This window comes from Arvicola amphibius, chromosome 3 (assembly GCF_903992535.2).
Source record: "Arvicola amphibius chromosome 3, mArvAmp1.2, whole genome shotgun sequence".
Taxonomy (NCBI): Eukaryota; Metazoa; Chordata; class Mammalia; order Rodentia; family Cricetidae; genus Arvicola; species Arvicola amphibius.
Genome location: NC_052049.1, coordinates 4,678,607 through 5,255,322, shown reverse-complemented (window position 1 = coordinate 5,255,322; position 576,716 = coordinate 4,678,607). Strand labels below are relative to the sequence as shown.

The 576,716-nt window shown below is 44.4% G+C and overlaps 8 protein-coding genes across 8 annotated transcripts; 3 read left to right on the top strand and 5 right to left on the bottom strand.

Moving 5' to 3' along the window:
* Window positions 1-4,766: 4,766 nt before the first annotated feature.
* On the bottom strand, window positions 4,767-23,789 carry LOC119810816 (zinc finger protein 58-like). The gene is made up of 4 exons (XM_038324476.1): window positions 23,654-23,789; window positions 18,434-18,560; window positions 17,673-17,768; window positions 4,767-6,616 (listed from the first exon to the last, which is right to left on the bottom strand). The coding sequence occupies exons 2-4, from the start codon at window positions 18,555-18,557 to the stop codon at window positions 5,334-5,336; spliced, it is 1,503 nt and encodes a 500-aa protein (XP_038180404.1). The 5' UTR covers window positions 18,558-18,560; window positions 23,654-23,789; the 3' UTR covers window positions 4,767-5,333.
* Window positions 23,790-26,433: 2,644 nt separating this feature from the next.
* LOC119808879 (zinc finger protein 58-like) lies at window positions 26,434-33,264 on the bottom strand. The gene is made up of 4 exons (XM_038321410.1): window positions 33,141-33,264; window positions 32,355-32,450; window positions 26,692-27,209; window positions 26,434-26,622 (listed from the first exon to the last, which is right to left on the bottom strand). The coding sequence occupies exons 1-4, from the start codon at window positions 33,262-33,264 to the stop codon at window positions 26,434-26,436; spliced, it is 927 nt and encodes a 308-aa protein (XP_038177338.1).
* A 15,384-nt stretch (window positions 33,265-48,648) lies between these two features.
* Window positions 48,649-50,435, bottom strand: LOC119810831 (zinc finger protein 58-like). Its single transcript, XM_038324495.1, has 3 exons — window positions 50,199-50,435; window positions 49,376-49,502; window positions 48,649-48,869 (listed from the first exon to the last, which is right to left on the bottom strand). Exons 1-3 carry the CDS (start codon window positions 50,334-50,336, stop codon window positions 48,766-48,768), a joined length of 369 nt encoding a protein of 122 aa, XP_038180423.1. The 5' UTR covers window positions 50,337-50,435; the 3' UTR covers window positions 48,649-48,765.
* Window positions 50,436-53,741: 3,306 nt separating this feature from the next.
* LOC119809617 (zinc finger protein 58-like) lies at window positions 53,742-69,016 on the top strand. Its single transcript, XM_038322557.2, is given in 6 exon segments — window positions 53,742-53,776; window positions 61,527-61,653; window positions 63,481-63,576; window positions 65,949-67,216; window positions 67,360-67,419; window positions 67,422-69,016. Coding segments are annotated over 5 exon segments (1,623 nt in total). The 5' UTR covers window positions 53,742-53,776; window positions 61,527-61,529; the 3' UTR covers window positions 67,497-69,016.
* A 52,364-nt stretch (window positions 69,017-121,380) lies between these two features.
* Window positions 121,381-139,048, bottom strand: Mtrr (5-methyltetrahydrofolate-homocysteine methyltransferase reductase). Its single transcript, XM_038323205.1, is given in 16 exon segments — window positions 121,381-122,269; window positions 124,539-124,721; window positions 124,819-124,911; window positions 126,270-126,388; window positions 127,158-127,344; window positions 128,526-128,568; window positions 129,923-130,103; window positions 131,266-131,354; window positions 132,078-132,231; window positions 133,375-133,497; window positions 134,797-134,922; window positions 134,924-135,170; window positions 136,136-136,253; window positions 137,239-137,392; window positions 137,927-138,079; window positions 138,984-139,048. Coding segments are annotated over 15 exon segments (2,091 nt in total). The 5' UTR covers window positions 138,056-138,079; window positions 138,984-139,048; the 3' UTR covers window positions 121,381-122,124.
* Window positions 139,049-139,176: 128 nt separating this feature from the next.
* Window positions 139,177-148,699, top strand: Fastkd3 (FAST kinase domains 3). Its single transcript, XM_042054800.1, is given in 14 exon segments — window positions 139,177-139,265; window positions 140,490-141,151; window positions 141,154-141,306; window positions 141,308-141,556; window positions 141,559-141,622; window positions 141,625-141,677; window positions 141,680-141,769; window positions 141,771-141,810; window positions 141,813-141,959; window positions 142,144-142,229; window positions 144,590-144,764; window positions 145,783-145,851; window positions 146,551-146,666; window positions 148,341-148,699. Coding segments are annotated over 10 exon segments (1,596 nt in total). The 5' UTR covers window positions 139,177-139,265; window positions 140,490-140,512; the 3' UTR covers window positions 144,665-144,764; window positions 145,783-145,851; window positions 146,551-146,666; window positions 148,341-148,699.
* An 8,379-nt stretch (window positions 148,700-157,078) lies between these two features.
* Window positions 157,079-179,871, top strand: C3H5orf49 (chromosome 3 C5orf49 homolog). Its single transcript, XM_038321326.1, has 3 exons — window positions 157,079-157,288; window positions 177,857-177,973; window positions 179,692-179,871. The coding sequence occupies exons 1-3, from the start codon at window positions 157,079-157,081 to the stop codon at window positions 179,869-179,871; spliced, it is 507 nt and encodes a 168-aa protein (XP_038177254.1).
* Window positions 179,872-184,145: 4,274 nt separating this feature from the next.
* Adcy2 (adenylate cyclase 2) lies at window positions 184,146-519,523 on the bottom strand. The gene is made up of 25 exons (XM_038322841.1): window positions 519,302-519,523; window positions 503,367-503,564; window positions 424,171-424,332; window positions 340,973-341,122; window positions 294,926-295,074; window positions 289,432-289,543; window positions 286,578-286,705; window positions 284,969-285,127; window positions 283,949-284,081; window positions 282,564-282,740; window positions 280,012-280,055; window positions 277,004-277,084; window positions 269,900-269,969; window positions 267,033-267,130; window positions 252,504-252,588; window positions 240,175-240,312; window positions 234,100-234,219; window positions 230,680-230,849; window positions 220,042-220,126; window positions 214,532-214,690; window positions 208,895-209,041; window positions 206,826-206,933; window positions 196,452-196,566; window positions 190,669-190,793; window positions 184,146-184,804 (listed from the first exon to the last, which is right to left on the bottom strand). The coding sequence occupies exons 1-25, from the start codon at window positions 519,521-519,523 to the stop codon at window positions 184,652-184,654; spliced, it is 3,288 nt and encodes a 1,095-aa protein (XP_038178769.1). The 3' UTR covers window positions 184,146-184,651.
* Window positions 519,524-576,716: the final 57,193 nt, after the last annotated feature.

Sequence of the window (576,716 nt, the reverse complement as noted above, 5' to 3'; positions counted from 1 at the left end):
GTATTAGAGAAGGAACGGACAGTGAACATACAACAGAACAAACCTGCAGACGGAATTCCAACAGTGGATGACAGGTGAGCTGTCATTACACACACACCAGTTTGAGCCAGGAGCTGTGTCCCTCCCGTTGGGATGGGGGCAGGGGCGGCAAGCATGAGCTCACAACAGTGTATATGTACCCGAGTTTGTGAAAAACCAGGTGGATACTGAGAAAATCCTGGTAGGGCTCACACTAATGCTGAATTTCTTATATATGTTAACATCTGAGTTTTTCAAAGGACTTAGGGTGGGTGGGAACTTCTGCGATGGCCAATGGGAGTTCTTTGTAAATAAACGTTATGGAGTTACGTTTAACTTTGTTCAGGGCTTTATATGCGCTCTGTGTCCCTGACCATGTACTTCAGTATTTGGGTTCCAAAGTTCTCACACAAACTATTTTTCAAGCTGGGGAGTCTGTTCCATGTATGACCCACACAGAGGTTCAATACAGAGGAACCAGGATTATTTTTTTTCCCTAGTACTGCGTATTAAAACAAAGTCTACATTATAGTCGAGTGCGTTAACGTTGGCCACTACTGAAGTAAAGAAAATAGCAGGTCCCAGGTACAAATTCAAGAAGAATGGCGGCGGGGGTGAGGGTGGGGGGCGCGGGGATCACATACTACATACTAGGCTTCCGGAAAGATGCTTGCACAGAATTTTGGGATATGTAGTCCGTGTGCTTGTGCCATCACAAGAAGCCGTCCAGGAAATTCCAATTGAGCTTTCGTTTTGCTACAGGTGCGTTTTGCTCAAAGTTGGGCGAGAGACCTTCCTGCTGTGCATTCCTGTTGCGTCTCTGACTTGGAGCTTGGTCCAGGGTGCAGCGCAGCCTGAGGCACTGTGCGGGGTGCGGTGCCGTCTTGGAGGGAGCGGACCTGGGCTGGGTGGGAGGGCGCGAGAAGCTGCCTTGGAGGTGCTGTGCTCAACTGGCTGGGAATCCTGAGGTTGCAGGTCAGGGCTGGGGTGAGGGCGACAGGGACTGTGCCCTGAGTGATGGCTTCCTTAGGACGCCGCGTGCAGCTTGGAGAGCAGCTTGGGAGCGCGGAGTGCAAGGTCCAGGGTTGCAAGCTAAGGATGGTCAGCTGACTGCCTGCTCCTGAGGGGGAGCTGGGAGCTCACTGAGCGGCTTTGGTGGGGAAGCCTGCTTCACTTCTGACCCATTCTCACAGGGGTGCTGTCGGATTTCTCAGTATCTGTAGAGCAAACGGTTTCTGACTCCTCCTGTACTCTGTAGCCGGTCTGCTGTAACGGTCTTGAGGTTTACATTGTGTTCATTTTCTCTGCCAGTTAAGTAAGAGAGGAAAAACCTGAGGGGCAACAGGTCGTATGTGGGAAATAATTCTGGAACACAGCAGACAGATCTGCCAGAATCAACTGCTATAGAAGAGTTCTGACTAGGAGCGAGAGAACACACATACAGCCCCCACACAGAGGACCTTCTGCAGGAAGAAAGAACTGGAGAAGCTGATTCCAGGCCTCACCTTGAGGACTGGGTTTCCTTATTTCAGAGGTCCTCCGTCCCTAATGTAGGGCAGACTAACTGTAAAAACGGCAGGATGTCTGCTTGGCCCACAATGGTTGTGTCAACGTCTTGATGTGGCCTTGAGCTTGTTGAGCTGGTCCAGAAGCAGGGTCCCTAGGAACGGGTGAAAAGCTCTCTTGTCCTTTTTGACCACATGGAAAAACAAAACAAAACAAAACAAAAACACCTTGAAACTGCTAAGCAGTGTGCCTGCGGCTTTGGTGGCTGTCTCGAGCTTCTTCGTGAACCATACAAGCAAAGCTTAAGTCTCACAGTGCAGTCAGAGGTTTGTGACCGGGAACTACATTCAACCTTCCTAGAGATCTAGAAAGCCAATGCCTGTGCTGTGGCAGGCATTTTCACTTAGTTTTCTGTTCCTAATCCACATACTGGAAGTCTTGCCAGCAGGTAGAAACTCTTAAAGGAGCTGTATCCTGGTTTTGTTTTGTTTTTTTTTGTTTGTTTTTGTTTTTTTTTTTTCCCCCAAGCTTTCTTAGGCCCTTTGGAAATTCCGGGCCCACGTAGGTATGCCAAACTGTTGTTGGCTGTTTTACTCTTTGAGGGGCCCAGTACCCAGCTCCCAAAGAAATGCATGCAGTCTTATTATTTTCTTAATTATAAATACTTGACCTTAGCTTGACTTGTTTCTTGCCAGCTTTCCTTAACTTAAATTATCCATCTAACTTTTGCCTCTGGGCTTTTCCTTTTCTTACTTTCATGATCTTATTTTCACTCTTACTCCACGCTGGCTGTGTGGCTGCGTGGCTGTGTGGCTGTGTGGCTGTGTGGCTGGGTGGCTGTGTGGCTGGGTGGCTGTGTGGCTGGGTGGCTGGGTGGCTGGGTGGCTGGGTGGCTGGATGGCTGGCCCCGATGTCCTCCTCCTTCTCTGACTCCTTCCTTTCTCCCATATTTCTCCTATTTATCCTCTCTGCCTGCCAGTCCTGCCTATTCTTTCTCCTGCCTTGCTATTGGCCGTTCAGTTCTTTATAAGACTATCAGGTGTTTTAGATGGACACAATAACACAGCGTCATGGAGTTAAACAAATACAAAATAAAAAAGTAACATACCATAAAGTAATATTCTACAACACCCAGTCATATAAAGAAATACACTGCATTTTCTCCCTCGTATGTTTAATGTGGACAGTAAAATAAGGGCATATGTGAAGAAATGTCCATGTGTGTAGAAAAGTAGAAAAGATAACACACCTTAAATACTAGGGTTTAACGTTGAACGTGGGTTGTGAAAGAGGACACTGACAACTGATTTTTGGGTTCCATCTCTGCCATGGATTTTACGTTTCATGGTGTACCAGTGCATGAAATATATGTAGAGCAGACAGTCTTAAATCCAATGACTCCTTCTTTTCTCCCATATTTTCTCTTTTTATTCATCCCCTCTGCCTGCCAGCCCTGCCCATGCTTTCTCCTGCCTCTATTGGCCAGTGAATGACTCAGAATCTCTTCTGAATGTCCATTCTAACTGGACAGAAGCCTGTGATATCTGCAGTGTAACAGGCTTTCTCTTGGGCCACCAAGCAGCTCCCAAGTCATGACACGGAGACTTATTAGCTATAAATGCTCAGCCATAGCTTAGGATCGTTTCTTGCTAGATCTTATAACAACCTGTTTCTCTTCATCTACGTTTTGCCTTGGGGCTCTTTACCCTTCTTTTTTTCTGTGTATCTTGCTTTCCTGCTGTCTCCATGGCTGTTTTCTTGTCTGGGAACATCCCTCACTCCGTTGTTCTCTTCTCCTTTTCCTCCATCCTAGACTTATCTTCTTATTTATTCTGTCTAGCCCTCCTCCCATCTCCTACCTGCCTAGCTATTGATTGCTCAGCTTTTTATTAGGACAATCAGGTGCCTTAGGCAGATCATCTTTGAAACATGCAACCCATCTTTGCATTGCTAACAAAGGCAGCAGAAACAAATGTAACACATCTTTACAATTAAAGTAATATTCTACAGCATAAACAAATGAACACATATCTTTGCCCAGTTAAAATAATATTCCACTACACTGTAGTTTTCATGTCTTGTTAATTTTCACATGGGAACTTTTTTAACTTTCAAATAAATAGGATTTAAAATTAAAGGGGTAAATTAGAAATGCCAGGGGAGTGTGAGTCTCTGCTACACTGTTTACTCCTGAATGTCTGTCTCTACTATACTATCTACTCTTCACAGTGTAAACCTTTGCCATATTATTTACTCCTGAGCTTGTGAGTCTCTGCTACACTATTTATTCCTGAGCGTGTGTTTTTGCTATACTTCTCACTTAAGCAGCTCCTTTGAAAGGCTTCCCCACAGACTGTAGTTCTGAAAAATCATTCTCTTGTAGAACAAATGTGCTGGGAAATTGTTTGGGTGAAGGTCAAACAATTGTATGGCCCCTGGCATACATATATCCAAAGAGTCTGGAATGTTTGGACGGAAGTTCCAACACAAGACTCCCACCACCACCACCAGAGCTGCCTCAGTCCAGACTCAGTTCCTGAGAAAGCCGGCCAAAGCATGAACCCTCCCCAAAGATGCTCAAGACCACTCCAAAAGGGTACTGCCCCAAGAGAACAAACATGTGGTTTCTGGTCTTCTTTTTCCATCTACTGTCTGGGGAGCTGGAAAGCCATCTGGGAGTGTTTGTATCCATGAAACCTGGGCTTTTTTCTAATTTAGTTTGGTTTGGTCTGATTTGGATTATTGTGTCAGCGGAGAGGCTTATCAGGGTACAGAACTTTACAGGAATATTATGTTAAGGTGTGTTATTTTTGTTTATGCTGCATTTGTTTAAATCTGTGAAACTGTGATCCTTTGACTGTCTAGAACACCTGAGGGTCTAATGAAGAACTGGATGGCCAATAGCGAGGTAGAAGAAAGGATAGGCAAGAGCAGGTATGCAGAGAGGAAAGGAGAGAGAGAGAGAGAGAGGAAAAAGAGAAAAAAGAATAGTCAAGGAAGGGAGCCAGTCACCCAGCCATCCAGCAAGCCACAAAGTAAGGGTAAGATTTACAGAAGTAACAGGAAGGGAAAGCCCCAGAGGCAAAAGGTAGATGGGATAATGTAAATTAAGAAAAGCTGACAAGAACAAGCCAAAATAAGGAAAGACATTTATAAGTAATAGTAAGACTCCATGCGTGATTGATTTGGGTGCTGGTTGGTAGGCCCCCAAAAGAGCAAAAACATCATACAACACAAATGTATATCCATTAAGATCAATTCTATTCATTAGGAAATCTCTGTCTTCTGTTTTGAGGAGATTAATAACCAGGTCTACAGAGAATCCAAGCAGGAAGAAAACAATGACTCATACATATGGCAAACCCGACCTTTGTTAGCATATATCGCTGGCCACATCTTAGACATTTTTTAAAAAGCAGAACTTTCCCACGCAGCATCCTTTCTTTGCTATTAACTAGAATGAAAATTAAAGCTGGAAGCACAGACTTTATTTACCATGTAATCTAGAGGTATATTCATTCATTTCTCTCTTATTTTCTCTAACGTTCATGTTGACATCCAAAATGATTAACTTAATATTCTCCACCATGGATTCACTAGAGTTTGATAAGATCTGAATTGTTAGCAAAGATTTTTACTACAATTTACACAATCATGGAGGTTGTAGTCAGAATGAATCATTTGATGTGTTTTAAGGGTTGATGAAGTAAACTTTTAAGGCATTTGTAGGATTTTTCTTCTGTATGAACTATATCATGTGTTGAGTAAGGCTATAAAGATTCGAAGTCTTTGCTACATTCCCCACACTTTTACGAATTGCCTTCAGAATGAATTTTTGTTTTTGTTTTATGTCGTCTAAGTGTTGAAGATGAGGAAAACCTTCTGTCACAGTCTTCACACTTGTAGGGGTTCTCTCCAGTATGAAGTCTCTTGTGTTTCCTAAGGGAGGAGTGATAACGAAAGGCTTTGTGACATTCCTCACACTTGTAGGGTTTCTTTCCAGTATGAATTGTTTGATGTTCCTGAAAATCCCTAGAATAGTAAAACCGTTTGTCACACTCTGCACACTTGTAGGGATTGTCTTCAGAATGGATTGTTTGATGTCGCCTAAGGGATGAACATGTGGAAAAACATTTGCCACACTCCTCACACTTATATGGCTTCTCTCCAGTGTGGACTCTCTGATGTTGATGAAGGTGTGCAAAGTAGGAAAACCTTTTGCCACACTCTTCACACTTGTAGGGATTGTCTTCACAGTGAATTGGTTGATGTCGCCTAAGAGATGAACATGTGGAAAAACATTTGCCGCACTCCTCACACTTGTATGCCTTCTCTCCAGTGTGGACTGTCTGGTGTTGATGAAGGTGTGCAAAGAAGGAGAACCTTTTGCCACACTCTACACACGTGTAGGGACTGTCTTCAGAATGGAAGATTTGGTGTTTTCTAAGGGATGAAACAGAGTAAAAATACTTGCCACACTTTGCACACGTGTACGTTTCCTCTGCGGTATGAGCTGCCTTGTCCTCAAAGAGGAAGGCAGGCCTAGTATATCCTCTCCCTCGTACTTTCCGCCTGCGGGGTTTCTCTCCAGTATGAACTGCCTTGTGGTTCTTAAGGGATGAGTGGTAAAGAAACGTCTCGTGACACTCTTCACACTGGTATGGTTTCCCTCCACAAGGAGTGCTTTGATGCTTCTTCAGTAAGGAAGGGTCATAAAAAGCTCTGCCACATTCTTCACACTTGTAGGGTTTCTCCCCAGAATGAATTCTCTGATGTTGCTTCAGCAGTGAAGGATAGTAAAATGATCTGCCACAGTCTCCACACTTGTAGGTTTTCTCATCAGTGTGATTTTTCTGATGTATAAAAAGTGATGAGCGAGTACAGAAGGCCTTGTGACATTCTTCACAGGTGAAGGGTTTTTCTCCAGTATGAAGTCTCTTGTGTATAGAAAGTGTTTTATAAGAACTAAGGGCCTTACCACATTCTTCACACTTGTAGCGCTTCTCCCTTCTATGAATTCTCCAGTGTTGAATGTGTAGTGAGTTACAGTCAATGGCCTTGTCGTAAACATGATACTCACTGAATTTTGTTCCTGTTGAGCCAAGTTGAGACATGAACAAAGGCTAGAAAATATTCTTCATACTTAATGTTTATCTATTTAAAAGGAAACACTTACTCAAACATATTGAAGCATCAGTGATAAACTGTAACAGGAATTCTAATTGTTCTCAACAATAAAAACTTGGAGTCAGCTATTGGGGTGCAAGCTGAAGGGTCAGAGAAGCAGAGCGGCCAGCCACTAGAGTCCTTACCTCTACTAATGCCCAGACAAAAGGGCATTAGACAAAATGTTTTTAGATTGCCTCCTCAGACTTCATCCTGAGACTCACTGCTCCTCAGACTGCAATGAGCTCCTGTAGCCTCCTGCCTTATATTCCTCTCTTGATCCAGCCATATCTCTTCCTATCTCCACCTGCTTAGTGTTGGGATTAATGGTGTATGACTCCCAAATACTGGGATTTGAAGGTGTGAGCCACCACTGCTTGGCTCTGTTTCTCTTTTAGACTGGATCAATTTTATGTAGCCTTGAACTAACAGAGATCCATCTGCTTCTGTTTCCCAAGTGCTGTCATTAATGGTCTATGCCACCACTACCTAGCCTCTATGGCTAACTAGCGTAGTTAGCTCTATACCCTGAATTTCAGGCAAGCTTCATTTGTTAGATTATAAACAAAATATCACCACAAGAAACTACAGTATATTTTAAAATCTCTAGGCACTAAGTATAAATGATAAAATATTGGAGGTAGAAATAATCTATCCTTCTACTAGAATAAGGGCACATCCAAACAGAACATAGACATAATGGCGTATTATTCGAAGTTTAATAGCAAAGTAATTTGTGTAAGGGCACTGGGCATTTTACTAACAGAAATAAACCCATTAAACAATAGAGGTATCCTATGTCTGGACACTCATGAAATTATAAATTAGCCAATCCGGGAAAGGAGACAGTTAACTGTGGCTGTGTGAATGTCAGGCACCATCTAAATACAAACTTTTTATCTTCACATATAATTTTATTTTGAAAGGCACAAAATATAAGCTGTACAAGAAGTAGATGGTTCAAGAAAAGATTAAATTGGCCGGGCGGTGGTGGCGCACGCCTTTAATCCCAGCACTCGGGAGGCAGAGGCAGGCGGATCTCTGAGTTCGAGGCCAGCCTGATCTACAAGAGCTAGCTCCAGGACAGGCTCTAGAAACTACAGGGAAACCCTGTCTCGAAAAACCAAAAAAAAAAAAAAAAAAAAAGAAAAGAAAAGATTAAATTTATAGATCAAAAAGTCAGGTCAGTATTTTTATGGTTTTTTTTTTTTTTTTTGGACAACAAGAAAATATATGCCTCAAACATATCAAGTCACAATTAAAAAAAAAAAAACTTCAAGTTCATCTGTGTATTACACAAATTTTGCTAAGACAGCGTATTTGTCAATGAATAGATTAAAAAATTATTTATTTCCTTTTTTGGTTTTTGCTGTTTGAAGACAAGGTTTCTCAGTGTAGACCTCACTGTCCTGAAGCTCACTGTCTAGTCAGGATGGTCACAAACTTAGAGATTCACCTACCTCTGCCTCCCAAATGCTGGGATCAGTGAAGAAAGCCACCATGCCAGACAATAAAATTACATATTTCTAAGACAAAACAGCTATTGTGCACTAAACAGAGAAACAATGAACAAGGCATGAAAAGAAGAAGCTTGTGCTTACCAATAAAGTGGAAATGCACAGAGCACAATTCATAGACAGTTTATAATCTTTCACTGTCATTATGGACTTTATCAATGTGTCCTATCTATTCCCTGAAATATGTAGGGAGGGTATAATAAATAATAGTCTATACATACCTCCAAAATAATACCAAAGTGCAAAGTAAAAAAAAATTTAGAACCCATAAATTTTTGAAAACTTAGTGGTGAGCTATTAAGTACATACTCATAGCTCCAGAAAGGTTTAGTCTTTGAACATATATACACAAAGGGCATGCTCTTTAATTTCTTATTACTGAGTGTCTGATAAATAAAAACTTTAGAAGATATCTTCATCAAAACAAAGAACTCTGATGGGGTCACTTTCCTCAGCATGCATGACATGAGAGAAACTCATCTGTGAGGTTAGTTTCTTACAGTGGTTTCACACCTACATGTTTAGAAATATGTGCAATTTTTCATATGTGTAGAACACAGTACAGAGTCTGTTACTGAACTGCCCAAAGTGACTGGATTTTCCCTGAGTTTTATCTGGTTGCTTCCCCAACTAAACAATTGTGCTGAGAAAATGTTCTCAGGCAGCCTCCCTGGCAGCTGTGGAAGATCCACTGTTTTACATCACAGAACAAATTGTTTGAGTCAGTGGAACTAAACATTTGGATTTTAGGCTCCCAGCCTGTGTCTGGTATGATGTAATTGTGGGCTTGGCTTTATAAACCCAATTAAACTAGGATTAGACAGTGCTGGGATGACTAATGTATTTCCTTCCTGACACAAACCCAACCTTGTCCTGATCCTCCAATGGGGCAGGTGTGGGTATTTTTGTCTGGTCCAGATTCTGGTAAAAATCCCGACAGGGACTCCTTCCCTGGGAATCCTTCTGAGAGTAAAGATGTTGACTGAAGATGTAACAGATAAAAATTTTCAGTTAAATCCACATCCTTTGTCATTTCTGTGGATGCTGAATGAGTGATTTTGCATACTCCCCTCCCCTCCATTATGTTGTCTCAGCTATTGTTCTGTGCCTTATTTCTTGCTTTTCCTGATGACCCTTGTCAGCCAATCTCTTAGCTCACGTTGGATTCAAGACAGCTGGAAGCTGTGAGTTCCTCTGTCTTTCTGTCTGTCCTCCATGAGCAGTGCCAATATCCTTTCTCAGGCTGTATTAGTGGGCCTGGGAATCTCCATGTCTACTACCCTATAACCTCCCCATCCCTGGCGCTGAGCTCCCCCTTATGGTATTCTTTATGATGATACAAGCTACTTAATGTATGTCTGCAGTATTGTAGGTATGTAGGACACAAAAGAAAAGACTGCCAAATTTTGCCAACACAAGGTGGGACAGGCTTTCAGAATATCCTGATTCACAGAAAAGTTGGTCAGATATGCTAGACTGAAGACAGAATCATCCGCCTTGCAGAGGAACCTTGGTTGATTGTCCAGGCAGTCAGTTGTTTCCATCATTTCTCACATTTTTTTGGAAGTCACTTGCTTGCACTTCCTGTTTGCTCAGGTAATATTATTTCCTTGTCAAATCTCTGATGGAGTGTAGGGCCCGGGTCTGCCCTTGTTCCTGGGGCTCATCTTGAGGACAGTTTCTGGTCAGATGACTAAGCATCCTGTTTGTTCCTGTGCTCCCTCTGCCCTGCCTGGTGATTTGTTGTAGGGCATTGTTGACTCTATTGTTGGTATGGTAATTTCCCACCTGCCTGGGTGGAATTCCTTAGGCAGGAGTGGGGTATATAAGATTTTCACCAAGGCTAAATAAGCGGCATTCGGCTGATCTCCTTCCGAATGACCCAGGTCTCTTTGTGTGTTCTTTCAATCTCCAGGCCCTTGTCCGACTCGCGTAAGGTACAGTGGCATGCGAACTGTACCGAGGGGGTAACACAGAATCGGGTGCTACAATTGGAGGCCCCAGTGAGATCATCAACTACAGTCGGAGACCCATCTGCGAGATCGGGAAGTAGGGATTCCTGAGAGGTTGCCCTCGGAAGTCTGGCCAGCAGGTAAGGAATTGAGTGGTGAGGGTGTATTGGTTATGGGTGCAAGTAATTCTGTTCCAGTGTTAAGGGGCCGGTTAACAGGCCAGTTGTAAAGTCTTTTGGAGAAACAAGGCACCAGCATTAAAGTTGAGACAGCACAAGAGATCGTTAAGACGGTTTTAGAGTTTAGTCCCTGGTTTCTACATGCAGGGGGTTTTAATATTACTGATTGGGAGCAGGTAAAGGCTGACCTTCAAAATGCTCTAAAAGAGCAAGGGCCAGAAGAATTCCCCATAGCAATATTTTCGCTATGGCGCTTAGTCAGAGATGCTTTTCTCAGTGATGATGTTAAAGTAAAAGAGCAATTAGAGAATTTGAACAAAACCCTTGAGGAGATTCAGGAAGAAGAATCTGTGAGTTCTATTAAGAGTTTTGAGGAACAGGAAGTTAAGAGTATTAGAAGGGATATAGAACAGGAAGAAGAAATTTTAGAAAAGGAGATCGCACTGATATAAAAGAAGTTAGAAAAAGAGGAAAGGAAGGAAGCAAATAGAGATGTCTCCATGAGACCTCCGCCTCAAAATACATTTCTTGACACTTCAAATCCTTATACCAATGCTTCTGCCCCTATAGACTTAGAGGCAGAAATCCGAGAGATCCAAAACAGATTAAATAATCTAAGTAGAGAGAGGCAGATTTATCCTGTTGTGGAAACTATTGATCCGCAAGGACAGAAGGTCAGGCAGCATAACCCCCTGGCCTTTAAGGATATTAAGCAGTTAAAAGAAGCAGTTATGGACTATGGACCTCATGCTCCTTTCACTATAGCTTTTTTGGAATCCTTTGCAGAACTCAACCTTATACCCAATGACTGGATGCAGCTTTGCAGGGCTTGTCTTTCAGGGGGAGATTATTTGTTATGGAGAGGTGAAATGCAGGAAAATTGCAAAAAGACAGCACGGAAAAATGCCGAGGCGGAAAAATGCCGAGGCGGGTTTCCCCCAGCATAACCTTGACAAGTTAACTGGTGAAGGACAGTATGATGGTTTAGCAGCACAGATTGCATATGATCCTTGTCTTATTATTTTTGTCAAGAGGTTTTACACCCCCATAGAAATGGAAATTTAAATGTCTTTATCTGGTTATGCAGGGACATTTATGGCACTCAAGTGATGGGTAGGGTAATTAATTGTTTCTGCCCTTAAGGAAGATCAAGGTGGAGCCAGGTTAAGGAATTGTTTTCAATATGGAAGGTCAGGACACAACAAAAGGAACTGCCCTGCAGGTAAAGGGATGGTTAATCAGCCCAGGAAAAAAGCCAGGTGTAGTGGCACGAGCCTTTAATCCCAGCAACTAGAGACAGAGACTGGTGGAACTCTATAAATTTAAGACCAGCCTGGTCTACCAAGTGGTCCAGGAACAACTAGAGGCAGGATGCATAGTGACATCCACTTCTCCCTGGAATACTCTTATCTTTGTTATTAAGAAAAAGTCTAGTAAATGGAGGTTGCTGTAAGATCTTAGAGCAATAAAAGATTATGGACATTCTGCAGGGGAATCCAGACCCAACCTCCTTTCATGAGTTGACACCTCAGGCAAGGAAATGTATTACTTTAATTGAGAAAAAGCTTGCCTCTGCTCATACTCATTATATATTGACTATAGTCAGCCGTTGCTATTGATAATTTTTCCCTCTCAGCGTAGTCCTACTGGAGTTTTTTGGCAGCAAGGACCCATCCTATTGCTACATGAACACGTGTCACCTGTAAAAATTATCTCATGCCCATCAGCTGTGCTACGTGTTATTCAGAAAGGGTATAAACTTAGTTTGCAAACCTTTGGAATGTTACCTGATGAGGTTATTATGCCTTATACCCAGGCAGAAATAACTTGGTTACAAAATTTTGCTGAAGATTGGACCTTGTTTTTATGCACTAATCCCTGCAAGTTTGATAATCATTATCCTTCTGATAAGTTGGTCACCTTTTTCAAAAATCATCCTGTGTGTTTCCCTAAAGTTATTTCTTTGCAGCCTCTGGCAGGGGCTCGGAATGTGTTTACTGATGGATCTTCCACAGGGAGAGCTGTGGTAGCTTCCCCTCCTGATTTTGATATTCAGCCTGTTGATACTAAATCTGCTCAGGTGGCTGAATTGATCGCTGTACAAATGGCATTAGAGAAATATGCTGATATTCCATTTAACCTTTTTACTGATAGTCAATATATAAGCAAAATTCTTGCACCTTTGGAAACTGCAGCTTATATTGCCTCTGTATCTCGAGTCCAGACGCAGTTATTGGCTATTCAAACTTTGCTTTGGGCCCGGTCTGTTCCCATTTACGTAGGGCATTGACAGGCTCATACTGACCTCCCTGGTCCCTTGAGCGAGGGGAATGCATTGGCTGATCAGCTTACCCGCCAAATTTGTGCGGTTAGTCTAGAATCTTATGAAGCCGTGGAAAAAGCTCATAATCGTTTTCATCTCAATGCTGGGTCGTTAAGATTTCATTTTAAGATATCTCGAGAGCTAGCCACTGACATTGTTAAAAAATGTTCTCTGTGTACAGAACTTTTAACTGTTCCCCATTTGGGAGTTAATCCTCGTGGGCTTGCTCCTAATCATTTATGGCAAATGGATGTTACCCATGTTCCTTTTGGGCGTTTGCAATATGTTCACGTAACCGTGGATACATATTCTCATCTTATTTTTGCCTCAGCTCATACAGGAGAAAAATTACGTGATGTTAAAAGTCACTGTCTCCAGGCCTTTGCCTACATGGGAGTTCCAAAAACTGTAAAAACTGATAATGGGCCAGCCTACACCAGCTCTGGCTTTACTAAATTTTGTTCTGACTTTTTCATTTCCCATAAAACGGGAATACCTTATAATCCTCAAGGACAAGCTATAGCGCATCGTACGCTCAAAGCCTATCTGCATAAAACAAAAAAGGGGGAATATGGTTCCACCCCTAGAGACCATTTGTCTTTTATTTTATACATTTAAAATTTTTTGACTGTTGATGCTCAATGTCAGTGCCGCTGCTGACCGGCACTGGCGGCCAGATTCTTCTGGGATGCCTCATGTTAAATGGAAGAATCTAGCAGATGGCACCTGGTATGGTCCAGATCCTGTACTGGTGTGGGGAAGAGGGGCTGTTTGTGTTTTCCCACAGGATGCTGACAATCCAATATGGGTACCTGAGCGTCTGGTGCGTGCTGTGGATTTTCCAGTCCAGAAGCCTGAAGACAGGACAGAGCCAAGAGATCAAGTAGATACTGGCTTGTCAACTGAAGAGTTGCTGGGATCCTGAGGAGCTAGCTGTGGTGGTCCTAGTGCTAAGGACCTATCTACCCATCCCGTGATAATGCAGCCATTGCTGAGGCTGCCAGAGCAGCTAGAGCTGCTGGATTTTCCATTAGTCAGTCAGTTGCTTCTGCTTGCACAATGGATACCCTCTCAGGGCAGGTTGTAAATGCCTTGCCATTCAAATTGAGCTAAATTTACAAATGAATATTGCAGTTATTGCTGTTTTTCTTGGACCCTGGAGTATACAATTTACTAATTGGCTCTTGAGATTATTCTAGTTTACTATACCAGGGTTCCTTTCACCAGTGCTGAGACCGTACTTAAAGGACTCCAATTTGGGCAGACTTATTAAGCAGGCACAGTCTCCTAAGGAATGCTTATATGCTGGAGCATCATCTTCATGGTTTCATGGTGCCAGAGCCAAAGGCAAACTCAGGTCAATGTTGCCACGTGGCAAGTCCTCTTAGCAATTGCCCCAGAGAATCTTTCAGCACAAATCTGGCTGAACTCGGTGATGGGTGACTAGTGAGCCAATGACGGGAAAGGTTTTTGGGGGGCTACCCCAACCTAAGACAGGAAATGTGTTTTGGCCTGGATGCTTTCCCATGACGAGTAAGGGGTATTGCCTGACGTCCAATGCCACCCAAGACAGGCCTAGTCATAATTTATATAAAAGGGGGACCTGTAGGGCCCGGGTCTGCCCTTGTTCCTGGGGCTCATCTTGAGGACAGTTTCTGGTCAGATGACTAAGCATCCTGTTTGTTCCTGTGCTCCCTCTGCCCTGCCTGGTGATTTGTTGTAGGGCATTGTTGACTCTATTGTTGGTATGGTAATTTCCCACCTGCCTGGGTGGAATTCCTTAGGCAGGAGTGGGGTATATAAGATTTTCACCAAGGCTAAATAAACGGCATTCTGCTGATCTCCTTCTGAATGACCCAGGTCTCTTTGTGTGTTCTTTCAATCTCCAGGCCCTTGTCCGACTCGCGTAAGGTACAGTGGCGCGTGAACTGTACCGAGGGGGTAACACAGAATCGGGTGTTACAATGGAGTTGATAGTTACAGTTTTCCTTGTTACCAGATTCAGAAAAGAAATGCACTAAAGAAGTTTAAAGTGTATGGGGGTGAGAGTATTAAAAGATAATTTTAGTAATGAACGTTTTAATAGAAAATGAATTAGGTATATCATTTTGGAATCACAAAGACAGAATAGATAATAGAGTATTTTTTTCTGAATTTGTCAATTGTTTTTGGACATTTTTAATATAATTATTGACTGTATATATTGTATATAGTTATTGTACTTATTGTATATAATTTTTCTTATGTAAGTTATAACCTTCTTTTTTATTTTAGCAAAAAAGTGGGAAATGTGATATTTTGTTTGTGCTTTAACAAATAAAGCTTGCCTGGAGATCAGCGAGCAGAGCTAGCCACTAGTTAACCAGAGTGACCAGACAGTGGCGGCACACACCTTTAATCCCAGACCTTGGGTGGAGGAAACAGAAAGTGATATACCTGGGCAGAGAGAGATAAGGTAGATGGAGACAGGAGCTTGGTCCCTTTCAGTCTGAGGATTTGGTAGACGTAAGAAGTCTAATGGCTGGCTCATTTACTTCTTTGATCTTGCATTATTTACTCCCAATATCTGATTTGGGGTTTTTATTATTAAGATCAATTAGAATTCATGCTACATGCCCTTGCCTCAATGGATAACAGCATAGTGTTCAAACTGGACCAGCAGGACACAAAAGAAAGTGACTGCCAAACTTTGCCAAGACAAGGAAGGAGAGTCCTTAAAATCCCCTGCTTCTCAAAAATGCCTGGTAGAAGCCAGGTATAGTAGCATACACCTTTAATCGCAGAACTTGGAAGGCAGAAGCAGGTGGATCTCTGTAGGTTCAAGGCCAACCTGGTATACAGAGTAAGATCCAGGACAGCCAAAAGTACACAGAGAAACCCTGTCTCAAAAAACAAACAAACAAACAAACAAAAAACAAAACAAAAGAAAGTATTTTCAAGATCTCCTGAGTGTGGAGTGAGCACAAGGGGGAGGGTTTATTGGGAGAGGCGGAGGAAGGAAGGTGAGAGGGGGTTAAATCTATAGCTCAATAAAAAAAATTTTAAATCTTTAAAAAAAATAAAGTTAAAAAAAGTCTGCTACTTTTACTAGGTTTTTAGGCCAAAGATGAATGCCCCAATGTTACAGAAGAACTTTGATTAACTGTCCAGGCAGCCAGATGTAACCATTGTTAGGTAACATTGCACCCTTCTGGGTCTTTGATAGAATTTAAGACTAAATAATTAGACTTAAAGTTTTCCTTAGTTATGATAAAAGGTAAATTATATTAAAAAACATTTATGTCTCACAAAGATAAAATAGATAATAAAATATTTCCTCTAAATTTGCCAAATAAAAAAAGAACTGGTTATTGTAACTATAATGATTACTTGACAACTGGTCTTGTTATATAAAGTTTTACTATGTGAAAATTAAAACCTTCCTTTTTAATTAAACAAAAAGGGGTAAATGCTGTGGAATAATCCTTCTGCACACTGTGAAGATGTGTTGCTTTCATTATTAATAAAAAGCTGATTATCCCAAAGATAGGCAGGAATTTCAGGGCAGAGTGCTGGGAAGAGGAAGGGCTGAGTCAGAGGAGTAAAAAGGATGCAGAGAAAAGAAAAACATGCCATAAGGAGAAAAGGTACCAACACATGGCACAGTGTAAAAAAGACATATAGGTTAATTTAAAATGCAAGAGCTAGTTAATAATAACCCTTAGCTATCAGCTGAATATTTATAATTAATATTGAGTCTCTGAGTAGTTATTTGGGGATGGCTGGTGGGACAAAGCTGATCATGGTCCCAACAAAAAGCTTTGTGCACACTCCTCAGCACTGCTTCCATTACAAATCAGCAAGCCAATGAAAATAAACACTTGTAAGAGTTTGAGAATCAACAGAAGACCTTGAAAGAAGGGAACACAAGATCTCTGTTCAATTGAACTCATTGGTAAGATTAGCCATGATGCTTCCTATAGGGCTAACAAAAGTGGTTATCTTGACAAGATATGAAACAAAACATTTTACTAGCTCTGACATATCTGAGAATAATGGGTTTATACACAAAAGTCTTTAATTTCTTTCACAACTTGTGACTAGAATATATCCAAATAACAATAAGAAGCGGAGTGGTGGAGGTGTATGCCTTTAATCCCAACATGTGGAAGGCAGAGGCAGATGGTTCTCTGTGAGGTGGAGGCTAGCCTGGAATAGAGAGCTAGTTCCAGGACAGTTAGGAATATACAGAGAAACCTTGTCTTGAAAAATAAAAAACAAAACCAAACAAAACAAAAGCAGACATAACATATGATAAACATATTAACTTGAAAATATATACATATATACATATATATATACACATCCCCCAAAATGGAGAATTAAACTCACTAACTGCCATAAAAGAGAGGCACATAATCACTGTGCCCAGACTGGTTTGATGGGTGTCCCTGAATCAACAGTGTAAGGCCCTGTAGGTCATCCTGTCCTACTCTTTCTAGGTCTAATGATCAGGTAATGCTGAAGTAACTGGTAGTAAAAAGGTTAAAAAAACAAAACAAAACAACCAAACAGCTTCTGTTAAGTTACTGTACTTAATGGCCTTCTGTTGCTGCCTGCCTCTCTATGATGGAATTGCGGGTTCGGCTTTATAAACCCAATCATGCTCACTTTGCTAAAGACATCTTTCTGGCATGAGTCTGCTCTCAACCTCTGCAAATAAGTGACTCTCAGTCTGACCAGCACTGAGTTCTCCGTCCCTGAGTCTTACATGACAATGGAGACCCAACAAAAAGAAAAACCTTGGAGGTCACTGTAAATAGAAGCACACCTCGCTGTTGGGGAGATACAAAGCTTAAGAGACTTAAACCATCATAAACGTCTGAGAGATGTGCTTTGACAACAAAGACCTGAAGGAGAGACCTAAAGAATGATTCCCATGGTATCATGTTTCAAGGCACATGGCAAAGCCTGACTTTCTGTTGGATACTTGGACCTCAACTCTGCCACTAAACCCCTCAGTCCTACACACCTGGGTGCACGATAGCTGCTGCTTGTCTCTTCCCATTTGAAGGCCCTTGTCTTTGCTCCAGAAATGTCACCAGGTGTGGTTTAGAGACAGCAAGACCTGATTATAGAAAAAGGAAACAAGACTGTTTGAGTGTCCTTCTACTGGGAATTGGCATACCCCTTCCAATACACCATTTATAAGGAAAGAGGTGAAGTAATAAATAGTTACAGATAATCAGATTCTAAAATGTTCTCTGACAAGATCAGTACAATACATAAATTAATTTATAACATCCAGATTCTGAGTTTCATTTAATGGAAACAAGTAATAAAGCAGAATTCTGTAGCACTTTAACTAAAAAGTATGTTCCATGTCTCATGCCATTGAATTTTTAACAGTACCACTAGACTAAAGGAAACAACTATCCAACACAGAAAGGCTAGACACAAAAAGAGAAAAGTAAAAATTTTTTTTAGTAATTTAATTTTTTTTGGTGTTTTGCCTGCATGTATGTCTTTGTAAGAATGTCACATCTTAGAATTATAGACAGTAATAAGCTGCCATGCTAGGAATTGAACTCTGGTCCTCTAAAAGAGCAGCCAGTGCTCTTAACTACTGAGCAACCTCTCCAGTCCCAAAGTGCTACTAAACACAGCAATCTCCCTAATTTTCTGAAATCGAGGGACAGGACTCCCACTGTTGAAATGCTCTCAAGAGATATTGTACAGAAGGAGTAAGCTATATGTTAATAGCTTAGAATTCACTATAGATGAGATGCTCACCAAGGAATTCAAGGTGGCTGTAATTCTCCAACATCACATCCCTGTACAGATTCCACTGAGCAGGCTCCAGACATTCCCTCTCTTTTGGAGAGAACTCGATGGCCACATCCCAGAAGGACAGCATTTCCTGAAATAAAGATCAGTGAATGATACCACACATTAATTTAATTAAAACCATAAATAATAGAAATACTAAGATACATTGGGATGGATAGTTTTCCTGTGAACTGAACACTAGCTGGGGCCATTTGAGAAGAGAAAAGCATAATTGAGAAAATGTCTCCCTAAGACTGCCCTGTAGGGAAGCCTATAGCATTTTCTTAACTAATGATTGTTAGAACACAGCACAGCCCACTATGGGTGGTGCCACTCCCCTGAGCACGCAGTTCTATCCACTTTAGGAATGCTCGCTGGGCAAGTGGCCTTGGCTCCAATTCTTGCCTCAGGTTCCTGCCTTGACTTCCCTCAGTGATGGACTACACCTGAAGGTGTAGTCTAAAATAAATGCTTTCTTCTCTGAGCTGTATTTTGTCATGGTCTTTATCACAAGAATAGAAACCCTAACACAGGCATCATGTGTCTGTGGACACAAATCTAGATTTTTCCCAGGATGAAAGAGTTAGAAATGCTTCTTACACAGGTATTAATGTTCCTCAGACATGTCTGAAGTGGTCACATGATCTCACGCTGGACCCACTGGGAGGAAAGACAAGGTAAACAATCCCATAAGCCCAGTTGGACATGATACATTTCAGGCACAAATGTAAAATGAATGCATCCACAGAACACGTATTTAGCGTCATGTGCTACTACACACCACACACATATGTATTCCTCACAGGAGAAAGTCACAGTGAAGGAGAAGGGATTTCTGAACAGTTCGTGCACACAATCATGACAGTGAAGTGTAATGAAAATACAGAGTCTGATGCAGCAGCTCTGGCTGTGCTGTGGGCGCAGGATTTCTACAGAGTTCAGTAATGATGCAGATGGCAGTGACACGGGACATGAGAAGGAGCAGGCAAGGGGAAGAACTCACAGACTAAATATCATTTAAGTATCTGATCATGTGAGAAAATAGGCAAGTACAGGACTAACAATACTGCTTGAGAATTTAGAATAGAATACACATCACTTGATGTTTTCGTCATTTTCCCTTTCTACCTTTTCTCTGACAGGTACTGATGGAGGGGCTTGCGGTATTCCTAAGCATGTTTGTACACAGGACACCTGAGCATCAGTGTGCATAGCTGAGAAAAATAATTGCTGATGCTATTTTCACATTTCAAAATTTCCTAATTTTAGAATTTATGCTCTTCATATTTTATTGTGTAAAGTCCCAGGATGATCTATGAAAAAAATCACACATTAGTTTTCCTTTATATCAATACAGAAAATGCCAGCAATTTATGTAATAATGAGATATTTTGAAATCATTTCATGGTTAAGTTTTAGATCCTGTCTCTCAATTTTGAATGATCACTTCAAACACTATCTTCCAGGTTTGTAAAATGTACCCTCAAACCAGGCGGTGGTGGCGCATGCCTTTTATCCCAGCACTCAGGAGACAGAGGCAGCCGGATCTCTGTGAGTTCAAGGCCAGCCTGGACTACAAGAGAGCTAGTTCCAGGAAAGGCTCCAAAGCTACAGAGAAACCCTGTCTGGGGGAAAAAAAAAGTACCCTTCATAATGCTTACAGACGTCCAACATCTGGAGCTTCTCACTCCTTTCACACTGTCCCAGAATAAAGTAGGCAATTTTCTTTGGGCCACCGACCAGCTCCCAAATACTGACACAGAGACTTTTCATTAATTATGAAAGCTGGTATTTAGTTTACTCTTGTTCCACTCGCTCTTAGAATTTAATTTAACCTGTGTCTTGGCATCTATGTTTTCTTCAGACCTCTCACTTTTCTTTCATTCTGCCTGTGCTCCTTTTCTTCACGCTGCCTGTCTGGCTGAGTGGCCCCTCTCTCTCTGTCTCCTCTTCCTCTTCCTCTCTGCTGGGAAGTCTTACCTATACCTCCTCCCTAGCTATTGGCCATTTAGTTTTATCTCAGATCAATCAGGTCCCTTAGGCAGGCAAGGTAAACAAATGCAACACATCTTTACATAGCTAAAGTCATATTCCACAGCAAGGAAGTCCCCAAGTGTTGGCTTCCTGATGTCACTGGTCCATTGAAGAAATTACATCTCCAACTCCTGTGCTTTGTGATTCTTTTATTTTTTAAGCTTATGATTTTATTGTCTTCATAATAAGATCAGCTCAAAACTGGATCACCTGTCCCATTGTCTTCTAAATGCTTCCCAGCACCCTCCCAATCTGTAGTTGGGCTCAACACACTCCAGCCTCAGCACCATCTCTGCTGTGGTTTTAGTCTTTCTCTGGAAAATAGGCTGTCTACCCATCATAGCCTCTGTTTCCTGTCCCAGCACTGCTTTCCCTGAGCATACAAAGAATCCTTGATCTTCTTGTACTGTATCATTTTACGTGGGGTTGGTCCTGGTGACACTTCTTGCAGAACATACGGGGGATCTTAGAAAAGTTCACCGTGTTGGTGGGAATGATACGGGCACAGCTTTACAATCTCGATGTTTAACGTATTTCTATTTTATATGAGTTTCAGTTCATTATATTTAACATATTGGTGAGATCATGTGTAATTTACATGTATCTACCTGAAATAGCGTCCAGTTTTACCAGTTGTCACAATTAGTAAGACTGTATCTGTTTTCTAAAATATAGGTATGTAACCGGGCAATGGTAGTGCATGCCTTTAATCCCAGCACTTGGGAGGCAGAGGCAGGCAGAGCTACTTCCAGGACAGGTAGGGCTATTACACAGAGAAACCCTGTCTCAGGAAACCAAAAATAGGATGTGTGTGTATATATGTGTGTGTGTGTGTGTGTGTGTTTGTGTGTATGATTTACCCCTCTATCTCCTCATTGCAACTTCTCTCATGTCCCCCAACAGTCTGTCTCAAATATATGGTATATTCTTCTCTAATTATTATTGTTACACACATGCACAGACACAGCACAAAAATATAGGTGTGTGTCTCTCTATATATGTATATAGATTTTATATATAAATACACACACACACACACACACACACACACATATATATATATTACACATAAGTGCAAAAATATAATGGCCTAGTTTGTTCAGTGTTACCTATGTGTACGTTTTCAGGACTGACCACTCGTTACTAGATAAATGGTGAGTGGGCTCATCCCTGGGGAAGACTAATTCTCCTCTCTTAGCAGTCCTCATGTGCCTATACTTCTCTGTTAGCCAGCAGACTGCCCCCTGCAGGGGATCTTGTGCCACTGCCATTGTTCAGGGCTTGTTCAAGCAGTCATATTGTTGGGGTATCATGGTTGCAGCTTCCCTTCCCTTTCTAGAAGGCACAACCTCACGACAGACTTCTGGAGCTCCTGACTCTCATAATCAATATGACCCTTCTCCAGACATATTCCCTGAGCCTTCTGCACAGGAATAGTGGTGTGGTGTATCTACTGGGTCAAGGCATCACAAGACAACAGTTCTCTGGATTTGTAAGTTTTAGTTTTCTGTAACGCTCTCTGTGCTGCAGTGAGCAGGGTCTTTAACAGGTAGTGACAGCTACACTTTGGTGTAGGTCTAAGGAAAAGCATCTGGATGCAGTTAGCAACTGTGATGCTTTAGTGGCTCCAGTGTGTTCTTCTCTGTGACTTAGGATCTAAGAAGTCATCAGAGACCACTGCTGCTAATGCCGAGATGTGGGAGACACTGGGGCACCTCTAGGGATCTAATGCCATACTGCTCATGGGTGTGGTTCACGGCCATAACAGCTAAGCAGGACTATTTATTGCTTCTCTGCCTTGCAAAGCACCTTCCAGGACTAAGAAAAGTCACCCTTAGGCAGGAGACCTTCAGGTCAGCTCCGGCTCCAATACCGGGTCTTGTCTCTGAAGGCCAATGTGCTTTCACCATTGGGAAGAGGGAGAAGCTTAACATCACAACTGAAATATAGGGATAACTGAAATATATCCGCCAGAAAAAAAATGATTACATAGAAAATGTCTTTAAATAAAGGGCAGAGTTGAACAGCAATGAGGCCAGCAGATGTTCAAGAACATCTTGAATGAAGCAGTTTGGTGAATAGAACACCCAGTGATTTCTCAAGGGCACAGAAGCTGAACTACTTTAGAAGCATCTTCATAGCTAGTACAGAATGTTACCACCTTTAGAAGAGTGAGTGAAAAAAATAGATCCCACGCTTTAAACCAGGGCAGCGGTTCTCAACGTGTGGGTCATGACCCTTTGGAAAACCTTCATCTCCAAACTTATTCACATTAAATAACTTAGCAAAATTAGTTATGAAGCAGCAAGAGCAAAGGGACAGGACTGCTTGACAAGGACAACCATTGTGGGACAAGCAGACATCCCCGTTCTACAATCACTCAGTCCTGAATTAAGGATGGAGGCCCTATCAAGGGTTAGAAAACCCAGCCGCCAAGGTGAAGTTGCAATTCAGTTTCCCTGTTCCGCATTCCGCTTTGCACCGGGTCCCTCACTCCACACGTCTGCAGCCTGTGTGTTCTCTCACCCTAGTCAAAGCTCTTCTTCTATAGCAGCTGATTCTGGCAGTCTGCATTTCAGAATTTCCCACAAGCGACCTGTTGCGCCAAAGGTTTTTCATCTGTGAATTCTTTAACTGGCAGAGAAAATGAACATAATCAAGACCTCAAGACTGTTACACTAGCCTGGCTACAGAGTACAGGAAGGACCAGAAACCCGTTTGCTCTAAAGATAATGAGAAATCCGACAGCACCCCTGTGAGAATGGGTCAGAAGTGAAGCAGGCTTCCCCACTAAAGCTGCTCAGTGAGCTCCCAGCTTCCCCTCAGGAGCAGGCAGTCAGCTGACCATCCTTAGCTTGCAACCCTGGACCTTGCACTGTCATCTACTCCGCGCTCCCAGGCTGCTCTCCTGTTCCAGAAGCCCAAGGCGGACTCGGGCTGCACGCGGCGTCCTAAGGAAATCATCGCTCAGGGAACAGTCCTTGTCGCCCTCACCCCAGCCCTGACCTGCAACCTCAGGCGTCCCAGCCAGTTGAGCACAGCACCTCCAAGGCAGCTTCTCCCGCCCTCCAACCCAGCCCACGTCTGCTCCCTCCAAGACGGCCCCGCACCCCGCACAGTGCCTCAGGCTGCGCTGCATCCTGGACCAACCTCCAAGTCAGAGACGCAGCAGGAATGCACAGCAGGCGGGACTATCGCCCAACTTTGAGGAAGAAGCACTTGTACCCCCCAAAAGTAGGAAGAGAATTTTCTGGCCCTTTTCCTGTGATGTCACAGTCGCGTGGACTACATGTCCCAGAAGTCTGTGCGAAGGAATTTCTGGAAACCTGGCGTGTTAATGTTTACCCTTTTAGGACTTATGTTTGGCTGCCCACGGTAGAGAGTGGAAGGAAGAAACAGAGTGGGCTGGACAGCTGTTCGGTCTGGGAAAAAAAAAAACCTGTTGCGTGAATATCTGGTTACAGCAAGTTTTATTTTTGCAGAAGCACAAGAGCTGGCCAGTTGGCCTTCTTTCACAAAGTCGGTATTTCAGAGAGCAGCCCCGCATTGCCTTTTGGGGTACTTAAAAAAAAAAAAAAGAGTTAGGGCTAATAGAAAACAGCTGTCGAGATAATTGGCCCTTAGAACGGATGAAATTGAAAAGAAGCTGAAGTCGAATAAAACATCATGTGGGGGGAGACAATCAAATACCTTACTAAGCACCATAACCTCTGCCCTGGAAACCTCTGAGAGTTTCACTTTCGTCTCTTCCTAGGAAACGCAATCCATTCTCTACGTCCCTTAGACTCTACAGTCAGAAGACAGTCAAAGCATCCCAGTTTCCAGTCTGTGCATCAGGCACTGGGCTCCTTTAAGATAACCGGAAACTAATAAAGGTTCATCGAAGCCTGGTGACCTCATGCATAGAAGTATCTGGGATAACTAGGTGCAAACTGTAGATTGTTGTAACAGCTGCTGTCAGGATATCAGGATGGACAGTGAATTAAAGAGTGTCAAATGTGCTAAAACAGGCTACTATGTATTGGGTGGATAAATATCTCAAAACTTTGTCGGTTTGGGGGCCATTTCAGGCTGGGAGATTCGTGTAGGAGAGGTGTTGTGGAATAATCTTTTTGTATACAGTGAAGATGTGTCTTTGCCAGGGTACCTTCTGTTTGGTTTAATAAAAAGCTAAACGGCCAATATACTGGACTTCTAAGCAGAGAGAGCTCTGAGAAGAAGAAAGGGAAAGTTGTCAGGGAGACAAATACCAAAACTGAGAGGATTTCCACAAGAAATGTCTGATATTGCAGAAAATTAGAAAGAGTAGGGATGCTTCTTAATGTATTTCTAAGTAACAAGATAAACAGTGGTCATGCAAACACACATAGAATCAGGACAAGATGGATGTTAGTCATTCAAGTATCACCTGGGTTTAGATTGATTTCCAGGGACTCTACTGACTCCTGTCCATCATGTTCATGTGAAGTTCATGTTCCAAGGTAAAACATGGTAATAAAGATAAGTTCATCTGTAACTCACTCCCAGGACACCTATGTCTGGTGACATCACCTATACTGTATCTGACTTCAAACTCAGTTATACAGGATGCACTTGAGGACCTAAGAGACAAACTTCTACTTATATCTATTATGGAAATTTAGTATTGATTATGAAGGTAAGATACTCTCTAAGTGTGTGCATCTCCAGATTCTGGAGGTTTACCCTTGACAGTCTCGGCAGTGCTGAATAGAAGCATCAAGTGTTCTCTCTATTGTGACCATGTGTGCGATTCTTTATTCTCAATTGTAAAGAAGCTGAATTAACATTGATGTCCACAAACATATTAATAGGAAATAAAGCCGGGCGGTGGTGGCGCACGCCTTTAATCCCAGCACTCGGGAGGCAGAGGCAGGCGGACCTCTGTGAGTTCGAGGCCAGCCTGGTCTACAAGAGCTAGTTCCAGGACAGGCTCTAAAAAAGCTACAGAGAGGGGCTGGAGAGATGGCTCAGAGGTTAAGAGCATTGCCTGCTCTTCCTAAAGGTCCTGAGTTCAATTCCCGGCAACCACATGGTGGCTCACAACCATCTGTAATTAGGTCTGGTGCCCTCTTCTGGCCTGCAGGAATACATGCAGACAGAATATTGTATACATAATAAATATTTAAAAAAAAAAAAGCTACAGAGAAACCCTGTCTCGAAAAACCAAAAAAAAAAAAAAAAAGAAAATAAGTTGGTAAATAGAAATGTATATGTTTATTATACACACACAAGTTGGTAAATAGAAATGTATATGTTTATTATACACACACACAGCAGGGATGCTACTTAGCTCTAAAAAAGAATGATCGCAAATTTACTGAGCTCCCAAGGTCCAGATGAAGAGCAGAAGGAGGGATAAGATGAGCAAGGAAGTCAGGACCGCAAGGGGTGCATCCACCCACTGAAGCAGTGTGACTGATCTAATGGAAGCTCACCAAGGCCAGCTGGACTGGGACTGGAAGAGGTAAACTTTTAAAAACATTTGTAGGATTCTCTCCCGTATGAACATAAAGATTAACAAACTATTTCCCACATTCCACACACTTCCGTGAATTGTCTTCAGAGTGAATTTTTATTTGCTTTTTATGTCACTAAGGTCTGAAGAGCAGGAAAAGCACGTGTCACTCTTCACACTGCTAGGGTTTCTCTCCAGCACGAACTTTCCTGTGGTTACTAAGGGATGCACGATAAAGAAAGGCCTTGGGGCATTCCTCACACTTTTATGGTTTCTCTCTAGTGTGAATTCATTAATGTGACAGAAGATCTTTATAATGGGAATATTGTTTGCCACATTCTACACACTTATAGGGAATGCCTTTATAATGGATTTTTTTTTGATGTCTAAGGGATAACGATGACAGCTGCCACAGATTTCACAGACTGTGTGACTGTGAGCCAAGGCAGTGAGGTTATGTAGGAACTGGAGAAACTGTCTTAGAGTGAATTTTTTTATGTCTCTGAAGGGATGAAGAGGAGTAAAAACCTCTGCCACACCCTTCACACTTGTAGGGTTTCTCTCCAGTATGAACTGTCTTGTGTCTCAGAAGGGATGAGCGATAAGGAAAGGGTTTCTGACATACTTCACATTTGTATGATCTCTTTCTAGAAGGAATTGTTGCTGTTTCTGCAGCCCCACAGAATAGTTAAATGCTCACCACATTCATCACACTTGTAGGTTTCTCTCTAGAATGAAGCATTTGATGTCTCTTCAGTGCTCCCTTAGAGGATAATGTTTTGCCACACTCATCACACTTGTTGGGGCTGTCTTTGGAGTGAGTTGCTTGATGTTGTTTAAAGTATAGAAATGAGGAAAAGGATTTGCCGCATTCTTCACACTTGTAGGGTTTCTCCCCATGAATCCTTTGATGTTGTTTCATCATTGAAGCATAATAAAATGATCTGCCACAATCTCCACACTTGTAGGTTTTTTCATCAGTATGATCTTTCTGGTGTATAAAAAGTGATGAGCGAGTATTGAAGGCCTTGTGACATTCTTCACACGTGTAGGGTTTTCCTCCCGTGTGAAGTCTCTGGTGCATGGAAAGAGTTCTGTGAGAACTAAGGCCCTTACCACATTCTTCACACTTGTACCGTTTCTCCCTTCTATGAATTCTCTGGCGTTGAATACGTAGTGAGTTACAAACAGTAGCCTTGTTGCAAATGTTACAACCATTGGGTGTTGTTCCTGTTGAGCAAAAGTTGAGATATGAACAAAAGCAAGGAAATGTTCTTCATATTTCCCATTCTTATATTTTTAAAAGGAAATACTCATACATTTTGAAGCATCAATGAGAAAGTATATATTTCAAAACATATAGGCACTGAGCATAAATGACAAAGTATTGGAGGAAGAAATAATGTATCCTTCCACTAAAATCAGGGCACAACCAAATGGAACAGACATAATGGCATAGCATTCAAAGTTAAATAGCTAAGTGCATTGTAAGGGCATTTTACTAACAGAAATAAACCCATTAAAGGACAGAGATGTTCTGTGGCCAGACACCCACTTAAACTATAAAACAGTCAAACCTGGAAAAGAGAAAGTTAAATGTGATTCTGTGAATGTGAGATTATAAACAACTACTGAGTCCTAAATAGAGAGAGAGAATGAACACGGCATAGAAACAAGAAACTTGTGTTTCTCCAATGAAGTAGAAATTCAAAGCTGAGCTCGTATATATTTTTTAATCTTATGCTATCCTTATATACTTTATCAATATGTTTTTCCATCTACCAGTATACATAGGGACGCATAATAAATGCTTGTAGGTTATACACACCTCCAAATAATACCAAAGAAGATCAAACGGCAACGTGAAGAAAAGAAACCCACAAAGTTTGGAAAGCTTACTGGGGAATTATTAAACAAATACTCCCAGCTACAGACAGTTTAAATCATTGACTATGCATCCACTAAGGGCATGAATTTTATATCCTTATTACTTAGTGTATGATAATATGTCTTCTTCAAAGACGAAGAACTCTGGCGGGGTGACTTTCCTCAAGGTGAGTGTAGGCAACATGAAAGAAACTCACGCGCGAAGTTAGTTTCATACCTAGGTGTTTAGAAATGTGAGCAATTTTCCAGATGTGCAGAAAACAGTACGGAACCTGTTAGCGAATTGCCCAAAGTGACTCAGTTTCCCCCGAGTTTTACACACCTGTTCCAACTAAACCCTGCTGAGAAAATGTTCTCAGGCAGCCTCCCTTGCAATGTCACAAAGCAAACTGTTTGACTCAATGGAACTAAAAGTTTTCCATTCAAATTGTCCCCCCCTCAACTCCACCCTGGTGTGTAGTATGATGAAATTGTGGCTTTATAAACCCAATTAAACTAGTGTTCGAGAGTGCTGGGACAACCAATGTATTTCTGACACAAACCCAACCTTATCCTTCTTGTCCTCCAATGGGGTAGGTTCAGGTTTTTTTTAACTTTAATTTTTATTTTTTACTTATTTATTTATTTAATTCTTTTGGTGCCTGTCCTAAAACTCTCTCTGTAGACTAGGTTGGTCTCAAACTCACAGCAATCTAATTGTGTCAGAAAAAAAAGAAAACCCAACAACAAAGCCAAAGCAGATAACAGAAACAAAAGAGGGCTCAACTTTTTTTTTTGCATAATAAGGAGTAATATTAAAATCAGATGTGGTTGAAGAAACTGGTAATTGGGCCGGAAGTGGTGATGCACCTTTAATCCCAGCACTCAGGAGCAGAAAGATCTTTGTGAGTTCAAGGCCAGCCTGGTCTACATAGCCAGGGCCTCACAGAGAAACCCTGTCAGGAAAACAGCAAGGACAAGAGGAAAACAAAGAAAACTGGTATTGAAATTGAATGCTTGCATGCTGGAGTAGGAAGAGTTAAATCTACACTATGCGTGCACGGCAGGACACAACCACGATAGGGGAGCACACTTATCCTAGGATGGGACACAGACCTGATGGAAGTAGTGGCATTCAACTTCAATACAGGATAAGGGTGCATGGGGAATAGGGCTTCTCAGTTTCTGCTGCTTTCTCCCTCTGGCCTGCGGGCCAGACCAGAAAATCCTATTGCATATCTGAAGGGAAGATGAGTCGCTCCTCATGTCCCACAGCACAGGAGGTAGAGTCTCACCTGCTGAGGAGGATCTCAGATTCTGCTCCACACTCCAAATGTGTCAGACAATGGAGACACACACTCATTGCAATTTTCCTGAACTCCACGTCTCCTGAACTGATAGTCGAGGCCCCCAGGGGAACCTTTTACCTCGACTGCTACCCAACTATTACACGCTAGTTGAAACAGCCATGCCCGGTCCCCTGGCTTTGAATTTTCTCTTCTTAAAGAACCTTACCCCAGAGCTGAGATGTCAGTGCCTGATTGTGTAAGGAGTCCTCAGCAAAGCGGTAGATAATACATGACAAGGCTCTGCCACAGGGTCAGTCAGCACAGCAGGCTGAACTCTGGGCACTCATGTAAACTAAGTCACATGTGCCACCTGTGGATCCACCACAGGTAACGAAAGCAACACAGCCTGAGGAGGAGGCGAGGTGGGCAGTGAAAGCTCACCCAGAGCAGCCATCCTGAGTCACCTGCCAGAGACACCTGGACCAGCTCCTGTGCTGTAGAACATGGTTTTGTGCAATATGAATATGTAGTACTCTCATTGTTAATAAAAGCTGATTGGTTGATGGCTAGGCAGAATTTTCTGGACATAAAGAATGCTTGGAAGAAGAAGGGCAGAGGTAGAGGAGTTGCCAGGATATTAAGAGAGAAAGAAGATGAATGTACTGTGTTGAATAAAGGTACACCATATGGCAGAGGGTACATAAGGAATATGGGTTAACTTAAAATGTGAAAACTAGCTAAAAAGGAGTCTAAGCTATTGGCTGAGCGTATATTATATCTACATTATAATTAATTTTATAATTGTATTATAATTAATATTAAGTGTCTGGTTTGGTTATTTTGGAGCAGCTACTGGGACAGGAAACCTCCACCTACAGATGGTAACCCAATGTGGCACACCTATATCTACATAAGAACTGCCAAAGCTGAAAAAATATTTTAAATACATAAAAATGAAGCCAAATACTGCCTCCTAGTGTGATGTTGCTCATTCTGGTTGCAGTACATGCATCTCCTGGCAGCTGCCTGTGGACTTGAACCAACAGCACTAGTCCAGCCAGCATGCTGCTTGTTGGGTTTGGGATTCTGTTCATACAAACAGAAAACATTACTGCTGCTCAATACAGGCAGATCCAGACTGCAAACACCTCTTAGTGGGTTTAAAGTGTTTAAAAATGTACAGAGCCTGGGGAGAGAAAAGAAAGAGGATATAGACAGCCATACATACACACACACATTCATACGTACATACATACATACATATGTACATACACACATTTATACATACACACATATAGTTTAAAAATAATTGTGTAAGCCCTTAAAAAGGGAGTAAGCAGTACAAAACAAAAAAAGCAATGTAAAGAGGGGATATATACAGTGAGTCTGGATTCTGTATGCTATTGTGTTGTCTTTAGATTTTCTGGTTGCTAAGGAAGGAACAACAGCTGCTAAAACACACTGGATGATGAAAACTGCTGGATTAAATCAACATGTACATTTTTTAAATGTTGACTATAAAAAAGAAGTCAAAAATATGTTACATTGGGAGACAGGTTATGCTTTCCTTTCCACAGGAAATCAGAAGCTTTGGACTCATTCCAGGTTGATATGGATCAGGTTTGATCGAGGAAGACCCCTGATAATCCTGGCTACTAACATAAAAAATTTAACCTAGGAAAGCTACAAAACATATGATGTATTTTTTACATGCTCAAACGAAGAACATCATCTTTGGCTAATATGAAACAATCCTTCCATACACTGTAAAGATGTCTTACTTTCATTGTTAATAAAAAATTGATTTGCCACTGGCTAGACAGGATTACTGAGGCAGAGAGAATGCCAGAAAGAAGGACAGAGTCAGAGGAGTAACTAGGACACAGAAAAGCAAGAGATAAACATGCCATGTGGAAAAAAGGTATAAAAACGTATAACCAAGACATATGGGTTAATTTAATATTGAAGAGCTAGTTAGTAACAAACCTGAGCTATCATTGAGCATTTATAATTAATATTAAGTCACTTTGTGGTTATTCATTAGAGGCTAGAGGGACAGAGCTGACTCTGCCTACATTCCTCAGTCCTATTCCCATTAGAAATCTAGAAGAAATGAAAATATATACTTGGAGGACATTTGACAATCAACAGGAGACCTTGAGAAAAAGGTACCACAAGCTCTCTTTGTCCAACTAGACTCATGGTAATATTAGCCAAAATACTTTTTATAGGTTTACTAGCCACAGTGGTTACCCTGACTGGATCTGAAGCAAAACATTTCACTACTTTGATGTAACTGAGAACATCAGGTTTATACATAAATCTAACAAGTTGTGACTGGGAATATATCCAAATAACAGACCTAATGTGATAAATATATTAACTTGAAAAAACAATACAAACACCCCCAAAACATGGAGACTTACAACTCACAAAAAGGCCTAAATCTACTAATTGCCATGAAAGAGAAGCACACATTCATTATACCCAAAACTGGTCTTATGGGCATCCCTGAATCAACAATGTAAGACCTCATCCTTCCTGTCCTACTCTTCTAGGTCTAATAGACAGGACCTGCTGAATCAACTGGTGGTAAAAGTGTTGAAAAAAAAAAGCCTCAATTAAATTAGTGTACCTAGTGCCCCAATACAACCCCTTTAAACAATATGTGAATGTTTTGATTCTTCCCTAAGACCAGTGGGAAATGAACTGTCCAAAGTGATTCCGGTTTGTCTGAGTTTTTTTATCCAACGGCTCCCCACCCCCAAGTTGTTCTAATCAACAGAACTGAGACTGTTCAGCCTCTGTCACTGCCTGCCCCTTTGTGATGTGGGTTTGACTTTATAATCCCAATCATGTTCACTTCAGTGTAGACATCTTTCTGGCATGAGTCTGCTCTCAGCTTCTGCAAATAAATGACTCTCAGTCTGACCAACACAGACTTCTCCTTCCCTGAGTCCTACATGGCAATGGAGACTCAACAAAAAGGAAAACCTTGGAAGTCACTGTAAATAGAAGCATAGCTCGCTGTTGGGAAAACACAGAGGTTAAGAGACTTAAACCCTCATAAACCTCTGAGACACATGCTTTGACAACAAAGACCTGAAGGAGAGACCTAAAGAATGATTCCCATAGTATCATGTTTCAAAACACATGGAAAAGCCCGTCTTTCTGTTGGCTCTTTGGACTTCAACTGTGCCCCTGAATCATTTCTACACACCTAGGTGCACAGTGGCTGCTGCTTGTCTCTCCCCATCTGAAGGCTCTGGTCTTTGCTCCAGAAATGTCACCAGGTGTGGCTTAGAGACAGCAAGACCTGTTTGTAGTAAAAAGGAAACAAGATTGAGTGTTCTTTTGGTTGGAATTGACATGTCCCTTACAGTACATATACAGGCATATAAGGAAAGATATTATGTAATAAATGTTTGCAGAATTTCAGTTCCTTAAATGTTTTCTAACAGGTTCATCATTATAATATGTAAAAAAACACAACATTCAGATTCTATGTTTTATTTAATGGGAAAAAGTTAATTCTGAATAGTGAAACACTTTAATTAACAAGAGTACTCAATGTCTCAGGCCATTGAATTTCTAGAAGCTTCACTAGAGTGAAGGAAACATATCCAATACAGAAAGATTAAATGAAAAAGGAGAAAAACAGTAAGATGATTCTTTTTTTAATCATTTATTTGTATTTTTTATGTATATTAGTGTTTGACCTGCATATATATGTTTGAGTGTGTCAGATCTTAAAATTACAGACCGTAGATCTCTCAATTGGATGCTGGGAATTGAATCCCAGTCCTCTAGAAGAGCAGTCAGTGCTCTTAACCACTGGCTCATCTCTTCAGCCCCAAAATTATTCTTAATGCAGCAATCTCCCAAATTCTTCAGAAAACGAAGGATATGATTCCTGCTGTTGAAATGTTCCCAATAGATACTGTACAGATGGAGTAACCTACAAGTTGATACTGAAATAAGAAGTCACTATAAATGAGATGCTCACCCAGGAATTCAAGATGGCTGTAATTCTCCAGCATCACATCCCTGTACAGATTCCACTGAGCAGGCTCCAGACATTCCCTCTCTTCTGGAAGGAACTCGATGGCCACATCCCAGAAGGACAGCATTTCCTGAAATAAAGATCAATGAAGGATACCACACTTTAATTAAAGCTATTAATAATATAAATATCGAGATGCATTGAGCTAGATAGTTCTCCTGTCAACTTGATACTAGCTGGGGTCATTTGAGGAGAAAAAAAAACATACTGAAGAAAATGCCTCTCTAAGACATTTTTATAGGAAGCCTAGAGGATATCTTGATACATCTAGCTGTATATGAGACAGTATACCCCACTATGGGTGGTGCCCACCATGAGCAGGCAGTCCTTTATGGTACAGAAAAGCAGACTGGGCAAGCAGTGTTCTGTGGCCTCTGCTCCAGTACTTGCCTCAGGTTCCTGCCTCGACTTCCCTCAGTGATGGTAAGACTGCAGAACTACGGTGTTACAGAAAAGAGGAAAAAAATTGCCGGGAGGTGGTGGCACACGCCTTTAATCTTAGCACTCAGGAGTATCGCTGTGAGTTCGAGGCCAGCCTGGTCTACAAGAGCGAGTTCCAGGAAAGGCTCCAAAACTACAGAGAAACCCTGTCTCAAAAAACAACAACAGGAAGGAAGGAAGGAAGGAAGGAAGGAAGGAAGGAAGGAAGGAAGGAAGGAAGGAAGGAAGGAAAAAGAGGAAAAAATTACCAGCGTGGAGAAGGGCAAGAGCCCAGAGAAGATGAAGATGGAAACATTAACCTCCAAGAGATTCTGACAAGGTCCCCAAAGCAGAAGTAACTGTAAGGACCACTCACCATATTACCCAGCACAGCTGCCACCATTCTACGTAGGGAAGTGTCTGCCATATAGAATCTGCCATGAAAACATGAATTATACAGTTATAGTTTTAGTTTCAAAATAAAAATCATATGATTTGCTATATACATTAGATGTCTAGATATATTTGTGGATTTTAATAGTCTGTCCATACATTGTTTCTGAGTCTTCTTGAAGCAATAGTGTATAGAGTATATCCAATACAGATTTGGGTCATGGACTCTCGCAGATCTGACTTAATTCCATATAGAGACCACAAAGGAGTCAACGGAATGCAGACAGGAAAAGAGGTGGCCATGCAACCCCACACACCTTTCATCTCAGGAATGTTGCTTCATTCCATAATGTCTATGGAGGACCCTGTAGCAGACACTTTTTTGTTTGTTTTGAGACAGGGTTTCTCTGTAGCTTTGGAGCCTGTCCTGGAACTAGCTCTTGTAGACCAGGCTGGCCTCAAACTCACAGAAATCCACCTGCCTCTGCCTCCCAAGTTCTGGGATTAAAGGCATGCACCACTACCTGCAGACAATTTTATAACCAGGGTTGACAATGTAATAAAAATCTGTGCTGCTCAGTTATGTTCTTTGCATGTGTTTGACCCCTGTTCAAATCTTTTGCAAATGTCTCTCTCTACGGTCTCTGACATAATATAGATCGATCAGCACCCAGCACCTCCACTCCAGGGTTTCCAGAGATGACACGTCTAACACAGCACGGCCATGCATGAGCTGTAAACACAATAACTCCTTCCCTCACGCTGGCATAGAGCACAGTGAAAGAAGCCTGGGAGGAAAGACACAGGACTGTCAGCAAGGGAACTGGAATGGACCTGTGCAAGAGCAGGCCCCACCATTAGCAGTTGGCTTTACTGGATGGCTATGCAGTGCCCCATGTGGAGGACAGTGCAGGAAGTGGTTTTGTTCTGGCTCACTGTAAGAAGCATCTGCGCACAGTGCACCCTCTGCTGTAAGGACAGGGGAAGGCTTCCCAGCTGCAGACAAAGACTCAGGAATGAAATCACAGCAGCTGCATCAGTCAAGAACTGCAGAAGGGAAATGAAGAAATAATGGAAGGAACAAACTGGAAGAAACCAGAGAGAAGAAGAAAGCCACATCAGGTCATGCAGCAGCTAACACAGATTAATATCCAGAAAGAATAAACATTCAGTGGCTGGAGAGATGGCTCAGAGGTTAAGAGCACTGGTTATTCTTCCAGATGTTCTGAGTTCAATTCCCAGCAAGCACTTGGTGGCTCACTACCATACGTAATGAGATCTGGTGCCCTCTTCTGGCCTGCGCACATAATGTCCAGACAGAACACGGTATACAAAATATATAAATCTCAAAAAAGGAATAAATATGTTACAAAAATGGAGAAATATTCAAACAAGACAAAGTGAATACTCGCTCACAGGGTAAATGCAAATAAGCATGTAAGCCGTAAAATGTAATATCGTTAAAATATCTTAGTGTAAGTTACACGTGAAATGTGTCAAGAGAAGTTAAGCACAAACAGCTCTTAAGTCAGCAAAGCTGACTGCACGGGTTTGTCACGGCGCTCGTTGTAACTACATGAAAGGAACATAGAAAGTATTCCATGCCCATAAGTGTGTTCAAGGGTTTTCTATCACAGACTCGGGTAGCCTAGGCTGGCCTGGAATTTGCTATGAAGCAGGGGAGGACCAGAGGGCTCTGCCTCCCCCGCACAAATGCAGAGATGACAGGGATGTGCCTCAGACGAGACTGACGTTTCTTTTCTGTCAAAGGTCTTGTTACTAAAATCCCAGGGATACACACAGGTCTGGGAGTTCCCCTCACCTGCTGGCCTGACACAAAAGCCTGGCGCTGTAACACAAGGCCATGAGAGCTTTTCACCTGTTCCTAGGGACCCTGCTTCTGGACCAGCTCAACAAGCTCAAGGCCACATCAAGACGTTGACACAACCTTTGTGGGCCAAGCAGACATCCTGCCGTTTTTACAGTTAGTCCACCCTACATTACAGATGGAGGACCTTTCAAAGCTTTAAGAAAACGAGATGAGGCCTGAAGTCAGCTTCTCCAGTTCCTTCTTCCTGGAGAGGGTCCCTCTGTGTGTGGGCTGTATGTGTGTTCTCTCACCCCTAGCCAAAACTTTTCTATAGCAGCTGATTCTGGAAGAGCTGCTGTGTTCCAGAATTTTCCACATGCCACCCGTTGGGCCTCAGATTTTTCCTCTCTTAATTCTTTAACTGACAGACAAAATGAACACAATGTAAACCTCAAGACTGTTACACTAGGCCGGTTACAGAGCACAGGCGCAGTCAGACTCCCGGTGTACTCTTCAGATACTGAGAAATCTCACAGCATCTACCTGAGAATGAGTCAGAAGTGAAGCACGCTTCCCCACTAAAGCTGCTCAGTGAGCTCCCAGCTCCCCCTCAGGAGCAGGCAGTCAGCTGACCATCCTTAGCTTGCAATCCTGGACCTTGACTCCGCGCTCCCAGGCTGCTCTCCTGTCCCAGAAGCCCAAGGCGGACTGGGGCTGCACGTGGCGTCCTAAGGAAACCATCGCTCAGGGCACAGTCCCTGTCGCCCTCTCCCCAGCCCTGACCTGCAACCTCAGGCGTCCCAGCCAGTTGAGCACAGCACCTCCAAGGCAGCTTCTCCTGCTCACCCACCCAGCCCAGGTTCGCTCCCTTCAAGACGGCACCGCACCCCCTCACAGCACAGTGCCTCAGGCTGAGCTGCATCCTGAACCAACCTCCAAGTCAGAGATGCAACAGGAATGGGTGGCAGGCGGGACTCTCGCGCAACTTTGAGGAAGAGGCACGTGAGGAGACCTAAGGTGGAATGGGATTTCCTGGGCGGCTTCTTCTGACGTCACAGTTTTAGGGATACATTTCCCAGAAATCTGCGCGAAGAAATTCCAGGAACCCAGGATTGGCGATTTCTTCCGTTGGATTTTTGCCCACCCTGTGCAACGGTATCTCACCTTTCAAATGAAGTTGCACTTCCGAATGAAGACGTTCATAGAACTTGTAGGCTCAGTGCAAAGGAACAGGACTGCCCATTTAGGAGTTAATCTAACAATTACAGCAGGGCAGGGCGGTGGTGGTGCACGCCTTTAATCCCTGACTTGGGAGGCAGAGGCAGGCAGATCTCTGTGAGTTCGAGGCCAGCCTGGCCTACAGAGTGAGTTCCAGGACAAGCTCCAAAGCTACAGAGAAACCCTGTCTCAAAAACAAAGCAAACAAAAAAACCCCCTTTATATGTTGTCTCACAGGAATTAAAAGGACACTCTTTTTTTTTTCTCTTTGCTCTATTTTTTTGGTTTTTTTTTTATATTTAAAAATTTCCGCCGGGCGGTGGTGGCGCACGCCTTTAATCCCAGCACTCGGGAGGCAGAGGCAGGCGGATCTCTGTGAGTTCGAGGCCAGCCTGGTCTACAAGAGCTAGTTCCCGGACAGGCTCTAAAAAAGCTGCAGAGAAACCCTGTCTCGAAAAACCAAAAAAAAAAAAAAAAATTCCATCTCCTCCCCTCCTCTTCCCCCTTCCCTCCCCTCCCTTCCACCCATACCCCCTTGGCTTATTTTTTTATATTTAAAAATTTCCATCTCCTCCCCTCCTCTTCCCCCTTCCCTCCCCTCCCCTCCACCCATACCCCCTTGGCCTGGAGAGGGAGGGAAAAGGACACTCTTTTCTGTGATTTTTCAATGGAGAATAGAATGTCAGCTCACCTCAGATCGAGCGCTAATGACAGGCACAGCAACCATAACACCTACTTCCCTATCTTCATGAAACAATGAGTTTATAATTGTAGGGCCCAGGCAGGACGAGCTTAGTAGAGACCTGAATCTTAGTAGTTTACCCTAAGGCAAACTGAGCCTATCCAGGCACCACCCAGGTACAGAGTGTTCCAACTGTTGTAGATAGGACCACCTTCCAGCACACACCCATTGCTTTTCACCAGGACACACCTAGACAAATGTCAGCGGGGTTCCTTAACCTTGGAAATCCCTCGCCCTCACCTTTGATAGTATAAAAACCCAACCTCCACTGAGCTCGGGGCTCTCTGAACACTTTGATACGTTAGACACGTGTGGACAGTACGAGTTTGCAAACTTGTGTAAGAATGAAGGCTGTTTGCTTTCACATCCAGGACTCAGTCTCCAGCTGGTTTTGCGGGAGGACTCCGTGATTTGGGTGTAACAATCACTGGGAGTGCAGATGGGAGTAGAGATGAGGAACTAGAACAGGAACACAAACGGCTCAAGGCAGCAGCATCAACAGTACTAAAAATCTGAATACTCAGAGTGAGAACTCAGGAAAGTTGCATGACTTCCGCTCAGGGTATGACTTGCAGGCAGCTCTGCTGATGAGGGGGTCTCCTTTCCTGTAGTCCTTACTGTTTATATAGCCATTAGCAGCAAGGGTCCAGTGAATCTTGCAAATAACTATGAATTCCCCATGCCTATCACTTGTTCATTTCCCCTAGGTTAAAGAGGGCCCCCTCCAGAATGAAATGTGTCTCTTCAGAGGAAATTGCTGTTGCTCAGATTACGTACACAGTCCTGATGGAGGGAGTGATGAATGCTTCTGTCTGTACTGCTTATACTGTCAAGGGCTGACATCCAAAGTATAGAGCCAGGGCATGTTTACATGGGGTCTCCTGCCTCAGTCATCCGCCACAGCAGCTCCCTAAGAGCCGTTAGCAGACGTTTGACTCCTAAATGACTTCAGGTCTTATCAATTTACCAGTCAGTTTCAAACTGAGTGTGAAAGCCAGGCACAGGATAGGTGATCTCATCATACATAGGTGTCATGGGAGTGAGTCTCAGAAATACATATCTTCAAACTTTACCTTTTCTTGACCATGGGGATAGGTGTTTGTAAGAGTCTCCAGGATCTACCTGGACACGAGGTGACACTGAGATGACCAAGGTCCACCTGGTCCTGACTCCATTCCTGTTTCCCTCAGTCCAGTAACCTTCTTCCACATTTACATGGATTATGCTGTTTATAAACCATGTCTTAAGGCTTGAGGGACAAGCAGTTTTCCCTATCAGCTTGCTTACTGTCTCTGGACATCTGGCTGCTATCTTAACTACTCTCTGCGTTGTTTTTTTTTTTTTTTTTTTTTTTTTTTTTTTTTTTTTTTTTTTTTTTGGTTTTTCGAGACAGGGTTTCTCTGTAGCTTTGGAGCCTGTCCTGGAACTAGCTCTTGTAGACCAGGCTGGTCTCGAACTCACAGAGATCCGCCTGCCTCTGCCTCCCGAGTGCTGGGATTAAAGGCGTGCGCCACCGCCGCCCGGCCTACTCTCTGCGTTTTATACATTGTCTATCCTGTTGCTTATAAATGTATTCATACAATATTATCCATTTCTTCTCTAAAATCCTCAGTGTGGGTATTTATATCGTTATATATGAGGTTGTAACTTAACCTATAACCCTATAATATCATGTCAGTGCTGATTCAGCTAAAGACAAAGCAATCATGCCCTTATTCATACATAATAGACCAATCTTTCAAAAATATAGGGGCACAAGTGGGCCAATGACAGCCATCCCTCTTCAATTTGTAATGTAATTTAGTACGTGTGGGGGGTGCTCAGTGTGGTCACAGTGGCCCTTGATGCCGCTTTCTCTTGTCATGCTCAGTCTGAATGTGCTGCCTCCTCCCCTACTATAATCTCAGTTTGAGATGGCACCAACTCTGACAAACAAGTGCAAGGTGAGGAGACAGGAAGTGGGCCGCTTTCTAGTGCTCACGACCGCCCGTGGTGGCAGCAGAAGCTGCATTGTTGGCAAGCTTGAACTATCCTCTCTATACTTTTTTCCCTTCTGAGACCACGGGCATCAGAAAGCCTGTTTTACTAAGGGTTTCTATTGCTGTCAAGAGACAACATGTCCACGGCATCTCTAATACATTTAATTGCATGGCTTACAGTTTCAGAGGTTTGGTTCCTTATCATTACGGTGTGTCATGGCAGTGTGCTGGAGAGCTAGCTGAGAGCTCTCTATCTTGTGCAGACAAGAAGAAGTAAATTGAGACACTGGGCATATCTTGAGCACAGGAGACCTCAAAGCCCACCACAACTGTGGCACGCTTTCTCAAAAAAAATCCACACCTACTCCAACAAAGCCACACCACTCACAATGATCTCACAGGGGCCAATTACATTCAAACATCACAAAAGCTCACCAGCCAGGGAGACCAGGGGCCAAGGAACTGCAGCCAGGGAGTGTGGGGCCACCTTTTCAGTGCTAGAGTGTGTGTTACCTGTGTGGTTCTCAAGGTAGAAAAGCTTTTCTGGGTCCTAATGCCAGCTTTTTCTGCTAGGTCTCTAAGTGGGCTTCCTCTAGCTGAGATAGGATATTTATTCCCTTTGTCTCTGAGATTCCCTTGCTTTTTTTTTTTCCCCCAGACTCTGGTCTGCCTTGCTTTCTGTCCCAACAAGCCTGGCTACTCTTGGTTTTGTTCCAACTTTTCTATTATAGAAAACAATTGTCTTTTGGGCATGGGCAACATTACAAACCTATGAACATATGCTGTCTTATTAAATGGAAAAAGTTGATTCTGAAGCTAGGATCTGGCATCCCTACATCAGATGCAGGCATGTGCATCTGTAAGGTCTAAATCTCCTGTCTTGAGTCAGTCCCCTGACTCCGAGACAGGGAAAAAAAGATCAACCAGCAGCCAAGACAAAGACCTTGTGTGTTTCAGAACACCTGGCAGGCACATATGTGGAGTGAAGGCTACTCATTTTCATCTCATGGAATAAAGGTGTTTGTAATAAAAGCAGGCAACACATAACGAGAGTAAGAGAGCCCGTCTGTCTAAAATCTCTCAGGAACAATTCCAGCATTGTAGGTTCAGCACGGCTCCCTCGGCAAACTTCTGTTAGATGCTGTTGAAAGACCCGGATAAATCCAGACCCCTCTAGCAGAAAAAAATAGAGCCAAAAGTCTAAGCAGGGAGAGGAGAATCAGAAATCTAGATTAGCCGGTTCAGTGACTGTTTCAGGAACTAGCTGAAGATAAAGTTAGATTTTAATCTTGAGAAACAGGGAGTTACCCCCGTTGTGATTATCACTGGTATTTTCGGAATTTTCCAATGATGCCCTCCCTAACCCCTTTGGATTATTGTGTTATGGTTTCTTCCCTTTAATACCCTTTCTCCCAGCTCCTCGGGGTCGAACTCTCTACTCCTGCATGGGAAATGAGTTTCAGCCCCAGTGCACTGGTTCCTGTCAATAAACCTTGTGTGATTGCAGCAAGGACAGTCTCTTGTGAGTTCCTTGGGGGTCCTGTTATCCCAAGACTTGAGTAAGAGTCTCCCCACTCCGGAGGTCTTTCACTGTAAATATGTATTTAATAAGGATTCTGACAAATAACTCTACGTGCTGTATAAGCCATAAAAATGGTATCGGAATCTGACAGTGCAAGAAAGATAACAGTATATACGCAGGGAATGCACACTAATTACATCACCCTACCTGTGTAATTCGGGTTCTTTTATTAAAATAATACTGTACAATAACTTCATAGTGAAACAACTGCCATCTTCATAACACCAGCTGTGCCCATTCAAAATAATCACATCTGGCCCCCTTCAATGTTTGCATGCTTCAGAAAGGAAAGATGGACAAATCATTGAAAAATAACCTGAGTATCCAATCATTCTTCCCAGCTTGGAATATGCAACTGGCCCATAAATGCATGAGGCCTTAGGGTTTACTGTAGAAGCAAGGGTATACAGGGCACAAACATTAAAGAGTGCCCGCCCATCTATCCATTGGAGGAATTGAGTTCAGTGGCCTCAGATGTCAGGGCAGGTGGGGCTGCCCTCTAATCACCCAGGTAATTGTGGAGGCCCCATAATGTGGAAACCTTGTCAGAAGGCCAGAGGGTTTTAGCTTGTTCGAAGTTGTTGACAAGTGTGCCTACACGCCCAGACAGAGGGCTTGGTTACTTGGTGTTTGGACATCCTAGACAGTAGACAGTGTACAGGTAGATCCACTCCACCCTGACCAAAGGTCAGAGGAGTCAATTATACTTCTGCCGCCGCCTCCTCCTCCTCCTCCTCCTCCTCCTCCTCCTCCTCCTGCTCCTCCTCCTTCTCCTCCTCCTTCTCCTCCTTCTCCTCCTCCTCCTCCTTCTTTTTCAAGACAGGATTTTTCTGTAGCTTTGGAGCCTGTCCTGGAACAAGCTCCAAACTTGGCTGACCTCGAACTCACAGAGATTCACTGGCCTCTGCCTCCCTCCCAAGTGGGATTAAAGACGTGCACTGCTGCCGCCACCGCCACCACCACCCTGTTCATTCTTTTGAATTAATTGGTTTGACCTAGGGAGTGACTGCCTTCAGGATTCTTAGTCTAGGGTGGGTTTACTGCCTAAACAACAGAATGCTTTTCTCATGAATTAATTGGTGTTGAGTTAGGGAAATATTGTAAAATTCTTTGTAATATTCTTTACATCACTAGGACTTCTCTGCAGTGTGAACGCTCAGGTGTGGGAGAGAGTGGACACGTCTAGAGGTTTTGTGACATCGTGTCTAGGATGCCAATGGATGGGAACAGCAGAGTTATGAAGAAGGTTGAGGAGCCTCCCATATTTGTTGCTGCCCTAGATTGATTTCTGTCTGTCTGATAAGAAATGGCTAGGCTAAAACCAACAAGGTGGAATAACCAGTTTACTTCAAGTTATGAGATACTGTTCCTCATTCAGGGACGTCAGGACAGGAAGCCATGCGGGAAACATGGGCACATACTGCTTTTGGACTTGCTCATTCTAGTTTGTGTTCACGGCAACTTTTATGCAGCCAAGGAATTCCTGTACAGGGTGGTGCTGGCTATCCTGGCTAGCTTCTAGTACATCAGGTAGAAATCAAGAAAACAGAACACAAGCTTAGAAGCTAATCAGATAGAAGCAAATAGCTAGCTGAGCCCTTCAGATAATGCTGGCTTGTGTGGTGTGGTTATCTGCAGCAAGATAGAAGAGACATCTGCACCTGCAGAGTTTCTCATCTTTGGCAAACCTTTGTTGCTGACAAAGACTTCAATTATTATTCGAGGCTTAGGCACAGCTTGAGTGTGTAGCATATCTCTGCAATAGGAAGTTTTATAATTTTTTTTAAAAATGCTTCAAGATCCCCGGCGGCAGAAGGCAGCAGAAATGCTGTAGGTCCCAAATGGTGGTAGCGGGCCATGTGGCAGCAGACAGCGGGCCCTGCGAGCAGCCAGTCCCAGGCAGAGAAGGCTGCCAGTACCAGAGCAGTGGCTGGTCCCAGGAAGGGAGACACATGGCGGGCGGGCAGAAGACAGAGACATGGATAGACAAGACTTGCAGAGTATCTGTTTATTCAGGGGGTTATGAAAGGGGAAGAGAGAAAGAGGGAGGGAGGGAGGGAGGGAGGGAGGGAGGGAGAGAGAGAGAGAAGGAGGGAGGGAGAAAGAGAGAGAGAGACAGAGGGGGGAAGCGGAGAAGTGGGGAGAAAGGCAGAAGCGAAGCTGCCTCTTTGAGAGAAAGAAGGGAAAGAGAGTGAGCTCAGGCAGGAAGCTGAAGATCAGCCTGCCTCAGCGGATGGGGAGGGAGTGGGCATGGCTTGTCTCTTAAAGGGACCAGGGACCAAAACCATAACAGGAAGTACCTGCAGGTACTTACCCTGTGAAGAACTTCCCACAGTGATTGTTGTTTTTGCTGCCTCATCACAATGAATTCTCCAAAGTTTATATAGACATGAGGAACAGATAAGCACTGGTCCTTTTCTGCACATGAGTATGGTTTCTCTCTGGTGAGAATTACTGAGGTTGGACCACAACTGAATGACAACAGACACCTTCACCACAGTCTTCAATGCTTTGTCTCACTGCAGAATGGACACTACTGATGGTAGATAGTGTTGACTGAGTGGTAAAGCCCTTGCTATCCCTCACACGTGCATGGCTTCTCTACTCTACGCATTCGTTGTTGCTGGATCTTCAGCAGGGGTTTTTTTTTTACCACACTTCACATGCCCATGGAACACCTATTCAGAATGAATTACTTGATGTCTTTGAAGGGCTAAAGAAGTGTAAACTTTTTTTTATTACATTTGTAGCTTTCTCTCTAGTATGAACTGTCTTGTGTCGAGAAAGGGTATAATGATTAACAAAGGCTCTGCCACATTCCCCACACTTGTAGGGACTGTCTTCAGAGTGAATTCTTTGATGTCTTCTAAGAGATGAAGAAGAAGAACATTTGCAACACTCCTCACACTTGTAGGGTTTCTCCAGAATGAATCCTTTGATGCTACTTCAGCAGTGAATGGTTGGAAAATGATCTGCCACAGTCTCCACACTTGTAGGTTTTTCATCAGTATGATCTTTCTGGTGTATAAAAAAGTGATGAGTGGGTGTCTAAAGCCTTGTGACATTCTTCACACTTGTAGGGTTTCTTCCCTGTATGAATTCTCTGGTGTTGAATAAGGAGCGAGTTATAATCAGTAGTTTTGCTATAATTGTTACAACCACTATGTGTTGTTCCTATAGAGCAAAAGTTGAGATCTAATCGTCTATGATACAGCCTCAATCAGGGCAGGGTCAGTTTTACTGCAGAAGAAGAGGTAGCTGTGGGAACCACTAGACCTGTTCCTACAGTGTGGGAAACTGTAGAGTAGAGGCCCCAGAGATCAAAGGGGGCTAGCCAGGTGTGGGTCCAGGACTCTAGCTCACCATGGACAAAGAGTGGCAGCCAGTTTTCCCGTGGGGAGAGAACCTTAGCTGCCTGTTTGTGAGGGAGACTGGAGACAGAAGTTATGTTGAGTCTTTTCTACTGGGTCTGGAATCCTGCGTCCTCTGAGACAGGACATTCTTTCTGTTCTTAGGATTCCTTTTCCCTATAGCAGAGGTCAGACCTTGTCTCTGCTCCATGGGTACCCATACTTTCATTTCTAGAACTTTCTGGGTTGCTTAGATGTCTATTTTTATGGTTTTCTGTTTATATGTCTCTAGGTTACAGGTACTAATGTATAACTCAGGGTTTGACCCCCATCCCCGCTCCGCAAAGCCTATGTGTCCCTATCTCATAAGATCATTGTATTAGCCTAAAAATGTAAAAGAGAAAATACATAAAGTACTATTCAGGTTGGCTGTCCAGACCTCCAGATACACAGTACATTTATGGGCATATAAATCACTGGCTTCAGTCTTATAGAAAAACAAATGCCTTTGAATATAGATAATATATTTTGAAATCTTCGTATGCTGTTTTTGCTCACTGAAAACCTGGTCCAGAGATAAAATTTGCACACCAATTCAAACCTAAGGATAATTGTCTCAGAGTTTCCTCCAATGCCCTGTCCTGGGTCAGGCTGGCTCCCCAACCCTGTGACAGGCAGAAGGAGGAATGTAGGGCCCGGGTCTACCCTTGTCCTGGGGCTCATCTTGAGGACAGTTTCTGGTCAGTCAGCTATAACATTGTTTATTCCTGTGCTCCCTCTGCCCTGCCTGGTGATTAGCTGTAGGACACTGTTGACTCCATCGTTGGTATGGTAATTTCCCACCTGCCTGGGCGGAAATCCTTGTGCAGCAGTGAGGTATATAAGGATTTCCCCAAAGTTAAATAAATGGCATTCGGCTGATCTCCTTTCGAATGACCCAGGTCTCTTTGTGTGTTCTTTCACTCTCCAGGCCCTTGCCCGACTCGCATACGGGTACCGAGGGGGAAACACAGAATCGGGTGTTACAGGATAATAGAACAGCTTAAGAAAAGACCGCATGCACTTGAGAAGAGCTAAGGGGTGAACTCCTTCCAAGAAAGACTACTACTATTTACCTTATAGGAAAAAGATGTGTAGAATAAAAGCAACTAATGGGATCCTTGCCTAAAATCAGTCAATAATAACTCCAAAATAATAGTCAGATAAATTCTGTTAGATGACGTCAACATCAATTTAAAGATGATTATGAAGAGTCTATTTATTATCTAAGTAATACAGACTGTGTTATGTTTACTATAAGGCTGACCTGGAAGTGTCCACGGCTTAACGCTTTAGCAGTATGCGCACAGGTGATATTAACGCGTCACATGACCCTCGCTGTGGCTGTGCAGTTCGGATTCAACCTTCTTTAATCTAACAGATGTTGCACAGTATCCTCTAAGCCGAGCACCATCTTCATAACTCTAGCTGTGCTGCTGACGGCAGCCACAGCCGGGCTTGTTAAATGTTATCCCTTCGAAAACAGAGGTGATAGGCAAGGCAATTGAGCCCTCACCTGAGGATCCACCCGGCCTCCCAGCTAGCTGAATGGAACTGGGGCTTTCAATTGCATGAGGTTCCAAGGCTTTCTGGAGACACCATGGTGTATAGGCAAGAAAAACTAAAGCTGGGTTGGGAGTCCACTTCTGTGTGGGAAAGCTGTCATATGCAATGGGTAATGACCCCCCTGAAAATAGATATTGTCTAACACCTCCCCTCTGGGACATCTTCTTACATCAGGCGGTAAATTTACTTGTTAGTCCAGGCAGTGGTGGTGCACGCCTTTAATACCAGCACTTGGGAGGCAGAGACAGGCGGATCTCTGTGAGTTCAAGGCCAGCTTGATCTACAGAGCTAGTTCCAGGACAGGCGCCAAAGCTACAGAGAAACCTTGTCTCGGGAGAAAAAAAAAAACAAAAAAACAAAACACTGCCACCAACAAATTTACTTGTTAGGGTTATTATGTCTCATTTTGCAATTGCTTAATCAAGGGAGCAATATATAAATGTTCAAATGGCTGTTCCAAAGAGAGTTAATTATCTCAACTGATACTTTACAATCAGTTACCAACTGAACCCATGTTCTATACTTCCCCTCTCAGGATTCTTGGTTACAAAAAATGCTCTCTCAACCAAAGTTATTCATATCACTAAAGCTCTTACTAGGATATAATCCTCCTCTCTCAGGACCAGTGAAACCATTGGAAGAAGTTACAAAAGGCATAAATATGAAGTTACATCATTAAAAATGGGTTAAATTGTTTTAGATGAGATAAATTATATAAGAAGAGGCTAAACCTACAAAAGCTTCAAGAGAAGTCACATCAGGTCTGAATATGCTAAATGGGACCAATGGAAGATGAGACTCCAAGGTAACATAGCTAGTGCTCCAAAGATGCTAATGTCCTAGGGTTGTAATGACTACCATTGCTAACAAAACCTGGCATAAAGGTACCTAGTCACTTTAAAAAAAATTTGTTTATTTATTTGTACAGTATCCTACCTGCAGGCCAGAAGAGGTCACCAGATCTCATGATAGATGGTTGTGAGCCACCATGTGGTTGCTGGGAATTGAACTCAGGACCTCTGGAAGAGCAGTCTGTGCTCTTAACCGCTGAGCCATCTCTCCAGCCCTCTAGTCACTTTTGATAACTTTGTTAAACGTAAACCATTTGGAGAAACTGAGTCACAACAAGAACTGTGGTGGAAATAAACTGTCTTTTTATTCTTCCAGGTGTCTTCTTATAAAGGTTAACTTTACTATCCTTTCCTTCGGATGTATTCTTTTTTGGTTTTGTTTTTTGTCTGTTAATTTGTTTGATTGTTTTTTTTCTGTATTCTTGGCTAACATGGAACTCACTCTGTAGACCAGCTGGCCGGGAACTCCAAGATCTATCTGTCTCTGCCTCCTGTGTGCTGGGATCAAAGGCGTGTACCACCACTGCCGACAAATACATTCTTTATGATAATGCAAGATACGAATGTAGAGTATCTGTAGGACTGACTTCGATTTTATAAAGGTTCATTGTAAAGGAATTAGGAAACTAAAGTTCCCAATCTGTCCATGGACTGTATTTATGGTTAAAGTTTATTTCGCATAAAAGAACTTCCGTATTTTTTTTGAGACAGGGTTTCTCTGTGTAGCCCTGCCTGTCACAGAACTCGCTTTGTAGACCATGATGGCCTCAAACTCACAGAGATCCACCTGCCTCCTGAGTCCTGGGATTAAAGGCCTGTGCTACCATGGCCCAGCTGTTTTTGCTTTTATTTGTTCATTTTTTTAAATTGTGACTTTTTAAGGCTCAAAATTTTAATAAGGTAACTTATTTTTATTTATAAAATTCCAATCTTATGACAGTTACTAATTTATTGAAAGCTGTTACAAAAAGGTAATTAAGACATAATAGTTATTTATGAGCCACCCCCTATTTGTGATTAAAATCCTTATTGTGCCCCAAATTGTGTTTGTAGTCCTGCTAAATACAAATGTAGTTCATTTTCCCAGACAATATTAGAGGGTGACACTAATTCCTGCCTTCCATTCTACAGTCCTCTGTGCAAGTTATCAGAGTTAAGCCTTAAGCAGTTATCTCAAATAAAGGTTAACTTAGTTTATTTAATATGCAATAATATCTAAATATGAAGTATACTTTTAAAAATGTGGTTATTGACATTTAATCCCAGCACTCAGGAGGTAGCGGCAGGCGGATCTCTGTGAGTTTGAGGCCAGCCTGGTCTACAAGAGCTGGTTCCAGGACAGGTTCCAAAGCTACAGTGAAACCCTGTCTCGAAAAACCAAAAAACCAAAACCAAAACACTAGTTATTGAAAATGAATGTTGGAGTAAAATGAGTTAAATCTAAATTACACTTGCATGCAGGACACACCCAGAATAAAACAGCACACTTACCCTCCAAGTTGACACATTCCCTACCAGTCTAAATAGAATGAGAACCTCGTCAAAGAATAAGGATGGGGAAAGCCTGCCTTTCTGTTGGATCTTTGGACTTCAACTCACCCTCCCTACGCTCTCTTTCCTACACACCTGGATACACAGGGGCTGGCGCTTGTTTCTTCACACCCCAAGGTCCTTGTCTTTGCTTCAGAAATGTCACCATGTATGGCTTAGAGACAGCAAAACCTGTTTGTAGGAAAGAGGAACAAGATGGTTTGGGTGTTCTTTACTGGGAACTGAATAGTCCCTTCCAGTACACTGCTTATGAGAAAAGAAATGGTGTAATAAATGATTTCAGGAAATCAGTTCCTGAAATGTTTTCTGATAGGTATTGATGATAGAATATTGATGAGAAATTTACAATCTGCAGATTCTAAGCTTCATTTAAAGGGAATAACATTAAAACCGAACTGTGAAACATCTTCATTAACATGAACGCTCCATGCCTCCTGCCACTGAATTTGTCCCAGTCTCACTAGAGTGAAGGACGCATGCTTCCAACACTGAGAGGTTAAACATAGAGAAAAACAACGAAATGTTTCCTAGCTATACTGAAACATCCCTCATCTTTCTTAAAATGAAGAATATGAAATTCTCTGTTGGAAAGCACAAATTTCCAAGAGATACCACACAAAGTAGGGGAGATACATGTTGATGGTGAAATAAGACTTCTCTATAGATGAGATGCTCACCCAGGGAATCAAAGCTGCTATAATTTTCCAACATCACATCCCTGTACAGATTCCACTGAGCAGGCTCCAGGCATTCCCTCTCTTCTGGAGAGAAATCAACGGCCACGTCCCAGAATGACAGCATTTCCTGAAATATATAGAACAATGAATGATATCGCACGTTGAATAAATTAAAACCACTAATAATACAAATACTAAGATGCATTGGGCTGGATAGTTCTTTCAATTTGACACTGGCTATTTGAGAAGAGAGAAGCATAATTGAGAAAACAGTTCCTTATGATATAATTTTCTCAATTGGTGATTGATATGAAACACCCCAGCCCACTGTGGGTAGTGCCAGCCCGGGCAGTGTGGTCCTAGAAGGTATAAGAAAGCAGGCTGAGCCGGGCGGTGGTGGCGCACGCCTTTAATCCCAGCACTCGGGAGGCAGAGGCAGGCGGATCTCTGAGTTCGAGGCCAGCCTGGTCTACAAGAGCTAGTTCCAGGACAGGCTCTAAAAAAGCTGCAGAGAAAAAAAGCTGCAGAGAAACCCTGTCTCGAAAAACCAAAAAAAAGAAAAAAAAAAAGAAAAAAAAAAGAAAGCAGGCTGAGCAAGCCAGGAAGCAGTAGTCTCTGCTCCAGTTCCTACCTCCAGGTTCCCGCTTAGACTTCCCTTAGTGAAATAAACCCTTTCTTCTCCCAGTTGCTCTTGGCCACGATCTTTATCAGGCAATAGAAACCCTAACACAGGGAATGTTTACTTGTGGACACAAATCTAGATTTTGCCTAAGGATGAAAGGGAGCTGGAAGCGCTTCTAACAGAGGTGAGTCATATTCGGACCTTCGGGAAGTGGTCACATGACCTGGCACAGGACCCGTCTTCAAGGAAAGAGAAGGCAGAGAAGGTGCTACGAGCCCACGTGGAGTCTGTCCTTTTAAGGCAGATGAAATGTAAAATGAGTACATCGCAGAAGAACATGCATTTGGTGTCACATGCTTGTAGTACACACCACAAACGTCAGGGCGAAGGAGTGATGCTGACCGATGCTTCGTATGCACAATCATAAGTGTGAAATGCAAAGAAAACGCGATTCTGGCCCCGCTGAGGTCTGGGGTCTGAATTTCTACAGAGTCCAGGAGAGAAGCAAATGGCAGTGAACCAAGGGGCATGAGATGGAAGAAGCAAAGGGGCTCACAAACAAAGAATTCATAGAGAAAAGTTATGCCTAGATAATTTAATAACCAGCAATTATAGAAATAGCAATCTTTTGAGAATATTTAAAACACACCAGGTGTTGCTCTGGTCTTACTTTCATTTCCCTTTCTCACTTTTTCTCAGACAGGTACGGATGCGTTGGCAATATTCCTAAAGTGTGCTTTGAATATCTGACACCTGTGCATCAGTAGTAGGAAGTCAGCTGACTCCCACTGAGGGAGCTTAAGCAAGAGACCCCCCCAAAGCCTGCCCCTACACAGACACACTTCCTCCAACAAGGCCACACTTCCTAGCAGTGCCACTCCCATTGGGGGCCATTATCCTTCTAACCACCACATAATTTATGAGAGCAGTAATATCATTATTTCTTTTTTATTACTGCATGAAAACTATTAGGCATTTATATATTAAGGGGGTACTTGATATTCATTTTAACGGTAAGTTTTTCACAGTCTTTCCCTTGGTTTACAGATGTTCAAAAACACGGTATTTCAGGACTCTGAAATGTACTACATAATGCTCAGTTAGGCAGTATGGTAGTTTGGCAAAGTGGTAGCAGCAGGAATTCCTCTAGATCCATGACTCAACAAGCCAAGAGTAGTAGCCTGTGCTTCCAGGCACGATGAATTTACTCTTGAGCAGACTTGAGCCCAATTAGACTGCCGCTGTCCATGACAAGACATGTTGCACCCTTAGGGATATCTCGCCTTCCTGGTCATTGGTGTGGTCAGCTAAACAAAACTGCTTATCGCTCGTCTCCCTAGGAAGTCTGCAAAGCACCTTCCATCACTGTGAAAACTTGTCTTTAGGTGGGAGGCATTAAGGTCAGATCCAGCTGCACTCCTCTACCCCCTCATTACAGACTCTTCTTGACTTGGTTGTCTTCTAAATATAGACTTATAGATGCTTTTCATTGGGTATTTCGGCTCAATTTATACCTGGTTCTCTGGATAGAAGAAAATGTACAGTGTACACATTTTTTAACTCACCTCTATAGCTTTTGTTAAGACTCAAGGATGTGAGTCTACTCCTGCTGTTTTACAGACACTTGTTACCTGCTTTTTCTTCAATACGGATTTCAGTCCAGATTGATAATGCTAATATATCTGAAACTTTTATGTCATTCCATGAAATAGAAATTCATGGAAACTTCAGAAAATGGAGATAGTCATAAACTTGGATCTACTTCTCACAGGTCCAAAGGATTCCAGAAAAATATAGCCTAAGTTTCCCTACTTGCCTATCCTAAGTCACCTCACTGTCTCCTGGTCTTGGAACCCCTTCCCTTCTTCAATTACTGACCCAACTATGAGTCAATTTAGACTCAATTATGGCTCTAAAAGTTCCAAATAAGTTCGTAAGTTTTTACTTCTGTTCCTAGTTTGTGTCTGTCTCAACAGGTTTCCACTTGGCTGACAGGCAAACCCAAACATCATTTGATGACAGCAACCTGCTCCAAATGACCAGGAGCCCTGAAAAATGAGAAGTCATCACACCTGTCCTTGAGTCTGCCCTCCAATGGTCGGCTTACCTGGGGCCATAGGTACCGGAGCTTCAGCCTTGGTATTACAAGATCAGAACTACAGGGCCTTGAAAATGGCCATAGATGCAAGTGTCGCAATCCTAGAGAAAAATCTGTTGCAGATTTAGAGAAATCGCTCCCCTCTCTAATGGAAATAGTTCTCCAAAGTAGGAGGGGCCAGTGGGAGGCCCTAGGAGAGCAATGCTGCTTTCATATGAACCATTCTGGGGTTTTCAGGGACTAAATGGCAACGCTTAGGAAGAAGCTACATGATAGCTGGAGAGAGAACAAAATGAAGGAGGGTGTGAATCTCTGTTCAAGTGGTCACCCTGGTTGGTGTGTTCTCTGTTCAAGTGGTCAACCTGGCTCACTACTCTCTTGTCTTAGTTGAACATTTAATCATCTTGCTGTTGGCTCTCATCCATGAACCACGTATAATCAATGCTTTCATCAGATTTATTAAGGAGTAGATTTTCACAGTCCAGCTAATGGGTTTAAATAACAGTACGAGCCAATGAGCCAAAATGAAGCATCTCCAGATTTGAGATGATCCAGTACTCAAAGAAGTGGGGGATGAGAGGATCCAGCTGACCTTATAATAGGGTTCTCAGTCTTCTCTCAGAGATCAGGCCTCAATTTCAGTATCCTGAGACTGAACAAGCAGTTTCTGAGAAAAGTCAGAAACAAAGGACAAATAATCTCCAACATCCCTGAAAGTGAGGACAAGGGGACCTGGTACGTGCAGCACTAGGCCAGGCCAGGTCTGAGGCACAGTCAGCAGATAACCAAATAAGGACAAAGCCTGGGACTTGTTCAGGCCTGGCCACAAATGGAAAACCATAGCTCTGACCAGTCCCTAACTAGCCCTGGCCAGTTAGAAAGTATTAGCATGATTGCCACTCGCTTAAAGGCACCTGCAGATAAAATGACCTAACTGCCTAGGAACTTCAGTTGTGATTAAAAGAGGTCTGCCAGCTTCTCTCAGAGTTGACATCGTGGAATGGATGGTCCCAGTGAAGCACCAGGATAGAGCCAAAAACCCCTAGCAGGAAGAGTAGAGCCAAAAATCCCTAGCAGGAAGAGAAGAGCCAAAAATCTAGGTTAGCCGGTTCAGTGACTCTGGTCCAAGAACTGGCTGACCACAAAGTTAGATTATAATCTTGAGAAACCGGGAGTTACCCCCTTGTGATTATCACTGGTATTTTCGGAATTTTCCAATGACGCCCTCCTTACCCCCTTTGGGTTATGGTTTCGTCCCTTAAAATACCCCTTCTCCCAGCTACTCGGGGTGGAACTCCTCGCTACCCATGCGTGGGAAATGAGTCTCGGCCTCAGGGCGCTGGTTCCTGTCAGTAAACCTCGTGTGATTGCAGCAAGGACAGTCTCTCGTGAGTTCTTGGGGGGTCGTGTTATCCCGAGACTAGAGTGAGAGTCTCCCTACTCAGGGGGTCTTTTACCAGCATGCTGGAAATTAACAACCCTGTTGCTGATTGCATACGTGGATGGTGGTCTTTTGAGGGACTTCTCCAGGACTCTAATAGGCACAAATCCAGGAACTGAAGAAATCTCCAATGGGGTCCGGGGATTTCCTTCCGACAGACTTCTGGGAAATGTAGTCTCAGGGAATGTGACATCGCAGGGAGACAAGCAGGAAATCCGCATTCAAGGTTTTGGTCTCCACGTGAGTGTCTTCCTCAAAGTTGGGCGAGAGTCCCCCTGCTGTGCATTCCTGTTGCGTCTCTGACTTGGAGGTTGGTCCAGGGTGCATCGCTGCCTGAGGCACTGTGAGAGGTCGGGTCCGTCTTGGAGGGAGCAGACGTGGGCTGGGTGGGAGGCCGGGAGAAGCTGCCTTGGAGGTGCTGTGCTCAACTGGCTGGGACGCCTGAGGTTGCAGGTCAGGGCTGGGGAAAGGGCGACAGGGACTGTGCCCTGAGCGATGATTTCCTTAGGACGCCGCGTGCAGCCCGAGTCCGCCTTGGGCTTCTGGAACAGGAGAGCAGCCTGGGAGCGCGGAGTGCAAGGTCCAGGGTTGCAAGCTAAGGATGGTCAGCTGACTGCCTGCTCCTGAGGGGGAGCTGGGAGCTCACTTCACTGAGCAGCTTTAGTGGGGAAGCCTGCTTCACTTCTGACCCATTCTCACAGGGATGCTGTAAGATTTCTCAGTAACTTTAGACCAAACGGGGTTTCTGGTCCTTCCTGTGCTCTGTAGCCAGCCTAGTATAACGGTCTTGAGGTTTTGATTGTGTTCATTTTGTCTCCAGTTAAAGAATTAAGAGAGGGAAAGTCTGAGGTGCAACAGGTTGCATGTGAGAAATTCTGAAACACAGCAGACAGATCTGCCAGGACCAGCTGCTATAGAAAGCTGTGACTAGGGGCGAGAGAACACACATACAGCCCACACACAGAGGACCCTCTGCAGGAAGAAGGAAACGGAGAACCTGACTCCAGGCAGCATATTAACCTCTGGGTTTCCTTAAAGTCTTGAAAGGTCCCCCATCCCTAATGTAGGGCAGACTAACTGTAAAAACGACAGGATGTCTGCTTGGCCCCCAATGGTTGTGTCAACGTCTTGATGTGGCCTTGAGCTTGTTGAGCTGGTCCAGAAGCAGGGTCCCTAGGAACAGGTGAAAATCTCTCATGGCCTTGTGTTACACTGCCAGGCTGTTGTGTTGAAAGACCAGGATAAATCCAGAAAAAAAATAGAGAAAAAAATAGAGTCAAAAATCTAAACAGGAAGAGATGAATCAAAAATCTAGATTAGCCGGTTCAGTGACTGTTTCAGGAACTAGCTGAAGACAAAGTTAGATTATAATCTTGAGAAACAGGGAGGTACCCCGTTGTGATTACCACTGGTATTTTCGGAATTTTCCAATGACGCCCTCCCTACCCCCTTTGGATTATTGTGCTATGGTTTCTTCCCTTAAATACTCCTTCTCCCAGCTCCTCGGGGTCGAACTCTTTACCCCTGCATGGGAAATAAGTGCACTGGTTCTTGTCCTGTCTATAAACCTCGTGTAATTGCATCAAGGACAGTCTCTCGTGAGTTCCTGGGGAGTCTTGTTATCCTGAGACTTGGGTGAGAGTCTCCCCACTCCGGGGTCTTTCACTGTTAGGTCAGCAGGTGAGGAGAACTCCCAGACCTGTGTGTATCCCTGGGATTTTAGTAACCAGACCTGTGACAGAAAAGAAACGTCAGTCTCGTCTGAGGCACATCCCTGTCACCTCTGCATTTGTGCGGGGGGAGGCAGGGACCTCTGGTCCTCCCCTGCTTCATAGCAAATTCCAGGCCAGCTTAGGCTACCCGAGTCTGTGACAGGGAACATTTCAACTTTAATATGTGATAAATACTTTCCATGGTTCATTTCCCATTTCTTACAGTGAGCACCTTGATAAATTGATGCAATCAACACTTTGTTGATTTACAACCTATGTGTGTTCAACATAGTTTAACTATGATAAAACTATGCTGACTTATCCCACATGTAATTTAAACTTTGTCCCTGCCATGTTCTTGTTAAAGACTTTGGTTTTGGTATTCGGACAGTCGTTTGCAGTTAACTCTGTGAGGAAGAATTCTCTTTGCTTTGTTTGAAGAGTTCTGCTTATATGCGGCAACAACAAAAAGTGGTTCATTCGTTTTGCATGTTAATCTGTGTTAGCTGCTTTCATGATCTGATGCGGCTTTCTTCCGGTTTTCTGTGGTTTCTTACAGTTTGTTCCTTTACTGTCTAATCTGAGACTCCATTATTTCTTCATTTTTATACTGCACTTCTTGACTGATGCGGCTGCTGTGATTTCATTCCTGGGTCTTTTTCTGCAGCTGCAGCTGGGAAGCCTTCCCCTGTCCTTACAGCAGAGGGTGCACTGCGCAGATGCTTCTCACAGTGAGCCAGAGCAAAACCACTTCCTGCACTGTCCTCCACATGGGGCACTGCATAGCCAACCAGTAAAGCCAACTGCTAATGGTGGGTCCTGCTCTTGCACAGGTCCAGTCCAGTTCCCTTGCTGACAGTCCTGTGTCTTTCCTCCCAGGCTTCTTTCACTGTGCTCTATGCCAGCGTGAGGGAAGGAGTTATTGTGTTTACAGCTCATGCATGGCCGTGCTGTGTTAGACGTGTCATCTCTGGGAACCCTGGATTGGAGGTGCTGGGTGATGACATTCAGTTCCTGCCGATCAATCTATATGATTATGTCAGAGGCCGTGGAGAGACCTTGCAAATATTTGAACAGGCATCAAACACATGCAAGGAATAAACCTGAGCAGCACAGATTTTCATCATGTTGTTAATTCGGGTTATAAAATCATCTGCATGGTGTCCTCCATAGTTGTTAGCAAATGAAAAAGCATATTTTGAGATGAAAGGTGTGTGCGGTTGCATGACCACCTCTTTGATATCTGCATTCTGTTGTTCCCTCCACTGCAGTCTCTACGTGAAATTAAGTCAGGTCTATGGCCCTAATCTGTATCGGATATACTCCACAAAGTGTTGCTTTAAGAAGACTCAGAAACAATGTATGAACTATTAAAATCTGCAAAAACATCTAGACATCTAATGTACAGAGCAAAATATGTGATACTTATTTTGAAACTAAAATCATAATTATATAATCCATGTTTCCAAATCAGGTACTATATTATGTCTCATATTTTTCATAGTTTAATCTACTTTCTGAGCCATAAAATTGCATAACTTGGTGGCTTGAAGCAAGTGCTAGTGATGGTTTCAGGCCACAGTTATGTGATTAAAGCCCTGCAGGTTCCCCAGTTGTCAGTCTGGAATCAGTGAGCTCCCACTAGCTTGGGTCAGCTGATTCTGTGGGTTTCCCCATCATGGTATTAACTCCATGGTATATTAATGAATAATAATATTGTTTGTATTATTCCTAGTCCCTCTCTTCACCTGAAACTTGACCTAGTGGTTAGTTGTGGATCTCTGCATCTCCTATCGGTTTTTGGAAAAGGGCTCTAGCTTCTCTGGGGTTGTAGACTATAGGCTGGTTATCCTTGCTTTATGTCTGATATCCAATTATGAGTGAGTATATAGTATGTTTGTCTTTCTGGGTCTGGGTTACCTCACTCAGGATTTTTTTTTTCTAGTTCCATCATTTGCCTGCAAATTAAAGATGTCATTGTTTTTTTTTTTCTGCCAAATAGTACTCCATTGTGTAAATGTACCACATTTTCTTTATCCATTCTTTGTTGAGGGGCATTTAGGTTGTTTGCAGGTTCTGGTTATTATGAATAATGCTGCTATGAACATAGTTTAGCAAGTGTTTTTGTGGTGTCATTTAACATTTTTGGGTATAGGCCCAAAAGTGGTATTGTGGGTCTTGGGGCAGATTGATTCCTAATTTTCAGAGAAATCACCATACTGATTTCCAAAGCAGCTGTACCAGTTTGCATTCTCACCAGCAATGGAGGAGTGCTCCCCTTACTCCACATCTTCTCCAGCATAAGCTGCCATCAGTGTTTTTGATCTTGGCCATTCTGACAGGTGTAAGATGGAATCTCAGGGTTGTTTTGATTTGCATTTTCCTGATGACTAAGTATTTGAACATTTCCTCAAGTGTCTTTCAGCCATTTGAGATTCTTCTGTTGAGAATTCTCTGTTTAGATCTGTACCCATTTTTAATTGGATTATTTGGTAGTTTGATGTCTAATTACTTGGATTCTTTATATATTTTGGAGATCAGCCCTCTGTCAGATGTGGGGTTGGTGAAGATCTCTTCCCATTCTGTAGGCAGCTGTTTTGTCTTGTTGATCATGTCCTTTACTTTACAGAAGCTTCTCAGTTTCAGGAGGTCCCATTTATCAACTGTTTCTCTCAGTGTCTGTGCTACTGGGGTTATATTTAGGAAGTGGTCTTCTATGCCAATGTGTTCAAGTATACCTCCTACTTTCTCTTCGTGAGGTTCATGAAGTCTTTGATCCATTTGGACTTGAGTTTTGTGCATGGCAATAAATAGATCTGTTTGCATTCTTCTACATGTCAACTTCCAGTTATACCAGCACCATTTGTTGAAGATGCTTTTCTTTTTCCATTTTATATTTTTAGTTTCTTTGTCAAAAATCAGGAGCTTGAAGGTGTGTGGGATAATATCAGGATCTTTGATTCATTTCCATTGGTCAACCTGTCTGTTTTTATGCCAATACCAAATTGTTGTCATTACTGTAGCTCTGTAATAAAGCTTGAAGTCAGGGATAGTGATGCTTCCAGAGATGTTCCTTGGGGCAGAGATGTTCAGAATTGAGATTTCCTCTTGAAGAATTTTTTCTGTGATGAATATGAAATATCCTTTCTTTATCTCTTTTGATTGATTTTAGTTTGAAATCTATCTTATTAGATATTAGCTACACCAGCTTGTTTCTTAGGTCCATTTGATTGGAAGCTTTTTTCCCCAATACTTTACTCGGAGACAATGTCTGTCATTGAGGTTGAGGTGTGCTTCTTGTATGCAGCAGAAGAATGAATTCTGTTTTTTTTTTATGTAATGTGTTAGCCTGTGTCTTTTTATTGACAAATTGAATCTATTTATATTAAGCAATATTAATGACCTGTGATTTCTAGTTCCTGCTACTTTTGTTTTGTGTTGTTGTTGGTATTGTGTGTGTGTTTCTCTTCTTTGGGATTTGCTGTTGTGAGATCATCTATTGTCTGTGTTTTTGTGGTTGTAGCTGACTTCCTTGGGTTGGAGTTTTCCTTCTAGTACTTTCTGTAGTGCTGGATTTGTGGATAGGAATTGTTTAAATCTGGTTTCGTCATGGAGTATCTTGTTTTTTTCCACCTATGGTAATTTAAAGTTTTGCTGGGTATAGTAGTCTGGGTTGGCATTCATGAACTCTTAGTGTCTGCATAACATCTGACCAGGACCTTCTGGCTTTCATTGTTTCCATTGAGAAGGCAGGTGTAATTTTGATAGGTCTGCCTTTATATGTTACTTGGCCTTTTTCCTTTGCAGTTCTTAACATTATTTATTCTGTATTTTAGTGTTTTGATTATTTTGTGGTGAGGAAACTTTTTTGGTTCAGTTTATTTGGTGTTCTGTAAGCTTTTCGTATTTTCATAGCCACATCTTTCCTTAGGTTGGGAAAGTTTTCTTCTGTGATTTTGTTGAATATATTTTCTGTGCCTTTGAGTTGGACTTCTTCTCCTTCTTCTATCCCTATTATTCTTACATTTGGTCTTTTCACAGTGTTCCATATTTCCTGGATAGTTTGCCTTAAGCTTCTGTTAGATTTTTACATTTTCTTTGACTGATGAATCTATTTCCTCTATAGTATCTTCAACACCTGAGATTCTCTCTTCCATCTCTTTTAGTCTGTTGTTTATGCTTGCATTTGTGATTTCTGACCATTTACTCAAATTTTCCATTTCCAGAATTCCCTTGGTTTGTAGTTTCTTTATTGTCTCTATTTCAGTTTTCAAGTCTTGAATCATTTCTTTCACCTGCTTGATTGCTCTTTCTTGGTTTTCTTTAAGGGATTTATGGATTTCTTCCACCTTTTTGTTTGTCTTTTCCTCCATTTCTTTAAGAGAACTTTTCGCTTCTCCTTAAAGGCCTCAATCATTTCCATAAAATTACTTTTAACGTCGTTTTCTTCTGCTTCATCTATGTTGGGGTGTTCAGCTCTTGCTGTTGTAGAGCCACTAGTCTTTGGTGGTATCGTTTTGCTCTTTGTGTTGTTGAGTGTATTCTTACCTTGTTGTCTACCCATCTCTTCTTCCAGGCAGTATAGGTGGAGCCTGTGCTTCAGGGGGTTCCTCTTCCTCCAGTTGGTGTAGTTGGTGGCTGTGGCTCAGTTGGACGCCCCTTAAGGTGCAGGCAGAGTAGAGCCTCTGGTTATCTCCTTCAGGTGCAAGCAGGCCCAAGGCTCAGATGGTTACTCCTAGAGGTGGAGGGTGCCATGGTCCTGGTTACTCGTTGCTCCCCAGTGGGTCCATTTCCACTGGGGCAGGGGAGGTTGATTGCTGCTCCCAGGTGGTTCAGTCCTTCGGGCATCCTGCAATCAACTCTTAAACCACCTCATATTTACCAAGAAAAATGTTGACAGAATAAATACAGATATGTCCACAGAATGAGAAGGACTGTGTAAACATAGTACACTATGAAGTAACCTCTGCTAGATTATATCTAGCCCCTGTCAAAACAACCAGCTGAAATGTCTAGTCTTCAGGTTTGTTTGGCTCTCTGACAAGATACCTCTGTGGGACACTGACAGGAGATGCAAGAATTCTTATTTCAACGACTCTGTCCATTTAGTTGTTCCTTGTTGTCTGTGGAACCAGCTGCCATTCATGTGGAGTACCATATCCAACTCCAAGTTATACTAAGAATGCGTAACAGTCTTCAGTGAGTGGCAATGTGTCCCCCTTAGGACAGACACTATTTGAATTTCTTCTCTATAGAAATGAATTTTGCCAGAATCAAATTCCCCTGAAATTTCTGTCATTAATACTATTGGGTAAAATCCCTCCTAAATAATATTTACAGGTGTACTGCCCCTCCCCCCCACCCCACCCAACAGAGGGTTGGCACTGGTACGGCAGACACTTCCCCGTGTGGTAACTGTGCTAGGCAATTTGGGGAGTGATTCTTATCGTTACTTCTACTTCGGGGCCTTGCTGCATCAGACTCTGTGTTTTCATCACACTTCACTTTCATGACTGTGCGCATGAACTGTTGAGAAATCCCTTCTCCCTCACCGTGACTTTCTCCTGTGAGGAATACATATGTGTGTGGTGTGTAGTAGCACATGACACTACATACACGCTCTGTGGATGCATTCATTTTACATTTCTGCCTTAAATGGATTGTGTCAAATTGGGCCTATAGAATTGTTTACGTTGTCTTTCCTTCTGATAGGTCAGCATGAGATCATGTGACCACTTCAGACATGTCTGTGGAATATTACTACCTATGTAAGAAACATTTCTAGCTCTCTTTCATCCTGGGACTAATCCACAGACACGTGATGCCTGAGTAAGGGTTTCTACTGGTGTGCTAAAACCTGTGATGAAAGTCAGCTTGGAGAAAAAAGGGTTTATTTTAGACTCCTACTTCAGGTAACAGTCCATCACTGAGGGAAATCAAGACAGGAACCTGAGGCAAGAACTGGAATAAAAGTCACTAAGAATACTGCTTACTGACTTGCCCAGCCAGCCTTCCTATACCAGACAGGACTGCCTGCCTATTGGGGACCACCCATAAAAGGGCTGTGATATGTCATATGAGTCGCTAATTAAGAAATGCCATATTCTTCTCTATAGGACAGTCTTTGGGAGGCATTTTCTCTATTATGTTTCTCTCTCCTCAGATGACCCTAGCTAATATCGAGGTCACAGAGCCATCCAGTTCAGTGCATCTTGATATTTATATTATTGATGGTTTTAATTACTAAAGTGTGGATCATTTGTTGATCTTTATTTCAGGAAATGCTGTCCTTCTCGGATGTGGCCATCGAGTTCTCTCCAGAAGAGAGGGAATGCCTGCAGCCTGCTCAGTGGAATCTGTACAGGGATGTGATGTTGGAGAACTATAGCCACCTGGAATTCCTGGGTAAGGATCTCCCCTATAGTGAATTCTTAGTTTACTTCAACATGTAGCTTCTTCACATTGTATGATATCTAACGGGAGCATTTCAGCAGTGATTTTCATATCCTTCACTTTCAGGAAAATTAGGGAGATTGCTATATTAAAAATCATTTGGGGGCTGGTGAGACGGCTCAGTTGTTAAGAGCACTGACTGCTCCTCCAGAGGACCCGGGTTCAATTCCCAGCACCCACATGGCAGCTCACAACCGTCTGCAATGCCAAGATCTGACACCCTCATGTTGTGCAATATTTTAATTGTGTTCTGACAAATAAGTTTGTTTGGAGTCAGAGGGTGGAGCTTGCTGACCCTAGAGGTTTGGAGGACTGTAGAGAGAGGGACAGGAAGTTGTGGCATGCATAATAAAAACCCAGTGACTGAAGATCTGAAAAGCAAGCCGCCAGGTCACTAGAGAGTTCTTGGCTGTATGAAATCATCAGACTGAAAGAGATCAAGTTTCTGTCTCATTCTGCCTTATATTCCACTGTAACAGGAGGAGGGCCTGCTTGTTCATCCCAGTCGCCTGGCTAGCTTACACCCGAAATAACCACACAGAAACTGTATTAATTAAAACACTGCTTGGCCCATTAGCTCTAACTTCTTATTGGCTAACTCTTACATCTCAGTTTAACCCATTTCTATTAATCTGTGTATCGCCACATGGCAGTGGCTTACTAAGAAAGATTCAGCATGTCTGTCTCTAGCAGCTCCATGGCAGCTCCCTGTCTCTGCTTTCTTCCTCCCAGAATGCAACCTCCTAGTTCTCTTCTTCCCTGCCATAGGCTCAAAGCAGTTCTTTATTAACCAATGAAAGCAACACATAGAATGAAGAACCTCCTACACCATTCCTCTTTAGTGTTGAGTTTAAAGGTGTGTGACACCACCACCTAGCCTCTATGGCTAACTATTGTGGCTGCTGGGATTAAAGGTGTGTCACCACCGCCCAGCCTGTTTAGTTGACTAGTGTGACTGTTTTGCACTCTGGTCTTCAGACAAGCTTTTTCTATTAAAATACAAATGAAATGTCACTAGAGGAAGTGGTAAGGTTGGGCTGAGATGGGTACTTATCCCATTTGGACAGAGGAATGGGAGAGGTAGGACGTTGGCTGCTCTGCTGCTTCTCTGATCATTCAGATTCTTACCCCAATACCTGACACCTGATTTTTTTTTTTTTTTTTTTTTTTTTGGTTTTTCGAGACAGGGTTTCAATGCAGCTTTAGAGCCTGTCCTGGAGCTAGCTCTTGTAGACCAGGCTGGTCTCGAACTCACAGAGATCCGCCTGCCTCTGCCTCCCAAGTGCTGGGATTAAAGGCGTGCGCCACCACCGCCCGGCCGACACCTGATTTTTATTGATAAAGATTAATTAGATTAATCTTCATCCTCACTCAGACATACATGCAGTCAAAACACCTATGCATATGAAAAATAAAAATAATTATTTAAAAAATCTCTTCACTGTTTTTTTCTTTTTGTGTTTTAACTTTTGTGTTGGATGTGTGTTTCCTTCACTCTAGTGGGACTGTCAGAAATTCAGTGGCCTGAGACATGGAGCACACTTGTAATGAAAGTGTTTCACGATTCAGATTTAATGTTTTTTAAATGAAACTCAGACTCTAGGTGCTGTAAGCTCCTTCACATGTTGTAGTAATTGTGTCTGAAAACACTTAAGGAACTGATTGTCTGCAGTCATTTGTCACCTCATCTCTGTCCTTACAAGCCAGGTACAGCTAGGGACATGTCAATTCCGTGTACAAGAACACATAAACAAACTTCTTCCCTTTTTCTACAAACAGGTCTTGCTGTGCCTAAGCCACACCTGGTGACATTTCTGGAGCAAAGACCAGAGCCTTTAGATGGGAAGAGACAAGCAGCAGCCGCCGGGCACCCAGGTGTGTAGGAATGAGGGTTCAGGGGCAGAGTTGAGATCTAAGTATCCAATAGAAAGGCAGGCTTTCCCATGTGCCTTGAAACATGATACTCTGGGAATCACTCTTTAGGTCTCTCCTTCAGGTCTCTGTTGTCAAAGCACATCTCTTAGATGCTTTAAGTCTCTTAAGCTATGTATCTTTCCAACAGCGAGGTGTGCTTCTATTTACAGTGACTTCAAAGGTTTTTCTTTTTGTTGAATTATTGTCATATAAGACTCCGTGAAGGAGAAGTCTGTGTTGGTCAGATTGAGAGTCATTTATTTACAGACATCGAGAACAGACCCATGCCAGAAAGATCTGTACATCACAGTGAGAATATTGAGTTTATAAAGCTAAACCCACAAGTCCCCCCCAGTGGGGCAGTGAAAGAGGCTGAACAGTGTCAGTTCTGTTGATTAGAACAACTTGGGGGTGGGAGCTGTTGGATAAAACTCAGACAAATCAGAGTCACTTTGAGCAGTGCATTCTCCACTGATCTTAGGGAAGAGTCAAAGCATTAGTGTATTTTAGAAGGGGTTGTATTGGGCCATTAGGTACATTAATTTAGCAGAGGCCGTTGGATTTTTTTCAACACTTTTACCACCAGTTGGTTCAGCAGGATCTGACCATTAGATCTAGAAGGGTAGGTCAGAATGAGATACAAGGCCTTACAGGACCATCCCCCTACCCCATATCAAGGTTGAGCAAGGTATCCCCTCACAGGGAGTGGGTTTTTAAAAATCAGCTCATCCACCTGGAATAAGTCCTGGTCCCACTGCTGGGGCTGCCCAAACAGATCTAGCTACATAACTGTCACCCACATTCAAGAGGGTGTAGTTTGGTCTCATGCAGGTTCCCCAGCTGTCATTCTAGGGTCTATGAACTCCCACTGGCTTGGGTCAGCTGTCTCTGCTGTGTTATTCACCATCATGATTTTGACCTCCCTTGTTCATATGATCCTTCCTCCCTCTCTTCAATTGCACTACCGGAGCTCAGCGCAGTGCTCGGCTGTGGATCACTGCATCTGCCTCCATCAGTTACTGGATGTAGGTTCTATGATGACTAAGACAGTCACTAATCTGATTGTAGGGGAAGGCCAGTTCCAGCACCCTCCCGACTATTGCTTGGAATCCTAGCTAAGGTCATCCTTGTGGATTCTTAGGAATTTCCCTAGCACCAGGTTTCTCCTTAACACCAGAATGGCTCCCCCTTCAAGACACCTGTTTCATTGCTCTCCTTCTCTCCCCCAACTCAGTCATCTTGATCCCTCATGTTCCCATTCCCCCATTCCTTCCCTTCTCCCCTCCCAGTTTACATAGGAGATCTTATCTATTTCCCCTTCCTGGGGTCCTCCATGCATGTCCTTCTTAGGAACCCATATTTCTTATACCCTCTGCCACAAGGCACATGCAGCTTAGTTTACATGAGTGCCCAGAGTTCAGCCTGCTGTGCTCACTGGTCCTGTGGCAGAGCCTTGTCATGTATTATCTACCTTTTTCCTGAGGACTCCTTACACAATCAGGCACTGACATCTTAGCTCTGAAATTAGCTTTGTTAAGAGAAGGAAAATTCAAAACCAGGGGACAGGGCAAGGCCAGTTGAACTAGCATGTAGTTCCTGTAACAGTTGGGTAGCAGGCATAGGTATAAGGTTTCCCTCGATATCTTTTACTATCAGTTCACGAGACATGGACTACAGAGAAATTGCAATGAGGGTCTCCATTGCCTGACACATTTGGAGTGTGGAGCAGAACCTAAGGTCCTCCTCAGCAGGAGAGACTCTACCTCCTGTGCCATGGGGCATGAGGAGCGGCTCATCTTCCCTACAGATAAGGAGTAGGATTTTCTGGTCTGGCTTACAGGCCACAGGGAGACAGGCACTGAGGAGTCCTATCTTTCATATCTTTGAAAATATAATTCTATGTGGAGGATAAAAATTCACATTTAGACAATAGCTCAAATTCACACAATCACAATTAACTTTCTCTTTCCAGGCTTAGTTATTTTATCCTTTCATGGGTGTCTAGACATATAATATCTCTATTGTTTAATAGGTTTATTTCTGTTAGTAAAATGCCCTTACACGTTACTTAGCTATTAAATTTTGAATTATATGCCATTACGTCTATATTCTATTTGGTTGTGCCCTTATTCTAGTTGAAGTATAAATTATTTCTCCCTACATTATTTTATCATTTATTCTTAGTGCCTATAGGTTTTGAAATGTACTGTATTTTCTTACTGATGCTTCAGTATACATGAACAAATGTTTTCTTTTTAAAAGGTAAGCATTGTAAGTGAGCATTGTAAGAATATTTCCTGGCCTTTATTCATATCTCAACTTCTGTTCAACAGGAAAAACATCCAGTGATTATAATGTTTACAACAAAGCCATTGACTGTAACTCACTACACATTCAACACCAAAGAATTCGTACAAGGGAGAAACCCTTCAAGTGTGAAAAATGTGGTAAGGGCCTTAGTTCTTATAAAGCACTTTCCATACACCAGAGACTTCACACTGGAGAAAAACCCTACACGTGTAAAGAATGTCACAAGGCCTTCAATACTCGCCAGTCACTTTTTATACACCAGAAAGATCACACTGATGAGAAAACCTACAAGTGTGGAGATTGTGGCAGGTCATTTTACTATCCTTCAATGCTGAAGCAACATCAAAAAATTCATTCTGGAGAGAAACCCTACAAGTGTGAAGAATGTGGCCGAGCTTTTTATGACCCTTCAAACCTAAATAAGCACCAAAGATATCATTTTGGTGAGAAACCATACAAGTGTGAAGAGTGTGGCAAATGTTTTTCCTCAGTTTCATACCTTAGACAACATCAAGTAATTCACTCCAAAGACTATCCCTACAAGTGTGTAGAGTGTGGCAAAATGTTCTCCTCTTTTGCACACCTTCGGAAACATCAGAGAGTCCACACTGAAAAGAAACCATACAAGTGTAAGGAGTGTGGCAAATGTTTTTCCTCATCTTCATCGCTTAGACGACATCAACCAATCCATTCTGAAGACTATCCCTACAAGTGTGCAGAGTGTGGCAAACGTCTTTCCAGTTTTAAAAGACTTAAAGAACATCAGACAATTCATACTGGAGAGAAATCATACAAGTGTGAAGAGTGTGGCAAATGTTTTTACTTACCTTTATCTCTTCAGCGACATCAAACAATTCATTGTGAAGACAATCCCTACAAGTGTGGGGACTGTGGCAGATGTTTTTACTCCTCGTTATCCCTTAGAGAGCATCAAACAATCCATTCTGAAGACAGTCCTTACAAGTGTGTAGAATGTGGCAAGCAGTTTTCCTATTCTAGGAGTCTTCTGGAGCATCAAACAACTCATACTGGAGAGAAACCCTACAAGTGCAAGGAATGTGGCAAAGCCTTTCATTATCAGTCATCCCTTAGAAAACACAAGAGAGTTCATACTGGAGAGAAACCCTACAAGTGTGAAGCATGTGACAGATGTTTTTCCTGTTCTTCATCCCTTAGACAACATAAAAGAAAAAAGAAAATTCAGGGGGGCTGGAGAGATGGTTCAGAGGTTAAGGGCACTGACTGCTGCTCTTCCAGAGGTCCTGAATTGAATTCCCAGCAACTGCATGGTGGCTCACAGCCATTTCTAGTGAGATCTGGTGCCATCTTCTGGCCTGCAAGCATACATACAGACAGAATACTGTTAAATAATAAATAAATAAATCTTTTTTAAAAAAAAAAAAAAGGGAAAAAAATTCAACTGAAGACAATCCCTAAAAGTGTGGGGAATGTAGCAAAGACTTTGCGAATCTTTATAGCCTTACTCAATACATGATATAGTTCATACAGAAGAGAAATCCTACAAATGTCTTAAAAGTTTACTTTGTCAACCCTTAAATCACATCAAATGATTCATTCTGACTACCAAGTCCATGAGTGTGTGAAGTATGGTAAAAATCTTTGTTAGCAATCCAGATCTTATCCAACCCTAATGAATCCATGGTGGAGAATGTCAAATTAATCATTTTGCAATGTCAGCATGAACATCTAACGTAGAACAGCTCAGATACTAAGAATGTCATCAGAGAACAGCAGAAACTTCTCTTTGCTGCAACCCCAACAGTTTGTTCAAACAATGTGTTTGAAATTTGCCTTAATGAATGAATCTCTATCTTCTGTAACCATAAATGCTCCATGAAATGTTTCCCATGTCCTAGCTTTGTCCACTGGTCACCCGGAATCTGAGATCTGGGCTGTGCCATAGTTACTGTTGTTTTTCCCAGTGTAGTCATCCATGCTCCTGTAATGTCCCCCTTGGTGTGTAAGAAGCTCTGCCTCTCTGAGCTAGCAGATGTTCACCCAGCGCCTGGCTCTGGAATCTTTATTGGTAAATAAAGGACAGAGACTGAGCTAAGACGGCATGAAGGCTCTTCCAGTCTAGGGCCTCAGCCCCAAGGCAGCAGCGGTGGCTGTATAGGTGCAGTCGTCAGCTGAGGCAGCTTTAGTATCAGGTGCAGCTGCTGCTGTGCTTCAGACAAAAGCAGCAGTGCCCACAGAGCAATAATGCAGGAAAGGTGTGGAGCAACCAATCGTTTTCTGACTGGATACAAAGCTCATTCCATAAATGGTAACTGATGTGATGTTAATTTGTGATAAACTTGTACCTGGCCAGGTGATAAATCCTAGGGAGAATTTAATGCTGTTATTCTAATGAGTGGACAGTAACTTAATGAACCCAAGTTCTCAACTTTATACCCACAGTCAGGAACCTCTAAACCCTCTCCAGAAAATATTGGGTGGTAGATGGAGAATAATACACAGAGGCAAATTGGTCAAAGTGTAGAGACTATTATCCTGGCAGCGGGGAGCTCTAATCTAAAAGTGATGTTTGTATCACACACTGTAGAGAGGTCCCTTACACACATCAAAAGTCAGGGATTCCTGAGGGAGCAGAGGTAGAAAGAATGTCAGAGCCAGGTAGCGTAGATGTCTGCGCTGAAGCAGTAGAAATGTTGAAAGATTTCTAGGACAGGAAAACAGTGCTAGAAATGTTGCTTGGAAACACCGTGGCCATTACTAGCTGGACAACACTTACATGGGTTAAATCCCACCATCCAATAAGCATGGTTGCATAAGGATTTCACTCTGTCTCACCCTGAGTGGAGGAGCTATTGGCAATTGATGGCTTCTGAGGGAGACAGTCAGTCTGGAAGGCTTCCAGGCTTCAGTCAACTGTCCCACACCCCTACACTTGGAGGAAACACTTAATGGAATGAAAAAATAATAAAGAAAAAGCCCACCACGTTGGGAGAGTAAAATGGTTTTAAGGGTTAGAAGTGATAGGTGAAGGAATGTGGAGGCTTGAATAATGAATACAACGTGCAATATCATGTATTAAATTCTCCCAAAAATAAATGTCATTTTAAAGGTTGTTGGTTTTGGACATGTCCAAACTTAATTTGTTTTGGCAGTGATTGCAACATATGACTCTGGCTGTCATTTACAGAGGGTCAGCATCTTACTGGGAAAGCCTCACGAGGGAGCAAGTGAGAAGGGCTCAGAAGCTGAGGACTAAGGGGCGCTGCATTGGTGTATCCTCAGGGAAGAGATAGGGATGGCTTTGCAGAGATGAGATACGGCCAGACTCACCTTGTATCTTCCACATGGCTTTGCGTACAACAGAGAAACGATGAACAGTGGTTTCCCCACCTTCCTTTCCCTCCCTCCTACATCCATAGTGATCACAGTAGCTTTGGTTCCTGGTTATCCATCATTAATAAAGATAGGAAAGGACCTTAACAGTCAAAGAACTTGATGGGTAGACAGTTACAACACAGCACATACCTTCTATCAATGAGCTTTGTTAATATTATGTGCACAATAGAGAAAGCACAGGAATGAATACGCTGCTAGATTACATGGCAAAGAAAGAACCTATGCTTGCGACTTTAATTTCCATCACAGTTAATAACAAAGAAAGGCTGCTGTTTGGAAAGATTCTGTGTTTTAAAAAGTGTTAAAGATGTGGTCAGCAGTGCACATAGAAAAAGGGTTGGGTTTGCTCTGTGTATGGGAATCAGTGCTTTATTCCTGCTTGGAGTCTCTGCAGACCTAGGTATCAATTTCCTCAGAACACAGAAGGAATTTTCCTTATGAATGGAAAGGGCCTTAATAGATCTACATTTGTTCTACAAGAGAATAGTTTTTCAGAACTGCAGTCTGGGGTGGAAGCTTCTGAAGGGAACAGCTTAGGTGTGAAGTATAGCAGAGACACTCTCAGGAGTACATAGTATAGCAGAGACTCACTCTCAACACTAATATAGAAGAAGATTTCCTCTCAGGAGTAGATATTATCACAGAGACTTATAATCTCAGGAGTAAGTACTATAGCAGAAACATACGCTCAGGACTAAATAGTGTAGCAGAGGCTCAGAACCTCAACTGGCATTTCTCATTTCTCTCTTTAATTTTAAACCCCATTATTTTGAAAGTAAAAAAAAATTACATGTGAAAATGAACAAGCCCTGAAAACTACAGTGTTGTAGAATATTGTTTTAACTAGCCACAGATGTGTTACAGTTGTAGATGCCACGGAATGCTACTTTACTTGTGTAAAGATGTGTTACCTTTGCTTCTGCTGCCTTCCGCTGCCTTTGTTAGTGATGTGAAGATGTGTTACATTTGTTTCACCTGCTCTGCCTAAGGCACCTGATTGGTCCAATAAAAAGCTGAACGGCCAATAGTTAGGCAGGAGAGGGGTAGGTGTGGCTCACAAGCAGACAGGAGGAGTAGGAAAAGAACTCTAGGATGGAAGAAAAGGGGAACTCGAGGGAGAGAAGGACACACTGGGACAGAAGCCAGGCAGCCTGCAGACAGCCATGGAGACAGCAGCGAAGCAAGATATCCGGGGAAAAGCAAAGGTGACGAGCCGCATGGCATAAGACAGATGAGGAGAAGCAGGTTAAGTTATAAGAGCTAGCAATAAGGGAGCCTGTGCCGAAGCCGAGCAGTCATAGCTAGTAAGTCTGTCATGATTTGATACTGAGAGGAGATGGCAGACACCAGCCACATGCCACTGCTGTGTTTGTTTTTTCTCAACATAGTAACTTGCAGTCAGCAAGACACCAGCAATATTTTGCTTTGATAATAAATAACATAAATGAACTTTGTATTTTCTAATGATTTGACACCTAATTGCAACTTGTTCTGCATATCAAGCATATTTTCAACCTACCTGTGCCTGTTCCTCTTTTATTGACCATCTGCACACGTATTATTTCCCTATAACATGCTATTTATCACTCAACTTTAGGGAATTTCTTTTGCTGTTTGAAAGAGCAAAATGGAATGTGAGACAAGAGGGAGGGAAGAGAAAGGAAGAAGGAGAAAGTGGGAGAGAACCTGCTGGGGCAGGGACTTAAGCATCAAAGACCACTTTTGTTTTCTCTCCATTGCCTTTGGCAGGCCTCACTCACTATCCAAGTTCCAATACTTTATTGTGCCGTGGGGCTGAATTGTCCCCCACCCCAGGCTTGGTTCTTTGAATCCTGGTCCCCAGCTGGCTGAACTATAATGGGAAGGCTGCAAGACCTTTAAGAAAGGGAGCCTTCCTGGTGACTGAGGTTCTCTGTGAATGTGTGTTTATGTTCTGGTCCCTTTCTGTTTACACTCTGCTTATGGAGTGTGAGTGTGGTATGACCAGCCAGTCTCCTGCTCCTGCCACCATGCTTTCTCCACCTGCTGCCGTGACTTCACACCATGATGGAATGACCCCCACAATGACCCCCTTGAACTGCATATGAAACATGAATAAGTGTTTAAGGTAGTTGTTAACTCATATATTATGAGAAAGTTAGAGAGCAAAAGGTACCTGGAGTTGGGGAGAGTTATGGTTAGATTGCTATTTTGTTTGTTTATTACTTTCTTTTCTTTTCTTTTTGACTTAGGGTTTCCCTGTGTAGCCCTGGCTGCCCTGGTTGTCCTGCTCTGTACTCTAGGTTGACCTTGAACAGACATTTACCTGCCTTTGCCTCTGGAGAGCTGGTATTAAAAGATGTGCCACCACCATTGGCAGATGGCTGTTTTCCGCTAATGAGGGGCCCCTATTTACCACTGAGAAATAATAGGAATTAATCGCTTGCAGTAATGAAGCTGGGGGCGTCAGGGAGGGTCTTTGGAATGAGTCATTTGCAAAAGCATGGAAAGTAAGCTTCCCTACATATCTGTGGGCATGTGAACCATGTTCTCTTAACTTTGTCTGGGAACTTGCAATGAACCAGAAGCCTCAAATCAGTAAAATTTAAAACTTTGGTATTGTAAGTCCACCTAATTCAAATTGAATTATGGTTTGAATTTTTATGCGATTTGATGTACAACTAGTGAGGCTCTTCATTGTGTCTGGTTTGGGGACGTCTTCCGCTGCTCCACAGTGCCATCTTGAGGTCTGTTAGCAGCTGTGACTGTGCAGCCTGTGGGAAACACCTGGAGAGCTTTCTCCATGGGTCAGCATGGCTGGACGACAAATGTTGCGGGTTAATTGAATCTTTCATAAATATGAACCCAGTGTTTCAGCATGTGCCCTTATTTGGAAATAGGACCATTGTAGACATAATTGGTTAAGATGAGGCCGCTAGCCTTCCATCAAGTTCTTTGTGTTTAAATCGGCCTTCCTGAAGTTTCTCATGGAAACATGCTCACCTTTCCTTGTGACACACAAGCACAGCTCAGAACATTTTCTATCCGAGGCATAAGTGTTTTCCATTGTGGGCGTAGCTTCTTTCCACCCTTCAGAACCTGAGTACAGAGCTCGTTGGGATAAAGTTCGGTCTGATTGAAGTAAAAGATCTCTATTTCCCCAGTGGGAAGTTGGTCATGTGTGGGGTGTGCAGAACAAAGGCAGGCATAATACCAGAGACCTGTGGGAACCAGAGAAGTTGTGGGCAGGGATGTGCCTCAGGAGCAGAGAAAGAAACCCAAGCAGAGAGAAGAAAGTGTGGGATGCTTAGGATGCCCTAATAGGACCTTGAAAGAAAGGTGGAGAAGGATCCCTAAAAGGAATTAAACCTCAGACTCTGTCTTTCACCAGTAGACTGAGGATGTGTGGGTCAGGTGGGGCTCCCCATGGTGGAGCTGGAATGAGAGGACACAGTGTTGTGGGCAGGACAGTGATGGTTTTGGAGGAGATGGGGTGTGGGGCATGGTTCTGAAACATGCCAGAGTGCCAAGAGGCACCTGACTGAATTAATGCTTATACAAAAGAAATGCTTCTGCCCGGTGGTGGTGGCATAGGCCTTTAATGCCAGCACTTAGAAGGCAGAGGCAGCTAGATCTCTGTGAGTTCAAGGCCAGCCTTGTCTACAAAGCTAGTTCCAGGACTAGCCAAAGCTACACAGAGAAACCCTGTCTTGAAAAACAAACAAACAAACAAAGAAATGCTTCATAGGCTATAGGCTTCAAGACACTAGCGATGCTGCTTCCACTGTGCTGGGAAGCTAATGAGCCCCTCCCCCTCCCTTCAAAATGTCCTGCAAGAAGGATGGTACAGGAAGAATGCATCGGTTCAGTCTGCCCCAGACCACACAAGGCAGAGGCGATTTCAAAAAGAATCTTGTAATGCTTAACATTGTATTGGGAAGCAGTCGTTACAGTTGCAACCAAGACCCACTGAGGGAATCCTCCTTGTGGTCAAGAGACTAGAGCCTCTGTTCTGTGAAAGCAGACCTACCTTAAGCCAAAAAAAAAAAAAAAGAAAAAGAAAAAAGAAAAGAAAAGAAAAGAAAAGGCAGAATAGTTCGCTCTTTCATGAGATCCTATAACTTTCCTTTCTGGAATTTCCATGTCCTTAGGAGCCACCGTGAGGTCCAGCTGGATCCACCCACCTTTAACTGAACCAAAGTTTGGTTCCTGTGAATTCATCCGTCCTCTGTGGTTTTAATGAGCTCGGTGTTAATGAAGTCTCACAGTCAAAACAGCCACGCAAGGCTTTGAACAGTGAGGGGTAAAGGTGGGAAATAATTAGTATCTATTTTAGGTCTTTGGTCTGTCAGCGTGAGAAGAGAGGGGACAGAAGCAGTGTAATGAGGGAAGGACACAGCCCAGCAGGGAGTGGGTTTAATTAATTTACTCAAGCTAATCTGGAAAGGGTGGCAAGTGAAGCCCGGAATAAAAGAACAAGCTTACACTTACGTGCGTATGTTTTAACCACTGAGACTATTTTATCAGAAGCGTGGCTTTCAGGCTTTAGAAAATATATTATATACAAGTCAATGTTGGAATGTTGGAAATTTTTTAAAAGGTGTGAGATCATTTATTTGTTTAATAAACTATTTTTTCACCTAAGCCAAAACTAGATGTTGATTCTACAAATAGATAATTACAATAAAACAGGGAAGGAAGACATTCATGAGGTGAGAGCAACATCAGCCTTTTACTCTTGATTTTTCAAAAAAACCCGATGTAGTCAAGTTTATTCATTTTTAATATTTCCCAGTACCTTATATATATCCTGTTATAACTGATAACCTTATGTGCTTTTGTTGTGAACAGCCTGACATCTGAGCAACTGCATCTAGCGAATGAGCAAAGTGTCACCTTACATGGTCACCGTTGTTCTTTCAGTGTCTACTCCTTACAGTTTTCAAGAGTCCAGTGTGTCACCTGACCAATGGCGGTAACATTTAGTTTTTTGAACTAACCATTTGCATGACTTCTTAAAGGGGTAACATTTCCAGTTAAGAGTGCAGATAAGCAACCATATTTAAAATGGTGTATTTCAAATAATTCTGGGAACTTGAGATAAATATAAAATGTTTATACTGAATCCAAAAGAGAAATGCCAATCTAAATGTCATGCGAGGGCTGTACAGAGCAAAAGCTCTCTGAACAAATCACAAAGTGAGCTAATTATCACCACCTGTAATAATGACCGAGGACGCTCCAGTTTCTCAAGAGCCATGGCATTTGGATTCCTAACTCTGAAAACCACACTACACTCAGCCCTTGAGGGTTGACCTCTCTTTTGAAGACTGTTGGGGCACAGTGAATGTAGGGTGATGACGAACATGCTGTAAAATGTACAAAAGCCCTTGTACAATGCACGGTGGGAAGTGGAGTAAAGTGATCTGGCTTTTATAGAATAAAACTGACTGCTTTTAGAATGTATGACTTTAACGTGTCTGAGGGAATTCCCCAGTCATAGTGGAAGGTCCCTAATCTCCTGCGATAGTGACGCAGACAGTTTCACACAGGACCCCATGTGGTTATGCATACCCCGTCTTGTGATGCACTTGGCAGCCCAGTGTCACCTGCATGTATACCCCGCTGCAAGCAATGCACCTCAGACTAGGCCACCAATCAGGCTAAAAATACCCCAGTCTCTGAACAATAGTATACAATTCCCTGTCCCTAGTAACACTCACATTTGGATATTTTCTATCCAAGCATATTCCCAATATATCTGAGTGTGAAGAGCAGAAAGGCTGATCCAGTCTGATCTGGTTTTAAATGCATTTTCAGTAAGGCAAACTGTCCTCCGATAAATATGTAGGTAGAATTCTATTTACCATCTTATGTCTACACATGATTGGGAGTGCATGCGATTAAAGTTAGATACATTATGGGAAAGAGCATGTTTGTCAGAAAAATGATTGTATGAGAGGAAGAGAGAAAAGGAGAGGGGAAGAGAAGAGGGGAGGGGAGAGGAGAGCAGAGCAGAGGAGGGGAGAGGAAAGGGGGAAGAGGAGAGGAGGGGGAGAGGGGGAGAGAGAATGGCAAGTGAGAGGAGGGGAGGGGAGAAGAAAGGAGGGAAGGGGAGAAGAGAAGAGAGCAGAGGAGAGGAGGGAAGAAGAGAGGAGAAAAGGAGAGGAGAGGAGGAGAGGGCAAAGGACGGCAGGGGAGAGGAGGGGTGGGGGGAGAAGACTAAAATATTTCAGACTCTCCAAGATAGGTAGCCTTTTCAACATATTAAGTAAAACATACACATACACACACACACACACACACACACACACACACACACACACATATAATTTCTGCACTTCAGGACAGATTTCACATACAGTTTTTTTTTTTTTTGTTTTTTTGTTTTTTTGGTTTTTCGAGACAGGGTTTCTCTGCAGCTTTAGAGCCTGTCCTTGGAGCTAGCTCTTGTAGACCAGGCTGGTCTCGAACTCACAGAGATCCGCCTGCCTCTGCCTCCCGAGTGCTGGGATTAAAGGCGTGCGCCACCACCGCCCGGCTTCACACACAGTTTTCAACATGCCTTCAAAGTGCTATGTCAGCAGGTTACTGTGTGGGAATCTAAATACATGTGGATTCTGTTCACTCCATGGAAACTCACAAAACAGCCACCTTGGCTTTTTTGAAAGGCCGAGGATTTTGTGTTTCTGTTGCTAAGTGCCCATGGGAGAAGCTCTAGTGCCCTGTGCATCTGTCCAGTTGTATTTATTTGAGTGAAATATTAGGTCTGATTTCATGGAAGCATTAGTACAGACAGGAAACCTCCTGAGGGGAAATTCTAGTAGTTTGGAAGCACCTACTGCCAGTGCCAGAATTGAGAAAACCAGACACACAATGTACAGATTTAAAAAAGAAAATAACACAGATCTCCTAGCTAGGAAGCATGTCTGCTGTGCCTTCAGTAACTAACTGTCTGGACCCAAATGATTCAGTTTCATCATGTTTCAGAGTTTTTATCCACGGGAGATCTTTGGGTTCCAGTTGTTCACCTAGCTGAAGGCTGTGGTGTCAGCCCTGACTGAGTTTTCAGGACAGTTTATTGTGTCCCACACGCCGGCCAACCCAGGTGTTGTTGGTTCATCTCAGATGATTCTCACACGCTTATTCTCGCACAAACGTTCACCCCACAGACAGAAAGAAGCCCAACTCAACTTGAAGAAGCAGGACATGGGTCCTTCTGGTGTCTGTATGGCCCCCCATTATCTTTGGCCCTCAGGATGGCCTAGTCTCTGGTGGTGAAGACATTTCCAAATATGGGATAATTCGATGCATTTATATTTCTTAGAGGGAATTTGGCAAGAATATGCCATGGTGGAGAGTTCCCCAGAGAAACCACGGTGATAACATCTAACAATATCTATGATGCTCCATTGATTCTGTTGAGCTAGAACCCATTAGCTCACACATTTGTGGTTCCATTGTTTCTATTGAGCTAGAACCTCCATAAGCTTACACACTTACAGTTCCATTGTTTCTATTGAGCTAGAACCTCCATAAGCTTACACACTTACAGTTCCATTGTTTCTATTGAGCTAGAACCCATAAGCTCACATACTTAAAGTTTCATTGTTTCTCTTGAGCTAGGACCTCCATAAGCTGAAATACACATTTACAGTTCCTGTGTGTGGAAGAGAAAGCAGCATTAGCTCTTCTTTGTAGAGCGTCCTCACATCTGCCTCTGTAACTGAGAGTGAGGTAGATACACAGTTACCATTTGTTACCGTCTGCCTCTGTATGAGAGTTAGATAGATACACAGTTACCATTTGTTACCGTCTGCCTCTGAACGAGAGTGAGGTAGATACACAGTTACCATTTGTTGCTGAAATTTCCTAGTATCTAAATTAGCTAGCTAAGCTTTGATTCATTCCACTCATTCTTACTTGGGAAGGGGACACACGTTATCATTGTCCCCTTAGTGTGGAGTGCCTAGGTGGAGCTTAGACCAATGGGACAGTCAAAGCCAACACCTCCTGTCCCTCCTTTCAGGGTCTGCTGGGCCTGCTTTCAAATATGTGACTAAACTAGCTCTTTCCATGCAAAAGATTCTCCTTATTTTAAAAAATGTGAAAAAAATGAATGAAAATTTAAAATCCTAGTGAGGCGAAATAATAACAGCAGAGGCACAAGCCGTGTTCCTTGCCTCAGAGGAGCTCACGATCCAGTGGGGCGGTCTCCACCCAAGGTCCATGGAGAACCTGACTTACCAGGAGTAAGGTTCATGTCCTCCATTCTGCAGTAGGAGCAGACAGATAACCACAACCCAATTTCTGCTCAAGGCTTGTTGTAATGCTGGTGAGCTAAGACTGATTTCTGCATTTTAGTGGATTCTATAAGAAAAGAAAGAGCAAGCATCCAAGCTCTTTATTACTTAAGAGCTGGGTGAGTTTACTCTCATGTCCTTTCCAGCTTCCCGACTCCTGACTTACCGATCAGTGTCACTGCCTTCTCCTCAGCCTCTCTTGGGCTCTCAGTCTGGATGCTCACTAACTTTTCACTTATTGCTAGATTGGACTAATAGCATTAATGTTTGCCAACTAGAGGAAAGAATATGCACTGAAGTGTTGTCTTCTAAAGCTGTCCTGTTTCTCTAGCTGGCTGGGGACACTAATTACCTGAAGGAGTAGCTGAATAGAAATGCTCGCCCAGGGTTTGTTAGCACAAAAGCAGTTCACGACCAATAGGATGTCCTCAAAGGAGGGAACCTGAACTTACGTCTTCTAAGTGGTCACCCACCATAGGGTCTCTATGCCTTGATTTCCAGTTTATAGGGAGTGGAGGATGGGAAAGAGGTGGGGGAGAGAGGTCAATTCTTTAATATTCTCACCCAAAAGTTAGACCTACCCCCCTTGTAGCATTGGCAAGAGCTGGCCATTGATCAAACTTTGACACAAGTGGCTCTGGGTAGGGTGGTGTGGGAAAAGCATGAGCAAGCATGAAGTTCCAGGTAGGAAGCCAAGCTTAGCAGATTATGAGAGGAATTGTGAAAATTGTCTGGGGTGGTTTGTATGAGAATATCACTCAGGTTCAGCTGCCTGAACACTTGGTTCCCGGTTGGTGGCGCTGTTTGGGGAGGACTAGGTGGTGTAGCCTCGCTGGAGGACGTACATCTCTGGGGTGAGCTTTGAATGCTCATAGCCTCACCCTACTTCCAGCTTTCCCCTTCTGCTTCATGCGTGTATTGAGCTGTGATCTCTCCGCTCCGTCCTCTTACTACTTGCTATGCCTCCCTGTCACTCTGAAACCATAATCCAAAATAAACTCTTCTACACAACACCTCTGGTCATGGTGTCTTATCACAGCAAAGGAAAAGCAACTGAAACTGTGTCACCAACAGAGGCTCAAGGTAGATTTGGAGCTACAGTGACAAACTACACGACAGTCTGTGATCCAGGTGGCTAAGATCTTGAGGTCAGATCCCTGGCCATGGCTGGGAACTCGAAGCAAGTATTTAGCCATTACTGTTTTCCTGAAGCTACCTGATGTGTTCTGTGTGCGGGGACTTAAGATAACAGACGTGTTCTTCCTCACGGTGTTTGAGACCTGGCATCAGGAAGACAGAACGTGGGAGAGTCTGAAGGAGAACCCCTCCTCTTGTAGTCCTTGGCTTGCAGCAGCATCACTGTGATCTCTGCCTAGCTTGTGTCTCTGTGGCCTGTCCTCTTTTTATAATGGACATATTACTTTGGGTTTATGGCCCATCATGTCAAGATCTGTCCTCTCAAAATCTGTATCTTAGCTACTTCTTCAAAGACCCATATCTCCAAATAGCTCACAAATTTCAGGGATCTGCACTTGGGTGTGTCTTTCCGTATAGCCGTCTTCAAACAGTAATCATCCTTATCTGCAAACTTTAAAGATAGAGCCCGAAAAATGAAAGTCCTGGGTCATGTTGTGACACCTCCTGCTGTCTCTGTAACTCCACGATGCTCGAGGAATCTGCTACTCAAATGTGTTGCTAACATGCTGTTGAGGAGCACGGACACATTCCAATTAGTTGAGCTCATTTGCTGATTTGTACAGATAGAATTAATAGAATAAATCGAGCAAATCTCATAGGTTCTGAGATGATAATTGTTTTGACTGATCTGCTCTGGATGAACTGAGGAAAGCAGTTCATGCTGAACTAGTCATATGCAAAAGTAACGCACATATACTTCTAGTGTGGAGCTGAGGGAAAAGCAAAAACAAACTCATCTGGCAAATGGCAGCTCCTGTTAGCCACTCACAGGATAGTTGGGCTAAGAAATGAACACATGGCTCAGGGAGTAAAGAAATTAGCTCAGGATGGGAATAAGATTTGTGGCTGCAGAGAGTTCTGTCCCCGGGAAACCAGGCCAGTTCCTTGAGCTTTGCAACAGCCCATGCATGTGGATTTTCCCACCAGCAAACACACGCCCCTGCCCATACAGGTCAGCTCTGGGTGGGAGGGACCAGGCCCGCTCTTTACATCACAGGACGGTTGATGCAGTCAGCAGGAGAGAACCGGGTCTCTCTTGAGTCATTCACCTAGATGTGGTCAGGAGATTTGCTTCAGTGTAAGATGAGACTTTGATTGTCCTCTGCCCTACAAATAGGAAAGCATGGACCTCAAGAGGAGAATGGGGTTGGCCACCATAATAATAAACCTATTTTTCTTATTTTTTGAATTATTTTATTTATCACATATGCTCCCTCTCCTAACTATTGCTAAGTCCACTTCCCATTTCCCTACCCATTCAACTTGGATGCTTGACTTCTTTATTAGCTATATCTTAGCGCTGACAGACATAACCAAGTACCACAGGCTGGGCAGATTAAATGATAAACATTTAGTTCTTACAGTTCTAGAAATTGGATCCCCTTTATCATTTATTTATCAGTGCTGGGAACCCAACCCTGGACTCATTAAGTGTTCTACAGCTGAGCTGCGTCCCGAGGTCTAGAGGCTGCCATCCTGATGTCAGGAAGCCTGTTTGGGCTCTGGTGTGGATTTGCTTCCAGTTTGTAAGCTCTGCCTTCTCCGATGTTACCATGAGGGACCCAAGATGCCAAGGCTGTAACAGGCAAATTTTCTGCCCAAACAGTACAAGCCTGTTTCAATTGCTCTGAAACTTGAAACAGTTTCCAAGGGTGTGGGTGTGTGTGCTATGGCAGCCACCTGGCCACAGAAGCAGGAGGCAGTGCCTGGCACAGAAGATTTTCTTCAGGTTTGTGTTCACAATGCTTCCTGAAGGAGCAAGTCACATGACTCAACACCTTGTGTCATATGGCTCAGCACCTACCTCTCTCCATTGCTGCCTACTGAACAAAGACAGTTCTCCCACCAAAGCTGAGTGGAGCCCAGGTCTATGGGTGTAAACATAAGTATTTAAAAGACAGCTGGAGAGGGTGACCCTTGAGCACAATAAAACTAGCAAGTACTAACTTAGGACCTAGAAGCCTCACAGCCATGAACTTCTGACTAGGAGTGCAGTGCCAGGCATGAAATTCCCTCCAACACAGCAAGCCTCAAACACCAATCAGAAAGCTGTTAATTACCCCGTGAGAGTCATGCACTATGGCATCAGTGTGTATAACCTGCCTGTGAGGTCCATATTATGGTATGAAGAGTTGAATGCTAGGTAAGATCACTGACATGTTTTCATTCTGGTCCTCTAAAAACTGGGTCCAGGGCATTTAGCTGTGTTTTAGAGGACAGGACAAGGTGAGCCCTCCTGTGTGTGTGTCCGTTGGCTCTTATTGGCACTAAAAGAATCTTGGTGAAGGTGAAAAGCATTTGTAGTATTTAAAACTATTATATCTTCAAAAGGAAAAGCTCCAGAGACTAATAATTCTGTAGAGTCTTCATAACATGTACCAAATGATAGCAACATAGCAATTTTTCCTGCATGGCATCAAGGAGAAAAAGTGAGCATAATACTTAAGAGTCACAATTCTCCATTGGGTATGCGAGTCTAGAACCGGGGAGTGCCATAAATCAAACATTGTAAGCTTTATGTGTTTCCTCTCGCTAAATAATTCAGAAAAGAGAATTTCCAGGGAGAGCTTCTTGAAGGAACTTTCACTAAAAGATGAACACAGAGTTTGCAAGATCTTTGAAAACATTCCAAAAACCGTTTCATTGAGGAAAAATACAATACGATGTTATATTAGAATACAAGACTCACTAAGAAGTTTCTTATCTGACCCAGGTTCTAAAGCTGGAGCCTACACAGCTAAGCTGGCTAGGAAGACAGGTTTATGTGTCAAGCTGTTTGTTTCCTTTAGAAGGCATTGCCATGGCTCTCTGTCTCCTGGATGTGACCGCCTTCAGCAGATACACAAACAAACCTGTGTATTCCATGTACCCTATCCGGCAGCCTCTGGATGCCCCAGCATCCATTACTACCTCTTGGTACATCCGTCCATTGGTCATTCAGTCCACTTTTGTCCCTGCAATCACATTGGTCATGCTCACATGCTGGCTGGCATCCCCAAACCCTGAGACCAAGTTGCAAAATCCTGCTGTTCAGTAGTTCAGAGTCACATATGTCTCAAAAAGCAAAATTTATTGTGCTTGCATTAACCACTCACAGAGGTTTTGTGGTGTACTAAGTACCTGAAAAGAAGAAACCAGAAACACTGGCTTGATGGGGAAACTCTATCAACCAATCACATCTAATTAGGGTGTGGCTACCGGGGGCCCCAGATAGAGATACTGGGAGAATCCAGGTGCGCACTCTCTCTGCTGGACTCTCTCACGCCGGATGGAGAGGAAGTTGGACCTCCCATTCTTGTGGCGTGAGTTTCCCCTCATAACCATTAAAGTATAATTGTTACTCTTGAGCTGGCCTGGTTATTTATCATGCCTACCTAATTCGCAACACTGGCTGAAGAGTAATGAGAGGTTAAACTCCACTGTGTGGGGGTGAGTTCATTGATGCCGAGGATTCTGGAGGTGGCGGTGGAAAAGGAAGTAGCTGTGAATGGAAGTGGCGGGAGACTGGGAGGAGAGCAATGACTAGGTCACAGGACCAAGATGTGCTTGCCCTTCTTAGAAGTCTTCATCACCGAGACGATGCACACACGCAGCTGTGACACACGCAGGAACATACAGGGGACAGCGGCCACAGCTGGGAAGGCACACCCACCAGGGAAACAATCCCGTCTGCGGCAGCCTCAGAAATGTCTTGGAAAAAAAACCTAACCAAAGAAACAACAGGCCTGACGATGTTCTCTATTTACTGAGGACTAATTTCCCCAGCTCGGGTGTCACTTCAACACATTGCCTCACTCATAATGGACTGCTTTTATTAGACCCAAAGCCAAGAAAAACATTTCTTCAAGAAGTAAAATGACCTTGCTTTCCTCTAGGAGTTGACAATACGTAGCAGTCACACTAGTCTTAAGTTTTATCCATTTTCATATTTCTTAGCTCACGCTCACGAAAAATGGCGGACTGCGAATCTCTGCCTGCAACAGAGAGAACCAGCAAGAGTGACCTTCAAGTTGTGTGGGAACTTCTGGAGAGCTGTTTGTTAATGAGAAATAGTGCTGAACATTTTTATAGAATTGCTTTAATTAGGCACACTTTTGAAATTAATTACAACCAAATTTTCGTTATAGTACTGGGTAGTCAATTTTTATTACCATGGCAGATTATCTGGGTAATCAGTTTAGAGGGAAGAAAAGATTATTTTGGGTCATGTTTTCAGAAATTCAGTCCATGGTCACCTCATCCTGTCTTGTTGGTACTATGATTAGAGAGAATGGCTGAAAGGTGGGAAGTGGACAGACAGAGAGAACGGTCAATATTCCCTTCAAGGACATGGCATTGGTGACTTAGTCCTTACCTCCTGAAGTTTCCACCATCCCCAGAGAGCCCTCAGGAATGTAATCTAACCCTTCAACAGTAGAACCAAGGAGTTAACCCATGTTGTTTAGTGCCATAATTGGGTTATTTGATAGCTGATACTATTTTGGAATAACTTGTATATTGTCTCTACAGGGCTAACATTGCAATTATGACTTAAACAATCAAGTTTAGTCCAAACGGTTGTGGGCTAGGGAGACAAGTCAGAAGATAAGGCATAACTGAGCAAATGTGAGGACTTGAGTTTGAATCTCAGCATCCATGTAAAATCTGGGCCTAGTTGTGTATGGCTGTGACCGCAGCACCAGGGAAAGGAGACAGGTGGATCCTGGGCCTCACAGGCCAGCCAGCTCACCGAGAACAGTGATTTTGAGAGAGCTTATCTTAAGAAATAAAGTGGAGAACAATAGAGACAGACACCGGAAGTCAACTTCTTGCCTTTGCACATGCATGCGTGGGAGCACATATAAGTCACTCATGCCCCCCCCCACGAACACACACATACACACAAAACTATTGACTATTTTTAGATCCCTGAATCCTGCCTCATTAAGTTGGTTTTTAATAATACTTGTTCAGACTAAGCATACTGATAGATAAACCAGATTAATAACTGTTATCTTTCCATATGTAGATCTAGCTATAATAAGTCATTACTTTTTTAAATCAGAATGAGGAAACAGATGAAAGCCTATTAACCCTCAATGACTCTTTAAGCATTGAATTGTAGCAGTATTTTCTTTACGTGTTAATTGAGCGCCCCCTGCTGGTGTCCCTTATGTTTTGTATCTTTATTTGTGACTTAATGGAATTCATTGGTAACGAAATGAGTCTGAGTATCTCATCACACATAATTAACATTTCCCCAATTGCAATCATGGGTCAAAATTCTGCAAATAAATATTCAAGATTTATGCGTTTGACTGAATTAAACGTCTCATGAATCTATAAATACATATTGAAATCCCGCTGGTGACATGCACTTAGGCATCGTTACATGTTTACGAAAATATAAATGTGTGGCTGTGGCTTACACAGCTTCCGCCGTGCATCAGAGACACCTGCATGCCCCTGTTTACTATGGCATTGTTCACAGCAGCGGAATCTTAGAACCCACGTAGGCGTCCACCAGCAAGAGTGGAGAGAGAAACTGCGGTGGAGGAGCAACAGAATTTTGTTTATGAACAAAGGAACTGGAAGTTATGTCCTTTCCAGGGAAATGGATACAACTAGAGATGACTATGTTAATCAAATTAAGTCCAACTCAGGAAGAGAAATATTACATGTTTCCTCTCGTTTATGGAAATGATACCAGAGTCACACATGCAATCGTGTGTGTGTGAGAGACACAAAAATGGAAACACGTCTGTAGAACAACACAGAGACTAACAAAAGGGGAGGTGAGAGACACGGGGAAAACACAGCCAAAGTACACCATACACATGTATGAACACTTCCTTATACAGCCTAGTAATGTGTATAATGAATACATGCCAATAAAATATTAACCATCACGGTGTGTAAAAGAACAGCAGAAAGACATGGCATGCAAGAGGGACTGTTAAAAACACATACTAAGTCGATCACATTTTACACGAATTTCAGCGACCACATACAGCTTTATTTAGGAAAGAGGCTGCCTGGGTGATACAAATACATATACAAACTCTGCATGATCTCTTTCCCTGTCTCCTTTTAAAGTTTGGATGGGTAATGTGCAAGATGACAAGGCAGCAGACACTGGGCTTTGATGAAACTCTCCAAACACGGCACTTTGCTGCGGTGTTAAAACGCATGAGTGAATGTCAGTGGCAGGGAAAGGCACCCCTCCCCCACAACACCTTTGACACCGTGCTGGCCTAGGAGTGTTTGCATTACATGGTAAATCAGATTTCGATAACATAGCATAGTGGAAAATATTCATTTAACATTATTTGGGTTTTCTTATATTCCTCCACTATTCTCCAGATATAGTATAATATTTCTAAAAACTTGTTTTCCTTCCTTTCTTTCTTCCTTCCTTCCTTCCTTCCTTCCTCCCTCCCTCCCTCCCTCCCTCCCTCCCTCCCTCCCTCCCTCCCTTCCTTCCTTCCTTTCTTTCTTTCTTTCTTTCTTTCTTTCTTTCTTTCTTTCTTTCTTTCTCTTTCTTTCTCTCTTTCTTTCTCTCTCTCTTTCTTTCTTTCTCTTTCTGTTTCTCTTTCTTTCTTTGTGTGTGTGTGTCTATGCTGCATGTATGTGGGTGTACAAAAGGCCAGAAGAGAACGTCAGATTCCTCGGAGCTGAAGTTACAGGTGGCTGTGAGCCATCTGGGGACTGAATTCTCATCCTCTGGAAGAACAGAAGTGCCCTTAGATGCTGAGCCATCTTTCCAGGCTGAAAAATTGTGCCTTGTATTTCAAATCTATATAGCTTAAGAAAAATTTCAACATACATGATTCCTATTGAAATTTCATGATAGTTCTGCCCACAGTTGGGTTTATTTACTAGTTGTCAAAGAAGAAGGTGTTGTGTGGTCCTGCTGTACAAACGTATAAAGGAGCAGGAAGAGCTGCTGACGGTTTCATGTGGAGTAAGGCATAAAATACTCCAGAGACCGCATAATATCCACCTTCACTCCCTTTGATAGGAACCTCTTTATTTGGGGGGTTTCTTGATTCATGAAGACACACTCAGACTAACATGAGGGGTAGGGATAGCCTAGAGATGGCAAAGTCCGAATAGCAGATCCCTAACCCCCAGAGACATGTACCTAGCAGTCAGAGAAAATTACAGAGGCTCTGGGAATGCTCCACACTATGAAATTTGAGGACTCGACTAGTCTTTTCTCATAGAAGGATGATGACATTCCAGCATCCAAAGATGCCTGGTCTTTCAGTGTGACCTCACATTGATGGTGAACACATGCCACTCATCTCCAAAGGTATGGTCTCTATTATGGAGATTACCAGGACTAGGCATTCAACAATATGCATATGCTGTCTACATAAGATCAGATATGATCATAGTATGCTTTAAAGAACCATAACATAAAAGTAAGCTTTGCTGGAATTAGAGATTCTGTTCTTGTCTTCGGGGCATCACTTGACTGGAATTTGATAGAGTCGAGGCAGCTGTGAAGTATCTAAAAAGTGACATGGTTTATGTTTGGTTTCCTCTTCCCACATGCCCAGAAATATGCTCAGAAATGACAGTCTGTCATACCCACAAAAAATTTATAATTAGCCAGACTTGCCATAACATGAGGAACAGAAATCACCCCAATATGTAGAAAGACAGCTAATCTAAGTAACGACACACAGAAGGGGTATTGGGTGTGGATTAAGGTGTCTCATTTAATTTGATGTCTTTACTTTTCTTTTTTCCTTTTTTGAGGCGATGAGGCAATCCCTGACAGTGAAAACACGCCACCGCTGAGCTCCTAGATCCCGCGTGACCCTCAGCGTGCTGTGGGGACAAGAGGATGACACTCTGTACAGAAGAGAGGCAGAGCAAAATGCTTTGGTTAAAGTAACAGAGGCGTGTTTCGGGGCACATGTTATACGTGCTGCAGGCAGAATTTAATAGGACTCCACCACGGGTCTTCATCCACTGGAACTGCTCCTTTTCCATTCCACAGTGGAAATGCAAATATTCCCAGGTAGTAGACAGGACCTGTTCACTAACTCCTCCATTCCCCTTGACTTCAGTCAATAAACTGCAGCCGACTGAACGTTAACCTTGTGTCTTGATGGACATTTGTTCTTGGACACCCTTGAAGCCCAGCCATCTGGCTCTGTGTCATCCCCCCTGATGTGACACTAACATGCTCCAGCTCCATCCCAGAGGACCTCCTGTGGTCTCTCGATGTCCTCATTACAGACTGGATACCATATAGTCATCTGTGTTCTTCATTGCACCGAGAGGATCATAAAATAAATGTGTTTTAATTAACTAGCATGTTTCCAAGGTGACTGCATTTTATATGATCTTATGCAGTCAGCCTGCATTCCCTATTTCAGTGAAGTGAATTTAAACTTAAATTCTCATTAAAGAACTTCCCAGTACATTTGTCACCCACAATAAATAAATAAAAATTAAAAAAAAAACTAGAAAAGAGGGGCTAGAGAGATGGCTCAGTGGTTAAGAGCACGTGCTATTCCTATAGAGGACTAGGTTTGGTTCCTGGCACTCACATAGTACCTACCTCCTGAAACCCCATGGCAGATCTGATGCCCTCTTCTGGCATCTAGAAGCACTGCATACACAGTCTTACAAGAACTCATACATACACATACAGCAGAAATAAATAAGCCTTAAAAAATAGAAGACTATGATTAAGATGCTTCTATAAACATGTATACCAATAGTATAAATATAGAGACACCTATTTTATAATTACATGAATACTTTTCTTCTGAGGCATTTCTTCTCATTTTGAAATGATACATAGAAATACAAAATTAGATATATTTTGATACACACTTTTTAAATTCTTTTAAAATTATTTGATGTTGTCCTGATGAAAACGTACTTGAAAACAGTAAAGGGATTTCAAATAATTAAAATAACACAAAGAAAAGAAAGACAAAGATATTATTCTACATTAGGTTACACACTGAGTTGGGAGTTCAGTATTCTGGGAAGTATTTTTGAGACATATCCTGCTCAAATCTTGCTAAAATGTAAACAGAGGGCACCTCGGCTCTGGACACCACACTCTACTCACCCAAACTAACCCCAGGCTCAGCCCTGGACACGGAGGCAGGTGTGGGCCTATGATTATCAGACAGGATTATGGCAGCATGGCCTACCCATGTTATTTGTGACTCCAGTTTGAACATAATAATCCTGGCATCGCTTATATAAGGACAACATGAGACACAGTAACGGAATAACCATGAGGTGGCAACACAAATTAAGAAAAAAGTTCTTAAGGCTTTCATATGTAAGATAGTTAAGGATTTGTGGATTTCTGAACATATTTTTGGTGGAGTCAATTGTCCCTCTTCACCCCTAAGTGGCAGGCAGGATTCTGTTTCTCATTGCCCCTCCCTTCTTCCGTGGCTTCTCAGAGGGAAGATTAACAGTCTCTGAAGTTAACAGCCTCTCTCCAGCGACTTCCCTTGTCCTGACCCTGGACCCTCCCCCAGAGAAGGGAAGACGACTTCTCTACTTGTCCTCTCTAAGCACGGTCTATCCTTCTTTGGCTTCATGGGCTCAGATTCTCCAGCTCTTCTTCCTGAAAGTCAACCCCAGGCAATGCAGGCTGGGACGAAGATTCCTACATTTTGAACACTCTACCTGCAAGATAGGGAGGTGCCCATCTTATATTCAGATGCAATTTTAAAAATTACCTCCTTTAGTTTTTAAATTAAATTAAGCGCACTTTTAATGATTGTTTCTTGAGACTTTGTATCACTAGAACATTTTGAAAAGTCCCAAGTACAGATTATAGATTTTCTTTTTCTAAATCCAGAATTAGGCAAATGAGGAAAAGGCCAGGCATCTGATGGAGGTATAGAAATATTGCAGAAATATGACAAATATCACTTAAAGCAGTATCTCATTGTCAGTCCAGAAAAACTTCCTCACAGAACACACATTAATGAATACACATTAAATCAGAATGACTAGCGTCACAGGCAATCGGCTAAAACAACTGCAAAGACAGAATGAAATTCCACACTTTCATGCAGTCAAGCGAACACCCATTTCTTACATGGTCCCAAAATAAACAATAATTAGTTCTCAAGTAAGAAGATTTGACAACACCATTTGTCATGAGTAATGTATTATGAATATGCTCAGTAATTGGGCTGGCCATCTGTGTAAGATAATTGGCTTTACCCAAATGAAAAATAATCTTCTCATATCTTTATGACAAAAGAAAGTTGGGAGCAAGGTGCCCACTAAAGTCAAGATTCCATCCTCCTGAAGATAATTGCAGGAGGCTGGGCTAGCTTCTTTGATGATTTCATTTCAAACAGACAACTTCATGGCCCTAAAGTGCTGTGGAAAGACTTCCCTACACTTCAAAGCTGTGGAGAAGTTTCTTTGCCTTTTCAAAGGAGTTACAAAAGTGCCACGCACCGCGCCCCCGTGTCTGCGCTCTGTGTGCTATTACCCAGTTACCGAGCTTCGGGCAAGGGGGCTGGAGGTTAAAATACACACACACACACACACACACACACACACACACACACACACAGACAGAGAGACAGCGACACGGGTCATCCTTGAATTCCCCAAGAATGCCCCCTTTATTGTGTTCAGGGGCAGATTATAGAGAGATATCCACGCCCCAGCCAAACCCACCAGAAACCACTCTCCTGCCATCAGGAACTCCTGAAGGTCTCCTGCTTGGAGCAGCTGTAGGCACTCAAATCAGGGGATTACAAGCAATTCAGGATCTGGGGTCTCACTGCTCCCAACACAAAAGTATCAAAGAGATAAAACAACCTATATCTTCTAGAGTAAACTCAATAACAAAAAGGATGCAGTAAGTTTTTAGCCTCATTTTCAGCAGGGAGAATGAAGCCTCATAGTTTAATGTGCTTTTGCCTTTCTAGAGGGACCATCCAAGAGTGGCCTCCTGTGATGACTGCATCACAGTCGTGGCTCAAGGGGAGGTGATCATATCCTTCCCAAGGACAAGGACCGCCTACTCCCCGTCTCCATCCACTCATTCACCTGTACATATGCTTTACAAAAAGCACAGTCCTCATAGAGAGACGTCTCTTTCCCATGAAGAACAATGAATGAAATGTTTGTGTATTGATCCGTTTGTGTATTGATCCAGTGTCAGATCGCTGATGCTGCCCTCATATCGGTCTTTTGTAAAGGTATCAGCCAGTTGATCTTTTGGAAGAAAACAGACTCACATGCTATGTGCACTCAGGGTAGATTCCATTAAGTTTGGATTTTTTCCCAGGAAGCCGTGTTATTTTCTTTGAATGTTGTCTTGGTTAGGGTTTTTATTACTATGAAGAGAGGCCATAACCATAGCAACTCACAAGGAAAACATTTAATTGGGTGTGGCTTACAGTGTCAGGTTTAGTTCATTATCATCATGGTTGGATTGGTAGCATGTAGGCAGACATGGTGCTGGAGAAGGAACTGAGAGTTCTACGTCTGGATCCACAGGCAACAGGACGTGAACTGTGACACTGGATATAGCTTGAGCACTGAATACCTCAAAGCCTACCTCCACAGTGACACACGCCCTCCAATAAGGCCATACCTACTCCAACAAGCCACACTTCCTCATAGTGCCATTCCCTATGGGGGGCATTTTATTTTAAATCACTACAAATGTCAATATGAAAATTTGTGCACTCATAAAAACCTATATAAGGATTTAATTATATGTTTATCTATGACAAGGCATTATGTGTGGGGTAGCAGAGACACCCAGAAAACAATAACATCCACATGGCCAACATTCTATTCCTGTGCTGCTCATGAGCTCTTGGCTCAGTCACTGCACTATCACCGTGAAGACACACATGAACAAGGCAACTTATTAAAGAAAACATTTAATTGGGGGCTTGCGTACAGTTTCAGAGGATTAGTTCATTATCATCATGTAGAAAGCAGACAGGCTTGGTGCTGGAGCAGGAGCTAAGAGCATTACATATTACCCACGCTGGGGGAGGGCTGGTGGGGGCTGTTGGAACCTCAAAGTCCGTTGCTAGTGATACACCTTTTCCAGTAAGTTCACACCTCCTAATCCTTCTCAGATAGTTCCCCCAACTGGGGACCAAACATTCAAACATGAGTCTATGGGAACCACTCTCATTCAAACCAACAATTCCCTCTGTAATCTTGTTTATTTAGTGTATGTATTCAGCATTTGCAAAGGTGTGTGTACATTTATAAGATGGTGTCACACACACGTGTGTGTATGTGTGTAAGATACATGTGCACATGTGTGCCCATTCATATGGAGGTGATAACATAAGGCTATCACCAGGTGTCCTTATTCACTCTCCACTGCATAGATTGAAGTAGAGTCCCTCAAATGAGCACAGAGCTCACTGATTTGAAGAGTCTAGCTAGACAGCTTACTCCACCCTGTCTCTGCTTCTGTGCATTGGGATTACAAGGAGGTCACCACACCCACTGGACATTTAAATGGGCACGTGGGATCTGAACTCTGGGCCTTGTATTTGCATAGAAGATATTTGCCCACAAGCCATCTCTGTACCATTATTTTCAAAACTCGAATCATGTGTCAAATCGAAACATTTTGGTCTTGTTTCTTAAGCAGAATTTAACTGCCTGTCGGAGCATCACCATTAGAATTTGTGCTTTAACACACACAACCTTTCAGAGACAGCTCAAGAACTTAAAGTCTCCCCTGAGGACAATTGCCAGGCCAAGTGTCAAAGCGGCTGGGATTAAGCTCATGTGTGAGGATCCTGTATTATCCGTGACTCTGAATGACCCCCAGAGCCCCAGCATGCAGCTTCTCTACTGTGACTATCAGATTTGCAGAACTTCGAGTTAGAGGTCAGAGAGAAACCTACATTGTTCTGCACAGCATTTGTTCATGGACACTAAGCATCAAACAGCAATAGCAGCCGCTTGTTTCTGTTAATAATGCTGCCTAGATGAATTACCCAAAATGCTTCAAAATTGTAGACGTCTTTCCTCTGGGCAGGTGTGGCTTACCCAACCGACAACAGAGCCAATGAGAGGTGAACAACAGAGTCCACACGCGCTCCCCTTGTGTTTCCACCAGGCCTGCCACTGACCCACAGGTCCCTGGGGATCTATCCCAGGTATTATAATATGAACTGAATGTTACTACGTTGCAATCTTTAGGGATATCTCATTCTGGGAATTCTTCTTTGTTCAGTCTTACATGTTTCATTAATTTTTTTTATTGAAAATTCATGATATATTCAATTAGAATTACCCACTATTGAGGTTCGCATTTCAACTAGAATTTTCTGTATGGAAGCCAGGCTCAGTGGGCGTGCATAATCTGAGGTGGTTTCCAGTTGAGGGAAGATTTTGATGGACTCTGCTACATCGCATTTGTAGATTTGGTTCCAAAACTTAATATACAGTGAAAATGGATAAAGAATGCTGAAATTATGCTAATAGCCAAGGTTGCATTGGCATGTTTCCTAAATGAGAGGAGGACTTGTAATTAGCCAAACATCTAAACTGTGACAGTAAGCTCATGAATTTATCGGCTGGACCCAAAACTGCTAAGACCTGAGATCAACCAGCATTTCCTTTTTGCCCTGACAATTCTATTTTTAAAAAGTAAATACATGGGAAAAAGACAAAATGTATTAGATTGACATTGTGCAGTGAGTCAGTAAGTTAGCAATACAGGCTTCATCAATTCCAAATCTGTTTGGAAAAAAAAAACTTGGTGCCCGTGTCTACACGTGTGCAGATGGGGTAAAACTAAAACTTGCAAAGTATTTTGAGAAAAACAGTTTGCTGCCACATCTTTGGATTTCTGTTGTTACATCTTATTTCATGCCATTACAAGATCACCAGTGTCTGCTGAAGCAGTTAATGCTTCTTTGAAAATGTGGTTGCTATTGAAGGCTCCCTAGAGAGACCTCACGGCAACTCTGCTTGCTGCTCAGCTCACACCCACCCCCTTAGACATTTGAATGAGAAAGCGAGTCCATTCATGTCTTACACTTCTTGGTCAAGTCCTAAAAACCCTTCTTTTGCTGTACAGGTTTATTCTTTCTTCTTCTGTCCCAGCTGAAAACAGAATTATAGAAATTCTTTAAAATGTTTCTCAAATATATTTTTCTTTTGTTGAGAAAGTAGTTTTGTATATCTAGCCTATGTACAACTCACAAGAATTGTGTATTTGCTATAATAGCATTCTTAAAAGGCTATAAAATGTATAAATTTACACTTGATGGAAATAGACTTTTGCCTCAAGAAGATTAACTTCATATACAAGTTTACTTTTTCATTCCAAGATAATTGAACGAAATTTCAATTTTAATTTGTTAGTGTTGTCTTTCATAAAATTTAATTGTGCTGCTGCTAATCCAACTGCACTGGAGTTATTACTGCTACAGGTGGAGTGATGAATACTGAGCAACTGACAGAGAGACATGAGCTCCAGCCACTGCGGAGCGGGGTGTGCGTGACTGAGACAGCTGGTGTGGCTGATGGCAGCGGCAAAGCTCAGCAGGGGCTTCCAGGTTTACCTGCTGTCTTGCCCTGAAGGCCATTTCTCCCAGAACAGATGTCGGCAGCACACCTACAGTCTACAGAAACAGCTCCCATCAAAATGAAACTCTCAGGAAAAATAATAACAACAACAAACAATTTAGTGTCCTTTCTATAAGCTTGAAAAATATAGGGCTTGGGAAATAGGGCAACAGGGGAGGAGAGAGAAGAGGAAGGAGTGAATAGAGGAGGAAGGAGGGAGGAGGGAGGAAGGAGAAGAGGAGAAAGGGGGGAGGGAGGAACGGAAGAGGTAGGAGGGAAGGAGAAAGGAGGGAAGGCAACAGGGGTGGAAAAAGAAGAGGATATAAGAGGAAGGAGTAGAGGAGGAAGGAGGGAGGAGAAGGGAAGGAGGGAGGAGGGAGGGCACATTGGATTTCTTTATGATCAAGATGGTTTTGCTGGAACATTAAAATGCAAAGCATTTTGTTTTTATTTAGCTGTGTCTCTCTATTATACATAATTAAAATTTCAATTTTTTTCTGAAAGGAAAAAGGAAACATAACAAATATTAAAAGTAAAAATAGAAAACTCAAAATACACTGTATAATTTTTAACAATTGTCTTTATAAAGCCCAACACAAGGTAAGCTGAACACGAGCCAGCAGGAAGCCAACAGCAGCATCAGGAGAGCCTGCATTCCTTCCTCACACCCGAACACCTTGAGCTTGCTCGTCTCTGCTGTGCCAGATGTGCCCAACTCACACAGTGACTTTTAGAGCACGGACGAGATGGAAAGGGTTCCAGTAACTCAACAGACAGCAAGGAAGTCCCATCCAGATGTGCCACATCCTTGTGTGCTGCCAGGAGTTAGCCAATCGACCTTGGGTCTGCAGTGTTCTCCATATTCCAAAGCAAAGATTTCACAGTGAAGCAACACAGCAAACAAGATCTCCTTGCTTAGTCTTCACACCGTGTAGGAACCTACCAGCTCAGGGAACTAGGCAGAGTTCATGCAAAACGACCACAGTAGGAGAGTGACCATGGTCTGGTAATAATACTGAAAAAGGGAAAAAAAGATCTGGTAACATTTTTTTTTAATTAATTTCTGTATTTCAACCATGAAAATTGGCCAGCAAAGTCTTATACTGCTCAGAAATAAGAATGTGCCACCATTTAAACACAGATTCCATTACAGATTGTGCTTTCAGTTCCACCCCCTATAACCTTGTGGGGGCAGTTATAGGAAAGACTATAAGCTCTCTATTACATATTTTGGTGAATGAATTTACTCATCTCCTTGGAATATCAAAGTCCTAATAGAAGAATAACTTTTCATGTCATGTTCTAGGGCTAAATTCTGCACATAGTACAACATTCAGAGAGAATTGGAATAAAGCTAATGCCACCTTTGCCCTGCTGGAGACTGCATCTTGTTACCATAACAACCCAATTTATAAATTAGTGCCTAGACAACTGGTTCTTATGATAGAAAGAGTGCTAGGCTAATCATGCTCTAAAGAATCTTGAATCAATTTGCGTTGCCTACAGTTGGGGAAAAGATAAGAAGTACAAACACCAAGAATAGGGAGAAAGTGCTAAGCGTCTGTGGCTATTCGTGAGGCAGCCTTATCCGAAGACCCCTTAATGAACGAGAGTCCTGATCTCACTGGATGATGCACAAGTCCAGGTGGAAGGCTGAGACTGGAGAATTTGCTGTAGCCAGAAGCCAGCATTGCAATCTTTTCGGGAGCTGTCAGTTCCAGCAAGGGCCATGTGATTCTGTCTGCTTTTCAGTATTGGAAGATACATAAATAGTTTCCAGAAGTGAGCCAAGGAAAAGAAGAACCAGTCACCAAGCTCAACTTCCTCAAGATGTGTGGGGAAAAGGCCATGGTGGCTCCTCCCAACACCACCACCTGGCAGAGCCTTTCCTCCCCCAGCCTCACCAGGGTCTACGCAAGTACATACCTTTGCTTCATATATCCTTCTTTACTGGGTGAAAGGAACAAGCAAAATGGCTATGAAATAAGTACAAAAAGCTGTACACAATGGAAAACAATGACCCAGTTTGATAATACTTCGACATTTATTTCAGAGTAAAATACATTTATCCTCAATGCATCGAGAACACATAATTACAGAAAAGTCCTTTAGTGACAATTATTATTCACAGAGTTGCTCATGCACAGAACAAAATTTGGAAAACCAAGAATGATTTTCAAGAGCCAAGTTGGTCTGCTCTGGTCTAATGTAATGCCTGAGTCTGCTTCATCAGGCACTACCTACAGATCACTGATGGCATCAGGTGATCAGGCGGCAGGAAGCAGAGGGTGAAACGACAGCCAGGTCCTGGGGTGTGGAGCACACGGAAGCAAGGGCTGGGCATGAGTGGATCCGAAGGGCCTGGCCTGCACCGTAGATGTGAGATGTGGGAGAGAGAGGCATCTCACCGCTGAGCAAGGGAGGAGGGCAGCTCTCACCGCTGAGCTAGGGAGGAGGGCAGCTCTCACCGCTGAGCTGAGCTAGGGAGGAGGGCAGCTCTCACCGCTGAGCTGAGCTAGGGAGGAGGGCAGCTCTCACCGCTGAGAGAAGGAGGAGGGCAGCTCTCACCGCTGAGAGAAGGAGGAGGGCAGCGGGCAGCTCTCACCGCTGAGCTGAGCGAGGGAGGAGGGCAGCTCTCACTGCTGAGCAAGGGAGGAGGGCAGCTCTCACCGCTGAGCTAGGGAGGAGGGCAGCTCTCACCGCTGACCTAGGGAGGAGGGCAGCTCTCACCCACCTGAAGCCTACTCACAAGATAGCTTAGAGAAAGTACCAGGTGTACAAAGCCTCATCCTAAGTTCCCAAGAACTATCAGCATAGCGTGTAGCTCTACTTCCTTGACAGGCAGCTGCGTCACCTCCCCATGTGGGAAGGAAAAGGTGTCTGCAGCGGGAAATATAAGGAAGCAATCCAATAAAATTTTTGCTACTGTGGTCGTTTTTTAAATTGTTGGCCAAGGCTGATTTGAAATGTTCTGGCAATTATTTTCTTCCACAGCAGGAGTGACATAGTCCTCTGATTTCATAACAACTAGTGAGGGCATTGCTTGGGGACAATAGAGAATACTATTTATTACTTTACTTGCTTTTATTCAGTTAGCTCACCATGTGGGCTCCTGTCCTATTAACACAATCTGGCAAGGTCATATGATTACATTTAAACGTCATTGTCAGGTATCCGTCCTTGCTGTTGGTATTTGCCTGAGGTTCTTATGCCTAAAATGATTTCTATCTTTTCCCTTCTATTGAAGTAGCAGTAATTATTTTTGCTTCTATGACGCTCTTATTGTTAAAGCCTGCTTTGTTTTCTTCTACTTTGTCTTTGTAAGAAGCACATTATTCAGGGACATGAGCTGACGTTTCCATAATGCCAGCCCAGTAAAGGTAGCATCCTTCAAGGACGGCAGTTACTACCGAGTCGTCACCAATAAAACAAGATAGAGTTCCACATGAAAGACATCAGAAGGTCGAGTGTGGGTGCCTTCTGGTCTGGTCATCAATTTCAACATGTCACCCCCTTCCCATGATCAACGCCTCTAAAGCATTCTTCCAGACTGTTTGTTTGTTTGGTATTTTGAAACAGGGTTTTTTTGTGTAGCCTTGGCTGCCCTAGAACTAACTCTGTAGACCAGGCTGGCCTCAAGCTGACGTATTCCTCCAGTTTTGTCTGCTCTTAGTAACACCGGATTCTATGAGCTTGGGAGTTGGGGAATGGAAGAAGATGCCTCTTCTCTCAGGGACACATTTGCCTCCTACAATTCCTTCTCCTTCAAATATATATATTGGTTTTTCGAGACAGGGTTTCTCTGTGGCTTTGGAGCCTGTCCTGGAACTAGCTCTTGTAGACCAGGCTGGTCTCGAACTCACAGAGATCCGTCTGCCTCTGCCTCCCGAGTGCTGGGATTAAAGGTGTGCGCCACCACTGCCCGGCTTCCTTCAAATATTTTTATAACAGCAATCAGTTATGTAAACTCATAGGGTGACTGGCTCATTTCAAAATGCATCTTTCAGCCCATACACATCGTGGTGAGACTGCTGGTTAGAGGTGCTGTTTCCACTAAATCCGTTTGAAATGGCAGACGTCGCAATAGGAGTGGCACCATACCGCTGCTGTAGCTCTCTTCTGCAGACGTGAGATGTGGCTAAGGCACTAATTAAGAGTGACTCAGTAAAGCAATGAGTGATGCTCAAACATACAGTGCTCGTGGGAATCCCTCTGAGGTTGGAAGGGGGATGTTTCCAGGTTCCTAGGAGACCTGGCAAAATCTTTACTGGGACACCAAGCCCTGCAGTGCTGCTAGAACAAGCTCCTAGGGGTATAGTTCCACCTGTCAGTGGCCCTGATTCCCACTGGTCACGAAGAGGAAAAAGATGTGTTAACATAATTCAGTCGCTGCTTTATGAGGGTGCTTCTACCAATAGTTCTGGCCTAGACGGTATAGGATTAACTAGAAAAGAACATGGGTTGGCGTTGTGCTTCACACTTAGATGAAGCCACTGAATTCTGCTCTTCACAAGCCTGCTCCTCAGAACTGCAAACCAAACATTTCCTCAATGTTCCGCAAGCCAGGCAGCTAGAGAGAGTCCCAGTATTTCCTCAGCTGTCAGCCCTGAGTGCAAACTGTCATAGCTCTCTGAGTAAGGACAAGACCTTGGTAGCTGGAGAAATGCCCTCACTGATAATTGCAGTCTTTGCTGCTGTAAGTGTGCTTAATTGAATTCTCCTGGGACACAGACACCTACATAAACTGGGAGGAACCGCCGGCGAGGCGCTAGGCTTCTAGAAGATGCTTTCACATGAACAAAACTGATCATAGAGAAGAGTGGCTCCTTTTCTCTCTTGGAGCGCGATTCCAAATGACCAGGAAAGCAAGCTCACCATTCAGCTCTGCATCATCGCCCTTGGGTTCTGCCTTCATCTTCTCCTGGCAGTGTGGCTGCTTCACCTCCAGGCATCGCATCTGTATTCCACCCTTTCAAACAAGAGGAGGAAAGGGGCCAAAAGATCAGTTCAGCTCAGCCTGCAGTATGTGCTGTGTTGGGTGCATCATCTTGCTTAACCCCAAAGGGCGGGTCTCCAGGCAGCAGAGGAACACCCAGCAGAAGCCTGGAGCCAGGATCCTGAAGCATGATGCCCACCAAAAAGACGGAAGCTGAGGGATGAGGGGAGGGGAAGAGAGGGAGGGGGGCATCAACAGGGTCTGAGCTGAGGTGCCCAGCTGTGCCTATGCATTCTGCTACCTCACACTACCCTGAGCTACATGTCTGTCTGAAAAGGGACCTTTCAACTCCATCCATCTCCTCCTCTGTGGTTACCACACAGGCAACCAGCTGTCCTGGTTCAGAAAGTGCCTTCTCATGGTGGTTCCTTAAACCATTCATGTGTCTGCTCGTCGCCTCTGGTGTGGGGAAAGTAGGTCAGGCGTAACTCCCATAACAAGTATCCTGTGCAGAGCACTGGCCTGTGGCTTCCCTGCCCTGGTTTGCACACGGAGTTGACGTCTCCATTTAGACATATGAAGGATGATTCCTGATAGAAGAAATAAAATTAGTCCACTCACATCTTCTTCATGGCATCTGTTGTCCCATGTTTCATTCATGAAAAATAAGTTCGTGATTCTAGGAGAGTGTTCCAAGTTCTGCTTGGTGGCTTTATATCAGGAAAGCAGATACAGCTTGTTTTTAATGACACAAAAATGTATTCCGTGAGACATTCCAGAAGGTTCTGAGGAGAGCACACCTCGATCCTGTCCTGTGTGCCAGTGTAGAGATGAAAGCCCAGAAAGAGACTTTTCTCAGGGTGCAGCAGATTCCTGGCTTCCCACTGCGGAGCCCTCCCCCTTCCTTTCTGTCCTTCTGATCATATGGACACAGCTTCCTCTGGGCCCTCACACATAGCCATTTGTTAGAGCCAATTTATTCTCCCTTTACAATATCAACCTAGAGACACTAATTATATCCGGGACTCCCAGGCGAGGCATGTTTCCACATCAGTGAGAAAGCCACCTGTTTTATAGGTGCTGCCTGTGTTCCAGACACGAACGGCAGCCAATGTCAAGCTTTCAGGAGTAATTTCGTGGCACACCGAGGGTAAGTGGTTCACACAGAAATTCATGCTGTGCTCTGTTATTCTGCTCCTCCAGTATTATTTCCCTCACATTAAAGAACCTTAAATCTAAAGAAATAGGCCCCATTCTCCCTCCTCCCCTCGCCTGTATTTCCTGTGAAAACAAAAACATCAGTATCCCTTATGCAACCCTGCCTTTCCTGGTGCCTGGGATGTATCATTTCTCCCTCTGCTAGGGCCTAGCATTTCAAGTTGAAATGAATTGCAGATTTATAGGCTACATTAATTTCACTCAGACCAGCTCTGTGCCAGATCACCCGCTGGTGAGAACAACAGCTTAATTAAATTACAGCTGTAAATTATAACGGCTTATCAACACTTACGAAAGCCACATTCTGTGATGGGTTTTGCTTTCTCTTATTTGTCTCCCAGTTTGGAATGAAGAGGATTGAGTAAATAGATCGCATGATAACCAAACTGTTCTTTGCTTTTCTGTCCCATATGTTGCCTTAGTCTGCTGAGTGGCACTGTAACATCAATACCTTGACTGAGTAATTTATACAGGTCTGTGAGGTAGCTTTTCTCAGATATGGCGACTGGGAATTCTGCTGCCAACTGGGTTCCCTTGAGGATTGTTAGGTCCTAACCCAGTGGAAGGTGGGAAGTAGAACCCTTCCATCTCCCCTTTATGATGCTATGGAATCCGCTTACCTAGGACTCGGCCTCCAAATACTCCCATCAGCTACATCTCCCAACACTGTTGCTTAGACAGTTACATTTGCCCATGAAGCCTGCAGACCAAAGGCATTACACCACTACTTCATGGTCATGTTTATAAACAGCCTAAATGTAAACAAATCTACCCCTGTGTTCTCTTCCCCATGGGCCCAAAACCCTGGTCCTTGGGCAATATTTTCATGTTCTAAACCTTGCTTCTCACAGGACAAAGGCCCAGACACGTGAGAGTCCATGTGAAGGGTGTACATATTCAGCATATAGATGCCATTTCCATTTAGGGAGAATGGAAAAAACTCTCTCCTCCCTCCCCACCAATGGGCCACTTAGTGTGGATGCTGACAGTCTTGGCTCATGTCTGCTGGTGGCCAAGCATGTCATGCTAGACCAATTCTCCTGAGGACGACCACATAAACCTTGGACAGAATCTAAACTATGACTCTATAAAGGGACCGAAGAATGTCAAGAGGGCAAGTGCAGTACTTGAATGGATGCACAGAAGAGGAAATGGTTCTGCGCATGGTTTTGTTTTCTCCTTTCCTACCTGAAAGAGCCTGGAGGCTGCAGGCAAGGCTCACATTACACAGGAATGGGCTTAGATGTGAAATATTGCCCCAGAGGCCAATGTATTGAACTAATTGTTATCATGAGGGCTCTCACGGGTGGCATTTTAATGGCATTATTGAGATGTGCTTAAAACTTTAGGGAGTGAAGGCTGCCAAAGGGACTGAGTCCCTGAGGTGTGCCTTTGAAAGTTATCTGGGGTCCACCCCTGTCACTTGAGCTTCTGAGGACAAATTCTCACAGATGACATCATGAGATAGATTGTTTCAGGGTAGAATCCTGACAATAAATCTTTTGCATTGGGTTAAAACTGCGATTCCTGCATGTTCTGCTAAGGCCAGTTTGGTTTTACTGCATGAGAATTTACCAGAATGGATGGTACAAGAAAAAAATCTGGCTGAAGGGGTGCATACCCAGGGTGATGAAGACAGACTGTGTTAGCACAGCATGCCCATCACTCCACCAGACTCTGAAGTGACACTTTCTCTACTGTGCTTCCGCGTGACCAGACTCACTGTCCTCTTTGGGGAGGGAGAATCCTAAGCACTGAGCACAACACTGCTGTCAGCTAGTGTGGAGCTAGCTCACCTAAAAAGTCACTTGTACCTTATTAAACACAACGTATGTAAAGAGGGAAGGAAGGCAGTTCAGTTGGTGCGGGCACTTGCCTCATAATCCTGGACACCTAACTTGAATTCCCAAGACTCATGTTAAGGTAAAAGGAGAAAAACAACTCAACAAGTCTGTCCACTAACCTCCATGTGTGCACTAACCTCCGTGTGTGCACTGACCTCTGTGTGTGCACTAACCTCCGTGTGTGCACTGACCTCTGTGTGTGCACTGACCTCCGTGTATGCACTAACCTCCGTGTATGCACTAACCTCCATGTGTGCACTAACCTCTGTGTGTGCACTAACCTCACGTGTGCACTAACTCTGTGTGTGCTCTGGCATGTGCACTCCCCAACACACACAATAAAATTTAAATTGTTTTAAATGTGAAGAAAGAGCTTGGTTGTATGCCTGTAACAGGAAATATCATCTTACTCATCATAGTGACATTACCATTTTCGCCACTCTCTAAAATCCATGAAATGTGTCCTTGCATCCTTAGGTTTACACAATGAACCACAAGTTGTTGGAAGGCAAAACTTGCTGTCATCGTTAAATGTGCCAACACTCAGGAGATGACGCAGGTCTCACGCACAGGCTTCCTGCCTGTAAAGTGTTTGCTATGGATGCCACCTCTCTTCAGCAGGCCAACAACTGACCATTTAAAGAGAAAATTCTTCCGAAATTTCTGAGGAAAAACTGCATTTTTGCTCCTCAAATACACATGGTTGATCTTCTTTCCGCATTGTTGACAAAATGTACTTGCCTCAGCCCGCCAAGTCCTCTGCAATAGCCAGATAACCCCACTCCCAACTGTGACAGAACACATGTTCATTTCTTTGTCCCAGAGTTCACAGAACCCAAGGCCTGTATGCTTAGATTTTATTCTTGAAAGAACAAACAAGAACATGGTACCCAACACAGCACAATCAAAGCTGCTAAGTAGCTGTTAGAACAGAGCTAGAAGGCAGTTTTTGTCTGCTGTTTATTTTATACAGCTCAAAGGTTTTTTTTTTAAAAAAAAATAATTCATATCATCTGTGTTTCACAGGAAAAATCCTAAGATGACAGATATCAAAGATGTGATGTCAAAACATAGGCTTGAATTGCCGCTGATACACAAATTTCTAAAATCTTTGGCATCTATGTCTTTGTATGCTTAGATGTTAGCTGTTGCTGTCTAGCAACTACAGCTTGTGACTTGTTCATTGATGTGGCGGGATGCATTGAGGCTCTCTTGAGTCTGAGATGAGACATTTTATGGATGTTTGCCACCATGGCTCTTTATGAGGTGTGGGAGATGGTACCTGAAAAAAAAATCCCACCTAGATAGGAGAACTGCTAGAATACTGAGCACACAGAAACTACTTAAATTTTTTCCCCCATGGTTGTTTTTAAACATTAACTCTTGCAGATTTTTCAACGAGTCTACAGGACACAAAGTATAGATGACCCTGCCCCATGGTTTAGCCAATGGAGGCCAATGTGCACAGTCAGCCTTAGAGAAACACAGACTTCTATGACTCCTGAGCACACTTTTAATGAAGCAGAAATTGCAATCTAATCATGTGTCCATGAAGATCCAGGAAATTGTCTGCAAAATCTTCCAATGACCCTGGCCTGGCCCTGGAACCACAGAAGCTGGGAAGGCTGTCTCTGAAGGGAGAGAACACGGTGCTTCCATGTCAGCATAAGGAACGTGGGTTCCCTATACTCTGGGGACTTTTAGCTCCTTCTTCTTCCCAGTTGTGTGACCTAACTTCACAGGGTTTCATTAGACACGGTTTCCGTCTTCTTGGTTTATTTAAATTTCAATATTCTCCTGTCCAGTCTATTTTTCAAACTGTAACATGATTCTCCCAGGGGCATGTGTTGTATCTTCTAGTTCTAAAGAAATGCATTGATTGATTCCTTCATGTTTATTCTGTCTACAGAGCTGCAATTTGTCTCATTACATAAAAACCTGCTAGACTTCCTTTATGCTGCTAGTTTCTTTGTTTAATATGACTTCTATTTCTAAAACTCAGGGCTCTCTAAATCCAAGGATGGATTGCCTTTAAGAACAAAATCATTTTTTCTATCAAATCCATTCTCCCGCATTTCTCCTCTACCTGCTGTTACTCCTTTCTCAGCACCAACAGATTTTCTCTGTCCCGAAGAAAGGCAGAAGAGATAAATCTCCACTTTGAGCAAATGTCATAATTAATCTTTTTCAAAAGGCAAAAACATAGGAAGCCACACTGCTTCCTAAATTGGCTAATGGACTATGTTTATTAGTCAGAAACATCCCACTGGACAAAACATGCAGCCAATCCTCCATTGGGGGTCTCAGAACTGAACGCCCACAAACAAAGCCTGAAGCTTGACTTTTCCATTCCTCTCCTGAAATCTCAGAGCATAGCACTGGTTTTTACATTTTATTTTATTCTTCTTGGGAGGTAGTAGGCAACCCCAGAAGAGCTGAAGATGTCGTACTAGCAAGGGTCAAAGCCGAGAGGGAGTCAGGTCTCTACAACTTTTAGGTGATAACTCAACCGAGAAAGCAACCAGAGAGCAACCAGGCACATGGTGTTTAGAAACATACCTTTACTATGTCTTAAATACTTAAAAAACTTATAAAACATACACATTTTTCTGCATCTATTAAAAATATATAATTAGCCAGGTGGTGGTGGTGCATACCTTTTATTTTTATTTTTATTTTTTTTTTTGGTTTTTCGAGACAGGGTTTCTCTGCATCTTTTAGAGCCTGTCCTGGAACTAGCTCTTGTAGACCAGGCTGGTCTCGAACTCACAGAGATCCGCCTGCCTCTGCCTCCCGAGTGCTGGGATTAAAGGCGTGCGCCACCACCGCCCGGCTTAAATAAATTTTAATTGTATCTATCCCAGTCAAATTCCTCTAGAATGTCACTTCAACCAAACAGAATATAATTGTATCAATCATTTTTTGCTCCATTATCATTTCTACTCATTGATATCTCTGGGCGAGGTTAATCGAGCACATTTATCTGTCCTTATCCATCTCTCAACACCTGGAGTTAGTATGGATTTAGCCTTGTCTTCCTTCACTCTTGAATTTCACTCTTGGCCTGCTGCCCAGACTCCTTCAAATACCTCAAGAAATGATTGGCAAGTGGATAATTAATATGACATTTGAAAACAATAATCTTGTCTATCTGTGTGTTTACATGTGTTACAGGCATGCATTTTTCAATACACGCCCACAAAATGTCTTGTGCCTTAAGCCATTAGACTAAAGACACTGCCAACATTCTAAAGACTCTTAGAAATATTTGTCTATTTGAAGTTTGGGGTCAGTCACCAGACAGAAATATTTCTATTATATTTCTGTCACTTCTAGGAACAAAGTAGCTTTATTTACTGGTTTGTTTGAATGTAAAGAAAAGAAAAAAATACTACTACTATAACAGGCAGTTGGGAAGTTATTTCAAAGTTAGCAAAAAAAAAATGGCATATGAGGATCTCAATGCCACTTGAAACCCTGGGCACACATGAAGTAGGGTGACTCCAGCCTTCTCTGCTTTTCCTTTCTTTATGCATGTTCCTCGTGCACAGCAAATGAATCAAAAACAAGAGCAAGGTCCAAACAAATCCCAATACACATGCTTGGAACAGAAGCATAGGAGAAGTTTCCACCTAGAAGCACCAGAGTTGTGTCTTCAGGAAGCAGAGAGCATTTGGGAAAGTCAAGCCTTTTATTTGTGTTTGTTTTGAGACAGGGCCTGGGCATGTAGCTGAGGCTAACCTCAAATTTGCCCAGTGTTCTTAAAATTCAGATCCTCTTGCCCTAGTCTCTGAAGGTACCGAGATGGCAGGTGTGTAGCTTTAATGTCACAGCTACTCCTGCCCTCCCTGTTTCCTGACAATAGCACTGATTTCTCCACTGACAATTCAGCAGAAAACAGGGATCAGCTAGACATCAGATCTACGGTTTGGGGCGTGGGATGAGCATATTCCTCTAGTTGTGCTGATAACGAGGTAGCTGTCAGGACCCTGCAGAATTCTAGTGTCTCCCAAGGAGGCGACAGATGGCTGTAAATAGTGAACAGAAGTAAGGCACCGTAGTGCAGAGGGACGAGGAGAGAGCCAGGCTGGACAGAAGGGCTTCATGCGCGCATGCGCACGAGTGGGGCGGAGGCTTCCAGCGCCGATAAATCTCTTCTACACCCCCACAGTCTGAAACAGGCATCCTGCAACTTTCAAGGTGCGGGTTGGAGGGGGCGTGGGGATGGGGGTGGTGTTCCTTCTTAACATGCAATGGGAGACAGCAACATTTGAGACAATAATATTCTTGTTAAAAGTGATCTGTTACGAGGATATGATAGATGGATATGCTTAAGCCATTAATATGGGAGAAAATTTTCCCAAATAAAACACTGTACATAGGTCCTTTGAAAATATGACTAACTGGCAAAATGATGTCCAGGGTTACAAAACCCAGGGTGACCTAAGTGATCCTAATGGGAAACTTTCAGTGTAAGAGCTTTGCTCTGTTCCTGTTTTGGAAAACAAGTTACACGTCAACATAGAAACGGACAAAGTACCCAGAAGGTCTTCCAGAGTTCCTAGGATAGGCGGATGGTTCTACTAATTTCCCTGAACTAGGCACTGTTAGATCTCAGCCACAAACACAGCGTGTAGAGGAGTTAAGTCCTTCCTGTTTGAAAAGGAAGAAAATCACCAACAAAGCTGACCTCATAGATTCTCTCCCATCCCTTAGGATGTCTAAGTTGCTAACATGGGGTTCATGGCGATACCCCAACTGTTCATGCTGCAGCCTGTCTATTGCTCTGCTTGCCTGCTGGCCCAGGCATGTAAGAAGGACACTAGGATAACGGGCAATGATGTGACCAGCAGCTGCTGTGGGCACTCAGTGGGGGATTCATAAATGTTTGTCAGGTATCAGTGCAAGTCTGAGCAAATGGATTATGAGCAAATAACTTGTATACTTCTTCAGTGCAAGACTGAGCAAATGGGTTATGAGCAAATAACTTGTATACTTCTGCCTAATTTTAAACTTCAGCAGTCAGACCTGAGAACATCTTGAATCTAATGAAATGGTTTGAATGGCTCTAATTTTCTCAGAGTGCTATAAATCCCTACTGCAGTCCATTAAACCCCACAAAGAAAGCCATTACTCTCGTTTATATTCTAGGCAACACGTTGAAACTTGTAATGTCTCTTCTTAGTTTAGAACATTTATGATCTTTCTTCGACCCATGGATTTGTTTTCTAAAATAATGTTGCTTTTATTTTCTAAGTTTTCATTTAAAAAAAAAAAGAAACGGCCTTGTTTTTCTGATTGAAAACGTAATGGCTGTTTATGAAAATGTGCCACATACAAAATGTTACTAAATATCTCCCCTTTTAATACGTATAGACTCTCAGGTGTGTCACTGCATGCTGGGTGACAGCTGTGTAAATTCTCCTCTTCTAGTTAATATCCTTCATCTCAGTTTGTCACTGCTCAGAATCACCCCTGTCCTTCACTCTTGTGTCAGAGTCATGGTGTAACTGTCTCTGTGACAGCTTCCAGGTTAAAGGCCTTGTGTCAGATTTCCGCCACGTGGCGCTGGCCTTCGGTCCTTACACATTTGTCTGCTTACTGCTTTTACTGATTCTGCTTTGCTGAGCTCTGGACAAAACTCAGCTAAACGACATAGCTCAGGTTCATAGCCAGACACGGAGAGACCACCACCCAGCTACCTCTGTCTGCCGTGGTCACTTGTTCCTGACCCTTGGCCTGTCCTGACCATGGACTTCCAGAATCTCTCCTGAGAATAGGAGCTCTCACCTGGATGCATTGCTTTGGATTTTGTGGTCATAACTCTGACACCAGTACCGAGTGTTTGACTGAATACTTAGAAATAGGATGGGAACGTGAAAATGTCTGAGATGTTTTCTGTCTTAGGAGACCTGTGACAGGTGGCCATAAATCTGGATGTTTAAGATGACAGGCCTTCATTCTCAGATGTGACAAAGGCCTCGAGTGTGAGACACAGTGACCCCACCCTCACCCCAGGCCCACATTCTGTGTGAGGTGCTCTCTAGGTGTTCCTGCTCTTAGAGTTTCTAACAATTTCCCATGTGCTTTGGCTTTGAAAGCACAGCTTCCATCTCCATCCTAACCTTCAGATGGTTTTCTGGCCTCTGGGTTACTCGGTATCCTCTTCTCAACCCACAGAGACACCAGACGCTGCTGTTCAGCTGCTCCTTGATCTGAGCTGATTTCAGCTCCAGGTCTAACTGTATCTTCAAAGATTCTGCTCTCATATGAGAATTCTAAGGGTGGACACAATTTTGGGGATAGGCCATTCGATCCAAATCAGACAGCAGCGTGCTTCCATGACTACAATCCGAACAAGACATTCAGAGTGCAAAGGGAATTAAGGACATGCCTTTAAACAGATTTGAATACTGTCTTTTTCAGCATCCTTTCCCATTCTAACCAAGAAGAGAATGCACATCTGAGGACATCCAGCCCAGGGCTGCAACCAGCGCAGGGCTGTGGTACCCAAACAGACAATAAGCTTGTTCAAAATTGGAAAGTACTTACTTTCAGATGGATAAGACTTTTAGATAAATATGGCTTATTAGGTGAATATTTGAATGAACAGAAACGCATCTCCCTTAGATGTCACCCATCGAAAGAGCCAGTGTCAGGAACTCTGAAAGGGTTTATTTTGCTAGATTATGTTTATCTAAGTAACTACTCACCAGTTCCTCCACAGGGATCCCTTTGGATGCCACCAGCCAACATTATAGGACAGATGGCCTCCACTTTGAGAAGACAAGAAGACGTGAATGGGTACAAAGAGGAGAAAGGAAGGAGGTAGCGTTTTTTCAGGGAACGCCAGTCACACGCTTCCAAATGTCTGCCGTGATGGTCTCCATCAGCCCAGTCTCTTCTCATGTGGTCTTAGATTTTGTAAAGGGGCTTGTGGAACTCTCTATATGCACTATTCCCCCCATCCTCTCTGATCAAAAAACAAATCTTGTGTTTATTTCACAAGCTGCAGTATGGGGTGTTGTCGTCTCCCCCTCCCCCCGCCCCCCCCACTGCTGATCCCATTCCCATTCCATCTCCAGTGCACGTGCAGGCATCCTTGACCCAGTTCTGAAGAAGGAGCAGAGTGTGGGTGCGTGGGGACAGGTGCTGTCACGTCGCTGGGTGCACCAACAGGGTGTCCTCTTTTGCCCCATTGATATTTGTGCGTGCACCGTCCATTCAGGTTCATTTGCCCATCTTACACCTGTGTCTCCCTGGGTCTTCACAGCAGGGATCCCCTTTAATTGCCCTTCAGTATCATTAGCATTGTTCACCGCCCTGTAGATACAAGACCCGCCCCCACTGCCTTGTTTTCCTCTAAGGCTAATTGCAGTGAGACTCTGCGTGGAGCACCTGGGCAGGGACAGAGACGCTCAGATGTCCATAGAAGATGGCCCAGAGGACTGTGGGAAATCTTGAAGGGCAGCTCAGGGTTCTTTAGAATTTAGAGCGCCTATCATTAGGTGTGACAGGGCCCTCAGTTTCAACCAAAGTCCCAGGAGTTACTTGGCAAAGCCTCTCATGAAGCTCTCTTCCCACGGAAGCAGCCGTGCTCTATAGGAGCTGTACTGGGTAATGGTGAGTCTAGTCTGAAAGAAACCCTGAGTAGCACAGGAGATTCAGTTACGAAGATCTTAAATGCCAGTCTAGAGCCAGATTCCTAGTGGGAACCTGGCGGACTTCAACGGTAACCAGAAATAACACCAGAAATTAAGCTGCAATCGACGCCATTTAACACTGCGTTCCTCTCAGAGCAATTCAATTACCTGACGCAGCTTGGAAGTATTAGTCTTTAATTGTCCTCCTGCTAGCAAGAGGAAATGCTACAAATCAGAGCAGTGCAGAAATTAAAGCTACGGCAAGTGCTCCCAGAGGTCTCAGCAGGAATCTCAAACAGAGCCTCTCTGTGACAGGGACCAGTGAGGATGGCAGATTGGAGTTGCGGGTGTGTGAGTCACCAGGGAAGGGCTGGATGGAAGCAGCCAGCACACGGGCAGCAGAGCTGCAGTAACGGGGCAACAAGTCATTGCACAGATGGTCGAGACACTTAGGGCACAGCTCACTTACTTTACACCAATTGCTCTTCACCCATGCACACAACCCCATCCGCGCTGTCCTCGTTAGGGTTTCTATGGTGATAAAACACCATAGCTAAGAAACAAGCCGGGGAGAAAAGCGTTTATGTGGTTTACACTTCCACATTGCTGCTCATCTCTGAAGGAAGGCAGGAACTCAAACAGGGCAGGAACCCGGAGGCAAGAATTGATGCAGAGGCCATGGAGGGGAGCTGCTTACTGGTTTGCTTCCCATGACTTGCTCAGCCCACTTTCTTGTAGAACCCAGAACCACCAGACCAGAGACAACACCACCCACCATGAGCTGGGCTCTTCCTCATTGATCACTAATTGAGAAAATGCCTTAAGCAGGATCTCATGGAGGAATTTCTTCTGTTGGGGCTCCTTCCTCTGATGACTCCAACTTGTGTCAAGTTGACACACAAAACCAGCCAGCACACAAGCTCGTGTAGGAAATCCTAAATGAATGTAATGTAATGTGCACGCATACACACACGCACACACACACACACACACACACACACACACACGGGAGGAGGAGGAGAGAGAGAGACAAATGGAGGGAAAGAGAGACAGAGGGGAAGAAATACAAAAGGAGGAGGGGATTTGGGGAAAAAATGGAAAAGGTAAAATGGGGAAAATAATAGAGGGCTGTTGTCTAGTGAGATTTGGATCAAAGTCCATTGTGTGTGTGTGTGTGTTACGTGCATGTATGTGTATGTGTGTAATGTGATCTATCGATCTATCTATCTATCTATCTATCTATCTATCTATCTATCTATCTATCTAATCTCTTTTAAAAAATCCAGGTAATCCACCAAATTTCAAATGGTCAGATTGCTTCCTGTGTATTGCATGTGTGTCCGTGACTTGTACACTCGCTGCTGCACCTACTTCTGTCTAGAACATTTCTTTCACGTGACCCTGACAGCAGTTGAGATTACAAACTACGTCATGTTCGCCAGCAGAAGGTTTGTGCTGCAAGATCTTGGGAAATAAGGAGCGATGCTGGCACAGACTTCCATCCAGATCTGACCCGAGTCACACGGCAGAGGACGTTCTGAGAGTGTGTTTAGCCGTCCCACCCTGAACACGCCCAGTCTCACCTATGGTGCCACCGTTGTCTTCGGCCCAAGCGGCAGCGACACGTCTCAGCTTAGACGTTTCTGCGCTCGAGAGTGCGCTGAGGGAGGAACTGGCTGTAACCACACCGCTCTCCTGCTGAAGTGACAGTAGACAAATCCTGGCTTCGTGTTCCAGAAACTCACCTGGGACAGTTCTTAGAAATGTCCAGGAGAAAAAGCGGCGAGATCTGTGTACACATAGCTGGTTTTCCTCCTCTTCACGCCCTGAGAATCCATTCTGAGGGGACCACGAGTGGTGTGCTTTTAATTCACGTTGCTTCAAACCCTGGCTTCCCCCGGAATCATGAGAAAGGCTGGTGGACTCTGGATCTAAGCTTAGTCAGACCCAAGAGACAGAGGCAGATAAACCGGAGAATCGCTACTGTGTGATGAATGATGCCGGCAGCAAAGCACTCTCTAAGGATCTAAGAGACACAAATCATCCAATACGTTTCTTCATACTTCACTTTGCCTGGCTTGGTGTATCACAGAAGAGATCGGATGCTTCTTCAGGGGTTCTGCACCCTCCTGTGTGGGCACAAACTCAGTACCAGCTACTCGGTTGGGCATGGCTTCTTGAGCCCTTAAAGCTTTATCCAGCTGCATAAGACGCGGAGCACTGTAGAAGAAGCTTTATATCCCTGTACACATGAAGAAGCCGAGATACAAAAACACTAAGCAGTTACCACGGCCACTCAGCTAATGGCAGTTACAGGCCGACTTGCTTCTTAGACTTCTGCTCTACCCTACTCATCCCCCAGAGAGAGACAGGCTTCATCTTAACAAGCCCTTGCGAGCCTCACGCTGTTAGCTGCGTTACAGAGATGACCCTCATTTCATTCCCACCACCAGGACTGGAGTGGCAGCATCATTATCTCCAGCTCATAAAGAAATAAACGCAGGGTATTGAGGTGACTAGCTGGCCCCACTAACCTCGACCCTGAGTCCAAACCTGTTCTGTTCTTTTATCCTAGGGACTTAGGCGACACAAGATGTCTACTTTGAAAACCGGTGCTTTAAGTGACCAGTGGGAAAAATAACACTCCAGCTCACAACAGCAATGTGAAATGCCACCTTTATCACTAAAAGAGCATTATTTTCTGTGCATGGGGGGGAAAACAAAGGGTGCAATTGCAAATCAGGCAAAAGTTGTCCTAGGCTGCCATCTAGAGGCATTTTACTGAACGGTGCCAGCCTGTTACCAACCGCTTTGCAGCCAGTTTGTCGGAAAGTGAGACAAAGCTGGACACTAGACATCTATCTATTCCGTCCTCACTCATTGCTTTGGTCCTATTTTATGATCTAGGTACGCGAAGAGACACGCCACTGTTTCTTAGGCAATGCTCAACTAGAAAGCAAGAAGTGGCTCATCACAGGAGGGCTCCCTTTTCCAATGCCCAGTACTATCGCTGGTGTCACCACCACTGAGCCTTGCTGGCAGCCCCAAAGTCACCTGCCTTTGTGGCCCACCTAGCTGAAGCTTGTAGCACGAATGATAAAAACACAGAGACAGATACTAGGGTTCAACCTGAAGATCAGAAAAGCAAAACGGCCAAGCCACCAGAGAGCTCTTCCCTCTAAGAAATCCTCAGACTGAAAGGGAATGAGCTTCTGTCCCATTCCACCTAATATTGCTCTCTAGTGCTGGGATTAAAGGTGTGAGCCACCACACCTGGGTCTGTTTCTGCATCGATCTTGTGTAGCCCAGGGTGGCCTTGAACTCCCAGAGATCCTTCTACCCCTGTCTCCCAAATCCTGAGGTGAAAGGTTTGTGCCACCCCTGGCTGGCCTCTGGCGGGTTAGTTTTACTTTCTGACCTTCACTCAAGCTTGCTTGATCAAACATAAAGAAAATACCACTATATTTATCAGCTGTCACTGCTGATTACTTCCCGTGAGGGCCTTCACTGAGCTGTACTTGTCCAGTTTGCTTATATGGTTGGTTATGCGCTGTTGAGAGTGGCAGGAAAGACAGGATGGGTGACAGTTGCATCATGGGACTGCTGCTGGTACCGCTGGCAGTAGGCATAGACAAGCAGGGTAAGGAGGCAGCCAAGGACGGAACTGCTGAGCCCCAGGCCACCACGTGGAACGGTTGATCTCTGCTGTACAGGACAGAGAGTGCCAGCTCCAGTCAGCCATGAAAGCCTGGAGGATTCCGCCAGAGCTATGGTCTTCATGCCAGAAGCGCAAAGATCCGGGTTCTTGTAGGAGTAGGTGGAGGATGGCGTCAGCAGTGGCAGTAGTGGGAGCAATAGCAGTCACAACAGCAAAAAGACAGATGTATTCAACAAGTGTGAAGGTGAGCAGGCATAAAGCCATAGCTCTCCTCTTGGGTCTCTGGGTATCTGCGAAAGTGGCCTCCTACCATAGGGAAGGGCTTTCCTCTTTAGCTAACTTCTCCAAGAAAATATTTTTAAAATTTTTTTATGTTTTTATTTTTTTTCTCTGCTCCCTTCCCTTCCTTTCTCCTCCCCTGCTACCCTCTCCCATGGTCCCCATGCTCCCAGTTTACTCAGGAGATCCTGTCTTTTTCTGATGTAGTAGGTGTGTCTTCTATCTATGTGATGATTTCATTGGTTAATTAATAAAGAAACTGCCTTGGCCAGCCCTTAGGTGGGAGGAGTAGACAGAACAGGAAGAAGGAAGTGAGGTAGATGGCTCAGTTAGATGCCACGCCTCTCCTAAGTTAGGCAGACTGCCGTGCCTCTCCTCAGGGAGAGAGATGCCATGAAGCCAGCCACCAGGTCAGATGTCCTGAATCTTTCCCGGTAAGACACCACTTCGTGGTGCTACACAGATTATTAGATATGGGTTAAAGCAAGAGATGTGAGAATTAGCTAATAAGAGGCTGGAACTAATGGGCCAAGCCGTGTTTAAATGAATACAGTTTGTGTGTTGTTGTTTCGGGGCATAAGCTAGCCGGTGGCCGGGAGCAGGGCAGCAGGAACGCGGCTCGCAGCTCCACACTACATTTTTCTACTTTCCATGTAGATTAGATCCATGTGTGTCTCTCTTAGGATCCTCATTGTTGTCTAGGTTCTCTGGGATTGTGAATTGTAGGCTGATTTTTCTTTGCTTTTTTATGTCTAAAAGCCACTTTGAGTGGAGTACATATGATATTTGTCTTTCTGGGTCTGGCTTACTTCACTCAATATGATGTTTTCTAGATCCATCCATTTGCCCGCAAATTTAAAGATGTCATTATTTTTCTGCTGTGTAGCACTCCATTGTGTAAATGTACCACATTTTCCTTATCCATTCTTCGGTTGAGGGGCTTTTTAGGTTGTTTCCAGGTTCTGGCTATGACAAACAATGCTGCTATGAACATAGTTGAGCACATGTCCTTGTGGTACAATTGAGCATCCTTTGGATATATACCCAAAAGTGGTATTTCTGGGTCTTAAGGAAGGTTGTTTCCTAATTTTCTGAGAAACCACCAAACTAATATTCTAAGGGGCTGTACCAGTTTGCGTTCCCACCAGCAATGCAGAAGTGTTCTTTTTTCCCCACAACCTCTCCAGCATAAGTTGCCATTAGTGTTTTTGATCTTGGCCATTCTTACAGGTGTAAGATGGAATCTCAGAGTTGTTTTGATTTGCATTTCTCTGATGACTAAGAATATTGAATATTTCCTTAAGTGTCTTTCAGCCATTTTAGATTCCTCTGTTGAGAGTTCTCTGTTTAGATCTATGCCCCATTTTTTTATTGGATTATTTGTTCTTTTGTGTATCATATGTCTTAATTGAATGAACCACAGTAAGAATTCATATTTGTGTTAAAATGCCAAATAAACTGCCAATATTGATAAATATTCAACAATCTCTGGAAAAGTAGACTGTGATACTGTGAGCCAATGCCCCTTTGTTTTCTGTTTATTGTTCTGTGCCGTCAGCCATGAAACACTATTTCTCAGCCCCACATTAGAGCGTTTCTAAGCAGTGTGAGATCCTGAGAATTTAAGGAGAGCCACTTTAAGAATAAACGGAAACAGTGAAAAGAATGTGCTGTGTTCTAGCTTCAGTACTTAACCGTAGGAAACAGTGGGTGACGGCAATCGTGAAATCTTTAAATGTTCTTTTTTTCTAACTCTCTTTCTTAATTAAACCCTCCTCCTGTCTAGCAGAAGGTTCTTCCTTTGGAACCTCCCATGGGTCCTCTCTTTGACTCAAAACATCTGGTACTGAACACACTTGGTTAATCACCATCCTCTGGTGTTTAGTGTAGTTGTATAAAGAGATACATGCATAATGGGAACATAGGAAGTGGGAATTTCCTTTTATTGAACTTCATCAATGTTTATAGAAGAACGATGCTAGCTAAAAGGCAAAATAAATGCTAAATTTTAAAATGGCCAGAAGTAGCTGATTCTTGGGAATCATTAACCAGTTTAGAAGGAGGCAAATTTCTGTGGCATCTCAGTGAACTGCATCTCACCGTCTTCAAGCTACACTTGCCACACAGTCGTCGGAATTGATCTCTGTCCGCTCACATTCAGTGACTACACAGCAAGACCCTTCACCTCTCTTCAACTGCATTTAATTAAACGCTTTATTAGCAAGGTTTTTTTTCCACACGATATAAGGGATGTGTGAATAGTTAGGAAAAATGCTAAATCTAAAAATGTTAGTGGGAAAACATAAAAATGACATAAAGCTCTGAGTTTAACTTTAAAAACAAGTCACCGGAACCAACGCTACAGTACTAATGAATGCTTTGTAAGTTATTTGACATTATTTGATGAATAACTAATAACTAATGCTTGACCTTACCTCATTCACACTTTTTCAAGGCAGATTTACAAATTCTAAAAGTTCATTCACATAAAGCATTGAAGCAGCCTAGGAGTCACGGAACACCTTGTCGTTCTATGAGTGACAGAAGAGGTGTAGAGCCTATAGGTGCAGAATTACAAACGGTACTGGAAGACTTTACAAATATGTACCCAAACAGAGAGCAATCCCGTTTCTATAGGAATCAAGGAACAACATAGCGAAGATTTTAATTCTTACCCAACCCATTGATTGCAGGACATTCCGGTTTTAAAATGCCACAGGTGTGTGTGGTGAACTTGTAAGGCTGGTTCTACGATTTCGACTTCCTTGATGAAGAAGGCATCAACCTTCCCAGAAGGAAAATAAGGCGAGATAAGTCAGCCAGGCAGCCAGGTCCACTGTGCACAAATTAGCATGCTTGCATATGATGCTTGTGGGTATAATCGTGTAACAAACTCCCTGCCCCCCATTTGATGAAGGACGTGGAGCCCAACAGCCCAGCTCCAAGGCTGGTTGATCCAGTTGCCACCATAGTCTTGAAGAAGATGGTCAGACTTTGTAAGTCACAATAAGAGTGGAGTTTCAGTGGACCCTTCCAGAGTTTCTGACACCGTGCTAGACACACAGGAGTCCAGCAACACCCTCATGTTCTTTGGAGGATGATAAGGTGGGCACCCCTTGGGGTCCTCAGCTCTGAATAAAGCTTCCTCTCTCCTCTGCCTGTGATGTTTCTGAGATGAGTGGGGCACACAGCCTCGTGCCCCAATGTAATAAATAAGTGCTGGACGAGACGGTGATGAGGCACTGTAAGGCATTCAGCTGCTCCAGCCAACTCTAGCTTAACGTTATCACACACTCAGAGGACAGTTTAAATATGGAAATGGCCTTAACTTAAGTAAACATATTAAACCCACTAGTCAGGAAAATTTAATAGGTGTCAAAAACAGAATTTGGATTTCCATGCAATGTCAACCAACCATATTTAAAAAGAAGAATATCAGCATTAAATAAAACATAAAACAGAGGAGAGCTGATTTATGTCCATATAGGCAACAGTGCTTTTATTAGCTTTGAGTTGATACCCCTTTCTAAACAGGAGAAGCTTACCCAGCCAACCATATACTACAAATAAGTTTAAATTATCTCCTTTTTCAGCCTTTTTGAGTTGAAAATAACTTACTCTGACATCCATATGAGGCAAACTGTACCACTTGATTGAGGCTGATTGTGGCTTAAAAGAAGGGAGAAAAACCAAACCAGAGCAGAGCTCCACACTTGGGTCTACGAGGTTGTCACGGTGTGCGCCAGGGTGGTCCTTGTGTCACCGTATCTAGTTTATCTGCTCTGGTTTTGATTAGATCTGGTTAAAATCGGATTAACAAATGTTCATTTTTATATTTGAACCTTTAAAATATTTATCATTAACACCAGAGAAGCAAAATAAAAATTATATTGTGGGGTCTCAAGGGATCCTGCTTTATATCGGCTGTGATGTATAGAAGAAATATATAATATGCATGAAACAAAACCTATGTATGAAATTCTAATTAGAAGGAATGGTGGTTTATGTGTGTGACTTGCTGAAGGCCAGGGACTGTCATCCTAAGTGATTTTTACAAATTAACTCATTTAATTTTGCATACAACCCCTATAACGGCCTGGGATACAACGAGCTTAAGCAACTTGTCCAAGGGTAGGAGCTGGGTATGACAAGCAGGTCTTGAACACATAGCTGGGCACATTAGCCATGGCTCCAACCATGTTCTCTGCTCTCCACAGAGCTGCAGTTTCAAGTTCCTGACTTCAAACCCTTTTTATTTTCTTTCATATAATAATGCTTTTTAAGTGTGTCCTGAAGCAAAATGGCTTACATCATTATCAAAACCCCCAAACCAGGGAAGGAAGAAGAGAAGGAGGGAAAAAAGGGGAGGAAGCACACTCAAGTCTATATGAGTGGGAACAGATAAAACATTTAGATGGGAGGTGGAAAGATACAGATATTGATAGGTAACAGGTAGGCAAGTAGATAATAGATGGATAGGGAAATCCATAATAGATAAATAAAAACATAGATAGATTGATAATAGATAGGAAATAGATAACAGGTGATAGGCAGATAGATGGATGATTGATGGGTAAAGAACTCACTCATGGCCAAGCTGTAAGTCCAAGAAGATAACAGTGTAAGAATTGTCGTGATTACAGAATTTAAAGCCTAAATTTACTAATGTAGACATCGCAATATTTCACTTTGTCCACTGATGTTATTCATGAGGAAAAGGAAGTGCAATCCATTTGGTGAGAGCGATTTTGGAAGATCTTATTAAAGTCAAGTCATATTCGGTGAAACACATTCCTGGAATGGAGAACCAGGGTTCTGCATTAGATAGCAAGCACCTCTTAGGAGCCCCAGCTGTACATGGGTGGGGGCACTGAGGTCACGAAGTCCTCAGCGCATGCACCTGGGAGACAAAGAGGTAACAGAAATGCTCTGAAGCCCAGCCAGAAAATCAGGCTCAAGTCTTAAGGCTCTCTATGCTGCAAGTTATGAATTTATAGTCACATGTGGATGCTCAAAAACGTAACCCTCCATTTGGTTGTAAGTCCCTTAATTAAGGTTGGATGAGTAAGCCAGGTTTATTTGTGACCCACCTGGCACCAAATGTGAGTTTTCCCTCAGAGAACTATCAGTTCTCCAGACACCGAAACAGTGCCCTACAATCCAATTACAGCTTGGCTCTGAGCAGAAATACTGTGGAAACCGCAGGCTCAGGGCTTACACCAACAGACTGTCTCTACTTCATATACCAACCACAAGTCCCTGGCTCTCATATGCATGTCTGGACCATGTTACAAACCAGGGTGACCAGTTTCTCTCCATGCCTGCCACCTGTCAGAACAGTTCTTAGGATGCAGGAAAGCCCTTAACCACAGGAAGAGCTGCGGGGTGGGCCGTGAGATGGGGAGCACCAGCTCAGGAGTTCCACATTTTCTCTGGCTAAGTCACTGTCCCCTACTAAGGTAGCTACCAACCCAGAAGCTCCTCAGACCCTGACTGGTGGCTGATGACTAGGGTCTCCAGTCTTTATCCCTCTAGAGGTTAGACTAAAAATCCTGACCATGGAGCCATGTCTGCGTCTTTTTGGAGGCCTGTTCTCTTCTCAGAGCTACAGAGGGCCAACACTTTTATTGATCTTATGCATTCCTGCCAAATTAACTGATTGAGAACAGTAGTTTGCAGACCTCCAAAAACAATTGACAATCATATAAATGACAGCATGAATGACAATTATACTTTCCATTTTTGGTATTAGTTTTTCTTTCTTTTTCTTGATATATTCCTATGATCAAGACTCTTGCTACAAAAGATGAAGCCAGGATGGGAGACATTCTTGTTCTACTCCATATCTTAGAAACGGGTGGATCATAAACCAGACTAAGGCTGTTCCTAACTTCCTGATAATTTTGGTTAAGAATATTGAACTTTATTTTAAAATATTCTGCATCTATTTGAAGCATCCTGCCAAAAATGTAGCTTTTATTAAGGAAAATTTTATTGAAACACAATTCTATCCCTTTATAGCTGTTTTTATGCATTGGGATAGTTGTGGCAGAGACCCAAGGGTGTGCAGAGGCTAGGAATTTCCTCAGTCACTTGGGTAAGAGGACCATTTCCCCTCCTTGTAAATATGTGTTACTCCTGGGTCATGTATGTGCACACGTGTATACATGTGTGTACATGTGCATGTGTTAAGTCAGCTTCACTTAGCCATCTGAATGTATACACTGCACACTTTACATCTGGCCATTGAACGTTCTACTGCATCTACAAATCCCAGTGCCGTGCCATGCTGCCTTCATCCAACATGTGTGAGAATGTTCATGGAACAGTTTGTCAGGGCCAACTTTAAATTTCATGGATCTCTTCCAGTCACAAGTGTCTCTAAGTGGTCTGACATAGGTGTTGGGAACCCAGCTTGGGTCCTTTGCAAGAGCAGTAAGTACCTCTTGAGGGGGTCCTGGGTCTTCTCGCCAGCCTCCACTAAAGCCATAAGGTCTCTAACTAGGTAGACACAGGTACCCAAGTGCTGTAACTTGTATTTTATCATGCCCCACAAAAGTTACAGGACAGAAAGCTAATTATATTCTATTTTTTTGTTTTGGTGAGTTGCATTTTTTAAAGGGAATATCTCTGATTTATCTAAAATTTCAAGTTGTGGGCATAAAAATGTTGTTTTTCTAGTCATTTTTATGCATTTGCAGGATCTACACATAGTGACATCTTGTATTCTAGTTGTGAAAATTGACTTTTAACTATTGTGAAACCTTATTGACTGCACACATATTAATAAGCTGGGTTCTCTCACTGACTCTGAAATTCCTTGGAAAATATCTTTAGTAGAATTTCTGCCTTTTATCTCACCTAAACCCGATTTTTTTTTTTTTTTTTTTTTTTTGGTTGGCATGGTGCGGCCTCTGTGCAGTTTCCTCTGTGCCATGACACGGAATGGCAGCCGGTGTGTCTATCGAACAACCGCTCACTTGAACTGCTTGTTACAATCCCATTTTATACAAATACTGAAAACGAGTGCAGATTTGGTGACACACACACCTGTAATCCACTAGGGAGGCTGAGACTACAGCATAGCCGGTTTAAGCTCTTTCCATTCAATCTCCATGACAAGAGCCACAGTAAGCCCCTTGGCTCTAGTGTAACTAAACGTGACAGCTTGTGTTGGTGCCACCACAAAAGTCAATGAGCAGAGATGGAAACTGAGTCTTTACGATGCACTTCAGTCTGTGCTGTGATCATGGGATTAAGAGGTTACAAAAGGTCCCTTACTAACACCAAACTGCACTGAACAGATTACAGCATACCTCACCCCTCCCTAAACAAGGTTTAAGACTCTCCAGCAAGGCTTGGGACGTGCTGAAGGCTGACCTCTAAGATGGCACTGTCTGCCTTCTGGCCCAAGTACCACTCATCCAGAAAGCCCAACCCCAATGCCAGCAAGGGCTCATGTTGGTGCACACTTCCTCCAACGTGGGGCACCTAGAGTCAGCGCTGGGATTTCACTGAGCTCACACAGCAGGCTGCTGGAAGTTTTATCCCTTACTGTTCACGGTTTCAACAACAACAACAAAAAAATCTGTGTGGTTGTATCTCATTATCACCAGCCAACAAGGCTGTGGGGAGCATTGGGTAACAGAAAACCCAGAATCTCTTACCTCACAGGACCCAGAGGGAGCCTAGGTATCCTATCCAGAGATTTAGACTTGATTGTTTTCAACGGCAGCTATAGCAAACTGTCCCTCGGTTTTGCTGTTGGAGCTGTCAGTTTGTGGTCATGAGTTCTATAGCATGGGGCAGGTGGGCACTGCTCTTTCTGCCTTTCTGTTCTGCCTCAGCCTCCTGTGACCGATGCATACAACCCCCAAATGTCACAGGGCACATAACAGTATTTGGTGGTGTTTTCCTAGCCCCCATTTTTTTAATTGCACATAAAATATGCAATAGAGAAAATACACTATGTAAGATGAGAAAAGTAGAGAAAGCCACAAGGTTTCACCAAGGTTGACATTATTATACTTGCTTTTTCAGATCTTAATTCTCACAATGACCAAGGAACACTTCACCAGGTATGGACTGGCTTCAAATGTTGCACTATTAAATAAGACAATATACCAGATGGAGAAAGTTTATCATACCTGCACTAGTTATACTGAGTCAGCTGACAGGACCTAGGACAGTTTGGAGACACATCCCGGGTAGGCCTGTGAGAGGTTATCTGGGTTGGGCTAACTGCAGTGGAAAGACCCACACTAAATGTTGGCAGACCCGCGCCATGGGTGGGGCTCCAGAGTGTATGGAAGAAGACAGCTGGGCCCAGGCAGTCTTCTCCTTGACTGTGGACGTGACATGACCTCCTCCTCCAGCTTCTGCCCATGAGCTCCCCACCGTCGCGCACTGCACACCGGACTGAGCTAACATACCCCTCCTCAAGTCGCTGAGTCCCACAGCACACAACTGCTACAGAGCCTTTCATACGCTTTATTTTCATAACTTCCGAGAGAATCTGGAATCAGAAATCTAACTGGAGTATTTTAAGGCTAGGATACAATCTGAGTGTATCATGGAAATAAAATCAGTTTTGGGAAACCCCAACTGGACAGGAATCTACGAGAAGACAGGGCGCAGCATGACAGCAACGTGCACATGTCTCCTGGCGGGGGGGGGGGCAGGCAAACGCCCGAGCTACAGAGCATTGCACATAACCAGGAAGAGATAGGCAGAGTACAAATATATTCAAAATAGATGTCTAGTAGCATAAAACCCTTACTTTATAAGGATGACCATAAAATTAAAATATTTTATCAGAAATATAGTTTTGATAATAAACCACAATTAAATAATTATATAAGCATCCAAAAAGTATGCTTTACATCTAATTTAAATATTACCAGCATGAGTATTGTGTATTCTGCATAGAGAGCTAACATAGCCACAGTTTTCCATGATGTGCACAGGTGTGGGCGAGCCATCGGCCACCTGTCCTCCTGTGGGGCCCATGTGTGAGGAGACTGTCCTCTCCACCCCCACAGTGCGGTGCTGGGTGGGGCCACAGGGGAGGAGTGGAGACCACCCGAGAGACTGCACCAGACTCTTAAGTGATCCGTTCCCTACCCAACCCCCTCCAAGAAATAGTCAAAAAATTTTACACTCAGCTTCAGTAAAATTGTCTTTTGGCATTTTAAGGGGAAAAATGTCTTCTGGTTTATGACCAAATATCCTGGAGGTATCGCTTCTCTTGCTTTAACGCTGCTAGAGTTTTCATTGCCTCCAGCTTGCTCACTCCGGCCTCTTTGCTCACGATTTCCACAAGGGCGTCGTTCACATCTCTAGCCATATTCTTGGCATCTCTAGAAAACGAAACAGCATGCTTTATTCACCAAACAGGAACTCCTCTTTAAACCAAGTCCTCTTTATTAATTAATCGCATACCTAGTTCCCTCTGACCCTGACATCTTTGCTTTTTCCTCATTTCTCAGAATGTTTCCCACAGATATCCAGCTTCACTGACCCCAGGCCAAGTCTTCACCCAGGGTGACCACTCTACATAGAGCTGGCCACATGGCTCCACGGTTCACCGCCCCCCTAGAGCAGCCCGGGGAGGGAAGGCCAGCTCTGGATCACCTGTCTGACCCCTGCCCTCTCCCACAGCGCAGAGCAGACCTGCTCGCTCTCATCCTCCCAAGCCTTCGTGCACACAAAGTGAGAGACCCTTCACCAAGGACGGGTCTTAGCTCCTGAAGGCAGGGGAGGCACCATCTCGTGTGTCACTGTCCCTTGCTAACTCCATGTTAATGAAGCACTGCTTCCAGGCCTCTCCCACAATGGCTGCTGAGGTCAGGCAGTAGGCCTCACTTCTCCTCGTATCTCCCAATGCCTGGACAGTGCAGGCACTCAGCACGTGCTCCAATGTTGGATGAAGAAATAAGACAGGACGTGATGTCTGGAATACGGCCCGTCCTGTCAGCTGACCACCAGGAGGGAAACTGTGCCATCTTTCTCATTCCTCATCTTTGCCTCAGCCACTCCGGAGCATCGATGCCCATGGCCCGACCTTCTGCCACATCTCAGGTCCTCTCTCCTTCACCTCACTTGAGTGGCAGCTGGCTCCGACAGGCTCTTCCTCCCTCAGTGTTCTCTGCTCCTGCCTGCTTCACTAGTGACTCAGCCTTCGTCCCTGAAGCTGCTCATGTTCTCTAGGAAGGGCTGGGTGACTGGAAGGAGCTATGCAGGGGAGGATTGAAGAGTCTGCAGATAGCCTAGCCACGTTAGCTCCACAGCTGGCTCATCTGTGTAATTAGCTGCCCCTGCTACTTCAGTCTCAATGAGACCAAAATGTCCTCTGCAAACACGGAGATCAAGAACTTCAACAAAAGCTAAATGAAAACATAAACAGAGTGTGTGGAGTCTGCAGTGTTCTGCAGGTGAGAGCCAGAAACTATCAGGGTTATGAAATCATCTGGACGGCAAAAGACAGCCTTGAAAAGCTGAATTAGTCAGGATTTCATCTTTGGCATCATAGTTAAAAAGCCTAAGAAAAGCTTGGCTAACTGAAGATGGCAAAGGCTCAGGGTGCCTTAGGATAAAAGTAAAATTTCTTATTTCAAAATTTCCTTTTATCTAGCTGAAAGTTTTAGAGTCAAGTTTTGAAATGTAGTTTCTACATGGCGATTTGAGTTGTTGGGACAGACACTGCACAGGATGTACATAAAGCTTAGCGCTAAGAGCGACCCGGGTCTTCTGCCTCCTGACCACCACAAAAGACCCTGGAGAAAATGGATGCTAATCTGAGTGGCATTCTCAGAGTCAAATCCTACTTTCTTCTTGCTGGCTTAGTGCTGCAAGTCACAAATGCTTTCTACACAACAAAATCTATGTGAGATTTCAATTTAAGTGACTGAAGTTTTCTTTTGAGACAGGTTCTCTGTGTAACCACTTTGGCTGTCCAGGAACTCGCTCTGTAGACCAGGCTGACCTCAAACTCACAGAAATCCACCTGCCTCTGCCTCCTAAAAGTAGGGATTAAAGGTGTGTGCCAACACCGCCTGGTGTGATTAGGTTTCAACGTGAATTTTCAGATGGTGAAAACATGTACCCAGAGTAAAGCATTCTCCAGGGCAGGGGCCAGCACTCACACTGCTTCCCTGGAAAGAAACTCTGGCTGTTAAGTGTGCGCTAGGCTTAGTTATTCGCTGTGTGCTTATGTGGGAGGTAGGTGAAAACTCAGTGACTGTCACACTCGTCCCTGCCCCCCATCCACAGCAGCAGTGACTGTCACACTCGTCCCTGCCCCCCCCAATCCGTCCACAGCAGCAGTGACTGACTGTCACACTCGTCCCTGTCCCCCCCAATCCGTCCACAGCAGCAGTGACTGTCACACTCTTCCCTGCCCCCCCATCCACAGCAGCAGTGACTGTCACACTCGTCCCTGTCCCCCCCTCCGTCCACAGCAGCAGTGACTGTCATGCTCTTCCCTGCCCCCCCATCCCCAGCAGCAGTGACTGTCACACTCTTCCCTGTCCCCTCGATCTGTCCCCAGCAGCAGTGACTGTCATGCTCTTCCCTGGCCCCTCGATCTGTCCACAGCAGCAGAACTGCCTTTTCCACCTGACCACGTACCCACACACGTAAATGCAGCCGTTCTCCTGGAGGAGGGTCCTGGCCACCTGCTGGCTGTGACGCTGGAGGTTGTCCTGCACATACTTTGCTGGGGCCTCCTCCCCCTCTGGGGGGGCATCTCTCGAGAAGGAGACCTTCAGGTGAGTCAAGACCCCAATCTTGAGGAAACGCCTGAGCTCCTCTCTGCGACATAACACAGCATGGTCACAGAAAGGTAGTGGCTTAAAGATGACCAAGTCTGCACATCACAACCGTCCAGATACAACAGACGCGCGTGTACCTGAACAAATAGTCTCTGTCCTTATGTCTGCAGCCAAAAAACAGCCACATTGCTCCAAAATTCCCATCTGGGTGCTGTTCTTGGAGTTTCTCTCTAAGACAAAAAGACAATGTTTGATACAGTGAGCACATGAACTAATATCTTATCAGGAAGTATCGCCAAGCAGCAGGTCTGTAAAACCCACCTTCACACTGTATCAGCGCTTGCTATGTCTGGATATTATCTGGGATTATATGCCACAGCACGCAGGACTGACCCTGGGCTCTTGCTCACACTGAGCAGACATCCTAACAAATTACACACCAGTCCTCCTTTAGAGAGTAACTCTCGGAACTTCAGGTGCTAAAGGCTTGGTTCTGAGAGGGGACCCGGTAGGTGGCAGAGGTTTAAGAGGTAGAACACTTAACACAGCCTCTCGTTAACCGGGGATGTAACCCCAAAGGAGGTCATGGGGCCCCTGCCATGCACTCTCTTTGGCTCCAGGTCACGAAGTGCTGTGGGATAAATGTCCTTGTAATCTGTAAAGATTTGTCACTTGTATTGATTTAATAAAGCACTGATTGGCCAGTAGTCAGGCAGGAAGTAGAGGTGGAGTGACCAGAACAGGAAAATTCTGGGAAGAGGAAATGCTCAGTCTGCGGTCACCACTGAGAAACAGAGGAAGCAAGATGAGAATGTTGCACTGATTGAGGTACCAAGCCACGTGGCTAAACATAGATAAGAATTATGGGTTAATTTAAGTTGTAAGAGTTAGTTAATAATAGCCCTGAGCTAGCAGGCCAGTTTCTAATTGAGATAAGCATCTGTGTGTTTGTAGCTGAATGGCTGAGGGACCAGGTGGGACAGAAACTTCTGTCTACAATGGAGTGTGTGATTTGCTTCACCACACTTCAATATTGTGCTGTCTCAGCATCAGCCCACACAGAGGAGCCAATGGACGGGTGAGCACAGCATGAGGGAGTTGATAGCTTGGTCACTGTCACCACAGGCGGTGAGAGTTAGGGCCTGAAGAACAGAGCTTGAGGAAGAAGAGAGAAGCCAGATCAGTCCGCTCTACCACATTGCTCTTCTAGATCCCCCCTAGGCCACTCTTCTAGTCTGGGCTAGCTTTAGACAGCCGCTACAGGTGTACCTGCGAATACTGACCCAGCTCAGGACAGGGACAGCTATACCCGCCACAGCACAAAGGTGTGCCTTAAATTTCTCCCCAAGGACATATGCTATAATCCACAGCAGAGATGAACACGCAGAGTGACAGCTAGAAATGTCGCCATACACAGGGAAGCTCCAGACTTGGAGCAGAGACTGAAAAACACCTTCCCCACTGGAACAAATAACTGACAGTAGATGAAAACCTTTTAAGGTAAAAATTTCACGACCAACACCCACTATTCTAACATGACTGAAGACAAAATGTGTGCTGTCTCCACCCGAGGACAAGGAACACACACCTGTGCTGGAGGAAGCCAATGAAGGGTGCTACGCCAGTTCCTGGGCCCACCATCATGATGGGGGCCGAAGGGTCATCTGGTAAGCGGAAAGAAGGTGTTGCTCGAGGAGAGATCAATATCTGGAATATTGAACCGGCTTTGGTGAGTGCAAAGACAACCCAGGCGAGCACGGACGAGCACGTAACTGAGCTCGTGAGGGTGCGTAGGTGTCAACTCCTCTCGGAGAAGCAGCACTCGGTCACACAGCAGCGCCAGACCCGACTAGAGCCTTGAACACGTCTCGTATGACAGAGGAAGAAGGAACAGTTTGTTTTGTAAGTATTTCCTTTTCTACTCATATCAAAAGTGCTTTTACTTAGCAGACTTTTTCACCTGTGAGTTAAAAGCATTAGCTATGGAATAAGTGACTAGGAAGGCAGGCTAAGAAGTGTAAACACAAGCAGCCCCCAGGGTAGGACTTGTTGGAGCTGATGGCTGGGGGGGTCAGTTTTCTCCGAGTCTGTGGCCACCGGTATGTCCCGGTGCCCAGTGGACGGGTCTACACTCAGCATATGGAGAGCACTAACTGAACTCAGTAACTTAAAGTAAATGAATGAATCAGGACACGAGCTGGGATGGAGTGTGAATGGGGGTGTCCCGGGGGAAGCTGGAGTAGGGGTGCAGGGTAGCTACGATCAGGATACATAGTAAGATCATACCACTACCCAGCTGGGACACAGCACTGGGAGACATCGCTGCCCACAGTCAAGGGCAGTCACAGAAATGCATTCTTTTCCACACACGCGAGGAGCAACAACAGACAATGACAGCTGCATGTTTAACATGTGACAGTGCCCAGTCAGGTGAGAGCAGAGCTCAGGCCGAGCTGAGTTCACACCGTCCTAGTACCTCAGGAGCCAGGGCATCAGGGCGGTCTGTGTGCGGAGCTTCCGTGTTTGGCTGAAGGAATGGCGCGACCAATGTGGCCAACCAGCCTGTGCACACCCCCTTCCGCGGTGCGGCCGCTGTGGTGGGGGACGGACACTCCAGGATGTTAAACACGAAGTGAAGCTTGTCGGGATGGAGTAAGCTCGAGCTGCAACGACACAGGAACGGATGCTGCTGTCTCACTGTGCTGGGAGAATGGGGGCTCCAATCCACCATGACGCCGCCCTAGACAAGAGCCATCTTAACCCCTGCTTCCGCATGGTGAGGTCTTTCAGGAAAGGCTCCAGTTCTATCTAGGAAGTGAGATGCCCCAAGGCTCTTCCTTCAAGATTCTCTACTCAGTATTTACCCGACTGAGTTTATTACTGTGCCAATGACAGGGGACAAATGCACTGGGTATTATTTATAAAGCTGACAGGTATGAAAGTGAAGAAACCACCAGGAGAACTTCACCAACCTCAGTCCGTGCTGTACTATGTAAGAATGGAGGGTGAACGCGCTCCCACAGCACCCCTGCTGCAGGGGCAGGGGCAGGGGCAGGGCATTGGAAGGGCCAGGCTAGCACTCACTCTGCCAGCTCCTCAGCTGCCCAGGGATGGTGAGACCTCAGCCTACTGCCTTAAACGGGAACATGGATTGTCAGGCACAAACTCCCAGGGTACAGAAGTCCTGGGCTCTTCAGATTGCACTGTACTGTGTGTAGACCATGCCTACACCGTGTCTATACTGTACTCTACAACACGCCTACACCGTGCCTACACCATGTCTACACTGTGCCTACACTGTGCCTATACCATGTCTACACCGTGCCTACACCGTGCCTACACCATGTCTACACCATGCCTACACCATGTCTACACCGTGTCTACACCATGTCTACATCATGTTCTACACTGTGTCTACACCATGTCTACACCATGCTCTACACCGTGTCTACACCATGTCTACACCGTGTCTACACCATGTCTACACCATGCTCTACACCGTGCCTACACCTTGTCTACACCGTGCCTACACCATGTCTACACCATGCCTACACCATGTCTACACCATGCCTACACCATGTCTACACCATGCCTACACCATGTCTACACCGTGTCTACACCATGTCTACATCATGTTCTACACTGTGTCTACACCATGTCTACACCATGCTCTACACCGTGTCTACACCGTGTCTGCACCGTGTCTACACCATGCCTACACCGTGCTCTACACTATGCTCTAGAGAGCAGGGGCGTATGCAGCACCTGGCCCGGTCACTAGTGATCTGAAGTTCCCGTGTGGCAGGACTTAGGAACTGTGCGTCGTGTTAGTAAGTGTTCATACCTCGCACATGAGTACGGCCGAGGCTGGAGTCTGGGCAGCTGTTCTAAAAAGTAAAAATAGGCAATTAACTCAGGCACAGAACAGAACCCAGGCCTATACTGAACTTTCTTATTTACAATATCCAAAACAAGATGTTCTCTTTTAAAGGATTTTATAGCACATGGCCCACTGATCCCTCCCCCCACGCTGGTCTCAGGGACGAGGACATGAAGAAGAACGGAGCCATCAGTGGCCCTCAGCCAGCAGGCTCACTGCTTTCACGTGTCTACGGAGCTGCCGAAGAGACATGTCCCGGAGTTTCCAGATGGGAAATAAAGCCAAAGCCTCAAAAATATCAGTCAGCAATTTTAGAAAGTAGGAGCACGATGACCTTTCACTTCCTGTGTTTATATACGTGATAAAAACCAACTTCCTCAGAAGCCAGACGCTTCAAGATGCACAGGGACTTGTGGAAAAGCAACATAAACGACCCATATTTTAATTATCTGCTTACAAATTTTGTAATTTTTGTGAATAACAGGCTCTATTTTTAGTTTACTTGGGCAAAACTTTGAAATATTCCTTCTAAAACTGTTTAGTCTTAATAAAGCAGGTAAATAAAGTTCAGTAAAGAATTCATCTTAAGTTTTCCATAACACCACGAAGCCGAAAAGTACCAGCCAGCTGGCTTAGACATTGGAATGGGAGAGATGAGCCTTACATAGTGATTTCCCCCCCCCCCCCCCCCCCCCAAAATTTTTTTTTTGGGAGGAAAATAAGGGAAAAAAAATTACTAAGAAACCAAAGGAACACAAAGTCTAGCTAGAACAGGCCTCCAAGCGCCCCCTGCTGGCTCAACACGAGGACTACATACACATGTGACTGGTAAACAGCTCTGCTCCACTGTGGCAAACAAATGCAGGCAACTGAGAAAGGCTCACGGCCACCACGGAGTGTCAGTCTGTGTTACCAGGGCCCCCTTGCTCCTGACCTCCTGACTTCTGCATCTGGACGGGACTGTTTCTGCCTCCTACACAGGGCGCACGCTACACCCAGTTACACCACATTCTGATTGCTGAAATCACTCTCGCTCCGAACAGCTACTGCTCGATAAAACTCAGCTACACTACTTCACTGAAAAGAAAAAAACGAGAAAAGATGCTAAATTCTTTGAAAAAAAAAATCACAATTGGATAAATTAATAGAGAAGATGACAGTGACATTAATTACGGGAAAAAAAGGAAAAAAAAATCAGAATGTGTGAAAGAGGGAGGAACTGTGGCTTCCAGGAGGGAGCCCAAATGTCACTGTAACCGGTCACCCCCTTTTAGATGTGGCCACCCTGTATCTGCACAAAACCCACGGCGAGACACGAACGGCCAGCCTCCTTTACTGGAGCCCGGGCAGGGACGACTCACCGAGCAGCAGGCTGAGTGGAGGGTGGCAGGACGGGAAGGCGAGGAGGAGGTCCAGCAGGCAGACGCTGGCGTCTCGGACGAAGCGGTTGTAATCGGCGGTCCCCTGCTTACTGCACAGCTCCTGCAGCCTTCGCTTTTCAGCCGCGCTGCTGGTGCAGTCCACCAGGGCGCGCAGAAACGCCTGTGGAGAGAGGCCGGCAGTGAGCTGCTCTGTGGTCAGGGCTAGCTCTGTGAGTTCAAGCCAGTCACAGTTCTATCGCGAGACCTTGTCTTGAACGAATGAACGAATGACTAAGAAACGGAAGAGAGAGAACAAGCTGAAATAGCAGAAAACGTTTCAAGGCTTTAAAGTATAAATAATTTGAAGTTCCAAATATACTCGAAAAAATTTATTTTACACATATGTTCCAAACATGTGTGCAAAGACTACCATAGTACGGAAATGTCTATTTAGACATTTCCTCCACCATGGAAAATCTCCAAACATGTTCATGATCAAGCCAATGAATATGATGCGTACATTAAAAAACCCTCCGTCTTTCCACACCAGAGCACGTGGACTTGATGTGGGACAGGAATTAGATTCCAGAATTAAACTCCAAGGGTGTGATTATAAAACTCTGACATCTGATGTCACATCCACACAGATATTTTACACACAGCATATTTTGTATAGTAAAGAAAATATATTTACATATACTTTGTAAAACTTAAAAAGCAGGTAAAGTTAAAGCCAAACTGAATTAATTAAACGTAGAAAGTTCTCATCAAAATGAATTCTGTGTCTAAGACTCTAAGGCGGTTTACTACCCAAGACCAGCAGTGCGTAGGCACCCGCTCAACGGGACAGAAGCCTGTCTTGTATTAGCACTGTCGGCCTGCTCAGATGGTTCCCGTCCAGCACAGCAGTTTAGGAAAAAAATAGCTGCAAGCATTTGAAATACAGTTCCCGATGTAATACTGACCTCTAGTGGCTCAGTCTATCCTAAAATCCCTCTACAGTCAAAAGACGCCGCCAAACCCTTCCAGCTCCCAAAGATTCCCACTCAGCAGTAACCCAGCAGCACCATACAGATCTGCTGTCACACAGCAGGTGATGGAGACGGGGAGAGCCCTGCACTCTCAGAAGCGTCCTGGAGAGGGGCGCAGTGCAGCCCAGGCTGTCGCTGTTACTGTGTGACATTAATGCCAGGTGATAGGGCAGCTGAAGGAGATCCGTTTCCAAGACATTAGAAAGACACCTGAACTATCTCTTATAGCTCTAAGAGGCAGGTATCAGGCTCATCCAAAAGTCCTAAACGCGCTGCATGTCTTCTGAGTCACTCAGGGACAAAGAGAAATACCTTTTTAGGAACCGCCCGTATTTCCAGACACCAGGTGAGGATGAACTGGAGGGAGCGGCCCTCGGGCACATGCTGGGGTACAGCAGCTCCTGGTAGATGAGGCAGAGAAAAGACACAGCCACAAACACATCGTTACAACAGCTCTGCTGAGACAGTTTCCAGAGCTACCCCATGCGATGTTGAGGCAAAGTTCAAGAAGGCACTGGCAGAAACAAATACGTCAGGCAGAAACAGCCACTTCACAGAAGTAAAAGAACGACAAATTCAAAATGTACCAAATAAAAACTATCTAAGCAGAGTGAAAAAGATGACCATGTTCCAGGAAAATTAAAAGTAATCTCAGTGGCTGGAGAGATGGCTCAGTTATTAAGCATGCCAGCTGTTCTTCTAGAGGACCCCAGTTCAGTTCCCACACCCACACGCCTGTAACTCTAGCTCCAGGCATCCAGCACCCCTTTCTGGCCTTGATCAGGCACCAGCACACACACACCCCAAAATAAAAATAACTCTTTTTAAAAAACAGGAACTTAGGACTGAATAAGTTCAAGATTATGTGCAAGTAATATTAGTATTTTAAGTAATAAAACAACTTCTCTTATTTACAGCAAATTATTTTTATATAATAACATATGATCATGAGAAGTAAACACAATGGGAGTTTCACATACGGGCTCTGGGCTCCTTCCACACCCACTAGTGAGCGTTGCCACATACTGCTCACTGCAAATAAGAGCAGCACCGAGGAGCAGCCAGCCCTGGAGTCGCTGGTGCTCGTGCATGTGCGTGTGCGGTCACAGGCAGAGCCATCTCACCTCTCTTCTTGGTGTCCGTCTTAACTGTCAGGATGACACGGTGCTCTCGTTTGTCAGTCAGCTGCAGCCTGTGGAGCAGACCTGCAACCTCAGAGTCACTGTTTGGACAGATCACATTGAAGGAATCGCCAGGTTGGTGGGAAAACTCAGTTTTCTAGAGAAGGACCAAGGCGAAACTGAGTGAGTCCACTCATCCAACAAACACACTTTTACTAGAAAAGACCAGGGCGGTGTGCTGTATGTGCCGGTGCACACCCTCGATCCCATCACGGGGGAGCCACAGGCCAGCCTGGTTGTCAGAGTACGACACCACCTTAAACAAAGCAAACAAAACTATGTGGCAGGGGCGTGGGGTAGGGTGGGGGCAGAAAGCTCTAGCCAGTGAGTTTGTAGGGCAAAGTTTAGATTCCCAGGATTCACATAAATGCTGGCTGAGTGTGTGCCACCTGAAAAACTAGCCTTTGAGGGTGGGAGACAAGGTATGCACACCCCACACCCAGCCATCCTGGAGAGCTCTGGGTATGACTGAGACACGCTGCTTCAGTGACTGGAATAGAGAGTATCGCAGGAACATTCCTAACATCACCTTCTATCTCTCGCAGGCCTGTGTGCATGCACACACGTACACACACGTACACACACCCCACTGTATTTAACAGATACATGGACTTTCTCACTAGCACAGACACAATGCGGTAAGTTTGCTGTCTGTCATTTCCTTTTCTATCAGAAGCCTCTACCGAATGTTCACAGACACTATGAAGTGTCTGATTTTCCTGGGACTTTGCCTCTTGGGACGTTCTTCAAGATAAAGGGCTGACTTAACAACTAAAACAACCCTCAGCGAGCGCATGCAGATGGACCCTCGGATGGGCGTCAAATGGCCACGTACAGCCCCGACACCATGGGCGAAGAGTCTCCGCAGACCAGGAAGCTGCTCTGAGGAGCTGGTGCTTCCCTGACCATCTACTCTGAGCTTTATTTCTGCCTCGCGGGCTAATCCTAGGTGAACAGTGTCCTTCCGCTGGCCTGACGCAGGTGAAATGCCGCCTGGATCCCACTGCTCCCTCCTGGCTGTGGTCAAGGTGCGACGCTCTGCTCTGCCAGAGCCAGCCACGCCTCATCTCACTTCTGCTCTGAAGTAAAGGAGAGGGGCTTGGAGAAAACGACAGGTCAGGAATAAAATGGCCAGGCCCTGCCAGAGGCACCTCCTCCTGGGTGTAGTAATCAAGCGCCCAAAGGGCCCACGTGTCTTCACGATACAACAGTGTTGAGAAAGAACTCCCTAACAACTTACTGAAATGTCCAGTTCCAACAGCAGCGTGGTCTTCACGGCATCATTTGAAGTCAGCTGAATGGCTTTGGAAATTGGGACTTGAAAAACTGGATCCTCCAAAGTCACAGATGCCCGGCTTTCCTCCTTGAGAAACAAACGGGATGAAATATAACGGGATGCAACCCCCAGAACCACATTAGAAGTCCAGACATGGTGGCATGCACCTGTCAGACAGGCAGAGTCCTGGGACCAGTGGGGCAGTCGGCCAAGCCTACTGGTGAGCAGGCCTGATGGAGGAAGGGAACTCCTAGTTTCAGTTATTTCAGAGGTGCTTGTGACCAGTAGCCCTGCAAAGAGAGCACAGGTCTTAGGAAAGTGCACAGAAACCTAGTTCTTTGTGATGTCTTCCAGGTCCTTTCCTAACTTGATTTTCTTATATTTAACATCTTAACAAATGAAAGCCAGCAAATTTTGGACAACTGGACATATGGGAAGGCTGAGGAAAGTCAGAGCGGAAGCCAGAGCTCCAGTGGGGGAACTCTGGAATGTGACCCTTGGAAGAACTGCCACCAGCACCAGCTTAGTCCTCACCTCAGCCTGTGGCGGTCACAGCCTGTTTCAGCCACCTCCCCTTCAGTGCAGTCCAAATCCCAGGGCTACGACGGCCATAAACCCAGCCTGTGTCCCAGTACCAGACAATCACTAAGAACCAGTCCTCTTTTCAAAAATCCCAAGGGAGGCTGAGGCCTCTGCTGAGAATGGACCACAGCTCAGCTCCTCACTGTGTCTCCCACTTTTACCCTCCAGCCACACACAACTGCCAAGAAGAGCATCTCACAGTGTGACTCTCGCCATCAGTGACCTTTAGTGCGAGAGAAGCTCCCGCAGGCTGCTAGGACAGGAGTCTGCAGGCTGGACACCCATCGGGGTGACCAGAACCTCTGCACTGTGACAGGCGGAAGGCAGGGGTGCAGCACAGACAGCAATGCAAACGCAGAGTCGGGGAGCCCAACAACAAAAGCTGGGGGGTATGGACGAGAAGGGGTGCTGAGGTTCTGTCCTGCAGGGCCAGACGAACTCAGAGCTCCCGAGAGAGGACGTGAGCAGGCCGAGGACTCAGCCACTGAAAGCGAAGACAGAGCAAGAGAGGCGCCATGCAAGGCTACGTCAGGGATGGAAATAAGACTTCTGCAACATCAAGCCCCTTGTGACAGAGAGGGGCCTAGCTTTGCTGGAAGGGTCTTCTCTGCAGGCCTCTGGTGAGCACTTCTCACAGAAGCAGCTACAGACGGCACATGGCACAATGGCATGGCCGCTGCAGAACTGTTGTTATAGCCGGAGACGCTGCACCCGGTCCGCGAGTCTCGGACCCCTGTCCTGATGTCACAAACAAGCACTAAGCAAGAACTCACAGTGAGTGGCATCGTAAAGTAAATCTCTCACCTGGCCAGGCGACTCCTGAAGATGCACCTCCAAATACTCAGGGGGCAAAGCTGGAATACTCAGAGAGGCTTGTGAGAGTGGGGGAACTGAGCAGACGAGCGAGGACTCAAAGTCTTCGATCAAAGCACTTGTCTGACTCCGTTTGTTTCATTTGTCCCCAAACCTCAGGGTCCCTTTTGTCCGCATCCTCTAACCTCAGACATTCGACTTGCGACTGGACGTGGAGCAGCTGCGGCCCCACGGCAGTGTCCGAGGGGGCGTCTGCTGGACGTGGGGGTGCCTCCCTCATCTCCTCTTGTTCTCTGAGCGTCTTAAAGAGCGTTGTGAGGGCAGCCCAGAGTCCGGCAATCCACGGCTCAACCACGAGCTCTAAACTGTATGTGACACAGGGGAAGAAACCAAAGGCCTAAGTTGTGCATTTGAGCACAACGGTGAAATAACAAGTGGCCTGTCCACTCGGCAGAGTACCAAGCTCACAAAAAGACAGCTCAAAATAAAGCCGCAGGACGAGCAAGTAATGTGGAAAATGATGGAAGGTTGTCACTGTGCGGGAACCGTGCATGAGACAGGACCCTTCCTAGCACTGCAGCTGAAGGCACTCACGGGAGACCAGGGCACCGTGCAGGATGAGGGGGAACGCAAGAAGTCCCTGCACACCCAGAAAAGGAGCAGGATGAGGGGGAACGCGAGAAGTCCCTGCACACCCAGAAAAGGAGCACTGCGAAGAGCGGGACATCGATGACGTCATTATTTCTACAGAAGGTCATTTACTGACACGCTGACTGGAAATCCATTCAGTGTTTTTACAGAATTAAAAACAAAACAAAACAAAACCCAAAAATGTGTACTCTCATCTGGCTACAATAGCGACAGAGAAAGGTCGGACAGCCGACTGTGGAAAGACCAGTGCTGTAGGCCTGGACAGACGCACGTCAGGTGGACTTGGACGGCTGTGCACAGGCTCAAGTGCTGTAGTCAGTGATGCTCGGCCTGAGGGCTCCTTCCGCTGGAGGAGATGCTAACAGGGCCCCTGGGAGCAGGGCAAAGAAAAGACATGCAGGCAATACCAACGTTGCCAGAAAAACGCTCACTCTTATAAATACTTCCATACTCTGAGACACATGTAACCTGCCGGACGCTTCCCTCTTTCCACTAACAGATACTGGGGGTGGAGGCAGGCCAATCAGGCTCCACTCATCTGACCTTCCTGAGTTCCAGTAAAATGAGATATAATGAGGCTCTCAGATGACCGTCAGTGCTAACCCAAGCCAAACATCTATAAGCTCACCAACTTCCACCATGTGAAAGTGTACTGGAAACAGACGTGCACTGTTCTTACCCTACACAGTCATCGGCATGTCCAGTGTCATAGAAATGCTGGGCTCCAAGCTCCTGTAGTCGTTTGTCGATCACTTTCCCTCCGTTGCAGAAGTATGTGTATTCCGAGTCACCCAAACCTAGAGAACCCAAATACTAAGTGCGTAATGTCTAAATACTATCCCGTACTCTGACATATACAGAAGAAATAATGTATACAGCCACATTTCCTTATTTTCTTCAGCAATGCCAAGCATGCAATGCTCCTCTACTGTACAGCATGAAAGCACCAGATAGGAACAAAACAAACTGGCACCTGGTCAAGGAAATACACATACTTAACATTTCTGCTTCCATGAATTAATGTAACAATGCATGAATCTGAAGAAATAGCTCAACTGGCTTTGAAATCAGGCTGTCACGCTTGGTGGCAAGCTATTTAACCTGCTGAGCCGTCTTGCTGGCCCTATGCTGGCCCTTCTGATCTATAACCTGTTTAAATTATGCTTTACAAAGCTCTAGACCATTTTCTTAACATGTGATGGATTTGACCATTGGCAAAGAGCTACTAACTACAGACAACAAAGTCTCACCTCTAGCAGGCCAAGTGAATACAAAGGTATTATTTTATTAATTAAGACTCCCCAGCTGGTTCCAATGTAGTAGGGACTGAAAACCACGGTTCTGAAGTTATATTCCTAGGGAACATACTCGGTTTTAGAGACCTGTTGTTTTCTTAAACAATTGAATATCCTAATGTTTGCTCCTTCAAGAATTCTACATTAGGTTTGCAGTGAGGCCTAGACACTAATATTCTGAAAATATTCCATTGCTACTGGAGAGGTTCTGCAGAGTGCTGAGGGTATAGCTGAGTAGTAACATGCTCTGCTAGGGTGTGAGGCTCTGGGATGGATGCCCAGATACACCCAGGACGAGTGAAGGAGAGAATCAGAACACTGCTTTGGAGTATAAGTTAGACTATCATTGACATTTCTAAATTTTTTATAGATATAATATTTACGTAAAAATAAAAGATACATGCAATCATATTTCATGGTTTTGAAAGATATATTCCTATATCAAAGCAATAACTGCAAATATTAAAAACAAAGCACAGTTCATTACCCAATAATCCATACCGCAGGTGGGCAAAGAAGTCTGTGGGCAGTGTCTTGTCGTTTATTTCTTTAACAAACTTGAGGGCTGTGTCGGGTGGATCTCCAGTTCCTGTGGTAGATACGACCATTACCAGAGGAGCAGTTTCCGTTCTCAGGTCATACTAAAACAAGGAGATCAAATCAGGATGCAGGATTGCACGAATTTGTGATCTAACACGCCGGCAAGAGCAAGACAAAGCAAACAGAAGCAACCAGCCCAGTTTCCTGTCTTCCTTCTTGCTGAGTTATTGCAACAAACACTAGTGACCAGTCCTGTGGCCAGGTGCAAAGGTCACTGCTGCTTTCATTCACGCTTGCTGATGAATGAAGCATACACCACCGTTACCGTTTATAGGCAGCGAGTATCTGTTTCAGTTTCTAAGATTTTCTAACCTAATCCAAATGTTTACATCCAAGTTTAAGACAGTATCTATCTGTTTCAGATTTTTTTTTAAACCTCATAGACATGTATACATCTAGGTTTAATCTCAGCTAGTTGGTAGGATGTTGCCAAGTTCAAGTTTTGCCTGAGCTACGGTGTGAGTTCAAGGCCGGCTTGGGTGAGTCCCCGTAACAAAAACATGGGGAGGGATGCATATAGAGCTTCATCTCACAGCACAGAGCACAGGAAAATCAGCAGGCACAGCTGCCCTTACCTTTCCCGACTCACTAACACAGTGAAGATCTGCAGCAAACCCGTGCGACACAGCCTGCTCACTTATCTCTTCCGCGATGGCCTTCGCCTGTCCTCGCTGAGTGGCGTACAGCAACAGAAACCTTCTCATCACCTCAGGTCATCTAGCGTGAGACTGAAAAGCCACCAAGGGGAGAAGGGGATTACTACTTAATGGAGCAGGTAACCGGCAGGTATTCATTTTACAGCAATCTTTACACTTGTTTCTTGGCATTGAGAGAAGTAAGACAGGAAGCATACAGAAGAGAGACTCTTAATCGCGGAGCTCAGAAATCCACTCCCGATTTCCAGCTACGTTTGGACCTTGCAAATGTCTTTCAGAGGTGCATACTTGTATGGAAGTGATCTGAACCTCAATTCTGCTCACTCGTAACCTGAATGATTACGAATGGCAAGGTGAAGGGCCGGACCAAAGTTCAAACACAGTGTCACTTACAAAGGTCTTCTTATTTCCTCCTTTTTCAAAACCCTAACTGCACAGCGTTCCCCTAAAATTGGGAGACTCCTCTTTCCTGCTGGATCCTATTCAAAGTACTGACCGTCATCAGAGTTCCCACCGCTAAATATAAATCAGCCATTAGTGTACACGGACTTGCACACGGGGACGGTATTTCTAAGCCACGCCCCACCTGGGAGATAACCAACAACCAAATTACGGAACATGAAGGGGAGTGGGATTCTATCTAGCGGCTAACCCCGAAAGGCTGTCAATCTGCAGGGAAAGGAGCCCACCACGGCTGTATTGCTCTTGGGGCTCATCTGCGGCGAGCCAGGACACAGGAGCTCACAGGTGACATTTGTTGGGACGCAGAGCTGACAGGACCCATGCATGCGTGACTCGCAACGCGACACGTGCGGGGCTGGCGGGGTTGCGGGGTAAAAGGTTGGCGAAGCAGCCTCCCTCCACCGTACCCCTGTCAGCCCCCGGCACCCCTGGAGACTCAGGGACCGCCATCCCCAGCGCTGCAGGCGACCGAAGCCCCGGCCCCCCCGCCCCCGCCTCCCCGGGCGGCTCGTACCTCCAGCCGCCGGACTCCCGCGCGGGACAACCGCCTGGGGACACTGCGCAACGCGCGTCCCAGGCTACCGACCCGCGCACCGCCTCCTCAGCACACACCGCTTGAAACGCCGGCGTACCTGGGCCAATCGCTGAGCGCCGGAATGTGGGCGGTGCCTCGGTGCCGGCCCGCGCTTGTCCTGTCTCGGGATGTACCCCCCGGTAGGGGACGGTTTGTCAGGGTGCGGACATTCCCAGGGCTCGGAAGCTCCGCGTCTGTCCGGACGCGGCTCGGATCCGCTCGGTAAGTTCCGTGGGGGAGCGTTTCCCCGGCGCTCCCGCCACGATCGCGACTCAGGTCCCGCAGTCGCGCTCCCTAGGGCTCCTTCCTCTGCCGTTGCCCTGTCTCGCTTGCTTTTCTATGATTGTTTTAACAAGTGCGGAGCCCCAGCCCCAGCCGATGACCCACCTCTGCCCGTTTCGTACCCCGAGTTTGAATTTTGCCGGCTGCTCCTCCCGTCTCTTTTAAAAAAAACAAAACAACAACAAAAGCAATCTATATTTATATACTTTTCCTTCTGCCAACACGTGAGCCTCGAAGTTTACAGGTAAAATTTGAATTCCAGCCCTTTCTTTCGCTTACAGCATAACTGGGCACGGTAGATCCCCCGTGCTGCAGTTTCTTAGCTGGAAAAGCGTCGATCAAACGAACTGAATTCCGGTAAGCTGGTCCGTAGATAGGACTTACTGCAGAGCCTGGGCAGCGACCGCACTTAGGATTAGGAGGGTGAGACCCCAGGAAGTCCGCCCCAGGATGCTACGGTGCAACTGTGGGTCCTCCGAGCTCCAAAGTGGCTCCATTGAGAAGAATATCGGAATGAAGCGAACTCAGTGGGTTCATTGATGAAACAGAAAGACAGGATCTCTTGAAGACTGTTAGGAGACACGTGGGTCTGAAAGCCTCAGCAAGTAACAACGATGAGGTGATTGTCGGGGTTCTGGACTATTTCTTCAGCAGCCAACTTTATCTATTAAGGGAGGCGTGTGTTGGTGGACTCCCTTTTATCCATAGAACTTTGTCCTTGAAAAGGAAATGTTTATGAAAGTACATTGTGTGGCCCTGCAGCCGGAGAAGGGCATGCTTAGTACATCCTTAGTACATCTATGACACAGGAAGTTTAGATTTAGGGCATAGTTCATTTAAAAAAAAAATCTTTGTGACACTGCCTAGAAGGGTGTGCTGGTCTTTTGCGGGTAACCTGGCTAGTTACGGTGAAATTGTTGGGTGTCAGCCAATGAGATATGGAGGTCAGGGCCAGGAGAAGGAGTGGGGAGGGGGGTCTTTCTATTCCTGGCTCATAGGAAGAGAAGCCTTGCCATATTATATATATTATAATTCTTGTGTTTTAGTCTTTGTCATGGGATGCTCATTCTTAGTTTTGTAAACATTGATGTTAATTGTCTTTCTCAATACATTTGACCTTGGTGTTTGTTTGTTTGTTTGTTTGTTTTTTGTTCTTATGCTAAGTCTAGAGTTGTGAATCAGATGGCATGGCGTTTATCACCCTGAGGAGAAACTTCTGTCATATATCTGATTTTTGGATACCTGGAGCTGTGGCTGCTTTGAAAATTCATCCTGCCAATCACGTCCAAAAGATAGTCAAAGATCAGCTCCATGTTTGGTTCTGTTCCCTACACCCTGAGCTTTTCAGGGTCAGACTCCATCATTCCTACTGTAAAAACTTCCATTCACAAAACGGAAATGACCTTCATCCAGTTGCTGAGCCGTGGTTCTCTCAAGCACAGGAATGGAACCAGCCGGAACAAAGTCTTACGCGCGAGGATGAAGAGACACTCTGCAAGAGACTAAACAGCTTCATCTCGCCCGATGAGGTGTTGAGTTTCCTAAGTACGCAGGACACTCTGCCTGTCACTTTGGCATCAGCAGCCTTACACAGGATTTGCGAGGTCGGGGAAAGAGATTATGAGCAAAGGCTGCCGCAAGGAATACTAGAAAACAGCATCTTCCAGGCTCTGTGCTTTCAGTGTGGGCGGGATCCCTCACATCTGACCGGTGCTGCTGTGGTGACGGCTTTGCAGTCTCTGGTGACGTTGCCTGTGGATCCTCAAAGTAGCCTGATGCTGACCCTGATGGCGGAATGCCGCAGTCGTCTCCAAAGAGGCCCTTTTGGAAACCCCGCCTTCTTTGTATTCTTGGGGAAAGCCTGGTTAGACTTCAAGGTGCAGGCTGTGAGACACTGGAACTAGTTCTTTGTCAACTGCAGAGTAAAAATTTGGAAACATTTGCCCCGGAGGATATCGTGGCCACTTACAGGATCCTGCAGGGCCTGTCCTGAAAAAGTGGACAAACACCAGACATTTTTAAACACAGTAAACAACTTTTTCCCTTTCAATAGTTCCCTTCCTGAGTCCCTAAATCCATAAGCCATGTGCTCGCCCGCCCTAGTGGCTCTGGACCAGACTCACGCGCTTCCCCTGGTTATAAAATTGGGCAAGCACATGGTGAGATACATTCCTCGCTTTACCAGCGAAGAGCTGGGGAAGGTCTTGGAGGCGTTTGTGTATTTTGGCTACAGGCCGACAGGTTCTTCACGGAGGCGCTGGAGCGGCACTTAGCTGCCCTGTGCCTGTCCCTGGACCCGACGTCACCAGCGCCGTGACGGCGTACTGCAGTAGAAAGCGGATTCGCGTCCGAGCCCATCCTCGATTGCCGTTGCGGAGACTTTTGTTTGCCAGTCAGAAAAGTTCTCACCTAGTCAGATTTCTGAATTAATCGAGCCGTTTGGAAAAACTAAATTATTTGCCGCCAAATGCCCCTGCTTTATTTAGGAGCTGGAAAATGTGCTCTTCGCTCATTTCCGTTATTTTCCACCAAGAATGCTACTGAGGCTTCTTCATTCCTGCTCGCTGATTGGATGCCATCCCGTCAATTTCATATCAAAAATATTCAGCCCCTTTTTCCTTCAACAGCTGCAAGGTGAGGCGGTTAAAAAAAATTAACCCTTGTAACTTGGGATTTATGTACTCGGGTGCTGTTTACATTGGCTCATAATTCTAAGTGTCATTTAAAAAGTGCGTCTCTTACGAGGGAAAATTGTTTTATAATCATAATCCCTCATTGTGCATGCCAAAACCCAAGCTGAACAATTGATTTTTTTCAGGTGAAGAGTCGTGTGTGGATAGAGTGAGCCTGGCGCAGCTGACCCAGCTTTTCTTGACGTCAGTCCTGGAGTGTGCTTTCTATAAGGTGAGGATACAACGTGCCTGGCGTGGCTTTATGTCCCCCGGGATGCCTATCGTTAATTTCCTTTGATTTTCATCTCAAACAGCAGAACTTGACTTGAGCGGGAATGGCCCTGTGGTATGGCCTTGTTGTTGGCAAATGATCCATCTCTGTATTCTTGTCTTTGCCCATGGCTGTCCTACCGCATAGCTCCCTAGATTTCATCAAACACGAGAGGTTCACTACCGCAGACTCCCCGGCAGGCTCTCACCATCCAGGGAGCTGTTGTAGGGAGCCAGTCTTGGGACTGAACAGTCCTGGGGTTGATCTTGCGAGTCTCCTGTGAAGCCTAAGGTCTGGCTGCAGCTTAGCTGGAGTTTGCCTCTTCCACACAGTATGGTCTTCAAAACGAGCACACCGTGTGTAGAGCTGGAAGTGGCTTCCCCAGGCCTAACTGCCACATCTGCCCCACTCTGCTCCGTGCAGCCAATAGTGGTCTGATTCGAAGAGTAACATAACTGAGGATAAAATGCAACTCTAGTCCTTTAAAGTTGCTTGGGTTGCTGTGATGTCTGTGAAGATGACAGTTCACCCTTCTACCCCTGAAACAGAACACAGTTTCTCTGCCCAGATTTAGGTAACGAATGTGTGTGCCCGTCTGCTTTTCTTGCATTGAAGCGACGGGACTGGCTAAAGGATGCAGTTTGTTTTCTGTCCAGCACCTACAGTCATTCCCTAGTCCCAGATGCAGAGCTTAAGCCATGGTTTTGATTTTTGTGCTGTTTGGCTCTGCCGTTCCACTCTCAAAAACGTTTCAGGTGTTTTTTTGTTTCTTAAATTTTTTTTTGCTGGTTATCTCTGTCACCGTGATAAACATCCTTGAATGTCTTTTCTTCCTGGAGCCTTTTTTTAAAAAAGTCACTGTACTTAAAGAGGGGGTTCCTGAGCGTTACAGTCCCACTCTGCTTCCGTCCCACTCTACCCTGTCCTGTGCTCCCGGGAAAGAAGGACGTGACCCAAACCTCATTCAGAGGATTTTTTGGGAGGGAAGAGCCCAGGAGAGTGGCTGCCTCTACCAGGGTGGAAGAAGAACCCCAACTGAGCACAGGGCTTATATAGACCGGGCTTCTTAGGGGTGGAGTTTTTTCCAGGGAGAAGAGGGAGTGGTTAGTTTTTTCCCTGCCTTCAGGGATTGGTTTAGTTTAGTTGGTCAGGGGCAGAGATGGCTGATTTCAGATCCAAACTGTGTTTCTTTCACTGGCCTTTTTAAGGTTTTGGCTCTAGTTTTGGGGCCAGGGCATATTTCTCATGCTGACTCTGATTCTAGGGACAGAAGTGTGTTTCTTTGTCTAGCTTTGGTTTCAAGAGCCAAGGGTGGGTTTTCTTTGGCTGGCCCTTTTACCCTACACTCCCATGTGCCATGTATGCGTGCGTGAGCACAGCTTCACAGGGTGGACAGGGATCATGTGTTCTCTGTGGTCATCTTTACCTCCTGGGGCTGGTATTCTGCCCTGGGCCATAAAAGGCCAACTGGCTGTCCTGACAAATGGCCGGTCTGCTGGCGCCTTTTGCTTGGCCCACTCTCACCTTTCCTTTAGAAAGTGACACGTCACTCCCACATGTCCCACTTACCGTGGGTGCTGTTTTATCAGTTTGGCACACCTTGGAGTCACCTGGGGAAAGAGCAACTTCAGCTGAAGAATTGCCCACTCTATATGATTTGCCATATCCAGGGGGATCCTCTTGATGATTGACGGGGAAGGGCCGTCCCTGTGGGCAGTCGCCGTCTCTAGGGTTCTCTGGGCTGTACGACGAAGCTCGCTGAGCATGAGCAGTGAGCCTGGCAAGCAGCATCCCTCGGTGCGTTCTGATTCACTTCCTGCTTGAGTTCCTGCCACTGACTTCACTCAGTTAATGGCCTGGGGACAGGAAGTGGAAGCTCAGATAAACACATTTCTCACCAACCAAGTTGCTTTTTTTGGTCATGGTGTTTAGTACAGCAGAAAGAGAAGCAAACTACACCCACCACTGTGTGGGCACTGCAGTTGAGAGCCAAGAGGTGGCAGTGTATGCCTTACCCCAGCACTCAGGCGGCCAGCCAGAGTACCCTGAGAAAACCCTGTCTCGAAAACACAACAAACAAAAAACCGCAGCTGAGAATGATTACGACCTGAAGCATCTCCAGACATCCAAAGAGCTTTTAAACTGAGCCTTCTGTGCCCTTTCCTCATTTAAAGATGGGAGCTGGAGCCGCCTTCCCCTCTGGTGCCCATGTCCTGGAAACACACAAACCGTGTATATGCCGTCTTCTCCTAGTAGCCTTCACTCACTACTGCTCTTTACTTTGATTTTTCTTTCTTGTGTTTGTATGTATGAATTTTAGGGGCCCCAAACTTTCTTCCTCAGTATCAAGTGAAGGTCGTTCCTCACTCCGTGCTGCTCCCTGGAGACCCCTGTAGATCTCCACCTCTACAAGTCTGTGGTGATGGGCTAATTGATCTTTTAGGATCAAGACTTTATTTGCATCAAAAGTGTTGAAACCCGATGGTTACACCATAGGTAAGTAGCTCAGGGGTCTTGTCTTGGTCAGAGCATCCTGTCCTTGTTAAGCCATATACAGGACTTAGTAGCCAGAGGTGTGAGATGCAGGAGGGAACCTTCCCTCACCCGAAGGCAAGGAGAACAAGGGGTTATCAGAGTTGTGCAGAGCCAAGACTCTGAGTTCGAGTTTCACACATTAGCCATATAGTAGCAGAATGCCCTGGGCAGAGGATCTTAACCTTTTTCTGCTTGATCCTTCATCTGCAAAACGAGAGAAGGAACAGTGACCTCTTGAGACTGACGGACTGAGTAAGGTAGTGTCAGTGATGTTTGTAGCTGCTTGTTGTAATCTAGGCCTGTGTTGTGTGTCGTCCTTTAGTGTACGTAGCTATTTAAACACAGGTTTCCTCATCACACCCGTCATGCTAAGCCACATTTCAGGTGCTCAGGAGACACACATGGCTTCTTAGACATTCACATAGGTGGCGCTGACATAGATCCTAATCGGCCGTAGTTCTGTCGTACGGGGCTGATGGAGGAGTCCCTGTCCCTCTGCCCCTAACTGTTCTTGAGGTTGTTGAGGAAAAGAAATGGTCACACATAAGACAGTAGTTTGTGGACCATCTCATGTCTTTGTTTTACGGGGCTCTGTTTACAGAATGGATAGTAGTGTCAAAAAGAGAAGGAGGGATGTGCACACACTTGGATGTGCACATGTCAGGGGTGCAGGGTGCTTTGCATACATGGGGAGAGAGAGAGCAGACCTGTAAGGAGGTGAGGTCTGCAGCTGGCTGGTGTCAGCGTCACTTAGAGGGTTTTCTCCCTCTGAGCTAAGGGTTCACGAGGAAGGAGAGGGGCGGCCATGGTTTTTGGCATGCTGTAGATTGCTTGAAACACCACTGCTGTTCTCACATTTGCAGCCTCGGCCCTCTGAGAAAGGCAATAATACGAAGAAGTGAAACCAGAACAAGGAACGCAGGAAGATAATGTTGTTGAGGGTATCACACGAGGAATTTTTCCTTTCTTCTTTTGCCAGATGTTGAAATTAAATTAGATGAAATGGATTAGTGTTGCCATTTACAGTGGATGAGGATGTCCACAAAAGGTAAAGCAGCTGTCGGTTTAAAGGTTGGAGTTAAGTAAGTTAGAGAACTGATGTTTTTCCCAAGATGGACAGCAGCAATTCTGGAAATTAAAACACGGAGCTTCCTAAGACTGAGCAGCAAGCACAGGGCCCACAACTGGCCTGCACCAGCTCCTTGTGTATCTGTTTACAGCTCTTAGCTTAGCTTAGGATTTTTATGAGACGCCCCCAACCATGAAAACAGTGGGTCTCTGGCTCTCTTGCCTGCCTTGGAACTCTTTTCCTTTCTGTTGGGTTGCTGTATCCAACTTTGATACGATCAGTTTTTGCTCCATCTTGTGGTTTATTTTGTCACGTTTGGTTGTTATCCTCTTAGAAGCCTTTCCTTTCTAATGAGAACCAGAAAGGGAGTGGGAGGCAAAGGGGGAGGGGGGAGCAACTCAGAGGAATAGGGGGAGGGAACTGATCAGGATATGCTGTGAGAAAAGAATTTATTTTGAAAAAAAAGGGAAAAATACTGAACTTACCAGTTCTGGAAAATCCTTTCATTTGTAGACAGTAATAGACACGAAATGTTTTCCCACAGAACTAAAGGACAATTAATCATGATTCATTTAATAATAATATTGGACACACCAAATAGACAAGTTCAAATAATCCCTGGCGACTAAGACAAATACTTTAGCTGGTTCATTGAGTTACAGTCTTTTGCTCTCGCAGGGTGGCACTGTGCATTGACGGCCCGCAGGCGGTTCTGCTCTGACAGCAAGTACCTGCTTGGAAAGAGGCCATTAAAAAAAAGGCACCTGCACTTGCTCGGCTACCAGGTTGTTCAGGTAAAAGCAGTGCCCGACGGTCGATTGGCCTTTTCAGTTACGTACGTGCTGCTACAGCGCAATTGTAAAGACTTCACTGGAGCAGAGCAGAAGACATTGGGAACACCCAGATTAGCGTGGGGGCAGGGGCGTGGCAGGGTGGTCCCACCTGGGATGGCCCGGCCCGTTGTCTGTGCACTCCAAACTCCCCCAGCTCATGTGCGCTTCTAGCTGAGTGTGCTGTTCTGTCAGTTGATGTACGTGGTTCCCCCAAGCCTAGGATTAGTTCCCGAGCCCTCTCTGTTGCTCTGTCTGCTTACGCGTCTTACAGGCCCAGCCTGCTTTTAAACGTGCTTTAACAGTCAGTGGGCGGACAACTGAGCCAGACCACCACACTCTGTCTAGTTTATCTCTTAGACTTATTACTTGACTTGCATTTTGTAGTTAGAATATTCAAAACTTGGTGTTTTCCAGAGTGGTACATATCTATTTCCTTATCACTGCTGAACTCTGCCTAGAATTGCTAAGGTCCTGCAGTAGCTTTGCTTTAGTTTCTGTCTGATTTAGTGGGTAAATCAAGCAAGGTGGTTCCAGGGTCTTCATCTACCATTATGTTCTCAATAGGGACTTTGTAAGGTCTGCTGGAGGATCACAGTAAACATGGACAAGCATGTCCCCGTGGCAGTAAACATGGACAGGCATATGTTCCCGTGGCAGTAAACACAGGCATGTCCCCATGGTGGTGAACATGGACAGGCATGTCCCCATGGCAGTAAACATGGGCAGGCATGTCCCCATGGCAGTGAACATGGACAGGCATGTATGTCCCCGTGGCAGTAACCTGGACGAGCATGCCCCTATGGTGGTGAACATGGACAGGCATGTCCCCATGGCAGTAAACATGGGCAGGCATGTCCCCGTGGCAGTAAACATAGACAGGCATGTCCCCATGGCAGTAAACGTGGATGAGCATGTTCCCGTGGCAGTAAACGTGGACAGGCATGCCCCCATGGCGCTAAACTGGACGAGCATGTCCCCAGTCGTCTTTAGTAGTTATTAACTCCCCTCTAGCCTGTTTTCTGGTGGTTTTCCATGGTACCACGCTCGTTCCCAAATTCATCTTCTAACAGCTGGCCATGCAGTATGTGCAGAAACCAGTTTCTCCAGTGCTTTAGCCTAAACTAGAGACTTCTGTCTTAGCATTCAGGACCATCCATTCCTCCGGTCTGCACACAGGCCGGCCCTTCAGACACATGGCTTGCTCCCTAGCCCACGCTCCCAGCTCTGGTCCCGACCCCATTCCTCTTTATTCCCTTTTTCCCCATCCTTCTCTCCTCTTCCCTGCCCCATCCCTCTCCACTTTCCCCATCTTCTCCACTTTCTCCCTCTGCCCTTGCTGTTTCTGCAGCCAGGCCTGGCTCTGGCTTTGTGTGCTCTAGAGGTTCGCCAGTCACTCAGCTCAGGCTCACTTCTCGTCCCTCGCAAGTTAGTACAGTCTCCCCGTCAGTCCTTAGTCCCGAGTACACTTAGCCTACGCTTCCGATCAGCTGCCCCTCTGTGCCAGCATTGCCCTCTAGGTGCTGGGAACTCCAGGATTGGGGGTCCCTGTGCTGGAGGAGGGGTAAGACCCAAGGCAGAGGAAGAGCAGAGTTGCCTGGAATGGTGACAGGTTTTAATGGCTTCTGTCCCCTCCAGGTCCCCTATCATGAGCTGGAGCTGCTTCCCTCAAGACTTGAGTTGGTGGAATATTTACAAAGCAAGCTATTCCCTTCAAACTCCCCCGTCCACTGGTAACCAAAGAAACCGGCTTCGGGATTCAGAGTGTAAGAGACAGAGGAGTCTGTGACTTGCTGCTGCCTGGAAAAGTGTTCACCGACGTGGGGTCTGCAAAGGCTCTGTGGCTGTTCTATACCATGTTTACGTGTGTTGTGGTAAATTATTATTTATATGTGCTTTAGTGGTAAATTTAAGCTCAACCTACACGAATGTCATAGATGCCTCGACTGCATTGAGCAGAATCATTAAACACAATAAATGGAATGAGCAAATGTTAATTGTATGTCTTATTATTAAGCGTTGTCTGCTAATAAAGACGTTCTCTAGAGGTGTGTGTTTTCCAGTAAGGGTCAGAAAACATTTTCTCTTTCACTTCCTTTGTTGGTGGGAGTGGTAGTTGGTAAGAAGGATGGAAGACATCTATCTAGGTGGGTTTGGGGGTTCCTGGATGCGTGAGGAATGAGCCACATTATCCTGTGCATCGATGCCCCACTTTATCTGGGAGCAGCTTCAGGGGACAGGTGTGGGGGGCAACTAGAAGCCGGGGCTCTACCACAGCGGATCAGTGGCCCTGCACAGGGACAGGTGCCGCTTACTGCTTACCACTCTGCCAACCACTTGGACACCTTACTCCTGGGTCTCTGGTGCCTTCGGGTTTAGGTAGTTTTCCATTTTGCCATGCAGTTTCCTGGCTCAGAGAGGATGCCCTGGAGGTGAGCACACTGTCAGCGTTGTCTTGAGAAGCAGCAGCGTAGTAAGAACCGTGGGTCAAGAATCCAGAAGCCTGGGTTCACTTCAGTGTCTTCACCTGCTCGTCATGGGCTTGTTCGTGATTGTGGGACATCCCTCTGGCCTGTAGGATCTGAGCCATATGAAGTAGCCTCAGTGGACAAACCTAGAGTTACATGAGCAGTGGCCCGGATCAGACTTGCCTGTGGGCGTGTCTGTGGGGCATTTTCTTAATTACTAGTTAATGTAGAAGGGTCCGGCACCATATAGAAAGGCTGGCCGAGCAGAGAACCAGGGAGCAAGTCAGGGAGACTGTGTCCACGGCCCTCTGCTTGCAGTTTCCCTCCGCCTCTAGGTTCCTGCTTGAACTCCTTTCCTGGCTCCATTGTGGACTGTAACCCATAAACTTAGCTGTACTCTCTCACATCAAGTTGCTTTTGGTTGTGAGTTTATTACTGCAATAGGAAACAAATTTGGACAAGTTTTGCTTTATACTCTTAGGGGTATATGGGTCACAGCTGTGGAAGTATCGGTCCTCACAGCTTGGAGGCCAAAAGGTGTCAGCAAGATAGGAATGTTAAAAATCCAAACAGTCCCGTACTGTCCTATTTAAAATGACAGTCCTGTAGCTCCCATGCCACGACAAGACCGTACGCAAGCTGGGAACCAGGCTGAGAGACTTAAAAACACATAAACAGAGAGAGAGACACAGACACAGGTCATCCCTGATACAAGAATGCCAATGCCCCTTTATTGTGCTCAGGGGCAGCTTGTATAGGGATCTTTAGCCACGCCCAGCTCTCGGGATCTTTCAGCTGCTGGTCCACCAGCCTGCCATCAGGGTCTCCTGCTCAGAGCAGCTGCAGGCAAAGAAAGTCAAGGGGCCAGGGATCTGTAGCTCCCAACATTGGAAGGCTTTTAGGAGAGAATGCTTCACCGCTCCATCCCATTTCTAGTGTCCCTAGAGTGTCTTAGTTTGTACTGGCATCTACTTCCTATTGGGGTGTGTGTGTGTGTGTGTGTGTGTGTGTGTGGTGTACACGCGGTGTTGTCTTTTCACATGACTGTCTTCCCATTGGGGTGTTTCTGGGTCTTTGCCTCTTCACATGAACATCTCATCGAGGTCTGTGTGTTTCTGCTTCCATGCATGGCCTTGCCTTCTGGTCTTCACGTGGCCTTCCTGTGTGACTGTGTCCACATTTTCTTATAAGGATTCCAGTCGTGTTAAGGCTTAGCCCAAGAAAGTTAAATCTGCACAGACTACACTAGTACAATATTGTACACTAGTACAACATTGAGCAGTGACTCCCTGGGAGCACACGCAGAACCCATCTGCAAAGGTCTCAAAGGGAACTAGGCCATGGGGACCCTTGCTTCTGTGCTTGGTACAAAGCAAAGGGAGAGTCACAGGGAAGGAAGCTAGAATTAACCATGGCTCTGTTGAAAAAGAATTAATCTTGAGAGTATTTGCATATGTTATAAAAATAGGCTAGTTGTTACACTTTTGGCTTCACCAAGCGGCGTAAATTTGGCAAACTGTAGCTAGGTCTCTATAATCTGAATCTCCAAGCCTCTGATCTGTGTCTGTTTGCTGTGGCAGCAACCAGATCCAGGCAATAGCACAAAGCACCGTATCTTTTACAATTTTAAATAAGGTCGAATCTTCCTATATTTGCAAAGGAGAGTGAGAAAGGAAAATAGGTGAAAATTATTGAGCAGGTGACTCTGGAAGCTGCAGGGATAGTCTCTGGGGCTGTCACTAGGGGGCAGTAAAGTCATGGCGTTGACTGAGTTCGGGGTAACCTGGATGAAAGCAGCAGATGCCTCTGTGTGTGTGTGTGTGTGTGTGTGTGTGTGTGTGTGTGTGTGTGAAGGAGAGAGGGAGGGAGAGAGACAGGAAGGGGGAGAGAGAGCAGAGCATGTGTGTTTGTGCGTGTATATTGCACACTGAGGGAGAAGGTCAGAAGTGGAAGAGCAATGACAGCTAATGTCAGTTTTCCTTATGTTTGCCGCTGTCTTTTTTGGCTGAACCAGGCCTAGACAGACAGGAACGGGAACAGGAACTACACCGGGATGAAGTGGTCTCTGATGGATGGGAGATCCTTGAGTTACAGGAATCCTTACTTCCAAACTTTGCTGGTGGATGCATTTGTGGGCAAGTGTTTTTCAGAAGAAAGAAAAAAATAGGAAGGAGAAAAATTCAGATTTGGGTGAATCTTAGGGACACAAAGGAGCAATCAGGTTCCTATGTTAAAAGATAATCTTACAACTCACTTGCTGGAGGATTGCAAATTGAGATCTTGGCTTTGTAGTAGTGAACTAGGCAAATCAGTTCATTTAGTGAACATGGGCTGAGATTTTCCCAAATGGGAATTTCTCAGACTCATGGAGAGTGGACAGGTGGTGGGGCGAGGAGGCCTGCATATGCGCTGTAGCCCAGCGCCTAGAAAGCAGTAAGGGCTCAGTGAATACTGGTTGCTGTTACACACCATCTTCATCAGATAAGCTGCTTCACACAGCTAATAGTGAGGGTTCACAAAGGAATGCACTTTAATGGGGAATACAGCTGCTTGCTTCTTACGACATGCAGGGCTACCACTGTAGACCCGTGAGAACTGCCTTTGTGATTAGCGTTGAGGATGCAGTGCCAATGTGCCGTCTGAAACCGAATGATGAAGTAGAATATTCTTCAGCAATCTGCAGGATCTGAGTCACATGGGATATCCCTCTGTGGCCTGCAGGATCCGAGCCATGTGGGACATCCCTCTGTGATCTATAGGATCTGAGCTACATGGGTCACTCTGACACAGAAGTGGCCTCAATTTTCTGAGCAGACACTGGACTAGGAAGACTAGGGTAGACCGTCCACAGCTGTAGCATCGTGTCTGCAGGCTAAGTATTCGCTCACAAGTTTGTTCTGCTTCAGTGTGTACCACCCAGCCTCACTGGGTTGGATGACTTGCTGCCTTTTCCCAGGTTCCACTTGGCCAGCAACTCTGCTTCCCCCAGTGTGAATCTTCCCTTGCTCCCTTGTTGTGTGATGTTTTTGCTTGTTTGGCTTTTTTTGGGGGTCCACCACCCAGCTCTCAGATAAATCATACATACACACAGGTTTATTCTTAGTTTTGAATGCCTGACCTTAGCTCGGCTTGTTTCTTGCCACTTTTCTTAACTTAAATTATCTCAGCTACCTTTTGCCTCTGGGCTTTTAGCTTTCTCTATTTCTGTATACCTTTCTTTACTCTCTCCATGGCTTGCTGGGTGGCTGCCCCTGATGTTCTCATCTCCTTGTTGTCTTGCTCCTCTTCTTCCTCTTTTCTCCTATTTGTACTCTTTGACTGGTAGCCCCACCTATCCTTGCTATTGGCTGTTCAGTTCTTCATTAGACCATCAAGTATTTTAGACAGGCAAAGAATCACAGCTTCACAGAGTTAAACAAATGCAGCCTAAACAAAAGCAACACACCTTAAAATAATATTCCCCAACACTCCCCCAATCAGGAAAATCTAACTTTATACTAATGTCCTTTGGCTGTTGGACTCCATCAAAAGAAGCTTTGCCTTTATAAACCTGGAATCTCACGTCTCAGAGAAACAAACACCTCTTCCCAATGACTCCCCAGTCTCTGGCACATACCACACACGGTCTGTGGGCTGAACTGATATTTCGGGCTCTGTGTTTGCAAGAAACAATATCTCTCGGTAACCCCACTGTTTTTAACTGTTATTATGGAAAAAGTTTGAACACCTATAAGAGCTGAAACAATTGTATGATGGAATTGAGTCCCTTTATTCAGCGTGACAAATCACCATAATTTTTCAGTCATGTTCCATCTAATTTGTATTGGAGTGCTTCTAGAAAACCCAAGCTATTGCATCATTTTGCCCCAAATACTTCAGTGCACATTTATAACCATTCAGCCACTGTTTCAAGTAACAAACTTAATTGCTTTCTACAGCTTCACATTGTGGTCCTTGTGCTGTCTCCTCTTTATTGTGCTCAAGTCAGGAGGCGAAGTCCCCGGGTTCTTTGCAGCTACGAAGTACTTAAGTCTTGATAACTATAACTACCCTTCCTTCACCTGGAGAAATTAATCAGTTACCCTACAGAATGGTTGACTTACTGTCATCTAACCTGTCCCTGTGTCTGCTGTAATTCCCACTGAGTTGAAGGTGACACCCAGAGTGTAGTTTAAGGCCAGTTTCGGTTCATTCTCTTCTCTCTCTCTCTCTCTCTCTCTCTCTGAAAGAAAGTCTCTCTCTCCCCCTCCCTCCCTCCTCTCCATTGACCTTTCCCAAATAGTTTTAGCCTATATTGAGTGTGACTTAGCCCATTACTTGACTAGCTATTGTCAAAACATAGTCCAAAAATGGTTTTCTAATTCCATCATTCCTCTTGATTATCTTATATTTCTTATATTTGTCTACAAAGCAGAAAGAAGTTTGATGCTTAAGATTATGATAAGGGCTTGATCAGAGCAGTAAGCCAGACAAATATAAAAGCCAGCGGCATCTGCCTTCCTACACCCCTCACAACATTTATGTCTCTTTTTTTTTCATCAAGGACAGGAAATCTAGTGAGGTAAAGCTTGTTCATCCTCACCATGGACCTGGCCCGTGTCCTGATTTAGTTAAGATGGTTTGGGTGGACAATGGCGTTCTTCTCACTCGTTAGTCCTCATTTTTTCCCCATGACCTTGGCTCAGATTTAGAGACCAGTGTGAACATGTTACTAATAGTGCCTGTATACTTGACTTCATGATGCTCACTAAATCTGCAGGGAAACACAGCCGGGCAGCCCTCCTCTGAGCCACAAACATGAGTACATATTGGCCCACCCCTTAAGACAGTCAGGAAACAGACGAAATGCAGAGGCATGCTTACGCCAATTAACTTTAGGATATGTTAGATGCTATGAATTAAAGTCCCAATTACATGCGGCCACTTAAATGAGTTTATGTTGCTATTTTAAAACAGAGTAATTATCTGTGCCCAGTTATGTAACTTCCCTACATCTAGGTTTGGTCGTCAATCTATTGAGCTAGGTGGGTTTTCCTAGCCTTAGTGAGGGTGTATGAGAAATCAGTATAAAGATAGCATGTCTGCCACCAAAGATGTGCTGAAGTTACAGCTAATGTGACCAGACAGCAATCTTCTCTCATTTCTCCTTCCCGCCCGGGGTTAGCAGAATGGCTTCTAACCAAGCCTCTCAGGAGAAACAGCACAGGCTTCCCACTGCAGTATGGGGTGAATCCCTGACCTCCTCTGACCAGTCTGTTTCCTGGAATTCATGGAGCCTCTGTGAAATACTGGCTCATGCCTCTCTTTGGAGACATGCAGACAGCAGGATCCCGGTACATAGCACTTCTGTGCCGTGCACACAGCCATCAGCATGCACAGTTTCCATGTAGGTCAGGGTGGTGTAAAAGGAAGTGCAGAATGACAGCCCTGGCAGACATGTAAAGGAAACAAGACACAAGTTGCAGCTCTCAGAGTGAAGGTCATGTGTGTTGGGCTGGGACCCAGAAGTGGCACATTCATAACAGTGAGTTTGCATTTGCAATGCAGGCTGATCTGATCCCTGTGCACTCCCAAGTACCCAGTTTGCCTCTATTCTAGTAACTTGCTTTTAGAAGAGGGTTTTTATGCTCCTCCCTTCTTGGCATGGGGCTTTGCAAGTTAAGATTCATAGGTCTTAAACACATAGACACATTTGAACTTGCTTTCCCTTGAATTTTATTCAGGTACCTGGAATACACAAAAGGTCACATATAATTTATCTTTAAATTTATAATTTATCTTTAAAGGAATCAAAACCTCAATAGTTGGAAGTTTTGTTTGTCTTGCTGTTGTCCATGTCTCACAGCCTCTCTTACATCCTCAGCCTCACATTGGACTCGAGAGCTGCTTCATTCCACAGAAAGATACAGGTACAACATATGTCTATGCTGATCACATGCAACCTCGGCGGTGCTCTCTGGGCATGACCAAGCTCCACATGCTTGCATTTCAAATGCCAATCTCAGTGTTATGGGTTTTGCAATGTCTAGGTCCCAGGCCAACACCAGGGACTGATATGGCCTCTCCTGCTTCTCAGTCCTTGTGACCACTGACTCCTGCTCCCTGGAATTTCCTTCCAGATAATTCCTGAGCATCCCTGGTTAGATTCCTTTTAGAGGAAACTCAAGCTAAATAAGCCATTTTTATTTGCCGTCAAATCCTTGCTGAGTATCTACTAAGCCATCCAAGATGAAAAAAGATGTGTGTGGCCTCACCCTCAAGAGCTTTTAGTCTAGTAAAAAAAAAAAAAATCACAAAATCTTTGCTTGGTTAACTTTGGCCAGAGTTCTGAATCTTCTCCCATGGTTCAGGGCCCCTCTGTGGCTGGGATAAAATACTCTGAACAAAGCTCCTTGTGGGAGGAAAGGTGTCATTCGGGTCACACTTCCAGGCCACAGTCCATGCTCGAGGGAATTCAGGGCAGGAACTCAAAGCAGAAGCTGCAGAGGGATGCTGCTTGCTGGCAGACTCAAGCTAATCTCTAAGAAGACATACAGTCCGGGGTCTGTGCACGTACAATACGCCGGATCAGCCTACATCAGTGAACAACCAAGATGAACCCCACAGATGTGCCAGCAGGCCAATCTGCTGGGGGAATCCTTCGATCCTTCTATGGAGATTACAGGTGATTCCAGGCTATGTGGCATTGGGCTTAACTAAAATGTTATTAGTAAAGTTTTCTTTTACTAGTAACAAGGTATCACCAACTACAATCGAAACTAGCAGAGTTACATTTGAATGGCTGTGAATTGAACATTTATAGTGAAATTATTTCAGTCTGGGCTAACCTGAGTTCTCATCCTAATTGTTATCAGCCACTTCCACCTTCCTAGGTGTGTGTGCCTCACTAGCCAAGGCTTGCAAAATCTCATGGGCCCCAGCTGGTTCCTCTTGTTCTGTTTTTGAAAAGGCTGAGAGGTGGGGAAGGTTGAGAGTAAATTACAGGATTTGTTTTGTTTTGTTTCGCTAATATTTTCATGTGGACAGAAATATTATCAGACATGCTTTCAGAACTTCTGCTCATGGAAGAAGGGAGATAGCCCCTTTTTCTTTACATATCTCCAAGTTCCAGAGGGATGTCCACCTAGCTAAGTGGTTCCCAGAAAAACTAAGGCCCTTGAGACTTTGGCTCATGGTGGGAAAGTTCCTGGCCTTTTTCCTGACTCATGCTTCCTCTCGGGCAATCTGCCAGGGGATACTAGAGGAAAGAAGGAAGTGGGATTCCTGTAGCTGAGGAGGGAGGGTCCAGAGCTGCCTTAAACCTAGTGACAGTCATTCTCCTCTGCTCCTGTGACCGGCCCAGCCCACATTTGAAACGCAGCTACCACCACATGTTGAGGCTCCATGCGTGTCGCCCACTCTTCCATTATGTGAGTTACACACGTGGCCCTCACGTTTCTGCTGGATCGCGCTGTCCGGAACCTCCGCAGTCTTTTCTCATCTTTGTACCTGATTCCTGCTGGCTATAAGCTCCCCGTGGCCCAGGGCTGTTTGTTTCGGGCTGTACAGTCGGATCCTGAGGCATGGTAGCTTTTTGTCGTGATCTGCAAAGCTATGAAGTGCCCGGAGACTTGGAACAAACTGTGCGAGGAAAGCAGATGTAGCGGAATGGGTGTGGTTCCTTAGGCTGTTCCTACCTGGAAAGCCACACACAACTGCTGCTAGGTCTCTCCCAGGGTGTGGCGAGAAGGACCTAGAAGGAGGAGGCAAAGAACACACTTCGTCACTCAGCGGATGCTGAGGGCAAGGCGCGGTTGCCAGGCAACGGTTGAGCACAAACGCCCGGAGGGACGCAGAAACTCCACAAACTGATGCTTGAGGCCTGGGCTCCCTAGGCAGAGGGACCGGCCAAGACTGAACAGCTGGGCAATGGACCCCGGCAATAAGAAAGAAAAAGAGGAAAAGGGGGAAGAGGAGGAGGGGGGAGTGGCAGATGGGGAAGAAGAGGAGGAAATCACTGCCTCCACACTGCGGGGCAAGCCCCGAGCTCTGCCCATGTCAGCGGTGCCAGCTTTCAGCTACATCCCACCGCGGCACCAGGAACCCAAAGAGCTCAGCTACTTTAGCCGCGAGAGCCAGGTGAGCTGGTCCAGCAGAGCGAGGGGAGGAGCGGGGCTCGCACTACCAGGGAGGGGCCTGGAGGCTGCAAGGGATGTGATGGAGGCGGGGCTTCAGTGCTGGGGAGAGGCCTGGGCGGGGCCACAGGACTGGGTCTGTTCAGATTGTGATGGGACAGGGCTTCAGGGGTAGTGTAACAGTCTGGCCAGAGTGCTAGGACCGAGCGTTTAGGATGGTGCCAGGGGCAACCTGCCAATTGTTGAGGTTAAGGCGCGAGGGTTACAGAGCAAGTGGCATCAGAGATGGTGCGGCTATATGGCGGAGGGTAGTGCCAAGGACAAACTCTATTGAGCTGCAGAGGAATTGTATAGGGGGACAGGGTATGATTGCTACACTGTGGAGAACATGAAAGCCTCTAGTTTACAGCCGTTACAAGGGTTGGTCGGGGGCTGTAAGTCTGACTGTCGCGAGGGTTGAATACCGGAGTCTGGGGCACTGCTCCATGTGACTGCTTATGAAGGGGCTGGAGGGTGATATGCTGACAGTAGTGGGTCAGACATGCTTAGCAGGCAAGAGAGAGCCCTTCTACTGAGCCTAGGCACAACCAACTCAAGAATACGGCCGGCCGCCACGACTGGGTGTAGGCCTCTCAGGAAGTGAGGATGGGCAGGGGTGAGCCTGATGCCAGTGCAATGGGCTGAGAGTGAGGAGCCAGGAGGAGGGGTGTGTATAGAGAGATCAGGCAATCAGAGCCACAGTGGGGAGCTGGCCAGTGGAACCCCTCTGGGAGCAGCAGAGAAGCCACTAGTCATCTGCTCCCTAAAAGGCTCAGTGACTACCATCAGGACACTGGGTTGCCCTTTCTGCTCAGGAGCTATTGTGGAGGAGGCGGGGTGGAGGGGTGAGGGGGGGTAGGATGCTCACTGAGTACCAGAGATGCTCTGCTTAAGGAGGCTCAGCTTCCCGTGCTGTCTGTATCAGGTCTGAGGCAGCAGCGGAAACAAACCCTAGCCCCAGTTACAATGCCCATGGCCTCTACATGGTAGAAACAGTAAGGAGAGTGTCTTAGAGTTACCGTTTCTATGATAAACACCATAACCAAAAGCAAGCTGGGGAGGAAAGGGTTTATTCGGTGCACACTTCCACATCATCATTAAAGAAAATCAGAACAGGAACTCAAACAGGGCAGGAACCTGGGGGACGAAGCTGATGCAGAGGCCACGGAGGGGTGCTGTTTTCTGGCTTGCTCAGCCTGCTTTCTTGTAGACCAGGGATGGCACCACCCACAACGGACTGGGCCCTCCCCCAGCAATCACTAATTAAGAAAACGCTTTACATGCTTGCCCACAGCCTGATCTTAAGGAAACACTGTCTTAATTGAGGTACCCTCTTCTCCAATGGCTTTAGTTTGTGTCAAATTGACATTAAACTACCCAGCACAGAGTGTGACAGGTGGGCGCAGAGAGAACTGGGCTGGGAAGCTGTGGTCCAGGTTGGAACACTGGGCACTGGTTGGTCTTGCTCATGACTCCATGGTCTGAGGCAGCCACTTTGCTCTGTCCACCAGGCACTGATATGGGAAAGGCAGATTTAGGCTGTGTGGGGTCATTTGTTCCTCCTTTTCACTATTGTGACTAAACATCATCAGCGTACCCTACTTAGGATACAAGATTCAGGGTGGCATTGTGGAAAAGAGACACCAGATATGGATGCTTGGCCCCAAGAAGCAATGCAGGACCTGATCCCCCAGGTTTTTGCTGTGGCACTGCATGAGGTGTCCAGAAGAGGGGTGTGGATGACTCAAGTGTCTGGGATGAAGGAGGCCATTTGTTCTTTTGCAGCGTCTAATGTGTTCCTACATAATGCATCCTTCCTATCTTGCTACTGGCAACCCCAGAGCTCAGATAAATCCTCTTCCTTCCCAACACTTGAGCCCACAGGAGGTCAGGCACACATTACGTAGCTCAGGCACCCCAGCCACAGGCAACTTCGGTGTCCGGACTCTTAAAATTACCGCTGTAGAGTCCTGATTCCAAGTACCACAGAATACAAACTTCTCCAGAGGCCTAAGTCTAAAGCAGCGGCAATCAGACTGAGGTGAACTGTCGAGGTCGCTCCTAGCCCAATATACCTGCAGAGGGAAGCTTTCAGAGACAGACAGGCGTAGAAGATGTGAAAATGTAGAACAAAGGCTTGGGGGGAGGATATACTACAGGGCCAGCTGAGGAATGCAGCCTGGAACAGTCTTTCCTCACAGGCCTCTGGAGAAACAACCCTGAGAACTACTGATTTCATGCTGTTGGCTGCCAGCACCAAGATCGCACGTACGGTGGTTGTTTAAGCCTCTTCGTTCATGTGGCTATTTAGCAGTTTTTTTTTTGTTTGTTTGTTTTTTCGAGACAGGGTTTCCCTGTAGTTTCTAGAGCCTGTCCTGGAACTAGCTTTTGTAGACCAGGCTGGCCTCGAACTCAGAGATCCGCCTGCCTCTGCCTCCCGAGTGCTGGGATTAAAGGCGTGCGCCACCATCGCCCGGCGCTATTTAGCAGTTTTAGCAAACCAAGTTAGCAACTGTAAGCCCTTCTGTTTATGAGATTATCACTTCTCAGCGTCGTCTGCCTCCCCTCCCTTGAACACTGGGACCCCTGGAGCAGCACCTTGCTTTGTCAGCAATGCCCCCTTCCCCCTGGATTTGTTAGCATCAGGTTCGCCGTCAGATAGACATTTTCTCTTTGTATCAACTTTTCCTTTAACAGTGGCTTGAGAGTTAAACATTTCTGTTCATTCTGGATAACATACATGATTTTCCAGTTTCCACTGACAGCACCAGTGCGTCTCTTCCACCCCATCAAGGCTCCACCTCTTCACCTGTTCCATGCAGGTCCAGTGCAGCTTCTTCAGGCTCTGCAGCTTTGGCGTTATTCTTCTTTCTATTTTGTTTCTTTTCCACTTTTTTTTTTTATTTTTCATTGTTTGTACCTCCAGCTCTAGCCACAATCTGCCCACTCCCTTCTAAATAAAGTTTAATTAGAACACAGCCCCACCGCCACTAACCTCATATTGTCCATGGTTTCCTCTCTGAGTTGAGTAGTTTTCACAGAAACTAGGCAACCTGCAACACCTTAAAAATTTACTGCCCATCACCTTACAAAAAAAGGATTCCTACAGCCTGTTCTGCTGCATTGATGTAGCACAATTTTAGTAACCAGAGTTACAAACACGGTTAAAGCCTGAAGCCTTTCTAGTACACAAAAGGAAAAGATGCAAACACAGCCACCAATGTCAAGATTGTCTCAAGAGCAATGAAGGCTGCAAAACACATCTCCAGATTCTCCTGACCAGCTATCTACCTGTGGTACTCACGTATACTCCTCAAGAGAGCATGGGCTGCTTTTTAGCCAGTAGTAGGACTGAAAAAGCGAATTCCCTGATCTCTTGGTTATTTAGAATAATGAGGGTTAATATTAATATTAAAATAATGAATTTTGGATGAGGTTTTCTGAGAGTCACCCATGCACACATCTACAGGGTTGACTCAAGCGGAACAGCAGTATTACCTAGTTCTGACGGCAGTGCTGTGTTCTGAAAGTCTGCTCCCAACCCCAAAATTTGCATGCAGAAATCCTATTTCCCTAAGGTGTTGGCTTTAGGAGTAGTTGCTTTTGGAGGTGCTTAGGTCATGAGGTGAAACTTCTATAAATAGAATCACAGCCCGAGAGGGCTCAGGGACATCTCACTCCTCCTGCCATGAGAAAACACCACAAGAAGGTACCAGTTACAAAGCTTGGATCAGGCCCTTACCAGACACTGAACCATACAGAATCTTAACTTCGGGCATCCCAGGCTCCAAACAGTAAGAAATAAAACCTGTTGTTTTAAAACCACCCACTCTGTCGTATGCTGTAGTGATAGCTGGACTAGACCCAGATAGTTGATGACCACGCATGCCCTTCAGGTGTTTTACTCAGCGTGATGGTTAGCTTTCTGCCAGACAATTTACCTGCCTTAAACCAACCAAAGGGAGAAAGGGCTGGCGCTGGCTGGCGGTTTCAGTGCGCAGTCACTTGGTCCTGTGGTGCAGCGTGTCCCGGTGCAAATGTGTGGTGGACAAAGTCGTTTTGAAAACTGATTTTATTGAGCTCTGCATTTTTCTCTGCTCCCCTCCCTGCCTCTCGCCTCCCCTTCAACCCTATCCCATGATTCCCAAGCTCCCAATTTACTCAGGAGATCTTGTCTTTTTCTACTTCCCACGTAGATTATATCTATGTATGTCTCTCTTAGGATTCTCGTTGTTATATAGGTTCTCTGGGATTGTGATTTGTAGGCTGGTTTTCTTTGCTTTATGTTTAAAAGCCACTTATGAGTGAGTAGATATGATAATTGTCTTTCTGGGTCTGGGTTACCTCACTCAATATGATGTTTTCTAGCTCCATTCATTTGCATGCAAATTTCAAAATGTCATTTTTTTTTACTGCTGTGTAGTACTCCATTGTGTAAATGTACCATATTTTTCTTATCTATTCTTTAGTCGAGGGGCATTTAGTTGTTTCCAGGTTCTGGCTATGACAAACGATGTTGCTATGAACATAGCTGAGCACATGTCCTTGTGGTACAATTGAGCATCCTTTGGATATATACCCAAGAGTGGTATTGCTAGATCTTGAGGAGGGTTGTTTTCTAATTTTTTGAGAAATCACCATACTGATACCCAAAGGGGCTATACCAGCTTGCACTCCCACCAGCAATGCAGAAGTGTTCCCTTTACCCCACAACCTCTCCAGCATAAGTTGTCATCAGTGTTTTTGATCTTGGCCATTCTTACAGGTGTAGATGAAATCTCAGAGTTGTTTTGATTTGCATTTTTCTGATGACTAAGAATGTTGAACATTTCCTTAAGTGTCTTTCAGCCATTTTAGATTTCTCTGTTGAGAGTTCTCTGTTTAGGTCTGTACTCCACTTTTTTAATTGGATTATTTGTTCTTTTGATGACCAATTTCTTGAGTTCTTTGTATATTTTTGAGATCAGACCTCTGTCTGATGTGGGGTTGGTGAAGATCTTTTCCAATTCTGTAGGCTGTCGTTTTGTCTTGTTGACTGTGTCCTTTGCTTTACAGAAGCTTTTCAGTTTCAGGAGGGCCCATTTATTGTTTCTCTCAGTGTCTGTGCTACCGGGATTATATTTAGGAAGTGGTCTCCTGTGTCAATGCATTCAAATGTACTTCCCACTTTGTCTTCTATGAGGTTTAATGTGGCTGACTTTATGTTGAGATCTTTGATCCATTTGGACTTGAGTTTTGTGCATGGTGATAGATATGGATATCTTTTCATTCTTCTACATGTTGATATCCAGTTATGTCAGCACCATTTGTTAAATATGCTTTCTTTTTTCCACTTGATATTTTTTGCTTCTTTGTCAAAAATAAGGTGTTCATAGGTGTGTGGATTAATATCCGGGTCCTTGATTCAGTTACATTGGTCCTCCTGTCTGTTTTTATGGCAATATCAGGCTGTTTTCAGTACTGTAGCTCTGTAGTAGAGTTTGAAGTCAGGGATTGCAATGCCTCCAGAAGTTCCTTTATTGTACAGAACTATTTTGGCTATCCTGGGATTTTTGTTTTTCCATATGAAGTTGAGTACTGTTCTTTCAAGGTCTTTGAAGAATTTTGCTGGGATTTTGATGGGCATTGTATTGAATCTGCAGATTGCTTTTGGTAAGATTTCCATTTTTACTATGTTAATTCTACCTACCCAAGAGCATGGGAGATCTTTCCACTTTCTGGTGTCTTCTTCAATATCTTTCTTCAAAGATTTAAAGTTCTTGTCATACTTGTTTGGTTAGAGCTACTCCAAGATATTTTATGCTATTTGTGGCTATTGTGATATGTGATGTTTCTCTGATTTCTTTCTCAGCCCATTTATCATCGGTGTAAAGGAAGGCTACTGATTTTTTTGAGTTAATCTTGTATCCTGCTACATTACTGAAAGTGTTTATGAGTTGTAGAAGATCCATGGTAGAATTTTTGGGGGTGCTTATGTAAACTATAATATCATGAGCAAATAATGAGAGTTTGATTTGTATCCCCTTGATCTCCTTTTGTTGTCTTATTGCTCTAGGTAGGACCTCAAGAAGTATATTAAATATATATGGAGAGAGTGGACAACTTTGTCTTGTCCCTGATTTCAATGGGATCACTGTGAGTTTCTCTTCTTTTAGTTTGATGCTTGCTGTTGGCTTGCTGTATATTGCCTTTATTATGTTTAGGTGTGTTTCTTGTATCCCTGCTCTCTCCAAGACCTTTATCATGAAGGGATGTTGTATTTTGTCAAAAGTTTTTTCAGCATCTAATGAGATGATTATGTGGTTTTTATTTTCCATTTTCTTCATATGGTGAATTATGTTGACAGATTTTTGTATGTTGAACTATCCCTGAATCTCTGGGATGAAGCTGACTTGACCATCATGGATGATGGTTCTGATATATTTTTGGATTTGATTTGCCAGTATTTTATTTAGTATTTTTACATCAATGTTCATGAGTGAGATTGGTCTGTAATTCTCTTAGTATTGTCTTTCTGTGGTTTGGGTATCAGGATAATTGTAGCCTCATAAAAAGAATTTGGCAATGTTTCTTCTGTTTCTATTGTGTGGAACAATTTGCAGAGTATTGGTATTAGTCCTTCTTTGAAAATCTTGTAGAATTCTGAGCTGAAACCATCTGGTCCTGGGCTTTTTTTGGTTGGTGGACTTTTGAAGACTGTTTCTATTTCTTTAGCAGTTATAGGTCTGTTTAATTCGCTTATGTGGTCTTGATTTAATTTTGGTAAGTGATATTTATCCAGAAAGTCGTCTTTTTCCTTTAAGTTTTCCAATTTTGTGGAGTACAGATTTTTGAAATATGACTTGATGATTCTCTGGAATTCCTTCATGTCTGTTGTTATGTCCCCCTTTTCATTTTGATTTTATTAATTTGGATATTTTCTCTGCCTTTTGGCTAGTTTGGATAAAGGTTTGTCTATTTTGTTGATTTTCTCAAAGAACCAACTCTTTGTCTCATTGATTCTTTGTATTGTTTTCTTTGTTTCTATTTTGTTGATTTCAGTTCTCAATTTGATTATTTCCTGCCATCTAGGTCTCTTGGGTGAGTTTGCTTCTTTTTGTTCTAAAGTTTTCAAATGTTCTGTTAATCCACTAGTGTGGGATTTTTCCAGCTTCTTTATGTAGGCGTTTAGTGCTATGAACTTGCCTCTTAACACTGCTTTCAGTGTGTTCATAAATTTGGGTATGTTGTGTGGTCATTGTCATTGACTTTTAGGAAGTCTTTAATTTCTTTCTTTATTTCTACCTTGATCCATTGATGATTCAGGTGAGCATTGTTTAATTTCCATGTGTTTGTGGGCTTTCTGGAATTTGTGTTGTGGTTGAATTCTAGTTTTAAGCCTTGGTGATCCGATAAGATACATGGGGTTATTCCATTTTTTTTTGTATCTGTTGAGGTTTCTTTGTTACTGAGTATGTAGTCAATTTTTGAGAAGGTTCCATGAGGTACTGAGAAGAAAGTATATTTTTTTTTTATGTTTGGACAGAATATTCTATAGATGTCCGTTAAGTCTATTTGAGTCATAACATCTGTTAGTTCCCTTATTTCTCTGTTCATTTTTTTTCTGACTGACCTGTCTAGTGGTGAGAGTGGAGTGTTGAAATCTCCCACTATTAGTGTGTGTGGTTTAATATATGATTAAGCTTTATAAGTTTTTTTACATATGTGGGTGCCCTTGTATTTGGGGCATAGATGTTCAGTATTGATATTTCCTCTTGATGGATTTTTTCTGTGACTAATATAAAATGTCCTTCTTTGTCTCTTTTGAATGATTTTAGTTTGAAGTCTATTTTGTTAGATATTAGGATAGCTACACCAGCTTGTTTCTTAGGTTCATTTGATTAGAAGTTTTTCCCAACCCTTTACTCCGAGGAGATGTGTCTTTGAGGTTGAGGTGTGTTTCTTGTATGCAGCAGAAGGATGGATTCTGTTTTTGTATTCAGTCTATTAGCCTGTGTCTTTTTATAGGCGAGTTGAGTCCATTTATTTTAAGATATTAATAACCAGTGATTGCTATCTCCTGTTAATTTAGTTTTCATTATTGGTGATATTAATTTGTGTGTTTTTCCCTTCTCTGAGATTTGCTGCTGTGAGATCATCAATTGTCTATTTTTGTTGATGTTGCTAATTTCCTTCAGTTGGAGTTTTCCTTGTAGTACTTCGTGTAGGGCTGGGTTGTGGCCCAGGTTGCTGGCTCAATCCTGCTCCTGTCAGACAAAGTTTTTTTTTACTTTACCCATGACTGGAAAGCAAAAGCAGAGAGAGCGAGGGAGTGGAGCAATTTTCAAGAACACACCCCAATCATCTAGCTCACTGGGTCCAGCTTCTTTCATTTCTTCCACCACCCAATAAAGACATCATCTAGGGACCTAGCCTGCAACACATGAGCTTTGTGGCACATTTAAGATCCAAAGCATAGGAATAAACTATAGGAATAAACTAAAAGTTAAAAAAATTAAACCATCAGTGGGTCAGGAGTCCTGTACAGAAATATTGTCTCCAGGTCCACTAGTGTTGTTCTCTGGCCCAAGGCACAAACCCTTTATGCCATTTTTGCCATCCATGAGACACGCAGATCCAACTGCACAGAGCTCACATAAGAACAGACACAGCGGGGGCTGAGAAGACAGTGCAGTTGCATAAGCATCGGGACCCTTGTTCCAATCCCCATCCCTCATATGTGCTGTGCTGCTGTGCTGCTGTGCTGCTGTGCTGCTGTGCTTGTAATCCTAGTCCCCGTGCTTGGAAGATCGACAGGAAGATCTCAGAGTTCCCTGGCAAGCCAGTTTAGCAGAATCAGTGAGCTCCAGGTTTAGTGAGATACCCTGCCTCATTAAAAAAAAAATAAGGTCTAGGATATGAAATGCAGCAAGCCCTGTAAACGCACCTATTGTTCCTTTGCTGTAGGGACTGATGATTCTTTGCACTACATGCCCACTCCCAGCAGCCAATCGCTCCCATACCTGACTGTCCTTCACTGTCAGAGATTAATTCAGAGGACTGCAGTAAAGATGAGCATCCACCCGCTGCCCCGTCCTCTAATTCATCCACCCCAGGAAGCCCCCACATCCGTGCTTTGCAGGCTGCCAAGTTATTTATAGCCCTGCTATTGTCCCTAGATAGGATGGCCTCTCAAGCTGCTGTCTAAAATGTGACCAGCTCCGGTACTGCTCCCTAGGGGGCGCTAGCAGTCCGTGTTTCCCTAAGAGCTATGGTTCCAGAGGCAGCAAAGCAGATTCAGTTCAATGACATTTTTAAATTACTTTTTTCTTCTGCTGTTGTGCACAGCACTTCTGCCTCTGGAACGGAAAAGCCGAGTTGGAAGAGAATACCCTGTTATGAAGGTTTTGATTAAATCCCCCAAAGTCTAACAGTTACATGAAAAAGAAATTGCCTAAGTGGCTTTAGAATGTGTTTTCCGGCGTGCTAGGGCAGATCGTAGAAAGCTGTGTTCCACAGGCCCCACGCTGGCTTTGCTGGGATTAGCGGGAATCCCTTCTTCATGTGCGGAATCTTAGACGTGGAGGCAAGGGCTGATGGCATCCTTGTGTTCCAGGAGTGCTCCCTCCCTCCCTGTGGAACGTCCTTGGTCTAGGGTAGCGAGACCTTCCTGTGTGTGAGAAAGCTTATGCAGTCTGCCCAGAGCTGCAAAGTAGAGTCCCAAGGACACAGCCAGTGTCCAGCGCACAGGGGCGCACAGCCAGTGTCCACTACACAGGGGTGCACAGCCAGTGTCCAGAGCACAGGGGTGCACAGCCAGTGTCCAGTGCACAGGGGTGCACAGTCAGTGTCCAGTGCACAGGGTTGCACAGCCAGTGTCCAGTGCACAGGGGCATACAGCCAGTGTCCAGCACACAGGGGTGCACAGCCAGTGTCCAGTGCACAGGGGCAGACAGCCAGTGTCCAGTACACAGGGCAGACAGCCAATGTCAAGTGCACAGGGGTGCACAGCCAGTGTCCAGTGCACATGGTGTACAGCTAGTATCCAGTACACAGGGGTGCACAGCCAGTATCCAGTGCACAGGGGTGCACAGCCAGTGTCCAGTGCACAGGGGTAGACAGCCAGTGTCCAGTGCACAGGTGTGCACAGCCAGTGTCCAGTGCACAGGAGTGCACAGCTAGTATCCAGCACACAGGTGTGTACAGCCAGTGTCCAGTGCACAGGGGTGCACAGCCAGTGTCCAGTACACAGGGGTGCACAGCTAGTATCCAGTACACAGGGGTACACAGCCAGTGTCCAGTACACAGGGGTGCACAGCTAGTATCCAGTACACGGGTGTGCTCCCCTGAGCCCTCACTGTATGGTGCCCTTTAGATGTTAGCCATATTTGGCCATGTGTATTTGAGTGCTCTTAAGCAGCTGGAGAGGCAGCCACCATGCTGAGGCTGATGTCTCTAGGATCTAGGGGTCTTGTTTTGGCTCTTCAGTAGACGCGTACACTCCCAGCCATGCTAGCAGAATGCAGGGCACCTCTCTGCATGCCCACTCCCTCTCTTGCTCCTTTTTCTTCTTTTTCCTCTGCACCTATTCTCATCTACTCAACATTTAACTTGCTTATCTTACTGTTGTGTTTCCCCCTAGTGAATTATCAGCTGTCTCCGGGCCAGGATTAATTTCTGTCATGCTATCTCCTAACCAATCAAAACAAGGACTTGCCCTTGGACCTCCATAAACACCTGCTACATGGGTGGATAAAGGAGAGATGCATACATGAAATGGGAAGTTTTAAAAACGAAGAAGCCACTATTTGTTTTTTTTAAAAGAAGATGCACTTAGTAAACAGGGGTTTCTGTTTGGATTAGGTGTGGTTTAGTACTCTACACCTGCGGTGGTTGGTATGGATCACAGGTGCCTCTCACCTGTGCTAGCTGCATGCCTGTTGCTCAGTTACCTGTCCCTGGGAACAGCAAGCTCTACCAGGAGTGCAGAGTACAGTGTCTTCATCCTAGGCAAGTGGAATCTTCTAAAGGGAGAGGCCCAGCTCCTTTTGGGAACTCAGCACTGAGGAGGAATGAGGGAGGGAGGAGGCGAGTGTGTCTTCCCACAGGGAGAGTGTTTCTACCTGCAGCAACACTGCCCACAAGCTGGCGTGGCATCTCCTTGCTGTGTGCCTCTATGTGCAACAATATGAGTCTGATGATGTGTTCACATACAGAGGGTCACACAAGTATGTACATACTTCTCATCTGTGTGTTATGTAGGGAGTACAGGTCTCTGTATGCGCATGATGGAGACCAGAGGGCAGCTGTGGGTGTTGACAGGGTCTCTCGATGATCTGGAGATTGTCAAGGAAGCTAGAGTGGCTGGCCAGTGACCCTCAGCGTTCTGCCTGTCTCTGCCTCCTAATTCTGTAATGATAAGTGGGAGCCACTGCACCTGACTTTTTAGTTATTTATTTTTTTAATGTGGGGTGTGGGGGTTGCGTTCAGGTCCTCAAGTCTATAAGGAGAGCATTTTTGTGCCTAAACCTCCTCCTTCTCCTCCTTTCCCCAACCCCCCTCCTGTTCTTTCCCTTTTTCTATTTCTTCTTTTGAGATAGGATTTGTTAATGTTGTCCAAGCTGGCCTGGAACTCAGTAAGCAGAGGAGGTGAATCCAGACTTGTGCTGTGCCTGTGCTTCAGGTGCTAGCATCGTAGGCACGCGCTGCTAATCCCAGCTGAGCGCGCTCTGTTCATGGAGCAGTGTACCCCGACATTTTTTTATTTCACAGTTTGATGAGGTAATATTAAACCAGCTTTTCCATACTCTAATAAGATTCTAAGGTTCTTGGCAATTAATCTTACATGATTAATGAGGAAAGTAAGTTTTTTCTGTTTCACGTCTTTTGCTTATTTGTTTTTTTTTAAACTTTCTGCTGGGAAAAAAGTAAAAATTAAAAGAACAGTTTCTTTAGCTCCAGTGTTGGAAGATTGAAGTTCTCAGCAGCAGCCCTTGGTCTGTGTTGAATGTGCTCTTTGTCCACACCATCTCGGGAGGGGGGTGCCAGTGGAACACACCACAGGGTAAACCGTCATGTCTGCGGCCAGGAAGCAGACCCTCACAACCTCCCATCCACCCCTGGCAGGCCCTGGCTCTTAAAAGCACACCGGCATCCCACGTTACTGCCACCCCAGGGACCAAGTTCCAACGCATGAGCTTCCAGGGATCACAAAGCATGTTCTAGCCCTAGCAGAAGTTAGAATGATTGCAAGCAGAAGACAGCTGAGTTTTAAGCCTCTGGGGATCATCCTTACCTGATGTGTGTCTTGAACCCCTGGGCGCCTAGCCAGTGAGGAGCTAGCATCAGGGGAGGGGGCACAGCTGTCTCTGCGTCACCGGGTCTCCCCTGGGTGAGGCAGGCCTGAGAACTGAGGCAGAACCAGTGGAGCCCGAGAACTCTTCCGGTGTGTGAGAGACACGTGTCAGCTCAGAGGAATTCTGCTGACTTCAGTTCGAGAGTAAAATAGTCTCAGATTATTTGAGGAGTTGTAAAAGCTGCCGAAGCTTCTGATCCCAATCTTCCAGGGGAGGGAACGGGATCTTGTCCACAGGCAAGCCACAGAGAACAGTTAAGCAGTCCTTTGAAGGTTCTGATTCCTGTCTCTGGGGAACTGCAGCTCTAAACTACAGCACTGAGTGCTATGAAAATTCTCTTAGCTCAGCACACTGCCCGGCCCACACAGAGACACTCTGAGTTCATCGGAAGTCAAAGGAGGCCCTTAGGAAATCAGTGACCTTAGGGATTTTCTGCTTTGAAAGCAGGTCAGGTGTTTGTGGGCAAGAGGAGGTCTGAGCGCTGTGGCTTTGAGGGGAGAAGTAGCAACCATTCACAGGTGATTGGCACTTAAGTCAGTGTGGGCCGAGATGCGCTTAATTGGCTCACTCAGCCAGTTGCTACTTCTAACTCACAAAACACATTTTAAACATTATTTCTGGACTCTGCACTTGGTTGGCTGCCCTCAAATGTCCCCAGTGGGAACTTCTTTTTTAATTTAAAATTTACTTTTTATGTGTATGGGTATTTTTTTTTTGTATGTACGTCTGCGCATGCCTGGTACCCACAGAGTCCAGAAGAGGGTATCATATCCCCTGGAACTAGATTACAGGCAGGTGAAAGCCATGAAGCTTCTGGGAACCAAATTCAAATCCTTTGCAAGTATAAGAGTTTGTAACCACGGAGCCATCCCGCTAGACCTCACAGTGGGATTATTTACACCTGAGGAATCAGCAATCACTAACAACGAGGCAGAATTTTCTGCAGTTAGTGGTTGGTTTCATGTAAGTGCAACACTGGCTGAAGATAATAAGTGTAATATGACAGGCACTGGTTCACTTCTCATTTCTGTCCGGCGTGAGTGCGGGACAGCTGCAGCGGCAGTGATAGGACAACCCACTGCCTCTCTTTTTAAAATAACATAAATTGTAATGAGAGCTATTTATTTTAAAATTTTACTTATTTACTTATTTTTATATCCTTACCACATAGGCTCTTTCCCTATCCATGTTCCTCTCTCTCTCTCTCTCTCTCTCTTTCTCTCTCTCTCTCACACACACACACACACACACACACACACACGGGTAATCAGAAGTGGGAGGTAGATAAGAGAGGTAAATGGGGTGAATATGATCATAATACATTGTAATATATGTGTATATATAAACATGTATCAAATTGTCAAAAAGATTGTGAAAATAGGCACATCTCTTGTGTCTTTCTCACAGAATTTAATTAATTTAAGTCAGGTATTTTTGGATATCTTGATAGTAGGTTTCTCCGCCGACACAATAAGCCAGATCAAGTCGAATTAAAAGGAAAGGTTTAATGAACCAAGCGCTCTTGGGTGACCTTTCCAGTCTCCCAGAAGTACGGTGGAGAGGGAGGAGGAAAATCACACGGCAGGTCTAGGGACCAGAGCTTAAATACCCAGAGCTTAAAAATCCTGTAGGGACACTCGTGAACTTCAGGGGCGGGGGAGAGGAGCCTGGACTTTGGTGATCTTTCTGAGGGGGGCAGGGTTGGAGAGGGAGGAGTGGGGCTGAGGCAGAGCTTCCAACTGAACAATTTGATCTGAGAAAGAAGACTATTTATATATTTAGTGTCAAATGAAAAGGAGGAAAAAAGAAAGGACCAGAGTCCCAGTTTATTCTAAATCTCACAACTATTGTTTGTGTGAGAGTGTATGTAACTTCTGGGAATAGGAGTACTTCCAAGGTAGGAGAAGAGACGCAGGATGTCATAAAAACCCGCAACCTCAGGGTGGAGGTCAGGCCTTGTAGCCCACAGCGGGGAGCTGCCTTCCTCAGTCACCCACGGGTCATGCAGCAGCAACAGGTGAGTCCACAGAGCTCAGCCGTGCTACCTCTCACGGTACATTTCCAGTTGTATGGCAGTGTGTCCCTGCTAGGTTTGGTCACTCAGCAGCAAGCTCACAGGCTGCTCCCGCTCCATGCTGCCTGTGACCCTGGATACTGGCTCTTCAGTACTAAGCCTAAGGAGCCACAGGCCACTTGAGCTCACAGCCCGTTGGGTAGAAGTGCTCATGTGCCTGGAGAGGCAATCCCCTGGACCTCGGCAGTAGAGTGTGATTGTATCTGAGTGTTGTCTGCTCAGGTGGCCAGCAATCTCAGTTTACCCAGAGGAGCATGCTCCTTAGGCTCCCAGCCCTGCTGCAATAGCCTCTGCTCGCACCCCATTCTGGCTTCCCTGCAGTTCCAAAGATAGCTGCTTTACCAAGTGCGTAGGCCAGCAGTATGGCACAAAGTGCCATGCAGGCCTGGTGGCTTAAAGCAACGGAAACTCACCTTTCAGAGTCCTGGAGGGTGAAAGTCTGGTCGCTTGTGCAGCTCAGAGGGAAAACTCAGCTCTCGTCCCCTTGTTTCTCTTGACGGCCATCTTCCTGTTCTGGTTACACTGTCCTTCCTGATATATGAGTCTAGGTTCAAATTTGTCCTTAGTCTATGTTCAAATTCGTCCTTCACAAGAGCAACCAGGCACCCTGTGTAGTACTGCCTTATGCTAGTACGTAACCAAGTACGTCTTCAGCAAGCCTGCTTCAGTAGGGCAGCAATCTGCATTCCCCAGTATAAGACATCAGCATGTGAACTTCTGGACGACACAGCTCGGTCCACAGAACCTGAGAGGTTGCTCTGCTGAGCTCTGGTTGTGGAACTGTTGTGTGCCCACCTGTGATGCCCAGGTCTGCCCACGAGCTGAGAGCGAACGAGAATTTACCATCCCTTATTCTGTGCCACTCTACTTTCCCATGTCCCCTTAATTTATTTGGAAAATTTTAGTATTTATTGTATTTCATATGTTTTAGTCTGGCGGTCTGTTCCCATGCTCAGACTATAGTCTCACTTAAAGTAAGGTCGTCAGGTTTCTACTGGAGATTAAAATGGCACCGTCAGTTATTTTAAAGTCACTTTCCACCACTATAACGAAATACCCGAGACTGTGCGTCCTTTAAAGAAAATGTTTATTTAGGGCACGGTTCTGAGGTTTCCAGAAACCAATGTGCTAGTGGTCTCATTGGCTGAATGTCCAGGATCTGTGCAGGGCACGCTGTCAGTCTGGGAGTGTGCACACCTATGCTTTTTATAGTAGTGCAAACCACACTGAGAGGCCAGGAATGTGCACACACGTACTTCCTTGGCTTCACTCAGAATATAGCCACCAGATTGCCCTGACAACCCCACCTAATGACAATCATCTCAGAAGGTACCATCTCTTTTACACTATGTTCAGATCAAGTTTCAGCCCTTAATACCTAGCAATCGATATCAAATCTCCCAACCTGGACCTATTTCCACACTACAGAAGGCATAGACCTAACCCATGATGGGAGCGGAAGACACAAGACCCCATTGCACAGATAACATCCACACATACAACTGGCCGGAGACTGCTTTGTGTCAGGGGTTGGGGGCACAGGAGGTAAACAGAGAGTCGGACATCAGACACCACAAGTAGCACGTGGTGGTACCATGTTTAAGCAAGGCTTAAATGCACAAGCAGACAAAGACAGAGGTCACAACTAGTATTTTGTGTTTGGCTCTTTTTTTTTTTTTTTAAACAAGCTAAATCAGAGAGACAAAGGTGATTCTGAGAGTGATTTTAATTGTGCGGCACCAAGTCTGTATTGTGATAGAATCTCAGTTCCAATTGGTTTTTATTAAAATCATTTTGCTTCAAGCCACAAGGAGCGAAAGAACAACAGATGAAATATCAGCAATGGGAGACACACTTCGGTTCTGCCTAGACGCTGGCGGTGGGCAGCCATCACTCAGTGAGGCTGCCCGTCTGCCGGGAACATTTTTTCCCTTCTTATGCCTATTCTTCAATGAGAGAAAAGTTCATTTACTACGCTGTAATGTTCTGAATATGCAGTGCACACACAGTGGGGTAGAACAGAGCCAGGGAGCACTGCCTACAGTTCTCATCAGTCCATGCCCAGAAGCAGTTAAACCCCTAATCCCGATCAAGGTGCCCCAGGCGCTTGCAACACCCTGGATAGGGAGGCAGCATGGACTCTCAGCTACTCCTTTTTACAGAGTTTTAGATCACCTCATTACAATGAAAAGCAGTAGACTATTGCTCTCTTTTCCCCGCGAGGTTGCATTTGGGTAACAGCGGTTACATGCTCCTTTTCTTCTTGAGTCTGTCCTGCCTTTTGTTCTTCTCAGATCAGCTCAGGGCCCGGATAGGACCCACTCCACCCAGGAAGGTTAGCCTGGTTGAGAGCATGGGGCAAGAAATACATCCAGCTCAGGCCGATCTCAGCAACTGTTCCCTTCCTGCTGGTGTTGCCCCTCTTCCCATGCAGGTTCCCCTCACCTGAGCAGCTACTTACCCAGTGGGAGCATTGTTGGGCGTGGCACGGGGAGCACCGTTCACTTCCACTTTTATATATGGTTTTCAGAGTGCAGAAGAAAACTACTTGATCACAAGTGTGATCATATTGGGAGCTGTGGCTGCTCTCTAAATCTACAGACAGCGCGGTGTAGCCAGTGGAGGAGGGCTTCCAGGGAAGCCACAGAAAGCAGAGAGCAGCCTGACTACCATCGATGGCTTACGTCACCACAAGAGACGCCTCAGCAGCACAAAGTCCTTGCTGCTTTTCCTTCCAAGGGACCCGAATTTAGCTTTTGCCACCCTCATCAGATGGCTCATAGCTGAGTAGCTCCAACTCCAGGGGATCCAGTGCCCTCTGCTGGCTTCTGCAGCCACCTTTACACATATGGCTTCCCTCGCACGTAGGGAGAGGGTCCCTTGTTTGTCCTGGCTGCCCGGCTAGCTTACACCCAAAATAACCACACAGAAACTGTATTAATTAAATCACTGCATGGCCCATTAGCTCTAACTTCTTATTGGCTAACTCTTACATCTTGATTTAACCCATTTCTATTAATCTGTGTATTACCACGTGGCAGTGGCCTATCGGGAAAGATTCAGCATGTCTGTCTCTGGCAGCTCCATAACAGCGCGCTCTCTCTCTCTCTCTCTCTCTCTCTCTCTCTCTGTCTCTCTCTCTGTCTGTCTCTGTCTCTCTCTCTCTGTCTGTCTCTGTCTCTCTGTCTGTCTCTCTCTCTCTCTCTCTCTGTTTTCTTCCTCCCAGAATTCAGTTCTGTCTTCTCTGCCTACCTGAGTTCTGCCCTATCAAGCCCAAAGCAGTTTCTTCATTCATTAACCAATGAAAGCAACACATGAACAGAAGAACCTCCTACACCACTCGCACACACATACACACAAATAAAAACCAAATTAAAACATGTTCTGTGAACGTGAGACTATCACGGTGTGACGGGCTCTCAGGTTATTTTATTCTTGTTTTGCTGCAAGCCTGGCCTTGGCTTGGCCAATAGCTTTGTGCCTGGAAAGTCCTGGATCTGGGCTGGGACCGACCTGGGGAGAATTTACACCCACCAGCCCTGCAGAGTGGGCATCGTGCTTGATTTCCTTTGTGCTACTGAGGGGCCCCTGCTGTTTCTCCCAGAAGTCTTTTCTTTGCCCGTGAGGGCTGACGGCCCACCAGCTTCTGCAGCAACAGATCTGCACGGAGTGTTCAAGACTCTGAAGTTTCCCTGTCAGGCCTTAAAATGGGTTTTTAAAGAATCTGAGATTTATTTGATAGGCAAATATCTAATTTTATAGAGTCAAAGTGATTGATGTTTTCTTTGTGACATTTTCCTTATTGCTTTTCTGTGTAGGAGGCCCCTTATGGATTTTCTTTTTCTCTTATTTTCCTATTTCATCTAGAATTTACTTTTGTCTGCAATGTGATGTGAAGACACAAGGCATTAGCCAATTTTACAGCACTAAATGCTGATAATTCATCAATTCTCCATGGAGTTAGTCTTTAAGGAACCTTCTTCCAGATCATGTGTTCCTTTCAGGAGACACACACCCAGGGTAGTTGGCAGAGACACACTAATGACCAGCAGTCATGCAGACAGGAGTCACAGCCTCCAGTGACAGACATGGACTGTCTCTGAGTTTAGTCAGGCGGATTCTGCCAGTGAGTGAAAGCTCCCTGCACATCAGACTACTGGCAAAAATCTTACGAATCTTGGAACAGCGATTCTTAAAAACCACATTGTTTCCCTCACTGGATGGTGGTCACATCAGGGCACTGCCAGGTGAGAGCTGTCTCCCCAAATCTACCTGCGTATGATCCATGAATGTCCTGATTGCTGGAAGCTGCATTGCCAGCCATTCCCATCACTGCCGGCATCCCCGGGTTCCTGCACTCTGTAAACAGGGTCACGGCGTTTCCCAGCCCACTCAACGTGTGTGTGAATCCTTTCTTTCCACTGTCCCATGGAGGAAATTTCTCTAGCATCATTATCAGGAGCAAACCAACAAGCACACACCCAAACGAAACCACCTCAGTGTGTGTGACAGCTGGTGCTCAGGTCAAATCCCATGGAGAAGCCAAGTCTGGCTTTGCTGCCAAAGGAATCTGGGCAACCAACCCACGTCTGATGTGAGGTGAAGATTACATACCATCTAACACATAAATTATTTATTTTGCCACACAAGCAGATTAACTAAGAAAAACTTGAAGAAGAAAGTCAGAGATATATAGAAAATCATTGTAGGGGAGGTTTACATATAGACCGTTTCTCCGCTGGCCAGCAGCTTGAAGTGTAATTCCTTTTTAATTGTGCTGTCAGCATCCAGTTACTGACGACCTTTTATAGCAGAATAAGGTTGTATTAGACACTCTGAGAAATAAGAAAAGTAGAAATACACAAACACATATACACTATACACACATGCACACACACATACACACATATACACACATACACACATGCACACACACATACACAAACACATATACACAATACACACATGCATAAACACACATGCACACACACATACACAAACACATGTACACACATACACACGCATATACACACATGCACACACACACTATACACACACACACATACACACACACCTCTGCTGTGGGACAACGGTCTTTTATGCTGTCACTTGTATTATTTTTTTTTAAAAAATGCTGATTGGCCAGTAGCCAGGCAGAAGTATAGGTGGGGCAACCAGGCAGGAAGTAGAGGCAGGGCAATGAGAACAGGAAAATTCTGGGAAGAGTCCTCACCCACACAGAGAGGAAGTAAGATGAGAATGCCTCGCTGATGAAAGGTACCAAGCCACGTGACTAACACAGACAAGAATAATGGGCAAATATATAAGATGTAAGAAAAAGTTACTAAGAAGCCTGAGCTAATAGGTCAATCAGCTTATGATTAATGTAGACCTCTGTGTGTTTCTTTTCTTTGGGACCGTATGACTGTGGGACCAGGTGGGAAACCTCGGTCAACACACCTCCTTATTCAGATAGATAGAGAAGATTTACTCCAGCCTGGTCTGAGTATTTACATCCCATGCAAGAAGCATAATCATCAGACATGTGGTCAGTAGGTGTGTTTTTGGGAGATCAGGTCTTGAGGGTGGGGCCCTCATGAATGGGTTTTGTGCTTCCATCAAAGAGGCCTAAGCGAGCTGTGTGCTCTTTCTCCCTTGTGATGATGCAGAGAAAAGGGGCCCTGTGAGAAGCAGAAAACGACCCTCCCCAAGGGGTGAATCTGCCCACCTTGATCTTGAACCCCCAGTCTCTAAACTGAAAAACACATTTTATGAACCTCTTGGTGCACATAATTCTCACATAGCAAAGAAATGGACTTAGGTTTGAGCTACTGCAGAAGCGTCAACAGGGACAGCCCCTGAGGAATGTCTCGAGGAGGAACACTGGGGGGCAGAGGAGAGGTGCTGTGGACCCCCTCCCCACATTCAGACTCAATCCTCACAGCACTGCTCTTGCTGGTGGGGCCTCAGCTCCTCTCTGCTCCAGGTCATAGCCAGGTCTGCCATGTGCTGACCCTCCCCAGTCTGCACACTCCGGTCCCCACTGAGTGCTGGTTTCAGAGCTGTATCAGATATCAGTGGCTCAGCCTTCCAGCACACTGTGACCATCTCTGCTTATTCCCAGACAGGGGTCATCTCCCTCTATGACTGTGTTTTTAAGAGGAGACTAGATTATAACCAGAAACTACATCGAGATGATAGAGAACATGCCAAAAACCTGGGACTTCATATTAGTGAGGAGGTAAGATATACTAATGATGCTAATAAACCAACAGAACTATGTGCATGTGTGTGTGCCCATGCATAAATGTGTACACACATACAGTGTGAATATGTGCATATATGCAATACATGTGTGTTTGGGACACATGCTTGTATTATGTGTATGTGATCTTGTGCATACATGTGTCTATATTAAATGTGAATATATATGTGCGTGTGCCTGTGCACACATTTTCACACACATTTATCTGCATGTATGTGAGAACACACAGATATCTATGCAAATACACACTTGCACATTGTTTATGCACATGTATGAACATGTGTGTTTATATTTGTGTGTATATACAGGGTTGTGCATGTATATGTGACCATATGCAAACATTTGACAGTGTGTTCCATTGCTGTATGTAGCTTTATTTATGTGGCTTGCATTTATTTTGCTGTACTGAGAAGTTAAAATCCTTCTGTGATGCCAGTCTTGCATTAAGTTTTTCTGATTGGTTCCAGGGAACTGAACAATTTAGGCAGAATCAAACTAGGAAGTGCTTTTTATCCAACGGATAGGAGTCCTTGCTCACTTACACACTGTGCCCGGCTACCACAGCTTTTCTAGGTACACTGATCTCTATTTTCCTCAAGTATCCAGCATGTGGGATGCTTTGCTTTGATGTCCCCCATGTTCCCCAAAGGGAGGAATTATCTGGAACCAGCTACAGCTACAGAGGGAGGTGGCTGGCAGAAGTGGCTCCTCTGTCAGGGTCACAGGGTCACAGGTGCTGCGGGCGCTTCCTCCCCTGGGCCAGGCTGAGTCTCTCCTGGTCTGCGTCAGACATGTCTGCCTTTTGACATGGTTGTCAGTTCTGAATGAGGGTGGCAGGCTTTTTAGCAGTCGGGCTGAGTACTCAGAGACTATTAGACCGCGCATCACACGGACATCATGATACCCAAGCTTCCGGTGGGATTCTGTCGAGCCACTGGATTCTTCCCCCGTGGCTGTCACTCAGATCGCCAAGTCTGCCGATGTGGTAGAAGAGCCGAATGCTCATTTCACACGTGTAAGGCCAGCGGTTCCTGCTGCCACGCGCTCTTTATTCCCTTAATGTGGGCTGGAGTTAAAGGACGAAGGCACCGTGACATCGCTTATTTCACAGACATGCTTCATGACTAAGAAGCAAGCCCCCGTCCTCTCAGAGCCCAGTTCTGGCAAAGAAAGGAGCAAGCAGCAAAGAAACAACCCGTTCCACATCGATGGACAGCAGGCACAGAAAGCCCTTTAAAACACAGGGACAGTGAAGGGGGATGAGGAAGTTCTGGGGAGAGGAGGAGTCAGGAAAGACTCCCTATGACACCCAGAGACTTGAGTCATTGGAGCTCTTTGGCAGCAAACCTGCCAAGCGGGGCCAGTGGGAAGAAGAGAGCTGGAAGCTCAAGGCTGCTGCTCTGTGTGCGGGGGCAAAGAGGGGCTGGTAGGGGGTGGGCTGGGAAAGGGCGGGGAGGGGACAGAAGGAGGAGGGACAGCACCTGAAATCAGACCACAACTGATGTCATGTCTTCAGTGGATAGCGGATGATGGTAGAGGGACTAGGGTCCCTGGCTTTGCAGCTGCAGGCATGCAGGAATCACCGAGATGTCACCTGGGTGAGATGCCGTGGAAGGATGGGCCACTGTGCTGATGCACTATGGGCAGAACGGCTTCTGTGCTTACGATGGTGTCTGCATATTTCTTCTTCCCAGGAACAGGAAAGGGTCGTGCCGGTGCTGATGTCCTCCGTGTATGGGAAACGCATCAATCAGCCCATCGAGCCCCTGAACAGAGGCTACGGCCGTGTGAACCACGTGCAGACCGACTTCTACAGGAAGAACGACATCCCCAGCATCAAGGAGCCTGGCTTTGGGCACATCACTCCAGCCTGAAGCCTTCTGGCGGTTTATAGGGCACGTTGCGGTGCGCTGGCCAGGGAGTGCCCTCCAGCCTCACTCTCTTAGCCATGTTATCTGCAGCTGCAGGGATGCACTTTGACCCCGGGGGGGGGGGTGAGCACATGACTATCTAAGGGGGCTGGGGCACCGCACTTTCTCCCTCATGCTCATAAGCTCCAGCGCAAGGACTTTCACTGGGTTTATTTAAAATGACACCATACCAGTTCATTCTGAACACCTGAATAAAAGGAAAGCTCGCCTCCCTTTGGTAGCAGCTGTGTTTGTTTTGTGCGCTGGCTTCCCATTTTGCACGCATTCTGTAGGGGAGGGGTTGACAGGAGCACCTCTTGGGTTCTTCTCGGTCATGTAGGGAAACTTCCCTGGCCACCATACAAACATTGCTTCTGTGTTTCTCTGGGAGGAAATGTAAAAAAAAAAAAAAAAATGGCCTTTGACATGACAGAACTCCAGACAGGACATTTTGTTCTCCTGAGGTCACAGATAAATTGATTTTACACAACTGAGAACCGAATGGGTGGCACTGCCACACCTCAGGAAGAAGCTGTAGGGCACAGGCACAGGGCACAGGCTGGACTCTGGTTGTCGGGCTGGCTTAGCGAAAACTCTGCCTGCTGCACTCTCTTTCGATTGGATCTGTTATTTTGTCATCTTTAAGTAAAATCTTGGAACTTAGACAAGGTTTCACGTGAATCAGAGCATTACCAGAATGGGCCATGTGCAGTGTGCACAGTCCTGAACCCTGAAGTGATGCATTCCTGGGTCATTGCTACTGATGCTGAGGATTGAAGCCGGGGGCTTGCACACTGTGCCCCTGAGATCCACCTCCAGCCAGAGGCTTTCATTCTGGGTCCTTTCCTCTTTTGGAAGCAGCTGACTTTTAACCTATGTTGGAAGTGTTTATTTTGCAATAGACCTTGACACACACTCGTGCACTAAGATATATTTTTAATGAATGGATCTTTCCGAAGCCATCATCTCTCATCTTCCCTGACTGAATTTTTCACAGTTAATGGGCAGGTGATTTAATTAATCTTGGTACACAATCACTGGTTTCGTTGTTTTGAATCTGCAAGGTGATTTCTCTAAGGATATGTGATCCTGAATTGCTGGCAATTTCAAGGCCGAGTAACTCCTAAATATTTATCTTCTGAAAATTGTGTCAGTGTTGCTGCTCCTTTCCTCCTGAACAAACAGTAAAATAGTACATGTGAGGTGCTTTTGGACACGTTTTAGCAGAGTTGTAACAATATAAAAACCACAAAAACCTGGGTTATAGAAATCTGTGTAAAGTACCTTTTATTCATTTATTCTTATAACTAGAACCTATAAGTAGATGAAATAAATCAATGTCAATCTAAATTATTTTTGTTACTTCAGGGTGGCTCCTACACCCCTAATCTACTGTTGCTCTTTTCTTCTGTCTTCCTTCCTTCCTTCCTTCCTTCCTTCCTTCCTTCCTTCCTTCCTTCCTTCCTTCCTTCCTTCCTTCCTTCTTGCCTTCCTTCTTGCCTTCCTGCCTTCCTGCCAGTTATAGACATCTTAAGGAAAGACATTATTTTTTAAAAAGATTTCTATTAAATTATGAGCATGTGTGTATGTCTGTGTGTGGTTATGTGCACAGCAGCTGGTGCCTGCTGGGGACAGAAGAGCATGTCACATCTCCTGAAGCTGAACCTACAGGCAGCTGTAAGCACCGGACATGGACGTTGGAAAATGAACTTGAGGGCTCCATAGGAGCAGTGAGTGGAGTGACTGCTGAGTCCCTAGCCTGGAGAGTCCACTTATCAAATCCCCACCACTGTTTGATGCTGCTTCCTGCATCTGTGTGCTGATAAGGAAGCAAAGGAAGGCAGAGGAGCTGTGACGGCTGCTGCCTCCGGGCAGGGCACTACGGAGCCAAAGGGAACATGGGAAGATGACCGACAGCCACCTCAGCCACCTCTAGTCACATCAAAGCACGGGAGTTAGGGGACTAGCCTGATGTTTTGTGGGAGAGGCTTTCCACAGGGCTAAAAGGTGAGGGCGGGTGCGTGAGAAGCAGCTTCACATGGCTCATGCTGGCTCTGTAATTCTTCTGATTTGCATGTTTCTAAGAATATTTTTTGTTCCTCAGAGGTCAAGATGTTCTAATCAGGAGTAGCTACTTCCGATCTGATAAAACAGGCAGGTTTTCTACCTTAGTGCTGCCAGGGCCACAGAGCATACTCCTGACTGGGAGCCGCAGACAGGATAATGTCTCTGCGCCTGTCTCTGCATTTGTAGTTGAAGAGGAGGGAGTCTCACATCAGGAAAGTGGTCCGAATCCCCTGGGAAGTTATTTACCTAACACAGGGAAGGAAGTCACTTGGGAATTTGTAAATGTGGGCTGGGCCGGATTTCTTCTTCAGTGGTTCAGGTTTGGGTTGAGAATATGCAGGCGGACATCCCACCCTGAGAGGCTGGTGTGAGACACACAATGACCTTAGGTGCTGTCAAAATTATATGGATGCTTCAGACAGGTAATTAGCTCCGGCTTCTACCCTCCCAGGTTCTTGTCTCCACAATGCCCTGTCCTCTGTCTCTCTGGGGGCTCTTGGAGGAGACCTGATGAATCACTCACACAAGTGGTTATTCACCAGAGCATGGCGGCCTAGAATAACCTGGGGTGTGAGCAGCACAGAGAAAGACACTGGACGTGCCTGCTGACGGCTGGACTGGCGCCCCCAGCACACTAGCCTAGGTTTTGGTTAGAGGGAAGAGGAATGCCCTAACATCACATCTCTCCCTTCAGTTACCATTTGGTTATCTAACCGTATTAAAGCCAATATCACATGTAGTTCCAGGATCCAAAAATGCCCGGTTGAGGCGGAAAACTGAAAGGCCACGCTGTGTACACATACACACACGTGTGGTGAAGGACAGTTCTGAGTCGAGGTCCTGGCACCACAGCTGCGTGCCTGCTGTGACCATGCTGGCGAGATCACGCGGGGTACTGCCAAGCTCTTTCTCTGTCATTAGCTCGTTTGATCGCTGGATTCGATGAGCACGCAAGGAGGAAAATACGCCTAGGAGGAGTCAAGCGACATGTCCGAGATGCGCAGCTACTAAAAACCAGAGCCAGCGGCTCTGAACTGGAAGCCAGTGCTTCACATCAGGGTATCCACTAATACACTGTTTCCTGCTAGCCCATCTGAGTCCTCTGCTGCCTCTAGATGTCTGCTCGGAACTGAAAGAGGAAACCAAGTTTGCTCAATCAGCCTGTTGTCTGCAGTGGTTTTCTTCTTTTAAACATTTTTTAAATGCACAATTGCTCTCTCTCTCTCTCTCTCTCTCTCTCTCTCTCTCTCTCTCTCTCTCATCATTTGGCAAAGTGTAATTTCTTTATGTTAAAAGAAAAAAGAGAAAAATAGCCAAGCCCAAGCAGCTTCAGGGCTGGATTTGCTGCAGACATTGTGTCCATGTCTTCTTAAGCCTCCTCAGACAGCACAGGCAGCTTGTGAGCTCAGCAAAGCCTCTCAGCCCGCTCAGGCTATTGTGGCACCTGATTTACACAGCTGGTTCCAAACGCTTCCGTTTGACTCTGCAAGCCCTGGCAAGGTGTTTCCCTACCGAGGGTCCAGTAGGCATACAGGGCTCTGAGGCTTGTACTGACTTTTTACTGTTTATTTTTTTATTTTTATTTTTTTGGTTTTTTAAGACAGGGTTTCTCTGTAGCTTTGGAACCTGTCCTGGAGCTAGCTCTTGTAGACCAGGCTGGTCTCGAACTCACAAAGTTACGCCTGCCTCTGCCTCCCGAGTGCTGGGATTAAGGACGTGTACCCTACTGCCCGGTGACTTTTTAGTGTTTAAATGGTCCTCAAAAGACAGCATAATTGAAACCAGACCATCAGATACACTCGACACAGATTCTCTCCTCCCAGAAAACCATTTCACAATCTACTGCATCACAAACTGTGTTGCTGTTTCCATCACGCAAGGGTCTGTCGCCGTGCTAGCTTCCAGGCCATTTCTGAAAAGGCTGAGACACAGAAAACAGACTTCCATTCTGGACCCCATCACAGGAGGAGGAAAAAAAAGGAAAAGAAAGAAAGGATATAGCACTATAAACCAAAGTACATAAATCTTTAATGAATTAACCTTACAAAAGACAAATGGCATCAAAACCTCCGACAAGTCTGGTACAAAACTGGTCCTAGGCTGTTGAGGACTCATTCTGCTGATGGATGGCAATGGGCCGCTTCCACAAGACAACAGAGCAGGGTGACAAGGGCCGCGAGTCCCGGCCGAGGCCTGCGGATGACCACTGGCATTGACAACGCGTGGACGGGTGAGCACAGACTCCATGTTGGGTTACAGGATCAACTTAATTCACAAATACTGTGTGTTTGAATATCAGACTAGGGATGCAGTTACGAGCTACCGTAGTTTCCAGACAAGAGCATGCACCGGAAGATAAGATACACCCCCCAGTTTTATTGCCTTAAGAATTTGTGTTCATTTCGCCTCTCTCTTCAACACTTCTTTGAATGCTCTCCTAGGACGCGCTCCCTTCTCCTTTTGCTTAGGAGTAAGCACAGTGCAAGCGGCAGGACAATCTGGGCGCACGCAGACACCAAACAGTACGCCACTGGGTCACAGGAACTAGTTCTGCAAGGGCTCCAGAGGGTGGGACAGAGCACGGACATCAACATGACGGATACAAAGGCGGCTGCAGTCAGAAAGTGCGTGGTACGCTCCTGCACGTACACTCTCCTTGCCAGGAAGGGACAGATTCTCAGGACGCCAAGTTGCTCTGAGAAAGGGACCTTGACATCTCTGTGTTTACGAAGTATGTCTTCAGGTCCCCCTTCCCCTTCACGTTGATGATGCCGCGGCATGTGCACGTGTAGCCAAGCGTCTGCAGGACGAGGCTGGTCTCCTCGGTCACCTACGGGCCACAGGAACACACACAAAGGGGTTACTCCCCAAGTCGGTGCCACCACTTCAAACAGAGTCAAAGAGTCTTCCTGTTTCCTACCCCAAGAACTCCATTCCTGAGAAATTAATAGAGGAAAAACAATCTACCAGAAAATGTTAAAGTCAGTCATGTTTAATTTAGTGCTGGTATAAAAAAGGAAACGGAAAGAGCCTAAACTGTCAAATAATGTCCAAAGTTAAGACCCCTGTGGCTTATCGGGGAGGGATAAGTAACACTGAATACCCTGGAAAAACCACATGGAGACACACTACTGTAGACGCTTCCTAAAGTGTATGCATACTTTGGAGTTTAAATGGAATTACTCTATAATGAGGGGATGGGTGACAGTCCCACTTCTAGACACCACAGGCTACCAGGGGAAAGCCTGGTGCTAGGGATGGACGAGTCTTTTGGAGCTAGTGGTCAGTGGAGTCCTGTAGAAACCATTATAGGCTATCGCCATTGCTCTTGGTTATCCTCCAGGACTTGGCACAGATCTGGAAGCATCATCTCGACTGGTTAGCTAGGCATGATGCTATTGGAGAACAACAACTAACTGTCTTCCATAGCAATGAAGAACACTGCAACCTACAGTGACTGACCCGGAAAGATACACCTCCCAGTACATGAACCACAAGGCAGAATGGTTGCTAGGCATGATGCTATTGGAGAACAACAACTAACCATCTTCCATAGCAATGAAGAACACTGCAATCTACAGTGACTGACCCGGAAAGATACACCTCCCAGTACATGAACCACAAGGCAGAATTCACATGTGGTATCATTAAATTGTGCCAAATACCTATGGTTGGCTAGGTCCTAGCTCTAGGGGAGAACCCAGTACCATTGCTCTGCTAAATGGATGTAGTATAAACTGCTCCCTAGGCTCTTTCTTTCTATACCTATAAATGAATGCATCTCTCCACCTTCATCAGAAAAGCTTCTTTTCCTCTAGATGGCAATAGCACAGAGACTTGCAATTGGCAGACATGCAGAGAATAAGAGAGTGTGAACCCCTTGGCTCTATATGGCATCTCTGTATCACACTTCCTGCCCCAAGGCTCAGGGATCACCACAGATGGGAAGACCGCACTGGCCACAGGCAGTGGATGAATACAGTGAGACACAAGAGGGCAGCTTCGCCGGGCGGTGGTGGCGCACGCCTTTAATCCCAGCACTCGGGAGGCAGAGGCAGGCGGATCTCTGAGTTCGAGACCAGCCTGGTCTACAAGAGCTAGTTCCAGGACAGGCTCTAGAAACTACAGGGAAACCCTGTCTCGAAAAACCAAAAAAAAAAAAAAAAGAGGGCAGCTTCACATATGAACGTGGGAGTGTCGTGTCTGCATGTATGAGACCTGCACAGCATCAAGTCACACAACATCCCGGAATGGAGGAGGGAAATAGGTTGCTCCATCCCTCAGCTGAGGAGATGTGGGTGACTGGCGGCTGCTGGGGAGGGGAATCAGAGTCCTTCAGGTCCCCAGTGGGTTACAATACACTCATGCACACACTAATGTCACGAAGTGGATTCCATGGGTTAAAAAAACCCATGAAATTGGAAGAGTATAATGTATGAAATTTTCAATCATAACTTTCCTCTCTGTTACACTTGGAATGTAAGCAGAGACGAGCGGCTTTTGGATGAGAGCAAGGTGAGTACCCAGAAGGAAGCCTGCCTGGCACCCACATCAGTTTCTGAGTCAGCACAAGCCACAGGCTGCAAACTTTCCCTGTTTCTACAGAGATCTGCCCTAGTCCCTCCTCAGTCATCTGTGGAACTGCTCCACCTGCTCGAGATGTCCTGGAACACAGAGTGTCAATAAGAAAGTCCCTCCGAGTCACACAGGGCATGGCCATGTCCACAGTGACTAGTGGGACTTACAGCCTTGCTGTTTCTGATGTCTACACCAAGGACTTTAAACTTGTCAGAAAACTAGTAAAGCATTTTCTAAAGAAACATCACGTTCTGCACATTCTGCGTATGGGGAGGAAACAGATTTTCCAGAAGAGGGAAAGGTGTCCTTGGTAGGGGTGTGGTGTTCTTCGTTAGCCTATAAGGAGACTCCATGTCGTCCAGGATTGCTTGCATCTCGTGGCGCTGGTTAACAACGCTCACACAGTAAGCACTGGAGGCCTTGATGCTCTTGAGCATGGTTGAACTCCTATATTGGACCACTGGTCTCTTGGTACAATGACCAGCCTCAGCCCCCATCAGAGGAGCCAAATCTCAGCCTACCAGGTAGAGGGGATGTGACCAGATCAAGGTTACTTGAGTTGGATCCTGTGAGCATGGCCAGTTGCCTCTTCCCATAGCAATGGCCAGAGGACTTGGTTGTGCCAGCTGCACACCTCCCCTCTTTTCATCTGCCTTCTCTCTGATGGACTGTTGCTCACCTGGCGAGAACTAGGGTCTGACTGATTGACTCAAGTGGAAGGAGGTGAGCCCTGAAAAGCCATATTTGCTCCATTAATTACCAACCAAAGTCAAAGTTCTCTTTCAGAAAGGCCACTGAAATCGACTCCGGTTGGGCTGAACAAGATGGAGTGCTATGCCTGGCAGGAGGGTGAGAGTAGGGTGAACTAAATCCCTGCTCTTGATGACAGTAGAATATATAATTTTTTTTCCTTTTTTGACAGTGCTGAGTTCAAATCTAGAGCTTTGCACATGCGAGGCAATGCTAGAAACTTCTGGTCATTTGAGACCCTTATCCAAGCTGAGGCACACAGCGTGGGGAGTTAGCACATCTTCCAAAGGACAAACGTTACAATGCCTACGATGTATGTCCAGTGATTTTCATGCAAATTTTCCACATTGGAATTATCCTTCATAACAATACATAGCTGGGATGAGATGTGAAACCACTTAATTTTGAGAATGAGGTAGGGGAAGTTGGCACAAACATGCCCATGTACGGACACACACACACATGGATGCATATACATGCAATCACACACATAGACACTCATGTTAAACACACATGAACACACACACGCAAACCCACATGCGAATTTACACAAATACACATGTATGCACACATGTGCAAGAACACATATACATACATGCAAACACACACACATGTGCACACACACTTCTTTCTCATCTGGGGAGTTTAGCACCTCATGCAAACACACATGCATGTGCACACACACTTGTTTCTCAGCTGGGGAGTTTAGCACCTCATCGCGGATGCCGGGCACTATGCTTGAGCAGGCACATGCGTTCTGGGGACTGGTGAGCAGCTCACAGGCTCCATCACTGGAAGACAGATTGGTTCTTGTTTATTTCTAGTAGTGAAACCAATTCTGGAGAAGGCACGTAAGAACCATAAGCGTAGGTGTCCCAACTCTTTAGGAAAACTCCCTGTCCCTCTTTGAGGGACAAACAGTAACTGTGCTGGGGAGCATTGTGCTACTGTAATGGCAGGCTTCAGAAAGGCTTTCTCCAGTATAAACATAGGTAAAATAAAACTCTACTATAATTTAATCAAAAGACATGAAGTGATTTGGATATGGGGTTGATGATGGGAATAAAGGAGATATTCTCCATGTACAATCTAAAACAAAATTTCCATATCATGGCACAAAATTAACTGTAATTTTCCTATAAATGCATCTAACGCAACATCTAAACCTTGGGAACACACGTCTCATTCTACAGACGTTGTGTGAAAGTGTAAAAGGATGTAGGTTAAAAACAAGGCCAGGGCTGACGAGATTAGTCCATGGTTAAGGGCACACGCTGCTCTTACAGAACCCAACTTTGATTCCCAGAGCCCACATCACGTGGCTTGCCACCACCTGTGGCTCCAGGTCTCAGGGCTCAGGCACCACGGCCTCTGCAGGCGGCTCTCACTCACAAGCACACATCCACGTTGCTGCCCCCATGACGCATATTCTCATGCATATAATTAAATAAAGATACATAGAGAGGAGGACTTGTTTTCCCTTGCTCTTATTCTTTTATTTCTTAGATGTTTCTTATTTCAAATAGAATGGGCAGCAGCCTCCTGAGCTCCCTTCTGCACAGGCCTGTGCTGTTAAGTTTTCTCCCTCCTCCATGTGTCACTCTCTGACCGTGCCCACACCTACCTTTCCTTCTTTCCCCTCAGTGGCCCCAAACCTTTTCTCCACTGCCTCTGCCCTGTGGGCAACGCCCATTCTCACCAGAGGCCAATAACTAAACAGGGGAATAAAGAAAAGAACTAAGAGGTACGTGGTAGAGCAGGCAGCCCGGTGCCATCATGTTCTCTGCGAGCACCTGCTCCGAGAGGCTCTGGGAGGGAAAAGCTCACGGTCTCAGCAAAGGACTAAGAACTCCTACCATCTCTCTTTGGGTAGCTTGGGACCCAGGTCTCCACACAAGGCTAGAATTTAGAACCAAGTGTTTAACCTTTGTATATCATAATTTGAACGATGTTTACATGTCTAGTGTTGCTCGGGAGAGAGGAAGCACAGGTCCAAGCACCTATAGCCCCAAGCGATCGTAGCATCCCAGCCCTTCATTGAAGAGGCAGCTGTAAAATCATTTAGGAATCAGACTAACTTCCCTTTCTGGCCTGTCCGCTCACTTTCCATCTTGCAAAGTCATCATGGTTTGAAACATGTCCTCTTTTATGATGCTGTCATACCTGGGACCCGATGGCTGTGATGAACACTGTGCGCCCATTGTCTCCTGTGCAACACTGTTCCACAGTGTGAGGGCACTTGGTGACAAACATGTGATCCAGACATAGTCTATAGCTCAGCACATGAGTGGAGCCAGGAATTAAATGAGATAAACTGTCAACTCTAGGGGGCACAGCCTTCTTCTTGGCCGCCTCCACCCCATCTTGGGACTTTCTATTCTGACTGGGTTGTCCTTCCACCCCACACGAACTGCCGCTCGGTTAGAGAACTGGAGACATTTCATAACATTTCCTAAAACAGACCTTTTCTCATTACCCATCCAGCAATTCACACCCTTTTTTTCTAGAATATGATTAGTGTTCTTCTAATTAGAGTTACTTTAACTACAGCTAAAATGGATTTAATGGCAGCGGGAATACTAACATGTATTGCGCGAAACAGTCCCATACCAGTTAGGATTTAAGGGGGTATTTATTTTGGGGGGTAAAACTTACAAAACACCAACCGTCAGGAAAGGCGCCTAGTCTAGAGCAGGAGCTGGAACCAAGCGCCGGAACCAAGAGAGCTAGCAGAGGTTTGCTGCTCTTTTTAAAAGATAAATAGATCACGCCCCACTGGGCTGGTATTTCAGCAGCTATTGGCTGAAGGAGCGGAAGGTCCTACGGCAGCAAACATGGTATGATTTTATCTTTTCAGGTTGTTGCTTTCCCTTGTCAGATGTTGTCTTTCTCTCCCTGGGGTGGACTGTGGAGATTTGGGGTCATTTAGAGCTCTTGAAATGCCACGCGAGGCTGACTTCACTCTGTCCTTTCCTGTCAGTCTTACTTTCGCCTGAGCTTCAGGCCTTCCCTACAAAGTCTTTATATGTGATGGGGCCAGAAAAGGGGAACAGTTCAGGGAGGCACCTCCAGGGCACTCAGTACAGGAGGGCCACTCTTAGGCACCCAGGGCCCTGGGCCACCATCCTGCCATGCAGGTCACTTCTGGTCAGAGGATGGTCTTTGTAAGGTCCATGGCATTAGCATCATTAGAATCTGGTTGGTGTCATTCCTAACAGTAAATGCAAAAACTAAAACATTTTTCCTAAAAAAGGGTTTAAGTAAACTCAAAGTTTACCTATTTAAATTTTTAAATTTTATTATTATTTTACTCTTTGATGTAACTTGATGTAGACACCAAGGGTGTCTGAGAACACCTTGAATTACCTGTATTTTGTCCAGGACCCCAGTGCTGTCCATTCTGCTGGCGACATTGACAGTGTTGCCCCAGATGTCATATTGTGGTTTCTGAGCTCCTATGACACCGGCTATTACAGGTCCATGATTAATACCTGCAACATGACAGAGCTAGGTTAGCAAGATTCTAATTGCAGCAAGTGTCCTAAGTCAGAAATCTGTCTAAAATGTGCTTGAGACATCATTATTAAACAAATGTTAACCAAACCCACGGGCTCTACACATCAGAGTCCAGAGGAATTCCAGTTTTATCCTCTCAAGATGCTGTGGTGCTCATGATGTCGGCATTCCCTTTAGATCTCAACCCATGTTGCAGGGTTGCCGTCCCTCCTCTGTTATAGGAGGGCATGCTTCAGAAAACTAATTACTGTGACAAACTGTTTTTCTTGATGTCACAAAAGAATCTTAGGCTGAGATCATCACAAGACTCTTCCAGAGTTCATAACTAACGTGAGTTTTGCCTTGTTTCTGTTTTCTTTTTGGAGACAGGGTCTTGTCTTGTAGCTCAGGCTGACTACAAATTTCAAACCCTCCTGTCAAGTTCTTGTATTAAAGGTGTGAGCTACCAAGCCTAATACAATTAATATAATTAATTTCCAAATACTCAGATTTTAACTGTGTACCCTGAGCAGATGAACTCAGCGTATTTTACCACCCTTTTGCCAACACAGCAATCACAGCGGCCACAGGAGCCACACTGATGCAGCATCTCTGACTGCCATGAACTACCCTCAGTGCTCCCCCAACAAAATCCTTTAACAGGCGTGATGACCCTAGCAGGTGGGTCAGACCACTATTGTTACTGTTTTGTGAGAAAGCAGAGGCAGGTGCCATGGCTCAGGCAGAAGGCAAGCCAGCTGTGGATTCTGGAGCCCCTAACAGCGCTTCTCTTTTGTCTCTGCTACATGTGATTTTTACCTGCATTGGCTCATGGCTTCTGAACATGTTCTTGATGGTGATTTATTTTGCTACACTGTTTCCCAATGGATTCCTCTCACTGGCACTACTTCTAGAGAGCGCAGAAAGCTTCTGCTCAGGTCTGTGATAATAACAAAACAACTAATATATGTGATAAAAAGGTTGGTGGAACTCAAGTTTGAGGATCTCTAAAAATTATTGGAAAGGGACCAGAGAGATGGCTTAGTGGTTAAGAACACTGGCTGCTCTCACAGAGGACACAGGTTCAATTCCCAGCACCCACACAGTGGCTCACAGATGCTTAACTCCAGTTCCAGGGAATCTGATGCCCTCTTCTGTGGGACCAGGCATATGGCAAACAGACATACTTGCAGGTAAAAAAATCATACAATTTAAATAGTGATATTTAAGCCAATCAGTGGTGGTACACACCTTTAATTCCAGCATTCAGGAAGCAGAGGCAGGTGGATCTCTATAAGTTCGAGGCAGCCTGGTCTCAGAAGCAAATTCTAGAACAGTCAGAACTGTTACACAGAGAAACCATGTATCAAAAGCAAAACAAAACACATTAATAGAATTTAATATAAACAAGTGGATTATACATACACTGGCATTCAGAAGTAAGGGCGAGTCTGTGATCTCTGAGATTGTAGGAGAGCCAGCTGTTGAGGTTGCCCTCCACAAGGAAGTGACACTAATGACCAACCTCCAAGCATATTGGGGTCTGGTTCTGTTGAAGCTAAACCCTCCTCAGAGTGAGGAATTTCGTCTTGCTTGGGTGGAAGTCTCCCTTCTAACTGAGTCTCCAAGAAGGCCAAACACAATATGGAGAATTCCATAGTGTTCTTTTGCTGATCCAGCTGGCCCAGTTCTTGCTGAAGGACAAACGATTTGTGGGAATCTTGGACTATATGGGCTTTATGTATTACTTCCCCAGATAATACAGCATTCTGGGACACACTGTTAATGAAGGTGACAGTGGTTCTACTGAGGCCCCTTTTTGATCAGCTGCAATTATAAACTCTGGTTACTGCTTGATTGGGGTCAGAGTGTCATCGCTAGGGGTGGGGCCAAGGCGATGGCACCTATTATCAGAAGTCAGCGGGGCAAGACTCAGACCAGTGTCTGTGACTGACAGGAGCCCTGTGATCTTCTAAGCCCACTTCTTATTTCTTGCCAAGAAATTCAGTTCAAACACATAGACCCATAAGTGTTTGGGTGGAGTAGAAGGGGGCCATTGGAATGACTGATAGGCTTCTAAGACCACTCATTTACCTTTTCTCCTGCATCCAACATCCTCACCACTTCTGAAAGATGTAGTTTCTGACTGCAGACCTGCCTACTGAGGGATGTTTTTTTAGTGATAGATTTCTGCAGTGGGAATCTAGGCTCAGAAACAAAATCCAAATACTATTCTATTAAATCCTGCATGTCCGAGAAATGAGAAATATATTCCTCTTTGCTTCTGTGCTGTACTCAGCAAAGCTTGCTTCTACTGTAGACAGTTCAAGTCCTACATTCATCTCTCTCACAAGGGTCAGAGCACCCAGGAGTCAGGTCAGGATGCTGGCCCGAGATACCAGTCCCTCATCCATCAGCGTTTCTAATGGCTGTCATAGAGTTCTGCTTGGACAATAGCTCTTGGGGATGGGTGAGGCCTGAACTGGTTGAACTGGTTATGACTAGCAAAAGGCTACTTCTACTTGGCGCAAGATGAGTGTGCATGATTTATGGCTCCGATTCCATGGCATGCAGAAGAAGATGCATCAAGAGTGGATCTAGCTCTTGCTGGAACCATTGCTTTCTGTGGTAATTTTATTCTGTGTTCCCACTGTGATCTGCCATTTGCTAGTGTTCTGTGCTGAGTCAGACAAGGAGCACCTCTTAGGGGAGCCTGAGGGCATAAGTAAGGGAGACTCAAAGGCAAGTAAAACTCGGGTTACGAGACCATAGGGTTGAAGTGTCTGCTGAATGAAGAGATGTAAGCTATACAATAGTCAGAAGAAAGGAATCCAACAAATACCTATTGAGGGCAGTCATTCACTGCTGAAAATAATTCAGAAAGTTTGTATCTAAACCAATAACTACCTTTCCCAAGACTAATCTGCTGCAGCTAGTCTCAAACCACATCCTCTTCCTCCTCATGAATCTACACTGGTCCACGTCCTTACCCTCCTCATGGGACCACACTGGCCCATGTCCTTACCCTCCCCATGGGTCCATTCTGGTCCACATCCTTACCCTCCTCATGTGACCACACTGGTCTGCATCCTCTTCCTTCTCATGGGACCACACTGGTCCGCATCCTTACCCTTTTCATGGGACCACACTGGTCCACATCCTCACCCTCCTCATGGGACCACACTGGTCCACATCCTCACCCTCCTACACTGGTCCACATCCTCACCCTCCTCATAGGACCACATCCTCACCACCTCATAGGGTCACACTGGTCCACATCCTTACCTTCCTCATAGGACCACACTGGTCCACATCCTCACCCTCCTACACTGGTCCACATCCTCACCTACCTCATGGGTCCACACTGGTCCATATCCTCACCCACCTCATGGAGCCACAGTGACTCACTGGGTTGTTTCTAGCTTTATCAGGGGAAGAGGGAAGGCCTGCGTGGTTGGAAGATATAACAATGCAGGGTCTTCTGCTCTGCCCACAGAGACACCTGGCTGCAAAGTACGGGCCAGGATGGCTTCGCTACACCAGTGAGCAAGCACAGGAAGCACGGGGCCTGCCTGACTTGTCTGCTTTAGCGCAGTGTGCAGGCCTGTGGTCTGAGCTCAGCTTTTGCTCCTGTGTGTTTTCTCTCTCACGGCTCCCTGGGGAGACACTCTCTCACTGGCCATTTGCTCAAAGCTCTGTGTTGGGGTTGGCTGAAGTTCATTACCCGTGGATTACATCTGCTCTGTAGACGCCTCCTGTTTACTGTGTGACCACATCTTATTACAGCCAAGAACCTGCTGGGGAGATGCAGAGAAGTCCTGTGTGTTTCTAATCCACCACCTTCCCCCTTTCAACACTGAGACCACTCTGGATGTGACACAGAGTTATCCTGTTCCCATGTCGCATGGCTGGGTTATTTTTGTTCATGTATGTTTGGAAAAGGTATTCTGTCTATAGAAATCTAGTGTTCAGGTGGTCGGGCCTTAAGGAGGACAGACTTAGTGAATATTTCACTGTGCCGGGTAGACTCAGCTCTCCTGAGCGTGGGCTACTGCAAAGAGTAACCCTAATCCTCCAGTCTCTCTCTGGCTTTCTGATTTGTCATGTGATCTCTCTTACATATACAGCTATGATGTCACTGCCCCATGCTGTGATGTCATCGTGAGGGCCTCACTCTGGGCCAAATGAATGGGTAGCATCTGGTCTTGCACTATCAGCCTCCAAAACTGGGAGCTGCACAGCCCCATTCACTTTATCAAAGCATCCAGGGGTTTTGTTATAGCAACAGAGCAGTAGCACCTACGCTTGAGGACACTATATTCCAGGCTGTCAAGAAAATGCATAGAGAAAGCTCTGATGCAGGGATCAAGAAACATGTTCGGTCTGGACTGCTGGCCGACAGGGTAGCATCCTGGTCCCCTTGCCCCCGACTTTAGTGCTAGCAGAGTCAAGGGAAAGGCTCACCCATACAGAAGTGACACGGAACAAAGGAAAACATGCTCAGATGCTGACAGCAGTATGTGTCATGAAGAACATCTCATTTGCCATCAGGAGGTTTTAAAATTCAGGCCACATGTACCGAGATGGAAGAAAATAGCTTCAAGTATCCAGATTACCACCCCCCCCCCAGTAGAAATCTGTATTAAAAGTAAAGTTATAAACCACACAGATGGATCTTGACACAAGAACTGCTTGTCTGTGGACTAGTGGAAGAAGCAAAATGTGTTGCCAAGAAAGCAAAAAAAAAAAAAAAATTGTCAAAGAAGCTCTTAGAAATCACGAATTCCTGCAGACACCGTGCATATATTACAGGCCAGCTGTGTGCTAAGCTGATGGCTTCAAACATTGCTTTTTTAAAGTAAGACTTTGGAAAAAGCAAGTCATCACGGAACATGCTAAATATCAACTTAAAGTTTGTTAAAAAAAACTTTTCAGAAATCAAGAAGTTTTGTTTTCTCAGTCAATTAGAAGTTATGACTTTTTTTTAACTACTAAAAATTTCTACAAGGTTGAAGAGAATGGGAAGAGCTACCTGGGACACACGTTTTGTGCTCCTGAAGACAGTGCTCCTATAAATGGAATCCAAATCCAGTAACATGTATACTTGGTTTGTTTGCTTTTCTTTTGAGACAGAGTCTCAAGTACCCTAGGCCGTCCTTGAACTGTTATGTAGCTGCTGGGGACAGTCTTGAACGTCACTCTTGAATCCCCCGCTCCTAACTCTCAGTGGTGGAATGACAAGACATGCCACCACCCCCGGTGCTAAGATACACCCTTCAGTGACATTGCTTATCTTTGGAACTGGTGTGGAAGCTAGCCGAAGTCAGGTCATTGTTAATAGCAAGTATGGTGGCTTCCGATCCAATGCCACAGCAAGGGAAGAGTTATGTGCTAGGCAAACCCTCAGCTGGCTGGGGGGAGTTCTGGGGACTAAGGCACAGCTCCAGCTCCACCTGTTGAACTATGCTTCTTTTCCTTGAGTTCATTCGAAGGGAGTGCCTCTTTTCAAATTGCACAGAAGCAGTTCTGGGGCTCACGGCCTCCCTACGCCCTTCTAGACACAGCCAGCCTCACACCAGCCTCACACTGCGTCCTGAAGCTTTATTCCCCACCCCAGGCCTCGGTGCTTGCTCAGATCCCCTGGCACAACATACCCACTCGCAGTTTGAAGTCGTTGAAGGAGTGTTTATTGATGGCATCCAGTTTTGCCACTAGGGCATATGCAAACTCCACCATGGTGCCTATGTGCATGTACTGGCGCTCAGGCTCCTGAAAGAGAGCACAGACATCCAGATAGGGCTGGAATCACAGAACAATGTCATCATCCAGTCATGAGCCAGGCCCCATTCTGAAGGGAGGACTCACCTTTACAGGACATGGTAGGAGAATTAAATCTCATCGCAGGATGTATTTTATCTGAGTCCACTGTTGGGACCAGAGCATGACATGAACCTGTGGAACACATTGTCCCAGCATCCCATGCACCTTCAGGAGAAGGCACTGTGGCTCAGAGATGTGGCCCACCTTAGCTCTGTATTGTTCTTCCCACTAGGCACTAGTACCAGTCAGCTTTGAGGATAGCTGGCTCCTCATTGCCCACATACCGAACCTTATTTGGTCTGACCCAGCTAAGGGCCCCTCCTTCCTTGCTTCTCCCTGGCTCCCAGCTGGAACTGTCCTCCAGGAGCTCTACGGAAGCTGAGAAGGGCTACTTAGATGACAGAGTTCTGCTCTCACCATAAAGTGCAAGCCTACCCTTTTCTGGTGGTAGCTGTCAATCATCCCACAGCAGCTTTCCCCAGTTCTGGTAACACACACCTTTCTTTTGTCTCTCCAGGACACGAGGTGGGCATGCCGCAGGCTGAGTCTTGTGTAGAATTCCTAACCTCTGTACCTCAGAATACGACTTCTTATCGTTGGAAAGAAACCTTTAAACAAGTCATTTAGCAAGGTGACTAGATAGAGCCTTAACCTACAGGATAGGCACTCCTGTAAGAGGAGATTGAGATCAGATGTTCAGAGGGTAGCCATGTAAGGACTCAGGAAGAAGCTACCACCTACAAGCCCAGGACAGAAGCCTCAGGATAAAGTAGCCTCAGCAACACCTTGATTTTGAATGTGTAGTTCAGAATAAGGTAGTGAGCACACACTGCCACCGGTCTGTGGTGTCTGGTAGGAGCCCTTGCAGACCAACATGGGGACTCCTGTCTTCATTCACCCCCGAGTTTTCCATGTTTATTTTTTCCTTTTTCTTGATATATATTGAAGAAAGTTACTCATTTCAAACCAAAATCATTGCTATGACAGATCATTTTTTGTACCATGCATAACATGGTTTTGGGGCTGTCTCCACAGAGGAGGAAGATGGAAACTCACTCTTGGAGGTTCTCTAGGGGTGGGGGGGAAGAACATGGAGACAGTGAACACAAACCATGTATCTGAGGTAATGGAGTGGACATAACCAAAGGAGCAGCCAACAGAACTGCTCAACAGGACAAAGACAACAGGGTTACTTAGTGGATAAGCACAGCAATTCAATTTGGAAAATGGGGAGTTGCCCTGGGAAAGCAGGGGCTCACCTGGGCTCTACAGACTGGGCTGCATGAGCCCTTGTTCTGGGGCCACCCTGGGCACTTCTATTGCTGCCTCTACCAACTGATGCTAATGGCATTCTCTATCTCCAGCTTAAATGACCAAAACACGTCTCTGGGTTTTGGCAAATGTCTCTTGGGGGTAGAGGGTGGGCCAGGGAGAGGATTATTCTGTTGAGAACTGCTGCCCTGAATACTGTAAGCATGGATGGACAAGAGGGTTTACATTTCTCATTCAGAGAGAAAGATTTCTTCAACTCCTTAGCTGGACATAGAAAGAAGACAAAAATGAAACGATGCCATTACCATGACCTTAGGGTTATTATTGCTGAGATGAAGCACCATGGCCACTGCAAATTGGGGAGGAAGGGGCTGATTTGGCTAACACTTCCACATCACTGTCCATCACTGAAGGACATCAGGACAGGAACTTGAACAGGCCAGGAACCTGGAGGCAGGAGCTGATGCAGAGGCCATGGAGGGGAGCTGCTTACTGGCTTGCTCAGCCTGTTTTCTCATAGCACCCAGCACCATCAGTCCAGACATGGCCTGGCACCAGCCACAATGGCTCAGGCCCTCCCTCATCAATCACTATTTAAGAAACATCCTTCAGCCAAAGCCTATGGAGGCATTTTCTCAATTGCTCCAGTCTGTGTCAAGTTGATACAAAGCCAGCCAGCACAACTATAAATCCTTACAAGCAACCCTGAAAGAATAATTGAATGATGTCAGTCGGACTCAAGAAACAGCTTGTCGGCTAGCCTTGGTGGGAATGCAGTGTTTCCTCCTCCTCCTTCTCCTGTTCCTCCTCCTCCTCCTCCTCCTCCTCCTCCTCCTCCTCCTCCTCCTCCTCCTCCTCCTCCTCGTCTTCATCCTTCTCTTTCCTATCCCCATCGCCACTGTATGAATGATGTGCACACAGGGGAACATGTATGAATGATGTGCACACGGGGGAACATGTATGGACAGCATAATGGAGTGGGTTCTTTCCTTCCACGCTTACACAAAGTCTAGAGACTGAACTCATGCCGCCAGGCTTGCAGAAGTGCTTTCTCCTGTCGAGCTACCTCGCCAGTCCAGTTTGCTATTTTTTAAGTACAATGAGACATTATACCAAAGATTGCTAATCCATTTGTCTCGGTGGTTCAGGAGGAACTAGGGTTCGAAGCTTGTGCCATGAGGTGAACACCCTTTGCCTTTAACAGGGCAACACACCATAGAGCCAACAAGCTAGATCTCAAGCGCTAAAGCCCAAACTGTCTAATGTTGTAGACCATAGCACAAACACAACAGATAACAATTGATAACTCAGATGTCAACTCACCAAGTGAATAATTCTCTGATAAAAGAGAACCCTGTTCAGACAAGACTTATGGGACCACAGACTCTAAAAACTGGCTCTTCTGTCAATAAATCCACATGGATAAAACCAGCTCGGGTTGTGACTCTTCCTTTTCCCTTTCCACCAGTCACTTGCTGTACGACTGTGTTCTGTGTTGAGAAACTTCTGGAGTTCAGAGTCCAACCTCCTTGGTTTCTCAGGGACTCAGGATGTTACCCAAGGAGGATTGCTCTCTCTACACGGTGTTCTCAGGAAGACTGACCATACCTCTCAGTTTTCTGCGGTAACCTCTACTCACTTCCCCGGTGGACAAAGAGAGCTCTGTGCTCTATCCTCAGCTTACGCAGAAGGTGCTCTTTGGCTACTGCCTGAGTCAGACTGAAGCAGACTCATCTCTGGAGTCTCCAGCTATCGGATATGTGATTTCTAGGTGAGCACTTAGCTTCTCTTAGCTTTGATTTTCTTATTTATAAAATAAGACAAAAATTAAGCATCTTATAGGGCTTTAGGTAAGGTGAAACATCTGTCTAATTGGACCTAAAACAAGTCACAAATCATGGCTAGTCCTGGGACCTCAGCCAACTATCCATGGCTAGTGAAGTCATGGATCTTAGGTGGTTGTCAGTCCAATGGATGCATCGACAACACAACTTCTGCATTTGAGACTTAGGGAACATAGAAGAAGATAGGGAGGAAATATTGTGATCAGGAAGTAAGTCACTGTACGATTCTACTTCTTAGAAATGACAGGGAAGTGTCGACCATGATATCACGACAATATAACTGTCTAAATAAGACTTGAATAATGACATCACCCAAGACATGCTAATGTGGAAGGGGAAATCCCATGGAGCCTTGCCTCCAAACAAAGAAATACAGGTAACCAATGCCTAATGAGAAGAATTAGTCCTCCCCAGGGATGAGCCCCTTAACTGGTTCTCCAATAGCAAGTGGTCAGCTCTGAAGTCATATGCATACAAGCAACACCACACAGACTCAGCAAGTTGTATTTAAAATTTATGTGTGTATATATATGTGTATGTGTGTTTTATTATTTAATCATACTAATTAAAGCAAAGTGGCCGTGAACTTGAGAGGGAGTAAGCAGAGAACATGGGGAGGAATGGAGACAGAAAGGGAAGGGAGAAATCGTGTAACGAAACTTTAGTTAAAATCTTTAACAAGGAAACGAAAGGATCAAAGCACAGATACAGGTGATGCACTCAGCTCACATCCTTGAAGCTTAGTTAGGGTGTGTCCAGTGTCATTAGGGAGAGTGTGGAGGAGCCTCATCAGCTCACCTGGCGAGAGCAACATCCAGGAGGGGTCTGCAGAAGAGCTAGCTTCCCCTCACTGTGACCAATGCCGGAGACAAACAACATGATGGTGGGTAAAACCGCCCTCTGCTCTGACCAGCGCAGGGAAGTGCGCCATTAGCTGCAGTGGGAAGACACCTGGATGCCTCTCCATTCGGCTAGTGAGCTCCTGCTAGCATCTCCTGTGCGCTCTGAACCCCACTTTGAAACCGCTGCACCCACTCTTCATTTCTACACTTTAATCTGAACAGCAGCCATCACTAAAGGCCCTTGGGCTGGCCATGGTGGAAAAGAATTCACCCGCTGGGTGACCAACAGGCACCTGAGATTCCTAGGGATAGAGCTGGGTGCAGTGGAGGCTGAGTGAGAATATCTCCATACCCTGCTCTGCCAGTGAGCTCCCACTAACGATGCCCTGGATGCGGGAGTGTGGAGCTTTCCCGGGCTCACATGGACCCTGAGGATGAATTGCAGTGGTGATGGAGAACAGAGAGAGGAGACGCCTGCTCCTGGCAGGCGCTGGATGGAGCTGGCCATCCATCTACAGACTGTTCCTCCCCAAGCCTCCATCCTAAGCCCTGATGCCTGTTTGGTTCACATACAGTAAACAAATGAATTAATTTTAAATAACATTCGAATTGCATATTTTAAAATTAAAATCATTAAGAAGAAAGCATGGATGCCAATGTTAAATGCAAAACGAGCAACGGGTGCTTGCACCCCGACCAAACAGGAAGTCCCTATCTCTCCTGCTCTGCTCTCCCCTCCAATTTGTTCCAGCCCTGGCCGGATGTTACCTCTTTCCAAACTTGTTGCTGGTAGAGGTTTGCTGAGCTATTTGTAATTGTGAATCAAAGCTGGAGGCATTGTTCACTACAACAGGAGGTCTCAGGCATGGCACTAAATGAGTTTTCTTCCGTGTGTATTGTCTTTGACTTAAGTTCCTGCTAGAATTAGTGGGAAAACAGATGAAAACTGGTCAAGTAATCGCCAACAGAGGTAACACGGAGGGTGACTGACCAGGTAGGGATAAAGCAGGGGCTTCCTCTGCAGTCGGTGGGGCCTGCAGAGCCAGTCAGAGGCGGAGCAAGAGAGGCTGTGCAGAGCAGCAGAGGACACAGAGGCAGGGAGAACAAGCCACTTCTGCTCCCTGCTCTTCACTGTCACCAGAAAAGCCACAAAGGGTGAAAAAGATCACTCTGCAGTAAAATGGTCTTTAAAAAGGCAGCACTCTGCAAGTCAAGACAATTATCCCCAAACTGCCGGTTGGCTGCTGCAGGTTGAAGTCTTAAAGCCAAGGAAAGGAATCAACATGGCTTGCAAGGATGGGACTTGGTAGAGACTGAGGTCACCAGGGTAAAACTAAGGGCCGAGGAGACAGGCAAGCTCCCAGTTTGGACACGCTGTAGACTTCCTCAGGGGACATTTGTTCATCAGGGCACACGTCACAGGATGGTGGAGCAGGCTAGAATTCAAGTCTCTTCTTTGGAGCATTTTCTCTCTTAACAAATGCCTGTTTCTCTTACAAACTACAATCAGCTCTCAAAGGTAATGCAAGCTTCTGGTCACACTGTCTTAGTGATTTAAATTAGAATTCACCATTTCCTTTTAAAAGCACAAATAGAGTCGAGCAGGGGCTGATACCAAAGCCGGGCCCAGCTGAGCGCTGACAGGCCCCTTTGCAGTAATTGGTGGCTAGATGTAGTTCTGCCAACAGACAATGCCGAGGCAATCTTAAATAAAGACCAAATTCCAAAAGGCCACAATTCTGATAATTTTGTTTCTTTTTTGATTTAAGAAAATCCAACTACTTCTTTAAAAAGTCCACATATTTTGCAAATTGAATGTTTGGCTATGAAAACTAAACATCTGGTCACATAAATATATTTTGTTTATAACTTTAGAAACAGTATTAAGCACATTTTAGAGACATGGCATTCTTTTTTTTTTAAGAAAAATAACATTCGTATTGACATTTATCAAGAAAGCCATATTTTACCTCACAAAATGCAATGAACTTTGCTTTTCAGACAGAAAGCCATCTTTGTCTGACCTGCTGAGATTCTAATTAAAATTTGTAATCACGAATGGCTTGTATTGGGTAGGAGTCTCCTGCATGGATATGATGGCATATAATATTTCATTTATGCCCCAGAAGTGCTTATCTCAGTTCCGCCAGACGACAATGATATCATTAGTGGAAAACAGTCTGTACTGCCATTATTAGCACTTTTATTGCCTATGGAGACCGTGGAGTCTATTAAATATTCTGAATAGTAAATGCCATCTTCCCAAGAGTCTTAGGAAAAGAGGTTTATATATAAGGAGCCTTATGAAATATGTTCTCGCTTTATAAATAAGGAGACAGATGCAGAAAGCCAGCTGTTTCTATCCAGGCTGAAAGCCATCACTGGTGAACCACAATGCCCACTCAGAAGTAGAATCCAGATCAGGCACAAGAGTACATACATGTTCAGGGATATAGTTCATGAGGGTAGAGGGATGGGGCTCCGAGTAGAGGTGAACGGCTAAGGCTAACAAGAAGCGGAGAAGCCTGAAGATGGTGTTCACACTCAGGCTCAGGAGCTAACACAGCAGGTGGGGAGCATCAAGCAAGAGCAGAAGAGGAGTGGAGGGCAAGGCAGATTAGGAGCAGCTGTATAGACTTCTAGACTGATAAGAGGCCTCCATGCCCCCTTAGGACACTGGCCCACAACCTGCCCTATGTGTCTTGCTCTCATTGCAAATTTTGTCAAGTCTGTGGCGGCTCTTTGCCAGTCTCTCTAACTATGGAATGTTTCAGAGAGTTTGTCATTTCACCTTTGGATTGTGACAGCCCTCACCAGACACGCCAAGCCTCCACTTTTGGATTTGTGGCCTCCGTCTGCTGTGCTCAGTTGTGTCAGACCATGGGGACTCAGACAGATGGGTTCTCACAGTGCTATGCTGGGCATCTCAGCACCCGCAGCAAAGGAAGCCTGCCTGTCCACACACTAGGATTTTCACATTTAATAGCTAAGGTTTGCCAGGTCAGTGAAGACATTGACAAAATCTATTTGTTTCTATTAGAACAGAAAGTAAAATCTTTTTTTTTTTTTTTTATTTTTCGAGACAGGGTTTCCCTGTAGTTTCTAGAGCCTGTCCTGGACCTAGCTCTTGTAGACCAGGCTGGTCTCGAACTCACAGAGATCCGCCTGCCTCTGCCTCCTGAGTGCTGGGATTAAAGGCGTGCGCCACCACCGCCTGGCTAGAAAGTAAAATCTTAAAACGAGTTCTGCTTTGGTTATACATGAGATACTTACATTTAAGTGATGCTGCATTTAAAAACCTCTATTTCATATTTTACATTTTTTTACTTCAACACATCACTGTAATATGGGAAAACACAAGCTGTTAAAAATGGGCAAGACCGTGCACAGGGCTACACTGCTCTTTCACCCCAGGCTCTAAGCTGGATTGGGAGGCTTCTACTGAGAGTCTAAGGGTAGGAATCCATTAGGTTTCTTTTACTTTGTCTCCTTCTTTTCCCCATTGATCAATTAGTACAGCCATTAGACTAAGTCTCTGAAAGAAATCACCTGAGGAGGACACATGACCCATCTAGTCAGAATAATTTGAGAGTTATCTCTACTGCTGGTGTTGTTGTGGTTTGAATGGGAATAACTCCACAAGTCAATATGCTTGAATGCCTGGTCCCAAGAATGTTTGAGGGACTAGGATTGAGGCCTTGTTGAGTACGAATGAGGGTAGGCTTTGAGGTTTCACAAGCCCATGCCTTTCCAGTTCCTTCTCCTTCTCTTTCTTTGTCCCATGGTTGCTGTTTCAACATGGAAGCTCTCAGCTCCTGGTCCAATGCCAGGGCTGCTGGCCTGCTGCCAGGCTCTCCGCCATGATGGTCGTGGAATTACCATCTAAAGCTGTAAGCAAGCCCCTAGTTGAGTGTTTTCTTGTATAAGAAATGAAAGCGTCTACTCACAGCCGAAGAAAACTAAAACTAATACAGCTGGGTAGTTTCTAGTGTTGTTGTTGTTGTTGTTGTTCTGTTTGTCAACATGACTCTTCCATTTGGGACATTTGGGAAGAGGAACTCTCAATTAAGAAAATGCCTCCATCATATTGGCCTGTAGACAAGACTGTGGCAGCATTTTCTTGACTGATGATTGATGTGGGAAGATCCAGAGCACTGTGGGTGGTGTCGCCCCCGAGCACTGTGGGTGGTGTCGCCCCCCCAAGCACGTGGTCCTAGGTGGTATAAGGAAGTGGACTAAGCAGCCAGGAAGCCGAACCCCACCATGGCCTGTGCCTCCGATCTTCCTCCACGTTCCTGCCTTGATTTTGACCTGATTTCCCTGGATGATTACAAACTTAAGATGAAATAAACCCTTTCTTCCTCCAAGTTATGTTTAGCCATGGTGGTTTACCACAGTCGTAGAAACCCTGCGATGCCTCCTCTTGAGTCGGGAACCCTCTTCCCACCCTCTACTCATGACTGTTAGGATGGGAACAGACCTGCCTGATACTTCATGAGAATTTGTTTTATCAGGGCCCGGGTTGCCCCTCAGTTCTTCCAATGGAGGTGTGGGTGAACCGAGAATGTGGGACTCAGCCCTTCCTGTCTCCGAATTCCCCCTACTTTCAGGAGACTGTGGTTTTGGTGGGTCCCGTTCCTCTGTGCGACACCCATCATAGAGCTGGCTGCGTGTGAAACTATGCTGAATACCACTGGGGATGCCTACTCTCCTGATAAGGTGGGAACCCTGCAAATTACGCAAATTTGTCTACATTAACACAGAAACAAAACACTGCAAGAGAAAAATCTCTCAGGCTCCATCCTAATGAAAGAGATATCTTGATAGAGGGAGCCATTAAGGGGTTAGGGAGAAATCTGGTGCTAGAGAAATTCCCAGGAATCCACAAGGATGACCCCAACTAAGACTCCTAGCAATAGTGGAGAGGGTGCCTGAACTGGCCATCTACTGTAATCAGATAGGTGAACACCTAATAACTGTCATCAAAGAACCTTCATCCAGTAACTGATGGAAGCAGATCCAGAGATCCACAGCCAAGTCGAGCTCTGGGAATCCAGTTGAAGAGAGGGAGGAGGGAATATATGAGCAAGGGATGCCAAGATCATGGAGGGAAAAGTCTATAGAGACAGCTGAACCAAGCTCATGGAAATTCGTGAATTATACACTGGCAGCTCTGGGACCTCCACTCCTGCAAGTGGGAGACAGTTGTGTAGCTTAGTCTATGTGAGGGATCCTTTGCAGTGGGACCAGGCTCTATCCCTGGTGCATGAGCTAGCTTTCTGAAGTTCATGCTCTATGGAGGGATACCACGCTCAGTCTTAATGCTGTGGGGATGGACCTGATCCTGACCCAACTTAATGTGCCAGGCTTTGTTGACTCCCCATGGGAGGCCTTACCTTTTGGGAAGAGTGGATGGGGGGGTGGGCTGGGGAGAGGAGAGTGAGGAGGAGGGGTGGGAGGGAGAACTATGGTTGGAATGCAAATTGAAATTTAAAAAAAAATTAAAAAAAGAGAAAAATCTCCGCTCCTGGTTGACTGAAAATACTCACAGGTCACTGGCCTAGGGGAAAACCTATTACTATTTTCCTGCTAAAGGAACATAGCAGTCAAATGACTCTTAATGATATATCGCTATACTCACAGGCAGAGCATTCTCAACCCTCATCAGAAACGTTTCGATTTGTAGTAGACGGGGGAATTAGCGAAGAGACCTGGGACAGGGCACTGCGCAGAGAGTGGGAGGCTCCGGAGCACTCAGCCTTAACATGTCTATTTGTTGGGGATCAATCAACTATTGTTTCATTATCTGTCTATTTATCTGGTATCAATCAACCATTGATTGTTTTATCTTCTAGAATCAGAGTTCAGAGAACTCTAAAAAGTTTCCAGAGCCGGGCGGTGGTGGCGCACGCCTTTAATCCCAGCACTCGGGAGGCAGAGGCAGGCGGATCTCTGAGTTTGAGGCCAGCCTGGTCTACAAGAGCTAGTTCCAGGACAGGCTCTAGAAACTACAGGGAAACCCTGTCTCGAAAAACCAAAAAAAAAAAAAAAAAAAAAAAAAAAAAAAAAAAAAAAAAAAAGTTTCCAGAGCTCCTTTTTTTTTTTTTATTTTTTTTTATTTTTTTTTTATTATTCTCTTAGGACTATGAACATTCAACTTTGGGCAATACACACGGTAGAGTTTTGGGTCTGGCTACAGGGTGGCTCCTGGACACAAGCACCCTTAGGCAGTTGACATGTGTGCACCTACCTGGGCATGCTCCTGGCTGGGCACAGCGCTCAGACCCGTGGCCGCCATGTATGTGCTACCGATGGTCTTGATCTTTTCAACACCACTGAACTTTGGCTTGGAAAGCAGCTGCAGAGCAATGACAACCATCGTTACTCAGCCGGGCGCTGACTTGAATCCCCTGCTCTACCGAGCCATTTCTGGATCCTAGGCCACAGTAAAGGGCATGCCACTCTCCCACCTGAGCATGCTGGGAGCAGACATCACCTTACGGGAAGAGAGTGCAAGGATGTGCTTGTAATACACACAGATTGCCTGTCAGAGTTAGGGAAGGAACCAGGATAAATTACGATGCGGGAAACAGGTTGCAAATAAATCTCCAGTTCCATGCATAAAAGGCACAAATACAACACCGATTCGGTGTGTAAGGTCTTCCCTGCAGGGCCTGCAAGGCTTTGGCAGCTGAGCACTTGAAGTGAGGAGAATGAGATCCCCAACTAAAGACCTCACCCTTCCATCAGCCCCCCCCCCCATCTCAACTGGTCTCAGTACCAGTTCCAGGCTTCTGTATTCACCCTCATTCTGGTATGGTGGGAAGGCTGTGGGAAGCATAGGGATGGGAGGGGACTCTGGAGGGCAGGCTCAAATGAACAGCACCCACCAAAGACCAGGAGAATTTTCTGGCTGCTTTCTTGTTACTCTGCTAGTCAGAGACTATTCTTCCATGCTTACTGATAACAACCTTCAAGCATGTGAGAAAACCCGCGTGTCACGTATCCACACAGCTACTGCACTCACTCGTCAGGACAGGGAAGCCTGCACCGTGCTGCAGGCAAGCTGGAGCTAACACGCCACTGCGTTCCACTGTACACATGGTGTAAGAGCAGAAGGCTTTTATTGTCATGATTCCTCCATGAACATCTGGAGGGAACTCATGTGGAAATGGGGTAGGGAGGACACAGGAACTGCACAGCTCTGAAACCATCATGCTATACAGTGTCCTCATGTATGCCAAGGCTTCATGAATCAGGACAAACACACACTCACAGATGACAAATGTCTTCTGTTTTGTCTAATATTGATATGAGGAGAGCAGCTGCAATGGCCTTGAAATCACAGGTGTGGGTTTTTCTTTCTTACCAGAAAATAGGACATATTATTCTCTAATAGACAGAAGATTACAAGGTGAAAAATGATACCTATTTCGATGTCTAACAATATGCCATGTCCCCTCTGGAAAATGATATAATACCCACACATGGATTGCTTTGTCAACAGCAAAGCACGTCATTCATATACAGCTCAATTTGGTGTCTGCCAGAGGCCTTGAAATAGACAGTGATGCCGATAATCCACTGCAATAAATAGATTATGTTTTAATATATAAAGGGATGAGTAAGTATTTTCCTTGGAGGTTAAGCCTTTCTAGAAAGTCTTACTAATGACTTAAATGCAGATGTTAGTAGTTGTCCCTTGCAGTTACATTACTTTTAAAATAAAGTGTATTTTTTCCCCAAATTACCCAGTAAACAAGGCACAGAATATATGTCTTGAGCTCAAATTACCAAAAGTTAGGTGGTCCCAAAAGCTTGTAAAAGAGTTGGGGACAACTCCTGTTCCCACTGTTAGGAGACCCATAAGAGGAACAAGCTACAGAACTATAACATGCATGTAGAGTGCCTAGATCAGCTCCAGGCAGGCTTCCTTGTTGTTGGGTCAATCTCTGTGAGCTCCTATGAGCCCAGATCAGTTACTTCTCACACTGGGTTTCCTTGCCCAGCGTCATACTCGGGGAGGTGTTTAGTCTTACTGCAACTTAATATGTCATGTTTTGGGGATAGCCAAGGGAGACCCGCCCTTTCCTAAACAGAAATCAGAAGTGGATTTGGGGTGAGAACAGAGAGGGTGTGGTAGGGGCAGGGTGAGGAAGAAGAAGAGGGTGGAGAAACTGAAAAAAAGGAAAGGAAAGTTATTTGGAAGGGCAAGTCTGACGGTATGATGTCACCGTCCTGAACTAACTGCAACTGTATAGGAAGCATACGCTGTGGGGTTGGGGCATCCCTGCTCTTCAGGTAAGCCTCAGCACTTACATCATCAAAGTCAGCAATGATCTCATTCAGGAGCCGAAGGCATTCCAAGCCTTCCTTGTTCACGTCTGATTCCGTGTAGAATTCCTTGAAGTCCGGGATGGAGGCAAACATGACACAGACACAGTCATAGGACTGGTGGTACAGCTCCTGCCAAGAGACAGAGAGGATGTGAGCGTTCACTGGCCTCCACACAGAGGAGGACTTGTGGAGATGGCGGTGCCCACGGAGAGTGGGACCCTCCTCCTGCCGGACACGCAGACAGCACAGACACTCAAGTGCTGCTTCCACTCAGGAATATCCATCTGTTTTAATGGAACCTCTCCATACTACCCGGAAGATGCTATTGATACGCATGCCCTGTTTACCTGCGATAGCCCAGTCCTGGACCCTCCCACAGCTGCCAGTGAGACAGATAAACCTCTCAAACACAGGTACAAGTTCCATCGGCCACCAGCTATCAGTCGGAGTCCTTGAGTAAAACCTGTCCTCTCTGCTTCAGACAGGTGTAATCTATCAGAGGCTGGGCTAGGACAAAATGCCCTTCAGCCAACTGAAGGGAAGCAAGAGCCATTCCTCAAAGAACAATACTATAATAAAATAGTGTGTTAAGGCCTGATCCTTTGGAAGTAAGTCTGTTTTTCCCTCTTTATTGGGCCTTGCAAAGAAGATAAAACTATTCAAGTGAGTCCTTCAATTGCACCAGGAAGAAAGAATGGAGCCCCTCAGGCCCCCTTATTCACATGGCCTGAAATCCCAGATGCATCTCATTGAAAAATCCTTCCACTTCAAGTAGAGAGAGACTCCAGTCCTTTGTGGAAGGGCAGCAAAACCACAGCATCCTGCCCTCACAGTGGCAAGGCATCTCCATTGTTCCCTTGTTGTATAGTGAAACCCTCAAGTTCAATGGATTCAGAAAGGGGGGGGGCTGTAGGTGGGCTCATCCCAAGTGCAGAGAACCTGTCTGCAGCACAGGCAGCACAGCCTGGTGCACTGGGGTTTATGGTGCAGCATAGGAAAGTCTCACTTGGCCCTGAAGTGTGAGGAGACTTCAGTTAAACCAGACAGACGGCCTCTGAGTGGGAGCAGCACTCCAGTGGCTGGTGCTGCTCATGTGCTCGGGGTGGGAGACAGGGGGCTACTCTGTGCACATCGCCAGCGAGCTCTGCTCCCCTGGCAGATAGGCCAATCCTTTGGCAGGGTGCACACTTAAAGAGCATCATAATTCAAGGTTCAGGCTCCTCTCAGAGGGACAATTTTTATTTTATTTTATTTATTTATTTACTTCAAGCTCAGCCTCATAATAAACACTTCAGGGCATGGCAACGCAAAGGCAGGTCACAATAGCTTCAAGGAGAAGAAGATTCATGCCAAGACCTTATTCCCAGGACCTGTCATGTGTAGCGCTTTCAGCTACTGTCTCCACATCCGTGAATGTGCAAGAACAATGGTATCAAGGATCTCCTGACTTCCTAGCACTCAGTGTGGCCCGGCCTGCAGCGCAGATCTCTTTAGAGCTCTTGTGTGAACTGAACTTCCTGTCCTGTGTAGATGACTTGACATATATGAGACTCCCAAGGCCAGGTTCCAGGAATGCTGGCTACTGCTCGGGCATCCGGGCACCAGAGAAGAGGTAACAGCTGGGAGCCCATTTTGGTTAAGACCATTTAATATGCATCCTAAAAGACGCACCGACTCTTTGCTCAAGTCTAAGGGGACATTTAGCAACACTAGGAACCGTTTTCTGTGCATTATCCCCTCCCCTGACAGGCATAGGTGGGTTAACAGCCATCACATATGGCGTGCCCATTTCATGATAGGATGTTCACCTCTGTCAACACAACACTTTCAATAATACACACGGCTGCGATCCTACCACGTTCATGCTATTAGTTTTTCTCTACAGATAAGGAAACTGAGGCACAGAGCAATGGCATTAGTTGTGCAAAGCTGCAATTACTCGTGTAAACTGGTCTTGTTCCTCATGGCCTGTCAGTATTCCTTCTCATCCTCGGTCCCTGAGAAACACCCAGCCTCTTGACTTTCCAACATCCTGTCTGTCTAGTTCTAGTCCCAGCGTCCCAGCCCTGTGGGCCTCGTCACTCAATCATACTTTCTTCTTGGCATTTTCAAATGTCAGGGCTCACCATCTATTTCCTGAGTTTCCTGGGACCATTCAGGGCCCTAAATCAGTCAGTACTAAGCCCTAGGTTATGGGAGGGGCCCCACTCTGCCCTTACAGTAAAAGTCTCATTTTCACGACATTCTCTCCTCTTCCAGCGTCTGGTCTCCTAGTCAGTTCCAGACTGGCCAAAACCTATAACTGAGTTTCAAGTAGAGCATGCGCAGGCTCGGCCCACTTTTCAGTGCTTTGTTTGAGAGACAACAGCTAATGTCCGTAGTGTCACAGCCCAAGAGTCCCTGCAACGCCCTGTTCCACAAACATGCATACATATATGTACCCATACAAACACTGGAGAGAAATGACCAGGTTTATCAGGGACACAGATAAGCCAACCAAATACATCGTCCCCAAAGAGACTAGAGGTTGGGGAGATAAACAAACACATGTACCATAAAAGCAACTGTGGTGGCTGCGGCTTATCCCAGCATTGGTAACGTGTGGGCATCTCACCCGGCTGGAAGGAGTTTGGTGTGCTCTACAAAGTTTCTGGAGTTTGCTGCTATTTCTTCTTCCTGGTCTAAGCTACTTCACCAGGGCCTCTGGTCTTGCCCATTACTCTACTGATGCGTGTATAGATTGTTTAGTGCTGTGATCCTAAACTGTCCATTAATGGCTAATTTGTTAGGGGCTCCTAATTAGCATCTCCTGAAAGTGCAGTGCAAACCAATCTATTGTTCTCATAGCTTATCTTATGGATGCCATGGGCATTGGGCTGGGAGTCCTCCAAGGGCTCTTGTGTACAAAGTATATCCCCAGAATGTCTGCTGATCAAGACTTGGCTCCCTGAAGGAGGCTGCCTGGATGAACTTGCACATAACCCCCTTCACCTGGATCCTCAGAACAACCTGACTGGGTTGAGGTACACCCGGGGAAGCTGTGCGGCACCCCATTGGCCATGTCTGTGAAGAGGCTTTCAGATGATTACAGCATGAGGGCTCTGACCTCATAGATGAATTAATCCCTTGGTGGATCATTCTGGTCATTCCCAGAAGGCAGTGGATATGAAGGGGTAAGGCCACCAGAGGAGGCATGTCACTGGGAGTGTCTCCTTGGGGCTACCGCATGCTCTGGCTCCTCATTTTACCTGCTCTTTCGTCTCAGTCATGGACTGAATCTCTTAAAACCATGAACAAAAATGGACCTTTCTCCCCTTTAACTTGTGCTCTGGTATTTCGCCCACAGGGACACAAAAGGGACCAGGGTTATTGAAGAAGAAGAGAAACTGTGCTTGGAGGCTTGCATGGAATCAACACACAGGGAGGATAAAGGGAGGAAGCTGTACTGCTGCCCTGGCCCAGGATACTTCAAGGAGGGACAGCCCTGGGCTGTGGTGCTTCCCTCTGGGTCCAGGGTTTCCCTCCAGTCCTTCCACGCAGCCCAGAATCTTCTCCCCTGTCACCTGCTGCTTTCATCTCCCAGTTTCTAGTACTTTCTTTTCAGATTCAGGGATCCCTCCCTAACAGCGGCCTCCCCAGAGCCTGAAAGCCACACTCCTGATACGTGTTGACAGACAGACTGCTGTCCCCTGGCATGGCCATTCTGTCCTGTCCATTTCTGTGTCTTGGGCAGCACCAGCTGGCTCACATGGCCGCAGCAGAAGCAGGCTAAATTTAGGAACTGAACGAGCAGATTAGCAAGATGATCAGTGGGCAACAGCGCTTGGTGTGCAAGCCTGCAAAACACACGTAGATGGAGAGAACCAGCTCCCCAAAGCTGCCCTCTGACCTCCACATGCACACGTGACACACGCACACCTTCACACAACCAGTCACATGACATACAACAATAAATAAATAAAACCTGGGAACAGCCAGAGGTATAAGAGACTTCCGTACCACTAAACCAATTTCTTAATCTGTGCAGTGACTTAATTGCTTGTGGTTTCTGAGAAAGCTGCTTAGGTCGGGGGACACAGGTGACGAGGAGGAGAGCATGCTTTGATGCTTTGGCAGGACCACTACGCCCTGTATCCCTGGACGTCTTGGCTGCTGCCCCTCATATGGTTATTTTTTAATTGCCTACATCAAAACTTATTTTGTTTGTAAATTATGAGTTCACTTTTCTAAGAATACATCTCTGGGGCATAAATGCAATACATTAAGCTTCACTAAATCTGCAATAAAATCAACACGAATTATAGTATCAGGGGGAAGAGGCATAAGGAAAAAGCGGTGGATGGGAGCCACGAAAGGTCTGTTAGTGAAACCCGCTCTCCATTCTCAGCATGGGTGTAAGCGGCTCCAAGCTCCTCACAAGAGGATGCGCAGCAGCCTGTTCACTCAGGTTGAGTTTATCTGGTAATGAGTTCATCTGTCCAGTTTCCCTCTGCTGCCTTCCTTCATAATCCTCTCCCAAACCTCAGCACAAATCTCCTGTGGAGAAGACGGCTCAGCCGTCTCTGAAAGCGCAGGGCATCACGCTGGCAGTGCTAACCTAATACTTGAAATTATGTACAATTGTGGATCTGTCTGCTTTCTCTTGCTTCTCAGCAGAACATTTCATTGCCTAGGCCACTTGCAAATTTCATTGACACAATCTTTCCAAGTCTGCTGAGCATCCTCAAATGCCCATTTCTCTCATTCAAGGAGGGCAGACTCAGGTCTGTGGGCGCTTCTACGGAAAGCTCTTATACCTGCCAGTCTCATAAATTAGCTCATTGTCATTGAGATTCCAAGGCCTTGAAAGTCTCCTGAGGAACCTGACAGCATGGCTCTGGCTTATTTGGGCCTCCTGACCTGGACTCTATCACACGGGTGTTGGTGAAGAAAGTATCCTTCATGGTTGGGGAGAGAGACGTGGTCAATTAGGGGGCTTATTTGGGAATGCTGAGCCTCTTAATATGCATTCAGAACTTTCCATGCTTAAGGAAGAAATTCTAAGTTGCAATTGACTGCACATGTGTGTGCCTCTGTACTTGCCACAGTGTGAGCCTACTGAAGTCAGAGGAGAACTAGTGGAGTTGGCTTTCTCTTTCTACCACATGGGCCCCAGAGACTGAACTCAAGTCATCAGGCCTGGTAGCAATCACCTTTACCTATGAGTCATCTCACCAGCCTGGAAGAAATTCTTAAGAACAAATTATTTATTGCTTAGATATTAGAAGATTTTATTTTCCGAGACATGGTCTCACATCGTCCTTTCCTTACTCAAGGCTAGCCTTGGATTTGTTGTGCAGCTGAAGATGGTTTTCAACTTCTGATGCCCCTGCCTCCACTTCTTAGGCGCTGAGATCACAGGTATGAGTCATCCCATCTATGAACTTAGGACCTCAAGAATGCTAGGCAAGCATTCTAGTAACCAAGATACATCTCTTCGCTTCCCCTGATGTCTCTATGGATAGTCAACATCCTCTTGAAATGGAACACATCAGGCCGACCGTGGACACGCTGCATATCCAGTGTATAGCGCCTCCAAACCCACCCTGACCCCGACCGACCCCAGTCTGCCCATCTGACCTCGTTTTTCAGGCTCCTGGCCAGGAAGTGTTCGGCCACGTGTGCGGGAAGCACGTTCTCGAGCAGCACTCGGTTCAGGTTCTCCATGGTCTCTATCTCCTCCCGCTCTTTTTGGAACTTGTTCTTCCATAGGAAGTCTAACCTACAGTAATATTCACTCTGTTACAAGAGGACACAGAGGTGAAGAAACAATAGGCATCTTGTCCTGCCAGAGTGGAGGTCATAAAGAGAAATCAAAACAAGAAGAACAAAGCGGCACAAAACGGAACTGTCGCCCTCCCCACAGAGCCTCCCCCCCCCTGTCCCACCCAAGTATCTGTCAATCACCTCATAAAACAGATTTGCAAAGAGCAGACTGAGGGGTGTGCGGGCCTCGGCAACAGGGGCCTAGGGGCTTTGCAGGCTGATAAGTTAGTACGACTGTTAGCTCCCCTCTAGACTGCCAAGACTCAGCTCGAGCTACTCTTTGAGCAGCTTAGTAGCATGAAAATAATGAATAAATAAGAAATCATGGTGCTTGCTAGACAATGATTTGCACCACATAAGGAACACTTTAAATATGTGGTAATTAGTCCTTAGAATTTACAAAGCAGTCTCTCCTACCACAATTATAGAGTTGTTCATTCAATATGGATTTTTTGTTTATCACTGCACTGTGTATTAAGAATGGCAGGATATTGTAGATAAGAGTGTACATTGACATTATTGAATTAGAAAAGGGCCACTGGAAAAACATATGTGTTCATGACTTATCATGTATTAAAATATAATACAAAAGTATATCAGCCAGTTATGATTAATATTGTAGAAATGGAGAAACTTATTAGCTGACAGTGACTCTGTCCTTGCCAGCATTTCATGTCTCCTGTGATACACTGAGCGTAACACAACAGCCTTGAGGGGAACCTGTCAAAGGTGGGTTTCATGAAGAGGGAGACTTTCAGACAGAGAATAAGCTATTAACACATAAATGCAAAGGAGAGTGAAACTAAGCATTTGCTGCTGTACTGGTTTGATTAATTATAAAAATTACAGCGTGCGCGCGCGCTCGCGCGTGCGCGCGCGCACACACACACACACACACACACACACTCAAGCACAAGTAAGGATTCTAGAAAAAAGCCCACACTTCAGCTTGACAGACAACAATCCTTCATTAATCAGTTTGATCCAAACTACACGTGATACATCAAGAAGCATTTCCTTCTTTGGTGTAGCATCTATTTTCACCTTGCACAGTGAGGCAGTTTCAAAAATGAACCTATGAGAAGTTTTATATTTAAAGTCAAATTTCTCACACACCGTATTAATAGACACTGTGCCATTCACCAACTGTAAAAGCCCTTTATCTTGGAGAATGCAACCTCTATTTGGAATCTGCAGGCAACTGGGCAGTGCAGTTGGGTTTTAGCTAGAAGGAGCAGGGCATGGTGGGGTATCAAGAAGACACGGGGGAATATCCAAAGTCAGGCATAAAGGAAAGCAATGTAAATGAGACCACCTCCCAGCCCACTCAGGTAGTAAGCCTGCTGCACCTAAGTCTCAAGGCTCCCACGAGCCACAGCAAGAGGCTGCTCAGGCATGTCTATGGCACCACAGGCAAATATTTTGTTAGTCTCCTATTGGAAGGACATCAGTAATTTGGAAATATCTGCTAAGTGATTATTTGCTCATCTTTCTATGTATCTATGCGTCATAAGATAGTCTATCATCTACTATCTACCTATGTGTCCACCTACATACCTTCCTATTACAGTCTGGATATGGTTTACACGAATCCCTGACAGGTTTAAGAGTTAGAAATTTGGTCTTCAGTGTGGTGATAATGGCACGGAACCTTCAAGACACGAGGGTAGTTTGACGGGAGGTCCTCTAGTTACTGGAGGTACCTCCTTTGATGAGACTGTGAGGTGTGGAAGACTATCTAGCTTTCTATTTTGTGATAAAATCTTTGTTGCCACACACTTGTAGTACAATGTGATGCAATCAAGATGGATTTCACTACTGCAGAGAGTGCCAGGGCCTTGCCCTTCAATGTCTAAAACTTTGAGACATATAATAAACTTTTTTTTTGTTTACAAATGTAGCCTCTCTCTCTCTCTCATCTATCTATCTATCTATCTATCTATCTATCTATCTATCTATCATCTATCTATCTATCTATCTATCTATCTATCTATCTATCATCTATCTATCTATCTATCTATCTATCTATCTATCTATCTATCATCTATCCATCTATCATCTATTTATCTATCCATCCACCATTTATTACATTATATCATAGCTCTTTCTGCATATGTTAATTATGTACTCAACCTATACTATCAATATCAGTCAATCATTTATATCTATTCATGCATCCACTCATCCATTCACCAGTCCATCTATCCATTGTACTAGTTTCTCAAGCAATGAAAACTGCTTTAGATTCTCTCTTTTGTGTATAAGCACTGTTCCCAAGAGAAACTCATGCTGAAGGCCACAAAAGGAAATCAAATATCTCTCTCTCAAACTAGTAATGAACTGAACAGTTCCAAGCCCTGCATCCTGAGAGTCATGACTACTATCTTACTACTTGGACATGTGTATATGTTGATATATTTGATAAACTTATCTTGAAGTTAAGTTGGGTCTTAAATTAAATAGCTGTTATCTCTGTAAGATAGCATGAGAACATTATCTTTTACCTGAGAATGGAGATTTGATACAGAGCCATGGGGATGGCCATGTGAGACATTAAGCAGAGAGCTAGGACTAAGGCGCGGTCTAGGTGACTATGGGGCGGGCAGAGCTGATGAGAGGAGCTAAAGAGATCCCTGATCCCCTTGTGGAGCACAGTGGAAGTTCCGCTCAGCCTCCTTGAGCCACAGTTTAGCTCTGTAAACTCCCTTTTCCTCAGACAGCCACCATCTCTCAAATTGTGTCAGGCAGGGAGCGCATCACAAGTGTTTGGCGACCCTCAGTGCTGTGTCACAGCAAGCCTCATAGCAGGTTCATGCTCTACCCTATTTCCAAAACCCACCTCAAGGAATGAAAAGGCTTCCTGTCTGCCTTCTAGGACAAAATCAGGGGTAATGGGGTAGGGTTGACTCATCTTTGGGTCCAGACACCCGAACAAAATGTCATCAGCCTCACTGTGGGTTCACAGAGACTGCTCTGCTTCATGCTAGGAATGCACCTCAATTGCTACACAGACTTGACATGCAGCATGCTACAGTTTAAACTAGAGGAAATATGGGCTTCTTCCATATTCTTAATTTAGCCCTTCATTGGCCCAATTAGACTCATAAACTAAATTTTTAATACAGCAAGTGTTACTGTAGATTTTGTACAAGAGATTGGATGTTTTCTTTAATTTTCTTAGATGTATTTATTTTATGTGTATGTGCATGTGCCTACAGAAATGTCTGTGTACTATGTGTGTGCCTGGTGCCTGAGGAAGCTAGAATAGGGGCACTGAATCCTCTTGAATCAGAGGTAAAGATGGCTGTGAGTCACCACGTATGTATTGGAAACTAAACCTGGATCTTCTGTAAGAGCCAAAATATCCTTAACTCCTGAGCCAACTTCCCAGCCTGGTCAATGCTTTCCTAAAGCTTATATAACTAGAGTGAGCCTTAGGCTGCTGATTTACTCAGAAAGCAAACATATCTCTATTGCCTCAGGAGAAGGTGGCCATGGGTAAAGGAGACCACACACCCTTAAAGGTAGCTTGCAAAATGCCTATTCTTCTGTGTGATAAACAAGCTAGGAAGTGGTCACTCCAGAGTCATGGATACCACAGCCCTTGGAGATCTCATGTCAGCACAGGCAGCTGTTTGTAACGTATCTGTGATTCGGAAAGGGTGTGGGAGTACAGCTTTTCTTATCCCAGAAGACTCTTCTGTAACGAATCATCCCTGTGCTGGTTCTGGACTGAGGCCTAGCCCTCAGTCCTGGCCCACCATGGTGTTTCCCACGTGCCTCATGCAGACATGTGATTCACAGCCCAAGGTGCATAAGTGATCACAAAGAACTACTCCACTCCTCTGGGAAGCAATGCCTTTCCCATGTGTCTGGGATGTGAAGCGCATGCATCACTATGGTAAGGGGGAAAAAGGGATGGCTTCCTATAAAGACTCTTTACCACAATTATGCCAGTTGATCATAATTTTGAACACTTACTTATTTAATTCTATCACAAAGTAATAGATCAACTGTCAATCAATCAATTGACCACAATCAGAGTGGTACTGAATGCTGGCCATCCCCGTGGCTATTAAAACTGGGTTGGTGGGTGGGATTCAATTTGGTTCTAGCATCTTAGAATACTCTAGGATGGGAGGTGATCTGACTGGTGATTATTAAAGAGACTTTGGACATGGCATCAATGTATGACATAGTGAAGCAGGCAGCTTGTGAGAAGCAGGCGGCTCGCCGAGGAGTTGCTATTTCCCCATGACCACCCGGCGCTGCTGCACAAGGAAGCTCATTCTTTTCTGTGTAATTTGCCGGGTAACCCGGGAAGTGCAGGGCTAAGGCTGCTCCATGACTGAGGGCAGCAAACTGGTCAGCAGTGAGAACAAGCAACAGACAAATGATCAAGTCACAGGAGAAGTGGGAAAGAAATGAGCCCCCAAGGCAGTCAGGGTGTTACAAGGGCAAGACCCAATGCAGAATGAAGACATGCAGACACCAGCAGTTGTGGTGGGAGGAAAAGCCTCACACAGGGTTTGAGGGCCTCAGCTCGCTGAGCCCAGGGACTGCCGTACTGCTAGCTCTCAGGAAGCATGCAGCTCATCCTGCTTAGGTGTTACAGGACAGTCCCAGAGGTGGCATGCTAGCCCAGCTGTGCAGTTGTGCTACCTAGAAGGGAGACTGGGAGCCACTTAGTCTGTGGGTATTAGCCACGGAGTTCATGTGCTTCTCTCTATTGGTTTGCCCATGGTGAAGGTTCGGTGCCTTTTAATCCAAATCATCCAATGGCTCACAATGCCAATATCCTAGGCTTTAAAACAGATATTGGGGACAGTGCTGCCTGGCTTCCAATAAGTCTTACAGTCACCAGCGGCTGACTTTGTGCACAGGCATAAACATGGTAATCCTTAAACTCCACTATTTGTAGCCTCTCTCACGAGACCAGGAGCAGGCAGAGGCCCCAAGAACGAGTAATAGTTTCATTTGCACCACAGAATGAGGTTTTTTAGCAGAGAACCATGTTTTGAGGAATGGCTGCAAACGAAGCGAAGGTGGCATGCTAACTCTGGGAAGAAGTGTGCTGTTCACTGTGACCGACTCATACAAAGGTCTGTAGTTCCAGCTGTTTGCAAAATTAGTTGATTCCTATCTCTGGGGTTCTGAAGTCTGCCCCTCATGGACAAACAACTTTTTCCTTTGTATCTGGCCCATGCCTTGGGTGTCTATGCTTGTCTAAGTAATTAGATGATCTGAAACATTTTTTTTTAAAATCAGAAACGTGGCTACAGCGCAGATCTGCACCCCAGGAGACAACAGGAAGAGCGTCTTACCTGTCTACCCAGAACGAGCAGCGTGATGAAGAATATAGAGAGGGACACGGAGCCCATGGTCTTCAGGTCTTTCCAAATGCCTGGTCTATTGAAGAGAACAAACCAACAGGCAGGCAGACAGATGGACAGACAGATCACAACACAACAACACAACATGCACACAGGGCTTAGAATCCCAGTACTGACAAACTCTAGAGTCCCCAGAGCATTTCCAGATTCCGTCACAGTCAAATACACATTTCAAATATATCACAAACCCGATCTGCATAAAAACAACAAAAGGTTGAAGCCCACATATTGAGGACACAGTAAAGGAAAGCATGTGCAAATTAACACAGACCTTTACTGTGCACTGAGCTCTAACAGACATTGCAGGAGGGGCTTGAAGAATACTAATCCAATGCTTGTGGGGTAGAGACTGATCATTGGATGTATGCTTTTTTGATGTTTCCATTATTCCTCTCAGGATGAGAGAGTATGTTTGAAATTGTTGACTGTGTAAGATATAAGAATGAAATAAGGAAGTAAACTTCTACAAGTCCCTCTTGCTTGTGACTGACAGGTGTCGTTTATATAACATTCTAGCTGATGCACACTCTTCATACGTTTGTGCAATTCTGCACCACAGAGATAGGAATCCTATTCGTTGCTAATCGACTGGCAGATCCAGGCGAACACTGGCAATTCACGGTTAGCTGGGCTGCGCCTTCCCTTCTCGGTGCAGCAGTCACGGCAATGCCTCCTGGCACATCTGCATTAATGCAAGAAGACATTGACTGCAATTCTTGGCAGCGTCCTGCATTTTTCTGGCAAGCCACCTCCCCACATTTGAGTATAAGGAAGAGCTGGAAAACAATGGCTACTTTGCGCAGACGCTGCCCCACAGACAACGTGGTGACCGGCAACCACTTTCTTCATTTGCTTTGTGAGCTTCCAGTTTTCTCACAGAAGGTTTGGGGCAAGTGAGATCCTAAGAGAACTGGACGTAGCTCGGTGGGCTCTGAAGTAAGAGAGCCAGGACCCTTGTGAATGTCATCTTCATCTGTCAAAGGTGATATCAATGAAAACCTTATGAATGGAGAAATCCTTGTGAATGTCATCTTCATCTGTCAAAGGTGATATCAATGAAAACCTTATGGGGCCATTCTGGATACATCGGTTAGCATACTCCTGGACACAGACTGACCCACGGCACGCTTTCTCAACGGCACTGCTGATTTCAGTGTTCAGTGTACGGTGACAACAGAAAGAAATGGCTAGAATACAGGGGAACAGGAAACCAGCAAACCTCACAGGCAGAACGCAACATGAGGAGGGAAGGGAGGGCGGATTTCTGCAGGAATCACCCATTCCCAGTGACCGAGAACTCTCCAGAAGGGCATTATGTGCTTTTGTGCTCTTCCCTCTGGGTGACACCTGCTGTGGCTGTCAGGATGCTGACCTCATTTACCACAAGGACGTCTCAATTTCTCCAAGAAGCAGGAGGAGGGCACAGGGCCACTTTTCTGTCACTATCGCTGATTTTACAGCACGGAGTTCTTCTTGGCCTCAGGCAAATGTGCCTAATGGCACAGTTTAAATGGCTGGGGAAAGCAGGTAACTAACAACGGTGACGTCAGTGAGCTTTAAACTCAGTTTTTTTCCCCTCCGCATTAACCACACAGACATCATGAGGACTGGACTGGTTAGTAAGACGGCATAGCACAGCCACCATCCCTGGAAGGGACAGGCTGGATGTGCATGTGCATGTTACCTAGCTTTGCAATCCACGGGGCAGAGACAGAAATGACAGGTTCCCCCTTCCAGCTACCACTCCTCAAACACAAAACTAAGAATAAAAAGCCAGGCACACAGGTCAGAATTTTGCAGTTTTTTTTTCTTTCAGAGACACAATAAAGATTCAATCCCCTTAATTCCCTTTTGATCTCTCATTAAGAGACCCATGGCCTCAAATACAGAGACAAGGGGTCAGGGTCAGGCAGGGTCTTCTTATGAATTTGGAACCTGGTTAGGTTTTCATTTAAAACGTAGAGAGTGCGCGTAAGCAAGCCATTAGGATGCTGTTCTGGGGATGCCTCACACGGATGTCTCATGAGTAACTTGGCAAGGGAAGGGGTTGACACCATAGTTCCTCCTGTCTTTCAGATCTTCCAAACTATTTAAGACAGCAGTGAGCTGGAGGTGAGAGAGCAGCAAGGAGAAGGCTTTCCTCGTTGGTCTTGGAGAGTACAAAATCCAGACTTCAGCACACCTTACAAAAAGTCGCACACAGCCTGCAGAACACTGGGTGTCAATAGGTGGATGCCCCTCTCTGCTGTGAAACTCCCTGTCCATCACGAAGGCCTGAATTTTCTCAAAATGTTCTTTCAAAAGTATCTTTTACCGAGTAAGCAAAATGAATGGTCAACCTGTTAACTGTGGGCTGCCTCTCCGCAGGGGCAGACACTTGTAGACAAAAGACAGGATTCAGCTCAAAATCTGAAAGCTAAATTCGCACATGAAGATCCATTCCGGGGTTACGCTTGGGTCACTGTTCAAGAGCATGTAGATGGGGCTGGCAGCAAGGGGCCAGGTTCCCGAGAGTTTGCTGCACGGTTCTGACCACTGTCAGCTTCCTGCCGCAGCGGCAACAAAGACCCTGTCACCGATTGGCTCCAAATAGAACTGCACTGTTTTGTAGTTTTGGAGGCTGGGAGTCTGAAGCCAAGTTGAATTTAGAACAATTCACCTCGGAAACCTAGAGTGTCCTTGTCTCTGTCCAGCTTCTAGGGCTCTCTTGGGCTTGGCTTCTGGGTCACACCAGGGTCCGACTTCATCATCTCTGGGCAACCTCAAGCGCTGTGTCTGTCTCTTCACCAGATCTGTGTCTGTCTCTTCACCAGATCATAGAGGACTGCAGCCATTCTGGGCAAGGGGGCCACCTTTGATCTCATCCTAATTTAATTTTTATCTTCAACTATCTTATTTTCTCATAAGATCACATTGTAAAGTCCTGGGAATTAAAATGTCAATGTATCCTTTATCTTTTGGGGGGGTGGTGTGTGGAGTGTCATAATTTGAATCATTGAATGGGTTTAGCTGTTTATATAAAATGATACTTCTCACACTTTTAACCCAATATTATTTGTTTCTCTCTGTTCTACAAATCTCCCTCCCTCCCTCCCTCTCTCTCTCTCTCTCTCTCTCTCTCTCTCTCTCTCTCTCTCTCTCTCTCTCTCTCTCTCTCTCTCTCTCTCTCTCTCACACACACACACACACACACACACACACACACATACAATGATTAAGCTTCTTTGATCTCCTGTGGTTGGGCAGTGGGATATCAGGTTGCAACATCACTAAGTTGTAAAGCCAGGAGATGTAGCCAGTGTAATTTCAAATGTTTCTGACAGTGATTTCTAGCAGGACGGGGATGTATGCCTTCTTTCTATGCATAGGCTGGACTCTGGGGACTTGGGCCCCACACATGCCTGTAGTCACACACTAATGTGTAGCTGGCTGGCCCTCGGCCTGAGACTGCTAATGAGCAATTGTCCTGACCCTCAAGATTTAGGAATCCAAATGCACAAAACACTCTGATAAATGGGGTGAGAACGATGGAGAAATCAGTTAGTGAACAGTCGGTCTCTACCCTGTGGGCAAACTGCTCTGATGAGGTACACAGGACATTTTCATTACTCTGGGGAGGAAAAGCAACCTGGGCACATGGACACAAACATGAACTCATGGATTCCAAAGATGTTCCCTCGGTACTGAGGTGAAAGGGCCCTTGCTGAAGACTGAAGCTGCTCCCAGATCTTGCAGTGAAAACAGAGACTGGGGTCAAAGGGAAGATGAAGAGTTACCATGACAGATTCCAGAAGCTGAATAAGCAAGCTAAGAGAACAAGATGGCTAAGAAGAGGGACACAGTTCTGGGCTGTGACCACAAGTTGGCTACCCCCACCCCAAATCCTTGAGCGACATGTAAGACACCATTGTCTTTAAAGTCTTGCTTCTAACACAGCTGACTGTAACAGAATAAACTGCAAAGCTGATTCTAGCCAGAAGCTTCCACCTATGAAGCCACACCATAGGCAAGGGTCTAAATATGGGGGTCACCCAGGAAGACTGTGGTTACATCTTGGTGGCCAGGTGAGCTCTCTGACGTGGTGCAGCTCTCAGTTAGTCAAGTGTGAATGCGAGCAGAGAAACTAGCAGTTGACAGCGCTTGAGTGAGGTTGGAGGGCAGTGACAAGTGACCAGCAGCTAGCTGGCAGACAAGGCCAGCCACTAGCAGAACACGTATCAGAGATGGATGGACAGAGGCTTCAACCACCCCTAACTGGGTGGGTATCAGGTGAACAGGACATGAACCTTTCCCTGCTGGGGCTAGGGGTTGCCAGCATAGAACATGTGGGCCCTCTTTTCCCCAGGATGCCCCGAGAACCAAGCAGCCTCAATAGAGCTCACCTTAGCCTCTGTCCAGGTTCCGCCATAGCCCTGTAACCCCAGACAACGGACTTTCTCAATGACTTTTTCTTCCACTCTGGGAGGTTTTTTTTCCTTCATTTTTCCTCAATTTCTCATTTCTCCGTAATTCTACTAATAAAACTTGCTTCCACTTCTCAATTCCCAGACGAGTCCTTGCCTTTAGTTTTCATTCTTGTGAGACACAAACTCACAGCCGCTAGCTCAGGTTGACCTTTGTGACCTTTCAGCGTCTGGCACTTTAGGAGCTTGGGCCAAGCAGAGCAGAACTGAGAAAGGTCTTGTCACTAAAAAGCTAGTACACATCATCACTTCTAAAAGCTTTGTATTTTGGCTCAGTTGAAAGCATGTACTCTTCTTTGAGAGGACCCAGACGTAGTTCCTGGCTCCCACACAGCAGCTTGGAGTTGTCTGTAACTCCAGTTCCAGAGGATCTGTCTGACACATTCTTCTGGCCTTCATGGGCATCAGGCATAAAAATCACATGCTTGCGCACATGTGCGCGTGTACACACACACACACACACAACACAAACACACACACACACACACACACACGTGCACACGCACAGCATGGGCAAAGACCCAACACCTCTGCACGTAGTCTCATTTGACTCTCTGCTTGGCATTAAGTTTACCATCTGCCTCTCTCCTGCACCGTTGCATTAAAACATACCTACCTACCTTTGGCAACAAGAGGCTCTTGAGTCCTCTGGAGGCTTTAAAAGTAAAAGCTCTGCACAACTGATGTCATGAGGATGAATCTGCCCACTGCCCCTTACTCAGCACAGGCCATGGAGCAAAGGACAGGGTCAGAGGTCAACACTACCCAGGGCCAAATATAAAAAAACGCAGCCCGGAAGACACGCTGGGATCATGTGCCCTGCGCCGTGTTAGAGCACCTTCGTGTCAGCCAGGATGTGAGGGCCGTGACCTGAAGATGCATGTGGTCCTCCACAGTGCTCTGCCAGCTGTCTCTGGGAGGCGGTGGACTGGCTACATATTACCAAGACTGCCCTCTTTGGGGTATCCTACCCATCCTGAGTCACCCAGTGACTTTGCACAGGTGTGCTAATGGCTAGTATGCTCAATGACAACAGTTTGCCTAGGGCTACTGCATGTCCTATAAAGGGTGACCAGTAACAGTCCTGATGCTATCCAGGGGACAGGTGGCTTAAGACTGGTGCTTTTTCAGAGTGGTACAATATTATACCACTGCTAACTGGACCAAGCTAGTACTGGAAGCTTGGAGAGTGCCCTGGAGGCAGCTGCAGGTTAAAAGGGATACAAACAAGGCTGGAGAGGCGGTGGCAGCCCTCAGTTCTAGAGCTAACGATGCACCCCACCAGTGCAGCTCCGGGTTCTCTGTGTAGAGAGGAGTGGCACCGAGTGGGCAGCAGAGGGACACCATGGGGCTGGGTACAAGTTTAGGATCCAATCTGAAGAGTCAGAATCATATCCTGCAGTCTGTGGGAACAGGGTTGGCTCCCCACAAAAGAAGGTTCAAAACAGAATGTTCTTCCAGATGAGATGAAAACAAGGTGAGCTTTGCTTCAGGTGGAAGAAGACGGCTGCATCCTCTAGAAGGGTGATGCAGTCTGGACAGCTGGGGTGTCCTCCCTATGCTGCTCTGTTGGACAGCATCAGACAGCACAGCATGCGTTCTTTGCCTTCAGAAGGTGGTGGAGAAACAGGCAAGGTTGGGGAAGCTGAGATATCAAATTTCAAAGTAACTGAAAATAATTGCAGAATTAACGTGGACATATTATGGAAGGATATAAAATTAGATTACATTCTGATGAAAAGAAAGGAGACCTTAAACGGGTTGTAGGTGTTTTGAACAACCCACCACTATCTGCACAAGGGCAGATGTGCGGGTCTCCCTGCTTTTCTTCTGCACGAAGAATTCCGTAATTCTCTCTTGAGACTATCAACTAGTTCAGCATCCCGACCCCAACCCCAAGGTGAACAAAAATCTATCACAGCTTGTTAACGTGTAGACATGAGGTTTTCAAAAGATGCAGAAAAGATGAGGAATGTGGAGATATCCACCCTTTACACCTCTCCAGAATAAAGGCACACATCTGGCCTTCCGGCAGGGTTACCTCATGGTTACTGCCTCTCAGAGATGCTTGCTGGTTTGAGCCTCTCCACGGGGATCCTGGAGAGAGAGCTGATGCTGAGGTTGGGAAGGTGAACCTACAGAGAGAGCCATGTCTGGAGATCACAGACCAAACTTCTGGAAGATGCTAAGCTCCCGATGTGTCTGCTGCTTAGGCATTCATGTACCGTGCCACCCACAAAGCTCTTATATTGCCGCACTACAGTTCTGACCTAGTGACTTAGTCTACAGAGTTTTTCATGGCTCCTCTGTTGGAACTCCTCACCGTCCACGCTTCCCCAGAGATCAAGGCCCATGTCTGGCCTTCCAGTGGGGTCACCTAATGGCTACTGCCCATGAAATGATCACTCCTGTCTTTTGAGATGTGTCCATTCTTTGAGAGAAGATGCACTTTGTAGATTCCTCAGTTTGCATCATGAGAAGTCATGAGACAAAAGCACTTCTATCATCTGTCAGGGCTCTCAACATCATCTTCAAGAACACTCGGTGATCCAACAGCGTTGGCCAAGAACTGGTGGAGAAAGTGTCTCGCGATCTTATCTAGGAACTGCTGTGGACATGCTCTCACAGACAATATGTAAGGCTGTTGAATGAACCCAGATATATGCGAGCAACTCATTCTGCACCTTCCAAACATATCCTTCCCGTGAAGTGAAGCAGAAGCAGTGTTTATCTGGTGCCGGGATGCTGCCCACCTGCCACGAATGGACCGTTCACGGCACACACACCCCATGCAGTCTGATTTTCCTCCTGAAAAATCTGGCCACATTCATGAATTGGTAATGACATCTTTGATGTCATCTTATGAATTATTCAGTAGCAGAAGCTTTTCTAGGGCTGGCTTCTCCTCCCTTTGCTAGCCCTCCTGGAAAAAGAGAATTCAGAAGAAGAGGTGAAGATGCCAACCGTTTGCACAGCCGTACAGACCTCCTCTCTGTATTTATCATGATGCACGCCAAGTTTGGCATAGTGAAGGCCCCTTACCAGGCCATGACGAAGCATGCTGGTGAGCCTCACATGCCAACTGTGTTCATTTGTTGGCACTGCCATTAAACGGAGATGGCCCTTCTTCAAACTTTCTTTTGAGTGACCTGGCCTCAAGGAGCTGCAGAGGCAGGAAGTAAATGGGGGGGGGGGCGTTCATTATTGTCAGTGTTTGGGACCTTTGTACTGTTTGGAACATATTCTGATTATATTTATTTATTGTATTATTTATTCATTCAGCATCTAGAACATGCTAGGCACAGTTGTAGGCATAGCAGTACTCCTGGGTCTGACTAAATTAGAGAGGATTAAACTCCTCAAGATTGTGCGTGCATATGTCTGTATCACTCTCCCCCGCTCTCTCTCTCAGAGAGAGGAGACACCAAAATATCAAATAGGTCATGTTCAATTTATTGAGGATGGAGACGGTCAATCTTCATTTCCAGGGTGGAAACAAGAAAGAAGAGACTTGGTATTTGGCATACCTCTGGAGGGAGGACTACAACTGGGAGGCATCCCCCTGAGAACATTCAAAAACAATGAAGGACAATCCCAGAAACCCCCTTGGCGAGGAAGAATGCTGACCTATGACAGCCAAGCTTTGGTATGAAGCCAACAGGGTCAAGAAAATGTGGACCGAGGAGGGGATGAGGACACAGTGCCTGAAATGGGCAGGGGAAGGGACATGACCAGACGGACTTCAGCAGTGCACTGGCTCCAGCAGAATGCCGATGTCTGGTCATCTCTAAGCCAGTTACCCCCTGGAAGGGAATTCGAGGATGCTCCCTCTCTGACTGGACTGGACGCTGGCATCTGGACTGGAAGGCATGCTTGTGAACACATCCCACTTTCACTTCCGCACCAATAAAACAGGCCAAGCGTGGAGAAACCTTGATCACTCACACCAAGCCTTGAGAGTGCAGGAAACAGAAAACATGGGTATCTGGGGTGACTAAGCTACTCTCAGGGCTTTCCATTCGGGGTTCACTTGGTGTTAGGGGAGACCGTACGACTGGAGGCGATGGGCTATTCCGCCCCTTGATTCTATCACTGCTCCTTCAGCAGAGGAATGCATTTAGGGGCGAAAGAATTCCCAGATCCTACAGGTATCTGTTGGAGAAGGGCAGAGCTCTCTGAAGGAGATTCCGAACAGTAGCAGATGCAGCCCCTGAAGAGGATGCTGGCTTCTACCAGTAATCACCACTGGTGCGAAGTCACTGGAATTCCAAAGCAAGGGTGCAAAGACACCCCACAAGTACATAGCAGCCGCTTTGCCACTGCTGAGCCTCTTGGGGATGGTGTCTCTTCAGGGCTTAGTCCCATCTGCAGGAGCAATAATGTCCTCATGCCAAGCTTTATAATCTCATTTCCCCCTATGCGCCGAACATGTGACATATCTAAGCACTTTAAATTTAATAAAGGAAAATTTAATAGGTCTATCAGTGGTATGCAAAAATCAGCAATGGGACATTTATCTAGGAAAGTGATACAGGCTCGCTAGATTTAGTAGAGAGATGATAAAGCATGCTTGGCTGGGGATTTTAAGAATTTATAGGAAAATTAACTTCTAGTTTCATCTCATCTTGGCTAAGGAATAATTAATAATTATTATTAATATCAAGGAGTAATAACATTCCCTTAATACAGTTATGCGTTTCTCTAGCTTCGTGCCCTCAGCATTATTATAGACTATCAGGCTTCACGGCACGGAGGATGGGAAAATTAAATTAGGTGACAAGAACTGTTGATGCCATGCTTCTGAAAGTGTTTGTATCCATAAGAAGCGCTCAGTGAGGGGGCCACCTTGCGCACCTGGAGGAGAGGTCACACGTTATCAGCACAAACCATCTTTCCGGGTCGACATTTCCGTGTGCCTTATCTGAGGACTCTTTATATTAAAAACTGGAGATGGCTGGAGATAAAAGCCAGTGATAGAGAACCTGCTTGGAATGTACAAGGCCCCCCAGCAACGGAAAACAAACAAACTAAAAAAACCCCACAAAAATAGAGGGGTGATATGAAGGAAAAGACAAAGAATTCACAGAAAATTCCTGATGTGCTTGGCAGGAAACACCTTGCTACTGAGATGTGAAATGGGTAATACGATCATTAAAATGTTCTCTTTCAAGTACGGATCAAGTATTCTTTAGAAGTTTTGGGAAGTAGTTTGGTAACTGAAAACTTTGTGCCAACATGACTGTCAACCCACAAATGCTTTTGTGTGATGACCGTGGTAAGATTCTTTTGATAGGATGCTTTCTTGCATCCGGTCCTGGGGAGAGTCAACAGGATTGTATTTCTCTTGGCAGTCGGATTTTTCACAGTGCAACAAAGTTTCTAGGTCTGACCTTTTCCCTCTGCACAGTGGTATTTCGGAAAACTCTACAAGGAATCTTCACACCATGACTTGTGAAAGCAGCTACTTATTCTGTCTAGTGCTTTTCCTTTTGAACTGAATGACATTTTGTTTCCAAATCTCTCTCCTGGGGAGACTGAGTGATTTCCGGGTACGTGTTTGGCTGCTGTGAGCGGCTATGGAAAGACTGGTATGCAGAATGCAGAAATGTCAATATTTAAACACCCCACCATATATTGGACAATTCTGCAGCCGAGAACCGCCTAGGGAAAAATGCTAACAGGGCCGAGGCAGGCAGTCCTAGAATGCTGCTACCACACAGTATTTATGAAGATGGGCATGGCGCTACACATCTGTCATGCCGTGCTGGTTACTGGAAAGGCTGAAGTGTGTGAATTATTGTAGCTCAGGAGCTCAATCCAGCCTGGGCAACACAGGGAGACCAAAGGGGAGGGGAGGGTAGGAAGGGTTCATATTATACAAATCATTTCTCTTAACTCTGGCATATTCTCGACATACATCTCTCAACACATATTCTATTATCAAGAGTGAAAACACACCTCATATTCCTGAATCATCATTTCAAAGAAACTCACTGCGATTACTGAGAGCAGCAGCTTTGATTAATTTTCACTGAACATAAGATCATAAGACCATATGCCATATAGCCACGAGTGTGGTAAGGACCAACGGAGCGGGTCTACTCACCTCTGAAACAGGACCTGGCTGTACGCATCCAAGACGTGGGAGTGGGTGTGGAGCAGAATGGTGTTGTAGCCCACCAGGGCCACCATCATGATCAGCATTTTTAACTCGTAGTTCACCCTCAGGAACACGGAGCAGGAGATCAGACCCAGGATGCAACTGTATATGAAGTACTGGGACAGGAGAAAAGGACACACATTCAGGATCACTAAGGAACCCTGAGCTGTTAAATTTGGGTACCAAACAGGTATGGTCAACATGAGAGCTGGCTGGGGAGGCAGGTGCACATCTCCACCCTCTGACCTGATGGTTCACACCTGAGTGTGGTTTTCATGAGATTCTGAAATAATCTGGCATAGCAAAGAGAAATAATAAAAAACACTAGTCAAACACTTCAGAAAAACAATCAAAACTACCCAAACTGAAGACATGTCATACACACATGCCATTTGTTTCTTGAAGATGAAAACAGTGTGCGCTGTGCACACTGAAGGGATTTTCAGAGATGATATTAGGTAGAATCTTTCTTGGCCTTGTCAACTTGTTAATTCATGAAAGGATTTAAATTCCTGCAGATATCTCCATTAAAAGCACCAGGCTTTTATTTATTTTATTAAAGGAGAATTCATAATTCAGAGTAGACCCTCTCTGAATCAGGATTTAGGCTGAGAGCTTGATCCAAGGGTCAAGGTGAAGCTCTTGGAGTTGGACAGGTGCCATAAGGATGCCAGGACACTACATCTCAGACCCCAGGAAGGTGTGTCCACTTCCTTGACCACCTCCCCTCTGTCTATCACACACAGGCAGGTGTGGGAGAGCCCTGGATTCAGGCCTGCTTCCATCACTCATTATCAGCTCGGTGATGTCTGGCTAGTGACGTAACGGTCAATATCTCAGCGTCTTCAGGGTACAATGAGGGTCATGATGTCATTCTTACAGATCCCTGCAAAGAACAGATGCAGGAAGTCCAGCGTCCAAGACCTGCAGCGAAGACAGATTTGCCAAAGACAGGCACCTGCCATTTCTGAAGGGTTTCTGTTGCTACATCACGGAGATCTGAAGAACAAGGAGCTGGGCTTCTCTTCCAGCATTTCCAGGACAGGAAAAACAAGGAAGAAAGGGCGAGCATCTTAGTTCAGGGACATAGATGGTCCATAAGGCATCCAGCTGGGTTTTCATCACAGGGATGCACCGTTCATGAACTCACCTCTCTCTAAGTCACTCCCATGGGGCTCAACAGAAGGTTACAGATGTCAGCTCACGAGTTCTGTTCTCACAGAAGAGGAAGAGTTGGAAGAAGTGCAAGGTTCTGCCTTGTGACAGGGGTGCTCAGTTGAGTGGAGGCATTGTGCAGCATCAGTGCAAGCCCTTTACCTTTGGAGAACTTGCATCTCACACTACTGTTTTCAAGGGAGACAGCAACTGCCATCTGATGCTACAACTGGGTCCCTCTAGCAGAAGTCAGAGCTTTCCTTGCGTGGATGCTTGGCAGCCGCTCCCTACTGAGGGTGGCAGCATCTTATGAGACAATGAGTGTTGTAATCCTAAACTGTTCACGAAAGACTATTCCGTGTTGGTTCTCCACTGCTCTGAGCCACCACAGAAAATAGAAAGAGACCAAGGGCCATGATGGGATTATTCAGGCCAGTGTGGTCAAGTGAAATAAGAGAAATGTGGACACATGAGCAGCGGAGCCTTCCTCTCCTCGCGGTGTGTTTCTCAAAATCAGCCCTGGTTACATCTTAGGTGAGCAGTTAGGTAACCTTAGGGGGCTTTTGAAGAGCCATGGACACAGTACACTTTAGCACCTGTCCTTCTTAGGATAGCTCCGGGGTGGACCAACATCTCTGTAGGGAACCCCAGGAGACTTGATCAGAATGTTGATAGCAATTTGATACAATTAATCAGTGTCATTAGACTCTAACAGAATGTAGGCTTGCATTGAGTGTTTTTTTCTTTTTAATTGGCTCTTTTTAGTTTTGGTAGTCCACCATTGTATTTTTTAAAAAAGTGTTAAAGCATGATAGATTTTTAATAAAGCAAATGAAATGTAAATATGATCTTTACAAAAAGAGTACATGAGGTTATGACTTGCAGCCTGGTGGTTCCTTGCTCAGGGAACACAAAGGACCCCCCAAGCTGCTCTTCAGAGCTGTGAGGTTGTCCTAAGAGATGAACATGGTGGGGCATCCGCCTGCATCTCCTGGGCATCTGATCCTCACAGCAGAGCTCCTTTCTGCAGGGAAGGGTCCTGCATCTTCCCTTTGCCCCTCAAAGGGGTGATGGAAATGATGCCAACCACCTTAGGGGGCTCACGTGGAGACCACAGATGCCGACGACACAGGGGGCTCACGTGGAGATTATATACAACAACAAGAGTTCAGAACAGGACCCAGCCCAAGCAAAGCTAAGTAAAATTTATGATTTTGGCATAGGGATATTACAATTTTGTCATTGTTTGTAAGGACTTGGAGTGTTCATCAGTTGTCATTTAAAAAAAAAAAAGGGGTTTATTGCTGTTTTATGAAAGTTTCCAGCTGGCAGAATCTGACGTTAAAATTGGAAGTACATAAAACAACACACATGAAAAGGGGAGAGTCTAATGGTCCCAGCACCCACAGTTGGCCTGTACTATCATTTCTATGTGTCTCTCCATGCTTCCGATATATGTTACTGTATACATTATTACAAAATTGTGATCATGTGTCTTGGAATAGTTTTAAGTAATACTTTTTTAGCAATTTACTATGAATGTATGTTATTTATTGAATATTTTAAAACATCTTATTTAAAGGCTGAGTTTAATTTAAAGGCTGGTTGTAACAAAATGAATTTTTAAAAATTGTGCTTATCTACATTCAGTTTATTGTTCTGTTTTATTATGTAAACACTTGGACCAAAACCTTTGTAGGGAAAACTGTTCAATCTTTAGAATTAATTCACAAATTGAAGTTTTCAGTGTAAAGAGTTGGTGTGCTTTTATATTTAAAACAGCCAATTTTTAATAAAGTAATTTATTACTGTAATTTTTACAATTATTATTATTAAGAAGAGTTATGTCATGACCAGAGTTAAGTGGGACCTTCTTCCCCATACTGCCCCATTCACTGTCAATCTTAAATGTCCTGTAATATGGGGTTATGTGTGGTCTTGTGAACACCACACAATTTCCCTGCTGTTCCAGTGGGTGGATCTGCTAAGCCATGTTGCATTCAGGGGCTCCCGAGCTCCTGAGTCCATCATGTGGTTTATGTATAGCTGGGACATGCCAATGTGGGGCTCCTTGAGCAGGATCTGCTTTTCGAAGACTTATAATTGGGATGGAGGGCTAAGTTTAGGTCACATCTGAGGCTGAGGACTTTGCATTGTTTAGGCAAACATCACAGGCAAACAGCAAAACACAAATAGATGCAATTTTCTTACCGGGAGGAAAAACAAGTTCTGTGCATGGAGAATCGCTGCCTGGTTTTCTGGGACAGAAAAGTTTGCGTTTGATGTATTGGCAGTAGGAAGGGTGGTCTCCTCAGAGTCACTCAGGAAAAACTGCAAAGAGAAATGATGTTTTCTTCAGTGAATTGTTACAGATTGGATGGAATAAGTAGAAGGTGGGAGCAGCGTTCATTACTGACTATGTTCTTATGTGCAGTCAGTGCATGGTCAAGTGTCTCTATGCTGCCAATGGTCACAGCTCTAATTTCTCCTTGACATTTTGGGGTGTTCTATGTAATAAGTAAACAACCATCACAGCACTGCACCTTCAGTACGGAAACTCCAAGGCTTCAAGATTGCAGCTGCTGTTGCTGCTGCAAACAGAAGCAACTGAATCAAGAGTTTGAAAGACCCTAATTTCTAGGGTTCAGGGAAGGATCCCCCAGACTCAATAAGCCATGCCAATGGATACAAACAGCAAGAGGACTCTTCAATGTCGAAGGCGCCAATGGGGACTCAATACTCCAGTGAGACTGAGCCCCCTTAGTATTTTTCCAACAAGCATTTATAGGGTCTCAGGGTTATATAACAGGGAACCATAGCAACCGCAACATCATTGGTCAACTCAAATTAATATGGGGGGATCAACATCAGGACAAAAACAAGTCTAACAGGACGAAAACAAGTCTAACAGGACAAAAACAAGTGCATTCCCTTTTGGTAGAAATAGTCCACAGCACTAACTGGTAAGGCTATTGTACAGTATACTGTCAGTATTCTCTGGTTCAGCATACCTTATAACCTGTATTAATTTTATAGATTGTGCACTTAAAGCTGTTACCAAGTTGTCAGAACCTTAAGAACGACAACAAGTCTAAATTAAGCCAGTTTTTAGCCAGTTTCTGCCTCCTGAGCTTTGATACACAAAGGACTGGGTGTTTTTCTCAAGACTGCTCCTGCCACCCACAGTTATCCTGTTTTGCCCCCTTGGTAGGTGCAGCTGGTCTCAAGGCTGCTTCTGACGCTCATAGATATCCTGTTTTGCCCTGGCCTAGCTGATCATGAAAACATCTTAAGTTGGGGACTAGGGTTGTGGTCTATCAAGTTAAACTGAAATGCATGCAGCACGGGAAGGCTTGCGAAGCTGACATCATCCCCACACAGATATTCAGCCGCCACTCACAAAATGAGAGACACAGAACTGTCTTCAGACTTTGCCATCTTGGTTCAAGCATGCAGTGAAGCAATAGACTTAAAAAAGACAATTGCCTACGGTCATATTTGCGTACATTATCTGTGAGCCTCACAGATGGTGGGTAAAGGGTTACAAACTTGAGGAAATGGATGTTCCCATGATTCCTGAAAAGACAGGTGGGATTAGCAATGGGCATCCAGATCAGCATGCAGAGGCAAAGGACCAATTTGTTTGAAAGGCAGGACAAACCCAACCCCTCTCTCCTAGACAAGCTGAGTCCACTGATCAGTTTTCTGTCATGTGACTGGGGATCACAGACATACTCTGGAAAGGTAAACTAGAAAATCAGGACTCTCACAATCTTCTCTTTCCAGAAAGAAATAATCTGTAAATCTAGGTTGTGTGTTTGGTACCGGGCTAAATATTAACTTTCAAGGTTGATATGTAAACCTTTCTTGCACTTTTTCAATGGCTGCTGTGTTTGTGTTTACCAGTTTGTATTCTTTGGTGTTTATATATTTTGGTTCTTGTCAGTTATATCAAGTAGAGATGTTTATTTATTATAATTTGAGTGATATTTCTTTCCTCCCCCAACAATGGTAGTAGACAGAGTGTTTTTACCCATTAAAAATAAAATATATATTTAAAAGTCAGTGAGACACAGATGTCTTTACCTGCTTCTAAATAATTTGTAGCAAGATCCACAATCTCCAGTTAACTTATTGTTCTCTTAATTCTTTGGGAAAATTGTAACAGGAGGGAAATAGAATGAAGAAATTATGAGGCCTACGCTATGCCCTAAAGCACCACAGACCTTGACTCAATCAATCCCAAGTGCAATTAATTTAAACACAGAAGAATGCAGAAAGGAAGAAAACGGAGCCTTTTTGGCTTGGGGAGATACCACCAAGTCTACTTATAGGAATCCAGGACTTTAAAATAATTAACAAAAACTTCTTGATGATGTCACCATGGAGACCAAAAAGAAGAAAGACAAGGTGCTATGCTCATGTTGTGTGGGTAGCAACAGCCTCTGTGAAGCCATTCCTTTGCCAGGATGCCAGACATAAGCACAATGCTATGAATTTGAAAACCAGTAGCCAATGTGGGGGGGGGCTTTGGAGCTGGCTTGGCAGTTAAGAGCACTAGCTGCTCTTGCCGAGGACCGAGGCTTGGTTCCTGGAGACACACAACGGTCCATAACTCCAGTTCCAGGGGTCCTGATACCTTCTTCTAGCCTCAGTGGGTACTGCATGCGTGTGATGCACACACATTTGTGGACACTCATACACATAAAATAAAATTAAATCTTAAAAAATCAGTAGACAATGTCAATCCCTGTGCACAAGAAAGCGTCCTGACCACACTTCTGCTAACTTCCTAGAATGTATACATTCCCAGTCCCTCTTCCCTACTCCTCCATGCTAAGCTATCTCACTTCTCCTCAGAGCATGAATTCCCAGGGTCATGACTGTTTAGGACAGTCCTTGTTGGAGCCATTTTAGTTTCTAAAGTCTTGGTGACAACTGTAAAATTTATATTGCCTAGAACAAGATAGTCTCATTGAGTGTTAATAAGATTGCTTTTAAAAAAACAAATTATACTTCCCAGCAATCAAGTCTCAATCAGAAACATGTTTTCCAAGTACTGCTAGCTGTGAACACAGGATCTGACATGGTGATTTGTGCCTGGTGATGTCATTAGAACTCTAGGTTGTTCACTGTTTGACTTCAGTCAACTCTTGCCTGCGTGAGTCACAAGTTTATGTTTGATTCACTCATTCCAGATCTCCTGGAAGTTTCTCGGAAATGATGTGGGAGAGCACCTGATGGCATCACCACAGGGCCAGCATCAACCGTGGCAGGGCGCTCGGGCTTTCTGTTAAACATCATTTCTTCTGTTTTTTGAGATTATCATATATAATAACATTGTTTCTCCCCTCTCTTTCCTCTCCCCAAGTATCCCTCCTTTCTGTCTTTTCAAAATTCATGGCTTCTTTTTTCATTAATTATCCAGCTCTTACATATGACTCTAGACAGCCAGCTGGAAACGCAGGCAGAACAAAACAAGGGCATTTGTAATTTGATAACAAAACCTTATACTGGAAAAAATGGAGAACTAATATTTTCCTTCACTTTTCATCTAGATGTTTAGCATCCCATAGATGAACGTGGGGCACTCAGAATCCTGGTGACATCTGAGGTCATTTCAGATATGATTCACCAGGACTATGTCAGAGCTACTTGTATGCAGGCTTGGAAAAACCACGAGTGACACCTGTAGAAGCTCCCATGTCCATAGTCGGGGGCACAGGGCTACCCTACAGCCCCCAAGTCTCTCAGGTTGTCCTGAATACATCTGTGCCAACTTGAGTGCACAGGACAAATGGCAGCTGAGCCTCCAGAAGCTGCTAAGAGGGATCACAGGCTATTGGCTGGGAAAACAGGGCCAACTGAAGCTTTTCTGTGACAGAAGGCGCCCAATGGGAAGACAAGAGTCTTGAAGACGGCATGCTATGTGAGATAAGCCAGACACAACAGGACATGACTGTGGGAGTTCACTCACTGGAGCCACAACAAGTAAATCCGTGGGGCAGGAAGGGAAAATGCGTGCGGGGAGGGGGAGGGAGGGGGAAGGGGGGGAAGGGAGGAACGGACAGTAGGGAGGACTCCATTATCTTGTAAGTAGAATTATTGCCATGGGATTGGACAAGGCAAGGGGTTAAATCAACATTTTCTGTAACATTTTACTCAATGTGTCTCCCCACTTCCTCCTGATCCCCATGATGTCCTGTCCCCTACAGTGTGTCTCCCCACTTCCTCCTGACCCCCATGATGTCCTGTCTCCTACAGTGTGTCTCCCCACTTCCTCCTGACCCCCATGATGTCCTGTCTCCTACAGTGTGTCTCCCCACTTCCTCCTGACCCCCATGATGTCCTGTCTCCTACAGTGTGTCTCCCCACTTCCTCCTGACCTTCTGACTCCCATGCTGTCCTGCCCTCCCCAGTGTCTCCCCACCTTCTCCTGACCCTCATGTCATCCCGCCCTCCCCAACGTGGTTTAGGATGATTTGCTGGTTGCTTTATCCCACTTTGCTGGCAGTCTCCCACTTTCCACTGTGAACTCCCGGGAGTCAGAGCAGGCCTTGGGTTCTCAGCATCTAACAATGCTTGAGGCACACTTTGACATTTATATACAACATGTTTGTTGTTGAGAATGAATGTTTCCTACCTTGTGGGGACATTAAACTGTTTATTATTAATACCTTATGTCAAATCTGTCACTGTATCCTCACTCTACGCTTCTGGGAAGAAAGAGTTGTTCAAGACACTGCCATTTTGTTCCCAGCCACTAGTGACGTCTGCAATATATACTGCGACAAAGGACCTTCTGATGATGGTTATCCTGGCTAGTTTTTAAGGTAACTTGAAACAAGCTAGAGTCATCAGATAGGAGGGAGCCTCGATAGAAAGAAATGCCTCCATAAGATTGGGCAATAGGTAAGCATGTGTGCATTGTCCTAATTAGGGTGGCTGATGGGCGAGGGCCCAGCCCACTGTGGGTAGTGCCATCCCTGAGGTGGTGGTGCTGGGTTCTATAAGAAAGCAGGCTGAGCAAGCAGTGAGAAGCAAGTCAGTGAGCAGCACCCATCCATGGCCTCCAAAGCAGCTCCTGCCTCCAGGTTCCAGCCCTGTTTGAGTCTCTTCCCTGACTTCCTTCTGTGATGCACTGGGATGTGGAAATGTAAGTAAAATAGACCCTTTCATTACCAAGCTGGGTTTGGTCATGGTGTTTAATAGCAGCAATAGTAACCCTAGCTCAGACGATGACGATGACGATGATGATGATGACAGTATGAGGGCACTAATAAGGATGCACCCCAAGCACAATGATAGCCCAAGTGTTCTTTTGGGGGAAGAAGAAGTAATGATAACACAGAAGTGCAAAGACCGACCATTGGTTCCACGGTTATAGAACCAGGGCACTACCTTAGCCATGGTGAGATCATGGGCTTATCTTATTCGATCCACCATGACAGAGGTTTTAGTACTCATTGCTGAGAAGTGGAGATGGGACCTGTGATGTGCAATGAAAACCTCTCCTACCATAACAGTCTAGGAAGAACTGGGGTTTGCAGCAGGGCCTCTTTAGACTGCAGGACGCTCAGTAGGGCGGCCCCTGCGGTAGGGCGGCCCCTGCGGTAGGGCGGCCCCTGCGGTAGGGCGGCCCCTGCGGTAGGGCGGCCCCTGCGGTAGGGCGGCCCCTGCGGTAGGGCGGCCCTTGCGGTAGGGCGGCCCCTGCGGTAGGGCGGCCCCTGCGGTTGGCTGTCATCGCTTGGATGCTGTCTCTCCTGGTGCTATCCCGATTGCCTGCTTGGTTATCCTGATTGTCTGCTGAGCAGACACCAAAACACATGACATGGAAAACTATCCCACAAAGCCATCTTCCTCACACAGGGGCTGTGGAAAGCCTCTCTGTCCTCAGACGGACGGCGGCAACTGTGAGAGGGTGGGTTGAATAGGCAGGAAGCGACTGGTGTTATAAGGACACCTCAAACTGCAAGACGCAAGGTTGGAGAGATGGCTCAGTAGCTAAGAGCACTGGTTGTTCTTCCAGACATCCAGGTTTGATCCCCAGAACCCACTGGCTAGCTGCCAACTATCCCTCCATAGCCCCAGGTCCAGGGGATCAGATGCTCTCTTCTGACCTCTGCAGGCAGCAGACATGCATGTGGTGGGTAGATATACACACAAGCAAAAACATCCACACACATACCAAGCCAAGCCAGATGAAACCAGCCAACCCATCCCACAAGGCAGAGCACAGAGGAAAGGTTCTGCCCATGCCAACCCTGACCCAGCCCAGGAGCTCACCATGTTGAACACAGCCATGATGAGGATGATGGCAGTGGTGATAACCGTGAGGGAGATCCTTGGCCATGGGCGGTTGGCGATGATGCCGGATGACTTCAGAAGCCACATGAGGGAGGCAGAGGCTTTCTTGCTGCATTGCTGTGGGGGAAGAGAAAGAAGAGGCATACTGCTGTGTAGTATACTCTCTGGAGCATAAAATGATGGTGTTTAAAACTGCAGGAAACACCGACACGTCTCAGAGATTAAACAAATGGGTTCTATCCCTCCCTGAGGACCCATACAAGTCACGACCTTATTAAAATCATGTTGGCTGGGCTGTCAGATTAAGAACAAATTAAGCATCTATGACAAAGGTATGATATGATTGCATGTCTTTTCGGACAGACCTGAAATTATGATTTTAGGTAGTTCTGGCAGAGGGAAAATTTCAGTTAATTAAGTCACTCTGAGGGACGTACTGACCGGATGTGTCATCTGAAACAATAACTACAAATTCAGTGGATTTTTGGAGAAAAGTGATCAACATAACTTCCATTTCTTTTACTGCGGGAGCAGCTAGCCATAAGAACAGACCACAGGTGTAGACTTTGTTGACTGACTGAATCTATGTATAAGATATACAATGGTGGGTGGCTTCCTATCATGCTATTGATGGTTCATTCTTCTGCAGAGAAGTTTTCTCCCTCTCTCTCTTTTTTCAGGTAAAATATAGGACATTTATCCAGAAATTATATATATATTCCAAAATTTTAGAGAAATATAAATTTTCTACTAAATATAATCATAACTGCTCAAAAATAGTTTGGCCAACAGTTATAAAAGTAATGTATTTTTTCCATCAGGGATTATTTATTAAGATGACTTTGCAAAAGTTTCCTAGTCTCTTTTGCACCTTTTCTATATTTTTTACATACCAACCAAAGTTTCCCATCCTTCCTGTTTTCCCAGTCTCTCTTCCCCCACATCCACTCCTCTTCTGTTTCTCTTTAGATATGGGTGTGCATCCCACGGATATCAGCTGGCCATGGTGTACCAAGTTGCAGTGAGAATAGGCACCGCCTCCTCTCTTAAGGCTGGATGAGGCAACTGGGTGGAGGGAAGGGTCTCAAAAGTAGGCAACAGAGTCAGAGACAGCCCCTGCTCCCACGGTTAGGAGTCCCACAAGAATACCAAGCTACAGAACTGTAACATACAAGCAGTGTGCTTAGGTCACTCCCATGTAGGCTCCCTGGTTGTTGGCTCAATCTCTGTGAACCCCTATAAGCCAAGGTTAGTTGGTTCTGTGGATTTTCTTTGATGCCTGTGACCCCACTGGTTCCTACAGCTCTTCTCCCCCACCCCCACTCTTCTGCAGGATTTCCCGAGCTCTGCCTAATGTTATGGGTCTCTGCATATCTATTTCCATCAGTTTCTGGGTAAAGCCTCTCTGACGACAGTTGTGCTGGGATTGGTGCCTAGCCCAACTATCATCAGAGGCGTTTTCTTTTAAAAAAAACTATTCAAAGCATTCCTCTTTCCTTCTCTGAGATCCACTGAATTTTACAATGTCATTATGTGCCCATGGACTAGGAACCATCCATTGGAGCCTGCTGGGTACCAATGACTTATTCCCCTAGAACTCATTAGCACTCAATACTCCTTCTCTGGCTTGTGGTTGACTGTTGGTAGATCTATTCTACCACAGCTTCTTGCAGTCACGGCTGCCCAGAAGTCAGCATCCATATTGCTTCTCATCCTCGGCTCTTACATTCTTTCTTCCCTCTCTTTCACAATGGTCCCCATGCCTTATCAATGGTGTAAAAACATCCTTCTCAAGGCTGAGCACCAGGAGCAGCCATTGGCTCTGTATGGATGCCTGAAAGGTAACTATATGCAGGAGGGAAGGATGAAGAGGGTTTGATGAGAGTTAGAGAGAGTGGGGCTACAGTAATCAGAATAATTTTTAATTTTTAAAATTATGTTCATTTATTTGATGTGTGTGCATATGTGGAGGTTGGAGGTCAAAGGACAACTTACAAGAGAGAGTTAATCCCCACCTACCACTGTGTGGGTTCTGTACCTTTACCCATTTAGTCAAGTGCCTTTACTTACTAAGCCGTCCTCTGGCCCTCCAGTTTCCTTGATTTTAACTAGTGTAAACACCTTGAATGTGTGGGGTCGGACATTTACCATGGTGATTGGTTTATTTCACTCATAATTAGTCCCCAAGGCTCATGATGCTCTAGATGTTCCGTCTTCATCAAGGCAGAGTGAAATTCCATCGTAAACACAGAGTTTAGTTTCTTTATTGAAGTAGATGTGGGATGCTTCCACCCCACAGTCCACACACATGTCTATTGAAGCTCTCTTGCTACGAGCAGGAATTGCAATTGTCACAGAATGGAAGCTCGTGTTTCCTCACAGCTTTCCATGGGCTCTGCCCTATACTATGGTGCCTCATGGCTGCTCTTACTCCACTTTGCAATGGAGGCACCGTGAGTCTCCCCGGTCTACGTCTGAGGTTAGAGTACAGGAGTGAGTCCCATGGTCACACGAGGATTGTGCCCTTTATCTGATATGACAGGCAGTACCTGCAGAATTCTCCAGGGAATCTCTAGGGAGATAAGTTTCAACCTTCCTAATAGAGCAGTCCCAAGGCGATGGATTCCAGAGAGCACAAAACTACTCCCATGTTTATATCGTGGTAGACCTGGCACAATCTACCTAAAACTCAATGTGAGACAATCCCCAGCGTCATTAGCAAACAGCACATACATTTCTTTACCTATTTCACACGCTCTTTTTGCATTCCTCCTAAAATACTGTTGACATAAGCAGTGTAATATGTTGAATGTCAACACAAGTATCAAATAAGGCTGATGCTGAACGAGAGGCTGTTTGAGGGTAAAAGTCCAATCAGCGACTTCTATGCAATTCCCCACAGCTGTGAGACTTTCTGTACGTTAATTACGCTCTCTTGTCTCCGTCTGTGCACCCACCTCCTTGGCCTTTTCAGAGACATAAACCTAAGGCACAGGAAAGGAACTCACAAGTGTTGACTTTTCTCATTATTTCAATGAAGAAAACATTGGTATTTCTGCACGGCATCTTTGTGACTTGGACTCTAGTTCAGTTTTCTTCAGATGACATCAGTAATCAGTTCTTTCTTTCCCCTCTTACTCTTTATTTTGGCCCCCACCCCCACCCATAGCCCGACACAAAAAGGGAAGAATCTTAGTCTTCAGCACACAAGTCCTTTCCTGTGGATGAGGACTCAGTTTTGGAGCTCACTTCTTGGGTAGATTTTTTTTTCCAGGCAATCTGCACTGAGAAGCCAGTGTAGAGTCAAGTCAGCGTTGATTGGCCCCAGGAGTTGAATCTCTGGCTGGAGTAGGAATCACATTAACTGGGCTCTGCAGGGCGGCCCCCGAACCAGCACACAGGGAGACAGTATTTCACATGCTGATGCAACAACAGGGCTTTCAGAGGGGTTAGCAATGCCTTTGAATCTGTTACCCAATATGGTGGCCTTTAACTCTCAGGACATACAAGGGTCATGGATGAAAAGAAGTGCATCATTATTGTGTAAGGAACTCTATCTAGCGGTGGTGCTGACAGAGAACACACTCAGATCTGTGCTCTATAGAAGCAGAGATGAGGTAGGAAGATCCATACCCAAGAAAACATTGTTCTTATCGACCTCAGATTCTATCAGACAATAATATTTGGCTGGGCTCTGGTCAGCTAAAACATTATGTGTATGTTTGAAGTCTATGGAGTATGAATAGTATTTTTCTAAAAGTAAAGATGATTCTAATCAATGCTTTTCTCTCTGTATTGGAAATAATGATATTGAAGATTTAGAATAGAAAACAAATCTTTATCACTTCAAGGATAACACATAGTAATCTCAGATGTTCATATTACAACCAATTAGGTGAAGTGATATCTAGTTACTACAAGACACTTTGAAATCATAAAATTAAAAATTCTGAAGTTTTAGAACAAATTGTGGGAACCGATTTTAAATATACTCTCTAGTAGGAGTACGTTATATTCCACCCCTAGGCTTGATGTTCACTGAAATGGATGTAGATAAACCCATGGGAACTTCATCTCTATTCATGCAGCAGAGTCAAGTGACTGACAGAACATGTAGAGATCTTTAGGCACAGGGGTTTGGTGCACGTGGGCTCAGGACCAAAGATTCGGATGCACCTGGCTTCTTTCCTTCTCCCACAGTCTTCACTGGACTTTCAAGCTGTACTTTGAGGCCATTTATAAACATCAAACAAAATGTTCATTGCTTTTATTTTGTTGTTTTGTTTTTTGAGACAAGGTTTCTCTGTAGGTTTGGAGCCTGCCCTGGAACTCACTCTGTAGACCAGACTGGCCATGAACTCACAGAGATCTGCCTTTCTCTGACTTCTGAATGATGGGATTAAAGGTGTGAGCAACCACTGCCTGGATACATTGTTTTAAGGGTCAAGGAGGCAGGCATCTCTGTTTTCTACCCACATTGCCAACAAGAGACAGAGTTAAAAGCAATGATAGCTGGTCATCAGTGCTTGCATCTGGGAAGAGGAAGCAGAGGGGCTTGGTGGGCAAACAGAGAAACCCAGGACGGAATAAGAAGAACCAAAAGACTGTTATTTTAAAATGAAAGAAAAATGATCTGGGGCAGAGTGAGGCATGCTGCAATCCCAGCACTGTGGAGAAGGCGGGGAGATCAGAAGTTCAAGGTCATCCTAGGATAACAAAGACCCTGCCTGGAACAGAAACGGGGGGTGGGGGGGGTATGAAAACGCCACAGTGAAACTTTGTATTTTAACTCATTATACAAAAAGTCAACCCTGATTCTGTTTACGGTTCCCTACACAGCTCAGAATATTCGGTTTTCAGTTCTTGAGCATCACCCCTGATAAAAAAGAAGTTCATTAACAGCCCCATTCTGATTCAACATTATAAATGAGAGCATTTCAAATAGTATGTTGACCTGTCCTCAGAAGGCACCATTCAACTGAAGAGGAGATGCTTCCTGAGTCTGGGGTGGTGTAGTCTGTGCTTAGAAACTAGCATCATTCCACCAAATCTGCTTCCTCCCATTCTTGTTCGTCCCTGGGCCACGCTCTTCCTCACACTGAGATAGGTAGGACCACACTCACCACCAACAAACAGGATTGGTACTAACTATATTGAGATCTACACAGAAAGAAAGAATATACACTCACAGGAAGGAAGATCTTACCATAGATGTTATGCTGGGACCCATGAGACCCATGGACAGGGTGACAGAAAGGTGCACAATGAACATTCAAGTCCTGAGACCCAAACCAAAAGACAGGACTCTCCATGGGTGAGTCAGTGCTAACACGGTGCACTTGGATTTCCAAAAGCTGAAAAGATAACTCTACCCAAAACATTGCCATCAGTAAGGCAGGGGACTTGGATCAGTCAATAAAACACCAGCCATGCAAATGTGAAGACCTGAGTCCAGATCCCCAGATCCACACAGAACCCAGTGTAGCAGAACACGTTTGCAATTCCATTGCTTTTATATTGAGATAGGAGACAGAGACAGGAATCTCTGGAAACTAGTGGGCCAGCTAGCCAAGATCCAGCAACACCACTTTTGGGTATGTATCCAAAAGATGCTTAATCCATATCACAAGGACTCAACTATGTCATAGCCAGAACCTGGAAACAACCTAAATGCCCCTCGACCAAAGAATGGATAAGGAAAATGTGATACATTTACACAATGGAGTACAACACAGAAGAAAAAAAAATAATGATATCTTGAAATTTGAGGGCAAATGGATGGATCTAAAAAAACATCATATTGAGGGAGGCAACCCAGACCCAGAAAGACAAATATTACATGTACTCATTCATAAGTGGCTTTTAGACATAAAGCAAAGAAAAATCAGTCTAGACATCAAAGAGGACCCTAAGAGAGACAAAAATGGATCTAATCTACATGGGAACTAGAAAAAGACAAGATCTTCTGAGTAAATTGAGAGCATGGGGACCTTTGGAGAGGGTAGAAGGGGAGGGTAAAAAAAGGAAGGGGAGCAGAGAAAAATGTATAGCTCAATAAAAACAATTAAAAGAAAAGCAGAAAACCTGGTCCCAAACAAGGTGAAAGGTGAGAAAACCTAAAGTTATTTTCTGACTTCCATATGCATGTTGTACTTGGACACAGGGCGAGGGGGAAGAGAAAGGGAGGGGAGAGGAAAGGAAGATGTAGGGGGAGGAAGAGGCAGGGGAAGAGAGAGTTCTGAGTACTGTACAGGCTAGGAGAATGTGAAATTGTAAGCACAAACTTTTAAAAAATGATAAATGATCACAATGAAGACACATGGATGTGTAAAGTGAAAAAACTATCATGCAGTACTCTCTCGGAAAGGGTTAGGAAGACAGGCATTGCTCACTGAGAAAACTGAGTCCCAGAGAAAGATACCACGTTCAGAAGGGATAGTCGGATAAATCATTAACCAACCAGAATAATGATAATGTGACTTATAGGAGAATATTAGATATACAAAGATTGAACAGTTCTAGCCTGGATGATGGGATGGGTGATGAGATTAGACTATGGTCCCTGTATTGTTCAGGATGCAGCTATAATAGAATTTGAGAAGCAGGTGCACAGCACAAATTTTAAAATAAAAGAAAACCAAACCCCAAATAAACAGCCAGGTTGGAATGCATTATGTCCAAGTTACTGGGGAGAAGAAAGTATAACTGTTAAAAAAAAAGCAGAAGAAAGAAAAAATTAGCAAATGCAAAGAGGAGTTATGGTGAATTAAAACACATCAAATCAGACTGGAGCAGCAATTATAACGTACATGTCTGCTGCTGGTCAAATGAAGGAGGGGGGCTTCCGGATCAGAGAAAGCAGCATGCAGCCACATGCTATTTACCAGACGTATTTCCAAATTATTACTGATTTTCCAAACAGACAAAGAGAAGCTGAGAGAAAGACAGGAAAAGGGTCACCAGCACGCTCAGCCCTAGAAGGTGGTGAGTGCTGTATTGCCATTAGGGAAGGCAGACTTCAATGGACAAGCACTCCCGAAGGGGCCGGAGCTTTGTGTGAGCTGGCGTGTGGCCTACTTTTCCTCCCCAGGATGAACTCTGCATCTGGGCTTTCATCATTGTCCTGAAGAAGGTGGCTGGCTGGGTGGCACCCAGAGGCAAATTTCTTCTGACATTTTCTACCATTTTCAAAGGTAAGCTTTGTTTGGGGGATTTTTTTTTTTTTTTTTTTTTTTTTGCGTGTGTGTGCTATTTCTGGTCAGAGGTACTGTTGTACCATAGAGAGGTAAGTCTCTCCCACACCGCTCAGAAGCTGTCTGACAATACCTGTGTTCATTATTGACCCTGCCATCACTGTAATTTTCCCTTTACTGGCTCTGAGCATCTGTGAGGGGTTGCAGGGGCTTCATGGCGCAGAAGAGGGGAGATAAAGAACCCTGTGTTGAGGCAGCACCTACTTACAAAGCATGCTCATGTGGACAGGGTTATACTGGGTCTAGTGGGAGGCCACTGGGCGTTGAGAAGCCATTCTTGTCTTAAGGGACTTACTATATGTCAGGGGAAGCAATGACACGATAAGAAGGTCAAAGTGCATATTATAAAATTGAGGCTCAACTATGCAGCACAGGGCTGGAGTCCCATGATGCTCATCACAGAACTGGAGGAGATCCCAAGGTCTCTGGGATAGGATGGGCTGCCGAGCCCACTTCCATGTGCAAGAACTTGGAAGGGAGTGCCATGGGGGTGTGGGAAGGAGCACTCCTTGGGGAGGTAGTGGCAAGCTGCAGGTAGGAGGGAAGGGCAGGGAGGAGCTGCTCAAGGTCACTGTAAAAGAAAGAAATTCCCCATCAAGGTTCACAACAAGTTACTGAATAACCTCTTTGCATTCGGGGGTGGACAGAAAGGAGCGAGGAGCTGTAGGCCAGTGTCACTCTAGTGTCTGCAGGCGGCACGCTCTGCTACCCTTTATCAAGCCAGCCGTGAAATGCCAACCGCCATGGCTTCCTTGTGCTGCACATTTTGCGCAGAAGACTATGTCAAGGACAACGCTCTTGAAGGAAAAGCATCGGCCAGAGCGACAGTGTCAGTAACTTCTCTCATTGCTGTGACCAAAAGCCCAACATAAGCAACCTAAGACGGTTTATTCTGAATCACAGCTTAGTAGGGTCATGACAGGGGAGACATGGTAGCGTGAAGCAGAGAAAGGGGAAAGCACCTAACTGGCCTTTCCCTTCCCTGCCTTGTAATTCAGTCCAGCTCATGTGATGGTATGACCCGCATTTGAGATGGGGTTTCCCTCTGCTAAGCATCCCCGGAAACACCTTCATAGACACACCCATCTATGCCTGATCTGTGCCTCAGTGTTTCTTACTCCAATCACGTTGAAAGTCAAAACGAAAGCGAACCACCCTCCTTGCCTCTGCGTGACTCCCTCTGGATAGAGCAGCTTCCTTTAATTCCTCACAGCAAGAATTTCACACTGGCTAGCATCAATACTGCCCTTGGCATTTATGTTTGCAGGTTAACAGTTGGCGGCATTCTGCACATTTTCATAAGTTTGATATTTAATTAACAAGTAAATGCTAATCCCACCAGCTCTTACGCAACTGGTAAGTTTTCCAGGGCCCAGAGAATGAGCAGCCAGGTGGCGGTACCATCTTTCCATGACCACCATAGAGTATCTGTGATATACACAGTTTTCCATTCTATTCACACAGCACCCTACAACACACACTTAACACTTTGTAGATCAATTATCCATCAATAACCCTGCTGTTGACAGTTAAACAACCATTACAGAATCCTACAAATACCAAAAGAACCCATTACTGGGTTGAGAATTTCTTCCTGAAGTTACAACCGGCCACTGGGGAGCCTTATTCGTGGATTCCTTTATTGAACATTCTAGAGAAATGTCCTAATTTGTGTTTTCCTGAAGGCGAGGCTGTTGAACACCCTTGAAATTATTTATTAGCCATTGTGTTTCCTCTTCTGAGAACTATCTGTTCAATTCATTGGCTCGTTTATTGATGTGCAGGTTTATGTTTTTTGGTGTTCAATTCGTACGTGTTTATACATTCTGAATATTAACTTATCTGAACTGTAGCTGACAAGGATTTTACCCCATTCTGTAGGCTGTTTCCTCCTGCCAACAGTTTGCTTTCATCTAGTTTTGTGTGATGCCATTTGTCAATTCTTGGGTTACTTCCTCTACTACTGGAGCCCTGTTTCCCAAGTGTGTTGTGTCTATGCCATAGCTCGACGTGTTTTTCTCCCCTAGCTCTTTCACCATTTCAGCTTTTGGCTTAGGAACACGGATCCATTTTGACTTGATGTTTGTCAAGTGAGAGATCTTCCCCTGCTCTAGTTGGAGCGAGAGGTCTTACTCTAGTTGGAATGGATATCAAGAAAATGAATGACAACACACATTAGAGAGGATGCTGGGAAAGAACATTCACTGCTGGTGGGATTGTGAGCTGGTGTAGCCAACCAAGAAATCAGAATGGAGGTTTTTCCAGAACACTAAAAATAGAACTACTGAAATTACCTGACGTGAGTGGGAAGGAAACATGGAACACGCAGGTCAATGTGCAGAGAGGGAGACAGACAGACAGAGAGAGAGAGAGAGAGAGAGAGAGAGAGAGAGAGAGAGAGAGAGAGAGAGAGAGAGAGAGAGAGAGAGAGAGAGAGAGAGCGAACTGAAGATGGCGTGTCCAGCTTTTAAAGGTTGCCTAGCGCATGCGCACAGGGGATGGCACGGTTACATCATACGCAGATGATGGAGCTCATGCATGCATGCAAGGGCTCACGCAGCTGCATCATATGTAGGTGATGCAACCATGCTGCACATGGGTCATGCCTGAGGGCTTGTCCGCACATGCGTGGGCCTGGAACCCTGAAGTGTCAGCCATATTGTGACTGAATCATAACAACTACTATATGATAGACCCAGGTATACTACTTCTGGGCATACACCCCAGAAGATATTTGGGCAACCATGTTTGCTGCTGTGGTATTCACAGCAGCGAAGGAATGAAATCAGCCTAGGTATCCATAAACGTAGGAATGAACAGTGAAAATGGGGTACACACACAACATCTAATTCAGCTATAAAAAATTATGAAATTTGAAGGAAATATGATATGCCTGAAAATTATATTAAGATGGTATCCCAGACTCAGAAACACAAATACCACATGATGGCTCTCATGTGTGGATTAAAGCTCCTAATCTACTTTTTGAGACAGGGTTTTATTATGTAACCCCAACTGTCCTGGAACTCACTATGTTGACCAAGCTGGCCTTGAATTTGTGATCTCTCTCCCTCTCAGAAGCTAGAACTGCTGGTGTGTATTTATATGGGAGTGAGCACAGGTATCGGCCTCAACACTACGAAAGGAGCATGAGTTGGGGAAGGGAATTTTAAGGAACGGGTTGGGGCAGGTAGCAAAGCACATGGGACATGAAAATAGAAAGGGTGATGCTGGAGATGGAAGGGTTCACGTGAGGGGAGAGACGGGCAGGGGAGGAGGATAATCCAAAACAATGCATGTATAAAAACGCACAAAGGAAACTTGCTCCTTTCTGTATGCTCATTTTAAAAGTAAATAAAAAAGACATGTCTTCAAGTTTAGCCTTTGCAAACCCTGGCATGTTATAGTCTTCTGAAGGGCAGGCATACACCGGTGTAGCTTTGAAATCTGAGACAACAGAGAGTCATGAAGAACTTGCTATTGAGTGGCAAGTAGGTACCAGGGTTTGGGAAGCCCCCAGGAAGGGGGATGGTAATGAGGAACTGTTAATTTCATCTTAATAGAACTTGGGGGTCTACAGTCTAAGAACAGGGGGGATAAAAGAGCTATCTATGTTCTTAATAATAAAGAGGCTGGAGTCTCCAAGGCCAAAAGGGAGGCATGAGAAAGATCATAGTATTTCTTTGAAAGTAACAGACCCAATAGCCTCCATGCCCTGTCTCCATGTCAATGGCAAGCACAGCTTCTTAGGCACAGGGGTGTGAACTGTTATTTTTAGAACACGGTCAGATTTGGAGTGGAGCACAGTGATAGTTCTAGTACTGGAGACCAGAGAGGTGGGCTGCAGAGGGCTCTGGGGGCCAGAGAGGTGGGCTGCAGAGGACTCTGGGGGCCAGAGAGGTGGGCTGCAGAGGGCTCTGGGGGACGAAGAGAGGGAGAGTGGGTCTGTGCTTTTCCACACAGGTAAGACTGTGGATCATGGCAAACCATGCGTATTCTCATAGTAAGTATTTTTGGGCATGGATGCTTTGCCTACACATATGTCTGTACACCATATGCATGCCTGGGGCTCAGTTTAGGTAGCCTCTCCTGTTTTCACTAGTGCCCACTGAAATGAAACATTGGCTTATCGTATGTCTCCTTGCTGGCTTTCTAAGGTAGCTCTCATAGTGCTCTGGCCAGCTAGTGACACTTGTTTAATATGCAAACAATAAATGAAGAGATAACTTTTATATCTCAAACTAGTGTTTAGTTATTATGTAAATTATGAAGCTGTACAATGGTTAATATCAAACACAAATAAGTGGTATCTTTTTGGTTAGTTTCCAACTTTTTATATCTTCAAACTAGATTTCAAAAGTATATTTAAAAATACTTTGGTTACCCTTTAAATAAAAACCTTCTGACACTTACATTCACTGCTACAAGTAGTCTGAAACTCAGAGGTGGTTTCCAAACAGTTGACAAACAGATGAACAAAAGCATGAGTCTTTGGAAGTGACACCCAACATCTTTGCACCCAACATCACTGCTGGGTGCAGTGGTCCTTATCTATATCCCCAGCTATTTGGAAAGCTGAGGCAAGAGGATTCTAAGTTGGAAGCCAGTCTGAGCTACAGAGTGAAACCCCATCTCCAGGTATAAAAAAAGTCACTTAACATTGTAATAGTTGCCGGGCGGTGGTGGCGCACGCCTTTAATCCCAGCACTCGGGAGGCAGAGGCAGGCGGATCTCTGAGTTCGAGGCCAGCCTGGTCTACAAGAGCTAGTTCCAGGACAGGCTCTAGAAACTACAGGGAAACCCTGTCTCGAAAAAACCAAAAAAAAAAAAAAACCAAAAAAAAAAACATTGTAATAGCTGTTAAGCAAGTGTCTTTGTTGTCTCTGAGCTACTTCAGTTTATACCTGAGGCTCTCTTTCCCAATGGCCTGAAGGATGCTAGAAACCACAGCTCTTCAAATATCAGTCAACAACCCCTTTGCTGCTGAGAAACGGAAGTGAGCCATTTCAATACAATCAACACACTCTCCAAAAGTTCTGTGTTGGAAGCACCTACCAAAAGCTGTCCAGCGAAGCAAACAAAGAGGATGAAGGTGAGGGAGAGAAACGCAGCTCCAAAGGAGAAGCCAAGGATGGACGTTCTACCGGGAAACAAAAAGCAACAGGTTAGCATGGAGGTTGTGTCTGTCATTCTGGAAAGCAACAGACAAAGCACTTTCCACTTAATTAGGATGTGACTAAACCAGAACTTCAACCATTAGTATGTATGTATGAATACATGTATGTATTCATGTATGTATGAATGTATGAATGTATGTATGAATGCATGCATGCATGAATGTATGTATGTATGTATGTATGTATGTATGTATGAATGCATGCATGTATGAATGTATGTATGTATGTATGTATGTATACACACATAAATATGTGTATTGTTTGACTATTTTATTCTGTTTATCTATCGCATCTCCTGAGTGGCCTCTTTCCTGCTCCTGGTGCCCCAGAAGCTTCCGTTTCTATGGCTGCCACATGACCACCTTGAGCATCTCACCCTACATCCTACTGGTGTCTTGGGGATACTGAATCTCCAGTCTCCTCCATACCTGCCACCCAGATTCAACTTTATTTCACCTAGACACTGTTAGGTGTCTCCCAAACTTCTTTCAGGATTTCACTGGGCAGGCCATGCATATGTGTGATCGAGTCAACCAACATGCAAGCATCCTGCGATCACATGAAAAACATGTCCAGTTAAATCTGCCCAGACAGCTTTCAGGCTCACATAGGAGAATGTACGTCAGGGCTGTGGAGAAAGCTTGGTGGAGAAAAGCACTTACTTGTAACAACAAAGACTAGAGTTTTCATCCTCAGCACCCAGTAATAAACCAGGTGGGTGTGGAAGCCATGTTCCTAGCACTCAGAAGGGAGAGACAGTGGATCCCCAGGGCAAATTGGCCCATTGGGCTAGCTGCATCAGTGAGCATCAGGTTCAAAGCAGAGATTCCTTCGCAGTGAATAAAGCAGAGAGTGATAGAAGATACCCAGTGTTAACATCTGACCCTCATATGCACACACACACATGCATGTTCCCACAGGTGAGTGCACCCACACACATGTGAGCACACGCACACATACGATACACAAATCCACATGAGAAAAGGAATTTTATGTATGTCTGAGAGGTACTTTCAATAACTAAAGAATTCACAATCTTAAATATGTCATTTAATACCATGGTAGAAGAGTTTAGGACTAAGAGAGGGGCAAAAACACCACAAACAATTGCAGATGAAATTCAAATGGAACACCCATAAAAGGTCGAATGTAATCTGAGGCCACCCTGGAAGCTGGTGCCAATGCAACTGGCTAGAAATAGAGCAGAAATAGAAGAAAGCATCTCTGAAGAGGAGAGAACTCTCCAGACGGCAAGTAAGGGAACAGAAGACCAGATACAAATGAGTAAGTACTGGTGCGGGAGAATTGTCTGTATTCTGTCAATCATGTTTTAAATAAATGTGGATTGGCTAGGCAAGAAGTATAGGTGGGTCAACCAGACAGGAAGTAGAGATGAAGTGATGAGAACAGGAGAATGCTGGGAAGGAGGAAGCCCATTCCTCCCAGTCCAGCCCGGATCACTGAAGAAGCAGGATGTGACCTACCCCGCTGTGAAAGGTACCAAGCCATGTGGCTAACATAGATAAGAATAAGGGTTAATATAAGTTATAAGAGCTAGCAAGAAGCCTGAGCTAATGGGCCAGTCAGTTTATAACTTATGTAGACTTCTGTGTGATTTTTTGGAACCTTACTGGCTGTGGGAACTGGGCAGGACAGAAACCCCATCAACCCCATCATGTTACAAAGTACAACTGCAATCACCCTGCAAGGACATTCCCTGAGTCCCAGGATGAGCAATGGAGCAAGCAGTTGATGTACTGAGCAACACCTAAAGCCCTCACGATGGGGCACAGCCTCTCAACCCACTGTCCCACATACCTATGCTATTTCAAGAGATGATTATGGGGGCCAACAAGAGCTGTAAACTTCAGTTCAAACCGACACCTGGGCATTGAGTCAGGGTGCTTTAAAAGAAGATCATTATAAGATGGTGTATGTATATCCAATCTAGATTGTTGACTGGCATCATGGCCCATCAAGCTTCTATTACACAAAAAACTTGCTTAAAGATCAGAAGGGCAACGCTTAACCACTAGAGGTCAGGCAGTGGTGGCACACACTAATCCCAGGAATTGACAGAAGCAGATGGATCTCTGTGAGTTCAAGGCCACCCTGGGCTACAACAAGATCAATGAAGAAACAAATCCATGTGGTGGTTGCTCACACCATTAATCCCAGTCCTAGGGACTCACACACCTTTAATCCCAGCACTAGAGGGAGTATAAAATGGGAGGATAGAGGGGCTGTCTGCTTAGTCTGTGGTTGCCCAGCCTTGGTGAGGTAGGTGAGACTTCTCTAGTGGCTTGGCTGCTTTGCTTTTCTGGTTTTCAGGTTAAACCCCAATATCTGTCTCTGTTTTTATTATTCGTGCTACAACTATGTGCTCCCTAAATTCCCTTATCCAGAACATTATCCCCTCATAGAACATGTATGTATGTATGTATGTATGTATGTATGTATGTATGTATGTATGATGTATATTTGTGTATCCCTATTGGATCTCCTGGAATTGGAGTTATGGATGGTTGTGTGCTACCATGTTGGTCCTGGGAACTTGGATCCTCGGCAAGTGCAATAAGTGATCCTAACCACTGAGCAATCTCTTCAGCCACAGTGAAATTATATTTTTGACTGAGATCTGTTTTTATTCATCGGCATTTATAATTCCGCTATGTTTGTTGGTTCTGTTTCTTGAATCACTCTTGATAATGCCACTAGGAAATTATCTGTTTTATTTGGATTTTGAAATGTAAAAGTTCCATGTAACATCTACAGTATAATTCTTACACCCAAGGTACAGAGATCATTGAGGCAAAGACAGTGTCAAGATTGTTAGAACCAGATGAATGAGGTTTGCTATGAGATTGCTTTCCTAGAAATGTCAGAAAGACCACACCCAAGAAGTCTCATCAACATGGATGCCTACACAAGAGCTGAATAACAATACTACCAGCCGACATGCTAACAGAAAGAAAAGCTCATGGGTTCTCAACTCTAGACAACGGGGGAGGGCTGAGAGGCAGAGAAACGGTCTTTCCCAGGTTATTCAATACCACACGGTCAACCAAGATCATAGCAGATAACATTATATGGGTTGAACAGGTTTTGTTTATGTATTTAGGAATATATCCACAGGCACAACAGCAATTAAAAAAAAAGAAGCCATGAGAATGAGGGGGAATGTACAGGAGATGGAGGAAGAAAATGGTAGAAGGAAAATCATGTAATTATAATTTAAAAAATAAATGCAAAAAATCCTAGGTAACATTTTCCTATAATTCAATAATTCATGTATTTGAAATAATTTATTCTTCTGTTTATTTTTTTCTAAAATCTGGATGAGTCTTGAAACCACATATCTTGCCAAACTCAAAATTGAGTTTTTGTTTCATTATTAAGGACTATGATTTCTGTTAATTTTCTACATTTTTAGCTTCCAATTCAACTGAAAATAACTTTTTTGAAACTTATACTGTTTGTGTTTCTTAATTGTTATTTATAACCAATATTTTATATTTCTTAATAAATGTATTTAAGAAAGGTCATAAATATTCCAACAATTAATCTTTTAATTAAATCATATAGCTTTTGATCTATAGCTACTCATACTCTTCCCTGTAAAGTTTATAATTTCAATTTCCATCTCCTTATAATATGAGAATAATTAAAAACATGATTATCAAATTGTGCAGACTGGCTATTTTTGGTTGGCCCTTGTTATCTCTAATTTCATTATATCAGAACAGAAACTGAAGCTTCTGTTTTTCCCATTATGATAATTTATTTTTGCTCTGTGTGTGATAAATATGTCACATTTCTACTATGTCTTATGCATTTTAAAAATGCTATATATTTTACTTGTTGTTGATAACGAAGTGTGTTAGCTAAAACTCTGAGAGAGCCTGAGAGTTAGACTTGCCCGGGACTGGCGAATGCTAGAGTATAATAGTATTTCCCTCTGTGACTCTGAACCTTCCAATAAACTTTCTTCTTATCTTTCAAAGAGAAACTGGAGTACACAGGATGTTATGATGGCTAATTCTCTTGGAGATTCCATCATAAAACTCAAGGCTCCAAAGGAGGGGAGTGAAACACAGTCCCACACAGCTGTGACCTGTGAACCACAAGGACCAGCAATGTAGGATAACCCTAAGGGTGCAGCAGCGGCATAGCACCTTGGTAAACACCAGTTTTCTGATTGGATACAGATACACTCGACAACAGGGAAATCACGTTTGATGACAGAAATATAGACAGAATATTAGCCAGAGTTAGTAAAGTCCTGAACCTCTGGGGAGAACCTACAACCAGCACTTTACAGAACGAACATAATCCCTAACCACATTCTGAATACTTGTCCTTAAACCCAGAGATAAGTGTCCTCACCTGGCATCAAGGAAATTTCTCTTTTACAAGAGATAAAAAACCATTTCAGAAAACCACAACCAATCAAAATGCAGACTCATGGAGCCCAGTCCCAATAGATAACTATATAATACAACTTCTGCACCGAAGGCTCAGAAAACTTTGTAGAAAAGGTGGCAGAAAAGATCATCCAAAGCCAGGGAGCTGGCTGTGAGGTCATGCCTCCCTGTAAAACTAGGAGCTGCACCCATCAGGGCTCACCAGGAGGACTGCCCAAGCATGATCTGAGAAAGGACAATTGACACGCTAATGTGGACCCGGGAAAACGTGTCTCAGCCCTCCAAGAAGGCAACCTGAAAATAAAGCCGTTCATTTGAATTCGATCATGCCTAGAATTTACATTATTGCAGCTTCCTCTTGTGTGGTCTGCTCCCTGGAACAGCCCTTTACCTTCTTTGTTGTTCATTTGCCTCCCTACTGCCGATCTCCAGGACACAGTGCCACGTGGCCTTGGATTTGCATCCTTGGGCTTCTAGGCTCTTTTTTTAAGGTAGGATGTTTTTATCCGTGCACATTCATAAAATGTGTTAATATCTGAGTAATTCTTTCCTCTTGTTTTCTTAAAATGTTTGTTGAGATTCACATAAAAACAGTTGGGTGTAGGCTTTCTCTTGTAGGAAGATTTTTAAAGCAAATTTAAGTAAATCAATAGATTAAAAAATACAAACCAGTAGATACAAGAATAAGGGATACTTATTTTCTCTTATATAAATACTTTCAGTCTCAGGAAATAACAAAATTCCTAATGTATTCAGGTGGTATCTGTGAGTACACAGTGAGTTACAAACCTCACTGTTGAGAACTTTGTGTTAATCCCTCTATATTTATTTTCCTTTATCAGTCTTGCTACTGGCTTAGGAATTTTTTAAACTATTTTTTTAAAAGCCAAGTTTTGGTTTCATTAATTTTTTTCTTAATTATTTTCTATTTTACTGACTTCAAAAAGTATTATCTATTTTCCTTTACTTGTTTGAGTCTAATGTGTTCATCTCTTCCTGCCTCCCTAAACTGGAAACAATTAAATGATTAGAAGTTTTCCTCTGTTCTAATGCAAACATTTTATTTTATTCTAAAATATTAATAAGATTCATATATTCTGGACAAATATGACAAAAATAATAGAGTTGAATAAAACTCCATTATTTAATGCACCATAGTACATTGCAGTGCACAAAGATTTACTTGAAAAGGAGCTTAGGAGCACTTAAATTATACAGTAAGACAAATATAGTAAGATAGATAGACTTGAAAATTCAATGCATAACTATTTCTAATATTTTTGATAGTATCACATCAGTCTTGTCTGCGAGAAATATTGGTTATTGGTTATCATGTGTGCTCTGCTGCACAACGGCCACAAAACTAGCAATACACAGTACAGCTCTCTGCATTCCAAAGACTTGGGTACTGAATATTCGTTTGGACTGGCCACCTCTACCTTTAAAAGTCTATCTAGGGTCTGATGTGTACATAGTATGTTTTACATAGGATTCATTGTATTTTATAAACACACTTGTGCCCTTTATAGATGAGCTGTTAATTAAACTGTATGTGAAAATTCTTTGTATAGAACTGTTTCTTGAATTTTCTTTGTGTCCACAATTTTTTTTAAAAAAATTATTCATTTATTTAATTTATTCATTTTATACCCTGACCGCAGTTTCTCCTCCCTCCTCTCCTTCAGTCCCTTAATGCTTTAAATCCATAATCTCTACCCTTCATCTACTTTATTTGACATATTTCACATATTTTAATTTATGATCTGTTACTCTTTAAACATTTAAAATTTTCTCTTATGATTTCCCAGTGGACTTGTGATTTATTCAAAGGCAAATAGTCTAGGATAAAAACACGCAGGGATATTTTAGATATTTTGATACTGTTGGTTATTTATTATTTGATTTTTGGTATTACTATATATCAGACTCCAAGTTTTTAACTTTTTATAATTTATTTCAATCTTTTTCAGACCCTTTGATGGCTTTTCTGAGTTTGTATAATTTATTTATTTGTCGATATTTCATGTAAAGTTGGAAAAATGTGTTTGTAGTTTGGTTTAGTGTTCCATAAAACAATTACTAGGAAGCTGACAATTTCACTCCAATACCCACCCTTGTTTGTAGAGAAAGGAGTAGACCAAAGATCCTTTGCAAACTGCCATGGAAGGAAAACAATCAATTATCCTACCTAGTTGTAAAGTCTACAAATCACAACAATGGCCAAACCTGCAAGATACCCTCAATTTTACAATAGTGGCAGATTTATCTCGGGGGTAACCAATAGCTAGCTGTCTAGTTAGACTTAAGGGACACTCAATAGGAGGGAATTCATGTCTAGTACTAAAACCAAGCCAGCTTTCAGTTTGCTGGAGAGATTACAGACCCTATTGGGGAACCTATTAATCTCATTTTCTAAATTCGTATAGCAGGAAACATCGTCCCAGATGTCATTTCTATTTATGTAGACATTTGTCTCTTCTAAGATTATTAGGTACTGAATGCTTGTGTGGGATGTGAGCAGATTACCAGAATGGAATTAGTCTCCAACCATAAGACGTTCCTCACCAGAGCCTATCCATGCTGCTACCCTGAAAACAGACTTCTGCCTTCTAAAACCCTTTGAGATAAATTCATGTTGTTTACAAACTATGAATTCAATGGTACTTTGTAATAGAAGACACCAGGGAACAAGAAATACCACGAGTCAAAGTAGTGGTTGGTCAAAAGCTCTTAATTACTACCATTTATCCAGCTCGTTCTTTCAAAAGTATGCCCTGGCCCATTAAGTGTACCAAGATGTTTATGCAACTTAATCAATTTCAATTAACATTCTTGATGCAAAACTGTTTCTTTTAAACACATGCGTATAACTGATTTATATACTTACTGAAAAGTAAGTGACCCTTCCCATGAAGCAAGAGTAATTACACCTTTTAGTGATGATGTTTGACTTTGGCACTTTAATCAGTTATATTGTTACATTCATGGAAATTTCAGGCTGATTGGAGACAAAGTCCTTTCTGCTTCTATGATTTTGCCTTCATGAAATACAGGTGGCCCTAACAAAGACAGAGTCACTCATTTTGGGGGAGAATAACTCAGCAGAAACATATTCCTTCAGAGCCTACAATTCATCCTTATTATAAGCCATTTCACTGGATAAACATGGATGCCTTCCTCTGGAATTTCACTCAAGGTGATAAGACACGGGCCTCCTTCTCCTCACCACCCTGACATATCCTCCCTCCCCCCCGGAAGACAATCCCACCTCTATTCAGAACTTCTGAATGGCATTCATCAAGGGCAATAGTAGAGGGGACAGATGTGTAATGACAAGTCACCATGAAACAACTGGACCTCTCCTGTAGAAATAAATGGAACAGCTTCAAAAGGAAAGGGACTCCAGCAGCAAACAAGAGCAGAGAAGAAGCGGACGTTCAGGGCAGGGAAAGGAATTCACGTAGTCTTTGCCCCAGAAACTGGCTCGCCGGTGATTAGACTCAGCTTTGAGTTCTTCACACCACGTGAAGGTCCTCAAGTGTGGGAGAGAGAAAAAGGAGTGTTGTTGGCTAGCAAAATTTCCCTTCATGACTCTCATACAGACTGAAGGTTTGAATTTCCCAACACAGTTTATCCCATGGAAAGCACACATGCTTTCTCACTGGCTAACTCCCTCCCATGGATGCTAACCCTTTCCTGAGACTTAACGTCTACCCAAGAAATGAATTTTCCAGATTGTATTTCAGTGTAACTTCTTCCAGGATTCCGAAGCACACAGACTTCTTTCCTTCCCACAACACAGGCACCTGGCGTCTAATATATGCGCACATCCTTGGTGTGAAAAATGAGCCACATTTTTTCCTCAACTCTGTCCCTTCCACGGGCTGCTTTCTTTCTGTAGAATGGTAGGGTATTCTTCTAGCTTCTCAAACGAAGCGCACAAACAGAACTCTGATAATTTTCGCATCCACAAAATGGCCCTCTGATAACTGTCATATCTAATGAAGCAGCAAGAACCATCTGCACCGCTCTTAATAATGCAGCTCAGAATGGGACCATTTTTATCCCGTTCACGCAAACCACCGCATCTTACTCGATCATGTTTCTTTCTTGCTCCAGGAAAGCAAACACATCAACCCCAAACACATCCAGATCATGACCTCTAGTTCAAATAAATACTCTACAGCATCTCGAAGCACTGGGTAAGAGCACCATAGCTCTTACGGTGGGCATCACTATAAGCTGCGAAGACACTGCTTCTCTTAACTCACACAGCCTGCTTTCCTGAGGCGTGCTCCAGCTTCTGACTTCCCATCAAAGAAAATGGCTTCTACTGTAGTTACTCCCCATTGCTGATGCCAAAGAAATCGAGTCTACTTCTACTGGGTATGAATGATACTATTTTCAGATTATTGTCTTTTATTTTCCTCTTTTGAGATAATTCTAAAAATTGGCCTTTTGGAGAAACTATTAAAGAATTACTGAAAATATATCTTTAAATGAGTAAAGAAACTGACAGGGTCTAAGTAGAAATAATTATTCTGATGTTGCAATTTTGCTATTAAATTATCTTAAGTATCATTATTATTAGCTTAGGATAATGAAACACAAGATATCTAACTAAACATTCATTATTAGAAAAACTTTTCCTTGCTTCAATAATTTTAACAATGCTTGGTTTAATATAATCATCGAATCTGACAGATAATTTGAATAAAATAATTGAAACATGCAAAAATGCTCTCTGTGTTTGAATATTATTTGGTCTTAAAATAAGTGTGTATCCGAGGTAAAATTATACGTATACAGTGCAGGCAGAGCAACCCTGCACAGAGGAGTCAGTTGATAATTTAATTAATTCTACTCAAATCCTGAAACTAGAGCCAGGTTTCAAAATTTTGGCTGGGTAAAGAAGGTTCCAGAACCTCTTTCAGGAAAATGCTTTCTTCCACTGACCATTTCCAATTAAAAAATCCCGCTAGTCATTCATTAGCTCACCCACTCATCCTAATCACTGCTTGCCTGTTTTGATTTAGAAAAGATTTAGCAGGTAGTAGACATAACTACCTTGATTTCTAATTTACCCCATACCTATCATTATCAAAATACCACACCATGTCCCATTTTTGTACAATTATCACTTAAAATACAAAAATTACAAATACACAGATATCCATGCATCACGAGAGGGAGTGCTGATGAAGAAGCAAGCTTTCCCTAACACGACGAAGTCAGAAAACAAGTCAGGACACGCCAAGCAAAAGTGAGATGCACGAATTTTAGTGAAAATGCTTCATACAGTGCAACAAATTATTCTTCACACAGATTAGATAAGAAGTAAAATTATTAGCCACAAGAATGGCATCAAACTCTGAGGGTCATTGAAGCCTGACAGACCCAAGGGAACCCGGGGCTGGCGTAGTCTATTTAGTCTGAGATTTAACATCTACCACCGTAAGTGATGCATTCAGGAATTTGATTCATTGTGAGCTGGAATTGAGATATAGTTTAGGGAGCTCAGGGGCCAGGCAACGCTGTACCACCAGCGAGTAGAAAGCAGGCCTGGAGATCTCGAGGGAAGAATACCGTCTCCAGGACCCTAAGTGGAAAAGGGCATCATAGATATTCAGAATCCCCAGTCTCATTTCGGGCCACAGACACGCAGTCTCCATGACTGACTATGCAGCCATCTCCGCCTAGGGATGTAGCCAAAGGTGGTACCTCCAACAGGTGAATCCCAGAGGTACCTGGCACAAAAAACCACCTCAGGATGATGCCATTATAACCAAGAATGAATGAGGTGACTGTGAGCCGGAGCCCTTGCGATGAATTCATGTCTTCTTTAGAAACAGTGAAAGGAAACACCTCCACGGGATAGTCAACAGACCAAATGGCGCAATCCATCTGTCTATGAGCCATAAGTAATAGAATGAAAGCAGTGGTATTGTTGCAGCAGATAAAAGTAATGTTCAAAATCTATACACAAATTATAGGACTGCATATATCAAAAGTCATACTTCCATGAGAACCCAGCAGACACACACTGAAATTATAACCGTAAGATGGGTATGGAACCAATCTCAGTGAAGCACAACCATTCAAAGCAGAGGGACCTGAAGGAAAAACTGTGCAGCCAGCAGCTGGAATCAAAAACACCAGGTACAGAGAGGAGTGCTGGGCTGGAAGGGAAGCGATGGGCATAGAGACCAAAGCAGGCAGCTCAACAAAGACAGAAAAGGCCACACCTGTCACTTAGGTGCATAGGAACCGGTGCCCATCTCCACTAAGAAACCAGAAGAGACGAAAGCCCTGGAAGGACCCAGAGAAGGCAGATTTCCTACATGCACGGGATGAGACCGCAATGACGGGGAATGGGATGCATTTCCTGTGGACGTCCATGCTCCAGAACCAGTAGAGGAATTAAAGAACTGAGCAATGCTTTAAAAGTTAAGAATATGGGTCCAAATAGTAGCACTTAGCACAAGACAGGAGATGAAAGCACTCGGAAGCAAATACAATAAAAATATCAAGTGAACAAAGTATCATTCACATGAAGGAAGACTGCACCAATTAAAAAGACATGTCAGAAGCACACCTAAGTCCACACAGTGCCCCGAGGAAGGATCCCATCTGCAGCATTTGGAAGTCTGTGCTGTGAACACTGCCGTGGTTGTGACACCACTCTCTGGCCTTTGCTGTGGCTTTGAAACAGTTCAAAGCAAACACCATTTAAATAGAAAGAGGCGGGGCTACTACAAAGAAGAACTAAGGAAGAAAGGCTCTACAGCATGGTTCCCAAGGGAGGCAGGGGCCAGAGTCTGGGCTGCAGGAGCCTTCCCCTTGGCCTGCATCTGCCAACACTAGCAGGGAAGGTGGCCTGTGCGGACTCCACAGGGTTCATGCTCAATGGTTAACCTCTAGTCCAGTATAAAAATAAATATGGGATGAGGACTTTCCCTGGGCCCATCAATATGTAGCAGAATATGAGACAAGAAAATCAAAACCAGCACTGCAATATGACAAGGTGATGTAATGCCATCTTTTTTTTTGAATTTTTAAGAATTCTTATTTGCAATGTCTGTCTTAAAACTGAGAACTATGAAGTTTTTTTTTTCTGTTCAGTCTTTGTCTTCTTTAGGAATGTTTTTAAAACAGTCATTCACGTTTCCAGCTTCTTCAGATGATGACAGCCCCTGCATCACTTAGGATGTGGGGTAACACAGAGGCTCACGCAATGGCAGATGCAGGAAAATGAACTTAGGTACTCAACAGTAGCAGTGAGTGCCCAGATCCCTGGTGATCATGATTCCACCAGCGTGCCTCTGCTCTCTGGCAGTCTACGTCGAGGACGAACATTTCTCTCATGTACCAGCTGCTGCAGGCCTGGTACTAGAAAGGAATTTAATTTGTTGGCATATCTGAACGGAAGGCTGGTCAGCTGACAGTGGGAAATTTCACCGAGGTTTTTTTTTTTTTTTTTTTTTTTTTTTTTTTTAAGCAGAGAAGGGTGACTTTGGCTCATGTCTGATGATGTTAATTTGTGGGAAAAGAGGAAATGTGGTGGGAACCCCTCCAACACTGGGAGACAGCTGAGGAACTGTACACATGAATAATGCCTTGCTATTTCTCCTGTAAATGCCATTGTGTTGGCCCAGCGCCCAGGACAAGAGCCTTTGCCGTATAGAAGGGAAGACAGCCTTTGCTTCTAATTGCTAAGCATCTTCGTCTGAACAAACCGCCACTCAATCTCAGCAGTCCAGCTGCCCACAAGTCCTAGCTGCACTACACAGGATAAGCTGCAGCACACCGCTGAATCTTGGTAGATTGAAAATGCTTTTTTTGGCTCCTACAAAATAGTCAGTGACAAGAGAAAAATCTATCTCAGAAAATCTCCTCTATATCCATTTATTATAAGAATGATGAGTTTCTCAAAACTTCATTGACAGTATAAAGTGAGAGTCATCATCTTGGAAGACAGCCATGCTAAGAGAGTGTGGGAGAGACTGTCCTTTAGGAACCAGGATGGTGAGAGCGGCAGATAGAGACTGGATGGGCAGCTCAGGGCAGAGACCCCACAAGCAGGAGGAAGGTCTGGGCCCTGAGGAACTCTCCCTTGGCTCCATGTGGGGATGTGACCAGTCCAGACACTGCCCCTGTCTGCTGAACAGCTCTGGAACGGGACCTCTAGTTTTCACAGCGGACATGGACTGTATCTCTAGGCCCCCCACCCCACCCTGTTTCAGCACCCCTCCTAAATGATGCTACCTCTTTAGATAGGGGATTTCTAAAGAAACCTTTATTGGTGTTCTATTGGTGCTCATTAGGGATGGCTATTTTCCCTTCCGAGAGACTGGAATCTGTTCCTCTTTTTGGATGGAGACCTAACGTTTTAAGCTACCAACACCACAAGCGTTCATCCAGCTGAGCCTGTCAATCACCCGACTAGCTGTGCTAAAGGGATGGGAGGAAGAATGTTCTGTCCTTCGTCTGACTAACTGTACTAAAGAGATGGGTGAATAATATACTTTTCCTTCTCAGAAACTCAGCCCTCAGTATAGTCAGTCAGAGAGCTCTGGGTTAAGTCTGCCTGATTTTCTGAATTACTCAGAAAAATGTAAGCTTTCCCTTTCTCCATCTCTCTCAGACACTAGCCAAAGCCCAGGCACTTAGAACATCCTCAGTCTTCCCCTACAGTACCACCCCACCCCAACATTTCTACCCCCAAATGGCTTACAAATGGCACAGGTTTCTCTCTTTTTCTTTCTAGCATTTTCCTTCAGGGATTCTCTAAGATTTAATACTCACCTGCCTTCCTTTTCTCTCTCAAACTCTATTAAACTTGTCTGCAAGCTTTCTTCTGAATCTGTTCTTAAATTCTTTTATTAACGAGACTAGTAACTCAGAGATGAGCCACCAATTTCCCCAGTTCCAACAGAATGCTTTCTTGTGAGTGGGTGGAACCTGAAGGGACCCATCTGAAAGTATGGGCCAGATTCCCCGCTTGGCTCAGATACCCCGTTCTGTGTCTACTTCTCTCTTACGACCACCTGTACCCTGATGTATTACAGAGGGCAGATTTAAGACAAAAGAGGGGTGCAAAACTCAGAGAATATACAAAACAATGGGGGAGTAGACAGGCTGGGAGCAGGTGTTGCCCTTTTATCTGGTAATGACACTGTGTGTGCACACATATGCAATGCACATGCGTGCTCTTTTGTGTATGTGTGCTGTGGACGCCAGAAGTCGACACCACGTACCATCCCCTACTGCTTTCCACATTATCATTTTGAGACAGAGTCTCTATTGAACCGGAAGCTTGTCACTGTGACCAAAAGATCCTAAGATTCACCTGTCTCTGACCCCCACAAGCAGTGCTGGGGTTAGAGATCCCAGGATGCACTTGTCTGGGATCACCCCCAGTTAGTGCAGGGGCTGCAGAAGATGCTGCCAGAGGGAGATTTAACGTGGGTGTTTGGGTTCCAAAGTCAGTTCCTCATGCTTGGTCAGTAAGCCCTTTCACACCAAGCCATCTCTTCAGCCCCAACAATGGCATTAAAAACATTAGAAATGACACCGATTGGTCTGGGGATCAGGCATAATGGTAGAGCACTTAATGCACATGCTTGCTTGTGGCTCTGTGCTTGGTCCCTGGTATTACAAGAAATCAGAACACCTTGCAATTGAGTTCTTTGTACATAAAATACATTAGTCTAAATTTTCTAGACTGGGCATCAGAATCATACCAAGATCAAGGAATAAAGGTCAAATTTTAAAAAATTCTATAATGAAAGTTAGAATTGAATAGCCATATTGAAAATCCAGTATTATTATCCCTATGCCTGAGTTACCTCGCCACTGCTGTGATATGATTAATGGTCCCTCTGTTTGTAAACTAACGTTCTTGCATGTCCTTTAAATAAACCCATGCTCTAATGGAAAGGCGCACCAGCTGGAATCCCAAGGGGATGGGCTTATGGACTTACTTTGGCAGTACAAGAATCTGGACAAGGAAGATGCAGAGAAAGATGAGGCAGGCGCAGGTCACGTAGTACTTGAACGCTGGCAGTGCAGTGGCTCGGTACTGGGGAGAAAGGGACACCCTGAGAAACAGTTGGTAGATGCTGTAGAGAAGAGCTGCACACAGCAGCTTTGCTGCATCTGGGACGGGGGAGGCTTGTGAACTGCAGATGTCAGCAAAAACAAGCTATGGCTGCCATCTCAGGCGGTCAGCGTCCTCCATCCAGATGAACGTTGAGTGGCTTACACAGGCTGCAATGTATGAGTGGATATGCTGGAAACCCACCCCAACAGGGCTCAGTGGATCATGCCTGTGCCACGTCTCCCAACTCTAGCGTTCTGTGGGGTAAGGGAATGGTTTTCCAAGTAGTAACACTTTTAAACAGCACGAAGAAAATGGCAGACACATGCAATGACTGCATGTCAACATCTTTCTTCATTGCTTATCTCAACGCTACTTAAAGTGTTGGACGAGGAGAGAAGACAAGGTGTGTGGGCTGGTTCTGAGGCTGGCCTAGGGAGCTTCCTTTCTCTTGCCCAGCACCATCAGTGGGGCTCTGTCTACTGTGCAGGATGACAGACTGGCCATACTAGCTGCTCCAGGATTGCTCCTGGTTGACTTAGGAACACAAAGCCAGACACCACTGCATCCATGATGATGTTGGTGGGTGATTGTGACGGCATCTGTTCCTAATTTACAACGCTGAGTACTTTAGGTCCTAAATGCCCAACCCTGATGACAGACCCACAGTGAGGCAGAAATGACTTCTGTCCCTGTTTCTGCTTGAAGGAACTGCAGACCAGAGTTCATATTAATATTGATGAATGATGTTAAGGGACTCATTTGGTACGGAGCCCTAGGACCTACATCGGGAAGACTGAAGGCAGCCTTCCACACAGGAAGCTATGCTGCTTTCCCAAACCCAGTTCATAACAAAACTAAGGGAGACAAAGTTTTGTGAATCGGCACCGTGACTTCTTACAAATACCCCAAGGTTCTGTTATCTGTACGGGTCTAGTCTGTTGCCCAAGTTAGGAAGAAATGGATGCAGTTCTTGGATTTGAGCCATTCAGGTTTTGGTCAAAAGACGTATCTCTCCTAGGTCTCTTAACGATTCTTTGTCCATACATCTTGCTGTATTCTCTCCCCTTTCAAAGAAGTAAGAGATTGAAAAGAGTGCTAAAATTCCAGTGTTCTCCGAAATTTGCCTTCGCATTGGCATCCGCAGATGCGTACACATGGGGTGTGTGTGCACAATTACTCAAAAGCTGCATTCTTAATGACGATTGCCTTCTCCTTATTAGAATGCCTTTCCTATTGAATTTGGTGACTTAATAGCCAGGACGATTTGCATGCTGATGAAGGCGCTGTATTAGCATAATTGCCGGAATGTGATTAAATCCCGTGCATTATGCTCCTCTTTATCGTTGAACTTCTTGAGGGCTTTGTGTAGAGATGGGATTGCTTTTTGGTGTTAACCAAGGGATTCTAGCAGGAAGGGACAGTACGGCAGTTAAATAATAAACAGACTTCAGGATGTGCTAGCATCACTCAGGGGTTAGACGGCATAAGTATTAATTGGGCAACAATCTGCAGACAGAGTATGTTACTGATCTTGATCAGGCACACAGAGGAAACACGTGTGCCTGTGAAATCCAACTTTTATGGACTTTGAAAAGACTTAATGTTTGACGCTTTCATTCTGTTTCTATGGAACAATGATGTGAGCCTTCTGGGCAGAGTTTTTATAATAGTTGAGCATGCTGCCAACTTAAGCATTTTGTTCAAACTGAGCTTGTAATTATGTGGTTGGATGATGGACATGACCTCTGAACCCTACTCTTTCTTTGGATCAACACAAAGCAAGAGGTGAGCAGGGTGCAGGTGACCCTACCAGAACCACACATCCTTCCTGGGGGTGATTTTTGTAACCCGTGCTTTGTAACTCTGTAAAAGTCACACATCTGTTGCTTATTTGAGCCTAAACCAGCTCATTAAGAGTCATGGTGCCAAAGTATTTAGATGCAGCAAAATTAAAAGTTTGAGTTTTCTAATTTCCTTAATGCAGTAGCTAGATGTAAACCCCAGACTTCTATCAACCTTCGAACAGTTTGTGGAATGATGCTGTCAATTTTTTAGGAATGATTTTTTTCCCCTCCTGGTTAAAGCAATGGTTCTCAACCAGTGGGCCTTGACCCCTTTGAGGGCCGAACATCCCAAACACTGGTATTTACATTACACTTCATAACAGTAGCAAAATTACATCTATGAAGTAGAAATGAAATTAATTTTATGGTTGGGGGGGTCACTACAACATGAGGACTGTATTAAAGGGTTGCAGCATATCCAGAAGGTTGAGTACCACTGTTTTAGAAGTTTTTCTGAGAAAATTTCACATTCAGAACAGTCAAACATTAGCGATTACATTCCCTGTTCTTTCTGAATTTTAGCCCTCCATTACCACCAGATGTGCAGAAACTACCAGAGGGCCAAAGAAAGAATTTGGCAAAAAGAAATGTGCGAAAGAGTGTCTGGGAGTAGTAGAGCCAAGCCAGGTGGTCCTGACCCAGTTAGAGGCAGTGCCAGGTTATCCTGACCCAGGTAGAGGTGGTATAGATTGAGGGTGCAGAAATCAGAATGCTTTATGTACAGGTCTGAAATCATTGGTCTGAAACCATCAAAGAACAAATTCAATAAAAGTTTCAAAGACAAATATTAGTAAAGTATTTAATTGAAAACTATATTAAAAATATCCCCCTAGTTTGATGAATGAAATAAAAACTATTATTTCAGAAAGGAAATCATATAGTTTTAAGAGAAAACATGGCTTACTTCTTTCTCTATATTTTTGTTATAGAAAAGCAGGGAGATCCTCTGAATGTCTTCAGACTTGAGCCATTGTCTGGAAATGAGAAAGACAGAAAACATCAAACATCCAACAAAGCATCTGGAGATACTCACAAAAATAACACACCAGCATTGTGCTTTCTTGATGTAAATCCTCCCAAACTGAGTATCGTTTTGGTGTATAATGCCAATGACTAGTTCAGATACTATAAATGGCTACACATGTAGCCAGATCAATAAAAGTAACATGCATAGTCACACAAGGCCCTTCTGGGGAAAAGTCACATATTATAATTGTCATATTAAATTGAAACTAAAGTTAGCCAAATTAAATGGCTAAACGAGAACCCAAGCGAGGAGGAGCCCGTGTCCACGCTTCATTCACATTCCCCCCCATTCCTTTCATTATCATCTTTCTCATCTCAAAAGAGTAAAAACCACGGCAGATGAACTTTTCAAGAGAAATACTAAAAATAAAGATTTATGTGCAAGAATTGCTGTCATCTGTTGAGTTAAGGGTCCTTTGGGCATATTCCTAAGAATGGCATAATCAGATCATATATGGACATATCTTTAGCTTTTTTTTTCCAGCAACCTCCACAGTGATTTCCATAGTGACTGGATTCATTAAAATAGAAATTTGTTTATCGGGATCAAGGGAGAAGAGGCTGAGGAAGGGAGAATAAGAGCTCGCTGGGGTGGAGTTGAGGAAAACACAGTCAAAATATATTATATACTCATCTGACAATGTCCTAATGGAACCCAGTCCTATGTACAATGAGTATACCCAACTAACAATTGCTAAAAATACCAGCATAAAGACACATTGGTTTATAAAGCTGAAATAAACCTAAAGCATCACAAATATAAGCACATACACAGCTTCCCCAAATCTGTTTCAGGTAGGAACAGCGAGGTTCACTGAACTGCTTCATGTAGCCCCAGGCAACCGCACCACCAGGCACAGAGCACAGGGACTGAGCACAGAATGGTTCACATAGCCACACATTTGACAACAGAATGAGATAAGGGCGAGGCAGAAAGACACACTTTCTCACATTTATGGTTACAGAAATACAACTCAAAGTCCAAATCTGAAAAAGGAAAGTACCTGGAAATATCAACAAGAAATCAGTACTGATGGGTTTGCGTCACTAGGCACGGAAGGAGGTACACGCCTCCTTTCCCAAGTCTCCTTAAGTAAAACTTTCTCTAATTAAAAAATTTAATAGTCTCAAATATGTGGACCTGTCTATGTTTATCTATTCATATGTTTATAACTATACAAATTTACATAGACGTCTGGATGTAGATATTTAGCATTTTTATCTGTCTATCTATGTATCTACGTATGTATCTATCTAACTACCTATCTATCTTTCATCTACCTGTGTATCTACCCATCTGTCTGATATGGAATGCCTCTCTATATGCTGTGAATATGTTTTATTAACATTGGTTAATAAAGAAGCTGCTTTGTCCTATGTCAGGGCAGAATATAGCTATGCAGGAAATCCAAACAGAGATAGAGGGAGAAAGAAGGCAGAGTCAGAGGAGATGCCAGCAGCTGCCAAAGGAGTAAGATGCCAGAGCATCACGGGAAAGCCACAGGGCACATGGTGATACACAGATTATTAGAAACATGTTAATTTATATGTAGAGCTAGCCAGTAAGAAGCCTGAGCTAATAGGCCAAACAGTTTGTAATTAATATTAAGCCTCTGAGTAGTTACTTGGGAACTGGCGGGTGGGAGAGAAACCTCCAGTTAGATCTGGCTATTTTTATATTTAGGTATTTATGTACCTACCTATCTATCTGAGCAAGTGCATTAGAAAATCTCAGATAGCCAGGCAGTGGTGGCACACACCTTTAATACCAGCACTAAGGAGGCAGAGGCAGGTGGATCTCTATGAGTTCAAGGCCAGCCTGGTCTACAAGAGCTAGTTCCAGGGCAGGCACCAAAAGCTACAGAGAAACCCTGTCTCAGAAAACCAAAAAAAAAAAAAAAAAAAGAAAATCTCAGGTAAATGTTTTATATAAATTTCGAAAAAAGTTGTATAATTATTTCAACAATTATCAAATCACAAAAATTTCTTTTTAAAAATTATATTTATTTGTTTATTATTTGGGGAGGGAGTACATACCACAGCACATATATGGAGGGCAGAGCACAATTTGAGGGAGCTGGTTCTCTCTCTCTATTATGTGGGTTCCAGGGATCAAACCCAGGTCACTAGGCCTTGGTAGCAAGCTTGTTTATGCATTTAACCACCTTACTGACTCTGAGTTTCTTAATACAGCTGGTGTGGGACAATGGTCTGTATTCTGTCAGTTACACTTTAAATAAACACTGATTGGCCAGTAGCCAGGCAGGAAGTATATAGGTGGGACACCCAGACAGGAAGTAGAGGCAGGGCAATGAGAATTCTGGGAAGAGAGAAGCTTTTTCTGCAGTCTTGACCTAGCCACAGAAGAAGCAAGATGTGACTGCCTCGCTGAATAAGGTACGGAGCCACGTGGCTAACACAGACAAGAATAATGGGCTAATATAAGCTATAAGAGTTAAAAAGAAGCCTGAGCTAATGGGTCAATCAGTTTATGATTAATGTAAAACTCTGTGTGATTTCTTTGGGAATTAACGACTGCAGGAACTGGCAGGACAGAAAACCTCGGACAACATACAGCAGTTTGCAACACACTGAATTAGGGAAGCTACAGGGTAAAGATTTGTGAGAAATCACGGAATAAGAAGTAGTGAAAATGGTCTGTTGGCCAGTTACTTAACAGATGTCCCGATTGGACCTCTGGGAGCAGACTTGCATGCATGATGCTTGATGACACAACAGTCAGGAGACCAGCAATGCTGAGCTGGGACTTCCAGGGTCTTAGCACCCTCCTTGTTCTAATCCTAACTACCAGACTGTCACCGAGTCACCGTGACTCAGAAGATAGGGCCACCGTGTTTCAGCTGTGGCTCCCGAGTCAACAGTGTGTTCTAGAAGAGCTACCATTAAAAGAGCAGTCGGCAACCATAATGCTTCTCTGAAGGTCAAGCTACAGGCTTCAAAACCTGATATTGTTGGTATTTCGTATTACTGTGACTTTCACCCATTTTATGAGATCATTGTAGGGCCCAACCTTTGATTTCATTTCTACTTTTTAAAGTTCGCTCTTATTTTATCTACAGCTTTTTATTTTCTGGAATCAGTATTTAAATTTTTAAATTAGGAATCAAGAGTTAGTTCCTACTAAAATACCCCCCAAATAAAAAATATATTTTGTTTTATTTATAATTTTTATGAAGTGCTAACTGATTTTGTGTGCGTGTGTGTATGTGTGTGTGTATGTGCGTGTGTATGTGTGTGCATGTGCGTATGTGTGTGTGTGCACGTGCGTGCGTGCATGCGTGCTTAGGCACACACATGCCACTGCTGATGTGTGGATGTTAGATGACAACTTGGGGAAATCAGTTCTTTCTGGTCTTGGGGACTGAACTTACATAGTCAGGCTCGGTGTCAAGCTTCTATCTCACTGGCCCCAAAATAAATTTTAGAATACTCACTGTTACAACTGTGTTTATCAGAATATGTATAGCACACGCAGGTAAATTACCCCAAATGTTTTCTTCCTTTATTGAAAAACCAGAATCTAGCTTTAAAAAATGCTTCCAGAAAATAGAAATTTGTAAATAAAATAAGACGGGACTTTAAAAACTGGAAACAAAAGTGGTTCTCCCTCTGTCATCAGGGTGTGGCTTCCATGTCTAGGTTTACAGCCCCTGTGTCCTGCATGGGGACAGGAAGGCCCTGGGACCAGGACTCTCCTGACTAGCATTGCCAAAGCTCAACATGGTACCCCACAAGCCAGGACTTCCCAAGGAGACAACTAATCCCACCAAATCCACATGCTCATTTCCCTTTCCCATAGCTAGGTTGTATGAACTCTGGCTTGCTTGAGGCAGTAAGTGATGAGCAAACCTGATGGTGCCTTTGGATTAAGAGACTATGTTGTTGTTACCCCCGATTTAGTCTCTGGGAAACCCCGGAAGGGCTCTGCATTCCCTCTAATGACTTATACAGAATGCACATTTAATACTATGGTTTGTCTGTTTGATATGCTAGGTCTTCACGATCCCCCACTGAGATTTGTTCACAGAACTGATAGGGCTACATGAACAGAAAAGATTTATGTGGGCTGAGAAGGTCAAACACTTTTGGAAATGGGAACTATAGATTGACAGGAGAGGACAGGAAAGAAAAGGAGAATTGAGGGGAAAAAAGAAGCAAGGAGGTGGGGTAGAAGGAGAGAAATGAGGAAAGAGGAGGAAGGGTAGACAGTAGGAATGGAGAGAATAGGAAATGCATGTGTGGTGAACATGGTCTCCTGACATTTCCTGCCTGATGTAATGTATGACAGGAAGAAACTGAAGCTATGCCCAGATATACTGTTCGTGCTTCTCTGTTAATTTATAGTTTTTCCTTCTATGATTTATCTTTCTTGGTCTAGGAAAAATAAAAGAGAATATGAATAAGAGCCTGTGTGAAGAAGGCAGAAGTAGCCTCCAGTCTTCACTGAGAAGACTGTGTGCTAGAAGGCAAGTTTTGTAACAACATAAGCCACGGCGGTAGAGAGGCAGCCGTCATATTGTGTATGAAATGTGTGTGTCTTCCTCAGTTCCATATGTCAAGGCCCTGACCCCTAACACAGCTGTATTGGAATGTGGGGGCCTCTTGGGTTTTGTTAGCATTGATGAGGTCATAGAGTGGAGCTGGACTTGATAGGACTGGTGACCTCAGATCAGACAGAAGCAATTGACTCTGAGCTCTGGGAATATACCTGGAAAAGGAAGGTGTGTGTGTGTGTGTGTGTGTGTGTGTGTGTGTCTGATTCCCTGATGTGGAACTGAATACATACCAATCTGCAGAGAGATCAATGTTTTATATAAAGGGCAAGAGACACTAATTGATAATCCAGTCCCAAAGGCATCTTTAGGAGGAATATTTGTGCATAATTTCCTTTGTGATGCCTTTTGTTTTAGTGGGCATATTTGTCTGGACTTCTTTGGCTTGTTCCATTTGAGTATCATTTTTGTGTGCATGGAACATTCACAGTATTCTTTTTTTAAAAAAAAATTGTTACTGTTATTTCGTTTCTCAAGACAGGGTTTCTCTATGTAGTCCTGACTGTCATGGAACTTTCTCTGCAGACCAGGCTAGCCTCAGACTCACAGAGATCTGCCTGCCTTTGCCTCCCCAGTGCTGAGATTAAAGGTGTGCACCACCAGCAACACAGTATTCTTTTAACACCACTTTCTGTTCATATAGTAATTCTTTGAAATTAAAATTAAATACATTGCTTCCTCCTTTCCATTTTTTTCCTCCAACCTTTCTCATGCACTTCCCACTTGCTGCCTCTCAAATTCATGGCCTCTATTTCTTTAATTGCTGATATATACATATAAATATATATATGTATAATCTCTATATATGTGTGCTATATAAATGTTCTATATATATATAGTGATGAGTTTGGCTTTGGTATTATATATTTTATGTCTTGTCTCTTTCCTATTTTTTTGTTTAAATATTTTTATTAAAAATTTTTAAATACAATCTCTTCTCATTTTACATAGCTATTGCCATTCCCACTTCCTCCCCTCCTCCCACCTTCCCCTACTCCACCACCCCATCCACTCCCCAGAAAGAATAATGAGTTAACTGAGACCAGCCCAAGAGAGGGAGGGGCGATAATATAAGCAAAGGGGTCAAGGCCATGATGGTGATACCCATGGAAACAGCTGATCTGAGTTAGTGAGAGCTCACTGACTCCAGACTGACAGCGGGGGAACCTGCATGTTACCAAACTAGCCTTATGAATGTGGGGGACAGTTGTGTGGCTTGGACAGTCTGTGGGGCCACTGGCGGTGGGACCAGGATTTATCCCTAGTGCGTAAACTGGCATCTATGAGCACATTCTTTTTGGAGGAATATCTTGCTCAGCCAAGATGTAGTGGGGAGAACCTTGATCTTGCCTCAAAGTGTAGTGTCAGACTTTATAATTGAATTTTTAAAAAGCACTGGTTGTCTATGCATGCTTTTGGTTTGCTGTGAGATCTTCTGAGACATAGGTGAGATCCTCTATGGCACAGCTGAGTCCTATTACACAAGGAAGTCCTCCCTCCATGGCACAGGTGAGTCCCCATGGCACAGATGAGTCCCCATGGCACAGGTGAGTTCCCCCATGACACAGGTTGAGTCCCTATGGTACAGGTAAGTCCCCCCATGATACAGGTGAGTCCCCTATTGTCCAAGTGAGTCCCCATGGCACAGGTGAGTCCCTATGGCACAGATGAATCTCCATGGCACAGGTGAGTCCCCCATGGCTCAGGTGAGTCCCCCATGGCTCAGGTGAGTCCCCCATGGCTCATGTGAGTCCCCCATGGCACAGGTGAGTCCCCCATGGCACAGGTGAGTCCCCCCATGACACAGGTGAGTCATTCCATGGCACAGGTGAGTCCCCTATGGTACAGGTGAGTCCCCTGTGATAACTGAGTCTCCCCATGACACAAGTGAGTCCCCTATAGCACAGGTGAGTCCTCTGTGGCACAGGTGGATTCCCTTATGACATAGATGAGTTTCATGACAAATCTAAGTTTCTCCATAATTATTAAGTTTAAAATATGTAATAACAAATAAATATAGGCCATGAATTTGAGAGAGTGAGCAAGAGGATACATGGGAAGAATTGGAGGAAGGTAAGGAAAGGGGGGGCATTGTGTAATTTAAAAAATAAAAGCAAAGTATATGAACTGGTGCAGATCTTTCTCTGTATGACTCCTCGCCATGCTGTTTGTTACTAAGTAACTGGGTGGCTATTTTTTAGGCAGAACTTAATTTTTTTATAGCATGACAGAAATCCTATTAATAAAACCTACTATGAAGGGCACTGGGGGAAACTGATGAACTGTTTGAGACATTTGCGTTTGCTATTGTAAGAATGGCAGTGTTGGGCTGGAGACACTTAGAAAATATTCCACTGCATTAAAGCATTAGACTTTGGAATAAGCTGATTGAGAATAAAAACACTCACTTTTGTGCGTTGATCCCATCAATGGCTTGGATCATCCTTTCATTCAGTTCTTCTTCAAATCTCTTTTTCTGTGACTTAGTTCTATATGAAAAGGAAACATTGGGAATGAGAATGTTAGTGTGAAGGTAAATATTACGCTGATTTTCATGGTAATGAAGCATATATTCATACTATGGATTGAATACATTGACCATAATGCTTATGATGGTAAGCACATCGACATGCTGTTCTGTGACACTCACTGGACTTGATACGAGAAGACCTTCCTTCCCTAAGTGATGTCCTAACTCTCGACTTACAGCCCATTTGGAGTAAATCACACTGGCTGTAGAAATAACCCTAGCGAAATTTGATTATGTTAGTCATTCCTGTATTTGAAGTATTCCTTGGCCAGTTTCCAAGAATTTGCAGAGCTAGTCTTTGTTTAGACATTTCAAAGATTCATTTCATATAATATATTTAGTATAATTGTTGTGCTTAAATATAAGTATTCTGTGGATGGCAAAAGTCACGCCCACAGAGAGCCTGCTTCTGTTTGTGGACTTAAGGATTACCACACTTGTCTTGGGGAAGGTGACCTTAAGCCAAAAAATGATTGTTCCTAAGTGAACTATGCCAACTAACAGTATCCTCTCTACTCTGAGAGGTAGATAATTCAAATGAGGATGGCATAAAGAAGATGGTGAGGTTGGCATCTATTTTAAAAGTTAAATATCTACTGGAAAGATTAAAGGCATAGGTTGGCCCTTGCTGGCCAGTTTAAATGAGGTCATGCCTGTCTTCAGACACATGCATCAAGATGGTTCAGTACTAAATGGGTAGATCTAATCTGGCACTTTTCTGAGGTCCTATTTGCCCATATATATAGATAAGAACACTAACAAATATGGCATGCCACACTTATCATTTATCTGTAATTAAATCTCAAAGAACTATCAGTGAGACACAGTGATGTGTGTATTCCCACACTCTACATTTTGACTTTGTGTCTCTTTCTGCCACTCTCTAAGAGGTCAAGTGCAGATTTCATTCTAAAACAAAAATGTCACGAAGTGATCCAACTAAACACATCAAGCCAATTCAATTATGAGGTTTAAGTTTACCAACTTCAAATCCATTTGAAAAAGGCAGATTGGTTTGGTTATTTCACTGGCCCCTGAAACTGAGCTCAGTCTCTCCACTGCTCTGTGCTCCAATCCCTCTTTCCAATGTTCAATACTCATCTCGGGTTTTTCCTTCTTGGATCTGTCCAATGCACTTCCTGGACAAATCCACTTACAGAGGCACAGGAGACGTCAGGGCAAGTAACTGCCCTGGTCAGGAAAAAAAACCTCAGAGAAGTTTGTAGGGGGCCAGGTTACAGAGCTCAGATGTGGGAGGAAGCCCTTTGAGTCTGACTCAAAAGCTGCATTCTCGCCACATGCTTAGAGGCCAGCCAAGGTCAAGAACCACAGACAAACGGGGACAAGCGTACATGGGGACCTTCCTAACCAACCAGGAAAGAGGGATTGGAGGCATGGTGACTGGGCTTTGTATATAAAATCAAGTCCTGGCTTCAGCTCTGATAGTCATGAGACTCTTGGCATCTTCCCATTCCCCTGTGTCTCAGGTTCTTTCCCTTCATAAAAATTATGCAAGAGTATCTACTCCACCGGAACACAGCTGGTATGAAATTGTATTTTTTCTGGTGTTTGAGATAAAATGGTAGCATGGCCTTCACTAGACGCCTGGTTATGCTCATCCCAGAAGTCACCTCCCTGCTCTGTGCTGGGCTCCTATGAAGCATTTCCTACTCTGTCTTGTCCATTGAAGCTGAGCTCCAACGTGATGAATACAGATAGTGGAAGTTTCTCGGGGGGCGGGGGCTGTTCACACATAAGTGAGCACCCTACCAGCCTCGGGCAGGCGATGCCTTCTCAAAGTATCTTAGAGACACAGAGGTACCGTATAATCTTCTGAAGATTACTTTACGTTCGCTTTAACGTGGCACAGATCATGGAAAAAATGTTTTAAAAAATCACAAGAGCTTTATCAACTTCAGAACATAAGGAAGAAAGTATTACACTTCAATGCTAAAATTTCAAATTTGCAAAAATACAAATTAGAGTTAGTTGCAATAGTCATATGGAAGGGTTCTGGGAAAACAAACGGGCTTGACAGGTGTGTTTGCTTTTCACTTGGACACATTGCAGATTCTACAGGGAAATATGTGAATTCTACATTTTTCTTCCATTTTGTACGCGTTAAAGGCAGTCTCTTTGTAGGAAAAGGAAAGTTGCCTTAACTGTTGTGCCAATATCTTACATTAATTACTCCAGTATTAGAGTAAAATGCAAGACAGAGGGGTGTGAGGTCAAAAATGTAGTGAGCCCCAGAGGGATGACTCCATGGTTAAGAGCATGTGTGTCCATTGCAGGGGACCCACGCTGTGTTCCCAACCCCCATGTGATAACTATTTGGGGCTCCATCATTCTCTTTTGGCCTCTATGGACACTACATACCTGGGTGCACATAAATACACTACATACATGTAGTGCACCTCAATCCATGTATCCAAATGCTCACACACAAAGTTAAACAAAAAGACAGTGATATGTGGAGAATGGCAGGAGGCATGAGAAAATTCTTAAAAGGATTTTCCGTTTTGAGCAGGGTCACCTTTGGGATTCAGCACATAGATTCTAAGTAGCAATTGAAAAATGTAAAACAATTCAGGTTTTGAAAAACTCTATCTTTACTAGGAAGAGGGATTTCAAGAAAACGCTCTATTCCCAGTAGACAAAGAGTCGAGCAGGTGGTGTTTTCCTTCTCTCCCGCACTCTCTCAAGCCTAATAACAAGACACTAATATTCGTATTTTTAGAAGCTGGAAGTAATTTGATAGGGCTCTTTATAGGAGCTGCTCTTTTGGAAGACATCATTGAAATAGCTCTAATTGACGATAATTACTCTCAGATAAATAACAAGCAATATGCCTTTAGAAATTAAACTGTCAATGACAAGCCCTACCTTAAGGTGCGATTTTGAAAATTATGTTGACCCATTGGCACATCCTGCAATTAAAAACAAAGAAACTCAATTAGTGTCAAAAGCATCTCTCAAAAAGAAGGGGGCAATGATCCCTAGATGGTACGCGTTTCTTCTTTTATCATGGTGAGTATGGTTTAAGTAACTACGTGATAATCCATATGAGGAAAAGGGCTTATCATTAACACTTCAAATGTTGGTGTAACGCACAAACATTAGATGTTGGGGTGCTGGGAGGAACAACATGATTTCACTTTTTAAAAGTTTGCAACCTTAAAATGTTTAGATTTTGCTTTAAATGGTGGCCCCCAGAAGCCCTCAAAAGAGCTGTTGTAAGCTTGCAGTCACCTGGAAATATTACACAAATAATAGATGGTCTTTAAAACACAAGAGGAGAGCCAAACTTTCGCTGTCCATCCAAGGACTGGCCACTGAACCAGGTTGTAAGAAATGGCACCACGTGTTCAGTGTGTGGACTCAAGGGACAATGGACAGATGGAAGAAATATCACATGACCAATTGGAAGTTCCAGAAAGAGTGGAAGGGAGACACGGGTCAGGGCTGGCAGGTAGATATCTCACTGTGTAATAGCAGCAAGAGGTCAAAAGCCAAAGACCACAGGGACACTTCTGTACACCTGCAGTGGAATTAACGTAAAAGCTGGAACAATATATTCAAAGAAATTCGGCTTCACGCTTCCTGTGACTGGGAACATTGATTTTAATTGGCAACTGGACACAGGAGTCTGGAGATGCCTGTTCTAAGTACCCGAAGGGCTGGAAGACACCGGATGCTGCAGGCCTCCCACAATGGACCCCTCTCTCCTGATGATTTCACCCTGACCCTCAGCTCCCAATGCCAACTGCAGCCTCCAGTTTTGACAGCTGCAGGCTTGCACAACCACTCTTGGCCTTCCTTGTTGCATGTAAGTATGTAGAAGACACGTCAACTTGATGGTGGTTATTAGAAAGGTCTTAATTTTTCGTCTTAAATAACCCGACTTTCCATGCAGTGGGCACCTCGGTGAATCATCATTCTCCAGCTGTGGGATGCACTGGGGGTGCGGACTCATGCCACCATCAAGTCTCACCGCTCCCCCTACCAGGTAGGCCATGAGTGTGCTTCTCACGGTGTCTGCTGCAGTCTCAGCGGGAGAGGGCACTGCTCTGCCTTGGAGACTCTGCAGTCCTGCTCTGTCACTCCAAAGCATACATCTTTGTCGCAATCCTCCCTAGTTTAAGATACCCCGAAAGGGTCACGTGGACTCTTCACCGTCATCCCACCTTAGACAAATTCCTTTCGCCATGGTTGACGACTCCCAGTCACACCCGCCTCCCCTCCATCCCCAGCAGAGGCCGCACTCGGTCCTCTGAGAAACTTGACCTTGCCCTCCTGCCTGCTCTTCCGGTCTGTTCTGTTCTTTCCCCCGAGACTTTCACACTCATCTGCCTAGGGCAGACACCGTTTACTCCCTGATCCACTTAAGTTTACCTTCCTCACGGGGCTTATTGTACTTGAAGTAACTTTATTCATTTATTTTACTCCACTGTGATCTCCCCTGCCCATTAGAATGGAAACTCTAGGGACCTGCCCCACACTGTCCTCTGCTTCTGCTGCTTTACATCGATTTTTAAGTTAAGTATGGAACAACAATTAATGACAAAGGAGTCTATGGATTTGGTAGAGAGCAAGGAGGGATACACGGGAGAGTTTGGAGGGCAGAAAGCAATGGGGGAAATGATGTAATTATAGGGTAATCTCAAAAATGAAAGAAACAACGTAAGAACTGAAGAGAAGTTGTAGAGACAGACGTGATTAGCCTATAGGTCCCACCTGCTGGACTTGAGGGTTTGTTGCCAGTCTCTGAGGCCTGGGGAAGAGGAGAATTCGCCTTCCACCTGACATCTTGCCACACTTTTTCTCAGCCAGTGAGAATCATAAAATACTGCATTTTATCTCAACTGTATCCGAATTCAGTCACTGCCACTACACATGGAACTAGACGTGGCTTTAGGACTGAAATAACGGTTGGGACTATGTTAACCATCTAACTGTGTTTACTCTTCCTGCTCCCTCTAGATCTATTTTCCATAGCCTTTTCTGCATCTTATTGTGCAAGTCCCCATGGTGAGGATCTTTGGTATCTGTGGGTGGAACCAGAACAGGGACGCACAGCGATGGGGCAGGCACTGCTGTTACAGAGTCTGTACATATGGAATTGGAGCAGTCCTGGCCATGCCCATGAGCAGCCATCTGCCTTCACATCTACTCCTGTTAAAACGCTCATGGTATTCTACTTCATAAGACAAAAAAGAACTTGGTTAAACAGTCTTGTCACAGCCAGTTGTATAAATAATGATATGTTGGGCTATGGAGTCAAAGATCCAAGTTGCTCTGTGTTGGATTCAAAGGCCCTGTGGACTCAGAGGTCACCATCACTGCAGACAAGCATTTTGGCTGGAGATGCCCAATCTTTTGCTGCAGGAGGAACCCACAGCCCTCCTACCATGCCTCTGGCTCCAAGGCAGGCTTACCGTGGTGCTAATCTTCCCATTCTCTGTTGTCATGCTATCCCTGTGGTGCAGATGTGCGAAGGGCTTGGCTGCTCCCCAGGACTCCAAGTACCGGGTCATGCGGACTGATGCCCTCATCTTGGCTCCATCTAGGGTGTGGCGGGGTCTGAAAAGGTGCTGGGGACTCCGTCGCTCTCCCTTGGGAGGAGAAACAGCGTCACGACTGGTACACTCCAACCTCCCCCTCCCTCCCTGGTCCTGCTCCAGTATCACTGGACCAAGTCAATTGCTTTCTCTCTACATAGCAAAACTCAGTTAGTGAAAGTGGTCGGTATATGAGTGGATAATAATTCATGAAGTAAACCAACCCTTCAGCTGAACTTGGTGGTTTTCACTCTAGTTTGTTTTGGTGGTTTTATAACTAGGTTTGGCTGCGCTGGTCATATTGCTGGTGGCCTGACATACCTGTAATTTGTGGCACTTGGCCTGAATACGTCTTCCTGTCACTTATCCACTGCTTGCCATTCATGACACTCATGTTGACCTCTAGGTCAGCAGTGAAACTAATTACAAGTGTGTCCTTAGCAGTGAAACCCAGGCTACAGGGAAGCCATCACAGACAAAGGCCCATGGATCTGGGTGACATGGCTCAGAAGCCCACACCCCTGCATTCTTCCCCATTTACCAGCGGTGTCACCCGGAGACAGTTATACAACTGCCCAGAGCGTCGGGTCCTATGATGGATGCTAATGCCCATCTGGCAGGAATTTGAGAGAAATGAACAGGGCTGAAAGCTCTGAGTCCCTGGACCTCCTCTAACAGGCAGCATGAACACAAGACGAGACAGACAGCACCTCCCTGCCTGATTATTGCTCAGGTGATGGGCTCGTTTGGCGCACAAGGGAAATAGTTCTGTATGTATCTACATTTTCACACAAATGAATTGTGAGATTTATTTGTTAATCCTGAAAAACTTTCTCCCCTTTTTTTTCCCCACACAATTATCTTACTTCACCTAATAAGATTTTAATGTTTGATGGCTTCATTAAGAATCTCTATTTCTTCTCAACTCACAGGTTTCAAGGCTGTGCTCACAGAGAGCCTTTTACAGGTGGCACTGTGCTACATGACAAACCTCTATAATAATCCTGACCGGCACCCTTCATCCATCCCATCAGCACATAGAGAGAGACAATACATTTCAACTGTCTTCTGAATAAGCACTGGAATTCATCGTTGCAAAATGTCTTCTATAATCAAGCCACTGATCGCATTTAAAGTGGTTTTAAGGGTGAAGATTTAGCCAGTTCTTAGCTAAAAGCATCACCTGCAACGATGCTTTCACTACCTGCTTCCCAATCACAGAAATAACGAGCTAATTATCTACACTGTAAAGAGGTACTGACCTTGGGGTTGATTACAAAGTAGGTTTTCACCAAGTGCTGTTTTAAATACGGGTCCCTTATTTCGCCATCTCCTTCCTCCACTTTGTAGGCCCCGTTCAAGTGCTCCAGGGTGACTGAAGAAATGTGAACGCGTCTGAAATGGAATTTTAAACATATAAAGGGATAAATGTAAAGAAAGATTTTCTGTTTGCTTGCGGTTTGGGGAATAACTTCTCTTCTAGTGAAGGAAAACCAGTGTGTCCTCTGAGATACTGACTTCAATGGAAGTTTGTGCTGGACTGGCCATTACTGTAAAGAACAGCACCTAGAGGTCCTCAGACACCAACACTTGTAGATCCTCTGTTCTCACAGAAACCTGCACAGCAGGTGTGGCGAACCTCAGCAGAAAATATTGGAAGGTAACACATTTTCATGGGAGTATCTGTCAAAATCTGCATGTGGGCTGTGACAGCAGAAGTGTCGGCTGTGTGACAGCGTGGATTTCTTCCTCAGTGTTTGCTCTTGTGTGCCTTGGAATCACGGCCCTCACATGTGGGAGTCACATGGCTGACATTTATCCACCAGTGGATTCTATGGCTGCTTATGATACTTAGTCTACTGCTTGTAGATGTACCAGTTCTAGAGCGATGCCCAGCCTGCACTGCATCATTCAAAGGCAGCTCAGATCAACATTTGTAAATCTGCAAACAAAGAAAGGCTTAGTGTTTACTACGTGATATCTGCAATGCTTGGATAAAGGCTTCATGTTTGTAGATTTGGTGTTTGAGTTTGTGTGTGTGTTGCTAGGGAGGAAGCCTGGAGTTTTATTTATTTATATTTTTACATTCTAAGTAAGCCTCTAGCACTATCCTGAGAGCAAGGCCAAGTGATTTTCGCAAGAGGCCACTGGACGCAGGTTATCATGATACCAACACAGGCATGAGTAGCCATCTAAAACTCAGCAAGCTGGTATTACCTGGTTGACCTGGTCTGTCTAGTTGAGTCACCAGCTTAAAGAGAGAAACTCAAGGTTTGTCTTACCCGGGGACTCCTCCAGCTTCCATGTGGTTGGCCAAGGTGACGTCATGAGACCACACATCGTACTGCCACTTCTGGAGACCAATCACACCACACAGGACGTTCCCAGAGTGCACTCCCACACGCATGTTGATGTCAACCCCTGTAGCATCCCTCACTTTCCTAGAGAGGAGAAGTGATTATAGCTCACTAGTGCCATTTTATTCCTTCCGCCCACAGCCAACCTCCCCGCATGTTATTATTCAGAACCTCTCAGACTTTGGGCAATGTACCGTGGATCCTTCCATGGCAGAGGACCACCGTTTGCTGTTTCAGAGCAAGAGGAAGGGTAGCATCTCCTAAACACTCCAGGAGTGGACCCAAAGCTCCAGGCTCTGCTTGGAGTGGTCAGCGGTGACAAGACATCGGGGGCCACTGTTTTCACATCCCCAGTTAACGTGCATCCAGAACTGATCCACTGTGTGTGACTTCCTGCTGTGTTCAAACCCAAACGTCTGCATATCACTGTCTTGCAGCATCAGGCCCCATTTCAATTACCATTTTCAATTCCTAACATGCATGCCCCTGATAAACATATTCTGCTAGCAGAGGAACAATATAAATTATTTGGGAGCTTAATAACTTTAGCTCAAATATGGATATTTAAGAAATAATCATAAGGTTAAATCTTATCAACTGAATATATTCTTTAATTAAAAAGGAAAATAATTTCAAAGGCTTTAATAATATATTATGATGAGGAATGCAATTAAAAGTTGTCTCTGATATTTTATGACTATTGATGACTGTTGACAGAGGCCAGTGAAGAACTCCCCTGACGGAGACAGAAGTGTAGGGCAATGCTGGCTTCTGTCATTCATTACTTAAGATATTATTACAAAAGAAGTGTCCAGGAAGATGATCCCAGCGTTTAGGTAGAATTCCCCCAGGGGAAACGAGGAAGGGAACAGAGATGGACAGCAGCACACTGCAGAGAACAGATGGTTCCTATCGCTCATCCCAGTAAAGCAAAGCATTAGCAGCTCACAATGCTGGGGCATGGCATAATGATGGTACCAGGCCATGCCAAAATTGCCACGAAATGGACTACTGATGTAAAAAAAAAAAAGCGGTTTCCCCAAAGGGTAACCCTTCACTAGATTTCCTGACTAGTGCTTCAATAACGGGAATATAAATGCTGTTTCTTCCTGCGAGAGAGAAAGAGAACAAAGAATTCCCAGAATGGATGAGAGAGACGCCAAGACTGTCACCCATTCTTGGGGGGCGTTAAGAAAGCAAACTGCTTTTATCACCTCATCCGTCACACCTGAGACCAAAGGTAATTTACAACACAATGTGGAGCCCGTGAGAGGAGTTTGTTTGGATCACTTCAGAAACCAACGAATTATTAACTCAGTTTCTCTGAAACCAGCGGTTGATAACAATGACCCTGAGGGCTGGTGCCAGCCGTTCTCTGGACTGAGGACCCCTCACGCCAATAGATCTGTTTCCTCATATTTGCCCTTAGGTGTACAGTTAGTGCCAGCACATGGAAAACAGAAATAGCTGCAGGTGGGAAATACAACTCAAAACCGTTCTGCACGAGAGCAGTGCTTCCGAGGGGTACGCTTACTTTATGGCTTCACACATGTCCAGTCCCATTTTCACACAGTTCTTGGCGTGGTTGGGGAGAGAGATAGGGAGTCCGGAAACACAGTAATAGCAGTCTCCTAAGATTTTAATTCTCATGCATTCATTCTCCTGGGGGAAGAAAGCAGAAGACCTCATTTGCATGGTGTTCTCAGAGAGATTCACATCTGCTGAGCGGCACCCCTTGCCGGCCCTGCTGACTCAGCTCCCGTGGACAGGGCGTGTGGAGAGAGGGATGAGAGCATGGGCTTCCTTCACTGCCCGGTGAGAACAGGACAACCTTCTCCACACGCCCATTTCCAAAGCAGGAGGAATGATGGAGAGGGGAAGATGCAGGGCATACAGAGAGGGTTGTGGGAGAGTTTCCCCCGAAAAGCAGAGGGGTATTGTTCTCTGCAGGACAAATGAGGATTCTGTGGAGACTGGCATCATCCAGACCAGGATGGGACAGTTAGACTTAATATGAGTTAGAATCTTACACCATTCTGCTACGTTGGGGTTTAATCGTTTATTTTTAACTTGCAGAAAACTCCTATGTACAGACACATATTGTCTGATAAATATCTCCACATGCCAATAAGCTACCATGTAACATGATTAATCATTTAGAATCCAGTTCTGTTATTAGGATAAATTTTTCTAATTGATGGGAACTTCAGCCAACCACATTCCATTTAGGGTGTGTCCCTCTGGGGCCACAGAAAAACAGATAAAACATCCAGGTACGCTTGCCTCTGCCCTTTTTGTTCCCTGCGCTCCTGGATCGCTGGAACCCTGGTTTTGTAAGTTTTCCTTTCTTCCGTTTATTAAAGCTGAATATTTTATATTAAGCTAGTCTGGTTAATTCTGACTACCGATCGACCACACCCCTTCATCTAATACAAAGTCTGACCAGCTTAGGGCTGGAGAGACAGTTCGGTGGTTAAGAGCAACCACTGATCTTGCACAGGGCCCAGGCATCTGTACCTGGCCCCTCACAAACCCTGTAACTCCAGCTTCAGATCTTGATCCCCTCTTATGCACCCAGAGACACACATGTGTATATGATTCAAAAAGTAATCCTAATAAACTAAAAACTCATTTGTGTGTTTACATCACACTTACATTAAATATTGTAATTTGCATTACGATAGGACGATGCATCTGTCCTATCTTCTTTTTTTACCTTTCAAGCAGCTCTTTAGCCAAAAATGTTCTAAACACAATCTATTTCCTCTGATAATAACATGGGTTTATAAATGAGCGGATATGACATCTCTGTAAGCATGTATGCAGTCACTGGACGTTTTGGCATGTGTCTTTTCCTGACTAATAGCTCACAAGCTAGGACATACTTCCATGCTTATTTATAGCACTATTGATGACGTATTTAGTAATTCCGGTATAGTGTCATAAACAAGAGAAAAGCAAATCACTCATTAGTCAGGCTCCTTGCACACTTTTTAAAGGGCTCATTTACGTCTGCAGAATGTTGGCGTTTCACAACAGTGCTTGGCTGTGACCTTAAGCTGCCTGGCTTAAGTGACTTGCTTTACGCAGTATTCATTCAACGAGTTGGGCAGGCTGCTTATTACGGTGCTCCATTTGTGTTATTTAACTGTGCCGTGAGCTATCATCTAGAATGGATCCTGTCTTTGACCACATCAGCTGGACTGGACTCAGACGAAGCCCAGACATTCTGAGAGGAAGTCACACTGTACCCACCAATTCTGGGGAACAGTGTGTCTTTCCAGATTCTTTTGTAGACACTCTTCCTGTTGCCCGTATCTGTCACATGCACTAGAATCACTGCACATATAACTACAATGAAATCACACTTGAAGACTAGGTTCTATTCCAGCATGACTGATCCCTATGGGACGGGGAGGTGTGAGTCCTAAGAGGTGCACACAGCGCAGAGATGATCATGCGGACACGAGGGGGGCTGCTTCTGGTCACCTTCTTCTACCTAACACCACCAGGCAATGCAATAAAAACGGGAGAATTCAAGTCATTAAGTTTGTTTCACTCTTTCTTTTTTTCTTTTTTAAATGTTAACTTAGAAAACTTAACACTTTCCTTTGAAAAGGAGGAAGGCAGGGCTATTCTCTCACTGAAATGTTAACCTCCTTTCCCAGTGGGAGCTGATGCACGCAATAAGATAGCATACTTGGGGAGAGGGCCCCACAGAGGACCGTGCCCTCGTCTGTAGACCAACTTTCTGCCTAAGACATTGTTGGCAGTTGTTTAAAAATGACCGACCCATGCAGAGCAACTCTTCTGCATATAAGTAATTAATACTAGTAGGTATAACGAAGGGTGTTAGGAAACCATTCAGAGACAAAATCAGGCTGAAAAGAAGCATATAATAAAAATCAAAGAGCTGGAAAAAAAGAAATGTTTTCCATCTACATTTCACCAGCTCAAGATCAAGTTTTTGATAAATCCCCCATATACACACAGACACAAAATGACTGCGAACTGACGTGTCTGTTTAAGTGGCACAAAAGCTACAAGATAAAAATGAGAGAATTAAAGGGCTTGTACAAAAGGCATACTACATATCTTAGTTTTTTTCCAGAATCTTACTTAACTGTGCGAAGAGAAAACGATGAAACCTTCACGTGGAAATGCCTCCCTAACATCCCAAGGTGCACAGGGTTGCCAAGAGAATCACACTATTTTGAGTGTAGAATTGTATGTAAGCAAGACCGCTAAAAATAGATGAAAACACACAGAACTTGCATGTCAGGGCATCCTCATCCTGGATACGGCAAATAAAACCAACAGGTTTTGCAAACGTTCTCGAAGGAGAGAAAATGCGCTGGGATGTTATACATCTTTGCGGTAAAACCCACCTTTGCAATTTGGTCAAATTTCCCGAAGAGCTCATTCAGCATGTGGACCAGTTCCCCAGGGGAGCAGTCACTTGCAAGTCGGGTGAACCCAACGATGTCCGCGTATAAGATGCTGTGGGAACAGGTGGGGAAGAGAACTTAAAAGTCTATATTACATTGTGAAGATGAGTCATGACAATTTCCTATTAGAACAGTGTAAATATTTTGTACTTGGTACTTTCATGAGAAACATGCTATTTCCTGGACAGGAAATGCATAAACGTTGAAATCCATCACCATTTAAATATTTTTCTAGTGCTGCATTTAAAAATTATTTTTAATTTATTTTTTTTATTCCTCTCTCATACATCATATCCAACCGCAGTTTCCCTGAGGACTTAGTGGGAAGAGACAAGCTGCTGCATCACACTGGTCCAGTTCCAGGCCGTTTGTTTCTTCTTCCTCTCCTCCTGGTGCATGCCTGCCTTCCCACTCATACAACCCAGGTGACCAGTGGAATGTAGGTCCCACTTGCACTGTCACGTGACCCATGCTGTACAAACTCCTATAGTAGAAGCAACAGCTGCTAAAGTCCAATCCCGTGGGCACCAGTTCAAATGAAAAAAATTTCGAAGCAATAATATTCCTTTCTAAAAGGGAATAATAATCGATTGATCCTGCATCCTTTACTCTAGGCTTAGACTTCACTTGGGGTGACACGTTAAACAAATCAAGACACAGGTGAGTGTTCAAAGGTGACTCCTGTTGAATACTGCGAAGGGGAATAGCAGACTGTTAGAGAGAGGGACACGGGCAGGCCGGGAAGTGAGCGTTCAGGGAACTTCACTCTTTGGTTGTGACAGCTTCGTTTGCATATGTGCAGAAGAGTGGGGCTGACTGTGAGTTTCCCAAAGAATAACCAGTGAGATGTGCCAGTGTGTGCATTAACCCTTTCAAATACAAGAGCACAGTCCAGATGGCCACGAAGGCTTTATACATGGTCTACACTCCTGCTCTGAGTCTGAACAGCCACTTAGTGAAGATGTTATGGCTTGAGACGTACCATGCAATAGAAATAGTCATGAGGAAGGTTATTAAAATAAACAAAAAACAAACACAAAACCGCAAAAAGGAAAATGTGGAAATTGGCAGCCATGTGGAGAATTGGATCCACTGTGCATTGTTGGTGAAGGCGTAGGGGGGCACAGCCACTATGGAATACACTACGATAGCTCCTGAAGAATTTAACCCTGAGAACAACAAGATGTAGATGTGGGATTAAAGATTCAAGCAGATGTTGATGCGTGACTGACTGAATTTGCTTTATTCCCGAGGCAGGGTGGAAACAACCCAAAAGTCCATCTGTGGACGTATGGGAAGAGAAACTGCGATCTCTACATACACTGCAATAGTAGTCAGCCTGGGAAAGAAATGAAATCTCAGGAAATGCTGGGCTTGAAGGCACAAAATGTCAAATGTTAAGTGATTACATTCCATGTTGCCTTCGACTAAAGCAGCCCTTATAGGCAGAAGGCAGAATGGCGGGTGCTGGGTTGGTGGAAGAAGTCGGGGTTTGTTGATTTATGGGGATGGGAACCCCATGTACAATGAGGAAAAGGTTACGGAAATGGTCAAGACAGTGGGAAGGCTCTGTGAACTCTTCCTCCCACAGAACTATTCCCCTAGAAGTGGCTGAACTGTAAAACATTGTGCCCATTTCACCACATCAAAAACAAAACACGTGGTGCCCATCATCTTTGTCACAGACAGATCAGTTCAGGGCTCTGTAGCAAAGCACAGGAGAGATGCATTCCTCTGTTGGGGGACAGGTGACTTCCACAGGCTTCTGAAAAGACTGGCCTTTCTGTTCTCTTCACATGCTCTCTCACACCATGCCTACTTCCCTCCATCATCCCTTTAGAGGAATGGCTGGCAGAGGCTGAGCCACAGGCGCATCTATACAAAGAACTCTGGGAAAGGAATAGGTGAAGGTGGGCGAAGCCACTTCCCTCTTGTCTGTAACATCCGCATCTTTTCTGATGATTAGAACCTGAACTGGGCAAAGCAGCCCCATGGCAGGCTGGCTGCAGATATCACTGGCTACCCCAGAGCTTGCCTTTCAATAAAGAAATGAAAAGAGTAATCAGAGACTGTGGTGCAATATCAGAAACCGTGTAAAAGGAACTGTGAGGATCTAAGACAGCAGTTCTCAACCTTGTGGGTCACCACACCTTTGGGGGTCAAATGACCCTTTCACAGTGGTCATCTACGACTATCAGAAAGCACAGATATTTATATTCCAATACATAACAGTAGTAAAACTAGTTATGAAGTAGTAAAGAAAATAATTTCATGGTTGGTGGTGGACAGCCACAGCATGAGGAACTGTATTAAAGGGTTGCAGCATCAGAAAGGTTGAGAACCGCCAGGCGGCGGTGGCGCACGCCTTTAATCCCAGCACTCGGGAGGCAGAGGCAGGCGGATCTCTGTGAGTTCGAGACCAGCCTGGTCTACAAGAGCTAGTTCCAGGACAGGCTCCAAAGCTACAGAGAAACCCTGTCTCGAAAAACCAAAAAAGAAAAAAGAAAGGTTGAGAACCACTGCCTAAAGGCTCACGTGGGGATGGGGTCTGGGGAGGACGATCTAAGAATCATTATTACAGAGGTCACTCTGGCAGTGCCCCGTGGAAGCAGGCAGGCCATTGGAGCCCAAGCAAAGTCTGCAGTGGGGAGCAGTGGAGAGACATGGTCAGACACAGAAGAAGATGAACCGCACACTGCAACTGATTAGATTTTGGCAGGGAGCATCCAGGAGAAGAAACTGAAGTTAAAGGGCAGTTCCTGGGTGAACTGTGTTTGGAATCTAGGTTCAGACGGATCGTGAGCTTGCCCAGGAAGAAGACCACTTTATCTTTGTTAGTTTTGTTGTTACCTTAAGTCACCCGCTAGGTGAATGAGCACAGGCTGGGTTCCATGTCTTACAAAGAGAGTGAAGTCCTGGGAGAGTGGAAAGAGCACAAGGGAGCCTCAAGAGTGACAATATCGTCCATCTACAGACGAGGCTAAACTCAGGGGATAAGAAGGAAACATCAAGATTATAAGGACACGAAGATTGATGTGTTCTCTCAGTAGGGCCTGCATGCCTGCACGGTCAACGCAACAAGGAACAGAAGAATTACACAGATCTGGAGACAGGGGATCTGGATTGGGGAAGTTGGTATTAAGTAGGTTTGTGGCTTGGTGGGGGTTCACACCAGAGGTAGGAAGTTGAGGACAAGGGAAACCAATCACAGTGAAGAAAAATTCTCTGTGTCCTGAGCTATGTAGGAAAGATGTAGTTTCAGACCGGGTGACATGTAGGATTAAGCAAAAATACACTTGCTTTTATTTTGCTTTCATTTGTTTTCAAATGTTGTGTCTGTGCTTGCTTAGGAATGACTGGGAATGACCCAGAGAAAGGCGATCAAGGGCCAGAAGGCCACCAACAGTTGCTGTCCTCGGATCGAGAAATCACTATTTTCATTAGTGCGAGGAACTGCTACAAGTAGGAATAAGCCCGTGTCTAATGGACACCAAAGCAGAGCTAGGAGGCAAACAGTTGATGTTTCTGGATGCCCAGCAACATTCCTTTTGCTGGCAGAATTGAGCTGCCGTGCTGTGAGGATGTCCGGGCATCTGATGGTGAGGACCAGAGGAGCTGAGGCCTCCAGCTAACACCCCATGTGAACCATCCATGGAGGGCAGGAGCCACATAGAAGGCGGGTCCTCTGGCAGCTGTATCTAACACCTGGCCTGCAGTTTCACAGCAGAGTCCAAGCCTCAAACATCTGGACAAACATCTCTTAAACTTCTAGCCCACGGATGCTGTGAGATGCTAATGTCTGTGTTAGGCCACTAAATTTGGGGGTGTCGGTAAACAAAAATTGACAAGTAATACAGGTGGTATAAGGGGTTCGTTCACTGCTTGAGGGTTTCCATGTTGTCCACCGAGATGTCCAGTGACTGCTTCCGCCACCACACATTTCTTTGCAGGCTTTGATTGCCCAAATAAATGCCTTGAAATCAGCTCCGGCAATGGGAGGGGGATTGCAGCAGTTTGGGTGGCAGAAAGCTGGAGAGAGGAAGCATTTGAATGGCACACCCCCAGATACCAGAAGCATTAACTTCTTGCTTCTCTAACTTTATAGATGAAATGCTTACACAGCCAAAGGCAAACAGGGCTTTTAAACAATTTTATTGCTTAATGGGCCATAACTTTCTTTAAATAGACTTAGTTTCTCCTATCACCCATGCAGTGTTTCTCACCACAATTCCCATCCTGTCACCAATGTTTCTCCTTGAGGTACTGTCTGGTGAGACGCCTTTCTTACTGCCCACTTATTTATGCCTATACTTGGGTCCTGCATGTCACGGGCTCTGGGTACCTTTTTGTAAGATCTGATGCCAAATAAGCCATTTATCTAAGTTTCAGTGAAGTGTGTGTTTCATCTCGGATTTCAAAACTTTGATTTAAAACAGCTGGCCTGGGAGACAGTAGTTATGATGAGAGTCCAGATTTGGAGAACAGACTGGGTTCCAGTCCTAGCAGATGCTCCCCAGCCGGGGTTGAGAGTCAAGATTTGGGGAAGAGGCTTTGGCCTATGTCTAGCTGATGTTCAGATAAACATATCTGTGGGCCCGGATATACTGAAGTATGATTCAAGAATCTTCCCTGACAGCTAAAGAATATCAACGAAGCTTAACAGACACAGTCATGTATATGTGCAGAGGACTAAGGGGAAAGCCTGGCATCAGCACAATGGGTGGATTAGAACAAATTCCTGAAGGAGGTAGCTGGGATGGAGAGGACAAGAAAGGAACACCAGCTATGTGGTGACTTTTGGATGGGGATAAAGGAATGAGTCTCTTCCCAGCCTGAAGGGAGGGGCCTTACAGGTCACCTTCTACATCAGGGGCAACAGAGGTTTCATACATCTTCCTTCTTGGCTAGAATCCCATAGTGTTAGCTTGCTGGCTTCTGAGCACTATAATTCTAGGAATGACTCTCTGGGGGATATACTTACGACAATGTCTGTCTTGACAAAGCAGTTATTGCCATGAGAAATATAAAGATCTGCATTAGGCCCCTGTGGCCGTTGCCATTAGTTGGTCAACCCAATAATCCAGCCTCCCTGGAATGCTGGCTTCATGGAGGCCCTGTAGCCAGGAAACACATCTGGAAGGATTGTCCATTGTGTCTAAAAAAGTTCATGGACACTCATACTGCAGTCTTACTGTGAGGGTTTTCAAAAAAAGACCTCACCATCCACCTCTTCTTCTCTGTTCCTCTCCGTCACAGACAGAAAGTTTACAAACTATGTATCAACCCAATGGATGAAGCAGACCAAATTATATCATCCCAATATGAAGGTTCCGAGCGGCATCAGAAGGGTAAGAGGAGTGGGCCCCACTGTACCATCAAAGAATGGGGAGTTACTGTGTGATGTGCCACCGAGGGCCTGCACGGCGCACCGTACCTCACGTTGGTGTGCCGCTTGACATACAGGTTGTGGAAGTTGTTTGTGTTTTCCATCTGGCCAGCTTTGGGACCCTGCAGCCTCTGGATGATCTCAGCTTTCATCTCCATGGCTATGTGAGCTGGCAGCAGGGAAAGCAGAAGGCGCTCCTGTGAGGAAGGGAAGAAAGGGCAGCACACATCAGACAGTGATGGGAGAGGCTGCCTGGTGGGGAAGCCAGTGCTCCCCGGATGGAAAAAAACATAACTCTTCCTGAGGCTGGGCCATATTATTATATTCTTATTTACTGAACTCTCAATAAGAGTTCTCCACATGGGTAATAAAAGAAGGTAAGGTTATTTCCCCAAGGATATTATTCATCTATTTTGATTCTAAAATAGAAAAGTAGGAATAATATTAAAAACCCCAAATACCAACAGACAACGTGAGATAAAAAACATTCATTTCACCTTTCCGTTCATGTGTGTGATAAACCACAAGCTTCACTGCACTTGGGAAAGGCGGCTAATATCCCACACTCCCTGAAAAAGGAAGCCAAATATTTTCCAATATTTCATTTCCTCTATGATAAACACCGTCTCCTCCGGTGATTATCAACTACTGTGAAAACGGAGTCGGAAGTGGGAGTTTCTGCGAAGCACCATCCAGAAGAAGCTACAGAGCACCAGAGCACATGAGCTTTCTGTGGATTTTTGGTTTCTGCAATAGTGAGCACACTAGAAGTGAACCCTAGCATGCGAGCCAACATGGACTTCTGTATATACCCATCTTAGTCAGGGGGCATTTTCCCACCCTCTGCAAGGAAGATAATTATTTCTGGGGGAAAGAATCACATAAGGGCAATCATGGAAAGTTTGTCAACATAGAATAATTTAAATGTTAAATTACTGCATTTAAAACAATCAGTAGACTCCCCTTTGTTAGTCTCACCTCCTAGCCACGGCTCTTGACAACTGATGTTTCTTGGTACATTGCAGGCTCCAGGGTGGGCCCTGGGCTCTTAGTTAACAGGACCCCCCTGGTGGTCACAGTATTAGATCTTAGTAAAAGTGAGTTTCTAAGAAAAGCTTGAGTTAAGAACACATGAATTTCCTTTAAATTTGTCCTTTTCCACTTTTAAAGATCAAACGTTACACGGCAATTGCTTAAGAGTGCCCCATCTACTTCCCGGGTAGACAGTGTAGCTCGTTCCTTTCCATGTTCAGTCTCTCGGGTCGCAGTGATCTCCCATGTCCACCTGCTTCCGTTTCCAGGTATCCTCTAAAGGGCCTCAGGGGAGCTCATTCTGTCACTCATTGGCCATGTCTTCCTTGCCACCCCAGTCCCTCATCCCGCTTTCTGAGACCACCTACAGACTGAACTCGGATCCTCTACATGGGGCCCACCTGGCATTTGCCTTTGTTCCATATTCTGTAATGAAGTGTGCTATACCCCAATCCAGACCTGCCTGGGGACACAGATTTCATGAGCGAAAATGGAGAATCAAATATAGTGGCTTTTCTCTCCCACTCCAAGCCTTATTTAACAACCAAATGTAAGTCACAATCTCTATTTTAAACCCAAAATGTAGACGAATGACCAACTTTTTAAAAAATGTACTGAAAAATTGCAGAAGATGAAATTCATATGTTATGTAAAACAGACCCATCTCTTTTGTTGTATTAAAGAATCGCTGTGGATTTAGAACACAGAAGAATGTTCAGGAGTGGGGCGTTGACACGGTTCTGTGAGCAAAGACGCTTGCCACAGGGCTTGACAACTGCAGTCTGGTCCCTGAGACCATGGTGGAAGGAAAGAACGGGTTCTCTGGTTTTCATAGCTGTGCGGTGACACACCTCCCTCTTCCAAACACAATTTTAAGAATGCTGTTAAAATACCCTTCAAAGACAGTGGGTTTCAATGTCACTTCTTAGTGGGTAAAGGGCTTGCGTATAAGCCTGATGGCCTGAGTTTGATCCCTACAACCCACAGGAGGCATAGAACCAACTCTGCAAAGTTGTCCTTTGACTTCCACATGCTCACTCCTGCACACTATGCTTACACACACACAAACACACACATACACACACAAAAACCACACACTCACATACACACACGAACACACACACACACACACACAAACCACACACTCACATACACACACGAACACACACACACAAACCACACACTCACATACACACACGAACACACACACACACACACACTCACACTCACATACACTAATAAATGAAAATTTACTAAAATGACAGATTTAGGAGGTACAGTTAATGAGCCACACAAAAGCTTGTCCATGACCTGGGTATTCGGGTATGGCTGGCACACAATACCAACTCTTCCAAGAGGATCCGACCTGGGAGAGGTGTGGGACCAGAGAGCAAGCTACCAACACAAACCTGCCTGCAAGGTGATGAAATCTGAGGCACTTTATTTGAAATTTGTCTTTTTTTCCCTTACAGTAGAGCTCAGTATGAAGCTTGTGAGTGCCAAACGGCCCCTCTGACCATCCTTTGTCCCCAGATCTAATGCTAATGGCAATATATTTTTTCCTAAAATGTGTTCTTTTAAAGAGTGCTTTATGCAAGGGTTCCAGAGTTCATTCAGTAAATTTCTATGTTCTGCCAATCAAACTATGGCAATATGAGCCCCAATGGTTCTAATGTAACAATACAAAAATATTCTGGTTATATTTTAAGTTACTTTTGTGATGAAGGGTTCATGAGAAAACTTTTTTTTTCTGAGACAGGGTTTCTCTGTGCAGTCTTGGCTATCCTGGAACTCTCTCTGTAGACCGGGCTGGACTCAGACTCCTAGAGATTTGCCTGCCTTTGCCTCCCAAGTGCTGGGACTAAAAGCATGCACCACCACCACCCAGCAAGAAAATCTAATTTAAACAGAGCAGATAAAGTTTAGAATTTAAACTTATTCATACTTATGTTTGAGCCTCCTCTTTTTAGTGAATTGGGCAGACAGTAAACATTTAAAGTTAATTCATTTTTCAAGCAAAGAATAAACTACTTGGATAAAAATTTTTAAATTTTTATCTCCTATGTGAGAATTTCACACGTTTTTACTACTAATTCTTTTTATTGTTTCTTTCCCACTCTGCCCCTCCAAATTCTCAAAGACCTTCCTATGTCCTCCTCCCTCCTCCTCTTCATTTTCCTTCTACAGTCCCGAGTCCAAGTCCTGTGGCTTGTATGTGCACAGGACCTGTATGTGCACATGCGTAGAGCCAGCAGTGGAGCATGGAGAACCTCTGAGGGACCACACCCCCACAGGAATGGACTCTCTCCTGAAAGAGATGTCAGCTGCTAAGAGCTCTCAGATAGCCGTGAGACCTCATGAGCCCCTCTCCTGTCTATGCTGGATGGTTGGAATTTTAAACTTTTCTGCTTCAGAATTCTTCTATCTAACAACTGTTTTAAATGCAGCTGAATCTGCATTTAAAACACCAAGCCAGTGTAACGTGCAGGGGGGATAAGTACCATATCTCTCCTCTTCCCAACTGAAAGGGCCTATCAGAAATCTGGATTCCAGAGCGGTGCAGAGCCATAGGTGGCTCCATCACACACTGGTAAAGGGAGATCTTGTCTCATCCAACATTGCCCTGCAACACGAAAGAGCTCAGGTCTCACCCAGACCTTGGCCTTTACAAGACACCCACAGGGGGTGTGAAAAGGAGCTTCCAGTTTACACTAGAGCACACCTCATCTTGCAGCCAGGGTCAGGCCTGCAAATCTGAGAGAATGGACGCCTTCCACCGATTCCCATCACCTGTGTATCCCTGGAGCTGCTTTCTGGCCATGGTGCTATTGCTGCTCTGTCCATTGTCTTGCAAAGATTGCCTCCCAGGGCTCTTGTAAGTATTGCTTCAGACCAGTTAAATAAAACTCACCACACTGAATACTCATTATTTGAAAAGTCTTGTTGCATGCTTATTTAATGCCCACTTTAATAAAGCAGTTACAGTTTTTATATAGATGGAGAACAGCCCTTTGGAGCAGAAGCAGCCCTGAGATGGGAGAAGATGTGGGGAGATGCGAGTTCCAGCCTTTTTGCTGCCATTAACAGACGGCATGGGCGTCTGAGCCTCGATTTCATTGCCTAGAAGCCAATTCTACTGCACCAGTGGAACTGTCCAAGGCCATGCAGGAAGCAAACACTTCCCCAGCACTGTGGGGGGCTCTTTGTAGAAGTTACCTTTTCCAGCTCTGGAGACAACCGTGTGCTGCTGCATGTGCTCCCTGATGAGTGTCCCCAGTAACCGTGTGCTGCTCCAGTGCTCCCTGACGAGTGTCTCCAGTAACTGTGTGCTGCTGCATGCGCTCCCTGATGAGTGTCCCCAGTAACTTCTCTCCATCAGTGAGGCTCTTGCTCCATCTCCCCTAATTTCCATAACCTCCTAAAGAGGGCTGCTAGTCAAGAGATTGCACCCACAACCTTGCTTTTGTGTGATCCTTGAAGAGCAGATCCAGAAGTGTGAGAAGGACAAGGACATTCTGGCCAGCGCGTCCACTTCTGTGTGTGGGGAACGTGGAGCTCTTACTAGGGGTTACTATTGTTATGATAAAACTCTATGACCAAACACAACTTGGGGAAGAACGGATTTTTATCTAGCACAATAGGCTTGCTTATATCATAGTCTAGAGGACTGGAGTGCCCCGTCCAAATTAAAATCAGTGTACTCTTCAGCAAACCACAAGTCTCTGCCACCAACCATTAATTAAGCCTTTGCATGTATAACATATTTTCTTACTAAAACTCCCAATTACATACAATTTCACTTCAATTTAACTATTATGTCAACAGAAAAAAATCAGTATAGCCGTGGCTCAGTGAAAATCTAATGTTAAGGCAGAATCTGAGACTTCCAACCTGGGCCGTGGGTGACTGTTCCACTCACTCTAGTTTGTGAAGAGGTGACCAGAGGCTTTCTGGAGGACACATCGTAAAAAGGAGTTAGAGAGGATGGAATTGCCACTCGCATGCAATCACTCTCCAGCCAAATGAAGTTAGAGAAGAAAGTACTCATCAAGTCAGACTGTAAATTATGTCTATAGTCACTGATGACGGGAAGCTGGTATTTCTAAGCTTGAACTGTTTACCATCAGCTGTCAATTCGATTCTCTAAATTAGAGCCCTAGGGAACCAGAAGTCACTCATCAGGTGGATAAATGCTCAGTCCTTACTGGGAGAGTGTGGAGGTCCCCGGGGAAGGCCACAGCTGTGTTCTCTAGAGCAGGACAAAGAATACTTGAGTTCTAGCACTCAGAGGAAGATGGCAGCGCTGCTAGCTCAGATCAGACATGGAAAACAGAAGCATAGCTCAGAGTTCACAGACTTTGAGAAATGGGGCGTCTGGTGGTGGATTCCTTACAGATGCAAACAGAGCACGCGGATAATGTAGGCGGGAATTTGTTTTGGTGAATCTCACCACTCATGTGAGGCTGAGGACACAAGCTCTTGATGCTAAAATAGCAGGAAAGGCTTATTTAGGGAAAAATCCATCTGATTAAGAGAACAGAATCTGACCTCAGTGGAGACTTAACATTCAGGATGGACTATGTCCATCATTGGCAAAAGAACCACCCCTAGGAAGGTGGGCTCACTTTAAGCTATGCTAAAGAGATGGGGGGAATAATTAATCCTTTAATGAGACACTGTGCTTTGCCTTCCCAGAATAACAGCCCCTATGCTCTAGCCCAGCTTTGTACATTGACCTGCTTTTCTTCATTATCAGAAAAGTGTGACTTCTCTCTTTTTTTCTCCTTTTGAAGCATGCTTTCCCTAACAGTTTGGCTGTCTTACGCACCTACCAGTGTCTGACCTTCATGTGAGTTTAACTTTTTTCTTTTCTTTTTGGGCACTGCTGATGGTTTTCCAACTTGCCTGCCCCAAAGTTTTTCTTTCAAATGCTAATAAAATTGCCTTTGCCTTTCCATTTGATTACATCTTTGAATTATGTTATTAAGGAGACTAGGAACCCCAAGAAAGGACCCTGATCTCTCCTGTCTTATCTGGCAACTAAAAGAGGCCTACAAGTCCAGTAACGTTAACACTGATTAAAAAAAATCAGATCCAAAGGAAAACAATTACCTGATATCTTGTGAGCTGAGCCTCGTTGGCTCACAGAGATCACGTGTATGTCAGGTTTGCTGTGTGGTTAAGAATCTAACCACGGTCTGGGTCTGTTCCTGTAGGCACCATAGAGCTGAGCACAGACCTCACCACGCCCTAACATCTGCATCTGTGCTTTGCATATTCACATCATCTGCTGCCCCTCTCAGTCATTAGCTACCAGTGTTCTATTGGCTCCTGTGCTTTCCTTGTGGGACTTTTCTGCGTGTTTCAAGGGTTAGCAGCTTTGAGGGTTGAGACTTAGATTAGACTTCAATGGCTTCATGTCACTAGATGCCAAAAGAAATGCCAGTGACTATGGAGACAACATAGGCTGCCTGACAAATGCCACATGTCTTCTGGGGGTGAAACAGCTGACAATCACTGCTCTGAATGTCAGACACATTTATTTGTTGGAGGAGGTACCTTGTACTTCCTGGCCTCCTGGCTAGCTTAGACCCAAAACAATCATATAGACACCATATTATTTAAAACACTGCTTGGCTCATTAGCTCTAGCTTCTTATTGGCTAACTCTTACATATTAATTTAACCCATCTCCATTAATCTGTGTATAGCCACATGGCACTGGCTTATTGGTAAAATTTCAGCATGTCTGACTCCTGACTCTAGCCACAGCTCCATGGTGTCTCTCTGACTCTGCCTCCTTTCTCCGAGCATGCCATTTAGGTTTTTTTTTTTTTTTTGCCTACGTAAGTTCTGCCCTATCAACAGGCCAAGGCAGTTCCTTTATTCATTAACAATAAAAGCAACACATAAACAGAAGGACCTCCTACACCATATGGAGACAACATAGGCTGCCTGACAAATGCCACATGTCTTCTGGGGGTGAAACAGCTGACAATCACTGCTCTGAATGCCAGACACATTTGGCCTTTCCCTTTCTTTACTTCAGTTCCTTTCCAGTCTGGGTTTTATGGTCTTCTGCTGCAATTTTATTTCCCCTTATTCCAGTATGGAAGAGCACATACTCCCCAGGGCATTGCTGGGAAATACTTCATTACTTCTCCCCAGGCGGCTGGATAGGAGCCCCGACGACTACAGACCTAGCCAAAGAGGGGCTGCGGTATGTGAACTGGGTGAGGTATGTTTGTCCAGAAAGATGCTCTTGTTCTTATGGAAGGAAAGAGGAGGTGCTGGACACAAACCAGGGTTCTCTGGGTTCTCTGTCATCATTTTTCAAGCAGAAGCCATTACCTTCCTGCTCAGGCTATGCCCTTGTCAATACAGTTGAAGGAATGGCTGAGCACGCTGCCAGTTGCCTAAATATAAACCTGCAGGCATCTGGACCACACCTCACATTTTTACAAATCTTCATAGCACAGAACTGTCTTGACACCGACTTAATGTTCCTCTTTAGCTACCAGCAATGTATCTGATAAAGGAGTTACTTCCCAAGTGGGTCTTCTCCTGTTTGTCCCTTTCTGCTCCCCCTCTTCCCCTTAAAGTGAAGGTCTCTCTGAGATAGAAAGCAGCTAAGTCTGGTTAACACCACCTCTGGATGCTTCTAGTGTTTGGGAGACTACAGAACCCCAGTATGTTCTAAGGTGTAGTTCTCTGTATGTGCCTCACCTCCTTTACTTCCTTCTCCTTCCAGATCTTTCGGGTCACATGCTATCTAAGCCTGCCCTGAAGAGCATCCTTCCTCTGGGACCTAAAGACTGATACCTTCATGTTGTTCCCATCTACCTTCCTCGGTTAAAGCTGTTTTTAAACAGTTGTTCGGACGAGCTTACAATACAGCTTCATCTTTCATTCTTTCATGCCCATCTGCTTTGGTTCACCTTATCAATGGCCCTCGAATCCTACTGGAATCACCTATTTACTTCTGGCATACATGCATCCAGACTGTGTCTGTTCAATATCATGTACCCAGCATAAAACACAGATACCAGCACCTGTCATATGACCTATTTGCTGAATGAACACAGCAATGGATGCATGGGTGAAGGGCTACAGGCCTCATGACACTCTGAACGGAATTTCCAGTGTACTCCTTATGCTGTCTAATTCTTTAATGGCAGCTGGCAGGAGACTCTCCCAGCCTCTGCTCTGTCACACGTCATGCAGCATGTAAAGCAGAGCACCCTCTTGATGCTCAGAGTCCTTGGGAGCCAAGAGCTATTGAAATAAATCTCCACAGTCAGTTCTGGGCCTTTTGCTGTCAAAGTGTCAGGAGGAAATGGGGATACATCCTTGAATATGGCAACAGAAATAGGAATACGCCCTGAATTTCATCTCTAGTCATTCTTGAAATCATTTGATTTTTTTCTCTAAGGAAGAAATCTGTTGGGACTAATTGAGTCCTGGCCTTCAGCTGCTCTTCCCTGCTAGAGCCTTCTAATTGAAGTTACTAAAAGCTGTGTTTTGCCTAGAGGATCAGAGGATGGGATTTTCACCTGTTGGCCATTGACGGCTGTGTATTTAAGCCTCCATGGTGCTATTAAAGAGGGGCTTTTGTACCAGCCATTAGAGGTCTGTGTGTTGGTATGTCTCTGCGTGTTTCCTTAACCTCCAGCCCCTTGCCCGAAGCTCGTGAACTGGGTTCTAGGGCATAGAGTGCAGACAGGGGGCGGGGGCGGCGGTGTGCAGTAGAAATCATGGAAAAAATGTTCTGTACATGCATGTATGTAACCTTCATGCATGCATGGTCATATTCACACTCATATTCAAAAAGTGTGTTGGATATTATGTTAGTTGTCAGGTATGTGTAAATTCATGGGAACTGTAGGCCTGTTGAGATTTAATATTCTTTCAATGTCTCCTTAAAGGACTTCTGGTGTCTGACCTTTCTAGAGCTGAGGACGCAGCACTGGCCTTTTAATGGGCAGGTTCGAGCCTGAGTGCTCGCATCCATCATGCGTGCAGGCCAAGCATCCTCTGAGGTACATTCCAGCTGCTGACAGCATGGAGCGTGCACACCCCAGAATGCAGTGCAGAGGGGTGGGGGAGGGAACGTATAACTTACAAACTCAAGCCTGCCACGGCAAAAAGAAGGCAAATTTTCTGCCAGGAAACACAAATTCAGATCAGCATAGGAATGATGAAAGACGTGGTTAGCGAGAAGATTCAATTAAAAAACCATATTTATTGATTAATTTGAAATAACCATATTAGCATAATAAAGGAACTTGATGATTCTCATTCCAACCAAAATATCTGTCAATCTCCCCAAAGATGTTAAGAGTATTGACTTGCTATGTGCCCGGCTGAAGTATGATAAAATGTTGAATCTTCTGCAGTGGTTTCTGAGGGAGAACACTATGCACCCACACTGGCTGAGCGTAGAGCCTGTTTCATTTGGGAATGCATTTCCACCAGCTTTTGCTGCAAAAAACAATCCCCTAAAATATAGAAGCTAAGAAAACAATGCAACCTCCGTTCTCATAATCTGTGAAGCGGCAGGTATGTGGCGGGTACTGTTTTGGTTGTGGCTAAATCAGATGACTGGATTCAGTCAGCGTCCTGGCCAGGCCCTGCAGGATGGCTCTAGTGAGAGGTCTGGATGGCAGTTACTTCTGGCAATCTCAGAGGCTTTGATTCTGTTTTCCAAGTCGGATCATGTGAGGTGTCCTTCCCTAGGCCACGTGGCCTCCACGTTGCTTGTCTCAAAGCAGCAGACTTAGAAGTCAGGAGACTGTCATGTTCTCATGCAGTTTGGGCTGCCTGGTGCCACTTCCCATTGTCAAAGCAAGTAACAAGCCCCCCCCCCCCCCCAACCCCCAAACACACACACCAAGCTTCAAGAGCGGAAAACAAACTGGCCACGTCATTTGACTTCCGCACTGGGATAGCAGTCTCCCAATATTCATGGTTCTAAAAACGTTAGTAGAGCCAAGATGGTTGCCTCTGCAGAAAGCCTGGCATCTTGTGAGAGATCCCAGGAATGCAGAAACCACAGCTGTAAGTGCTGAGTTCCCTTGGACTCCAGTTTGATCCTGTGAGTTCCTCTTGTTTCTAATTCTATACTCACAGGCTGTCTGCATTTTCATCTGAACCCTGGCTCTTGGCCAAGCTTAAACTGCACAGGATAAGACAGAGAAGGCCTGGGTCTCACAGGAACTGGGTGACTGTGCTGCTCTCTACCACTCACTCCTAAAAGAACCTAATACCTGGCAAGTCATTCTTCAAATAAATGGGGTAGAGGGTAAGCTTCAGCAGTTGCCTATAGATGGGATGGGTCACCTTAGATTTATCATAACTTTATTTAGGCAAGAATCTATACGGATTAAAACGACTTTCACAAATGCCTATGGATTTTCTCTGTTCTAAGCTTGGTCCCCACATGTGGGGGAATGAGGGGCCTTACGAGAAGGCTGCTGTGTGCTACAGAGAACTGCAGCTTGTCATGACTTTAGGATAGTGCTGACCTCAAAGGAATTCCGAATGTGTTAGTTGCATTGGAGCCCCCTTGAGTCCTCTGAAGTAAGGCAAGTGTGGAATCCAAAGTGCCCACCTGACATTGCGCTTTATGCTGACTTTCTCACTTATACCAGTTCTCTCAGTTACTGTCCACAATAGGCAGGAACGATGCATTCCCTTATATATTCTTATGGATTCGTACCTAAATAGTTTACTAAAACTATTTCATGGCCAATAATTATGGTTCAATTTCCCGGTAGCCATAAGGATATGAACAAGATAGATGGCCAAATGTAAGTCACATTAAAACTATAAGGTAGAATTCCACTCTCCGAACATCTAACCAAATAGGCCATCATTTATAAAAGGCAACAAAGAAATCCCAGTAAAACAGACAACAGGCATAACTGGCACTGACCCAGCTAAGTCAGGGGGTTCTCACTAGTGTTCACAGACCTGGAGGGAAACAAATGAGAAGGAGTTTTCAGCTTCTGACTGTGGGATGAGGGAAATTCCTGCATGGTGGGAAAAGACAGGGAGCAAGTAATGGAGAAAAGGGAACCCCTGCTTTGGTTGGGAAGGAAGTCCTCCCTCCCACCCCCAGTCTCCAGGCAGAGGAGGGAATTCACCTTCATTTGTCCTCAGTGAAAATATTAAGTGCTTGCTTCCATGGGCTGTGCATACTAGAAAGAGGAAGTGGGATCAAGGAGAGACAGTCAGCTGGACCACCCCAAGGGGCATTCCTGTGCCACCTGCAGTGAGGTAGATCAGGTCCTACGTATCCACTCCCCCACAAATGGAATTTTTTTCTATCAGAGATAGCTAGCTTGCCAAGGGCCAATATCCCATAAATATCCCACACATGATGAAGTATCATGCCAATCTTTTCATCTTCCCTACCTAGTTTTTAAGTTTTTTCCCTTCCTTTTCTTCTGGACCTCAGTGGACTGGAACAGCCCACGCCCTTACCTTCTTCCCTCACTTTCTTTTGTGCCATTCTTTTAAAAGTAGACAACTGCAAGACTGTGATTTTGATCCCAGTTAACAGGGGAAAAAAAGCAGCCACCATGTGAGCTAGAATAACATCCAAGTGAAGTTCCTGTCCCAGTGTGCTCACCAGCCTGGCTTAGGTCTCGCAATGCCCCTTTTGCATAAATTGCAGTGTTGGACTGCTTGACATTGTATGTTCCATTGTTTCCAGCCAGGGTTATTCTTGGTTTGTTTCTAGTAGTGGAGACTGAACCCAAGGAATGGTCCTTCCTCTGGCTTTATCTTACTTTCGTCCACCGGGGCAAAGGTGCAAAGCAGCAGGAGTTCTGAGTGTGGCAGCAAGAGACTAAGCCCTGGAGTTAGCCAGTCTCGCTGAGAATCCCAGCTCTGCCTGACACTCATGCCTTCATGGGTTTGCCATGTGGGGGACTGAAGTGTCTGGTTGCCATCAAGAAAACTAAAGGTAGGCAGGGCAGCAGGATTACTTTATTCAACCAAAGCTCTAAGTTCTAGTTGAGATTAGCCACTAACTTGGGAGTTTAGACTGTTCCTACCTGCTACAGTTTCATTTCCTCCAGCTTATCGTGAAGGAAGCCAGGTCAGGGCAAACTGCTTTCCATACTTGTGGTGAATCAAGACTTCTCTAACCCTTATGTTTAGACACAGAAAACAGGGGTCGTCAACCTCAGCGTAACTGCAAAACAAAGTATCCCATTTCCCCACTCAGTAGCTAATTCTCCAGCAGTGAGAATCCAGAATACATGTTGCCTGATCTACAGTGGCAACCTATAATTTGTGTGAGAAAGACTTCATTTAGAAGAACGCACATGTCATTTTTTTCATAACCAAGTAAGAGTTACAATTAGTTTGATTCATAAGCTGTCAGGGATGTCTCCAGAAGACACGCAGCCAACAATGAGTCAGAGGCTCTCGAGGCAGCTCTGTGATCGGAGAGGGAACTGATCTTCAGTTGTGTAATTAATACTAAACATAAACCCTCCTCCATTTTCCTCCTCAAGCATCCACTGTTCTCTGGAGCGTTGTCTTCCAAGGAGTGCATCATTAAGGAAGAAAGGTAATGATTTCGCTCACTTTCTACTGAGCTCTGTGCAGCATTCCACCTCCGGGAAACAGCCAGAATACGTAGCATTGAAATGCTCAAACATAATGGGGTGAAAAGGAAATGCTTCTGCATTTTCTCCACTATCACAGACATATTCATGTGCTGCAGAAGTTTTAATGAAATTATTTTTACCAGGGCCAGTGAGATAGCTTGGAGAATACAGATGTGTGGTGGTTTTGAACTGGAAAGGTCCCCAATAGACATATGGATCGAAGACTTGGTCTCCAGCCAGTGATGATATTTGGACAAGTTATGGAACCTTTAGGGAGTGGAGGCTTGTTAGAGGAATACAGAAATAAATGTTATTAAAAATCACACCAGAAAAGAGTTGAGTCAAAATGGTTTCCAACCTATAGAGTTGTATACATTGGTGTAAAAACTTGTGAGGCTAACAATAGGGATGGTGTGCTGTTGCTGTCCAGGTGGTGTGCTGTTGCTGTCCAGGTGGTGTGCTGTTGCTGTCCAGGTGGTGTGCTGTTGCTGTCCAAAGTATTAAATGTGATCACATTTACAGTTACACATTTCAGTTACAGTTGCCCCTGGCTTTATCTGCATTATTCCAATGCTTAATAATTAAAAAATCTCATAATACTTGGATAAATGTGGAAACATTCATTAGGAGGAAGCAAAGGGAATAAAACAGGTGCTGGCTGCAATCTTTGACTCCCAGAGACTCTCAGTATTTTGCTGGTGGCACACACTGAGGCACAGCCGCCTGAGCTCCCTTGCCTGTCCATGCCTCATGGCCTCCAAGGCCCATCTTTGGGCTAGCTGTAGGCTGAACATTAGGTTTTCATGTCCCAAGTGAATGAAAATATATTAAAAACAGGATAGTACGGAAATTTAAAAAGCAATTCCAATTACAGATCTTCTGTCTTGAGTGGATAGTGGAGGCCAGGCATGATGTGTGGAGTTAATGAGCATATATGTTTATAACTTAGTCACAGACACATTTATAGTTGTGTGCTATCATAAGAAAGAGACAAAGAGGACAAGAGAGAGAGAGAGAGAGAGAGAGAGAGAGAGAGAGAGAGAGAGAGAGAGAGAGAGAGAGAGAGAGATGAATGATTAACCCCATCCTGGAAGAAAATTTTATTTTATTTTTTACATGAAGTGTACTCTCTTACTCCTTTGAGATGTTGCCTCCAATCCAGGAACTGATTTCATAATCCACCATCCAGTGCCACATGATAGACAATTATTTCTTCAGAAGGTGAACCAGGATCCCTGCTGTGGGGTACTGTCACTCCTGACATGGGTCTGGGTGGGAGTCCATCTCCCAGGGCATAGGATGCACCCATCAGGTTTTCAACACACTTGAGGAACTGTCTCCTGGCCGTGGCTGTGTCAACTCTTGATACCCACGGCACCCGGGAACTCCGGCTCAGGGCGTGGCTGCCTCTTGACCTATTGATGCTTCCTTGTCTACATGGCAATGTATATTTAACTTTGCCTTGCCTGTCTATTCACCTCATTTGAATTAGGACTTGAGCCATCTATACCTTTTTTCCTTTAGCTCCTTCTAGGTTCAACCCTGCTGATTCCTTTCTGAGCTTCACTTGAGGAAGCATTGCTAATTCAAACGAGTCCCACAAAGACCAAGAGGCACAGCATTTCTACACTCCTGCCTTTCCATAGAGATAGTGTAGTAGTGAGGTAGCAATGTAGAGGTTGATGTGGAGTTACTATGGGGAGAGTGACAGGTGAGCTGTGATGCTTCTGAGACATTTCAAAGTTGGGTACCCACAACTTTCCAGGCCAACACATCAACCACTGCAACACAATGAAACCCATATGCTAAACTGCTTCAACTTGTGATAAAAAGAGGATTCTTGCAAAGAAAGTCTTCCCTCCAGCATCCTTCAGATCTATTGGATCTTCAGATCTTTGGCTAAAAATAATCAGAATTTCGCTAATTTCATTTAATGGGAGATAATGACACATAAAATTATTGTGCACAGAAGACAAATCCTTCACTGTCCTTCCAACATTGGTATAGGATATATTAATTCCAATCAGAACAATGGCATCTTGACCCTACTCAAGATGTGGCATGATATTTTGGTATCCTAGGTGACAACACTATTGTGTTATAAGAAAAACCATGAATCCCACATCACACACGGAGAAACTGGGAATTAGATACAGAAGTCTCTTTGAAATTTAGAAGAAAGGGATCAATCACCAAGACTGTGGCTTTTCTGTTTAAGATCACCCTACCCCTTGTATTTCTTCATAGAGTCCTAGCCAACAGGAACCCATTTGCTCACATTGTAGGGTGTGAGCACTGAGTAGATTCCACTAGCTCCTTTCTCATCCACAGAAACCATTCCTGCCATCACTCCACACTTTAAATGCTTTGGTACTTTACCTCACAGGGACTACGGCAAAGTCATGGAGTCACACAGACCTCTTCCAATTAAACCACTTGGGAGGTGTTTAATTTGCCCACATGCTAAGAATGACACTTTTATTCACTATTTCTTGGCATTAGTCTTTCTATTTAATTCCTATTTCTTTTGAGAAGTAAATGCCAGGACTGCATAAGACATTGAGAACACAACCGCCGTAGGAGTTCTAGTCAGTAATTGGGCCACGAAGGAGACTCATAGACTTCGGTGGCTGATTAGAATCAAATGCCTGGGGTTAAACTGGGCACGTGGCAAGAACAACTTTCAAGGCAATGTCATCCATGGGCATGCCCCACAGAGGGAAGACTGACTGAAATGTGGGGAGCTAATGGGGACCTTTCAGTGTGGAAAGGAGCTACTGCAGGGGTACGTCTCGCCTGTGGAGTCCAGAGAACAGATACAGCACCCTGATCTAGACGTTATCACAGTTGTGTTATCCTGGATTTCGATGGTAATTTTAGCTTTGTTTATGGGCAGCCACACCTACCGCGCATGTTTTCACTGGCATTTTAAGAAAACATGAAATGTTCCTGGCATAATGCAGGCTCTCCGTTACCATGAGCTCTTTTCCTCCTTCACAGCCTAGTGATGGCCTCTAACGTCTAGGCAGTGCATGGACGCTTAAGGGGCCGTTCTTAGAACTTCAGAAGAGTTAGAAGAGATTTTTCAAATAAGAACTAAACCCAAATCATAATATAAATAAACCCAGAAAGGGTCGTGAAGAGCAACATTCTACCAAGTGCCTTGCTAGGACCCAGTTTTAAAAAAAGTCAATGGGATGAGTCCTAATGATATTCTGCTATACTCATAGGCAGATTATGTCCTAGCAGATTCATCCCCAGAGAGGCTTCATCCAGCAACTGATGGGAGCAAGACACTAGGACATCAAAGGGTCACCAGTGATCTCCTGGTGCCCACTGATGCAACACATGAGCAGAAAGGAAGAAGGGAAGACAGGCAGCCCAGTCGGAGTGCCTTGGTATAGAGTCACACTGTAGTTCAAAAGGAAAAAGTCTTTCTTTACCATCTTGCTTTGCAAGTGAAAATCTTTTTGGAGAACAGAAATAGCTTTGTGCAATTTAAGCAAAATTTTAAAATGAGTTTTCAATTCATCAGCAAGGGGAAAAACACCTCACATGGTTTGTTTATTTTTTTATTGTTTTAGACTGAACGAACTATGGTTGTGTCCTTTGGGCAATTTTGTCTCATCTTTTGTCATTAAATGTTTTTATTATACAGCTTTTTAAAATGCTCAGAGGGCTCTCAGTTCTGATGGCGCCTATAAACACAAAATGTTAGCAACACCTGAAAACCAACCTCCAGGTTTACCTTGACTCACTTTGGAAGGCTCCAGCTTGATCTCAAAGTAGTCAGGCCGTGTCAGGCACCAAAGATGCACATGAGTTCCCTCTCCCAGGAATGGCTTTCTGTGCTCTGGTTGCTTTCTATGAAGCCCCCCACATTACAACTTCTCTCCCAAGATTTCATTTCTGATGCTGCTGACCAGGAACCATCTAGTGGCCTGTGAGTGGAGCCATCCTGGTATACGGGAGCTGGAACTTCTACAGCCATGGTGTCTTTGGAGATCAGCTAATAGCCTTCTTCATAACACTTTTTTTCTAGACCTCGCTAGAAATACATCCTAAGCCAGTGATGCTAATAAAACATCTACAATTCAGTAATGCAAATTAAAATCAGAAGAGGAGCCATTGCCAGTGTAGAATGGTCAACAGTCCCTGGGCACCAAGAGACAAGGGTGTCTGCTGACTTGCAGGGCTGGAGAAGCATTGGCCAGGCTCTTTTGGGGCCAACAGCAACTATGCCATGTGGTGTACCTGTGCGTCCAGGGAAGGAGTAAGGTTGTGCAGCTGCCATTGTCTCTACTCACAAGAACAGGTGGAAACCATCTTTGCATTTCTGCCTCTGAGTGTGGCATGGAGAGATTCATCAACTGTCTCTCACCTTTGCAACACTGACCAGTGCTAAACTTTCAATAATTGCTTGACCTAAGGATGTTCATTGTTTTTTTGAATCCTATTGTATTCTATCTGGAATCAGCAAAATCTTCCAATTTGGAGTTTGTGTGCATCAGGAAACAACTTTTATGTTGTCAATAAATGGATGGCTATTCACAAAACTGATGTGATCAATGGCATAGGGGCTTTTATTGGCATCCCCAATCTCCACTCACAGGATGTGCATGTCCCACAGTAAAAGTGGCCCTGCGGATATGACCAAAAAACTATCTTTGATGAGAAAATGATCCAGGACTGCTCTAGTGGGGCCAGGAAATACATAAGAGGAAAGCAAAGAGGAAAAGATCAAAGGTGGTGGTGACGATGATGATGATGATGATGATGATGATGATGATGGAGAAATACATGACAAGACACAGGGAGGCACACAGAGACAGACAGAGAGGCACACAGAGAAAATGAATATGTTATGCTCTCGGCTTTGGCGATGGAGGACAGAGCATGAGCCCAGAATGTGGGAAGCCTCTGGAATCTTGGAAAGGCAAGGGAACAAATTTTCCTCCAGAATTCTCAGAAGGAAGGGCTACCATGGACCCATTTTAAGTTTTGCTTTCAGAATTGGAGGAAAGTATGTTTGTGGTAAGAAGAATTTATATTTGGGGAAATTATTACAGGATCCCTAGGAATGAATGGTCTCTTTATAAAGAAAAGCCCAAGGTACAAGTGGACCCAATATTTCTTGCAAAGAAAACAAGTTGTGCATATATTGGATCCATATTGGACATGTGACCAATGGCACAGGGGTTTTCACTGGCATCTCAGTTCTCCACTCACAGGATGTGAATATACCATGTCCCACAGTAAAAGTGACTCCGCGGATATGACCAAAAGAAGGATCTTTGATGAGAAAATGATCCAGGACTGCTCTAGTGGGGCCAGGAGATAGAGACAGACGAATTTCTCTATCAGGGAGAGGCATGGCACCATCAGTGAGATGAGGCCCTCCATCAAGGCGATGCATGGTACCATCAGTGAGATGAGGCCCTCCATCAAGGCGATGCATGGTACCATCAGTGAGATGAGGCCCTCCATCAAAGCAATGCACGGTTCCATCAGTGAGATGAGGCCCTCCATCAAGGCGATGCATGGTACCATCAGTGAGATGAGGCCCTCCATCAAGGCGATGCATGGTACCATCAGTGAGATGAGGTCCTCCATCAACGCAATGCACGGTTCCATCAGTGAGATGAGGCCCTCCATCAAGGCGATGCATGGCACCATCAGTGAGATGAGGCCCTCCATCAAGGCGATGCATGGTACCATCAGTGAGATGAGGCCCTCCATCAAGGTGATGCATGGTGCTCTCCCAGTGGGCATGTGTGGCTGATCAGTGTGACGCTATCCGTGAGGTGGCTTCTAACCAATGTCTCACTACAGGCCTTTTTCCACCATCAGGTTCAGGACAATTTTCTAAGAGACTTTCTTTGTATAAGATTTATTTATTTATTTTATGTACATTAGTGTTTTGCCTGTCTGAAGGTGTCAGATCCACTAGAACTGGAGTTACAGGCAGTTGCAAGTCACCATGTAGGTGCTGGGAATTGAACCTGAGTCCTTTGGAAAAGCAGCAGCCAGTGCTCTGAACTGCTGAGTCATCTCTCTAGCCCCCAAAATAGAATTCATAATTTCAGCAAAAACCTAAAATAAATCTAAAAAAAAAAATCTTCAGTAAAAACCTAAAATAAATTTTAAGAAAGCAGTACCCTGTGGCTAAATTGTTAAGAGTTGATTAACATAAGGGAAAATGCCAATAAAGAACTGAATTCCATGAAAAGTTCAGACTGTAAAGTTAGTACCCTCGATTGTTTTGTTTTGAATCAAGGGGTCACTTGTCCGTGAAAATCAAGTGTCTAAATACATGGAACTAAAATAGACCACAGTAGAGACTCTCTTGCCAGCTTCGCCAATAATCTCTTATGTGTTCGAGACGAGGAGTTTAATCCATTTATATTCAACATAATTACTGGCACGGGAGGAGCCACTACTGCTGTCGTGTTAACTGTGTCCTGTTTTGAATCACGGTCCTTCAGTGCCTGTGTTCCCTTCCCATTAATGATGCGTATTTCATCATGATGCTCTTGCCGAGACCCCAGAAAGAAGGCGTATTTACATGATTAAAACGTAAGTCACTTAGGGTCTGCACAGACGGCTCCATGAGTCTGATGACTTGAGTTGGATCCTGGGGACCCACGCAGTGGGGAGCAGAGAATTCACCCCACATGTTGTCTTCTGCCCATGGCATATGTCACTCTCCAATAAATGCAAAAAAAGTAAATAACTTAGAAGGGTTTCTAGTTTATCTAAGCTGTGATTTATAACGTACAGTTGGCACCTCTGTGGGTCTCATGATCTCAGACTGAACCGATTTTAGATCAAATAAATACTAAACATGTAGAGGGTTTTGTGCCAGTATTTCCTAAACGATGAAGTACACAGCTCTTCAAGGAGAATTAACGTTACACTATGTGTATTAAAGCATGCAGGAAAATGTGGATTGTTTTCTGGATGAATACTTTCTCATTTTACATGACAGAATTTGGTACCTATCATGACCCAGTTCTTCATGAACACTAAGGGACAACTGTCCCCTAGAACACTGTGTGCATGTTCTAAGAATAGACAGATAAATGCATGGAAGTTCAGCAACCTTTACCCCCAAGTGAATTGGCATAAGCACTTTGACGGCCCATGTCTTAACGCTTTGTCTCTTGGACCAAATCAACTATGATGACTCTAAGTAATCAAGAAAAGCATGGAGTAGTAGACAATAGTCAAGGCGAAGAAATCTCTTCCATAGGCCTTAAGGAAGGCAATCCATGCAGTGAGTGTGTGTGTCCCAGATTTCTGGTGCTGACAGTGAGCTGTGTCTCTAAGGACAGGCAGAAGGCATCCCCTGTCTCAGAGCTACCCTTTCCATCCCTATGGTGGCTGATATGAGTCACCAGTGTGGCTAGGCTATCCTGCCCAGTTGTTTGGAATCGTTACGTAGGCGGGCCCAATCTACTCACTGGGAGGACTCTGGAGCAAAGACAGTTCTCTGAAGAAGGAATCCCACCTCCAGCCTATAAGGTAGAAATGTGTCTGGGTTTCTGGTCTTCTGACTCAGGGCCACAGTTCTTGCCTGAATCTCCAACCAACTACATTGCCTCATAGAGTTCAGACTTGCTGGCTTTTGGAATGGTGTGTGTCAATTTTATCAAATACATTTCTGCTGGGATTAAAGGTGTGGGCCCCCACTGCCCAGCTTCTGTGGTTAACTAGTACCTTACTGTGCCCTCTGTATTTGTCAGAACACAAACAAAATACCACACAACAACTGTGTCCCTCTTATAAGTCCGCACAGCCTGGGTTTGCATTCTCACAGCTAATTAACCTGGATTTGGGAATATCAGAAGGAAGAATGACATGGTCACTAAGACGTGAACGTTAAATGTTCTCACCTAAACAGCTCCATTTTCGATGACCGTACTCACCTGGTCCTCATGTGACAGCCAACAAATCACATGGCAGTTTGGAAATGTGGGTCTGTCTAAGTAACAGCTCCCTGTGTGTCTCTGACCTGCTGACTACGTCCCATCTTTTGCAGCAATTTGGAAATTGACTTCTAACCTCTCCCAGGAAGTCTTATTTATACAAGTTGCCTCAAACTGATGAAACTCTTTCCTGTAATCTGGGCCATGGCTGTAGATCTTACTCACAGCAGAGCCATTGTCTGTCCCAAGGGAGTCAATGCCCTGGCCCCACGAGTGTCCTGTTACAAGCTGTGGATACTTGCGGATTAACGGGTGAGTATAACTCGGAAACCACAGAGCTGTGGGTTTCCACACGGTTACAGAGAGACAGACAATGGTTTTGGTATCAGCTTTACCATGCTGTTTTCATTTTCATCTCAGTGATGACAAGAAACAATGAGGCAGCCAACAGAGAGCAGTGGTCTGGATGTTGTGATGTTCTGAAGTGCAATATACACATGAACATCCACCCACCCCCACGACACACACAAAGAAGACACTTTGGTTTATGCCAACTCTCATCTCAAAGTACACTGTACTGGAAAGCTATGTGTAATTATTTAAATTACACATTATTAAACTAGAGCTGGATTGAATCATGTGAGCAGCTGCAGCATAAGGAGCTACCTATGCTGAAAGCGAAGTCGGTAGAAGCCACAGCCAATGGCAGCTCTGTGATCTCAGTCTGAATTGTTAGCACGATGGATTTTATAGCTCTCCAAAGACTTAGAATGGAATAGATTTTCATGTTTAGTGTTTTTAATACAGCACCAAGGACAAAACTGAAGCCCTGTACAGGCTAGGCAACTGCTCTACCACTGAGTTACAACCCTGGACCCCATTTCAGTGTTTAAAACTAAGTATTCAAGCTCCAAGTTGGCTTGGCTTCAGTGTCCAATATAAGATTGTATATTCTTCTGGATCTTCCTGCAAAGTTTGTTTCAGATGAACATTTAACTTGATGGACTTTGAGTAAAGCAGGTTGCCTACCCACAATGCTCAAGGTCTCCACAGAGAATGGACGAGATTCCCCAAGCAGGGGGAGGTGTACGGTGCACAGCCTCTTAACTTGAACTGGCTCACTCCTGCGCTGGCTCAAGCCTGTACTCAGCCTGGGGATCTGAACCTGCCAGACTCCATACTTGCATGAAATAATTCCTTAAATCTCTCCTTCTTCCCACCCCACTGGTTATTGGGGCTCCTACCCCAACTAGGTTAGGATTTTAGCTGGCTTGGCTCTGTGCAAGTAACCACAGCTTCAGTGAGGTGATATGTACAGAAGCCACTGCCTGTTTAAGGGGCAGCGTTTTGTTGCTTTCTTCCCATCTATTGGCTCTTACATTTTTTTTCTGCCCCCTCTTCCTCAGTGTTCCCTACGGGCTTTGGTGGGTCTCCTTCTTTGAGATGCAGATCAAGACATCTCAACCTCCTGATTAGGTGAACCAATTTTATATATGCCATGTAGAAGTCTGTATTATATGTGTTGGGCCCTCTGAGGTCTGTTTCTCTGAGGAACGCTGATTAATACATTCCCCCCACACCTCAACAGGCATGAATAGCAATAAAAGCAACAACAACAACAACAAAAAAACACAGCCAAAGAAAAAAACATATATTAGAGTCCCTTTCCCACAAAACCAGTTTAGAAGTACTTTTGGGTCACTTGGTCCTGACCCTGAGACACCCACTCAGGAATCTTCTCCTGAAAGCAGCCAAGGGGCATTATGGTAAGGCAGGTATTAATCTCTACTCTCAGATATATGTCCTTAGATAGCCTGACTTTCAAAGCTAAGGAAGATTGAGAATCGTTGAAAACATGATTGAAACACTTCTGACTAAGTTAGAAACACGTTCTGAACTGAGAGGCCATGTTCATAAACAAGCGAGGGACAACTATCTGCTTCCCTCTTACATATTCCCACCATTTCAAGACGGCTCACACACACTACCACGGGGAGCCTGGATATTCGTTCCCGTGAGCCCAGTGCATTCTGCCATGTCTCGCAGCCCTCCGTGCTTGTTTGTTTTTTTTTTTTTTCTCATGGTTTATTTTTTTTTATATTTAAAAATTTCCATCTCCTTCCCTCCTCCTCCCCCCTCCCTCCCCTCCTTCTCCCCCTTCTCTCCCCTCCTTCTCCCCCTTCCCTCCCCTCCCCTCCACCCATACCTCCCCTCCCTCCCTCTCAAGGCCAAGGAGCCATCAGGGTTCCCCACTCTATGCTAAGACCAAGGTCCTCCCAACTCCCCCCAGGTCCAGGAAGGTGATCGACCAAGCTGAGAAGGCTCCCACAGAGCCCGTCCATGAAGAACAATCAGAGCCCAGAGCCATTGTCCTTTGCTTCTCAGTCAGCCCCCGCTGTTGGCCACACTCAGAGAGACGGGTTTGGTCGCATGATCCATCAGTCCCATTCCAACTGGAGTTGGTGATCTCCCATTAGTTCTGTCCCACCGTCTCCATGAGTGAACGCACCCCTCTCGTTCCTGACTTTCTCCCTCATGTTCTCGCTCCTTCTGCTCCTCATCGGGACCTTGGGAGCTCAGTCCAGTGCTCCAATGTGGGGCTCAGTCACTTTCCCCATCTGTCGCCAGCTGGAGGTTCCCTCACGGTCCTGACTTTCTTTCTCATGTTCTCTCTCCTTCTGCTCCTCATCAGGACCTTGGGAGCTCAGTCCGGTGCTCCAAGGTGGGGCTCTGTCATTTTCTTCATCTATCGTCAGGTGGAGGTTCTTCTTATTATCTTCTCAAGGATCCCAAACTTATAGGCTCGATGTCCTTTAATCATGGCTAGAAACCGAATATGAGTGAGTACATCCCATGTTCATCTTTATGGGTCTGGGTTACCTCACTCAGAATAGTGTTTTCTATTTCCATCCATTTGCCTGCAAAATTCAAGATGTCATTGTTTTTTACCGCTGAGTAGTATTCTAGCATGTATATATTCCACAGTTTCTTCATCCATTCTTCCACTGAAGGGCATCTAGGCTGTCTCCAGGATCTGGCTATTACAAATAATGCTGCTATGAACATAGATGAGCATATGCTTTTGTTGTATGATTGGGCATCTCTTGGGTAGATTCCCAATAGTGGAATTGCTGGGTCCTGGGGTAGGTTGATCCCGAATTTCCTGAGAAACCGCCACACTGCTTTCCAAAGTGGTTGCACAAGTTTGCATTCCCACCAGCAATGGATGAGTGTGCCCCTTACCCCACAACCTCTCCAGCAAAGGTTATTATTGGTGTTTTGGATTTTAGCCAATCTGACAGGTGTAAGATGATATCTCAAAGTTGTTTTGATTTGCATTTCCCTGATAGCTAGGGAGGTTGAGCATGACCTTAAGTGTCTTTTGGCCATTCGAACTTCTTCTGTTGAGAATTCTCTGTTCAGTTCAGCGCCCCATTTTTTAATTGGGTTAATTGGCATTTTACCGTCTAGTCTCTTGAGTTCCTTATATATTTTAGAGATCAGACCTTTGTCAGTTGCAGGGTTGTGAGGAAGACAGAAGATATGAAAGGAAGAGTACATCAAAGGGCAGGAGGAAACCACCGCTGGTCATGAGAAGGCAGGAACTCACACAGTAAAAACAAAGGAAAAGAAGGACCCCATCCTTACCAGCTGTATGTCCACCTACACGCCTACGCCCTGCCTGGAAGATCAGACTGTCTGCTCTTCCCTCTGTGTCCCACTCCTTCCCATGTGCAGAGAAGCACATCACTTCTTTCCTGCTCAAGTCCCAGGGATCCAGCACTTTCTCTGACTCTCAAACAGACACCCATGTCCTTCTCCCTTGGGCCATGCAATAGCATATGTGCATGCCACTCATCTCCCATATTTAATTAAAAGATGAACTTTAGGCAGCTCTGCACATGTTGCCGATGCTCCCCTTTAACTCACAGTGATCCTCGTACCTTGGCCCACAGCCTCTGCTTCCTATGACAACCACAGCCCTGCTGGCTGTCTTCTTATTACATGGGAGTCTCCTCTGATTCCCCTCTCTCCTCAGTCTGCCAATGTGAGGGCTGCAACCTTTGCTCTTCTTTTTATCTCTTTCATGTGGGTCTTGTCCAGAACTTCATGAACTCCAGACTTGAATCTCTAATTCCATTCTCAACAATTCTCCTTAGAACTCTAACTAACTCTCCCAGAAGCAGAAATTATCCTCTGCTCCCAAGACGACTCTACTCCAAGTATCCCAGATTCATTCATCATGAGTGCTGACAAGAACTTTGAAGTTTCAAGTTTGTGATAGTGAGACATACACGCAATAGTAGTATATGCTCATAGAACATCAAAAAATAGTTTGACTTTACTTTCAGAAGGTTATTTAAGGAAGTTTTTGTTTGGGTTCAACCCCAGTGCTCTAACACCAATGCCGAGAGAAGGGTTTAATAGCTCATCAAATATCTATTGAATTCTGCTGCCAGGAAAATAGTTAACACCTTCCATTTTCCACATTTAATTTTCTTGAAATGCTGCAGCTTGGAGGAGATTATTATCCTCAAATTGCCATTTTTTTTTGTCTTAGCCAAGGAGAAACTTGTCCAAATCAAGTCCATCAACCCCCAGCTACCCTCTGCTGGCTCTACAGACCACCCTCATATCTGTGTCTAAAAGCTGCCTTAAGAAATGCAAAAGGATGGATTTCAAAATAGACATTTCTTAGTAACTACACCCAGTATAAAAAATAACTTCTGTTGATAAGAACCCTACTCTGTCACCACCCCAGGCACTACTGGGCTCACGGGAATTATGGTATAAGTTCCAACACAGAGTTCCATGGGAAAAGCCAGAGTCACGAAGGCCACTCATTATAAAACATTTTAACACTACGATCCCCATTTATCTTTTTTATTTTTACATTTTTTTCTTTTATGTGTGCAAAATGTTATTGCTTTTCTACAGAGTTCACTAAAGAAATCTCACATACATAAGCACTACATATCAAGGTCCACCAGCAATACCACTTTTGGGTATATACTCAGAGGATGCTCAATCACAGTCACAAGGACATGTGCTCAGCTATGTTCATAACATCACTGTTTGTCATAGCCAGAACCTGAAAACAACCTAAATGCCCCTCAACCGAAGAATGGATAAGTAAAATGTGGTACATTTACACAATGGAGCACTCTGCAGAAGAAAAAGAATAATGACATCTTGAAATTTGCAGGCAAATGGATGGAGCTAGAAAACACCATACTGAGTGAGGTAACACAAACCCAGAAAGACAAACATCATGTGTACTCACTCATAAGTAGCTTTTAGACATAAAGTAAAGAAAACCAGCCTACAATTCACAATTCCAGAACCTAGTCAACAAAGAGACCCTAAGAGAGACATACATGGATTTAATGTGCATGGGAAGTAGAAAAGGACAAGATCTCCTGAGTAAATTGGAAGCATGGGGACCAAGGGAGAGGGTTGAAGGGGAGGGGAGAAAATGGGAGGGGAGCAGAGAAAAATGTATAGCTCAATAAAAATCAATAAAAACATACCAAGGGCAAGGCAGTCCAAAGAATGAAAAAGGGGACTGCACAAAATAGGAAAGATCACTGCACAGTATTGAAAAGGATGACCCTACAGGTGAGAGAGGAGCACCCCAGAAAATGGGAACAGGCAACTCCATGGAGTGGGAAAGGGTCACCTCACAGAGCAGAAAGGTGCACTCCCACAAGGGCAATGGTATCTGCAAGGCTTCTGTAAGAGGTGGCTCAGCCGTTAAAGGCTAGGCTCACAGCCAAAAATATAAAGAAAGGATAGCAGAGCAGGAGAAAGGTAGAAAGGACATCTCATGCGTATGTCAAGACTCATAAGGAAACCCAGTATTCTGTGAAAATGACTTATGATAACAATAAAATCCACTCCCAGTCCCGCTAGCTTGCTTTAGTAATCATATCTAAGAACGAAAGCGACATCCCCCCCCCCACGTCATGTTGGCCACACAACATCTTTAAAATCTATGCTGATTATATATAAAGTGAGATCAGTCTAATGAAAGAAGTTTTACAAGAAGGGCAAATTATTAAGTTTCACTGTCTGAGGGTTTTCTTCCATCAACACTGAAAACAATTTCATAGAAAATAAAATGACAGCTTAAAATGGCAAATCTGAGGCCAGTGAACGCGCTATCTGTATGAGTCCTTAAACACCATCATATCACACTTTAAACATGATAATGTTAACACATTTTACAGTTAATACTTGAAACTAGGTTTTCCTTTTGGCAAGAAAAAATATCAATTTCAACCAATCCCTCCTGCCAACTATTTATTTTTGTTTTATTTTTTCTTGTTCTTCCCCCATAGTATAAAAAGCTCAGTAATTGTATGACTGTCCTGACTTAATGAGAAAGGCAAAGGAAATGCCCAGAGCTATGATCACTGAGTAATTTAAAGCTCTCACCTTTTATAGTTACATTGATCGGCTTTTATATGTATGATAAAGTTTGGTATGTATCCTGCCAGGGGCTGGAACCTCAGTTGCTTAAAATGACTTTTAAAGGACGTAGTGGAGGGAGGAAGTATTTACCAATGAGCATCTTATCTATCCACTAGAAGAGAGTATCACTAAACACATTGTACCCTTGGCTCTATATCCTGGGTGCGTAAACAGCTTTTGAGCAGAACCTCTCATGCTGGGCTTTGAACCACAGCCCCAGGCCTTAGACTGAAACATCAGCCACTCATGGAATTTACAATCCAGGATGGCCAATAGGCAATCCACACAGCATTTCTCTCTGTACACTTTATTTTGCCAAGTCACCAAGGAGTGGAAACTTAACCACTGTGCAATATCTCATCAGTGAATTGTCCTTCAGCATCTTTTGATGCAAGCAATACTCCCTAGGCAACTGTCCTACAAACAGATGATCCTGTTCCAGGAACCACAGCATCTTGCTCAACTCCCTTTTATTAGGATGTGGGAAAAAGTATCTCTATTCAGCTGTTTTCTTTTTAAATTGGCCCTCATTCCATAAGACTCCACAGAAGTGAACTATTTCTAGAGCTATCACATTCTCATACTCATTCTCATCAACATCAGCAGCACTGGGCTAAACTCAAGGGGGTGATCTCTCCCCAGGGTGAAGGAACCAAGAAAGTTTGGGGGTTTTCAAGAGGTGCACAGTGGAAGACCTCATGCCTTTGAGTCTTCTCTGCCGCTCGAATCTAGCTTTCAGTTCTGCAGTTGTGACAGTGGAGAGGGTTTCATGCAATTATCATTTCAGAATTCCGCTTAATCAACTCAGCTTTATTAGCATTCAGTGCAAATAATCAAAGATGATGAATTGACGGCAGCTGTCATTTACTGAGGGCCTCACTGAGACAGCCATTGTTGCAGGCATTTGCTATTTGTAAGCCAGCAAACTCAGGAGGATGGAGGGAGAAAGATGACATGCTTGTGCTTGTGTGTCTGGGGAAATGTGTACATTCCTGTCCAACGTTTATCCTGTGTGTGCTGTGAGTATAAGCAAAGCAGATTATTTACAATTAAAATAATGGCCACGCTGGGCAATGATGGTATGCATCTTTAGTCCCAGCACTCAGGAGGCAGAGTAAGGCAGATCTCTGTTAGTTCAAGTCAATCTTGTCTATAGAGTGAGTTCTAGGAGAGCCAAGGCCACAGAAAAACCTTGCCTAGAAAAACAAAAATAAAATAAAAGCATCAATGTGACCTAAAAGGTGAACCAAATGACCATCAGGCTAGAACAAATGTCTATAGATTAGACGGATGAAAGGGGGGGAGGAGCCATCAAAAGCAGAATTTGATTTACAGTTGAAAATATGAAGAAAAAGTCACCAGTCATCATGCTTTTCTTTGAAGGTTCACGAGAAATTGAAAATAATATTAGAAAAATATAAACTCATGGATGGTTGGACAGAAGAAACCTACTTAGGATAAAGTCTGGAAGCCTCATTTCCACATGAGGAAACTGAACCCAGGCGGTGTTTAAATTGGCCTTGGCATTCTGCCATTTCCCCTGTCTCCTTCACCAGGAAGGAGGAAGGAAAGGGGTATCCACTTCTTTGTACTTCACAACCGAACTACTTCAATGGAGAAGGACGTAGACAACATCAGAAAATAGGAGGAACTATCGAGAACAGTCCATCCACAGCAACTGTAGATATTAAACTTCGACAGTTTCATAGTTCGTGCAGAATAAACACTCTCTATCTGGCCTGAAACTGAGATGTTACCACACACAGACAGAAGGGAATGATCAGTGACCTGACATGTTGGACTCATAACTCAAGGGGATGTCTTACTGTCATACAAACAAAGTCTCTGATCTCTTTTGTAATGAAATCTGAATTACCACAGGTGACCTTTTCAAATTTAGGAACTTATGGTCCACTTTGACGAACATAAAAATCTATTTTCTTCTTTAAAGCTGTATGAAATTAAGAGGTAGATATTTAATATGACTTAAACCAACTGAATAAGTGATTTGTATGTGTTTATATGGACATAGTATTCATATTTGAAGCAGTAGGATAAATTATATATATAGTAGTTAAAACTTATTGAAATGTGAATATGTATGTACATATATATAGTCAGGTCTACTGGATGGGACACCCATCAGTTCAATAATTCCCAGGGTGAAATTATCCATTAAAAAGACTTATCTCTCTTATTTTTAGTGCTATTTTTACATTAATTAATAATAATTTAGCCTCAATTATTAAGTTTTACTAATAGCTTATTTCCTTACAATGCTTATTTTATCCCCAACTTTCCATGTTTTTAAATTAAACTGATATTGGTCTTAATGAAGTAAATAGTTTGCTTGACTTATGGATGTTGGATTTCTTAAATCCCATGTGCATCCCTACGTCTTGGCTTTAGTCTTATTCACAGATGCTGATTTGGCTTGGCAGACAGATGTTAAAGTGAAACGCTGGATGTCAGTAGTTTAGGACCCTTGCTCTGCCAGTTTCTAACATCCGCTGTGTTCATCAAAGACGCCAGCCCGACTTGTCTCACAGCAGAGAACCAGTCTCTTCCTCCCTCCTCTGCCCTTCCAGGTTTTATGATCTCTCTTACCTTGATATTAAAATGAATTGAGTCTGCTGTGGATGAAGGCTTGGGCTCTTCACCAGGGCATCTTAGCATTTACTCGTGAGTTTTTTTTCTAGTGTAAAGACATGTCTCTTAGTAATGACTTCTATTTCCCTCTTACTAGAAAAAGACACTGAGATTTGGGGGCTGTTAACTCACAGAGAACCTGCTCCCCAGTTGTGTCATCTTCCTTGAGAAGGTCCTTACACAGTCTGTTGACTTTCTCATTGGTAATGAGAGCAGGCATCCTTTAGTCTTGAGCATTTCCTTCTTCAGGGGATGGGTTGTCAAGGAATTCCACTCTGGCCTTTAGAGGCTATTTGGCTTGAAGATGTAGAAGCTGTTCATATTTATTATAACTCTAGAAGACTGTCCCATGAAGTCAGTGGGGCATTATAAGGGTCTCAGCTATGCCTCCACCCAAGTTTGTTTTGATAAAACACCAGGACCAAAAGTGACCTGGGAGGAAAATGGTTTATTTGGATTGTACGTCTCAGTTAGAGTCAATCACGAAGCGATGGCAGGACAGGAACTTAAGCAGGAATCTGGAGGTAGGAATAGAAGCAGAGACCATGGAGTAGTGTATCCTACTGGACTGTTTCCAATGTCTTGCTCAGGCTGCTTTATTTCATCACCCAGAACCACCTGTCCATGGGTGGTACCACCTACAGTGGCCTAGGCTCTCTCACATCAATTATCAATTGAGAAAATGCCCTACAGACTTGCCTACAGGAATCCAATATAGGCATTTTCTTAGCTGAGTTCTCCTCTCAGATAACTCCAGTTTGTATCTCAGTGACAGAAACTGAGCAGGACAGCTTCTCTTGACCTAGCACGTGCATGATTCTGTTATAGTTATTCTCAGTTGTCAACTTAAATGAAACCTGTAATTACCTGGAGGAGAAGACTCTGGCCATTCCTGTTAGGGGCTATGCTGATTAGGTTAAATGAGATGGGAATGTCTGCCCACTGTGGGTGGAATCATTCCCTAGGCTGCACCCCCCCCCAAACTGTATAAAAATGAAAATGTGAGCTGAACATGGATATTTATTGTTCCTTTTTTTCCCCTGAATGTGTACATGGCCACTGCTTCAAGTCCCTGCTGCCCTGACCTCCCTGCCATGAATGATGAGACAAATAAACCCTTTCCTAAGTGGCTTTTGTCAGGGTATGCCCTTATAGCAAGAGAGGAGTACCAGAGCCACTTAACATCACGCATTCACTTTGCTCACACAGAATTTACATATAATACTTTGGTGAACATATATCCTTTTAGTGATGATAGTATGTATAATAAATATTATAGCCCCAAATGAGCTCTTTGATTATGAAATTACGGCTTAAAAAGTTTAAGTAATTTTCCCACAGTTACTTCAGTGCCAAAAGGTGCCAACAAACTCACACCTAAGCAGTGTGGACCCAGGGCCAGGCTTCTAACAATTACATAACATTACTTCTCAATCAAAAGTCAGGGGACATCTGCTAGGGACACTGCATTATTAACTAGGCCAAGCTGTTAACAGGCTCAGCCTCGCTGGTATTAACTGTGCCTTGGGAGGATTAATAGGATGCTCCTATGTGGTCTGAACCTGACTAGTCTGGGGGCATGGAAGCTAAACGATGCAAGTCACTGTGTCCACGACAAAGAGGAAACCATGAACACAGTAATTAGTTGTTTAGAGAAAAAAAACAGCGGCAACCGAGGTGAGGAGGGAGGTTTAGGGTTGGGGTAGGTAAGAGGAGAGCATAAATGGAAGTGACAGATGCACGTGGTACAATCAGAGGTGGGATTTGGGCCATTTGTGTCCATTGCATTGCTGACAAAATGTCTAAAAAACAAACAAAACACAGTACAGAATAACAGTAATAAATTTAAACAGATTGAAAGCCAGTAATAAATTTAAACAGAATGCCTAGCAAGTTGGGACCTAGGAAAGCTCACTAACACAGATATTGAGGAAAAACACCCCGCGTGTGTTCTAAAGAACACATGCGACGGGTGGGAAGGAATAGGAAGAATTCCATCAAGGATTCGTACAAGGGCAAAAGGGTCAAAAAACAAAAACCAGTATTCTTGACACTCTAAGAATGTCTTCTCCATGTAGGCAAAGAGTGGAGGGAGGGGAAACTGTAGTCAGGATGTTTTGTATGAGAGAAGAATCTATTGTCAATAAAAAACAAATGATCCTTCCCCTGAGCCCACCAAACTCCCAGAAGCAAAGCCTTAGACAGGCAGGCTGGAATGTTGTCATTGGAGAAGTCTGTTTGGGTGCTATCTCATTTGAGCACAGGCATTAGGAAGTGCAGAGCCCTGAGTGAAAGGAACAGTCACCTTTTTCAAGAAGGAAAACACTGCAGCTCAGAAAGCCCAGAAAGAAAACACCTTGATCGCATTATTCACTGATGGTTACAGAAGACAAATGACAATGTTTAAGCAGCAAGAAGGGCCATGCATTATTGGGGTCACTGAGATAAATGCCAATTACAATTCAAAAACTGGCAAGAATATTCTAAGATGTAGCAATTAAAAAAAGCCCAATGCTAGGAAGAGCTTTGCACTTTTAGAGTTGTTGACCAGTGGTCCCACAGATCCCCAAACATTACTGGCTATTACCAGTGCTGGTAGTTATATTTTCAAACTTGAAACTTAGACCCCATTGCTGAAGACACTGGGCATTTGAATCAGGGAACATGAAGACGTTAAACCATACTTGGTACATCCTTGGAAGTTTCATCTGTTCTGGCTAGCTTTCATTGTGCTAGGAAGAACTATGCATGTTACCAGAGAAGAAAAGTAAACAGCCATGAGTTCTGTGAGCTACGGTGATGACTGACCCGAAAAGACATGTCACCTGGTACAGGAGTGGCATAAAAACCATGGGAATAACCAACCACTTTCTGATGGATTTCAGTTACGGCCCACAGGAGAAACCCACACCTGAAATCATTCATGGATTAGGAATCCACAACTAGACTGGCCATAGGGCCTAGGGGAGAAGCTGCTGCTACTGTTGTGCTAGTGGATGTAATGTTAAACTGACTTCTAATGGCTTATTTTTATATTCCGAGATGAAGACGTCATTCAGCCCTCACGGCAGAGGAGCTTCTCTTTGCAGTAGATGATGATCAACACAGATCATCAAGTGGACAGAGAGCAGAGAATAAGAGACTGCAGAATGCTTAGCCCTAAATGGAACATCTCTACTGGATGCTCCCCTCCAAGGCTCAGGGCTCAGTGCAGAAAAGGGGGTAGAAATACTGCAAGAGTCCGAAGTCGTGAATGAATACAAGGGGACAGCATCCTCTGGACATAGCAGGGCAGTTGCACATATGAACTCACGCAGTAATAACAACACGCAAAAGCCCCAGGCAAGGTCATGCATGACCAAATCCCAGTATAGAGAGGGGAGGCAGACATGTTGCCCCACCCCTGAAGCTATTGGCAGCTGATAAGTGCTGTGAGAAGGACAAACAATTTTCTTTAAGAATATTGCCACTCATAGGCCGAACATACCCCAGCCGAAGCCCCACACCCATGAATATACGGACAGCACAAATTGGGCTTAGTAGTTGGAATAAAAGGGACAACCTCAATCAGTTCTCATGTAGGCAACTCCAAAGGAACGAAGTAGGTCTCAAATAAGGTGGACTACAGTGATGTTTGAAAGTGATTGGTTTATGTATATGTTGACTTTTGTTGGTTCAACTTGGGATGTTTTTGACCTTCCAAAGGTATGAAGCCACAATCCTGCAACCACTCTGCTTTTCACTTTTAGCAGAGTATGCAATAGACTACACAGGATAGGGCGATAGAGGATTTCTCTCTGTGTGCTGTGATCACCATTAATGAATAAAGAAGCTGCTTTGGACCTATAGCAGGGCAGAACTTAGGTAGGCAGGGAAGATGGAACTGAATGCTGGGAGAAAGAAGGCAGAGTCAGGAAGAAGTTGTGTAGCCCTGCTGGAGACAGATGCCCGAACTTTACCCGGTAAGCTACAGCCATGTGGCAATACACAGATTAATAGAAATGGATTAAATTAATATGTAAGAGTTAGCCAATAAGAAGCTAGAGCTAATGGGCCAAGCAGTAATTTAATTAATACAGCTTCTGCGTAATTATTTTGGGGCTAAGTGACCTGGAACTAACTAGTGGCCTCCTTCAACAATAGGGGATGCTCAAGGTTGGATTTGATGTTAGAGGATTTTTGCCCAACTGTAGGCTACAAGTATTCCGAGAGAGCATTTATTAGCTGTGGTGGTGGCACAAATCTTTAATCTAAACCTATGATAATATAACTGTTAACCTTTCTTTTTTTGACTGGGGATTGAATTTAGGCCTGGAGCTTACTAGACAAGAACTTGACTGATGATGACCTGTAACCCAAGCAAATGAAAATTAATCTTGATTGCCACCTTGATGGGATTTGGAAACACCTTAAAGACACACCCCTGGGTGTTGTCATAGGGGATGAATTGGGGCAGGATGACCTGTTCTCAGAGACAGAGGCTGGGGCCTGGACACAAAGAAATCCAAGAAAAAAAAAAGCAGAAATGCATGTTTGCTTCACTTCCCTTTGGAGGAACGTGCTTGCTGCTGCTGTGGCTGGTACCAGTCTCACATTTTCAGACTTCCAACACAAACTGAAGGTCAATGTCTCTTCAGGAATCTTCTAGGCTTTCCACACCAGCTCTGTCGGTAGAGCAACTGCTTGGTTCTCAGCCTCTCCAGTGTGCAGATAGCCATTTATTTATGTATACACACATATAGTTCAGTTTTTGAGGTTAAAAGTAAGATATAACTCCTGGGACCTTTCACATTAGCATAACACCAAAAGGGGACAACAGAACAGATTCACAGCTAGCCCCATGATCATTCATGCTAGTCATGAATTGGGAACTTTGGGTAATTTATATTTTATTTTTTTTTCATTTTGTGCAACGTCAGCTTTAGCACAAGTCGAAGAAAGCTTTAGGCGGAGGTTTATACTGTCTGAAAGTCATGGGGCAGATGAAATGGGGCTCTTGATTCCATATGACACAAAGCCCTTTGCTTCAACCCATCCTCTGCTGACCTTCACTGGGACACTTGTACCAATCAGTGGCTTCAAAGAGACGAGTGAGTTCCATGGTAATTTGCTGAGAAAGAGATGGATGAAGGACACAAACCAATGATGAAGCTCATAGTTCTCATCTTGCTGCCCATGGTCACCCCAAATGAGAAGAATATCCAACAAGTTCAAAACATTTTATGACCTACGAGAAAAGCAAATTTCCCAAGCTCATGGCATCCTCAGCTCGGGGATTCATTAATTATGATTTCTTTAGACTTGGACAACATGACCTGGCATGCTCTATTTCGTTGGAAAAGAAAGATAACAAGAGATAGACTGGCTAAACCCATTTTATCCAGGAAACAGCTAAACTACCATAAAATTTGTATATTTCTCTTTCTCTGCACAATAATATTCTTGATCTGGTCAGTTTCAGGCAGCATTCTGATAATGTTCCCTTCCCAGTCAAATCAAATCAAATCGTGAGGTCCCAGAAAGCAAAATGCTAATGTGCTGTCATGAAATGAACATTTTTCTTGAGGACATAAAATCACAAACTTGAATTAACGACAAGTTTAGCTTTTTCCCATTGTTCATCTGCAACTTTGAGAGCTCCATCCATTTTCTCCAGGGTGGAATATTCTATCTACATTCACTATTCCACTCCTAGCAGCTGACGAAGTATTAATCTTTAATGAAAGGTTTTCCCCCGTTTTTCAACAAAGCCTTCAAATTTTAGTCATTAATTTTCAGGACGCACAATCCCAAGAAAGCATCTTGTCACTAGAGTCAAGGTCCTCAGTCTTCCCTGACCCACCTTCCTTTCTTATGGTGAAGATCAGCTGTCCACGTTTCTCCTTGTGTCCCGGAGTGCCCACTGGGATGCCCACTCCTATAAATTCTGCCATGCTTTGCTAGTGAAATTCACCAGCACAGATATGAAATGCAGTGAGTAGTTAGCTCACGATACTACATTCAGTGATATGTGCAGATATTTTTATATGTGGGTGAAGGGTCTCACCATGCAGTCCTGGCCAGTCTAGAACTCACTATGTAGATTAGGAAGTTCTGCAATTCACAATTCCAGCTTCCTCTGCCTCCCAAGAGGTGAGTTTGAGGGTGTGTCCTACCAAGCCTGGCATGAATGGATGTTTTCAGCACGGCCTTTGTAATGTATACTCCCCGGTTACTAACACTCTAAACTTCACTGATGCGTGAGATTTTGTCTTATTTCTCGTTATTTCCCAGAGTCTTGTGAATTCTTTGTTTCCTCCATAGTTCTATGTTATTTGTTTAAAATAACTTTTTAATTGTTTCTATCTGACCTATAGCCCTTGTTAGTAGCTAATGGCAGAATGAATCAAAAATATAGAATAGATTAAACATGGTAGTATTTTATAGTCTAGGAAAAACACATAAAAAATCAATATTACTCCCTTCCCCTTCTATAAAATGAATGATTTTGAATAAAAGAAAATAACCTAGAAGACAACAATCCATCAGAAAATGTAATGACATACACTGGAAACAGTCAATGCATAGTTTAAGCAGTGTTGCCGGAGATAATGTAACACACCACTGGCAGGATCCTATGTGGTACAGAGAACTTTAGCAAACACTCCTCCGCATTCTTTGCTTTTATTTGGTGCCAGGTATAACAAAAGAGCAGCTCCCTTTAGGGCACAAGCTGTCTGTGGTTCGGAAGTGTCTTCATACCATTTATCTCCATGGTCTGCATGCCCCAGTTCTGTATGCGAGAAGTGCCACACTCATGGCGACTTCCAAGCCACCCTTTTCTGTCCACAAAACAAAATCTCAGCTGTTTTATTAACTGTTTATGTCTTACACGATTGGTCCAGGCTCCTGGGAAACATGATGATGACCGGAGGCCACCGCAAGCCGTTCTTCCTATCCTGACTCCTTTAGCCTTTCAGTTAGCTGACTGATATGCCCTATGAGCCTTATTATCTTGGCTCTTACTGAAACACACAATCTGGATTTTCTTTCAGATACTGAATGTGTATAATTTTATGCTGCCCTTGTTCTAAATGTAAGCTTGCCCTTCTCATTTCAGAAGCAGGACTGGTTCACCTTGGACCCAGCATGACTTGCCCATCCCTTTCCTTGATGTGATTAATGCAGATACGTGCCTGGTGTGTCCTCCTCGGTACCCTTCTCTCCTGAATTTAGAGACTCTATTCTATTCACCTCAACAGCCCTGATTCTGGTATAGACTATACAGATGTATCACACCGTGGTCCATCAGTCTAAGCAACTGCAGACAGTGCCTGTTTGCTCCAAAGCCTCCAAGCAGGTCTCTCTTCAGGAAAGCTGCCCGAGTGGCTCACAACACTCAGATTCATTCCCTCTCCAGAACCCGTGTGCTATCCTCTGTCTTCCGGGACCTAGGAGGAAACGCTGCTCTGCTACTTCATATGTTTGATCATTAGCTCTTCCCTGCCTTCCTGGTCAGATGTCTCCTACAGTCGCAATCTCATAGAAAGACATGGGACCTACAATAGACAAGGACCACATTTTCTATGACAGGACACTTGGTCACACCCAACGTATGTGAGGAAAGGCATCGAAGCATACACAGGGTATTTACATTGGTCCTAACTCTCAATCTGCAGAAATACAATGGCACGGACTCAGCGAGCACACAAGGGCTAGAAGGGAGGGTCTGTGCTCATGCTACCTGACCCTCCCATGTGCTTGTGGGATTAGTGGCTGAACAATGGAGAGTGGGTCCGGAATGATAAATCCCAAATGCCCCCTTCCTAGTAAAAAGCTGTAATATCATACCTGTGATCAATTCCCAGGGAAAAATAAAAGCAAAACAAAACAAAAACATGATAGTGGTCTCAGAAGATTCTGAGGCGGGGCCGCAGTTTCTCCTGTAAGCGGCAAGCATCAGAAAGATGCATGGTGAGACCAGGATGGGAGAGTTTCGAACTGCTTTCTAAATATTAATTATTTTATTATTCCTGTTTTCTCACACATCAACTGGTGCAGAACACGCTTGATCCTTCCTGTTTGATTATGCTTTTCCTACCACGCATTCCTGACAGAGTCAAGATGCCTCATCTTAAAGAATAAAATTTTATCACCCTAAAATACTGGAAGCTTCCATGGCATCAGCAACAGCAAAGCCCGTGTCCTTCCCAGGACAGCATCCTGGGCTCTGAACCTTTCTACTGAAATCAACAGTGTTAGCTTGACACAGACTGGAGTAAAGCAACTGCTTCCAAGTGTTTCTCTTGCTGACTGGGGTGTTTTGACCTGCAGAAGGTATTGCTGAAGTTTCTCACATGGAGAAAACTTTGGGAGTTTTATTTTACCATTAGACTTTTGTATGTCCATGGTAGAAAGGCGTTTGGGCACCCTTGATCATTAAGAGGCTCTCTTCTGGTTTTATTTTTTTTTTCTTTAGAGAAGCATCCATCTTTATAAAGAACAAACACATTGTTGCCCTTTGTGACCTTCTAGAATCCTCTGCACTTCTGCTTTTCCTTAGACAGCAAGTCTGGTGATGATTTTTGGTGGCTTCTGTTTTTCTTGTTCTTTCACTGGATGTTTTCTGTTCCTTTTAAAAAAGAATGCTTACAGCACAACCTTTATTGCAATCTCCAAAAATGGGTAATGTTGCCAGGTGTTGGTGGCGCAGGTCTTTAATCCTAGCACTCAGGAGGCAGAAGCTGGTGGATCTCTGTGAGTTCAAGGCCAGCCTAGTCTACAAGAGCTAGTTTCAGGATAGCTAAGGCTGTTATACAGAGAAACCCTGTCTTGAAAAACCAAATAAACAAACAAACAAAAATAAAAAAATAAAAAAGTGGGTAATGTCTCAGTTCTTTTAACTAAAGAATTGTTTTGAAGATTGTTGACTAATTTTTCCCAGAATTGATCCTATTTCTCATCTGAAAGCACCCAGATGGCTTCTCATTTCAGTACAGTATTCCTGAGGTTTCTCCATGGGTCATTTCATCCCAGCTTCCTAGGAATACCATGTACAGTAGCACAAAGCACTTAAGCCGTCCTCGCATGTTGTTCTGGTGGGTTCCAATGGCGGATGTTGCCAAGTACACACGAGCAGCATGCACTGGACTCCGTGGGCTTCAAACAGGATAAATGAAGTTGGGAGGGAATCCTGGTGGGAGACTATGGGAGGATCTGAGGGGAGTGGGTTGTGCATTTGATCAAGACACATATTCACGTATAAAATTCTCAAACCATAAAAAAAAAACAGAAAGTCGTGGCACCAAGGACAGATGTTAGACCTCCTTGTCAGGGAGGAGATGCAAAAGACAGCAGTGGACACTCTCTAAAGTCGAAGGCAGCAGACACATCACAAACAGTTCCCAGGACCAGAGAGCCTTTAGCTACTTGAGGAAGCAAGAGTTGAGCAGAGCAAGCACATCTGAGCCAGACTATTAAGATGAAACAAACTGACAGGAGCTGCTCACATTCTGCTCTCGCCGCAGGATGCACCATCTGATCAAATGCATGGAAAGACTTTGCAAGGAAATCTGCTACTCAGTCCTCCAGAAGCTACAGTGGGAGGTCTTTCCAGCTCCAACTCTTCCTGCTTGTCCATGTCCAACTTGGCGTCATGGGGAGGGGAAAGCTATCAAGATGACACCTTGGCTCCTAACTGTCAATGCTGAGAAAGAGACTTGGGTGCAATAATGAGTCTGCTCATCAGTGCGTCCTCCCCTGCACTCTCCATTCTGCTGATTAAAAGCAACCTTGAACATGGAGAGACCGGGCTGTCAAAGCCTGTTTGCAGCCCCTCCCAACTGTAAGTTCCAAGAGGAAACAGAAGAAATACTTCTTTTTTATTTTATTTTATGTATATGGGTGCTTTGCTTGCAAGTATACACTTGTACCACACGTGTGTTCTGCCATGGAGGCCAGAAGAGGGTATCGGATCCCTGGAACTGGAGCTATATATGGTTGTGAGCTGCCATGCGGGTGTTGGGAATCAAACCCAGGACCTCTGGAAAAGCAACTGCTGCTCTTGACTGCTGAGCCAGTATTTCCACCACAGAAACAGTATTCTTGGTTAAAACCCCTTTGTCTTAACAAAACATGAAGTCTGGGCTGTGAAAACCTAACATACAACACAAGGATGGGTGCCGTTGAGCACCACCCTCACCAGCAGGCACAGAAACACAGACGGGGGGGTGGGGGGGGGCGAGGCGGCTAACTTCTACTGCTCAGTGCTGATGCATGGGGGCTAAGCACAGGGCTGGTTCTCTGCTGCTTTGTGCATACTCGGGTCACTAGAAGGACAGTTGACAAGTGAGGGAGTAGGACTTCCATCTAGAAGTCCTCCATGACAAGGGACCTCTTCTGTTTACACACTCCCAATGACTGCTCCAGGAAAGCCACCCTGAGCCACCATAAGAGACAGAGGCCTCAGTAACCATACTCACAAACTGAGTTTATATCCAATCACTCAGACTGTGTCTACACGTGTGGGGACAGGGCGTACGTGGTGTGTGGCGTTGCTATGGGAGTAAACAGAAACGCGGTGGGATTCCAGACACCATCCTCTGTATCCACCTAACTGTCACCTTACGTATCAGATGAGGAGCTTCCTGCTTGGTTTTGAAATGGGGTCTCATGCGTGTCAGGCTGGCCTAGAACTAGCTGTGTAGCTGGATGTGACCTTGAACACTAGTTTCCCTCAGCTTCCACGCCCCAGGTGCCGGGATCACAGGTGTGTACTGGTACTCCGGTACTCTTGGGTTTTTTGTTTGTTTGTTTGTTTGTTTTTTGCAATAGTATAAACCAAAACCAGGGTCAGGCCAGTAAGTGTTACACGGAAGCTGTTTGCTTATCCTTTGAACTCTGGAAGGAGGAAAGCAAGCCTAAACACAAACAAAGAACCATTCTGCTGTCTTCCCGACAGGGCTCTGGCTCCAGGTGTCTTGGCCTCACTTGGCTAGGGTTTCTTACGGAATGTGTGTACTGTCTACAGAACCCACACCAAAATAAATTTTGTAAAAATGCTTTTGTTTGTTTGTTTCTTTTTTTTATTTTTCGAGACAGGGTTTCTCTGTGGTTTTGGAGCCTGTCCTGGAACGAGCTCTTGTAGACCAGACTGGCCTCGAACTCACAGAGATCCACCTGCCTCTGCTTCCCAAGTGCTGGGATTAAAGGCGTGCGCCACCACCGCCCGGCTGCTTGTTTGTTTCTTGAGACAGGTTTTCTCTTTGTATCTTTGGCTGTCCTGGAACTTGCTTTGTAGACCAGGCTGGTCTCGAACTCAGAGATCTGTCTGCCTCTGTTTTTGGAGTGCTGGGATTAAAGGCATGTGCCACCACACCTGGCTGTAAAATCATTTCTAATGTCTTTAAAATGATGACAATATATGAACTAATGAGGATTTATTTTCTCTCTCCTTTCTGTCTCCACCCATTCTCTTGCTTTCTCTTATTGTTCCTGGTTTCATGAGACAGGATCTCCTAAAACTCACGATGGAGCCCAGTCTGTCCTTGAATGTATGGCAGTCCTCCCCTTTTCCTTTCCAAACTGCTTGGGTTGTAGGTGGGAGGTACTTTGCCCAGTAGACTTATTCTCTCTACACTGAAAAAGAAATCAGTTTTTATTCCCACAGAGGCAACATCAATTTCAATTGCTATAGCAGTTAAGAGAAAGGGCTCTTGGTTGGCTCTGCAGCCAGCTCTCCACAGGTCCTAAGAGTCCATTACATGCTCCAGAGAGACGTTGTGCCTAGGGCTGACAGAGAAGCAGCTGCCAGGCCATGTGAAGCTTAAGTGTGACTGTGGCTTTTCCTGCAGAAGCTGAAGCAGCAGGCAACAGACGAAACACAGAGGTGAACTCTGCAGCCCCCAAGGCAGCCTCAGTTCTAGGGACGTGCATGTGTTCCCCCCTAATGAAACGTAGTGATTGCTGCTGCACCCACATGAGGGCACTTTTGGGGCAAAAATGCAACTCTGAGAATATTTCTATCAAAAAATTTAATTTTTCTTTTTCCTCATTTTTATACTACACATAGATGTTTTAATCACGTATTAATATTAATATCTAGACAGACTTCTCATTAGCATCTAGGGAAAGCATCACAGATATCTGAACCAAATGCTTCTAGAATTGGGCAATTCCTTACATTGTCCCAGGAACCACAGTTATGTATAGCTCTCTTCCGGGTTGGAGAGGGTTGTCTCCTGGGGTCCTGCCCTCTAATTTCCTCTCTTAGGCATGGGAGGATGAATTCATGAAGCTAATCAAGAGTACGGCCTCTCAAACTTTGAGGTACCTGTCATGTGACATTAGGATACAATATTTATTATCTAGGTAATGGCTGCAAAAATAACTTCCTAGCTATACAGTATGCATCTTCCTTGACAAAGAGTTTATGAAGGTATTACTATTTACTACAATGGGAAGCTAGTGGTACTTGGTGACAGCAAGTGAACAGGACCCAAGGAAGGACACATGGAACCTAAGACATCAGTTTGGTTTGTGGTAGCAGGTAGGCCTCATGTTTCTGGGACTAATCCATTCTATGAAGGCATATACATTGCCATTTTTTTCTCTTCTTATTTATTCCCTTAAATCTATCAGATCAACATCTTAAGAGGAGTGTGCATGTGTGTGTGTGTGTGTATGCGTGTCCATGTAGAGATGTATGGATGCTTGTATGTGAATTTGGGCATGTATGTGTCAGCCACAGCAAAGTGTGGAGGGAAGAGGACAACCCGAGTGTCAGAACGCACCTTCCACCTTGTTGCAGAGAGGGTCTATTTCTCACATCCCCAGAGAAGCACTGAGATTAAGGATTCTGTCTCCGTGTGTCTGGATTGCACAGAGGTTGTAGGACTTCAAACTTGGATCCTCATGGCTAAAAGGCAAGTGCTTTTACCCACTGAGCCATCTCCACAACACCAAGTTTTATTTTAAGCAAGATGATTTTTTTGTCTTTTTAATAAACTGTTCTGAAAATAACCCCCTCCCCCCCGCACATTCTCATTCTAGAAACAAGCTTTCTGAATCCCCAACAGGAAAAGCGCATTCCAGGAATCAGTCTCTGGAGATGGACTCCCAGCTTTGGAGATCATAACAACTGATGAACCAAACACTATTTTATTAAACCTTAAGAATAGAATTCTTGTTTCTGCTACCCATGTCTTTCCTCTTCATTTTAGGGATGATCTCTGGCTTCCCTCATAAAATAACTCATCCCCATTCTGTTCCCTCCCAGGAGGGTCCCAGAGTCTCTGCCCCTGAGAATCCATGACCCAGGAGCTGAGAGTGGCAGACGTGGCCACATGGACTGCCAGAACACTTAGACTTCTTGGCACAGAGAGACAAGAATGCTGTGTTCTCCCAAAGCTCCGGGCCATGCCAAGGAAATATGATGTGTTGATGATGTCAGTAGCCTGAAACACTGCTTTTGTCAAATCTGTGACTGTAAACATTAAGTTCTATGATCCGTCTTCTTGGAACTGCAGTTCCCCATAGCCTTAATACTATTTTGAAACAGCCCGGAGGTGATGAGAAATAAGTTAGCTGATTCTATTGGGACCAATCCGATGCATCTCTATCCTTTTGATTTTTTTTCTCAAATTGTACTTTTTAAAGTTATGTGTTCATGTCTACGTGTGAGGTATGAGAACATGACATGGTTACCCACAGAGGCCTGAAACAGGCGTCAGAGCTGGAGTTACTGGTAATTAGCTGCGAGATGTTCTATATAGGTGCTGGGACGGAACTCGGGTGCTCACAAGAGCAGTAAGTGCTCCTAACAGCTGAGCCATTTTGCTGATTTTCTTTTCTTATTTTCTAAGAGAAACTTTCTACTCTAAAGTACTTTGAATTCTGGACTACGCAGTTGTAGACATGACCACTGGACATCCAGGGAGTGCTGTAGTGGCCTCTGAGATGTGCTGGCTTGACAGCCATTGCAATGAAATAAGCAATACCGTAGAGTGAAACCCAGGTGTACGGTGATGGACCTGCCCCCTAACACTGGGGGCAGTGATTAGGACTCCATCTTCACCCCTGACTGCTTGGGGGGGTACTAGGATACATAAGAGGTATAAAGAAGAGCAGGGCTAGGCTCCAGTGAGGCCGCTCGCACGACCTGAAAGCCATGCCCGATGAGCTTCTCAGTAATGAGGATGTTTTTGGGTCATCCACGGTCCTGAAAACAGCCCCAATTGATTCACCCACCCACGAATCTGAAATTGGATGGAATTATTTCCTTAGTCTGTGGGAGATCTATCTGTGTGAACACACGTTCTTTATATCTCCCCAGGGCAACTCGACACACCGTGTGATAGATAGCAGCATCACCTGTGAATGAGCAGGGCCGCTTAACTGACACTGTGGAATTTTCCAGGATCCAGAAATTAAACACAACTGGGCACAGGCATCTAAAGAAAAACTGAGTTGTGAGCTGGTATTGACAGATCCAGTAGATAGGTAAGTAAGCTATTAGCAGACTTGAATGTTGTTAGGAATAGACCTACCCTTCCTAGTCAGCAGCTTGGAGAACCAAGAACGGAGACGGCAGAGCTCTGATTACTGCGAAAACGGATCTGAGGCCTTCTCTGGTCCAGTTGGGAAAATGACTTCCTGGATTTCCCAGAAGGTTGTAATATTTATTTGCTAGGTGGCTATTTGTTGCTAAGGGAAAAGAGGATTTCACTTTCCCTCTCAAAAGCGTCAATCCAAGTGGCCTGTCACTTACCTAGATAGGAAACTACTCCTTGGTAAGGCTGCCAGTTCTAGAAATTTCAGAAGAAACAGTGCAAAGCCTACCCTTAGTGGAGGCCGTTCTGGTGCTCTATGCGCCATTGTCCACTCACATAGGGAGAGGGCTCTGCCCTGCAATCGTCCCGTCGGCCACTCTCACGCATTGAGAGTTCTCCAGTTTACTCTACAATAAACTCTGTCTTTGTGTGCTATGATGAATCTCATCTGAATTCTTTCAAAAGAGATCACATTGACTATGGGGGGTGGGGAATCTCATCATGTATTTAACAAATGAAATTAACATTAGTTGTATAGGAGGTTAAAAAATAATTTAAAAAAATCCACAAAATTGTCGGTAATAACAGCAAGAAACTGATGCCCTAACTTAGACACCCAGATGCCTAGACCCATGCCCAACACCAATGCTGTTCACTAAATATTTGCAGAATAAACGAACTAATGTTCCCATTTTGAAAAAGAACCTGATTATTATTCTCAAATCTATACACAAACAGAAATCCAGTGCCAACCTTTAAGTGATCATTTTTTCCCTCCCACCACCAAAATACATTTTGACAAAACATGTAGAATGGACTAATGATCGTCATTTCCATGGTCCCGTGGCCCTTGTGATGGTAAATCTTTATTGTCTGCTTGACTGGACATAGAATCAACATGGACACACACAGCTGGGGTGTCTATGCAGTGTTTCCCAGTGAGGTTTAACTGACGAGGAAAGTATAGTCTGAATGTTGGTGGCATGACCCTGTAGACTTGGGCCTCAGCAAGAAAGAAAGAAAGCTGAGCAGCAGCATTCATCTCTGCTTCCCTACTGTGGACCCCATGGAAGCAGTGGCCTCACAGTCCCGCTACCACGCCTTCCCTGCCTCTGTCTGTGATAGACAGAGCCCTTAAACTTCGCGTGCTAAATAAACCCATCTTTCCTCACGTTGCCCAAGTCAAATATTTTCTCGCGGCAATGAGAAAAGTCATGAGCATAGAATCATGACACTACCTAACATAAAGGATATCAGCCTGGCGGTGGTGGCGCACGCCTTTAATTCCAGCACTTGGGAAGCAGAGGCAGGAGGGTCTCTGTGAGTTCAAGGTCAACCTGGTCTACAAGAGCTAGTTCCAGGATGGGCTCCAAAGATACAGAGAAACCCTGCCTCGAAAAACCAAACTAACTAACTAACTAAATATAAAGGATGTCCACTGCAAGACTCGGGTGATTTTTTTTCCCCTCCAGTCTGTCTGTTTTATGTGTGTTTGCTGCTCTGGAGGACACTGCATGCTTTATCCCCACAGGCCTCCCAGTGTCCCTATCAATGTGCTTCGTACTACTTTCATACGGTCCATGTGTAATCCCCTGTGTACATCTCTATACATTATTCTAACAGTCCTCACAGGATAGCTGCAAACAACGGCAGCCACCAGCCCCTAATGGACGCCTTCCTGATGCTAAAATGATTCTGGATGGTGGCCATGATCAACCGGGTGGAAAGCACCTCCTGCACACGCTGCTGTGATGTCCCAGTCCCATTTAAACCAAGAAAGGCGCTTGCCGCTAGTGTTAAATAATAGCTGGTGTCCTAGAAACTCCCCGTATAGCACAGGTACAGGACTAAGAACACACTTTACCTGCTGCCGTTTCTCAAACTCCAGCTTGATCCGGGACTTGATGCAATTGCACGTGTCCCGGTAGGTCTGCTGCAGGGCAAGCTCCATGAGATGCTTATGGTAGGCGCCTGCCAAGTTCCCACAGATGAATATGATCACATTGGCCAGGATCTAAAGAGACGAAAGAGGACATTCAGAACGGTGAGGGCATCTTCTTTGTGGACCCACTAGAAGCAGACTGCATGTCAGGGTTGATTAAAACAACTCAGGCAATAGTCTCTACTCCCGCTTCTCAAATGACATTTGTATTATGGTCTGCCTAGAACAAAACATCCATCTCCCCTTGGGACTCCACCCCCTCCTCGCATCCTGCCCTTCACAGTCTGTCTCTTGACGTTGGGCTTGACCCCTTTTTATCGAGCTATACATTTTTCTCTGCTCCCCTCCCTCCCTCCCTCTCTTCTTCCCCACTCCCCTTCTAGCCTCTCCCATAATCCCCACGCTCCCAAATTACTCAGGAGATCTTTTGACCCATTTTTCCTTCTGATGCCAGGGGAGCAGAACTGTACCCTTCCAGGGCTTGAGGCCATTTGTGTTTAACTCTGCTCTCGTGTCTGCTCTCAGGAGCTGAGATGCTCGCTTTTCTACATTTGTTTCAAGATGACAGACATGTGGAAGAGAGCTTCCCTAGCCACCCGCAGTCACCATCCTATGACACAGAGGTTTCGTGTCTGTTACACAGCACCTCTGAGATATGCAGACTGACACACGCCATCCCACCCTGAAATGCATTCACTAAAGCTCAATAAGTGGTTTTCTGTTTATAGACGAAGAAAGGAGCCCTTAAGCAAAAATAGTTACGAATCTTTCAATGAATAAAAGTGTGTTCATAACTTAGAAAACACAAAATATCAAAGAAATCCGAAAACAGCCCTGACTTCCCTGCCCAGGAAAAAGTCTGCTACCCATAATTATTTTAAAATTCTGTTCTAAATTTCCTTTGTCATGATGTCCGTCTTGTTCATAAAGGCCTGGTTCTATGTTTATGGTAGCTGCATGCTCTGTTTATGTAACAAAAAATAAAAGGCATCTGAGATCACAGAAATTATGTGTAGGCAGGTTTCCAAATTCTTAGTTAGTATTCAGTTCTATGACTCATTTAGCTTTGTCTGTATATGTCTATATTGTTCGATGCTACTGCGCTAATACTCCATGTGTCTGCATCATGTACAGATGTCAACCTCATGCACAAAGCCGTGACTTCCTCTCTGATCACTGCTTTAGATGCAGTTACTAATAATATAAGAAGTCAGAAGCCATGCATATTTTAAGTTCTTAATTTATGTTACAAATTTGCTCTCAAGACATATTCCCTTTGTATTCCCATCAGCAGGGGGTGACAATGGCCTTCCCAGGATGCTCTTGTCTGATGCCTATAGGATTCACACACTGCAAGCTCCTTAGGACTCAGGGTTGAATTTGTAGGTCTATCCAGGATATGGGCAGACACACTACATGACCGTTAAACATGGCAAGTCTCTTGTGGCTTCAGTGGCATCAGAAAGGGCATTGTTTCCAAAGACCTCGTGCTCCCCAGCAATGCTAGCATCATGCGCCACTCGACAAAGTGGGCAGGAGCTTTATCCCATTTCTTCAAAGTTCTCTCGGTTTCAGACTCCACAGAATCACGGGTGTTGTCTCTTTATTCTCTCTGACCTACATCCTTTCATCTGATGGTTTCCAGGAGTAAAGCACAGACACTATGCAGCTTGCCTTCCCTAAAGAGCGGGCACCAGCATGTGCTACATTCCCAGCCATGGCATATCTCTCAACGAGGCTGCGGATGACCTCATCTGGGGGTAGGCAGGGGACATGTTTAAGTGTGTTTCTAAAGGTACAATGACAATAAAGGTGGCCGTGTTTTTTTTTTTCCTTCTGACTAATGCCTTTTCTTATCTCTTGACAGGCTGTGGGAACAGGAGGAAAAGACACGTTGATTCTAAGTACCCTAAAGTCCTGGGGAATGCAGGAAATTGAGAGGTAGGCAGGGGAGAGTTAAGATGAGAAGAATGGATTGATAAACTTGTTTCTGAGTCGCTGTTGCTACTCCATAGACTCCACAAAGAACCCTATGGGCTTGGAGGGAGCTTTGGTGCTGCCCCATGTAACTCACGAGACCACAGTTATTGGATGGGGTGGCTCGTCCACCTCAGCCTCACAGCTCACCTCCGAGATGCTCTTTCATGCATCCGTGTTTCTTCTCAACTCCAGAAGTACAGAGAGCTAAAATATTAATGTTATGTGCACCTCTGTGTGTAGAAAGAAGCGGCGGGGCTGCGTCCCGCCACCCGGCCGCCGGCTAGCTTTACACCCGAAATAATTACACGGAAACTGTATTCTTTTAAAACACTGCCTGGCCCATAGTTTCAACCTCTTATTGGTTAATTCTCACATCTTCCTTTAACCCATATTTAGTAATCTGTGTAGCACCACGAGGTGTGGCTTACCAGGAGAGATCTTAACCTGCGTCCATCTCGGAGAGGAGAAGCATGGAGACTGCATATGGTGACTGCCTGAAGTGTCTCCCCAACTCTACTTCCTTGTTCCCACAATTCTGTTCTGTCTACTCCACCTACCTAATTTTCTGTCTCTTAAAGGGCCAAGGCAGTATCTTTATTAATAATGAAAGTAACACATAGACACTCCTCCATCATCTGTGTGCTTTTCTTTACGTGCTATATGCATGAGGAAGACATGTAATTAATGCGGCATACATGTGCAGTGTGTGTGCCAGTATCCCCACATGAACCACACATGTGGCCCATATACACAAGGGTTTCATATGATCTTCCCATGTATAACACAAGTGCTGTGTGGATGGCATTTGTCTTCATCATCCATGAGTGTGTGTACCAGGTCAGAGGTCACTGAGAGCAATGAGACCGATTTCGATGTTATGTCCACACATTTCTTAGCCTGGAGGATTTCCCTTCTCACCATTGTTGTACAGCAATGCACAGCCTCTGTGAATGCCAACGCTAGAAGACATCCCTTGTTGCTGTTCGTTTGTTTTTCAAGACAGGGTCTCACTGTGTAGCGAGGGTTGTGCTGGAACTCATTTTGTAGAGACCACAAAGAGCTGCCTGTTCTGCCTCCCAAGTGCTGGGATTAAAAGTGTGACCTACTGTGCCCCGCTAGAAGACCTTTTTAACGTTCTGCTTGAGGGGCTCCACTTGCAGCTGAACAAGTCTGATCTGGTGACTATGTGGTTTGCTGAGAATTACTGAGACCTCATCATCGCTGGAACATCTTGGAAGAATGGAGTTCCAAGAAACGCAGGAAGAAAAGCTTTGCCACTCACTGAGAAAACACTAACTCTTTCCTCATTGTGTACATCTGAAGCAATAACAAAGCAAGTAAGTTATCATTTGTGAGAGCTGACTCCCTTCTTCCTCCCAAAGTGCCTTCAACACAAATAGCAAGCTTTTGGAGTTCATCTCCTCCACAATATGAACCGAAGGTAAGCACAGAACTGAGCAAAGCCGTGGCCTGTGCCCCAGTCGTCCCAGCAGGGGGCGTGAGTACAGCCAATGCAGATCCCCATCCACTGCCATGGCAAAGGCTCCTCTCTGTTTTCTCCTCAGGTTTCACTGCCCACTCATTTCCTCTTTGTCAGAAGGGAGACTGTCCTTTCCAGTGGGTGGTACATCTGTCCCACAGTGCCCAGGACAATTGTTGACAAGTGACATCGCCGTCAGGCTTCACACTGGGATTAAACCAGAGATATCAAGAGAGTGCTTCTGGGCTGCAGAACCAGTTCTGCTGGAGGACCCTGTCACCACAGAACTGTGGGGGTTCTTTTCTTCATTACCTTAGCTCTCTTCTACCCCGTGCCTGGGTAATGCCAACTCCAGATCAGACCCCTAATTGCAGACTGAAGCCTGGGTGTGCCCTGAGAACTTCTGGGTCCGTTCACATCGCTTGTGTGGCTGACCAGTCACATGATTCTTGTCCAGTAAGAAATTATGGAACAGGAGAGATGGCTCGGTTGGTATAGTGCTTACGGTGTAAGCAGGAAGACCTGAGTTTGACCCCCCAGAACCCAGTGAAAACTGGGCACAGTGGCATGCTTCTGTAATCGTGACAAGGGGCAGAGGAGGCAAAGGGTCCTGGAATCCACCTGTCAGCCAGTCCTGTCTGGTAAGCAACCTTCATGTTCAGTGGAGGGACATAAAAAATAAAATGGGGAGCAACTTGGGGAGACAATTGACCTTTTTGACCTCTGGTCTCCACACAGACACATATATGCATACACACACATGCACATACACACACACCACACTATATATATATATATATATATACATGTACAATGTACACACATATACACATATACCTATGCACACATGCCTTTACACATACATACACAGGTTCACACACACATATGACCACACACATATACATTAATGTGCACATGAATGCACAAACACATACACACACTCTCACACAAAATTAAGAACTTTCCTTAGTTTTCATCAATGGAAACCTGTCTGTCCGTGTTAAGTGGGGTTTGTGAGGCAGCAGTGTGTGTCTGTCTAGCCATGGATTTGAAGAACTTCCTTCAAGGTGTTGATTCTTTTTTTTCTTAAAGACTTATTTTATCTATTTGCATGTCTGGACGCACACATGCACACGCATGTGTATATGACACCAGTGTCCAAGGAGGCCATAGGTGTTGGATCCCCAATCCAACCTGCTGTGAGTTGCTCAGTGTGGGGTGTGCTATCAGAACCTGGGTCCTCTGTAACAGCTCTTCATTTCTGATCCCTCTCTCCAGACCCCACCATTCACTCTTGATGCTTTTCAACACTTCCTGAGTATCAATAATTAGGAGTGCATCTACTGAGTTTTATTTGCAAACACACAAAAGGTGTTCAAGAAGTAAATGACAGAGAGTTAATCCCAAATAAAATATGATGGGAGTTTTTTCTGATGTGAAACTTATGAAATATCCTTTTTGATACCTGACTTCGTCTTGGTAGACCGTATTCTATGGCTAACAGAACTAAATGTGGAATTTCAATAGCACCATGTATTTACAAACCTAACTAACATCCCGAGCCATTTTTCTTTCAAATTAATGCAGTCATATGATTTCATATCAAACCCAAGGTGTGGAAGAAATGATTAGGTTAAGATTTTGCTTTTCAAAAATCACATCAAAGCCTTCTATTTTCCAGAAGGCTGCCAAACACAGCATATGACAAAAACTCTTATTTTCACAGTGTTTGGTTTCTTTGATGACATCATACTGTCTCTGTCTCTTTTATCTTGTCTCACTTAGCTACCATCACCTCTGTCAGAAAACAGGACACGGAAGTTAGCCTCCTCTGAAATGGTTTGGAAGAAAAAGAAAAAAACCGTTTCAGATAATAACGCCAGGCCAGGTTTAACCCCCCCCCCCAGGTTAAAACTACATCTTCAATTTGTGTGAGGTTCATGTCTGGAATCTGTGCAAATTGCACTGAGCCAGGACAGTCCATAGAAGCCTGCTGTGCCCACAGGTCTTTCAATCCCTGCCTTTGCTTGATATAAAGGTGGAAGATCTGTCAAACCTTCTCACGGATCTTCAGAGATGCGCATTAATATAGCACGGGCTTGCAGAAGACCAGCGTTCACCAGGAAGCAATGATTCTTCTCTCAAGTGGCCACCCCTTCCTTCCAAACACTTCCTACTCTCCAAGCTTTCAAGGGTCTAGAAGGAAACCCATGCTTTATTGCTCCTCTTACAGTCAAGGAAACAAAACTACATGGTGTGTGAATGCAGTCCCTTGGGTAGTTCCCCAAGATGGTTGCTGTCGGGCCAATCACGTTCCCCAGCCTTTACCTCCAGGAGAAACACCTTTGCCAGGAGATGAAGGACTTCTGAGGAATTCAGGAGAGGTCCACTTTTCTTTAAGAGAAGCCGACACTTTCTTTTCTTTACAAGGCATTTGTATCCTATGCTATTAAAGGCTTCCATCATTTATAGCTATTTTAAGTGGCTACGTTTTGGAATGGTCACACGTCCTTGGAGCCACATGCCTGTGCATGTTTAGAGAGGAATGTAGAGAGAATGTCAAGCCACTTTCAACCAGACCGAAAGAGTGACCCAGCTGAGAAAATGTCACCTGGGAAGAAAACATTTAAGGGTGCTGTTTAGTTTATTGACTTCAAACACCAGAGAAATGTACCAAACGGCTTGGGTGCCAGCTCGGACACCTGGCGACTCTGGGGTGCTATGCAGTCTAAGGAGCCTAATGTCCATTTCTTTACTGTACATTTGGGGTGTGAAATTAAAGGGGACATGACAGAAAGAAAGAGGCATTCATGTATGCTGAGGCAAGGCAAACTGAGCGCCATGGCACAAGACCATCACGAAATGATAATTTTCCACCACCCGGAAACAACACAGTCTAAGAAGGGAAAGAATATTGTATTTGAAACAGTTTGTCCATATGCAAAAATGCCAAGTTCCAGTCCTAGAAAACTACAGGGAGACAATCCATGAAGACCCACGAGTGAGTACCTAGCAAGCCCCCTGCATCTCCAAAGCATCACGTTTGTTCTTGGGGCAGAGAACGATCACCTGGAAATCTCCTTCATGGAGATCTCAACATGGCTATGGGAAAATCTCAAGTCCACCTCCTTAGCATTTCTAAGATCAATTAGCTGTATTCAGTGGGCTCAGCATTCTGCTAAACCTGTACTTTAGGCAAGGCAGGAAGCACTGTTAACTTTGGTTAACAATGGCCACAGGTACTTGGCCAGGTGCTAGAACCTTACTCTATTTTAAAATCCTTCTAAATGAAGGAACAGAAGGCTCAGCAGCCTCAACAGTGGCTGCTGTCAAGGCCTTGGGTTAAAACTGAAAATGAGGAGTCAAATGCAGTCTGACTCCTAAGGGAATTACCATCACACAGTAGACAGTACTATGATGACTGTTTGTGTTACACTCCTCTACACTCTTTCCCATGTCTCTTTGAGGTCACTGGGCTATTTCTAGCTCTATTTAGGCTCTAGAACGGCACACAGGACCAGTGCTCAGTTCCAGTGCAGTGAGTAGGGGAGGGGTGGCCTTCAGAACCATTTGTTCCTCTCTGAAGCAACCTGGATGCTTAAAGGGGGTATGGCGTCTAGAAGATCAACATGATCTTGTAGCTGGCTCTTCCTACAGACAATGTCATTGAGAACACAGCTTTTCTTCAAAATGGGACACTGACTTAATTCACACAAAAACCCAGACATTTCACAGCTCAGCAGCTGTAAATCTGAGCCTGCTGAGAGCAGGGCACTTTGATGGACATATCAGAACATGCAGAAAGATTAAAAAAAAAAGTCAGCGTCCCCAGTACTCAGAGCTTCGTGGAAGAAGAGTATACAAAGCTCCCTTATGACTCGCGGCTCCTACTTTCTGTAGAGAAGGGGCTGCATCTCTGGTGATGTCCAGTGCCTTCTAGATCTGAGTTCAAGCTAATACGACCACCTTAGCCACAGGCTGCACCGTGGGAAGGGGAAGATATAACAGATGAGCTGGACCACCTTAGCCACAGGCTGCACTGTGGGAAGGGGAAGATGTAACAGGTGAGCAGGACCACCTTAGCCACAGGCTGCACTGTGGGAAGGGGAAGATGTAACAGGTGAGCAGGACCACCTTAGCCACAGGCTGCACCGTGGGAAGGGGAAGATGTAACAGGTAAATGCTACAAAGAACTTACAGAGATTAAAAAGAAAAGAGAACTACAGAAGCAGTAATTTAAATATGTGTTTTAACTTCTTTGTGTCTCTTCTTTGACAATTTCATACATGCAAATCATACATCCTGTTCAGTTCTGTGTGAAAACGCCTTTAAAAAAAAGCCATACCACACTTTATGGGCATTCACAGGCTTTTGTGGTAGAAGTTAAAAGAGAAGGAACTGCTAGGAACACAGCCCATATTTTCCACATCTTGTATCCAAGAATGGGGCGAGTTTTTTCCTTTTAACAGATGACCTATTTTGCCAAGCAGTACTATCAGGCACTTCCCTCCTCATTCCCCTGCTCTCCAAACTGGCTCCAGACGCCAGGCTCTGAGCATCTGAGAGCACACAGCCCTTCAGACACTTCTTCCTTCCTCATTCCCCTACTCCCCAGCCCAGCTCCAGGCCCCAGTCTCCGAGCACCTGAGAGCACATAGCCCTTCTGTGAGAGTTGGTCTTCATGGAGCTGGGACCCTGTCTCCTCACAATGCCTTCTGGGACACAGACATTCACAATATGTTGGTGTTCACATCTGAGATATTTCATGATCCAGAAATGGCTGCCTGAACTTTACATCCCTACTGACAACCAATAGAGGTCACCATGTCCTTAGACTTTGAAAGTCTATGATATCCAATGGTGTTCCAGATCCTGTTTGAGAGACCCAGGAGACAAGTGGTCTCCAGAACACTAAGAAACCCCTTGATGCTGGTTTCTGTGCTTTTCTAAATTCTCACTCCTATGGGAATGGTTTATTGTCTGAGCAGGATCCATTTTAACTGATACATCTCAGTGGTTTTCAGACATATATAAGCATGTAAGTATATTGTTCAAACAATCCCAATTTGACTAGTCCTTAATACGCTTTTCCAAGGAACTATTTAATTTGTTTTATGATAATTTTTGCAGATTTAATTTTTTTCAAGAATACTGAACACATTTTTCATTAATTTAACTCTAATTAATCCGAATCAACCAAAGGTAGCTTCATTTAAATATCACCTGCTTTATTCATTACCACTTAATAGATAACATAGTGCCCCACCATGACTGTGAAAATCCTTAAGACTGTATTTTTTACACTTAGTAGATGATCCAGCGATATGGGCACTGAAGGTCTCAGGATAATGGGTCTGTTCCTACACACAAGTACATGAGCAACGATGAATTGTAGCACGGTCAATCTTCAAGGTGAAAACATGGTATTAGGAAGCATGCTCCCAGGAGAGCAGTATGGTCATGCTGCCTCTGACTCCCAAGGAAGGCGAAAGACAAGGAGTGCTCTGGCTCCTTCAGTTGGAATATTCTCTTCACTCTGATCAAAACAGGCAGCACACAGTCACACGGGAACCAAAAACCAACAGCTGGGTGGTAGCACAAGCTTTGAATCCCAGCACTCGGGAGGCAGACGCAGGAGGATCTCTGTGAGTTTGAGTCCAGCTTGGTCTACAAAGTGAGTTCCAGGACAGCTGGGGCTACGTACAGAAACACCTTGTCTTGAAAAAACAAAACCAACCAAACAACCGACCAAACAAACAAACAAACAAACAGGCAGCAGATGTTGTGATTTGTAATTGAAACCATTTGCAGGTAAAAAAAAAAAAAAACCAGAGCAGTTAACAACAGTCCTTTTGAAAGGGGATGCCTGTACGAAGTTTCCCCTATAGGACAAGAGACTGAAAAGCACTAATCAGCATTTTGACTCCCCAGAAGGTTCTTTCTGAGTCACCTCAAGCATCTGCCGTCCTCCTCGGTTTACCCACTCCTGTGAGCACATGAAGGCAAGGTCTAAAACACACTGATGCCTCCCTCTGACCTCTGGGTAATTTCTATCAGAGAATATGCATCTGTTTTTCCTAGAACACCATTCAGCTTCTCCTCTGTTACTACCATGGTGCGGCTGCAGCTGTATCCTCAAGTAGACAGTGACCACAGTCCAAACAGGGTGCATGCCCAAACATACCTTTCAACAATGTATGTATGTATGTATGTATATATCATCTATCTATCTATCTATCTATCTATCTATCTATCTATCTATCCATCCATCCATCCATCATCTATCTATCAATCATCTATCTATCTATCTATCTATCTATCTATCTATCTATCTATCTATCTATCTCTCTATCTATCTATCTAGAACCTAAGGCCAACATCACGGCATGAGCAGGCTAAGCTGAGGCTTCTCCCTAGCCTGCAAATGGCTGTCTTTTTATTGCACTTCACTGTGTGTTGTATTATCCATCCACACTGGTAATGGCAGAATACATTACTCTACATAATTTATACTTCCAAATGAAGCTCCAAGATCCCAGAAAAACAGACTAGAAAGTTGGAGTCAAGGTGTCAATGAGTTTGGTGATTTTGGAGTCCGGTGTGGAACCCCAGCTGCCACATCCTTCCTAGGATCAGGCAGTGCCTATACAAGGCGGAAGATAGGTGGCAACGGGGCAAAAGGAGGCTGAATTTGCAGTCTTAAATGGCACAGAGGTGCTCACTAAGGTGATGTGGGAGGTTCTTCTGTATATGTGTTGCTTTTATTGGTTAATGAATAAAGAAGCTGTCTTGGGCCTGCACATGGCAGAATAGAGATGGGTGGGGAAAACTAAACTGAATGCTGGGAGAAGGAAGATGGTGTCAGGAGAAGCCATGTAGCTGCCACCAGGAACAGATGACCAAGAACCTTGCTGGTAAGCCACAGCCACGTGGCAATACACAAATTAATAGAAATGGGTTAAATTAAGATGTAAGAGCTAGACAGTAAGAAGCCAGAGCTGATAGGCTAAGCAGTGATTTAATTAACACAGTTTCTGTGTGGTTATTTCAAGTCTGGGCAGCTGGGACCAAACAAGCAGACTCCTACAACACTAAGGTGGATCCACCATGGCCTCACCACTCCATAGACTTTCCACTGACCACCATTTAAAAGGTGATTAAATTCCAGTCTATTTTTTGAAGGGGACATTAATACAGTGACACCTTGCATAGCCTTGTTTCTGTAAGTGCCTTGCAAGTATGAGTGTTCTGACATCCTCCTCATCAAGCAGCCAGCATTAGAGGTAACTCTAACCTCTTATTTTACCCTAGACATCATTCAGAGACCTTGAGTCCAAATGGAGTCGCATGTGGAGTCACTACTTCAACACATGAAGTCCATGTTGACACAATCAGTTCCTATCAATGTGACAATGAATGTTACCTTTCTTTAATTAATTAATTTATATATTCTGTGTGTAGAGACACATGTGCGTGTGGAGGTCATAGGATACCCTTTGGGAGTGCGCTCTCTCCTTCTACCTTAAGATCCAAGAACTGGACTCAGATCTTCAGGTTTGCAGAAGAAACATATTTTGCTCACTGAGCCACAAAATAAGTTTAAGAAGAAAACAATTTATTTATACATCCCCAGAAAAACATACTCAAAAAATAAAACTTGGATGTTTTAGAATGTGGGATTGGCACTCCTTTCTGAGAAATGTCACTTATTACTGAAGATGACATAATGTGGCCCTAAATGAGACATTCATTAAAACCCCTTTGATCCACGCTAGAAGTTTTAGTCTGGCTTGATCTTGTGAAGGTCCTGGGCATGCATTTCCAGGCATTGTGAATTCCTGTATGCCAAAGCCCTGAAGTGTTCAGCCATAAATGGGATAGCTACATCACACCTCCCCACAAGACTCGCAGATCAATGCAGAAGAGGAAGCAGAAAGCTTGTAAGATCCTGAGGTGGTGGAACACTGCCACACAGCAGAGTTCTCATGAGAGCCGAGATGCTAATCTTAGTCACTGTGCTTCCCAGATGATTGTCCCACAATCTGCCAATGGAGAGTCATCAAAGCTCTGTCTTTGTAAGTGTAGCATGGGAGCAGCTGAAGGAAGGTTCATGACAGGCAGCACACTCTTCCTCAAACACGACAGAGTGTCACTAGGATAAATAAAAGCGCTAGTACAGACTCCTTGACGCACAACGCCTGAAGTGTGTCACTGTCACCAATTCCTTACAAAGCTCCAAGGACCAAAGAACCTTCTAGGGATTTTTAGTATGTTACCAGGAAAGTCAAAACGACTTCATGCTATGTTCTAAAAACTTAGTAGTCACAACTAGCAGTCACCATGGTAGGTTGAAAACAAATATTCAAAATAATCAAGTATTTCATGTCACCCTTAGATAACCACAGTGACTTAGTACTTGATGTCAGCAGCTACCATGAACGTTGAGTGCTACATAACTTCACAATATTCAGTTCTAATTCAAAATTGCAACCTAAATTTTGCAGGTGTCCCATCTTGATTTTAAGCAGGAGTGCCTCTCAGCAACAACTAAAACCCAGGTTTGCAAACAAGGTCAACAGGAGAACACACTGCAGTTTAATGCAGGAACCAGAAGTTCCTTCAAGACAGCCTTCAAGGGAGCTGGAGATTTGGCAGCTACCAAGCATTGACGTATTTAACTTGAAATTTTACAATATCTTCTTAAGTACTGGGCTCATAGCCTAGAAACCACCTCACTGACCAAACAGAGTTTCAACAAAGTGAATTTAATAATTAATTTAATTAAACAAAATGTGCAACGAAACGATGTGGACTTGCTATGTGGATCATCCTGAGAAAATGTTGAGAAGGAACACTGCACTGGTGGCAGGAATGACCTCTCTGTGTGCACTGACACGTGAAGCAATAATCTGTTCTTTCAATGCCTCCAGAAAGTCACTGCCACAGAAAACAGCATGTGCAAAAAGATAACCCCATTAGTGTCCATTTACAAAGGTGTTACCAAAGATAAGGAAAATCAACAGAGAATTTAGAAGTGATCAGACCTCAAACGCTCTGTTATCATACAATCCAGAGAGCGAACGGAAGACTATGTAGCTATGATCTGGAGACCTGTTCTGTACACTACTGGGCTGCCCAGTAGGGCCTGGGACAGAGCTTCGTCACCGCCAACCCAAGTCCTGGCAGAGAGGTCATCAGCCTCTCTGAATGAACCTAGAAGTCAAGGCCTCAAGAGAAAGATCTTGAAGATTTAGCAGTAAGGCCTTTGGAAGGTCTGGGACGGAAGCCTGTATATACAGAAAGATGAAGCAAGAAGCCACCATTTGGAAGGGGAAAACCGGAGCAGATGAAGTGAGATTTGGGTTGTGCTCAACATTTACAAACACGGATACATGGTATTTCTACATAAATATCGTGTACAAATTTACAAATACTATTTTTTGCTTCTAGGTGCTTCTTAGCGAGTCACCACCTCTGTTGACTGTACTAGACTCACAGTTCATCTTTCTTACCTCTGTGTAACTGTTGCTTATGGAAGATGTCAAGTAAGATGAAGATATATTAACACTGCTCAAGCTGGCCAAAGAGAGTTCAGTCCTCCCAGGCTCAGCTCTGTGCTCACTGGGTTTGGGTTAGCTACTCGGGTCTCCTCTTTGGATATTATTTGAGACACCACTTGCTATCTAGGCAGGACTGCCTTTAGTTCCTGACTTTGTGAAAAGAGACCAAGCCCCTGGGTCTCCCCGTAGGAGCGCATTTGTCCTGCTTGAGCTCCTTTGATCACACTTGATGTGACTCAGGACAGAAGCTGGTCATCGGAAGCCTCAGATCTGTGGTTAGGGGGCAGAGGCACAGAAGCAAAGGAGCTGGAGACTGGATTCAGTCATGTGAAAGATGCCTTGTCAGCCACGACTGGGAATAAACAAACCTTTGCACACTCCAGGTCATCAGAGCTTCTTGTTCTCACACCAGGAGAAATCCTAAGTACCTGAAACCGGTGGGTGGTTTCCATCAGTGCAGGCGGCCATCGTCCTGAACACATAAGCATGGTTGGCACCTGCAGAACAGGAGGCGCGTGGAAACCTGCACCCCCAGCTAACAGGGCTGCCCTAACTCTGGGTGGGCAGCACCGAAGGACTGCACTGTAGCAGGGAAGGTCAGCAAACCTGCTCAGGGCACACTGCTGTAGCCCAGACTCTGGTGGCAGGACTCCGCCAGGCTTCTCAGTTGAGCAATGGGGTCTCCTCCACCCTGCTTTCCTGCCACATCTCCATGTCCCATGGCGGCTTCTCTAGTAATTGCCCACAGGAACTGGAAACATCTCTGCTTTCTGGGGTTTTATTTTCTATCACTCATTCCCACCTTCCCTTCTGTCTCCCAGACCTGTTAGGAGTACCGTGACCAATAAATACAGGGGCCAGAAGTCCAGTGTTTCCCCCTTAGTTGAATCAACGGCGATGGGTATGCACTTGGGTCATTCTGTGACTTGGCTTGACCCCACGCCTCCGCGGCTGTCCATGCTGTCCCTCTCTGTGCTCTTGCTCTTCTCACTCCCACGCAGGCCTTGCTCAAGAGTGCCAACCTAACTCGCCACATCACAACGTCTGTGTCTTCGTTAGGTTTCCCACTGCTGTGAAGAGACACCATGAGCACAGCGACTCTTATAAGGAAAACACTTAATTGAGGGGGCTTGCTTTGAGTTTCAGTCTATTGTAGCATCATGGCAGAGAGTATGGTGGCACGCAGGCAGATGTGGTTCTGGAGGATTCACTGAGAGGATTCACATATCTTGCAGGCAACAGGAAGTTAACAGAGACACTGAGTGGTATGCTGAGCATAGGAAAGCTCAAAGCCCACCCCTACAGTGACACACTTCCTCCAACAAGATCATACTCACTCCAACAAAGTCACATGTCCTGATCGTGTCACTCCCTAAGAGATTATTGGGGCCAACTACATTGAAATGACCACAACTGCTTCTTGGAAAACCCATCAGAGAAACCCACCGTACCAGTGTGGCATAAAGACCCACAAGCCATGTATTTGTCATTTTTTGACTCACGAATACTGATCTTTCCTGAAGAAGTAACATGTGGTTTGTTTATATCACCTGGTGTCCTCTATATCCAATCAAATGAGTTCTAAAAGGAAATACATTCCTTTGATGAGATCCAGTTTCTTTTTCTTGCTACTATCCAGCCAGATGCTTTCAATATGGTAGACTTGACCCACACTTTTCCAGATTACAAAGAAAATAAGACCAAAGGGCTATACTTCCTTTGAGACTCTCAATGATAAAAATAAGTAAATTAGAAGTCCCAACATATCTTCATTCTGGGACAAACTAATACAATTCCTCATTTTCTGAGGACTTTATTGACCGTCCAGAAAATAGCAATCCATCTAAGGCCACTAAAATTCTGAAACATGAATATATGAAGAAAAAAATACTGCCAAAGTGGACATAGACCACAATAATCTGATCACTAAAGTCATCAAGAGGAGAACTAGCAGATGTTTTGAAAATCAAGACTAACACTGATAGATGAATTTGTCTAGAGATAATGACCCTTTAAGAATCCTCATAAGGCCTGGCAGTGGTGGCGCACGCCTTTAATCTCAGCACTTAGGAGGCAGAGGCAAGTGGATCTTTGGGAGTTCACGGCCAGCCTGGTCTACAGAGTGAGTTCCAGGACACCAAAGCTACACAGAGAAACCCCGTCTTGAAAAACAAACAAACAAACAAACAAAAGATTCACAATAAAGAGTAGTCATCCCATCTGGCAACTAATAAAAATTTTTCTAATTTTTTTTTTACATTTTTTGTGTTTATGGTACTATAAGGAGAACAGAACTCAAAATCATCTTTGCATTGGGAAGGAACAGAGCCAGGCAATGCTGGGCTTCCTGAAGTCAGAAGGCCTTGAGAGCCACTTTGCCAACAGGAACATTAAAATTCTGTAATTGTGAGAAGGAATGGTTTCCATACTTCAAGGATTCCTACAGCAATCACCACAGTGGAGGATGCTGATGAGAAAAAGATGTGCCTGGCATCAAAATCACTTTGGGAGTAGAACAGGACTAAACAGACCAGAATCACTTTGAATTACGTGTTTGGAATGCACTCTGATCAAATTTGACGGCAAATTCCACAGCTTTCAAGAAAACACATTTTAAGTCCACGTGCGAGCATCAGAAAACCACATAGACCTGGACCTTCTCAGTTCTCCCTGGCAGGAGGACTCTAGGCTCCACGTCATAGCTCGGTCTGCACCACCCTCCCTGTAGCATCTTCCTTCTCAGCAGATGAGTCTACTCCCAGCTTAGCACAGACACCTCCATCCTCTCATTTTCCCTTTAAAGATAAACCTCTAAGAGGCGTTGACAAGCTTTTGTGTTGCTCTTGTCCCTCACCTGAGTGAGGAAGTAACCACAATCCACCGCTAAACAACCTTTTAGAGACACTAATTCCTTTCAAGTTGCCCTCCCAGTGGTCCCTCTACTCCTCACTTGGCCTGTGAGTGGTCTGAGCAGTTGGTTTTGTCTTTCTTCCTGATGACCTGTCACTTCTGTAGTCATCTGTTCCAGCTTCACCACGGATACCTACCTGCAAGACAGCAATGTCAAAAGGACATATGAGCTGCTCCTTCAAAGTCTGGATCATGACAATGGATCTCTTCCTTACCACTCCCCTGCCCTGAACACTTTCCATTCTGCCCTGTCTACCACATTCTTCCCTGCTCTGCCCCGTAGCTCTGCCCTGGAGGCCAACCTTTAGGGTAAAATCCTCCAGCTTTGCCCCGAGTCCACGCTCAGGCTCTTTGCCCATGTGTTTTCTCCTGCTCCCTGCCTACTGCCCACACCTGCTCCTTATGCTCCTGTTGCAGGCGTCAGGTGACCCCCTCAAGTGTCTTTGAGACTGTGCTCCCTCTGCTCCTTGCCAACAACACTCCCCGGAGTTCCACACAATTACTGGCTATGAAACATATGTTTTGTGTTCATATGTTTATGGTTACAATCACTGGCCTGCCTTCCTGTTCTCCTCTCACTCCACACATTCCTGTTTTTGGATACTGCGTAGCTCACAGAGCACCCATCATGACTAGCGAGGGTTCTAATTCCTTATTTGAATGAATGAAATCTCCCATGTCCTTATGATCTACTCGGTCGGAGCTGGGGTCTCCCTACCTCATTTACTGAATAACAGACAGTCATTCATTCAACAAATGCTATGGAAAACTATAACACGCAGGAACAGCTCAAGGTACAGATGACAATCATATGCAAACAAAAACATATACTATCCCGCCCTCTTGGACTTACATGTAAATGTGATTTTTGTTTCTCAGTCAACCACCCCAATGTTCCGCCTCTCATATTTACTGAGGCCGCCACGGCATCAGATTATTTATGGATATCAGGGTGCTGCCTTTGTGTATGTGGAACTGTCCCTTCATGCAAACCATGCAAGTGACACCTGAAAACCCATCATGGCTTTGGACATGACGTTTCCCAAAAAGAGTGAGCCCCATGAGGATTGGGATCCTTGCTTGTCATAAAAGAGAAAATGAAACCTTTCCGGGCCTGACAGCTCAAACTCTCATCTGCTGGGCACGCTAAAGCATCCAGAGAGAGGGCCTGTGTCTAGGAAGGTGGTGGTGAGCGAGTGGTCATTGTCTCAATTACAGAAAAATGGGGAAAGCCCATCTCTGGGGGAATAGCCCTGTGTAGAGGAGAGCATTTTGTCGGCAGCTTTAGTCCTGGCTAGTATGTCCTTCTCCACAGATACTCTCTAGGGCAGAGGTTTTTAACCTCCCCAATGCCTGTGACCCTTTAATACAGTTCCTAGTGTTGTAGTGATCCTCAACCACAAAATTATTTCCATCGCTACATCATAACTCTAATTTGTCTATGATTGTGAATCATAGCATAAACATCTGTATTTTCTGATGGCCTTAGGCGACCCCTGTGAAAGGGTCATGACCCACAGGTTGAGAACCACTGACTTGGCATCTAAGCTTTGGATTTACATATCTGAAACTATGAATTCTTCAATGCAACCATGCAGTCCTATGGTCAGACTCTGGATCTTGATAAGGTATTAAATTTACACATACATATACATATCCCATGTGCCGAATGTAATATACCACTGGTATTAAAATTTCACAAGAGTGGCTTGCAAAAAATATTGTTTAAAAAGCACCCAGGAGAGTGATAGTGCAAAAACTTCCAGAAACACAGCCATTTTCTCGGCGATGGAGCCGAGGGTTAAGTCGGTGGCCTTAATAACACCAGGGCAGCACTGTATCGCAGAGCAACTTCCCCGACTGAACTATGATTTTAACACAGGGATCAGCACCCCAGCTGTGCTAATGCCACACTCACGAGTGATTCCCACAGAAATGGCTCTTTCTTTTCTCCAGAAAGAGAAGGTAGGAGATGGTACCACACAACTCTCTGGTCTACAGGAAAGACTCATTCCTTGTGATAAATGACCACATTAATATTAGTTCATCCTTCCCTGCCTCTTTAAAGATAAAGCCAGTAATGCATGTCTCATAGCTTGGATTATTCCAGAAACCTACTTGACACTGCCCAAGAAGGAAGATGATGATCAGCAGAGAAACACAGGCTTCTAGGTTGCTCTCTCTGTGAACAGGTTTCTCCCAGGGCCTGCTTTCTGCCTGATGATATCATTCCTTCAATGAAGGCCAACTTGCATCTGAGCAGGTGCCTATTTCTCAATCGATAAAACAAATATTACCCAACTTTGTGTGTGACTCCCACCCTGGTTTATAGTTATAAGTAACCTAATGAGAACATCCCTTGAAACATGCAGGATGGTACAGGGTGCAAAGCTACATTTTTGCAATGCTGTAGGGCATGCTGTCAAGAGGAGGGGTAACACAGATGCACCCTCTGGCTCGGGGTAATGTCTGGGAAGCAAACAAGATGAAGCACCTCTGGGTCTTCTCCCCACGAGATTCAGGGCACTAGACTCTAAATCAGGGTGCGCCTGGCATGCTGAAAAGATGGGCGCATGCCTGGAACCCACCCCGGGAGGCAGTTAATTTTAACACAAATATCTGCATGTACAAATGCTACGCAGGACCAATGGAGAAACTTAATGTAGGTAAGAAGCAGATGACTCAATTTTAATACCCCCAGAACAAAGAAACAGTTCAAGTGGAAAGAAGGGCTGAGAATTTCGTCAGGGATTGAATAATGGTTAATGCTAATGAGGATGCCTGATGGTTTCGTTATTCAAACAAGAAATGGGAGGCCTGGATTAATGCTTTAAACCAAAGGAAAGACACCCTGCCACTCACTTAGGGGGCTCCTACATGGACTGGGGAGAGAAGGGAACCAGTTGAAAGGATTAGGTATCCTCAGGATGGAGTGGGGAAGAAGGCAGAGTAGTAAGAGGTAAGCCAAGACCCGCTCTCAGGTGTCACAACTGTGCCAGGAAGGTGACCGAGGTGCCGACCGACGGAAGAGGGGTAAGCACAATACCACAGGCAGGCTGAGATTGCTGGGAGGAGCGGCTCCCTTATGACTTAGGAAGGGCAGTGTTGAAATGTGCCCTCTCGGCATGATGGAGCACACACTTTTGTGTACCGGATAAGTCATGTCTCTGAAGCACAAAGCAAACATCCCAGTCCTCTAAGGAAACAGAAACCATGGCATTAAAACTGGACAACAAGCTGCATTCTGAAATTGTCACTCCCACGTTCTCCGGTTGGAGCACGTCAGTATCCTGAATATGCTCGTCTGGCTGAGCAACTGTGCTGTTTAAAATTAATAAGAAGTACTCCAGAGCCTACAAGAAGGCACTCAGAGAGCTCAGCCAACAACCAACGCTGCATTTCCACGGTCATGAGCCCAGTCCAGATGCAAATGCATGATTGCCTTTCATAAAGAATATTAATTTTCCCATAGACTGATGTTGCATTAATAACATAGATGAGATACTATTTGTATAATTGTTTAATTTTTCCCCTTCCTCTCTACCACAACATCCATGGGGAGGGGGCGAAGGAATATACTGAGAACATAGAGTTTCCTCTCCAGACTGTCCCCTACCCAGGCCCTCAGCAAGAGGATTGCTTCATGCTGCATCAAGCTTGGAATCAAAATGTCTGCTAGCATCCCCTTCAAAACAAGGCTTTTCCCCGTCTAATTAACAGCCTCTCTAAGGTCGACCGCAGTCATAGGATGACAGAGGCATGGCTCTGTGCCACGGAAGTGCCCGGAGCGCTGCATTCCAAGAAGTTCACCCCGTATTTAAAAGGGGGGGGAAACTACAGTTCATGGCTTATCTACTTTAGAGTTAATGACTGCCTACTAAGCTAATAGCTATTTTCATTGAGGCAGATGAGATGCCCATGTGTGATGGTAGAACGAAGGCCCCTAAGACCTGGAAATAGCTGGTTGAATAACGCAGGGCTGATCTCTGAGTCAAGACCTTCCTGCCCCTGTCTCCACGGGAGCCTGCACTACCCTCCAACACATACATGCAAAGAAAAGGCAGGATATCACCCCGTATGTTTGTTTTCCCAGGCTCTCTTGCGATTGGATGTGGCAAGGAGCCTGATGAGAGGTTTGTGGGAGGAAGGCCCTCTTGAAACTTAATTTCCTAAGAAGAGCAGGTGCAGTTCTTGGGACTTGGGACACTTCTAACTCCCCGCGCCCTACGTTCAATTTCGTTCCAGGTGAAGGGGTGGGATGTGCAGTAGACTCTCAGCGACCATGGGGAGAGCCAGCAGACTCCTAGAGGTGCGGACCCTAACCCCACTGACACACCAGACCATGGACAGGATCTCCCTTCTCTTGAATGTTTTTTTTTTAATGTAAAGCAAACAGTTTCCATTTGTTCAAGTGTGTCCCTGGCTCGGCTCTCCTTCTCCCAGCCATACGGATGACTCATGTATTTGGGAAGCCCAGCTGAGTCAGCAAACAGCCTTGCCTGTGCGCAGCAGGAGCTCCCATGGAGTTTTCTGAGTATGTTTTGTAAATTGAATGAGCAAGCTGAGACCACATATAAAAGAAATGTATATGGCGTGCCTTAAATAGTCTGGCAAACCAATAAGGCAAGAAATTGAGAGAAATAAAAAAAAACCAACCGTCTTCTAAAGGCAGAAATATTAAGACAGTTTTAAGAGGAAGATGACTATGACTGTAGCGTAAGACAACCAAAGGAGAGCCCTTGAAGCAGTTCTAGAGAAACACAAAAGGGTTTTTGTCAAGTAGCCCAGGGTGTGAAGCTCTGAAGGCTGAGAAGCAGCAGGTCCAGATGAAGAAGACATTCATGAACTGACCGCTAGAAACAGACGGCTGTGGACATACATAAATGACAGAGTACTTGGCACCATGAGGTCCTGGCTTCAACTCCCAGCACCACTGAAGTCAGACCAATCAAACCAAAGAGCTAGCCAATCAAAAGATGCACTCTTCTTCCAGGAACATTTATAGAATGATGGGCTACAAGCCATGTCGGACCTGGTTGGAGCTCAGTGTGGAAATGCCTTCCTGGTACCCGGCATGCACCTCACACATTAACACTTACTTTATTTTAATGGTTTGCTATTTTTTTGAGATATACTACAATTATACCATGTACCCCTTCCCTTTCTTCTCTCCAAAGCCCCCAATCTACCCCTCCTTGCCCTCTGTCAAATTCATGGCCTCTTTTTCTCATCGTTGCTACATACACATAGGCATATGCATATATGTTCCTAATTATATAAATGCAAGATGCTTAGTCTGCATAGTGTTACTTGTATGCATATTTTCAGGATTGATCATTTGGTACCAGACAACCAATCAGTGTGCTCTTCTCTGGGGAAGACTATTTTTCCTGCTCCCATAATACCTTAAGATACTAATGACTAAAGGACACGGAGATCACTGTGAGATTGTGTTCCCTAGAAATGTCAAAAGCTGCCACCCAGTCATTTATTTTTTTATATTTATTTATTTATTATGTGTACAATATTCTGTCTACATGTATGTCTGCAGGCCAGAAGAGGGCACCAGATCTCATCACAGATGGTTGTAAGCCACCATGTGGCTGCTGGGAATTGAACTCAGGACCTTTGGAAGAGCAAGCGGTGCTCTTAACCTCTGAGCCATCTCTCCAGCCCCCCAGTCATTTATTGTAGCTACTCAATGGTGACCCTTTCACCCACTTGAAACCCATGACAGGGACTTCATTAAATCACCACTGGTGTGATCAAACTTAGGATTTTCCCATGAGATTATCATGGATGAGGGTAGCTACTAAATACAGTGGCCGGTGCCATGAGGAGAGAAGACAGAGTGGACACATCCTTGTTAAGGAGTGTCTGAAGTCACCAGAGCCTAGAAGAGGGAAAATAAGGACCTCCTCTGGGGTCTCTGGAGGGAAGGGCCACTGACACTCACCTTGGCCGGGCTTGGCCCTATCTTAATGTCTTCCATGGTTATTCCTCTGTTCATTTAAAAGAAAACCATTGATTTAGCTCTGAAACTAAACTGGTCTAAAAATTACTGCCAAAATGAAACCAAAAGGAGCTCATTGAGAAGAACTCGGGTCCTAAGCAAAGTTCAGACCACTATGCTCCATGCTCCACCTTGGCAGAAACAGGGCTGGACATCTCCTCAGCATGACTGTGGGCCTTAGGTCCTGTCCTGGAGCCCTCCCCTAGCTTTATCTCTGATTCCAAGAGACCGCAGGTCTGTAACTGGACCTGACTCTTGGCTCTTAGACGTCCATCCGCTAAATTGGTGATGTCCACCACAACCTCAGCTGGAATCCTGATCACATGGGACCTTCTTTCTCTATTGACAACCTCAAACTACTGAATGGCCCGTGCCCTCCAGCTCCCCCAAATTCACCCTGACCCTCCCTTCTAGCTTCCTCAAATTCACCCTGGCACACGTACGTGATCAGGCACCTCCCCTGCCAAGCTCTGCCATGCGCCGCCTCCTGGCATCTTTCTGTGTTGTCCTTCATTGTCTTCTTCCACTGAGCATGCCTGTGACACCTCTGTTCCCATTGCCATGTCTTGCTTTACTTTGTTAGAACCGCAGCTAGATGATTACGTTGGCAACTATGTCTGACACACGCCATTAGTAAAATGTCCCCAAATCTGTGCTTCAATCCTAGGTACCCCTTTAAGAATTCACTCGTAGCGGCACAAATCTCTACCCAGTGACTCAAAGATACTCTCCAACATGTCCAAAAGGGATGTCCCATAATCTCTGCATAAAATTATCATGCTTCTTGCACTATAATTTGGTTCTGAAATATATACAAAAGCCATGAGTTGAAGGCTTGGTTCTTGGCCATGACTCTATGGGAGGTGGGATCTTTTAGGACTAGCCTGGTGGTGGCAGGGTAAGTGATTGCTATGTAATCTTGAAAGCGATATCAGTGCTCTGTTTTTCCTTCCCTCTCCCATGAAGTCAGCAATTCCCTTTGTCACATGCTTCCATGATGTTGTCCCACCTCACCACAGTCTCCAAAGCTACAGAACCAGCCATCTATAAACCGAAACATACAAAACCATGAGTCAAAACCTTCGCTTCTTATTAGGTGGTCTTTGGAGTTAGCTTGTCAGAGTGACATGAAGCTGACATACTACACCTTCACTGTCACCCTTGCTATCCCGTTACTCAGCCTCACATCAGGACACGCCCTTGATACCACATTCTCTTATACCACTCATCACGTGACCTCTCCCTACTTCAATCTCTCTTCTGCTTCTCAGTCGTCTATGGATCCTCATGACACATGACATAAACCCACAGCTCCTGCCCCGTGTGGTCACTATAGAAATCCATCTGGAGCTGTTACTAGAGCAATTGCAGGAGAGCGAGTAACTCCCTGCTCAGTATAACAGGGAGGCTGACACATGGCGGGGCAGCTGCGGGTCTCCATGGCTTCCCTTTCTAGCCGGGATCCCTTTCATGCCTGAAACATGAAGTCTACCAAGGTTCAGTAGAAGGTGGAGAAATAACCGCTCAATGGGACACTTGGGGACTCAAGAGGACGTGGGTTTCATCTCCTCATGGGTACCCAGAGGGGAATCAGCACACCTAATTCCTCAAGGAGGTATTTCACATCCATTGCTTGTCATTGGGAAGCAAGTCTCCTAAGCTCTGAGAGCAGGATAGTACAACCCTGGCAGGTAGCGACTGGCCAAGAGCTCAAGCTATACACAGCGCATCTTGCAGCCCTCTGCCCAGAATCCCCAGCAGTCCTCTGCAGCTTCCAGTTCTACTCTCCTAGTTCCATAATCCATAATGAAGATCAGGAGTCCAGAACACCAGGATCCACCTGCAGAAAACCTTAAATGGATTAGGATACCCCTCAATAACCCACACTGTAAATAGCCAATGGGATTGTGCTACTGCTAGCTCAAGAGCCAGCTGGCCTCTCTGGGAGCCTGTTGGTGTCCACTCCTTGGAAAGAACTTGCCCCTAAGGATGTGGCTGCGGTTCTCTGTAGGCTGTGCCTTCCTCTGTGAGCACAAGCCTTTCTCTGCCTCCTGTTCATGTGCTGTCCTTTCCTGGTCCAGCCTGGCCACATCTAAAGGAAAGAGGGTCCTAGGAGGGAATAAGTTCAGCTCTAACCCAGCACTAGGGGGATTTGGAGTTTTGAGTTATCTTTTTTTAATTTGTGTGTGTGTGTGTGTGTGTGTGTTTGTATGTGTGCGAGTGTGTGTGTACATGCATCTACGTGTCATGGAACATGAGGCCATCAGAGGAAAACTTGCCAGAATTTGTTCTCTATCACGTGGGTCCTGGTGATGGAACTTGGGTCATCTGGCTTGGTTCCAAGTGTGTATTTATAGAGAAGAATATAATGTTCTCATGTATGTAAACATCGTACTTGGTTTGAAGCCTGACTGCCAAGTCAAATGATACTTCCTTCACTGGACTTGGCAATGAAGTTCAGGAAACAAAGCTCCATCGCTAGACTTCACAGTTAAGCGCATTTCTATCTTCACGCATAGTGGAAGGTACACAGGTGTTCATCATGGGTTGGCGACACAAGCAGTGGACTATAATCGGTGCCACCATGGCACCTCCCAGCCCTTCCCATCCTCCCACTCTTGAAGGAATTCATCTTGAATGACAGGGCTGAGCCCAGGAAGCAGCACAGCCAGACTTGGAGTCCCTGAAGCATTCTCGGTGGTTTTGCAGCCTGGTGCCCCTGAAGGCCTGTGCAGTCCGAGAGCTCAGCCTGTTCAAAGAGGGCCCTGTGATGCTCTCACGAGTGGCCTCCTGAACATTTGCTTTGAATCTAGCCCAAACCACAGTCCCAGCCTCACCCTGGCCCCTCACTCCTCCAGCGCCTTCAGGCAGAAACCAGAAAGAGCAATTGGCAGAGGAAGGGAGGAGCCAAGAACAGCCTAATGCTTCCTTGACCTTCAAATAGTTTTTTAAAAAAGGAAAGAAAAATAGACCAACAGGTCTCTGAACCTTGTTTCTTGTACAGATTCTACCTGAGACATATTATGGGCTGGGCTTTCAGGAGAACTCAAAACATTGCTGATGAGTTATTTCTGAGTGTTTTTCTTGTACGCCACTTCCCCTGCTTATGTGAAATCTGTTCAAGATCACTCTATTACCAGTGTGGGGCCCATGTTAACTTTTTGTGATGGGGGGGGCAGATGTCGAGCGGTGTATTCCATGTTAGCCTTCAGCTCAACATCTGCCTGCCAGTCTCACAGGTGTGGATTACAGGCAAGCATCAGGGTTAATTCCTACTTAAAAGTAGAGGATACCCAAAGACTCCAGCTCACTAATTCAACATAGGCCCTGCTCTGGGGCATGAAGCACTGTCTGTGACATTTAGTTTTGAGCACTAACTAATTATAATACCAGCAGCAGGAACAGCAGTTCCGTGTGCTGGGCACTATGGGACTCCTTAGTGGTTTACACTGTGTGTACAGGAGATGTGAGGGTGTGAGGAGGAAGGTGACTGGTACACCCAGGGGATGTGAGGGTGTGAGGAGGAAGGTGACTGGTACACCCAGGGGATGTGAGGGTGTGAGGAGGAAGGTGACTGGTACACCCTCTGGGAAGCCAGGAAGTCTGATTCCAGAGCTCCCAGCTCAGCTGCCCCCTCACTAATCCCGGATAAGGAAATTACACAATTGAATTTTAGAGATTACTGTGGGGGTTAGAGAAGACAGGAGGGAAAGAGGAGAGGAGAAGGGGAGGAGGGAGGAGAACTTGTGGGAACAGAATAGTAGAGATGGGGGAAAGACAGAGATGAGAGCAAGGAAAGAGATATCTTGATTGAGGGAGCCATTATGGGGTTAACAGAAACCTGGCACTAGAGAAATTCCCAGGAATCCACAAGGATGACCCCAGCTAAGACACTAAGCAGTAGAGGCCAGGGTGCCCGAACTGGCCTTGCCCTGTAGTCAGATTGGATTGATGGACATCTTAAATATCACCATAGAACCTTTATCCAGAAACTGACAGAATCAGAAGCAGAGACCTGCATCAGAGTACTGGACTGAGCTCCCAAAGTCCAGTTGAAGAGTGGGAGGAGTGAGAATATGAGCAAAGAGGTCAAGACCATGATGGGTACACTCACTGAAACAGTTTACCTGAGCTAATGGGAGCTCACCAACTCCAGCTGGACAGGGAAGGAACCAGCATAGGTCCAAACTAGTCCCTCTGAATGTGGGTGACAGTTGTATGGCTGGGGCAGACTGTGGGGCCACTGGCAGTGGCATCAGGATTTATCCCCACTGCTTATACTGGCCTTTTTGGAATCTATTCTCTTTGGATAGATACCTTGCTCAGCCTAGATATAGCAGGGATGGCCTTGGACCGTCCCCAAAGCAATGTGCCTTACCCTCTCTGAGGAGTGGATAGGGAGCGGGGCACAGAGGTTAGGTAGAGGGAAGGGGGGAGGGGAGGGAGTAGGGACTGGGATAGGTGTGTAAAATGAAAAAAAGATTGTTTTCTTTAAAAAAAAAACTCAGAAAATAAACAAAAAGAAATTTCTGTAGTATGAATAATAAAAACCCAGAGACAGATATTGGGGTTCAACCTGAAGATCAGAAAAGCAAAGCACCCAGCCACTGGTTCTTCCCTCTACCTCAGACAGAAATGGCGATCCTGCCTCCAGGAATCCTCAGAATGGAACTGAGCTGAGGCCTGTTTTGTCCGGTCTTATATTCTATTCTAACGCTTGGATTAAAGGTGTGCGCCATTATTGCCCAGTTTCTATGGCAAGCTACAGTGGCTACTGGGCCTAAAGGTGTGTGTCACCACTACCTGGTCTGTATCTTCAGGCAAGCTTTATTTATTAAAATACTAATGAAATACAAATGCTGTGGGATAGTGCTCTGTACACTGTAACGATCTGTCACTCATATTGGCTTAATAAAACCCTGATTAGCCAGTAGCCAGGCAGGAAGTGTAGGCGGGGTGACCAGTCTAAGAGAAAGGCAGAGACACAGAGGAAGCAAGATGAGAATGTCTTACTGAGAAAAGGTACTGAGCCACATGGCTAAATACAGACAAGAACTGTGAGTTAATTTAAGTTGTAAGAGCTGGTTAATGATAGGCCAATCAGTTTATAATTATGGGACTAAACGGCTGTGGGGCCAGGTGGGACAGAAACTTCTTTCTACAAATCACACAATTAAATTTAAACATTTTGGATTTGTTGTTGTTGGCATTCTCTCAAGTAATGAGAGATTCCTCTTATGAATGAATCTAGCCAGTCATAAGATGGCTCTGCCCCACAGAGCAGCTACACAGCTGGGGAGAAACAGGGATGCTCCCCACGAGCAGGGTGTGCAGTTGTATGTGTATCGCTGTTGAGGTCTTATCCCTTTAGTAGGCTCAGTGGAGGAATACTGGTTAACACAGCTCTGGTGGGGCATTGCATCTGCATAGAGCCATGCCCACCAACAAGGCTGTTCTCACTTGTTGAGCCCAGCTCTCCAGGGAAGAAATGGACATTTAAAAACAAAATTATACTTACTGCTTGTGAAAGATACACAATAATATACAGTACTTCCAACCACTGAAGGATACAGAGGAGGGAAACTATCCATTCCTCAATAGGCAAAAGGAATACTTGGCTGCAAAATAGCACCTAATCAGGATTTCAATAACACATTGAGGAAGGCTGGAGAGACGACAGTTCAGTGGTTAAAGGCGCTTGCTATTCATTCAGAGGATCTCAGTTTGGGTCCCAGCATACACATCAGGTGGATTACAACTACCTATAAGTCCAGGTCCAGGGGCTCTGATACCTCTTTTGGCCCTTGTGAGCATCTGTACAAAGGTGGTGAACATACACACACACACACACACACACACACACACACACACACACACACATACTCAGGACACCTTGCATGTATGTATGTAGTTGTGAGCGTGTATATATGTGCATGCATGTGTGTGTGCACACACACACAAACACTAAATCTTTAAGTAAATAAATTACACCTAACAAGCATTTTCTGAACCTATATGGATTAAAAAAAAATTCTGAAAGTCATTAGACTGAGAAGCATCCAGGTTTCTGTGATAGGAAACCAAGGCTCAGGAAAGACGAAAGTGGAAACTATATAATTCTCCACGAGAAACCACAACCTGAACTGTCTCTAGGGTTTACCATGCACAGCGAGCTGGACTTCCACATTCTGTCTACGGAGTCTTCAAATGGAATGTTTGAGATTTGTTCTATTTTATGTGCATCAATGCTTTGCTTGCAGTTATGTGTGTGCACCGCATGCATACCTGATACCCTTGGAGGCCAGAAAAGGTCATCAGATCCCCTGGAATGGAGTTAAAGGGATGGGTGTGAGACACCATCTAGGTGTTGGGAATCCAAACTGGGTCCTCTGTGCAAGCAACAAGCGCTCTTAACCACGGAGCAACCTTGCCAGCCCCTGCTTGTGAACTCTTGCTGCACCCAGCGGGAGTCCAGCCCAAAGCCATCTGTCATGCAGTGTTTCCTGGTTCACACATCCTTTAATGCTTGAATGACTGCTCATTGTATCTAAAACTTTTCTTTTAGCAATATAAAAAGCATGTCAGGTATTAGGAGATACATAGATACCCAGGGGAGCTGCTAAGTGACCCATTGTAGGGACATACAGCAAGGTGGGGCGGGAAGTCTCCCCGGAATGTGAGGGGTGCTGCCAGAGCAAGGAGTAGGGGCAAGAAGTCCTGTCAGAAGTCCTCTGCAGGGACTGTGTTTGCGGAACTGAAAAAAGTTGAAAGGGGCTGTTTATTAAATATCATACACAAAATTTTTGGTACGTTTATATAATTTTCTAATATTTAAACATTATGTAATTTCTAACTTAGAGATACTTGTTCAGGAAGTGGTAGGCATCGATTTCTTTTTTTTTTTTAAATAATAGAGAGGGATTTTTCTTGGCCAACAGACGTGTGGGAAAAACTAACAGAATAACAAACAGAAAGGGCCTTTTTCCCCTATCTCATGCTACTCTTTCCTTAAGAACCAGACTAAGAACTACAAAATACCGTGTAGGTTTGAAAACAACATATTTAAATGCCTCTGCTTTGAAGGCCTGGAAGATTAGTATAAACTTCATAAAACTATACAGGAACAGACATTAAACTATTAATGTAAACAACCACTCAAGGATTAGCCAAAGCCGCGGACAAGGAAGGTGCTGTTGGATTTTTTCTAAGTTTAGCGACTTATGATCCACTCTCAAACTCCACTGCTGTTTGTTTCCTCTGCTCCACCTTTCTTCACAGAGCTGGCACAGAGGTGTGACCAGGTGTTTGGATGCCTGCCGCCATGCACTCATTAGATGGAACAATTATAGTTAGATAATGAATAACAGCACTATTCCCTTGGAAACCACTCTGCCTTGAAGGACAATGAAAACAGATTAAAAGGAAGGGTAGAGGAAGGCAAACTAATTTAAAATGATGTACCAGTATCCCAAATAATTGGCCTAAAGCCACACAGACAGATAGCATTTACAAGTAGACTCTGGATCCCGTCCATTGGAACCAGCCTTGAGGCTGGCCTCTTCCTGGGACACAATCTTTCTTCCTGCTCTAAAACAAAGTTCATAATATTGGTTTAAGAAGGTAAAGGAAATAGCTCTTTATGTAAGAGCTTTGGGTTATTTTCTTTAATAAATTCTAAATCACATCTCAGAGGTGAATGCCTTCCCAATATAGAACACACAATGTGTTGGTGAAATTTTGTTCATTTGGTCATTTATACACTAAACATTCTCTTGAAGACAAGACAGACAAACACCCTGCCTTCCTGCAAATTTATGTTTCTGTTTATGTATAATTGATGAGAACCATGTAAGGTCATTATTAAGCCAATTAATTAAAGACTGTTATGTGCAAAAAAAGCCTCCATGCACAGAACTACATAAGCATCCCTGGCTCCTTGCAGAGATTGGGGCATCCAGGGAAAACCCGGAGTCTTCACGGTTCTGTTCATCACGACGTTGAGACCTCTCAACTGTACTTTCAGAGAGTGACCTGGTGTCCATCAGCACACTCACCCTCCATACCCGAGAGTCCTAGGTGCAGGCTGGAAAATCTAGACAGCTCAGCCTTCAGTATGCACCCCACAGAGAACACCTCTGACCATGTCCATCACTAACACCCACACCCAAGCTGCTGCAACAGCAGTGACCACAGAGCTCATCTGGGGAACCTGCCTTTTCTTCCTTGCAGTACAGCAGACAGTGACAGCAACCAAGCAAAAGGCATCAGCTGTGATGGCCAACTGCTCCATTCAGTGCAGACAAGAGTCAACACCCTCCTGCTGTACCACGACCCCTTCTCCAATCTCTTGGCTTACTCTTCTCTTTGGCACACTCACCTCCTGGCAAATATGCAAACCTAGAATTCTGTGGCTGTGGAGAACGTCATCCTTCAGACCTCAGATCATTATCTGCCACTGCCAGGGAAGTCTTCCCTGGCTCACTCCTAGATAACAGAGTCCTTTGCCACCAACCCTGTGCAGACTCATTTCCAGCTAGGAACCATTCCCTGTGTTCTCCATGGTGCAGGATACTAGGATACTAGGACAGAGATCTGTCATTGCATGTGTTGCTTTTCCTAGCTTTGAGAAATAGCCTGTGGGGTTATTAAAACCTGTGCATCTTTAATGGATATTTTAGATACATACATCTGTGGGCCGCTACTGCATAGGAAGGACATTTTGATTCTTTTTGGTGGGTTTTCGCTACATTTTTTTGCCCTCATCTTATCTTTCTTTTCTTCCCACATTCTACTCATGTTCATAGCCCCCAAATGCTGTGATCCCAAATCAGGCAGGAGGGAGATGACATTGTGCATGCTCATGGGGCAAGCAGCAAAAGACTCCATCCTCCTCCATGCGAGCCTGGCCAAGGACAAGCTAGCAACACATTCAGCTGAAAACCCCACAGGACAATGCATATAGTTGACATGGTGTCTATGCATGAGCTAGGTCTCCACATCAAACCGAAATCATGGAATCATTTCTGCTGACCTCACACAAGAAGAAAATCTCTTTTGGCTGAAAACGAAAGCACTCAGCATTGGAGGCCTTCTGCTAACGAAAAGTACATTCAGTCCCATTCCAAAGTGCCCAAGAGTTTGCAGATGGAAACACTGCTGCCTTTGGAATATGGTAAGACATGACCCCCAATGTCAGCTTTCTGTGTGAAAGACCAAAGAAGCAAAAAGCAAATGGGATGGATCCAAGAACTCTCAATGAACATATATATTGCTGATTCAAATTCCAGTTTTTTAAATGTAAATTTAGCATTTTATCAGCCTAACAAACTCTGGGAAGTTCCCTCCTTTGGTGCTAGGTTGAGAAGTAATAGTTCTTCTACCTTGAAGCCCCCTGGAACTCTTGGGACAATGAGGCTGACAGTACTTTTTGGTACTGTTGCTTCTTCTAGGTCTGGTGGGTCCCTCACCCTGAGACCACACCCTGTGTGCAGTGACAAGACCGAATTCCAGTGACCCCCTCCCTGATACCTCTGGAGCTCTCTACCTAGTCTTGCTACAATGTAGAGATGCTTCCCACATGCTGTGAAGAGAGGAGGGTGGAGGAAAGTTCAGGTCTTTTTGTGAATATGAATAAAATGCCTTCATGCTCTGCAAGCAAGAAAAGTGTTCATGTCACCACGCAATGGAATAACTAAGCCAGGATGCGTCTCCTTGGGGAGAGCTGGGCAGATGTCCCCACAGCTCTCCCATATGTTCTGGGGGCTGCCTCAGGTCCTCCAGCCTCCCTCCAATCCCAACTGATCTGTTCATGCAGAGGGCTGGGAGTCAACAATAGCAATGAAATGTAAAACCAAACTTCAAAATGTGTGCTCCATCTTATATAACATGGCCAACCCCACAACACTAAGGAATCCTTATCTCTGTGGAGCTGGGAGTCTGAAGGAAATGTGTCCGACTGCCACTACTCAATGAATCTCTCACTGGCTCCTGCAATCTCCTGTTGCTCCATCCCATCCAATGCTCTACTCAGCTGAGATTTTCTCCACAGTCTAACCCCAAATGAAGTCTACAATTTTTGTTCAACTTTACTTCGTTCTGGAGCCTTCTCTCCATCAGGATTTTTTCTTTGTGTATTTGCTGTAGGTATCTTTATTGTGCTTGCTGATCTGCCTATTTCTGCATCAAAACCAACTTCAGCCTGACTGGTATCTGTGTGTTAAGTCAGAGAGGAGCAGCACGCTGGACCTCTGCATGCCCAATGGAGCCCCGTTTCCGTCTGCATTGCTGGGGCTCTGCATCCCCAATGGAGCCCCGTTTCCATCTGCATTTCTTTAGATACTGTGGTGGCACATGGCTTTAATACCAGGACTCAGGAGACAGAGGCAGGTAGATCACTGTGATCTCAAGGTCAGCGTGGTCAAAAAAAAGAAAGAAGAGAAAAAAAACTTTTCTCATACAATATATTTTATCATGTTTTCCCCTCTCCCCATTCCTCCCATATCTTCCCCATATCCCTAACCACCTAATTTCATGTTCCTTTTCTTTTTGCTCTCTTTGAAACAAACAAAACCAAAACAACAAAATCATATTTTATCTTCATGTGAGTGCCAAGACATTCTGTTATCCTTGTGCCTTCATTTCAATTAGCTTGTGGATTGTCACCAATAGCAAACATTTTCTTACTAAATTGCTAGTTTTTCTCGTTTCATGTATCAACCACGACTCCCCCTCCCTTTTTCCCTCCTGCTCCTTCCACCCCCATCCACTCCCCAGAAAGGGTAAGGGCTCTCATGGGGAACAATGAACTCTGTTAGGTTCTATTTATCTGAAGACAACACCTTCCACTTGGAAGGAATCATTCATCTAGCCTGGTGCTGGAACACTGAAAAATGATTTCCCCATGAAAACACCTCACTCAATCCTAGGGTACCATCTTGTAATATCGAGTGGGAGGGTTTCCGAAACCAGACTAAGACATGGAGGAACAGAGGAAAGAGTCGTGACCGAGGACCGAGATGATATTGAGCACTGAAGAGTCACTCACTGAGAACAGAGGCTAAGTCCCCATAGGCTCCCGCACTTGAACAATGGTCCCCAGTTGGTGGTTCCGTGAGGGATGGCTTGGGAGGTTTGGCCCTGCTGGTGCACGTTGGTTCAGTCGGGAGTGGGTCCTGAAGTCTAGCGTTTCTCCCTACTCCACATTTACTCTCTGCTTCGCGTTTGTAGTGCGCGATATGAGCTCCCTGCTTGCTGCTCCGGTTTAGCCTCCCTGATACCACTGCTCCCCACCATGGAGGACACGTTCCCTCTGGACCCATGACTGCAAACAAACCCTTCCTTCCATAAGATGTCTCGGTCATGGTGTTTTCTCTCGGCAACAGAAAAGGGACTGCTGCATAGGTCTGGATAAATGTTCTTGAAACACATACTCAAAATAAGGCCGGGGCTGTGACAGAGGATCTAAGGCAGCAGGATGGCCAAGCATAAGTAAGAGCAACCCTGTGTTTAATCCCCAGACTGAAAAAAGCAAAGGGGAAATAATATACAAACAATGCCGTGTGTGTGTGTGTGTGTGTGTGTGTGTGTGTGTTTGTGCGCGCGCGTGCGCACGTGTATGTGGGCACACTTAACTGCGAATTCTACTTTTAAAAATATTATATATTATACGTATTTTTAAAATAGCATTTTCAGTTCGGCACAATTTAAATATGGTCCAATTTTGCAGCGCCGTGTGTGTAATTTATAGCGCTCACTGGTGCATGGCAGGACTGATTAAATGAAATTCAATGATGAAGCTGAAAGATTCCAGATATGAATTAATAATCCCTACAGGCTACCATCTCTGCAAGTGCTCCAAACTTAGCCCTGTCACCTCCTTTTGTGGTATCGACCCTCCTCGTCCTTGGTACTTCACTGAAGAACAGTGACTCCCGAGTGACTCGTTCCCTCTGTCACCTTCCAGCAGCTCCTGCTTTCTCTGACCTTAGTTTCCATAGACGGAGTCTAGATGTGTGTGTGGCTGTGGTACCTGGGTACCCCAAGTGGTCATGTCTGTGTCAGCTGAGTGTGCCACCGATAGCAAACACCTGGATGCACAGCTCCAGACAGTACAGTTACGAGATAACAGTGTCAGTCATGAACGGTGTGGGCAGGAATCTCTGTCCGGATAAGCTTTGCCACACAAGCATGGGGACCGCAGTTCAATCCCCAGAACCTGGTCCCAGTGACAGGCATGGCTGCGTCCATTTGTAATTCCTACCCAGAGGTGGAGATGGGTGCACCCCTGGGGCGCACTGGCCAGCCAGTCTAGCCTACTCAGTGAGTTCTAGGGCAGTGGATGGCACCAGAGGGAGCCGATGGCACCCGAGGGATGACAACCCGGCCTCCTGCGGCTTCCACACCCATGCATCCACACAGAAAAAGACACGGATGTAGCAAAGAGGAGGTAAACACTCCAGTTTGGTGTGGTCTAGCTCAGGCTTTTCTTCTTTTGCTTTGATTTTGTTTGGGTAGAGCTTCCTCGGGTAGTAGAAGGTGAGCGATGATGTTGAGAGACCCGCAAGGCAGCATCGCTTTACAGAACATCGTGGGGCTCATCTTTGGCCTCCGGATGGGAAAGACTGCAATGTTTCCATCCATGGCCCTGCTTTCTCAGGACAATGCCCAATGGGGCATTGAGCAGAATTTAAAGTCACAAGCGCAACTCCTTAAGCATCTGATGCCGTTCCCAGATTACAAAATTGGCTATTCAATTATATTTTCCTTTTGCCTTTTTTGATAACACATACTGGTTTCATTTCTTTCTGGTCTTCTTTCTTTGCCCATGTGCATTTGGTACGAGCAGAGCTGGGATCATGACGACTTGGTTACTGTGTATGATTTCCATCTATTTGTTACAGCCGTTTACTAAAATATTTTTTAAAAAAATAATGAGACAACAGCAGTAAAATGCTTTAAAAACAAACTGGGGCTAGCTGGAACATATAAGCCACAAGGCCGTCTTGTGCCATTTGCTTTCTGTAAATGTCGAAGCAACCGTACAATAATTAAATGGCTCTCATTAATGACTTTAGCAGTGTTCTGCAAGTTAGTTTGATTTTCTGCATTTATCCTTAATTTTAATGACTTACTTTCACTTTTCAATTGCATTTACAGGTTTTCATTGTGTGTGCATGGCATATGTGTACGTGCGGGTGCTACAGCGTCTGTGTGGAGGTCAGAGGGCAGCTCTGTGGAGTCAGCTCTCCGTCCAGGGTTCCAAGGGTCAGACTCCGGTGACAAGACTTGGGCTGAAGATTCTCTGCTCTCTCAGCAGCCTCACTGGCCTCTCATTAGGATTTTACCTTTGCGGCCAAAGCCAAATGATGACCAAGTGGAAGGACCTTAGTGCCGTGGGATGCTTGCACACTGTGTGAAGGTGTATTTGCTGTGATTGATGTAATCAAAAGCTGAATGGCCAACAGCTGCACAGGAGGTATCATGGGATTTCCAGCGAGAGAAAGAAGAGGAGATGAATCTAGGTGTGTGAGGACGCCAGGAGACATGGAGGGAATTGTAGACAGAGGCTGTTTGCTCGTTCCCCGCTGCCCAGACCCGAAATAATCAGACAGAAACTGTATTAATTAAAAAAACTGCTTGTCCTATTAGCTTAGGCATATCCCTGGCTAACTCTTTTATCTAAATCAACCCATTTCTATTAATCTGTGTATCACCACGTGGCTGTAGCTTACTCGGTAAAGTTCCGGCATCTGTCTCCTTCAGCAACTACATGGCATCTCTTTGACTCCACCTACTCTCTCTTTCTGTATTTGCTTGGAATTCCTGCCTTTCCCTATTCTGCGCTGCAAGAGGCCCAAAAGCAGATTCTTTATTAACCAGTGGTATTCACAGCATACAGAGGGGAATCCCATATCACCAAAACAGGAGGGGCAAGATGAAAGAGAGGTTAAAAGTCACATGGTAAAATGTAGATTAATAAATGTAGGTTAATTTAAGTTTTAAGAGTTGGTGGGACAAGTCTAAGCTAAAGGTGAGTTTGCATAATTAATAAGACGTCTCTGTATCATTATTTGGTAGCTGTCTGGTGGGACAGAAAAAGACTCACTATACCTTTATCATCTGGAAGGCAGCCAAATGCTCACAATATTTCCCAAAACCTCACTTTCCTCACTGGCTATGATGCCCTGTTTACGACATCTTATCGTTTACCACTCTTTGGTCAGGTTCAGGGTTGGACAGCTATCCCTACTTGAACCAAGCCTGCCGCTGGTTTATATAGATGATAAATTAGGAAAGTGTTACATATATATTTCCATATATACGGTGAAAGGAAACATACATAAACACTGGAAAGCACGTCAGTTTCATGTATCATCATATACGAGGGCTATACACATCTCAACATTCGAGGCACACAGAGTCTTGTTGGAACAGAGTATGCCTGTGCCCTCAAATGTTTTCTGTGGTTTCATTTATGCGACAACACTGGAAGGGCAGAGAAGCACTCTGGGGGCCCGTGAGCGGAGCCCTGTCAACCACGGGGATTTCCTGGTGTTGTGTCGTACTGTCCTGGCTGGTTTCAGCCCTTCCAAACAGCAGAGACTGTGGGTGCTCACCATGATACCCAGCTGTCTGTGGTTCTCAGCAACATTTCATTTTCTTTGGTTTTGCTTTTTGATTTATTTTTTTTACAAATATCCAATTAATTTTATCAACTTACCAAAAATAGGTCCAGTAAGATATCGATCATGTCAGATGAATTTGGCAAAGACTGGCCCAGCTGTAATGCAATTTTCACCCAATAATACAGTATTATTGTATATACCCTGAGGAAAAATTCATTTTCTTCTAAATTTCTTTTACTTTTCTTAGGGCAATTGAGACATGTAAGTAATAAAGATAATGGAGTTTTGTTAGTCAGTGAAAACATGAAGGATGTTCAGTAAACAACACTAACAGTTGGCTGGAAGTAGGTGGAAAAAGTCCTTGCAGCCTCCAACATCTAAAGCAAATTCCTACGCAGAGGTTAGCGTCTAAAAATGTCACTATGGGTGGGTAAGGAGTGGGTGCTATCTAGAGGCAGAAAGATCAACAGATGGCTATGTGGAAAAGGGACACAGAATATGAACTTCTACCCATCAAGTTTTGCCATAATCTCAAGATGACTTTTCCCACACAGGCAGTGGGATAACATATTGCCCATCTGCAATCCCAGCACTCTAGGCAGCAAGCTTTTCTCTAGCAGTTCTGCACACAGAGCACCATAAACACGTCTGGGTAATTTAGAGGCAGTCGACTCACTACCTAGACACCCACTCAGGGAAGGTAAAACACTCAAGGTCCCTGTCTGCCTGTGTATGCGATTAGTTTGTCTTCTATTCTGAAATGAAGCCTTCCACAAGCATGGCAGAATTTAACTGTACACTCTCTTTCTGTCACATTTGACAGAATTCATAAACCGACCAGGAATAGTCCACTCTGATGGATTTCTGGGATGGCAAGAGCCCGGGAAAGCCAGGAAAGGAAGGAGGAAAACACAGGGATTACAGGGCACATGGACAGAAACATGGACAGAAAGGGCAGGCTGGCGATCAGATTGAGACGCCAAAGTTGGGTCTTTGAAAACATTATTACTCTGGCTGGACATCTTGCATCAACATTTCACAGAAACTATTTCGTTATCAATAGTTTGAAAAAAACCTAAATGGGATCTTCTTTCCCCGTTAAACTGCTTCTCTGAACTTTTCATGGATCGATTCACACTTACAATACTGACTGGGCTAAAAGAAATTGAGACAGGTAAGTAAAATCATAACAATATTTTTCCTTTCACATATACTAACTATTGCATGTTATCAGTTATAACACAGGGAACAATGTACAACCAAATGACTAGAGTGGGCAAGCTTGCATTTATTTATTTATTTATTTATTTATTTACCAACCTAGACTCAAGCGCACTATTTTTCTTTCATAATGACATCTCTGTTTTCCTGTACTGTATATAAAGCCTGCATTTGCATTCAATGCTCTGTTCAGCGGTTACCCGAACGCAAGGCGGATGTTAAGGAAACAATGAAATGAATAATATTTTTGCTCTACAAAAGGTAGAGTTGAAGGCTTTGTGATAATAAAGCACAAAGCAGCCGTGGGTTTAAAACATAAAGCTCCCCTATTTAGTGTTATCAAAAGAAAATGTTGTTTTGGTTTTGGTTGCTTTGAAAAGAATTCAAGCCAAGAAAACTTATCGTTGACACGAACAGTTGGGGGTTCTCAGCTCGCAGCATGGCAAGGACTGCAAACAAACCGGAGGGCAGAAAGAATCACAGGCACTCACAGTGACTCACCTCCTCTGCACCTGTGGTTTAGCGTGTTTGCTAACGCCCACGACTACCAGCTAGTATGCCACTCCCCCTTAGACACTGGACCTCCTCCCAAATGGTAAATCTGTCTCCTTGAGGTCTACCAAGAACATACCCTATTCTTTTGATAGAACGAGTTCCCTGAGGATGACCACGGGAAGAGCTAATATCTTCATCAACTCATCTGTGGAAGGCATTGAAAGAAAAGAACCGAGAGTTCTCTTCTCCACAGGCCAAAGAACTCAACGCCATGTCATACAGTTTCTTAGATCCTCCATGTTAAGTGGGAACATCATCTACGTCACAGAGCAGGCTGGCGCATCTTAGTAGATGTAAATATGGAGGCCAGGGGTGTACGGATCACCCGGGGCTGCTTCTCTAACACCCATCCCCCCACCAGGCCATGCCGGGCAGCCCCACTCAGGAACAACTGTTACGTTTGTTACCCACACAGACGCTCACAACAACGAGAGTGAGCGGGACAAGGGCACACGGAGTCATTCCTGCTTTAACCGACTCCCTGAAATGTACATGAGATAGTCACATGTTTCCTTAGTAGGGCTCCTCCACATTGTCATACCGGTGGTAACGGTGCTGGTAAGAGGCCTCTCCAACATGCTGCCTGCAAGTCATGCAGGAGCGCCAAGGATGCAGCTTCCATGACATCACCCATGCTGAAGGCATGGGGAGCTTTCAGTGACATGAATGACTTTGAGTCATTCACGATCATGGACGCTTATAAGTAACCCCAACAAAGCTCACTGGCTCACCGAGCGAGACTTGAGGGCAGTCATTTTTTGGTCTATTGCTTGTGCTCTACTTGGGGTAAACACACATTTGCTTGTGTTTCTCTAGGAAAAGTCACGACGGCAGAGAGCAGCCGGTTACTTACTTCATTAAATGTCCTTCTCCCATTCGCCCACCCACCAATCCTCTTTAGCTTTTATGCATCTCCAAGTACTTTTTATAGATGTATCTATCTGCCTATCCTATATAATTATATATATATAAGCACTCTGTTCTGTTTACTATAGGTAATCAAGGCAAAGACTTAAATTACAATCTTTCACATGATTTCTCAGACCGTCCAAAGTCCTTTGCCTTTCTGTAAACACTATCACCAGATCACACAATTCTACAAAAATGACTGCTGGATTCACCCATGAGTCCAACTGAATATGTGCAATGACCTTGAGAAAATTTCCAACTTAATGATTGTGAGTTTCGTTTACGTCAATTATATTGAATATACTTTTCTTTGGTTTGTAATCAAGTGCCCTTCTTTGTTTAGCTGCTAGGCAATGCCAAATACAAAAATCTCAGTTGTGATTTAATTTACTATTAGATATTTTGGTGTTTGACAAAATTACCAAAAAAGATATATCTCTACTCTTCAATTTTCCTAGCCACCATTTATCAAAGAGCAACTGACTTTTGTGTTCGGGCTTGTGACACACACCCTGCTCATGCGGGAGACGTACACCTTGGAACCTACAAATAAATATCGCATGCAGGGAAAGAGTATGCCTCTCCTTTTTATGTCTGCTGACATTTATTTTCTTGCCTCATTTCACGGAACAGAAGCATCTTCCAGCCTTCAGAGGGAATGTGTTCAAGACATGACCACAGAGAACAACATTAGCTGCATGATTTCCCGTGTGCCTTTTACCCATTTTAAACTGCCCTGTTCTAAATTGCTGAATTTTTTTTAAAAGCCAAAGATGGGAACTAAATATTGGTAAATTTATGCAGTCATTATAATGTCCATACTCATTTTCTCTTTTATTCTGTGTATGCAGAGAATTAAATTGTTAAGTTGCAAATATTAAATTCTACACGTAATGGTTAGAAACTTATCGTGGTTAAGGTAGATTTTCTTGTATGTATATTGGTGGATTTTATTTGCTAAAATGTTTTTATATAAATTTCTATTAGGAGCACATTCTGATCATCCCCTCCATCCTAGCTTGGTCTGATAACTGAGTTATGCTGGTCCCATGGACGTAGCTCTGGTATCTTCTCTTCCTAAAGCAGACTGAGAAAAGTCGACCTTGTTGTTTCTTGATTATCATGGAATCACTTCAAGGACTTGTCAGGCAGCCATGCTGAAGTTCTTCTATAATCCTGGCAGCATTCAGGGAACAGAGGTAGGAGGATCATGGTTTCCAGGCCAACCTGGGCTACACAGGGAATTCCAGGCCAACTTAGGCTGCACAGCAATCTCTATGTGAAAAATCAATGGCACACTCAGGGCTGATGGTTTTCTGGCCGATGCCCACCACACAGTCATGAAGCTATTTAGTAGTGCTTACTCTTCCTACCTATAGTTGGGGATATTAACAGAGCCGCTGAAAGCTCCTGGCCGTATCTTCTACTGATATTTTTATTAGAATGCCTTTATATCTAAAGTGATTTCCTTTTTTTAAAAAAAAAGATTGCAGCCGGGCGGTGGTGGCGCACGCCTTTAATCCCAGCACTCGGGAGGCAGAGGCAGGCGGATCTCTGAGTTCGAGACCAGCCTGGTCTACAAGAGCTAGATCCAGGACAGGCTCTAGAAACTACAGGGAAACACTGTCTCGAAAAACAAAAAAAAAAAACAAAACAAAACAAAAAAAAGATTGCATATAGATGTTCCCAATTCTGATACAAACAGCCTCTTCTTTAGGTCAGTCCCTTAGTATTTCACATAATTCCTAATACAGTTGGACTGAGTCTAATATTCACTAGTTAATTCATGCTTGCCCTATGTGTTCAGGTTGCCATTTCCAGGTTTCCTTCTTTGGCTGGATATATTTGGAATCCATTTCAATCCATATTGTATTCTTAGCTGTGTACACTGTTCATTGGTGGACTGTGGCAGCTGGTACAATGAGTATTACTAACTTTTCAAAGTTGACTTAGCGTGAACATGCACCACCTGATGTGGTGGAGTCTCAGACAAGGCACCATGTATTATATGTAAACCAAACATTTCTCCATCACAACGCTTGCAAATAGCACCAGCAACTAGAAGCCAACTACTCAAACACGCAAGCTTCTGGGTGACATTTCACAATCACAGTGGTCTCATAGCCGGTAGCCTTGGACCACACCATAGGAGACCTTCTGCTACACACTTAGAGACTTCTCCCAGACCTGTTACATGAAGAACTTGCAGGCTTGCAGGCCCCAAGAGACCTGTTGGCACACTAATTGTTTACACATGGAAACTGGTAGTGAGAGGGGCCTGCCAGCTTCAATATGGATCCCGCTTCAGAGCTAGATAAAAGCAAGCCCTTAAAATAAAATGTCCCTGTTACAAAACCCTCGCTCACTACAAAGAAACCAGGTGCATACTGTCAATGTGCTGCAGACGTATCTAAAACAAAAAGCATATATGCAAACAAAGACTTGCCAAAGAAAACAATTCCCCTTAAAAAATATCCAGACAGCAAATGGAAGCTCAAGGGAGATATTTTTTTCAGAGTAGGGGAAAAGGTGAAAGTAGTTAAAAAATGTTCACAGCAGGGATAGCTCAGTATTTATTTCTGCAGTTTTCTTAGTAAGAAAATAAGCACAGGGAGCATATTCCAGGTTCCGGTTTCAACGTGGCCCCTGGCACTGCACTGCTGTTCACACCCACATTTCAAGGCCGCTTGGTGAAAGTTCTCAAAGACTTCTCTGGTGGATTATATTCCAAGAAATAAAACACATTAAATGTGTTCTTCCTTTGTGTATTTCCAGTCAAAGAACTCTGCATCTACAGATATCACAGAACTGGGAAATGGGTAGCAAGGAGCCTCAGGTCTGTTTTATTTGACTCTAGACCCCTGGGGGGAGCTCTCCTGGGAACTAAGGATGGATTCCCCTAGAGACAGTCACAGTCCTGGTGTCTTCCCACAAGTCTGCTGCTCCAGCTCAGACAGCTGTGAGGGGAGCTGCTTGCTCTGCCCTCCCTTCTCTCCTGCCCTTCTCCACACAGTCGCTGGAACTTGCCATTGGTTTGAGTTGGCAAACACTTTCCTCTGCCCCTCTACTGGAGACAGGTGACAAACTGACATAGATTTCCATTTCTTTGGGTTTTTGAAACAATCATTTCTTCTATTTCATTTATTATCGTTTTATTCATGTTGACAGTTATAAGAAAGCAGCCACACAAATAGTGACTCTGTATCAGCTGTCTGTGACACCATGAGGCTCTCCTCTCCAAAGCATCTCTCAGATGCCGAGAGCTGTGACCAAAGCAACGGGCTCAATAGCTTCCCAGATGTTGTCTCCAGCCTCACAGTGCCACACCCACCAGCAGCTATCTGTGTGAAAACCATCAGTATTTTTAGGAAAGTCTGAACGCAGCTACATGAGTATCAAAAGGCATATATGCATGGTAATTGCAAGTTTAGCAGAAGGTATAATTGTTTATAGAATATTGCAGGCTCAGGAACCATGCAACTTTGAAGGCGTTCACAGAATGCAAAGTAGCTTTGTGCATGTTTGCACACTCTGGCTTTGGGATCATGTATCCGATATCAAGCATAGATACTCCTTTATTTTATTAGTTCTAAACCTGCAGGTTGGAACGAGTTGTAAGATGTTTCACTTTTCATAGGAGCCTCCTCTGCCTCATTGGAAACATCTAATAACCCTACTAACTGACTGTTTGAGCATGATTGAGCCAGCATGTCGTCTGCAAAACAGAAAAAAAAAGACTAATTCCCCATCACAACTCATGGACATAAAATAGCATTCAATGCAAGTTAATGAGGAAGAAATTGGGCATCAGAGACATTTGAGATTGCTTCGTTAACACACACATACTGAGTTACCACATTAAAAGTTATTTTCCTAGTAAAGATAAATCCCCTTGGTGAATTTGTAGATAAATTTTCTTAAAAATACCCTGCCAACTTTAAACAAATTGCTTGCTTTACTTGTTAATCAGGTACATTTAATAACTGAGGATGTGTCTAGAATAAACACCTTAGTTAAGAAAGCTCTTAATGATGTTGAAAAAGGGTATTGATCAGCTGCATGGTGGTGGCACGTGCCTTTAATCCCAGCACTCGAGAGGCAGAGGCAGGTGAATCTCTGTAAGTTCAAGGCCAGCCTGGTCTACAAGAGCTAGTTCCAGGATAGGCTCCAAAGCTACAGAGAAACTGTCTAGAAAAACCAAAAAAAAAAAAAAGTAAAAGGGTTCAGTCTCTGCCTCCATTTTACAAGCTGTGTGGTGACCTCTAATAACTTGCTTCAAGTATATTCATTTTCTATGAGGCAAGGCAGTTTTGAGCATTTAAAACAAATGTACTGAAGCATGCTACTTTGTAACATGTTACTTTGCAACATGTAGCAAGTTACAATCTAACACCATTTGTTACACAAGCTAGGATAATTTTGAAATCCTCTTTTCTTTCACCACCTAGTACCTTGCTGGCCAGTTGGTTTCAATGGCCAACCTGAAAAAGCCTAAAGCCCAGGGGCTGGACGGGGTATCTGCAGTCTGTAACCAGTGGGCTGACCGCGCAGGCTAACCACTGGAGCATCTCCTGAGCATGCGTGCTCTCCAGCCAGCCCGGTCCCTCCCCGGGGAGTCATAAACTGAGGCTGCAGATTTAGTACAGAACCATCTGTGGCAGCCTGGTGACAGCTCTGTTAGTGCCGACCCCCCCCTCCTGGGAGAGCCTGCATGCAGCACAGAAAGCCAGAAAGAAAACATTTTTTGCCTCCACTCCCTATGGGGGTGGGGAGAAGCTGAGAAGCAGAGGGAGGGTGCACAAACCCATGGATTTCTGATAAAGAGAAGTCAAAGACCAAGAATACTGAATCCAGGAACCTGTTTCAAAATATTTTATTCTGAATAATACTTCTTTGTTATTTTAGAAAATAAAAAAAAGATTACAGCTATTTGCCAAATCAAATCTCCCCACACACACATGTAGGTGCACACACATACTAACAGGGTCATCTATTAAATACTGAAAAGCCTATAATGTTGTTCAGAGGTAGCATGCTGTAGACAACTTCAATTCTGCTTTCCCATAGGTGGAGTCATTTATAATAATAAGTTACCATTTTAGCACTGGTGTTGGACCAGAGCATCCTCGGAAGCAGGATGCATGGTGCATGTTTCATTGTAAAACCACAGTTTGTTTTTAATTGATTCAGGGTTGGGACACTAAATATTCAATGATATATCTGTATGAAAATCCCATAATGAAACACATTAACCTGTATGTGAACTAAAAAAACTTAAAAATGTTTAAAAATAAAGCAAAACAAATGGCTTTTCCAAAGGTAAACAGATCCACAGAAAATCTATTAGCCTGACTCCAAAAACCTAATTTGAGAAATAATTTTGGAATATTAAACGAACCAATTAGCTTAATAATGAGTGTTTAAAAAGTAAAGGAACTGACAAATGCGGGGATACCTATGGACTTCACACTCCAAACTTCCACACAACCATCTTTAGTAACTACAGTGGTTACAACGTAAATGTAAATAAATGATTTTGTACCATTTTACATTTAGATTATGGAAAGCAACACAGGTGATTTACAGGAAAATATTAAAAATTGGCTATAATCTCCATTGCCCTAAATAACGGATTTTTATGCATTGTCCTCCTGGTGCTTGTGTTCATATATGGGGCTTCCGCTCAGTGATGGAACTATGATGCTGCCATCAACTCTGAAATGCCAAAAAAAAAAAAACCAAAAAAACTGTTTCCACACAATACTGCAAATGCCTGTTTCCCATATGTACTCCCTCTGACACATTTATACAGTGGTGTTTGGTTGTGACAACATGCAGCTGCTTCATCCCCTACTATTAGAAAGTTCTCCCGCCTTCAAAAAAAACAAAAAAAACAAAAAACAAAGCATACATTCTCAGACTATGACATTTTATAAACATCGCTCATAACTTCCTTAGGATTCATTTGTGATCCAAGGTTACTCTGCACTTGAAGGTCAAAGGTGGGCTTGACTAGCTTGTCACCCTAAGGAGATATAAAAATCAGAGGATGAGAAGGTCCATTCCTGTGGGTAGCTCAACCCTAGGCATGACATACCGCGTGTGTCGTTCGTTGCACTTCAGGGACCATATGGTGAAGCTGAGTGTGCCTGTCACCTAGTGGTGTGTGACCTTCACAACGTCCCGTAATCCATTTGTGGTGACACTAATATGTACAGAATCCTCCCTCCCCTGCAGGTGGCATATAATAACACAGCATACTCCACTGGAGCGTATGAATTATGTGCAGTCAATACTATCTCGATAGTAAATGACTGTGACTGAATTCGATATTCATTATATTTTCTGTTAATCTATGGTGTACTGCTTCTACTTATTAAAAAAACAACAACTGAACTGTGAGGTGGTACTGTGTTCCATGGTGGCAGCCTCATGCCTATATCCCCGTGCCTATGGGTCTCATCACAGAGAGATGCCAGGAGGTTAGAGGGGGCCACTGGAGAGTTCTGCAGATCAACTTTGTGATGGCCAGACAGCAGATCTAACACCCAGCGATGTGCTTCTCTGAGTGAGCCCACGTGAATTATGATGAGGAGGCTGTATACCATTAGCCCTGTTCAACGCAGAGAACCCTCACGAACACAGACCTCCTATCATCCAAAAGGTCCTTGACTCCGAACGGCTCCACTTCACAACAGTTTGCAGGTATTCAGAGGAACTTGTATTTTGAAGTTGGGCATTATTCCAAGCAGGTGAGACGATGCTGGGCCACAGCCACGAGTTGCAGCTCTGGCCAGCCATGTGGTGATGAGGGGAGGCTGTTCTCATGATGCCGAGCTGTGATGTTCCACAGGTCAGCTGTGCCCAGGGTACCATTGGCACAAAACAATTTCAGCCCATGATGGGTTTATTTAGATGTATTCCTGCTGTAGGCGAAGGGGCATCTAAATACATTTAAGCTAAGTTGGGATTCTTTATAGCAAGCCTCCTGTGGAATCTTAGCTAGGCCCATGTCTATAGATCAACCATCAATGTATGAACAAGCAGAGTTTCCACAACCCCAAAAACCTGATTCCCAGGTACTAATAATGAAGGAAAACTGAATAAGGCTCCAGGACAGGGGCATGGTCCCCACCAATGTTTCTCCTTCCAAACAAAAGAAATAGGATTATACGTATTTAAGAAACTCTGTTAAAATAATACTGTACTTGAATTGCCGCAAATTTCTTGAGCCTTAAGAGAAGTTTCCAGGTGCCACATTTTAGAGTGAGGCTCTCTAGTGTGGTGGCCTTGTATATTTAGCTCCCCTGTATGGCTTTATTGTTGGCTGTCATGGACAGGCCTTAACTTACAAAGCTACATGTCGTCCTCTTTCCTTCTATGCCTCTTCTTCCCTCATCTCGTTTCAGACTCATTTTCAAATGCCTCGACCTATATTTAGGCTGAATCCAACAATTCACCTTCTCTCACTTTGAGTCAGGACGTAACATCTAACCTCTTTCCCAGCCTCACGGAAGTCTACTGTTTTCAACTTCACATTTTCATTCCAGCTGTTCCTTGTAAGGTCACATTCCAAATAAGATCACATCTGGGATGTATTAGGGAGCTGTGCCCACAATGCCTAGCAGCTGCATATTTTTAAAGGACAACGTGAAAAGAGAGACTTGGATTAAAACTGGTTGGTTCCTTTATATTTTGAGCAGAGGAGAATAGGAACTACATTAGCCAGTATCAGTCACCGACAATCGTCTATAGTGAGTGTGCAGGGCATGGAATCCACATATTGTAGTGACGTTTGCTATAGTTGCTCATAATGAGCAGCCAGCCCATCATTGTGTCTGCATCCATATCCTCACGAACAAGAGAACCAAGCACTGTGCTTGGGCTCTGGACTGAGTGCAAACAGGAAAGAGAGCCGAGCAGCAATATTTCTATGTGTGCCTCTGCCTCTTCTCTGCTTCCCGACTATGGACAAAATGTGACCAGCTGCCTCGTGCTTCATGCCTTCCGCACCCTTATAGACTGTATTCTTAACTGTGAGCCCAAACTGTTGAGCGGAGGCTGTTCATTTGTTTCCCCGCCTTCCAGACCCAAAATAATCACTCAAAAACTATATTAATTATGCACTGCTTGGCCTATTAGCTTATGCGTATTTCTCGCTAACTCTCACATCTTAAATCAACTCATCTCTATTCATCTGTGCATCACCACAAGGTTGTGTCTCCTCTTTGGCAACTGCATGGCATCTCACTGACTCCGCCCACTCTCTCTCTTCTCTATCTGCTTGGAATTTCTGCCTTGCCCTATTCTGGACTACAATGGGCCCAAGGCAGCTTCTCTATTAGCCAATGTCATTCACAGCATACATAGGGGAATCTCACATCACCAAACCAACCACTCCTTTTCTCAAGTTGTTTCCTTCAAGGATTTGTCCAATCAACAAGAAATGTAACAGACACACACATACACACACCCCACACAATACACATGCACACACACACTCACACACACACACCATACACACCCCCCACACATACACATACTCCACACACATACACACACCCCACACAATACACATGCACACACACTCACACACACACATACACACCCCCACACATACACATACTCCACACACATACACACACCCCACACACATACACATGCACACACACTCACACACACATACACACACCCCACACACCTACACATACTCCACATATATACACATACATACACACACATGCACACACAGAGACATGCATGCACACACATACACTCAATAGCCACACTTTTTTTCACTTTTCTTTGTCCCCTGGACTTTGTGCTATTGTGTCACCCTCTTGGGTGCTCTGCACCCGTGCCAGGTTCAGCCACTGAGAAGCTCTCTCTGGTGCCACCCATTACCCTGTGACTACCACCACATGAGCTGGAATTGCCTATTTCTTGGTTTATCCCTTCATGAGAATAGACAGACTCCATGTGAGTCATACTCATGCCCGACTATTAAGTAGAACCAGCTCCTTCATGCAAAGTAAGGCTTAATCTCAGCAATCCACTATGGCCAAAGTTTTGCAATAGTTATGAGTCTACTAGACAAAAGGTCAACAAAGACACTGACGGTCATATTACTGTAGCTTGATTTAAAGGAGCAAGGAGCCTAGAGACAGTAATTAGATTCATGCCTGATCCATCAAATTTTGACTAAGAAAAAAATATATTTCACAAATACACAAAGGAAACTGAGCAGCCAAACGGAGGAAGGCATATTCTCAAGAATGTGTTCATTGAGTAGTATTAGCTAAGAGCTCACCTTGACTGAGGTCATGCTATGCAGGCTTGAAGCAGGTGCTCTCTGGTTTGCATAGAAAGCACTGAAGTCTCAGATTTCATCTTAATAAAGAGAAAATTCTACTTTTGGCACACCCTCAACACAAAATACAGGCTATCTTAGTGATGAACTCTCTCAACAATTTCTAGATGCAAAAGCCAGGATCATACCCCAACACATCTGGTGATGTCTCTTTAAGCTTGAGATATGCTTCTGGGAAACCAACGAACTCCTCTGGAAGGAGACTGGGCACTCAGACGAGAAACTTGCTATTACCTGAGAAATGACTCCCCCCTTAATAACAGGCTATCAACATTTTAATTATTGTACCAAGCTTGAGGGTAAGAGTATGCACAGTGTCGCAACCTTCTCTTAAATAGATGTTACTATTGGTTAATGAAGAGGCAGATCTGCCACTAATTATCATCAGACAGAGAGACCGGAGAGTCGCATATCAGAGCCTGAGAGGGGATGATTAAACAGATTAGATACACTGTGATGATGTGGGAGCAAGTGGGCATCAGTTAAGAAATGCACATTGATTCTGAGCGCTCATCGCTTAGCACAGTAAAGAACAAATGGACAAAACGTGAGCTGTTCTTAAAACCAGATCAAAAACCTGAAACTAAAACCCAGAATATTCTCCTCAGAGGAATGTAATGTCATCAGTAAGATACACAAAAGGAAATTCATTCCTTTAAAAGAAAGACAGCAAGAAAGAGGCGTGTGCATGAACACCTTTCTTCAAACTCTACACCTCCAATGTCTTCCAGGTCCGATGGAGGTCATGCTTTTCCTTGTGGATCTGTGGTGTCAGATGGTGAGCTGAGAGATTTTTAGTAACACTCGATGCATTGAATGACTACAGATACCAAGCAGCTATATAAGTCTGCATTAAAAAAAACTCAAGATTGATGTGACAGTTGGAAAATTCTGGAAATATGACTGATGGAGTTTGGGTTTCCATGCTGTCTTAAGAGCTAGTCTCAACACTATGGGCAGTAAAGACAGGGGACCCCCCACCCCCTGAAAGAATATCCCAAGAAGTCAGTTTTGCCGGTACAGCCTGTGTGGGGTGAGCTGATTGCTGTGATCTGGGTGCTGGGTGCAGGGTGTTAGGTACTGGGCACTGGGATCTGGGTTCTGACATGAGGGTTAACGTAGCCACGGTTACCTGGGTTAGCTGTCTTCTCTGAGAGTCCGGGCTAGAATGTAAACGCATTCCTACTTAACTTTAGTAGATGGCTTGAAACAGTATTCATGGAGGCACGAATCTCTCTTTGTCTTTTCTGTGGTTATTTGAGAAGACAAGAAAGGTGGACTGACAGACACACTCCACTTCTGCAGCGAGATCACTTCTGGTAAAGGACTTAAGGAACAGTTCGCTGTGTGGAAGGAGGGAAATGAAGTCACGGGTGGCACTTGAGTGGCCACAGGGAAATTTCACGCGCCTGAAGCCTAGCGTTCTGTTCACTACAGCACATTCTTGAATTTCCCACCTTTCTTGGTACTGGTTAAAGGTTATTCGTTGCCCACTGGGCATGTGAATCCTGACGTGTAGAATGGAACAAAATTGTGGTGGGGCACACGGCTGCTAACACGGGTCATATGGATTCCTCTGGGCAGCTACACACAGTTTTCTCCACTGGGCAGCTACACACAGTGACAATGGAGTACAGTTATAGTTTCTTCAAAGCCCAGGACGTCAGCAGGTAGCCTGGCTCAGGGGACACTTGTAGGGCAGGACAAACAGATACTTAACCAAAAAAAGCTATGACCTTCACCACAGCCAGAAAAACGAGTCATTTGTAGAGACAGAGATGCTCACCCAGTGAGAAAATTAAACAGAGTGATAGCTAGGTGTCCTTGGGTAAAACGATCGCCCTCTCTGTGCCTCCCAGGGATTCTGTGAGGGAGAGATGAACTGGTATACTCCACGGGCTTCTACAGTCCGCCTGACACAGGGAAGCATTGCTGACTGCTATTGCTTCCAATAAAATCCCAGCGAGCCCCTTGAGTTCATCAGACACCCTTTCTACCCCAGCACGGTAAGAAGTGACTCTGCCTCTCATCTCCTTCACGCCCCTAGAGAAGCAGCCTCATACAGTGTGCCTGTAGTATGCATGGAACAGGAAGGGGTGGTACCCAATCATGAAATAAGCAGAATGTAAATGGAATCATCATATAAGACAGGAGATGGTGCCCCAACTAAACACGCCATCAAGTAAAACACTCAGTGCCAAGAGTTGGTTAAACCTTGTTGAGTCATTGACCAAAGAGGTCTCATCGGTTCCCCAAACATCACAGGCTATTACTAAGGCTATAGGTTGCTTTCCATAATGCAAGAGTAAGGCCCTGTTGCTGAGCACACAGTATTTCATTGTGTCATTGAACTTGGGGAAACTGAGTTGGTGCCCAACTAAAAGCTTCACCCCTATGGATCAGCATTCACAGTGGTATCAGGTACTTTGCACTTTACTGGAGGAGAAAAGTCATCATCAGTAGTACAAAGGCTGTGATCTACACTAGAGACCGATCTGCAAGACACACAGGGACCGTTTTAGCACAAATGTTATGGAAGGAACCGATCACTTTTTTGTACATAGGGCCTACTTAATGAGATGGACCCCATACCTGACACCATTAAAGTGGTCAAGAGTCTGAGACGGCACGGGTCACAGACCCACGGGAACAGTAGTCTTATTCTGCTGAAGGAACATAGCAAAAAAAATGCCCACTAATGAGATATTGCTGTGCCCAAGAGCAGAACATTGTTCAACCCTCATCAGAGAGGCTTCTTCTTGGACTAGATGGCAGTTAATAATGGGCTCCACGGATGGATAATGTGCAAAGAACAAGAGACTTTGCAGCAGTCAGTCCTAAACGGGATATCTTTACCAACGTTAGTCCCTCAAGGCTCAGGAAAGAGGAGGAGGAAAGATTGTAGTAGCCAGAGATGATGGAGGGCTCCAAGGAAACGCTGTCTTCCCGACGCAACAGGATGGACGCACAAGACCGCGACAATATACATAAGACATGCACAGGTTCAAACGGGACAAAATCCCCGCTCTGAGAAGGAAAAGTGGGGGAAAGTCCTGCCCCTAACTCAGGAGGTATTCGTAACTGACACCTGCTGGAAAAGGGAAAATAAGTTTGCTCCACGGTGGCATCACTGAGAATATGAGCCACACTCCAGTGCAGGCCCCAGTGAACACAAAACAGGCTCCATTTTCTGGGGGCTTTTTGTTTTGTTTTTATTATTTCTTGCCTATTGATTTTCTTTTTTATTTAAAGTTTGTCTGCTTTGATTTTCATTTTGGTTTTGTTGTTGGGTTTTTTTTTTTTTTGAGAAGGAGGAAGAGAAAGAATATGCAGTTGGGTAGGTGGGGGTGTGGGAAGGCTCTGTGAGAAGTTGGGAGAGGGGAAAGAAAAAAGGGAAATTAAAAAGGAAAAAGAAAAACAGCACTGAATTCAAACAGACCTTTATTGTCGCAATTACTTTGCAAAAGGAATACAAATGAATACCTCCATTCAGGCTTATTCAGAAGCTTCAAGGCCAGAGATTGCAAAAGACAGTCCTCATGATGACATCTGAATGTTGAGTGTGTGTATAAAGGAGCAAAGTCATGCAAAGAAACTCAGCAACTTCTATAGACATACGAGAGACTTTTAAGAAGCATTTTCTTCCTTATGATAAGAACTGGTTATTATTTTTTAACTACTTTAAAAATGAAAACATTAAAAACTCAAAAGATACAGAACAATAATATAACAGCTATCTGTCTGACTCTCAGTGAAGAAGGCATAACCAATGACTGAGATGAGAAATATTCTCTTTTCTTCTAGAGAATTCCTGACGTCCAGGTTTTTCATACACATGAACTCGACACAGACACTGCAGAAGAGGGAGTTTAGCGGCAGAGTAGAGCATCCCACCATACACCCAAGATCCAGTACCTCCATTTCTTTTCCTCAGGTAAGGTTTGTTGTTACTGATCTCCGGAGAACAGAGACCTAGAAATCCAGTTCCCAGCTTCCACATCTGACTCTCAGATTTTATTGAATACAACTTAGCTAAATACTTTTCTCTGGTGACACTAACTTGCTCTTAATAGTTTGCTAACACAGCAAAAAAGAACGGAACGTTTTGGAAACTGTCGTTTTAGAAATACCCAGAGCAATTTTTTCCCCCAGGATTCAGGCAAGTATTATTTATGCCATATAGGTGAGCAAAATTTAGGTTTGAAAAACAACCTTCTAGCTATGATATCCCAGAAACGACATGCCCATGCTAATTTGTTCATATGAAATCCCATTTTCGATATGTGGTACTTCATGTACCCAAGGCAAACACACTACCGACGGTGCTACATCACTAGCTGGAACAACACGTCTTTCAAGAAATCTTATCAAACACTATACACACGAAATGCACACATGTGAATCAGATGCACAACTACACTTCTAGGGAGATGCATGACCTCTGATCTGAGAACATGGTGACTGCAAAAGTTCCGTTCCTTCCACATCTCTAGGGGTGAGGGGACATCACAGAAGGCCTCTGGCAAGCTGAGGAAGAACCAGGGTCTGAGAGAAACGGCCAGGCGGCTTTTAGACACATTTGCTTTGCATCTGGGAGCGGTCGCTGACCCCTGCGACTCTTTCTGCAGCGAGAACTGCCGCATAGTTTGCAGATGTGCAGAAATAGTTCCCAGAGACACAGGTCCCCGAGACACCGCAGGGCTCAAGCCGTACTGTGCGCTCTAGGTCCTCTGTCCAGCCACAGTCTGAAAACTGGAGGATGCATGCCCACACTAGCTCTGTCAGCCCTTTCAAAAACTCAGTTGGGCTGCCTGCCCGGCTGGCCTACTTTTGTGTATAAAGATCATATCTGGAGTCTACATGAGCTTATAGAATTTAGCATAATCTATTTTTCCCCAAAACTCCACCGTATGGCAACACAGGTGTTACTCAAGTCCCATCTAGACTGTTATTTACAACAAGTAAACAGTTGGAGGTTATAATTATCATCAAATGTGTATTTCCCCTCATCCCACAACTACTTCCTTATTAAGAATAGCATATTTTCCTTATTGTGGTTGAAAGCAAAATTTACTTTTCAAAATGCCACTGGAACACTCAACTTTTCCCATAAAAGACGAAAGTACTCGGATTAACACTTAACTTAAAAAAAAAAAACAGCACAGAAAAAATCCTGTCTCTTTTAATTTGCAAGAAAAAAAGTATAAATTTTAACACATTGGGATGTGGCTGATCATCTGGCAGACACGTGAAAGTGTTTTTATGTGCAGGTGGGTGCACAAGTCTGCTATGACCATGCAGCCTTGGCTGTTACTCTAAGGCCACTGTTCTCACTTATTCTGGAGAGCTTGGTCTCTCGCTGGCCTGGATCTCATCAGTGAGTCCGGATGGCCAGAAAGCCCCAGGGATCATCCTGCCTCTATCCCAACACTGAAATTGAACCACACTACTAACCCAGCTGACTTGTTACATGGGTGCCGAAATCAAACACAGGTCCTCCTGCTTGAGAAGCAAACCCATCAACAATGCAGCCAACTCCCCGACCCCATCACGTTGTTTCTTATGCACTGGCTTCAGCCATCGGACAGTTCAGAAACGACCTGATAACGCATTTACCTAACATTCGCGGGCATCTTTCGCTCTGGGGTCTTTTAAGCAGACACATCTTCAAGTATCACGTGGACTTTTCGTAGTAGCACGGGCGAGAACATCATCAGTAATTAAGCCTTGTCATGTTTGCCATCTCCCTACAGTTCCCTTTAACGTTTTGAGAAGCTAATCAGCCATGTTCTGATGCTTGTATTCCTTAACACCCATGAAATACTGTGGCAGGAAGGTTCTGGAAATCTTGTCCTTGGTGTTTTACAAGCTCCACTCTGAGAAGCCTCCACACTTGTCTTTCTGACAGCAATGACTTTGTGCAGAGTGAGGCCGTCTTTCAAGTTCCAGGCCAACCCACAGCCAAGCCTACGGTGTCCTCTCTGGTCTAGCCTCTCAACCTATATGAAGGCAGGTGCCCCTTGCCCAAGTCCTCATCATAGAGCCCACACTATGAGGTCATGGGCGCATCACTGGGACGGAAGGCACCATAAGCTGTATTTGTCAGGTGCCCTGGAGGAGCAGCCTGACAGAATGAATCTGGCCCTCCTAGGTTCAGCTGTCTTACAGGAAGAGCAGACAGAATGAGAGGTGGGAAGAGAACGCCCCGTGGTCTGTGACACTTCCTCCTTCTGCTCTCTCCCTGCCTCTTGAAGACTCCAGCAAGAAGACATATGTTTTCCTGAAAGTTGAGGCTACGTCACAGATGATGATATCCAAGGACGTAGCACGAAGCCAAGACTCCGGAAAAGCCTGCTGCACGTTTTGGGTGGTCCACGATATGAAAATCACAAGAGGAACTGCTCTCCATCTTGACTACGCAAGTGTCATGTATGTCAGACTGGGCATCTTACCCCAGGAAGTTCTTCCAAGGTCTTTAGAAGACCACAGGCTCTGATGACCTCATGGGCTACCTTGGGAATTCACTTCTCAGCTTGCCTGGCACCGAAGCACACACCCACCCACATCTAGGACTGTCCTTTGTCTCCACAAGTGTGACAAAGACTGGGTTGCAGAGTCATCCCAAGCTTTAAAAGCAATTAACAAATGCTGCGTTGTCAGCAGAGTATTTTAAAAGCTCTAGGACAGTAATAAATCTTTAGTACAAAAGAGCAATTAAAAAAACAACACACATAGCCTCAACAGAAAACCCTAAAATCTCCTAAAAGTTAATAGGACACTTTTATGCTGGTACATTTAGGATAAAACAATTAAAATTTATACATAGAAGTGGTTTTAGAAGATCCAGTTCAGGCTGGTGTGTCCTGCAGGACGAGAGTGCTTGGGTAGTGTGTGTGCAGACCTGGGCTTGGTCAGGGACAGTGGAAGGAAGACTGAGTGGAGAAGAGGGAGGGAGGAAGGGAAGGAAGACCAAGAGAAGGGGGAAGGGCTGGGGAGAGAGGGAAGATGCACATGGCAGAAAGACTAGGGGAGGTTGGACAAGGTGGGCAGAAGGGAGGAAAAAAATCACTTTACAGAACTCTTTCTATGATATTAATTGCAGATCCAGACCAAAGGATATCAGAAGAAATCACAGGGAATTTATATAATGAGCTACATTTAGTAAACATTGTCAACAAGGATCAGTTTATGCAAAGGTTTCCAAGACTATAAGGAAACTCCAACTCCTAATATTCTGTGTATGTGCACGGGCACATTCATGTGTGTGAGTGCACACATGTGGACACTGATTCAGAGGCCAGAGGTCAGGGCTGGCATCTTTCTTCATTCATTTCTACCTGACCTTTTCTCGTCTCTCACTGAACCTGGCGCTTACCAACTTGAGTAGACCTAGCAGGGAGACTCTCCCGTCTCCACCTCTCCCTTCTCCACCTCTCCATCCCTGGGATCGCAAGCATTGCTGCCACACCTGGCCCTTTCCTTGGGTGCCGGAGTTCTAATCTCAGATCTTCAGGCTTGAATGACTAGCACTTGCGTGACTCCACCCTCTCCCTTCTCCTCTTCTAATATCTTTTAATATGATATTGAGATTACTTCTTCCTCAGAAAGATTAGGATTTGCATCACATGAAGGCTCCCTTCCTTTAGTGCCATCATGGAGCAGGCCTGCCAGTCATCAAAACGCTGCTTCCATGAGATCATAGGTCCTAGTTTTCAGATGACTTTTTAACAACAATGTAATTAAAACGTGGAGTAAGAAAAATTTTTATTTCCTCTCCCTTAACAAGTCAGTTTATCTGAAGGTTTATGCCACCATTTCACTTCTTCATGAGTCTTTCTTAGTCTAATAAAAAGCTCCATTCATTGAAAGCAATTACAATAGATTTGCTGCTCTTCCCAATCAATAGTGCTATTAAAATCTACCCCCAAATATTACAGGATTCTCATTAAGCCGTTAATGGCAGTTTTAAGTGAATGATGCAACTCTGTCCTGATTTCATTATTTTCTGCTAACATATTATTCAGGTAATAAAATTAAGTTTATAAAGCAAAAAATAAATAATACCTCTCCCACAGGCTTATCTAGATGGGGAATAATAAAAAACAGAAGGCATAACCTTAGAAATAGTTTTAAAATTGGGTGGCTTTCCCAGGCATCTCCACGTGGGCATACAAGGGCACAGGCAAATGAGATGTTTCTATGGGCTCTCACATTGTTTGAAACATGTGTCCTCCAAATATGCTGTTTCCCAGAATTAGTGAGGTGATGGGTCCTATTTGTATGCAGATATCAGTGACAGCCGCACTTTCTGGTCACTGCCTCCTAGGTGAACCAGATGTAGGCCCCACCATGGACCTCCCTATGTCTTCTGCATGGGTAAAGTCTCCCATGAGCAAGCGCACTTCTGGCTAAGATCTTAAAAGGAAACCATGCACACTGTCCTCTCCAAGGCTGTGTGTTGTGAGGCTCCATGCACTGAGAGACCACACAATTGGGGAACAGATCCCAGAACTTCCTGCAAGCAGAAACTGCTTTGGATCATTTCAACTTCTGGAATCTAAGTTCACAGTATTTAAGACGAGATAAACCTCAAGAACCTGTTAGGAAGGTCTGTGCTGACTCAGAATTCCAAGTGTGTCATGAGCCCAGAGACTCTTCCACTTTGCTTCCAGGGCCCCAAATGATGTTCTTCCCAGACTAGCCACACGGGGAAGCCCGACCAGGTGACACCTAATCCTCTCAGACAGGTTAGAAAGCTGGAGTCTTTACTAAAGCCTGGGAATGTGGTTACAGTTGCATGAAAGTATCTCCATGTATCTCACCGATGGTGCAGAAAAGATCAAGCAACAAGTGAATGCCGCCTGCAAAAGGCTTTGTATTTGAAAAGCAAAACAACTCAAGAAACCTTTAGGTTAATCTGCACTGATATTCAGCGCAACATCCTGCGGAGGTGAGACCTTCCTGTCCCTTAATCTCAAGCTTGTTTTGAGAGCAAGTGGCCCCATTTCTGTTAGATAAATTCTATTTTTCTGATCAAATAACACAAGGTTTGGCCAGGTCATGATCAATGCAAATGACATCAGTCATTGTGAGCAGAATCTTCGGCAGCACCCCAAAGGCCTATGGCTTCATACCCCAAAGGCCAATGGCTTCATTCAGCCTTCCATTAGCTTAAGCCAAGCAATACCTCAGGTGGGGATGCCCCCTTCTTCCAGAACCCTGCAGAAAGAATGCAGCCTATTATCTACAGACAGAAGCTAAATGTGAGCAAGAAACCCAGCTGTGCTATAGCCTGTCCGGGTTTGTTTGCTACAGTAACATACAGTAACATTCAGGATTCAGGATTATTTGCTACAGTAACATACCCTTGCTGCCCTGGTTAGAATGCCCGCTTGTACCAGTTCTGGTCATTTATAAGAATTAAATAATTCTAAGCCGATGGAGCCGAGAGCTTCATGGAGGCCCTTCTAACTCCCTGTAGCGTTTCTCCTCACCTACACAACCACCACATGGGATTTTCTTCGGCTACAGTGCTGAGGCAGCAAACACTGCTCAGCCCCAGGGCTCCAGGGCGGATGAATACGTCCCGCCTACTCCTTCTCCCCCTACAGCGAGGAACAAAGGCAGGCAAGTAAATATTATGCTTATGTGTTTATTTTTAATTCTACAAAGTTCATGCATATGTAAATTACAGATGGCGTTGGGTTTCCGGGCATGTTGCCAGGGAGGTTCTTTGGGGTCTAAATGTGGGCACATTGTCCTGACTTCACGGCACCAGTGACATTCCGCGATCACAATGCCAGAGCCTGAAGAAATAATTCTGATTTGCTTCTATTAAGAAATTATTAAAAATACCAGCAAAGCTAGGACTGCGGTAGATTATCCTGGGAGGGGCAGAGTAATTAGGGGCCATTGATGCAGAGCTTATAAAAACTGCTTATGCAAACATAGGCACTAGTCACGGTCGTGGACTCTAAGCCAGCAGCTCTGCTGGCTCTCCTTAAAGACATCGACGGCAGCTCCCTGGTCCTGACATAATCGCTTCTATGGGGCATTTCATTTCTGTTTCAAATGCCTGGATTTTACATGTGGCATATGAGCAGCTATAAAATTTATAATATATAGATTTTATGCTTGATTTAATATAAAAGTATGTGTATAAATGTATTTATCAAAGAGAACCATTAGGGCCATTGTAAGTAAATAATTTTTTTTTTTACATATCAGGGAGAAAAATCAACTAAAGAATGAATCACTGGAGTCTAGAAGATAGCTTAGTGGTTAAGAGTGTGTACTTCTCTTACACAGGACCCTAATTCAGTTCACAGAACCCATGTGGGGTGGCTCACAACCACCTGAAACTCCAGCTTCATGGAATCTAGTGCTCTGTCTGACCTCTGTGGGTACTGAACTCATTTATGTACATACCTACACACAGACACACACATAAAAACATGTAATTAAAAATAAATCTTTAAGATATTAAAAATAAATAACTGACTAAATAAAGCTCTCCTTTTAATCTGATAACACTGTTTTGCTGTCTGTCGGATTTGATGAGTCATTTAATATGTGTGTATAAAAAATATCTTACAAAGCCGGGCGGTGGTGGCGCACGCCTATAATCCCAGCACTCGGGAGGCAGAGGCAGGTGGATCTCTGTGAGTTCGAGGCCAGCCTGGTCTACAAGAGCTAGTTCCAGGACAGGCTCCAAAGCTACAGAGAAACCTTGTCTCGAAAAACCAAAAAAAAAAAAAAAAATATCTTACAATATTGCCTCTTTCTACTTGGCTCAGTCATGAGATGTGACTGTGTCCATAAAAGCAGCAACGACGTCAAGTAAACTGTGTGTGTGTACCCCAGAGAAAGAACCCCCAAATCCAGAAGCTTCCTCCTATGTAGTTTATAGTCAGAGTAATCTGGTAGAAACCATTCCTATAGCAATGGCTTTTCAAATTCATTACACAATGAGATGGCGAAAAGGCCACAAGTTTCCTTGGTAAAAAGCAACAAGCCGGTGAAAGAGGACTTGGTACCAAACGTCTTGAAGCTCTAAGTGCAGAAAGCTATCGTGAGCACAGATGGGAGAAGCAGTCACAGTGTCAAACACTGATGTGCAGGACGAACCTGCAGAGGCAGAAAGCCAGTCGGCATCAGTGGACGTGGCTGCTTGGAGCCAAATTCAACATTTAGCTACAAGGAAGGGGTGAGTGAAGTTTTCCTTCTTCAGGGCAAGGGGCATCTGTCCTGCCACTGACAGCAAAAGGGGCAGGAGGGCCAAGCTCTGCAATGAACAAGTTTTGGTGCCTCATTGGGAAACAGCTGGGAACCTGACTGGTTTGCTGCAAGCCAGGAGCATCTTGCTTGCTGGCCTTCGTAGACAAGCCCCTACTTGCAGCAAGCGCCCACACTCAAGAGAAAGATGTGTGCAAGACTCAGGCTGCAGTCTCCATTAGTAAACTCTGCGAGACCTGCCAGACTGTCATACGATCGGTCACCTCACTCCTGCCAGCCTATTCCCTGCCCCAGGCTTCCCAGCAGAGGTTCAGAAGACGCCTACTGAATAGCCATGTATCTTCTCTACTCAGTGACCAGATTTTGAGGACAGAGAACACTTTGATTGTGACTTAAGTCACAGCCAAAGGCACTATAATATGTCTCAAAAATTAGTAAAATGAGGGCGTCAGAGGTCTCTGTTCTGGGTCTTTCATTTATACAACTCTAGGTGTGACACCCTACGCCCTTCTCTTGGGTGATGAATTTCCATGTTAGGTCTTCATTAGTAGCATTGACTTGGGGTGCTTACCATTTCGGAGTATGCAGATATGGCACCCTCGAAAACCTAGGGAGCTTGGCGTCAGCATGCCTGAACCTGAGTGCTTGGTCTGTCATTCACATGCTGTCCATTTGGACAAGACTCTTTTTCCCTCAAGGCTGATTTCACCACAGTACAAGGAGGTAGCGCTCTTATTATAACAGTTAGAAAGTGGAGCTCGTTGGACACACTGGGTACTGCTCGCTTCTCATCGCAAGTACCAAAGAAAGTTCACAACCAGTCATGACCTCCATTACTTGTGACATATCTAGTCAGGCACTTTCCTCATCTTCAGCCTTCCCTGGGCATGGCATTAGGGACATATAAACCTACGAGGACGTGTTAGATGAAATAGGTTTCTGATTTCTCTTGTACGAAAAGGACCACAGGATCAATACAGGAAAACACGACCTCATCAGAGAGTTTCTGTGCAGGCTTTTCACGCTGGCTAATGGAAGGGCTGAGTGGTCTTTGTTTTTCTCGGTAGGAGGGAGCAGTGATAGGAGAGAGGAATTCTTCTCAGCAGAAAATTTTACAAGACAGAAAAGGTGCATTTCTTCTGATGGTTCTGGGAAACGATAATTCAGAAAGAGAGATTTCCCAAAATATCTGTGATGACCTCTCTGAAAGACCAAGCACAGTGCCTCTCCTGGAACAGCTGCAAGGGCTCTGATAACATCCCAGTCTTTAAGCCTTCCCATCACCCAGGCTGAGCCCCTCAGAAGGTAGGGATTACCGGCAAAACGTAATTGCCGAGAAGAGCAAATGTGTGAAAGATTGCTTATCAGTTGGAGAGGGCCCTTCCAGTGGTGTGCTGAGGGACTGTCATTTCACCCTCAAAATGACCTTCAGGGAAAATAAACTACCCCTTCAAAGGGCAGGAACAAATATCCAGAGGCAAAAAAACAGCAGATATGCACCCTTCTCTAGACTCTACCTCTGCGGCTGGCTGTCTGAGCTGAGATTGGATGCACCCTGGCCCAGAAGTTTCTGCAGATCATCAGCACACAACAGACACAATTCTCTGCCTCCCAGGCATACAAGTACTTTCTTAAAGAAGAAATACATCCATACACACCCTAATGTCTTACTTCCCTTTCAGACAGAAAGAAAAGAAACAGAACAGCCCAGTGACTGGGAGTGCACTTAGAAAGGGAATCCAGTGTGATTCCAGGAAGCACCCTCAATCTGGACATGCGAGGGCATTTGGCTTTGAGGTGTGGGCCTTTAGTTACCTTGTTACTAGATGGCACCCCACATTCCATGCGCGCCCATGCTCCTGCCCTGGTGTTATTCCTTCCAATGAATGTGGAGCTCAGTCTCCTACTTCTTAAGACTAGAGAAAGGGAATGGGGATGGACAGGCGCCAATTCCAAACTAGACCGTAGACTTCGGCTTCCACTGTGATGCCATTGCACTTCCTCAGCATTGTCTGGAAAACAACGGGAGGGGCATAGCGTGAGATGGCCACATAAAGAGCCAAGTGGCAACTATCCAAGAGAGGCTCTGGCCAAGAGATCATGAGAATCTGAGACTCATGGATGGATTGCCCATGAGGAACTAAACGCTGCCAACAACCATGAAAAGCAGCTCAGTTGTGATACCTCCAGTAGAACAGTGGGTTGCCAATGACACCAGTCTATACTCTTTAACCTGAGAGAAATTGCTCCACCAAACCTCATCTGGTTTCCTGTTCATGGAAACAATGAAAAAAATAAAGGTATCTATCTATACATACACACCCACATATATGTAAAGCAAATGTCTTTGCTTTTCTTTCTCTAACCAAAGCTTATTAGTGACAATTAGTATCACAGAATTGAAGCAAGGGGATATGAAGGGGAAGAATGATGGTGACCCAGTGACATCACACCCTCTCTTAGGTAAGTGTTGATGTACTTACATTGCACATAGGATGGCTGTGTCGTGTTACGAGAAAATACGGTCGCCACTTATTTTTGGATTAAATTTAGTATTTAAAGATGTGTGTTGGTGCCAGGTAGATAAAGGCTGGAATCTGTCAGTTGTGCCAAGCTGGCGAGGCTTTAGTGTCTACTCATGAAATCAAACACTAACCTAGGAGGTGTAGTGAAGATGTGGTAAACATCGACAGTCTTTGAAAACCTTAAAGTCAGCTGCAGCACACAGAATAGGCCTCTTCAAATCAGCTGAAGGTTTTATGAGTGACACAGAACTTCTTACAGGAAAGAAGAAATTAATTTTTTTATTCAAATTTCAATTTCCCCAAAGTTCACAGCCCACCAGCCTCAATTATTACCAATCTCAATTATTGTCCCACAATAATGTAAACAATCCACCAAAATGTATCTGTTAGTGTGCGTGGGTGTGAGTGTGTATCTGACTGATTTCCTAGACAATTCTGATTGATAGACCTGCTAACAAAAATCAAACAAAGTTGATACAGTCATGTTAAAATTTATATAAAAGACACTGGAATGAGAAAGACATCATTGCATAGAGATAAAAGGTGAATTCTACTATGAAGTAAAGGATTCATAGTAGCACAACCTAGCACAATCAGTTTCAGAACTGATGTCTCATGGTCAGAACAGAGTTAAACTCAAGCCCAACATCAAAATACAGTTAGACTCACCTAACACATGTGAAAATTGAATAATATATACTTATATCATCCACCAGCCAAGCAAGTGTCAGGAGAAACTTAAAAATTTTTCTGAATAGTTGAATTTATAAAAATTTGTGGGGCACTCATAATAGATTACTTAAGGTCATAACATTAAATTCACACATCAGAAAATAAAGGCCTAAAGCATGCAATAAAAATGTTCACCTTCCAGAGAGGGGGGAGAAAATTAAACCCAAAATAATGTTATAGTAATTAGATCAGAAATTAATAAAACTGAAATCAGGGAAATGGCAAAGAAATTAAACAAAATAATTCTAGTCCTTTGAGAGGATCAATAAAATGATAGACTACTACTAAAACTAAGTATTCTACACATAGGTACAGTTTTGTTTTACGGAACAGCTCCCCATGCAGATGAATGAAGTTCTGGTCTGTTTTATTTTTCATACTGAACCAGATGGAACTGAAGGAATGGAAACAATTAGGATGTCAGCGCCATGAGGTCACAAGGGCTACGATTTTGGCAAGTGCCCCTGAAGAACTTCAAGGGTAATTTCAGGATGGGTCAACAAGGTGAACACGGATCCCGGGAAATGGGCTGCAGATGCCTGCTTCGCGTGCAGCCGTCAGATGGGCTGTCTTGTGGCCCTGCTGTATGTGCATGGATGCTGCTTTCCAAGGAGTTCTTCAAGGTAAATAATTGTGGCTCTTATCTAGGTTTGCTTTGCTTTTATTTTAATTAAACAGGTACAGAAAAGAAGACAAAGAAGCTGTGGGCATCTGTCTGAGTGTAAAACACTTGTGTTGGGTCTTTTCCCAGTTGGGGTCTCCTATTGAGTTCTTCATAATAAGTGCTGACACTCCACCGTTCTTAAACTCATGTTACTGGAGACCTCCTTTGGCTTTGCACTGGCCAAGGTTCTTGTCCATGCTCCATTCTACTGTGCAGGTTTTCAGCAGATATGATGCCCTTTCTTTGCCTCCTAATGAAAGGACAGAGCTGGGAAGAACTCAGGCTTACCGTCTGCACACTTCTCCCTTGCAGATGGGGCACCCACACAACTCTCAGAGCTCCTGGGACTTTTTGAACATGGTCCTTAATGAGACCCACTGTTTCTGTAACACATAAACTTCATCTCCATAAATTGAATTCCAGCATAGTAGTTACAGGCAATGTATCAAAGCTTAACAATGGTCCCTGCACGTTCTACCCATGTTAAATGTCCTGCAGGAGTTAGTGATGTGCTTGCCGTGCAAGTGCAAAGACCTGAATTCAGTCCCAAGAACCAATGACAAAAAGCAGAGAACAGAAGTACGTGCTTGTAATCCGTGGGCTGGGGAGGCAGAGACGGGCAGATCGCTGAGGCTGGCCTGCCAGTCAGCTCACTTCTGGTCAAATTCTTTGTCAGTGAGAGACACTATGTCAAAAAAACCAAGGTGATGACGTCTGAAGAAGAATAATATCATCTGAGGCTGAACTTGGTCCTCCACACACAAGGACACAAACACCTGCATGCACAATGTGTTCATGTGTGTGTGTGTGCACGCGCACACACACCTCCACCTCCTTTGGGGTCTGTATTCTGTTTTAATTACTGTCAGCCTCTCCTCCACAGTCATGTCATCACAAGCTCCTACAGGGATGTCTCGTTATCATCTCTGTCACCAGACACACCTTTGATAAAAATTGTGGGACAGGAAGAACGAGGGTGGCCCCTGCAAGGTGCACTGAGATGCCTCCCATGTCCGTTGGTCACCATGGAGCCACATCCTCAGAAGTGTTGACTTTTAGGTGGCATGTCACCCTCCAGGTCGGACTGCCTTCCTGGTCATGCCTCTTGTCACCAAAGAACTCAGGCAGGAGCTCAACAAGTTCAAATACAGATGCCTTCCATTTCCGACACCCCGACAGCCCTCCAGTCTACCGAGAATGTGTGTTCCTAGCAGACCTTTAATACATGGAAGGGATGTGTATTTTCATGAATACATTTTCTTTTTACAAGCCTCGCGTTTCACACCATCTGCTGATCTGGGCACTTCTCTTGTTGCCAGTCAGCTTAAACTTTATTTTTAGATGCCAGCTTTGGGCAGAGCATGAAAACCCTCCAGGCTACATTTACAGACATGTTAAACAAAAATTCTCAAGAGCCTTTGAAGACCTAATAAGAGTGGGTCATGACAGAAGCCAAAGCCACTTAAAATCACTTGGTTGTTTCATAAAAGCAGGAACGAAATCCATCACAAATGAAGAAGGTGGCAGTAACAGAGGACTCTGTGGCAGGACCATGCATGGACTCTGATGGGACCATGCACAATGGTCAGAGAGTTTGGCTACTGCTAGGAATACAGTACCAGGGCAACATTCTCACAGGAGACAGAAAGCTGAGAGTTGGGCCAACAGACAGCATGGCAAACAAAGTATAGGATGGGGACCCCTCAAGAAGTCTGGTCTTTCTTTGTCTTCTCAGAAGATGGAATAAAAAAAAAACCCAGCAAACAAAGAGGCAAGACTGCAGGAAAACCATGAGTTAGTAGGTGTGCTTAAAAGAAAAGTCTCTCTTCATGAACAGTGGTCTGTCTTTGCAGAACAGGGACTCCAGCTGGGTAGTCAGGATGTAAGCCGAGGAGAATACTGAGCAGCATTTTCTGGGATGTTTCCACGGGTTTTCCTGAGCACTCTTTGGGAAACTGCTTAGCAGACGGCACAAGCCGAGCCGGGGAACCGAAGGCATGGGCCTGTGCTTCCCAGCGTTCACAGCATCAAAGTGTGGGTGTGCCTCTTGAGATGGAAGCATCTGCTGAATTCCAGAAGATGTTCAGACACATTTGGGCACCACCGGAATCAGAGAGGGAAATGATAACAGCCCCAAATCTCACGGTTAGAGGAGAGGTGTGGAGACCAATTAGATAAAAAACAAGCGTGACTTCCATGAGGGATGTCATAAGTGTGCTTATTCTAGACTTGAGGAACATGGAGACGGGGTGTAGTTCCAAGAGGAAGCTTGCTCTAAGTCTTGGAAGAAAACAAACATTTATGCTGAGTAAGAAGATGGCAACAGTAGCTACTCAAGGACTGTATACTGTGATGCTCTGCTCTGGGGTGAGGGCATGATTGATAGTTGGTTTCTGGCACAGACCACAGGCCACCTCTGTCTAGTGCCTGTTTCTGTAAACAATCTTCTTGAAGCTCAGCCACACCTGCTGGCATGCACATTCCCTTCCTGAGGCTGTTCCCGGAGCATGGCTATCCACGCCTGTCACCAGAGAGCCCATGGCCTGAAAATATTTTCTCCCTAGCCATTTCCAGAAAAATACAGAATCCCTATTCTAGAGACACAGCAATCCATCTTTTTGGCTGAGGCTTTTCTTCACGAGCCCTGATGACAATCACTGTCCAGCAACTGGCAAGACCCAACATCACTGTAAAGAGCCACTGCAATTCTCAAAGTACAGTATGGAACATGGTAATGCAGTCAGTAGATGGGTACATTAAGAAGGAAATGTCACGCTGCGTGCTGCTAGGTCTGCATTCCTAGGTTTCAGCATTGCTTACAGGCCTCTGAGTAGGCATTCAAATACTTGAGGATCTCTCTCTCTCTCTCTCTCTTTCTCTCTATCCTATCTACAGAGCTGTGGCTAAATCCAGTTGCACGAAACCAATGACTTGAGTTCAGATCCCCAGAACCCACCTAAGAGCGAGACACAGTAGCACATGCAGTTATAATCCAATTGTACCTATGGCAAGATGGGAAACAGATGGGAGAATCTCCAGAGCTCCTGACGATGGCAAGTGCAGTGGGGAATGGCAGAACAGAGCCTGTCTGAAACAGGGCAGAAGGCAAGGACCAATACTGGAGACTGTCTGCTGACTCCGTGTGTGTGTGTGTCCTGGCATGCCTGCTTGAACTCACTCACATGAAAACTTACATACACACCACACTGATTTAGACAGAAAGTGTTAGGATGTAGGAATTCCTTGAACTAAGTCTCCTGGATAATGACCTAGCAATTGACAGCAAATTTTAACAAGTTGTTTAAATTTACAGCAAGAATAGTATTTAGGTATTTTTTTTTTAATTTAAGAAATTACTTTTGAAGCCAAATAATGGTGGTAGAACATGCCTGTAATCTCATGTGGGGAGTGGAGATAGGGGATCAGGAATCTTAGATCATCCTTGGCTACATGGGAATTTGAGGCCATCCTGGGGTATATGAGATACTGTCTCAAAACAAAACAGAAAACAATTCAGTTTTATGAAGCAATTAAACCACTCTTTATGCTTACCTTTCAGACAGCATAATCACTCTCCCATAGCTGTGGGTGGACATGTAACTGTAATTATTCTGTCTGATACAGAACAATACAGAGCGAAACATCTTATGATTCACCCCTAACCGTTGCGGAAAACACTACCGATGTCATGATTGATGTGAAATATGTCCTCCCATTTAAAAACCTTGGGCAGTGGCTCTCTCTTGACTGTAAAAGCTCTATGTTTGTTTGTTACCAAAAAATAAGCCAGAAAAAGTGAGGAGTACGAAAAGCTATACCCTGATAAGGGGCTGCCACTCACAGGACATGTGACCCCACCTCAGTCCAGCCCTGTCACCCCTTCTTCCACACAAAGGCCATGGGCCATAGATCGTAAGTGGCTGGAGAAGCTCAAACTTGACCTGAGTTGCTCAAGCTCATGTGACCCATTCATGCAGAACTAGAATCTGGGCTCACACCTTCCTGACTCCAGGATGAAGAAGGCTCTATCCATGATACCCCATGCTGCTGTAATAAGGGGGTTCATGGCTTTAGTGTCTGCTGGGAGCCCTAGATCTAAGGCAACGCTCTTCTGCACAGACTTCCAGAGTAACACGGGGGCCGGACAGAGGGAAATGGACCTATTGTCAGAGCTTACTCACAGATACCCAGATACCTGGCACACACTTGGGGTCACTGAGGACTTCATATAGGTGGTAACTAAGTTCTCTCTCAGGTACTGGCTAGGTGTCAACACCAGAATGCTCCGTAGAGTGCAGAGTAGATGCGGCAGAACTGAGAGGACCCACAAGGGGCTCAGAACCTATGCCAAGTAAGGGAGGGCAGCCTGTAGGAGAGCTGGGATTGTGCCTGTAGGACTTGTAGCTATCTCAACAGGGGCAGGGTAGCCTATTCCTCCACTGTTTAAAATGTAAACAGGCATTGGAGTGTTACAGTCTTTGGGTAGGTGTGCACGAGGCTGAGCTATTGCAAAGACCTGGGCAGAAAGGAAAGTACCTGGAGAACAGAGGACAGTGGAGAAACTGAGTCTCAGATCCAGCAGCTGGGAGGAGGATGCGCTGAAGAGGAAGCAAAGTGAATCAATCCCAGTTCACAGGATGAATCAGAAGGCAGTGGTGCCTTCCACACGTGAAAAATTGATCAGCTGGGAAGTAATGAGTTGAGTTTGGAGACCCCTGCTGAAATTCTCGGGGGTGCAAGCTGACTCGTACTGAAGACACACATGGAAATCTGGAAGCAGAGGCCCTCCAGACAATTTCCAAATCACATGGAAGTCAGAAGGTCAGCACTGAAATGGGAATCTTTACTTTGAGACATCATAAATATTAGATTTTTAAATCCTTTAAATAATAAATGAGAATCTCAATTTGGCCCCAAAATAAACTTGAGGTGGTTTGTAAGATTCCCATAAAAATGTTCTCTAACATCAGGATAAAATGCCGACCTGCTTCCTGGCCTCTTTGCCGAAGCTCACACAAGCTTGAAATTCCCTACGAGAGAAGAGCTAAAGGAAGGAAATGAAGTCGCTGCTGTTCTCGCGTTTATTTTCAGCCCTGCTTCTCTACAGGCAAGCTCCACTCTGAAAGTCTAAGATGAACTTGAAAGCTGACTTTTAAGACAATCTATGGCTGACTGGCACGCCCCGAAATCCTTCCAGCAGTTAAGCAAACAGCAAGGCAGATAGAGGGTGGGAAAAGTATCGGGGGAGGGGGATTCTGGATGTCAGCAGATCATACAAGAACTAGAAATGCCATGTTTATGGCAGGGATGCCACTAGAGGCTGCCTTAGCCAGTGTGGGGTGGAGACCTTGGCTTCTCTGGGAGAAGGTGACCACATACTGGGACGTAAAATCCAAGGTCTCTCATTCATGCTGGGAAGATTAGAGGTCAAACTTTTAAGGCAGACAAACAGGAAGGGGAAGAGGAGGAGATGGAAGACATGTTGAGTCATGCAGCAAATGCAGTTTAAGTGGTGTTTTGTCCATGTGTTCCCCTTTGGCAAGAAGGGCCCCAATGACACCTCCTAAGTTTTGTGTGATCAATGTTCTCGCCAATAAAGCCACTTTTTACCCAGGCCAAAACCAAACACAAACCAGGCCAGCCATGAAGTTTCAAGGCCTTGTAGCCATGAGTTGTGGCTCTTGAAGATGTCTGAAAAAGGTTCCCAGAGGAAGGCCATCAAAGTAGGGACAATCACCTGTGCTGTGTGCTACTGAACAGGTCTCACAGGATTTGCTGGGATGGTAGCTTTCCACGCATCTCACCTGCACAGGTCTGGGTTTCCAAGTCACCTCAACATCTTCACTGGGATTTATTAATTTAATTCAACAAATGCCAGATGTTCTAGTCCTCTTAAGTGAGGTTTTGACATGGGGATACTCTTCACTGGGAGTGCCACCATGAGATCATCTACTCAACTGGAGTCTGGACCATCTCCAGGAGGGTAAGATTAGAGGGCTCTCTCATGAAGGATCTGGTCTGCCTCTGAGACTGCTCTGCACTCACAAGAAACATTCCCTCCTGCCTTGTTAATAGTTCTGAAATTTGAGCTGCCCGTCACGGACAACATTATGAGAGAAACGTAAGGCACTTTTCACTAGGTTGGTGGGCCCAGTTTCTGTTGCAATATTCTGAAAGTACCCTTTGAGCCAGTGCTCTTTACTGCCTGGTTAAGTAGATAAAATGAATCATTCTTCACTGGTCCAGAGACAGAAGTTATATGGGATAAATAAAAGCAAATATTTAGCCATTATTCTTCCTATGGGTCATGTAAACATCAATGAGGACAGTTCAATTTTGGTTTACTTCTTCTGCCAATGAGCATCAACCCCAGATCCTCAAAATTCTATTTATATATTCCGTATCTTTCGTTATTTTTGTAACTTTCTTCTGGTTATTTTATAATACTGTAAATTGGAAAGTTCAGAAGATGATTCAAATTCCAAGTGAAGATCTGGGTTATCTAAGACAGTAAGAGAACGACATAGACATCTGAGGAGGTTTTAGGATTATTATCATCCTTTTTGTTATTGCTATTGTGGTGGTTAGGATAAGAATGTTGAATACTTGGTCCCCAGCTGCTATAACTATTTTTAAAGTATTTAAACTTGCAGTCTTTAGGCAGATGTATGCCTCAGGTTTTCTGTGGCTGTGATAAAAACACATGGTCAGGGCAATCTATAAAAGAAAAGAGTTTAAGGGCTTGAGGTTTCAGAGGGTTAGAGTCCATGGCCATTCAGACAGGGAGCATGGTAGTGGGTAGGCACAGCGTTGGAGTACCAGCTGAGAGCTCACATCTCTAGACACAATCACAAGGCAGAGGGGCCTAATTGGAAATGGCTTGGGCTTTTGAAACCTCAAAGCCTATCCTGAGTGGCACATGTCTTCCAACAAGGCCATACCTCCTAATCCTTTTCAAACAGTTCCACCAATTAGGGATCTGATTCAAACCTATGAAACTATAGGCACCAATTGTATTCAATGCACCACAAATGTGCGTTGTGTCAGTGGGGCCAGTTTGGAGACTTTAATAGCCTCTCACCATTCTGAGTGTGGACTATGACGTGAGCTCTCCGCTGCTGTTTCAGCCCTGCCACCACGCCTTCTCTCTGCCATCAGTGACACTAACCCTCTCGAACCATCATCCCAATTAAACTCTTTCTTTAATAAGTTAATACGTTAGTCATGGTGTTTTATCACAGCAATAGAAAGTTACTGGCTGGGTTGTGGTGGCGCACGCCTTTAATCCCAGCACTCGGGAGGCAGAGGCAGGCGGATCTCTGTGAGTTCGAGACCAGCCTGGTCTACAAGAGCTAGTTCTAGGACAGGCTCTAAAGCTACAGAGAAACCCTGTCTCGAAAAATTGGAAGGAAGGAAGGGAGGGAGGGAGGTAGAGAGGGAGGGAGGGAGGGAGGGAGGGAGGGAGGGAGGATGGAAGGAAGGAACGAACGAAGGAAGGAAGGAAAGGAAGGAAGGAAGTTAACTGATAAATGTTTCACAATTACCTTTAGTGGATACCAGACCTAACTGATCAACACTTAAGACCCAGTGGGGATGCTTAAGGAGGGTGAGGGCCACAAAAGAAGTATCCATTGATTCTCTTTGCTTGGTGCTGGCAAGGACGCCTGGTACCTGCTGTGTGTCTACATTTGATCATTTATCCGTGTGCTCCATTGTCCCCTAACTCAGAGGTTTAGTCAAATGTCTGCCCATTTAATGTTGTTTACCTTCAGTGATAGGGCAAAAAATATTTCGAAAAGACCACGCTCTTCCACAGAGAGGTCACCTCAAGGCCCGTGAAACGTGTGGCAAAAAAGGGCAAGAAAGACACAAAGACACGCAAATGTGCTAACCTCTGATGTGATACATCCCATGAAAGACGAAAACAGGTTTTCCAGGAGCATGTGGTGTGGGTGACTTATTCCTCCCCCCTCATCCCGACATCTGTATGCCACCCATGGCCACTTAAGGCTGGGATGCTGATACTGTCCCCCACCTTAACCTCTTCTTCTTTTCTACCCAGAAGCAGGCATGTCTTCTGAAAGATGGAGCTAATATCTACCCTGTTCTCTTAGTGTCTGCATCTTCGTCCTGTCTTAGGTCTTGATCTATCGTTTGAGTTAAAATATAAGGTAGGTTTTAAAGAAGTTTTTGAAAACTCAATATTTGCAGTTTACCATATGAAGATGATATTGTGTCTTCTCAGCCTGGGAATTCACTAGGACCCCGAGGAGACAGGAAACACACAAGCCATTTATGTATTCAATATGAAATAATGGAGACACTGCTGTCCAACCTCCAGTGCAAGCGTGGTGAGTATCAAAGGCAAGCACGCACCAGGGAGGAGATCAAAGGAAAAGACATTGTAAGAGATATTTCATAAAGATATTAGAGAAAATTAAGATACTAACATTAAAAACACAAAAGAAAGCAACAAAAAATGAAAAGGTATAAAATAATGCATAGATTCAAAATTCACTATTGGAAGCAATAAAATAAAATAAGAAAAGTATTAGTTGGATGAATCCGAAGTTGGAATAAGGACAAGATTCATGAACAAATCTCTAATCAGAGAAAAGTAAGTAGAAATACAGAAAAAATTCAAAGCATAAATAGATTATTCAATGTTGAATGAGAAAGTCAGTATTTATAAAAGAATATAATTTACCAAAACAAACTCCTGGGGAGAAAGTAAATCTAAACAGACACATTTTTATAGGAAAAACAGAAGATGGTATCTCCAATCTAACCTAGTCTAAGCTAATACACTAAACACTACAGTTCAGAGTACGTGAATGAGCAAATCACTGATTGCCATCACTAGGGATGTTTGCTCTTGACATCCTCAAGACAGATGCAAAGTCCTTAATAACTTACCATCCAAAAAAAAAAAAATCAAGCAGAAAATTATAGAAAAGTGCATCACACCTCTATAGGTATAGTTATAGATTCTCAAGATGTGCTCAATATTGTGTAAACAGGGAACTGTACAGTCTTGTCCACACTGGATATACAAGTCTGTAACAGTTCAAGACTCCCTTCTTTAAAGAAAAGAAAGAGAGAGGAAAAGGCCTGTAAATAAATGTAAATGGCTCCTTCCTTCCAATTATAAACTTCATTTCTCTTAACCCCTAAGTTAGTCTCTGTTTAAAAGCAGACTGTCCTACTAAACTAAGTTAGACCAATGAGTCTACTTCATAGTCCTGACGCTGAAATGTTTTCTCCTAAAGTAGCCTGAAAAACCACTCAAAAGGAAATGAGTTGGTTTTTGGTTTTGTTTTGAATGATAAAGTAATCTACTTGACAATGCCATTGTTGTTTGCCTGGAGAATGAAGACCAAACACCAAGAGAGCTCAGGAGTGGTGGTTCATGGAAACCCATTGAGAGCTTGAGCTACCCCTACCCCTCTCCTCTCTTTCCCTCTCCTCTCCTGTTCTCTCCCTCCCTCTCTCCCTTACCAGTCTTTCTCTAATCTTTAATATGGGCACAGAGTCAAGGACGGTTGCTTAGTTGTCTTAGCCATAGAAATTGTCTGGCACCATCATCATTTTTACTTTCGCTGTGAATGAGAGTTTTCTTTAACAAGGTTAAATCCCCGAACATTCTTAATTCTGCTAGCTTGTCTTTGTTTTCCTGTTAACAAAAGTACCTTCCAAGAAGGTGTTATCATATGTTATACACCACAGAGCTTAACACGCTCACTGGTGTTGGAGAATCAGGGAGCCAGTGAGCAGCCTACAACAGCCATGAGGGAGAGAGAGAGAAGTGGACTGCCGATAACCATGGGAATGCAAAACATGGTGAGGCCAACAGTAGATCTGCCAACATGAGGGAGCGAAGTGGAGCTGTGGATAATTGTGGGTGAGGGCACCCATGGTGAAGCCAACAGTAGATCTCACAATTTTATGACTACTGGGATTTTCTATATATAATTTCTTGGGAATTAGAATTTTCCAGATTAAATAACAGAAGTTGAAATTAGAACATCCTGAATTTAGAATGGGTTCCATTACTAGAACCACTGTCCCCATGAACTGTAGACAAAATGAAGATACAGAGACAAAGATTAGAAAATACAGCATTAATCCCACTCAGGATGCAAGCAGATCTCTGGGAGTTCAAGGCCAGCCTGGTCTACAGAAGGAGTTCCAGGACAGGCTGCAAAGCTACAGAGAAAAACTGTTTCAGAAAACAAAAAAAACAAATAAAGAAAATACAGCATGCGACAAGGCATAGAGTCACGGAATCTGAGTCAAAGAGTAAGAGCCACTGGTTCACCAGAAGCAGGGATACTAGTATAAATAGATTTCCATTCTTCGTCTCTGGAGGCTACCAACCCAACCAATACTTTGTTGTCAAAGTTGTAACTTGTGAAGCTGTGTCTCAGGGGCTTCCAAAGCCATGCCATCTGAACCTAGAAGACCTCAGACCCTGAGAATTAGCAGAGTAGCTTCTTGTCATTGATTGTGGGCTTGTAGAATCTCACCAGCATGAAGTTTGTCATCTTGGATCTGCAAAGCACACACCACAGGCTGGATAATCAAAACATGTGTGACCCAAACCCTGTCCTGTTCAACTCTGTAGGTCATCTGCACTTTGATTATGACTTTATCTCCAAAGTATTTTTATTTTCTGTTTCTCTTAAAATCTCTGAAACCATATAAACCAAGCAAAAATATATTACTACTGCTATTTCCTGCTTATTGAGGGCTAAATATTAGTCCAGCTTGATAACGGGCTGTTTATACACAGTATCTGTTATGGCTATGATTTGAATCTGATGTTTTCACAGGCTTGAGCTTTCAATACCTGTTCCCCAACAGGTGGTGCTACTTTGGGAAGCTATGGGATGTTTAGGAGGTGGAACTCAACTGGCCAAAATAGGTGTCTATGGCCAGGACTTTAAAAGTTATAGCCAAGCCTTTGATGGCAGTGTGCTCTTTGCTTCCTGGTACCACATACTCTCCTCACCAGGAAATCTACCAGGGCCTCCATAATTCTAAGCCTGTTAAGTTTCATGAGCTTCCTGAGAAGGATGAGCCTCTATGCTCACCTGAACCATATCAAAAGAGATGGCCTGCAGCCATTCCCATTTAGGAATGTTTATACAAGGCTCACAAGTCCCATCCCCCCCCCCCCCCTGGTTCTGTGAGCAGTGCCCAACTGCTAGTGAGAAGAGACTCCTCCATGTGGCAGCTCCCTGCAAGTTCCATAAGGAAGTCCAATGATGCTATTTTTGTGAGTCTTTGTCTAATCTTTTTGAGTTGTGTTACTTCTCCTGTTAATAAGTCCACAACCATGTTCCTGGGCGTAACCCCCATGGAGGCATTTGTTCACCGAGCTGGAATTGGGTGGTATTACTTCTTTGGTATACAGGAAGTGCCCTATATGGGGGCAAACAGGGATTCGTTCTTGTTGCTACTGGAAAATATAGACAACATTCTGACACAGAAGGTTTGAGTTTCCGAGGAGAGACAGAGCACCAAGACCCAAGGGAGGAAAGAGAGTGGAACTGGGTGGAGGGAGAATTTGAACCGTAGTTCGTGCTTTGGGAAAAAACCATGAATGATCTGAGGCTGGAGCAACATATCACGGGGCCATGTCCATATATCCTGGGCATGGTCACTCCACGAGACGGGCCACCTTACAAGAGTCATATGGCCCCGGGCAGGCAGGTCTCCGTAGGCATTAGACAGTCCCCGTGGGGATAACAGCTGAAAGCCAGCATCTAACAGCATCTTCCAGTGCTGCCAGCCCAGATTGTCTGTGGGAGAAACTGGGAGTATCACCTCTGTGTCTACCACACACAGCTGTAAGGCAGAAGTGAGATCCAAACCCAGATCCTTCCTGATACCGAGAAGCTACCGCCCACCTCCCCGTGCTCCTTGCTACATCACAATGCTAATGAGCTTTGGAGTTTCCATAATGGTGGGTCTGAGCCTTGAGCCTGTCCACTAAGGTCTCTCATCTCTTAGGAGATGTGAAGTGGAAGACCAGTGTTCTCATACTCTGGTGACTTCTGAGCTAGCAGGAAACATGCTTCTCCCTCTGTCACCAGCCTGGGGAGGCTGCTGCACTCTGAAAATGTATTGGGAATGTCGTGCATCTGCCACCAAGCAGTTATTACCAAGGCTCGATGCTCAGAGTGTTACGTGCCTGGCCCAGTTAAGTCCTTTTCATTTATTTCTTCATTTTATCAATTCTGTGGCCCCTGGAATGAATCCTCTGGGCTTTCCACCCTGTCTTGCACTGAACAAAATGGGGGTGAATGCATCCCTAGAACATGACCAGTCAGGGACAAAGGCCATCATCATGCCAGGATAATTATGCTTATTTTGTAGATCATTAGGCCCAGCCACAAGTCTGTCTTTTCTTGAACTACGCCCCAGAGTCCTGTTGTATCCATTCTCAGCCATTTGTTCATCTCAACATGTCTTTTCCTCTTGAGAGGGACCCCTCAGGAAAACCGCAACCTTCTTACAGAGGGCAAATTATAGCTACACATAGCAGGGGCTTCCTCCTGTGGGCAGGTACACAGGGGAGGGGCCATCGGTGACCCCTCCCGACCCCTCAATGGTAGTGTTCATCTTCCCCTTACCTTCTGTGTGCTTTAATGAATGTCATGGGTCAGTGTCCATCATAATCCACCTTCCTCCCTTAGAAGCAAACATTTGTAATTCTCAGAGCTGCCGGGATTTATAAGTGTGGAACCAATGACACAGAAATTAGTAAAGATAGGATCATTCTCGACCTCTCAAATAAAATGCCAGCAGAAGTTGTAGAGTGAGCTTTGATAAACCTGTCACAGTGTAATGTGTGTGCAGAAAATAACCCCCTTTGAAGGATGGAAGTCACACAGTTTACAAGAGAAAACCAAAAAGAGGACAGACATGGTTCTCAGATTTCAATCCTTCTTCATTTTTAGGGAATCCTTCTTTTAATGTATCCTTTATCAAATTTTGCAGAACAGATCTGTGCTCTGATAGATTCCTGTCCTCCACCTCCGTTACACACACACACACACACACACACACACACACACACACACACACACGACTCATAAAGGCCACAGAACAAACCTAGACATCACTCTAAGACAGATAGGCTGCTAACTGCAAACCTGAAATCCAGTCTTATACGCTTGTGTTTTCACTGAAGAAATGGCCAAATATTTTTCATGTGATTTTAGATCCTGAAGCCAGAGTTAATGCTGCTTACTTGTCCTCTCTCCCCTGTGTCCAAGGTGAGAATTCTCTGCAGTCAGATCAGGTGGTGTGAGGGCTGAGTGGGGAGGATGAGGAGGGAAAGAGGAACATGGATGCTTTCACATTTGCGCTCAAGTTCAGTCATGTGACACCTATTTTCCCTTCTTCTCCATCCCAATCTCCTTTCCTTCCAAACTGAAATGGGTTTCAAACATATAAGCGGCAAGCAATATTTTACTAAAACAAAATATGAGTTATACTCAATCCATAGCTTTGTGATATAAAGAATTATTTTTTTAATTGGGGGAAAATAATAATATTCAGTTCTTCTCTGAAAACAAAAATCAGGACAGAGATCCAAATACCTAGCAATTAGTCCCTTCCACACCAGAAACTGGGCAGCTGGTAATCTGCTGCTCTTCCTTTGAGCTTCTCAGATTAGACCCCAAATGCAATTTAATTCCAGACTCCTATATACACTTCCTGATTACACTTCATCTCAGTTACATAACAAACCTACATAGCCGTTGATTACAAACTCACCATAGACTATTCTACATTAGGTACAATGAAAATGCTCCACGTGTTTCACACTTAGATATATTAAAGCCGTCACAGCGTCAAAGAATCCTGTACCAATTTCCCTGACATCTGAGTAATCCTGTTAGAAAACCAATAAGCAGTCCTTAGTCCATCTTCTTTCATAAATATGGATTCTTATATAACTGACTTGCTTAAATAAATCTATATTCAAATCCCCCCTTTCCTGAGGGAAAAGACACGATATATGAAATGAAAATTCTGAACGTGCTGTGAATACCAAGGAAATAGAGATGCAAGACTGACTGAAATTCAGATATAAAATGCAGCCATGGTGCATAGTGTAGGAATGCCTGATCACTTCTAGAAGGTGGTTAGGCATCACGAAAATAGTGATGAGGACATCTGCAAGTGAGGAAGATGAGAACTGAGCAAGACATATTTAAGATATAAAAGTGTTCACCAGAACAAGCTTCAGGCTGGCCCAAGCCTACTGAGTCTGGACCACTGCCCTTGCCTGTGAGGCAGGACTCCAGCCTTCCCTTCTCCTCCCATGCCTGCCTAACTGTCCACACCTCGGGCTCAGGCAGGATGCAGCCAGCACAATGGAGAGGGATGTGTGTGTGTTTCATCTTGCCTTCCCAACTACATTCCCTTTACTCTTCCTCTCTACAAAGATGCGACTCAAAATTTGTTCATTCTTTGTCCCATCTCTTCTGCTCATTAGCCTTTTGCTTCTCTCCTAGGTAATGCAGTCATAGTGGCAGCCTCCCATGGATGGATTCTCAGATCCCGGAGAGCAGACAGGGTTACAGAGAAGAAGTTGGGCATGTGCGAAGACACCATGATATCTGATATGGGAGCCCAGTTTTAAAAGGAGATGAAGAATCATAGAAGTTATTTTTTGCAACTGTTGATCAAAAATCATGCGTGTGTGCCTGTAGTGATATTTCATTTGTATTTTAATAAATAAAGCTTGCCTGAAGATCAGAGAGTAGAACAGCCCACTGGTCAGCCTTACAGACCAGGCAGTGGTGACACACACCTTTAATCCCAGTAGCCACACTAGTTTGCCATAGAAACCAGGTGGTAATGGTGCACACCTTTAATCCCAGAACTGGAGGGGATTATAAAACAGGAGGAGACAGCTCTCACTCAGTCTCATTCTGAGACTCCTGGAGGCAGGATCACCATTTCGGACTGAGGTAAGAGCCAGTGGCTGGCTGTCTTGCTTTTGTGACCTTCAGGTTGAACCCCAATATCTGTCTCTGGGTTTTTATTAATTGTGCTACATGTGCTGATGAAATACGATCATCAGTTCCCTAACTTCTAAGCAGGCATCATGCTCCCACTTCTGTGTCTTTCCCACCACGATGGACCATATCTTCTTAGGAACAGTAAGCCCAAGAAACCCTCTCCTCCTCTAAGTTAATTTTCTCAGGGTATTTTATTATAACAATGGAAAAATCATCTGACACAAGGTATGTATAACAACCAATACAGCTGCCAAAATATGGGCCTCACATTGTTACGATGACAGCCAACAGCAAAAACAAACAAAAACCAAAAAATACCCAATGCACAGATGTTACCTCTAAACCTTCTTCACTGCACAGAAGCAGAGGACAGAGGCTGTAGCCTGGTTGGCAGAGTGCTGACTATGCATGCAGTCGAGGCTGGTTTCATGTGGTGCATTCCACCAATCCCAGCGCTTAGGGAGCAGAGGCAGGGGGATCAGATATTCAAGGTCTGCAATAGAGAGTTCAAGACCAACCTAGACTACATTAAACCCTGTCTTAATAAATAAAATAAATTGATGAATAAATAAATGTTTAAAGAAGCAGAGATCCTTACTTTTAGGGGTAGCCAGGGCAAAACAAGTTGAACCTGAAACTTCCTATTCTGTAAGAAAGAAAAGTTCCTAAAAGAGGAGGATGTAACCAGAAGGCTAAAGTCAGTTTGGTGGGGGGATCCGGAGATGCTCTTGTGACAGACATGGTTTAACACATACAAAATAAAATAGGAAATACAGCACCAGGTGTATGTGAATAATAAAAGAACTCAAAAGCTGAAAGCCAGTATGCCTACCCTTAAAGTTCCTTTCTACAAAGCAAGTATCACCAACAAAGACGCGGGTAGCAGTCTCTCAGCAGTCAAGGCCAGTGGACTCAGACTGAGTAGAGCTCATCACCCCTTCTACAACGCTAGGGCCTGTGGTCTTGATTCTTAACAAAGATGGAAACCCGAATCCGTTCCCCAGGAGACAGCAAACTCAAGTTAAAAGACATTTCACTTTAAGTGGGCCTGTAATCTTCAAGAGTGTGGCTACCACGGGCACCAAAGAGAGAGCAAGGAAGGCTTCGGATTGAATTGCGGAGGATTAATAGCATATTGCCGTAAGTGAGTGGGGCAATCCTGTAAGAGTAACCGAGTGGCACGGACATTCAGACACGGACAGATGCGTTATGCTTCTATAAGAGATTGGAACTGCGGGAAAAACACTGGGATGAGGGGGCATCGTTTTGGTTAATGGATCAGTCAATTGCCTTTAAGTAGTTCCAGGAGAAAGTAATTCTCTGTATTGAACTGGTGACTTACTGATAAGTCTGTAATTACTTCAAAATAAAAGTTATCACATGCATTGAGGGGCAATACTTCAAATTTCTCCTGTGTTAGAGAGGAGTCTCTATAAATATCAGTCATTAACTAAATTTCCTCCATCATGGGATGAGAATGTTTTGAGACATATGGTGGCTAAATGAATTTCCCAAGAACATTAAACTCTGATATGCAGCATTGGAGAGGAGTGGTTTGCCCTTCCGTCAGTATTTCACTTAACAGACAAGTAAGACATGATCTCAGTAGAGTCCCCTTGCCATAGGTGCACATTAATAAAACACTCTTAGGGACTTAACATAGTGAAGGGAACCCTGATGGCTCTTTGTCTTGGAGAGGGGTGGAGTGGGGGTATGTGTGGAAGGGAGGGGAAGGGGGAGGAGATGGAAATCTTTAATAAAAAAAATGAGAGAAAAAAAATAAAAAAAATAAAACACTCTTAGGATGGACAAAGGCTCGGTATATTTTCTCCTTGGCAATACTCATCATAAGTATTGTGAATCAAAATACCAGTGGTATGTTTTAGGTTTTATTCTCAGCAGTGGTCAAGAGTCATAAAGCTCATTGCTTCATACTTGTTTACATATGAATCACTCTTTTTAATAACACTTACTACACTGCATCTTTTTTAAACCCATCACTGTATTATACCCTTTTGGATCTTGCAATTAAAGAATTATTGACGACATCAGAAATGGATCACAAATTCTTCTTCTCTTTCCAATGTTATCTTTATATGAAACACTAGAGCATTAAGTAATATTAAAATCATTTATATAGTTCCATAATTACCTTACCTCTGGCTGACAGCCATCATATTTTCCTATTAGTTTTGGGAAAAGAGTAAAAAAAAAGTATAATAATCTTTTTCTAATTTCTTTCACTGACACAGATAACAACTCATCAAACACAATTCAATACAATATAGAATGGCCTAGAACACACACACATTTTTTTTTTGTGAACCATTGACTTTTCCTATTTTTATAGTTCTTTTTGATTTTTATGATAGCTATTAAGGCCTTACATCCTGAGGGTAATACTTCATTTCTTCATGAAGGAATTAGGGAGATAGGTCCAATGTGCCGGTATGCATCCAGTACAGACCCCCACTGCACAGCTGCCACAACGATGAAACACCTAAGGGACCCACTGCTGGAGGAAGGGCAGCTTTTCCACAGTTGTGCTGGGAATGTAAGTGGGTGGAGCAGATTCTGTATCTGCACTCACTACTGCACACAGCCACCCACACAGGGGGCGGAGCTCCAGGTGCCAGCAGTCAACATGGTGCTACTGTTGGTGAAGAATGGGGGTATCACCCACAAGGGGCAGATGGCAGAAGGCAATGCAGAACTAGGGAACTAACACTGAGTGGAACCTGCACGTGGAAGTTTCTGGAACCCTCTCAGTCCACAGTGGGATCATCTTTCCCTTGAATGGCATGGGAGTTTCACAGAGTTGGGACTTGGGGGAAGTGGAAAGCTGAGAGTCAAAGAGCACAAATAAGAGGAACAAGGTTACCTGTAACACACACCACGCGTAGGGATGAGTATGCAACCCGGTCGACTTAATAATCATTGCGCAATGCGTTTGCATATCAGCTCGTCGTGCTGTGCAGCTTGAATGTTTGTGGTCTTTATTTACCAACTAATCACTCTGCAGTGATATACTTCACCTTCAGTCATTCCTTTGCGTAAATGCTGGCTGGCCACTGTCTGTGTCTCAGACGGTGCAGACCCAGAACAGCATAGTCAGAGACTATTGCCTCTGCTCTCGGTGCAGACAGAGGGTGCTACAATGCCTTGAATTTCCTAATGACCTCAAATGTTCTTGTGTTGACGGCTGATCCCTAAACAACTGAGCTTAAGTAAATGGATAAAAAGAGAGCTCTAACTTCATGAAGGGATTAACCCTTGATGGGTTCATGGGTGAAAGGCTGTTAGGGAGTGTGACTTCTCAGAGGAAGCCAGTCACTGAGGGCATGAGGGCATGCCTTTGAAGATGTGCTTTGTTCCCAGATCCTTCCTTGCCATCTCTCTACTTCCTGGCTACCAGGAAGTAAGCCATCCGCTTCCATCACATGACATGCATGTGGTTTCTCTCACTGCAGAGGTCAGGTTAGCCATGTCTAAAACCCCCTTCTGTGTAGTCAGCATGCAGCTCAGAGTTAGAAGACTTGATTAGCATTCCATGGCTTTGGTTCAATTTCATCACAAGCAAAAATTAAAACACCCTTTTTACTGGCACAGTGCTCACCATCCCTGAAACCTGTATCTATTAGTATATTTTATGCTGTGAACTTATCGGTTGTGACTACCCCCAAACAGTAAAATAAAAGCATATATTTTTCAGGTTAAAAAAAGACACTGTTAGGAATGACTCCAAATCACTGAATCTCATGTTTATGAATACACATAATAGGAAACCAAATAGCTTTTAAAATGCTTTTAACTAATTAAATAGAATGGCTTCTTGAAATGCCACTTATTAGTAATGCACAAATTTGCTGCTATAGCGTTTTAAAGAACTGCTTTTTAATGCTCATGGATCTTCCAGAAGACTGAGAAACTCAAATGTTTCTTGTACTCTAGAGAGACAGGTTGGGGAGACTTACGCTTCTAATCATACGATATTTTATTCTAAAAGTAAGAGTCCTAAAACTATAACATATAGTAAGATTTTAAAGTATTCCTTTGCCTCCAAAATCATAGCACCACTCAGAAATCAGCAAAATGGTGCTTCCACCCCCAGTTATCCTCTGAACATTAGTTTCATTGCTGCTAATGGCTAAGTGACGATTGACCCGAACAGTGGAGGAGGACAGGGCTGAGCGGCCCTTGCAGACCATGTCAAGGAGCAGACAAGGAGCAGTTGCTGGAAAGCAGACAACAAGGATGCTCTGAGGTCACCTGGCGTCTCCCACGGCTGCTGAGACACTCACCTGCCAGGACAGGTGCTCCTTGGCCCCTGGGGCTGCCGACAGGTAGACACTCAGCACGATGGTGTGAGATGAGGAGGTGAGGACGCTGGCGATGATGGCATCTCGCATGTTGAAGGGAAGCATGGTGTATACCACGAAGATGATAAAGAGGAAGAAGGACACCTATAGAGGGAAGGAAAACAGGAGTGTCAGAAAATCCCCCTTCCCTTACTGTTTAAGCAGGCAGAAAATAACATTCTCACTTGAGGGACAATGTCACAAACTCACCGAGTACAGAGATGAACTCAGTCTAGCCTATTGGGTAAAACACTTGCCATGGAAGCATGAGGACCTGAGATCAAGTCTCAGGAACCATGCAAATCTGGCTGTGGTGGTCACACAGTCCTACACCGAGACGGAAGTGGACACTGGAAGACACCTTGAAGCCTACAGACTAACTAGCCTGGCATGGGGAGTGGAGACAAACAAGAGACTCTGTGTCACCAAGGCCCGAGGTTATTCTCTGTCATTCACATTCGCCATAGCAGGCACACAGGAATGCATATGCATGCATTAAAAGGAGAAAAAGATGACCATTAAGGTAGTCATTAATCTGATTACAGAGGAAGGGCTTTTTAGGTACCCTCTCCACTATTCCTAGTGCATGAACTACCTCTTTGGAGCCCATTTCCAATGGAGGGGTAACTCACTCTGTCTAGATACAAGGGGGAGGGCCTTGGTCCTGCCTCAAGTGATGTGACAGTCTTCATTGAGTTCCCATGGGAAGCCTCACCCTCTCTGAAGAGTGGATGATGGTGGGTGAGGAGAAGATGGGGGCAGCGGGAAGACAGGGGAGACAGGAAACTGGGATAGGTCTGTAAAATATGATCTTTTAAAAATATAATAAAAATATAAAATAAAAAAAGGAAAAAAGAAAAAAGATAAACAGCCATCATGATGGGAGAAAAAGGTTTCTTGTGTGGGACTTCAAATTTTAGTAAGGAAACTCGCAAACATGAGGGAAGTTTAAGGACATTGTGTGAAAGAGCCAAGTCACCACTGGGGTTGAGCACCACTGCTTTAGAGACAGCAAAGGTAGACACACAGGGCATGGATGCAGATGCTTCGGATGCCGTGGGGCTTTAGTTCTTCCTGGCAAAGCGGTTAGATACAGAAAGACCATCTGATCCTGTTTCAATCCTCAATATGTAGAAAGCAGTTATAAAGTGAAGTACACACACACACACACACACACACACACACACACACACACACACACACGCACACCACGGAATTTGCATATCAATCAAAAGATGGGGACACGGATACCCAGCCATGATACCCAGGGTATCACCTGTCAAACCCATGCACCAGAATGTGATTTAGGAATAGCATGGATTAAAGTCTTGACACATGATACAGTGTGGATGAACCTCAAAGACTATGTATTACATGATTCCATTTATATAAACTATGCAGGATAAGGAAATCCATGGTAATCCAGTTGGCTTGGTCTGTGAGCAGGCCTGTGGACAGAAGAAGTGTAGTGATGGTCTAACAAGTCTAGACTTCTTTGTTGGTGAGAGAAAAGGCTTTTGCATTGGGCAGAGACATTCAGTGCCCAATACTGGGAAGGCACTGAATGCCACCACATTCTTCATTTTAAAATGGCTAACTTATATTTTATGAATTTGACCTTTATAAAAAACAATCGATATGAAACCACTTAGAGAAACTTTTAGAATGGAGATCAAAATGCTTACTAGGTAATAAAACAAGAGCATTTTCATTGCAAAAGGCCAGAGATGGAAGAACATCAGAGAGAGACATCAGGGGACATCTACAGCGAGGGAGCCTGAGGAGCCCAAGGTCACCGACCTCAGGGAACAGAGGCGCATGTGACTGCAGTATCCCGTGCCATCTGAGGAGGACACAGAAGCAGAGTCACTGGATGACACTGGTGAAAACCTTCTGAGTTCCCAAGTGTGACGTGAAGACCAGGGTCTGTTCCCTACACACAGGGCAGCCCCGAGGAGGCCAGTTCTTGCCCATTCTGCGGCACACTTGTAACTTAAGGGTCTGTGTGCCACCATGCCACGGTTCCAGGATGGCGTCTTACCTCCTGTCTGTGCTTTACCGTCACAGTTGAGGTGCACACAGAAAATGGGAGGTTTACAGCCTAAAAATCAACACGAATTCCTAAAACACCGTCCTTTCATTTTCTTCAGGGCATCCTAAACAGGACATCCATTCATTCCACAAACACGCAGAAGCTCCTCTGATGGGGCAGAAGCTCCGAGAGAGGGAGGAGAGGTGGCTCGATCATAGTTCTGAGCCGTTACAACCAAGTGGATGAGTCTGTAGTGCATGCCAGCTGTCTTCACGGCTGAGAGAAGGGCCACCCTTCCCACCCAGCCCCATTCTGCTGAGACAATGAAATGGCCCCTAAAACGTCTTCTCTGTTTGCTACAAGCTTTGTCACCGTGGAATGACAGCCAAAGAGAAAGCCACCGTGGGTGGGCAAAGTGACCAGAAGTCCTCAGGAAGCCCGAGTTTAGTGTAGGCCATCTGCTTCAAGCCCCCGCTTCCTCCCCTTCAGGCTATATTTATATGGGCTGTCAGGATAAAAAATGTGGGTGAGCAGATTAACATAGCCATACTTTCCCTAGCAAATATTTTTTTTCCTTTTGCCTCTTCAAAATAAAAGACTATGGAGTTGTTTTCCAGCAAAGCATAGAAGTCAGCAAGACACATGCTCTGGTTTCCCTGTTCTGTACAAAAAAAACCATGAAATCAAGGCAGAAGCTTGATCTCAGGTAATTTATGTATGAAGATACAGAGTGTGGGAGAGACCCAGGACTGCTTTTAGGAGCATTCCATGCAGTGAACAATGCAGACAGAAAGGGACTGGCTCCCTCGTGATAGCTTCTTGATGACAGAACATGCGCCAAGTATGGGGGAACCAAGCGCCGTCTTTCAGGCTCACTAATGACCTTGGCCAGCATCTACGGAGGACCAGCCTACCACAGCTGATTTCCCAAAGCAGGTCAGGGCTCCAGTGATGGTGCTTCAGGAGCCCAGGCAGGGATGCCTGTGCAGCACCCACCAGCACGACTTGGCCCTTGAAAGTCAAGTTCAGGTCTGCAGGAGGAACTGTCTTGACACATTATTAATCTCAAAGGGTCCTCATGGTGTTAGGTCTGTTTTCTCACCCAACTTCAAGGAGCACCATATGTACAACTTAAGTGGCTCTGGCACATCTAAAGAACATGTGGGTAAAATAACTCCCAGAAACTTCTCCTGCAATCTCTAGAGTTTCCATGTTACCATGGGGACCTAAGATTCCTCCAAGCTGTACTCTTCTCTCTTGTGTGTGACAAGAGACTGAAAATAAAAGCAAGGCCATTGTTCTGAGGACTGCTGGAAATACCAGAAACACGGAGTCTGCACCAGTCATGTTCACGCCAGTAAAGCAGTCACAAGCACGCATCCTCACCAAGCCTCTGCAAGATGCACACATCTTCCTATACATCCACTTGAACCTTGAACACAGCCACTTTCTAGACCTCAGAGCTTTTCTCAGACTCACTGACCTGCTCCACTTGTAACCAACTCACTTCGTCTGGTGACAGCCCAGTCTCCAATCACTCAGGCCTGCACCACGGAAGCTTGTCCTTAGTCCTGCTGCCTTCTGGCTGAGGATTTCCCCATATTTCACTCCTGGTGGCTGTCTATTATTCTGTCCTACATCCGTGCCTCCATCTCAGGGCCTTCCCACTTGGCAAGAATGTAGTTTATATAACCCACTGGCCTTCTTCTGCCATCTGAACAAGGAGAACAGAGTGGATCCTCCATTGTTTGTAACCACTCAGCTTCCTACAAACATGTCTGCTCAGCTAGGGGAGGCTCCACGACTACCTTTGAAGCATAAACATAACTAGCATAGCTTCTCTGCACTAGAAGAAAACACACACACACACACACACACACACACACACACACACAGAGCATAATTTGTTATGGTCCCTTTTCTCCCTAACAGTCATGGAATAAGACATATATCAGGAAGTGAAGATCTCAGGTGATTCACATAACCAGTGGTTATGTGAGCAATCGTTACATGCTTGTAGTGCTTAGCCCCTAAGTCAATAAGCATGGCTCAGCTGACCTCAACTGTACCAAGGCCATGTATCCCCATTCTGCTTGTTAATGTTATGTTTACAAAAGTTGATGATTTCTGTATACATTACTGACCAGTTTGCTTTTTAAAACTTAAGTATTCCTTGTGGCACAAGTCTACAGATGTGAACATTTCACTTTTACTAGTTCAAAGCAGTCTATAGCAGTAAGGGCACTGCCATTTATAGGACACGCTCCCTTAGTGCTAATCTTCCCTAGCTAGACAAGTGCCCATGATCTGACTTTAGCATGTGTGCCCTGGTCTACCCTGCTTCAGCTTTCTATTTTCTCTTGTCTGGATAATACTGCAAGGTCTGTGCTTCTGAGTGTAAAGATCCTTTAAGGCTTTTCCTCCTTGGACGATGTCCTCCTCTGGTTTATCCAGGGAACTCTGCATGACAAATCCTTGCCTTCCATACCCCTAGTCCTCTTCACCAACCCTATTTATTATGCTTACTGCTTTATTTATCTAGTAATTCTGTCCTACATAGTGAAGGATAATGACCTTTTTATGAGCAAGGGCTGGATTTACTCAGAGCCAAGGCTGTAGGGCCAAGGGCTGAACCTGACATATGTAGTAGTTGCTACGTAAGTTGCTCTCCTCACAAAAGGTCTACTGCACATGCCAGTGTGACACCAGCTCACCTGCTCCAGGAGCATCTCTGCAATATTCCACCGTCCTCTTCGGTCTAATTGGTCTCACCATTAACTGTAAACATGTTTATTCCTGAATTCAAATTTTTCTATTTAATGGATCAATTACATAAAAAAAAAACCCAACTCTCTATTGGACAGACACTGGCCAGATGCCCATGGCAGGCAGCAGAAGACACTAAAAAGGGAGCAGCCCCTGTGCACAGGGAATGCAACTCCTACTGAAGTTTTGCTGACCTTCCACTCTCTTCTGTGTTTTACAAACCCACTAATCCACATGCTAGGCAAGAACAGTTGTGAGTGGAATGGGGTGCTCAAGAGAAATGCCATCAAAGAAAGGTTTATATTTCTGTTATGGAAATAAAGCTATAGGAAAAAAACCCATTTTGACATTTTATAACCAGAAAACAGAGTTATTGAAATGACACTTTATTCAAATATCCTGAGAAATTAGAAATACCATAGTATGTTAGTTTCTTGATTTGTTTTTTCATTTATTTATTTTATGTATGTAAGTGTTTTGTGTACATGTATATATGTGTACCACATGCATGTCTGGTGCCCTAAGAAGCTAGAAGAGGGTATTGGATCCTAAGGTGGTCTGAATGAGAATGACCAGCACAGGCTCCTAAATTCATACTCTTGGTCCTCAGCTGGTAGAACTATTTGGGAAGGATTAGGAGGTGTGGTCTTGTTGGAAGAGGTGTCTCACTCAGCATAGACTTGCACGTTTCAAAAGCCTATACCATTCTGAGTTAGTGCTCTCTGCCTCCTACTTATGGATTGAGGGATGAGGTCTCAGTTGCTGCTCCAATGCCATACCTGATTGCCTGCTGTGATTCCCCTGCCCTGATGATTATGGATTCACCCTCTGAAACAGTAAACCCTGAACAAATGCTTTCTTCCATAAGTTGCTTTGGTCATGATGTGCTATCATGCTGTCACAACAGTTGAAAAGTAACTAAGACACATTCCTTGGAACTGGAATTAGGGATGGCTGTGAGCTACCATGTAGATGCCAGGCATCAAAGGTCCTCCGCAGAAGCAGTCAGTGCTCTTAACTGCTTAGCTCTCTCTCTCTAGCCTTCAGTTTCCAAATTTTTAGAGACAAATGGTTAGCCCAAACTATAGCAGTTATACCATTCTAGTAAAATATGAGGGTATAGAATTGTATATCATTGCTGCTGGAAATTCTAATTATAAATGAAAAAATAGCAAATTTCCCCCAAAGTAAAGGTAGAAATATTCAAACCAAGTTTTACACATACACACACACACACATGTATATGAAAAAATAGGGATTAAAAGTGTATGGAGATACTCTCTTATATTTCATGGCTATTACCAAAAGACAGAAGGCAGCAAGTACTCTCTAGGATGAAGGAGAAGGGAACATGGTATATGGTCTCTGGGATGCTGGGAATGCAAATTAACAAAGCAATTATGAATATTATGATGACTTCTATTAAAACCAGAGACAGAATAGCTGTATTAGTTGATTTTTATCATGTGTATGATCGAATATTTGACATAAACAGCTTGAGGGGGGAAGGGATTGCATATGTTATGGGCATCAGCGCACTGTGTGGGAGCAGAAGAGTCGCCTCACAGCTGACTCACAGGAGAGTCAGGGGAAAGGGACAGCCAGAGGGCCCAGGCCACCCTCCAATCCCAAAGCATTCCTTTCATGTCTTACTTGTTTCAAGAAAGCCCACTTCCTATTGTTCACCACCTCGCAGTAATGCCACTTCTGAAACTGTCCATAGTTTAATCTACCTAAAAAAAAAAAATCTGTGGCTTCTATTCTGACAGGTTTAAAGGCCTGCCTCCTCAGAGAACAACTCATGCACGGTACTGTATGCCTGACCAAGAACCCAAAGCTGGAGAAGTCGTAAGCCCTAGGGGAGCACCTGTTTCAATAAATGACTGTAATCGCAAACCACCTTTTCAGCATCTATCTTTACACCCCAGATACACCACAGCCCCCACTACAGCAGCTACGGAGCAGCTTCTCACATGGCATGGTTTTTGCACTGCTAGCTCGTTTCTGGTAGGAGTTTAGCTTTTTAGGCTGTACATGTGAGATCAGGTACTACTTCCTCTTTTATGCCTGACTAATTTCCCTTCACACAACATTCCCAGTGCTCGTCTGTCTTGTCCTAAATGATAGGGCTTTCTTCTTTTCTTAAGCTGTTACTCCAATGTATCACATTTTCCTTCTAAGACAGACTCTTCCTCTGTAGCGTAGGGTGTCTGATAACTCACTACATCACATAGGATGACCTCGAGCATTAGACAATTCCTCGGCCTCAGCTTCCTGAGTGCTAGAATTACAGGCATGAATCACCACAGACAGATTTTTTTTTTAAACTGGCATATTCTTTATGTACTCCATCACTGATGGAAGTTCAAGATGATCCGCCTTCATTACCACTCTGAAAAGGGGAGGCTGCTTGCTCTTCACATGTACACAGCCTGGGAAGGTTGAATTCTAGATCATTCTATTTTAATCTTTCAGTAATCCCCATGATGTCTCTTGCCACAGTTACATTAATGTATACAAAACTTCCTTTAGAACAGTAACTCAAAACAAAAACCTAAGACATACTGATGACTGGAATAGTAGTAACTCAAAACAAAAACCTAAGACATACTGATGACCGGAATAGTAGAAGAGGTTCTATTTCCTCCATACTTCCAACCCTACGATGTGAAAAGAGTACCTTAAATGCTATATTATGAATCAACTGCACACATTATCCCCCTTGACAGATACCCCGGGCTTTGAAATGGTAACGATGAGATCATGAATCACAGGGTGGCCTTCATTATCCTCTTTAAAACACTATGCAGTATTAGAGAGACTGATGATAGGACCAAATGTAGAACAATGCGATTCCTCTGTGCCTTTTTAATTTGAAACAGGTAGGAGGCAGATCATGCATTTTTAAAAAGCTTAATACAATAGAAGACTAGGAGAGGCAGCCTGGCTTGGGTCTGGATATCTACCTAAGTATGTGGTCTCCAGTTTCTCTTCCACCATTCAGGGTTTCTACTATGCTACCGTCAGTGATGGGATAACACCCTGGGTTAGAGAAGTGTGGTGCCCCACCTTCACACTTTCCTTTGCTGGATTAAGATTCACTTTAAACCCAATCCGACATTCCAACGTCCATGAAGGTGCTGTAGTCTGGCGTGTGAACATCCCTCAAAAGACCTGTGTATTTAAAAACTTGCTCCAAAGCCTGTGACATCACGGAAGGCTGCTGGGACTTCCAGTGGTTGGGGCTGAGTTGAAGGAGATGATGTTACTGGACCGTGCCATTGAAAGGAATCTGGGGACCCGAGATCCTTCCCTGTCTCTTTGTTTCTCTGCTACTGTAGGTGTGCACCTGTCCCATCTCACAGCCCCCTCCAAAATGTGCTGCTTCACTACCAGCCAAGGAATACCAGTGATGGACGGAAACCTCTGAAACCAGGAACAGAGAGGAGTCCCACTGACACCTTGCATGATACAATGTTCCCGACCTTCCTTTGATTCTAAAAAGGGTTTTAACTGATACAGTTCCCAAATAAATCCATATACTGCAAATAGTTTAGTCCTTAGCTTCCACCAGTGCCACTTTCTTTTAGGAAGAACTGAAGGAAAGACTGGTCCTCAAAATTTACATGATTAAGATGCTAATTTGTCCTGCAATGATTTCCCCAATTCAGTCTTACCGTATATATGTATGCATGTATGTATATTACTTATGTATATAAATATGTATATATCCATATGTATGTATACTATATACATATGTGCACACATACATTACTTAGACTTTTAAAATTTTCCTTTTATATGTTTTTAATTTAAATAGAATCGCATCACTTCCTCCCTTCCCTTTCTTCCTCTAAGCTCCTCCCATACCTCATGCTCAAGCTGGTAACCATTATCTATATGATACATAAATAATCACATATATATGACTGAGTCCTTTTTTGGTGGTGGCATGTATGTATGTATGTATGTATGTATGTTTGTGGTTTCAAGGCTGACCACTCTTCACTGCACAGCCAACTAAGGGGCTCCTGCCTGGGAGAGACGAATTCTCCTTCCCCCAGGATTCTTAGGACCCATGAACTACCTCAGCGAGAGCCAGGGCTCTGAGTCAGTCCCTTTACTTTCTGTAACTCCTTTTCTTCCTTCATTTCTTTTCACTGTTGTTCCCTTAGCTTGTGTGTGAAAGTGTGTGTGCAAGCTTATAAATGAACATGTGTTGGTACATACATGGTACATACATGTACATGTATGTGAATGCATGTGGCAACCAGAGGTCCATGGCCTGGTTATCTTCCTCCACTTTCGTTTTTGAGTTAGGTCTCTAAGGGAGCCTGGGGCATATCAGCGAGGCTAGATGATCTAGCCAGCAAGCCTCAGGGAACCCTCTCCCCTCCCCCACCCGTCTCCCTGGTGGAGGCTGAGATGACGGGTGGACGCTGTCATATCAGGCCTGCTGTTTTATGCTCATGATGGGGTCCTTATGGTTGCACATCAATTCATTCGAGATTGACCTGGCTTCCAACCCAACCCTCCCCCCCCCCATTGTCTCCTTACTCCTGGGTACAAACACGATGAATGTCAGGTCTGTGGAAGCCGCTTTGTGAAGCAGAAATCTGAAACCTTTCCACAGATAATTAACAAATGACTGTCTTTTGTCTGAAATTAGGCCACTGTGCCCATCCTTGCTGTGAAAGTGTTTAAAAATCTGTGCTTCATCTGGAAAGGGCATACCCTTTCCTCATTCCAAGGTCATTTCCTACAACATCTATGCAGACCTTTAAAGACTCTGGCCGAAAGACATTGTATGAACACAAGGCCACTTTCCTTGGATTTTCCTGTTTCCTAATGGAAGAGGAAGCAGATTGTCCTCTGACCACAGTCTGTCACTTTCTCCAGCCCTGGCTTCACCATTGGAGGATAAACCCTACCTATTGCTTTTGGATATGGTCGCGTGACTTTCTGACTGGTGGAATTACAGCAGCCAACTGGGGCTTGAGGGGCTCCGTCTGCATTTCCTCCAGCCCTCTTGGCATTTGAGCCTCCCCTAAGGGGTGGGTGTGGGTGGGACTTGGAGCAAAGCCAGAGTCGAGAAAATACTGTTTATTAGAAAATGCCTACGTCTTACCTTGTACAGTTGCATGATTAAGAGAAATGAATGCTTGTCCTACAGATATTCATTTATTCATTCATTCTATGTGCATGGGTGTCTTGCTTGCATGAATGTCTGTGCATCCCACGTGTGAGCACCCAGCTAGAGGATGACATCTAGGATTAGGGTTATAGATGGTGGTTGGCCATCATGTGGGCATCAAAAACTGAACCCAGGTCCTCTGGAAGAGCAGACAGTGCTCTTAATCATTGAACCATCTCTCTCGCCCCCATTTTAAATGTATTTTTATTTTATCTATTATTTTAATGATCTAATTTTTTTCAGCTAGTAGATAACTTTCTATTTTCTGATCTTGAATTTTTGTAGAAGTGGCTATACGTCCCCCTTCATACCTCCCTGGTCCTCAGTGTGTATGCACCAAGGTAGGTTGCTCCAGAGTTTCCCATGCAGAACCCCACCCTCTAGGATGGCATGTGGTAACCACACAGCACGTATGCTGTGCCGTAAGCTTACCCATCTCTGTTGTGGCTGTATTAGCTTTCCTCCTATTAATTCTCAGCTATGAATTTTCAAATATTATTATGGATCCAATGTTGAAAGACAACAGAGACAGCCCTTGGTAGCCAACAAAAAGGCAGCTATGCAGGTTAACCCCTGAAGGCTCAGAAATCGCTGATGTCGGAAGGCTTTGAGGATCTCTACCCTCATCAGTAAATTGAAGAGCACAGGAGCAAACTGGTTATTCTCAGATAGTCACCTGGGCAACGCTAACTGAAGCCCTCCCGCTTGTGTGCCTTTCTCTTCTCATTCTGGTGTCACCTGTTGTCAGCTGTTTCACCTTACCCCAAGGGAACAACAATAAAGGGACACTGCTATCTCTATGCCTAGGGCACAATCACGCACCATGTGCATATAGGAAGGTTTTTAAATTTTAAATCATGGCCTATGCCTGAAACAGCCAAGGAATTGTTTGCACACTTTGTGTGGATGAACTAGCTTTATACTTTCAGGATATGAAATCTTACTTCATTTTTATTTGTTGTTGGACATTCCTCCACTTGTTTAGACAAATGCTGCATCAAGTTCCTGGCACCAGGCTGGCTGAATCCGCGGCTAATTGGTAGTGCCACGAAGCAGTGTGATCTGCTCAATGGATGCTTAGAAAAATGTCACTGTTTGAAGTGATTTGACAAAGAGATGATCTCCATCTCATAATACCCGGGCTTCGTGGAAGGAACAGCGTCCTGGGAAATTGCTTTGAAATATATCATCTAAGAAGTAAAGAGGAAAAAGTAACTCACTTGTAAAAATAAATAAAAAAAAAAAAACTATGTTATGCAAAAGGCTCTTATTTATATTCACTGCTTGGGTTCTTATGAATATTCATGTCTATATTCTTTTGAAACACTATATTTACTTAATCTGAAAGGCCAGAGCTTCAGATGAGAAAAAATCATGCTGGGAAAATGAGTGAATTATTCATCTAAAAACAAATATTGTTTTGGGATTCCAGCTTAAACTATGTATCCAGCATCTCATAAATCAACGCAGGCCTTAGCATTCCACCATGGGATCTCTCCAGAGAGGCCCACCAAGCTCTACATGCCTTAGTTTGCTTCTGCCTTTATGCCAAACAAGGAAAATCTCAGCAGACAGAATGCATATCCCTGAGCTGTAAGACAGATTATTTTAGCATTGACTGGGTGAAGCTTTCTTGAATGATACAGTTGCTTCCTACACAGCACTAGCTCTGACCAATCAGTGTTAGTGGAGGCGCACAGACTCTTGTTCTCTCTCCCTAGGGAAACTGGCAGCCTTCAGAGCACTTACAGCACACCAAGGGATCTGGCTATCACCCCACGTACTACCAACAACCCTCATGTTTAGATCAAAGCCCTCAATTCACATAGGATGGCAGTTTTCCTACTTTGTATTTCATGCATTCAGTTTGAGGTTGAAGTCATTGTACCATGACTTCATGTACCGTGTATTTAAAGAAATAAAGTTTAATGATAATTAGCATGAAAACACATAACAAATGACATGCTTCCAGAGTTCACACTGATTTATACTCACTTTCAGAAGCAGGAAACACCACATTTATTTCTGAATAAATAATGCATATTATTAGCAAAATATTAACAAGTCTATATTAATTCTTGTTTGCATAAGCAATTTATTCCAGAGAATTATGGGCTAAACAAAAAAAGAATGATTTTACACTCAAATTTTTGTTAATTTCATTTCTTTGAAAATATGAGCCGGGCGGTGGTGGCGCACGCCTTTAATCCCAGCACTCGGGAGGCAGAGGCAGGCGGATCTCTGAGTTCGAGGCCAGCCTGGTCTACAAGAGCTAGTTCCAGGACAGGCTCTAAAAAAAAAAGCTGCAGAGAAACCCTGTCTCGAAAAACCAAAAAAAAAGAAAAGAAAAGAAAATATGATTATGAAAAAGGGTTCAATAAAGAAATATTTCAACTTTAGATCATATAAACTTTGATATTTGGCCTCCTGTTTATTTATTTTTATGGTTCATAAGTTACTTCAACTTTGCTAATTGATAAACAAATCTGTTCACTTACGAAGTGGCTATGACACACCACACACATGCACACACATGCACACGTGCACACACCCGGGACTCCACTGGGTCCCGGGAGTTAGGAAAAACATCCGGGGAGAACTGGGCGAGCTGAGATGATAACACTAACAGAGATGAAATAGATCTCCCCCTTCCGTCATGAGCACACCGTAAACTGCTGCTGGATTTGCTGGAGTGGCCGGGAAGGCCCTCTCAGTGCTGAAGGTCAGGCACAGAACAATGCAATCCTACGGCTCTTTCAAAACTCCTCTTCCCCTAGGCACTGCCATCTCCATCCTTGAATTTTTTTAAAAAGGAATCAGTTTAAATAACATTCTGTCTTTAAGATTAGTCTTGTTTTCTTGGTTCACTGAGCAGGTATCCAGACAGCCTCCTTCTGGAGTGAGCGCTGCCCTCAACTGACTGGCAGATTCCTCTGCTGTGAAAATATTTCCTGCTCCACCATGGACTCTCGGCATGCTTTCCTCAAATGTTAGCAAGCATCAATGTGTAAACAGCTAACCCCGTGAGAGTCCAGAGGTTCTGTTATCGGCTGCACAAAGAGACTGAACCCAGGCATGACACACCTTTGGGGGATCAGCACCCTGAGTCCCACTTCTTGCCTGTGAACTCAGTCTGACCCTTAGCATAACAGGTCATGGAACTGACATGTTTAGGCTCAGCCTGTCTTATCTAAAAGTCCATAGATATTAATAATTATCAGAATGAATGAGCAGAAGCAAAGCGAAATTGCATTCTCGTTACCGGTGACTCATGATGGCAAGGCACATGCTGCTATGAATTTTACTCATTAACTCGTTGAGGTTTTCAGGGTCTTTAAAATCTAGAGAGCAGAGCCTAAAGGCAAGGGAAGTACCCATAACGCTGTCACAAATACAGAGGGAAAGAAAAACCTAAGTGCTGTGTGCAAAGACGTGGCTCGGTAGCATCAAGAGTCTTCATTAAATTAGTCACCAACTCTGCACATCCAGCAATGGTAGAGGAGCAAAGGGAAATGAGCCTCAATCCTAAGGGACTGGTGACCCGGAATGGACCACAGAGCCAGGAAGCTGCAGCAACCACCAAGCTCTACCTGCTGCTGGCTTTACCTAGGTAGCTCTCAAGGACTCAAGAATGCAATACTATCCCACAAGGAAAATATCCCGGGGAAATGGGGCCATGTGGACAGAGTCTGTTTTTCATGCCAACTGACTTTGTTTCTGGATCCCAAGTACTTTTAACTGTGTCAACCATCACGATGGTAAAAGTCAGCCAGAGCCAGGGCCATTTTCACTTATCCAAAACTTCTAATAGTCTTCTAGGTAAATCTATGGGTGAACCATGCCATAGCAGGTGATCTCAACAGTGAAGCCTCAAAGCACATCACTTCACAGACGAGTCCCTACTGAGTAAGTACACAGCCAGTTTCTGCCCTTGTTTGCTTTCCGTTGCTATGAGGACCAGGACCAAAAGCAACTTGGGGGGTATTTCTTTCACCTCATAGATCATATTTCATCATTAAAGAAAGTTTGGGCAGGAAGTCAAGGTAGGAACTGGAGGCGGGAACTGAGCACAGGTGGAGGAACTGCTCATCACCTGCTCTACCAGCTTTCTTAGATCGCCGAGGACCACTCCCCAGAAGCATCACCACCCTTGGTGGGCTGGGCCTTCCCTGCTCAGTCATAATCAGGTGTGTGCCAAACACACTTGCCTAGTGGCCAATCTGATGGATGCCCTCCCCCCCTTTTCAACTGAGGTTCATCTTTCCAGATGACTCTGGTTTGTGTTAAGCTCACAAAAAACTAACCAGGACAATCTCCAACCTCAGTTTCTTCCTGTCCTCTAGATGACCCCTTTATATTTGACCCCCTTGTCCAGGGTCATGCTGTCAGACAGGAGGCCAAAGAGAGAGAGCTGTGTGAGTCTGAGGGCAGAGGCAGTACGAGGCCTGACCATCTACCCTGGGTCTCTATGGGAAGGGGAAGTGACTTCAAGGTGAGAAGGGAAGGGGGGGACAATGAGTCCTTCCTCCATCCCTTCAAGGATTTGGTTCTCACTGGCTGACAAGCACTCCCATAGAAGGAGCTGGTACCCAGCCTCGCGAATGGGCTTCCATGGACGTTGGGCTCTCAGATTAGAGACTGTTACTGAGTAAACAGTACTGTGAGGTCCAGCAGAGAGAGGCCTCTGCTGAATTTCTTCCTATGCCTGTGGTCCTTTACTCCTTTCCTTTGCTCTCCTATTAACAGCTAACCAAAAGAATGTCTCCAGTCGCATCTACGCATCGGGACTAGAGAACGGCTTCTGATTTTCCCCCTCGGCCCTGTCAGTACTCCAAGACAGAAGGCTACGGTGACTTCTACTGTGTCTATAGACATCCACTGTGGTAGATGATCAGCCACAGCAGAGGAAGCCCTAGCCCAGGGGCGCTCTAGCCTTCCTGGGCTCACCAGCCACAATGGAGGAAGCCCTAGCCCAGGGGCGCTCTAGCCTTCCTGGGCTCACCAGCCACAATGGAGGAAGCCCTAGCCCAGGGATGTTCTAACCTTCCCAGGCTCACCAGCCACAGTGGAGGATGCCCTAGCCCAGGGATGGCCTAGCTGAGGGATCTATAATGCAGACTGTTGGCAATGTTTAGCATGAACCTTGAACGTTTAGGTGCCATGAGGATGATGTCAACCTTCCTATGGTGGTGGTGCTGAGGAATGGGTGGTGGTTAGATTTAATCCTGAAAGCAAGAGAAGCCAACTTAACACAGCACTGTTTTTCAGTCTTTCGGCCTCTTAGGGTCTTTATTTCTAGCCAAACCAGGCTGAAGGTAAATGTGAGATTAAGATTTTTTTTCTCTCAAAGAGAGGGAGGAGCAGTATGAGCAAAGGGGTCATGACCATGATGGAGACGCCCACAGAAGCACCCGACCTGAGCTAGTGTCAGTTCAGTGACCCTGAACTGACAGAGGGGGAGCCTGTGTAGATCCAGACTAGGCCCTCTGAATGTGGGTGACAGTTGTGTGGCTGGGGTAGACTGAGGGTCCACTGTCAGTGGGACCAAGATTTATCCCTACTGCTTGAACTGGACTTTTGGAGCCCATTCCCTATGGAAGGATACCTTGCTCAGGCTAGATTTGGGGGGGGGGGTCTTGATCCTGCCTCAAAGTGCTATGCCCGACTTTGTTGACTTCCCATGGTAAACCTTACCCTCTCTGAGGAGTAGATGGGGGTGGGGTGGGTGGAAGGTGGGAGTGGGAGGAGGGGAAGGAGAGGAAACTGGGATTGGCATGGAAAATGAGAAAATATTGTTTTAAAAAATAAACATATATATATATATATATATATATATATATATATATATATATATTTCTTCTCTCTGCAAGTTCATGCTCACTTTCCTGTGCCATTTTCTTTCTATAGAGGAGTTGAAATCATTTAATTTTTTTTGGTAAGGGGGAATCAAACCTCATCTTCTTTTGGTAAAGAGGATGTAAGTATCTAAGTATCTCTTATGTAACTTTATTCTCTAGTTCTCTCACTAGCTACTAAGACTTTGAAGGAAAAAAGCCCTTTTATTAAATCTTTGATTCTACATCAAAATAATTCTCTTCCAAAACCCCATAAAACTATTTTTAAGAATGTAAGTTTAAGTTGTTGGTTAAAAATATCAACAATTTTAATTGCAAAGTGCCAACATCCTAATGAAGCAATTTCTTCTGTTGATCAGCAACATCCATCTTCTATGTTAGGGTTGGAAATTCCCCCACGCGTGCAAGGCTGCGTCACAATGATGGAGATTGACAGATACAGATGGGACCAGCGAGTCTGCTGCTGGCTTGTGTCCCCCTCTTCCTTCTTGTGGAAGTACATGATAACAGGAACACTAAAATATCCTGTCAGAAAACTCACCAGGAAGGGAAGGGAACGTAGATGGCCAGCTTTGGGGGAGCGAATGAAATGTAACCATTCCTTGTTAACAAAAAGATGTAGGAAGCCATCTGAAGGCATGTGCACCGGGTAAAATCTCCCTAGTCCTGCAGCATCATTCAGACCTATAGATGTCTTGATGAACTCAGAGTCTGTGCCCACTTCAGAAACATTCACCCGTTAAGTATGTGTTGATAATTTCCAAACTAGGCTTTTAACTGTGAATTGGAATTAAGAGTTCCCCAGGGACCCTCATTTTATCAAAGGATATTTAAAAACCAGGAGCTGAGTGCTAAGTGTGACCATTATTTCCAAGTATCGTGGCACTTCAGATGAATACATTTTCATTTTAATTCCAATGAACACACCATCTCTATCAGTAGGTATCATTTAATATACATCTCTAAGGCTGACATCATTGACGACTTAAATTTCTATTATCTTTAGTTTTCCTTACTCTTTGGTTTATTTAGTTTCGGAGCCTCACCCCCACCCTTACCAGTGCATATCATCTTATATCACCTTATCCCCTCTAATCATAAAAAGGAGGTGCTGTAGTTAGGGTTACTAGTGCTGTGATAACAAACCATGGCCAAAAGCAACTCGTAGAGGAAAAGGGTTTACTTCATTCACAGTCCCACAGAGTTCTCCACGTTTTCTGACAGGATAACGCACTCTCCTTGCTAACGTCTGTGTTGAACTAAGGAGGCTCTGCCTCATTTCCTCCAGAAACTTTACAGCAAGTGTTTTCAATCATGTATTTTTAAAGTCATCTTTCTATTTACAGGATAAAAAGCAAAGATAACGCAGGCGCACACACCCTTCACCCCCATTCTGTTAGCGCCTTCCACTAGCAGCTGCACCTGCCGCGCATGATGAGCCCGAGTTGATATGTCACCACTAATTAACGCTCAGGCTTCACTGCGAGTTCCTTCTCACCTGGCATCCCTTTCTGTCACAGAATGCTGCTCAGTCCTCAAACATCCCTAGGGCCTCCGGCTTACTTGTCTTTGATCTTGACGAGACGAGGAACATCAATAACGGACTTTCTAGAATGTCCTTTCACTGAAGTTTGTCGTGTGCAGGCCTCATAACTTTGTCCCTTGGGGAAGAGAAGCCCCGAGGAAGAGAGATGCTGTCAGCTCCTATCACGGCAAGAGCTGTCACTGCGACCTACACTGCTGCTAGCGACCTTGGTTGATGGGATGGTGACATCAGCCAGGATTCTCCTCCAGCTCCCTCGTTGCTCACTTCCACTCAGCAGGAGGACGTCCGTGCAGGACATGGAGGAACAGAACAGAGATCTCCTTCCATAGGATCAGAGTCTATAGAAGCCATCAAGAATTCTACCACAGGCAAGAGCCGACCATTGTCCCCCATCTCACCTATGAAGACACGTATATAACCATGCAGATTTATGAACTGGCCCTTTACGCTGCAGACTGTCATCCAACCCTACCTTGTTTGGTGTTCAAACTCTCCAAGAATTGATTTTCCTCCTACGGGAAGTAACTGTTCAGAAATAAAGAAATCAAATAGCATCTCACAGTGATAGTCATGTCAAAGGGGACACAGCCCTAAAATACAGTCAACAGTCTTTTGATCTTTTAAATACCCTGTCTTCATCTCTTGTAAAAGTCAAGGCTGGGTTTTCTTTTTTGATCCAGTAGAAAGAGTTATTATTTTTTTTATAAACAGGTGACGTTCATTCATATCTGCTTTATATATTTATATGTGTGAATATGTGTTTGTGTGTGTGCATGCATGTGCAGGTGTGAGCTGAAGCCAGAGCCTGATAAGCGAGTCTTCCTCAGTCACTCCCCACCTTATATTTTGAGACAGCATCTCGCGCTGATCCTGAGGCTCGCTGACCTGGCTAGACTAAGGCCAGCAAGCCTCCTGGCACCCCGCCTCTGTCTCCACCCTGCCTACTCATAACTTCTGGGGATAAAACTCCAGTCTGTGTACTGGCACAGAGAGCATTTAACCCACTGCAGGAACTACCGATGAGACAAAGAGATTACAGTTATCAAACACCGCAAAACCGTTCCACCAAGCGTGCCAGATTTATGTTTAGCTCTCTGTTTTCTCTGTGGAATGTTGCCTTCTTCACATTTAGAAAGAGTTATGCTTCTGTAATGTTGGTTTAGTGGCAACACTGACTATACTGACATCACATATACATATGTGTTTAGTGTTCTTGTTCCTTCTGTAATAGGCATGTGCTAACTGCTTCCCATCTTTGATTTAGATCTTCTGGCTCCTGATAATTACCGATGCAGCCATTAAAGCTCACCTCACCTTCCCTCTCTATTGTCTTCCAAGCTACGGCCTCCATAACGAAAGAGGAGCAGCATTAGGAAAAGGGTCCAAAACCTGCACATCCAAAGTAAACGCTGCTACAACCAAACCAACCAGTAAAATGTCTCAGGCACCCCAGAACCTGCCCTGATCACCCTAGTGAGCCAGCTCGCAAAAGTGACTCCCGACTCCAATGCCACAGAGGAACTGTGAATGTTTTTAATTTTCATATGAATTAAACCATGCCACACAATCCGTGGTTAGCCGCTGTTTTCTTATCTATGTGTTCCTTCCTTTGCACTGCTGCCTGGCTTCTGTGAAGGTGGCACAATGCATGGAACTGTTCTTCCCCTAGCGGGCCTGGGAGCAGTCTCTGGGCACAGACTGCAGTGGCTATTCCAGGCGCTGCTGAGGACGCTCACACTGGTGAGTGACTGACATTGCAGAGCAGGAGGCTCTCTGCCGTAGACCCTAGCACATTTTCTAGGCAGCTGAACCAATTTATATTATAAACGTATCATACACACTATCAGTTTGTTTCATATCCTTGTCAACCTGGCTTCCATTTTTTTTTTAAGTTTTATTATCATGTCAGGGCATCTAAGACTTAGAGGGACTATTTCCACACTGGTCGATGTTGATCTCACTCAGAGATCTACAAGACAGCCATAAAGTTCAGAAGCTGACTACGTTCTTCATTATTGGTTAAACATTAATGATGGCCTGGAAATCACTGTGGCTTCACTGCAACTCCAGGCTTCCTGAGCATCCTGCAGGACGCAGTAGATTCAGGACAGGTCACATCGCTAGGTCTAAGTTTTCTGTCACCTCCTGAAGAAAAAAAAAATCCTTGTTCTTCAGTATGGTGCTTCTGAAGTAGGCTCCGGTGACAGTGTAAGACAGACTCAAACTGGAAGGGATCGCTGCCAGAAAGACTTGGTTTGGTTTGCTTTTTGTTGCTGTTTTCCCTTTAGTTTGCTCAGCTTTGTGAAAAAGGTGTTATTTACCAAAGCAAGTGGGATCCGGAGTGCTTTTGGTTGCTCACCTTCCTGGACTTAGCGGGAGTTGGGAGGACCTTGGACTTAACATAGTGAAGGGAACCCTGATGGCTCTTTGGCTTGGAGAGGAAGGGAGTGGGGGTATGGGTGGAAGGGAGGGGAGGGAAGGGGGAGGAGGAGGGGAGGAGATGGAAATTTTTAATAAAAAAAGAAGAAAAAAAGAACAAGGTCTTTCTCTCTTCAAACTCCATCAAGAGCCACTGTGACAACTGCTAGGGTGCTTACAATAAGTGTGACATCCCTGAGTTCTTCATTCTTGGAAACAGTCGGGCTGAATAGGAAACTATGAGATCATGAAAAAAAAACCCATCATTTGATAGACTACTATAGAACATACTGCTGCCAATCATAGTTCATTTCCTCTGTGATTAATGAGTCATTTTTATTAAATCTCTGAAGACGTTCCTTATCTTTGAAATCCTAGTAATTAGAAATGTCTTGGCATAGATACTTCAGGCCAGTCTCCTCTGGTACTTGATGGGGCCTTAGATGCACAGATTTAAGGTTTAATTCATTTTCTCCAAAATTCTCATATTGCATTTTTAAATTCTAGGACCTTCATTATTTGGGGGGATATGGTTTTGACAGATATATGATATAAATCCATAAAAGAGCAATATAATGAAATAGGTAAGTAGTGCGTGTGTATGTGGAGTCCAACCCATTTAACCTCATTATCTTATTACCGTGGCTCTTGTGGCTGGTAATGTGTCCAGTCCTCAGCATCTTTTCTCACATTTTTGTGAGATGCCTTCTGTCTTATGTAGCTCTGTTGCTCTCTTCAAATTTTCCCTGAGATAGTCAATATTCCACTTCATGTTGCCCAGGATGGCCTTAAAATCACTATTCAGTCAGAGGTGACATCAAACACCTCATCTTACGCTTTGTTGGGGTGGATCCCACGGGCTCCCTTGCAAAGCAGGCTGTCTTCCCACTGAACCGCATGCCCAGCAAACTAAGTTTTATAATTCATCTAAATGTGCTCCTTATGACTAGGTTTTAGCTTGCTTGAGCATACACTGCTGTTGTTTTCTGAGGTTTTCCCATTCCTTCTTTCTGATTTGTCCTTGCAGGAGTTTTGCAGAGACACCTGCCAAGTCCTGTCCATTTCAGGAAGAAACCATGTAGGCAGGAATGAGGCACTATCTAAGTTCAAGAAGGAGCAGCGTACACGCTTTGCAATCAATGGCTTCTTGGGAAGAAGCAGCAAGTCCTGATTTTTGCATTGTTGTTCCTTTGTTTCAGTGTGACTGGTTTCCATTTTCATTCTCTTCAGCCTTATGCTTTGGTGAGTTTTCTCTCCTCTGTTCTGTTCTCCTTTGCCAGGCATCGGTGCCTTAAGTCTAAGGCGAACACCCTGCCATCCTGGATCTTCTCAGTACCGTCCTGTAAATTCACCATGAGTCATTGCTTTGACATGCCGAGTTTAAGGATTTTCCCATTCAGATAGCTTTCCTTTTCCTCTCTGGAAATTAATATACATACATACATAACACATGTTTCTTTCTGAAAATTCTTTAACATTCTCACACACTACATAGGGAATTTTAGTCATGCCACCCCCACCCTTTCCTTTACCCCCCCCCTTCCTGCTGAGACCCTTCTCCAGCCTCCCTCCTACTTTCTTGTTTTCTTTTTTTGTGTGACTCCCTGACTTTAACTAGAGTCACTTGCCCCAGCATTGTGTGTGTGTGTGGGGGGGGGGGGTGGTGTACTGACTGGATCAGGACAACTTACCCAGTGGTAAATTAATACTTAATAAAAACTGAACTCCCTACCCCAGCAACCATTACCCAGCCACAGTCTTTGGAGAAGGCATGAGGCCATAGGCCCCACCCATCCATGATGAAATGCTGATGTGTTCAGTCATGTGCCGCTCACCATGGCTGCGGTGAGTCCATCGGGGCAATGGTCGTGCCCCACCCAGGAGACTTTTGGTGGCATATCTCCTCATCACGTGACTCCTGCATTAAGCAAACCCTATCTTCCTCAGGGATACAGCTGTTTCACTTTGGATGGGATCTCCCAACCTCTGGAATGGTTATGTTGTCTCACTTTGGATGGGATCTCCCAACCTCTGGAACGGTTATGCTGTTTTCCCGCCTCTTGGTGGCCATCATCTGTCCTCTGTTCTATGCAGTATTTCTCTGATTCTGTTTGGGTTTGAGTCCACATTTGTCTCTGTTAGTTCATATATAAAAGCTTATTCATCACCAAAACAGCATCAACATTTATTAGCTTCTCTCTGTCATGCTTTTGGGACGATGACAGTTTCGTGTGTTCTACTTTATTAATAACGTGAAGGCTTCTGGGAGGGTGTTATATTGAGATTATGAGGCCACCCAGAGTAGGACCGCTAACACCAGAAACTGTAATATCCTGTCTTTACTCCCAAATGGTTAGCAAAGAGATAGATATCCATCCAAATATTTCTGTCTGGTTGTCTGTCTACCTTTATTCTGGGAGCCTAACCTAATTATTACAACTTAACTACATTCTAATATATTTGCATGTATGTAGCCGTGCATGGATCTGCTTCACATAATCTTTCTGGACCTTCCTGTCTGGAATGTTTAAAATTTGTGTCAGCAACAAATGAATAATCTCTCCATACTTACACATTCATGTTGATTGATAAAGCACTCTATTTAGAATTATAGACAGAAAACAACATACTGTCAAAGAACTCCGAGCGTTCATATGTTAGAGTTCTGCATCTTTAACAATATTTCCTCTTAGGGCATTCCTTTGTGAGTCATCTTATTTACCACGCAACTTTGAGTCCTTCTGTCCAATTTTGCTTATGGCTGGATATACTATTATGAATATATTAGCATAATATATATATATATGTAATATATTAATGTACCCATAGGAATGAATATCTATCTACCCATCCATCTATCTATCTATCATCTATCTATCTATCTATCTATCTACCTACCTACCTACCTATCTATCATCTATCTATCTATCTATCTATCTATCTATCTATCTATCTATCTATCTATCTATCTATCTATCTATCTATCTATCTATCTATCTATCTATCTACCTATCACCTATCTCTATCTATCTATCTATCTATCTATCTATCTATCTATCTATCTATCTACCTACCTACCTATCTATCTATCTATCATCTACCCCCCCTCTCTCTCTCATCACACCACATTTGTTTCCTCTCAGCTTATAAACTGAAGTCCGTTCACGCCAGCCCTCAGCACAGCAGTTCACAGAATCTCTCCATTAACTCCAGTGTTTTCATGAGCACTTCTCAGCTCGCAGGAAGGTATTGCTCATTGTGTACTCACTGTCCACTGTTCTAACAACTCATGCGCATTATTCAATCTACTTTAACAAATGTATAATGCACATCATATTAATATCCTCAATCGAGAGATTAAATATTAAACTATACACAGGTTAAAGAACCTGGCCATTATTATATTTCTAGGCCACAATTAAAGATGACTCTTCCATATGCTTTTCTCTATAAATACTCATTTATTCCCATTGCTCCCTCAGCTGAGTACAAGAAAATTTAACAAGGTGATAGCTCACATCAATTTTCCATCTTCATTTTAATGAGAACTCCAATTTGGAAACAGCTATTTTATAACACACTTTATTCATATACTACATTTTAATAAAATGGTAAGGACTTAAAACAATTATTTGATAAGAGTTTATCCCTTAGAAAGGGGACTTAAATTATAATAATTAACTTGAGGGAATATATCAAAGTAGCCTTTAATTTTTACCATTTTATAATTTTAAAAGAATGTAACGAAATTCTATTTTCAGCTGTTGAACTTCCTTCCCAGGCCATAACACAATCTACATAGTTCCCAGGAAAATGTTGTACTCTCTATGGGCCTGTTAAAAATTCCTTTTTTTTAAATTATAATTACATCACTCTCCCCATCCCCTTCCCAGTTGGAAACACTGGCAGTTTCCACCTCAGAGCTTTGGCGCAGCCATTATCTACCCCATCAATCCACCAAGGAGATATTTTCTACCAGGCACTGATATCCCACCAATGAGCAACACACGTGAAGAACTTACAGTTAATGCGGTAACAAAAACTAGGTATTACCCACCATCACTACACTTTTCATATACAAATGGATCAGGGGTGGTACTTTTGCTCTGTTTTTTTTTTTTATCTAGTCAAAATATTAAATGGTGTCAAAATAAAAAAAATCTGCTGAAGAGATTTTTCTCTCCTTATTTCTTAATACATAACACACTACAGAAAGCACACAGCCCCAGGTGTGCTCTTTGATACTAAAGTCCTTCTGAATGAGTTTCTTAATTATTATTGTTACATGCATATGTGTGTGTGCGCATGTGCATGTGAGCATTCATGCACAGATGTAAAAACGCAGCCTGCTGAGTCCATTTTTGTCATTTTGATAACATAGTTTCAGGGATGACCTCTTTGCATTGGATACCACCAGGGGTTTCATCCCTGAGAAATGCTATGTAACCACAATAAACAAAGAAAAAGTGACAATCAGTTTGAGAGGAGGGGCACGGGAGGGTTGGAAGGACAGAATCTGGGCGAGGACGGAGGGAGGAAAGTGACATATTTCCACTTAATTTAAAATTTAATTTAATAAAAAAGTTCCCTCTTTCTAGGTTTCTAAAATAGTTAAAATAGCTATTTCTGTTTCCTTAATTCTTTTAAGTAATATATATTCTATTAAAATGCCACCCGCTTTTTTAAAAATTTCTATACCATATGTATAGAGTTACACAGAGTGAGGCTCTCCATGGCATCTGTAAACCGCCCTGATAGGGAAGAAGGGCCATGTGTATAGGCAACATCAAAAGAACAGGCAGAGAAGATCGACTTCTTATCCTCTTTTCAGTCACTTTAAGGTAAGTTTTTTTTTAATTATATAGATTTAATTTTTGAGATTATACTTTAATTACATAATTTCTCCTTCCCTTTCCTCCCATCAAACCATTTTATTCACTCTCTCCCTACTCTCTTTCAAATTCGTGGTCTCTCATGCTTTAATTGTTGTTACATATGTATATTTGTGGGCATGCATATATACATATATATGACTCAACATATAAATACAACCTGCTTGGTCCATATAATATTACTTGTATGAATGTCTTTAGCGCTGACCACTTGGTATTGGATAACGAAGAAGTCTCACCAAAGAAGCTTTGAAGCTGAGATCCAAATTGCCAAGGCCACGCGCTCACTCTGCACCACCTTAAGTGGCTATAAATAAATTTAAGTGAAATTTTGCCTCAAACCCACAGCGACTTAAAGGAAAAATGATCATGTCAGTATCATATCATTATAGCCCTCTAATCCATCTTAGTCAGTGCAAGGTGGAAGCTGTATGTGTGCGCTCCACTAAGTCTGCATTCATCTGTTTACCCACCAACACCATAGGCCGTCCACCTTCTTTCTGATAATTCTGACCGAGATCGTGAGTGTCAACACAATGATGTATGAACACGCAGTAAACAGTGGCTTTCAAACTGAGTCATTGCTATGACTTTGTTTTGTAGCCATCTCCTCTGAATTGAGACATCCCATCATGAACAAATGCTCATTAAGGTTCAGGAAGTGAACAACTCACAAGTCTCAGGAAGTCCCTGAAATTTTCAATACTCACAAAGCCTCTTTGTCCCCCAAGGTTGTAATGAGCAGTAGCAAGAATTTCAGATCTATCAAGCTACCTGTTGGGAAATGTAGCTTTCACGAGCTGTCACTCAGACCAGGGTGGGATTTTCAATGATACAGTTGCCTTTATGCTGTCTCTACTCTTGTGAGCAACCCCTTACACATATGCTTGTAAGTCGTCTCAATAAACTCTTAGTCTCCAAGTTGAACCAAGTTGAATCATACTTTAGGCTATCGTTAGGTCTTTATGTGGGAAAAACAGATGCTTCTGTAATATAATGAATTTGGATATGGTTTGAGGGTGTTGCCCAATGGCGCATGTGTTGGGACTTGCTCCTCAGTATGGTGATACTGAACAACTCTCAAACCTTCAAGAGATGGGCTTTATCTTGTTCATTCATTGGGGCATTTCCCTCAAAAGGTAATAGCGGGTCCACACTGGCTCTTGAGAGAAGGCTGAGAATGCAACTGGCCCCTCGTGAGTCTGTCTGCTTCTGGTTATTTCCATGCGACTTTGTAATGACATCCTCCATTTTTAGGTCCTTACCAGATCTAAACTGAAGTCAGCATTATACCCCAAACCTCTAAACTTTGACTCCAATACATCTCTTTCTGAATAAAATACCCAGCCTTGGGTACCTTGTGATAGCAACATAAAATTAACTGATCCGGGCACCATTCATGTTATTTAGCTTTTTCTCTCAAAAGCATACTCTACTGAATGATTTTTTTAATGATTATTTTTTGACTATCTCACCCAGATTTTAGTCTTGCTCAATGTCTCTGAGAACAGACGAATATATTGTTTCATATTCCATCTTCCTTTTGTTTCAGTTCTTCAGGTTGAACCCAGGGCCGCCTGTGTGCCCAGCAAAGCCCTCACCACAGAGCGATGCCCCCAGCTCCTTCAGTATGCTCGCAAAGTAATCGGCATTCGCCATGCACCGGCACACACAGAATGAGCACGCGCATTTTGGTAGGCATGAAAGAACATTTTATAAATTCAGTCCTCTTCATGATTATGCCGTCTTCTGAGATGAGGGGAACCTCCACCGGCTGGCTAAATAATTCATCGAAACTGCCTTTAGACTACTCCTGAATAGAAGAAATGAAACGATTTCATGAACTACATTTAGAAAAAGATGTCAGATCCTTAAGATCCTGCCTGCTGATGTAAATTCCAGGGGAGTTTGAGGTGTATAATGTGACATTCACTAGTTATTTATAAAATAAGACAAACCAATCTGGAAATAAGTCTTATTTGAGAAGCTCTAATTAGCAAAAGATGAAATCAAATATACTCCCCAATATTAAAACTCCCCAAATAGAGTCAGTTTAGGTCACTTCCTTTAAAAAAAAGTGCCACTGTTCCATTATAAACGCAATTAGCCTTATACCCTATGAACAAATCAAAGTTTCAGGTCTTAAGAGCCATTAATGTTGTACAATCACTTTTTTTGGTTAAAATTATACAGCATTAATTTTCCAAAAAGGTTAAATTTACCCTATTTTCAGCAGCCAACAAATGAATTAGATGATGGAATGAGGTCTGGTATTCCTGACAAAGAGATGTTGGTATCTTGGGCATCAATGACAGGAGCTACAAAGGCGCAATGAAGTAGATTTAACGTAGTGAAGTTCAGACCATAACCTGACTCAGAAGTGACAGAGGAGTGGTTACAGCTAAAGGGCAAATGTGTATGTGTGTGCGTTAAATAAGGTCATGGGCTGAGCTAAAGGTAATTACCAGGAACTAAAACGTGGGCTTACTTGAGTTCTGTTTTTTTTTTCCCTCAGACACGGAGGGTTTGAGAGAGAAATGGCAAAAAGCAACTGATGGTGGAGAGAACATATGGATAATTATTCAAAGGAGTGGGTGTGGTCCTCTAGGGGGACAGCCGACATCAGGAGGAGGTCCCAGAAAGCATGGGATCAGAAGGATGGGCCCCTTATTTCCACCCATCATTTAAGGTTGAGTCAACTTCCTGTAGTAGAGTTCTATTACTTCAGTTCACACTTGTTTGGAAATACATACAAGTGATTGACGGCCCTTACTGCAACAGTAAACTGGGACTTCAGGGCATCTCATCATCAGCTGATGTTCTTTGCCTTCTGAGGCCCAGCCCCCTGCAGGCTTACCCGAGTGTCTGCCAATGGGATCTAGCCCCGGCTCAGGAGGGCAGGTTAGTGATAGTAAAATCTGAGTATATGGGAAAAAGATGTCTTTGATATAATTCACAGTCAATGCTACAAGAAGCTGAAAGACGTAACAGATGTGTGTGGAAGGATGGAAGGCAGAGACTCAGTTCCTACTTTAACACACTTTAGATTTGCATAAAGACTTGGAAGTCACAGAAGGGTGCTAAGCAAGCCTATGACCTGGCCGTCATGGATTTTAGTAAGGTCACCATGCCCTGGTGACACTAGACTGAGCCTCTCCAGATGCTGTCACAGGAGGGAGCGCAACACCCAGTACGCCAAAAGCTCACTAGGCAAACATCGAACACCAGTGTGCTCTGCTTCTACAGAATGCCCCAATTACCTGGATTTCTGAATCATGGTATTCCCAAGTTGCAAAGGTTTAACCAGGAAGCGATCCCTCCAAACACTGGCGACAATCTCTAAGCACGCATGGATGTGTCTGTACCTGGTTATCTTCAAAGTCAACCTAACAGGGCTTGGACCATATAGGAGACAAGCTTTTTATGTGTCTGTGAGCGATTAATTGAGGAGAGAAGTCCCAGCCTGGACAGGATGGCACCACCCCAAGAGCTGGGGTGCCATACTGAATAAAAAGGCAAAAGTAAGTAGAGCAGAAGAATTTTTATCTTTCTCTGGTTCTCTCTCTCCCTCCTTCCCTCCTTCCCTCCCTCCCTCCCTCCCTCCCTCCCTCCTTCCCTCCTTCCCTCCCTCCCTCCCTCCCTCCCTCCCTCCCTCCCTTCCTCTCTTTCTCTCTCCCTCTCTCTCTCTCTCTCTCTCTCTCTCTCTCTCTCGTGTGTGTGTGTGTGCGTGGACATGTGGATATATGTATGATGTATATGTTTGTGTATTTGTATGTATGTGGGTTCACATGAATGTGTATGGATGAGCCCATGTCATGGGACACGTCTGTCCTTGCCTTCTGTCCTGTTGGAGGCACAGTCTCTTGCTCACCAAATCCAGCTGCCAGTGAGCTTTTGGAGGATCTCCATTCTCTACTTCCCATCTCTCCACAAGAGTGCTGTGGCTACAGAGCCACACGACCCTGTCCATCTTTTTTAATGTGGGTTTCGAAGAGTTGAGCTCAGGTCCTGCACTTGCATGGCATCTGCTTTGCCCACTGTCTCCCCACGTCCTCACGTACACAATGCGACCAGTCACTGCGACCTCCTGCAGTATGACTGTTCCCACATGATGGACTGAGCTCTCAAACTGTGGGCCAGAACGAGCCCTTCCTTTACTAAGTGGCTTCTGTCAAGCATTTTGTCAGGACAAAGAACAAAGAAATGAATGCATATTCATATGCGACTATATCAATGCATTACTGCGGACAGCTTTCAGAGGATTAGATCACCTCACTCTAAAGTACATTTCTGTTTTTTCCTGGTTTATTCTGTCTTCAGGCTGAGTCAGGAGAGTCAGAGGAGAACTAAAACCTCTGTTGCTTCATTGTTCCCCTAATCAAGGTTTTGGAGCCTCTGAGAAGCAGCCACTGCTTCCGATTCACTTTCCAGCTGTGGCGTGGGTGGGGACAGGCAGGAGTCAGCTCACAGGAAACTGTGAGTGGCAAATATTCTCATTTAAAAATGGTGCCATTTAGTATCAGAATTTCTGAAAGATATGAATAATGGTATTAGCAGAATAAAAGGACGGCTCTTATAGACGCTATTAATATTCTACAACTCCCACCAGTTGTAAGGGGGAGGGAGCTGACATCAATTGTGGATATATATTTCAGTCTATGAAAACTCCCACCTGCTCTCATACTAAAAGTGAGTTTCCCATCACATATCCAATTTCCTTTCCTCAGAAGTAATATCCCTACTCACTAAAAATGATAAATTTTGCTACTATATCCTTCAAGTTTTTACTTGAACATCAAATGGCATATTAAACCTGTCTTCAGAATTCTATCAAAAAAATGAATAAGGGAAAAGGAACTGAAGACTCACTGCATACATCTGGAATGTCCATGTCAAGCCCTTTTAGACTCCATGAAATTGCTTTTATTTGCTTACATAAGTTTCAGAAAGGGAACATCCTGACGACCAATGCAAAAAACCAGCTCTCTCCTCAAAATAAATGGAGATGGTTTATTGTGGAACAAACTCAAGTGACCATAGAGCAAGAAAATGAATTCAGGTTGTCCTGAATGGCACGCCCCACCGGGGGCAGAGTTCCACAGACCTTTTATCGTCACATTACAGAAGAAAGTCATAAATCACTCCATTTCCCAATACATCAGCAGGAATATTAGGTGAGTCAGATTAGAAACAATGGACACACCCGCTACATTTGATGCTATCTAGAGACAGTCTCAGCTTCGTAGTTGGTAGGAGCTAATGAGGAATGCTACAAACACAAGCCAAAGATTATTTTCTGAGAGTCAAAAAACTGTCAGTTAGACACAGAGGGGGACGACGCACGCCTGTTGAGAGGACTAAGACAGAGCAAGATAATTGTGGCTCTAGACCCATAACATTGAAAATCCCTTTAATCGTGCAGGCTTGTAGACTCTCCAACACCACACTGCACTTTCTTTTCTAGGAATTTCCTTTCGCACACTCTGACAGAGAAGAGGAAAGGCACAGGTAACTCCAGGGGGCGCTACTCTGGAAGAACCTGCCTTACACAGTAGGAGGCCTAGGGACTGACAACTCTGTGTCTGCAGGTTTGCTCGCACTTGAACACTTGATACCTAGATGCGCCATTTGTTTGGGAAAGTTCCAGAACCTTCTGGGACATAGGACATGGCTGGTGATGGTAGATCATCAGTCTGAAGTGACAACCTGACAACATGTCCCCACTTTCCGCCCTAGTTCTCTGATTCTTATCAGCCATCCCATGTAACAAGTGGTCTCATGCTACCATGACCATCAGAGCCCATGTGGCTGTTATGCCTTATGGGGCATGATGGAGCTGCATGCACTGGAACTATGAGCCGAAATGAACCCTCCTCCCTCGAGTGGCTTCCTTAAGGTATTTTGTCACAGCAATGAGACCAGTGCCTAGCACAAAGCCTTTGAGGCCCTGGGTAACTGGTTGGACTCCTGGATTCTGAGGAAGTGGCTTAAGAAGAAAATTTCCTCAGAAGGTGGGCTGCTGTGGGATAATACTTTTGTACATCTGTAAAGATATGTTGCTCATATTGGATTAATAAAATGCTGACTGGCCAGTAGCCAGGCAGCAGACTAAGAATTCTGGGAAGAGGAAAGGCAGAGATGCAGTCCACAGCCAGATTCAGAGGAAGCAAGATGAGAATGACTTATTGAGAAAATGTACCAAGCCACGTGGTTAAACATAGGTAAGAATGTAAGGTTAATTTAAGTTATAAGAGCTAGTTAATAATAAGCCTGAGCTAACAGATCAAACAGTTTGTAATTAATATAAGCTTCTGTGTGTTTCTTTGGAACTGAATGGCTGCTGGACCAGGAGGGACAGAAACTTCCGTTTATAGCTGGCCACTGTAGAAACTTCACTTTCACCATTGCAGTCCTCGTGTGCTCCCGGGAAAGTCCCTACATTACTCTCTACCACAGCGAGTTTTTTTTTTTTTAAAGGTTGGACTCAAAGCGTGCTGGAGAGAGCAGAGGGAGACAAGCAGTGGGGGCAGAAGGCAGAGAGGCAAGCTGAGCTGGAAAATACATGGCCATGATCGGGAGTTGGGGGCACAATGCGTGTCCCACAGGACAGTGGGAGGCACAGAATGGCCCTGTATCACTCATACACCTCACAGAAATCCTGGCAGAGCCACCTACAGGCTAGCTTATTAATAACCCAGTGTTGTTTTCAGGAGAGACTGACATTCTAAAGCACTTTCTTTAATGATGTGTTTTGTATAGACAAGTTTCCACCCACACCACTAGCAGTTTCCCAATAAAAGCCTATCTAAATAAACAGTCTAAATTTGCTGCATGAGGATGCATACTTCAGTTCTGAAATCAAAGATGGAAATCAATTCAAATTATGACTAGAATCGCCATTCGGAAAAGAATGGCCTCACGTCGAATAGGCTGTTCTCAGAAAAAGCATTAAGTTCTACCCCATCCCAGGAGGGTGCCACCAGGCCAGTCACGTCACGTGTCTACTGCAAAATATGCGAATGAAGATGCTGACTTCCTAGGGAGCCAAAGTCTCTGATCTGAACTTAAGGAACATGCCGCTTAGGGGCTGTGTTCAGAAAAACAATCCCATGTCTAATTATGGTTTACCTAAAGTTCAGACCCCATCAAAGATCTAAGTGGCAAAGAGGAAGCTTCTCGTGTAAAAGAGGGGCTTCCTCTAAGCCAGTGATGAGTGAAGACTTGGACTGTGGATCAAATGATGAGGCCACGGAAGGAACAAGAAGGGCACTGAGGCTATGAAGCATGGGGCCTGAGTGACCTCCTTCACTCTTGTGTGCGGTGGCGCAAGGTGACTGTGAAGGAATTGTTCCAAAGAAAGATGCTCTGAGAACATGGCAGGAAGGACTCATGGGATGAGAAGTAAGATTCAGATTCACTGGGGCAGAGGAGACGCCAAAGCCCCATTGGTCCCAATCTTGATATGTAAGAGAAGGAATGAGCCTGGAAATTATGAGAAAGGCCGTGTGGGTGGATGCTGCTCGTTTTCAGAACTGCAGCCTCAATGTCATGATGCTCCCTTTCCAAGGACCCATATCCAGGCTGCCATTCACATTGCAGCAGGGTATCCTGAGGAGCAGAACCTTCTTTGGCCGCCATACACTAAACACTTCAGAACTATCTGGAAGAAACCTGTGTCCATAGCCACTGCCAACGTCTGTGTCTAATGCCTGGTGGCGTGCCATCTTCCATACCTTAGGGCTAAGACCATTCTCTTCTAGGGACTACCCTTCCGAAGCAGCTGTCCCTGCCACACACAGGCTGCTCTAGTGTGCTTTGCCCCTCATGACCACGGAGATATCATTTAGTATCATCTTTTCCTATTAGGTCAAGTTTAACATCTATATTGTCAAGTCTGCTTGCTACAGGGTTAATATAAGCTCTAAGGCCAACTGCTTTTTATTGTAATATAAAACTTGTTTTAAATGCCAGAATTCACAAAGGGAAAGGATCCGGGTTTCGCTAGGAAGGCACAGCTGAGCAGAGTGATGCAGGCTTGCGTCCCCCAACTTTACAGAGTGAGGTCTGTTCCCACAGTAACAATCTGCCTGGAGGTGTTCGAGACATTTGCAATTGCTCACATGGCTGCCAGCTGCTGCAAGAAGAGGGTGCTGCCCTTCCCCAAATATTGTCTGCAACTCTTGGCTTTTTCCAGAGCTCTGCACCCACCCACCCCCCGCAATTTCTCTTACAGTTCTTTTTAAAAATATCGCTGGCAAACTACACAGAGAGCTTGTAAAAACAAATCTCTGGATCCATTAGAGAACTTAGATGAACATGTGTGCTCAGTCATGCGACGCTTAATGGTGGGCTAAGTTCTGAGAAATGTGTGCAACCATCACAGTACATGTGTTTGCCAGCCTAGATGTACATGGCAACAACAGGGCAGGGCCTGAGGATTTGTCCCAGGGGGAGGGAGCATTAAGCAGGAGAGTAACTGGGATGCTTGAGCAAGAACACACTGTTGTCTACCAACGTTAATCAGAGGGGATTCACTCTAAATAATGAAACACACCGTATAGTAAGTATGCAATCTAGTAATAGTCACTTGCTTTTACCATCAATTATGATGTACTATGATAATTACTGTGCTTTAATAGGACAATCAGCATAGGACTTCTGCTGAAACTAGCAGCACCAGGAACATGTGACTACCGCGTATGCTAGGAACTACACTGGCATTGACATCATTGGACTAGACAGGTTCTTTGCTGACTTTTAATCTTATGGGGTCCACTGCCATGTGCATGTTGTTGAGCAAAACGCTGCTACAAAGTACATGGCAATACGTAAGTGCGGATATGTATGCTAAGCTTTGTACATACAAACATTCAAATATATTGACATGAATGCATATATTCAGATGTGCATACATATGTTTACATACATGTATATAAAGCAATAAAATTTTGGAACTAAAACTTGATACATTCCTGTCTTAACAGATAAAATCTGTCCATGTTCACTTTCATAGAGAAAATGGTACCCAATAGCTCGTTAGAGTCCACTCTCTTAGTGTATCCTTAATGAAAAATCATGTATTTCACCATGAAATATATGGAAACACTGATAGGTGACCCAATCCCAAGTTGTCAGCCTTAAACATATACACATATGATATGAGCAACCTTAAGTTAGCTCAGTAGATTGTGTGTGTGTGTGTATGTGTGTGTGTAACAACAATAATTAAAGAAAAAGGGGCTATGGATTTGAGGAGTGGGAGTTGGAAGGGTGAGAGAGGGAATTGAAATAATATAAATATGGTACTCATTATTAAAATTCTAAAACATTAAACTACAATTATAATATAACTTCCTTAACAAATAATAATGTTTCATTTTTCGTTTCACCTTCATACTAATAAAGGCTTATTAGGGAACATCACAGATGATTAAAATAAAGATTACTAGCAGTCTCTCTGACATCCATACCCAGTCGTTCTCTTGTTATCCTTTGGCCATTTACCCTTCTGTCTGTTTTCTATGGCAAGCAGAGTGGAGTTATGTTACACATATTATTTTTATGATTTTTATTATTTTATATCCAGACTGTAGTTTCCTCTCCCTGCTCTCCTTGTAATCCCTCCCCCCACACTTCTTCCCCCCATTCACCCCTCCTCCATTTCTACCCAGAAAAGAATAGGCCGCGGAGGTTATTAACCAAACACAGTATATCAAGTTGCAGTAAGACCAGGCATCTCTCATATTAAGGCTAGACAAGGCAACCCAGTATGAGTAATAGTGTCGGAAAAGCAGGAAAATGAGTCAGAATCAGCCCTGCTCCCACTGTTAGGAGTCCCACAAGAACACCAAGCTACACAACTGTAACATGTATGCAAAGGGTGTAGGTCAGTCCCATGAAGGGACTGGTTATTGGTTCAGACTCTGTGGAACCAAACACAACTGGCCAAAACTGATACTCTGCTATACTCATAGATAGCTAGATAGCCCAACTGTCATCAGAGAGTCTTCATCAGGCAACTGATGGGAATAGATGCAGAGACCCACACCCAAACATTTGGCGAAGTTGAGGGAAGGATTGTAGGACCTAGAGGGGTCAAGGACACCAGAAGAAAATCCACAGAATCAGCTTACATAAAGACATATGATTTTTAAAGATGTGTCACAAGTATTGTAGTAATAAGTCTTCATATTCCAGCAGTTGCTAATGCACCACTGATTATTTTTAATCTGGCATTTCTGAACTGTGGAATGCTCCAGCAAAGACTCTGTGACACATCTTGCACATTTATGTAATTATGTTCTTCTCGCGGTTCCCCAGATGTGGAACCGATGTGTCAAAATAAATGTGCATTTTAAGACTTGAATAAATGTGGCAAAATCCCTTCCATGGCTCCAGGAATGGAACATGTGTGCACCTCTTGGAATTCATTTGTTGCTACTGAGACTACTTTGAAGCTTCTCATGTAATATTTGTCCTGTGAATTATACATTCATGACTGCCTCTTCCTCTTTGGAGGTTTTAATCTTTTTATCAAACAGAATAAAAGCTCTCTATATGTCAAGAACATTAATTTTTTTTGACATTCCTCTAACTTTTAAGTACTTTCCCCAACTGGTAGCTTACTTTAAAATTTCTTTGTTGAACATGCCTGTCTTTCTTCAAGATTTATGAAAGTTTTATGTAGGTGTGCACTCACATTGATCCAAATTTCAGAGGGTGAAGAAGACTCACCACGCAGAATAGTAAGAAGGAGGGGTAGCAGTGGCCCCCCATTCCAGCAGCACTAGATCTGAGAGTGACCTAGGGAAGTGCAGTATCCACCATTGGGACAAGGTAGACCTCTGTTTTCCTCCAGGCATCTCCACTGTCTTAGTATCTCATTCACTCTGGATCAGTACTGGATCAAGGGCAAACTGAGACCAGGGTGATAACAGCTTTGGTAAGGTCTGTTATAGATGGAAGGACCAAGGGTATGGTGATTTATGGGAAAGGAGATCAGAAACATCATGCCTTAACATGTAAAAATCATATGTAGAGTGTTAACAGATAAATATAAATCTTTATTAGCATTTTTTCATGTAGTATGTTCTGATCACTACTTCTTCTGTTCCTCCCAGAACCTCCTTACCTTGCCACCCACCCAATACCATGCTGCTCTTTCCTCTCTCTTCTTAGAAAACAGCAAAACAAGCCAGAATGTTTTTAAAGTGTAGTAAAAGCACAGGAGAAAACGCACACACACACACACACACACACACACCATAAAAACACAAAATTGTAAGCTATGATAGACAAGCAAAGGAATTGTAAGACCAACAAAGCAATATGTTACGAACGTCTACAAAGATTCCATAGATCTAATTTTATGTTGGCCGTTTACTGCTGGGCATGGAGCCTGCACACACGTGTTGGTAAAACACCCAGTGAGACTCCATTAGAGACAACCATTTGTCTTTGCATGCTGATGCCAATTGCAGATAGCTTCTTGGTTAAAGATGGCTCTGGAGGCTGTAGCTTTGGGATACCAGTCTCTTGCATCATATACCTAAATTACAGAGTTTAAATATAAGAGCCATGTAATGTCAGTAAGCATGCCACAGCCCATTGTGGTGCTGTCGGGAGTGGTCTACACTGCCTCACTGTGAGGGAACTTCGTTATTTTTCATGGCCTCTTAACACTCTGCATGGCACTCACAGAATGAAATATTTTTGGTGTTTTGGTGATAACCTAAAAGAAAAATGCAATTGGCCTTCCTAAGGTAGAATGGAGTGTTTCCTCCTACATAGGGCAGTCTTCAATCATCATTGGAGTGTTTCTTGGTGAAAAACCCAAACTATTGATTCTTCAATCTCAGCCTTCTGGTATACCAGCATTTTGCACATCTCTGATTAGGAAGAAACAAACATTCATGATAGACTCAGAAACATGGTAATTCTCCTTAAAGCATAAATCAGAACCATTAAAACTAACTTCTTCTGCTGTGTAGTACTCCATTGTGTAAATGCACCACATTTTCCTTATCCATTCTTCAGTTGAGGGACATCTAGCTTGTTTCCAGGTTCTGACCATGACAAACAATGCTGCTATTAACATAGTTAAGCACATGCCTTTGGGCATATACCCAAAATTGGGTCTTGAAGAAGGTTGTTTCCTAATTTTCTGAGAAATTGCCATACTGATATCCAAAGTGGCTGTACCAGCTTGCACTCCCACCAGCAATGCAAGAGTGTTCCCTTTACCCCACAACCTCTCCAGCATAAGTTGTCATCAGCGTTTTTACAGCGGGGGAAAAAAAAAAACAGCATCTTGAAATTTGCAGGCAAATGGATGGAGCTAGAAAACATCATATTGAGTGAGGTAACCCAGACCCAGAAAGACAATTATCACATGTACTCACTCATAAGTGGTTTTTAAACATAAAGCAAAGAAAACCAGCCTACAAATCACAATCCCAGAGAACCTAGACAACAATGAGGACTCTAAGAGAGACATACGTGGATCTAATCTACATGGGAAGTAGAAAAAGACAAGATCTCCTGGGTAAATTGGGAGCATGGGGACCATGGGAGAGGGTTGAAGGGGAGGGGAGAGGCAGGAAGGGGAGCAGAGAAAAAAATGTAGAGCTCAATAAAATCAATAAAAAACTAACTTGGAGCAAATGCACTATTCCTGAAGAAAGGTGGACGAGGTGGAGACTATTGGTGGAATAGATTCAGTGGGCTGTAACATAGTTGCAGACATTAGACCGATCTTAAAGTCATAGGTCAGTTTCTTCTGAGACCTGAGTAAATAGTTTGAATAATTCTGGTGCCTGGATAACAAACACACTAATCAAGTTTACCTACGATTCCACATTGTAGTTCACCAACAACCTCATGGCTTTTCTTCAAATGTGTCCCTTTCTGTTCTGTGCATCACTGTATTGAATTTGAACACCTAAAATCACCAATGCCTGAAATACATTAGTGAGAAAAACAGCCCAACCTACTTTAGATCGCAGAGACAACACGCACTAAGTCTTATGGCCTTTCTGCTATGCAGTCATCAGCTAACCCCTGGGAATTCCATAGCATAGAAACAACAAAACATAAATACTGAATTCCACAATGTCTTATTAATCCTAAATTCAGGCAGTATTTGACTAATATAATATCAAGTTAAAAGCAATGACTCTCTCAAAGTAAATGGCACAGCGCTATCAGGATCGCTGACTACTGGAAAAGCAGCACTTGCCATAGGGAGGACTCCCTGTAGCCCCCACACTTAACGTGAAGTGCAACGTCCTTCATGCCACGCTTGTGTGCCATCAGAGCTAAGTGCACAGCTTTGATACCAAATTAATTCAGGCCAGAGATTTCTTTTGGGGATCCTTCCCCACTGTGTGCGCTGCTGCTTTGTAAGCCTGTGCAAACAGAGGTGCCTCTGTATGCTCCTGAGAATCAGGCTTGCATAAACCATTAGCTGACAAAAGAGTATTACCATCTCAAATGTGTTTCCTCTTTCTGTTGGGGCGGCTGGCCCAATCCCTGCGTTCAGGGGCGTGGCTGCCCCAGGGGAGTAAGGTCCTTTAAAAAGGACCGGGTCCGGAAGGAGCCCCCTGTTTTTGCCCCCCACCCTTCACCGCGTTACCCTCTGCTTCGCTGGACCCTTGGCTCTGTAAGTTCCCTTATTTCTCCTTTTATTAAAACTGATTTATTATAAAAAAGGGGGGAGGGATTAACTGGTGATCTGAAGGAATAATTGATTTTTGTGAGTTATTGTTTTTTGAAAACTATATGAGTGTTGATTCTTGTATATTGATATATTGAACATTGTATGAGAGTATGATACTACCTCTGTTTAAAACAATTGTTATATTGACATTATATACCATATTGCAATGTACATCTCTACCTCTGATATTATTTATGTAATGACATTGTTTACTAAAGAGTTCAGCAAACACTAATGGAGGAACAAAGGCCCACCATTCATGCCACAAATATCTGGATTTCTGTGAAGTTTAAATATATCATAAACTACTGGAATTATATATTACTCATTTATGCATTAGCATACATGGACATAGATAGATAGATAGATAGATAGATAGATAGATAGATAGATAGAATGTTGAACAGGCCTGCGGTGGAATAATCCTCTTACACACTGTAAAGACTTGTCTTTTGAATTGTTTTAATAAATACTGATTGACTAGTAGTCAGGCAGGAAGTATAGGTGGGGCGACCAAGCTAAGGAGGATGGGAAGGAAAAGGATGATGAAAGGGTAGCTGACGAACTCAGAGAAGCAAGACGAGATCGCTGTACTGAGAAAAGGTACGCATATGGCTAAGCATAGATAAGAATTATGGATTAATTTAAATGGAAGAGTTAGCTAGTGATAAGCCTGAGCTAGCAACCAAGCATTTATCATTAACACAAGCCTCTGTGTGGTAATTTTGGAACCAGCTCCAGGGATGGGGAGCGAGTGGTCAGGACAGGAAACGTCCTTTTACACAGGGCCCACACAAGGCTGGGCCCATCAATGCTCAGTCACAGATGAGGAAGTGCCTCATGGAGCGCAAACCCTCTCTAGTTTACAGCTGCTGAGAGAGGGGGACTGGGGAGCCATCAGCAGCTGCCCATGCTCAGTGGACAGTCATACCTACTCCTATAGGAGTGGTCCTGGTTAAACCTAGTAGGTCACAAAGGAAAAAAAAAACCCTTCTGTGACATGTGCTATACATGTATGAATTTGTCAAAAATAATAATGAAAAGTAACAAACACCTAATGGGTAAGGTGGTTCTCTATTTCCTTCCTGCCTCCTCCAATAGCACACGGCTGTTACGACCTCAGTTTGTGGGATAAGATCACACTAGCCTCTTGTTTGGTCTGTTATTCTAAGACCCAAAATCTGTGTTAATTATTTTAAGATCAGTTCACCAACATGGAATGCACTCACTGTTGACAGAGCAAGTCAACATTCCTACCCACCCCATAACACCAGGAGAACTGCTCAAGGACCCTGAGAAACAGAAAGAGATTCATGGCCTACAGTGCTGACAAAGCTAGCCTACAAAGGTGGAGAAACACTCTCCCACTGTCATGTAGATTTCAGTCAAGGAACGCCTAGATGTCGTGTGGAGTAAGACATTGACTGACTGCGTGGAGTACCCTCCATTTCACACTGTGCCCACTTACAACGTATCACTGCCTGCTGCGATTTGTGTATATAATTGATGCCAGTAAATATTTAGGCTTGCTTATTGAACTCACTGGGTGTAAGAGTCAGACCCTGGTATGGCAAAGATGATGAGCCTGCACCCTTCAGGTCAGTGAATTTCAGAGTTTAGCGTCAGTCAATGCTTTATGCAGAACATTTCATCTAGAAAACAAAGACCCAGACTAAAGACCAGTGAGAGAAACCTCTAAAATGGTCTAAAGGTGAAGCTGCCCTGCCATTGCCAACAGTCTCCGCCGTCTCTGGCACGTGGGATGAGTCTGGGAGGCCAAAGATCAGCTGTTATGCAGGTGCCTCTGGTCTTTACTTCATGAATGACAGCTCACTACCTAAGATCCCAGAGAAAACAGCCTCCATTTCCAGAAGAACCCCATCTCAAGGGGAAAATCCAACAAGTAGAAAATAAACAAATGTTTCATCCCATATCTTCAGTATATATATATATAAAATGGTTGATTCCAGTATCATGCAGAAAGCCTGCTGAAGTAAATGATGCTTCTGGAGAACTCGGCTGGCATCAAGGGCATCGGGATTAACAGTTTCCTCCAGAAAGTTCACAGAGTGCACAAAGCCCTAGGTTCAATGCCCAGAACAGCAAAGACAAACGAAAACCAGAAGATTCATTCACAGCAGAGCTCTCCACAGAACCAGCACAACAAAGTGAAGAACTGCAGAAATGACCAAAATAATGTAAATACACACACACACACACACTACATAACTAAAATATTTTAAAAGGACAAAGAACAGTATATGAGGATGAAGTCAATTCACAGAGGCCAAAAGCTGAAAATACATAATACACTTAGCACAGAATACCTGAAGCAAAATTACCAAACTTCAACAACTAAACTGAAATTTATCATTCAAAACTTCAGTGTCATTCTCATAATTAATATACAAAATCAGAAAAAAAATCTTAAAAATACTGTCAACCTATTCTTCCCAACTGATGTTTGCAGAACACCACACCCAACCACTATGGACTGCATGCATCACCAGTCAGCCGTGGGATGCTGTCAAAACGGAACATGTTCTGAACCCAACGAACAAACCTCAGTCCAGACATGTAAAGTGTATTTTCTGATCGTAACCAAACTAAACTGGAAATTGAAAACAAAGTATAGGAGGAGATGATCATGTAGCTTCTGAAAGCTGTCCAGGTGATACACGCAGCCCTGAACATCCAGGGAGAAACCAGCATTCAAAACTAGGTTATACAACAAGAAATGCAAATGATGAAAATGCCCATATAAAATATGAAAAGAAAGATGCTAAGAAGTGTGGAAAATTAAAGCAGGCCATACGGAGAGAAGAACACTGTCTAGACTCCGCACGGAACTACTCACCAACAGCCATCCACCCTCGTCACGCTCCTCGGAATTCCATGTGTGCATCCACTGAAGTTAGCACATGCCATCAATACCACACGAGTGGTGGTGTCATTTATTATTCCCCAAGGTCTAGCCACAGCAATAAGCTGAGCAAGAAGGTGCCAAATATAACTACGTGGAGAGGAATGGGTGATTATGCTTGTTTGCAAAAGACCAATCAAAATAAGAAAACATGTTTCTAAAATCAATAGTTAATTTGTTTTGAGATGTACATACTTGGAATGTGCACATCGACAACACGCACACACATAAATTAAAAAGTTGGCAAAATTCTTCATGCAAATTTTATGAATAAGATGGATTTAGACATAAGCAGAATATAGCTGCACAGAGATGTGCAGAACGCATTGTGTCGAGGAGGCATGCGGCACCTCACCCAGACAGAGGAGATGAATGTGAGCCAGGAGGGGCTGCATTGAGTTATCCAGGAAGCATCCGGACTGTCATTCTGTTGCTAGCTGAGATTAATTTACGAATGTGATACATGTAATGAAATTTATAAAGAAATTTCAGGGGAATCAGGTGACTCAAAGGCTAACTGCAACATTCGGGTAAATAATCAGAACAATGAAGGAGGAGGAAAAAAACTGAACATCAAAACAGGGTGAACACAATCAAACTAAAGTCAAAAGCTTCAAACACTGCCCCATGCTTCTCCAGGAATCAGCACTTCAAGAGTTATATTCTACGAAATGATCTGAGATAGATGCTCACGCGCAAGCTTACAAGGACAAGAGAAAAAGGTGGCGGGATTTGTGCATGCTGCCACAGTTGCTGTGAGCTCAAACACGAAGCAGCCCTGCCTGCTGCCGCAGAGAAACACTCTTCACACAAAGGCCCAGCATGGGAGGGGAGGTGGGAGCTGAGTAGCTTTGGCAGTTAACAGCTCTTGGGAGAGACTCTGTTTTCTTTAAGGGTGTGGCCACTGGTAGGCTGACCACCTTCCAGGGAAAGGACACCCACCCAAGAGTACATGGGCATAAACCAGACTTAATGGATTAAAAACTTAAAGAGGAGACAATGTTGTATCGTTAGGTAATGGGTGGGTCTGGGGGATGTGGTAGAGGCTGTGTTAATATGGTCATTTTACAATGTGTGAAATTATCTAAAAATTAATGAAAATATTAAAAATTTTAAAATACAAACAGTAAATTACTCAGATCATTTAAAATAGCCAACCTTTAATTGTAACATGCATGCTAAGCAGTATGGGACCACCAATGTTAAAAGATTATACATATTTATATCTAGAATTAGTCACATATTACAAAAAAGATTTTTATGTCCTGTAAAATCCAAATATAAAGGAGAACCTTCCAGGTATCAACATAGGGAAATCCACAGTATTTATGAACTATTGGTTGGCTATTTATGTAACTATTTAAATATATAACTTTTGCAAGTTCTAATTTTTTCTTCAAAATGGAGATTATTTTTCTAACCACAAAACATACAAGATTATTTACCGAAAGTTTCTAAAAATACAAAGTCAGCCACGGAAGTAGCCTCTCCTGTTGGTTCAACTCACTCTAGGTAGAATGAGGAGCCTTTGGGTGTCCTGCTCTGCTGCCCGTCCCCTCTGGAGACAATGTGGGCTAGTCAAGCCCTGAAGGATAGCAGACTTTTCCACACACATACATGGCTGATTATAAATTACATGACTGTCTTGGACATGAAATACGCAGACATTTCTTGAAGGTGTTATTTAGATAAGCACCCATTAACTGTCTGGCTTCAGTGTTTTTCATGCCTGTGATTGAGGGAGTTCAAATGTGTGGTCTGGAGTCATGTCCTGTAAAGAGTCTGAAGTGGCTTTTGGGTCCTCCCCTCCTGGGCTACTTTCTAGAGCTGACAGACAAACAGAAGACTTTTTTGAGTCAAGCAAAGGAGGTATAATGTGAAAAGCTGTAATTCTTCAGCCACTAATCCACGAACTTCTTGTCCACAAACACACTTGTGACTGTTGACATAATAATGTTTTTCAAAAACAGCTTAAGTTTTAACAACCAAAAAGGAAAAATAACAGTCCTTTTTAAAATGTCAAAAGCGACTACAAACTCGCTTTCAGGCTTGCAAAGCGTATGCCTGATCTGTCATCTAGCTGTCAAACTGAAATGAGATCTGACAGCATTACTGAAAGGATGTTTTGTTTCTCCGCCGCTGCAACGGTTTGGATGCAACTTGCCCCGGTGTCTTAGGCTAATGCCATTGGGTAGTAACTCAATCCTATCAAAATATTTTGGGACATTCAAGGAACAAAGGGATTAGATAAGATTATCAAGTCCTGGCGACTTGACGCGGAAACGAAGAGAAACTACGTACAGTTGCACATGCCTTCCCAACAGGATATGATACACCAAAATGTCCCGACCAAAGGCCGTACCATACTGTTTGCTCTTCCAGCTGCAAACACTATGAGCTAGATTCAGCGCTTTTCTCTATCATTAGCTTGCCTTTGGTATCCTTTTCTACAGTAATGCAAAGTCTTGTAACATATCCCTAAAGCATCCTTCCTCTGGGAATGCTCTCCTTGCCTTGCTTCTCTGACAGGAGCCTCACGACGGGTCCTTCCTTCAGACTTCTATACTGCATGTTCTATTATTACCACGTCTTTCCTCCCTTTTCAGTGCCAGCATTAGCCTATCTTACGAAACTAAAGCCTTTCTAGAACATTCTTCAGAAGACTGCTGACTTTTTTTTTTCCTTTGGCACACGCATACTCCTGATTAAATGGAGATCATACAAAATTAGATAGAACACACTTTTCGTACCTGGTCATTCTTTTCCTAAATGGCAGTGCTAACCATGGCAATAGAATAAGCCCCAAACCCAGATTACTAGCATCAATAGAAATATTTTATTTTGTAATATTAAAATACAGCAAGAAGCATGTTTGATTCTCCTTCATTGAGGACTGTTGCTTTCACATTGGCATTATTTCTTCATTTCATCCTGTGGCAATATGCTGATTCAGCTTTCACCAGGCATCCTCTAGAAATTGCAGTTATCAAAACAACTAAAATATCAAGACATTTCCCAACACCTATGAGAATACACCACTCAAGAAATACCCATAAATGATGGCTAACTTTACCACACGCTCTGAATGACTGGAGAGCCAGGAAGGAAATACAGTCCTCTCAAGGTTTTAATCAAATAGGATGTATGGATAAAACCACTACTTTGAACTCAAGTTACTTGTCTTGGGAAGACCCTCTAAGTTATTCCTTCTTTCTGCTATCAAAATAAAATTCACTCATCCAGAAACTGCTAACTAACAGGAGTCCGAGAATGACTTGAGACTGGGTGAGTTCACAGTCAGGCATTTGAGAACAATTTGGCCTTTGAGTTTTTGCTTTGACAAAATGGCACACCAACCACAACTACAAGACTCTTTTTGATGACAAACACAGCCAGATGTAACCCAAGTTCCTGAGAAGATGGTAGCTGATAGGAGGCATGCATTCTGAGCCATGGCAATTGCCAGGAAATACTGATGCAAGAGAGGCTTTGGCAGAGCTGAGAACATTTCAGGGACAGTGTGTGTATACTTGCTGAAAGTTCAATCACGCTTGTGGTTTCAAGAGCCATTGCTGCTGTGTGATGCCGACCGCATCTCTCAGACCCTTAGCCTATCTGGCTCATCAACCTGGTCCCACCACTCACTGGCTGGTCTTTGGGCAGTTGTCTTGAGCTAACTCTCAGCTCCAAAAGAAGAGTCTCCTTGGCTGGTTGAGCATGAAAACCAATGGTGTGGGAAGGCTGATGGACCAGCACCTGATACAGCAAGTGCTACAGAAGTTCTTGGCTCTTACTCTTTCCCTTCTCTTAAACATGGCTGGTTCCAGAGTCAACTCTAAACGATGTGGAGATTCCATTGTTTCCCTCCCCGCATCCCGAGAAAACTATCATCATGAAAATCAGCTTCTTCTGTCTCCTCAAGTAAGGGGTGCCAGTGGCCAGATCTCAGCAAACAAAACTGGGACTCTGTAAGTAAACTATAACATGTATGTCACAAGCCACCATAGATGGCGGAATTCTGAAGAGATTTCTGAATACTTGCTCTGAAAGACATACCAGTGGGTTGAAATGAATATCAAAGACATAAAGATAATCATTTGCTGGGTGTCACAAGCTCAGCAGAGAACTTCATCCGCACACATTCTCTGCCTATTATATGGGTTAATGGGGGCTCATACTCCTCAGAAGAGTATGAATCCTCCTGTCTTCGATGCTTTCTGAGTTTAGGCAATAGGTGTGTAGGTGCTAATATTTCCTTCATGCGATGCTAATGAGGACTGCCTGGGTACCTTCCTCCCCTCATTTCCAGGCCGCTCCAACTGCATGGAGGAAAACTGTGATTGGGCTGCCTCTTCAGAGCAACTCTCTGAACAACTTAGCTATTCTCATCACACACATGCGCACACACACGGCACTCACATATATATGCATAAAACACACACATACATACATGCACTCACAGACACACACATACACACTCACACACACATGTACGCACAGGTACTCAGACACAGACACATATATACACATAAAAATACACACATACATACATACACACAAAGGCACTCCAAACATACACAAAAAAATGTTCACATACACACACACTTATATACATATACTCACACACACACACTCATTTGTAGCCTGCTATTTTGGGGGGGGCCACCAACTAGTTCCCAAATTATGATAGGGAGACTTATTATTTGTTATTAATGCTAGGCCTTAGCTTATGCTTGTTTCTGGTTAGCTTTTTTTTCTTTAACTAAAATTCACCTGTTTCTCATTATCTACATTTTGCCTTGGGTTTTTTTTTAACCTTTCTTTCATTCTGTATGTCCTGTTCCCTGTCTGTCTGTCTGGAAGCTGTGGGTGCCTGGCTTCCAGCCCTGGGCGTGTCCCTCTCTTTCTCCCACATTCTCTTCTTCTCCTCTCCTACTTATTCTCTCTGCTTGCCAGCCCTACCTATCCCTCAGTTGCCTAGCTATTGACCATTCAGCTTCTATTAGACCCACATGCACTCTCTCTCACACACACACACTTAAATACACACCTACACACACACGCACACACCATGTTAAGAGAAAGAGGACATTTTCTAAAATAATTTAGAATAGACACCTATCTTTGCCTCTATATCTATAAACACACATACACAGAATGTAATCAAGTTGTTAAACTGTCATCCTAACAACCATGCACAGCTTCCCTCTGAGAACGGCAGGTGTCTCCATTCCCAGGGAGCTTATCCCTAGCAAGGCCTGAGCTATCCAGTACCCCAGCAGCTGGTAACATCCGTGAACTCACTGGTACACAGGGGACATGAAAGCAGGGTGGGGCTCTCGAGGGAGAGGGGAGCCTGTGGTCTGGGAAAGGTGACTTTCCAGATGCAGCAGAACTGAACAGTCAACTTGCAAGAAGCATATTGCAAGGAGTAAGATAAAAAGATTCATTGTGGAGAACTTGGGGGAGTCAGACACAGAGAGCCAGACACACTGGACAAGACGTGAGACGGAGAAGCAAATGTGAAAGACGTTTAATCTTGGTGGAGAGATCCGAAATTCAATCTTTGTATAGTAGCTGGACACCCAGAGAGAGATCTGAAATTCTAGATGCCATTAGTTTTGCGAACTCAACATTCCTCAAATTCTTACACTCCACACCTCCCCCTAATACCACCCACTCCTGTTATTTGGAGGTGGTTATTTTGACTTAGTTCTGTCAAATGTTAAAGCAGCGACTTTTATTTTTACTGTGTATTAAGTGACAGAGCTTATATCACATTCCGACTCAGGCATGCCCGCCTGGAGCTAACACGACTGATATTCCAGATCTAACACACTCTCCTGGGATTCAGTGACTTCAAATACCCATGATTTATTTATATCATGAGTTAGGAAAGGATCAGGGCCACGTGGGAAGAGTGTTCATCCCAAGTGATGCTGCTGGAAGTCAATCAGTGGCACTTGGATAGGAGTTGGGCTGCTTTCTGGATCCAAGAGGCTTCCGCGTCAGGTAACTGGAGGACATGGCAGGGACCCGGGATGAGAGCCATTGCATGGCACCCTTAGGGAAGACCAACAACCTACAAAAGATTTCATGATCCACAAGGAGAGCCCTGGAGGGGCAGGAGAAGCTGCACAGTAGCTCCACCCAGCCTCAGCTTTCAAACAGCATCCATTGTATAGAGGAAGATGGACAGCAGACAATACACGCATAGTAGATGCTTGAGAAGTAACAGGCTGATTCTGAGCATCAAAAATCAGATGTTGTGGGGAGACATCTTGTTCTTCCCAGCCGCCTAGAACTGAAATAATCACACAGAAGCCATATTATTTAAATCACTGATTGGCCCATTAGCTCTAGCTTCTTATTGGCTAACTCTTACAATCAGACTCTATTTGAACACCCACAATACCTGGATTGGGTGACAGGATACAGTCAAAAGGCAGATGCACTAAAAATAAAAAAAAAAAGTAAGATTCCAACAGAAACAAGAGTCAAGTCAAAACAAGATAAATGAATTGAAATCTCAAGGCCATGAGCTCTCCAATCAGGTCTAAAAAGTCTTCCAAGATATCCCCTTCCCAAAATGTGTGTGAAATCTACCCTCTCCTTCCACTTGAATTGTTTGATATGACAAGTCCTTTGTTACATAGACCACCAGAGCGACCCCTCTCCAGGCATCCGTCATGCCACTGAGAAGAGCCACAGAAGCAAATGGATGTATAGGAATGTCTGTGCCCTAATCCAAACCACACATCTGATAAACAGAAAGGTTTGCTCAACCGTGAAATATCACAGACACAACAGATGAGCATGTGATACAGAAAGAAGGGAAACGATCAAGGGAGGCCTAGAGCTGTGGCAAGCGCTCGGTCAAAGACTTGATGCACACTGATCTCAGAACACCGAGGTGTGATTAATAATGCCTGTTGTCAGTTCCTACCATCTCAAAGCTCCCCATCAATAAAATGTCAAATACTTGAATTCCCAGTAGCTACACAACAATAAGCGCTTTTGATGCAAGGAAAGGAAGTACTTCCTATACGACTGAAATACTGAATGATTTCCTGTCGGCTTCAGGGAGTACTCCGAACGCCGTCTCATCAGGAAGTGAAAACTTGGTGACTGACCTATTATTATCAACCAGTAGCTGAAAAACACAATTTGGGGACTGACATGTTTGTTACTCTCATCTGCCAGTATTTTAATAACATTTCCATTAATTAGCCGGAGAGATCGATGACTCTCTTCCAAGTGTTAATCAGCTGCCACTTTCAAATCACAAGGTCGGACAAGCTAAGACACAGCATCGGGCTTCTGCTGTGGGTGATGAAAGCACACTTATCCTAATCGAATCCTCAATCTGCCTTCCATAGACAGTTCCGTGCTGCTCCATCCGCTCCTCGGCTTGCTCTACTTAAAAGGGGATCGCGAGAGCAGCGATGGTGTGAGCTCAAATCACACAGATGCCATGAACCCAAAACCAGAAAGGAGACCAACAGATATAAAAAGAGGATCTAAGCGAAAAGAAAGGGTCACATGTTACATGAACGCAGAAAGGAGACTGGCATGGAAGCGTAGGTAAAAGTGGGAGGGAGATCGGGAGGTGAGGTCGGGAAAGAATCTATTAAAACACACTTTGTCTAAAACAATGATATAACGATGTATAATACTTGGCAGGAAGTTACAGTTAAATCAAATTTTTAAAACTATAAGTATTTTTTTGAACTTTCAGGCTTCATTTGTTCACAAACACCATGACACCCACAGAGACAGCACAGCTAGGTTTGTAGTTCCTTGCTTGCAGTTCCTTGGGGTCTGGTGAGCCTGGAGGCTACATCTAACACTCAGATGTGCCAGAGGTACACACGCAGAGATACAGTAAGTTTCAAGGCAGCTGATGAAATAAAAGCTACAAGAAAGCAGAATGCTACACTCACTAATTCCTTCTGAACATCACTGACATGTTGGGGTGTGCACACATCCCACTGGGTTCTCCAGCTGCAAGAGCAAACTGAGCAGCACGCTCCAAGGCAGGTCCTCTGGCCCCAGACCTCTGCCAGTTGCTAGGTGTGTTCCACATCACGGCAGAGGTTGTCTATCACTAATGCTGCCCAGAATGCCAACACTTCATAGTTTATCTTTAATTTAATTCCCCAAATAAGCACAGAGTAGCTACAGTCTATCCTATTTGGGCTAATGTAGAAATAAACACTAATCTCAACTACTCCCCAAACTCTCACTCCTATGCTTAGAGAAAAATAGCAGCATTGACTTGGTGCTACTGAAAAGGCTTCCGTGCTTGAAGATAAACTGTGTTGGGAAAAACAAGTCTCATGCCATCTTTAATCTTTTTTTATTTTCATTTATATTTTATAAGTCAATTATACATAAAATTGGCTTCATTATGAAATATATATATTACATATATTTTCTAATATGTGTATATGTATGAGAACAAGAGATGTAGTAGGGAGAGTATGATGACAATATATCATGCCATCTTTAAATGTGGGGTGTGGATTTGAGGCAATGGTCAGCAGGAGACAGGAGAGACAGTGGCAGGAGCATCTGCATAGCTGTGACGTCATCTTCAGCTTGGAGGCTTCCCTGCTTCCTCAGATCTTGGCTGTCCAAATTCCCACTGCTCCATCCCCATCTGTATCCAGGGCACTCGGGTCCTACTGTGACAGTGTTGGCTACATGGCTGGCTTTGGCTTCTGATGGGGAGAGGACACAGTGGACCTGTGCCTGTCAAGTGCTTGAGTATCTGCCTTAGTCCTTGCATTGTGGTGACACTTAGTGAGAAGACGTGTCATTTCTAATCATGGAGTTCAGGGAGGGCAATCTAAACCTACCTACAGCCTGGAGGGAGGCTTGGCTGAGACACACTGGTTCCCAGGGCAGTCAGTGAGAAATAATCTCATCAAGCAAGCCACCTAGCTTGGCATGATTTATTCTCCAGCATTATGACATCACACGCTGGTGGACACACTCCTGGAAGTCATCTTGGCCCATCCAGAGAACAGCCATACTACAACGGTCTCAGCAAGCTCTGCCCTTCATGCAGTTGACCATTTGGTCCCTGGTTGATGGTGCTGTTTAGGAAACTGATAGAAGACTCTAGACATGGAATCTTGCTTGAGAAAAACCCAGCTTGAGAAAGCTGGGGTGGGCTTCACCGACTTCCCGTGCCTTTCCCTGCCTCCTGCTCCTGCTGTCGATGCCACACATGCCTTTCTGACACGATGCGCTGCATCCTTCTGAAATCATAGCCCAAGTAAACTTTCTCCCTTGAGCTGCCTTGGTCATGGTATCTTATCACAGCAACAGAATCACTGTAAGGAGTGGTGTTCCATCGACCCTTCAGACACTCAGCTGGCATAATCTGCTACATCTGAGTCCCCCCCCCCAGGATGCTTCAAGGGCAGCTGCCACTGACCCCTTCCCAAGTTCTGAACATGTTACTTTGTTCACACACCATCCAGTTTTCGGCAAATGTTTTTTTTTTTTTTATTCTGTGTTATTTCATCTTCTGAGATTATCTGGCCACTGATAATGGCATTAGCCATATTATATCTTATTAAACTCCTTGACAAAATAAACTTTGCTTCATCCCTTTCTCTAGATAAACCATATTAGACAGAAAAAGCATCATCATATGCTTGCTGTAATTGGTTATAACCTGTGAAGTGGGGAACTGGAGCCCACAACTTCTCAGGAGAATCCCAGAATGCATCTCATATTCCTACATATATCTTGGGGAACAAATAAAAGGATACCTCTAGAAAGCATATGAATTATGCATTAGTTGAAATTATATGAGCATGGCTTGCAAAACCTTGCTTTAGTTTTATATTAGCTCACTCTCTGAAGTACCACTAAATAACTGAACGCTGCTTCCTTGTTGTATATTATTGTACAAAACTGTTCCTTGACATCATTACTAATTTAAAGTACAACATGAATAATTCAAAACAGCTACACTTATAAATAAGATAAAAGACTATATTCGTTTTTTGGTCCAAAGCTCATTAATCAAAAACAGTATCATTTCCCATACCTCCTTATTCTCTTGTGAAGCAGCAGGACTCTCAGAATGTTACACATTGCAAAAATCACAGGAGAGCTACCTAATCAGAGTCTAATCACGGCTACGGCCATCATGGCTTCAGCATCCCTGAGGAGCAGGATGGTAGGTCACCAGCTACAGGCCAGGCCTCAAGTGAGGAAACCGCTTGAAATAAAATCTTTGATTCACTTTTTTCTACTCAGATTGTTTTGAACAACATTACTAATTGAAAGCTGGGGGTCCATTTGACGTCAGCAAACATGGTCATTCTCCTGTCTTAGTGACTGTGCACAGTCTCAATTTCTTTTGTCCGCAATGATTTACTTCTCACCCTCAAGGGCTCTCGGCCCTCTTTCCACTGCCTTTGATTCTGAACAGACCAGTGGACATTGGGCCAGAAATCCTCAACCCAGGTGTCAGTAGTTTTGACTGTCCTGATGTGGCAGACAGTCTATTCTCTTCCCATGTCTTTCCTTTGGGACTTGACTTTCCAAGTTCTATGGAAGAATCAGGGTCTTTCTTTCCTCTTGAAGCGTCACCGGCTTTGCATCTTCTAGAGAGATCCAAGGAACATGCCAGAGGGAGGAGAGTGGTGTTTCTGAGACCCTGAGAGTCCCTACCATTGTGTAGGAGGCTCCGGTAGAACCTGAGGTCTCCTGCCAGAGAGACAAAACCTACACAGGAGCAACACAGAAGGTACCACAGCTGAGGTTACTACATCCTCTTGTCCCCGGAGGGCAAGTAGCCATGACTGAATAAGCAAGCCCAACTCAGACAACTAGAAAGAGGTATAAGTTTGTTTCCAACCAGAAAACTGTAAAGCGCTTGGCCATATTATAAACTGTAAAGCGCTTGGCCAAATTATCACAGATACCCATCAGCAGGTCTTCATCGGAAGCCTCATACGGAATTTATTTTACCAGCGTGGAACATGGATGCAGGGTAACAGGGGCTTTCAAGTAGGAAAATTTATGGTTCTTAAACTGTTGTAGGCATCAGCATGACAGGCGAGCTGGCTAACACAGACGGCTCGGTCACCTAGCATGCAGCTGACTCTGGGATAGAGTCTGAGTCTAAGAGCCTACATTCCAAAAGTGTACTGACTCCCATACTGTTTATATCAGTGTGAAGCCCAGCTGAGAATGACTGCTGTCTAGGACCAAGTGGTCAGCAAAGGAAAGCAAATTAATCTTACTGAATTAAAGGAACAAACACATCTCCTTTAAAAATTTCGGTTTGACTAGAGAGTCCTTTCAAGACTCAGCAAAAGGAGCTGGAATCACGTACCTTATGCTGTGCTGTGCCGCATGAATATTAAGATGGAAAACAATGGGTTATTACGCTGAGGCTACAAACGCTTCATGAATTACCCCCACGCAACAATTTATGGTTATATCTTAAACTCTAAAAAAAAATAGAGGCCGCATTAAATACTACAGCAGGAATAAGCAATATTTCCATAAACTATTAATATTTAAACTCTGAACATTACAGCAAGCAGAATATTTATTTATTTGAAGCTAACTGCAATAACATTTCGGAGAATATTCATGCTGTTTATGGTGTGTGCAATTCACAGAGTATGCATCTATCAATATGAGTGTCTTACTTCAGTAACTTAAACATATTTGCATTAATTGAAGCTCTGAGTCTCTGGGCAGTAAGTCCCGATACCCTTCCCATCTCCTTCAAACCATCCATTTACCGAACCATTAAAAAGCAAACACTCCATCCCAAAAGCCAGCTTCTCAAGATAAATTCATATCGCTCAAATCAACAGTGTAATCTTTAAGTCTGAGAACTAACTTTTATTTTTAAAATAATACTATTCCATCCAATTTTCATTGAAAATTAATAATTAATACTCCAATTTAAAGCAACTTTAAATTTTATTATTGTTCTAAACTGCCAATATAACTGGTGAATAAGGTCAGGGTGAAAAGTATGCTCATGCAGTAAGACTCCCCTGCCTGCGCAGACTGTAAATGTTTTATGTCACACCCTCCATTAAACATGAGCAAAGCAGGTAAAATTATAATTTTAAATTTTACCCCTGGGCTGGAGTGATGGCTCAGCAGTTAAGAGCGTGCTGCTCTTCCAGAATTCCTGGCTTCAGTTCCTCCGCTCTCATGGCACTGAGCTCTCTCTTCAGACTTCTGCAGGCACCAGGCACGCATGTAGCACACACATATATTTTATGTTCACGCAGGCATTCTCACAATCACATAAAAATATTCCTAAAAATAAATTTTCTCTAATAAGTCTGTCATTTATATAACTAAATTTAAGAAAATATCAAATTATGCACACCTTCATCATATAATTATCTAATAGCATATGATTATAATACATGTATGGTACATATATACTTGAAGGTAGGTTATATAAGTTATATAGTTTTTCAAATCACATATTATATGAGTTTATGGCTTGGTTTGTTAACTGCATGAGCAACTGCACAGGGTCAACCCTATGTAAGGCCTGACACCACAGCTACTGGGCAGGTTCTTCAAATGTCTCCGGTTTCGGCCCATTTCACCAATTGCATCACAAGTCTGAGTGGAACCGTATGTGGTCATGGCTTTTTAAAATATTACACACGAGGGATAACTCTGGCCTCCATCACCGACGCAGTCCTACCAGGAGCACACTGTAAGCAGGAGTGTAGAACCTTAGCTAGTCTTACTTTCCCATTGTTACTTTTAAACAAACACGGTCTGATTACATAGCACACTCAAGCCAAAAATCAGAACGGTAACATCAGAACCAGGATCAGTTTCTGGAACACAAAGGGACAGACTCCTGAGTCACAGGCAGGGTATGGTTATCTTAAAGCCTCCTGCATGAAACTTTTGAATCAGGAATTTCACCTTCTGTATCTAATATTAAGATGCAGGTATTTAAAAACAACAAAATAGTCTCCCGGTAAAGGTTATTGATCAGGACGTGACCACAGTAACTAAAAAAGTTGGAAATGATCCCCACACTGTGTGTCAGTCCAGGAGATTCAGTGCCCCTGAGCCACGGTCAGAGCACGCTGGTGAACAGACAGAGCAGCCTTGGTTCAGGTGAGTGACTAACAGCCCGGAACCGTCCAGAGCACGGCCGTGCCAGCTCTGCAGGTTAGAGTCACGTGTGACCGTTTTTTCTACTGAGATTATCATCCTTATGTTTTGTGTGTGTGTTTTATCAGTCAGATTTTGCTATTAATTTTATTTTGTAATCATCTCTTTCATTTTTGAGATTGTCATGTAATTGCAATATTTCCCCCTGCCCTTTCCTCCCTCCATACCCTCCTATAAAGCACCCTTTCCTCTTGTTTAAACTCAGGGCTGACTTTTCCATTAATTACTGTTACATGCATGTATGTATATGAATATGCACATATACTCCTAAATAAAGCCTGATCAGTTAGTAGGATGTCATGTGTACGTCTGAACACTGTTTTGAAATGTCTTCTGAGTGAGCATCTCTCAATACTGTCTCTGTCCAACTGTGTGCTAATAAAAAAATTACCAATGCTTAGAAGTGGGAAATAGGGACCTACAGGGAGAGTCAGCAAGGCACGAATCAAGGGGGGAAATATTCACACTTCAAGTTTGGAAAATTTTGAAGATGGTTTAAGTGAAGATTGAGCTATTTGAAGACTGTTTTCGCTCCTGGAAACTGGAGTGTAAATACTCTCCCAAGCTGATGACTTACAGAGGGAAAGCCATTGCCTCTTCCGGCCAGCTCCCGTGTCATTCATTACACATCTCAAAGGGGAAGCTGGGATCTACTTTGTTTTGTTTTATTGTCAGTTGAAAGGCACAGCCTGAGTGTGGAGCAGCAGTGAGTCCCCTCTTGCTTTGGGGTATCCCACACCACAGGAGCCCACAGAGGAGAGGCAGCAAACGCCCACTTTCAGTTGCCTAACATTAACGTGGGCACAGAACACACAGAAGAGTCATTAAAAAGGTTCCCATATGCAGAAGCTACATCTGACCATAGTCATTGGACGTCCCATTTATTCACAGGCCTGCTTCTCAATCAGAACCACTATCGTTGCAGGGAGTCCACAGGCAAGAGACAGGAATGCACTTCCTCCTAAGTGCCCAAGGAAGTGACCTCCTCTTAAAAACTAACAAGCAAAGTCCACAGAATGCAGCAAACACTGTGTATCCAGGCTGCACACACATAAAGAGCAGAGCCATCACAAGGACCATCAACAGACATGGATGGCTGCTCTGTCTTGCTTACATAACGGTTTGCAGGCCAAAAGTCTTTCTTTTTATGCAAGAGCCTCTTACAAGAGCCAGGAATGAAAAATAAAAGGATTGAAATATATATTGTACAAAAGAAGTAACATTTAAAGTAGAGTCTCCAAGTCTGACAGTAGACAAGCTGTAACTCAGGATAAAAAAAAATCCAGAAGCAAATACACGTTCTTAAAATGTTAGAGACTGCCACGAACAACTCAAATCCTTACATGTCACCCACCACAGTCCTAGATCTATGAGACAGGTTCCCCCAAATGTCAAAAAACACTTAGCAAAACTACACAATGCTTTAAAAACAAACAAACAAACAAACAAAAGCAGTAAGAGAGGAAATGCGGTGGGTGCTTAGTGTAAATGAACTAGGTAAACAAAGCTTGGTTTAAATGCCTTAACCCCGAGACACTAGTGAAAGTTCTACCAGAGAAATGGCCCAGACGCCAGCCATCATCCCTGTCCTTAGGGGTAACAACGCAGTGATGAGGAACGAGAGGTACGGGAACCAAGGGAAACAAGGCAGAAGCCATTCTAACACAGTAAAAGCTTCTGAAAATTTAGATGTGCACTTAAAACAATTATAAACTGTAAGAAATGTAGTAGAAGGCAAGGATATAAAAGAAACACAAAATCACTGAACATGTACAAAAGTATAAGAACAGAGCCTGGGGGGATGGCTCTGCAGCTAAGAGCCCTTGTGTTCTTTTTTTTTTTTTTTTTTGGTTTTTTTCGAGACAGGGTTTTTCTGTGGCTTTAGAGCCTGTCCTGGAACTAGCTCTTGTAGACCAGGCTGGTCTCGAACTCACAGAGATCCGCCTGCCTCTGCCTCCCGAGTGCTGGGATTAAAGGTGTGCGCCACCATCGCCCGGCTGCCCTTGTGTTCTTGCAGCGGACACTGGTTGGGGTCCCAATACCCACGTGATGCCTCATAACCACCTGTAATTCCAATCCCAGAGCCTCGTTCTTATCTTCCAGGTCACCAGACAGACACGTGGTGCATAGACACACATGTAGACCACACACTCATACAAACAGATCTAAAAACCAGAAAGTTAAAATTAATCTTTAAAGCATGAGAACATAAAATACATAGTGGGGAACACATGCTTCTCATAACAAAGTAACACACAGAATACATGCAGTAATGACTCACATAAACACATAGAACAAACCAGCCTGAGGAAAAGGAACAGACATGAAGGACGGGAATAGAGAATGTTCTGAGACCACAAAGCCTGCTGTGCCCTCACATAAGTTATAATTTCCATATAGCTCAAATAAAACATCTGCATATTTTTCTAATTCTAGAAAAGAATCACAATAATGTGTTTAATATGAAATGACTGTTCAGTATTTAAATAAACTACAAAACCTCTCCAAAGAGCAGACTCAACTCCGGCTGGAGGTCTGTCATGGAAAAGAGGGACAACCTTGCTGAAACCCACATTGGAGCAGCCGGGCAATGGAGCACTCTACGCATTCCACTGGGTCAACTCCACGCGGGTCAAGAATCTACGTGTTAGCATAAGCTCACGAATGTGCATTCCTTCATGTCCCACGGGCAGAGTGTATGTGTGTGTGGGGGGGGGATGGGGGGGGGGTCCTAAATAGGACCTCTCAAGATCAGAAGAGGGATTAATTTAATTTTCATTTGGAAATTTTATATATATGAAATGCATCCCGAGAAAAAGCAAAAGACAAAAAGGACAGAGGAGAAACTCTTCACAACTTCATCAAAGGCAAAGGACAGATGTCTCAAGAGAGCAATAGACTCCTGATGTCTCAAGAGAGCAATAGACTCCTGAAACCGAAGACAGCAAAACTCCAAGTCACAAAGAAAGACAGATTAAAATGTGTTTTGAACATAGGAACCACTGACCAAGGTCACTCGTGACATAGATGACGGACTTCTGTGAAAAACAAACCGGTTTTGAAGTTTTGGGGGCAATCTAAGGACGTGATAGTTAAACACGGTTGTGAGGCAGCTCTGTGTGACAAAGGTGTATCAATCAGAATTCTGTGATTAAAAACCAAGCCAGGGAAATTGAACACGAGAAACAGTTGTTTAAGGAAGCGACCTGGGCTCTGCAGAACTAGAATTCATGGGGAAAGCTGGTGCTGCATGCTTGAGGCTGCAGATCTCTGCCTCCGGGAAGCTCTGGGTTTGCATTAATGGCCTCCAGCTGAGCGGATTCAGCCCCAAACGTCAAAGGTCATTTTCTTGAAAGCAATTAACTAACCATACACGTTTAACCGCATCTAAAAATACCTCTAGGATAGAATTCCAACTGGTGCCCGGCGGAATCACTGGTGTCCTGGCTTAGCCAGGTGACATAAAACAAGCCCTCCCGGGTCTCAGGGTGGTGCTGACAGAACTGGATGATGGATAGGTGAGACTCAGAACCCCACCCAGTCTTCCTCTGGGTCCCTGAGAAGCTGTCACATGACACAAGTGAGACAGATGTGAGCTGGCTTCTGGGACGCAAGAAACAACTGTGGCGCTGGAGAGATGACTCAGCAGTTGAAAGCACTGACCGTTCTTCCAGAGGACACAGGTTCAATTCCCAGGGTGGCTCACAGCCATCTGTCACTCAGTGCCAGGGGATCCAATGCCCTCTTCTAGCCTCCTTGGGCACCAGGCAAGCACACAGTGCAGACACGCATATAGGCAAATCACCCAGACACATAAAAAGAAGTAAATATTTTAAAATAACTTTAAACAAGAAGAAACATGTAACTGTTACGGAAACATCTGCTCAGAACAGCATTAGCGTAGCTGCACCCTCTCTGTGGCTGGTATCACAGACTGGGAGATGACGCCAAGTGCCTGCCTCTTGTACATGTGCCTTCTCTTCTAATGCCACTGCTGCTATCGAGTGGTGCCATGAGCCTCATCCTAGAGGTCTGAAGCGTTGATCATTAACTTCTGGACGGTGGCACCTGCTTTCAGTCAAGCACAGGGGCAACACTGATTTGGAAAACTGGAGACTACTACTCCAGTTTCTAAATGAAGGGTTCCCCTGATAGCTGCTTTACCAGAACACGATTGGTTTAGACATTCGTCACTAACTTCAGAGGGTAGGTGACGAGACGCGTCCATTAACCTATGAATCAGCTCATTATCTTTCTTAAAACATTTAGGGTCCTCAACGATTCATGCAGGAACACTCAACTAAGCCCCTCCTCACAAAGGCAGGGATTAGATCCTCAGGACTCCCCACCCTAGGAAGCTTGGCTACTAGCAAGCAGGTGGTAACCCCCTGGAGGTGTGACAGCATCCTTGAGTTCTCCAATACCAGCTGGCCAGTCACGGCTAGACACCCCGCCTGCCTCTAAACCCTGCAATTCCTTTCTATTTTTTTAGAGCAATATAATAAATTTATCTGATGAATTTATATATATATATATATATATATATATTAAAATTTTCCACCTCCCCCCTCCCACTTCTCTCTCCTCCCCTCACCCCCCCTCCTTCCCTCTCCAGGACAAAGAGCAGTCAGGGTTCCCTACCCTACGGGAAGTCCAAGGTCCTCCCCGCTCCCCCCATGTCCAGGAAGGTGAGCATCCAAACAGACAAGGCTCCCACAAAGCCCGTCCATGCAGTGGAATCAAAGCCCAGTGCCATTGTCCTTGGCTTCTCAGTCAGCCTCCACCGTCAGCCCCATTCAGAGAGTCCGGTTTGATCACATGCTCCATCAGTCCCATTCCAACTTGCCTTGGTGATCTCCCATTAGATCTGTCCCACCGTCTCAGTGGGTGGACGCATCCCTCGCGGTCCTGACTTAGTCAAGACTGAGTCTCTTGGCTGCTTGATTCTCTCTAAGACATTCAAATTTCATCGTCTAAGGAAACTGTGTTCAAAAATGCTTTTCTCTTGTCTTATCAACCTCAACTCTGGCCAAGGTCACATGCACATGCGCCAAAATGGAAAACCATGTTCAACCCCTAGTGGTTCCATCTCCAGCCAGGTGACCCAGGCTGACTTCTGAGGCTTGGGCCCCTCGTCTATAATGCAGAGACAGCAGCATCTTCTACCTTTGGTTGAAGTCAAACACAAGTTGGTTTTATGATCCTGGCTCCCTTCACTCTGAGTATGTATACGCCTCATGTGTTCATAGGTTGAGAACAAACTGGCTTTTATGTCTTAGCGGATATTTTCAAATTAGTATTGGGGGTTTTTTTCATAGTTATTTTTTAAATTCAGATAAATAGCCATAGCTTGTTTGATTTTTCTCCCTAACAGATTCCCCACAATGTGAGGTCATTGGAATCTTCGACCATTGTTGACAGAGCCATTGCTCTATCTTGCCAAACTTCTTCATGTCCGTGAACTTTCAATGTGATATTATCAGGATGCTACCTCCCCGAGACCAATGCTCCATGAAGCTAGTTTGGAAGAACAGGGCTCAAGCTGTCACAACGAAAAGAAAATCAGACAATTCTTTCTTAGGCATGTATGCTTTATCTCCGAAAACCCAAATGAAAAGTTTTTTTTTTTTTCCTAAGTAACTCAGGAAAAAAATACTTGAAAAGCTTCTGTAATTAAACATTTCAGGGCATAATCATTAAAGCGGAGCCCACAAAGCGCCTTTTCTCAGTGAATCATCTATCTCCCTGTGAAAGGAAATCAAGGACAACCTTTCCTAAATGATTTTAGTGCCATCTCCGAGTGGGGCTCCTTTCTAAGTAAATGAAAAAGCAATGCATGACGGAGCTTCCTCTTGCCTCAGGAGACGTTAATTCCCTATCATTTCTAATTTAGCAGCAGGACTCAGTAGCCAACAGACCTGAGCCTCTGCAGTGTCTGACATCTGTCCTCAACTCACCATTGTTAAATTCTTTTCCTCAACGCTGTAATCCCTGTATTTAGCTAAGGTTTCTCTTACTTCTTCGACCATTCCTAGGATGCTGTCATCGTCTACTGTTGCTACATCCGCCTCCCTCCCCGTCTCACTGCATGATCTGAGCACACAAAGCTCCAGGTTTATACTGAATGAGGGATGCACTGGGGGATGGGATGATGGGTTGGACTGACTGTTTGCGACGTTACAGGTGGAACTCGGAGCCTTGCGCATGACAGACAAGCACTCCTCCACAAGGCTCAAGGCCTGTGTTTACCAAAGAGCCTTGTTTCTTGCACTCTGAGATCTCAATGGACACCTAGATTCTCAAATCTGGACCTGGTACTACCTCCCTCCCTTCCTACTCACTGGTCCCCTGTTGTCCCAAAGCTCTACACTCAAGGTCCAAGGGTAGTCCTCCTTCTTCTTTGTCCTGATACGGGGCCTCATAGGTTCTTGCACAGTGTCAATGTCTCCTAAAATCAAACCAACATTTCTATACAGTGTGGGCTCTGGAGATCCCTAGTGATACCTTCCTGCAAGTCATTGATAGACGTTCTGTTTGTGGGAACTCAATAAGTAATTAGTCTTTTAATAGAGACTACTGGATATTTTGGATATTTATTTTGAGGTTTCAAATACACATGGATTCTTGTTTGCGTGTATATGCATTTGTGTTTAAGTGAACTTCTTAACTGACACCCACCCTGGTTTGTAGGCTATCCAAAGAGGCCCTCACATGTGACGCTCTCCCCCATAATCACAACTTCTTCATCTTTCTACTTTCCCTTTGAGGTCAGGCCAGCTACAGAGAAAGATGTTCACAACAGTTCTGGCACTGGCACCTGTTTTGACTTTTTTTGGATAATTTTATATGTAATTACTGTATTTTTATTATTCCCTCTTCAGCTCATCCCTTTGCAACTCGTCCTTGCCCCCACCCTGCATCACAACATCATGACCTCCTCTTCTAACTCTAGTTAGTGTTGTTCATAGTATTTGTGTTTATACATGACTACATGGGACTGGACGGCCTATCACTGGGTCAGCCCTGGAGAAATGCATTGGATGGTCTATCACTGGGTCAACCCTGGAGAAATGGGATTGGACAGCCTATCACTGGGTCAGCCCTGGAGAAATGGGATTGGACAGCTTATCACTGGGTCAGCCCTAAAGAAATGGAATTGGATAGCCTATCACTGGGTCAGCCCTGGAGAAGACTTGAGCTTGAACACAGAATACCAAATGACAAGTGCATCACCACATAGCAGAAGAATACAAAAAATACAACACAGGACAGAACGCAAAGAAGACCCTTGAGAGTTTCATGAGAGCTGAACGGTGCCCTTTCAAGGGCCGGTGGGAATGGAAATCTCAAGGGACTAACAACTTGTAACACTCTGAACCTGCCTGTGAAAAACATCAAGAATTGATTTGTAGAGTTATCAAAAGGTTCCAGGACAGAAAATTTACAAATATGGAACGTGCAGCTATATCAAAGCTCCACTCCACTCAAAACCGAGGGAAGGTTGTTGGCTTTTCAAAGGTCTTCTGAGGTTTACGAGTGACCTCTGTCCACAGAAGTGCATTGGCTAACCCACCAGGGAAACAAAGGGCTCCACACTCTGGGGACTCTGCTCATGTCTCGGGGGTCACAAATGCCCATGTCCACTGTCAAGGTATGCTGAAACATGAGAAAAGCCTGAGCCACGTCTGACCCTGCAACTGATACTGAAAATAGAGTTGGCTTGGATCAGAATGAAACCTTAGCTGTTGTCAGTCACCAGCACCTTGGGCATCCACTCCTAAGGACATGAGTTTTAATCGTGTTTTCTCCTTAAGAAATTTTACTGTTGAGGAAAAATATATCCATGTGATTGACAGGTTTTACACAATAGGGGTTTTTCTGGTGCTCTGAAATGAGCATCTTCTGTTCTGAACTGTGCCTGCTGACTGCTGACTCTAGATGCCAGCTAGCTCAGATCACTGTCATATGACCTAAGGGGACAACAGTTCCTATACTGGCAAGTGTATTAAATCATGAGTGGACAGTGTCTGGGAGAGAAGATGTCAGATAAAACCAGGGCCTGGTTTGGCACAGGCGGTAGAAACTGCTAACATTCTGGAAACACCCACCCTCCGTGCTGGGCGCCACTCTGCTGCATAAGAATGGAAGTCAGTTCCCAGGAGTGGGAGGGGGTAGTAAAAGGGTGCCTGAGAACATACTGAAAAATAGCACCAGCCTATCACCCAGTGTGACCAGTCAATGACAACAGGTTCACAAATGACAGAGAGGGACCAAATCTACAAACTGTAATCTATAATTAAAGTCCCATCCCAGGACAACCCTACAGAAAAACAGCCATGCCGGGTACTCAGGTTTCAGAGAACTCCTAAATGTTGAGTGGCTTTTTTCAGTGAAGTTCACGCTCTCAAAATCCCTTGATTACTTCGTGGGAGAAAAGGGCTGAGGAACTCTGTTCATGTCTAATCATTATTAACATGTAAGTCTGCTGCTAAGCCATGCTGAGTACCGAGGCCCCTGGATCATATAAAGCCAGACCCCTGTCTGGCTCAAGCGTTAACACAGTACCAAAGGAAGGTATTTTGGTTAGCAGACAGGAGCCTTCTCTTAGCAGCAGTTAATCAGAAATTAGCATTCTGGAGAAAAGTGCACCAAATCCCCACAGTCAGCTCCTCCACACACAGCTACAAAAGCCTTCTGGACCCACGCAGCCTCCCACAGGACAGGCGCCCGGAAAGTCTCGGCTGACAGGACTGGCTCTTTATAACTGCGATGTGGGAGACACTACTTTTTAAGACCAAACTTCTGCTTTGCGGGTGAAGGGTCCCTGCTCCACTCTTCGGAGCCCACAAGCAGACAGACCCAAGCTCACAGATGCTATCGCTCAAAGTGGCAGATGGATCACAAGGGCTTACTCCTGTGTCCAGTTTGGAAGGCAAGCCTGAGAACGTGTTCACGCCCCAAAGCCTTGGACATCCATGTGAGCCCGGGAAGCAGGTGGTTTGAATTCTTGATAAAGAAGGGAGTATTCATTGCTATACGAAGGCTCTGCTTGGGATTCTCCGAAGATGTGGACAAAGAGGAGGGGATCTAGAGGTGACGGAGTCATGTGTCTGCTCTACACGGGGCCAGCATGGACTCTGGCTAATGTGGCTTTACCTTCATACCCGACCTTTACTTATTTCACCTACCCTTCTACACCAACCCCGGGTTTCCTTCTGTGACAGACAACACGGGCACAAGCAACTCTTCCATGCTGCCCCGTGTGCCCACGCAGATTTAAGTAAAGAAGCAAAGTAGATTGAATTAATTTTATACGCTTTAATAATAGTTTATCGTTATTTCTTTTATTTATAAACTATTTTTTCGTTCTATTCTCAACATTTTATGAGAACCTTAATGAACTGTGTTCTTCATGTAGATTTTAATCCACCTAGATCTTGTATCTGTATCTTTAGTGAGTATATGTGCATTTTACAGAAGATACTTTTTACTGTTTTTATAAATTACATTTCTGATGTTGTGCTTCTGTATTCTGAACAGAACACACCATCCCCACTGTACTTGGACCGAGAATGGTTCGGTCCAAGCTCCCGAGTTCGGTTCCCATGCCCTGATCATCGCTATCAGCGCCAACGCTGTACTATCCACTCATCACTTTGTCTTTATTGATTCCCCCTTTCTTTCCCTTCACCCGTCTCCAACACCAGAGGTTATCTCATTGCTGCACAGCCTTGAAAGGATGTATTCTGTGCTCCCTGGAAAACCTCACTGTTGAGTGATATCCCCAGTCTGGAGGTCAAAGAGTTCAATAAAGGAAGTTTTGTGTTCCGGGAACATGAAAGAAAATATCTACACATTGTGAATGTGTACCATGTGCACAATTGTTGAAAGCCATCGTAAAAGATACTAGACAGCGACTGACTTTAAAAAACTGGGCAGTTGATTTTTTTCAAACTTTTAAAATTTTATTAGCTACTAAATCTCCACTCACAGAATCATCTCTGTAGATCATAAAACAGAAGGAAACATCGCCACTCTGTGAGCTTCCCAGTGAGAAGCACCTTCACACCTCCTTTGAGATGTTGAATATCTTCAGTGCTAATGTTTAAGTCTATGGTACTCTGTGTTAACGCTAACACCCTTTGAGTTAGTGGCAAAGGTTTATCTTAGTGCAAGGCTCTACAGCTGTTTTCAGTAGCTGTTTCTGTAAAGTTTATGCTTTCTCCATCAAATTTTCGTGGAATACTGTCAAAGTGTATTGAGCATGTATGCAGGGGGACTATTTTTAGACAGTCTACTGTGTTCTACTGCCCTAAATGTCTGCTTATATGAACACTTCATTATCCTGATTATTGCTGATTAACAGAAAATTTTCCATATCTAATAGGGTATGACCTCTGTATTCTATTTCTTCTGCTACTTCCCTCCTCAACAACCTCAGTATTGTTCATTTCCACACACACACACACACACACACACACACACACACACACACACTCAGGGGCCTGGTTTTTTTAACACTATGCGAACAGAGTTGTTGAGATCTTGACTGGGATTATGCTGAATCTATAGGAGTTTAGGAAGTGTTAGATTCTTGAACACAATTCATCTCTCCAATCCTTTGCTGAGAGAGGGAGAACTGGGAATCACCCTAAACAAATGGACACAGGAACAATACAAAATGGACTCAGTAAGGCATGTGTGTGAGAAATAAAGAAAGAGAGATGGAGAGAGCGAGAAAAGTCAAGTATTTGAAAGGGAGTACGAGATACAGAGGCACTGGAGGATGGGAGGAGAGATATAGTCACCATGGCTTATATATGCAATTCTTAATAAAAAATTAAATTTTAATTTTTCAACAATGTTTCACAGTTTTCTGCATGGAGATATTACACCTGCTTATTCAAATTCACTGACAGACACTCTAATTTTGGTGCTACTTAAAAACATACGTGACTTCCTGCTGGATATTTAACAAATATAAAACTATAGTTTACTTATCTGTCTCACCCTTGTCCACAACAAAGGCACTAACCTACTCCCCAGCTCTGAGCCTTTCACCGAGCTCCCACAGGGTTTCCCACAGAAACTAATATGGCTCCACACAATCGTACCAGCAGACACAGATATGATTCTAAACTTTCTAGCAGCTATATTGGAGGCAATCATAACTAAATACGCTTGTTTCACTGTGTAGTAACTAAAGTTTATCAATGCAGGAATTGGCATTCTCTTTGTCAGACACCATCTTCGGGGTCGTCATCGACACTGGTATATGTACGTATCCAGCTTAAGCAGAACCTTCTGAAGACCTGCGGAGCCAGGGGCGGTGACTATGCTGACACAACGGGACCTTTACTTCTCTCTAATCTGCATGTTGTGGGTCCTCTGGTTCTTTCCCCTACTCGGGATGCTCGGCAAAACACCGAAGGGCAGAAGTTGAAAAGACCATCCTATTTGGTCCCCGATGGCATGGGACTTCATTCAGAAGTTCACTGCTAAGCATGACCATACAGCTTGTAATGGCTTTTATCAGTTAAAGGGAGTTCTTATTCCAGATCCCTAGGGGACCTGTAATTTACCATAAACAAGTGTTGAATTTTGTCAAGTAACTCTTTAACATGTGATGAAAGGCTGATATAGGAACTGCTGAAAAGATGATTAATCTGCCAGATCTCAGAAACAAATCTTTCAGTATTAAACCAACTTTGCATACCCAGGATAAATCATTTATACATTATCATTTATTTTTATGTCTTTTGCATATATACCAATATTGTCCTTTCTGTCTTTATACACATGCACATAGGTGTGTATGAGTATTGCAACTGGATAGATTCATAGTTTAGTTTTTTATTTATACCCATGAAAACTACAGTGCATATTTACTTTTTATAAAATGTCCTTGGTTAAGGCATGAGAATAACAATAATTTCATGATATGATTTAGGAAATATCTTTTCTACTTTGTGTAATTTTTAATACTGTGATTATTTTTTCCTTAAATATTTGTATAACTTACCAGAAAAAAATCATTAGTTTTGGGGATTTTTTAAATAAAAATATCTTAAATTTTTATTCAAATGATTTTTATTCTTTTTTCCCAGTTATTTCTAAATATATAGATCTATTCTAATTTGATCGCAAGGAATTTATCCTTTTCGGTTGGGGTTGTATGATTCATTGGGTAAAGTTGTACAAGTCAGTTTTCTGTTACTATAAAAATATTTGAAATAATCAACTCAAACAAAACAAAGATTTATTTGGGATTGTTGTTTTGAAGGCTTTAGCACATGGGTAGTTAGTTGGTCTTGTAACTTTTAAGTACATCATGTCTAGACAGTACGGTTGATGAAGCTACTCACCACATAGCAGCCAGAAAGAAAAATAAAGAGACAAGGACTAGGGTGCCAAGATCCCCTTTGAAAATATGCCCCCTAATTGATAAATTCACCACACTGGGCTTCATCTACTAAAGATTCTATCAACACATAGAACTGATGGCTGGGAATCACATGAACACATGGGCCTTCGGGACATTCACATTCTAAACTTGAATAGTTGCTCACGATAGGGTCTTCTTATCCGTTCAAAGACTACAGAATCTATAAATAACCCTTCTCATATTCCTAGTGATGATAAACTACCCCATTCTTGTTCCTGATCAATTGGCTGGAGTTAGATTGATTGTTCTGGTCTTCTCAAAGAATCAGAATTGACTTCATTGATCATCACTATGATTTTTCTGTATAAAATGTCAGTGTTTACGTTTCTTTTATCCTGATAATTTACACGCCACTTTCTAGCTTCTGAAGGTGGAACCTGACCCTACTGACTCGAGCCCTTTCTTCCTTCTAGATAAGCCACAGCTGTGACACTCCCTCCGAGCAATGCAATTTTGAAAGTATTGTACGTGTTTTCATTTTATTGAGCCCAATATTCATTCTAATGTCCCTCATAATTATTTCTTGGACTCACGGGCTATTTAGAAGTAGGTTGCTATTTTCCAATTACTTATTGATTTTCCGGGTTTCTCATGTATTATATGTCGGCAATCATTTCTAATTTAGTAAACTACGGCAGCCCAGAACATGTTCTTTCTTGGAAATTCCATATGCATTTGAAAACGTCGATATGTTGCATTGTTGGTAGGAATATTTTAGAAATCAGCTTGACCAACTTGTTCCATAGTGCTATTCAAACAGCTTATATTCTTTTTTTTTTTTTTTTTTTTTTTTTTTGGGTTTTCGAGACAGGGTTTCTCTGCAGCTTTAGAGCCTGTCCTGGAGCTAGCTCTTATAGACCAGGCTGGTCTCGAACTCACAGAGATCCGCCTGCCTCTGCCTCCCGAGTGCTGGGACTAAAGGCGTGCGCCACCACCGCCCGGCAACAGCTTATATTCTTATGTTTTTTCCTTGCTTGTCCATCAGCTATTAAAATAAAAGTGTCAAAATCTCTGAATGGAATTATGGATGTAGAAAGCATGTATTTTGAATCTCTCTTCACTGGGGTACGGGCTTCAAGCCCTTTGGTCCCTGTGATAAGATGACTCCCTGCCCCAAAAAATGCCCCTGTTAGGTTCTCCAGTCAAGTGATCGCTGTGCTGCACTCTGCCCCTCCCGTTTCCTTCACTGACCTTGGTGAGTCCAGCATCACGTGCTCCTTAGAGGTCTGCAGAAGAACAGTGGTACCCTCAAGTTCGGGAACGATTCCTATTCTTCCCTCCCTCCCCTCTCCCCTTTCCTAGCCCATGAGTACTCCTTCTCTTCAGACTCCGATCTCCTTCTCTTTCTCAGCACATTGCTGGGGTCTGTTTACATCCCTCTCTCTGGTTGCACCAGAATGGCATGGGACAGGAAGCTGGGCAATCCTAGACCCCATCATCTCTTTCCCCTCTGCTGCAAGTGTTTCTTGCAGTATATTTCCCACTATCTTAAAATTATTGCTTCATTCATTTTGTCCCGTTTTAGTTGCTTGAGGTGGGAAAGTAACTTGGGCTTCTGTTACCTCATCCAGCTTCAATGCACACATCTCTAGTGCAGCCTACATCAAAATGAAATGATTGCATGACTGAATTCAAAATACTTGTTCATCTTAACTTTAAATTTATTAGATAATAAAGGTGCTAAAAGCAACTTCCTGCAGAATAAATTTAACATAATCTGCACTGGGGCATAGAATGTCGTATATTAATGGACCCTCGGGCACCAAACCTCCTCTGTAAAATAACAGCTCAATTTAAGCAAGCAAACAAAAACAATCAGAAATCATGTGTAGCAAAACCAAGACTTTTTTATTAGGCCCATCAGTCTGCTCTCAGCCTAAGTGAGCACCCATCCCATTTTCTTCTAGCAGAAGCAGCTGCCCTCAAAGGCTGTGCTCGCATAGTTCTCTCCGTCATTCCCTTTCCCCAGGATTCAGGTGGCTGGAAGACCTTCCTCTTAACAGGAACTTCTTCTCTTCCTAAGAAAATTCAGGGGCCAAGAAGAACACATGGTCTTCGGGGGCTCTTTGTCTTTGAAATGCAGCATCTCCTATACCATTCCTTACCCTCCCCTCAGCATCACAGCAGACAGAGGTGGACAGATTCCCCAGAGCCAGCAAGGCCTGTGCTACCCCCGAGACCGGCTTTGAAGGGTCCGCTTTAATGTAATTGCTTTACTATCGTGGTTTGGAAATGTTCAGTAAAATTTGAAGCAGGAGGGCCACAACGGGACTTTTCTGGGGCCCACATAACAGATTCTGGACAGAGGCTATGTCTAGAGTTCAGTTTTCAGTCTGATGAGCCTCTGGACATTTCCACATCTCCACATGTGAAAACAAAGAAACACGACTTCTATAAAAAGTGGCCCATGCAGCGGGTTAAAGGATGGCCCACTCCCTTCAAAAAGCCGTGCTGGAGCCCTAGCCTAGGACCTCAGGCTATGGCCTTATTTGGAATAGGGTCATCAAAGCCAACACTAGTTGGATGAGGGCATGCGTGACTGATGTGCTAGGAGACTGTCACATGACAACAGAGACACACGGCAGAGGCTGCCTGGCCTGACACAGCTGCAAACTAAACGTGACAGTGCCAACGGCAGAGAGCAAAAGGCCAGGGAGAGACAAAGCAGCAGCATGGCCCTGTGCCCTGCACAGGTGTCTGACCACCACCTCCGGAACTGCGGTCTCTCAGGCAGCGCTACGGCCCTATGCTGCCACTGTTATAAAGAGGCATGAGAACTGAGGGCCCTAACCAGTCTCTACTGGGGAAACTACTGATTCTACTCCTGGAGAGCTTTCTGTCATTGTCCCGAGGGTGACCTTCAGGGAGGTTAATAGGATGGCTGCCAGTACCGGCAGCTTCCAGGCTTCAGCAGGGAAATCCCAGCGTGCCCCAAGGGTTTAGAGAAACCGCAGATTCTCAAAACAGTAAGGCTGGGATGAACCACCCCAGGCTGCTCCCGTCTGAGTGTGCCCTGAGTGTGCCCCTCTATGCGTCATCTGCTCCCGTCTGAGTGTGCCCTGAGTGTGCCCCTCTATGCGTCATCTGCTCCCGTCTGAGTGTGCCCTGAGTGTGCCCCTCTATGCATCACGCTGCAGTGCAGCAGTACTGACAGGTGGGGCCTGCAGTGGGTGATTGGGCCTAACTGGGGCCTTACACTTTGATAAGAGGACTCAGAGTTGCCAGGGCCATCCATCCATCATGCCTTCCAGTCCGTTTGCCACCATGTGAAGATACCACAAGAAGGCATGGCATCAGAGATAGGGAGCTCCGCCCACCAGAAAAGTAACTGGTTTGCACAATGATCTTGGATTCCTCCTTCTCCAGGAGAGAGGTGGGGCGGCATCTGACTTTTTGAAGACAATCCTCTTTGGAGGGATACCTGGCCCAGCCTAGATACAGGAGGGAGGGCCTTAGTCCTGCCTCAAAGTGATTGCCAGACTTTGTTGACTCCCTGTGGGAAGCTTTACCCTTTCTGAGAAGTGGATGGAGGGTGGGGGGAGGGAGGTGATGGGGAGCGGAAGGAGGGGAATGCGTGGGAACTGGGATTGGTATGTAAAATAAGAAAAGATTGTTTTAAAAGAAAAAAAGGAAAGAAATATCTTCCATGTGGTACTTCATTACAGCAGGACAATCATCAAAACAAAAGCTGGAAATGTTTCAGTAATAAATAACGGGAACCCGGCACTTGCTGCAATCTTAGGGAAGCCGTTTATCTGATTAGAGACCTCCCGGGGCTCAGCGCTCTGCACAGAGAAGGCAGGTGGCCTGTGCGCAGAGCAGTATTTAAAGGCATTAAACAGACTGTTTTGGGAGTATGGCATGATAGTTGATTTTATTTTTTGTTTGTGAACAAATGTGTTTACTAGGGTACGGGAACACAGGTAGCTCATGTCATCCTGATGTCATGGAGGACTCGGGAAAGCCAGATCACTGGAGTCCCTACCTCCAGGGAACCTCACATTCTGACCGAAGACCACAAGCAACCAGGGGAAGCGGGGGAGGGCAAGTACTGTCTGTTGGCTGTGCCCCGCTTCTCCGAAGCCATTCACTATCACCAGACACAGCCCCACTGACACCGTATTGGCTGGCTTCCTCCATTGTCATGACTGTGTAGGAAGGCACCATGCATGCAAGCCATCACAGCTCACTGCTCCATGTGGGCCGACGGAGGAAACAGCTCCACGGAGCACGAGAGCAGCCTGGGGTAAAGACAGAGTAGAACTCTTATCTCGACGAAACAGAAAAAGAGGAGGACAGAACACGGAATTTGAATAGAACATTCTAGATTTGAGTCTTCTGTTGTTTCCCCCTTGATTATTTACTCCTTGACAATTTCAAGCCTTCATTCACACAGTCCATACAGTGCACGCGTGTGTACAATGGATTCCAGTCTTTTCACATTCCGTTAGCCTCCCTTGCCCCTCCTACTCACTACTAAAGCCCTTCTTTCTGAGAAGCCCCCTTGCACCTTCACGTCTTCTATTTGTGTGCTAACCACCTAGTTTAATTATAAAGGTTGGTTAGTTTTGATTGTCTACTAATTGGATTAAGAAGTACCCAGGGCATTAGCAAAGCACTCGTGTGTGTGTGTGTGTGTGTGTGTGTGTGTGTGTGTGTGTGTGTGTGTGTGTTTATGAGAGTGCTTAGGGAAGACCAGCCCTCAATGTGGCAGCACCATCCCATGGGCTGTGGCCCTGAGCTGAATTAAAAGAGTAAAGGAGAGCACTGCATTGTGCTTCCTCTGCTCTCAGATCTTCCCAGCCATAACCAAGCAGCCCGACATTCCTCCCCCACAGCTGAGACCTGCTTCCATTGCCATGGCCGCCAGGATGGATGGGTGGTACCCTCCAGCAGGGACCTCCTCTTTTACATTGCATCCTGTGTGCAACCAGTCACAGCAGCCATAAAGGGAAGTGATACCAACACTCCTTTCCACCTCTTCCAGCACCTTCTGCAGGAGCAATGTCACATCTGCTTTTCTGTATCCACAAAGCTTTCTGGGAGATGGAAGTCAGGCACAGGGGCTACACGTAAGACAACGCAAAGCTCCAACCAGAGGAAAAGGAAAGCAGAGTTAGCAGAAGAAACTCGGTGAGGCAGGAACACCGACCTGTCTGTTAATGCCTGCTCGTCTACAAATGGGAGACTGGGAGCTTGGCTGGGAATGATCTTCAGGTACACAAGACTCTGCGGGACAGGATCAACATCATCAGGAGGCATGTCCTGGTTAGTTACCTTGCATCTACCAGGTTGCCAGGACTATCTGTGAGAAGGGAGCCACAGATCTGAGGTGCGCTCTCTGCTCTTTCCTGTCTGAGTCAGGGGAGGATGGTACTAGTGGCCACTGAGAAAAGGAAGCCTGAAATACAGAACACTGGAGGAGCTAAGTGGGGTGTTGCTTAGCAACTCTTAATAGGAAATAATTTAACTGGGAAGTTATTTTTTCCTGAGAACTTGCTGCTCCAGCCTGAAGATAAGGATTCATCCCTTTGCTTCCGGCAGCTCCCCTGCGCGTACGCCTGGGTGCCTGGGTGCTTCCACATAGCCCCAACCTGACAGGAAAGGGGGCCTGCTTATAAGAACTCTAACACAGTGCAGAAGAACTTCAGTTTCAGTCTAAGAACAAGGGATGCCCAAATAGCATTGCTCCCTGCGGTACACAGGAGAGGCACACAGTGCGCACACGCGGTGGGCACGTGGACTTCCTCTGCCTGTCAGGTCCCATCTCTCTTACAGAATGTGGAAGAAACAATCTCTAAATGAAAACCTCAGCTGGTGACTCAGAGCTGCATCAGTCTAAGGTTTTGGCATCTCAGAAGAACTCCCCACATGTTGAGTTTCTGAATCTCTAACACGGAAGTGGTCCAGAGAAAACAACCCAGAGTTGCTAAAGGTGCTCCTTCCATGTCAAACAGTAAGCTTGGGTACAAGTGACAATGGATGTGCAGAGATCAGCTGTGCTGCTTCCAGGATGCCAGATGTAAACAAATACCTTTTCTCTTCCTGCTGTTTCACTTTACACAATTTGCTTAACCTCTCTGGAAGTCAATTTTCCCATCAGCCGAATACAAGCAGTAATAGTACTGACTTCACGCGTCTGTGCTGATAAAGTCAGGTGTGTGAGCTCAGCGCCTGGTGTTGGGAGGAGCCTGGGAGCGCGGCCCAGCAGTCTTGTGGTCGAGTTTAGTAGACGGTTATGTTCTTTGTACGTTCATTCAGTCATTACTATAACTGCTTGCAGTTTGGCAAGTGTGTGTGTGTGTGTGTGTGTGTGTGTGTGTGTGTGAGAGAGAGAGCGTGCATGTGAGCGTGTATGTGTATGTGAGTATGTGCCTGTGTGTGTGGTCCCAGGTCATAGAGTCTTTAAAATACACTTTGGAGCTGGTCATTTAGCTTTGATGGTAAGGGTGCAGTGTTAGCAAAATGTACTTTGGGTGCTGGGTGACTGCTCAGGGGTTCTGAGTTCCGATGCCCAGCACGCACAGGAAGAAACACACGTCTGTAAATCCTATGTGATGAGAGGAGAAGAGAAGAGACTCTCTGGGAGCTCCGGGGACAGCCAGCCCTGTAAAGCTCTGTCTCAAACGTGGTGGAAGGGGAAGACCGATGCCTACGGGTGAATTCTGACTTCCGCCGGTACACCGTGGCAATGCATATCATCACTCATTCACGAGTAGACATAGAATATACACATCACACACACTCCCGAAAACAAAAGGCAAAACAAAATGCACATCAGACATGGGGTGGGGGTTGGGTATCATGAAAGAACAGACAGAAATAGATTGGTACAGCCTGCCTAATGACCCGACCCTACTTAACTAAGATGCCAATCTCCAAGGCCGACCCATGTTCCTCTGAAGAAAATTTCTGACCGGAGAAGGGGGTGGCTGAGGACACAAACCGAAGCAGCTACCCAATGGCACAAGGTCTGTGAAAGCCCAGCGAGGGGCATGGCAGGTATAGGTGCAAGGCCAGGATAATTTCCCCACATGCTGTTTGGGACCCAACAGGAGGGAGAATTCAGAAATGCTGCCTCCACTCTAAACAGCCAGTGCTGTGTGGGATCCCAAAATAACTGTACAGCAGGCTTAGTCTACCCAGTATGCGTCCTTAAAATCCGTCTCCCAGCAGAGGGGGCCTCGCCACTGAAAAGCCAACTCCTTCATCTTTGTTTTTAGATAAAACTACTTTTAAATGTTTTTCACATCTGTGCTTTGTGCATATCCAAAATGCCTCCATGAGACATCGCCAGGGCTCACGGAGAAGGGCTTCCTGAGCAGCCCAGGAGGGGCTCTGAAGGGAAGGCTTTCTCCCGTCATCCATGCAAAATGATCTGCCATTGGGAATGTGCTGACAGCAGTCCAAATGCCGGAGGCAGGGGACACAAGCTGATTCTGTGCCACTTCCAAGGCCACAGAAGGCTTCTACTCTCTCCCACTTACCAACTTTCAATGTCTGCCACTTATCTACTGTTTTGTATCATTGGTTTTGTTTGTGTGTGTTTGGTTGCTGTTGTTCGTTTTTTGTTTTGTTTATTCAAGACAGGGTCTTCTACTTGGCCCTGGCTGTCCTGGAACTCACTCTGTAGACCAGGCTGGCCTTGAACTCAGAGATCTGCCTGTCTCTGCCTCTCTGAGAGCACTGGGATTAGAGGTTTGCGCCACCACCGCCGCCTGGTTCTCCCGGTTTTTGTGAGAAAGTGTGAGCGCTCATCATGCGGCTGCCATCTTTACGGCAACAGAGTCGAGATCGTCCTCCGCGTCGGTCGGTCATAGTGTCTCCGCAAGTCCACTCCATCGCATTCAGCACTTTCTAACAAAGCTGTGAGGAGCAGAAGCGGGTGGACCTCACCCTTCCTACAGGAAAAACGCAGGGCAACAGGACTCAGCCCTTTAACATCCGGGGAGGGGCGGGTTCTAACTGGCGCTCAGCACCTGCCATCCTGGTCTGCGGTCATCAATCCTGACCAGAACTCAGTTCCTCACCATCCATCTACCGCAAGCCATTCCCACCTCAGCAAACCGGAATAATCATCGGCGAAGAAGGAATAACTTGTTCCTGTGAGGAGAAGGAGGGGCAATTACATAGTTCTGCCACCTCTTCTAGAAAACTCGCCCTTGGGGTAGTCCTTCTCAATATTAGCTTCACCTTCCTCGGGGGGCCATGCTGGTCTGAAGAGCAAGGGGGGTTCTGCACTTTCCGAAGCAGGGTAAAAAAGTTACTGACACACTTTCAGATGGCCAGCATTCAGGGAGGAGCCCACATGGATGGCACTTCCGGTCAAGAACACCACAGGATAAACTTGGACAATATAAGACCAACATGCTTTCTCTCTGAATCTCCATCCCAACAGAAAGTGTCAAGAGGACCCAGGAGAGTTGGGAAGGACTTCCGCTGTCTATGAAGGACTAGAACTGAAGCCTCTCTGCTCTAGCGTGGGAGCAAGCAGAACCACAGAACAAGACACGCCCCTTGACAGCCTTGACAGCTATAACTGTGGATCCCAGCCATGGGTCTCTCCTGAGCACACCGCCCACAGTGAGAGGAAGGACCAGGCGCAGATCTGTCTGCAGAAACAGGCCCAGCCTGGGGCTGGACACACAACCCATAGGATCAAGAAAAGTTACCTGAGCCTTCAGATGTGAATACTTCTTCCGGGGCCCCAAAGCTAGAAAAAGACAGCTATCAAACAGTTAAGGTCATGTGCAGATATTTTGAAAAATCTACTCAATGACAGGGTAGGAAACAAAAATGCCAGGGTACGTGAGGAAGGTTTACCCACCACCCAGCTCCCGAGAGAAATCAGTCATGGCGCAGGGCGATGATGAAACAAGCAGGTTTGAGATTTCTCCATGGACTGTTTAAAAGGTAAAAAAAAAAAAAAAAAAAAAAAACAGGGACTGATGGAAAGCAAGGTAAAACAGCACATGCTATATCAAAGGTAGGTAAAAGCAGGGCAAGTCGATGCAAACGACTGCAAACCCGGAGATCACAGAGCAGAGCTCAGCTGCCCATTAACTAAGAAGTCTGTCTCTCCAGCCCTGCCTATCTCCCTGAGGGAAGACAGCGGGCTGGGAGTCAGTCCCCAGTGGTCTCCACACCCCAGCAGGCAAGGCCACCAGGAAAGAAAGCTGCTATGAAGTGGGTGCCACAGGAAATTCAGGGGGAACATCAGAGGAGACTGGCAGAGTGTCACACAAAGACGTGGAAGGCTGCGCGCTGAAGAACTTTGTGACAGATGGGAGACTCCTTCCTGATTAAATACTTCTGTTATTAGGAATAATCACAAAGCTACTCATGAATCCAAGGCGTCTTATGAAGAAACGGGTCTGATGCCACTGGTGGGCTCTGATTATCCCTTATGGTTCATGTCCCAGCTAAGAAATTAGTGTGCTGTGTAAGAGGGAGTGAATTAAAGATTTGAAAGGGAAAATGGCAATTCTTGTCAGCAGCAGATGACAACACTGTGTATATAAATAAACCGAAACCCCGAGGCAAAGAAGCAGCAAAAAGTCTGCTGAGACTGCTGTGTGCAGAACAGAAGAAAAGCAAAAGAACCAGCATCTCATCAACACTAACAATTAAGTAAAGTAACTTTTAAAAGTCTGAGTAACCCATTTACTGACATGTAATTTTATTCATTCTTTACGTTTTGAAATTATAATGTAATTACATACTTCTCCCTTTCCTTTCCTCCCTCCAAGCCCTCCCATATACCCCCCCCTTTTTCAAATTCATGGCCTGAGTTTTCATTAACTGCAGTTACATGCATGTGTATAGACATATATATCCCTAAATATAACCTACTCAGTCTGTATCATGTTAGTTGCACGTATGTGATGAGCTGAGCAAGGACAACAACAGACATGCCGAAATGGGCAGGGGAAAGGCAATTTCAAAACTCCATTTATAAAACAACAAATCAAAAATTTGCTAATTTTATGAAGAAGGAAAAGTCTTAGAAGCATATAAAAGAGCATTAGACTTTTGGAGAGACACCGTCGTCTCAGACAGGGAAGGGTCTACCAAAATCTCTCAGTGTTCTTTTTTTATTTAATGTTCCCCCCCCCCCATTAAATTCTTAAGCTTTAAATCTCATGCAAAGCAAAATGTCAATAATCTAGTAAACTGTAACGCCAGACACCAGCTGGTTTTCCCATCAACTATGACCAAACTATTCTGATGTTTGTACTGAAACGGAAAAGACGTTGAGTAACTTGCTCTTCTAGAAAGAACACTTCTGATGCAGTGGTTCCAATTTTTGAAGAACGGCCAGGTGCACGCCATGAACACCTAGGCGCCACTGCCGGCCCTCGAGCTGACACTACCTGTGGACAAGCATGAAGACGGGTGATCTGGCGCACCTGGTCTCAGGTATGCAGAACAAGGACAGCAGTGGAGGATGGGGAAGTTGCCGGGTAGGACACATAGGGGTACACCAAGTCCTCTAAGTGGCATGAGGGCAATCGATGAAGAGGAGGAGGTGAAGTCACCACTGTTTCCAGTGTCTACTATGACTGTGTCATTTTAGAGCAAGACAAACTTGAAGTCACTCTGCCCTGCCTTACTTCTGCAGCAGAAAGTGTCACCAAGGACAGTGACAGTTTGGTGCTGGTCACATAGGCACAGACTGGCAGATCCCTAGCATGCCTGTCTTGGGGCTCAGCCAGGCTTCTGTAATGGTCATGCTAAGAATCCTCTGTCCAATGTAGGTGTTCCACCCATTCCCATCGGGTCTCCACCAGCCTCTGCTGCTCTTTTTCTCTCGTCTCTTCATCCCAAAGCCTCTCCAGTCTGTCTGTAGATCCTTCTCCTCCATCCCCTGTGAGGGGCCTCTGGGTTGCTGAATCTCTCACTGCTGGGGTTTTAATTTACGAAAACTAAGCAGGCATCTTGGCTAATTATCCTCAGCCCAGACCTGTTCCCCACACGGTACATCATTCAACCGAGCCATCAGGCAGCTGCAAGAGAGGATCCACTCACAAGGCAGGAGCACTGAGTAACATCACAGGCTGGACCATACTGCTAAGATATGACATCACCCAGACACGGGCAGAGTCAAGAGCCCCAGCAGGAGCAAAATGGGTATCCATTTGCAACAGGAATAGGAAGCAAGCTTACTCACAGGATATGGTCGTGCCGGTAGAAAAGCCGTGTGGCTGGAGTCTGTCTTTATATACAAGGTAAGTGTGGCTGAGGAGGAACGCATGTGTTAGCCAGTCTTGGAGAGGCAGGGCACACTAAGTGATGGCACTAAACTCCAGACTACACCAAGCTGTGGCTCCACTATCCAAACAAAAGACCAGCCCAGTCCTGCTGCCAGCAGGATTGATGAATTCCAACATGCACTCCTATGACCTCAGCTACCAAGCACCTCTACATAGATATTTCAAAGGACTTTCTTCTCCGTGTCTGGCTTATTTCACTTTCAACTGGACAGGAAGAATGAGATTTGGTGATTTATTGCTCAGTATGTTGACTTCAGTCGATAATAATAGATTAGATATTTCAAAATTGCTAAAAAGAGCCAGGCGTGGTGGGTGCAAGCCTTTTATCACCAAACTTGGAGTCAGAAGTAGAGGGGTCTGTGAATTTGAGGCTATCCTGGTCCATGTAGCAAGTTCTAAGCCAACTAAGGCTACATAGTGAGGCCCTATCTCAAAAAAGTTTGTTAAGGCCAGGCAGTGGTGACACACGCCTTTTATCCCAGCACTTGGGGGACAGAAGCAAGAGGATCTCTGAGTTCAAGGTCAGCCTGGTCTACAAAGTTCCAGGACAGGTGCTCAAGCTACATAGAGAAACCCTGTCCTGAAAAACCTAGGGTTGTAAAGAGCAGATTTTAAACATTCTCATTTCAAAAAGAATAATTCAGTCAGGTGTTTGATATGTTAATCATCTGACTCTATCACCTTACAAACCACATATACCTCAAAGTGTCACATTATAATTTATAACATACAACTGTTATTTGTCAATTAAAAGGTAGACATATTTTTACACCTTCCTCAGTCATGTCTTTCAGAGCCTAAGACGAAGGCTACATGACCAAGTAAGGCTTGAATCAAGGCACAGAGTTGGAATCCAAAGACGTATGCCAAGTCCTTACCTGGTCCCAGGCAGACACTGTGCCTCCAAAGCACATGAACAGGTAACCCATGGCAACCAGACATATCCAGATCACCATCGAGAACACACGGAGCAGCTTCTTGAACACAGACTCGATGCAGACAAGGATGAATATGGCGAAGAAAATTGCCAGGGCAGTGGGAACTGTTATTAAAAATGCCACGTGGTCTTCCACTTCCTGGGGAGAGAACGGAAAAGAGTGAGAAGCTACCGTTAGGAAACAAAGAGACTTATGAGAAAACATCATCAACGGCAACCAGCGCCAAACTGTGTGGGGCTGAGAACCATTTCAAAAGTAGAGCACTTCAAAGTTTCAAAAAAGTTTCCAGGTTTTATATTGAATAGCCATGGCTTTCAAACAGATCATGCAATAGGGGCTTAAAGAAGATGAACTAGCCAGATACTCATGCTTACATTTTCCAGAAAAATGGAGAAATACATTTTATGCAGAAGTGACTTCAAGAAAAGCAAATGAATATAAGAACCCATTAACGCCCGGAGAAATTAAGGCCATCAGCTCACTGCCTGAATTAGAGGATCATAAATACCATGGGCTCAGGAAATTAAGTCACCAAATGGATTTGAAATATTTTATTTTTTTTAAAAAAAAAGAAACACATTTGGACTACTTCCATGTCTACAATGATTAGCTTTTATTTTAATTCATGCCAATTATTGTCCTAAAGGGATCACAGGTTACTAATGAAGGAACAGAGTGTGTTAAATATAGAAGTCTGTGGACGGGAAGAATGTAAGAGAGTGCCCATAGCTGCCGCGACTGCCTCCCCCTCTCGGTCCCTTAAAAGGAAGTGCCCATTCACCTATTACCATTTATCTATTATTAGCTTCTACCTGCTACCACTTCCCAAATTCATGTTTATATACCAGTACTAATTCTGTCTTTATTTCTTTTCTCTATTTTTTTTCAAAACAGGATTTCTCTGTATAGCTCTGGTTGTCACTTGTAGACCAGACTGGTGTCAAAGTCACAGAGATCTGCCTGCCTCTGCCCCCCTGGGTGAGTGCTGGGATTAAAGGCACGTGCCACCACCACCTGGTTTCTCTCTCTCTCTCTCTCTCTTTCTCTCTCTCTCTCTCTCTCTCCCTCTCCCCCCTCTCTCTCTCCACACACACACACACACACACACACACACACACACACACTTATTTAATTTGTATAACAAGAGCAGTACTGTACCATAGACATCACGTTTCCTTCGATTATACCTGAAAGGACTAAGATTGGCTACCTTGAACTGGAGTCCTGCGATGAGTGACACTCACTAGGGGGCTGAATATAAATGTCTTTAATCCTCACCCAAGGGTCTACAAATACAAACACATGAAACGAAGGTTCAGTCAAAACTCTCCACATGGCCAGAGCCATAAGGAGTCTGGTGAAGTTTTAAGAACACAAAAGGAACAGTAAAGTGAGGTCTTCTGCGGCCTGAGGAGGCCTAAGGGGATGTGGGGCACACAGCCTTGCTGTCCCGTCAGCAGCTTCACACTGGTCTCCATGGCTGCATCTACATCCCAGACAAGCAGTCACAGAACGAACAGGGCAGTCAAAACCTGCGTGGAGCCCAAGCAGGAGTGAGACTTAGACGCCTTCGGCTACCTTCATGTCCTGTGCTCTCATTTACATGTGTGTTAAATGGTCCGTGCATGGCAAGAGCAACAAGCGAAGTCCATAGGATTCAGGGGTGTTTCCGTGTTTGACCTGCTCTTTGATCCTGACACGGGTCCTAGGAGGTGGACCTCGTGGCCGTGCCCCCTACAGCTGAGAAAGTAGGGGCTCGGAGAGGCGACGTAGAGAGCAGGAGAGCAAGAGCCCAGCCCAAGGATCCACTGTGGGTATGTGCCATGGGGGCTCAGCCCTCTTGCAGAAGTTAAAAGGGTGTGTCTTTGGACAGGCCAGAAGAACCAGTGTTTCAAGAACTGACAAAAACTCGCTAAACCGTGAGATGATCTTACCCTCTGGCCCATTCATCTCTCCACCCACAATCAAGTCAAAGTTACTGCCTTTACCCTCAGACACCATGACAGTCCCTGCAAAGGGCGATGAACACCTTGTGGGCTATGAGAGCCAGGCCCTCGGATATTAAACACTAACAGGCTCAGGACCTGGTAGCATGCCATCTGAAGGTACCCTCCTGGGAAATGACTGCTTCACACATGGGGCCATGAAAACTAACTTTATATCAACCCTCTCACAACAGACTTAACCGAACTGGCAAAGAACAACTAACCACACAATAGCCCGAAGGCTATTTTTCCAGAACAAGCTTTCGTTTCTTTCATGAAGGCACTGAAGGGGCAGTATTCACCCCACTGCCTCGCACATGCAGAGCTGGAAGATGAAGGCCAGGAGCTGTGGGAACTGACGACAGAGTCGTACCCCTTCAGGCCAGAACAGGGGTCTGCAGGAGCTTTCCCAACGACTCATGGGGAGTCTTCTGCCATCCTACTTGGCTATAATTCTTTGCTACTGCATAAAATGTAAGCATTAAGTCTCTATTCTCTCACTTTTGATTGCTTGTTCTCAGAGTCTGAACACTAGATGTAACTTGCTTTCGGTGGCCAAGTAGCTGGTGTGCACAATCCTTTAGCAGAAGGCAGTTTTCTCGGTTTTCCTAGTTCTTTGAGAATTCTGCACGGTGCCTATTGTTCATGTTCAGCCCCACGCCAATTCTTGCCAGTGCCATCCCCCTTTCTTTCAACACCCAACTCTGCATCCATTTTTTTAACTTCATCATGCACAGTTTATTCTGGACACGTACTACTGGATATGTGGCCTTCGCTGGAGGGAGGTCAACCCACCAGGGACCACACCCTTAAACAAAACTGACTCTCTCCTGGAAGCCATCAACCGCCAAGTAGCTCATTAGCTCAGGTTAGGATTTGGTGCTCACCTCTCCTCTTCATGCTAGAACTTACCTGACCTGAGCCCAGGCAGGCCACATGCATGCCGGCGCGGCTGTTATTTGTGTACGCAATCACTCTATTGTGGCCAGAAAAATAGCATTTCTTTGTGATCACCTACTGTCTATGGTTCTTGTCCCCTTCCTTCTGCCATGATCCCTGAGTCTTGGGTGGAGGAGAATTATACAGATGTAAAATGTGTGTGTGTGTGTGTGTGTGTGTGTGTGTTCAGACTTAATGAGTATAACTCGGTGCACACTTCATTTTTTAAGAGGCGGGCCCCTGAGCCCTGGTGGCAGGGTATACTTTTGCTCACTAGCTGGGTGGCATTACCAGGAACATTGTGCACACTAGCAGACAGCCACACCTTTGCACAGAGAGACCTGCCTGGTAGGGAGCTGAGGCACCACACGGCCAGCCGGACCGGGCAGTCAGCTGTTGCTCATGGAGCGGAGGACCTGACTCCTGGCCAAGCCTGGACCCACTGAAAAACAGGAAGAGGACAGATGTCCACTTCTTCTGCATCTGCTGACGAACACCAGCTCCGAGTGAGGTTTGACGGAGACTTTTCCACAAAATAGAACCCTTTATACTGTGTCCAGGAAGACAGAGTCGAGCATTCATTAGAGTATGTAAAACCTTAGAAACTGCATTCTTCCCCAGGTCTCGCCCGGTACATCATGCATTTTTCTTCAGGTTAAGTAAATGAAGTCAAGGAATTCCCTCAGACTGAAATTACACTGCTCCCCTTTCCCACACCATTCCCAGTGGATGACAACGAAGCCATGGAGTTACCCCCGTGGCTATATTCTATGCAAGATGAGCTTATAAACTCCGCAACACAAGAGAACCAGTCGCTTCTAATGTGGAAATGAAAACATCAGAGCATCGTCTACCTAAATTATTTTTATATTTCACTACCTCTCCTCCTTTAAAAGTTACCACACACCCCAAATGAAATAAAATGTACTAAATTAAATGCCTTTAGCAGTACTAAAATACCCTTTAAAAGGTAAAGAGAGGGGGGATATAACACACAGAAAATGGGGTGTACTAAAATGCCTCCCACAAAGGAAACTTTCCATGAGGTATTATCTACCATAATGATAATGGGCTCCTATCACTCTCTTTGAAAATTCTGTCCTTCATTTTTGATGCATTTTCTAGCAATTTTGCATGGGTTCTAATTGCTAGGACTATTAAACACACATCACGTTTATTCATCCCGTGTCTCCGAGGCCACGCTGCAGAGAAGCAGTTTATCAGCTCCCATCGTTTGTCTTCCAGGTGCACCTGTCTTCTCTTCCTCTTAAAAGTGCTGCTTTGCACTGAGATGGCAACAGACGCCCTAATGCATAGCAATACTGCTCTATTAAAATGCTTCCCCGAAGTGCTTTGAAGCCACCCTCACAGCAGTAATGCATCTGCATTGTCTCCTGCAGTGTAAGCAGCTGAGCGGCCCATTCACCTTCATCACCGCACCCTGCTGCGGACTCCGTGGCTCTGGCTGTTCAGTGAGGGTGAGAACCTGCGCCTAGTTAGGCTCCCCATCTGATAGAGGTGTGGGTCTGGAGACACCTGTTGGCGTGTGTGTATGTAATAGAAAAAAAAAAATAAACTTCCACTCCTGTCTATAGTTATATTTTAACTCAGAATATAAAATGAATATGTATGTCATTGTGACCATCTTAAATATATATAAAGTTAATAACCCTCAAAGTGTATAAGGCAAAACATGGACTAAAGAGAAAAGTAAATGAGTCTCCTCAGAACTGAAGGCTCAAGGACCTCCCTCAAGCTACCAACGGAGCAAGCAAACAAGACAAAAGCAAAATCAAGTAAGCGACATAAGCAGCAAACTTAAGTGGGAAGCCTGACTTAATTAAAAAAATCAGGGGAGCCGGGCGGTGGTGGCGCACGCCTTTAATCCCAGCACTCGGGAGGCAGAGGCAGGCGGATCTCTGTGAGTTCGAGGCCAGCCTGGTCTACAAGAGCTAGTTCCAGGACAGGCTCTAGAAACTACAGGGAAACCCTGTCTCGGAAAAAAAAAAAACAAACAAACAAAAAAAATCAGGGGAGGACAGCATTCTTTTCCAGTGCTCGTTGACGTTCAGAGCAAGTCCACACTGTGCAGGGAGTGTGGGTCAACAGTAGAGCATGTGCCTCGCTGGTGCGATGCCCTGGATCCAATCACCAGCACGCACAAAGTCATGATGTATCAGGTAACTTGCCAAAAATATAAAAACTGTGAGGTCTTCCTACAAACCCATGTTCTCTGACCATAGCATAATGCAAATTAGAAATGTATGCAAAAGCATAGTAAAGCATATTAAAGCTCACCTCACATGTGCAGGTCAACAATGGAAATACCCTTTGATTGAAGAAAAAACCCTAAACTGAATTTTGAAAGACTATGGAAGCGGTCTGTCAGTCAATGGCAAGCGGTGACAGCGTCAGGGAGGATGACAGAGAAGCCCTAGAGCTGGGGTGGTTTGTTGTGGTGTGGGTTTGGTGTTGCCGGGTCACGACGGAGAAGCCCTAAAGTTGGGATAGTTTGTTACGGTGTGGGTTTGGTGATGCTGGGAATCACATTTCCCAGAATCTCTGGAATTCTGTGGTTCTCTGCTAGAGCTGAGCCAAAGAGGAATCTGGGAGGCAAAAGTGTATCCCTGAATCCTCACCAAATATTTTTAGCTGGAGGACCTGTGGGTGGACAGTGCTTCCCAATGGCTGGTGCTGATCTTTACATTCATCTCATTGGGGGCACTTTCTTTGTCTCTAACAGTGGCTCCTGGGTAATTGTTAAAACCTGATTAAAAAAAAATTATTCTCCCTTTGAGAAGCAGTTGCTAGGGAAGAAAACCAACAGCCACTGGGTGTGGCAGCGTCACCATGCAATCCAAGATGCCCACTACTGCAAAATGTGGTCTGTCACATAGTCATTGGCTGAGGATGAGTGAGTAAGGGTTGGTCAGGGTTAAGGTGCAACTAACAGGCTGGAGTCTGGGGGGGCTGGGAAGATGGCTCAGGTGTAGAGCATTGGTTTCTCTTCCCTACAGACTGGGTGCAATTCCCACCACACACGGTGGCTCACAACAATCTCTAACTTGAATTCCAGGGAATCCAGCACCCTCTTCTGGCCTCTGGAGGCACCAGGCAAACACACATGATATGTAGACATACATGCAGATAACACCCACACACCCACACACCACTTTTTTAAAAAGAGTATTATCACTAGTAAACCCTTTGAACTGGATTTTTCTCACAGTGCAGTGGTGGGTGGGTGATGGAGGAGAGTTATCTGTCTATGTTACTTTCATTGGTTAATTAGTAAAGAAAACTGCCTTGGCCCTTTAAGAGAACGGAAAATTAGGTAGGCGGAGTAGACAGAACAGAATGCTGGGTAGCAGGAGAGGGGGGACACTTCAGGCAGTCGCCATAGTGAGCGGTTGCCATGCTTCTCCTCTCCGAGATGGATGCAGGTTAAGATCTCTCCTGGTAAGCCACACCTCGTGGTGCTACACAGATTACTAAATATGGGTTAAAGGAAGATGTGAGAATTAGATAATAAGAGGCTAAAATTAATGGGCCAGGCAGTGTTTAAAAGAATACAGTTTCCGTGTAATTATTTCGGTTAAAGCTAACCAAGCGGGAGCCGGGCAGCAGGAACGCAGCCTGTCTGCTCCTCACTACAGGTGGGTGGTATTAATGTGGCTGTTTTATGTATGTGAAGCATTGCTAAAGAGTGGACAGTACCTTTTCAGCCTACAGACATTCAGACCAAGAGAAGTAAAACCTGACGCAGGGGATGACTTCCCATCCTTCCTTTGGGCACATGAATGCCCTTTGCTAGAATACGCTGGATTCTGAATCTGATGCTGTCAATGGATGGAATTTTCCTGGGGGGGGGGGGAGGGGCTGCTATCTTCTCGAAGGAACATACTAAATACGAGGGTTCAGGTAGGCGTCTATGTTAGCAATTCGAGCTGCCAACAACCCCACATTGCCTCTGCTGTGGTTTTGTCATGAGACTTGGCACAAAAATTCCCTTCCTTGGTGGTACACACTTGCAGTCCCAACACTTGGGAGGGATTAGTTTAATTTCAATACATAGTAATCTTGAGGTCAAGATCCTGCCTCAAAATTAATTATTAATTAATCAAATGTAACTTTAACCAATTGTTCTCACTTCCTTTCCATTGCTATGGTAAAAATACCCTGGGCAAAAGCAACTTAGAGGAGAAGGGGGTCTATGTGGCTCAAGATGCCAGCTTTTATCCATCACAGCTGTGAGACGGCTGGTCATATCGCGAGCGTTCAATAGTAGAGCGACAGTGGACACATATGTAATTCTTACTAATTCTCAGCCCTTCTCTAAGAGTGCACAGTCCAGGATCCAAACTCAGGGGATGGTGCTGCCCACAGTGGACTGGGTATGCTCAATTAAAGTGGTCAAGACAGCCATACACAGACACGCCCACAGGCCAGCCTGATCTGGATGTCTTCCTTCATCATGGACATAGTCTTCCCAGGTAATTCTAAATTGGGCAAAGTTGACAATTAAAGCCAATGGTGAAACCAGAAAGCTTAACCCTTGGAGCAGGATGGTCTCAAACAGAACACCCACCTGTGGGGTTTTAAATGTTTTCAATAAACTATTATCTATGTGAAGAAAAACTAAAGTTCACCAGTAAAAGTTGATTTGCTACCAAAAGGACAATGTGTTTTGGATCTGCACCTTACAGTGCACATACGTAGACCTGCTTCTCGGCTTCAGATGTGGCTATGCCCCCAAGAACCCCACCATAAATGAAAATATGGTAAGTGTAAAATGTATTCAAGAATATCTAAGCTAGTAAGCAGCTCAGCTCATCACCAGGGTTCTGAAGCCTGGGAGGCTTTCCTTCCTGATAGTCTAACAAAGAATGGGGTTTGCCACTGCTGCCCAGCATTGCAAGAGAGGACTGGGCTGCATGGTTCTAAAGTAAGGAACGAGTCTGAGTCAGAGCTGCAAGCACAGTGTCTACTGAGCGGATATTGTTTTCACACTATTGCTAATCTGAAAAGTCTTACATCAAAGAGTCATTAGACCAGGGACTGGCTGTAAATGCACAATGTGTATGTACGTGCGTGTGTGCGATAAAGTGGACAAAAATGGAAGCTTAAAGAAGACAAGTACAATTCCACGTGAAACACTTAGAGAGGGAGATGGGGAATGAGATGGAGCACACACACAGAAATAAATCACTGGGCAGATGTAGCCTATCCTGCATTAGTGGCTGTTTATTTTCATATGAGTAAGCCAGTAATCCAGATGTAAATCAAGGAGGATTGTGCTCAGGAAGGGAAGATTAATCAAGCTAATCGAATGATTAATCCCACTCTGCACCTACTCCCAATTCCAAAGTGCACGGTGGTTATGTCTGAATTAACTGCTGCCTATCACGGGGACCGATTAACCATGAGGCTCATCCTGTGTCTGAGCTATGTTCACATCCCGTCATCCATGCCATCGGTACTCAGCTGATCATATCAGTGAGTTCGTGGTTTCTGTAGCTCTTAATGGTTCTACTAACAGACCAGCCTAAAATTTTCTTTCCTTTTAAATGTTATCAGTAAACTATTATCTTGGGCTCTTAAATGCTGCACCTTATTCTTTTAACATAACACAGGAAACTCAAACACACACTGTACACATTAGCATACATGTCAGTGACAGTCAGGTCTCGGGGGTAATTCACAGGAGTAACAGCTGGTGCCTTTGAGCCCAATCTTGCAGCCGCCACATCAAGCCCTGACAGGAATGAAGGGCAGAGAAGGGTGTAGACAGGAAGCTTCATCCATGTTCGTCCACTAACTTCTCTACCAGAGCCTTTGGGAGGCAGAAGCAGGCAGGTCTCTGTGAGTTCAAGGCCATCCTGGTCTGCAGGTCTACATCGTTAGGACACCCAGAGCTGCATGATAAGAGCCTGTCTCAACAAAAAAAATAAAACAAACAAACACAGGATCTTTGTGTCTGTATTCCTGTGTGTTTCAACTCTAAGACAGTGTTCACTCCATATATCTCAATGTCCCTAATGATTTTAATCACTAGCTTTTTGATTAGGTTGAAACAGAGTTTGTCTTAAGACTCTCTAATGATCAAGACTCTGATAAATCTCTCTCTCTCTCTCTCTCTCTCCCTCCCTCCCTCCCTCCCTCCCTCCCTCCCTTCCTCCCTCTTTCTCTCTCTCTCTGTTTATGTTTGTGTGCATGCATAGTGCATACATGCGTGTATGCGTTCTTGTCTCTTCTTTCTCTCTCATGCACCTTCCTTCTCCTTCAGCACAGTTCACCCTAGAGTTCTGGGCAACGCTAAGACCTAGCTGCCCAGTCACCTCATAGTGGCTTTCCAGGTTCCTGACATCTGTTTCTGTGTCCACCATCCTCACCAGATCCTGGGTTCTGGAAACAAAAGAGTGGACCAAAGTAAAACATAGGGGGGAAAAGGGTAGGGAGGTAGAAAGGCACAAAAGGAAAATTTTGTAACATGCCAACGAGGCCGCGCCAAGGCACTTCTCCTCCTGGTCTCCCGTACCTTCTGTGGGCTTTTGTTGTGCCCTTACACAAAGGGGGCATTGATTTAGCACAAGACTAATTTTGTCAAAGGAAACAAACATGCAAGGTGACTCACTAATGCTTCTTTCTCTCCCAAGTGCACCTGGGATTTGCCAACCAGGAATGTGTGTATATTTCTTAGTCTAATACCGTGTTATCACAGGGTAAACATTCCTTTATTACTCTTGGTAATTTTATTTAAAATTACTCAAAGGTAAGCACTGAGAAGTATAGAAGATGATAGGAATGTCAAGTTCAGAAGAATTTCTGTGCTGGGGAATGTTAAACTTTTGTCAAAATGTGACTTGTCATTAAACTATCCACACTTCCTCCTTAAAAATTCCTTTCCCACAGAGCTCACAATGAGAGAAAACATGCCTATAGATAGACCTATCTGAGCTTCCCCAGCAATGTGAGGGTTAAAACTGCTTGGTACAATTCACGAGCATTTCAATAATCAGAAGCAAAAATCAATAAAGGTGAGGTGTTCAGCAAGGGCTGGATTCTCCAGGAACTTGAATGCAAACATACAACAGAGGAAGGAGGGGGAACCACAGTTAGACAGGCATCCTTGGTTGAGGAGCCCAGAGTGACCAGCTACCCCAAGAAGTAAAGGGTAACTGACGAGATGGGGTCATCTCGTCATGAGATATTTGACATGAGATATTTGGGGTGCACCATTGGGGATGATGCCAACACAGTGGCAGCCTCAGCAGGTGCTCAGGAAGTATTCAGTGAGATAAGAAATGGGGCAAGTTAAGTGACTGCCTCAATGCCAACAATCTTTCTAATGGACTAAGATTCTACCAGTTTCTTCCTGAACACCTGCCAAAAACAATTACAGGTCAAGCATATGACTGTCATGAAGACTACCACCCAATGCTGTTAACTGAACAATATCTCAACTCTAACTACTGTTATTTTTCAATAGACTCCATGACTTCAAAATACCAGTAAAAAACCACAGCTCAAAGGAATGGCTCTCATGGTCCATTCCACTATGACAGAACATCCTCAGACAACCGGAAAGCCATGGGTGGATTCTCGGAGCGATGGGGCAAATCCTAGAAGGAAGCATCTCTGTCACCCTTCATCACCGAAAGAGGGGAAGAAGATGCAGCCATTACAGAGTGAAGTCTGAGACTGTTCACAGCAGGAGGGGTTTCTACCAGGGGACTATGAAAGTCAGGGATGGAAATTCCAGACCTGCAATGCTCTCCCACAGCATCGCTTGGAGAAAGCCAAGTGCCCTGGGATCTGACCCCCATCTCTGCAACTACATGACTTAAAAGTTTATTTAGCTCTCTGGCACCACTTGCTCCTGCGTTGAATAAGTCCTCTCCAGTCAACTACTGCTGTCCTGTTGTTAACAGCACAACAAAAAACGCATCTCCAGGGGATCTTGTGATGTCAAACAATCCCCCAGCTGCCCGTTGGCCATTTGGATCATCTCCTTCTGAGGCAGGCCCAATTTCAATTTGACAAACAAGGGAACCATAATGTGGTAAATAGTCCACCTCAGGGCACAGATGTCAGAACACAGAAAGGAAGGAAATCAAAATTCCAAGACAGAGAGACGCTCTTTACCATTTTACATGACTGTCATGTGTTTCCACATACATCCCAGACATGTGCTTTTGTTGCTCAGGCTGGCTTCAGACTTCAAACCGTATCTGAGCATGCCCTTGAACTCTGGTCCTCCTGCACCTGCCTCTTAAGCACTGAGATGGTTAGGTTGTACCGCCAAGCCTAGTTCTCTACTGTCATTTTTAAATCCAGAAGGCAATATCCATGGGATGCTTCCAATTTCAATTTGTGCCTGCACAGTTCTTTATATTGCAACCACATTCCTGCACAAAATTAAGAGTTCTTCCTTGGCCGCAGGTAAAACGTAACTGAAATGACTTAGTGACTGGCTGGCTGCAAATTACTAACACCTGCAAAGGAATCATCGCTTCGGTGCCTAGAAACAGCTGAAAAGATGGCTCCTTAGTCACCTTTGCTCTGGTGCTTACAAAAAATGCTCCGTTCCATGCTTCTAGAATTCTGGAACTACAAAAAGCACACACTCAAACTCCTGTTCTTTAGAGAGGTGGGGCATTTCCATCTGTCCTCCCAGACTCCAGCCCTTCTCATAAGTGAGTGATCCTTCCACCTGCGGCAGGTGCTGAAAGACTGGACCCATCAAGATGTGTTCCCCACACAGATACTTGTGCCTGTTCATTCTGAAAGATGGGCATGCTTTGCTGTAGACAGACAAAAGACACTGTCTGATAAATTTTCCTGAAGGGGGGAAACCTAGGGATGGAAAATTAATGTGCAGTGAAAAGTACTTACACCTACTGCTTCTAAAAGCTAGCTCATCATAGCGTGGTAAAAGTGGGTGGGCCAGATGCTCAGTTGCACACGCTACATATGTGTAGTTAATAAATGTACATGTTCTTACTTCAGGACATGCTACAAACCCTACTTTATTAAAATATCTGACTGCTTTCAATTTATGGGACTATAACTTTTCCATTCAAATATTGACTATTCCTAATCATAAATGTTAATCAAAACAAACATGGCCAGAGGCACCTGGTACTTTGACAAACAAGATTTATGTCAATCTTTCCTAACAATGAAGGCAATTTTTTGAGGAAAGCTGGCAGATTTCAGACATAATAAATGAGAAGATTGTGTTCTGAAAGGAGGTTCTCATACATTCAGTAATGAGCGCCAACTCTACAGCTTGACGTGGCATGACAATCTTTACAACTTAGTTTGCTCTCATTAGTTCTAAGCTTTCTGTTTCAGGGTCGCCCTGACAACCGTCCATGAGGCACTTGGTAGGCACTCGGCAAACCAATGCCTAAAAAAAAAAAAAAAAAAAAAAGACCATAAATCAGCTTTTTATTGAAACTTTCCACAGCGAGCAAGGAAAAAGTGTTCACCTTATCAATAGAAAGCAGAAATACAAACTATCCCATCTTCGGATAGTTACCAGCAAGTTACTAGTGTGACTTCAATCTTGTTTTTAGCCTTTTTAGATAGAAAACAATCAATTATATAAGCCTGTTAAGTTTTAAGCTAGCATTTGTTTTTCCAAGATAAAGAAAACGCAGCAAAGGTCTGTTCAACACTGTGGTCAGTGTGGCGGAATCGTGGATGCGGATGAAAATTAAGTGACGTAAAATGTTAACAGTATCAACTAGGATGAAACTGAATCAACGCACAGGTTGCCATTTTTCCTTTCTTATTTTCATTATTATTTTCATTCATACCTCAATACAAGGTTTCTTGTAGCCCAGACTAGACTGGAACTCACAAAGGAGTGAGAATGACCTTGCATTTCCTGATAGTCTTCCTTCTGTCTACTGTGCTAGATTCCAGGAAGGTAACACCACGATGATTCTATGTGGCATGGTGGATGGAACCCAGGGCTTCCATACTAGGCAAGCACTCTACCCACTGAGTACATCTCCAGTCCCCCTTTATCCTTCTGAACGGAAATTCAGAACCAATGTACATAAAGGCAATGGCAAATAGCAAAAAGCTATCTATGCACTTTGGTTCTCCTGGTCTGATTGGGCGACCCACGTAGACTAGTAGACAGGAGCTGTGTTTAAGAACGCTCCCACCCATTTGTTACTGTCAGAACTCATGAAGGACTAATGGAAATCAAAACCAGGCAGATGCATGGAAATGAAGGAAACTATCCAAGATTTCAGGCAGTAAAATCTAGATCTGTTTCACTGTTTCAGCTATCCCAAAGAGTGTGCCAAGGCAGAGAGATGGCAGACCCAAAGCTGTAATGTCGGTCCCACCCCCGAGGTGGACCTCCCAGAGGTCTGGTCTGCTCACTCTGAGATAAGAACGCATCTCTACCTCTGGAAGCATGGCTCCAACTCAAGGTAGGAGTTCCTACCTTAACTGCCTTTGATTATCTGGATGGGTAATTTCCTTTTTGAAAGTGGAGATGCTGGCTACGATTTCTCTAAAAGCAAAGTAGAAATAAGTCTTTGTGAAGTTGGGCTTCTCAGAGTCTGTCCTCCTCTGACATGGTTTTGAAGGACAGTGCCCACATCTCTCAGGCATTTCTCCCTTCAGTGAATCCTGGAGACAGAGTCCCCACCTGAAGGTAAACTTGGGACCAGATCCAGGCATTCCCCCTGAAACATGCATGCAGTTTACACTAAAAATTACATAGTAGGCCTGAAGCCAGCAGGGGACACTGGGAAACAGAATCCATTTCATGTCATATGTGGACCTTGGCCTGGGTCACAACTAAGATCTGGGAAACACCCACTCTGGTTAAAATGTTTTAAATGAATGAAGACAAGCGTGGATTCCATTGGCATATTAAGGAAAAGTAACAATGCCCTCTACCTCTAGCTGAGGGGCTACTGGCAGCTGATGGCTATTACAAGAAGCTGAGTCGCTTTTCTTTGAGGGGTGGCCACTGCCAAGCTTCCCTGCACTGATGGGTAACCCCACAGTCATGAACATATGGGCAGCATTAAGGACTCAGGGTTATTTCTTAAAAAGATTTGAAGGAGGGAGGGAGATAAACTCAGGAGAGGTGGGAGTGGATGGTGGTCAGATATGATTAAATACATCGTATATGTCTAGGGAAGTTTCAAAGACTTTTTAAAAGGACAGCATTCCAACATTTAAACGAAGCAAAACAGAGCATAAAAGGAACTCTCGAAAGGCCACTAAGAGAAGCGAGCCTCTTCCCCGTGAATTTCTCACAGGCCCATTCAAAAGCACCTAATTCAAGGAGGGTTAAGTTCGACCATTCTAGCATGGAAAACAAAGTCGTGTGCCTGGGGAACAAGAACTTCACACATGTTTCCCTAGACTAACGGCACTATAAATAGGCCATCACCTGCTCCTCCCCACTTAGGAAGGAACCAGCCAGAAGGATTTGAATTACAGGTTCAGGAGACCCACAAACAGAAACACGGAGGAAGAACACACAGGTTTCCGAAGGACAACTGTGGCGTTTCCCTGCAGCCAGCAGCAGTCTGAGAATGAGGGAGGTCTTTAGAGACTGTGGGCCAGCGAGTCCGCCGCCCCACCCCCAAATCTCTCTTAAGTTCTTTTTGGTCTTGTTAAGTAGCGACAAGAAACAAATTCCAGTTACCTGGCAGGGCTTGGGGCTGCCCTCCCCCACACACCTAGGCTGCCAGGATCAAAGGGGCTCCCTGCCTTGCCTGCTGCAGGAGAGGACCAGTGACGTCATGGCCTGCCACGTTGGATTTTCTCTCCTTACCTCACTGAACTTAATCAGAAAACAGGACCCGCACAGGTGGGTGGGGGGCACTGAAAAGATTGAATCACGATGGAAACTTTTCTATCGACTCATAATGTGAACACCATATGGCTCGGGGTGTCTAAAACAAATTGCCAAAGACCTAACAGAGTTTCTGTGCCCTTGAGGCAGCATGAGCTGAATCTGCTAGCCTTGCTGAGGGCGACTGATGAACACAGGCACGGACTTGCACCCCGAGCTCGGGAAATAGCGTGCAGTGGAGACGGCCCCAGATCAACCACTGACCACGCAACCCGCGGGGCTATCCAGGCCTCCTACACAGTCTGCACACACAAATCATGGGCAGGGGGAAAGTTTGAACCACACTGAAGAGAAGAGGTAAGAGGAAGTTACCTCCATCGACAGATTTCCTCTCAGGGCTCAAGGGAGTCAGCCCAAGATTCCTGACTGAAAATTTTGAACCAGGAAAAAAAAAATTGACATCAGCGTTCTGGGCCGCGTTAATGCCCCCGTCATGAAAAGACGCTTTAACCATCTTCGGGGAAGCACGAGCCAGTTGTGCCTTTCTCTGGAAAGGAAAAAGCAGCTAGGGACCCTCCAATTTTTAGCTCACTTGTAGTCTCTGGGGATGAACCATGGGCATCTGCTCAACACTCCATCACTTTCTCTCTGCAGGGCTAAGCACGGGCAGACTCAAAAGCAAAAAAGGACATTATCTGGTTTTCATTTTCGCTGCCGTGAACCGCTTTCCTAAGGCAGCTTATTTTAAGAGTTAAATAATGCCTAGACCCAACTCAAAGAGAGCAGGGGCCTTTCCACGGAGCGTGATGGGAGGCAGAAGGCGCGCCAAGGAAGCCTGAGGACCGCCTCTGCTGCGGGCAGCGGCGCCCGGAGAACGCGCAGAGTTGGCCATGGGGCGCGGAGATGCTGAACCCACGCGCCCTGCCCCATTCACCTGGAGCACGCCCTGGCAACTTTATTTTGGGCTAAGCCTTCCAAGGAAACTTTTCCTCTGCCCACAGCCCTCGCTCGAGCCACGCCGGCCTCCGGCACGACGCAGCGGGTGAACCGCAGCCCGGAGCGGGACACGGTCACCAACGAGGTCCCCGCGGAGCCACAGGGAGGCCACTCACCAGCCCGAGCGCGAAGAAGACGGCTAGCAGGGCGAGGCAGGCGCCCATGACGATGAGCAGCAGGAAGACGATGAGCGGGTGCTGCTGGCTCATGCAGTAGTAGGACTCGTAGAGCCAGTCCCGGGACCGCTGCAGCCCCTCGCCGCCGCCCGCCGCTGCCGCCGCCGCCGCCTCGGCGCGGTCCCGCAGGTAGCGGCGCCGCCGCATCGCCTCCTGCCACATCGGGGCGGCTAGCTGAGCGCCCGCCGTGCGCGCCCGGTCCGGGCAGCGCCGCTCTGCGGTCGCCTACCGCCCGCCGCCCCCGCGCCGCCGCGACCCGCCGGCTGCCCGCCCGCCCGGAGCTGTGCGCAGGGGCCTCGGGCGCGGGCGGAGCTCGGAGCCCCGGGCTGGGCGCGCTGACGCGCGGGCGGGGGCCGGGGGCGGCCTCAGGGCAGCTCCCGGGCGCCGCCGCTGCCGCCGCCGCCACCGCGCGCGAGGGCGGGAGCCACCCGGCCCCTCGGACCGCCTCGCCCCACCCCGCGCGCAGCGCACGGGCCTCCGCGCAGGGGCGGCGCCGGCCCGCGCCCACCACCGCCCCCCGACGGCCAGGCCCCGCGCTCTGGAGAAAGCTGCTCACTGCGTCCTTCTCCCCCTCAGGCCCACCACAGGCCACACAGTGGGGAGCCCCCTCCTCTCCCTTTTTGGACCTCAGTCCTGCAGAGTGGGGCTCCAGCCCAGCTCTCCACTATAGCAGAGCACAGCCTGGGGCTACCCTCGACCTCCTCAGGGCTTCCAGAGTCCCCACTGCCTCTCCATGATTTCACAGGGCAGCCAGGAAGGACGCTGCCACGCACCAATAGAGAGGGATCTCGAATGCCTGACCACTGCCCCTCTTTAGTGCCTCTACTTAGCAAGCTGTGGCTTCAAGTTTTCTCTTTCTCTGTGGTACCTTGTCTCCCAGGGCAAAACAGGGGTTGCAGGGACTTGCGGGGGTCCTCCTGAAAGAACATTCACAAGAACTCAGTCACGCAGTAAGTAAAGACCCTTGAGGTCCTCAGGTAGGTGGCCTCACCGGGGCTCTGCCCTTCTCTCTTCACACTTTGGAAGTTTCCCATGGACCTTGGTGCTGGGTATCACAGGTTCCCCCATAACCCCTGTAGTCTAGCAGGAATGGCATGGACGGACGTTGTACCAAGGAGCAGGAACGGGACTCAGTGTAGGCAAGCTTGACCTGGGATTCAGTCCACTCCATGCCACTTGCTACTTTGAAGGGCCAGATGTACGAGGCACGGGAGACCCAGCTAGATCTGTGGGCAGGCTCTGCAGTCATCTGGGGAGGCCGTGTTGCCTGCCTCCTTGTGCCTGCGACTTCCCACCACTGTGGCTCTCTCTAGTTTCTTGATGCCAGATGTAATCACTGCTCTTCGAAGGACTGCTTCTAGAGGGTTCCTGCGATTCAAAGATGGTCACAACCCATTTCCCCCCAAGCCACTTTCTAAGGAGTCCAAAATACAAAAATGCATCAACAGCCAGCCATTCCCCTATCTCAGTAGGTGGTCAGCCCAGGGCTGCATTGCCTGAGACCCCTGCATCTTCCCTGGCTGTGGCCTGCTGACCTGAGTTGCAAACCAGCATGGGCAGGGGAGCTGAATTGTGAGAGTCGCCAATGCTGGACCTGGGCTGTGCATGGACACTCAGACCCAGGGATTCGCGGCCATTTTATTTTTTGACAACAGCCCACAACAGCTGGACAGAGGGTGAAGACAGCAGAGATGGGGTAAATGGGACAGTAGAGTTGAAATCCGGACACGGAGTCCTGGGAAGGACTTCCTGCAATCCTCTGCACTCAGTCCTGTGCTTTTTCTGTCACTGGGGTCCTGACGAGAAAAGGAGGAAGCAGTGGCCAGGAAGACCTCTCCTCTCTCCCCTCCCTGGTAGTTCATTCTCACCGCCGCTGAGGGAGCCCTAAGCAGACTTGTTTGTGGAGCCTCCCTGCTCTGCTAAACAAAAGCTCACCCTTGACCACACCTTCATGGCCCAGCCTCAACCTCTCCTGCAGGCCCAAACCCTCTGATTGACTGGGCCTTTCCTTTGACCAGGAAGCGTGAACACTGTATTCTCAGATTTTACAGGTGTTTAGAGATTCTGAAAGCAAGCTACAGCAGCAAATAGCACTAATGCCTAAAACCTAAGAACCAGGGCCAATCCCCTTGCAGGAAACACTGCAGAGGGGTCTGTGCAGATTCTGCATGGAGAAGCCGCAAGCCATCCCAGTGCAGGACTGTCTGGGATGGGCAGAACTGTGCATTTCCAGTCCTCCCTGCTAGCAACACGCTGCTGCCCATCTCCTCTGCAGCTCCCACTTCCTCAGCACGAGCAGTAGGAAGCGTCCTCCTCCGCCCACACAAGGAGGGAGAGAAGATAATCTGGGGGTCTCAGTATAGGGGTGGGGGGCTGTGAGACTTACGAGGGAACAGTAAGTGCTTAGATCCTTTCTCTAGCAGCAAAAGGCATTTTAATACCCACTGTCCAGGACATATATGCTAAGGAACCATACCTCAGGAGATTTTGTTAAAATAATCTCAAAATAGTTTGTAAAAATAAAATAAAGGCAAATTTTAACTGGAAAGGTTCTGAGTGGGCCTGTAGGAAATGTTTAGTTCCCTACTAAACATTTAGTTAAACATTTTTTTTTTTTTTGCACCTACCAGGCTTGCACTGAATGCCCAGAGGAGAAAAAAAAAAAGTCTTGCCATTCTGAGACCCTTGGAGGGGTTTGCAGCGTCTCTAGAAAGACAGAGCTGTGCAGAGCAACCAGGAACAAAAGCCAGCATTCCTCCTCTTCTCTCCTCTCAGCTTCAGTGGAGCCAGCACAGACCAAGTCCTTAGAAAGGTGCCCCATAAAAACCGAGGCTGCGGTCAGCCTCCTCTGCGCTTTCGTCAGAGTTCATTGTTTTTGTTTTGTTTGGGGTGCTCACTTGTTTATGAGAGCCTCTGTCAGTGTTTTTTTTTTTTTTTTTTTTTTGGAGTGGCATTTCACTTGTATTTTATTTTATTTTTTTTTCTCATGGTTTATTTTTTTTTATATTTAAAAATTTCCATCTCCTTCCCTCCTCCTCCTCCCTCCCTCCCCTCCTTCTCCCCCTTCTCTCCCCTCCTTCTCCCCCTTCCCTCCCCTCCCCTCCACCCATACCTCCCCTCCCTCCCTCTCAAGGCCAAGGAGCCATCAGGGTTCCCCACTCTATGCTAAGACCAAGGTCCTCCCAACTCCCCCCAGGTCCAGGAAGGTGATCGACCAAGCTGAGAAGGCTGCAATGCTAAAAAAAGTGAACTATCAAAAAATGATTATTATTCTATCCGTGTTTGGGGATCCATGGAACCAAGAATCTTTTCAAAGTTTACGACGGGTTTTATTTTGTAAGGGAGACAAAAAGGAGAGGAAAAATAACCCCTAAGCAGCACGAAACAAAATGAAAAATAACCTTGAGTAGAAAAGCCAAGACATGAAATATAGGCTTGTGACACTAAAGGGACCCCGAGGAGTCCTCGAGCTCATTTCCACGCCTTCAGGTATCAAGACTGCTGCACAGCAGCCAGGCGTGAGGAGCAAGGGGGCTTGCCCATAAACGTACCCTGCATCCATTTGTGACCAAACTTACAAAGAAATCAACGACGGAGGCTCTAAGGGGGCCCGAGGGAAAGAAGGGCACGTTTGAAAACTTCGCCTTTCCTCCAACACTAGAGGGCAGCCCTCTATCTTGCTAGGGAGCAGCCGCAGCCAGGCTCTCTGGGGTCCTCCGACTCCCATACTCGGTGCAAGGTTCTGCTAGCATCGTCTTGAGTTTCTAATTATTTTCAAAGAGGCGCCTTGCATTTTCATGTTGCTGCTGGCCCCGCAAATGAGAAAGCAGTTCTCTAGCAGGCTGTGTCCAACACGTGTGTTCCTGCACGTGGAACCTCTGGGTTGCCAGGCTGAAAAAAAGGTCTTGTCCGCCCAGACTCCACCCTTACCCCCGGATCAGACTTCACGCACCGTGTACCCCACCTCATTGACTGAGAACCAAGTCATCACACTGCGGGACGGGTTTATACACAGCGAGTTTTACTTAAGTAACCCTTCTCTTAGTTCCTAGTTCAGTTCAGTTGGATTAGCTCAGTCAACAAGGGTGCTGCCATGCTCCTCCCAATGCCCACAGTGTCCGCATTGATTAAATAAAAACAGGTCGGTAAGCCTCACCAGGGACAGAGGTGGACGGACACGTGCCAACCGACCCAGGGATACAGGTAAGATAAGCATAGCACTTCCCTGCCTGCTCATGTATGTTTCTCTTTGGCAAATACACCTCTAAAATATAGATAATAAAGAATGGATGGTCTGCCAACAGATTAATTATCACCGCGAAGCATGTTTTGTATGCTCAGCTAACATTTACATTTTTATTTAAACAGACTGTTTTCTTTGTTATGGGGCGAAAAATAGCTGAGACATCTTAAGGGGAAAATGGATTTGGAGGTGTGGCTTTAGTGATCACAGCTCATGGACACTTAGCTCTGTGCATGGTCAAATAGCAAGAACAGGTGAAGCAACTCACTTGATGACAGACGAGTGGAAGTGGGGGTGGGTGGAGGTGGAGGTGGGGGGTGGGAGTGGGAGGTGGGTGGAGGTGTGTGGGGGGGTGGATGTGGGTGCGTGGAGGTGGGAGGTGGGTGGAGGAGGAGGTGGGGGGTGGATGGAGGTGGAGTTGGGGGGTGGAAGTGCAAGGTGGGTGGAGGTGGGGGTGGTTGGAGGTGGGGTGGATGAAGGTGGGTGGAGGTGTGGGTGGAGGTGAGAGGTGGATGGAGGTGTGGGTGGATGTGGGGGTGGGTGGAGGTGGGTGGAGGTGTGGGTGGAGGTGAGAGGTGGGTGGAGGTGTGGGTGGAGGTGAGAGGTGGGTGGATGAAGGTGGGTGGAGGTGGGGGGTGGATGAAGGTGGGTGGAGGTGGGGGGTGGGTGGAGGTGGGTGGAGGTGTGGGTGGAGGTGAGAGGTGGATGGAGGTGTGGGTGGAGGTGGGGGTGGGTGGAGGTGGGTGGAGGTGTGGGTGGAGGTGAGAGGTGGGTGGATGAAGGTGGGTGGAGGTGGGGGGTGGATGAAGGTGGGTGGAGGTGGGGGTGGGTGGAGGTGGAGGAGTTGGGGATGGAGATAAAGGGACTAATGAATTAACTTGCCAACGAAGTTAGGGCTCTATGACGGTTAATATTGGTTGTCAGTTTGCCAGGATCCAGAGTGCCCTGGGAGACAAACCTGTAGGCATGACTGCAAGAGGGTTTCTAGATGAGATCCTCGAAGGGGGCAGACCAGGGCCACCAGCCATGACAGCCTCTGCCTTTGAACTGAGAGCCAACACCAGACCTCTCCTCTTAAGCTGCTTCTGTTGGTTATTTTGTCGCAGTGATCAGCAAAGTAACTCATCTAAAAGTGTAGACACTTAGGGACCCAGCGCAGCCTCCAGCTGAGAACCAAGACCTGTGCCTTGGAAAGGGGTGGTAGAGAACAGGACCCTTCACATCAGTTCTTAGGCGTGAATGTCTTTAAAGTCCTTAGGGAACAACCTAGATATACCCTAAGATTAAAGGACAATATTTGAAGAGAAACAAGAAATTCTCTCTGTGACAAGTACAGCTATGACATGGTTCAAGGGTATTTCTGTCCAATTCCATTTCTCATTCAATTCAGATAACATAGGTTATAGTTTTCAACCACTGCCCACTGTTTGATTCATGGCTTTATTGTTGAGTTTGAAAATAAATTAAACATACCACTACTGTTATTTTATACTGTCTGATAATAGCCCATCAGTGCTCAGGTAATAACTTCCTTAAAGTACTGGATTTTGTTCTGCCTGTGATATCAACTGTGCATCTCTGGGAAAATCATGTCAAATCTCTAAGCTTTAGCTAATTTATGTTTGAAGTAATAAACTGGTTTGTTTATTATAATGTGTTTTCAAACAAATTTATTATACTCTGCTAAGTAAATGAATATCTTTAACCCAGCTTTTGAAATCAAGAAGAAAACTCTTCTATACCCAATATAAAAACTAAAGATAATATCGTTAAACTGTATTTTAAGAGTGTGCTGAGTTTTCCTGTTTGTTAATAAGTGCTGTTTACTTTAAGGTATTTCTCTTAGGAAAGAGACAAGTTATTAGCAGTATGCCGAGTTGACCTTGTGCATAGAGAAGTCTTATTTCAGTTTCCCCCATTAGATTGTAAATTCAGTAGGGGTAGAAGGGTTTTGTTTCTTCTGTCCAATGCAATGTCCCTGTGGTCATAATTTACAAAACACACAGTGAGTAGATGGATGGATGGACGGATGGATGGGCAGAGGAACGGACAGATGGATGGATGAATGGACAGATGGATGGATGCATGGATGGATGGATGCATGGATGGATGGACGGACGGATGGACGGGTGGATGTACAGATGGGTAGATGAGTGAATGAAGGAAAAAGTTAGTCTATTTCTTCTTAAACGATATCCCGGTGAATGAGTGGCAGCAGGACTCTATAATCAGGCTATGTTCTGCCAGATCCTACAGGGCCTGTGCTGTGATATTTCATTTGTATTTTCATAAATAAAGCTTGCCTGGAGATCAAATAGTAAAACAGCCTTGCTGATCAGCCTTACAGACCAGGCAGTGGCGACACACACCTTTAATCCCAGTAGCCACACTAGTTGCCATAGAAACCAGGCAGTAGTGGTGCACGTCCTTAATCCCAGAACTAGAGAGGAATATAAAATGGGAGGAGACAGGTCTCAGGCAGTCTCATTCTGAGATTCCTGGAGGCAGGATCGCCATTTCAGACAGAGGTAGAGGTAAGAGCCAGTGGCTGGCTGTTTTGCTTCTCTGACCTTCAGGTTGAACCCCAATTTCTGTCTCTGGATTTTTATTAATTGTGCTACAGGCCTGGACACATGAAACAGTGTCCTTCACTATGTGCTTAAAAACCTCGCCATGCTTTCCGCTGTGAAATGGCAAAATGTCCATGAAAGAATCAATGCCTGTTGCTATGAATCCACCTGACCAATCCAGCAAAGAGTAAGATTGCTTCTGAAGCCAAATCCAGAAGGGATTTAAGTGCAATAAATGTGTTCATGGAAAGAGACTATCTAAAGAAAGGACCCTTTGAGGTAGTTTGATCAAGAGAAAATGACATTTGGTACTGTGAGTCCCCGGTAACTCATCATGGAAAAACAATTGCAAAAGATATTGGTGGACTTGTGGAGCATCCAGTGAGAGGCTGAAGGATAGGAACCTGACAGGAAAGAGGCAGGGGTAGAAACAAGTCAAACTCATAAAGACCCTTCCTTTGCTGCCACTGACTGGCAAGTTCCAACACCGGAGTCCTGCAGGGTAGATGAAAAGTACTGCTCAGAATCAGCTAGCTAGAGTTGCTGGGTTTTGGATTTGTTCTTGTTGGCACTCTTAACAAAAACAATATATTTCAAAACTCAATTTCCAACATTATGACCCGTGCATACAAATTGAGTTGTAGATTTCCGATTATAAATTAAGAAAATTTGCTATGAAGTAGAAGTTTTCAAACACCCAGGTACATTTACCAGTGTACTGAATATCAAAACATAGGCTGCCTTTGCATCTCCTCAGACCTAAAGAATTAGGCGCTTCCCTTCCAAACGGAATCTGGCCACAATCTGGATTCTCTCACAGATGGATGCTAAGCCCCAGCTACTCGAAGCACTGCTGAGCCAGACTCCAACTTCGACCTCTTACTGTGGCTGCTGCCCACATACCCCAAACCACGAGGTTTTGCCAACTTTACTAGGTTCTTCTCAAGTCTCAGGCATTCCCTTCTCCCATCGCCTGCTGCTGCTTGCAATTGTCTGCTCCAGTTCTAATGCTTGGTACCTGTAGATTCAGGCCCCCCGGAATGCAGAGCAGAGGCGAAGGCTCAGTCCCTGTCATCAGCCCCATTTCATCCCTGCTTCTAGACCCACATCCGGGCCTCTGCTTGTGTGCTTACTTCACACTGTTCCTCACATCTGCTTCCTTGCCTAAAGTCATTCTGTGCGTGTGTGTGTGGGGGGGATTCTCATTGACCCCTACTTTCTGTCCTCTCTCAACACAAGTAGTTGAGTGTTGAGTGCCCTGATTCAGGCTTTATTCTGAAACAATAAGACATTATTGTCAAACAATGTTTTAGGAGCTGGGAGGCTTAAGGAACATGTTTCATGAGAATGTGTATTTACAAACACATTGCCATGGATAACTAGTATTTAGGGTTATCACATCATCTCTTATCATTTACACAAATGGGGGTAAAGACATCTCAACACTGTGTTTCTACCAAAGGAGTATTTGAACACACAGATTTATAGTATTTAAGTTTTTGAATAGAACAAGTTAAAGAAAACCTAGTCCCAGCATCCTAAAGGGACAGAATCCACCCTCTCCAGCACGTGTCCACTGGCTACCTGAGGGACAGTTCACTCAACTCTCTTGCATTTGATACAGGTGGTGCCTGGGAAAATGGTCAGAAGGTTGCTGTGGCCTACTGCCTTGGTTAAACCAGCTCCAAATGGCCAGATACAGTTAATGCGCCGACTCTATCTAGACACACAGTGTTTACACTGTTACTGGGGAACGCTGAAGATACTTTCATGCTCAGCAGGCTAGAGGCATAAAAAGACCATCTAAACCTAGACAGTTGTTATTGCATTACAGTCTACTAAGTAACACATGGTGAAAGGCCTGTCTCCCCACTGGGGCCCTTACTTCTAAATGAATTCTTCCCAGGAGCCAACAAGTGGAGGGCTTATCTGAAAAAAAAAATAATAGATAAAAAAAAGAAAATGAGTAAGGATGCTAAATGACTGAAGTATCTGAAATAAAATACAGAAGATCGGCCTTAGGCTGTGAGATGCATAACAGTGTGGCAACAGTGTGCCAGGTTTCAATAGCACGCTGAGGCTGCTCCTTGGGCACTGTCTGCAGGTGCATCCTGTACGGTGAGTGCTCCATCACTTCCATACATTGAGAAGAAATCCCTCCGTAGTATTTACTTTTGCAACTTTGTAAAGATGTGCTACAATTATGCTTGTTTCAGGTGAAAGCTTTACAAGGTCACCACACTGGCATGTCGCAATAAAACAGTGGCCAGCTCTTCGTACTTCCTTAGTATTACAGGACAACTTAAGGGTAAATGATCATAGAGTGGGGTGTTAGAAACCCCCAGTGACTGTGTGTAAAGGAGCGAGTTAGTCCAATGACTCACACGTCACCTGTGAGAGCCCTTCCTTTGGGTTAGACTAGCCGGATGTTTTTTTCTCTCTGGATGCACTGTGTCCCTTCTTCACACCCCTGGGGTCTACCAGCCTGTGTTTGTGTGGAATGCAACAGGATGAACTCATGGAATTTGTAAAGTCATTTCTGTACTTAGCCAGGGACCAAGATTTCTTTACTTTACAGGAAGATAACCCCCTGGATGTGTCGAAAGACTGAGCGGTCTCCAGAGAGACTCAACACAGAAGACCGCAACCCAAGCCCAAGGCCGGGGTTCTTGCCACACCCTGCCTTTCACTTGGCTACTTCTAAATGAATAAACCCTGGGGATGTTGGGCCTTTCTGTTGACTTCTTAAAGAACGCTTATTGCAATTGTTTCTGTTCTTCTGGTCTTTGGTACAGGAGCATAAATTCTCAGTAAAGACCTTTGTGAAGGGGTCTCGTATTAGACTGTATGATAACCACAGTATTACTTTACTTCTGTTATTGCTTCTTTATTTGTATCACAATACACAGGAAATTGTCCAATTCTCTAAACCCTTTTTCCTCTTAGCTATCTGGAAATCTCTATTTTTTGCTAACTGGTTGATTGACACCCCCTCCTGTTCCCAGGAAGGGTTAGCAGATTAATGACAGTACTCTGATTGTTCTATCTAAAACAGAGCCAAATTATAATGGCACTTCCAGCCATTTTGGAAATAGGTGGGATATAAATTTCAATTAAGTAATAGTTACCGAGAGATAGGGATCAAAGATAATTAAAATAAGCTAATTTTAAAGTGACTAATGGGCAGATATGGAATCTAGACTTGATGATTTTAGAATGCTTATTTACTTGGGGAAATTAGTGTGATGCATTACTCTAAGGAGTGACGTCATAGGGTAAGCCCCAAAGACCAGAAGCCAGGGACCCCATGCATGCTTTGCAAGATGGAACCTTTTAGAAAAACTTCCCTTGGTAACTGGGCTTCTCAGTCTCACAGTGGATCACGGGACGGCCACTCAGACTTCTTTGTGTCCCCATAAATATTTTGAGCTTTTCGTGAAGCCTGTCCTCCCTGGGTCAGACGGTGAAAGGTCGGTCCAGTGTGAGCGTTTCAGCCTGATTCTGAGCCAAGCAGCCCCCTTTGTAACGACCCAGGCTGTCCCTCACAGGCAGGAGCCCCAGTTTCAGGATTTGCCTGACTTTCAAAAGCATCACCCAGTTGTTATTTAGAAGGGACAGGAAAGGGAGCCCATGATCCCCTCCCCTCGACTACTAACCTCCTCTGGGATGTCCCTACTCTAGTCATCATCTGCGGATGGAGTGGTCATTGTGTGGTCAAGCTAATCAGGGTCCACTCCAGACTTACACACCTTCTGGGGGTTCCCACACACCTCAGCCTGGGCTGCTGGGACTCTCTGTTAGACCCGAACAAAGGGGCAAACTCTCACCTCAGCTGTCTTAGGGGCCTTCTGGAATTCAGGGGCCTGAGGAGAATTGGGGATGCTGTTAATGATAAAAATTTTTGGTGGCGAGGCCAGTGCATACTAGCTAAGCCTTCTTTCCTCTTGCTCTCCTACCCAATACAGTCGCTGTCACGGATCACACATGCCCTGTGAGGTTTCGCATCAAACGCTATATTGATGCTGGCATCCCTTCATCCTGGGACTACTACACTGGACATCCCCAGAATCTACTTTCTACCGAGGGGTCATGGAATCAGAGCGCACATCCCCGCTTCATCCCCCTCTGCCTGAACCTCTCTCACACTTTTTCTTCTGCTGTCCAGTTTGTGGCCTCTATTTTCTGTTTTTCACATGCTCCCTCTCATCGTGCTTGAAACTAAATGCAGTCTTAGGTCTGGGTCCCCAGGCCCATCTTACGGTATGCTAAAAACATGCTGATATCTAAGCCTTAACTAAGAAAACTCCTGGGTAGCAGACTTTTTCTTTTTGGGCTACCAAACAGCTCCCAAATCATGGAGACTTGTTAGTTATGCTTGGCCTAGCTTATGCTCATTTCCGGCAAGTTCTCTTAAACTCACCTGTTTCTCTTTATTTACCATTTGTCCAAGACCTTTTTTTTTTTTAACCTTTCTTTCTATATGTCTTACTTCGCTGCTTCCTCCAGTGTTTGGCTGGCTAGAAGCTGCTGGCCCCACACATGTCACTATTTCTCCTCCCCTCCTGTCTCCTCCCCTCCCGTCTCCTCTCCTCTTCTCTCCCCTCCCCTCCCCTCCTCTCTTCTCTTCTCTTTCCCTCCTTTCCCCTCTTCTCCCCTCCTCTTCTCTCCTCCCTTCCTCTTTCCTCTCTTCCTCCCTCCCCCCCCCTCACACACACCTAGATTTCTCATCCTCCTTATTCTCTCTGTTCACCAGCCCCACTGATCCTTTTTCTGCCTATCTATTGGCCATTCAGTTCTTTATTAGACCAATCAGGTGCCTTAGGAAGGAAAGGCAAAACAAATGTAACACATCTTTACATAATTAAACACACATCCTTACATCATTAAACAGATGCAGCATAAGGAAATGTAACACATCTTTTCCTAGTTAAAGTAATATTCCACAATATTCTTGACCGTCTGCAGCTCAATAATCCAGGCGATAACTGCCTGGGAGGAGGTCTGGAGGAGGTAATGGCTCATGAGGTCCTTAGACCCCAGGAGCATCTCTCCCCATCCAGACGAGTATTCTCTGAACTTGCAGCTATTAACCCAAGTTTAACCACCGTTGCTGAACACTTCTAACTTATGGGATAGGAGTCTGAATGAGAAGAGACTGAGGCTAAAGGGACACTGCTTCTGGAACAATCTTTCCTCTATCGAGTTGTGAGAACTCTCACCTTCCAGCAGCAGAACTTGCCTCCTGTGAGCAGGGCAACAGCCCACCTTCAGATCTGTCACAGCAGAACAGAAGTCCCTACAGCGGTGACGTCTCTTGGGACCTACCACTGCCCAGAACAAGTGCCAAGAAGATGCCTGAACCGAACTGGTAACCCTGGCAGAGTCGGCGAGGAAGGGAATGTAGATGGCCTTTCGGGGCTTCCAGGCACCCATCCCAGGGACGGGGGAAATGCTGGTGGGGCTGCCTTGTTCTCTTGGCAGCGCCTCTCTTCTGCAAGGATGGCCTCGCTGAAAACTCAAGGCCACTGCTACGGGTGAAACACAGTCAACGCTCTCTTTGTTCTTAGCAAAGTTGGTCCTTACATCTCCCCGGGTTGCAGAAGAAAAAAATAACTTGATAATGAAATAAAAGAATGTGTCTGAAATGTTTCCAAGCTTGTGCTCCTGTTCTTTGCTCAGGTAATGGTCGCAACTTAGGAACAGCTGCTTAGCCCAGAGCTAGCATGTGAACAAAGCCAACTGGAGATGCTTTGCTGGCACAATGCTAAAAACAACAGCTTGAAACTGAAGAGATACATTTTGACTCAATGTGAGGGGAGTTACAGGAAACGCAGTAGATCATCTAGTGAATTTGGAATGATGATGGTCTCTGGTGAATAGTTACAGACTGGGCAAGGGGAGCTCTGAGTCTAGTATTTCAAAATACTTGAGTGGAATCTGAAAGCATAGCTACAGCAGAAGGACCATAAAGGAGCCATGTTTTTCAGTTGACAATTGTGTTTCTGTTAAAATTCTGTATGTGAGGAAAGAAACTTACTATCCGTCTTCCTTCAGAATTCAAAGCTGACAGCTGACAGCATAGCTAGACTCAGGACTATTGATTCTTAGCAAATGTCACAGGCCTAGCTCATGGTCTGACAACCAACCTTGGCATGTTTCCATGGAATCTTCCATTTCTCGGGTCTACCATATGTAACACTGCGAAGCTGAGCCTAGCGTGAATGTCCTCTGATCCCACAAACTGCTTTTCGAGACCACAAAGTATCTGTCTTAAGTTTCCAATCTGGATTGCAGGATCAAATGAGACAAGAGAAAATGATTAAGTATAAGTGCTTATACATTTTAAACTGTCATGGCACTGTTATTGGCTTAGGTTGGTGCAAAAAGTTGAAGTAATTTTATTCTATTAGAGCTAATTCAGTGACATTTGAGATTCTGAACAATAAGGTATGGGCTGGTGAGATTGCTCAGTGGGTAGATATGCTTGCTGCCAAGCCTGACAAACCCAAGTTCAACGCCCAGAACTCCCTGGTGGAAGGAGAGAACTGACCAAGGCAAGCAGTCCTATGACCTCCACACGTGACATGCTCTCTCTCTCTCTCTCTCTCTCTCTCTCTCTCTCTCTCTCTCTCTCTCTCTCTTTCTCTCTCTCTCTCACACACACACACACACACACAGAGAGAGAGATAAACAAATGCAGTTTTTTAATTAAAAAATATAATAAAGGTTACTTGCTCTAGGGAACTGGTTTTTCTGTGTTGTCTAACTTCCCCAACCACACAAACACTGCTTTCAGGAAGCCGTGATTTTGTTTTCAAGGCACAAAATTAATTCAGGTCAGTACCATTATTGATAATAATTATTGTTACCTAGATACCAAATTATGAAGATTAATTAAATAAATCCATTTAAAATATAACCACCATTATTATTGAATGTAATGATTTAGAAATACTTTCTTGCTTTAAATTTAAATCTGTGGTTGACCATCTGTTTAGTGTATATTATTGCATGTTCTGATAAAATTATACTCATTTACATAACTATGGGTTTCGTACATATTTTAATTTATAACCTAATTTGTAAGTACATTTATAATCTTTTGAGATAGGGTGTTGCTATAATGACCAGGCTGGCAGGCAGCTTCAGTCGCCCAGTTGATGGGACTGCAGGAACAAGCTGCCATGCCAGGTCTGAAACAGTTTAAACAGTAGTGGTGAGTGCTGCTTCCTTCTCCTTCACGCCTTCTTCTTCCTCCTCCTCTTTCTGGTGTGCATAGACATGTATATCTGTCTGTATACATTTATATGCGTGCACATGAATGTGTGTTAATGCGTGCATACATGTGCCTGTATGATGGAAATGTGGGTGGATATGTAGATGAACTGGCATGGTTTCCTGTGAGTGTATGTGGAGGTCAGAGGACAGCCTAGGTACCCACACACTTTGGTTTTTAAAACAGGTTCTCTCACTGGCTATTTTGACTAGACTGGCTGGCCAAGGAGCATCATGGGTGTGTTCCTTTCTGTTTTCTTAGCAACAGAGTTACAAGCATGTGACACCATGCCCATGTTTATGGTTTGTTGTTCTTGTTGTTGTTGGTGGTGGTGGTGGTAGTGTGTGTGCATGTACAGTATGGGGGGGGGGGAACCAAACTCAGGGCCTTGTGTGGAAGGCAACTCCATCAACAAGTGAGTCATCTCCTCATCTCTGGCAAGTTCTGCTGTCTGTCTGTGAAAGAAGCTTGACAGTGGAAAACCTGCTCAGCTAAAGCTGAAACACGCGAGAGATAGGAGTGAGCTTGTGAGCACACACACACATGGTATGCACTCATGCAATCACTTTACACACACACACACACACACACACACACACACACACATACACACACGCACACCAAAACATATTGGAGCAATAGCAACACAGCGAGCATGAACTTGCATGGGGAACTGATTCTGCGAAGCCAGGACATGCACGGACTGAAGCCATGTATGCCTTGGTCTCAGCCTGAGAGGATCCGAAGCACGGATCTCATCAGCTGGGACTCCAGTGGGAAGCCGTGTGCCATTGGTTTGAGGTATCAGGCGTGAAGTTTCCTCAGTAGAGAGAGGAGACAAAGTCCAGCTGAGCGTAGCAGTTGCTGCCCACGTACAGGAGAAAGGGAGAGGCAAGAAGGTAGTAAGTTCTTGAGTCCTTAAACTTCAGCCCAAAGGATTCTCTCATTTTTGATCCAATGTTTTTCTTTTCCATCTTATTCTTATCTTCTGTCCAATAAGAACACTTCCAAACCACATAAACATACACGCAGTGTGAAGCTCATTCCTGGCTGGAGCTTCCCCCAGAGGAGCAAGCTAGAGACAGTGTGGAAGAATGTACTCCACATGGACCTTCAGTACCTGCTGACTCTAAAGGGCACAGCAAGCCGCCACCCTCCTCAGTAACACCAAGAGTCTTTTATATGACCAAATGTATGAACACGGGGTTTATTTGCTTATCCCATTTTAAAAATTTATTCATTCACTATTCTGTGCCATGAATGATACTTTGGGTGTATACACATGTGTTTGGTGACATGTGCCTGAATCACACATGGAATACTTCCCTTAGTTCTGTCATCATAGGGTGTGGTTAACTTGACAGCCGTGTGATGGTTGAAAGACCAAGCAATTGGTCTGACGGTGTAACAGCCGTGTTCACCAACACTGAGTAATTCCAGTGAGCACTCTCTTCTCACTGGAATTCCCTCACCTGACCTTCAGTCACTTAGAGACCCTCCACTCAGCATACGCCCCTTGGACACTATGTGACTGCGATGATTCTTTCATCTGCCTTTACAGCTTGACTTGGGAAAGGCTCAGAGAACCCAGAATATCTAAAAGTCGTAAACATCACCCACATATTAAAAATCAACTGTGTTTCTCTAGAGGCAAACTGTCATTAGTTTCTAGACACTTATTGTTTTTTTTTCTGCACCAAACTCACAGATTTTCACTGTCCCCTGGGTGGCACACACAAGCCCATATCTTAGAAAGTTTTCTGAAGTTATTAAGACACGAAGCTACGATGACATGAAAAATAGAATGAGTCAGACTTGAGATTTTCTGATTCATAGTTGGCCCTTAATTAATGGAGCCCCCAGGTACAACTTCAGTTGTATGTCGGCACGTATGTCATCATGTGTATGCCGGCATGTTTGTCATCATGTAGGTCATCATGTATGTCATTATGCCTTGAGAGGTTGAACGTTGCCATCATGGAATTATTTGTTGATGAACACCAGCTCTGGGATTATCAAAATCACGTGATTCATCTTGTGTTTCTCCATCACTGTCCGTGGGAAGAGGGGGACACTAGGATATGCACTGACGGGGGATGATGTCCTGGACAGCTGCCATACCCAGCTCACCACTCACTGTCCCTCCCAGGCCGGGAAATGTCACCGTCATTTCCTGTAGCTGAATGTACTGCGTTGCATTTGGGTGTTCTAGATGAGGCTAAGTACCACGGTCTTGTCTAAATATGGCAAGGTCAATAGTTTTGTGTCTGAAGCGTGTGAAACAGCCATTGGTTTCCATGAAGAATTTCAGAGGGTCAATGAGCATTGTGGGGAGAAGGAAACTTGTGAGACTGCGTAGTAGAAATGCATTTCATTTGTAGTTTAATAAATAAAGATCGCCTGAAGCTCAGAGAGTAAAACAGCCGCACTGACCAGGTTACAGACCAGGCAGTGGCGTCGCACACCTTTAATCCCAGTAGCCACACTAGTTTGCCATAGAAACTGGGTGGTAGTGGTGCACGCCTTTAATCCCAGCACTAGAGAGGAATATAAAATGTGAGGAGACAGCCCTCAGACATAGTTTCATTCTGAGATTCCTGGAGGATAGGATCACTATTTCGAACTGAGGTAAAGGTAAGAGCCAGTGGCTGGCTGTTTTGCTTTTCTGACCTTCAGGTTGGACCCCAGTTTCTGTCTCCAGGTTTTTAGTAATCGTGCTACAAGAATGCATGAAGCTGATGTCATGAGAAGGTAAGGAACAGTAGAGATGGATGTGAGACTGTGCAGCAGCAAGTCAAGGGGAAACCTAAAGCAGAACTACACACTGGTTTTGTCCTCTCTCTCTCTCAGGGTTCTCTGCCCCATGATTCTCTTGTTACCTGTCCATCTCAGAACCCAAATACTGGAAAAGTCATACACATTAAAGCATTTCCTGGCTACCCTGGTCAAGAAACCTGTAGGAAAGTCTACTTTATGAGCTATGAGTCAGCCAGTCTTGGGATTATGTGGTGATATTTTGTTTGTGCTCTAACAAATAAAGCTTGCCTGAAAATCAGAGGGCAAGCTCGCCAATAGTTAACATAGCAGCCAGGTAGTGGTCACACCTTTAATCCCAGCACTTAGGAGGAAGAACCTGGAAGATCAGGAGTTCAAGGCCACCCTGGGCTACGTGAGGAGATTGAACCAGTCTAAAAGAGAAACCAAGCCAGGGGTGGTGGTGGCTCACACCTTTGAAACTAGAAATTGGGAGTTGGAGAAAGGTATATAAGAGATGGGTGGAGACAGGATCTCAGCACATTCTGTCTGAGAATTTGTAGAGACAGGATCTGCCTGATATATCTGGTCTGAGGATTCAGTGGAGGTAAGAAATCTCTCTAGTGAGTGGCCCCTTTTCTGATTTTTCAGCATTTACCCTGATATTTGACTCTGTTTTTTTTATTATTAAGACTAATTAGAATTCACACTACAGGATTATTTTTAACTTTTATTGAGTTTGTTCTTTGACAAATTCATATAGGTATATAGTGCAATTAGCATGTTTTCACTCCCGCCTTGTCTATTTCCCTCCCTCCACTGCCGCTCCTCCCTACACTTCCCACCCTCTCACTCACATCTTCTTCTTTTGTGACTCACTGAGCTCAAGCAGGGCCATCTGAACAACCGTTGGCTTGGACCTGTCCACTAGAGCCTGGTTGGTTCATCAGTGGGTACCTGACTCAAGATGATGACGGTTCTTCCTTCAACGTCCACTAATCAACAGTAACAGTGGGAGGCCCCAGGCCCAGCAAGCCTGCCTGCAACCATGCCTGGGTGTTTTCAGGCCCAGACTTGTGCAGCCCAAAGCAGGAGCGGCAGCCACTGTGAGGTCATGATTACCGTGGCGATGCCATGCCCAGAAGACAGCATTTCACAGCTCCTCTCCTGTCTTCTGGGTCTTACATTTCTTTCCAGGCCCTATCCCACAACATCCCTGAGCTTTACCAGGGATGGTGTAATGTCTTGTTAAGATTGAACACTCAACCGTTATTGATTTTTGACCCCTTGAGCAGCCAGGAGTCTCTGCCTACACTGCAGTTCACTGAGAAGAGAAAATTCACGGACGAAGGCTGAGCATACCTGTGTCTGCAAGTAGAAACATAAATACATAGAAAATAAATTAATTTTATTATTAATTAATTTGACACTGTCAGTTTCACTAAGCAGCAGCAATAAGTTCCCTCCAAGGACCCAATAACCTCCTCTTCTGTGGGTTTTTGACTGGATTACCAGGCATGGATTTCCTCTTAGGCAGAGACCTCAAATTCAATCACAGAGTTAGTTACCTCTGTAACTGAAAGAAATGACATCGTTGGCAACAGAGATTTATTTCACACATTGTCGTTGTTAGGATTGGTGCCCTCTTTTGGGAATGCTATGCTCTGAATGAAGGGACAGGGTAAGAAACAGAGTGGTAATACCCTCAGAGAGTTGAGCAAAATAGAAACTAAAAGTAAAGTTACCATCAGATAATGAAGCCACAGTCCAACAAGAGCTGTGGGTGAAGAACCAAATGCAGAGAGAGCCTTGTGGGTCAGAGAGGAGATGGAGAGGAGGCAGCAGTTCCTGAGGAGGAGCTCTTGTGCTGTGGAGAAAGAAGTAGCACAGGGAAGCCATGAATAACCTTGGAATGCAGTCTTAACTGTGGCTGCAGGGTCCTCACATCTAGACACTGGCTGAGGGGATATGTCCTATCGGAGATCCTGGGGTTGCAAGGATAAAAGGCATGCCTGGGAACACAGCTTCTAGCAGTAGATCACAGACTGGCATCAGCGGGTTCCATGTTGGCCTCACCTCCTTCCCTCTCCTATCTCTTCCTGGTAGAGGATGTGGGGTCTGAGCTGGGCCTACATGTACCGCTGAGCCCACCCTTCTGACTTCCCAGCCACACCTTCTGCAGGGTGATGAAGACGCAAGCCAGTGCATATTGGTCTGGCAGGGTAATTACCAAGTGTGTGTGGTACCCTGATTGCAGCTGATAGCCTCTACCTGGAAGTCAGCAAGGTGAAAAGCCATTATCTCAGAGCTGAAAGAAGAAAGGGAGAAAAAGGATGCATGCAGTTAAAGTCAGACTATTTCAGGAGAGGATTTGCTCAAAAATAGCTTTTAGTGCATTATGTTTCTAAAACTGTTTGCTTCCTTCTAGCGCTCTGTCTTCTTATCCACTCAAGGCAGTGCAATCCTCTTAACATAGAGACATTATTTTGAGAGGGTTCTGTGACTTCCCACTGGCAGGTAATGAGACGATGCAATAAAATAAAAACAAGAAACAAAACCCACAACATGAGGAACTGTATTAAAGGGTCACAGCATTAGGAAGGTTGAGAACCCTGATCTATTAGAGTATAAATTCCACGAAGCCAACACCTTTGTCTTGTTTCCTGTTGTTTCTCTAAACATATTAAACTCATGACTCACACAAAAGATAGTTACTATTACATATACCTCTTGTGGTGTGGATAAACAAATGTTAGCGAGTTGCCCAGGCAAAGCCTACTGATGACTCATCCTCAGATAAAAAATAGATTGTCATGAGTTCAGGGTCAACTTAGGCTATAGTGTGAGGCTCTGTCTCAGATCAGAGAAAGTAGAGGAGGAAGAGGAGGGAGGAGGAAGAGGCAAGGAGAAAAAGAAGAAGAGGAGGAGGAGAAGGAAATAGTGTGCTTAGAGTACTTTAAATGGCCACCTAGGACGGGGCACAGGCCATCCAAAGATACTGGCTCACTTCAGCCCATCTTTCCACAAAGACAGGAAGACAGTCCAGGTGAAGACGGGCTCTCTAACTGTAGGGCTTCCACTAGCTTCAAAGGACAGGCCAACAAGCCACTTTATCATAGTAAATCTCATAGCAAGCTTCTCAGAAAGGCTTGTCCTGGTCTTCCTGAAGTTTGTTGACATTCCCTGTGTTTTGTAACAGGTACTGTCTTTTGAAGCATGTGTATCTGGCTCAGGTCAACAGCATGCGCCTTCCCACTGGCTGGAGCCCAGCGCTCAGTCCAGCCTGCTGTCATGACTGACCTTGCTTACCAGGAAGAGAAATCTAGCTAAGGTCTGGTTTCCATTCCTCACCCTCCACTCTGAAGTCCCCTTCTTTGCTACTTCATAACTGTAGTTTTGATACTGTTATGAGTCATAATGTAAGTACTGATATGCAGGATATCTGATATGTGACTTCTGAGAAACGGTCAGTAGACCCCTCAAGGGGTTGCAGCCATACATTGAGAATTGCAATGCTAGAGAAAACAAAGTAATAAACTGTCCAGAGCAGGATGTGGCTGTAATTACACACATAGGAGGCTGAGGCAGGAGGATCATGAAGTCATGGCCAGCCTGGGCTCTATAGTGAGACCCTGTAATAGCACACAGTAATAATAATAATAACAAAAAGAAATTGACAATAATTATAATCTTGGTAGGATAAGGGTTGGAGAAAGCAAGTGATAAAAATAAGCTATGTTCTCGTGTATGAGAGAATAATGTTTCTAATGTCTCTGAGACACTGGGTAAGAGGGCAGGTTTCTCTAAATTGCACACTAATGTACCTTATGTCTGTCCCGTCAAAGATTTGGAACTTCAGTACAATACACTGTCATCTGTGGAGCGCAAAAAAAAAAAAAAGAAACAAAACCCAAGCCATGCCTGTAGGACGGGGATGTGTCCTTTCTACAGGCATGGAATTGGACGTGTGCACCTGTGTACATCAGCGCGCCAGCAATACAGTGCCAGGAACTGAAGGGCTCTCTCTGGGGGAAATGGGTTTAGAAAATCAGCTGCAGGAAGGAAAATCTTTATTTCATTTATCCTTCCTTTCATGGGCCACCTGGTAGACTTTCACAGGCCTGGAACTTCAGGAGGGTAGAAGCCCAGGGGGTGGGAATGGATTTCAGTTTAAGGAACATATCCCTGACCTTTTCCGACATAACATATGTATTCAACATCAGTACAATAGTTAAATCACCCAAGTAACATTTTTATCTTTTTCATTATAGTCTTTAGCTTCATCTATTTATTATTATTGTTATCATCATTATTAGTTTTTCGAGAAAGGGTTTCACTATGTAGCTTTGGAGCCTGTCCTGCAACTTGCTGTGTGGACAAGTCTGACCTCAAACTCACAGCGATCCACCTGCCTCTGCCTTCCGAGTGCTACCACCACCTGGCCTCATCTAGTATTATAAAATGAACTCTGTAACATAACTTGCAAAGTAAGAACTTATACAGTAACTGAAAATTTAGACAACTTATGCTAACAATATTTTAATGCCCTTCGTGCATATATTCAACTATGAATGCCTTCTACTTCCAACTCTATTTCTCTTCCAACAAATGCATCCTCAGGCCTTGTTCAGCGCGTGTGTGCTCCCGCACAGTGGACTACTCCTAAACAGTCTCAAAGCAGTCATTGCCCTTCCAGGCATCTGCTCACCCACCTAGAAATGGCACCATGGACAGTTCATTCTGCTTCCAGATGACTGGAGGCTCAGCTGTGGTAACGGACAGAAGCAGCAGGAGAAGTTACCACACCCTTGGGGGGAACCCGTCTCACCACCTGTCAATGCACTCTGTGGTCTGGCTTAGTTATTGGAACCAACATGTGAAGCAATTTCCAGGAGCCAAGACCTACCCTGGGTTTTCCACAAAGAGTCCTAGCAGGGAGAATGAGAAGAAATGAGGTGAGGCATGGGGGATGCAGCAGGAATGTCAGGGAACCCCGAAGAATGGGCACAGAGGAGTCCGGCAGGTAAGGTCCATCCCAGGGATGGGTGCATCCTCCACACACTCAAGGTCTATTGCCCAACCCCTCAGGGGCAGGTCTAGAAGCCAAATCCAGGCCAGGAAATGTGACACCTTGTAAGCCTGAATGCCGAAGGCTGCCACAAGTCAAGTTCAGAGGGTCTCAGGAACTGAGCGCGTGGCTGGGAGAGCTGCAGCCCCTTCAGAGCAGGCGGCCAAGGGCGGGGCAGGATTTGGGCCTAGTGCTCCTATCCAGACAAAATGGAGAACCTAGGATCACAGAGAAGTTTGATGTCCTTGACTGCACTGAGTTTATCATTTATGTGAGCAAACCATGCTATTATCACAGAAAACTGGCAAGTATGAAATGGCACAACCAAGATACAACTGTCTTATGAAAACACACCTTTAAAAGCAACAGAAGGATGAAGTATCAACAAAGTGATGGTTCTCAACCTGTGGGTTGTGACCCCTTTGGAAAGTGGAATGGCCATTTCATAGGGGTCACATATAACCATCTGCATATCAGACATTTAAATTATGGCTCATAGCACCAAGATTATAGTTATGGAGTAGCAACAACAATCATTTCATGGTTGGGGATCACCACAGCATGAGGAACTGTGTTGAGGGGTCACAGCATTAGAAAGTCTGAGAACCACTGCAATAAAGATAGATGATAAATGTAGAAATGATATTACAAAATAATAAAAGATGTAGTAACCACATATGATATTCTTTTTATAATTATCACACAACTAAAAGTACAAATGGATACTACAATATGGTGCTATTTTCAATAATAGTAAAATATTTAATACTGATTAACCATAATACTAACAGGATAAGAGAAGCTGTCTTGGAAGTCTAGCAGAAGACCGTGGATTTAGGACAAACTTTGGAGGAACAATTCATAATATTTTTTGAAACTTTTAATTTAAACACAATAGCATGAATATTATCTCTGTCAGCTGTACATCAGCACATAAACATGAGAAGTTTGCCACAGTCTTGTGTGATAAGGGGAAACTACAGATGTCTCCAGTCTGCCATAGGAATTAGTGAATCATGAACCAGTTATAGATAATAAGTTTTATAGTCCTATCAAAGATGCATCTGTATAGGAAAACTCTAAAGGTCTGAAGAAAGCCAGTCAGAAAGATGTCTGAACTGTGTAGGAGCAGCCAAGAGTTAGAATAACTTTGGTTTTACTAAGGTTTCAAATGGGAGCAAACTGAGGGTTGTTGACTTAAACATAAGAAAGTAACAAAGCAATGGTAGGTGAAACTAGATCACAGGAGAGGGACAAGTTTGAAGCCATCAGAGGGTTGAGGTGCACATATCTAAAAGTTCACGAGATTCTATTTAAGGGCAGTGGAAAGACTAATGCTTGTGATGTTACCAATACTTTTAAATAAAGATTGATAATTTAAGATACAAACAGCAGGAATTCCCCGAGGGAAAGTAAACAGAGGCTGGTGTGATCAAAGCCTGTCTCCACAGGGCAGGTAAAGAACCATATGTTGTCTGATCAGCTCCATAGACTGCATGCAGGAGTGGCAAGAATTGGAGCCAGGGAGAGATGGACTCACCCTTCTGCTGGAGGACCCTCCCACAGCACCCCAGGGCCTGGTCTCTTTGAGAGCAAAAATCAAAGAATACATGAGCATATAATAACATGGAACAAAATAAAGGATGAAAGAAGCCATAAAATAAAGTATCTAATTACTTTAAATTTAAATGTGGGTACCACTAAAACTATAAAATTTTCAAGGAGCTAAGTTAGGGGATATGTTCCATACATGTAATGGGCAAATATTAGCAGTGGTGGGTGGGAGGCAGAGTAACAGAACACACTATAAGAAGGAACTTAACAGACCATGAGCATGGAATGGTTAGACTACTACATTTTCTTCTCTGTGTGTGTGTGTGTGATTTTTCGAGACAGGGTTTCTCTGTGTAGCCTTGGCTGTCCTGAAACTCTGTCTATAAACCAGTCTGTTCTTGAACTCACAGAGATCCACCTGTCTTTGCCTCCCAAGTGCTGGGATTAAAGGCTTGCACCACCACTACTGCCCGGCTTTCAAGAACAACATTTTTAGTAAAAATGTAATTCTATGGAAGTCATTTCGTATTTTCAACGAATATACACAGTATCTACTGCCCTATAGTAAAGTGTTAGAGCAAAAGCAAGCATATCACCAGTTACACGCAGGTGTAAATGTTGGTGAGACTCCTCCTGTTTATATATGCCTGCTTTCTCTACTCTCTAAAGATGCCATGTCTTCTACCCATAATACATTTTTTAAATCATAAAATTAAAAGAAAGGTTGGTGTTACGTCAAGGTCTGGAAAGCACAGTAAAAATATTTTCAACATTTATGGAAACCAGGCATGCTATTCTAATGTACTGGCATACTTCTTCAAAGGCCCATGGTAAATTAACGAGATTCGGGCCGTATTTTACACGACATTCCAAACTGCTAGCAACTGCTTTCAGGTAATTGAGATAATGTTCAGTAATTAACAAGATATATGTTGTCTTTAAGCACATCTTGGAGGGTTTTTTTTTTGTTTTAGGGAAATCTCTCAGTTGAAAAGATAGGGCTTAACGGCTTAGAAGTCTTCAACCCAAATTAATCCATAACCCAGCTGTCAAGCAGAAACAAAATACACTAATTCTAACAATGAAGTCTGAGTCGATGCATGTCAGTCTTAGTTCCCAGAAAGTATTGAGTAAAAGCTTAGAGAAGTGCTCTCTCTCCCAAGGTGAACTGACGGACACTCCTCTGTGGACACACTTGTATTTGGTATCGAACTAAAACATCTCAGAGAGAATGAAGATATAAGGGGCCTCTTAATTCTGACTTTCTGGGAAGCCAGAGTCAAGCCTTTGCTGTTTGACTAAATAGGAAATTATGATCCTATTAGGATCTCTACAGTAGGGTTCCTGCCCCTTCAAGGCTCTCCTGAAATATATGGGGAAATAAAGACCCTGCCATCGATGACAAAGCCATCTTACCTTTGGGCACTAAGAATATGTTTGCATGGCATCAACACCTTCAGTGATGACAAACATGGTGTTGGTTTTAGCTCTGCTTAGTACAGAAATGGAATTGCTTGATCTCATTCATTCCTTGTTGGTCCGAAGGTTCAGTCTGCTGATCTTTCAATACGCTCTAAATTAGTTACAGAGGGGTCACAGGGTTATTCTTTCCTAATCCACTGCATCAACAATGTTACTTGGAAAATCTAAGTGTTGGGCTTTTAGTTAAGCCAACCAGGAGTGTTCCATTCTGTGTGCCAGAAGCAATGGTTATGCTCATGTAAATAAGTCTCCACCAGTGCGCATTAAACACATTTAACAATTAGCTAATGAAGTTTTCCCTTTACTGATGGAAGAATAACCACTCTCATATTTAAGAACTGGTTGCTGATAACCAAGAAAGGGTGTCACTCTGTAGACAGTTACAGGTCCAGCAAATTTGATGTAGATGTAATCAAAAGCCGCCTGACATGAAGAGCAGCCTTGGGAGACTCCTCCACAACCAGGAACCGCCACGCTATGCTCCTTTCTAGAATCCACATTGGTGAATCTCAAGTGTCCGGTGGGCCACTTGTGCAGCACTTGGCTCTGGAAGCACTGGGTGAGTGCTTCAGTGACCTATGCCCATGTCTCTCTCTGTGTTATATGAGTAAAGGCTTGACTGTCTGTGGTTACACATGTCTACATGCATGGGGAGGTGTGGGGACACATGTAGTATCCTTTTTCTTTTTTTTAAATTATCCGCCTTTAAAACTACAGCTTTCCTAGTCAGCAACTGTAACTCTGCCGCTACCAGCAGCGGCTAGGCTGCAAGACACCCCTGCCTGAAGAAATTCTGTTCCCTCAGGCACCAAGTCTTTCAAAGCTACTAAAAGAACTTGTCTAAATCTCTTTCCCACTAAAGAACTCAAGATTCAAAGGCTGAGATAGAATCCTGCTCCCCAGAGAGGCTGAGTAGCAAGTGCTCACCTAGTTCACCTCCTGGTGTCTCCCATGAAGCCCCTGTGCTCTTTCTTGTCCCTCCTTCTAAACCCTTCTCCACCTGGCTCCTCCCTACAACTTCCCATCAGCTCATTGCTGATACAGCCTCCAGCCCACAGGTGACTTTTATTTAATCAAACACATCTTTGCATCATCAAACAAATGTTCCAGAGCATAAAGAAAAGTAGCACACCTTACAGTAATATTCTACAACACATATGTGTATATGTATGCAGAGGCCAGAGGTGACATCAGGTGTCTTCTATGCCTTCCCTGCCACATGGGATTGTTCACTGAACTGTGAAATGTTCTCACTCCACCTTCTGGTAGCCAGGTGGGCAGAAGGGAGCAGCCACCCTTCTGATAACCAGATACTCTAAATCAGGAGAACAAACGACAGCTCTCCCCTTCTAGAGCAGAATGCTCTCCTGAGTTCCATATCATTGGCAGTGGGTTAATGGCTTATTTCCTATTTAGACGTTGGCTGAGTCTGGAGAGGTCAGAAACCAGTCACACACCATTGGTTTTGTTTCCTTACCACATAATGGAAAAGATTGTAGTAATAGACTTAACTAAAGGAAGTTGGAGCTGGGCAGTGGTGGCGCATGCCTTTAATCCCAGCACTCAGGAGGCAGAGGCAGGTGGATCTCTGTGAGTTTGAGGCCAGCCTGGTCTTTAAGAGCTAGTTCCTGGACAGGCTCTAAAGTTACAAAGAAACCCTGTCTCGAAAAACAAAAAACAAACAAACAAACACAAAACAAAAAACAAAAAAAAAAGGAAGTTGGGATGGTCAAGGCAACTGGAACCTCAGGAGGGAATCTTAGCTTAGTGGCAAATATACATCTCTGAAAGTGTCCACCAGATGACCAGAAAACAGTTTCCATCTCGGAGAGCCGCTGTGGGGTCTTCCACAGTGAGTCTCCAAGGTCCTCCTTTCTTCATAGCTCTTAGTGAGGCAGTCGTGACATTTACCTCATCCTAATTCTTGGCAGCTGCGTTTGGGAACACCCCTTCATAAAGCACGCCTGGTTCCCATCCCCTTCACATATTCGACATTCATCTGAGACATGCAACCATGCAAGCCTAGCTGTCGTGCAGCAACCATGCAAGCCTAGCTGTCGTGCATGCAACCATGCAAGCCTAGCTGTCGTGCAGCAACCATGCAAGCCTAGCTGTCGTGCAGCAACCATGCAAGCCTAGCTGTCGTGCATGCAACCATGCAAGCCTAGCTGTCGTGCATGCAACCATGCAAGCCTAGCTGTCGTGCAGCAACCATGCAAGCCTAGCTGTCGTGCATGCAACCATGCAAGCCTAGCTGTCGTGCAGCAAGCCCCACACTCTGAGCCCCTGCGCATGCCCATAACAACGTGTGCCGCTGTGTTTTAGGGACGTTATGAGTACAAAGTACTAAGCTTGCTTGACTCAGAATTGTGTATGAATGTTTCTGTACTTTCTAGGCAAGAAAATGGCTGTTGTTATATAAAGACATCACTCTTTCGAGGTCCTTTGAAAGCAAGCATTAGAGGCTACCTCTTCCGTAGCCCTTCAACTCCTCATTTTTGGTCTGGAAATAATGATTACACTTTGGAACTTTCTTTTCACAGTAAAGTTGAAGTTGGATTTTCCACAGAATGTTAAAATTCTAAAAGCTTTGCAACGCATGAGGAATATAACTTTTAATGTGGGATTCTGGAGGAAGGATACAATTCTGGGTAGCATAGGGGCTTTATTCGAATGGAATGGTGGGGCTGTCATTTGAAATATGTGTGGTATTTCTTCATAGAAACCCATGCATATACTAGCAGGTTCCCCTCTTCCACACAGCCTCAGTATCAACAAAGAAGAAATGTCTCTTTAGAAAGGATGGCGCATTTATTTTGCTGGACACAGATAGAGTCTTCAGACAAATCCTATCAATCACTCGGTAAATGTTTGTTGGGTAAATGAATTTGCAGCAAGCACACTCACGTCTATTGCTTTTTGGGGTGGGTGGGAGGATGAATGAATACACAGATGTTCTCTGAAACATCTGAGCAATTCTAGCACGGATGCATTGAATTAAATATTATCTAGTCTTTTCAAAAAGAATTACTAGAGAAGAGATGGTAAGAAATGGGAAATAAGAGACCCTGACATCTGTCTGGTATGGTTTATGCAGTTATATCAAAATGTTATTCTAAAATGAATTTAAAATGGCCCAAGAACCAGGCACCAAGTCTTGAACATGATTATAGGGACACAGACTATGTTCAAAACAGAGAGAGAGAAGAAATGTCCTTGTTTCTATCAGTGAGGGGATTCTGCCTTCGTACTGTGCTATAGCACCCCTGGTAAAAACAAGATACAAGGAAGCTTTTGGGGAAATCACATTATTAAAATATATGAACAAATCATCAGGATGCATTTAAAAGGACTTGAGCACTGGCTGATCTGTCTTTTACAACTAAAAAATAAGTGAAAATGAATCATTTTTAAAATGTGTCTTAACCATAACAAGAGGCCATACATTTTAAAGAAAGTATTGTTTCTACCTGCTCCCTGAAAAGAATAAGCCAGAAGAGTCATTGTTTTAAAAGGCTCTGGATTCACCTAATTTCCAGGCTAACAGAAAGGAGTTTCCCCCTGCCTAATCCACATTCTGTCTACTGTGTGACTTGTGACTGGCCTTAGATGGACTCACTTGGAATGTGCAGGGTGGGGTGGAGGAATGTTTTGGTGAACGGCTCAGGTGGTTGTGAATAGCCCTCTTTGTGACTGAGCCAGAACTTGAAGGGCAGTAGCTCCTTAAAGGTTAATGGCCATGAAACCTGAAACCATGGTGATGAACTTGCTGTGCCCTGGACAAGAAGTGGGGTGACTGAGAGGGCAGACCGTGTTTGGGGCTGGCGAAGAAGGTTGAGAGGCTCTGGCTTTCTTTTACCATGTGAAGAGACCTAATTTAACATTTGTTCAACCACACTGGGACTAGGCCTCACCCTTACAATAACCAGGAAAATCACAGACTGTACCCCGACGGGGACCAATCAGAATTGAGACAAACAAGTGCTAGATGCTCCAGAACTTTAATGATATCTTACATAATCTGTATAGAGATTTCCAGTTTCCTTGCAACAAAGCAGTACCAATCCCTGACAAAACTTCTGCTACCTCACTCACTCCTGTTCAACCCCGTCAACCCGTCTGAATCCGGAATTCCCCTGCCACCCCCATCCTTTACTCCTTAAAATCCTGCCATAGCTGAGCTCAGTGCTCTCCCCTGATCCAACCCCCATGTCTGAACTGATGGCAAGCCCAAGATCAAACATACAGGACTTTCCTCTCCAACCCGTGGAGAGCTGCAGCGGGAGGGCAGCTGTAGCCCTGTGAAATGGTACAACCACTGAGAAAAGCCGACAGTGGTTTCTGATAAATTTGTTCAGGTTGTTTCTGTTGCTGTCATCAAACACCCTGACAAATGCAAGGGATAACGGATTTATTTTATCTGGAAATTCCAGGTTAGAGTTGACCATGGCACAGATGTCCAGACAGCAAGACCTTAAGGTCTCTGGTCACATCCACAGCGGAAAGCAAAGAGAGACTGCCTGCTTGCCTACTGCCCAGCTCACACCCTCCTCTCTTCCCCCAGGGAACTGAGCAGGCCCTTTCCACCCTAATTAACAAATCAAGAGAACACCTAGCAAACATCCCTGTGGGCCAGCCTGATCTCTAGACAATCCCTCCTTGAGACTCCCTTTTCAGGTAATTCTAGATTATGCCCAGTTGGCAGGTAAAATTAATCATCCCAACATGAGACATGACAATGAAATTCTATGGTATTCTTGCACCAGAAAGAAACATATGCAAGCGCACAACGTTTCTTCTTCTTTATCAATATGAACAAATGATACTGATGACCTACATGCCAATCAACGCAGAGAAAAAGTGAATGACACTACGCTCGTCCAATGACATGATCCTACCACCAGAAAGAAAAGGGCTGGTGGTTCTTGTAAATGGATGACCATGGAAAGTGGGTAATATATTTATGACGTTCAGGAGCAAAAAAGCTACTCCATGGGGCAAGATCTCTGGGTTTAGGAAGGAAATCTACAAAGAAATAAGTGGATTTGAAAGTTGACAGCAATTTCCTATTCTTCACTGGCTCCTGGTTTCATGGTATGTACATTCTAAGAAACTCACAGTGAAGCAAACTTAAGATCTGAACATTTCACTACATGTAATTATATCTCAACAGAAATTATGAAAATGCAAGCTCTTCTTACCACCACGATGCTTATGAATATTTTGTTGGTTTATTAAATGAAGCGTTCAATCAAATATGCATTTTGATTGCATCATGAATATGCAACATGCTGATTACCAATTCATATTCATTTGGAAGCCTACAGGCAAACACCAAACCACCTCATGTGACAGGAAGATGGACTTACCCAACCCTCAGAGTCTTCAATCTCTTGTCTATTAACATGGTGATTACTTTTAATGACTTTGTTCTCCTTTGTGTAATCAGACAAGAAACTTTGGATGGAAAATGCATAAAGTATTCTAAACTCTGCCAGGAAAAGAATCCAAGATGTTAATCAACTCCTGTGTGTCTTATTCTTCATGACAGGGAACTTTTCTTGCAGCCCTACTTATCCAGCAAGCCATCTTGTCCAGAAGGGACAGTGTTTGTCTTTGGCCCCTCTCTGTAAGAACCAAACCCATGATGCAGAGGTCATAGGACTACCCACATTCTTGCAATCTGTGCAAACTCATGGTCTCTCTCTCTTTTAAAATATCACCTCAAATGACATCAATACTATAAATAGGATGAAGTCACAGTTCATTCTCACTCTTGAAGAACTAAGCACGAAGAGCAGAGATTTGGAAGGAAGGTGGTAAAGTCATCGATGACTTACTCTGTGTAGAAAATAGTAGACGCTCATGGCATTTACATTCACTCCTCATTAAATGATGAGTCTAGATGAAAGGGTCTCCTGTGGCACCCTTACTAGAAGTCTTCCCTAAGTCCCGAGGCCTCTCTAAATTAAACTTCCTACATGATTTTCAAAATCTACACAGCCTGTACTCTAACGTTTGAGAATTGCTTTTTCCAGCACCAGAGATGTCACATGTGGACTTCAGCATGCTAGATCAGCATCTACCACTGAACTACATCTGCAACCAGTCACTGCAGCATGCGAGGCAGCAAGGGACTGATTACTGCAATCTTCAGTCTTCAGTCTGACATTCTTGGCCAGGAAAGGGGTGGGGCATTTCAGGTAGAATGAAGTGAACGAGAGCTAGAGAGGGGAAAACAAACAGTACAGAGTTATGGTGGATGTGGTTCATAGTCAAGTCCACAAGCTACACCATAGGCCCACTGGCAATAAAGATCAAACTCAACTGAACTTTAAAAGAAGTTCCTGAGTGGAGCCCCCAGTGCCCCAGCCTCAGTTGTGTGTGGGCCCAGAGCCATGGTGTGGTGTCCAGCAGGCCACATTTGTTGAATGGAAAAATTATCTGAGAATCGAATCATGACTGTTACCAGGTTTATGTAAATTTGCTATTTTGTTTTGTCGATCAGGGTGTTGTATGCTGGCGACTCTCACTTATTTGACAAATCTGTGTTACTACCTTTGATTAAACAGGAGGATTTTCTGTTGTAGTTTCATTTAATTTTTAAATAGAAAAACAAATTCATTTCTTTAGCTACCCAATAGTCACCCCTTTTCCATTTTCAAAGCAGACTGCCTTGTCTATTGATTTTCCAGCCAGTGATTATCAGGCTAACGCAAGTTACAGAACACATTGTGCTTGATTCTGAAGCACAGGATCGTGGGTATTGATTGCCAGAGGAGCCTCTATGCAGAGTAATGACAGTGTCCCCGCATTTCCAAGGGAAACTAGTACATAGCTACACTGCAGGGAACATTGTTTGTGTAGTTCAAGCTGAGCAGCAAAGAACTATTCTCAGATAATCAAAGTTTGATATCGGAAAGAATTTGTGCTCCAGAGTGGAAGTCTAGAACAACAACTACCTGGACATTCTTAACATCCTTACGTCCCAGCTTTCTCATCTGTCATAAGGAAATTGATTTGTCCAGTATAAACAAGGGATGCTGCTTGAAGATTAGAGTGATATACAAGTAAAAGTATCATTGCTGCGACTCTCATCAATTTGGTGACAGGTCAGGATTCAGCTATTGGTTACTGCCATCACCTAAGTGCCCAAATCTTCTCATGATAAACTTTATAGTGGGTGATTTCTGATCTTCTATTTTTCCAAAATCCTTTTTATCCTTATGATCTCAGAAGTGTGTGTGTGTGTGAGCAAGAGAGAGAGAGAGAGAGAGAGAGAGAGAGAGAGAGAGAGAGAGAGAGAGAGAGAGAGAGAGAGAGAGAGAGAGAGAGAGAGAGAGAGAGAGAGAGAGAGAGAGAGAGAGAGAACACACACTGTTTTGAACTGAATAGAAAAGGGATTATGTGGCCATATTTCCAGCTGTTATTTCTCCATGGATATTCCAAATTTGTCACAGTTTTGGATGCTAGACTGACAACATACCAATCTTGTACCTTCATACTTATGCTTGAGTCTAAGAACATCTGTTTTTTAACATGTTTATTTTGTATGACATTGCGATATGATGTTGCCATCTACAAAGTTCATTCTTGAGAACTGTACAAACTACACAAAATTTCATGTCTAAAATTCATTCTATACATGTATGAGTTAACAAAGGTAAAATTAAGTTTAGAAAAAGTAAAAGTTGACATGAAAATGTTATGTGATTTTTTTTCTAGATCAAGGAGTTTTTATGAGACTGTGTCTCATAATAATGTCAGAAACTGTACCTATGCACCAACATAAATGCATAAACATGAGTTCAATAAGAACATCAGCAGAAAAGCCAGAGGATGGAGAATGACCATGAGGACTCGGGCCTACACAAAGAACTGTAGGCAGCTAAGGAATGCCGAACAGAGTCTGCCCTGAGAAAGAGTAGACCAGTTCACCACTTGGTTATCCAATACCAGATGGTCAGCCCTGAAAACATACATGCAAGCCACATTATACAGACTGAAAAGGCTTTATTTAGGAATATTTATATGTCTCTCTCTCTCTCTCTCTCTCTCTCTCTCTCTATATATATATATATATATATATATAAACACACACACATGTAGAAAATAATTAATAAAGAAATAGGCCATAATTTGAAAGAGAGCAAGGAGGGAGGAAAAAGAAGGGAAAATGATGTAATTACATTATAAAAATAAAAAATTAAAGAAGCCATTCAAAAAATTAGGTGTTTATATTAACCCACTTCATTTGAAGACAACTAGTTCCTTTCTTCTATTGATGTTGAAAATTACAAGAGCAAGCCAGCATGGGGAACAATTCACATGTCACTGACACTAATATACGTGGTATGTCACAAGCAGACCTAGATCCATGTTCCCTGAGCAGACACAAGATTCCTATGAGACATGGAGAGCTACTTCCTTTTCTCTCCTCCCTCCTTCCTCCCTCCCTCTCCCTGCCTCTGTTCCCTAGCTTGTGCTCTTGTGGTATTGCCTTCTACAGGCACCACTGAGGGCGCTCTAGGAGATACGCTGCTATGGTGTTTATGCACCTGCCTTTTGATGGAGAACACAGAGCCTCCTGGGAGACCTGGTGATCATCCTCACATTTTTCCCCAGAGCTATTTATAGAAACCGGCCCTTGACAGTGATCCCTGACTCATACCCAGAGCCTTTGAATCCGAAGTCCGTAGCAACCACACCTGTGCCTTTGATTTATCTAAGCGGTGAGCACAGAGTCTGCGACCTGTCTCCCGTGTCACGTTGATCTTCCGCTGAAAGGCTGTTCTGTTCGTTTCCTTGGCTCAGAGCCAAATCTCCCATCCTGCCGTGGTCCTAAGCACAGCCGACAGCTATCCAGACTCTGACTTCATCACATCCTCTCCAGTCTGCTCCGGTTCTAACCAGGCTGGTGCCTCGACTCCACAGGGCACACTTCCCCCCCAAGCCTTGTTTTCTCTTCTACTTACAGGTTCCGTTCCTGACAAGCCTCAAGTCTTTCAAGTCAAATTCTGCACGTGATGGACACTCTGACTCTATATTCAGATTTATTAAATCAACTCTCTGAGAATCACCACGACTTTTCAGCGCTGGCAACCTGGACGATTAACCAGTGTCAGGCCTGCTCTCTGCTGGTTTCTTAATGATACCTGGTAGTCATCTGGTTTCTTAGAGAAAGACCTCATCGCCACAACTTCCCAATCCCTAACAACACTTTGGATGACTCTCTGGTGGAGCAGGAAGGAGTTCAAGACATTGTCTATCAATTAGTTTTCATTACTGAATGAGAAAGTATCAGTTAGCAAATGCTGTTATTCTTTTAGACTCTCCCAAACATATTTTTTGACGGAATTGTTTCCATAAATCGGCAACTAAGCAAAATAATATTAGGCAGAATAACTCAGACTCACAAGACAGGCAGCACATGTTTCCCTCCTTTTTTGATTCTAGATGATACATATATATGTATATGCACACACAAGCATACACGTATATAACACGAAAGTAAAGGTGAGATTGTTTAAAGGAACAAGAGAGAAAGGAAGAAGAGAGGAAGGGGAGAGAACAGGAGTGTAGACTTGGGAAAAGTTCATGTTACAACTGGATTTACTGACTTTCTAAAGTCTACCACTATTCATAATGAAAATATGCCAATAAAATGCTTCATGCAATTTAAATACTATTTTCTGCTTGTTTTCAGGTACTAGCACAAAGAAAGTCTTCCATCGTGCATGGCCTTTCAAGGCAGGTTCTTCCTATACAGTCCACACCCACCTTAGCTTTCTGTCCTCTGCCTCTGCCTCACGGATGCTGGGATTACAGGTGTGTGCTATCATACCCAGCGAAAGCCATTAATTAAAAGCCAATATTGTTAAATGGCTGTAAATACATTCTAGATGCTTGACTCACTTTCTCAAACTATCTGGTGGTTTAGAATCAAGTGCTTGGGGTTGGCTACCATCCCTGAGCCTCATTTGGAGCAGAGTTCCAGACTTCACCCTAGAAAAGAACTGGGGACCACATTTAAAAACACGGCTCTGTATTGTCATTCGCATTTAAACTGCCGCAGTTCTGCAATGTCATTTTAGATGGGAACATCAACGGCACAGCAAGAGAAATTATTGATAAACTGACATTTATCAAAATTTACAAATTAAAAAATTTCAATTCCACAAGTGAAATTACTAAGAGAATAAATTACATATAAGAGGGAAATATTATTTATATTGGAGCACATGTAGATTTGCTTATGTATGTGTATGTGTGTGTGTTGAGGATTACCAAACCAGAACTACTAACAGACAATCAAAAAAGAACACTTAAAACTTGAAAATAAGAAAAAAAATCAGTCCATAGTAGTAGACTAGACCATTAGCCCATCTACTGGTTGGAAGACTTTTCTTTTCTGGTGTTTAAAGTGTACAGTTGCTTATTTACTCTTGGACTAACTCCTGTCTGAAATATATCTTGGGCAAACAGATCCTCTATGATTCCATAGGCCATTTCTTCACTCAGCTGATGGGTTTTTGTTCTTTGAGAAGGCCTTTATTTCAATACAATCTCCCTTGTCAATTCCTGGTGTGTGTGTGTGTGTGTGTGTGTGCGCGCGCACGCGCGTGCACTTGTGTGCATACGTATGTCTTGAAGCTAGAAGGAGGGCCATGAGAAGGATGAAAGATCTTTACTTGAGGGAGAAAGGAGTAGCCAGTAGCCAAATCACGCGGTATGAGCGCAGAGTGGAAGTGGACCAGCAAGCAAGAGCGGATGAACTGGGAAGGGAAGTGGGTGAGAAGGAACAAGAGCAAATCATGTATACCAATGGGATAACAAAATCCATTGTGTGAGCGCCTTTAAAACACAAGTAATAAAGAACAACAACAAAAAAAAACCTATAATAGACACTCTATGGACAGTTACGTAGATGGTTCATAAAGACATCAATCTTCTCCACGACCTATGCAATCAGGAAGATGAAAATGGAAACAAGGATACTACACAGCCACAATGCGTGTGATACACCAGGAGCCTAGAACCCTGACACCAGCAAGTGCTAGGTCACTTACAGGGTGCCCAGGCCTCGCGGGTATCGCTAGGGAGGATGCACAGTCGTGTGTGTGCTTTGGAAAACACGTTGGCAATCACTGAAGAAGACAAATGCACTCCTGACACCTGATCTCGGTCTTCACACAAGAGCTGAAGCCTTGTGTCCCAGCCAGAGTTGTCCGGATGTCCTGAGCTGTCACTGCTGATGTTGCGACCTTGATTTTATAACACTGTAGAAATAATACGCAGTAAGTAGAAAGCTTACTTCAAATTTTGATCCCTTCCCAGGCTAATGCTATGTGGTAAGACACTCTCTGGTGAATGCGCTTCTGCTTTTTGGTCCACTGTGCAGTCAAAACTACATACAACCAAGACTTCACAGTGTGCCGCGAGGTTGAGCTACCGTGTTTCTAAACATTAAACCCATCATTGATTTAACAATATTTTAAAATTTCAGTGGTTTAATCGAGATGCCACCCACTGTTAAACTGAGGAAGGCCTGAACATGGATGTACACAGCAGACTTCACTCACAGACTTGCCAGTCTCCAGCCAGGTTGCCGTTCAGTGGGCGGAAGGATTGACTGGTACTAGAGGAAACAGAACGCTGCTGACTGAACAGACGTGGGTGAACTGCATCCGTGAGGGGACACAAAAGGAACCAACACGGATGTCACGAAGGGTGACACGCCAGCCTGAAAAGGCTAAATACTGTATGACCGCAAATATGCCTTTACAGAAAACTCAAAGCTGAGATGGCGGTTGTCTGGGACTGAAAGGAAGGAGTGATAGAATGAAGATAGAGCATGGAGCACTTTTAAGACAAGGACTGGCAGTTTTATAAAGCACAAACCCAGCCTCACAAGTATAATGACAATTTTAAGCTTTTCTGCACGATGCTCTGTTTGGGAGAGATCCTTTCAACATATTCTCAACACTCGGCCACAGGAGCGAACCCCACATAAACTGTGGGCTCGAAACAGTGTGCCAGCATCTATTCACCAACCTTACTGAATGTGCCAATAATGAAGGCAGTGTGTATGTGAAGGGGCTGGGTGCACAAGGAGAATACTTTTTCCTTCTGCTCAGTTTTTTGGTGGAGCCTGAGAGGCTTTCCAAACTAAAGTCTATAAAATACATAGTTAGTAAAAAGCAAAGCTTCATTAGATGAGTGTTTGCCGATGAAATTGAGATAGCTGAGAAATCTTATACAAGGCAGTTATTTACCATTAATCAAGGCAAAATGTTCCAAGCAGCAGATTCTATTCCCCGGGAACAATGCTAACAATACAAAATGAAATGAGCCAGGAAGAACCAAAAAGTCTGCCAGCTCTTCTTGCAAAAGTTGTTTATAATATAACAAATAAACATGACAAAGCTAGCCAGTCAGCAGGAGGCAGAATCAGATGTTCCAGTGAGTGTATTCACTTTGTCTCTTATTTTCAAACTACTGTGTGTGTGTGTGTGTGTGCGCGTGCGCACGCATGTGTGTGTGTGTGTGTGTGCGTGTGTGTGTGTGAGTGTGTGAGTGTGTGTGTGTGTGTGTGTGTGTGTGTGTGTGTGGTGTATTGGGATATGTGCATCTGCATGCACATTCCTTCAGAACCAGATCCAGAACCTCAGATCCAGAGGCACTGGATCCCTTTGGAACCAGAGTTACAGGAGGTTGTGCAGAGCCCAATATGGTTGCTAGGAACCAAATGTGGTCCTCTGCAGCAGCAGCATGAGCTCTTAACAGCTGATGCACACCCCAGGGAACGCCTTTAAATCTTTGCTGGTGATCGAATGGTTGGGATTGACTTGCCACAGCCATTCAGTCTCATCCTCCTCCTGTTTGGAGATGGGCTCTTGCTATGCTGTCCAGGCTGTCCTCACACAATCTTCGTGCCCAGCGCCCTGGCAGTTGGCACTAAAGGACTGCACTGTGCTTGGCTCTGATGAACATGCTGTATCTAGCAGCGACTGAGAGACACAAGAGGAAATGACAAAAGGGGCACCAGCAAGGCCTAGCAGGTGTCCAGCCTCAAAGGACAGCCACCATCTGGGTCCGTCTCTCAGCTTTGCAGGAACACACGATTTCTATGAGTGCACTCAGGACGGAGGGGATCCATTCACATCAGCCAGTGCGGCAGTCACGGGCTTTCTCAGTGAATGGAGCTGGACAAACCGAGCATCCCTAAACAAGAATCTCAACTAAGCATGAGAAAATGAGCTCACAGGGGACCATTAGCAAGGGAAAGAATATTCATTGTGATAATAACAAAACAAAGTATAGAAATGGTAAGATGAAACTTAGAGAAAAACAGTATGGGGGAAAAACTATGGCATATGAGAAAATAGTCCTAAGATGTACCACCAGGAAGCAACCCACAAAAGGAGTAAATTAGACCTTACCAAAAATAAAACTTAGCAACAGACTATGGGTACAGGACACTATGGCAAGCAGCAGACTGGGAGGACAGTTTGAAAACCATGTCTCTGACAAAGCACTGATGTTTCAAAAAATGAGAGCTCTCAAACTGAGCAGTCTAAGTAGACCACAGCCATGTTCCAGCGAACCCTCCAGAAACTGCGGAAGGCAAAGCGCCACACGCAAAGATGTTCAGCATTATTAGCCACCAGGGAAATGCAAATTAAAGCCATGGGGTGCTATCACCACACAGCTGTTACATGGTTAAAATAAAAGGAGTGACACCATCAGATGCTGGCGAGGATGCAGGGAGCTGGGTCCCTGCCACACTGCCTGTGGGGATGTGGGATGCTGTAGCCACTTTGAAAATCACGTAGGTAATTAAAAATAATGATTTGAGAATGAAAACACAACAACTCAGTGCGCGTAACTATAGGTATTAATCCCAGGGTAATGAAAAGAATCTGTCCTGAAAACCACACATGAATACTCAACACGTAGCCTCAGCCTGGAAGCGCCCCATGCCCAGTGTCACTGGGTACTTAACTGCAGCTCGGTCAAGTCTACACCATTGGCACTCATCACTGGAAACAAGCGTGGAATTGATGTGTGCAAGCATGTAATCTGGACAAATCTGGTCACGTACTACATAATTCTATTTATGCACTTTTGATTAGTTGTTTGTTTTGGACTTTTTATTTTGTTTTGTTTTTAAGACAGGGGCTTGCTAGGTAGTCCCAGGTAACCTTGAAGTTACAATCCTCTTGGCTCAGCTTCCCGTGTGCTATGATTTGAGATGTGTGCTACCGTGATCAACTGACGTTTTGAAACATGATCTTAGAAATGCAGACAAATAGGCCTGGAGAGATGGCGCAGCAGTTAATAGCACTGGCTGCTCTTCCAGAGCATCTGGATTTGTTCGCAGCACCTATACCAAGGCTCACAACTGTCTGTAACTCCAGGAAGGAAGGGAGGGAGGAAGGGAGGGAGGGAGGAAGGGAGGAAGGAAGGGAGGAAGGAAGGAAGGAAGGAAGGAAGGAAGGAAGGAAGGAAGGAAGGAAAGAAGGAAGGAAGAGGAATAGATCAGTGCTTGACAGGATCTAAAACCCAGAAGATTATGGCTGATAAGAAACTAGCTAAGGGATTAAAAGAAGAGGAAGAACACATCTTTTTCTCTCCTGAGTCTAACTGTAGCAAGAGATACTGGAACTCACATGTGATATAGTGACATAGAACTAAACACATACACTCACACACACACATGCACTCACACATACACACACATGTGTGCCCACACCCCACAAACAACAAGCAAATCTAGAAAAGAGAGTGAGTTGTACCAATGTCAAAGCCACCATTGTGACCTCCTCACTCCAAATTCAAAATCAAACAATGCTCGCAGTTCCACCTTCTTGAGTCTGTTTACATGACACCACAGAGGAATATTTCACACTGTATACTAGGGATGGGTTGTGGTCACCATGCAGATGGACTGAGAGCATTGTATAAAATGAGCTTGAGACCACAGTTGATAGATTTCGTGTTTATACTTGCCTCCCATTCTCATTGTGTGCATAAAAATATCCACAGAATAAAAAAAAATCCTAACTCTGAGACATACATTGTGAATAAGCCATACTCAATCTGTAGTAATACTTTCCACGATGTCACTGATGGTGGAGACCAGATAAAGTGTGCACAGCTTTGCTCTCACAGAGACATGTGGGAGCGATGACGCCCATGAGTGTTCCCACTTTAAAAGCAATAGCTGCTCTGTCCCTGATGATCTTGGCGTGCCCCCGTGTGATCTGCCCTTCAGAGGAAAGGAGAGAGGATGACTGTCCCGTGTCAAGGCTCCCCTTCTCTCTGAGGTTAGCTTTCAGTAGTCTGCGAACCTTACAAAGACTGTAGCCTGTCCACTAAGCAAATCCGGTCTTGTGAACCATGCCATCACCTTGTCTTCTCAGAGACACCATCACGCAAGGTGTGCAAGTGATTGCTACTTCCTTTTCTTTTTTAAACAATAGATTCTATGAAGGATTTTACTTTTTGTACCTGAGACACAGTTTCTTAACACTGTCCCTCCGAGCCCACATCTTTGGTTGGCGTTCTAATGTGGCAGTGGGAATATCAACACCATGTTTCTTCTACAATGTGAAAGGAAATTGGACTGTTTTCCAGCCCACAGTGAGAACTTGAGCCTGCTGAGTTCACCTAGATTAGAGTGTGTTTTGTACTTTTATATGCATGCCAAGTTCAACGTTATACTCAACACTTTTGTGGCAATAACAAAATTTATTGTCTTTGATCCTACTAATGTAGGCTCTGAACCATGCAGAATCCCACACAGTAATGAATATAAACACAGAGAATACCTGTTATAAATGCATTGCTATAATCAACCTCTAACATTCCCCAGCCCTCATATCTCATGACATAAAACACAAAATAATATTTCCTGCAATAATTTCTATTATTTTCTATTTGAAAAAGCAGTGTACCCGACACAGAAGTCCCTCTGGGGGCTGAAGGACATCAATTAATGCAGCCACACAGTGAGTTTCCTTGAGAGGCACCATTGCATAACATGCATGGGCTAAGTCTTCAAAGGGGCAGCATGAAGGGCAACTAGAAGAACTGCTGGCTACTTCCAATAAACTCAAGTTAGGAGGATCAGGACAACGCCACAATTCACTGCCAGGCATCCCAGCTCTGGAAACCTTATAAAGCCTTTCTAACTCTTTCAGCCTGCTGGGTTCCTTTTTCCCAGCTTCCAGCTTCCAACTGAACAAAAGCCTATAATCATCTGTAGTACCTTGCAGATGCTTTGTGAGCTCCATGCTGGCTCCAGTTGGTCCTCTAATGAGCCCTGGACCCGAATTCACAAAACTGGCCTCAGCAGGAATCGGCACCGTCCTCAAAGACTTTTTATTCTAGCACAACCAAGTGTTAGGAAACCAGAGCAAAAGAGGCACTCAGCTGCTGCCAGGCCACTCAGCTCACCCTCCTATCTAATTTGTATAATTCCAGCAATGACAGAGGCAAATCTGGTCACTCTCTGGTTCACTAAACAGAATATGCATCTATGAATCTACCAGGAAGGTATTTTATAAATGGATGTTGATATTTCCCTTTTCAATGTAATTAGATATTCTGTTTCAATCGGAGACCCTTATTGCAGCCAAAAGGGAATAATGAAGCTTTCTGACATGATATAGCTGGATGGATTTCAGCATTCGCACAGAAAAAAAGCCGGCTGCTCCACCCTCTAGGCTGTGGAAGAGGCAGGCAGAGGACATCTGGCTTCGTTGCAGTGGAGACAGCGCCAAGGAGTCACAGGTCAGCAGGACAAGCAAAGGAAGGAAAAAACCAAAGAAGGAAGAAGAGAAGGAAAGTGGATGGGAAGGAAGGAGGGAGGGAGGGACGTAATGCTGCAGTTTCATCTTGTCTGAAATTTCAATTGTAGTGGCAAGGATTAACAAGGGAGTAAAGAGAATTGATGCATGAGTAAATCTTCCTAATGCTCAGAAAAAATAAACAACCAAATCCTAAGTTTTGTTCATTTTCCCCATTCATACGAAAAGGAACTTCATTGCAATGTCTTGGTTTGATTCTTCATGTTATGACAAACTACCATAGCCTGATTATATTTAAAAGAAAGGAATTTATTTAGCTCCTGTTCTGGAGGTTGGGAAGGTTGAGGACACAGAGGCAGTGTCTTGCAGGGTCTTTCTGCTATAACACACACGACAGAAGGTGTTCCAGGGACGAGGGCAGATTCTTTCTTATCAGAGCACACTCCATGACAAACTAACCACTAGCCCATCACTCCACTCAACGCTGATTCGTTCTTGAGAGCTTCACACTTTGTAGTGGTTATGCAGTAAGTATCTCTCCCCCACTCCGACACATTGAGGATCAGGCTTCCCATATATGTTGATTTAGGGGGCACATTGTAACCATAGCACCTGGTAAGAGAATGAGGCTCAGTGTACTTCAGAAGATGTCCCAAGGGGGATTTCCTTGATCTACTGGAAGCTAGGCCAAGAATAAATAGCTCCCAAGACACCGTTCCTTAAAGAGAGGTAAGAACATGCAAAGAGTTGCTGTAGAAAACTCTGCTTCTTCCCTCCAGCTTCTCCGGTGACTGAGTTGGGGTTCTGAGTTTTTGAGATGGCAACTCACCCTCGAGTGGAACAACAGCCATTTATCTTGGGTAGGTAAAATAGGCAGGTCGTCTCAGTACCATGATCTCCCTTAAAATCCAAATGATTAGGCATCTTCTGGGTGTATGCCCGAGAGTGGTATTGCTGGGTCCTGAGGTAGGTTGATTCCCAATTTTTTGAGAGACTGCCATATTGATTTCCAGAGTGGTTGTACAAGTTTGCATTCCCACTGGCAATGGAGGAGTGTTCCCCTTACTCTACATTTTCTCCAGCATAGGCTATCATTAGTGTTTTTGATTAGCCATTCTGACTGGTGTACGATGGTATCTTAGAGTTGTTTTGATTTGCAGTTACCTGATGGCTAATGATGTTAACATTTCTTTACATGTCTTTTGGCCATTTGAGATTGTTCTGTTGAGAATTCTCTGTTTAGTTCTCTAGCCCTCAGAAACTCTTGAGAGCATAAGATGAGGTCAGTTTAGCTACGTTGTATAATTTTAGCTTCTTTGTCAAAATTGAGGTATTCATAGGTGTGTGGATTAATATCCGGGTCTTCACTTTGGTTCCATTGGCCCACCTGTCTGTTTTTGTGCCAGTACCAAGCTGTTTTCATTACTGTAGCTTTATAATAGAGCTTGATGTCAGGGATGGTGATGCCTCTTGAAGCTCCTTTATTGTACAGGATTGTTTTTGGCTCTCCTGGGTTTTTTTGTTTTTCCATATGAAGTTGATTATTGTTCTTTCAAGGTCTGTGAAGAATTGTGTTTGGGTTTTGATAGGGATTGCACTGAATCTATAGATTGCTTTTGGTAGGATTGCCATTTTTATTATGTTGATCCTACCTGTTCAAGAGCATGGGAGATCTTTCCATTTTCTGGTATTCTCTTCGATTTCTTTCTTCAAACACAATGTTCCTGTCGAACAGGTCTTTCACTTCTTTGGTTAGTGTTACATCAAAATATTTTATGTTATTTGTGGCTATTGTGAAGGGTGATATTTCTCTGATTTCTTTCTCAGCTTCTTTATCATTTGTATATAAGAGGGCTACTATAATAGCCAGAAACTGGAAACAACCTAGATGTCCCTCAACTGAAGAACAGAAAAAGAAAATGTGGCACATTTACACATTGTAGTACTACTTAGTGGTAAAAAAAATGACATTTTGAAATTCACACATAAATCGCTGGAACTAGAAAAAACCATCCTGAGTGAGGTAACCCAGACTCAGAAAGATGAACATGGTATGTGCTTACTCATAAGTGGAAACTAGCTGTAAAGCAAAGGATATTGAGCCTATAGTTCATGATCCTAGAGAAGCTAAGTAACAAGGGGAACCTAAGGAAAGCATATATAGATCTACCTGGAAAGGGGAAATAGACAGATCACCTGACAAAATTGGGAGCATGGGGGTGGGGTGAGAAGGGAGGGTGGGAGGGGAGGAGGAGGGGAAAAGGGTAGGGGGAAGAAAACTTGAGGAAACAGGATAGTCAAGGTGGAGGAAAGACAGAGATGAGAGCAAGGGAAGAGATATTTGGATTGAGGGAGCCATTATGGGACTAGCAAAAAACCTGGCACTAGAGAAATTCCCAGGAATACACAGGATGATCCCAGCTAAGACCCTAAGCAATGGAGGAGAGCATGCCCGAGCTGGCCTTGCCCTGTAGTCAGATTGATGACTATCTTAAATGTCACCAAAGAACCTCATCCAGTGACTGATGGAAGTAGAGGCAGAGACCTGCAGTAGAGCACTGGGCTGAGCTCCCAAAGTCCAGTTGAAGAGTGGGAGGAGTGAGAATATGAGCAAAGAGGTCAAGACCATGACGGGGACACCCACTGAAACAGTTTACCTGAGCTAATGGGAGATCACCAACTCCAGCTGGACAGGGAAGGAACAGCAGGGGTCCAAACTACTCCCTCTGAGTGTGGGTGACAGTTGTATGACTGGAACAGCTCAGGGGCCACTGGCAGTGGAGCCAGGACTTGTCCCTACTGCTTGTACTGGCATTTGGGGAACCTGTTCTCTTTGGAGAGATGCCTTGCTCAGCCTGAATACAGCCTTATACCTTCCCAAGGGCAGTGTGCCCTGTTCTCTCTGAGGAGTGGATGGGGGTGGGGGAATGCGAGGACAGGATGGGAGGGGTGGGTAGAGGGAACTGGGATTGGTATGTGGGATGAGCCGGGATGGGTTTTTTTAATAAATTAAATTAAATTTTTTTTAAAAGGAAAAGAAAAAAGCCCAAATGAAATCTACCATGCTGGAGTGTGCAAACTGTATGTAAGAAGGTCTGTATAAAATACCAAGCAAACAGCACTGGTTAGTAAAACTTTACTCCTTCCCCAAGCCAACCCCATCTTTGCAGCCCTGACATGGCTCTTCTTCATTGCCCCAATCCATGTTTCATTGGCTTAGGTACTAAAGACATGAAAACTCTCATATTTTATAGAGAACCTCCAGGATATTTTGTATTCTGTAGTAAGTTGAAGAAACTATCTGAGTATATATCAATCTAGATTTTTGGGTAGATTTTGCATTAAGTAATTAACTGAAGGAGATCACTTCAGGATCTCCTCTTTATCTGTGGTTTCCCACCCCAGTTATGGGAGTTTGGCTTTAAATCTCTTGATTGAATTGCTCAGCACAGAGTACGGGGGAGCTCCGGTGTTGCTTCCAGAGATAGTAGAAATGAAGAGAACGGTATGGCTCTGCCCTGTCGCATATCACTGTAGGGCAAGGGAAGTGTGAAAAAAGTGTATGGATGAAGTGGGGTGCGGTTGGGCATCCTGTAGGAAATGACCACTTTACATGCCTGTCTCCCAGGAACAGACAGAAAAATATGCTTTGGAAAGCACTCATTAAAAAGAAAAAAAAAAAAACAAGATTAAACATCAGAGAAGTATCTGAGTCACAGGGAGAATGTCAACAGAGGACTGGACGTTGCTGTAAGCACTTGGGGTGTGTGAATTTAACAGTCTTGCCAATAGCCCAGGGAAGCAGTGATACTGTTATTTCCGAAGGGATTATTAGCAAACTGAAGCATAAGGTGTATTCAGTGGCATGTTCAAGAACCAGAGCCAATAGCACAGTAGGGCTTTGGAGCCAGGCCAGGCTGGGCCCCAGGTCTGGGCTCATGAAGGTTAATTTGTTTCATTGATTAATATTAAATGGGTCATTTGTACAATTTTCTGCTTAGAGTAAAGGCCTTTACTAATCCCTAAGTTTAAGCCAAGAGGTGTATTTATTTAGTGTTGATGCAGGGTGGTAAGTAACCAGAGCAGTCTTAGCATAAAGCAATTATGGCTTCATTTGAAATTCAAGTATATTAAGCATTGTTGACTTTCTTTTCAGTTGAAATAAGCTTCCCATGAGATCTATCGGTCACTGTTTTTCAGCAGCCGCTCCCCCGGTGCCAGATAAAACCAAATAAGTAATGCATGCCCTGCCATCAAGAAAAATCTATTCTTCATGAATTGTCTCTTAGATGGAAGAGGTCAGATAGCATAGCATTCCATTGATTCTACCCAAAGGCTTTAGGACAAAGCAGAGCCATCGGGTGCCACTTAAGTGAACGTCTAAGAACTCAGAAAAGCAAGGAAAAGGAGACTGCAGTAGAAATGAAAAAGGGAGTGAAATGAATAGCTAAACATTGCACGGCGCTCACCCTGCATGGAGCGTGTGGGACATCCTGCCATGCAATTGATCAGTCACTCAGCGCGGTCCTAGGAAGAAATTTAATTGACACACTCTATCTGGATTTATGAAATCAAAGCAGTTTTATTGCCACGTTGTTCCGGTCTGGGTCTGGGTCCAGAAACCACCCTTTACCCGTCATTATGCTGTCTACGTGAAGCTAACTCGTACATCTGAGTCAAATCTCCCATTGTATGCTCCGGAAAATGGTGGCCCGGATGAGGAGAACTTCTGCACTTGTTGACAGCTTCATGAGGCCGTGCCAGGCAGGGCTGACGCTGTTGCTACCTGCAGTCAATAAAGGGAGGTACGCTGCTCCCTGTAATGTCCTAGAAGATGACTCAGCTAAAACTGTTACTTAAGTTTTATCTGAAATCTAGTTGGTCCCCCCCCACCCCCGAACAGGTTTTGATGAGGAAATGAGGGAAGGGCTATTTACTAATCTCCAAAAGCCATGTAACAGAACACACACTGCCCCTTATTCTCACGTGACCCACAGTGAAAGGCTCAAGCCCCGGTAGTTCTCAGCCCTGTGTTGTCATCATGCCCAAATATGCTAATGTTATGTGCATAAATTAGACATCAGAAGGAATTAACACCAATAATAATTCTATAGGAAATTATAAACATAAACTAAAAATTTGGAGCCATTATTAAAAGACGCTAAGGCTCACTTGAAATAGGAACCAATCATGGTTCTGTATGGTCAGTCTGTGATTGAGACCACTCTGATGTGAATGCAGAGAGGAAGATAGAATGGGTACAGTAGGCACGAAACATAAAGACGTGTTTGTTCCAGGAGATGGAGCTGGCTGGCACAATATTTAATCATATTTTGTAGACATGTCAAATAATTGAGGACTTACATCTTGATTCTTTAAAAAAATCATTTATTATTGTTATGTGTGTGCATCATGTGTATGTGGAGGGGGATGCATGCCATTGCCCATGTACGGAGGTAAGAGAGCAACTTTTTGAAGTCAGTTCTCTCTGTCTACCTTCACACGGGCTCTGGAGATTGAGTTGTGGTCTCCAAATGGACACAGCAAGTGTCTTTTCCCACTGAGCCATCTTATGGGTCCCAAAGTTTCCCTTGCTATGGAATTTTAGGAGCTTGGCTTACTAACAGCCACTGGGAATTCAGAGAGTCAATTGCCAGGAGGAGAGTGTGACAACCGTACCCGGATCATGGTGATATCTGCAGATCAGGATGCAGCTCTCAGCTGCTGCACCAGCACCATTTCTGCCTGCCTGCCTGTGACCAGACTCCCTGCCGTGACAATTATGGACTGAGCCTCCAAAACTGGAAGCAGGCTCCGATGAAATGGTTCCTTTGATAAGATTTCTTGGTTATTGGGTTTTATCAGCACAACAGAGCAGTACTCAGAGAGGCCCTGTGTCAAAACATGTCACAACTATAGGAAGCACAGTGCTGTACTTGAGATGTGGAGCTACACGCTAGGCTCTCGTGGACGTTCTGTATACCTGGCTCCCACGACTGCCACCAGATTAACTAGGCGCTCCAAGTCCCCCACCTTAAGGGCTAATCCTTTGCTCCTCAGTCTGTTATCAAAATGGCAATTTCTAGTAACTCAGCTAGTGCCTGCTTAGTGTGTGTGTGTGTGTGTGTGTGTGTGTGTGTGATCCAAATGTACTCTTTAACAAAGATGCAAAATAAGCCAAGTTCTGAAAATCTCAAGATTATACTGAGAGAAGAAAATATTTTCTGTTATTAGTAATTTGGAAACACTCAGGTCTGTAAGCTGTGTTGTGTAAGCCAAAAACAACAGGGAATGTTCAACAACCCTTCCTATTTTGACATTTCCTGTTCTTCCTGATGGTGTCTGAAACACCTGGATGTGATTATCTGCAGCACACGTCCACACATGCAGAGAAGAGACGCATGGAGGAAGGATTCCAATCCGTGCTGGCACTTGGATAATTACTCCCCGGTGATTACATTTTAAAATCAATGTTGAAAGCTTTTCTTTGGTATTTGCTATTCAAAACATCACAGAATGTGTCTGCTGAGATCCAGAGGAAAGGGATCTCATGATGGTGACTTCGTAAGAGATGACCAGTCAACTTTACAGCCTTTGGGCCACGCTGCCTGTCATGGGTATCTGTCTCTGGATGTTGTTTAATTCAAAACAAAGGAAGATCTGTCCCACTGTCTCAATGGGTAAAAGCACTCCTCGCGGTCCTGGCTTCCTTGCTCATGATCTCCCTCCTTTTGCTCCTCATCAGGACCTTGGGAGCTCAGTCTGGTGCTCCTATGTGGGGCTCTGTCATTTTCTCCATCCAATGCCAGGTGAAGGTTCTATGGTGATATGCAAGATATTCATGAGTATGACAATAGGATCTGGACATTTCTGGCACCCTCTCCTCAGCTGCCCAAGGAACTAGCTGGGACAGATCTAACGGGAGACCACCAAGTCCAGCTGGAATGGGACTGATGGAACAGGGGACCAAACCGGACTCTCTGCACGCTATTTTTCTAATCATATCTGCAAAATTCATTCTTGTTATTCAAGGTAACATTCATGTCATTCAAGGGATGCACAGGAGCCATGGACTAGACCTGAAGCTCTTTGAGGGCCGCAGTTCCCATAGGTGTTTGTTTGTTTGGTGTGTGTGTGTGTGTGTGTGTGTGTTTTACCCTTTAGAGCACATTGCTGGGTACCATTTTTTTAATATTTATTTATTTATTATGTATACAATATTCTTTCTGTGTGTATGCCTGCAGGCCAGAAGAGGGCACCAGATCTCATTACAGATGGTTGTGAGCCACCATGTGGTTGCTGGGAATTGAACTCAGGACCTTTGGAAGAGCAGGCAATGCTCTTAACCGCTGAGCCATATCTCCAGCCCCACTGGGTACCATTTTTATGAGCTTCAGGAAGTCAGAGAATTCTTGAGTCTTATTTTCAGGGCAAGCAAATGTCACACACATGATCCATAGGAGGCCCCCAGGTGTTTGCTGCATCAAACTAAAAGCACACTATTGCCACTGTTAAGCCCTAAGTCACTCGAGAAACTATCAAGCTGAAAAAGGCTCCTATGGTGAGAAGCTAAGAAGACTTTGCAAATGCGTTTGTCAAACCAGAGAGCATTCCACAGCTGCCATCATTTAAAGTCGGGGTAGCTTTTCTCAAACCACCTCGGAGTAGCTAAGCTTACCTTGGGCATTGGATTTCCAGTGCACTTTTGCTACCAGGACTTTAGCACATCCAGTTTACAAGGGCAAGTTGCCCAATGTGGGCACAGGCCACCAGCTGGGAAATGTGAGTTGTTCCGTGGTGCAGTGAGGAAAACTTGCACATCTTAGATTGATGGAGGCAGGGATGCACAGGCATTCAGTTAAATGTTATTCTGGGTGTGTCTTTGAGGGTGCTTCTGAGTAAGACTGGCATTTGCATTGGCAGATTGAATCAAGAAGACCATAGTCCCCAGTGTAGATGGGCCTCCCCCAATACAGCGAAGTCCCCTATGGAGTGGAAAACCAGAGAGGAACAATCTACTGTCTCTGCCTGTATTAGAGCTGGAGAAGAGCTAGGGAGTCAGTCATGCCCCATTTTAGACCCACATTCAGATGGGAATTTTACACCATGAGTCATTTATATAACAGGAACTCAATACCACTTAGTTCTCCTCAGCTCCTAGCTCATTAACTATAGACTTTGGTATTCTAATTATCCTTAATTATCTGAACAATCACAATCCATCAATCCATCTATCTTTCCATCTTTCTATCCATCCACCTATCTATCTATCTATCTATCTATCTATCTATCTATCTATCTATCTATCTATCTATCTATCTATCTATCATCTATCTATCTATCTTTATCTATTAATCTGTAATCTTTCTTATCTATCTTTTCTAGAATATACCTCCCTATTATCTATCATCTATTTATATATCATCTACCATCAGTCTGCCATCTGTCTATTTTCTATTTATCACCTATAATCTATGTATCTATTGTCTGTCTCCTATCTATCTACCATCCGTCTGTCATATAGCTACTATCTATTGATCTATCACCTATGTACACCAGTCTACCATCTATCCACCATCTGTCCACCCATCTACCCCATCATTTTTCCCCTACCCATCCATCATCTAACCGTTTGTCCATCTGTCACCTACCTGCCTAATCATCTATTGCTTCTGCCTCCCGAGAGCTCATGCCATCTAAGCAGTTTGTGAATATTGGAAACAAGAGGCCTCTTTTCGGTTGGAGCTTTAAGTTAGTAGCTAGAGCTATAACATGTACGTACTCTAACACACTGTCTCCTGCTTTGTTATAAAGACCCTAAAGTCTCGAGGTAAACCCACAGAGCAGCTGCCGCTGACTTTCTTTCACATGACAATACCAGCCAGTAACTTCCTGTTTCTGCCATCCTTCTGCTTCTGGTTTTACACTCTGGGGACCTTCCTCTCAGTCCTTCATTCTCTGCTTTTATCAAGTGTTCAGTAATACTAATAACAGCTTTTATGAAAGAAAGCATGGCCACTTCCTTGAGGATATTTATGGATAAGTTAGAAAAGACCAGCTAAATAACTTGTTAAAAGAAACAAGCTATCCACTCATTTGCTCGTGGGCACCTAGGCTGAGTCTGTAACTTGGCCACTGTGCATCATGTTATGGTGTACAGTATCTGTATTTTATGATGACTTTGGTTCCTTTGAGTATAAATAAAAAACACAAATGTGGAAAGGGGACTACTCAGAAGAAGTAGGTTATCAAGGGGATGGGAGGGGCATAGGGGAAGATTAGGGGGTGTGGACACAATTAACAATCATATTATATAGACAAATGAAACAATGTCATCCTGAAACCCATTACCTCATACCACTTATATATGCAGATAATATTTAAAACCCCAAAGAAGCATTCAAAACTAAAGAAAAGAAAAATAAAAGCAACGGAATCATCAGACACTTGGTGATGCTGAGAGACATGTCAGAAAGAAGAGGACCAGAGATCACTTAGCAAGTTGTGGTAGGTGATAGTCACCTGGACACCTGCAAGCTGCTGTCTCTCCAGTGTTGTTAGGCAGGAGTCCTGTCGCAGAGTGGGACACAACCATACAGCCAGGGCACAGCATGAAGCAACAGAGAAAGGAAGGAATAGAGAGTTTGCATTTAATAGAGTGGGTTGGCTGGTGGAGATTCTCTGGATGCTCTGCTGATTTCGCCTCGCATCAGATTCCTGCTCAGCTGAGGACAGTTTCTGCTAAATCCTCCAAACCCTGTAATAGCAAGAATCAGGCAGATGCAAGTTTTGCCTTCCCAGGCTTATTCTCCAACTGGGCTCTCATGATTGAGTCCATCTCTACCCAGTAGCAGCTGGTTCCCTACCCAGGCTGGGAAATCTGCAAGTCAGAACAACAAAGTTTGTTTTCTGGCTTTGCTATCCCTGACTTCAGAGGAAATGTGGAGGAAAAAAAAACCTTATGAGACAAAGCAAATCTTGTCTGATGGGTTCACAGGCTGATGAGGCCAGAGGGGCTCACCCACGGTCATTTGTCTCAGCGCAGTGGGAGACCAAGCCAAGGCCTGTGAAGCACCCACTAGTGTTCTTGTAACACCATAGACACAGCAGCAGGCTATGTAAAGACTCATTGCAGTGTTTAAAGAGGGCTTGGTGGGGGAGGGCATGGACATAGGTTTTTTTCATTCTCTGGTCAGCCATCCTCTCTGGTGCTTGTACTCAATTTACTCTGAATACATCCACAAATGTTTTCAGCAAATTTTAATCGAAATGAGTCCCATAGTCTCAGAGCTGCCTCATGAGGTTATCATTGTGTGTAACCCTTTTCCATAACAACAGAGCATTAGCCATGAATGATTCAAAAGATCTGTCAATATTATTGGAGCCAGTAGGATGGCCCAGTGAGCCCAATGAGCTGAGTTTGAACCTCAGGGCCCACTGGGTGGAAGGAGAGAATTGACTTCTGTAAGTTGTGCCCTGACCCATTATATCCACATTGTAGTACACACACATACACACACACACACACACACACGCATGCACGCACAAATGTGAAAAACCCAAAACATGTTCATTGATTTACATCTAAGCAATGGAGAGTGTAAGGTGTTGAGTTTAATGCTAAGTAGCTTTGTGTCAATGCTCAAAGAAGTGGCTCTACAGATGCTAATGTACAGAGGCCACCCAGGATAGCCAGCCTCTCAGCCATCCCTTGCTAAATGACAAACAGGGCTCACTCATCAGTTTCTCAGGCCCAACCCCACTGCAGCCTCAGAGTTGAATAAAACCAGATGCATTCATATAAAAGCAATCTGTACTTCTATTGTGTAAAAGTGTTTGGGTCACCTGCAGCAAGTGTGATAACATCAATGAGTCTCAGCTGGGTAAGAGTGTTTGGCTCACCTGCAACATGTGGGATGAACGGAAATTTCAAGTTTGCCCTCGAAAAAAAACTCCAGATATTCACCGCTGTCTACACTTACAGAGAAGAGGGACCAACTTTTTAGACATGTATTTTCTAAATGCTTAAACTGGTTTATGCATGAATCCGGGGATACATAATGATTGTTTCCTAACACATCTTCAGGTAAGAATTTCCAACCCAGCCCAGTGATTTCTACTGTCTTTTTTTATTTAATTGGGAAAGGCTGTTTGCTTGTGGCTGGAAGTTCCTTCCACAGAACAGAACTGGCAATATGGTCTGTGATACATTCTCTTAGTTCAATAGACTTTACCAATTCTTCTCCTATTCTAATGGGTCTTCAAAGGGGAAAACAGTAGGAAATTCAGGGTTTTCAGTGTCACATCCATTAATTTCTATAACTAAAACACTGATTCACGCATAGTCTACATCCTTGTCAAACATAAGGTTACTGGTTTCCGTGAGTCTTTGTAAATGAAACAAACATTTCTCAGTAGATAGGAGCAACTCTGATTGAAATATATGGAGACAGAGTAAAAACCTAAGACCTCTTCTCTCTTTGACAAATCTTTTCTGTTTCTAGAGAAAATCTAAGTATATGTATGCAATGATATTTTAGCTTTTATTTCTGCTTTCCAAGAGAGTTTTATTGAAGAAAACACACTGTCATGACTTGGTAATATAATCCAGGCTCAATGATATTACCATCCAGTCCAAAACAATACGTTTAAAACCTGCTGAAATGAGAAACTGTGTGGTGTGGAACTTATCGGGAATAATGGTAGAACGAGAAGAAGATGCCCTGGGTGTAGAACGACATCATGAGCACAAGCTTATGAACTCAGTAATTCCTAATAAAAGTCAGACCACGGAAGAAGCGGCCATGAATATGTAAGGGCGTATGGGACAATCAAAGCTGGCTTCATGTCTAGCGTCAGCAGCTAGGTCTCGTGTCATTCAGCCACTTCCCATCACTGGGCCAGAGCTTTACAGGGCTTGCACTCACCTCACAGCCAATGTCAGTCGATAATCAGAAAGAGAGCCAAGGGACTCTGGGGGCTGCTGTGCCATGGCTAGCATCTGCTGTATGCTGGGTGGTGTTTATTCCCATGAAAGTGGCTGCTGCATAGAAACAATGATATGATGTAGCAGTTATCTTTACTTAAAGTAATAACAGCTAGCAAGAAGCCACTTTATCATGTTTGTTGGATAGCACTTAAGTTGTATTTTTTTTTAATCCAATGCAGCTTTCAGGAGATAAGAAATTTGTCTCATTTTTCTGGCTAGATATAGCGAGCTCAGAATCTGAACCCAGGTCTTGGATGTGCCCACTGAAGGCCTCAGCTGATACAAGGTATTGGTACACTGTTTACAGTAAATGACATCAGTTTTTATAACATAGCACTCCATTACTCAGGGGTGTTATGGGCAGTGTGTGCTGTTACAATCATACCGGGCAAAGAAAAAGCCAATATTGCTGCTTGGTATTCATGTATCATATATCAATAATGTTTCATTGCCTTGCTTTTGGCTTCTATCACTCTTTTAAAACCCTTTTTATTTGACTGGTTCTACTACGCCCAATTCTTTTCCTACAAAAGGATTTTCTTTCTGCACACTACTTGTGCACACCCTTGACGTTTTAGTGGGGTAAGTCTACCCCACATATTTGACCTGGCTTACGTGGATAGTAACCTTGTTACTTTTTCCTGTGCCTGATCTATGTCCCATTCCTAAGCCTGTGTGGAAGCAAGCTGCATTGCCATCTTCATTATACACCTACTGCATCCTTGCTGCTGGAGGGCAATCAATCACTTAGAAGAGGGTGCTGGGAGACACTAAATATAATACGTCTCATCAGTAGGCTCTCTATAAATACCTGCTCTCAAGGTACTTATTTAGAGTCACCCACACACGGTGGTATGAGTGTTATTTTCATCAGCTGGTGTTGAGTTTTGGGAGCCATGATGTTCCAAACTCAATGTCAAACAATTCCTTCTTCCAAAGTACTCATCTTATGCTCCTGATACCAATAAGAATAATAAGGAACTTGAAAATTCTACAACAGTGTTATGTGGTGCACATTAAAATGAATAGGATTTGCATAAGCAGAAAGAAAAAATATTTTAATCAAGGGGCTTTCACTTCAATTTGACAAGAAAACGTTAATAGGAAGCAGAAATGAGAACGAATTGCAGAAAATGCATGTTTGTCTGACAGCTTTGACATGGTTTCTGAAGCTCCAAATCAATCCAGTTGACCTGGGATAGCACATTACCATGTCTTCTTTTGGGGCTGGTTGACTGTTTGGTATGAGATGATATGAGCATATAAGTCATTTATCACAATCTATGAGAAGTTCTCACCAACCAAATTCTAATGTGAGTCCCAGAGAGACGACAACAGTGTCTCCAGACATCACCAAACCTTGGAGCCCAGATGAGCCCCCGCTGACAAGACACATGCTTCTGTTTTCACATCAGGGATAGGAAACTTTAAGTAGAGATAACATTATCATTTTAAGGTAAAAGATGACATTTCTAAAGAATATAACTGTATGCGTGTTTAAATGCACACTCACATGAAAAGACAATTCTTGCATTAGTAGATTTCCCCTTAAACCTAGCAACTTGAACAAAAAACAAACAAATAAACAAAAAATCTTTTCAATGTCTGCGGGTCATGAGATCACACGTGATATCTTCACGTGAGTGGTGCTATTCCAGAAGCTTAAACGCCAGTTGTATCAAGGCTCCAGTTATACTGAGTCTTTTTGAAGTGTCCTCCGGCTTCACACATTTAAGCTTTAATTGCGGTCAAGTGTGGGACTCGGACCTTGGGCCATGCTGGCTTCTCCATTAGCAGCAATCCCCATAACACAATGTGTGGCACTTTCTAGAAGGAACCAACTCAGAGCTACAGAAAGCTCGTCCACAATGGAAGATGTATGTTTTCTACCCACCCTGCTCATGATAATATGTTCACTAAAATGAATCACCACGTTTTCTGGAGGGATTACATATCAATGAAAATATCAGCAGACCAGCCCCTCTGGGGCCATCCCAGGAATACCCATCATGGTTAGTTCATAAGACAATCTCTTCCCTTGACAAATGAATGACACACATTTGTTTGGCTGAGGGCAACTCCACAACTTGTTAGAGGGCTGGCTTCTGGCCACCCGGCCAGCTTAGACCCAAAATAATCACACAGACATTATATTAATTAAATCACTGCTTGTCCCATTAGCTCTAGCTTCTTATTGGCTAACTCATATTAATTTAACCCATTTCTATTCATCTGTGTATCACCACGTGACAGTGGCTTACTGGCTAAAGTTCCCAGCATCTGTCTTGGGTGGCTTCTCTCTGACTCTATCTTCTTTCTCCCAGCATTCAGCCTAGCTTTCCCTGCCTACCTAAGTTCAGCCTTGCTATAGGTCCAAAGAAGTTTCTTTATTCATTAATGGTAATCACAGCATACAGAAGGGACTCCCACATCAATAACCTATTCTTATTCTCAGTACTTTATGGAAGCATTATTCCTTCTGGGGCCATGGTCTCATGGTCTCAATTAATCCCACATCCAGGCAACTCTCTCATTGGTGCCTGGCAGTCCTTATCACAGCTCTTGTATATCTGAGAGAGCATCCAGTGAATTCCAGAACTGCTGCCCTTGGTCTATGGTGAGGACCCTCCTTCCTCTTGCTGGGGCAGTGGGCAAGAAGATGGTGCTCACTGTTAGATCACTAAAGGCCTAGGAGGCCAGAGGATGCCCTGCAGGTGAAGCCTCAGGCCCCAGTTGGGCTGCAGCGGAACTGTTGGTCTGGGAGCCAGGCTTTGTTTCTCTGTCCTTACGATTCCTTTTGCTAGATGGGCACTGTTGCCACTGACCTCTCAGGGAAACTGATGGAATAAAATACAGATAGTCACAGAGAGTTCAGTGTCAAATATAATAAATGGGATTTTAAAAAATTTTCTATGACTGATTGCTAATGAATGGTTTTTAATGTACCTGCATAGGTAGGTTGCTTCTAAGAAAAAAACACCATGACCAAAATATCTTGGGGGGGGGGGGTGTTGTTTGCCTTATACTTCCATATCCAGGACAGGAACTCAAACGTGGCAGGAACCTGGAGACAGGAGCTGATGTAGAGGCTATAGAGGGGGTACTGCTTACCTCTGTGCTCCTCATGGCTTGCTCAACCTGTTTTCTTATAGAATTCAGGACCACCAGCCCAGGCATGGCAGCATACATGGGGGATGGCTGGACCTCCCCCATGTAGAAAGTGCCCTACAACTAGGTCATATGAAGACATTTTCTCAATTGAGGTCTCTCCTTCCAGATAACTGTAGCTGTGTTGACACAAAACTAGCCAGCACACTGGGCCTCAGTAGTTTTGTTTGCTTCCCTGGCTTTTAACCGAAAGAGAAATCTGAGTCACTCAGGGAAAAGCCTGAGTTTCAAAAGTGACTTAGAATGAGAGGTTGAATAATGGTGTACTTTAATTTGGGGACAGCCTGCGAGAATTAGATTAGCTTCCTTGTGCTTGTTCATGGTTTCAGCTAGACTTTCTGACAGAATCATCATTTTAGTTAGACTCCTGGAACAGGGAACAGCATTCTGGACCTTGCCTTCATCAGTCCTTGGGATCATTAGGGGTAGTGGCCTGA

Excerpts from the sequence above, each read along its gene's own strand:
- LOC119810816 (XM_038324476.1), bottom strand. The coding sequence starts at position 18,557 with ATGCTGTCCTTCTGGGATGTGGCCATCGAGTTCTCTCCAAAAGAGAGG. Across the intron at positions 17,769-18,433 it reads CAGCCACCTTGAATTCCTTG|GTCTTGCTGTCTCTAAACCA; the intron begins GTGAGCATCTCA and ends TTCTATAATCAG. Across the intron at positions 6,617-17,672 it reads AGCAGCTATCGTGCACCCAG|GAACAAAATTCAGTGAGTAT; the intron begins GTGTGTAGGACT and ends TTGGCTCAACAG.
- LOC119808879 (XM_038321410.1), bottom strand. The coding sequence starts at position 33,264 with ATGCTGTCCTTCTGGGATGTGGCCATCGAGTTCCTTCCAGAAGAGAGG. Across the intron at positions 32,451-33,140 it reads CAGCCATCTTGAATTCCTGG|GTCTTGCTGTCTCTAAGCCA; the intron begins GTGAGCATCTCA and ends TACTACAAACAG. Across the intron at positions 27,210-32,354 it reads AGCAGCCACTGTGCACCTAG|GAACAACACCCAATGGTTGT; the intron begins GTGTGTAGAAAT and ends TTTGCTCAACAG.
- LOC119810831 (XM_038324495.1), bottom strand. The coding sequence starts at position 50,336 with ATGTTCTTCTGCGATGTACTCATTTTACATTTCATCTGCCTTAAAAGG. Across the intron at positions 49,503-50,198 it reads CATGTGACCACTTCCCGAAG|GAAATGCTGTCATTCTGGGA; the intron begins GTCCGAATATGA and ends TATATATTTCAG. Across the intron at positions 48,870-49,375 it reads TAGCAGCTTTGATTCCCTGG|GTTTTGCTGTCTCTAAGCCA; the intron begins GTGAGCATCTCA and ends TCCTACAAACAG.
- C3H5orf49 (XM_038321326.1), top strand. The coding sequence starts at position 157,079 with ATGGACCCCGGCAATAAGAAAGAAAAAGAGGAAAAGGGGGAAGAGGAG. Across the intron at positions 157,289-177,856 it reads ACTTTAGCCGCGAGAGCCAG|ACAGGGGTCATCTCCCTCTA; the intron begins GTGAGCTGGTCC and ends GCTTATTCCCAG. Across the intron at positions 177,974-179,691 it reads GACTTCATATTAGTGAGGAG|GAACAGGAAAGGGTCGTGCC; the intron begins GTAAGATATACT and ends TCTTCTTCCCAG.
- Adcy2 (XM_038322841.1), bottom strand. The coding sequence starts at position 519,523 with ATGTGGCAGGAGGCGATGCGGCGGCGCCGCTACCTGCGGGACCGCGCC. Across the intron at positions 286,706-289,431 it reads AATTTGACCAAATTGCAAAG|GAGAATGAATGCATGAGAAT; the intron begins GTGGGTTTTACC and ends TTCTTCCCCCAG. Across the intron at positions 252,589-267,032 it reads CAGATTCTTGTACTGCCAAA|AACGTCCATCCTTGGCTTCT; the intron begins GTAAGTCCATAA and ends GTTTCCCGGTAG.